Genomic DNA, 469,332 nt, shown 5'->3' with positions numbered 1-469,332 from the left:
CCCTTCCCCTCTGTCCGAGTAGCCAGCAAGAAGGAACTGAGGGGGCGCTGGGTCAGCCGGCGTATATATCCAGCGCCATGAAGGCGCCACTCCAGGGGGTCCCACAGCCGACCCACCAGGTATTGCTAGGGTAAACATTCTCTGACAGCCATGCATGCGGTGTGCACACACCTAATTAGAATGGATATGAGCAACACATCTCGAAGAACAACAGTTACAAAGGTTGTAACTATTTTTTCCCTATCCCTCAATGGAATAGTCTATAAACAAACTCAATTAGAAAATGAGGGTAGTTTATGTTGAATTCTAGCTTAGCCTAGTGATTATTCTGTCCAAAAACAAAGGTGTTGCCACTAATAATTAATAATTCAAGGTAATGGGAGGTTTTCTTGTCAAATGATGTCTGGATTGTGGTGTACTGGAATACGAGCTTTTATCATAGCATGATGTATATGAAAAAGACAATGAAACAGAGTCAGTGACTGGCATGGAAAAAGAACTTAGGATAGAATTTATGATTCAGAGGTGTTCTGCATCTAAAAAAAACTTGCCATTTCAGCTGATTCATCCACTGAAGGTGTCATAGTTCTTGCAAAATGCTCATTGATAAAATTGTCTCACAAGATGGAGGTTATGTACCCCACAGTAGATGCTGATCCTGTTTCTGCACTGACTACTGAAGGAACTCTTATATCCTCTTTAGCAGAGTAAAAAAGTTAGAAATGATTTGTCCTCATATAATGATTCTGCTTTTGGTTTATATCTCCCCTTTGTCTAGCTCTTATTCTTTGCAGCCTGTGTTAAGGATGATTGCAGTAAGTGGAAACAAGCAGCTGCCAGCCAAACGTTAGAAGTTCTAGAGACTCCTTTGTAGTGGCATATGAGCTATGTTTAAGAAATTAGTTACGCATTTAGAAACAGATAATCCTCCTTGTGCAGAACACAAAACTTGTTTCATTACGGAAATTTCTCTTCCACATGCCAGTCTTTGATTCCTTGGAAATACACAGTCCACAAGTAGGTTGGTTTTGCCTACTAAATGCTCTTGCTGCTAAAAAATTTGGGTTTTAACAACGCAATTTTTTTCTTTTCTGGCAAATTTTCCTGTTGCTCTTCTCCTGTGGCTGGTGTCATAGTGGAGTCATTGTCCTTATAACTAGTGAAAATATTAAATATAACTAGGCTTAAATAAACAAGGGAACACACCCAGATGCAGGTCAACAACAACTTCTTCTTTATTAAATTATTCCTTAGAAAAGCAGGTTTTAAATGGCTTCTGCTTTCCCATAATTTGTATGATAGACTTTTAAGGCTGACTATTCAAGGCATGGTAAGTTCTTCTTCAAGGAGTGTCCCTGTGGGTGCTCCACTTTTAGGTGTTTGAGCACCCCTGCACTTCTAGTCAGAGATTTAAGGTAGAAGTGCCCTGGTTTGCCACGCATGCACTGCAGTCAGCTCTTGCTGCTCTGAGTGGGTATTGCGCACGCGCAGCCAACCGTCCCCCAATTCCTTCTTTGCTGCTGTTGACATCAGTCGGAATAACAACAGCACCTCAGAATAATCTTCCTCAGAATACTTTTTCCTTTCCTTTTAGCCCGAAATTACCCCTTCCTGTTCCCTGTGGGATTCCTGTTTCTTCTCTTTCCATCTAAAAACAACAACAACAAACAGAAAACCTAGAGACTCTCTTCAAATGGCCATGCCTCACCTGTAGACTGTCAATACTAGTCTCTAGTAGTCATTCCCAGTGTAAGGGGACTGTTGCCCTTACTAACATTCAGTGGGGGTGTTTTGGTTGGCTAACTCCCAGCACTAAAAGATAGGGGAAACGCCAATGCTCCAGGTCAGCCTCAGCCTCTGAGCCTGATCGACAGGGCGGGCAGGCTAATCAGGGAGTCAGGAGGCCAGGGTGGTCCCATCCTCCATGTTAGCTGGAATTGCCTGGGTCAGACAGAGTGGGGCCAAGCTAAGGAGAATGCAGGGGCCCAAGCTGAGCTGGGAAGCAGAGCCATGCCAGCCAGAGTGGCCAGAGAAGCAGATCAGGAAGCAGGTCAGAGCTGGGAGCAGAGCCAGAGAGACAGCCCAGGGAGAGAGCAGATCCTGTGCTGGGAGCAGAGCTGCAGCCACAGAGCTAGGTGTGGTGAGCAACTGGGGCCAGCCAAGGGGGGACTTTGGGCAAAGGACCCAGTGCAGAAAGACATCCCCAGCCAAGGGTCCTTGCAGGCCAGACTGGGAGGAGGATCGTAACCCGACGGGCGGCTGATGCTGGAAGAAGGGTCACACCACTCAAAGCCCGGAGGTGTGTGGCCACCACCATTGCAAGTGTCCAACCCGCAGCATCCCTGCCCAACAGCCAGGGCCTGAAAAGGAGACCTGGGACCTACAAGGAACAGATTGTGAAATGCCCTGATGTCCAGAGACACTGTTTGTAATGTTCCCTCCACAGAGCAGGGTGATGTGTTTTCCTTTAACCTTTCCCATTTTTCCTTATTCTTTTTTTAAATTAATTGTTAATTAAACAACTTGTATTTGCTTTAAATTGTATGAAATGATCAGTGGGTCAGGGAGGTGCCCAGTGCAGAGAGAGTACCCCGGAGTGGGGACACCCTAGCCCCTGTCCCATATGACTACAGCAGGGTTGGGGGTTGAGCCCCCCCAGGAATCCTGGGTCCAGCCTTGTTGGGGTTCAAGGACTCTGCCAGACAGGAGAGTGGAAGGGGAGTCCTCGAGGGCAGGGAGGCCTCTGGGTAAAGGAAGTGGGAACGAGGACTCAGATCCTTTCACTAGCACATCTCACCGGAGTAGTGCAGAAGCCAGGAGAGTTTCCCACAATAGTAGGACCATCCCCCGCTTACACCAGTGTGTTCACTGCCTGGGAGAGACTCACGTTCTGCAGAAGTGCCACTACTGCCAAGGACCAGAAAGGCTAGGGAACTCCAGCTCAAACTGATGCTTATGGAGAAATCCCTGTGTCCTGCCTCTGATCTTGAGCAGGGGACTCCTCCCAACCAGCTCACTCACTCATCAACTGCGTGTCGGACATGGGATCCTCTAAGACAAGCACAAAGGAGCCAGCCCCCATGAAAACAAAGAAGCGGTCTCACTCCTCCCCCAAGGGAGAATAGCAATGGAAAAAGCGATCTCCAACTGCTAAATCCACCTCGGTACTGTCGGCACGCAGAGCCTCAGACCGTGTGGCAGTGGGTTCGTCCAGTGCAGAGGCAACCCAAGGAGTGAAAGACCTGGTGCGGTCTAGCTCTAAGACAGACAGTCACGGAAAAACTAAGCCTGTTCCTTCAGAGGCTAGAGAGCTGAAGCCCTTGGCACCAAGCAGTGCTATGGCGCCACCTGCTGTTTTTATATATTGTTAGTCCTGCTTTGAGCAAGTGATTGGACTAGATGACCTCCTGAGGGCTCTTCCAACCCTAATATTCTCTTATTCTTTGATTACAGCAAGCCCACAGCACCAGCAGCACAGACACTGACTAACCTCTGTGTGCCTGCCATGCCTGCACCTAACTTCCTGATGCCTCAGCATTTCATTAGCCAGGCAGACTTTTTCATTGCCTCCACCCCAGGCATGCCTCTCTCTGTCACAGATGGCACCCTAGCCAGACCAGCCATGAGTCTCATGGCTACACCTGCTGGCTCAGTCCCTCCTCTCTCAAGCAATGAGGAGGATGAACTGGCCGTGGGGATGAGCACCCCACGCCATTTATCATCCAAGCCTGGAACCTCAGGGCTACAACCCATAGTGTGGCAACCCCCTTAATGGATGCCGCCACAATGGCTCTCCCACCAAACTGGCCCTACTGGGACTGATGGGCACTGTATAGGGCTCATAATATTCATCCTTCTAACCAATTCAGGTCCAGAACACCAAGATCAGCTAGATCTATTTCACCGGTTGCCCCAGCTTCCCCTGAAGTCGCCATGGAGGAGCAAGAGGACAATGAGGACTTAATAGAGAGTGACATCCTACCTCCTACCCATATTTCTTCATCGTCCCTGGAATACACAATCATGCCTCCCCACACACAGGGGAATGACTTTAAATCTTTCCAAGATCTATTGAAGCGTGTGGCTGATTCCCTAGGTATCTGCTTAGAAGAGCTACCAGAGACACACAGCATAAACTCACTGACATTCTCCATGCCTCTCCTATGGCCAAGATTGAATTGCCTATTAATTCTGCCACTATAGACCTGGCAAAAATGGTCTGGCAGACACTGGCCATGGCCCCACCTTCTTGTAAACGTTCAGACAAGAAGTATTATGTGCCAGCAAAAGGGGCTGAGTTCCTCTTCACTCACCCTTGCCCAAACTCACTAGTTGTGGAAGCTGTTAATCAAATGGGAAAACAACACCTGGTTCTTAGCACTCCTTACAACAAAGACTGAAAACGCCTTGACCTGTTTGGTAGAAAGGCCTCAGCGACTCTTCAGTTACGCATCGCTAACTATTCCGTGCTATTAGCCAAATACACTCACAACATTTTTGCACAGAGGTCTACGTTTATTGAGCATCTCCCCACAGACAAATAAGAACAATACAAAGTGAGCATCTCAGAAGGTTCCCTGATTGCCAGGATGGCCTTGCAGGCATCATTGATTCTGCAGACACAGTGGCTCACTCCATTGCCACATCAGTAGTCATGCAGAGGGCCTCTTGACTCCACCTTTTCAGCTTCCCCAAGGAAATCCAGGCCACAATCAAGGACAAACCTTTTGAGGGACAGAAACTCTTTACAGACATCACAGGTGCAGCCTTTGCCACAACCATCTCCCAATTCCAGTCCATTTGGAGACAGCCTAAAACCTTTCTGTCCAGTCTGGGCAACCATTACATTGGATAAATGGGTTCTGGAAATTATATGCAAAGGCTATTCCATACCCTTCACCTCTGTTCCACCACTCAAGGACTCCCATGCCATGCTGAAAACCCTGGGAATTCATGTACCTGATAACAAAAAGAAACAGGGCGCATTTTACATCTAGCACTTCCGTACTGCTCTGTATATCCAGCTGCAGAGACAGTACTACCAACGTGGCAAACAACGTCAGCCAAGACAACAGACACCGGGGCAATCCACCATGACCCAACCATCTACATCTAGACAGGCATTTTGAAGTGTTGGTCAAGGACATGAGAGCCCCTCAGATTCCATTGCCACAACCATCTCCCGATTCCAGTCCATTTGGAGACAGCCTAAAACCTTTCTGTCCAGTCTGGGCAACCATTACATTGGATAAATGGGTTCTGGAAATTATATGCAAAGGCTATTCCATATCCTTCACCTCTGTTCCACCAACCCACACCCCTCCCTCATCCCTCTTCAGGGACCTTTCTCACGAACACTTACTACAGCAGGAAATAAATCACCTCCTGCAACTCGGTGCTGTAGAACCTGTACCTCCCAAACACAGAAGGACCAAGTTTTATTCGCACTACTTCCTCATCCAAAAGAAAACCAGCAGCTGGAGGCCCATATTGGACTTGCACAAGCTAAATAAGTTTATCAGAACTCAGCATTTCAAGATGGTTATCCTTGCAACCATAATCTCAGCATTGGAGAAGGGAGATTGTCTCTTGGCCCTCGACCTGCAGGATGCTTATTTCCATGTTACCATACATCCTGCACACAGAAGGTTCCTTCGTTTCACAGTAGGCAACCTACATTTGCAGTACAAAGTGCTCCCATTTGGACTTTCCACAGCTACACGTGTTTTTGCCGAAGTCCTCACTGTGGTCACAGCCCATCTTCGTAATTATATTCCCCTACCTGGATGGTTGCCTCTTGAAAGCTTCTACATACTAACAGGCAGTGGAAGCTTTGTCACTCACTGCAAATCTGTTCATAAAACTAGGTCTACAAATCAATGTCATAAAATCCACCTTAATTCTGACCCAACAGCTGGAATTCATAGGTGCCCACCTGGCCTGCACCCTGGCATTGCCAAGTCTACCCCAACAGCACTTCCTAACATTAACAAACCTCATAACAACTATAAAAAACAGCCTGCAGACATCCGTCAGGTTATGTCTCCAACTTCTAGGACATGTCAGCAACCATGTTTGTCATGAAACAGGCAGGACTTCATATGCGGCACCTTCAGGCATAGTTCTGTACAGTATACATTCTTCACAGATATTCCTTTCACAAGTGACTGACCATGCCCACCACAATAAAGAACTCGTTATCCTGGTGGACAAACTATTCCAAGGTCTGCACGGGAGTCCAGTTCCAACAACACACTCCATCAGTCATGATAACCACAGATATGTCTGTTAGTCTATAAGGTGCCACAGGACTCTGTCGCTTTTTACAGAACCAGACTAACACAGCTACCCCTCTGATACTTGATAACCACAGATGCGTCTCTCCTGGGCTGGGGGCATGTCATAAACAGATAGCTAAGGGTTAATGTCTCTTTCACCTGAAGCACCTGACCAGAGGACCAATCAGGAAACCGGATTTTTTCAACTCTGGGTGGAGGGAAGTTTGTGTCTGAGTCTTTTGTCTGTCTGCCTGCTTTCTCTGAGCTTTGGAGAAGTAGTTTCTGCTTTCTAGTCTTCTGTTTCTAAGTGTAAGGACAAAGAGATCAGATAGTAAGTTATATGGTTTCTTTTCTTTGGTATTTGCATGAATATAAGTGCTGGAATGCTTTGATTTGTATTCTTTTTGAATAAGGCTGTTTATTCAATATTCTTTTAAGCAATCGACCCTGTATCTTGTCACCTTAATACAGAGAGACCATTTGTATGTATTTTTCCTTTCTTTTTTATATAAAGCTTTCTTTGAAGACCTGTTGAAGTTTTCTTTACTGGGAAATTTCAGGGAAATTGAGTCTGTACTCACCAGGGAATTGGTGGGAGGAAGAAATCGGGGAGATCTGTGTGTTGGATTTGCTAGCCTGATTTTGCATTCCCTCTGGGGGGAATAGGAAAGTGCTTTTTGTTTCCAGGACTGGGAACGGAGAGGGGGAGTCACTCTGTTTGGATTCACAGAGCTTGTGTCTGTGTATCTCTCCAGGAGCACCTGGAGGGGGGAAGGGAAAAAGGATTATTTCCCTTTGTTGTGAGACTCAAGGGATTTGGGTCTTGGGGTCCCCAGGGAAGGTTTTTCAGGGGGACCAGAGTGCCCCAAAACACTCTAATTTTTTGGGTGGTGGCAGCAAGTACCAGGTCCAAGCTGGTAGCTAAGCTTGGAGGTTTTCATGCTAACCCCCATATTTTGGACGCTAAGGTCCAAATCTGGGACTAAGGTTATGACATGGTGTAGCAGCGGTTGGAAATAGACAGAATCCAGAAGCCAGTAGGAATATTATATTTTTCTCTTCTCTGCTAAGGGCTTTTTAGCAGAGAGAAACAGTTTGGTTTTAAAAGGGAACCAGAGAGAATTTTTTTTTCTGCTCTCTCTGGCAGTTTGTGGCTTGCATCTTAAGCAAGAAGCCATTAAGGTGCTATTAAGAGTCTTTTGTCACACAATAGCACTCCCATTGAGAGTCATTACCAGCACTATATAAATGCAAATAAAGTGGTTTTTCAGGTTTACTTAACATTGAAGATTAGCTAAAGGCACTGTTGCTAGGCAGACTCCAGGAGGCAACAGAGCCTGCAGTTCAGAAGATAAACACCGGAGGGCACCCCAACACAAGAAAACAGGAACCATGACTTCTAAGGCAAAAATTGAGGCCGAAGAACAAATCAAAGAAGCTGAACACAGGCGACAACTGGAAATAAAACAAAAAGAGATGGAGATGAAAGAAAGAGAAGAACAAGCCAAAGAGGCAGCACACAAAAGAAAACTAGAAGAAGAAGAGGTGGCCTACCGAAGGAGACAAGCAGAAGAAGAGGCGGCCCACCGCCGAGACATGGAAAAACACCAAAAAGAAATGGAAAAACAACAAAAAGAGAATGAAGAGAAGGAAAAACAAAGAAAACATGAACTGGACTTGGCAAAAGCTGGGCTGCATGTGCCAGCCAACCCTAACAACCCGGCGCCAATTATTGCTCCACAGCACAGGAAATTTCCCACCTACAAGGCAGGTGATGACACCGAGGCCTTCTTGGAAAATTTTGAAAGACCCTGTCTTGGGTACAACATCCCCGAAGACCAGTACATGGTAGAATTGAGGTCACAGCTCAGTGGACCTTTAGCAGAGGTGGCAGCTGAAATGCCTAAGCAGCAAATGAATGACTATAAACTTTTTCAAACCAAGGCCAGATACAGAATGGGGATAACCCCAGATCATGCCCGTCGGCGCTTCAGAACCCAAAAGTGGAAACCAGAGGTGTCATTTCCCAAACACGCCTACTACTTTGCAAAAAACTATGAGGCCTGGATAACAGGAAACAACAGGAAACAACGTTCAAACCTTGGAAGAACTGCACCTCCTCATACAAATGGAGCAGTTCTTGGATGGTGTTCCTGAAGACATCACACGGTACATACAAGATGGAAAACCCAAAGATCTCGCTGAGGCGGGGGAGATTGAGCCAAATGGATGGAACTGGCAGAAAGCAAGAAAGCTACTGTCAAGGGGAACGATTACCCCAGGGGGCACACAGACCATAAACCCTACAACCGAGGACAGCCAAAAACCCCACATACCACCCAAGAAAAGCCACAGACACCCTACTCTTCCACCTCACCAGTCTCCAGTAACTCACCTCGGCCCAGTGACCCATCAGATGGAAGATGCTTTAAGTGTAATGAACTGGGACATATCAAGGCCAACTGTCCAAAGAACACCATGCGAGTGCAATTCATTACACCACCATCACCCCAAAGATCCCCAGGCCCGAATGCCTCTCAAATACCCTTGGAGCGAAGGGAAAATTTGAGAGTGGGCGGAAAGAAGGTTACTGCGTGGAGAGACACGGGGGCACAAGTGTCAGCTATCCACCAATCCTTCGTTGACCCCAAATTCATCAACCCAAAGGCCAAAGTTACAATTTACCCCTTCATATCACAAGCTGTAGACTTGCCTACAGCTCAACTGCCTGTCCAGTACAAAGGCTGGTCAGGAATGTGGACTTTTGCAGTCTATGACAATTATCCTATCCCCATGCTACTGGGGGAAGACTTGGCCAACCAGGTGAGGCGGGCCAAGAGAGTGGGAATGGTTACACGTAGCCAAACCAGGCAAGCTTCCAGACCCATTCCTGTTCCTGAACCGTCCACAGACGCCCCGTCTGGGTTACCAGAGACCCAGACAGAGGTAGTGGATCCAGATTCCCTGCCTACCACTGAAACAGCCACAGCATCTCCAGTCCCAGGCCCGGAACTGGAACAGCAATCAGCACCAGCAAGTGCAACCACATCTTCAAACTCAACGCCAGAGGGCGCCAGCGAGCCAGAACTGGCAGAAGCAACAGACAGCCATACCCAAAAGGCTCAGCCAGAGCCTGAAATACCCTCAGGTGCACCAGTGGAGAGCGGTTCACCAGCAACGGAAACAACCCCATCACCTACATCGCTTCCAGAGGGACCAAGCCCAAGTCCACAGTCTGAGGAAGAACTGGTGACCCCAGCCTCAAGGGAACAGTTCCAGACTGAGCAGGAAGCAGATGACAGCCTTCAGAAAGCTTGGGCGGTGGCAAGGAGCACCCCACCGCCTCTCAGCTCTTCTAATCGATCCCGGTTTGTTATAGACCATGGAGTTTTATACAAGGAAATTCTTTCTGGTGGACACCGGGAAGAATGGCAGCCGCAAAAACAGTTGGTGGTTCCAACTAAGTACCGGGGGAAGCTCTTAAGCTTAGCCCATAATCATCCCAGTGGCCATGCTGGGGTGAACAGAACCAAGGACCGGTTGGGAAAGTCCTTCCACTGGGAGGGGATGGGCAAGGACGTTGCCAAGTATGTCCGGTCTTGTGAGGTATGCCAAAGAGTGGGAAAGCCTCAAGACCAGGTCAAGGCCCCTCTCCAGCCACTCCCCATAATTGAGGTCCCATTTCAGCAAGTAGCTGTGGATATTCTGGGCCCTTTCCCAAAAAAGACGCCCAGAGGAAAGCAGTACGTACTGACTTTAGTGGACTTTGCTACCCGATGGCCGGAAGCAGTAGCTCTAGGCAACACCAGGGCTAACACTGTGTGCCTGGCCTTAACAGACATCTTTGCCAGGGTAGGTTGGCCCTCCGACATCCTTACAGATTCAGGGTCTAATTTCCTGGCAGGGACCATGGAAAAACTGTGGGAAACTCATGGGGTGAATCACTTGGTTGCCACCCCATACCACCATCAAACCAATGGCCTGGTGGAAAGGTTCAATGGAACTTTGGGGGCCATGATACGAAAATTCATCAACGAATTCTCCAATAATTGGGACCTAGTGTTGCAGCAGTTGCTGTTTGCCTACAGGGCTGTACCACATCCCAGTTTAGGGTTTTCACCATTTGAACTTGTGTATGGTCACGAGGTTAAGGGGCCATTACAGTTGGTGAAGCAGCAATGGGAGGGGTTTACGCCTTCTCCAGGAACTAACATTCTGGACTTTTTAAGCAACCTACAAAGCACCCTCCGACACTCTTTAGCCCTTGCTAGAGAGAACCTAAAGGATGCTCAAGAAGAGCAAAAGGCCTGGTATGACAGACATGCCAGAGAACGTTCCTTCAAGGTAGGAGACCAGGTTATGGTCTTGAAGGCGCAACAGGCCCATAAGATGGAAGCATCATGGGAAGGGCCATTCACGGTCCAAGAGCTTTGGAACTGTAAACTACCTCATAGCATTTCCCAATTCCTCACTAAAGCCTAAAGTATACCATGTTAATTCTCTCAAGCCTTTCTATTCCAGAGACTTACAGGTTTGTCAGTTTACAGTCCAGGGAGATGATGCTGAGTGGCCTGACGGTGTCTACTACGACGGGAAAAAAGACGGTGGCGTGGAAGAGGTGAACCTCTCAACCACCCTGGAACGTCTGCAGCGGCAACAAATCAAGGAGCTGTGCACTAGCTTCGCCCCATTGTTCTCAGCCACCCCAGGACGGACTGAACGGGCATACCACTCCATTGATACAGGTAATGCTCACCCAATCAGAACCCCACCCTACCGGGTGTCTCCTCATGCCCAAGCTGCTATAGAACGGGAGATCCAGAACATGCTACAGATGGGTATAATCCGCTCATCTACCAGTGCATGGGCATCTCCAGTGGTTCTGGTACCCAAACCAGATGGGGAAATACGCTTTTGCGTGGACTACCGTAAGCTAAATGCTGTAACTCGTCCGGACAACTATCCAATGCCACGCACCGATGAGCTATTGGAGAAGTTGGGACGTGCCCAGTTCATCTCTACAATAGACTTAACCAAGGGGTACTGGCAAGTACCGCTAGATGAACCTGCCAAGGAGAGGTCAGCATTCGTCACCCATGCGGGGGTGTATAAATTCAATGTCCTTCCTTTCGGCCTTCGAAATGCACCCGCCACCTTCCAGAGGCTGGTAGATGGTCTACTAGCTGGACTGGGAGAATTTGCAGTTGCCTACCTCGAAGATGTGGCCATTTTTTCAGACTCCTGGCCCGAACACCTACTACACCTGGAAAAGGTCTTTGAGCGCATCAGGCAGGCAGGACTAACTGTTAAGGCCAAAAAGTGTCAAATAGGCCAAAACACAGTGACTTACCTGGGGCACCAGGTGGGTCGAGGAACCATAAACCCCCTACAGGCCAAGGTGGATGCTATCCAAAAGTGGCCTGTCCCACGGTCCAAGAAGCAGGTCCAATCCTTCTTAGGCTTGGCCGGATACTACAGGCGATTTGTACCACACTACAGCCAAATCGCTGCCCCACTGACCGACCTGACCAAAAAGACCCAGCCAAATGCAGTTAAGTGGACTGATGAGTGTCAAAAGGCCTTTACCCAACTTAAGGCAACGCTCATGTCTGACCCTGTACTCAGGGCCCCGGACTTTGACAAGCCATTCCTAGTAACCACGGATGCATCTGAGCGTGGTATAGGAGCAGTGCTCATGCAGGAAGCAACAGATCACAACTTCCATCCTGTCGTGTTTCTCAGCAAGAAACTGTCTGAGAGGGAAAGTCACTGGTCAGTCAGTGAAAAGGAATGCTATGCCATTGTGTACGCCCTGGAAAAGCTACGCCCATATGTTTGGGGACGGCGGTTCCAACTACAAACTGACCATGCTGCACTAAAGTGGCTTCATACTGCCAAGGGGAACAACAAGAAACTTCTTCGTTGGAGTTTAGCTCTCCAAGATTTTGATTTTGAAATTCAACACATCACAGGAGCTTCTAACAAAGTTGCTGATGCTCTCTCCTGTGAGAGTTTCCCAGAATTCAGTAGTTAAAAAGTGTTCTTAAAATGTACAAGTCTGTTAGTTATATACTTAGTAGTATATGTAAAGGTGCATGTGTTGTAGTAATCTGTTTATTTTAAAGTTCTAGAAGGAAATCGCCGCCAGTGAGCTTCCCCACTGTCTGCAATTTGGGGGGCGTGTCATAAACAGATAGCTAAGGGTTAATGTCTCTTTCACCTGAAGCACCTGACCAGAGGACCAATCAGGAAACCGGATTTTTTCAACTCTGGGTGGAGGGAAGTTTGTGTCTGAGTCTTTTGTCTGTCTGCCTGCTTTCTCTGAGCTTTGGAGAAGTAGTTTCTGCTTTCTAGTCTTCTGTTTCTAAGTGTAAGGACAAAGAGATCAGATAGTAAGTTATATGGTTTCTTTTCTTTGGTATTTGCATGAATATAAGTGCTGGAATGCTTTGATTTGTATTCTTTTTGAATAAGGCTGTTTATTCAATATTCTTTTAAGCAATCGACCCTGTATCTTGTCACCTTAATACAGAGAGACCATTTGTATGTATTTTTCCTTTCTTTTTTATATAAAGCTTTCTTTGAAGACCTGTTGAAGTTTTCTTTACTGGGAAATTTCAGGGAAATTGAGTCTGTACTCACCAGGGTATTGGTGGGAGGAAGAAATCGGGGAGATCTGTGTGTTGGATTTGCTAGCCTGATTTTGCATTCCCTCTGGGGGGAATAGGAAAGTGCTTTTTGTTTCCAGGACTGGGAACGGAGAGGGGGAGTCACTCTGTTTGGATTCACAGAGCTTGTGTCTGTGTATCTCTCCAGGAGCACCTGGAGGGGGGAAGGGAAAAAGGATTATTTCCCTTTGTTGTGAGACTCAAGGGATTTGGGTCTTGGGGTCCCCAGGGAAGGTTTTTCAGGGGGACCAGAGTGCCCCAAAACACTCTAATTTTTTGGGTGGTGGCAGCAAGTACCAGGTCCAAGCTGGTAGCTAAGCTTGGAGGTTTTCATGCTAACCTCCATATTTTGGACGCTAAGGTCCAAATCTGGGACTAAGGTTATGACAGGGCACACCTGTCTGAACGTACCATCCAGGGCAGATGTTCATCCATGAAGTCCATGCTCCACATAAATCTATTGGAGCTCCAGGCGATCCGCAATGCATTCCACCGTTTTCTGCCCCTCATTCGCAACAAGACAATGCAGATCCTTACGAACAATTTGGCCACCATGTTTTATATCTATCGCCAAGGTGGGGTTCGATTTTACATAGGCCAACATCAGGGGTGGTGCAACCACTAGGCGAACTAGGCAGTTGCCTAGGGCAGCAAGTGGTTGGGGGTGCCCAGAGCTGTCCTCAGGCATAGGCAGCTGGGTAGGGCACCTGAAAATTTGGGGCACCGCTGGGTCTTAGTGTCCACCCTACTGGTTTTCCTATCCCTGTTCTGACCCTTCCTACAGGCTCCGAGTCTTCCTGGCAAGGAGATCTAGTAGTTAAAAGAGAAAAAGTCTCCAGCCTGCCACACCTATTAGCACAACACTGAAACTGTTAAAGAGCCATTCAAGGGGTAATGAACATATTTAACAGGCTTTGCCAACCCCCAGGTATGTACTGTCAGTTTCTGAATGTACTGACAAAAACAGTTGTGTCAGTCTACAGGACCTTAGTTTAAAATTTGCTTTAAAAATATTTCAGTGATGAGTTGGTGAAGATTATCAAATCACATCTCTAAAAACTCCTTGCATAGATTTTTGATGCACAATCATCTTTAGCCTTAAATGCTTGGATTTTCAGACATATGTTTTTTTAATTAAATTCTTCAAAAGACCACCTTTATCTAAAATACACATTTTAATTACTATAGTAAAAAAACTTTTGTCTAAAGTCTTCCTGTCCTTTGTCCCCATCCATTTCTCCCTTCACACCCTCTCCCCTCCCCTCCTTCCCAACTAAGAAAGCAACAGCCCTTTGCTTCCAGATAGCTGGACAAAATGTTTCCCTTTCTCTGCTTCTGACTATCTGATGAACTAGTTTTAAGCAAAATCAGTATCTTAGGATTTTATATCCTACTTCTTATGCCTAAAATCTTTGGTAACATTTTTTTTAAAGTTGGTGAAATTTCATAAACATCTGTATTGTTATGGAGATCACACATGGTAAATTAGTGTTCCCTTTTTCTAAAAGCAATGAACATTGTTGTGAACACACTAAACCTCTGTGACTGTTTAATTTAAAATAATGTCTGTTTCAGTGAGTTAAATATGTAGTAATCTGGAATGAATCATAGAACATCAGGGTTGGAAGGGACCTCAGGAGGTTATCTAGTCCAATCTCCTGCTCAAAGCAAGACCAATTCCTAACTAAATCATCCCAGTGAGGGCTTTGTCAAGCCTGACCTTAAGAACCGCTAAGGAAGGAGATTCCACCACCTCCCTAGGTAACCCATTCAGTGTTTCACCACTCTCTGAGTGAAAAAGTTTTTCCTAATATCCAACCTAAACATCCCCCACTGCAACTTGAGACCATTACTCCTTGTTCTGTCATCAGGTACCACTGAGAACAGTCTAGATCCATCCTCTTTGGAACCCCCTTTCAGGTAGTTGAAAGCAGCTATCAAATCCCCCCCCATTCTTCTCTTCTGCAGACTAAACAATCCCAGTTCCCTCAGCCTCTTCTCATAAGTCATGTGCTCCAGCCCCCTAATCATTTTTGTTGCCCTCTGCTGGACTCTTTCCAGTTTTTCCACATCCTTCTTGTAGTGTGAGGCCCAAAACTGGACACAGTACTCCAGATGAGGCCTCAACAATGTCGAATAGAGGGGAATGATCACATCCCTCGATCTGCTGGCAATGCCCCTACTTATACAGCCCAAAATGCCATTAGCCTTCTTGGCAACAAGGGCACACTGTTGACTCATATCCAGCTTCTCGTCCACTGTAACCCCTAGGTCCTTTTCTGCAGAACTGCTTCCTAGTCGTTCGGTCCGTTGTCTGTAACAGTTAATGGGACTCTGCACGTGTCCTTGTTGAACCTCATCAGGTTTCTTTTGGCCCAGTCCTTTAATTTGTGTAGGTCCCTCTGTATCCTATCCCTACCCTCCAGCGTATCTACCATTCCTCCAAGTTTAGTGTCATGATTACTTAATGAAGGCTTAAGAGTATATTTAAAATATACAATCAGCTTAGAAATACTGATTAAGAAAATGCAAAACAGAGAAGAACTGCATCACGTATTCCATAATATTTAATGTTGTATTCAGCAAGAAAGCTGACTCACCCTTACTACAAAGTTTTTGCAAATAAATGTCTGACAAACTTCAGGGCATATTAAAAAACCTGTGACTGACATTTTTTATTCCCAAGTTTAGTGCTTTTAATTAGGTGCCTTCTGCATATCCATTCTGCGTGAGGGAGAGGGTACAGGGGTCTCTGCGGGGAACTGTGATTCTCCACCACCGAGAGACGGGCCGGGTATCTTGTTATTCTTTCTGCCTTGTCCTCGTGCCCCTACCCCCGCCGGGCTGCAAGGTCAGGTTGCCATCAGGCATAGGGGCACCAGTTTAATACTACTGCACAGGGCCCCATAAATCCTAAGGAAGGCCCTGGGGGTGCCAAAAAGTGGTGCCCAAGCTCGGCAAGGAGGAGCCTCCTTCTGGAGGCATCAGAGAGCCAGAGCATCGGCTTGCGGGAGTGGTGAGCCCCAACCATGGAGGAGCCAGCATAGTGCAAAGGGGCAGGAGTCCTGCAAAGGCGGCAGCGCCGTTAGCAGGGAGCAGCCGTGCCCCTCTCCCCTCCTGCCCAGGCTGTGGCCTGGTGCCCCCCCAGGGGGCTCCTGCAGGCTGCAGCAGATGTATGCGGGCAGAGGCCCCCGTGCACCCCCCAGCTTCTCCCTCACCACGCTTCTGCGGCTCCTGGGCACATGAGCTGCTGCCAGGTGCAGGGCCCTGAGCCTGCTCTGGGAGGGGAGCAGTGGCAGTGGCTCACACTCCCGGGAGCCACAGAGCCTGAGTGCAGCGAGGGAGGAGCTGGGGGAGGGTGCATGGTGGCCTCTGCCCACATGCATCTGCTGCAGGAGCCCCCAGAAGGCAGCTCCTCCCTGTCGAGCTGCTGCAGCAGTCCAAGCCTGGCAAAGCCAGTGAGTGGACTCGGGGCAGGGACCGCTGGGGTGAGGTGAGGAGGGGAGAGCTCATGGGGCGGGGGAGGCTGCGCACCCTCCAGGGGAGTTCAGGAGGTAGGAAGGGGGGAATCTGGTTTGAGGAGCAGCCCCTGGGTAGGCTGGCCCCTGGGGTCTATAAAGGCTCGTTGGGATTTGCCCCTCAATGAACCGATGTTACGGGGGTGGGGAGCAAAGTGGAAGTTTCACCTAGGTCGCAAAATATCCTTGCACCAGCCCTGACCAACATAGACCTCAAAGCAACCTACCTACCAGGAATCGAAAACAGCACAGCATATGAGCTAAGCAGAAACTTGTCCCAGACACACGAATGGGAAGTGGACCTGAAAATCCTCACCACTATCTTCCAGCGCTGGGGTTTCCCCACAATAGACCTTTTTGCAATGTCCCACAATACCAAGTGCCCTCAATACTGCTCCTGGGAAGGACTCAGGGAAAACTCCCTCGGGGATGCCTTCTTCATGAAATGGGAAGGACCTCTAATGTATGCTTTTCCCACCGATTCCTCTGATATCTCATGTCCTTCACAAGATAAAACAGGAAAGATCCTGAGCGATCCTGATTGCACCAACGTGGCCCAGACAAACCTGGTTTCCCTACCTTAATCGGATGATCACAACACCACCATGGCCTCTCCCACTCGTTCGTACCTCACCCACTCACACAGGACTCAGGTCATCTCCATCACCCCAACATCCTGATCCTCCATCTCAAGGCATGGCTGACACCTCTGTGGCTGACACCTCTGCAGGCAAGCTGTTCCACAGAGGTCTGGAATATTTTGATGAACAGCAGACGATTAACCACACGAAAAACATATGCTCAAAAGTGGCATCATTTCTCCATATAGTGCAGTGACAAACAACTCTGCCCTCGAACAGCTCCATTACCAGCAATACTTGAATATATGCTGACCCTAAAAAAATTGGGTCTTTCTATCAGTTCACTATAATAATAATAATTAATGATTGGAGAGATACCAATCTCCTAGAACGGGAAAGGATGTTGAAAGGTCATTGAGTCCAGCCCCCTGCCTTCACTAGCAGGACCAATGTTTGCCCCAGAACCCTAAGTGGCCCCTTCAAGGATTGAACTCACAACCCTGGGTTTAGCAGGCCAATGCTCAAACCACTGAGCTATCCCTCCTCCTTCAGGTACACTTATCTGCAATCACAGCTTTCCATTCCAAAGTAGATGGCTTCACTATATTTGTGCATCCTCTCACTAAACGCTTCCTCAAGGGTATACAGAATACTTACCCTACAGTCAGAGACCCTACCCCTATGTGACGCCTTAACTTAGTCCTCCGTACCCTCATGGGCAAACCTTTTGAGCCTCCAGCTACCCGCTCACTATTACACTTGTCCATGAAAGTTGCCTTCTTAGTCGCAATTACGTCAGCATGATGGGTTGGAGAGCTTGGTGCCCTGATGCTAACTTCACCTTACACCATATTCCTCAAGAACAAGGTAATCCTTCGCCCACATCTGAAATTCATACCTAAAGTGGCCTCATCCTTCCATCTCAACCAGCCCATCTACTTACCTGTATTCTTCCCAAAGCTGCACACTGACAGCAGGGAAGCATCTCTTTACACATTGGATGTTCGGAGAACACTCACGTTCTATATAGATAGAACAAAGACATTCAGAAAATCCACCAGATTGTTCGTTTCCACAATGGAACAATCTCAAGGACTAACCATTTCCAAACAACGACTTTCAAAATGGATATCAGAGTGCGTCCAATTATACTATCACGAACATGACCTAGAACCCCTCTCTGGTCTTCGCACGCACTCCACCAGGGCTATATTCACATCAATAGGTTCGCACGCACTCCACCAGGGCTATACTCACATCAATAGGCTTTCTTAAAGATATACCCATCATTGATATATGAAAAGCAGCTACCTGGGCATCACCCCACACCTTCACCAGACATTACGCCATAGAGAAGCAATCAGCTGCTGATGCTCATTTTGGAGAATTGGTGTTATCCACTGCTCAGTAAAGATTTCTGAAGCCCCTCCTTTCACTGAAGGGTACTGCTCCATAGTCACCTAAAAATGGAGCACCCACAGGGACACTCTTTGAAGAAGAAAAGAAGGTTACTCACCTGTTTAGTAACTGAGGTGCTTCGAGATGGTTGTCCTCATGGGTTCTCCACCACTCCCCCTCCTCGCCTCTGCTTTGGAGTTTCTCTTCAATCCTCTGTGGCAGAAAAGGAATTGGGGGATGGTTGGCTAGACATGCACAATACCCACTCAGAGCAGCATGAGCTGGCTGCAGAGCCTGAGTGACCAGCCAGGGCATTGCTACCTTAAATCTCCAACTAGAAGTGCAGGGGCTCTGAAACACCTAAAAGTGGAGCATACACAGGGACAGCCATCTCAAAGAACCTCAGTTACTGCACAGGTGAGTAACCTTCTCTCCCCAAAGAATCAGTGCAAAGCTACATAATTCTAATACATATGAATTTTGGCTTTATAAACTGTTTTAACATTCTTATTAAATTACTGTTTTCGTTTTTATACCCATCAAGAGATATTGATACATGTACTATAAATCACTGTATAAATAAATAAATGTATAAAGAGGCAATATGGTTTAGTGGACTGATTTTGAAACTGGGAGCCAGAAACTACTGAGTTTTAACTAGGTCTGAAAGCAACTCCTTCTCTTTCCTTCAGTGAGAAGACTTAAACTCTCAATTTCCTGATCTTTCAAACAAATAATATTATTATAAGTATCTCACAACATAATTAGGATTAATTATTTAACATTTTAAAGCTGTTTGAACATGTAAATAGTTAGCCAAGTGCTTATTATTAATAATAATAATTGTAATTGTAATAATGAATAAATCAAGAAATCCAGCTAGTCCTTAACTATTAGCAGGAGCACACTAATGGAATGGAATCTTACTAGTAAACTGCAGTTCAATTAATTATCATGGAGTTCAGTTACTGAGACTTCAAGCAGGAAGCTATCTCCAAATTACCAAATAAATTGTTCTCAGGACTTTGACACCCCTTTCATTGTCATCATGGATCTGGCTAACTTATGAATCCTAGTCATTAGCAGCAAGAAAGTCAAGGTATTGTATATAGTGACATCTGATTTTGTCTGCATCAAATTCTAATCTATCACTATTTTGCTAATATACATTTATTTAATAGCAGCAGGACAGAAAAAGAACAGTAAAATGACACATACCAGGAAAATCAAAGTACATACCAAACTTCTGAATATTATAATAAAACTCCTTGTCTACTATTTTCCTATTCCTAACTGCAAGCTAAAATCTTGACTCCAGTCATCATATAACGAGACTTGATCTGTAGCAAAAATCATAATCTGAGTATAAATACAGCTTTGTGCAAGGCTTAGTTATGGAAATGAAGATTCTTTTACCCTTTGTCTGAGGTACTTTGGCTATATAATGGTTTGAACTATGACAATTTCTAAGAGCTCTTATGGTAAATGTTTATGTCAATGCACAACAAAGAAAAATCTAGATGAAAAGATTACACTTATTATATAATGTATTTAAATCAATAGTGACCCCATGAGGACAGCTTTTTAAAAAAGAGATTAATATGACTGTTTCAACCACAAATTAAACCAAGTATGTTTATTACTTGTACAGAACCTATATGTAGGGTCACTCAAATCAGCAGGCTGCTCAGATTTAGGACCTTTCTACAGATTTTGTTAGATAATATTCTTAAGAATGAACCTTTTTGTTTCAAACAAGTATTGTCTACAGCCTATCTGTGTTAGCTGTAACGGAGTGAAATACATATATATATATGAGGCTATTTTGCCCCATTTTGGCCAAATTCTGCAGTTCTTTACCTGGTAATATGCCCACTAACTCAAGCTGAACCCTCAATGATGCCTGCATGACCTCATTATCTTCAAATTTATGCCCTCATTAATATGCCCCCTCAACCAGCTGTGAGAAAAAAGAACTTAGTGAGACACAGGTCTGCAAAGATACCAGCAAGAACAGTGAAGGCCAAGGCAGAAAAAAAAACAGTCTCCAGAGCTAGGATGTTTTGGAAAAGGAAAACAACAGATCTAAGACTACAAAGATGGAAAAACACCAGCTACCAGGCAAATTAAAATTAAGTGCATTCCAATCACATTAACTGCAGCAAACATCCCTCCCTTTTCTCAAAATAGGGCAAGAGCACCTGAGGCGCAACCAGGCAGCCGTCCGGGGAACACCAAAGATGCTCAGGGTGTAAAGTGAACCCAGCAGCACTCCAAGAACATTTCTCAGCTTGGCGCAGCCTCTGTCACATATCTTAAAATCTTAGTATTTCCTGATAGTATCCAAACCACTTTGTATTCCAAGTTGGATAAAACAAGTATCTCCATTTAGCTCTAGCCCTTCCATTTGGTTTTGAATTAGGCTGTCCTGTAGAAAATTAAATACAACAATTCTAGCCACAAGCAGGGGCGGCTCTAGGCATTTTGTCTCCCCAAGCACGGCAGGCAGGCTGCCTTCGGCGGCTTGCCTGCGGAGGGTCCGCTGGTCCTGCGGCTTCGGCGGACTGCGGGAGGTCCTCCGAAGCCGTGGGACCAGCGGACCCTCTGCAGGCACGCCTGCGGGAGGTCCACCGAAGCCGCGGGACCAGCGGACCCTCTGCAGGCAAGCCGCCGAAGGCAGCCTGACTGCCGCCCTCGCAGCAACCAGCAGAGTGCCCCCCACGGCTTGCCGCCCCAAGCATGTGCTTGGCGTGCTGGGGCCTGGAGCCGCCCCTGGCCACAAGACAAAACACCACAAGGACGTAGGACACAGAACACAATTTCTATTGTGGCAGTAAATGCATGGTATGTTGGATTGCTCTTTAGCTGGCATTAGCTTTCTCTAATTTTCTAAAAGACAAAAACATATTCCTTCCCCTTTTGGGGCGATCAGTCATTGTTTAAAATATTTCTTTCTTACTGTCATAAACAGATAGTTAAGAGTTAATGCCTCTTTTACCTGTAAAGGGTTAAGAAGTTCACCTAGTCTAGCTAACACCTGACCACAGGGACTAATGGGGGAACAAGATGTTTCAAAAGGAAGGAGGGAAGTTTTCCTTTGTTTAGAGTCTCAGTGAGAGTGAAAAAGATCAAGGAACCAGCCTCTTATCAGAGTAGTAAGTTTTAGAAAGGGATAAATAGGTTTATGTTTATTTTCTTTGTAACTTGTCTTGGTACCATTAAAGGAATTATCAAATTTGGGTATTCTTGTGTGTATTAAGATTTTTGCCCAGGGGAACGTCCTCTGTGTTTTGAATCTGTGGTCTGTGAGAGTAGCTGGTATGCTAATCTCTCCCAGAGGGTTTTATTTTACCTTTCTTTTCTTTTTAAATACCTGATTGATTTTTCCTTGTTTTTAGATCCAAGGGGGTTGGATCTGGATCCACCAGGAGCTGGTGGGATAAAGGAGGGGGAATGGTTAATTTCTCCTTGTTTTAAGATCCAAGGGGTTTGGATCTGTGTTCACCAGGAAATTGGTGGTCTCTCAAGACTACTCAGGGAAGAAAAGTAGTGCTTGTGAATGGTGGCAGCGATACCAGATCTAAGCTGGTAATTAAGCTTGGAAGTGTCCATGCAGGTCCCCACATCTGTACCCTAAAGTTCAGAGCCAGGGAAGGAACCTTGACACTTATACAAATGCTCTTGCTGATTGCAGGAGAGCAGAGGAATTACCCCCCATATTTTCCTGAATTTGTTTTATAGGCAGATCAGGTTTCAATGGCTTCAATCTTTACCACTTAGGTGATTTGCATTAACACAGACATTCTCGGCTTGCTTTTGGATTCAAAGTTATCAGCCATTTAAAGATTCTGTCTCAAAAGAACACAATTAACTTTTAACTCCTTTTTTCAAACACACAGTGATTTGAAAAGGAAAACACAACCCATTTTGGCTCCTCTTTGGCAAAGTGATCATTGATTACACAGAGCCACCTTAAGGCTTAGTGTGGGGCATGGTCTCTTTCTTTTTCTTTCTTTCTTTCTTTCTTTCTTTCTCTACAGCTTTTATCTGCTATTTGTTACCAAAAACAGATTTAAAATCTTTTCCCATTCTCCTGGCTTTGACTGCCCTGCTGCAGCCACAACTTTGGTCTCATTTAAAAACATTTTAAATCTTGTAAAGCATTAAGCTACCTTAAGGGTTAAATGCTAAATACCAAAATTAAACAACACTAGTTTCCTTTGCCTGTGTCTGACAAAAGTATTCTCGGTTTTGCAACTTTAACACAACACCAATTTATCTCAAACTTATAAAACACAGATTGTACAAATGTTAAAAGAAGGTGTTATGAAAAGAAATTTCTTGGTTTCTTTGCAGCCATTCTGAAGGAGAAATGGGCCCTTTTCCAAAGGAATTTCTGTAAATAATCCAGGCAAGAGGTTATTTAAGTGGAATCATTTGACTATGAATAAGTTAGCTGAATTTGCTAAAGAACACTTCTGGTGTGTACAAAGTTTCACTGCTTAATTCCCTCCAGTAACTACAGAGTTAACTTCTCACTCTCTTTCCTTAAATCACTGCTTATTTTTCCCAAAACAACACCCCAATCAACTCAGATTTTACAATTCAAATTATTGTTCCAAGGGTTTAAATTCCCCGTGCCTATATTTACTGCTTTCCCTTAGTCCTGCCACCATGCCCCTCAGCCTTCCAACCGGTTTTTCATTTTTTTTCTTCTCTGCCTGCCTGTTTGCTTGTCTGGGCCCAATCCTTTTTTCCCCTCACTGCATCATTCTTTTTCATGGGCACAGGCTTTGTTTTGCTACCAATCTAGCAAGGCGGGTGAGCTTCTCGACTAACTCCCACCCCTCCTGGTCCCTTTCCTTAACAATATCATTCACAAGGGTCACTCAAATCATCCCCCATGAGGCTTGCCACCTGGACAAAATGCACAGCCAATTGGCGTTTTAATTGTTTATCATTTTCTCTGTCAGGTACACAATTCTTCCTTTTTCCCCAGCTCCTCTTATTGCTACGACTGGGAGTAGACCCACCTGCAACTTTCTTTCACACTCACAAACATGCTGCCTGGGCTGGCCAGGCCCAGAGGTAGTGGGGAGAGAGAGGTGGATGGGAGGTTATCCTGTGCACAGGTTGTCCAGCGGTACGCTGCAAAAATCTCCAACTTGCTTCCGCTCTTGGGTTTTTCCCACCCTGGGGTCTCTTGAGGCGTCCCTTTCAGAGACCTTTGCTCAGTATTCCAATCAAGGCCAGCTGCCTGTGGCTTCTTCAGTGTCTGCAAACCACACCGGCTCCAGGATCGCACTGGGAAGCCAACCTTTGCAGATGTAATTTCAGTTCTGCAACTTGTGTTGCCTTTGTTTGCCTCTGTGTATATTTTCACAGCCAGTTGGGGCTGAAAGCAGTTTTTTCTTTGTACTTGGCACCGTCTATGTTGATTCTTGTTCTCTTTATATCTAAGCCAAGCTGAATTTTCAAATTAACCTGTTCCTTTCCCTCTTCGCTTTCAGCCTTAACTAATTGGGGATATAAAGGAGCCAAGGGGGTTGATGAAGTGGTTTGGGTCGGGAGGCATCCGAATGCTTTACATTTCATTTTTAAATCCCACACTTCAGTCTTTAATTTGTCCTGGGAGTCCTTTAGATTCCACATTCGAGACTCATGGAGTCTCTTTGTAGCTTTCTCACACCAATAGACAATTTGCTCCCACTGTGTATCAGAGGCTTTTGGTGATGTAAGTGTTCCTCTGAGGTATGTGAGTTTAGCTAAATCAAAGGTACCTTCTATTGAGAATTGTTTAGATGGATTAACAGTTCCAATTCTCTAAATACCTGTAGGTTCTTGGGCCATAGTGCACAAATATATAATACGCAGGGGTGTCCTTTGATGGTGTGGGGGAAGTCTTAGACTGTCCCCCACCCATTTTCCAATCACACACACCGGGGAGGGCGTCCTGTCTGCTAGCGGCTCATAAGGTAAAGATAGGTCTCACACGCTCTGTAGCGAGCACTCTGTCTGCTAGGTCAGTAGCTCATAAGCTAAAAAGGCCTTCCCACACACTCTGAGAAATGCCCTGACTGCTCAGCAGCTCATGAGCTGAAGAAAATTCTCATTTTCTCACCCCTCCAGGAAAGGTTCCACTGGGGTCAGTGGCTCATAAGTAAGGTGCAAATTCCTATCTGCTGGTCACAAGATTCGGCTGACCCTCCTTGCTTTCAGAACTCCCACATGGGGCAGCCCTGGGGCAGCTGGAGTCAGCTTAGTCTTAGACCTGGTCAGCGGCTCATATCCCCCACCCTTTTTTAATTCTCACACATACATTCATTCCCTGTATCTCCATGCATCTCATTTAACAATAACCTTAATTCATTATGTCCGGACTCAATACAACATTTCCCTTATTTTTGAGGCGGTGAAAACCCCTCAGCACCGGTGCATTAACCTTAACCTTATTGGGGGTGGCAAACTAAGTCCCCAACACCACATCATCGAACCTTACTTGAAGGCGGCAAAACTATTCCTCAGCACCACATATGACCAAGCTTATATGAGGGCGGCAAAAAGTTCCTCAGCACCGCTTTGCATCTGACCTTGTTGCAGATTCAATAAGTTCACATGGCATGAGCCCAAAAGGGACAGACAGGCCATGGGAAGTCCTCCTACGGCACCCTAATAGAGATTTCAAAAGGTCTCTGACCTCTATTATGGCACCATGGGGTTCGCAGGGGAACAGTCTGGAGTAGTTTGTCGCTGTCTCAGCCAGGCGTTTGCTTCTGAGTCACGGCACCAAATTGTGGAAGAATAACATAGTCTTCGCTCTTAGGTTGGTTGCAACATGTCAGAGGCAGTTTATTCTCAAGCAATATTGCAAGAGGGAGAATGCACAATGGCAGGTCTCCCAAAAGATAAACAATTAAGGCAAGCATTTGTACCTTTCGTTACATATAGTAATGATCAACAACTGCATTTTGTTTATACAAATTCCTTCCTGATATCTTACTTTTCTCAACAGTTCTTGCTATAGTCTGCATTCCATTCTTATCTAACACAATGTCAAAACAACCTCTCTTACAGTTATTTTCCACTCACCCAGGCCCTGCCTGGAAGTCTCGCATTATTAGCTGTTAGAGTTAGCCTGACTCTTGCTCTTCCTAGAAGACTAAGATGTCTGCGCTTTTTTTCCCCACTTCCACAACTGGCACCGCAGAAAACTCTCTGCCTCTTGTTGGGGTTGTTTTTTAAAGTGCTGCAGCTGCGCAGTTTCTGTGCACTAAGTGGCTTGGCAGTGTGTACACCTCGAGAGTTACAGTGCTCAAAGCTGCTTTACTGTGCACAAATTTGCCTGTGTAGATGGGGCCTAAGACTTTAGGGTTCACACTGGGAGAGATGACACACACACACACTCACATACACCTCTCACACAGGGGGTGGAGGGTTGACCGACCGACCAGACCCTCCCAGCCCAGCACTCTCCGTCCTCCATTCCTGGCTGGGTCCCCGGGATGGACCCACCTCTCCTGGTACCTAGCACTATGTTTTCCCTAGGCAACACTTCAGGGGGAGGGCACACAGTGTCGCATACCCCCCCCCCCAGATTTCTTCCAGGGTTTACACCAGAATGTGGCCAGCAGCAGCCTTTTGGCACTGTGCGGGAGAGAAGAGATGGGAGCTTCTTCTAGCTGCAGGCGAGGAGAGCAGGGAAGGGATGACCTGGCCCGTGTCTTTGCAGAGCTCATCTCTTCCCCGCCTGACCCAGTGCAGTTGGAAGCAGCTTGTCCCTTCCTTCCTACGTAGCGTCAAAAGGCAGCTAACATCTCCAGGCTGCTGCTGGCCACCAGGAAGGAAGGGGTTAAGCCCAAAGGATGCAGTGTGCATCAGGGCCCAGGAAAGCTGATTCCAGGGGATTCAGCAAACCCAGCCAGAGAGGTGACTCAGCAGGAAAGGGTGTCTAGGGGACAGAGCAGCCCCACATTCTCTGGGAGCAGGACCTGGGCAGGGGGATGGGGGGAGCGAAAAGGGTTGCTAACCCCCTGCCCTAGGGGCTGCTGTGAAGCTTGCAGGTTCAGGGCATGAACAGGCTGGAAATGGCTTCCCCTTCCCACTCCAGAGCTTACTTGAGGAGCAGAGAAGCTTCCCCATGCCACAACTGTGCAGGGCTTTGGCACATGCAGGGCTTAGCTTCTCCTGGCCAGCACCCTGGGCCAGAGGCAGTGGGAGAAGGAAGGAGCCTGACAGCCAGGCTGTTGCGCTGAGCGCTCTGACCAGGGGCTGGTTCTCCGCATAGTGCTGGGAGTAGGATGCGTCCCATTAGGGGTGGGATCTGGAGGAGCAGTGGGGCTGGGAGTGGGGGCAAAGAGGCCAAGCAGAGAGAGGACAGTGAGAGGAGGAGCACATAGAGGGCTGATGGGTGGGTAGCAGAGGCAACACATAACTGCTTGGCGCCTGCCTGCACTCACCAGCCACTGCAGCTCACAGTGTGCAGCCAGCACTGACCAGAAATGGGACGGAGGTGGGCCCTGTTAGTTGAGAGCTGGCATGCAGCGGAGGCTGTGCTGATGGACCATCAAGGGGAGTGACCAACCCCACGTGCTGTATCTTCAACCCGCCACCAGCCTTACACACCCACCCCCATCGTCAGCCACTGGACCCCCCCCCCCAGTCACCACTCGTGGGAAGGCAGCTGGCAAGCAGGGATCCAGCCAGCAGCAGGACCTACCCAGTACTGATGTGGGGGGGAGAGACAGAAAATAGGGGATAATTTGCCCATTTTTAAGAAAAAGTTGGGACACTTGCAGGAGGGCTTAAATAGTGGACTGTCCCTTTAAAAACAGGACATCTGGTCACCCTATATGTAACCCATATTCTCTTTTCCATAACTGATCTCCAAAATGCTGCTGTCGTCCAGAGAAAGCCTGATAATTTTGGACTGCAGCCTTTTAAAAAAATTTCTCCAGTTCACTGACCTTCAGTCAACCAAGGTAGAACTCAAAACTGTAAAGGATGGTGGGGTCTGGCAGCCTTTCAACATTGTTCCCAGTACCATGACTGCCACATGATGAAGAGGCTGCATACTCTTGGCCTGCTAGCAAAGGAATATTCCCCTATAGCTGCTGAGCCCATGATGGACAACATGGCCAACAATTGTAGAGGCTTCTTTTATCTGGGCTGAGCCCGATGAATCAAACTTTTTTCTCAGTTACAGAGGTGCAGCACCCATTAAGTGGGCAATATGCTCATATAACCCAGAATGGATTTTGATCTTGTAATCTATGTTGCTCAGAGGTATATTTGTTCTTAGTAACTTTTAACAGCTTTAAAGGTGAATTCAATACGTAGCTTGAAACATATAAGCAATGGTATTTTAGTTCTCATTTTGTTTTAGTTATGAAATATTAGGTATAGTTTAAGTGAAAAGTAATTATTGGCAAAAATTTAATGTCAAAGTATTAGATATAAATGCTACATATATCCATATGCGCTAACTGGATCCATTATTATGTAGAAACTAGGGTAGATAATATGATTTTAGTCACCACAATTACTTTAGGGCCAAATCACAGCCTTGTGTAGAAACCCTGGGGACAAACTCTGCAAGGTTCTCTTGAGTTTTCCCTGGAAGCGCACAAATTGGTATGAGGGGTTTGGAGAGTTGCAGATATTGGTAGCTGCATCCCCTCATCCCTGAAGAACTTGGGGATCCAAAAGGAAGGAAACCTTCTTCTGCACCAAAATAGGAGCTGTGCTGCCACTGGACGGGTCTCCACACAGCTGCACAAGGGACTCAGGGAGATAATACAGTTAATATTATCTCAGAGTTATCTCTTAGGAGTCTGACTACACTATAACATATCCCCATGCTTGAGCTTGGACTCAAGCCTAGCCCACCTTGTGTCTACACCACAACTGTGTTAATCCAAGGCTCGGACCCAAGGTCCCAGGACCCTTCCGTGCTGGAGAGTCCAAACATGAGTCAAGCAGGGACCCAGGGTTCAAGCTCTATTGCTTTGCAGTGTAGACGCAGCCCCACTTGACTCGTCACAGTAGTTCACTAGAAGTATCCCATAATTCCATGGGACAACTTCCTTAGTTCTCTCTATCCCAATGATCCACTCTATTGAAAATGGAACCCAACCCCAGCCCCTCCCCACCCACTGGTGAATGGCAGCAGTTCAGGTCAACGTTAACCCATTCTCTTTTGATCACTGATCTGCAAGCACACTTTCAGAGAGCCCCCTTGGTTTGCAATGAAGAGCGAACTGGTCAAGCTTTTAACAAAGCAAGATGCTTCATGGTCACAGGAGCACAGCCAAATTTTGGTGATCTCTGGTAAAACTGTATTTCAGCAAAAGCACCAGGAATGACCATCCATACCAGAAGAGAGCTAAAAAGCTGGCAACTCTGCAGATTTTTTGGACTAGTGATCAGTGCAGGGAGCATATTAAGAGGCTGAAGAGCAAGTACCTGAAGACCAGGGACAAGAACCATACCAGGGGCAACTCACTCATAACATGCCCCTTTTATGATGACTTTGACTGGGTTTTGTGCACTGCACTTAGCATGGAGCCAGCTGATCTGTTCAGCTGACATGATGCTCTGTTAGCACCTGAATCAAGCATGGGAACTGATGGGAGCCAGCAGCAGGCTCCCTGTGAGGAGCATGAAGTGACTCTTAATGAAACCAGTCCCAGAACAGACTGTGATCAGGATCAACAGCAAATTCTCAGTCCCTACTCAGAAGGGCAGTTTGAACACTCCCCGCCCCCCAACACCACCACGCACAAGGAACAGTTGAGGATGAGCCTGCAGAAAACCCAGTGGAGACAGAAGCTGTCCCGGAGCCCAGTAAGTATATGACTCAAATTTACAGTTTATGATTACAATGATGGGAGAGATTTCTGCTGTAAGAAGTAATGCAAGAAACATAAGATGATAAGAATGGCCATACTGGGTCAGACTAAAGGTCCATCTAGCTCAGTATCCTGTTTTCCAACAGTGGACAATGCCAGGTGCCCCAAAGGGAATGAACAGAACATGTAATCATGAAGTGATCCATCCCGTGTCACCCCTTCCCAGTTTCTGGCAGACAGCTAGGGACACCATCCCTGCCCATCTTGGTTAATAGCCATTGATGAACCTTTCTTTTTTTGAATGCTTCTTTAGTCTTGGCCTTCACAACATCCTCTGGCAAAGAATTCCACAGGTTGATTGTGCATTGTGTGAAGAAATACTTCCTTTTGTTGTTTTAAACTTGCTGCCTCTTAATTTCATTTGGTGACCCCTAGTTCTTGTGTTATGAGGAGTAAATAACACTTCCTTATTTACTTTCTCCACACCATTCATGATTTTATAGACTTCAGTCATATCCCCCTTAGTCATCTCTTTTCCACGCTGAAAAGTCCCTGCCTTATTAATTTCTCCTCATAGGGAAGTTATTTTTGTTGCCCTTTTCTAAACCTTTTCCAATTCCAATATATCTTTTTTGAGATGGGGCGACCATATCTGCACACACTACTCAAGATGTGCGTGTACCATAGATTTATAGAGAGGCCATATGATATTTTCTGTCCTATCTATCCCTTAATGATTCCCAACATTCTGTGAGCTTTTTTGACTGCCACTGCACATCAAGTGGATGTTTTTGGAGAATTATCCACAATGATTCCAAGATCTCTTTCTTGAATGGTAACAGCTAATTTAGTCCCCATCATTTTATATGCATAGTTGGGATTATGTTTTCCAGTGTGCACTACTTTGCATTTATCAACATTGAATTTCATCTGCCATTTTGTTACCCAGTCACCCAGTTCTGAGAGATCCTTTTGTAGCATTTCACAAGAGAGTTAAGTCCCAGGCATACGATAAAGTTTCGTATCCTCTGCAAATTTTGCCACCTCATTGTTTACCCCTTTTTTCCAGATTGTTTATGAATATGTTGAATAGGACTGGTCTGAGTATAGATCCCTGCGGGACACCAGTGTAGCCACTAAAGAAGGATTGTATCACCATGTCAGGTATCACATGGAGTTCAAGATGGCAACTTGGAATGTCAAACATTCATAAACAGCTGTAGAGGTTATTTAAACTGTTAAGTCACATGTTTACAATAGTCATTCATGTTTCTTTCATTAATAAGAAATTTGCCACTCTAATCACTCCTGCTGGGTCTATGGAGCCACCTGCAGACAGTGAACAGTGTGCATGTTTGGGAAACAATATTCTATTTTCAAATCTAGTCATTTCAGTTAGAGCTAATCCATGCAGTCTGTAGGTCAAAAAATCATTTCTGCAAAGTATGAGTGGGGTGTCAGTTTTTCCCCAGAACTGTGCTGGGTGGAGGAAAGCTTAAGATTTCAGGGTATTTGAATGCACCATTAACAGGGGAAATCACTTGTGAGCTAACATATCATCGTATTAATTCTGACCCAATTCTGGCTGCTGATAGTGGCAAAATTTTCCTGAAGCAGGAACTCCAAATAGTCACAAAGTGAGGAAGGGCATATTTTCCAGGCCCCCTGTATAGCTGACTATTCTACTCCACTCACCAACATGCTGTTGATCATTATAGGTTTGAATACTTCAACTGCATAGATTGCAGGTTTCCCTCCAGCAGCTTGGAATAACATCTTCCTCTGCCAGTTGGGCACCACAAGAACAGTTATGTCTTCCAAAATATGAAAAGGCCTGAAACAGAAAAAGCCTTTTGCTGCAAGAACACTATACACATCTAGCTCCGCCCACCCCCATCTGGCAATTAGTTATGAAATTTTTGTAAAACAAGAAAGTGGTTATAATCTTAAACTTACCATTGTCTCTGCACTTCTGTAACTGCAATTAACACGACTGTGTCCAGAGACAGTATGAGGACTGAAGCACCCCTTCACAATACGTATTGGTTCACTTCTCAATATTTTATGTTGAGATTCCACAAAAATTAATTCTGTGCTCACTGAGCTAGTTTAGACGATAACCTTCTTTCTTGTCCTGTTTCAGGATCCTCAAGCTATACTGCCTGATAATCTTCAGGAACTTGATCCTTGGTCCAATATACCTTCATGGACAGTTCCAGAAGGAAGCATTTCCATGAAGTAGTTACAGTTGATGTTCTTGAGAGGGCAGACCAGCAGGTCCAGTATCAGAAAAAGAGGGACAAAAGACTGCAACAATGATATGCTGACAGGGAGGAGGAAAGACTGAGGCTCACTGCCCAGGTAGAGGACAGGGTTTCAGCAAGGGAGCAGGCACTTGCAAAGCAGTTCCTGGAACAGAAATGGCAACTAAGGGAGGAGGACAGAGAGATCAACAGAGAGAACTGTTTCAGCAACTCCTGTCCATATGGCTGCAAGAGTATTATCTCGTACTGCCTTCCCCAGCACCATGACACGATCACCCTGCAATGTACCCTCACTCCAGAAGTAGCTTGGATAAGTCCATGACAGCGCAAACCATGCATTCAGATTCAGGACTCATGAGTGACTGGGAAGGGCAACTAAAACCCATGCAGCCTTCCTTCTTCAACTCCACTCCAATGGAAAAAACTCCACCACCACCACCCCCCCGCTGCCAGCATGTAAAAAGGGAAAAGAGAACATGGGGCCAGGGACATGTAGCGGTAGAGGGATTGTGTCAGGTATAAATTATTTCCTGCCTCTGTGTGTGTGTGTGGTTTTGTAATGGCAGCTGGCCTGCTCAACAGTGCATTTTTCATTATTTTAAGACATGTTTATAAATAAAGTACGTGTTGTTTTCAAGAAAGTTTATTGCTTTCATTGCATCACATTATACCATGATTTGAAATAATAAAGCTAAAAACACGTTCAAGAGAAATTAAGCATTAGTAAGCAAACTGCATTCCCCTATTTAGCTAGGTAGAGCAAGTAACATTTAAATAAATTCTATCTGTACACCCATTCTGCCCCTAACCCTTGCCAAATTCATTATTCATCAAGTCATTTGCACATATATTGCATGGTAATCAAGCCCACACCCTCTAAAGCACTGCTCCCCCCAAATGAATAAGCCGCTTTCCCCCCCATAAGCACATTCTTATAGGTAATGTTCCCCTTCTTCCATTGGGCAATGCACATCTGTAGCTATAGAATTAGCTTTAGCATTTATTTTATTCAGCAGTAATGTAAGGAACCTATATCCTGCAGTGGTTTTCAAAGTTTCCAGGCTACTGTACCCCTTTCAGGAATAAGTTTCATCTCACTTAAAAGCTACTTGCTTACAAAATCAAATATAAAAATACAAAAGTGTCACAGCACATTGAAAAATTGTTTACTTTCTCATTTTTACCATACAAAATAAACTGACTGGAATATAAATATTGTACTTACATTTCACTGTGATATTTGAGCCTGTTTTTCCACTTGTGAGCCTTATCTGAAGCCTGAAGCAGTTAGCATAAGGCTTTAGGACCATGAACTTTGGCACAAACAGCCCAATGATCACCCTTAAGTACTGGGGAATAGAGTGTTTAAGGGGGAGTTTGTCCATAACACCAGCCAACCACAGGAATATGAGCTAACTCAGTTTTTGGATATTTTAGGATAGGAACATCTGCAGATGTTTGACAAGGGTGCCATGGCAATGAATTGACATATATGATAAGTTGAGATCCTTGGGATACTAACATATAGAAGAAGGGCATCCCAATATTAGAAGGGTGAGGAAATGCAAATAAGGAAGAAGGGAGAAACTCCTACTGAATATGCATTAGACGTAGTGGCATCAGCGTAACATATAAAAGTTGTATCCCAGCCTGTGGGTAGGAGGAGAGAGAGATGTAGCCTTTGGGAGATGCCAGGATGGCCACTGGTGATGATGACGAAGATAATGGCTAACATGTCAAGCTGTTTTGCAAGGGATTGAGCGAGTATATGCATGTTCAGATGTACATTCTGTCTTATCTCTACCTTGCTGGGTTAGAGCGTTTGTGACTTTGATAAATGTATTAATAAACTATTACAAATGCAACACTCACACTTAGGACTCTTTGTCGTTTTTTACAGATCCAGACTAACATGGCTCCCCCTCTGATACTTTCTTAAAACAGAAAAACTTGGCTCCTTTTTTTGTTGAATCAGATTGTCATTCCAAGGTCTCTAAATGGTATAAAAACATAATGTTTAATAGATTCCTGAAAGGAGATTATTTTATCTGGTTCAGTGAACATTCAACACGTGTTTATTCTTGAAATCAATTACATACCTTTAGAAAGACATTGCAAAAAAATTCCACCAGCAATCTTGGTCTGAGATTTGTCTGGGCAGGTGGGCATTAGGGAATTTCATAGTTTTATTTTTATAATGAAATTGTGTCAAATTAATATTGATTTATTGTAGCAGCTTGCTAGCACCACTATATCTAAGGGTCACTTGCAGTTCTGCTTGTATAGTTGTGCCTCTGCATACTTCCTCAGTTAAGATCTGTTGTTGCAGAGGTGAGGGAGTAATGGGGACATTTTATTATTTTTAAAAATCAGTTTTTGAAGACTTTATTACCTATGTGGCAGGTAAACAAACTGGCCCGGCCCACCAAGGTGCTTACCCTGACATGCCACATGCCAGAGATTGTGAGTTCAATCCTTGAGAGGGCCATTTAGGGATTTAGTTGGGGATTGCTCCTGCTTTGAGCAGGGGGTTGGACTAGATGACCTTCTGAGGTCCCTTCCAACCCTGATATTCTATGATTCAGGAACCCTTCTGCGACTGTGCACACTGGGTTTCCTAACTAATCGGTAATTTTAATACTGTGCCTGATCTTGAGACAGAGTGATAACTGGGAATTCTTAAGTAATCAATATATGATTCACAGACCAGGCTACAGACCATAATATGAAAACACCAAGCACTCCCGACTTCTGTGCAACCAGCTCCCACACTGGTAGCTTTGCTTTCTGGCTGAGGGTACCAATCTAGTGTCCCCTCATGGTCATAGGTCCATTCAGAGAAAAATGGCTCACCTCTGGTTTCACAAAGGTGAAGGGCACAGCAAGCCACAGTAATACAGACAGTATTGGTGAAACTGGCCTTGAAACAGGTTTGATGACACCTCCAATATGGTTTTAATCTGCCAAGAGCACATTCTGTACCCTCTGAGATTGTAATTCAACCTTCTTTTGCCAGAGCCTGTGAAATCAGGGTTCGGTTTCATAAACGAAGGCAAAAAATGGAGTATGCGGGGAGGCCCCCCCAGAATAACATTTCGGACCATAACTCCATTTATGTCAATATCATTAGGTGGGAATAGTATCCCAGCCTCTCCATGAATGTAGACTCTCGAGCGGCAAAACACTCTGGCATTGTGAACTTTTCCAGCACAGTCCAAGTTGACATTCATAAATCTGCTTCTTTGGTTCACTAGTGCCTGCGTAATAATGGAGTAGTACTCTTGGTGATTTATGTACTCATATGCTCTTTGAGAAGGGCAAACTATAGGTACATGTCCCATCAGTGGCCCTGGCACAGTTAGGAAACCCCATTCTCTCAAAGCCAGCAATTACCTCCAGAATAGCTTTAATGCCTGGCACCTTGGAGTAAACCACAAACTTGATTGCCTCAGTAACCTCTGCCACCACTTTACCCACATTAGACTTTCCAACCCTAAACTGTTTGGCAACAACCTGTAGCAGTTTGGGATAGCCAGCTTCCATATGGTTATAGAAACCCACTTCTGGACCGGCAAGGGTAACCTCAGATGTGGCTGTTGATGCTGGAGAGTGGGGGCAAACTGCTCACAAAGCTCTAGCAATGTGGTTTTCATGAGGTGAAAGTTCTGGAACCCCTGCTGGTCAACCCAGGTCTGCATGACAATGTGGCTGACCAACAGGCACCGGCTTCCAATTTTCCCTAGGGGTGCTCAATCCCTGCTCAGTCCAAGGCCCCGCTCCCACTCCACCCCTTCCCTCACCCTTGACCCGCCTCATCCCACCTCACCCTTCCCCCTCTTCCAGTCCAGTTCCACTGCCTCCCCCGAGCACACCCCATCCCTGCTTCTTCCCCTCCCTCCCAGCTCCTCCTGCATGCCATGGAACAGCTGATCCATGGCAGGGGGGAGGTGCTGGGAGGGAGGGGGAAGAGTTGATCAGCAGGGCCACCAGTGGGCAAGAGGCACTGGAGGGAAGAGGAGAAGCGTGGCTGCCAGTGGGTGCTAAGCCACGGAGTTGGCACCTGTGATCCCACCAGTCTGTGCTTGTGGCTCTGCGCTAGAAGCAGCAGTCTACATAGAGGGCATCAGCAACTATGACAATTATATTGAGCAGCATCTGCCAGTGCAAGTCTGAGATGCCAGAGTACTCCTCCTCTGCTGTTTCTGCCTCCTCCTCCTCCTGCAGCACCATCAGAATAGCTATCAGGTACCTTTGGTGGGTCAGAAACGTCCTCCACCAGCTTGCGGATGCTCTTCCAGTATCCTGACACAGGCGTGAGGGCACAGGTAATAGAAGTTCATCAAAAACCACCTCCTCCGTGTTGCTGACTCCAGTAGCTGAGAGAGCATAGACCAAAATGACTGCTCAGCAGGCTGTGTTGGCAAGTTGTTTAAACTTCCTGTAACATGCAAGGTGGGCAGTAAAGTTTTCCCACAGTACACCACGGTCCTAGGGCTAGAGTGGCCACATTTTGGAGCTGGGTGGGGGGTGGAAAGAGGGGGGAAGCTAGGGACTCTAGGATATGATTACTTTGAATCAGGTCTGCACACTGCAGTGTGGACATCTGACCCCCAGGTTCAAGCCTGGGTTAGAAAACTCAACACAGGGTTAAAATACAAAGATTTCCCTGACACAAATCAGCTGACTTGATTCCCACTAATCCTGGGCTTACATTGCAGTGTAGATGTGCCCTTAGATACTTACAGAGACCCCATGGCTACTCAGTCTCCCATGCACTTGTACAGATGTGCCTACACATGCACATACCCAACCAACCCCTCTCCCCCCACCCCCAAATGCTGGCCAATGTGGATGTGACAGCATGGAGGGAGAAGTAAGCTATATCAACAAAAATGCTCTCTTGCTGGTGCAGTTTACATCCCCCGGGAGCAAGGGGAAACTAGAGTTCAGATTGTGACAGATTCATGGTCTAGTTCCTGCCCTGCTCCTAGAGCAGCAGAACTATGTATGGTCCCTTACTCAGACTGGATCTTATAGAACCAACCCTTAATTTGTACAGAATAGCCAAGTCATAAAAGCAAAAGGTCATATGTATACCATGTAGCCCACAGGGATTATATGCACTGCTTTGCACTATATTCAGTAGTAATGCAAAGAACCTACAGGCCTGTATCTTGTAAGACACTAGCTTCAGCAAGTTAGCATGAGGCTTGGGGCCTACAAACTTTGAACAGATATACAGCCCAATGGAAAACCCCAAGTACTGGGGAGCTGAAAAAAAGTGTTTAAAGGGAATTTCTGACTCCAAGAACAGCCAACAAGAACATCCAAGACTCCAACCATAAGATTGTCATAGCAAAGAACTGACATAAATAACAGGGTGGTGCTATATGTGTATACTGTATGCAGAACTGATTTATGCCATACTGAACCCATTGCTCCTTCTGGTATAGATGTCGCTACTCTGGAGTTATTGATTAGTAACCTGGAAAAAGGTCCATCTTCTAAAGGTGACATGGTTGCATTTATTTGCTCAGGCATGGTCTACACTATGACTTTAGGTCCAATTTAGCAGTGTTACCTCCATTTAAACCTGGAACCATCCACACAACGGAGCCCTTTTTTTCGAATTAAAGGGCTCTTTAAATCGATTTCTTTAGTCCACCTCTGATGAGGGGATTAGCACTGAAATCAGCCTTGCTGGGTTGAATTTGGGATAGTGTGGATGCAATTTGACGGTATTGGCCTCCAGGAGCTATCCTGGAGTGCTCCATTGTGACTGCTTTGGACAGTGCTTTCAACTCAGATGCACTGGCCATGTAGAGCGGAAAAGGCCTGCGAACTTTTCAATTTTATTTGCTGTTTGGCTAGCATGTTTGCAGAGCTCATCAGCATGATGTGCACATTGCCAAGGCACATTGCCTGGCCCGTACTTTGTGAGAGGTCTATGACCATGTCTCTCTCATCACCATGCTGCCATCGCCTCCTTGCCTGGTTTTACGCAAAACAATTGTCTGCCGTTGCTCTGAAGGAGGGGCGACTGACGACATGGCTTACAGGGAATTAAAAATCAACAAAAGAGGTGGCGTTGCATCAAGGAGAAACACAAACAACTGTCACACGGAATGGCCCCCTCAAAGATTGAACTCAAAACCCTGGATTTAGCAGGCCATTGATTTCACAAAACAAATCAGGTCAACCTCTTGTTTTGATCCATCTGTCTTTTACATCTTAGGCTGAAGCAGATGGTGCAGTATGACTGCTAGCCATTGTCATCTCCTGGGTGCTTGGCAGAAGATGGGAATGACTCAGCCAGGTCATTCCCATGTCTGTCCAGGCACCCCGAACAACCTCACTGAAGTCGGCTAAAAGAGCACCCAGGAATACGATGACGATGGCTACCAAGTGTAATGAACTGTCTGCTGCCAAAAGGCAATGAGCTGTTGCTGTGCAGCAATGCAGTCCCATATCTGCCAGCACCCAGCAGATGTACAGTGATGGTGAGCTGAGCAGGCCCCATGCTTGCCGTGGTATGGCGTCTGCTTGGGTAACCCAGGAAAAAAGGCATGAAATGATTGTCTACTGTTGCTTTCGTAGAGGGAGGGAGAGTGGGGCCTGACGACATGTACCCAAAACCACCTGCAACACTGTTTTTGCCCCATCAGTCATTGGGATCTCAACCCAGAATTCCAATAGGCAGTGGAGACTGTGGGATAGTTACCCACAGTGCAACGCTCCGGAAGTCGATGCTAGCCTCGGTATTGTGGACACAGTCCGCTGACTTAATGCACTTAGAGCATTTTGTGTGGGGACACATACAATCAACTGTATAAAAACGCTCTCTAAAACAAACAACTTCTATAAATTCAACCTAATTTCATAGGTGTAGACATACCATCAGAGGGTCATACTTTCACCTGGCATGCCTGTAGGAAAAGGACACTCCAACATTAGTAAGGTGAGGATATACAAATAAGGAAAAGGGGAAATACCCTTACTGAATATGCATCAAACATAGTAGCATCAGCATGTCATATCTATAAAAAGATAGAGATACTACAGAATGTACATCTGCACATCCATGTACTCGCACCATCCTATCCTCCTCATCACCACCTTCCCCCTCATCACCAGTGGCCATCATTCTGGACATCTATGGGCTGTAGAAGATGTCCAGAATGATGGCCACTGGTGATGAGGGGGAAGGTGGTGATGAGGAGGATGGGATGGTGCGAGTACATGGATGTGCAGATGTACATTCTGTAGTATCTCTATCTACCTTACTGAGTTGGGGTGTTCGTGACTGTGCTAAATGTATTAACAAACTATTTGTAAATATAGAAGAGTTCTTATAGCGTGGCTGATGCAACTGTGCACATCAGGGTTTCCAACTATATAATAATTTGAATAATATTGGACTTGATCTTCAGACAAGAACCTGTCAACCCTCAAAGTGATAACTGGGGATTCTTAAGTAATCAATATAATATAATCTATAGATCAGGCTACAGATTGGCACCCCAGATGGAACCCTGAGAGGTGCATAGGGATAAACCTCCCTACTTGGGATAGGAATTAATTTTTTATAAAAATCTAAGTTGAAATCCAGCTAATGTTGCAGCCAGAATTTGATGCCTGTCAGAAACACTACAACTCACCAGGGACTCTCTCTTTTTCCTCAGCTGTTTCTCTTTTCTGTTTCTTTGCATCTGGTATACTATTAGTACTTTTCTTAACCAACTAACTTCGCAACAGAGGGAGGGATATGCCCTGCAGGGGGAAATAGTAGACAGACACGAACTCTCTCTCACACTCATCACACAAAGAAGTGCTCGTGGTCTTGACCAGACTAATATGGCTCATGGGTTACCCCGTCTCCCACCATTAGGTCTCGACAGAAACTGTAACTGTGTAAGGATCCCTCATTGCACTCCAAGGGCATCTTCATTCGGTATTATTGACTAGTCTTTGAGGTTTAGAATCTTTATACACATATTAAGGGGGCTTTGTAAGTAGAATTGTTTTGTAATATTGAGGTACCTGAAGTTGAAATTGCAGTTGCATCAGGACCCAGTGACCCACACTTTTTGGCGGCTTAATTAAAAAAAAACAAAAAACAAAAAAACCAACCAACCAACTCTCCTGCCACCTCAAAGGCCGAAGTAGTTTAGTCCTTTTGGTTCTCCTAGGCTGTTCTCAGATCCGTCTACTGCCAGCTTGCCCCTTGCTGCTCGGTAGGTCCCAACTGGGTAGTTACCTCTCAATCAGCTAACAGCACATTAGCCATCAAGGGAAGAGGGAGGGAGCAACCCCTCTCACCTCTGCTTTTTCTTGAGACTTGTTTAAGTAATTCTTGAAACAGGAGTTAATTATTTATGGAGGGACACATCTTCAAATGTGTAGTGTTAAGTGCTTATTGTGTAGTGTTAGAAATTAGATATTGGGATAGCTAGTAGAATTTAACTGAGCTCATTTAATTGAGTTGGAGATGCGTGAAATAGAGTTAGCGAAGATTTCTGGGAACCCAGTTGTGGTCAGCTAGAATACAGCATGAAAATACATTAAAGATCATGGAGGAGGTTTTGTACGAATGCAACATAACCAAGCTATTTTCATCATTCTAACCTGTGGGGTTTGATCATATGACTATATGTTTAATATGTGGTATGATATAGTGGGGGGGAGTACAGAATACTGTTTTTACAAGCATCACAGACAGCTAATGCTTGTTAGGAGGGGGCAATGAGAAGGAATGGAGAAGTGAAAAGGAACAAGACTGTCTAACTGCAGCTGTAAGTATAAGCCCAATATCCACCAAAGCAGGGCGTTAACAACTCAGGAAACTAAATTACATAGTAATTTAAAGAGATGGTTAAATAAGTAGTATCAAAAGAAAAAACTTACCAGAAAGTACCAAAAGCTCAGCCCTTCTAATGTTGAGCACACAGAACTTCTGAACTCTCTACCCCTACAGAAATTGGCTGCAGAGATATTGACGGCCACAAGGGGCTGCTGGACCCAAAAGAGCCCAGCTTGCAAACAGAAGACAAGGCGGGGGGGGGGGGGGAGGAGGAGGGAACTGGAGGGTTCCCAGCACACCCTGATGGAAGGAGACAGTGGTGAGCAGGTATCACCATGAAAGCCCAGGACCCAACATTAGGCTGTTTCTTCTGATTTTTCACATACCCCCCCTCCCACCGGTAATAGGAGCCTGTATAAGAAAAAGACCCAAAAATCAGGACATCTGGTCACCCTAACCCTCTGGGCCTATGGGCTCTAGGATGGTAGGGACTGAGAGTGTCTGAGATGAGGTCGGAGGAGACACAGCTGGGCTCTGGAGGTCAGGGGAGAGAGGAGGCAGAGAAGCAGGAACTGGGTTTTCATAGGTGTTTATTTAACACTCTACTCCTGGGGAAAATTTTGTGTGTGTCTGTATTTTTACAGACATACTTGTGACAGGTATTTTGAAATAAAATTACCAAAATAATTGAAACTGGCGTGATTATATAGTGTTATTTTGACAAAATAAAATTTGCAGAATTTTTAATTTTTGGCATAGAATTTTTAATTTTTTGGTGCAGCATTTCCCCAGGAGTATATATTCAGTAGTAATAAAAAAACCCTACAGATCTGTATCCCATAGTGATAGGCTACAGTAAGACATTAGCTTCAGAAAGTTAGCATAAGGCTTGAGGCCTACGAACTTTGAACAGGTAAACTTTGAACAGATATACCGCCCAATGTAAAACCTCAAGTATTGGAGAGCTGAAAAATAGTGTTTAAGGGGAATTTCTGACCCCAGGAACAACCAACCACAAGAATGTCCAAGAGTCCAACCATAAAAGTGTCATGGCAATGAATTGACATACATACTAAATATATGAGCTACATCTGCAGATATCTAACCACAAGAGGGCCATGGTAATGAACTGATGTACATGATAATAAGTTGAAATCACTGATATACTAGCCTATAGGAGAGAACACTATACAAATAAGAAAAAGGGGACATACCCCTACTAAATATATATCAATCATAGTGATATCAGCATATCATATTATAAAAGTTGCATTTGAGCCTAGGGGCAATAGGAGAAGACATCATCCTTGGGTGATGGCCACTGGTGATGAGCAGGAAGGTGATAGCAATGAGAAAGATGATGGCTAAAATTTCAGGATGTTCTACAAGGGATGGTGTGTGTATATGGATGTTGTAGGTGAGTGCAGACTCACCTAGTGATGCCACCTGATGGTTGTCCTCAGGAATTAGCACACAGCCTCCACAGCGCCCTCTTCAGGCTGGTGTCTTGCCACCACTGCTGGCCCCCGTGTCCCTCCCAGGACCCCAGTGCCCCTTTAATTGGGCGCTGTCCCCTGGCAGTACCCCCACAGTTCTGGGTCTCCCCCTCCCAGGGGTGCCCCCACCTACTATCCCCACTTCGCCTCAGTCTTGGCTACTCCCCAGTCTCCATCTAGCCCCCATTCACTGGGGCAGACTGCAGTATAAGCCATTCATCACAGGCAAAGGGGTTTGGACCTGCTGCCTCTGGCTGTCCCTGCAACCGAGTACCTAATAGGCCTTACCAGGCCTGCAGCCGGGGGCTTTCCTAGGCTGGAGCACCCCATCTCCCTCGGCCTTTCCCCACCACTACTCCACGCCAGATACCTGGTTAAGCTCCCTGGAGCCAGGCCCTTCTCTCTCTGAATATAGAGAGCCTGTATGCTTGAGCTCCTGGCTCAAGCCTTTATAGGGCCAGCTGGGCCCTGATTGGGGCGTGGCCCCAGCTGAGCCTGCTTCCTCCCAATCAGCCCAGGCATCTTGCCCTTCCAGAGTCATCCTCCAGGGCTGTTTTAAACCCCTCAGGGCAGGAGTGGGTAACCACCCCACTGCAGTTTTCAATAGATCCTCCATGGGGCCATGAGCACGAGCATGTACTTGGCGCAGTTTACCCGTTCCAGACACCTGCCACTTCTGCGGCGTGAGGGAGACCCTGGCGCACGTTTACTTAGAGTGTGCCAGGTTGCAGCCCCTATACCAGCTCCTCACCAATATCCTGTTGCGTTTCTGGCTGCACTTTTCCCCCAACCTCCTTCTCTATGCACTCCCTATCTGTGGCCCCACAAAGTCGCGGGACCTCCTGGTCAACCTCCTCCTCGCCCTGGCTAAAATGGCCATCTACACAACCAGGGAGAGGAGCTTGGACGATGGAGACTCCGGTGACTGTGAGGCTTGTTTCCGGTTCTTAATCTGTTCACGTATCCGGGCGGAGTTCCTCTGGGCGGCAGCCACTGGCTCCCTTGACGCCTTCGAGGAGCAGTGGGTGCTGTACGGGGTTCTCTGCTCGGTGTCCCCATCAGGCTCCCTTCTTATGACCTTTGACCTCACTCCCGTCCCTGTTCTTTTATTAGTCGTCCCCCAGAATCAGTTGGGTTCTGAGGTCCTGTAGATCCTCCCCTTAGGCTGGGGGGAGGGATCCGTTAGCAATGGGCAGGCTTCCGCCAGCCCAGTTCCCGGAACCCAATAGGTACAGTTCTCAATAGATCCTCCATGGGGCCGTGAGCACGGGCGTGTATTTGGCACGGTTTACCTGTCCCAGATACCTGCCCCTTCTGCGGCGTGAGGGAGACCCTGGCGCATGTTTACTTAGAGTGCGCCAGGTTGCAGCCCCTATACCGGCTCATCACCAATATCCTGTTACGTTTCTGGCTGCACTTTTCCCCTCACCTCCTTCTCTATACACTCCCTATCCATGGCCCCACAAAGTCCCGGGACCTCCTGGTCAACCTCCTCCTCGCCCTGGCTAAAATGGCCATCTACACAACCAGGAAGAGGAGGTTGGCTGATGGAGACTCCTGTGACTGTGAGGCTAGTTTCCAAGCCTTAGTCCGTTCACGTATCCGGTTGGAATTCTTCTGGGCGGTGTCCACTGGCTCCCTTGATGCCTTTGAGGAACAGTGGACGCTGTCCGGGGTTCTATGCTCGGTGTCCCCGTCAGGCTCCCTTCTTCTTATGACCCTTTGACCTCACTCCTGTCCCCTTTTCTTTATTAGTTGTCCCCCAGAATCAGTTGGGTTCTGAGGTCCTGTAGATCCTCCCCTTAGGCTGGGGGGTGGGATCTGTTAGCAGTGTACCTATTGAGAAAATTTCCATGTTAAATAAATGCTATTGAGAATTGTACCTATTGGGTATCCGGGAAGTGGGCGGGCGGAAGCCCACTTCCCGGATACCCAATAGGTACAGTTCTCAATAGCATTTATTTAACATGGAAATTTTAATAACTAATCTTTTTTAATTAGGATTTTAACTTGTCTGTGTTTTTTTTACCAGATATTACATCTTTTTTTTTTGCAGATGACACTAAACTTGGAGGAGTGATAGATACACTGGAGGGTAGGGATAGGATACAGAGGGACCTGGACAAGTTAGAGGACTGGGCCAAGAGAAACCCGATGGGGTTCAACAGGGACAAGTGCAGAGTCCTGCACTTAGGACGGAAGTGTTATCCCATTCACTGTTACAGACTAGGGACCAAATGGCTAGGAAGCAGTTCTGCAGAAAAGGACGTCAACAGTGTGCCTTTTAACAGCATTTTGGGCTGTATAAGTAGGGGCATTGCCAGCAGATCGAGAGACGTGATCATTCCCCTCTATTCGACATTGGTGAGGCCTCATCTGGAGTACTGTGTCCAGTTTTGGGTCCCACACTACAAGGAGGATGTGGAAAAACTGGAAAGAGTCCAGCAGAGGGCAACAAAAATGATTAGGGGGCTGGAGCACATGACTTATTAGAAGAGGCTGAGGGAACTGAGATTGTTTAGTCTGCAGAAGAGTAGAATGAGAGCGGATTTGATAGCTGCTTTCAACTACCTGAAAGGAGGTTCCAAAGAGGATGGATCTAGACTGTTGTCAGTGGTACGGGATGACAGAACAAGGAGTAATGGTCTCAAGTTGCAGTGGGGGAGGTTTAGGTTGGATATTAGGAAAAACTTTTTCACTTGGAGAGTGGTGAAGCACTGGAATGGGTTACCTAGGGAGGTGGTGGAATCTCCTTCCTTAGCGGTTTTTAAGGTCAGGCTTGACAAAGCCCTGGCTGGGATGATTTAGTTGGGAATTGCTCCTGCTTTGAGCAGGAGGTTGGACTAGATGACTTCCTGAGGTCCCTTTCAACCCTGATATTCTATGATTCTATGATTCACAGCAGTCACTGATGGGCAAAAGGCAGAACTGAAGCACTTCTTGGGCAGAATGTATTTTCTGCAGAAAAAAAATTCTGCTCCAGAGATGAATTCTGTGCATGCGCAGTGGCACAGAATTCCCCCAGGAGTAATGTGTGCAAGGAACTGGCAGGCACTATCTTGGAATTCCGGTCAAGTTGAAACATATATGATAAATTGGGCAAGGTTCTTTATCTAACTTGACTATAATGTCTGCACAGCAAATCATAATACATCTGAGAAGACAGTGTCTGGAAGAGTCTCTTCCATATATTGATTCTTTTGGGATGGCTGTCCTCTCCTGTCATAGGCAGGTTCACATGCTCTCATTTTTTTCTTAGTGAAAATTTTGAAGCTGGGTCATTAAACCAATCATGAGTTAGAATCCCAAACAGCATTAAAAATATCTGTGTTGATTCAAATCGAAAACAAATTAAAAAAATTTTTTTTGTTTGATTGAAAAATATTCTTCAAATCAACCAAAACATTTTGGGTTGACTACAAATGAAATTCTTTTCAAGTTTTTAATTTGGCTTGGCTGGTTTTAGGGTTATTCTTTAAAATTGGCCAAATTTGAGAACAAAATGCTCTTTTTGAAATAAACAGTTGAAACAAAATCTTTTGAGAGAATTGAAATTAAATCTTATGACTTAAAAAATCATTTTTTCCTGGCTGAAATGATGTGTTGAATTCAACCCAAATTAGCAAAATAGTTTTGAAGCCCTGAAAAATGCAGGGTTTCGCAAAATGTCTATTTGCAAAAAAAGTTTTAAAATGGAATAGTTAGCAATTATGTTCTTCAAAAGCAGATCCCTTCTGATGAAGGCAACAAGCAGTAGTGGCTTAACAAATAATCCATCCAAGACCATCTACCACAGGACACTGGCAACCAATATTGGATTGACAGCAACGTCATCAACATTTCTTGTCTCCATGACAGAACTAAAGTAATATCAGCAACAATAACTGAACTCCAATACCCAGATAATTGTATTGTAGTTGCACACTCAAAGAGGATCTACAAACAGCCCTTAATTGCTTCTCTGAAACTTACTAAAGCCTAGGACTAACTCTGAACATCGGCAAACAAAAGTTCTCCACCAGCTAGTCCCCAGTCAATCATCAGACCCAGCAAGGAAGATCTACATTGACAAAGAAGAACTGGAAAATGTAGAATACTTTGCCTATCTTGGCAGCCATCTCTCACAGAGGGTAGACATAGACATCAAGATTCAACACAGAATTCATTGTGCCAGCCTTGCCTTTTAGTTTACAAAGCACTGGTAATCCCAACTCTCCTCCACAGCTGTGAGACTTGGGTGACCTATAGAAAATCCCTGACAAACCTGGAATGCCAGCACTAGCACTTTCTTCAGAAGATCCTCAACATAAAATGGGAGGATCATCGCACTGTCAGTGTCTTTACAGAGGCCAACATCTTCAGGCCCTGAGGTGCCTGAGGTGAGGTGGGGAGGGCCCTGTGTGCACATGCCTGATGTACGCTTACTAAAACAACTGCTGTATGCCCAACTCACCAAAGGAGAAAGGAAATGGGGAGGCCAAAAGAAGTGCTTTAAAGACACTCTCAAGATAAACATCAAGAGATGTGGCACCACATACTCGGAGACAGCAGCCCAGGAGAGGGATAACTTTGTGAAGAATTGTCAGAGAGGGAACATCCACTTTTGAGGAAATTTGCCTTGCCCTGGTCACAGAAAAATGCCAGAAAAGAAGGAAGGACAACTGTCACGCAGCAATTGCGGCCCAACCACGTCTTCCAACACCATCTGCAATGTCTACCACTGAGCCTGTGGCTCAAGGATCAGATTCCGCAGTCATCAAGGGACCGATGAAAAACAAAACCTGTGAAAGAGATCATCCCCAACCCGGAGGGATCGCTGACAAAAATAACTTTAAAATGTTTGAGAGGGATTTAAATTAACTGGAATCAATTTTTTATGCCTGACACTATACCCTTTCGTCAGGCAAAAATCTCACTATCAGCAGGAGAACGGCTTGAGTAAGGGCAGTAGCATCAGACCCTTAGTTAAGTAGAATAGCTGTACCTGAACTTCTGGTTCCTCACTTCTATAAGAGCCAAAATAATCAATTAAAAATAATGTGTAAATACATTTTAAATAATAATTGGATTTTTCTATTAAGTAAACACAAGTAAAATAAACGGTCATACAATCAAGATTATTTGAAGGGAATGAATATAAACATTAGAAATACTACTTTCAGCACTGAAGTAAGTGAGGGAAATTACTGAAATTACTTTGTTTTTCAGCAGAAAAACAATAAATCCACAAATATCTACTCTAAGATTGTGTGCCCAAGGAAATAAATTTTAATGTAAACATAAATACATTTTGAAAAGTTATTTTTCTAAATTTCTCATAGTTTAACATGTATTACAAAATTACGAGGTGATAAAATGAGCTTAGTTCCCTGTGTTCTCATTAAGGCTTGAAAAATCGGAAAGCATTTAATATATTACAAATCAAGAAACTCAGTGTAATATATGCTACAACATCTAGTTAAGAATACTCAAACATTATTATTATGATTGTTTACTTGCTAAGTGCTGAAAGGGCATTCAGCATGGCGCAAAGCACAAAGCACGGAACTCGGCAAGAAATAATTTATCTATCGCACAGGAACATCCTCCGCCCCTTTATTGTTATACATGCCAAAAATAGACAAAAGAACTTGGTAAACAATATATACTATAATTTGTTAGAATGTTCTTAAATTATTCTAATGGTATTTTTGTATTCTTACCAAACTGGGAGAAAATAATTCTGGTCACTTAAAATGTAATTGCCTGACAAGAAAACATTCTTGACTATGTATCAGAGGGGTAGCCATGTTAGTCTGGATCTGTAAAAGCAGCAAAGAATCCTGTGGCACCTTACAGACTAACAGACGTTTTGGAGCATGAGCTTTCGTGGGTGAATACCCACTTCGTCAGATGCATGTAGTGGAAATTTCCAGGGGCAGGTATATATATGCAGGCAAGCTAGAGATAATGAGGTAGTTGAATCAGGCTTGCCAATTACAAAACAAGTTTCTCCTCCCTTGGTTTCACACCTCAACTGCTAGAACAGGGCCTCATCCTCCCTGATTGAACTACCTCATTATCTCTAGCTTGCCTGCATATATATACCTGCCCCTGGAAATTTCCACTACATGCATCTGACGAAGTGGGTATTCACCCACGAAAACTCATGCTCCTAAACGTCTGTTAGTCTATAAGGTGCCACAGGATTCTTTGCTGCTTATTCTTGACTATGTTTTCAGGGTATAATCCGAATCTCTCAAATGAATTGCAATATAGGGGCTGTTGTGGTTCTTTAAAGACATTTCTGTGGATTCTGCTTGGGACTAACTGAGTCATGATATTTTACTTTTATTCTCATTTTCAGTGCATCAGACTCTAATTTTCGATCTTATGTTTCATTTTGTCCTCACGTCATAACAGTTACAGTTACAGTTACAGTTACCTTTTCTGTAACTGGTGTTCTTTGAGATTTGTTACTCATGTCCATTCCATATTAGGTGTGTATGCTCGCCACATGCACCAGTGCCGGAAGATTTTCCCACAGCAGTATTCGTAGGGGACCGGCTCTGGCGTCCGCTGGAGTAGTGCCTGCATGTCACAGTAAAAGGAAACAACCGGATCCCCCGACCCTCAGTTCCTTCTTGCAGGAAAACTCAGACACTGGGGAAGGAGGGCAGGTCATGGAATGGACATGAGCAACACATCTCGAAGAACACCAGTTATGGAAAAGGTAACTGTCTTTTCTTCTTTGAGGGCTTGCTCATGTCCATTCCATATTAGGTGACTCCCAAGCAGTACCTCTGGAGGTGGGTAGGAGTTCACGGATGCGTACACTGCAGCACAGCTCTGCTGAACCCAGCGTCGTCCCTGGCCTGCTGAGTGACAGCATAATGAGCAGTAAACGTGTGAACAGAGGACCACGCTGCGGCTCTACAGATGTCCTGGATAGGAATGTGCACTGGTAAGGCTGCCAAAGATGCCTGCACTCTCATCAAGTGGGCTTTGACAATCGGTGGCGACGGAACACCTGACAGGTTGTAACAGGTCCTTATGTACAAGGTAATCCAATTGGAAATCCTCTGCGAGGACACTGGGTGACCCTTCAGCCTACACACTGTAACGATGAAGAGTTGAGTTGATTTATGGAAAGGCTTGGTACATTCTAAGTAGAAAGCCAAGGCCCTCCAGATGTCAGGGCGTGAAGACGCCTCTCTTCACTGGTCTTGTGCGGTTTGGGACAGAACACCGTGAGGAAGATGTCCTGGTTCAAATGGAAGGTGGAGATCACCTTTGGCAGGACACCACCTTATCTTTGTAGAAGATTGTGTGCACAGGTTCTGAGGTCAAGGCTTTAATTTCAGAGACCCGTCTCGCCAATGTCACTGCCACCAGGAAACACAACCTTCCACAACAGGTGGGAAAAGAAGCAGGAACCCTGCGGCTCAAAGGGCGGGCCGGTGAGCCTAGTGAGGACCAAGTTAAGATCCCACTGGAGGATAGGAGCCTGTACCTGCAGGAAGAGTCTCTCAAGCCCCCTCAGGAATCTGACGTTCATGTCATGGGAAAACACTATCTGTCCTTGGATCGGTGGGGGAAAAGCGGAGATGGCCGTGAGATGCACTCTAATGGAAGAGTGTGCCAGGCCCTGGTTCCTCAAATGGAGCAGGTAGTCCAGGACAGCCTGTATGGAGGAATGTGAGAGAGAGATGCCCCATTTGGACACCAAGTGGGAAAACCTCATCCACTTGGCCAGGTAAGTCAGTCAGTCTAGTTGAGGGCTTCCTACTTTCCAGGAGCCTGTTGGACTCCTTCTGAACAGGCCCACTCCTCCAGGTTCAGCCATGCAGCATCTATTTCTGAGAGGTGGAGGGACCTGAGGTTGGGGTGTAGCAGTCGACTGTGGTCCTGTGGCAGCAGGTCTGACTGGTTCGCCAGGGGCTGTGCGGGCCACTGACAGGCTCATGAGCATGCTGACCCAGTGCTGGCAAGGCCACGTCTGGGCAATCATGACAAACTGCTCCTTGTCTCTCTTGATCTTTTCCAGGGCCCTGCTGATGAGGAGAATAGGAGGGAATGCATACATCAGGCTCCGACCACTACAGGAGGAAGGCATCAGAGAGGGAGCCCTTGCTCAGACCTTGCCGAGAACAAAATTGGTGGCATTTCCTATTCTGTCTGGTAGCAAACAGGTCCACTTGGGGAGTTATCCACCTTTGGAAGATCATGCAGGCTACCTCTAGATGGAGTGATCACTCGTGGTGGGAGGAGAAGTCCTTGCTGAGCTGCATATTCCTGATGCCGGGAAGGTGACAAGCTTCCAGGTGGATCTCATGGCTCATGCAGAAGTCTCATAGACAGAGTGCCTCCTGACAGAGAGCCGATGAGTGTGCTCCCCTTGCCTGCTGATGTAGAAAATCGAGGCCGTGTTGTCGGTCAGGACTCGTACTACCTTACCTGACCGGTGGGGCAAGAAGACTTCACATGCCAGCTGCACTGCTCAGAGCTTTTTGACATTTATGTGCAGCCGCGCTTTGTCTGGGGACCATATCCTGAGTCTGGAAGACACTGATATGTGCCCCTCAGCCAAAGTCTGAGGCATCCAACACCAACTTGATGGAGTTGGGAAGGCTATCGAATGGAACCCCTTCCAGGACAGTTCTGCACGGCCCACCACCACAGCAAGGTAAGTATTGCCTGGGGAATGGTAACAATCTTTTCCAGGGGGTCTTGAGACGGAGAATAGACCGTCACCAACCATTGTTGCAGGAGCCGCATCCAGAGCCTGGTATGGCAGACCACATAAGTGAATGCTGCCATGTGGCCCAGCAGGTGCAGACAGACCCTGGCTGTAGTCAGAAGGAACATGGAGACTTCTGTGATGAGGTTCATCAATGGCATTGCAGTTCCATCAATATGTGGAACCTTTCCAGTGCCAGGAATGCCCTGAAACAGGTCAAGTCGAGAACTGCTCCGATGAACTCTATCCTCTGCACTGGCACTAATGTTGACTTTTTGTCATTTACCAGTAGGACTGTAACACGGCATATACCTTGAAGCACCACAACATCCTTTTGGACTTGAGATCTGGAGCTGCCCTTGATGAGCCAGTCATCGAGGTACAGGTAGATTTGGATACTCCGGCACCTGAGGTAAGCCGCTACCACTGACATGCACTTGCTAAACACTTTTGGTGCTGTCGCTGGGCCAAACAGGAGGACCGCAAACTGATAGTAGTGGGGCCCCATTCTAAACCTGAGGAAGTGCCTGTGCCCTTGAAAGATCACTATATGGAAGTATGCATCCTTCAAGTCGAGGGCAGCATACCAGTCTCTCAGATCCAGGGAGGGGATAATAGAAGCCAGGGAAACCATGCAGAACTTAAGCTTTTTTAGGTACTTGTTGAGGTCTTGCAGGTCAAGGATGGGCCGTAGACCGTCCTTGGCCTTTGAGATTAAAAAGTACGGGAATAGAATCCCTTGTTCCTGTACTTGAGAAGAACTTCCACCGCACCCAGCTGTAGCAACCTGTTTACTTCCTGCACAAGGAGACTCTTGTGAGAGGGATGGGGAAGGTGGGTGGGAATGGGGGGTAGAAAGGAACAGGAGGGTATAACCCTGTTCCACTGTGCTGAGGACCCATCGGTCCAAGGTTATAGTCAACCAGGAAGGGAGGAAGAGGGAATGGTGGTTGGAGAACACTGGGAAAGATGGATCCAGGAAATAATCTGGTAGGTCACCCTTAGGCGCATCCTCAAAATGACCGTTTGGTCCCCTGCTTATCCTGGGTCAAGCCCGACAACGAAGAGGGTGGAGGCGGGTGGCTCAGACGGCGCTCGTAGCCCTTGGCTCATTTATGGGGCTGGTCCTGCCTAGGCTGGCTCCCCTGGCCCTGTGGCTGCCGTGGTTTGAACTGCTTATGCGCCAGGGCTGGGACATCGAGAACCAGGGTCTTCAGGATGGTACGGGAGTCCTTGAGACCATGAAATTTGCTGTCTGTTTGCTCCACAAATAGGGGCCGGCCATCAAAGGGCAGGTCTTGCATAGATGGCTGTTCCTCTCTGGGTTGTCCACTGAGGCCCAGCAAAGGGCCTCACCGCATGGAGATAGAATAACAGAATCACAGAAATTAGGGTTGAAGAGATAATGGAAGCCATTGTGCGGGTCTTACCCCCACAAAAGTCTCAAGCACCTGAGGGGGATGGAATACTGAGGCCGCTGGCCTCTCCGAGGCTCCTGATACCGATTGGGCAGCCTGGGAAGGTTGGATGAACTCCCAAGGGTTCCACAGGCACCATGGCGCTGGCCACTGCACTTGGGGCCATGGGACAGGTTTCGGTGCTGATAATATAGTCAGCACTGCCAGTAATGGGACTTGTCCCACAGTCAGGGAACCTCGCTCCGAGCCGGAGCTACCAGCAGAGCGGTAGGTATCAGATGACCAGGATTGGGCTGAGTAGTGGCTCTTGTCTGACTGGTGCTGGTTGCTGCATCTCAAAGTTGACCTGTCCGAGCGAGATTGTGTTGGTAGGGCCCTTGGGGACTGATGGCATTCAGTGGATCTGCATCAGATACCCAGCAATCCACGCCTCAAGCTACTCAACTGGTAGCAGGATGCTGAACAGGACCGGGAGCTACTATGGGCCAGTTGCTGGGAGTATTGTCCCGAGCAGGGCGATCGTCCTTTCAGAGATGGACGATGACAGCCAGGCGATCAGCAGTCTCTGGTGTCCGATTTGGCTCAGGATCAGTGCCAGGCCCTCAGAGATGGTCGGGGCAGATCCTGGAGTTCTTGCTGAGTGGCGCATGCCTCAGAGGGTCTGCCCCAATCTACCGGTGAAGTATGCCTCGAGTCCTTCAATCAGTGCCGCTGGTGCAGGGACTGAAGAGGGCTCCGCTGAGTCTGCCTCTCCAGTCCTGAGGTGTGGTGGCTGTGGAGGGTGAACACTGGCGGGACGTCCCTCATGATGGGGAATGGTACCGTTGACGTGGGGATACATGCATAGGTCCCAGCATGGGTTTTCCCTGAGATCGGTGTACCGCAGGAGCCAGTGAGAGTGGCACCGGGAGCATCAGGATCTCCTGAGCTGCCTGAAGGGCTTTGGGCATTGATGGCACCTGAAGCTGGCTGGGGCCTGCACTGCTATCTGGAGTCGCAGGCAAAGCATGAGATGGGCTGCACCGCTTGACTTGAGCTGAGGCCCAACTTCTTAAGGGGGATGTTGAGCTGCCGACACGGATCCTGGCTCTCCCCTGTCCTTTTCTTTTCCTTGAGGAGATGTCCTTCTCACAGTCTTTTTCAGCCTCTTGACTGGAGCTGTGGAGGGAGACCAGTGCCAGCTCATGGACAGCACCAGGGAAGCACTGTGCATGGAGGCCACGGTGCTCGGTGCGGAGTTGGACCGCTGCCAGAGTGAATGCTGACTCAATTAGGAGCGCTCTCAGATGGATATCACGCTCCTTCTTTGTCCTAGGTTAGAAGGACTTGCAGATATGGCACTTGTCATTTATGTGCCCTTCACCTAAGCACTTAGGTAGCTGGTATGTGGATCGCTGACGGGCATAGGCCACTTGCAGTGATCACAGGGCCCCATCTATTTTACAGGGTTTCAAAGTTCGCAAGAACAGAGAATGAAACAATGCTAGTCAAAGCAGAATGTTGTGCTCGTAGAAGCATATTCAGGCATCTGTCCAGGAAATCTTCATTTTCTCTTATGCAACGCAGGGTCAACACTTGTTTCTCCAGACCTCGAAACTTCTCTTCCAATATGGAGACCAGATTGCACTTTGTACAGACAAAGTTGCTTCTGTCCTGTTGAAGAAAGAGAAACATGGCACAACCTGTGCAGGTTACAACAGCTGAACGCTCACCTTCCATATTACCTTCCTTCTAAGAGCTTCCTCAGATGTTGCAGTAACTACTCAGAAAAGCCCACAAGGTGAAAGCCTCAGTGCGCTCTCCCCAGGCAAACTCCCTCTATTAGCCTCTGCTGTTCGCCGCTCAGCTGGTTCACTGCTGACTGCCTTTTCATAACAGTCAGGCCTGCTCAAGGCCCACCTGGAACAAAGCACTCCCAATTTACACTTTTCAAACAAATAATCAAGCACATAGTCAAACTAACAAACTGTCTCCGCAACAGACACTCAGATACTCACCAACACAGCCCCCAAATGCAGCACTTAGCGTACCTCCTCTCGGAAAAGATCCCAGGCAAACTCCCTCTGTTAGCCTCCACTAACAAAGCACTGGAAGTCCTTAGGTTCGCATAAAGACATAAATGTTAAAGCACAGTCAATTCTGGTCAAACCAGAGCAATTCACTGGCCAAGCTGTAGTGGATTCCATTTCAGATTCTGTCTCTCTCTGACTCCTCAGTCAGTCCCAACAGAGAGCAGCCAAACTATTTCAGGGCTTGTCTACACTAGCAAGTTTTTTCATCAGAAACTGCCTTTTGGCGACACACTGCAATGGGACTTTTGTAAAACAAACAAACAAACAAACAAAAATGCCCAGTTTTGGTGACAAAAAACTTCCACCCCGTGAGAGACTTGTCTTTTCCCCTCCCTTTACTGTTGACAAACAGCCAGTGTAGACACCATGCCTTTTTTTCTCCGATTTTATTGGCCTCCAGAAAGCGTCCCACAATTCCCATGCTACCGCTCTGGTCAGCGATTTGAACTTTCCCCTCCCCTTTGCAAGCCCCAGGAATTTTAAATCTCATTTCCTGCTTGCTGGCTTCCTAGGTGAGCATGGCTGGCTGTCACACCAAACGCGCTCCCACTTGGACCATTGCTGAGCTGTTGGATCTGATCAGTATATGGGGAGAGGAGTCTATTCAATTGCAGCTGCAATTGACCCATAGGAACTGGGACACATATGGGCAAATTTCTCAATCCTTGTGCGAAAAGAGCTATGTTCGGGACACAGCAGTGCAGAGTGAAGATAAAGGAGCTGAGGCAGATTTACCATAAGGCGCAGGAGGCAAACCATCATTCCAGTGGTGCACTTAAGACCTGCCGCTTCTATAAGGAGCTGAATGCTATCCTCGGTGGTGACCCCACCTCCGTCGCCAATAGGCCCATGGATACATCAGAGGCAGCTGAAAGAGGGGGTAACCCAGAAGCTGAAATTCTGGATGAAGAAGTGGAGCTAGAAGAGGATGTGGAGCTCCCAGCAGTATTGTCCTTTAGGGCAAGCAGCTAGGAACTTTTCTCCACTCCAGAAGTGCTCTACAGGGAGCAGGAAGCAGACGAGACGCCAGGTAAGTTGCTGGGGCTTGTGTAGGGAATCGAAAAGTGGGAGGCAGGTAGTGTCTTCTGTGAGCTGGACACTGCCCTGTGTAGCTAATCTGTGTGGCCAAGCACGGTATTGATGGACATTGAGACCTGCAGGGAATCCTCCAGAGGGGCTCTGGAAAGTTTCCAAGAGGTACTTGCTAATCGTCTGCCACAGATTCCAAGCGATCTCAGCCTTGTTAGTTCCCCCATTGTAGGAAATTGTACCATGCCATTTAGCAATCACTGGAGCTGGGGCCAAAGTGGCACATAGCTGAGCTGCATATAGACCGAGGTGAAAGCTGCAAGCATGTGCTGCAAGTTGTGCCCTAGTTTCCCTGCTTACTCACAGCAGTGAGATGTCAGCCAGTAGGCTGGCCGCCTATGAAAAAGTGTGTGATAATTTTAGAATGAGTTTCCTGTCCTACGCACAACCACCTTCCCCCCAACTTCCAACACTCACCATGATTGGGGTTCTCGTGGAGCTGTGTGCCTGCCTAGGGTCACTGAGAAAGTGATTGTTACTAGTTGCAAAAGGCCCTTGTTACTGAAATGTTTCAATAGTTTGCTGGAATGTAACAATCCCTCTTCTGTGCATTGTCCACAGCTGCGGAGACCTTGAGAAACACACCACACACCCCTGACGACTGGCTTCGGCAGATAAGGAAGAAGCTGAGATGCAGCAAAGAAGACATGTTCAGGGAGGTGCTGCAGCATGATGAGAGACAGACCAGGGAACACAAAGAGTGCTGGGAAGCCAAAAGTCAGGACAGAAAAGAGAATGCAGCATTTGCTAGGCAAGTGACAGAGCAGATGATAAAAGTTATGGAGGATCAGACAGAGATGCTCAAGTCTTTGATAGAGCTTCAGACTGAGCAGATCAGTGGTTGACCTCCACTGCGGCACATGCACTGTTCTTTGCCAACCCCACCCCCCTGTATGCCAAGACATTCCTTTTTACTTCATGGAACTCCTGAGTTTCCCCATCACTCCACCTCCTTTCACAGCTTGGACAGAGATAGCTGGAGCTACACACCATTGTGAGGTTTTACCCTTTTTAACAATAAATAAAAGCTAAGGTATTTAATGGTACAGTGTTTTTATTCTGTGTTCTACAAAAGCATATTGCAATCAATTCACTCTCTGGAACAGGCTTCTAAAGCATTTTGTTGCATGGATCTTGGGCCCCAAAATTGTTCATCGATGCACCAGGGAAGCAACTCCAAAGCAGCCATGTGTTAGTTCCCCTCATTGTCAAAGTGGTTCGTCAAAGCCGCTCTGATGTTAATAGCAGCCCTCTGGGCAACTCTGACAGCCCCAGCATCTCGCTGTTCAAACTGTGCAGCCAAGCACTCTGCCTCAGTGCACCACATTTGAGCAAACATTCACCCTTAGATTCACACAGATTATGCAAAGTGCAGCATGCGGCTATGACCACAGGAATATTATTCTTGGTAAGGTCCAGCCTGCCATTGAGACACCTCCAGCCAGGGACGGCTTTAGGGCGATTCCCCTGATTCCCGGGAATCAGGTACTGCGCCTAAGAGGGCCCCGCAGTGTCTGGAAGAGGGGCCCCGCACTCCGCCGAAGTGCCACCGGAAACAGCGGCAACTGATTGAGCTGTCGCCGAATTGCGCTATCTTCGGCGGCAACTCAATCGCTGCCGCTGTCTTCGGTGGCATCTCTTTCGAACCGGGCCCCGCGCGTCCTGAAACTGGCCCTGCCTCCAGTGAGCTTTCAAACAGACAAAGGCACATTCGACTACCATGTGGCACCTGCTCAGCCTGTTGTTAAAATGCTCCTTGCTGCTGTCCAGATGCCCTGTATAAGATTTCACGAGCCAGGCCTGTAAGGGGTAAGATGGGTCTCCCAGGATTACTATGGGCATTTCCACATTCCCCCATTGTGATCTTGTGGTCTGGAAAGAAAGTCCCCACCTGCAGCTTTCTGTACAGGTCACTGTTCCTAAAGATGCATGCATCATGCACCTTTCTAGACCAGCCTGCTTTGATGTCTGTGAAATTCCCGCAGTGATCCACAAGTGCCTGCAACACTATGGAGGAGTGTTCCTTCTTATTGATGTATTCTGAGGCAAGGTGGTCTGGTGCTAAAATTGGAATGTGTGTGCCATCAGTCGCCCCACCAGAGTTAGGGAACCCATCTCTGCAAAGCCATCCACTATTTCATGCACATTTCCCAGAGCCACGGTCCTCCGCAGCAGGATGTGATTTATTGCCCTGCACACTTGGAATAATACAGCCCCAACCGTGGACTTCCCCACTGCAAACTGATTTGCAAGTGACCAGTAGCAGTCTGGATTTGCCAGCTTCCACACAGCAATTGCAACATGCTTCTCTACCAAAAGGGCAGCTCTCATTCTGGTGTCCTTGCTCCAGGAAGGTTGCTTTACACATCCTAAAATTCTGTACCCACTGGTCTTCATCCCACACCTGCATGACAATGCGATCCTACCAATCAGTACTTGTTTCCCTAGCCCAAAAGCGACAGTCTACCATATGCAGCTGCTCTGTGAATGCCAAAAGTACTGATAAGTTGGTGCTGTCCATATCACACTCGGGTGTCTGCGATTCATCCTCTGTCAGTAACTTCACATGTAACTCTGCTGCCATGTGTGATGTCCTCATGACAGTTAACAGTGTATAGGAGAGAAATGCAGAATCCATCCTCCCTCACTGCAGATTCTGGCATGCACTACAAAGACTGACAGTTGGAAATAACGGCATGAAAGGAAAGCCAGAACAGTGCGAAAGGAAGCCAGAAACCATTGGAGGGCTGGGACAGAAAGCAATGCATGATGGGACATTTTGCATGTCCCAGGATGCGGGAATGTGGAAATGGAGCACGGCACAACACCTAGTGACAGATGGTGTCGCCAGGCACTGTGGGATACATACCCATAGTGCATTGCTCACAGTGTTGACAATGGTGCCCCGAATGTGGGCACGATCTGTCAACAGAGGGACCAAATGTAGACTCGCTTTGGCGACTTTGCTTTTGTCTCTGAACAGCTAAACTGTAAACCAAGAGATAAAGCTATGATTATGTCACAGAAGTCACAGAATCCATGACATCCATAGACTCCGTGACATTTTCTGCCATGGGGCTGAAGCTCCCAGCCCACCTCTCTGCAGCTCCCAGCCCTCGCCTTGGTGAGGTGACCCTGCAGCTGCTCAGCTGCAATGCATGGCAGGGGATCTCCCTGAGCACCCAGCTGCCTCAGGGGGAGTGGGAACCCCGCAGCAGCCCAGCCCTCATGGACAGGGGGACCCCAGAGCTTCCACTCCTTGCAGCAGTGGGGGGACCCGGAACCCCCAGCAGCTGTGGGTGCTGAACCCGCCTCCCCATTTTGTCATGGATATTTTTAGACTTTTCAGTAGCTTAAGCACACCTTCTAAGTAAGGCTATGTTTTTGTCATGGATATTTTTAGGGACAGGTCACAGGCTTCCATGAATTTTTGTTTATTGCCTGTGACCTGTAGGGCCTAACTCAGTGGATCTCAAACTTTTGTTTTACTGGCGACCCCTTTCACATCGCAAGCCTCTGAGTGTGACCCCCCCTTCCCAATAAATTGAACACACCGTTTAATATATTTAACATCATTATAAATGCTGGAAGCAAGCAGAGTCTGGGGTGGAGGTTGACAGCTCGAGACTCCCCCATGTAATGACCTTGTGACCCCCTGAGGGTCCTGACCCCCAGTTTGAGAACCCCTGGCCTAACTCTTGCTTCCATTTAAGGCAATAAGACTCCCACTAATGTGAGCAATATTTAACCCATAAGCATGTACAGACTCCACTGTGCAAATTTATAAACATATTTAGTATACTTTCACATATACTTGAGCCAGAACACAAAAAGTAGTCATCCTCCTCCTTTGATCATTTGGCTCGATAGTTTAGTTAGATGTTAAACTAAGGGCAGGTCGGCACTTAAAATGCTCCATCAGCGCAGCTACACTGATGCAGCGCTTAAGTGAAGACAATCCTATGTTGACAGGAAAGCTCTCCTGTCTGTGTAGTTAATTCACCTTCCCAAGAGGTGGTAGCTATGTTGGCGGGAGAAGCTCTCCCCGACATAGCGCTGTCTACACAGGGGTTAAGGTCAGTATAACTATATTGCTTAGAGGCATGGACTTCTCACACCCCTGAGCAACATAGTTATACTGCTATATGTCTGTGGCATAGACCTGGCCTAATTCATTTTCCTCAGCAGAGTCTTCCATTCCTGAAATGCTCTCATCTAGGACCAATTATTTAGCCTGCAATGTGTGACAGCATAACAGTTATGAGCCTTGCGAAATTCTACTTTTTCTCACTTGCCTGTTAGTTTTTTCATCATTTGAAATGTGGGCAGATAGATTTGTCTCAGATTATTTTGCTAGGTTTAGTTATGTTAATCTCTGTGTAATACCAACATAATAGGGTTGGATGGAACATTGTTTCCAGTTTTAAAGAAATGCAGCTTTTCAATCTGTTACTTATTTGAGGGCTTTGATTAATGTCCCCTAGATCAGTGGTTCTCAAAGCCAGTCCACTGCTTGTTCAGGGAAGCCCCTAGCAGGCCGGGCTGGTTTGTTTACCCCGCGTCCACAGGTTCAGTCGATCGCAGCTCCCACTGGCCGTGGTTCACTGCTCTAGGTCAATGTAACTAATGCATAATATTACTTGTTTTTGTGCTTGTCATCAGTATAACTCGCCATTTACATAAATCCTTATTCAATGCTGGTCTTTAATTTTTCTTTTCCTATTCTGTCTGTGCTGCATTTATAGCCATAAGTCATTAAAAACCTTTCTTGAGAAATAATCAGTAATTTTAATTTTTCTTATGTGGGCACTACTCAATCTCATTACATCTGTGTTGGGTGTTGGGAAGTAGCAATCACCCGCAGCCCAGTTAGGGTCCTGACACATGGTTCCTTCTTCCTTTATCTCCATCTCCCCTTTTGTAATTTCTCTCAAAAGCATAAAAATGGGTATATCCAAAGTCCAGGAACTTATATTGGTTAAACTAATAAGCAATATAATAAAACTCTCTTTAAAAAAATCACTCTCATGGGTAACCTGGGGACAGCTGACTGCTGCTACTCTGCTACAGCATTTGTGAAATCAAGATGCAAACAGGTCTCAGAGCTCTGGGAGGAGGTAAACAGGGCATCTGAGACTATGTCTACACTACAGGATAATTTTGAATTAACATAAACCAGTTTTATAAAACAGATATTATAAAGTCGATTGCACGTGGCTACACTAGGCACATTAATTCAGCGGTGTGCGTCCATGGTCCGAGGCTAGCATCGATTTCCAGAGCGTTGCACTGTGGGTAGCTATTCCATAGCTATCCCATAGTTCCCGCAGTCTCTCCCGCCCCTTAGAATTCTGGGTTGAGATCCCAGTGCCTGATGGGGCAAAAATCATTGTCACGGGTGGTTCTGGGTACAGCCTCACCCCTCCCTTCCTGAAAGCAGCAGACAACCATTTCGCGCCTTTTTTCCTGGGTGAACTGAGCAAACGCCATAGCACAGCAAGCATGGACCCTGCTCAGATCAATAGTGCAATCGTGGACGTTGTAAACACCTCGCGCATTCTCGTGCAGTCTATGGTGAACCATGAACTGCAAAGGCAGGCGAGGAGGAGGCAGCTACGGCAGCGCAGCGACGAGAGTGATGAGGACATGGACATTGAATTCTCCCTAACCGCGGGCCCCTGCGCTTTGGAGATCCTGCTGGTAATGGGAGAGGTTCTACCCATTGAACGCCGATTTTGGGCCCAGGAAACAAGCACAGACTGGTGGGACAGCATAGTTTTGCTGCAGTGGCTGCGAAACTTTCGCATGCGTAAGAGCACTTTCTTTGAACTTTGTGACTTACTTTCTCCTGCCCTGAAACGCCATAATACCAAGATGAGAGCAGCCCTCACAGTGGAGAAGCGAGTGGCAATAGCCCTCTGGAAGCTTGCAATGCCAGACAGCTACCGGTCAGTCGGGAATCAATTTGGAGTGGGAAAATCTACTGTGGGGGCTGCTGTGCTGCAAGTAGCCAAAGCAATCATTAAGCTGCTGCTACGAAAGGTTGTGACTCTGGGAAACGTGCAGGTCAAAGTGGATGGCTTTGCTGCAATGGGATTCCCTAACTGTGGGGGGGCGATAGATGGAACCCATATCCCTATCTTGGCACCAGAGCACCAGGGTACCCAGTACATAAACCGCAAGGGATACTTTTCAATGGTGCTGCAAGCACTGGTGGATCACAAGGGACGTTTCACCAACATCCACGTGGGATGGCCAGGAAGGGTTCATGACGCTCGTGTCTTCAGAAGCACTACTCTGTTTAAACGGCTGCAGCAAGGGACTTACTTCCGGGAGCAGAAAACAACAGTTGGGGATGTTGAAATGCCTGTCGTTATCCTGGGTGATCCAGCCTATCCCTTGATGCCATGGCTCATGAAGCCATACACAGGCAGCCTGGACAGTGGTCAGGAGCTGTTCAACTACAGGCTGAGCAAGTGCAGGATGGTGGTAGAATGTGCATTTGGCCGTTTAAAGACTCGCTGGCGCACATTACTCACTCGCTCAGACCTCAGCCAAACCAATGTCCTCTTTGTTATTGCTGCTTGCTGTGTGCTCCACAATCTCTGTGAAAGTAAGGAGGAGACCTTTATGGCGGGGTGGGAGGCTGAGGCAAATCACCTGGCAGCCGATTACGCGCAGCCAGACACCAGGGTGATTAGAAGAGCTCACCAGGAAGCGGTGCGCATCAGAGAAGCCTTGAAAACGAGTTTCATCACGGGCCAGGGTACGGTGTGACTGCTGTGTTTGTTTCTCCTTCATGAACCTCCCCCCTCTTTATTGACTCCTTGCCTGTAAGCAACCCACCCTCCCCCTTCGATTACAGCTTGCTTAAGGAAATAAAGTCACTATCGTTTTAAAAAGCATGTATTCTTTATTAAAAATCATTCCCTGTAAGCAACCCACCCTCTCCCTTCGATTACAACTTGCTTAAGGAAATAAAGTCACTAACGTTTAAAAAGCATGTAATTATAAAAAGAGGAAGAGAATTAACGAGGTATCCCGGGTGTGGTTTGGGAGGAGGATAGGAGGGAAAGAAAAGGCCATTAAGCACATTTAAATGTAATGACTGCCTTTTGGTTGGACTGTCCACGGGGGTGGAGTGGGCGGGTGCACAAAGCCTTCCCCCATGCGTTCTTACACGTCTGGGTGAGGAAGACATGGAACATGGTGAGTACTGAGGGTGGTTAAACATGGGCTGCAGTGGCACTCTGTGACCCCGCTGCTCTTCCTGAAGATCCACCAGACGTCGGAGGATATCAGTTTGATCACACAGCAGCTCCAGCGTTGCATCCCGCCACCGCTGATCTTCCTGCCTACACCTCTGATCTTCCTGCCGCCACCTCTCATCTCAAGAGTCTCTCCTATCCTCACGTTCGTCCCTCCTATCCTCACATTCACTGGCATCTTTCCTGTACTTTGCTACCACGTCCTTCCACTCCTTCAGATGAGCTCTTTCATTGCGGGTTACTTCCATGATTTCAGAGAACATTTCATCTCGCGTCCTCTTCTTCCTCCGCCTTATCTGAGCTAGCCTTTGGGATGGAGTAGGGAGGCTTGAAAAATGTGCAGCTGCATGAGGGAGGGAAAATAGGGAGAGAAGGATTTAAAAAGATACATTTTACAGAACAATGGTTATACTCTTTCACAGTGAACAACACTATTCACCTTACATAGCACATGTGATTTCACTACAAGGTCGCATTTGGAAACTTTTAATATTGAGTGCCTGCGGCTCTGGTGTTACAGATCTCACAGACGCAGGTCTGGGCATCACAATTCAGCTTGCATGCGGTCATGGTAAGCCACAGCTTCTCCAGCCTTCATATTCACAGTGCCCTCTGATGCTTCTTTCCTGTTAACAGGCAGCAGCAGACGCCAACCCTTCCCCTCCCCAGTCCAATTCTCTAGGATTGCTTTACCCCTCCCCACACCGCATGGCTGGTATCATGGAAGATCACTGCTAATCATCCCCCTTTCTCCCCACCCCCTCCCCCCGCCACCGTGTGGCTGGTAGCTGGGAAGATTCCTGCTGGCCAAACGCTAAAAAAGCTCAGCGCCATTACCTCCCCCCTCCCCCCGCTTTGCTACGTGTAAGGAAGGCTTTCTTTTAAGCAACAGCCCAGTAGGAAAATGGCCATCTCTGTCCCCTTAATGAAATTCCTTAATTTCAACCAGGTTACCATGAACGATATCACTCTGCTGAGGATAACAGAGCGAGATAAAGAATGGATGTTTCTTTAATGCCAGCAATCACCGGGACCATACGCAGCTATGCTTTGTCATGCAATGATACCCGATTACTTGCTACATGCATGGCGTGGTAAAGTGTCCTACCATGGTGGACGGAACAAGGCTGCCTTGCCCAGAAACCTTCTGCAAAGGCTTTTGGAGTACCTCCATGAGCGCTTCATGGAGATGTCTCTGGAGGATTTCCGCTCCATCCCCAGACATGTTAACAAACTTTTGCAGTAACTTTACTGGCTGTGAATGCATCCCAAGCCCTCATGGCAAATCAATCATTAAAAAACGCTTGCTTTTAAACCATGTTTTATATTTACAAAGGTACACTCACCAGAGGTCGCTTCCATGGCTTCACTGTCGGGGTTAGTGGCTTGGGAGGGCTGGGAGGGTAATTCCGTCTGGGTCACAAAAAGCTCCTGGCTGTTGGGGCTAACGGAGCGCTGTGCGCTCGCTGCAAGGTCGTCCTCCTCTTCCTCCTCCTCCTCCTCATCTTCCCCCTCTGCTGAATCCTCAGCCATGGTTGAGATTATAACCCCCACCTCGGAATCCAAGGACAAGGGGGGGTAGTGGTGGCGCAGCCCCCTAAAATTGCATGCAGCTCAGCGTAGAAGCGGCATGTTTTTGGCCCTGACCCGGATCTTCCGTTTGCTGCTTTGGTTTTCTGGTATGCTTGTCTGAGCTCCTTAACTTTCACTCTGCACTGCACTGAGTCCCTGGTGTGGCCTTTTCCCATCATAGCCTTGGAAATTTTTTCAAATATTTTTTCATTTCGTCTTTTGGAACGGAGTTCTGTTAGCACTGAATCCTCTCCCCACATAGCAATAAGATCCAGTACCTGTCGTGCGGTCCATGCTGGTGCTCTTTTTCTATTCTCAGGAGACTGCATTGTTACCTGTGCTGATGAACTCTGCGTGGTCACCTGTGCTGATGAGAGCTCCATGCTGGCGAAACAGGAAATGCAATTCAAAAGTTCGCGGGGCTTTTCCTGTCTACCTGGCCAGTGCATCAGAATTCAGATACCTGTCCAGAGTGGTCAGTGGTGCACTGTGGGATACCGCCCGCAGGCCAATAACTTAGATTTGCAGCCCCACTAACCCTAAACCGATATGTTAATATCAATTTTAGCGCTACTCCTCTCGGGGAGGAGTACAGAAATCGATTTAAAGAGCCCTTTAAATTGATATAAAGTGCATTGTAGTGTGGACAGCTACAGCGTTAAATCGATTTAACGCTGTTAAAATCGGTTTAATTGCATAGCGTGGACCAGGCGTGAATATTTGGAGCCCAGGCTTGTTTCTATAATTCTGGGAATGTTTGCACTAGCCTCTAGCTACCACGCAGAGACCCCTCTCCCCACAGAAATGCCGACTGCTGCGGCTCTCCCCTTCCCTGTCTACACTGTATGGGTGCATGCAGTACTGTACCAGCGTGCTAGGGGTTGCCTGGGGTAATTACCTTGCTGCAGCTGCCTGGGCCAGGCGCTCAGAGATAGTTCAAGCCAACCGCAGAAGAGCCTGGGAGGACAGGGGGAAACACCCCCCACCAGGCCCGGGAAGCGACGGCGGCTGCAGAGCTCCAGGGGCAGAAGCTTCGGAGAAAACAGGGCGTCCCACCCTCGCACGGCTGTTCTTGCAGCCCAGGAGCAGCACCGGGACCAGGGAGTCCCACGGATTTAACGCTCCACAGTTCCTCGGGCCCTGCGCTCCCGCGCGCCCCCAGCGCCAGCGCGTGGCCTCGCAACCAGAGAGCGGCCCGGCTGCTTCCCCTGCGCTCCCGGCCGTGAGGCGCGGCCCCGCCCCGCCCAACGTTCTGTGCGCTCCCCCACCCGGACTGTGCCAGGGTGACGCTAGTCTCGCGCGCTCCGCGCGTGACGGCCGCTGCGATAGTGACCTAACGAAGCCCCAACCGCCGCCGGGCCTCCCTGTGTTCCCCCGGAGTTGTACGCCGGCAGTCGGCGGCGGCCCGGACCCGCCCCGATGGCGGCGGAGGGGGAGGCGGACGTGGAGTGGGTGGTAGACAGCATCGCCGGCTTCCTGCGCGGGCCCGCCTGGTCCATCCCCATCCTGCAGTTCCTGGAGCAGAAGTGCGCGGGTGAGAGGCCGGGGGCGGGGACCTTGCCGGGGCTGGAGCGGCGGAGCCTTCCTCCCCCGCCCCCCAGAAAAGCGCTGTGGCAGGGGCACCCTGAGGAGAAGGGCGTTGCGAGGCCTGTTGAGAGACATTCCGGCCCCAGCTCTTCCTGCGCACTGCCCACGTTCTCTTTATTGACAGAGAAGCTAGAGCGGTCTGGGGGGGCCTGAGATGAGGAGACCGTTGTGCCCCTCCCCTGGCTCCTTCTCACCCCAGAGAGCGAAGGCAAGTACGTCTAGTGCCCCTGCTCCAGGCCTGGACTCCCCTTCTGTATTCAGTTCTGTCCAGCCTTTCTGGAGCATGCCTAGGGTGATCAGCAAATATGAAAAATCCAGACGGGGGTGGTGGGTAATAGGAGCCTATATAAGAAAAAGATCCAAAAATCTGGACTGTCCCTATAAAATTGGGATATCTGGGCACCCTAGGAGCGTGGGACTTCTTGGCCTGCAGCAGCGTTGGCTCCCCCAAGCGCTGTCACCATGGCTACTTGGGGCGAGGCCTCTCTGCAGAGGCTGGCTACAAGTCCTCCGGACAATAGCCACTGGGAATGGCAAGGCTAGTGCCCTGGGATCTTGCCTGCAAATGTCCTGGACTCATTCTCTGGGGGTGAGACCTGCCTGCTCATCAGGCACCATCCTTCTCCCAGGGACTTCTCAGAAAGCACTAAACTGATTCTTAGATCTGCTTCCAGGTAGAAACACTTCACTGAAGGGTGCTCTGCTAGTCTTACTTCCTAGTGACACAGTGCTTTGCTTCCAATAGGGGATAGTATCAAATAAAGATGGAAATTTTATGTGTTTCATGGAAACATACTTAGGAAAGTTCTTCATTGTAAACTTATAATTGTTGTGACATTGATAAAAGGTCAATGGAGTTGCTTTAATAATTGATAATTAGCAGGGCTTTTAATTATTGCATGTTAGAGTCAAGAGTTCATGAAAGTTTGGCACGAGTTAAGATTTTCAGGACAGTTATAGACACTAAAAAAAGTTTTTACTACTCTTTGCAGGTTTTACATTACTAACAAATCCATTAAAACATTTTATACCTATTGTTTTGCTCTTGGAAAATTTAATTTACAGTAATTGACAGATAATTTACTGATTCAGTACAATGAATGAACTGGTCATTTACTGCCATTTACCATCTAGAAAAGTTTTCAATTAGCAGTAATCGTGTCTCGGATTAACCTCATTGGCTATGATACTGCCACTTCTAATTATTATTCAGTTTTTTCTTTAATCTAAAGTTTATATAAACAAGTGATTGTGTGGTATAAAGATTTTAGTGGTATGATATTGCTTCTCACGAAGCAGTCACTTCTCTGACCTGTCAGTCCTCATCCTTAAAGAAAATCTGCACAACAGTTTCAGCAGATGAACCTGGGAGCTTAAATTAATTCCTCTGCTAGACACTAAGGCAGGGGTCGGCAACCTTTCAGAAGTGGTGTGCCGAGTCTTCATTTAATCACTCTAATTTAAGGTTTTGTGTGCCAGTAATACATTAATGTTTTTAGAAGGTCTCTTTCTATAAGTGTATAATATATAACTAAACTATTGTTGTATATAAAGTAAATAAGGTTTTTAGTTTTAAATGAAGCTTCTTAAATATTTTAAATTAAAATGCAGAGCCCCTCGGACTGGTGGCCAGGACCCAGGCAGTGTGAGTGCCACTGAGAATCAGCTCGCGTGCCGCCTTCGGCACGCATGGCATAGGTTGCTACCACTGCACTAAGGCTATGTCTACACTAGAGACCTTACAACAGCACAGCTGTACCGATGCAGCTGCACCAATGTAAGATCTCTCATGTAGCTGCTCTATGCCAAAGGGAGAGACCTGTCCTGTCAACATAATTAAACCACCCCCAGTGAGAGGCGGTAGCTGTGCATACTACTAGTTATGCCAGCGAAATTTACATTGCTAGGGTTTGGGGGTTTTTTCCCCCACACCACTGAGTGATATAAGTTTTGCCGACATAAGTGGTAGCATAGACATGGCTTAAAAATCAAGAACTGAACAGAGACACTGGATTTGTGGCTTATTACAACAATCTGTAACCCACTACCCCCTCTTTTTGTCCTGTGACTTCAGAGGTGCTAAAGGGCCACTCTGCCTTGAATATATGTGCTAACTACGTATGCTGAATAATCTGTTCCACATTGCATGTTGCTGTGACACAGGGAGTACCTTTCCCATACCTGAAGAAGAGCTCTGTGTGGCTTGAAAGCTTGTAACTACCCCCTGAATTTCTCCATCACTCCCTCAGTGGTCAACTAGTTACATTAAGTGTTGCCAATTTAGTGCTTGGTTGGAAATTTGAATTGAAATTGAAACATTAATACACACTTTAAAAGCGTATACAGTATATGATAAAATACTTGTACTGGAAAAAGCAAAATAGGTTTGAAAATATGAACAAAGACTAGATTCCTCACACAGCTATTGTTTTTTGACAATGTCAGTGCATGCCTTTCAGCGATGTTGGCCAACCTAATAATTTCAAATTGTGATTTGTAAGCAAGGTCTGAATGAACTCTCCCCTAATAGCTAGTGATGAGCCAAGTGGTGGAGAGGAAAGACTTCAGGACTAGACTGTACTTAAGAATGGCTATACTGGTGTGACAGGTTCAGTCACAGAAATGCCTTGGGACTGTCACCTGACGAGCTGAGATTATCTCTGAGCCCATTTTCCCTGCCAGCTTGGGACTCCAGAATCCTGCCTTGTTGAGCCAGACATGCTAGCCTGCTGCAACACAGACTCAGGTCTGGTCCACGCCCCCCAAAGCTGCTGACTTTAACCAAAAACTGCTCAGAAGGTCACCTATCTCCAGCACCCAGACCCCTAGTTCCCAGTGGAATCCAAACCCCAAATAAATCCGTTTTACTCTGTATAAAGCTTATACATGGAAACCCATAAATTGTCCACCGTCTATAACACTGATAGAGAGATATGCACAGCTGTTTTTTCCCTCCAGGTATTAATAAACAAAGTTGATTTTATTAAGTGTAAAAAGTAGGATTTAAGTGGTTTCAAATAATAACAGACAGAACAAATTAGTTACCAAGCAAAATAAAGCAAAAACATGCAAGTCTAAGCCTAATACATTAAGAAACTGATTACAGGTAAAATCTCACCCTCAGATGTTCCAATAAGCTTCTTTCACAGACTAGACTCCTTCTTAGTCTGGGCTAAATCCTTTTCCCTGGTACAGTTCTTGTTAGTTCAAGCAGACATCTTAGGTGGAAAACAGGGGTGTTCACATGACTTGCAGCCCCTTTGTTCTGTTCCACCCCTTTTAATAGCTTTGGCACAAGGTGGAACTCTTTTCTCTCTGGGTCCCTACCCCTCCTAAATGGAAAAGTACCAGATTTAAGTTGGATTCCAGTATCAGGTGACATGGGGTTACATGAGACCTCATTCTTCATTACCTACAGACTGGCCCACATGCAGCCAGGAAGATTTGCAAGTAAACAGGTCATTTACAACCAATTGTCCTAGTCAATGGGAGCCATCAAGCTTCTAAACCACCATTAATGGCCCACACTTTGCATAATTAAATAGGACCACAGAATTATACTTCATATTTCTACCTTCAGATACAAGAATGAGGAGGAATATATTCAGTAGATTTTAAGATTAGTAATGATACCTTACAAGAGACCTTTTGCATAAAGCATATTACAGTTACATTATATTCACACTCAGAAGCATATTTCCATAAAACATTATGGAGTGCAGCGTCACAACTGGGTCAGATCAAAGGTCCATCTAGCCCAGTATCCTGTCTACCGACAGTGGCCAATGCCAGGTGCTCCAGAGGGAATGAACAGAACAGGCAGTCATCAAGTGAGCCATCCCCGATCTCACATTTCCAGCTTCTGACAAATAGAAAGTAGGTACACCATCCCTGCCCATCCTGGCTAATAGCCATTGATGGACCTATCCTCCATGAATTTCTCTAGGTCTGTTTTGAACTCTATTATAGTCTTGGCCTTCACAACATTCTCTGGCAAGGAGTTCCACGGGTTGACTGTGCACTGTGTGAAGAAATATTTCCTTTTGTTTGCTTTAAACCCGCTGCCTATTAATTTCATTTGATGATCCTTAGTTCTTATGAGTTATGAGAAGGGATAAATAACACTTCCTTATTTACTTTCTCCACACCAGTCATGACCTCTATCATATCCCCCCCCTTAGTTGTCTCTTTTCCAAGCTGAATGTCCCAGTCTTATTAATCTCTCCTCATACGGAAGACATTCCATACCCCTAGTCATTTTTGTTGCCCTTTTCTGTACTGTTTCAATTCCAGTATATCATTTTTGAGATGGGGCGACCAAATCTGCATGCAGTTTTCAAGATGTCGCATACCATAGATTTATATAGAAGCAGTATGATAATTTCTGCCTTGTTATCTGTCCCTTTCTTAGTGATTCCCAACATTCTGTTTGCTTTTTGACTGCCGCTGTACATTGAGTGGATGTTTTCACAGAACTATCCACAATGACACCAAGATTTCTTTCTTGAGTGATAACAGCTAATTTAGACCCCATCATTTTATACGTATAGTTGGGATTTTGTTTTCCAATGTGCATTTGTTTATTTACATGAACTAGGTCTAGATATCCATCAGACAGCTGTGTTGCTCAAGTGATCAGTTTTGTCTGATGTTGAGTTACAAATCACTTTAGTATTGAATGCAGTAGTAATGAAATGGTGTTATCCTTATTGTATGAGTAATGAGCAGCAGAACTGTACTGAGCCTGTCTTGATTGAGGGGGTCACCCTTAATGCTTAATCTAGGCTTGGTACTTGATAGCCCTGGGACCTCTGGGCTTGCCCCATGAGTTATGAAAGTAAAAAATTTGCTTGAACCCTGGCAACTAATTGTTTGAGCTCTGGCATCTCTTTCATTACAAATTAAGCATGGGTCAACATCAACTGAACTGCAGTTGCTAAGGAGCGGGTTTGGATGCTGGATGCCAGATCCTAGTGGAGAGAAAGATGGAGCATGGAGGACAAGTGTTTTTCTTGGTGGTGTGGGCTCTGCCTAAGAGTCACAGGCACTATTTGATCTGCCTGCCCCTCCCCCCTGGTGTTTAAAGATTATACTCCAGAGAGTCTTTTGTTTTTTTAAGTGATGACTAGAGCTGAAATCACTGATGATCAGGTCTAAGTGCTTAGACCTGCTGCAAGACAGTTTTTTTGTGGAAGAGGCTGCCCAGCCTGCACTAGCAGTGAGGTTCTCCCACTGAGAGCTGAAATCACTGAGAGCTTGGTTGAACCTCAAAAGACCAACTCAGAGAGGTCACAGTGGCAGGTAGCACAGAAGATGATGGCGTGGAACCACTGATGATGGAACAGAGGAGCGAATGGTGGCATGACAAACAGCAGTGGCTAGAGCAAGTGGCTGGAGTGAGTGGCGAGTGGCTGGAGGAACGAGCAAGGTGCCTTTTCCCCAGGGTGGGAGATGCACTCATATGAAAGCATCTCTGAATTTTGGGTCTACGCTGACCAAGGACAACAACTGTGGGTGGTCTGTGTTGGAGGGAAAGGAGAGGGGCATGAAAGGGACATTTGTTTATTGAACTATGTTTTAGTGACTTTGCTCTAGAATGCTAGATTTGTGACTGGGAAAGGTATATAAATATATATTGCCTAGTAGGCCAAGATTTTCAAAATGCATTATTTGCCAAGGTCATTATCTTACATCATTGCTATCTTAAGAGGCTATTATCTTGAGGAGTTTCTGTACTAAACATTTTTATTATTATATTGTAATAAATGTTTTCAGAAGAACAGCCATATTGTGTCAGACCAATGCTCCTGTCTTCCAACAGTGTACATTGCTGGCCATCCTGTCTTCCAATATCCTGTCTTCCAACAGTGGCCAATGCCAGGTGCTTCAAAGGGAATGAACTGAACAAGCAATCATTGAGTGATCCACCCCCTGTTGAGCACAGACTAGGACTCTCAGGGCTGGTCTACACTACGGGGGAAAATCGATCTTAGATATGCAACTTCAGCTATGTGAATAACGTAGCTGAAGTCGAAGTATCTAAGATCGAATTACTCACCGTCCTCACAGTGCGAGGTCGATGTCCGTGGCTCCCCCTGTCGATTCCGCAACTCCGTTTGGGTTGGTGGAGTTACGGAATTGATATAAGCACGTTTGGGGATCGATATATCGCGTCTAGATAAGACGCGATATATCGATCCCCGAGCAATCGATTGCTACCCGCCGATACAGCGGGTAGTGAAGACGTACCCTTAGACCATGGTGTTGCATCCCTGCCCATCCTGGCTAATAGCCATTGATGGACTTATCCTGCATGAACTTATCTAGTTCTTTTTTGAACCCGGTTATAGTTCTGACCTTCACGACATCCCCTGGCAAAAAGTTCCATAGGTTCACTGTGCGTTCTGTGAAGAATTGCTTCCTTTTGTTTGTTTTAAGCTTGCTACCTATTAATTTCATTGGGTGACCCCTAGTTCTTGTGTTAATTGAAGGGGTAAATGACATTTCCTTATTCACTTTCTTCATACCAGTTAAGATTTTATAGACTGCTATTGTATCCCCTCTTAGTCGTTTCTTTTCCAAGCTGAAAGTCAGAGTCTTTTTAATATCTCCTCATATGGAATCTGTTCCATACCCCTAATATTTTAGTTGCCCTTCTTTGTATCTTTTTTCAAATTCCAATATATCTTTTACGAGACGGAGTAACCATAACTGCATACAGTTAAAAGAACAAGAGTACTTGTGGCACCTTAGAGACTAACAAATTTATTTGAGTATAAGCTTTCGTGAGCTACAGCCCACTTCTTCAGATGCATGGAATGGAACATATATTGAGGAGATATATATACACATATAGGGTATGTCTACATCTACAATTTTGCAGCGCTGGTTGTTACAGCTGTATTAGTACAGCTGTGTAGGGCCAGCGCTGCAGAGTGGCCACACTTACAGCAGCCAGCGCTGCAAGTGGTGTTAGATGTGGCCACACTGCAGCGCTGTTGGGCGGCTTCAAGGGGGGTTCGGGGAACGCGAGAGCAAACCGGTGAAGGAGACCAGCTTCCCGCGGTTTGCTCTCACGTTCCCCGAACCCCCCCTGCAAACCGCAGGGAAGGAGACCTCCTTGCACAGGGGTTCGGGGAACGCGAGAGCAAACCGCAGGGAAGGAGACCTGCTTGCTCGGGGGTTCGGGGAACGCGAGAGCAAACCGCAGGGAAGGAGACATGCTTGCACGGGGGTTCGGGGAACGCGAGAGCAAACCGGGGAAGGAGACCAGCTTCCCTGCGGTTTGCTCTCGCGTTCCCCGAACCCCCCTGCAAACCGCAGGGAAGGAGACCTGCTTGCACAGGGGTTCAGGGAACGCGAGAGCAAACCGGGGAAGGAGACCAGCTTCCCCGCGGTTTGCTCTCGCGTTCCCCGAACCCCCCTGCAAACCGCAGGGAAGGAGACCTCCTTGCACGGGGGTTCGGGGAACGCGAGAGCAAACCGCAGGGAAGGAGACCTGCTTGCTCGGGGTTCGGGGAACGCGAGAGCAAACCGCAGGGAAGGAGACCTGCTTGCTCGGGGTTCGGGGAACGCGAGAGCAAACCGCAGGGAAGGAGACCTGCTTGCGCGGGGGTTCGGGGAACGCGAGAGCAAACCAGGGAAGGAGACCAGCTTCCCCGCGGTTTGCTCTCGCGTTCCCCGAACCCCCCTGCAAACCGCAGGGAAGGAGACCTGCTTGCTCGGGGGTTCGGGGAACGCGAGAGCAAACCGGGGAAGGAGACCTGCTTGATTACCAGAGAGGCTTCCTCAGGTATGCTGGGATACCTGCTTATTCCACGGAGGTCAAGAAAAGCGCTGGTAAGTGTCTACACTTGATTACCAGCGCTGGATCACCAGCGCTGGATCCTCTACACCCGAGACAAAACGGGAGTACGGCCAGCGCTGCAAACAGTGAGTTGCAGCGCTGGTGATGCCCTGCAGATGTGTACACCTCCTAAGTTGAAGCGCTGTAACCTCCTCACCAGCGCTGCAACTTTGTGATGTAGACAAACCCATAGAGAGCATGAAAAGGTGGGAGTTGCCCTGCCAACTCTAAGAGGCCAAGTAAGTAAGGGAAAAAAACTTTTGAAGTGATAATCAGGATAGCCCAGTACAGACAGTTTGATAAGAAGTGTGAGAATACTTACAAGGGGAGATAGATTCAATGTTTGTAATGGCTCAGCCATTCCCAGTTCCTATTTAAACCTAAGGTGATTGAGTCTAGTTTGCATATCAATTCCAGCTCAGCAGTTTCTCCTTGGAGTTTTTTTTTGAAGCTTTTCTGTTTCAAAATTGCCACTTGCAGATCTGTCATTGAATGACCAGACAGATTAAAGTGTTCTCCTACTGGTTTTTGAGTATTATGATTCCTGATGTCAGACTTCTGTCCATTAATTCTTTTGGGTAGAGACTGTCTGGTTTGGCCAATGTATGTGGCAGAGGGACATTGCTGGCACATGATGGCATATATCACTTTGGTAGATGTGCTGGTGAATGAGCCCCTGATGGTATGTCTGATGTGATTAGGTCCTATGATGATGTCACTTGAATAGATTTGTGGACAGAGTTGGCATCGGTCTTTGTTGCAAGTGTAGGTTCCTGGGTTAGTGTTTTCATTCAGTGATTTGTGGTTGCTGGTGAGTATTTGCTTCAGGTTGGGTGGTTGTCTGTAAGTGAGGACAAATACTCACCAGCAACCACACATCACTGAACAAAAACACTAACCCAGGAACCTACCCTTGCAACAAAGCCCAATGCCAACTCTGTCCACAAATCTATTCAAGTGACATCATCATAGGACCTAATCACATCAGCCATACCATCGGGCTCATTCACCTGCACATCTACCAATGTGATATATGCCATCATGTGCCAACAGTACCCCTCTGCCATGTACATTAGCCAGATCATGTTCATCCTATTCTTGTATCTGAAACTAGAAATATGAAATATAACTCTGAGATCCTATTGTAATTATGCAAAGTGTGGGCCATTAATAGTGGTTTGGAATCTTGATGGCTCCCATTAACCAGGACAATTGACTCTAGATGGCTCAGTTTACTTGTAAGTCTTCCTGTATACCTTTGTGCTGGTAAGTGGGTAATGAAGTCTTACAGTGACATGTGCTCATGTCAGCTGAACTGGAATCCATCTTTAACCTGATTCTTTTCCATTTAGAAGGAGGGGTGGGAACACAGAGAGGGACAAAGGATTCCTGCCTTGTGCAAAAGACATATAAGGGGGTGGAACAGAACAAAGTGAGTTACAGTCATGAGAAATCCCCTAGTTATCACATAAGCTGGAACAAGGACTGTACCAGGGGAAAGGATTGGGCCCAGACTAGGAAGGCATCTAGTCTATGTTACAATCTTATTGAAATATTTGTGAGGGTGAGATTTTATCTGTATTCAGGTTTCAGAGTGGTAGCCATGTTAGTCTGTGTCATAAACAGATAGTTAACGGTTAATGCCTCTGTCATAACATTTCTTCCCAGATCTGGACCTTAGCGTCCAAAATATGGGTGTTAGCATGAAAACCTCCAAGCTTAGTTACCAGCTTGGACCTGGTAATTGCTGCCACCAGCCAGGAATTATACAGTGCCTAGCTCACTGTGGTCTCCCCAAAACCTTCCCTGGGGGACCCCAAGACTCAGATTCCTTGAGTCTCACAACAAAGGGGAATAAACTATTTCCCTTCCCCCTCCTCCCTTCCAGGTGTTCCCTCCCTGGGTTCCTGGAGAGATATACAGAAGCAGGCTCCGTGAATCTAAACAAAGGGATTCTACCCTCCCTGTTTCCAGTCCTGGAAACACAAGTACCGAGAGAGCTAATCTCTCTTCCCCCTCCCCCAGAGGATATGCAAAGTCAGGCTTAGTAAATCTAACACAAAGAGATTTTCCCCCTGACTTCTTCCTCCCACCAATTCCCTGGTGAGCTGCAGATTCAGTTCCCTGGAGTCCCCACTAAAGAAAAACTCCAACAGGTCTTAAAAAGAAAGCTTTATATAAAAAGAATGAAAAAAAGGACATAAAAGGATCTCTGTAATAAGGTGACAATATACAGGGTCAATTGCTTAAAGAAAAAAATGAATAAACAGCCTTATCCAAAAAGAATACAATTTAACACATTCCAGCAACTACACACATGTAAATACAAAAGAAAACAATATAAACCTATTGTTTTACTATCCTTTTACTTACAACTTGGAAACAGAAGATTAGAAAGCCTGGATATTCCTGTGGTCACTCTCAGAGCTGAGAGGGCACAGACCCAAAACAAAGAACAAAGAACTCACACCCAAACTTCCCTCCACCCAGATTTGAAAAAGTCTTGTTTCCTGATTGGTCCTCTGGTCAGGTGTTTGGTTCCCTGTGTTAACCCTTTACAGGTAAAAGAACATTAACCCTTAGCTATCTGTTTATGACAGCCTCTTTTACCTGTAAAGGGTTAAGAAGTTCACCTAGCCTAGCTGACACCTGACCAGAGGAACCAATGGGGGAACAAGATGTTTCAAAAGGAAGGAGGGAAGTTTCCTTTGTTTATAGAGTCAGTTTCAGTTTTGGCCAGAGTGGAAAAGATCAAGGAATCAGTCTCTTATCAGAGTAGTGAGTATTAAGGAAGGAAATTGAGGCAAACAGGTTAAGTTTTCTAACAGGGCTCTGTTAGAAACGGCTTCCAGCTGTGATAGTTGGAGGGTGATTAACACTGCCAGACAAGTTGCAGAATGGGTTTTACTTGTTCCTTCTTACTGAAGTTCAAGATTCACAAAGGAATTACAAGCTGGTTTTTGTTTATTTTTTTTTTACCTCTCAAACAAAGATAGCTAAGGTAGACCAGGGAGAAAATGTCAGGCAAAGGAAAAAAAAACTATGCAACAGGACCTAGAATTAGCCAAATTCCCAGGCTGAGGAGAACCAAAAGAAACATGACGGACAGATAGCCAGGGCTGAGGCTGCCCACAAAAGAGCTGTGGAGGAGAGGAGAAAAAAAGAAAAAGCCAAAGAGGATGCCCATAAAAAAGCTATGGAGCAGAAAGAAAAAGAGATGAATCATGAACTGCAGTTAGCAAGGGCTAGGCAAAATATACCAGCCAACCCCTCTACAGGTACCGCTCCTCATCCCAGAAAATTCCCTAGCTACAAGGCAGGCGATGATACGGAAGCCTTCTTAGAAAATTTCGAAGGGGCCTGCCTTGGGTACAACATCTCTGCAGACTAGTACATGGTAAAGCTGAGGCCGCAGCTCAGTGGACCCTTAGCAGAGCTGGTGGCTGAAATGCCTAAGGAACGCATGAACAGTTATGAACTTTTTAAAAACAAGGCCAGAATCAGAATGGGGCTAACACCCAAGCATGCCTGTCAGCGGTTCAGAGCCCTAAGGTGGAAACCAGATGTCTCATTTACCTGACATGCCTACCACATTGGGAAAAATTGGGATGCCTGGATATCAGGAACAAGTGTTAAATCTCCAGGAGAGTTGCCCTTCCTAATGCAAATGGAGCAGTTTTAGAGGGTGTTACTGAGGAAACAGGAAGGTACATCCTAGATGGGAAAGTCAAAACTGTAACGGTGGCGGGGGAGATTGGGGCCAAATGAGTGGAGGTGGCAGAAAAGAAAAAAAACTAGTAGCAGTTGGAGTGAATATCAGAAGGGACAACCAGAAACAAAACCCTACCCTGGGGGGCAACCCAAGGACCCCCTACATCCCAAGGAAAACCCCAGACGCCTTCTCACCCCACCACACCAGTCTCCACCAACCAACCTCGCCCCGGTGATACCTTAGCAGGGTGATGTTTTAAATGTAATGAACAGGGACATATAAAGGCCCACTGCCCCAAGAACCCCAACCAATTACAGTTCATTACACCAAAGTCACACCAAAGATCCCCAGGCCCAGATGCCTCTCAAATACCCCCGGAGCGAAGGAAAACCTTGAGAGTGGGCGGAAAGAAGGTTATCGTGTGGAGGGACACTGGGGCACAAGTGTTGACTATCCCCCAATCCCTAGTGGACCCCAAACTCATCAACCCAGAGGCTCCGGTGACAGTTCAACCCTTCATGTCACAATCTGTAACCTTGCCTACAGCCAAGTTGCCTGTCGAGTACAAGGGCTGGTCTGGAATGTGGACTTTTGCAATCTCTGACAATTATCCCATCCCCATGCTACTGGGGGAAGACTTGGCCAGCCATGTGAAGCTAGCCAAGAGGGTGGGAATGGTTACTTGCAGCCAGGCTAAGCAAGCTTTCACACCTATCCCTATTCCTGAGCCTTCCACCAGGGCCCCGTCTGTGTTTAACTAGAGACCCAGACAGAGGTGGTGGAACTGGATCTTCTACCCATGAATGCTACAGCCATGGTGAATCCAGTCCCAGAACCGGAACTGGCGAAGCAATCAGCACCAGAACCATTGCCAGCACTGAGTACAGCGCTTACAACCCCATCTACAATTCCAACGTCAGAAGGCAACAGCGAGCCTGAACTGGAAAAAGCAGCTGATAATCCTACCCAAGAGGCTCAGCCAGAGCCTGAAATACCACGTAGTGCACCAGTGGAGAGCTGTTCACAATCAACAGAAACAACCCCATCATCTACATTGCTTCCAGAGGGACCAAGCCCAAGTCCACAGGCCAGGGAGGAACTAATCTCTCCAGCCTCAAGGGAACAATTCCAGGCCGAGCAGGAAGCAGATGACAGCCTTCAGAAAGCTGGGGTGGTGGCACGGAGCACCCCACCGCCTCTCAGGTCTTCTAACTGATCCCGGTTTGTTGTAGGACAAGGACTTTTATACAAGGAGACTCTTTCTGATAGACACCAGGAAGACTGGCATCCTCAAAGATAGTTGGTAGTTCCAGCGAAGTACTGGGTAAAGCTCTTGATCTTAGCCCATGATCATCCCAGTGGCCGTTCTGGGGTGAACAGAACCAAAGACCGTTTGGGGAAGTCCTTCCACTGGGAGAGAATGGGCAAGGATGTTGCTAATTATGTCTGGTCTTGTGAGGTGTGCCAACAAGTGGGAAAACCCCAAGACCAGGTCAAAGCCCCTCTCCAGCCACTCCCCATAATAGAGGTTCCCTTTCAGCGAGTAGCTGTGGATATTCTGGGTCCTTTTCCAAAACAGACACCCAGGGGAAAACAATGCATACTAACTTTCATGGATTTTGCCACCTGTAGCCAGAAGCGGTACCCTTAAACAACACCAGGGCTAAAAGTGTGTGCCAGGCATTAGCAGACATTTTTGCCAGGGTAGGTTGGCCCTCCGACATCCTTACCAATTCGGGAACTAATTTCCTGGCAGGGACGAAAAAAAACCTCTGGGAGATAGCATACAAGCTGATCTTGCAAATGACAAATTCAAAACACAGGATGTTCCCCTGAGCAAAAACGTTAGTACACACAAGAATACCAAATTTGATTATCCCCCTAATGCCAAGATAAGTTACAAAAAGAAAAAAAAACATAAACCTATTTATTTCCTTCCTTAATACTCACTACTCTGATAAGAGACTGATTCCTTGATCTTTTCCGCTCCGGCCAAAACTGAAACTGACTCTATAAACAAAGGAAACTTCCCTCCTTCCTTTTGAAACATCTTGTTCCCCCATTGGTTCCTCTGGTCAGGTGTCAGCTAGGCTAGGTGAACTTCTTAACTCTTTACAGGTAAAAGAGGCATTAACCCTTAACTATCTGTTTATGACAGTCTGTGTCAGCAAAAACAACACAAAGTCATTGTGGCACCTTAGAGACTAACAAATTTATTTGGGCATAAGCTTTTGTGGACTAGAGCCCACTTCATCAGATGCATGAAGTGAAAAATATAGGAGCAGATATAAATACATGAAAGGATGGGGGTTGCTTTACCAAGTGTGAGGTCAATCTAATGAGATAAATCAATTAACAGCAGGATACCAAGGGAGGAAAAGTAACTTTTGAAGTGGTAAGAGAGTGGCCCATTACAGACAGTTATCAAGAAGGTGTAATGGTAGGGAGAAATTAGTAATGGGGAAATTAAGTTTAAGTTTTGTAATGACCCAACCACTCCCAGTCTTTATTCAGGCCTAATCTGATGGTATCCAGTTTGCAGATTAATTCCAGTTCTGCAGTTTCACGTTGGAATCTGTTTTTAAAGTTTTTGTTGTTGAAGAATTGCCACTTTTAGGTCTGTTACAAGTAGGGTGACCAGACATCCCGATATTATTGGGACAGTCCCGATTTTAGGGGATTTGTCCTGCGTCCCGACCTTACCTTGGTCGGGACACACTTTGTCCCGATAGTGGGGGGACTGCGGCAGGCTGGCGCTGTTGGCGCCACTCACCTCTCCTCCTGGGGGGCCTTGAGACAGTGCAGCTGAGCTTCTGGCACGGCAGCACCAGCCCGCTGGCCAGCAGGAGTCTGCAGAGTGTAACCCTGCCCCAGGCACACAGAGGGGGCAGGAGGTGTCTGCTCCGCTGCATGCTACAGCAGGGAGGGTCTTGTAGACGTGGGCAGCAGGCGCCAGTGGGAAAAAGCCTCCTCACCCCCGCTTCAACCCGACCCACGCGACCCTAGGAGCCAGAGGGACCTGTGCTTCCTGTGAGTCGCTCCAGGTAAGCACTGCTGGGACTCACCCGGCCGGCCCCCTCTGGCAGATCCATCTGGGGAGGCTCCTGGCCAAGCTGGTGTGAAACCCAGCGGCCAAAGGGAGGGACTCCCGGGGGGGAGGGTTTGGGGAGGAGAAGGGAGCGGGGTGGGCTTGGGGAGGGGCGGGGAGACCAGCACACCAAGCCACTTGCCTTTCTCCCTGTCTGCAACAGATTTGGGTTTATCTTTATATTAAGGAGCGTGTCACACTGAGTCCAACTCAATCTGCAGTGAGCACAACTCCTGAGTAAGAACATGAAAAATTTATATCCTCGCTTCTTGGAGTAGTACTATGCTATGAAGTTTTACTGTAATCTCATGAAAATGTCTATTTGAATATGTCTCTTGAATTGAAATATCACACTATTGTGTATGCTACATTTCTGAGCTTGAAATAAAACCATGATAAATTTTCCCTTTTAAAGGAAAACTAGAGTGATTAGCTCCAACACCTTGGATAGCTATATAAATATTTATTACACAAGAATATATCAAAATTACTTTTCTTCTGAAATAACTACCATTCTTTCATTGGCTTTATAGCGCCGATATTAATGACACCTAAAAAGATTGAATAAAACTTTTCTTCCTGACTGGTTTTGAAGAATTCTGAATGCAAAATGTTGGTTACTTTGTGGCTAGGTGGATTCTTCCAGGTTTCAGGAATCCTCTCAAATACCCCATGGCCAAAAAAGTCACCCAAGTAGTAGTATGTTGATGCAGTCTCTGGATTCTAGCAATATTTTTGTTTCACCTCAGAAATAAAGTACAAAAATACATTAGATTTTTACAGTAAACGTTTTGTAAAAGATTTCACATAGATATTTTTTAAAATATGTATAAAAAGTTAAGTGGCATAAAATTAATCAAATTGTATTTAAGTATTTTTAAGATCACCTAACCGTCTTAGTGCAGTACTTACCATTTTGGCTTTCCTAGGTTGAGAATCTCCCTTCACATACATAGTTAGCTTTATAAATATATTTAAAAACACTTGGATTATAAAAGAGAGAATAAAATCCCTCATCCAGTGCTCTTTAATTAAACCTTAATTTCCAAAATATTTCCCTCATCTATTGGAACAGTAATAATGGTTTGCATCACTATATGTCCAGACAGTTACATCACACTCATCACTATATCTTTAAACATGTATAGCATTTTTCTTCAAAGAATCTCAAAATGTTTTACATGGTTTATATCCTCACAACACACCTGAGAAGTAGCTAAGCATTATTAGATCCAGTATCCCAAGCACAAAGGGGCTAGTTAGAGACTCTGTATTATTGCTGTATTACAAAGAATAAATCATAATTATGTAGATGGGGAAAGGTAAAGTAATTTCTCCAGGACCACGTAATAAATCAATGGCAGAGCCAGAAATGGATTTGAGGAGCCCGGATTCAAATTCCCCTTTTCTAACCACAGCAGCCACTATTGGGGGTGAGGGTTTGCCTTATGCTTTCTCTTAAAGCTTGTGAAAACAAAATAAACCAATTCTCAAGGAAAGGAGGCACCTGCCTCTGCACATGCTGATTCTACACCGGGCAGGCTGGGACTGAGCACTGCTAGGCTGCTGCCCTGTTCACTTACCCACATTAGCAAGCAGGGATTGCACCTGGCAGTGTACATCTGCTTAATGTACAATCGGGACACCATTGTCCTGATATTCAGGTACAATTTTTCATTTGGTAGTGAAATAGAAAATTAGTTGGTTGGGAATGTCCCATTAAACTCGACTGTGATACATTATCTACTGGCATTTTTGTTTTTTCAGATTGTTTTCCGGTATAACGCAAATTTACTGTAGTTTACAGTTCTGAACCACAGTGCATGCCATAGGACAAACTACAGTGGGCACGTAATAGCATGTAAGAAGCACAGAGACTGCACAATTGTTTTCAGCGGCTAGCTATCTAGCTAACAGTCTTCAACTGAAAACCCCACCTGAAATGTAATGGCAAGGGAGGAATCAACTACCAAAAAACAAAAAAGACAGTGCAGCTACAGAACAGAATGGGAAGACACTTACAGCTGGATTCGGAAATCCTATGAGTGTGATTCAAAAGCTTTTTGTAAAGCATGCAGGAAGGAATTTACTATTTGCAATGGCAGTGAGTCTGATGTTAAGCATCATGCTGAATCAAAAAATCATGGACAAAACACCCAGACTCACAAGAGCAATACCCTGGTCTCACATTTTTTCAGCAAGCCAGATGAATCCTTCAGTAACAAGGTTATCGCTACTGAGCTAACTCAAATTTACCGCACAGTAGTCCATCAACACTCCTATCGCTCATGTGACTGTAAACTTAAGCTGGCACCTACCTTGTATCCAGATTCAACAATTGCAAAGCACATCAGCTGTGGCTGGACTAAAGCAGAGGCATTGATCAAAAATGTGCTGTCACCACTCTCAACAGAATTTTTAAAAGACCTCAGCAAGCCAGATGGTCCCTATTTCTCAGTTGCCACAGATGCATCTAACAAGGGCAATGTGAAAACTTTCCCCTTATCACTGAGATACTGGACACCTGAACATAGGGTCCGAGGTAAACTGTTAGACTTCTATGAGCAAAGGGAAGAGACCGCAGAGGCAATAAGCAACACATTGCTTGAAAAACTTGCAACACACAAGCTAGACCTAAACAAAGTGTCTTCCTACTGTGCTGATAATGCAAACGTGAATTATGGAAAGCGACAATTAGTATACCAGAATTTAAAAAAACAAAATAAAAATATCTTGCCAGCAAACTGCCCGGCCCATGTTGTGCACAACACCGTCAAACATGGTAGCAATACACTACAAATTGACATTGAGACTCTGGTGATTAAGATGTTCAATCATTTCAGCAGTTCTGCTAAGAGAGTAGAGGCACTGAAGGATATGTTTGACTTTGTGGATATGGAGTATACCACTTTACTGTGCCATGTTCCGACTCGCTGGTTGAGTCTTTTCCCAGCTGTAAACAGGCTTGTAAATATGTGGCAGGCTGTTAAGTTCTACTTTGTTTCTCTGGGCAGTGAGAAGTGTCCAACATTTCTATGGATGCTGTTCTCGGACAGGGAAAACGGTGAACAAGGTGAGGGGCCTAGCAAAGTTGAGGTTCATCTGTTTTTCCTCCAGAATGTCCTGAAAATCTTCAATGATACTGTGCTCTGTTTGGAAAATGAGAGTATGACAGCATGTGAAGTGTATGCCATAATGAATACTCTGAGAATTAAACTTCAACAATGGAAAAATGACCTATTCTTTGGCGCCAAAGTTGAAAGTGCGTTAACTGAGATGCTGCCTCTCACTGCTGCATGTCTCCAGAAAGACTTCATGAAATTTTACGCTGTGTCGATCCTATATTTGGAGAAATGGTTTGATTTTTCAACAGCTGGATACTTGTTCAATATCCAGTGCCTGAACATCAAAGTAAATAGGGTATTCAAATTCAGGGATCTGTCTGAAGCTGTGACAGCTGTAAACCTTCAGAAAACAGTGGCTCTTGATCAGCTCTATGATGAGTACTGTATCATCAAAGACATCAACTCCAAGTTGGAGCCTGGAAACTGTTCAGTTGAGAAACTCTGGTCTCAAGTGCTGAGAAACAAGGACAGTAGCACTGAATTACTGAACATGGCAAAGCTGGTGTCATATGTGCTCAGTATACCCGTAAGCAATGCATACTCAGAACGTGTATTTTCAGTCATGAAAGGTGCATGGACTGATGTCTGGAATCGAAGCAGCATAGACTTGGTGTGGAGTGAAACCCTTCTCAAAATGAATTTCCGGATGAGTTGCAAGGACTTTTACAGTTTTGTGATTGCCCAGAAGCAAGTTATGGCTATGGCAAAGTCAGCCAAAAAGTACTAGAGTTCTGGCATACCTGAGAGATATGCAAATTGGGAAGTTGATTTATTGACTGAATAAAAAACCCAGCCCTTTACCTCTGTTGTTTGTTTAGTGTACAAATAAATGTGTATGTATATTAAATATGTATTACGACTAAGTCTATAATTTAGACTCACTGATTCCAGACCTCTGTGATGTAGTTTGCTTCAGCTGTCAGTGGCTGAAGCTGGGGCTGAAGGCCTGACTGGGGACCTCTCTTCTGTGACTGCAGCTGGAGCCAGAGCTACAGGACCTTTCACTCCCCTGCCCTGCAGCTGGATTTGACTTTGCAATCAGAATCCTGCGCCCCTGTCCTGCAGCTTCAGCTGGGGGCTGGAGCCGGAGCCCTGTGCCCCTGGCCCTGTGGCTTCTACTGGGAGCTGGAGCTGGGGCCATGAGTCCTTGCCCTGTGGCTTGTGGTGTAGGCTGCAGGAGAGGCTGTACAACCCCTCTTGCAGCTTCCTAGGGCCCCCTCTAATTGCTCTGTGTACCTGTCATTGTCGTCTTTGTCTCTCTCCCCCCCACCCCCCGCTCTCCCAATGTGTCCTGATATTTCACTCTTGCGATCTGGTCACCCTGGTTATGAGTGACCAGAGAGATTGAAGTTTTTTCCTACTCGTTTTTGAATGTTATGATTCCTGATGTCAGATTTGTGTCCATTTATTCTTTTGCATAGAGATTGTCCGATTTGGCCAATGTATATGCAGGGGGCATTGCTGGCACATGATGGCATGTATCACATTGGTAGATGTGCAGGTGAATGAGCCTCGGATGGTGTGGCTGATGTGGTTTGGTCCTATGATGGTGTCCGTTGAATAGATATGTGAACAGAGTTGGCACCGGGGTTTGTAGCAGTGTTTGGGTCCTGGGTTGGTGTTTTTTGTTGTGTGGTATAGTTGCTGGTGAATATTTGTTTCAGGTTGGGGGGCTGTCTCTAGGCGCGAACTGGCTTGTCTCTCAAGGTCTGTGAGAGTGAGGGATCGTCCTTCAGGATAGGTTGTAGATCTTTGATGATGTGCTGGAGAGGTTTTAGTTGGGGGCTGTAGGTGAGATCTAGTGGCGTTCTGTTACTTTCTTTGTTGGGCCTGTCTTGTAGAAGTTGACTTCTCTGTACCCTTCTGGCTCTGTCAGTCTGTTTCTTCACTTCATCAAGTGGGATTTGCAATTTTAAGAACACTTGATAGATGGATCAATGGATTGTGTGATGTGGTTTGGATGAAAGCTGGAGGCATGTAGGTAAGTATAGCAGTCAATAGGTTTCCAGTATAGTGTGGTGTTTATGTGACCATTGCTTATTAGCACTGTATTGTCTAGAAAGTGGATCTCTTGTGTGGATTGGTCCAAGCTGAGGTTGATGGCAGGGTGGAAATCATTGAAATCTTGGTGGAATTCCTCAAGGGCCTCCTTCTCATGGGTTCAGATGATGAACATGTCATCAATGTAGCGCAAGTAGAGTAGGGTTGTAAGGAGATGAGAGCTGAGGAAGCGTAGTTCTAAGTCAGCCATAAAAATGTTGGCATACTGAGGGGCCATGTGGGTACCCATAGCAGTCTTGCTGACTTGAAGATATAAATTGTCCCCAAATCTGAAATAGTTATGGGTGAGGACGAAGTCACAAAGTTCAGCCACCAGGTTTGCAGTGATGGTATCAGGGATGCTATTCCTGATGGCTTGTAATCCACATTTGTGTGCTTCTACATCGATAGTGGCTAGGATGGTGTTTTCTCCAAGATCACCAAAGTGTCTCAAAGATAGCTGAGAGTGCTGGTAGCATAGGGCCCAAGCAGTGATGAGCTGCCAAAATATTAACAACAGGTTCCCTCTTCCTCACCTCACGAGGGGGTCGTGCCTCCCCCCTGGAGGGTTGTGCCCCATCCAACCCCCCATGTTCCTTTACACGCCTCCCGGGACCCCTGACCCATCCAACCACCCTTTCTCTCTGTCCCTGACTGCACCCCACCACCTCATCCAACCCCTGCTCCTTCCTGACTGCCCCCGGGATGCTTGCCCCCATTCAATCCCCCTGTTCCCTGCCCTCTGACCGCCCTGACCCCTATCCACCCACCCACAACCCACCGAACACCCCCTCCCTGCCCCCTTATGACACTGCCTGGGGCCGGGACGGGTCCGCTACGCCGGCACCGGGACCGGCTCTGCGGGACCTGACTCCCCGAGCCAGGCCAGGCTGGAGCCGCTCGGCCGGCACCGGGACCGGCGCCGTGGGACCCGACTTCCCGAGCTGGGCCGGGCCGGCGCCACGGGACCTGACTCTCCGAGCCGAGCCGGGCCGGGCCTGAGCCGCTTGACCGGCACCGGGACCGGCGCCGCAGGACCCGACTCTCCGAGCCGGGCCGGGCCGGAGCCGCTCCACCGGGACCGGCGCCGTGGGACCCGACTCTCCGAGCCAGGCCGGGCCAGGCCAGAGCTGCTCGACCGGCACCGGGACTGGTGCCGCAGGACCCGACTCCCCAAGCTGGGCCGGACCGGAGCCGCTTGGCTGGCACCGGGACTGGCACCGTGGGGCCCAATGCCCCGGGCCGGGCTGGAGCTGCTCGGCCAGGACCGGTGCTGTGGGGCCCGAGGTGGGCCGAATCGGAGCCACTCGGCCGGGACCAGACTGATCCGGGGGAGCTTGGCCGGGGCTGGGCTGGGGCGCTCAGCTGGTGCCAGAGGGAGCCGGACTGGGCCGCGCGCGCCATCCCTCCCGCCTGGCTTACCTGCCTGCTGCTTGGTTCAGGCTTCCCATGAACATTTGATTCGCGGGAAGCAGAGGAGGGGAAGGAGAAGGAGGGCGGAGAGTTCAGGGGAGAGCGGGAGGTGAGCTGGGGCCGAGTGGGCAGCTGCCCGAGCCTTGGTTAAATTTAGAAGCCTTTTTAGAACCGGTTGTTCCAGGACAACCGGTTCTAAAAAAGCTTTTAAATTTAACAACTGGTTCCTGCGAACTTGTGCGAACCGGCTGGCGCTCACCACTGGGCCTGAGGAGAGAGTCTACATAGCCAGATAATCAGGGCTGGCCTTAGGATTTATGGTGCCCTAGGCGAGATTATTAAACTAGTGCCCCTGTGCCTGATCTGCTCTTAGCAACACAAACAGAAGCTTATAGTACTGGAAAACTTGCCACATTCACATTATTAAAACCAGTTTAACTTAATTAAGCACACTGTAATGCTGATGGACTAGCACTAAAGAAGCAGCACTATAGAAAAAATTCTGATATGACAGAATGATGCAAATAATATATTTTTTTTAATTTATCAAAATTTTATTGGAAATTTATATGAAGAGGTATTGAAACAAAGATTTGTTTTTAATTAAAAGCAATCTCTCTGGCTTTTCTGGCTGCAAAATCAGTAATAATGTCATCGTATGACAAAGACAAAGTCGTGTCTTGTTCGATCGCAAGAATAGCAAGACCAGTCAAGCGTTCCTGATTCATTGTAGAGCGGAGATAGTTTTTAATGAGCTTTAGTTTTGAGAAACTCCGTTCTCCTGATGCTTCTGTTACAGGAATTGTCAGTAGAATACAAGTGGCAATGTACACGTTAGGATATATGTCAACAAGTTTGCAGGTATGAATAAACTGTACAATGTCCATCACCGATTTTGCATGTGGCAACATTGATGACAATGTACTCAATTCTTCGTACAGTTCAAGTCCATTTAAATCAAAGGTATCACCGTGCTTCAGGAGGCTCTCTAGATTCTTGCACTTTGTCATTAGTTGCTCTTGTTTTCCTATTTCGTTGAATTTAGTTATGTCATACAAAAATCCGAACTGTTCATGGTGTACTTGCAAGGTATTAAACCTTTCATCAACAGCAGATACTGCTTTATCCATCACAACATTAAAAAATTCAACCTCAAATTTCTTTTCTGGATCGTCTGTGGGCATGATCTGCTGTACAGATTCTTCACAAAGAAGTGTCCCTGGCCTTTTTAACTCATATTAACTATGTATTTACTTTATGAAAGTTGGAGAAAACATTGTGAAAACGTAAAACATTGGCTGCCCAACTTCTGGGCTGGCAAAAGTTATACTGACTCACAGGGAAAAAAAAAAAGCAGGAGAATCTTAGTACAACATATGGTCACTCTATACCAGGGGTCGGCAACCTTTCAGAAGTGGTGTGCCAAATTCACTGTAATTTAAGGTTTCTCGTGCCAGTGATACATTTTAATGTTTGTAGAAGGTTTCTCTCTATGTCTATATTATATAAATAAACTATTGTTATTATCTGAGGTCTTGGCCACTGGTCCTGCTCAGGCCACTGCCAGCTGAGTAAATGAAACCCCAAACCGGCAGCGGGCTGGTGGCTGGAACCCTAGACAAGGATCCCAGGTCCTGCTCAGCCCGCTGCTGATCTGGGGTTCTGACCACCAACTCCTGCCAGCCAGGATCCCGGCTGCCAACCCCCCCTCAGCCCGCTAACAGCCTGGGATTCTGCTCACCCAGGCTGGCAGGAGGAAGAGTGGGGCTGGCGGCTGAGCTCCTGACTGGCAAGGGGCCGGCAGCCGGAACCCCGGAGTAGCAGTAGGCTGAGTGCTGCTGGCACCCCAGACTGGCAGCAGACTGAGCCACTTAACCCCCCACAGCCCCGCTCAGCCCGCCACCAGCCCACTCAGCCCGCTGCCGGCTGAGTGAATGGAACCCCAGGCTGACAGCAGGTTGAGTGGTTCAACTGGCCTGCTCAGCCCACTGCCAGCCTGGGGTTCCTTGGGGGTCCCCAGGCCAGCAGCAGGTGCTGAGTGGGGCCGATGGCTGGTATCCCAGCTGGCAACAGGGCAGCAACCGGAATCCCTGAGCAGTGATGGGCTGAGCCGCTCAGCCTGCTGCTGCATACCATCAAGAATCAGCTCACCTGCCACCTTTGACAGGTTTGCCGTAGGTTGCCGACCCCTGCTTCATACACTAGTAAGGAGATGAGCATATTAAAGTTGTTGGAGGGCTCTTATCAGGAGTAACAGGCTATAGGAAAGTCAGTCAACATTTTTTGTTTCTCTGATGAAAACTGACCCACTCCCTGCCTCAAACCAAACCTGTCACTAATTGTCAACAACTTAATTTTCTGTTTTTGGCTAAGATATTGATTTAAAAAAAAACATTGAAATTGGATTCAGGATTGTTAGCAAGAATTTTTGGCAAACAAAGTTGTTAAATGACAATCTAAATGGCAACACAGTACTGCTTTCATGCTTGGCTCACCTCCCAGCCTGCTGGTCCAACAGCTGCAGTAGAGGAGGAGATAGGTGGAAAACTGCAGGACCCCAAAATCCACCTCTTGGGGTGCAGAGTGGCAACAGCAGCAGCAAACCCTCAGGTCCAATCACACGCCAATGGGCACCGCCGCCAGCCCAACAGACCATGGTGAAGTTAGCACAGCATCTGATCTCAGGGACGGGGCACCCATGGAGCCACAGCAGCTCATCCTGCCCTGTGCAGCTCCCCCCGGATGAGATGGATCGCTGGCAGCTGCCAGCCCGGGGGAGAGGCGCTCCCCAGCTAGGGTGATAGATCCAGATGTCCTGATTTTATAGGGCCAGTCCCGATATTTGGGGCTTTGTCTTATATAGGCACCAATTACCCCCACCTAGAGTGACCAGACAGAAAGTGTGTAAAATCAGGACCGGGATGGGTGGGGGTGGGGGGGTAAAAGGAGCCTATATAAGAAAAAGACCCCAAAATTGGGACTGTCCCTATAAAATAGGGATATCTGCTCACCCTACTCCAATCCCCTATCCTGATTTTTCACACATCTGGCTAACCCCAGCCAAGCCCTGTGTGACATTCCAATCCTGGCTCGCTGCCGAGGAAGTGAGTTACTTTCACTTTCATTCCTCAGCAGGCAAGCAGCCAGCCTCCTCTCCCCCCACCTACCCCCAGCACCTCACCCAACCCAGCCCTGACGGAGGGGAGGGAGGAGAGAGAGAGGGGTGCTCCTAGGGAGGAGGGAGAAAGGAGGGGGTGCTCCGTGGGGCAGGGGGGAGAAGAATGGATGTTATGGGAGACAACAAAGGATATTGGTTCCAGAGCCACAGAGCCTGCCTCGCCTCGCCTCACCTCACCTCAGCCGGGGGGAAAGAGTCACACTCACAGGTGAGCTCCTTTCCCAACCCTACCCCCTCCCCTTCCCAGAGACCCCAGCAGCCAATCCCATTCCTCAGACTGTGCTGCATTCGGCTCTCTCTAGGACCCAGCAGCCCTGCTTCTACACTGTCTGGGCTGCCTGCAGAGTGGTGCCCCCAGACAGAGTGAGGCCCTACGCGGCTGCCTATTCTGCCTATGCCTAAGGACGGCCCTGCAGATAATCCTGCTGGCAGGGTGCCAATGCCTGAGATGATGGGGCATCCAGAATTTCCAGGTTTATGGATTTTGGGTAGCAGGTAGAATGTCCCTGGTCAGGGCTCTAGGGATATGTCAGTGTGGATTTATTCCTGTGCTGCTTTAGGGAGTTTCTTGAGCAGCTGATGTAGTTTCTTTTGGTAATCCTCAGTGGGGTCAGAGGGTAATGGCCTATAGAATGTGGTGTCAGAGAGTTGTCTAGCACCCTTTTGTTCATATTCTGATCTATTCATGATGACTACAGCACCTCCTTCGTCAGCCTTTTTTATTATGATGTCAGAGTTGTTTCTGATGTTGTGGATGGTGTTGTGTTCTGCACGGCTGAGGTTATGGGGCAAATGATGCTGCTTTTCCACAATTTCAGCTCGTGCATATCGATGGAAGCACTCTATGTAGAAGTCCAGTGTGTTGTTTCGACCTTCAGGAGGAGTCTATGCAAAATCCTTCTTTTTGTAGTGTTGGTAGGAAGCTTCCTGTGTGTTAGTGTGCTGTTCAGTGCCGTGTTGGAAATATTCCTTGGGTTGGAGACATTGAAAGTAGGATTCTAGGTCACTGCAGAACTGTATCATGTTTGTGGGGATGGTAGGGCAGAAGGAGAGACCCCAAAATAGGACAGATTCTTTTGTTGGGCTAAGAGTATAGCTGGATAGATTAACAATATTGTTAGGTGAGTTAAGGGAGCCACTGTTGTGGCCCCTTGTGGCATGTAGGAGTTTAGATAGCTTAGTGTCCTTTTTATCTCTGTAGAGATGCAAAGTGTGTGTTCTGAATGGCTTGTCAACTGTCATGGGCACTCTTTTACCACTTCAAAAGTTATTTTTCCTCCCTTGGTATCCTGCTGTTAATTGATTTCTCGTTAGACTTACCTCACACTTGGTAAAGCAACCCCCATTCTTTCATGTATTTATACCTACTCCTGTATTTTTCACTTCATGCATCTGATGAAGTGGGCTTTAGCCCACGAAAGCTTACTTGTTGTCGTTTTATCTGTATTCAGTTTTCCTACTGTATTAGGTTTAGACTTGCATGTTTTATCTTATTTTGCTTGGTAATTCACTTTGTTCTGTCTTATTACTTGGAACCACTTAAATCCTACTTTTTGTAGTTAATAAAATCACTTTTTACTTATTAATTAACCCAGAGTGTGTATTAATACCTTGGGTGGGAGGGGAATCAGCTGTGCATACTTCTCTATCAGTGTTATAAAGGGTGAAAAATTTATGAGTTTACTGATTTATTTGGGGTTTGGACCCCATTGGGAGTTGATCATCTGAGTGCTGGAGACAGGAGTACTTCTTAAGCTGTTTTCAGTTAAACCTGCAGCTTTTGGGGGACGTGGTTCAGACCTGGGTGTGTGTTTGTAACAGGCTAGTGTGTCTGGCTCAAACGAGGCAAGGCACTGAAGTCCCAAGCTGGCAGGGGAAGCAGGGGCAGAGTAGTCTCAGCACATCAGGTGACAGTCCCAAAGTGGATTTCTGTGATCCAACCCGTCACAGTGGCGTAGTCGAGCAGGATCTGAGCACAGCTGATTGCTTTGAGATACTGGTAGTGATTTTGAGTGAGTTTGGGTGTGGTGGCTGAAGAACAGACAAAGTTGTTACTGGTTTGTTATTTTCTGTTTGCTTATTTTGGGTAAGGGAAATAGGTACAGAAAAGTAAGCAAAATAAGTAAGAGTGAAGATCTGAAGCACCTAGAACTGCACAAGTTGCAAACTGCCCAGAAAGGATGAACACTGGGCACTGGGAAAGTCTCTGTTAGCTAAGAAGACCCTGAGCTGAGTGCAACTCAGTTTCAATGAACTGCAGAGGGGTGTGGTCCAACCTCTTTGTCTGTTCTGAAGCTGACGGGAATGTCTAGCTCAGCAAGACAGGAGTGGAAGGGCGCCTGTTGTGGCAGGAGAGGGTTCTCTGTGGTATCTCAGCTCATAGAGTGACGGTCTCAAGGGAAGACAAATGGAAATTGATGTGCAATTTGCCTGGGAAAAGGCTGCTCTGGAAAAAGAAAAGGCTGCCCACCAGCAAACACTGGACTTAAAAGACAAAGCAAATTGAGATCCAGAAGCATGAACTGGCTGTTATGGAGTGGAAGAAATGCACAGAGACATGAATCCTCGTGCTGGAAGTTGGGGTCCTGGTGACTGCTGCAGTGGGAACAGACCCCAAGGACTCTGTAGCTGGAAGCAAGCTGAGTGAAAGGGAGAGGGGGGAATTTGCTGGCCAGTGAAGGGTCTGTCATAGCTGGTAGCTGTGAACCCACAGCTGGATCAGAGTTTCCTTCCTTTTTTGGGGGACACAGGAGTGTCTGCCCCAGAGTGGACCCCAAAAAGGAATTTTAGTTATACTGCTTCTGCCATGAACAGTGTTCAAGTCTCTGGAAGTTCCGGAGCAGAGTGTGACGTTACACTCTATATGATTTTATGAAAATATGCTAATGAGTTTAAATATAATGTAACTGGAATATGCTCCACGCAAAATGTCTCTTGTAAGGTATCATTGCAAAGGTTATGATCTACTAACTGTGTTCATCCTATTGTATAAATGTATCATTCTTGTATCTGAAACTAGAAATATGAAATACAACTCTGAGGTCCTATTGTAATTATGCAAAGTGTGGGCTATTAATGGTGGTTTGGAATCTTGATGGCTCCCATTAACCAGGACTATTGACTGTAGATGGCTCAGTTTACTTGTAAGTCTTCCTGTATACCTTTGTGCTGGCATCTGGGTAATGAAGTCTTACAGTGACATGTGCCATGTCAGCTGAACTGGAATACATCCTTAACCTGGTGCTTTTCCATTGAGAAGGAGGGGATGGGAACCCAAAGAGGGACAAAGGATTCCCGCCTGCGGAACAGAACAAAGGGTGCAGCCATCCTGATGAATCCCCTCGTTACCACCTGAGCTGGAACAAGGGCTGTACCAGGGGAAAGGACTGTGCCCAGACTAGGAAGGAGTCCAGTCTGTGAAAGAAACTTATTGAAACATCTCTCAGGGTGAGATTTTATCTATACTTAGTTGTATTACTGTATTAAGCTTAGATTTGCGTGTTTTATTTTATTTCACTTGGTAATTCATTTTGTTCTGTCTGTTACTACTTGGAACCACTTAAATCCTACTTTCTGTATTTAATAAAATCACCTTTTACTTATTAATTAACCCATAATATGTATTAATGCAGGTGAGGGGGAGCAAACAGCTGTGCATCTCTCTCTATCAGTGTGACAGGGCAACAATTTATGAGTTTACCCGGTATAAGCTTTATACAGGGTAAAACAGATTTATTTGGGGTTTGGACACCATTGGGAGTTGGGCATCTGAGTGTTAAAGACAGGAACACTTCTGTAAGCTGCTTTCAGTTAAGTCTGCAGCTTTGGGACATGTGGTTCAGACCCTGGGTCTGTGTTGGAGCAGACTGGCATGTCTGACTCAGCAAGACAAGCACCGGAGTCCCGAGCTGGCAAGGAAGGCAGGGGCAGAAGTAGTCTTGGCACATCACTTGGCAGTTCCCAAGGGGATTTCTGTGATCCAACCCATCACACTTGTTATACAAGATCTTGCACATCTCAGGTCTTTGGAGGTTCTAGCTGCAGCTCCCTCTTGTCTCTTGTAATATCTAATGTATTAACATCTGACAGTGATATACACTCATTTTTAATTGTGTGTGGTAGACAGAGACTTTAAACCATTCACTTGTCCAAAGAGGCTATGGTTTGCCTTGGGATCCAGGCCAGTGTAAATTGGGAAGAGAGGGTGGGAGAAGATAACATTTTTCTAGCTGTTTGAGGCTGATCATTAGTTTCGAAAGTTGGTTGTAGTTACAGCAGAGGTTAATTAGTGGACAGAGTAATGGTGGGGTAGTCACAGATCCATTAGAAGTATAATTTGTCACTTATGTATAACTCTGTGTTGTGTGCATCTATATGTATTACAGGCTTGTCTGAGATTTCTAAAGCTTTCAGAAGTACTCCTAGGCAACTTTCTTTTATTTATAGCTGTACATTATTAATGAAATGTCAGGTTCATCTGAATTTTTTAATTCTGTAATTTAGTGACGCAACCATAGTCTTGATGAAACCTGCCTTTTAACTCCAGGATTTTTCTGAACACATCTTAGCTTGTGAGACGTATGGTAGACTCCAAAAGGGGGGAGATGGGGAGTTTTATAAGAAGCCTTAATATTAGTTTAATTATTAACAGCTCTTAGTAGTTTCTGTAACTTCACAATTTAGTATTTAAATCTTCCATTGTTGTTTAGCAGCCTTCCTTCTCTTCTAAGAACAGGAGCAGGGAGCAAGTCTTTCATGAACTCTTGAGGGATTTACTGGCTTCAAGTACAAGCAAGGGATGTCCCAAGGCTATATCCCTAAGCTCCGTTACCCAGTCTTGCTGAATAATATGGATCCTGTTTTATTTCAGGAAGTCTGTGTGAACTGTTGTAAAACTGCAACTATTATAAATAAGTGTAAGACTCATTATGTAGTCCCTCTGTTGCTGGGCACATATTTCCATCTGACTGTGCAGGGTGCAACAGAGTAATGGCACCTTGACTGAGGTTATAGCTCCCAAGAGGTACTTTCTTCTGAGGTTCTATTCAGTTTTCTTGAAATGCTTGCTTACTACTATGATTTTTTTCTGAATTACCAAAATAAAATGAAAATAATCCATCTGATCTGAGAGTCCCTAGTGAGGAGTTTCATATTCTAGCAGGGATAAAGCAATTTGTCTCCCAGGTTCTCCAGGGCCCCAGTCTAATCTTTGTCTGGGAAGTCTCCTGTCTCTGTTTCTTCCTGGTATTGAGAGGAGCATAAACAGTTATCTGAACCAGAAAAGACACCATCTCTGGCATGAATAAAGTAGTCCTCATTTCAGGATCTTCAGGCCATCTATACAGGGAGAAGCCTGAGAGCTGCCTGGCTCTGGTAGTTTCCCCAGAAACAGGATACTTCCCTTCGAGAAGCTAAAACCCACCCCACCCCACACAGTTATTCCCTTTCCTGGTTAAATACCTGCCCTTATGCACGAAGATGGAAACCTTCTTTCTGTAATTGGTAGGCTACATAAGTTCTGTAGGGTGGAACAAGCCCTCTTCCTGGCTCCCTTTGCAGGTAGTTATCCCCTTCCCAACTTGATCTAGTGTGGAATACGTGCACCCCATCACAGAGTTGTTGATCTTATTTCCATGGAATGTTGATATTCCTTCATTGTTCAGAGCATCAATAGCCTTTAAGGGACATTTGATAACATTGATTTCTAGCTTCAGCTCCTTCTCTTGGCTCATGGAGACTATTTATTCTTGTCTTTTGCTTTCTCTTTTAGATTAAATACGCTTTAGGGTTGCATTGGGGCATCTCTTGTCCTGAAGGCATTTCCCCAAGCTGGAGTCTAGAGAGAGTGGAGTGCTTCACATCTTCTGAGGCCTCAGAATGAGTCTCTTTTAAGTACAAACTGTTCTCAGCCTTGATTGCTTCAAAGGCATCTTCTGTGGAGTGGAATGCCTGATCCAGCATCTGAAGCGCAGTCTTGTATCTCTAACTGGTAGGAAGACTTCAATGCAGGGAAACACTGAGGTTCAACTTTTCTGTGTAGAACAGTCCTCTAAATCTGAAGTATTCTTGTTAACATAGAGTAGCCTTTTCACGCATAACACATTTAAACCATGGAAATTAAGGCAAGTGGTGTCTCCTAAAAACTCCAAAAGAGACTGTTGTAAATCCAAACTGTATGTCCACCTGGATTGCTTCAGAGACCTTGAAGTGGATTCCTGATCTAACGTCTGAAGTATGGTTTTGCAACTTTGCCTGTAAATGAGGCTTTTACTTGAGATTTAAGACATTGGCACAATACTGTCTTCAAATATGAAATCTACATGTTGATATAGAACCATCTTTGAAGTGTAGGACACATTGTGATCATAGAGTTTAAGGTAGGAGGTACTGACACAAAACTGCATGATCAGTCTGAAGCACCAATGAGCTCTAGTCTCGTTGTTAAAGCATCAGTACACTTCATCACCTTGGCACAAATAGCTTCAATTCTTCAGGGCTTGAGACTGGTGAACTGCACCACGAAACTGAAGCTCTGTGTTTGGGACACTGTGCAACCAGGCCTCTGCTCAGTTAAGGTTGATAACGTTGAGTATATTAGAATCATAGAAGATTAGGGTTGGAAGAGACCTCAGGAGGTCATCTAGTCCAACCTCCTGCTCAAAGCAGGACCAACTCCAACTTAATCATCCAAGCCAGGGCTTTGTCAAGCTGGGCCTTAAAAACCTATAAAAATGGAGATTCCACCACCTCACTAGGTAAACCATTTCAGTGCTTCACAACCCTCCTGGTGAAATAGTGTTTCCTAATATCCAATCTAGACCTCCCCCACTGCAACTTGAGACCATTACTTCTTGTTCTGTCATATGCTACCATTGAGAACAGCTGAGCTCCATCCTCTTTGGAACCCCCCTTCAGGTAGTTGAAGGCTGCTATCAAATCCCTCCTTACTCTTCTTTTCTACAGACTAAATAAGCCCAGTTCCCTCAGCTTCTCCTCGTAAGTCATGTGCCCCAGCTCCCTAATAATTTTCATTGCCCTCTGCTGGACTCTCTCTAATTTGCCCACATCCCTTCTGTAGTAGGGGGACCAAAACTGGATGCAATACTCCAGATATGGCCTCACCAGTGCTGAATAGAGGAGAATAATCACTTCCCTTAATCTGCTGGCAGTGGTCCTACTAATGAAGCCCAATATGCTGTTAGCCTTCTTGGCAACAAGGACACACTGCTGACTCATATCCAGCTTCTCATCCACTGTAAACCCTAGGTCCTTTTCTGCAGAACAGCTGCTTAGCCCAGGGATCAGCAGCCTTTGGCGCGTGGCTCACCAGGATAAGCACCCTGGCGGGCCGGGCCGGTTTGTTTACCTGCTGCGTCCGACTATGGTTCCCACTGGCTGCGGTTCGCCACTCCAGGCCAATGGGATCAGAGGGAAGCAGTGGCCAGCACATCCCTCAGCCTGCGCCGCTTCCCACAGCCCCCATTGGCCTGGGACAGCAAACCGTGGCTAGTGGGAGTCGCGATCGGCTGAACCTGTGGAAGCAGCAGGTAAACAAACCGGCCCAGCCCGCCAGGTGCTTACCCTGGAGAGCTGCATGCCAAAGATTGCCGATCCCTGGCTTAGCCAGTCGGTCCCCAGCCTGTAGTGGTGCATGGGATTCTTCCTTCCGAAGTGCAGGACTCTGCACTTGTCCTTGTTGAACCTCATCAGATTTCTTTTGACCCAATCCTCCAATGTACTCACCCATTATCTTTGATACCTAATCACTGGTGCTATTAACACTGATTACTTGAAGTTTGATGATTAGGCATTGAATTGTTACTCTGTTTCTTCAATGAGGAGCAAATTCACAGAGCAGCCCCCTTGATGCATAGAATCCTTGAAATAAGGTCGTGACTCATATCCTAGTTTTTCCGGGGTAGATACGGAGTTATCTCATGGAATTAAGCCATAAATTCTTTGCAGCTCAAAGTAAGTCTCTTTGATGCATGGCTGCTTCAAGTAGCAATTAGTAGTTGATGCAGTGTATTATTCCCATGTGGGTTTGATAAGTTGTACTATGCAAAAGAGGACTATTTCTGTTTGAAAGAATTTGAACCTAATAGTTTCACCCTTCTATTATCTTTGACATTCCCCAAGGTACAATCTGGACTGTTGAACAACTGTATCTCCTTACTACTCTAGCCTGGGATGCCATTTACACTGCTTTGCTGTCAGAACATGCACTCCTGGCCTGTTCACACAGCCTTCAACATTTAAAATCACTCCCAATATGTTACATGAATGTTCTGGCCAGCCACTCATGAATTACGTACAGGGTGAGAACTGCAAATTCTTAGTCCCAGCCTCGTCCCTTAGAAATGTGTGTCTTGTATTGCTCAGTAGTACCCTTTTGAGCCATACAGGCTCATAGAAAGTCCATCATTTCATCAAAGGAAAATGATAATGCACAGCCTTGTTATCCCAAATGGAGTTTCACACACACTTTAATCCAAACACAAGGGTTAAGATAAAATAATAAAATAAGTTTAACTACAGAAAGATAGTTTTTAAGTGATTACAAGATGATGCATAAAAGTCAGGATTGGTTACAAAAAATTAAAATGTGAGCTAGTGGCTAACTTAACAAACAAACAGAATTCTGTAGCCCTAAGGATTAATCTGGTTTGTATATAAATCTTTCTTATAAATTTAAGTATTTAATGTAATAGGCTTATAGATTTATATTAAGAATAAGTTTGGCTGTAATGCAAGAGACCTACAGGCCAAACATCTGCATGTTACGCTAAGGCAACTTTAGCACATTTTGGGTCCCTTACTCAGAAAAGTAATAATAGACAAAATACCTACGCAGATGTCTGGAGATCTTTGACTGAACTAATAACAGTAAAGGGTGGAAAATGGGAATTTTTGCCCACAAATCTAACAAGTACACCACAAATGCGTACAAACCTGTCATTCATACGCATATACATACTAGCCTATGGGGCAAGTGTACCCTAACATTTCCGTGGGGGAGAAGGGTGAAATTTGGGCATAGGAGGAAGGATTTCCGACTAATGCCCTATAAAAAGGTGAGGCAGCTCACCATTAAGCAGGCAATCTACCCATCTGTCTGCTCCCATCTACTCTTCATTGCCTCCGCCTTCAACTACGTATCGATGCTACCCATCTACGACGGCTATTAACAGGCCATATTATTATTTCTTTTCAAACTGTAAGTCTATATTTCATTTTAGATAAAGCGTACATAGTAAAAATAGAGAGCAAATAGCTCTGCAAAAAGCTTCCTCTGCCAGAGATGTGAAAACGGAAATTGCCACAGGTGTGGCCCATATTTTCTAGCACTGGGTTATCAAAACAGTGTATAAGTACTAAACCACGTTTGCAGTTTATAATATTGTATTACCATAGATATATCTCTTAAAGAACTGTGATACTTGTAACTCTGTAATCCTAACTGCTTTACCATTTGCTTACTATTCCATTGATTTTAATAAAAAGGTCTCTATGACTGTATCTGTCTCAGCGTAAGCTCCTGTCATAACCCCGAAGTTCCTTTTATAAACTCTGTGAAGCCTGATTCAGGACGAACTTCATCTTCTGATCAAACATATTGGCGAGCCAAACCCATACTAGTTAATATCCAGTAATTATCATTAATATTATTAATGAATGAAAAATTAATCAAATCAAATTAAATTAAGTGGATAAATTAAATCAACACTACTAACACACCCCAAATCAGGCTACAATTCAAAGCGAAGGTTTTCCTCACCATATGCTGCAGTAAATTTTATGGACTGGGTCTCCTTTCAGCCTAGGACCCTTAGTTGAGTGTCCTTCAGGTATTCATTGATGTCATGAGCAGAGAGATGGGAGGAGGAGTGAAGTCAAGTGTTTTCCTCCCCTCTTCATAATTCAATTTATTGTGCTAGAAACATCTGTGCTGAGTCATGGACACACAGTCTGTTGTGGACATGAGGTTTGAACTGTCCCTGTGATGAAATGTAAATTTCTTGTTTATACTGTCCTGTCGCTGGAGAATGGCTGCTTAAGCAGGTGAGAGCCCTTTAACACCTAGCTGAGGTGTCCGCATGTCTTCATCTCTGAAAAACTGGTTTGGACCAAAGTTAAGAAAAGCAGGTCATGTTATAATAATGTTATACAGTAGAATCTTGTAACTTCACATACAATATTGCCACACATATTTTACCAGGATATTATTATTCAGCAGATTGTATGGTATACTTTGTACAGAATTTGTCAGAGTCTTGTAAAAGTGGTGAACATAATAGTATAGACCGTCACATTGTTCCTTATTGTTTCATATTCAGGTTAATGCTCCATCAGATAGGGGATGTCATTTTGTCAGGTAAGATCCAGAGCCCTTCAGAAAAGCATTGGTGTGAATGTGTGGTGACAACACAGATACAGCTTCATGATGCAAGAGAAGTGAATCATTGTTAAGTTTGATTAAAAAAAGGATACCTCAGTGTTATCAATGCAGAGTCTTCACAATACATTTTCATCTTAGATTTGGAGGTATTGATGGATGAAATTTCAAAACATGCATTATGTGAGAAGGGTTTTTCTACAGTACAACTTGTTAAATTCAAGACTGGCTCAAACTGAGCTTTTCATCAAAACACATCTATACCTACTCTCAAACATGACATTCATGTAAAGCCTCTCCTGGTTTGCCCTTGTATTTCAGAGATTCTTTGAATCTCTGGTAACAGTGAAAGCAGATTTTGAAATCAATCAGGTACTAAGCTACCCTTTAAAGGGTATCTGAAACCTAAGGGCTACTCATAAAACTCTATCCGCAGGCCAGTAAATAATATGGTTGCCTGCAGTAGTGGTGAGATTAAATATCTTATAATGTAGTGGCCTCAATATGTATACAGCTATCATTAGGTTGGAAGAGTAGGTGTCCTGTCAGGGTAGTTCCTTGTCCCATACTCTCCCAGCAAACATTGTCATGAACAGTGACAACTTCTCCTGGCTTCAGTTATGTATACACTGAAGCTGTGGGGGTTCTAATGGCTAAAATGTCCATTGACTCCCTAACCCCATCCAAATGTCTGGTATTATCCTAGGAGCACTGACTAGAAATCGATTAGGCATACCAGGTAGTCTAATTTCCCAAATGTCTCAGTGAATTACCCAATCTCACATGCATCCTCCCCACGGACCTGGCAGGATTCGGTATGTGGGAGCCCACACCCCTTCAACCTGTCCGTATGCTTGGAAGGAGCACTGTGAACATCCGCATCTCCACCCAGAAAATCTCCAAGTATGTCTCCATGGCCACAGATCAGATTGTACTCCTGAAGTGTCTGTAAGGACAGTGGGCCACGCCTGGTGCTCTAGAGTCTAGATGACTCCGAATGGCCATTAGCTGGTCATTCAGGAAATCTTGAATTTCTGAACATGCCAAATCCCACTGCAATACATTCCCAACCTCAGTGATATTCAGTACCATTTCTGCCAACAGCTTCTGGGTCATTTCAGTACAAGTAAAATCTCCAGTGGCAGAACACATTCTCTGAGTATGAGTCTGATTATTTACTAATTGGGTAACCAAAACAATAAGGATCCCTTTTCCTTGACATACTACAGACCCCTGGAATGGCCATTATATCAATCCCATTATAAAACCTTAATTTCAAATTCTTGAAGCTCAATTGTAATGATATCATATATAATGATATCATATACTTCTATCTCCTCTGACCACTCTTTTTCCACTCAATTGTTCGCTTATATGGAATATCCTCAACCTTAAAAATAAATTTTTCCCAACAATATTTAAATAAATCACTAAAGTTTGTAGGCCTTGGCCATTGGTTTTTAATCAGATATATGGCATTGTCTGTATTTGGATGTGTTACAGGGGTAATAGTGTAATGGAGGAAATGGCGGGGCAGTGCAACAAGGTGCCTTTGGTATTTGTCATTTAAAATCCAATTAGGGAGGGCAATACATGCTGAAGGTACTCATCCAAAAACACAGGGCGCAATCTGTAGAATAAACTCCAAAATCCAATCAATACCACATTCCCAAAACATGGGTCCCGCAAGTTTCTTCCTGCCAGCGTACAATTCTTTGTTCTTCACCAGGGTCAGTGCTTAATGTCTTTTGTAGTCAGGAATTCCTGGACTTCGGCAATTTCAGCGGAATGAGTATTTTCTTCTTTCCTGAAGCAATCGTTGCTCAGCATCATACAGGGGAGAGGTTACTAGCACATCACCCTGTAATGCTTTGGTTTCTGTAGCAAATACTGAATTAAGGTTAGCTCTGTCAGTGGAAAAGGGAGAGGTTACCAGCACGTCACCTTGTCCTTTTCTCCCGCTGTCTAGATGGAGGAAAAGAAATACCAAAAGAAGAGACAGGCTGATTGAGTGGAATTATCTTGAGGCGGAGAGGCTTTCTTGCAGTGAGAAGCATGGGTCCAGGCAGTCAGTCTTTGACACTTTACAGTGGTGTTGGTAGTTAGCAGGACTTGATAAGGGCCTTTCCAGTGTGGAGCAGAGCAGTCTTTCATTGATGGGTCTTACATAGACTCAGTCTCCTGGTTTCAATAAATGGCAGCGCTGCTAGGATCTTTAGGTAACGCTTCTTTTTACCTGTGAGAAAAGAAACCTGACGCATTTCATTAATGCCTGGCAGTGTTTGCAGATTTTACAGCTGCTTGGGCACATTCAAGTCCGCCCCGCCCCCGCCGCTTTTGTTGGCTTGAGCCAAGTCCCAGCTGTGAACAGTGTCCTTGAACGGGGCCAGTGTCTTATCTCTGGACTGTTCTATTTTTTCTTCTTCTTTCCTTCTTGGCTTCTTTAACCTACAAAGGAAACTTTCTCACTCCACTGACACACCTTTTACCCACAGTGAACACATATATATTGCCATTATACAGTACTTTAGTCTTATTATTCAATGTAAGCCACATACACCCTTTCACTAAAATGACTTTATTAAAGAGCTTTGGAGCAACAAGCCAGGACAAGCACACCCACTTAGAGGAGTCCACTCAATACAACCTCTGGTGTCCAATAGCTTTCCTCCCTCCCCAGCCCTCTGGCTAGAAATCTGAGGTAGTCAGTAGGATCCCATGTGCAATAATGTTTCAATTAAAAGATCTGGCCAATGAAGTCTCTTTTCTTACTTAAGCAAATGTATTAAACTTTTTAGTATATCACATTTTCCTGATACTATCCAAACATTTTGTATTCCAAATTGAATAAAACAATTATCTGCATTTTGATTTAACCCTTTTATTTAATTATGAACTAGACTGTCCCATGAAAATATTAAACACAACAATTGTGGCCACAAGACAGACACCACAAGACAGGATATAGAACACAGAACATAATTCCTATTGTGCCAGTATATGCATGGTATGTTGATTGCTTTTCAGCTGGCATCAGTTTTCTCTTGTTTTTCTGAAAGACAAAAAGAACATAGGTCTACCCCTTTTGGGGCAGTCAGTCATTGCTTAAAATACTTTTTTTTTTATACAAATACCCTTATTAATTGCAGGCAAAACAGAGGAATTACCCATATTTTCTTGTAAAAGCAGCAAAGAGTCCTGTGGCACCTTACAGACTAACCAACATATTGGAGCATGAGCTTTTGTGGGTGAATACCCACTTCACTGGACATCCGACAAAGTGGGTATTCACCCATGGAAGCTCATGCTCCAATACGTTGGTTATTCTATAACAGGGGTCGGCAACCTACGGCATGCGTGCCAAACATGGCACGTGAGCCGATTTTGAGCCGCACGCAACTGCCTGCTGCGGTCCCAGCCCCACTCAGCCCCTGCGCCCACCCCTCTCCCCTTTGGGGGCAGGAGGCAGAAGCTTGGTTCTGTGGCAACCAAGCTTCCCCCCTCTCCCGCTTCTTTCCCCAGCCGCTTAGAGACTCTGTCTTAAAAGGACACAATTAACTTTTAACCCCTGTTTTCAAACACACAGCGATCTGAAAAAGACAACACAACTTATTGTGGCTCCCTTTGGAGTTCTAATATGATTTTAATTAAATAGCATGGTAGGTTTTCATTTCTTTTACCCCTGTTACAATATACACTGCATATGTTCTGGGGAAAATGCACATTTCCTCCATAATCTGCTATTTTGTTACCCAAAAATAAATTCAAATCTTTTATTCTCTTGGCTTTGACTACCCTGCTGCAGTCACACCTTTGGTCTTTATTTAAAACATTTTAAATCTTGTAAAGCATTAGGTCACCTTAAGGATTAAATGCTAAATACCATATTAAACAACACTAGTATCCTGTGTCTGACAAAAGTATTCTTGGTTTTGCAACTTTAAAACAATACCAATTCATCTCAAACTTATAAAACACAGATTGTACACAGGAAGAGTGTTCTTCAGCAAATTCGACTAACTTATTTGTAGTCGAATGATTCCACTTAAATAATGTCTTGCCTGGATTACTTACAGACATTCCTACCAAGTTTCACTGCTTGATTTCCTCCAGCAACTACAGAGTTAACTTTTTTCCCCTGTTGCCTGCTTGCTTTCTGGGCCCGATCCTTTTTTATTGTTGAACCATTTCTTCCCATGGGCTCAGGCTTGTTTCATTACCAATTTAGCAAGGAGGGTGGGCTTCTCGACTAGCCCCTACCCTTCCTGGTCTCTTTTCTTAACAATATCACTCACACAGTGAGTTACCTGAATTATTCCCCATGAGGCTTGCCACCTGGACAGAACTCACAGCCAACTGGCGTTTAACTGTTCAGTTTTCTCTCTAGCTGTCAGGTATACATCTCTTCCCTTGCTCCCCAACTCCTCTATTTCCTAGTTCTGCTATGACGGGGGGTAAATCCACCTGCCACCCTTCCCTGTCAACCGGGGTAGGGAGAGGACTGCTAAACCCCTCTCCCGTTCCCAGACCTCCTGCGGCTGAGAGAGAACATACCTTTAATCATGCAATTCTTAACATGTAATACCAACAATACCAAGCAAAGCAAACATAAAATAACAAGGGCAAAACAGATGGTGTGTGTTCTGCAGGGCTCCCCCCTTTCTCAATTTTCCACCAAAACTAACAGATTGGTAACAGAAATCTATCCCTCGTGTCAGTGATCAGGCTGACACTGCAGGATCGTTGGGAGAAGATGAAGAAAACACACCATATGACTGAATTTTAAAGCTTCATTAATAAAATAATAAAACAACAACAGAGAATGTTGGGAATGTTCCCACATTACTCAGGGGAAGAAAAACGTTAATGCCCCAAGCCCTAAGCCACTTTCATACTCACACATGTACGTCCAGACTGGCCGCGTCTGTGTGTAACATCCAGATAAGGTGCTGTGCAATCTCCCACTTGTTTCCGCTCTTGAGAGGGCTGTTCTTTTATGCCCTGGGGTGTCCTGGGGCGTCTCTTTCAGAGAGATTCGGTATTCCAGTCCAGGCTGGTTGACTGTAGCTTTTTCAGTGTCCCCAAACCACATCAGCTCCAGGGTCGCAAAGGCAGACTGTTGGGTCTCACTGGCAGCCAAGCTTTGCAAATGTAATTTCAGTCCTGTAACTTGTATTGCCTTTGGTTTACCTCTGTCTCTATTTTTCACAGCCAGCTGGGGCTATGTTAGAGAGCTTATTCCTTCACTCTCCCATTTCCCTGGTCCTTCTTGCATGAACAGAGAGCAACAATACCTGAAGTCCAAAGGTGCAAACAATTCGATGGTTATTGGGGTGAACTTCCAGCAAGCTTAAATCCAAATTCCTTTTTCCTTATTTTCGAATCCCACTTTACTTTCTGTTTACCCCTAATTTATATAGTAATATTCTTAGCTATACCTTAACCAATCATTCTACTAAAATTTACCTAACCAGTCCTAACATATTGTAACATGATTAGCTAACCAATTATATCCCACCACCTTAATTAGTTTACACCCAGCAAAATTAATTATACAGCAGACAGAAACAATCACAGAACCAGGCAGAGACCATGCAAATAAACATACAAAACAATACAGAAGTGAGGATTTCACAGCTATGTCTATACAGACATAAGGGTTTTCCAGCTGTGCCTATTGATAAGTGAGTTCTTACCAGACAGAAAACTATCAAACTAAATTTCCTTTTACATGTTCTAGGCTCTTCCCTTTCTCTGGAGGTGATAGATCATGGATCACCTTCCTAACAGCCCCAGATTGCCTTATCTTAGTATGACTAAACAAGGTCTTAGACTGTCACAGTGAGAGAAGGCCTTTACACAGATAAAATCAAAATCATTGTCTCTTTTATACCTCTATAACTAGCTGAGTGATAAGAATACACCTAAATTCTTAAAGTATAGGCCTTTGCAGACAGGCTTGAATATCTGTATCCGAACAGGCTGAAAGCAGTTTTTTCTTTGTACTTGGCATAGTCTGTGTTGATTCTTGACCTTGAATGCAGAGCAGCTCTCTCTTTATCTCTGGGCCAAGCTGAATTTTCAAATTAACCCATTCCTTTCCCTCCTCGCTTTCAGCCTTACCTTACTTGGAGATATAAAGAAGCTGAGGGAGTTAATAGAATGGTTTGGGTTGGGAGACATCTAGATGCTATAGACAAATTGCTCCCTCTGCGTGTCAGAGGCTTTTGGTGATGTAAGGGTTCCTTTGAGGTATGCGAGTTTATCTAAATCAAAGGTACCTTCTAGTGGGAATTGTTTAGATGGATTAGCATGTGTGCAAAAATTCCAATTTTCTAAATACCTGCAGGTTCTGGGACCATAATGTACGTACATGTAATATGCTGGGGTACCCTTAGGGGATGATGGGGGAATGCTTAGACTGACCCTCACCCATTTTCCAATCACACAGGGAGGGCATCCTGTCCGCTAGCGGCTCATAAACTAAGGGTCTCACCCCACAGGGCACTCACACAGGAAAGATTAACGAGTATGGCCAATGACCCTCCTACACGTCCTTTCAGCAAAGAGTGTTGGCTAGTCTCAAAGAGACAGCGCCACTTACTCTCGTTGCTTCTAGTGAGATGGTCAGATCAGTCAGTGGCTCACATGGAGAGGAAAGGGGAAGGGAAGATGGGTTTACACAATCCTAGACCCAGGCCCCTTGCCGGACGATGCCTGGCAGAGACAGCCCAGCTTGGGTTGGATTTTTTCTGATCTACTAGGTGGAGTCACCGGGCTTACGTTAGAGTATTTCTGGTCACGAGCCTACGACTTCGCAGAATGCTCTGGGTGTCTTCTGGTGACTCTCATTCACACTGATGTACACACACATTCACTAAGGCCTCTGTTTCTAAATACCACAATGCATCTGTACCTTATGTCCAGACTCAATATACTTTTCCCTTATCTGAGGCGGACAAAATCCCTCTTGAGGTGGTAAAACCCCTCAGCACCGGTGCATTAACCTAATGCATTTCCCTTATGCATTAACCTTGTTGGGGGCAGCCAGACTATAGTCCCCAGTACTGCATACAACTACCTTAGTGAGAGTGGCAAACTAAGTCCTCAGTACCACTTCAAACCTTATTGAGGGCAGCAAAACAGTTTCCCAGTACTGCTCTGCATCTGATCTTGCTGCACAGTCAATAAATTCGGATCGCTTAAGCCCAAAAAGGGCAGATGGTCTCCACAGGCAGTCCTCCTCCGACATCTCAATAGAGATTTCAAAAGGTCTCTTACCTCTATTGTGGTGCCATGGGGTTCAAAGGGGAACGGTCTGCAGCAGCTGCCGCTGTCTCCATAGGTGTTGCCGTCCCGGACGAGCCCCCAAATTGTCAGAGAAAAACAGAGTTCTCACTCCTTTGGTTGGGTGCAGCAAGTCAGATACTTTATTATCTCTACCAATTGCATGGAGGGAGAGAGCTAAACAGGTCTCTCCCTTACAAAAAATTACAGCAAGCATTTATACCTTTTGTTACAAACAACAATGTGCAGCAGCTGCATTTTGTTTATACATAGGTCATTCTGATATCTTATTTTTCTCACCAATTTAAACTATAGTCTACATTCCATACTCATCTGACTCAAGGTTGCAACAACTTCTCACACAGTTCTTTCCCGTTCGCCTCACACAATCCTTGCTTCTACAAATCTTGCATTATTAGCATTACGGCTTAGCCTGACAATTGCTCACAGAGGGGACTGTTTGCTTGGAAATCCTCTTCAAATCCCTGTCAGTTCTTTCTCTACTTCCACATCATTAAAAGGTGAAATCACACCCAACTCTGAAGTCACAGTACTTAGATCTCAGTATCATGTTTCACTAAACCCCCTTTTCAAAATAGGTGCTGGTTCATCATAGTCTACAGAGTGTAAGCCTTCCTGTGTATTTTCTTATAATGGTAAATCATTAATATGGCTTTCCGTGTCTTAGGCCTGGTCTTCGCTGTGGGGGGAGGAGTCTATGTAAGATATGCAACTTCAGCTATGGGAATAGCGTAGGTGAAGTCGACATATTTTTTTTCGACTTACCTCCCGGCCTCACAGCACGGGATTGATGGCTGCGGCTCTCCCGTCGACTCTGCTACCGCCGCTTGCCCTGGTGGAGTTCCGGAGTCGACGGGAGTGCGTTTGGGAATTGATATATCGTGTCTAGATGAGACATGATAGATCGCTTGCAACCCGCCATTCCAGCAGGTAATCTGGACGTATCCTTCATTACACCAGTAGGGAGGTCCACCCATATTGCTTTCTCCCAAAACTGTGTGGAAGGAAGCCTCCTAGGAGTTTAAATGGGGAACACAGAATAGTTTTGTCTTGTATCAATACATCTTTAGTATACTGTTTGCCATTTGCCTATTTTTACATGCAAATTATGAAATACTGTAAATTCATTAGGTTTTGGGACGTTGGCTTCAGTCTTCTTGAGGTGAATGGTCGCATCTGCGCCACAAGATTAATTTTCTTCTGTCTGAACATCATGTTTAAGATAAAGTTGATTACATGTTTCTGCTTCTGCACTTGGTTCAGGACAATGTCTTCTCGTGTCTGGTGGGAAAAGGAAGTCTACACATAGTTTTTAAAAAAAGCCATAAGTTAGAAATGTTGCAAGTTATTTTATATTTTAAGATCTGGACTTAAAATTCACTGGGCAGGTATGGGTTTTAAACTACTTTTTAGAAGTTGCTACAATTTCCATTCTCACTGGAGCACCTTCCTCAGGCAAAATGGGCCATAGCTAAAAGCCAGGCCTATTACTTCTTAGCTCCTTGGCCAGCAATTGTTGGATAAGAAGACAGCAACAATTAAAAAAATATATCCTTTGGTGCTACTGAGAGGTGTTCTTAAGAGGTGTAGACCTGGACTTGCTGACTTGGGCCTCAGCTACATTCCCACAGAATTCAGTCAGTGAAACTCAAGAGAGGAGAAGGAAGAGGCTTCTAAATCTGCTTCCTACACTGTTTGCAGCAGTGGAAGAGGAGAAGACAGCTTGCTAAACGTGGCCTTAGCGCTACCCTCTTCAGCTCTTCAACCAGCTGTTCGGATGTGGATGAACCCAAGAACTCTACTCTTCTCTCATTGCTCCTGTAACTGCTTGGGACAGGAACAGTACAAAAGAAACATCTCTCCAAGAGGGAATTGGGAAACAGAGACATGAAGAGGAAAGGGGACCTAGGGAGTAGGTAGCAGAGTGGATGCAGAAGATATCGGAGGAAGATATCAGAGTGCCCCAAGGGTTGGTCCTGGGACGGGTTTTGTTCAGTATCTTCATTAATGATCTGGAGGATGGAGTGGACTGCACCCTCAATAGCCAGATGACACTAAACTAGGAGGAGTGGTAGATATGCTTGAGGGTAAGGATAGGATACAGAGTGACCTAGACAAATTAGAGGATTGGGCCAAAAGAAATCTGATGAGGTTCAACAAGGACAAGTGCAGAGTCCTGCGCTTAGGACAGAAGAATCCCATGCACTGCTACAGACTAAGGACCGAATGGCTAGGCAGGAGTTCTGCAGAAAAGGACATAGGAGTTACAGTGGACAAGAAGCTGGATATGAGTCGATAGTGTGTCCTTGTTGCCAAGAAGGCTAATGGCATTTTGGGCTATATAAGTAGGAGCATTGCCAGCAGATGGAGGGATGTGATCATTCCCCTCTATTCAGCATTGGTGAGGCCTCATCTGGAGTATTGTGTCCAGTTTTGGGCCCCACACTACAAGAAGGATGTGGAAAAATTGGAAAGAATCCATCGGAGGACAACAAAAATGATTAGGGGGCTGGAGCACATGACTTATGAGAAGAGGCTGAGGGAACTGGGATTGTTTATTCTGCAGAAGAGAAGAATGAGGGGGGATTTGATAGCTGCTTTCAACTACCTGAAAGGGGGTTCCAAAGAGGATGGATCTTGACTGTTCTCAGTGGTAGCAGATGACAGAACAAGGAGTAATGGTCTCAAGTTGCAGTGGGGGAGATTTAGTTTGGATATTAGGAAAAACTTTTTCACTCAGAGAGTGGTGAAGCACTGGAATGGGTTACCTAGGGATGTGGCAGAATCTCCTTCTTTAGAGGTTTTTAAGGTCAGGCTTGATAAAGCCCTGGCTGGGATGATTTAGTTGGGGATTGGTCCTGCTTTGAGCAGGGGGTTGGACTAGATGACCTCCTGAAGTCCCTTCCAATCCTGATATTCTGTGATTCTATGATAAGCTATCAGAGGGGTAGCCGTGTTAGTCTGGATCTGTAAAAGCAGCAAAGAGTCCTGTGGCACCTTATAGACTAACAGACGTTTTGGAGCATGAGCTTTCGTGGGTGAATACCCACTTCGTCAGATGCATGACATGCATCTAACGAAGTGGGTATTCACCCACGAAAGCTCATGCTCCAAAACGTCTGTTAGTCTATAAGGTGCCACAGGACTCTGCTGCTTTTATGATAAGCTAGATACCTCAAAAATTCTTAGAATGGGGTGGAGTAATATGATGGAGAATATAGAAGCTGATTTTGTTAGAATGGGGTTTATATTAGTTTATTTTGGCTCTCAAACTCCCATCATTCAGATGGAATGGTTACTTACTTTACAATAACTGTGATTCTTTGAGTTGGTATGTGCATGTGAATCCCAGTCATGGCACCCTTGCACAAGAGGTTGGATTTTTTTCTCTAGAATTGTGCTCTAGGGGTCATGCATACATTCCTCATGCTCTCAAGCTCCACCTCTCGAGAGCACTAGCGGCGAAGTGACTCCAACCGCAAACCAGCTTCTTTAATGCCCAGAGCCTCAGTAAGACGCCACTGTGGGAGCGGAGGGGAGGTTGTTGGCTCCACATGCACAGACCATCTTGAAGAATCACAATTACTGAAAAATAAATAACCTTTTCTACTTCGAGTTCCTGTGCACGTGGATCCCAATAACAATGACTGACAATCAGTTTGACTCCTTGGAAGTGTGAGCAAGGAATTTATCAGAACAAAGGTTGTAGGACTGCCTTTCCAATTTGAGCATCCGCTCTGGATGAAGCGTGTAAAGAGTATTGCTTAGACAGTGTGTGAATTGAAGACCATGTAGCTGCTCTATGTATTCGTATCAGAGGGACTTGCTGAAATATGCTGCTGAAGAGGCCAGTTCCCTGGTAGAATAAGCTGAAATTTTGAAAGGAAGGTTCAGTTTATTAATCTCATAGGTTGTTCTAAAACAGATGACAATCCGATTAGACAGTCTAAGATTAGATTGATTGATTGTGGAGTGGCGGAGATAAGGCAAATCTGAGTTTTCCTAAAAAGTCTTGTTATGTTTATGTAATATAAAAGGGCTCTTTTAATATGCAAGGTATGAAGTTTTGACTCTGACGGAGAACAATGGGGTCTAGGGACAAAAACTAGGAAGTGAATATACTGGTTAATATGAAAATCCAAAACCACTTTTGGGTTGAATTTAGGATGTGACCTTAATGTGACTCTATCAGCATGAAAATACTGTATATGGAGGGTTAGACATGAGAGCTTGGATCTCCCTAACTCCATGAGCAGAAGTAATAGCCATTAAAAATACAGCCTTTGCTGATAAGAGGTGAATAGAACAGGCTGGTAATGGCTCAAAGAGTGGCTCCATCAAAGCTGAAAGCACTAAATTCAATCCCATGGAGGAGGAGTTGTTTTAACTGAAGGAAACATGAGATGACTGATAGGAAAAACCTGAAGAATCTGATACCAGTGAGCAATAAGCCAAAATTGCTGCCAAATGAACCTTAATAGATCTTAAACATAAACCCAGTTGCTTTAAAGATAAAAGATAATCTTATAAAATAAGTGGAAAAGTAGAGGAAGCAGGAATACATCCTTTTATTTTCATCCAAATAGAAAATGTCTTCCATTTTGCCATGTATCTTTTCCTAGTCGAGGGTTTTCTACTTTGTGACAACACTGATTGTACTTTTGGAGCACACTCCTTGTCTGTTGGTGTTAGCCAAACATCTTCCATGTCATCAAATACAGAGATGCTGCTTTTGGGTGAAGCACTAGACCAGAGTTTTGAGAAATAATGTCTTTTTGGAGAGGAAGGTTATAAATTGGTTCCTTAAAAGGTTGAGGAGATCTGAAAACCAGAACTGACAAGGTAATGCCTATGAGGATGACAGGAGCTCTGTCTTGCTTTACTTTCCTTAATACTTTTGGGATTAGTGGAAATGAGAGAGACACATACTTTAGACATGACGTCCAAGGTATTAGAAAGACATCTCTCAGAGAACCTCGATTCATCCCTTCTCAAATGCAGTTTACTGACTGCGTACAACTAACCTAGTACTTAAGCTCTTCTCTCCTTCCCTGGGCCAAAAATAAATAAAATATGTAAACCTAAACTATCTACCTTAATCTAAAACTAAATAAAGGAGGAGGAGGAAGACTGAGAAGTTCACTCTTTGACAGGGTGATCAGAAGAAACTGGTTGATATTTGAGGTCTCTCTGCCTCTTATGCTTTTGGGAGAGGGCACTTGAGAGCATGAGAAACCCCCTCCTCCCAGTGGATACCATTAGAGAAAAACATTCTGAACACCTCTGAAGGGGTTCCAGTACAGTATGAGTGGGATCCACATGCACATGAGCTCGAAGTACTGTACTAGTATTGGTATCTGAAAATACTCAAAACCTCCTCTGGATTTTTTTTTCAATCCTTTCATTGGAAGAATGTTAGATGGGTGTTCAGAAGCATGGGCAAAAGTGAAACTGAAACAATGTTAATCCTCCTGTTCTGAAAGGGTTGCTTAGTCAGAGTGACTAAACTGTTTGACTAGATTCTCATCATTGCATCACTGGGGGTTGTTAGGGGATGATATGAGTAATCTCTCCTATAGGGACAGCCATCTCACATAATATTTTATAAGGGTGCAGTGTGACATTGGCTTAGGGCCATCACAGCTGGAGACATGATTATTTCTTAAGCTACTATAAATTTGGATGAAATTAATACTAATTCTAAGCACTTCTGTAGCACCATTCATCTGTGTATGTCAAAGCACATTACATAAATCATTAATAAAACTTCACATCCGTCAGTGATGTAGGGTAAATAGAATTCCCATTTTTCAAAGAGGGAAATGGAGACACAAATGATAAGTGACTTGCCCAACATGTCACAGTGAGTCATTGGTGGGTATGGGAGAGAAACTGAATTCCTGACTTGTATACCCATATTCTAACCACTAGATACCCTTCCTCTAAACTTTAGAGGAAGGCCAGACTTAGACTTTAAAGCCAGAAGGGACTATCATGATCCTCTAGTCTGACCTGCACATTGCAGGCCACAGATCCTCACCCACCTACTCCTGTAATAGACCCATAATTTCTGACTGAGGGTATGGCTACACTTACAGTTGTACAGTGCTGGGAGTAACAGCTGTCTTCGTACAGCTGTGTAGGGAAAGTGCTGCAGTGTGGCCACACTGACAGTTACCAGCGCTGCAGTGTGGCCACATTTGCAGCATTTGCAGCGCTGTTGGGAGTGGTGCATTGTGGGCAGCTATCCCAGCGTTCAAGTGCCTGAAACGTGCTTTTCAAAAGAGTGGGGTGAGAGGGAACGTTGGGGAGGGAGAGAGAATGGATTTTTGGATCTGTCAGCTCCCTGCCTTGCAAGTTCTAAGGACTGGAACATACACATCACCAACCTGCAATCAATTTAAAAGTTTCGAGCCCTTCCCCCACCCCTCTCTTATTCACTAAATGCAAATTATGCACTCCTAAATAGCCTTCAGACCACATAAGCAGCTGCTCAACATGGACTCCCCCCCCCCGCCGTGTGACTTCTCTCTTCAAGCAAACAGCTGTGAACCTTCCAAAGCAATTCCCCTGCCTGCCTCCGCTCGCTCCAGCAAACAGGAGCTGTGTTTGTTTTTTAGATAAGCAGCACGGGGGAGCTCGGAGTTCAGCCATTCTTCCGGTTTGTTGTGAGCAGGCATTCTGGGATACCTCCTAATACCCTGGAGGCCAATAACAGCGCTTTAGGTGGCCACACCTGCGGGGCAGCGTTGCATCACCAGCGCTGCATTCGTTACACCCCAAGCAGACCAGGTGTACAGCCAGCGCTGCAGCCAGGGAGTTGCAGCGCTGGATGTGCCTTGCAGGTGTGGCCGTTACTAAGTTGCAGCGCTGTAAACCCACCACCAGTGCTGCAACTCTCCAGTGTAGCCAAGCCCTGAGTTACTGAAGTGCTCAAATCATTATTTAAAAACTTAAAGTTACACAGAATCCACCACTTACAGTAATTTAAACCTGCAAGTGACCTATGCCCCATGGTGCAAATGAAGTCGTTCCCCCCCCCACCTGCCCGAGGTCTCTGCCAATCTGACCCAGGGGAAAATTTCTTCCAGACCCCAAATATGGCCATCAGTTAGACCCTGAGCATATGGGCAAGACCCACCAGCCAGACACCTGGGAAAGAATTGGCTATAATAATTCAGAGCCCTCCCTATCTAGTACCCCATCACCAGCTGTTGGAGATATTTGCTGCTACCAGTTGCAGATTGACTACATGCCATTGTAGGCAGTCTCGTCGTACCATTCCCTCCATAAACTTATCAAGCTCAGTCTTGAAACAAGTTAGTTATTTTGCCACCACTGCTCCCCATGGAAGGCTGTTCCAGAACTTCACTCCTCTGATGGTTAGAAACCGTCATCTAATTTCAAGCCTAAACTTGTTGATGGTCAGTTTATATCCAGTTGTTTTTGTGCTTAACTTAAATAATTCCTCTCCTTTCCTGGTATTTATCCCTCTGATGTATTTATACAGAGCAATCATATCTCCCCTCAGGCTTCTTTTGGTTAGGCTAAACAAGCCAAGCCCTTTGAGTCTTCACTCATAAGGCAGGTTTTCTATTCCTTGGATCATCCTAGTAGCCCTTCTCTGCACCTGTTCCTGTTTAAATTAAGCTTTCATAAACATGAGAGACCAGAATTGCACATAGTATTCCAGATGAGGTCTCACCAGTGTCTTGTGTAATAGTATTCCAGATGAGGTCTCACTAGTGTCTTGTGTAATGGTACTAACACTTCCCTCTCTCTACTGGAAATACTTTACCTGATGCATCCTAGGACTGATTTGGCCTTTTCCACTACTGCATCTCATTGGCAACTCATAGTCTTCCTGTGATCAACCAATACACCTTTCTCCTACTCTGTCACTTCCAGCTGATAAGTCCCCAGCTTATATCAGAAATTCTTGTTATAGTCCCGAAGTGCATGACCTTGCCCTTTCCACTCTTAAATATTCCTGTTTTCAAGGTCATCTCGATTGTCTTGTATGATACTCTGGTCCTTCTCTGTATTGGCAATACCTCCTAATTTGTATCATCTGCAAATTTAATTAACACACACCCACTTTTTGTGCCAAGGTCATTAATAAAAATGTTAAATAAAATTGGTCCCAAGACCAATTCCTAAGGAACTCCACCTGTAACGTCCCTGCATCCTGATAGTTCCCCTTTCAGTATGACCTGTTGTAGTCTCCCCTTTAACTAGTTCTGTATACACCTTTTAATTCTCATATTAATCCTCATCTTCTCCAATTTAACAAATAATTTCCCATGTGGAACTGCAATCAGATGCCTTATTGAAATTCAGATAGATCCCAGTCTGTTTAAACCTAAGTTAATTGTATCTAATTTGCATATTAATTCGAGTTCAGCAGTCTCAGTGACAGACTTGAAGGTGGCAATTTTGCAGCAAAAAAACTTCAAAAACAGAGACTGGAAATGATGGGGTCATTACACTAATTGAATCTATTTCCCTATGTTAAATTCTCCTCACACCTTCTATGGATCATCTCAATTATCACTTCAAAAGTTTTTTTTCTCCTGCTGATGATAGCTCATCTCAATTGATTCCTGTTGGTATGCATACTTCCACCTTTTCGTGTTCTCTGTATGTATAAATATCTCCTGTGTGTTCCATTCTCTGCATCCAAAGAAGTGAGCTGTAGCTCACGAAAGCTTATGCTGAAATAAATTTGTTAGTCTCTAAGGTGCCACAAGTACTCCTGTTCTTTTTGCGGATACAGACTAACACGGTTGCTACTCTGAAACCTTTCAGTTAAAAGTAATTCCAAGCCTCTTCCACATTCAGTTCCTTGAATTCTTCAGTCCAGACCACTTCCCTAACCAGTACCCTTAATTTTTTTTTAAGTTTTCCCTTTTGAAATCAATACCCTAATTGCAGATCTTTTTTTGCTTATCCTTCTATTTAGATTAAACTGAATTAGCTCATGATCACTCGAACCAAGGCTGTCCACTACAACCAGTTCTTCTATGAGGCCTTCATGATTCATCAATACCAAATCTTAAATGGCATCACTTCTTGTTGGTTCAGTGACTGTTTGGTGAAGAAATCTGTCAGCTATCACACGCTAAAAGATTCTTGAGGATATACATGTTGGCCTACAAAAGAAAATACTCCTGAGGGAATTCAGTACCAAAAAAATTAAAAATTATGCACACAATATTTTAAAAGTCTGTAAATTTTATTTGTCAATAAATAAATGTGGCTCCAGCAGGGCAGTGGGGAGCACAGGCCACTGGCTGCATTGAGGTGGGAGATCACTCTGAAGGCCCCACCTCCTCCAGTACAGACTCGGCAATGAGACTGCACCTGACCCTGACACAGTGCCAGGGCTGGGCCTGCCCCAGAAATACCCAGGCCCTGCCCTTCTGCACCAGGTGTGGATGGGCAGGCTCAGCTCAGCAGAATCCAGTGTGGAGGGGCCTAGTGTGGGGGTTTCCAGGTGTGGGGTGATAGGTTTCTGTGTGGGGCAGTCTGGGTGCAGGCGGCTCAGTGGGAGATCTGGATGCACAGAGGCTCATTGGGGGGTTCTGGGTGCAGGGGCAATGTGACTCTGCAGGGGATCCAGGTGAAGGTGATTGGGATTCATGGGGGGTCTGGGTGTGAGGAGATGGGGCTCTGGGTGTGGAAGGGTCCAGGTGCTAGGGGAGTGGGGCTTGATCAGATGGGGGTCCAGGTGCAGCTGATAGGGGATCATTGGGGTGGGGGTCTGCGTGTGTGGGGCTCATCAGAGGGGTCCGGGTGTAGGGGGGTAGAGCTTTTCAGGGTGAGGGTTCGATTGGCCTGCTTAACAGGACAGACCCAGTTGCTGCCAAAGGAATGCAACATGCTGGGCTCCCGCTTCCCCCAGCTATTCCTCTATCCCCTTTTCTTCTCCATCTCCCTCTCCTCACTCCCACATTCCTTCTTCCCCAGCCCTATTCCATCCTCCTTCCTTCCCCCCCTTCACTCATTTCCCCTACCCCCACTTACCCAGCCCCACAACGGGCACTCATTGTTGCACAGAATAGAAAACAGGAAGGCTCACAGCACACAGAAGGGGAAAATGACTGGTACTAGGACCCAGGATGCAGTGTTCAGCTGTAGAATCAGTGGAGCCAAGACACAAACAGTCTCCTTCAGTTGGGCAGCTCTGCACTTGCAGAATGAGGGGGGCAGTAGCATGTAACCCCATGTACCCCCATTTCTCACCTCTGCTTGGAGGGGGACAATCCCCCCCCAAAAACCTGTGCCCATGGTTGCCCCCCATGTGGCTGCCCTTTGCTTCCCTGATGTTTTCTGCAGGGAAACACAGGAAATCTGTGCGGGGGGGGAGGACGTTTTCTGTGGATGAGCAGTCCCGCAGAATCCCCCCAGGAATAATACAGCTCTCAACCACAGTTCAAGCCAAGATCGTTGCAGTATATGCTCCAATACCCATTGCAGAGATCGTATGAGCTACAGAAAAAGAAATCTAAATTCTCTAAGCACAAACAGTCAGGGCCACAATCACCCTCGTCTCAGCCCTCAGCTTCAAAGTGCCAGTTTTGATGGGTTGATCGAGGTGCCAATCGAACACTCTCCTTACAAGCTCATGCTGGGAAACTCCATTCCCCCTTTTGGAGGCTGCCTTTCCCTGTTCTGCAGCACCTCCAACAATTGGGTGCTGGAAATTGTCCAGAGTTGATATGCCATCCACTTCTCCTCCCTTCCTCCTCCAAAGCACCTCTCCTCATCCCTCTTCAGGGACCCTTCCCATGAGAGTCTACTACGCTAAGAGGTGGATCATCTCCTCAGTGTAGGAGACATAGAGCCAGTACCCACACATCTCAGGGGCAAAGGCTTTACTCTCGTTACTTCCTTATATCAAAGAAAAAGGGAAGTTGGAGACCCATACTGGAGATTAAAGTGCTCAACAGATATGTAAAAGCATAAAAATTTAAGATGATTACACTGTCAACAATTATCTCAGTCCTCATTGGAAAAAGGAGACTGGTTCTCGACCCTCGTCCTTCAAGATGTGTATTTTCAAATCTGTATCATACCAAGACACAGGCATTACCTCAGGTTCATGCTAGGCCAGGAACACTACTAGTACAGAGTACTCCCTTTTGGCCTTGTATTGGCCCTGAGGGTGTTCTCCAAAGTCCTTTTGGTAGTGACAGCCCATCTACGCTCTCAGGGAATCATGATTTTTTCCCTACCTGGACAGTTACCTTCTCAGGGCATGGTCCTTTGCAGAGGCCCAATGAGTAGCTCAGACCATGCAAGACTTATTTCTAAAACTGGGCCTACAAATCAACAAACAAGTCATCCTTAACACCAGTTAAAAAGTAGAGTTTATAGGAGCTGACCTCGACTCAGTTCAGACGAAGGCACTCCTACCACATCACAGATTTCTCAGTCTCTCCTTGTTGGTAGAGACAATACAATCCAGCCCTCAGATCTTGGCCAGGCACTGCCTTCAGCTTCTGGTGCACTTGGCTGTGGGCACATCAGTCATTGCTTATGCCAGACTACACATGAGATGTCTTCGAGCTTGGGTGGGCTTGGTATACATACCAAAGAAAGACAATGTAAACAAGCTCCTGTCTATGCCCAGTGTTGCAAACCATCCTTGAACTGGTGGAAGGACCCAGCGAATATTTGCACAGGGATCCCATTTGCCTAATCTCCCCCATCCCTTCATCTGGCCACCGACACATCCCTCATAGGAAGGGAAGCGCTCAATGGTTGCACTATTCGGGGCAAATGGTCTCTCCACAACTTACTTGAGCTCAGAGCAGTTTGAAATGTGTGTGCTCAGTTCCCCCCGCTGATCATGAAACGCACATGAAAGTCATTATGGACAACATGGCCAGTATGTACAACATAAACTGGCAAGGAGCTCCAAGGTCTCATTCCTTATGCACAGAAAGCTGCAAGTTCCTGCTTGATCACGAATGGGAAGTAGAGTCAACTATTCTACATGATATATTCAGGCAATGGGGGCAGCCTGAGATAGACTTGCTTGCTACCTACGAGAGAAAGAAACGTCCGCAGTACTGCTCAAGACCAGGGATGAGACGACACTCCAGGGGAAACATTCTTCTCCCTTGGAACAAGGGCCTTCTTTACACCTTTCCTCCATTCCCTCTATTACTAAAGGTGTTATTGAAGACAAAAAAGGAAAAAGCAAATATTTTGATTGCTCCCATATGGCCCAGACAGATATGGTACACTTACCTGTCCCAACTGGCATTTCTTCCTCCAGTGATTCTACCATCACTCCCTACCTTCTGTCACAGAACAAGAGTATCACCCTTCACGCCAGTTTAAGGATCCTACATCTCAAAGTGTGGCTCCTTTTTGTTTCCAGCACATAGAGAGATTCTTCTTGGAGGAAATACAGGAGGTAGTATTGCACAGTAGAAAGGGTTCTCCTCATCACACCTACCTGCAGAAATGGAAGATATTCCAGATATGCTGCCAATCAACGGATGTCACGTCTATCCTGGCAGCAATTGCTACCTTCCACGAGGATGTGGAAGATTATTTGATTGTCTCTCACTTGACTACGAAGGAAAAGGTATAGCAAACCTCTTCCCACAACCCAGGACCCCTACTCTGCAATGGGACCTCAACCTAGTACTAAAAGGACTAACTAGACTGCCATTCGAACCCATGGCCACTTGTTCATTAACTCACCTTTCCATGAATATGGCATTCCTCATTGCCATCACTTCTGCAAGAAGGGCAGGGAAGATAGCAGCTTTGATGGCGCATCCCCCTTTTACGGTGTTATTCCCGGATAAAGTCACACTCAGACTAAACCCCAAATTCACTCCCATAATAACTTTTGTAGTTCACATGAATCAACTCATTCAACTCCCAATATTATATCCAAAACCAAATATGGACAATAGGGAGGTCATCTTCCATACCCTCAATGTGAGGAGAGCTTTGGCCTTCTATTTAGACAGGACATAGACCTTCTGAAAATCTCTGAGGCTCTTCCTTTCAGTTGCAAATAGGTCAAAAGGCGCAGCGATATCCGTTCAGAGATGACTTCTTGCTGTATTGGACTCTGCTACCAATGGTGTGGGATAACGCCCACACCTTCAGTATGCATGTATTCCACAAAAACGGTCTCCTCGACTATCGCCTTCTCCAAGGGTATCCTCATATCAGAGATATGCAGGGCAGCTGCATGGGCCTCTGCACATACTGTGACAAAGCTCCGAGCCTGTTTTTGGTGGGTTTTGCACTTCTGGGCAGATTCAGTGGCCACAGAAGCTTGCTAAGGCCCTCAATGTGACCTCCCTTTCTCAGTGCAGCAGCAAGAGTCACAGCCTACCAAGCTACTTTCGTCACAGGCCAGTGTGGGAGGTGGGAAGGGGGGATACCCTACAGTCTCTGTTGCTCCTTTGAGCTAGTAGGTGCAGTAGGCGTGGTCCTGCCTGGACCGAGGCCTGCTTCCCCTCTCAAAGGGATCTCTGTAGAGCATGGGGCAGGGGAGGGAACCCAGACCCACCCTCTAATCTCAGGTTCCAGCCCAGGGACCCTAATGGTAGCAGCTGTTGACAGCTTCCCCTTCACCACCGGAGCTGCTTTGATTCCCTGGGCCACTTCCCCTTTTTCTAGCTTCACCCTTACCTCAGGCTTCAGCAATGCTTCCTCTCCTCTAGCTCCTTTCACCAGGGCTCTCCTGAGGGAAATGGAAGGAGAGCTTTTAAGTGATATGAGTGGGACCTTGATTGGTTCCAGCTGTCTCCATTAGCCTAACGGCCTAACTGGTTAATTGGCATCAGGTGTCCCAGTTGGCCTGGAGTAGCCCCTGTTTGGCTGCCTAGGGAAAGGGACTTGCTAATCCTGAGGCTGATACACCTGCCTTCCCCCACTCTCCTTCTGGTCTGAGTCCATCACAATACTTTTGCAGAACACTATGCCATTCTGAGTGATTTAGCTCCAGACGCCCAATTCAGGGCCTCTGTATTATCATCTATATCAGACTTGACTCCGAAGTCCCAGCCTCCAGCGGTGGGTAATGCTTGGGAGTCACCCACAGTAGAGCACCCATAGGGACACTACTCGAAGAAGAAGTTACTCACCTTGTGCAGTAACGATGGTTCTTCGAGATGTGTGTCCCTATGGGTGCTCCATGACCCTCCCTTCTCCTCTCTGTTTTGGAGTTTCCACTGGTTAACTCTGTGATAGAAAAGGAACTGAAGGAGGAATGCCCATGTATGCTGATTAGCTTTGTGGCAGGTGGGGAGTCGTGTGTGTGTGTGTGGGATGGACAGCTATAGAAATGTTTTGATCGACAGTGTGGGGGTGCACACACACAGTACTTAGCTTGAAGTCTTATAGCAAACAACATGTGAGTTGTATTGCAAATCATGCCATACATTTTCTTGATAATTGGAAATTGGGCATATTGAACTCACTCTTCCCAACTGTTATCTATCTGAATACAATAAATATTTATAATTTGTAGGTTTTTCTGCAGTTTAGCACTGTCATAACATATTTTTCTAGCAGTTGGAAAGCTATGATATTCCTGTATATCATTCTATCCCTGGATGGCTTGGGGCCATGGCTGGGTATGTGACTTGAGGTTAAATATATATTTCCTTTTGTAATAGGTAGATCTTATTTTTTAATTAGGTCTGCATTTAATTGAAGGTCATTAACTTTAATATTTCAATACTTGAAGTACTCTTTATACTATTGACATATACATTTTTAAGAAAAGTCAAGTTTTTTGTTTTTAATTTCAGTTTTTGATGATGAAGAAGAAAGCAAGTTGTCCTATACGGAGATTCATCAGGAGTACAAAGCTCTGGTGAGTATTATTCACCAATGGCTAGGGTGTAGGAATCTGGAGCATAGGTATGGGCATATTGGATCAGCAGTAGTTCATTTAGTCCAGTCTCTTGTCTCTGACAGTGGCCAGTACCAGATGTGTCAGGGGGATATTTGAGAACCTCATGGTTACTCCATTTTTGTCCAGTAACTGAGAGGTGACGTTTCTTCCTAAAACTAAGCCTTAGTAGTTGACTTATACCCTGAAGTGTGAAGGTTCATATGCCATCTAAAAACAGTTTTATTCTACTTCATGTAACTGTGTATGTCTTCACTATTTCTGTAAATAAAGAATTATTTTCTGACTCCTACTAAATTTTTGGCCTTAGTGATCTCTTGTGACAGCGAGTTCTACAAGTTAATTATGCATTATGAAGTATGTATTTCCTTTATCAATTTTTAAATTGTTGCCTTTCAACTTAATACAAGAACATGGAAATATTTAATTATGGGAGGATAAGTAGAAGGAGCTGATTTACCCTTTTAAAACTTTATTATTTTGTTACCTCTCATGAATCATCTTATTTGTGTAGACTAAAAATACCAAACTTTTCAATCTTTTTTGTTTTTGGAAGTCTTTCCATAACTCATTATTTTCAGTACCTGTCTCTGAATTCCTTATTTTTTGAGCTAGGGTGACTAAAACTGAACACAGCGTTTCAGGTGAGGGTGATTTATATAATTTCCAACTCTCTGGTTTCACTTTGGTTATGGTAGAGTCCATCTCATCCATATAGGTTCTCTCCAAAAAAGTTTCTCGGTGCCTAATAGATATAATACTCTACTCTGTATACCATGCATTGGGATTCTGAAATTCCTCCTGTTTAGCTGGATATAAGCCGTTTTCGTAGTAATCTAAATTTACTTTGCGGGATCTATTTGTGATACCTACTTTTTGTTAATGGCATAAAATGTAACATAACCAGAGGTTCCTTCCCTGCACGCACTAGAAATGTAAGAACATACGAACGGCCATACTGAGTCAGACCAAAAATCCAGCCAGCCCAGTATCCTGTCTACCGACAGTGGCCCCAGAGGGAGTGAACCTAACAGGTAATGATCAAGTGATCTTTCTCCTGCCATCCATCTCCACCCTCTGACAAACAGAGTCCAGGGACACCATTCCTTACCCATCGTGGCTAATAGCCATTAATGGACTTAACCTTCATGAATTTACCTAGTTCTCTTTTAAACCCTGTTATAGTCCTAACCTTCACAGTCTCCTCAGGCAAGGAATTCCACAGGTTGACTGTGTGCTGTGTGAAGAACTTCCCTTTATTTGTTTTAAACCTGCTGCCCATTAATTTCATTTGTTGGTCCCTAGTTCTTATATTATGGGAACAAGTAAATAACTTTTCCTTATTCACTTTCTCCATACCACTCATGCTTTTATATACCTCTATCATATCCCCCCTTAGTCTCCTCTTTTCCAAGCTGAGAAGTCCTAGCCTCTTTAATCTCTCCTCATGTGGAACCCGTTCCAAACCCCTAATCATTTTAGTTGCCCTTTTTTCTGAACTTTTTCTAGTGCCAGTATATCTTTTTTGAGATGAGGAGACCACATCTATATGCAGTATTCAAGATGTGAGCATCCCATGGATTTATGTAAGGGCAATAAGATGTTCTCCGTCTTATTCTCTATCCCTTTTTGAATGATTCCTAACAACCTGTTTGCTTTTTTGACTGTGGCTGCACACTGCGTAGACGTCTTCAGAGAACTATCCACGATGACTCCAAGATCTCTTTCCTGATTAGTTGTAGCTAAATTAACCCCCACCATAACGTATGCATAGTGGGGATTATTTTTTCCAATGTGCATTACTTTACATTTATCCACATTAAATTTTCATTTTGTTGCCCATCACTTAGTTTTGTGAGATCTTTTTGAAGTTCTGCACAGTCTGCTTTGGTCTTAACTATCTTGAGTAGTTTAGTATCTAGATGTACCTCGATGTTTAAAGAGATCTAGCACTTTCAATCATAGTAAGAAAGACACAAAATGCCTCTCCCAGGCATCACATGTAGCTATTGAGGTTGTGATTGCATCTAAGGAATTGTACATTTAAATAAGTAAAGAAATAGTGGGTTTTTTTACTCAGTTGTGCACTTGCAAGACTGTTACTGCTGGCAGTTATAGTGGTGCACAAGTCTGTTTATTGGACAAAGGAAATTTATATCAGAATGTGTGCAAGTTTTAGTTGTTTGTAATTTTGTTTTACTGGCCCTCTTTTCTTCAGTCTTAGTAAAGTGATGATTCTTTCCTGATAACTAACCACATGCAAAATTTGAATTTTTAAAGTTACTTTAATTTTTGAATATTTGAAAACTATCAGAACAATCTCTCAAAGCAGAGAATAAGTATTTCTCCAAAATACTCATCTCTGCATGTTCTCATGTTGCCCATACCCTTGCACACAGGCATGGCATAAACTTGTCATACTTTATGGCCTGAGAGTGGATTCCATTCTTCCCACCTCAGCAGATATTCCATGCTCAAATCCCATTGTCTCAGTCTTGAAATAGGGACTAGGATTTGGCAAGGTATTAGCAGTTGGCCTATATTTTACTGCCTTCTTGGACCCTGTTCAGGTTACTATTCTTGAAGTACACAGTGTGGTTGTGTCATGTTGATGTCCATTTTTAAGATCAATTTAAGTTTATCCAAGATCTTTTTCTTGAATTTGGCCATTGTGGGGCATGCCCCAAACACACATACATAGAAATCATGGTGTAAACTGTGTATTCAAATGGTATCAATTCAGATTGGATTCCTTAAGTCCTAGACTTTGAAGTTTCTCCATAACCTAAATAAAGCATAATGAATAAACGCAAAATATATTAGTTTTAGGCATGCATTTAAATTATCGTCTTGTAATTTATGTGGACATTTATTTATTTTATTTTCTTCCAATTTTGAAAAAATAAAAATTGTCCATTCACAGACTTTGAATGTCCTCTCAGTTGTTTAAAATTAGAAAACCCTAATGCAATACAGTCAGTCCAGTCCTTTTAACAATCAACAACATTATCAAATACTAACATCCCCATACACTGGTCTGTATCCCTCTATATTTCTTCAGAGGTGAGCTAAAGCAAACGGGCCCTACAACATGCCTTGAAAGTTCATAAACCCGTGCTGTTTTGTACAAGAGGTAGGGGTCTTTCTTGAGTTATGAGCCCTTATGCAGAACACCAAGCTAAATCCCCATCTTATTATATCCGGGTGAGAGGCTAGCATCAGTGCCTCCACTAACTGCAAATGAGGCAGTGTCAAAAGTAAGTTGATACATACCAGGCCATTTAGGTCTTTATACGCAAGTACCAAAACCTTAAAATCTAATCTGATATTTCATTTATACTTCTCCATATCCTTGTTCTGTATCACATTTTAGATTAAAATATTGTTCTTCTCAAGGAACTTTGATACACAACTGTATCTTTTTTAGTGTTACCACATATTCTTCAATTACACTGACCTAATCTCTAGCTAAAATACTCCTTGCATTCATAGACTTGAGAGTTTAGTCTTTAGACTCACTATTTAGTCAAGCTGCCAATCAGAATGCTGGCTGGAATCTGTGATGTATGCCTTCTATTTTGTTCAACAGCTCTGGTAAAATTTTCTAATTAACTCACTAAACCACTGTGGATTTCTGGAGGATACTACATACCAGCAAGTTTCTGAGATTTTCACTATAACTAATTTTCTTAATAATATTGCAGTGACTTTCAAATGAATCAAGATACTGTAAAAAAAAATAAAGTTCACAATAGTAAAATAATGTATTGACAATTACTATGGTTTGACAGGTGAGTTTAAAAGCTTGGTGACATATGTCTATGTGTTGAGGTAAAAATTAGTAGAAGGTAAGACTCATAATTTTTTGTAGGTTGAAAAACTGCTAGAAGGTTATCTTAAGGAAATTGGAATTAATGAAGAAACATTTCAAGAAGCGTGTTCATCTCCTCTTGCAAAGTCACATACATCACAGGTATGTTTTCCTATGTTATGCTGTTATAGTCCACAGTAATGGCTGGATTTTAATTGATAATCTGTTAATTTTCTATTTCCACTAATATAGCATTACAGGTCCTTTTTTGCAGAAAATTTTTCATTTTCTAAAATTCTATAATAAATTCATACCCATCAGCTATGAATTATGGCTAGCAAACTACTTCTGCAGTTTTAATTTAGATCAGTGGTGTCATTTGAAGGCCATATATTTGTATGTGGCATCAAAAATTTATCAAAATTTGTTTCCTGTGTTTTGTATTTTTTTAATTAATGTTTAAGTTGTATTAGCTACATAATACAAATGAATTAAAGTTAACTATGAAAGCCATACAGCTGTGGCTGTATTTTAGAGAAGCCTTATTGAGGGTGCAGGAACAGACCATCTCGATGTGCAGAAAGAATAGCAAATATGGCAGGAGACCAGCTTTGCTTAACAGTGAAATCTTCAATGAGCTTAAACACAAACAGGAAGCTTACAAGAAATGGAAACTTGGACAGATGACCAGGGAGGAGTATAAAAATATTGCTTGAGCATGCAGGAGTGTAATCAGTAAGGCTAAAATACAACTGGAGTTGCAGCTAGCAAGGGATGTGAAGGGTAATAAGAAGGGTTTCTACAGGAATGTTAGCAACAAGAAAAAGGTCAGGGAAAGTGTGGGACCTTTAATGAATGGGGGAGGTAACCTAGTGACAGATGACGTGGAAAAAGCTGAAGTACTCAATGCTTTTTTTGCCTCGGTTTTCATACACAGGATCAGCTCCCACACTGCTATCCTGGGCAACACAGCATGGGGAGGAGGTGAGCAATCCTCAGTGGTGAAAGAATAGGTTAAGGACTACTTAGAAAAGCTGTACATGCACAAGTCCATGGGTCCAGATCTAATGCATCCTAGGGTGCTGAGGGAATTGGCTGATGTGATTGCAGAGCCATTGACCATTATCTTTGAAAACTCGTGGTGATTGGGGGAGGTCCCGGATGATTGGAAAAAGGCAAATATAGTGCCCATCTTTAAAAAAGGGAAGAAGGAGAACCTGGGGAACTACAGACCAGCCAGCCTCACCTCAGTCCCTGGCAAAATCATGGAGCAGATCCTCAAGGAAACCATTTTGAAGCACTCAGAGGAGAGGAAAGTGATCAGGAACAGTCAGCAAGGATTCACCAAGGGCAAGTCATGCCTGACCAACCTGATTACCTTCTGTGATGAGTTAACTGGCTCTGTGGATATAGGGAAAACAGTGGATATGATATATCTTGACTTTAGCAAAGCTTTTGATACGGTCTCACACAGTATTCTTACCAACAAGTTACAAAAGTATGGATTAGATGAATGGACTATAAGGTAGATAGATTTTCAGGCTCAATGGGTAATGATCAACAGCTTGATGTCTAGTTGGCCTCCGGTATCAGGCAGAGTACCCCAAGGGTCTGTCCTGGGGCCGGTTTTGTTCAACATCTTGATAAATAATCAGGATGATGAGTTGGATTGCATCCTCAGCAAATTTGCAGATGACACTAAGCTGAGGGAAGAGGTAGATATGCTGGAGAGTAGGGATAAGGTTCAGAGTGACCTAGACAAATTGGAGAATTGGGCCAAAAGAAATCTGATGAGGTTCAACAAGGACAAGTGCAGAGTCCTGCACTTAGGATGGAAGAATCCATGCACCGTTACAGGCTGGGGACTGGCTGGCTAAGCAGCAGTTCTTCAGAAAAGGACCTGGGGGTTACAGTGGATGAGAAGCTGGATATGAGTTGATAGTGTGTCCTTGTTGCCAAGAAGGTTAACAGCATATTGAGCTGTATTAGTAGGAGCACTGCCAGCTGATTAAGAGATGTGATTATTCCCCTCTATTCGGCACTGGTGGCCCACATCTGGGGTATTGCATCCAGTTTTGGGCCCCCCACTACGGAAAGGATGTGAACAAATTGGAGAGAGTCCAGCGGACTGGGAGCTGGGGCACATGATTTACGAGGAGAGGCTGAGGGAACTGGGCTTGTTTAGTCTATAGAAGAGAAGAGTGAGGGGGGATTTGATAGCAGCCTTCAACTATTTGAAGAGAGGTTCCAAAGAGGATGGAGCTTGGCTGTTCTCAGTGGTGGCAGATGACAGAACAAGAAGCAATGGTTTCAAGTTGCAGTGGGGGTGGTCTAGACTGGATATTAGGAAACACTATTTCACTGAGAGGGTGGTGAAGCAGTAGAATGGGTTATGTAGGGAGGTGGTGGAATCTCTATCCTTTAGAGTTTTTTAAGGCTGATTTGACAAAGCCCTGGCTGGGATGATTTAGTTGGTGTTGGTCCTGCTTGAGCAGGGGGTTGGACTAGATGACCTCCTGATGTCTCTTCCAACCCTCATCTTCTATGATTCTATGTGATTGGTTGGTTGATCTCAACAACTGAAAATGATGAACAGGTAGACAAATTGGAGGGAGTTCAGACAAGAGCCAAAAAAAAAAAAAAAGATTAAAGGGCAATAGTGGGATTGATTTTTTTGAGTAAAATTTAAAAGAACCCAAAATATCACTTGGTGAAGTGATGACTAAGAGGGCTAGAAGGAGAGAGAGAGTAAGTTTGTAAGTAATTCAAAGGCTGTGAATTCTTAAGAAAGGAGAGAGCTTGTTTAGGATGGCATGGGATGTTGAGACTTAAAACCCTTACTGCAAAGGGAAAATAACAAGGACAGTGTAATCCTTATCAATCAGTTTCCTTACATTTGTTTACAAAATAATCTGCAAAGGAAGATTGACTTGAGCCACAATTCTTCAAATCACTTAAATTCAATACAAATATAAAAACATCCAGGTTTTAGAAAAGTTTTGGAATGGATAGCCGGCCAATTTCTGCCCACATGATTTTTCAATTGGAGAAAGATTAGCAATCACTCTTATTGGTTTCTAATTATCTTGGACACAGCATAGTCTGTCAACATTATTTTATAGAGTTGCAAAATCAGATTATGGGAAAGCTCACCAAATTGTAGCACTTAAGTTGAACTGTAGTGTGGAGGAGAAAATGTTGGACATCTTATTCCTTGTAGCAACCACACCATAATGTGTTGGCTGTCATTAGCAAGAAGGCAGGGGAATATATCCCAGGTATTTTCCCTTAACCACTAGCTTTCTTCTTCTTCTTCTTTTTTATGGCCTATCCAGAATCTGGAGTCTAGTCTACATTAGAGAAATTTAAGTGTTAACTCTGTTGCAAGCACCTTCAGTGCTTGTAATATACCTTTTAACCACACACAAAAGTTACTATAGAGTAAGTCGCACCACCACTGCATCATGCATCGTCTCTCTCCACCATTATAGTAATGGTGTGGCACTTAGCCAAATGTAATCTGTTTTCCAGTGTAATTCTACAGTCCTCCTACCTACCTTTCAGTCTAACAGCACTAATGACTCAAAGTTCTGTCACCAGCCAAGAAGGAATGGGCATATGGGCTGCGTGTGTTGCCTTCATACCGCTCTCCTGTGAGCTTGAGAGGAAAAAGAATACTGAAGATAAAATCTTGGCCCCACTAAAGTCCCTGGGAGTTTTGCCACTGACTTCAGTGGGGCCAGGATTTCACCATGAGAATGGAATCCAATTCACATAAAATGCAGAGCACTATTATAGGCCAATAGACCAACCAGCTTTTAGTGTTTATTATTCCTTTTTGACATCCTTAAATATTTTTGACATATCTAGAAGAGTTGGGTATAGCTATTAAAATATTGATAAGTTTGACAGAATTATAGTCTCGCTAGGTTCACAGAACATATAATAATGTTCATTTAAAAATAATTAAATATATTAGGCTCTGATATTGCAATGAACTATACATGGGTTACCTTGACATTCATACAGAGTCCCATTGACTTCACTGGGATTATATGCTGGTGTAGAGGTCCACCTGCAATGGAATTCATTGAAGGACTGGGGTCTCATTGTTGAATTAATTCATTTAATATATTGTATATTCCTGGGGGAATTCTGCGCTTCTGCACATGCACATAATTAACGAGCCCCACAGATTTCTAATTTTTTGCACAGATAAAGCTTCTGCCAAAATGTTGCTGCAGTTCCACCTTTTGCCCACCAGAGGGTATTTTGGTAATAGAACAAAGCAGAAAGCTCACAGCCAGCTAAGGAAGAGAGAGCCTGCCTTCTTCTCAGTACCTGTGGGGCCAGGTCAGAAGACAGGGGTTATGGAGAGACAGACAGCGCAGGGTGCTGGGGGGATCAGACGGGCTCATAAGGGCTAATGGGGGAGGACAGACTGGGGCAGGGGCTGAATGGGAGTGGAGGCATAGGGCCACGAAGGGAAGGGAAGTGCAGAGATACATGGGGATAGGGGGGAGGGCATGCAGAGCTACATAGAGGCTTGGTGAGGGCACAGAGAAGCTTGGGGATGGGGGAGAGGGTGCAGAGCTACATAGGGAAAGGGGAGTGACTGGGTAAGGGCACAGACACACATGGGGACGGGGCAGATGTGCCTGACTGAATGGGAGAGGCTAGGGGTCAGCCAGCGTCTGCATGGGGGAGGCTCCCTAAGAATCCCTCCTCACCCACTCCACCAAAAACTGTTTCACACTTTCCCCACCCATGCCTAACAACCCTCCAAGTTCACACCCAGGCTCCTTCCTAGCAATTTACTTCCCTTTCCCTCAACTCCTCGGTCACCCCTGATTCTCCCAAGCCTTTGCATTGCTTCTGAGGAGTGCAGGAAATACGGTTCTGTATTGTAGTTTAAATAAATTACTTGGAGTTCTGTATTAATATGCCTAGTATGGAATCTATTTGTCAAAAAACGTTTCCTGAATCTTTTTTTGTTGTAGGTATTATTACAGACCTACTTGCTGACAGGTATTTTGAAATAAATGACCAAAAATAATTGAAACTGGTGTGATTATATTGTTTTATTTTGAAAAATAAAATATGCAGAATTTTGCAAAATTTAAAAATAGTGTGCATAGAATTTTTCATTTTTGGGCTCAGAATTCCACCAGCAGTAATTTTACTAGATCGTACAGTTTATAAACTGCATTTAGAAAACAGAAAATCAGATATATCAGTGATGGATTTTAAAGAGCATAAGACAAGAAAAGCTCTTTGTTTTCCGGCTCATGAATCCTTGAATAGTTGGCTGTTGTTTCCAGCATTCTTGGCACTGTGTCAGAAATAGCTGTTTATTTCAGGGCATAAACCAAAAAAAATTCTAAGTAGACACAACATACAAATGTTGTCTTGCTGTGATAATACACATCTTTTTGTGTTTGGGCTATTTTGAAATGATCAGTTCTTGATTTCTATAAGATTTCTTTTAATTAATTTGTAGATTTTTTTCCCCCCAAAGGCCATTTTGCAACCAGTGCTGGCAGCAGAAGATTTTAGATTATTTAAGGAAATGATGGTACAGAAAAACATTGAAATGCAGTTGCAAGCCATTAGAATCATTCAAGAAAGAAATGGTAAGAAATAGTAAATGAGAAATTTTAGTTCTCAGTGTGTCTTTTCAGCTGTTTTGTGGATAACTCTATGGTCTACCCATCCATAAATACTTAAGGTCACATCCTGGCCCAAATGAATTCAATGGCAAAACTTCCATTGATTTCAGTGGGGCTAGGATTTCACCCTGAGTCTACAACTGGTTCTGTCAGCCACAGCTAATTGTATTCCTTTTAAAATGTATCTAAAACTTTATCTGAAAGCCTATTAGATTATTTCTATGAAACTTGGATTCAAATTTCAGTTTAAGGATTTTCTGATTTAAATGGTGGTATTACAAAAGTAACTATAATTTGGCACAATGTAGTCGTGATCCAAAGTGCAGCAGCTCTCAAGTTGCCTGTTCCCCAGCTCAGTGGAGGACAAGGACAGATGGATGTTCATAGCATCTGATACATTTGACACCTAACCTCACCGTTGCTCCAAACCTCTATGTATAGCTGCACAAGGAGCTGTAGTCTACACTGTGTAGGGGATGCACACTGAAATCTTCTCACCAGCCCTACTCTCTACCCAGAGGAATCGTACCAATTTATTTGTGTCCTAGGCCCTCAGTATGGGGGAATACTTATCTCATTCTGTATAGCAGTTTTGAACATAATGGCTGTACAGAAGTTCGATGTGTACTTCCATTACTACGCTCTCATTTTCAGGTGCTGCATCTCAAACTGTAGGAGTTAAATATATGAGAGTTATTATTTAGTCACTCTATTAATATCCATTGACTTGTAATGACTACATACATGTATATGTGCAGTAATTTCAGCATGCTATTGTCTGGAGACTTCAACTTTTGTATTTCATATAGTAAGCTTGAAACTTGCTAAATCTAAAGGTTTTGCAATTTTCCTCTGCCTTTTTTGTCTGTACAAGAACAGTGTGTCTATAAATAAAATATATAGTTGTTAATATATAGTTGTTACAAGTAATAGTCTAATGAACATGACTGGGATGTGGGCAATCAGGTCTAACGGTTGGAGCCAAGGGGGTAGCCAAGCTTGGAGGTTAGAGTGGAGTCAAGGATGAGGACCACGGGACACCCAGGTATGTAGTCAAGAGCAGAGCTAAGGGTCAGAGCCAGGAACTAGAAGCTGAATGCCCAAGCTGATGGGTAGGCTGGACACATGCTCAGTTTGAACACACTGACAGTTTCTGTAAGCGGTTTCCTTTTAAAAACCAGCATAAAGGGGCCATGGTGGAACCCAGAACTGGCGCCACAAAAAAGGAAAAATACTTACAATTTTCTGTTTGATTAACAACAGACTCAAACACATGCACACATCTAATATACAAGAAATTACACTAAAACAACATAAAGGTTGCAAAGTCAAGCACTTAAAAGCTAGGAAATACCAGAATTAAGATTGTCTGTGCAACCTTAATTTGGCCCCCTTCTGAGTATGCATTATGATAGTCTTTACATGATCATACACTATTTTTTCCACTGGACCCTTGTCTTATTCAGTGCATAGGGTGGGTAATGCTCACTTAATAGGTAGCTATTAAATATTTATTTTTGTTGTCATTCATTGTGTGGCCTCATGCCATATTTACTGCACATTATCCAGACTATGTACTGAATACAGATTTACTAATTTCCTCATAGGCTGTTTTATTCCACTCATCAACATAATATCTGAGTACCTTTTATATGAGGGAAAATTACTTACACTAACTTCTCACATAACATCGTCCCAGTGAACGTTGTTTTGTTGTTGCATTGCTGATCAATTAGAGAACATGCTTGTTTAAAGTTGCGTAATGCTCCCTGGTAACGTTGTTTTGCAGCCGCCTGCTTTGTCCACTGCTTGCAGAAAGAGCAGCCCACTGGAGCTAGCTGGTGGGGTCTTGGAACCAGGGTGGATCGGCAGCCACCCTATCAGCTCCCCTAAGTTCCCTGTGTGGCAGCCACCCAGCAGGCTATCAATTGCCGGGCAGTTCAGCTGTCCCTCCCTCCACTGCCATGTGCTGCTCCTGCCCTCTGCCTTGGAGCTGCTCCCGGGAGCTTCCTGCTTGCTGTGCGGGGGGAAGGGGGGCAGGGAGGAGAAGGGTGCTAATGTCACGGTGTCCCCCCTCCTCTGCTCCTGCACCTCATCTCCACAGAGCAGGTGGGAGACATGACAGGGTTCAGGATGGAGAGAGCTTGCTGGCAGCAGGTGCTGTCTCAACTTGCTGATCTACTTTGAAAGACAGTGTACTTAGAGTGGTGTCAATATACTTAAAGGGGCAATGTGCATCTCTCTCTCTCTCTCTCTCTCTCTCTCAGACACACACACACACACACACACACACACACACACACACACACACACACACACACACAGACAGTGTGTGTCTCTGTCTCTCACTCTCACTCACACACAGACACACATGGTATGTGTCTGTTTCTGCCATGCTGTGTCTCCTCCTCCTTTCATTCGTGCTGCTTTGTAGAGTGTGAGGCTACATTAACAACAATGTGTTAATCCATGAGGGCTCAGTTGAGTGCTAGTTCATCATTTAGCAGTGAGGCATTCCCTGGGAAATATCCCACCCTCTGACTCCACCACTTCAACCAAGCTTCACAATCATTATTGCTGTGTACAGTATTAAATTGTTTGTTTAAAACTTAGTGTGTGTGTGTGTGTGTGTGAAGTCTTTGTCTGACAAAAAAAAATTCCCTGGAACCTAAATCCCCAAATTACATTAATTCTTATGGGGAACTTGGGTTAATTTAACATAATTTTGCTTAAAGTAGCATTTTTTAGTAACATAACTACAACGTTAAGCGAGGAGTTACTGTACCTGTAATTGTGCTTCTCTCAAGATCTTTCTGATATGATTCTCATTCATCCACCCATTTTCCTCCTTCAGAGTTTGGGGTTTTGTTGTTTTGTGCTGTTTTTTCCTTCTGTAATACACCTCTACCTCGATATAACGCTGTCCTCAGGAACCAAAAAATCTTACTGCGTTATAGGTGAAACCGTGTTGTATTGAGCTTGCTTTGATCCACCAGAGGGCGCAGCCCCGCCCCTCCGGAGCACTGCTTTACCACATTATATCGGAATTCATGTTATATCAGGTCGCATTATATTGGGGTAGCGGTGTAGTTCTTAGTCTGCAAGATAATTTTTCACTTTGGCTTGTCACTTGGGAGCTTTGCAAATGTGGGAAATGGCACAGAATAATGGAGAGCCTGGCTCATGCTCTACCTGCTACAGCTGCCCTTGGGGACCAGTTCTTTAGAGCTTTGAGAGTTCTACCAGTCTCATATTGGGAAGTTGATACCCAAAAATGTAGAGTCTTTTTGGAAATATATCTTCTGAGACACAGAATTACAGTTTAATAATTTCCCCCTACTATTCTCTCTCTGGTTGAAGAATGCATGCAAAATGGAGTGAGAATCCATTTTCTTTAGAGCAATACATGCGTTTTCGCTATGTTTTTTTATAGGTGTGCTACCTGACTGTTTGACAGATGGTTCTGATGTGTTCACTGAAATTGAACAACAAGAAATGAAAATACTCAGAGAGGTTCTTAGGTAACAAGAAATGGTCTCCTACTTAATATTTATGGTAGTAGATATACATGGATATTCTGCTGCATTTTACTTGGGTGTTTCCTTCATTTTGTAGGTGGCATAAATATTCTTCTTCAACACATGTCAGTGTGCATCCTAATATAAGTGTACATGTGTGCAAGCTTGGAATCTTTTGTACAACCGTGTCCAGTGGGGCCATGCCTCCTTGTGCTCCCATGAGAAGGCATATAGGGCAAAGTGTCCCCAACCCTCTCTTATTTCCTGCTTAACACCCCTGGCAGTGAGAGACAACCTGGACTGTATCTGACCTGCTTCTGAATTTCAGAACTCTTCTCCAATGAAGAAACTCTTCTTCTCTTTGTTTTATTAATTTCTTCATTTGATTTTTTGTTGTGTGTTTCCATTCCAAAAAAGAAAGAAGAAAGCAGTTAGGAAAGAAGTTCCCCCTGGGAACTCCCCCTAGACACCTGAATGAGGTGCTTTGCGCCTGCCACTGGCTGAGATGAAATCAAAACCCACCAGATTTAAGCCTTGTCATTCCTGCTTTTAGTTTATACTCATCATAGATGAACACAGCAGATGCCTGTGTTGTCTTGGGGAAGCACACATCCCCAACAAGTGTGACTCCTGCTTCTTTTTGTCCTGTACCCTGAAATCTTGAGATATGAAGTTCAAACTGCACCTCTTGGAGCAATTCATGAAGGTAGCTTTAGATCAGGAGTGGAGATATCCTTCATACAGGAACCAAGGAGATTGTCTTTGGTGAATATCCTGGCTACTGAGCACAACATCCATGGCTCTAGCAAGGAAGGGAAAATAAAAAGGTGTCCAAACCATCAGCATTGGCACCCTCAAACTGATCACATCTAGCTTGGCACCAAAGGCCTTGGTGTGGACTGTGTCGGCGTGGACTGTTTCAGCACAACTCCAAGATAGAGAAACCCGGCTTCACCCTCTGAAATGAAAAGGTTCCTCCATGTCAAATGCAAATGCAGCTTGGAGCAGATAACATATCTGTCCCTCAAAGAGGACTGTAGACTGGGAGAGAAACCCTCAAAATGCTAAGCATCAATTAAGTATAGTGCCAGGACATCGGCAATGACTGAGCACAAGGGTGGTAGGTGCACTGGTATCGACTTCTGTGTTGAGATCTCTGGCACTAACCCCAGAGCCTGAACCATTCCTGGTACCAAGATATGTCTTTGACTAGCCCCACTTGCTGCTTTTCTCAGTACTGAACCCAACACAGACATCTACCCTGGAACTACTAACATCAGAGCTGGAACTACATGCATTGGCAATAGCATCCCTAGAGAGTTACCTCTCTCCCCTATGAAAGAACCATTCCTTCTCCCTTTACTTGAGTAGGGCACCATTTCCTGAAAGCCAAGAATATCAATACCAGCAAAGGTACCCCGAAGGCATGTAATACCAAGTTCCAGTGCGGAACTGGCAGCCAATGGGCCCTCCTTGGTCAGGCCAGTACCAATATAACCCACCACCAAAGCTGTACTGGCTGTACTGAGGCCTGTACTCTCAGATTTTGAAATGGAGTCTCTTCCAGTGTCTTGGCAAAGAGGAGATCTCTGCCACCTTTGGCATCTCTGGCAAGAGCACCCTCACTAGAACTGAAGGGATACCCAAGAGTGGAAGAACTAGCAAGAGACACACTCCAGCTCTCCTCCCCACCGAAGAAATCTTCCTTGTCCTGAGATGAAGCAGTCACTGTGGCCCCAACACTGGCCATCAGTGACTTCAGGGCATTTTAGAAAGTATCATTGAGGATAGTGGATACAAGGAACATCGAAACAAAGGTGATTCAGTTTGTTTGACATCCTTGGTGCCTGCAAGAATTGCTCTCCTGATCAATGAGAGAACCCAAAATACAGCAAAGTGTCTGTGGCACACCCAGGCCTTGCTTTCCTTGACTTTAGAGCAACTGAAAAATCAGTAACAGCGGCTACCCAAAGGCTTTGAGTGATTCTACGCATATTCAGTACCAGGTTTGCTCGTTGTCTCCATCATTCAGGAGAAAAGCAGGTCAAACAAAGAAACTCCTAAAGACAAGGACTCCAAGAAGCTGGACGTTTTCAACCTAAAGGCCTACTCCTCAGCACATCCAACCAGTTCCACATCATGATCTATCATGTACTGTTCATGAAATACAACTTACTGATGTGGGAGAGGGTGATCCCCTTCCTATCTTGATTCCCACAAGATGGCAGGGAGGAGCTGAGAGACATAATCAAAGAGGACCAAATGGTAGCTAGAACTGCGCTACCAGGGACAGTTCATGAATCAGATACAGACACTCACTTGATGGCCATGGCAGTCACCATGTACTGGGCCTTCTGGCTTTAGGTGTCTGGGATACCAAGAGAAGTCCAAGCCACAACTGAGAACTTACGCTTTGAGGATATGGATCTTTTTAGTACAAGAACAGATGAAGTGTCACAGACATTCTGTCACAGATTCCAAGGCAACACTCAGATCCCTGGGCATTTATGCTCTGGGACTGTATCATGAACCTTTCTGCAACCCCCAAGGCAGAGAATGCTATTGTTTTGTCACAGTCACCAGCCCAAGTATTCACCTAGAAAGCAACACTGATATTTGTTGAGTTGCCTGTTTTCCTCCTCCATATCGCACCAGCCTGCCTTCCAAAGACAGCAGGTTTGATGAAATGGTCAAAAGCCATACCAAGACCACTCCAGAGCTTATACTTGAAAACTACCTCCCTGCTTACCATCAGGCATGGCTGGACCTTACAGCTGATAAATGGGTTTTGGACATTAATACTCACAGCTGCATCATTCAATTGACTTCCTCACTCTCTACCTGCCTCCCTTCCCTATCCCTTTTCCAGAGCCCTTCTCATGAAAGCCTTTTAGAAACAGAAGTGACTTTGTTGCTAGAGCTGGTTGAAATTCAGAATTTATGGTTTACAGGAAATTTTGACATTTTGAAATTTGGTTTCAGTTTAAATAGGACTGGAATCAAATTTTGTAAAAATTTCTCATGAACCAGGGGTTTTGAAATTTTTCATTTTGGAAACACAGAAAGATGGTGTTTGCAAAAGGAAGTTTGCTCTCTGATCCACAGCAGCTGCTCAGTGAAATTAACATTCATGCTGGACTGTCATTCATTCATGACTCTGTCACCATCCAGAACATTTGTCACAGTTGCATCTGAAACAGGATAGCCCACTAGAACCACCTGCAAATTCAAGGGACCTTCCCTTGAAAGATAGGATACTATATATAAACATTTTAGAGTTCATCAAACCGGCATGCATGGTATTCATCCTGATCCTGCAAACTTTTGTGCAGATACCGACAGACAGTATGTCCACTATCCACCAAATTAACAAGCAAAGGGGAGCATGCTTTCTGGCCCTGTGCAAAGAAGCCATCTTTTTATGAAACTGTCAATCCTGTCAGGGCATAACCCCAATGGCCGTACATATTCCAGGAGGCAGCAATGACCTGGCTGAGTTCCTAAACAGACAGTCCATCACCAGTCACAGGTGGTCACTACTGAAATCCATTGTTGACTTGATACTTTGCCAGTGGGGCACTCTACTGATAGGCCTGTTGGCTTCCCAAAACAATTCCAAGTGTCTGAACTTCTGTTCCAGAGGAAGCATGACCCTTGGATCTTCACCAGACCCCTGCTTCTACAGTGGAACCAAATTCTCCTTCACACTTTCCCACTGTTCCGTAGGATGATTGCCAAAGCATGATGAGACGAGGTGAAACTCATTTTCATAGCCGGCTTCTGGTGAAGGCAATTCTGACTGAGAGACCACCTAAGGATATCTGTATGTCCAGAACACCTGATCTACTGTCTCAGAATTAGGGACAACTATTCCACCCGGACCCTAAAATGTTGCAACTGACATCCTGAATATTGGCTGACTGAGTGCCATGGAAAAGGACTGCTCTTCACTTGTTTGGAAGATCCTGGCTCAGGAGCAGGAAACTGTCTACAAGGAGCATCCTCTTCTAAGTTGAATAGATTCTCTATGTGGGTGGCCCAATTTGGCCTGATACCAAAGAGTCTGGACTACTTGTTTCATTGAAAGCATTCTGGATTTTCTTTCAGTTCAATCAGGTCCATCTGGTGGCAGTATCAGCATATTGTCCACTGATACGGTTGCTATCAATCTTAATCTCATTTGATCGTATCCAAGGTCTTTTAAGGACTTTATGCATATTTACTCACCGATCAAGGACCCTGCTCCAGCATGGGACCTCAGTATTGCTATTCTTAGGTTTGTGGAGCCCGCCTTTGAGCCCCTCTCAGAGTGCTTCATCCACCATCTTATCTTCAAAATGGTATTCCTGGTCACCATCAGTGCAACAAAAAGGGTCAGCAACCTCCAAGTGCTCATGGTAGAACCCCCATGTACTTTCTTTCACAGAAAGATAGTGTTCCTGAGATTTCATACAAAACTCCTCCATTTGTATCAATCAACTTGTATGTATGTAAAGGCAGCATACGTACATACAATGTAAAGGCAGCATACATGCATACAATCAAAGGCAGTACTCTTTTGACAGTGGAAGCCACACTCCCTCACTCCTGCTGGGCATGCTGCAACTGCTGCTGCAGTATAAAAGGGAGCAGCCTAGCTCAGTCAGGGCTAACTGCTGAGGAGGAAGGATGCACATTGCCAGCTCCAGCTGAGGAGCAGCAGGAATCCTGGACCACAGGAGCCAGAGGTGCCGAGCCTCAGACTGAGACCCAAGTGTCGGTGGATGCCCCAGGGAGGTTGCAGTTGCTGGGAGCAGTGCAGCCTGTGGAAACCAGAGACACTGACACCCAGACCACAGATGACAGGAATCATGATAGAAAGTAGCCAGGGGCGGTGGGGACTAGCCACTGTCTCCAGAGCAGTCGGTGTATATCAGTCAGACCCCGCCACTGACTCAGTGGTGAACTCACTTGCTATGATCAGGGCCGTGAGCTTGGACATGGCAGAGTCAGGTGGGCCCACGTCTCCCTATCCCCTGTCACCCCACCCTTGGGTGGCAGTTCCCCCATCTGAGGCCAAGATGCCTGCATTTGTCGGCCAGCTGCCAGAGCTGGGATGATAGACTGTTTGCCGTCTGTTCTGCCAGAGAGCTGATCTTCCTAAACCAATTATTGCTCTGTCCAGACTGCAGGCCAGGGCCCCCACCCAAGCCATATTGACTCAGGCCACGCAGCCCTGAGGCCAAGGGCAGCCACGTTGACTCTAGCTGCTACATCACACAGCCCTGAGCTTAAGGGCAGACATATTGACTCTGGCCTCTAGGCCTCACAGCCCTGAGTCTAAGGGCAACCATATTAACTCTGGCCATTAGGCCACGTAGCCAAGAAGCTAAAGGCAGCCATAGTGAAATGACACATGGGGCTCGAGTGCCCATTTCCCCACCCCAAAGGATGACAGGGTATACAGGCCATGTGAAACTGCTACATGGAGCAGTTTGATCACGTTTGTCAAGCATTACGCACTGAGTTTGGCTGCCAGAGCAGATGCAAAGTTTAGGAGAACTGAACTTCCATCTCTATTCAGCTGCAAAGTTTAGGAGAACTGAACTTCCATCTCTATTCAACCGATGCTTCTGGCTCTTCTGCCCACCTCCTGAGGAGGATACTGCTTGCCAGTCATCTACAGTGGAATCCCCACTGATACATACTCAATGAAAGAACAGTTATTTACCTACAATAACTTTGGTTCTTCAAGATGTTTTACTCAGTATGTATCCCACAACCTGCCCTCCTTTCCTGTTTTTGAAGTCCTTTGCTGTGATGGGCTTTGAGTTGCAAGGGAACTGAGGCAGGGCTGGGACCATGCTGCCATCCAGGAGCTTGAGGGGAGGCACAAGACACACGTGCAGCCCCTAGACACTGCTGTGCAAAAGATTTCAAGTTGAGGTGCATGTGCACGTACAGAAGGATCCACGTTCACTACATCTCAAAAAACCACAGTTACTGAAGAGTAAGTAACTGTTCTTTCTTGTTAAAGGCCTAATCATGAGAGGATGTAAATACTAGTTGCTAATGGGGAAAAAAAAACACAGATGTTTCTGGAGGCTGAGGGTTGAATCCTCAGCTCTGGCTAATTTACTTTAGCGGTACCAAATGGTGTGCCACTTTAATATTCCTCCCTCTTCCCATCCCATTCCATCCCAGCCTCCTGAGCCAGGTGTGTTTAGCTTGCACTAGCTAGTAAGGCATCTTCCATCATCAAGGGATTGCCAGAATATAGGAGCACTCTTGCTATCCCCTCTTCTTCTGGGCACTCCCTTAACAGTTAACTCCCTTAACTCCCAATGGTTGGGACAATTCTCGGCTGCCTTGTTAGAGCGGCATTATGGCTCCTTTGCATCGACAGAATACCGTGCTCCTCTCTGTGACCATGTTTGGATGGGATACTGATCCCTTAGATGATTTGAGTTCTGTTTTTGCACCATGCTTTCCTCTTTCCCACAACTTATTGTAGCTCCTGTGCAGGGGCTTTTGCAGAGCTCCAGTTCAGTTGAGTTGGCATGAGAGAGCTGGTATGGCTCCTCCAGATCACGCCCCCTCCAAAAAAAAAAACAACAACAACAATGTGGCAAGCAACTGGATCAACAAAAACCAGCACAACTAGTCTGAGGCTGTATTACTATATGATGTTTCCCCTCTGTGTTGTGGAAACTCCCTATCTTCTGCTCTTCAGAGAGTGGTGAAGGGCATCCATGATCATAAAAGAGAGCAGGTAGTGCCCATAAGCAGATGGAGGCAAGAGGCAATGTATATTTTTTGAGAGGTGCCTTGTCTTTTGTGTGGCTCTCAGGTTATCTGTGACTAAAAGGAGTGGAACCCCCATCTTCTTGCTTGGGTAATATGCTGGGGAAATCTATCACCCAAAGGAGGAATTCCCAGGAAACTCTCCTATGCAGATTAGTTCTGCACAGAGGAGAATGAGGCCTATAGTTTCTCAGGATGTCTGTCTGTCTGTCATAACTCTCTATTTCTATTGAGGGTACCCTTTTAATCAGGGGTCAGCAACTTTTGGCATGTGGCCCATCAGGGTAATCCACTGGCGGGCCACGAGACATTTTGTCTATGATGACTGGCCACAGGCGCGGCCCCCCTGCAGCTCCCAGTGGCCGCGGTTCACCATTCCCGACCAATAGGAGCTGCGAGAGGCCGTGCCTGCGGACGGTCAATGTGAACAAAATGTCTCATGGCCCGCCAGTGGATTACCCTGATGGGCTGCATGCTGAAGGTTGCTGACCTCTGCTTTTAATTGAAGTCATCAAAGATTTTGGAGGCTTTGGTGGTTTATCACTGTTATCCTTAGATTGTTCCTAGAGTGTTTAAACAGTGCTAAATCAATATGAATCACTTTTATATGCAGGACTCTTGCATATTTACTCAATTTTTTTGTTTTACAGGAAGTCTAAGGAGGAGTATGAAATGGAGCAAGAAAGGAAAAGGTCTAAAGAGGTGAATGCATTTTTTACATATATATAAAATCAGTTGTGATGATTAAGTAATAAGCTTCTCAATATTTTTGTCCTTGATAGCAACTTTCAGTCATGGCAAAGTCTCCTTGTTGCCATTATAAATTAAACTATCTTTGCTTTTGAAGTTTCTATGTCTCTCCCTTTTATTTGAGTGCATTCTTGTGACATTATTAACATCAGTGATATGCATGATGGTATTAACATCATGGGGGAGGCAGCCCAATGACGTCTCCGTTCCGTGTTAAAGAAGAAGTGCAAATAAAGCATGTGTTTCTATCAAATGGCCAACTGAGAGATGTGGTGTTTGGAGAAAATGAACAAATAGCTCACCCTGTCTACCCACCACAAGAAGAGGAGAGGGGCACTGGTGACGCCATTTTTTATTCTCAGTTGCAGTTATCCAGTTTGAAAAATGGTTTTGATGTCCATTATGTAATATTTATGTTGTAATAGTGCCCAGAGATTCTAATCAGAATCAGGGCCCCATTGTGCAAGATGCTATACAAACACAGACAAAAACATAGTCACTGTTCTGAAGTGTTTGCAATCTGTGTGCCAAAATGTTTATAACTATGGTTCTTTGATACTTTATTTCAGTACAGGTAAGCTTTAGCAGTTGTACTGTACTCATCTTACTGTCTAGTAGGTGTGTGCATGACCAGAGTTGCTGTACTTAGCTTGGCACAAAAAACAGTTACCTACCTTTCGTAACTGTTGTTCTTTGGGATGTGTTGCTCATGTCCATTCCATTCTAGATGTGTGCGCGCCCATGTGCATAGTTGTTGGAATTTTTTGTCTTAGCGGTATCTGTAGGTTTGGCTGTGGCATCCTCTGATGCTCCACACTCATGCGCTGGTATATGAGGCACCACTGGCCCTATGCCCTCTCAGTTCCTTCTTGCTGGCAACTCCGACAGAGGGGCAGAAGGGTGGGTAAAGGAATGGACATGAACAACACCTCTCAAAGAGCAACAGTTACGAAAGGTAGGTAACCGTTTTTCCTTCTTTGAGTGCTTGCCCATGTTGATTCCGTTTTAGGTGACTCACAAGCAGTATCCCTGGAGGTGGGCTCTGAGTTTATGGTCATGCGGTTTGCAACACTGCTCTACCGAAGCCAGCATTGTCCTGGACTTTCTGGGTGATCGCATAATGGGACATGAATGTATGGATGGATGACCAAGAAGCATCCCTGCAGATGTCCAGAATCGGCACCTGGACCAGGAAGGCTGCCGGCAAGCTTGCGCTCTGGTTGAATCGGCTGCAACAGTCGCCAGTGGTGGCACTTTGGCCTGTTCATAACAGAAATGGATGTAGGTGGTGATGAAATTCTCTGGGCAGATACAGGAAGGCCCTTCATTCTGTCTGCTGCCATGACAAATAGCTGTGTCGACTTACGGAATGGCTTAGTCTTTTTGAGGTAAAAGGCTAGTGCTCTCTTGATGTCCAGAGAGTGTAATCTCCACTCCTCATATGACTTATGAGGTTTTGGAAAGAAAACCAAGAAGTATATATCCTGGTTGGTATGAAACTGCGAAACTACATTGGGCAGGAAATCTGGGTGTGGCCGCAGCTGAACCTTGTCCTTGTAGAACACCGTGTAGGGCAACTCTGAGGTAAGTGCTCTAATCCCAGAGACCCTATGGGCTGATGTTATTGCCACCAAGAATGAGACCTTCCAAGAGAGCAGAAGAAGGGAACAAGCAGCTCAAAGTGGGGCTCCATGAGCCTTGACAGCACAAGGTTCAGGTCTCAAGGATGGGATGGAGTCATGGACGTGCAGGTAGAGCCGCCTTCAGACCTTTTAGAAACCAGACCATGATGTCGTGAGCAAAGACTGACTTGCCCTGAAACGGAGGGTGGAAGGCTGAAATGGCTGCCAAGTGGACCTTGATCTACGAAAGAGACAGGCCCTGGAGCTTCAGATGCAGAAGGTAATCTAGGATCAACTACAGTGAAGACCGTGTTTCAAGGCCGAACATGTAAACCATTTCCATTTGGCCAGGTAGATTGCCCTGGTGGAGGGCTTCCTGTTGCCCAACAGAACCAGTTGGACATGGGCCGAGCACTCCTGTTCCTCTGCATTCAGCCATGCAGCAACCAAGCCATCAAGTGCAGTGCGGCTAGATTCAGGTGCAGAAGCCTGGTGCGGTTCTGGGATAGCAGCTTCAGCCAGAGTGGCAGCTGCCAAAAGGGTCCAGTTGCTTGGCATCCTTATTCTTAGGCATGTCCCTTTGGTTGATACAATGAGCGACCCAGGGGGCAGGTGGGTATACAGGTACTCATTCCCCTTTGCAGGTACATAATACTTTTCCGCCCATTTGGAAGTGGGTGGAATGGATGAGGGTGTTTGTCATAGCACTTTAGCAATCCTGAGAACTCCTTGATGGACTGGCAGCGCAACCCATGCTGGGATAGCAGCTGATAGCACGTCAAAGAGAGTGTCCAATTGCTCTGCCAACTCCTCGACTTCCGGGTTTAGGATGGAAGCCATCTTTTTGAGGAGAGCTTGGTGCTCCTTAGTTATCGAGAAGGCTAGCATGAGACGGGCTCGCCACCACCTCATTCGGTGACAAAGACAATGAAGGCATTGTGGGGGTGGGGAACCAGGGCACCTTCCTCTTCTGGGGTGGCAACCTCGGCATCCACACCTGCTCTCTTAACTCTGTGCTGGAGTCTGCACTGTGCTCTGAGCACGGCACTGGCATGAGGTGGCTTATCCGCAGCAGCCTGGGAGGAGTGGTGAGAGTATGGCCCCGATATCATTGATATGCTCCAAGAGTTTCATTGGGCTGGCACTGGCATGGTGAAGGGCACAGAGTCAGATTGGAAGGCTCCAATGCTCGGCGAAGTGCAGCCTCCATGAGGAGGGCCTTTAGTCGGATATCCCACTCTTTCTGAGTCCTGGAATTAATGTTTTTACAAATTCTGCACTTCTCATTTATGTGTGACTCTCCCAAGCACTTCAAGCAGCTGCTGTGGGTGTCACACACATTGGCCTGTTTCATGATGAACACAGTTTGAAGTCTGGGGAACGGGGTATGCCCTGCCCCAGGGCACAGTCCCTGCCGGGACTCTAACTAACTAAACTAACCCATAACATTTTATGACTAATTAGCTGACAACTATATGTAACAAAGAAGACCGTCAACAGTCTGTGAGAACTGCTATCACACTTGCAAAGCAAGATGAAGGCACTCTATCCAACTGTCACCGGTGGTAAGAAAGAACTGAGAGGGTGTAGGGCCAGTGGCGCCTCATATGCCAGTGCATGAGTGCAGAACTCCAGAGGGCACCACAGCCAGCTCTACAGATACCGCTAAAGGCAAAAAATTCCAACAACTGTGCCGTTGGGTGCACACACATCTAAAATGGAATCGACATCAGCAAGCACTTGAACTAGCAGTTTGTGCTCAGGAGGGTCCCCAGAATAACATTGATCTGATTAGAGAAAGTGCATACATCTTTGCAGGACAGAAATTTTGTCCCCTGTGACCTGAAAATTTGGTAAAGTTTCCCATTCAGCATGTGCCCTTCCGTGTGCTTCCCACAGCGAGTCCACCCAGTCGGGGTCCTGGGGAAGCCAGAGGATCCTGCACCCCCACCTTGCAGTCAGACATGACTCTCAGCCAGCCAGTAAAACAAAGGTTTATTTAAATGACAGGAACACAGTCCAAAACAAGTCTTGCCCGTACAGACAGCAAGACCTCCTTTAGGTCCATTTGGGGCCCCAGGGAGGCCACAGCCCCACTAGGAGGCCTGAGCCTCCACGGAGCTCCCGTCCATTTTCCAGCCAGCTTCCAAAAACTACCAAACCCCCTCCAGCCCCTCCTACCTGGGCTGTCTCTCTTTCCCTGGCCAGGAGGTCACCTGATCTCTCTGTCTCCAACACCTTTAGCATCCCCTTGCAGGGGGGAAGGGCCTGGCCATTAGTTGCTAGACGACAGAGGGTTGGCCAGAGCTGAGGCCCCCACACAGTATTCAGAGGGAACATTAAAACCAGTCCCACTTCATCACAACTGGACACAAAAGTGGACTGGCTAAACTGTGAGCTATTAGCCAGTTGAAATGTGACAAAGTTCTTCACCAAGTAAGCAGATCCTAGATATCTGGGAACAAAGGCTTTGGCACAGAGATGGCTGAATTTGCTTTTGTATGCTTTCTCTTTTCTAATGCCATGAAGAGTGAGCTCAGTAAACTGGAAAAGGGGAAATGTGGTTATTTTCATCACCCCACACTGGCAAAGGAAACCGATTCACATACCAAGTGGAAGTGTCATAGAAGTCCCCAGTCTGTCTGTTCAGCAGAGAGGATCTTCTGTTGCAGGCCTTGCTCCTGCATTCCAACCCAGTGTAACTGAATGTGACAGTTGGCTGTTGAATGGCAAGTCCTGAACAAGATCCTTCCAAAGTATGAGACTTTCCTAGTCTCTTGCAAGCCTTCCACTGTTTTGGCTTCCACAAAAGGGGGACAAAATTCTGTTCCTGTTGTCACTATTAGTAAGATCAACCCTCAGAAACCAGTCATCCAAATTCTGCTGGATTTCTTACTAGATGGCCTTGATTTTGACATAAAACTTCACACACACTTGCAATTTACATCTTAGTTCTAAGAACAATCTCAAATGCAGACTCATCCAAGTCTCTGGTAGATCATTCAGGGATGTGAGGGTTCCAATACATCTGTCTAAACCAAGTCATCATCATTATTTGTATAACAATAGTACCTAGAGGCCCTACAGAGATTGAGGGTCCATTGTGCTAGGTACAGTACAAACAGATGAGCCTCCAAAGGACTTAAAATCTAACTGTACAAGACAGACAACATATAAACAAATCTTGAAAAGTATACAACTTGTTTGTTTTTGTTTACTGTTTTCCCCAAACTGTTTTCCAACTCCTGCTCTGTACAGGTGCCCCAACCATTCTGTTTCCCGCGGTTGACCAAGAGTACTCTACCCTCCAGCTGCACACCCCACAAAAAGTCCCCTTCCCTAGTTAAAATGAGCGAGAACATGCTGCCATCACAATGTATTTTCCACCTCCCCAACCTGGAACCTGTTCGCAGTGCTTGGACATCCCATCCATTCAAACTTATGGCATCTAATTTCCTTTATTGCCTCTTCTTAAAGACGTGCTCTCTGTTCACAGTCACATTGATGACAAGAGTTACAAATTCTCTGCTGTTAGAAGACACATACCATACTGCGTGTTTCATGAACGTGTATTCTTTGTACTCCAGAGTAATTTGTTTCAAAATAATTTCTCTTTCCTATATCACAGGAGATCATTCTTCCTAGAGTCCAAAGAAAAAGCGTCTCACATGCTAGATTTGAAAAGAGCTATTTAAATTTACCTTAGTGCAACTGATCATTTCGGGAAATCATCCTTATTTGTTTTTGCCCCTAAATGTGTGACCTAAAAGCATCTAAATCCTTCATATTTTGCTGGATTAAGTGCTACATCATCAACCAGTATGCAGCTGCAGATGAACTGGACCCAGGAGGAATAGGAATCCACTCAATACATTCCTTTGCTGCTTCCTGGACAGAAAGGACAACAGCCATATCTGAGTAAATCTGAAATTGGACACCTGATTGTCCATCAATACCTTTATAAAACATGACAGGATTGGCCTTCCATTCCTAGTAGCAGTAGCATTTGTCAGGAAAGTGTTCCACCCAGTGGTCCCAAAAGATTAAAGCTGCTAATTTTAGGAAAGGGAGAACCTTCTTTCTTATCCCTTCATTCCAACTAACTTTCCTTATCGCTAGCTGTATACCAGATATCTGAGAACTGAGGTTGACATCAGGAGCCAGAATGGAAAATCTGTTACCTGAAGATTTTTCTTTTGGGGTTCCACTTCTACCTCAGTCTGCCCCACTTGAGATATGTTCTTCAGGTATCAGTACAGCAGTCTTTTTCCAGATCCATATATATACAGTATGATTCCAGTTATTTGAACTTACCTTTTTTCAAAAATCTAGTTACAGAATCCACAGTATGTTGCCCATGTAGGTTTATGTTTATTACCTGCCAGTCACTTCACAATTAGTTAATCAACAACTTTGTATTTGTTTAGTGGTTCTGAATGATTACTTGCAGTTACTGTGACCTAATCCTATTTCAGCAGCAGGTTGGCAGGATAATTTGGAAAAGAAAAAGTGCTCACAATAGCTTTTCTATTTAACTGAACACTGGTTACCTGAAAGTTTTGGATACCCTCTAGGCCATTAGGAGAAATGGGAGTGTGCTGTATATAGTTTCATAGTTGAAGAAAGCATTTCTGTTTAGAGTTATCTACTAAAAAGAATTTAGTGTTTCTGTACAGCTTTTCTGGCCTGATGATGGTATGGATGGGGTAAGCCTTGCCGTTCTGTGGACAAATCTGAACTGCCTCTAGCAGATGTGATGTGTAGGGGGGGCATATGAGGCGAAATGTCCCCCCAGATTGGCTTGGTGGAGGGAGAAGGGGCTCTGTCCTTCTCCTTCTGTGTCTACCTTCTGTCATGCTTGGTCCCTGTCCCTGGAACCTGGGCCCAGACAGGGAGCAGAGAGGGTGGGGCCAGCTGCTACTCATGCCAGCCACTGTGGGTTGCTGTTCTGTGCAGCGCAGCTGCTGCCTGAGAAAAAGTCTGGCAATGGCGGGCCATGTGCCGCTCCCCCTTTCCCTTCCCCCTCCCTCCGCCCAGGCCTGCCTGCAGAGACAGGGGCCGAGCAAGCCAGAGTTGCCTCTTCTCCCCAGCACGTTTCTGGTTTGCTTGGCCCTTTTCCAGCGGCTGGCCCTGGTTGGGGGGTGGCCTGCTGCCACTGCCAGGCTCTTTCTCAGGTAGCTGCTGTGCTGCACAGATCCATGACCTGGAGCAGTTACCTTGAGCCATGTGAGAAGCGGCTCCCTCCCACTCCCTGCCCAGGCCCAGCTGCCAAGGACAGCAGTCAAACAAGTTGGGGAAGGCGGTGGCGCAGCGGGAGAAGGACAGAGTCTCCCTCCCCGCACAGATAACTCTGGTGGGGCAGAGAGTGAGCGATGGCCCCAGCCTGGGCACAGGCCAGGGTTTCTGGGCACAGGAGACGGTTTGTCACAGGCCACCTCCCTTTAGATTGTGCCCCTCAGTATGGAGGATTTGCAACGACAAAGAGTGTGAGAGGCAAGCCCAAATGTCTCAGAATGGAGGAGAGATTTTTCCCAAAAAGGATATCATTGGGTAACAGATTTTCCTTTCCATTAACTAACGTTCTGCTATTGTGGTATCTGCTATTGTGGTATCTTTTCTACAGACACACAGACATGCCCCTATCTCCTGATTCAGGTTCATATTTCTCAGATATACTGATGGTAGAACAGCAGAAGTCTGCCCACATAGTCACACATGAAGTATGGCATCAAATCTCTTTATATGGCATGGAGGCAAACACCAACCTACCTGAAATTCTAAATTTCAGTGGTTCTGAGTTAGGAGGAATGTCTTGAATTAAACTCAAGTCTTTTAATTTATGGTAGTGAGTCAATAGGCGACTTCCTGTTAGTAGTGAGTAAAGCGTTTTCTCTTTTTTACCTCCATAGTATAGCACGTGGGCGTGACAGCATTAATAATTCATCAAAAAGTTAATAACCATCTCTGACAATCCAACCGTTCATATTTTATTCTTGTTTGATATTTTTAATGGCTAAGATACATTATTAGAAAATGTAACAAACTCTTTTGTTTTTCATTCTAAGACACATGAAAAATTGAAGTCATCAGATGTTACATATGGCTGTCCCGGATATTCAAGAGAAGCAAAAGTTAAGGAATCCACTGAAGAGATTGAGAAAGTTGATGATTTTGAAGAAATTGCAAAATTATCATTAGGTAATGTTACTTGAAAGTATTTTATGTGTTACATTATAATTAGCCTGCTCATCTCTACTCATTATAGAGAAATAGGAGTCTTAATTTTTCAGCAAAGAAGTTTGCCTTTCACATGCCTGGAAAAAAAAGAAATAAAATGAAAAAGAAAGGTTATAAAACAAATTTATAATTTGTATAATTAATATAATAATTTAATTAACCAGTTACCTCTACTAGGTTTCTTATTGTACTTTGGATCTGTGCTCCTTGGCTAATGAACAGACTAGAAAGTTATTATAATTTTATGAGTTGTCTTAGCCAAAATAGCTTTTAAAGTAAATAAGAAATTGCAGAAAGCAAAAGATGATTAGATGTTCACAATGTCAAAAATTGACCTCAGTGTGGAATGTTACAATTTTGAAGAGATAATAAATTAGTTGAGTTAATTCAGAGTCATATCACAATCTTGTTACAAAGGCAAACTTTTAACCTAATTCTGTGCTAGTCTTAGCGGGTGACTTTGCTATCAACATGGAACTATGGATCCTTAGACATAGATTCTTATTTTCAAACAAGTTTATATGCCAATGGAATTATGGAACTGCTCATGTCTGTTCATCCAAACAATTCTGCAGTAGAATTTAGAAATTTAGATAAGTTACCTAATTGTCAATGAATGTTAATTCAGTTCAAAATTACCTTGCCCAGGTACTATTCATACCCAAGCTTTGCCACTTACACCACACAAAATTCTCACATTAAAACCAAAACATAATATGCAGATTCTAATTTCACTGGAATTTCACCAGTGATGGTGGGCTCTTATACCACTTTAACCAAAGGTTCAAATAGTGATAAATTCTCTAGTTTACAAGCCAGTTCAAAACTTCTTTTTATCTAAGAAGTTGTCAGTTGTCTTGACCACATCTGTGTGACTTCTAGGGGTTTCTCACAGTAACTTTTGCTATTGGGAAGCAAAGTTACCTATTACAAGTAGTAGTAGGCTTAGTTGGGCAGGAACCCCTACAACGTGTTGAGTTACCATCCAGTATCCTTGCTGTCAGTGTATTTCAAGGTGTTTGAGCATTTGATCCTCCAACAAATCACTTCGTATTTGGACGATGTCTTGAAAGTTGAGCAGGCAGAGGTTAGAAAAGGATGCAACACCTGTGATCAAATCCACCACCACCTTTATCAAAAATGGTTTTCTACAAAATCTAAAGATGGAAGCATTCTTCCTGGATTTGACTGCTGCCTCTGATATAGTTTGGCACAGAGGCCTTTTGTTTAAACACTCTCAAGTTGCCCTGCATGGGTGGTTCAAGCAGTAGAGCTCTTTCTCCAAACAGGCAGTTTAGAGTACACATGGGCAACTGCTGTAGTTTCTGGAATTGTCAGATCAACAGTCTTTCTTGAGGCTTAGTTCTTTCACTGATACTGTTCAACCTGTACTTCAACAACGTGCCAACTAACGCTCGTGCAAGTTTATCTATCCAGCTAAAATTGACACGGTTTTGAATGAAGTTATGAAGCTCATGGCAGATTATTGTAGTTGATGGTGCCTGCAACTGAGCATTTCTGAGACTGTTTCTAGTGTATTCTGTCTGCACAATGCAAGTGCAAGCCAGAAGTTAAACGTTTTCCTCAATGGCCAACACCTGCATGTGATGGGGTGCCTGCCCCCACAGTAGGCTCTAAGGGGTTAATAGAGCCCTTGGGAGGCTGCACAGGAGGCGGCCATTCAGAGAGGGACTGCGAGGAGCAGCCAATCAGGGCTGGGCTGCAGAGCAGAGCAGCTTCAGTTACTCCCTGGACCTTGAGGTAGGAGAACTGGCTGTCTTGCAGGCTGAAAGCAGCAAGCACCCTGGACAGAGCAGTGCTGCAGGCAGAAACCCAGGGAACCAAAGGCAGCTTCTCACAGGCTGCAGGGACCTGTAGGCAAGGGCAAAGAGAGTGCCGGGGCTGTGGGGAACTGACCCAAGGAGATCTACTGAGGAGTCAGAGGGGATGAAGCAAGTGGTGGCCATCTACAGTAGTGGGTGGGACTCAGAGTAGTGAACGGGCCCAGGTCTCCCAACCCCTCACTACTGAGAAGTTGCCAGACATTGGGCTGTAGTTGCCACTGAGGGAAGTGGCTGCACAGCTGATTGCAGATCCCCCGGAACTGAGGACCGTGGAATGTGGCACAGGTGGATAGCTGTGTCATGAAGAGGATGCCACAGTCCTGAGAGCAGAAGTGATGGTGGTGAGATGCTACCAGAAAAGGGTACACTGGTTAGCAGAGTTGATCCCTAGGACATCCAGCAGGGAGCGCTGCAGTGGTCATTCACATCCTGTCACACTGCATCATAATCCAAGTCCATTTCACCTTGGTGTGACATTAACATGCCGCAACCATTTGAGGAAGACAGCAGCAAAAGTCAGCACTTGGAACAACCTGCTCAGAAAATTGGCCAGTTGAACCTGGGGTGCGAGCATCTGGACACTTAGTTCATTAGCCCTTGCCCTCTGCTATTCAACAGCAGAGTACTGAACTCCTGTCTGGTGTCGCTCTTCTAACACGAGGCTGGTTGATGTAGAGCTTAACAAAGCTATTCATATTGTTACGGGGACTTTATGGGCAAGTCCCTTGCCATGGCTACCGATACTTAGCAACATAGTACCACCCCATAGTTGCCATGAAAACACCTCTGTCATGCTGCAGGCTAAGATCTGTGAGAATAGCGACGTGCCATTGTATACAGACCTCTTTGATCTATCACCAGCTCATCTGTCTTTTAGATGCCCTTTATGGTCATTTATGCCACCAAAGGACATGATAGTGGAATCTGCTTAGCACAATGAGTGGTCAAAGATGACAGTCATTAATCACTCTCTCATCACTGACCCAACCATCTGTCTATCAGGTTTTGATCTGCCAAGGCATCTGTGGTCATCTCTGAACTGGTTTCGAACAGGACAGGGCAACTGTGTGGCCAATCTCTTTAAATGGGATTTTTGTAATGACCTGCAATGCAGCTGTGGTCAACTTCAGACTGTCATATATCATTGTTGAGTGCCTGCTATTTATTTCAATGGCAGGCTGCTTGCTCTCCACTTGGGTGATGATGATGCCATTAAATGGCTGGGCACATTGCACATATGCCAATAATGAGTAGGCTTAGTTTAAGTGTAATTAGTTTCTCCCACCTCAGTGTTCTTAATTACTTATTGATTTAGCATACCTTTTAGATAACTAAGACTAAACTTGTTATTGAAACACAAATACGCATCATACATTTTAGTCATTCAGAGGATTTTAACTTAGGTTTGTACTTTCTGAGAAGCATTTAGCTAAACATAACCAAGTCACCACTTAGGAAAACAATATATGTATAAAAGTTATTTTTCTATTTATCAATTGGTCTGGCAAGAAGGTGGGTTCTCCAGCTCAGCATCACAGTTGCAATGACTGGTTTCTCAAGATTGATGGAGTGCATTCAGGTTATTCACTCAACTTGTTATGTCAGCAGTATTCTTATTCTCTTTCCAGATTTCTCAACAATCTTCTTAGACAGAACTCTCAAAGATAGAATTAATAGGGTGTTAGCGACAAGACTTTAGTTGTTGCCAAGCTGGGGGTGCTCTTGCTGGTCAGTCCAGTTCAGTGTCTCTCATCCAAGTGTTTCTGCTTCATGAAGCAATGTGTCGAACACCTCTGGGCATTTTATACATTTTTCTGCTGAATGCATGGCCCTGTTCCTCTTCTTGATATAGTTGATGTGGGCCAATGAGAAAGTGACCCAAGCTTCTGGTGATGGTTTGAAATGTCCAGCCAGGATACCAGTTCTGTCCCTAACCATCGTCCATTGAGAAAACAAGGCATCTCCTTTATGACTACTTGCAATTTTGTCTGGGAAACTCCAGTATCTTCATACAAAACATCTTCTGTTCTACCAGTTTGTGAGATATACATGGGACCATATGTTGATCATCTGCTCTCTTGGTGCCAGTCATTGATCTACTTCCACAAGTTACTTTTCTTGGCCCTTTGTGGAGGTGTCCTTTGGCCAACTTTGCACAACTCCAGGCTCTTTCATCCGCATTTTTAGCTGTCTGGAGAAATGTCCATTTTGACCTTAGAACAGAGGCTTTATGTAAAGTCTCTTCACATTGTTCAATGATTCTGTCTTGTTTAGTAGTTAATCATGCAGCAGTATAAAGTTATTTGACTCATTTGCTTGGTCTGTCACCAGTTAGAGATAATATTTAATGAAATAGTACAAAACAGCTGTACACACCTCTTTACCGGTACTTGATTATCCCCTACACTTCAGTTATGAAGTTAATATGATTGCTTCACATACAAAACTCTCTATGAAACTGCCAAACATACATTTGACCATACCTCATTATCTTATACAGTTCATTTGGTTCACTTTAAAGATTTATACTTCACATTGGCTTTTCAAGATGCCATTTAAATGTATCAGCTTTTTAAATTCAAAACAAACACCTGGCAATTATACCTAGTTAAAGATTAGTTATATTATTGCTCACATTTCTATTTAAAACAGGTAGCATGGTCTGAACTATTTTTCAGATAAAAACACCAAAGAGTTCAGAGAGAGAGAGAAGCAAGCACCTTAACCATAAAAGTTATTTATTGAATAATAATGATAACGACACAAGGAGAGCCTAAACCAACATAACAGTTACCTTATTAAAGATCAATACCTGAGGTAGAAAGGAAAATAGAGAGAGAGAGAGGCATCTCACCACTCCACGAAGCTTGAACTGGTCAGGGTTTCCAGGTGATGGTAGTAGTTCAGGGTCCTGAGTGCTGGAGACAGGCAGAGTCCCCAGCACTATCAGTCAGGAGAAGATGAAATCCCAGTGGAACGGATGCAGAGTTTGGGTCCATGTATCAGAACACTTACTGAAGTGTGAATAGGGTTTTTTTGTAGGGAAAAGACATTGGTTCAAGGGAGAACACTAGATTTGTTTATGGGTAAACTGATGATCCAAGGGTTTCCTTTAGGCTAGACAATAGGAGCTGATCACTCCTAGCTATGGGTGATGTTTCTGAGAGCTCACAGTGCAATTAGGCAACTTCAATATTTTGGATATCAATCAAGGTTTTATTACTAGAATTGGTCTGATAACTGCTGAGCTGGCTGTGTGCAGGCATAGATTCATTAACATCTGGAGCAGAGATCCCCCATCATGCAGTGCTTCCCTGCTTTTCTGGTCCAAGAGTGCAGTTCAGTTCTTGCCTTGGAATCTCTGTTCTCCATTCTGTATGCTAATGGAGATGCTTCCCTGTCTCATCTTTGATGCAGATGAGGCATGGGGAGTTTCCTTAATCTTGTCACCCTTGTGAGAAGGGGTCTAAGTGTGTCTCTCACCACCCTTCACTGCTCTCTGCAAGTCTTTGATCAGTTTTGGTTCAAGCAGAGGCAGGCGGGGGGTGGGTGTCTTTCATGAGTCAGGCAGGCTGGATACTGTGCCCTGGTTCCCCAAGAACACAGTACTGACTGGTATCACTGATGTGTGTCAGCATTACACCTTTCATTGCTAATTATACAGCATTTCTATATAGTAGGAAAATATCCCTTCTAAAGAACCAGGCATAACTGTTGATCACTTGTTCCGAGTTCACTCAGTCTTAGCTGTGTTTTCTCCAAAGAGAATCATTCTGCGTTGGTTCAGGATCAGTTGGTTTGCTATCTCTTTCTTTATCTCTTAATTTTACTTTTTGAGCAGGTTTATGATTTTTGGCAGCATAATATATTTACCTCCTTGAGTGCTCCTCTAGGTAAACTTGAAGTGTACACAAGATATACAGAGAAAAATAGCTGGATCATTTAAAAAAAAGGACTATGTTTATTAAAGGTCATGATGTATGTGTTGTCTGATCAAGCCAGTGCTATTTGCTATAGAATGTTAACAATTGTGATGTGAATCTTTGATGGAGTGTTTGTATTGCAACCAAAGCAAGAGGATGAAGAAACCTGTGACCTTTCACACCGAGGAGGAAAATTACCTGCCATACCCTAAGAAGAGTTTCAGCCTTCAGTACTGGAGGAAGGATCTGAGATCTGGGTCTCAGAAAGGAAGCTGGTATTTGGGTTTTGGAGCAGGTTTTTGATTCCAGTGAGGAACACATTCTGTCTACCCCTTGGGCTGAGAAGGTGTAGAGCTGAACAACAAGGATCATGATGGAGAAACACATTGAGGAGACTTTGTATACTTTGAACTCTGGGATTATTGTAGCATTCCCTACAGAATAAGCACATTTGTTGTGAATTATACTCGCTTAGTCCCTGCAACTCTGCTGTCTTGTAGTATTGATCCTGAAATTGGATGAACATTGGTGACTCTGCTAGGGCTGCTGCAAGCTCTTTGCTAACAATGATTGGGGTGGACCAAAATACTAATTTATTTTAACTGTACTCATATTACTGCTTTGATAGCTTGAGGTGTAAACACAATATGTATTGTCCAAAGACAGATTTTGTAAGAAATCCCTACTGTTGGGATCCATACCCTTGTATGAGACCTGGGAGGGGATTCTACTAGCTTAAAGTTTCAAAGCCATTTACTCCAAAGACAGTTCCAACAGGGAACAACCTCTACTGCCTTCAACTGTTTCTTTTTCTTAATCATAATGTTGACTGTAGAGGAACTCCTTGGCATTTATTGTGCGTCTCTCATCTGTTGCTAGGATATCTTTGCCTTTTCTTTGTCTATTCAGCAATTTTTTCTTGAGCTAAGAATCCTGTCCTAACACAATACATATTTAGTATGCCTCTACTTCACATAAAAAAATCTACTGATGTGATTATAGGTGCACAGAGGCTTGATTCTCACACAGCTTTAGTTCAGTGAAATGAACTGTTCTTGAAATCAGAGTGGATAAAAATCTATTAAAAAATAAAAATTGGATTTTTTACTTAAATTGGACTTTTAAAATACAAGTTTATTTTTTAAAAATAAATGTATTTAAAATTAAATTTGAAATTGACAATCTATGTTAAGGCCAAAAATTATTATACTATGTTAAAATCATTTAAATTAAATACAAAAAATAATATTAAGCAGTATATGTTTTTTGCCAACTTTTAAAGAAAGTCAGACTACTGATGCGGTGGAAATTTCTGGGTAAGAATCTGGAACCAGAGTTTGGGGAAGTGCTGAGCTAGCTTTGAACTCCAGTAGCCTCTTCTGTAGATGCAGAAAGAATATTTTTTTTTCATTTCAGTTTATTCAACTAGATCAGTTCAATTACTATTTCATTAAAAGTTAAGAAACAGTTGGGAGCTGAAAAAGCAGGAAATATTGTTTTCCTTTTCCAATCTATGAACAAAAAGTAGGTATTGGGGGTGAGATCTACTAGAGCTAAAGTCTACTAGAGTTAAAGTCTGGCACCATGAAGGACATGGTGCAGAAACAAATGAGTTCAGTTCACTAACTACAGGTAATACTGTGTTTGTATAAAAATAATCATTTTAAATGCAAAACATGTTTTGATAAACTTTCTGATGAACTTTTTTTTTCTTTTTTTTAGGTATCCGGCACTTTTAAGGTAGCTTTATCTCATTAAAAAAATAAAATGCTGTTTTTGTGCATTTTTTCATTTAATCTGAATTTCCATCCAAATACAGCTTGACACAAATAACAAATAAAATTACTTATCTAGTAAATAAGAAATGCATTATTCTTCTTTGAGTGATTGCTTATATAGATTCTAATTAAGTGTGCGTGCACAGTTGTTGGAAAGTTTTCCCTGTAGCAGCAGCTCCCGTCGGGTTGGCTGTGGAGCTGTCTGGAGTGATGCCTTCATAGTGCTCAATATATGACCCTGCCGACCCGGCGCCTCCTCAGTTCCTTCTTACTGCCAGTGACAGTCATTGGAACTGTGATGTCTTGCTTCACAAGCTCTTCACGTTTCCCTAGCATTGACTTTTTGTTCTTTGTATTTCTGAGTTAGTTCTTAGTTGTTATAGTTAGTTTGTTAGCTGTTTGGGCTGGCAGGTTTACCTTCCACCTCGACTGCATTTCCTTGGGGGGCTTACATGCCCAAGTCTAAGGAGTTCAAGCCCTGCAAAAAGCCCATGCCAATGGGCGACTCCCGCAAAGCTTGTTTAAAGTGTCTGGGGGAGGCTCCTCAGGCAGAAAAGTGCAGGATTTGTAAAGTGTTTTGCCCTGAACAAAAAACGAGTGAGACTTTCACCTCAAGCAGCTCCTTATGGAGGCAGCACTCAGACCACAACCTCCAGTGGTGTACCAAGCTCACTGGTGTGCAGCGCCCCGGCGACAGTGGTGGAAGCAGCACTACAGAAGGACTCTGGCAGAGACCCGCGGCACCGCTGCTCCCTGGTGCCGAAACCAGCAGGATCAACCTGGCACCACTTCCACCTCCCGGCGCAGAAGCGGCACTGGAAGCAAGAGAGGAGTGGATATCTGTCCCAGAGACCCACCCCTCTGGAGCCAACCAATGGGGCACGTCCCAGAGAGGAGCACCCAGTGCTAAAGTCTGTGGAGATGGCACCATTGACTTTGACCCCACAAGTTGGACTCCCCAGCCCAGGTCATCAAGGAGGTGGAATTGCCATCCACCCTGGACACCTTTGAAGCTGTGAGGGACCTCATCGCCATGACAGCACTGAGGACATCCATCCTTTGCCCCAAGTCTCTGGTACCACATTGTGTGGCACCGTCTTGAGGCAAACTGGTGATGCTCTGTCTCTTGGCACCGCTGATGGAATCACGGTGCCGCTTGCAGTCCCAGCGCTGGTCGTACTTGTGGCACTGGTCAGACTCACGGCATTGCTCCAGGTCACACCAGCGCTCTCACTTCGACACCGATCCTCACATTGATCCCCACTGCGTAGCTCCCAGCACCAATCAGCAACCCCTTGCAGCTCCAGATTGTGGCACCGCTCTCCAGCCTCACGACACCGTTCCCCAGCACAGCGCCGCTCACCAGACCAGCTCCATCGTGGTCCCAGTCCCTGTCCTCACACTCAGAGATGGGGTCTAGATACTTGCAGTGGAGCTAGCACTGGTCAGGCCATGGAAGGCCTGAGGTGGGGGCAGGGCCGTGGCCTGTGCAGTGGTAGGGACCAGCATAGTGGCCATTTTGGACTCTATGGGCATACTACCAGGCACAGAGTACCCAATCTGAAGGTTCCTGTTCAGCCACCTCTGAACCATGGGTGCCGGAGGCTTATGGCAGTCGCCCTGCCCCTAGGGGTGCTGAGTCCCTTGCCCCCCCCCAGAACCAACTCCAGTTCCTGAGCCCAATCCAGGTTTGCCTGGCCCAGGCAGCGAGACAGTACAGGAGGTTCCTGGAGAGCAAGAGGGACAGGAGGACCCTGTTCTTCCATTAGCCTCCTCATCTCTGGACTGCCCCCATAGACAGTCGCGCCCACCAGGGCCTCCTTCATAGGGTGGCCTGAAACATGGGTTTTCAGGCCTAGGAGGTGATGGAGTCAGAGGACCTGATTGCTGACATCCTGGCCCGGAAGGTCCATCGAGAGTGGCTCTTCCCCTCATCAAGACCATACAGGCCAATGCTAAGACCATTTGGCAGATCTTTCCTCTTCCGCGAAGGGCATGGAAAGGAAGTACTTTGTCCCATCTATGGGGTATGAATACCCCTTCATGCACCTGCAGCTTTGCTTGTTGGTGGTGGCTGCGGTGAACGAGAAGGAAAGGCAGGGTTAACAAGCCTCAGTGCCTAAGTCCAAGGACGCCAAGCGCCTGGACTTATTTGGGTGCAAAGTGTACTCTACGGGGTCGGGTGGGTTAACTCAGGATTGCCAACCAGCAGGCAATTCTGAATAGGTACAGCTTTTGGAACTCGATGCTCAAGATTAAGGGGCTGGTGCCAGCTGAGTCCAGGGAGGAGTTTGGAGCTATAGTGGAGGAGGGCAAGGCAGTGGCACAGACCTCTTTACAGGCCTCAGTGGATGCTGTGGACTCAGTGGCACACATTTTGTCCTCCGGTATTGCCATGAGGCACAACTCCTGGCTGCAGGCCTCGGGACTTCCATCCGAGGTTCAACAGACCATGCAGGACCTGCCTATGACATTGTTGACATGAACTGTGACCCTATAGATCAATGTTGCAACCAGAGTCCTATGGTTGCATCAGGTCTTGTACAGAGGAGGTCAAGTGGGGTGTCTATGGAAAGGTTGTAGTTTGCTGGTTATGATTATGCTGGCTGTGTGTGTGTGTCATTTTTGTATTTGAAGTTATGAATATTGTCTATATACTTGTATCTCAATGTGTAGTGAAGCATTTGATCAGCTTCTTGAGAAAGGACTATTCTCAATAAATGCCCAATCAAGAAACACTCAACTGACAATGGACTTTGGGAGACGCCAATCCACATCTGAGCTTTCCTGGGAACGTTCAAACTAACGTGTAAACAATGGCGTCGGCCTGCAAAAAGCTGAATCATTCATGGACATGTGACTTGCCCAGGTCACTACAAACTCCATCTTGTTGCTGTGACTTTGCACAGAAGAACAAAGGGGTTTCTGCCCACAAGAGAGAGAATATAAAAGGCCCTGGAAGCCTCTCCATTTTGTCTTCAGCTGGCTCAAGAGATGGATTCTCCACCCCAAAAAGAGTCCTGAAAGAAACTGGAACAAAAGACAGTAACTACAGGGGTGTGAGCGATTGCTGGACCCAGACTAGAAAGGAGTCCAGTCTGTGAAAGAAGCTTATTGGAACATCTCTGGGGGTGAGATTACATCTGTAATCAGTTTCTTAACGTATTGGGCTTAGACTTGTGTGTGTTGTTTTATTTTGCTTGGTAGCTTACTTTGTTCTCTCTGTTATTACTTGGAGCCACTTAAATCCTACTTTTTATACTTAATAAAATCACTTTTTGCTTATTAATTAACCCAGAGTAAGTAATTGATATCTGGGGCAGCAAACGGCTGTGCATATCTCTCTATCAGTGTTATAGAGGGCAGACAATTTATAAGTTTACCCTATATAAGCTTTATACAGAGTAAAACGGATTTATTTGGGGTTTGGATCCCATTGGGAGCTAGGTGTCTGGGTGCTAGACACAGGAACACTTGCTAAGCCATTTTCAGTTAAGTCTGCAGCTTTGGGATGCGTGGTTCAGACCCCAGGTCTGTGTTGCAGCAGATTAGCATGTCTGGCTCAACAAGAAAGGGTTATGAAGTCCGAAGCTGGCAGGGAAAACAGGCTCAGAGGTGGTCTCAGCACAACAGGTGACAGTCCCAAGGGGGTCTCTGTGACTGAACCCGTCAACTGCCTTTTGATGGAACAGATTTGTTCGTGGAGTAGACTGACTCTAGGCTGTATAGCTTAAAAGACTCAGTGGCTACTATGAAAACCTTGGGTATGCACACTCCGACAAAAGACAGTTACTCACCTTTATAACTGTTGTTCTTTGAGATGTGTTGCTCATATCCATTCCAATTAAGTGTGCGCACGCCACGTGCACATTCGTCGAAAGATTTTTACCCTAGCAACACTCAGTGGGTTGGCTGGGCGCCCCCTGGAGTGGTGCCGCCATGGCGCCAGATATATAGCCCTGCCGACTCAACCGCACCTCAGTTCCTTCTTGCCGGCTATTCTGACAGTGGGGAAGGAGGGTGGGTTTGGAATGGATATGAGCAACACATCTCAAAGAACAACAGTTACAAAGGTGAGTAACTGTCTTTTCTTCTTCGAGTGCTTGCTCATATCCATTCCAGTTAGGTGATTCCCAAGCCTTACCTAGGTGGTGGGGTCGGAGTGAGATGTGGCAGAATGTAAAACTGCTGAGCCAAAGGCTGCATCATCTCTGGACTGTTGAACCAGAGCATAATGCAAAGCAAAGGTGTGGACGGAGGACCAGGTAGCTGCGTGACATATCTCCTGGACAGGTACATGAGCCAGGAAGGCGGCAGATGAAGTCTGAGCCCTGGTAAAATGCGCGGTGATGTGGCTTGGGGAAATATGAGCCAAATCATAACAAGTGCGGATGCACACCGTCACCCAAGGTGAGATCCTCTGAGAGGAAACAGGTAGGCCTTTCATTCGGTCTGCTACCGTGACAAAGAGCTGGGGCGTTTTACAAAACGGTTTTGTCCGCTCAGTATAAAATGCGAGCACTCTACGGATGTCCAGTGAGTGCAGTTGTTGCTGCCATCGCTTTGAGTGTGGCTTCAGGAAGAAGACTGGGAGAAAGATGTCCTGGTTAACATGAAAGGCCGAAACCACCTTTGGGAGGAAAGCCGGGTGTGATCGCAACTGCACCTTGTCTTTGTGGAACAAAGTGTACGGTGGATCCACCGTAAGAGCCCTAAGCTTGGAGACTCGTCTGGCCGATGTAATGGCTTCGAGGAAAGCTGTCTTCCAAGACAGGTATAGCAGTGAGCAGGTTGCTAACGGCTCGAAAGGGGGAGACATAAGTCTGGTTAAAACCAGGTTGAGGTCCCAGGTCGGGGCTGGGCGGCGTACTTGACGGTGTAAGTACTCCAAGCCCTTGAGGAACCTCGAAACCATAGGGTGTGAGAACACGGAACGACCACCTTTGCCTGGGTGGAAGGTAGAGGTGGCCGCCAAATGTACCCTCAGTGATGATACTGTTAGGCCCTGCTGTTTGAGAGACCAGAGGTAGTCCAAAATACAGGGGATTGAGACCTCAGTGGGAGTAAGATTAAGTGTTTCACACCAGCAGGAGAAACGCTTCCACTTGGCCAGGTACGTTGACCGGGTGGAAGGCTTCCTGCTACCCAGGAGAACTTCTTGTACTGATTCAGAGCAACGTAACTCTGCCTGGTTTAGCCACGCAGCAGCCATGCTGTGAAGTGAAGAGCCTGCAGGTCCAGGTTGTGAAGCCTGCCGTGGTCCTGAGTTATGAGGTTTGGGTGGAGTGGCAGGGTAATTGGGTTGGCTATCGAGAGGTCGAGCAACGTGGCGTGCCAGTGCTGCCTGGGCCACGCTGGAGCGATCATGATGATATGCGCTCTGTCCCTGCACAGTTTCAGCAGGACCTTGTGAACTAGCGGGAACGGTGGGAAGGCATACAGTAGCTGGCTCTTCTGCGGCATCAGGAGAGCATCCGAGATCAATCCCTGGGAGAGACCTTGGAAGGAGCAGAACATCTGGCATTTCCTGTTCTCGAGGGAAGCGAACAGGTCTATGTGGGGAAATCCCCATTTCTGGAAAACAGAATGCATAACATCCGGGCGGTTTTATCGTGAGACAGGAAAGACCTGCTGAGTCAATCTGCCAGGGTGTTCCGAATGCCTGGGAGAAAGGACACTACCAGATCTATCAAGTGGGCTATGCAAAAGTCCCAGAGTTGGATGGCCTCCTGACAAAGGAGGGAGGACCGTGTCCCTCCCTGTTTGTTTATGTAGTACATGGCCGTTGTGCTGTCTGTAAACACTGAGACACAATGGCCTCGCAACTGTTCCTGGAATGCCTGGCATGCCAGGCGGACTGCTTTCAGTTCTCAGACATTTATGTGTAATGCCAACTCCTGGGAAGACCAAAGACCTTGAGTACGAAGGTGACTGAGGTGAGCACCCCAGCCGAGATATGACGCGTCCGTCATCAGGAACATTGAGAGCTAGGGCGGGTGGAACGGCATCCCTGCACACACCAGGGAGGGAGTTAGCCACCATTCTAGGGAGCCTAGGGTGCTCGAGGGAATGGTGACTATTGTGTCTATCGTGTCCCTGCCCGGGCGGTATACCAAGCTGAGCCAAACTTGGAGAGGACGGAGGCAGAACCTGGCGTGTTTGGTTACAAACGTGCAGGCAGCCATGTGACCCAGGAAATGGAGACAAGTGCGACCCGAGGTCGTCGGGAAATTCTGTAGAGCTCGGATGATTGTTGCCATCGTCTGAAACCGTGGCTGTGGTAAGCAGGCTCTGACTAGATTGGAGTCCAGGATAGCTCCTATGAAGTCTAACCTCTGCGTGGGGGCCAGAGTGGATTTTTCTATATTGATCATCAGGCCTAGACGTGTGAATAGGTCCTTGACGATGCCCACATGCTGAGTGACTTGTGTCTCGGAGGCCCCTCGGATGAGCCAATCGTCCAGATACGGAAAAATGTGTATCCGATGTCGGCAGAGGTAGGCGGCGACTACGGCCATACACTTTGTAAATACCCTTGGGGCTGTAGAAAGGCCAAATGGCAGGATCGTAAACTGGAAGTGCTGACAGTTGGCTACAAAGTGGAGGTACCTCCTGTGAGGAGGAAAGATGGCGATGTGAAAGTACGTGTCCTTCATATCGAGGGCGGCATACCAGTCTTCAGGATCCAAAGACGGGATAATGGTCCCCAGGGATACCATGCGGAACTTCAACTTTATCCTAAACTGGTTGAGTCCTCACAGATCTAGGATAGGTCTGAGACCTCCCTTCGACTTGGGGATTAGGAAATAACGGGAGTAAAAACCCCTTTCCCCTTTTGTCCATCGGTACCTCCTCTATGGCTCCTATGGCGAGGAGCGTCTGCACCTCTTGTAAGAGGAATTGCTTGTGAGAGGGGTCCCTGAAGAGGGATAGGGTTGGAGGGTGGGAGGGCGGGGTTGAAATAAATTGGAGGTGGTACCCATACTCCACCGTGCGTAGGACCCAGAAATCTGAAGTTAACTGGGACCACGCCGGAAGGAAGTAAGAGAGACAGCTGGAGAAGGGAGGAGAGGGATCCTGGCCTGTAACTGGTACACCTTCAAAAGTTCATCTTTGGTCCCGGTGGTGGTTTCGAGGAACCTTGATTTTGGCCCCCTTGGGGTCCTGATGGTCATCTGCGACCACCTCGGCCGTGCCGCCTGCCAAAGTCCTGTCTTTGTCTAGGCGCAGAGTATGGGCGGTGAGGCTGGGGACAGAGAAGCCTGCCTTGGGTCACCGGCGTATGCATGCCGAGAGAGCATTATGACCCTGTTGTGCTTCAGGCTTTGCAGCCTGGGGTCAGCCTTTTCTGAGAAGAGACCTTTACCATCAAATGGCAAGTCCTGAATGGTATACTGCAGCTCCAGTGGGAGGCTTGAAACCTGAAGCCATGAGATGCGCCTCATGACAACACCCGAGGCCAGAGTCCTGGCTGCTGAGTCAGCTGCATCCAACGAGGCCTGGAGGGAAGTTCTGGCCACCTTTTTCCCTTCCTCCAAGAGGGCAGTGAACTCTTGGTGGGAGTCTTGAAGGAGAAGTTCTGTAAACTTACCCACCGCCACCCAGGTTTTATAATTATAGCGGCTAAGCAGAGCTTGTTGATTTGCCACCCGGAGCTGTAGGGCCCCTGCCGAGTACACCTTACGGCTGACTAGGTCCATTCGCCTTGCCTCCTTCAATTTCGGGGCCGGCGCCTGCTGGCCGTGGCATTCCCTCTCATTAACAGACTGGACGACTAGTGAGCAGGGAGGAGGATAGACATACATATATGTGGGGGGGAGGGATAGCTCAGGGGTTTGAGCATTGGCCTACTAAACCCAGGGTTGTGAGTGGCCCCTGAGGGGGCCATTAAGGGAACTGGGGTAAAAATCTGGGGATTGGTCCTGCCTGGAGCAGGGGGTTGGACTAGATGACCTCCTGAGGTCCCTTCCAACCCTAATAGTCTATGATTCTATGATATTCGTACCCTTTAGAGGGCACCATATATTTCCGCTCAACTCCACTGGCCGCAGGAGGGATAGAGGCTGGGGACTGCCACATAGTATCGGCATTGGCCTGGATGGTCCGAATAAATGGTAGGGCCATTCTAGTGGGGGCATCCGCCGATAGAATGTCCACTACCGGGTCCTCTAGCTCCGGGACCTCCTCCACCTGGAGGTTCATATTGAGTGCTACCCTCCTTAGGTGGTCCTGATGGGCTCTCAGGTCGATTGGAGGAGGGCCCGAGGAGGATGTTCCTGCCACCACCTCATCTGGAGAAGAGGAAGAGGAGATGCCAGCAACGAGCGGGTCCTGGGTGGCCTGTTGCTCTTGGGCGATCTCCTGCTCCAGAGGAACCTGAGAGTCCGGTGGGTGAACTGGGGCTTCCTCCGCAACAGTCTGAGAGGGATGGCTAGCCGTTGCCTCTGGCACTCGGTGCTCTGATGAGACAGAGCGGGACGGAACTACTGGTACGCCTTGGGCCTGGTAGTATGCCCAAGGTGTCCAGAAAGACCACTGATGGGGGCCTTGGTCCTGGGCCTGGGTCTCTTGGAAGACTCTGGTGGGCACATCAGAATCGCGGTCCTGAGCATAAAAGCTGTCTGCGTGGGATGACACTGATGCGTGTCTGGATGGCCATGGAGGTGCTGAAAAGCCCTGGGCAGAGTCTCTGTCTCTAGCGGATCTTGCCCTACTCGGGACCGGTACCGGGGAGGCGTACCGGTACCGGGAACGAGATCGGGACCTGCGACTGAAGTGGTGCTGGGAGGTCGACCGAGGCTACGGGAGTCACGGTGCCTGGAGCGGTGCTGGGAGCTGCAACAGTGCCGAGAGTAGTGGACCGGTGAATGGGATACCGACCGGTGCCGCGAGTGCGACCGGTACCGAGGAGGAGAACGGTACCGGGACTGAGAGCGGCATCGGGAGCGGGAGCGCCGACGGAACCTGGAGTGTCTGCGGGACCATGATCGTGAACGGTGCCGCTCTGCTGTGCTGACAGAGGATGGTCTTATCAAGGCAGGCTTGCCGATAGATTTTATTACCCGCACCGGCGGTGCCGGGGGTTGAGGCAGCATCGACTCTGTCATGGCAATCAGATCCTTTGCCGTTGAGAATGTCTCTGGCGTGGAGGGAACAGTAAGCTCAACCACGGCGCATGCCGGGGAGCTGTCAGGCACCGGACTCAACGGCCCTCATGAGACCAGAAGCGACGGTGCCAACATCGTCGGTGCCGCGGCAGATATTGGTGTCGGGCAATCCGACTTAGACGAGCTCTCTGGCTGTGGTGCAGGTGGCACGGAAGCAGCAGGAGTCTTAGGCTTTCTCGACCTCGGGGAGAGGGAGTGGTGCCGAGTCAACTTCGATGCCGGTGACGGCCGGTGCCGAGAGGCCTTGGCAGTACCGGTGTGGTCTGGTGCCGAGGAGGTGCTTCTGCCCGCCGATTGACCAGCGCTCAGTGCCGAAGGTGGAGGGGTAAGAGCCGCCTCCATGAGGAGCTGGTTTAGCCAAAAGTCTCGCTCCCTTTTTGTTCTCGGTTTAAAAGCCTTACAAATGTGACACTTATCTGTCAGGTGAGATTTCCCGAGGCACTTAAGGCAGGAGTCATGTGGATCTCCTGTTGGCATTGGCTTATGACAGGCCGAGCACGGTTTGAAACCCGGTGAACTGGGCATGGGCCCCGGCACCGGGTGCAGGGAAGGGGCTAATCCCCGAACCCCTCTAAACTGTACACTAACTATGAACAATAAAAATTAACTATAACTATATAACTTTGAACTATATACACAACAAAATAACTAGAGAACTACAAGTAGCTAGGGAGGTGGAGGTCAGTGAAACCGCACTCCACTGTTCCAACGACCAACATGGGCAGTAAGAAGGAACTCAGGGGCGGTTGGGTTGGCAGGGGTATATATCTGGCGCCATGGTGGCGCCACTCCAGGGGGCGCCCAGCTGACCCACCGAGTGTTGCTAGGGTAAAAATCTTCCGACGAACGTGCACGTGGCGTGCGCACACCTAACTGGAATGGATATGAGCAAGCACTCGAAGAAGAACCTAACGAAAATATTTCAAGCCTTAGCAGCAGCAGCAGCAGCAACCCTATCATCCTCGGCCAAGGAAGGATTTTTATAGTAGAAGGGGCATTTATGGCAGAAGACAGCCTTCCAACCCCCCCTTCTGGACAAGGCCAGGGCCTGACTAAACCATCGTCTGGTTCCAAGCAGGCCTTTTGAAGGGGCACCCGAAGACGGTGCACCAGTCTCACTTCTGGATCTTCCTTGTCCTTTTTAAATCATCTGTCCCACTTCTACCATGCTTGGTCCCAAATAACTTCAGACCACTGGGTCCTCCATACGATGGAAGTGGGATATTCTCTCCAGTTCTGCTCCTACCCTTCCTCCCACCTCCCTTCCCCATCCCTCTTCAGGGACCCCTCTAATGAGCAACTCCTTATCCGGGAGATGCAGGCGCCCCTCACTATGGGAGCAGTGGAGGAGGTTCCTCAGGAGCAAAGGGGCAAGGGATTCTACTCCCAATACTTCCTAATCCCCAAGGCGAAGGGGGGTCTCAGACCCATTCTAGATTTGTGCGGACTCAACAATTACATGGTAAAGTTGAAGTTCTGCATAGTCTCCGCGGGCACCATTATTCCCTTCCTGGATCCGAGAGACTGGTACGCTGCCCTCGACAGGAACGACGCATTCTTTCATATAGCGATTTGACATGTAAACTGGTGCTTCCTACGCTTTGTGGTCAACCACAAGCATTATCAATTCACAGTCCTATAATTCGGCCTCTCAACAGCCCCCCGAGTATTCACCAAGTGCATGGCCACTTTCCTCCATCAGTGGCAGGTGCAGGTCTAACCCTACCTCAGCGACTGGCTGCTCAGGGGCCGCACCAGGGGGCAGGTGCAATCCCAAACCCAATTAGTCAGACACACATTCAAGTGACTGGGTTTCCTCCTCAACTTGGGGAAGTTGACCGTGGAACTGACCCAAAGAATAGAATTCATTGGGGTGATGTTAGACGTGGTTCAGGCGCGAGCACTTCTGCCAGAGGCCTAATTCCAAGCCATCACAGACATCATTCAGGGCCTCTGGCAATTCCCAACCACAACAGCAACGAGGTGCCTGATTCTCCTCGGCCATATAGCTGCCTGCACTTACATGACCCGCAGGGCTGGATCTAGGTTTTTTGCCGCCCGAAGCAAAAAAAATAAAAATAATAATTAAAAAACTCTCACAGAGCAGAACTGCCAAAGCAAAGAAACAAACAAACAAAAAAAACAGCCTGGAATCCTGCCTCTGGAATTGTGCTGCCCCAAGCACGTGCTTGGTTTGCTGGTTCCTAGAGCCGGTCCTAATGACCCGGCACACCAGACTGAGGCTCAGGCCGCTACAGACATGGCTCGCTTAGGCCTACCGCCTGGTATGCAACAGCTTGAATTCATAGAATCATAGAATATCAGGGTTGGAAGGGAGCTCAGGAGGTCATCTGGTCCAACCCCCTGCTCAAAGCAGGACCAATCCCCAACTAAATCATCCAGCCAGGACTTTGTCAAGCCTGACCTTAAAAACCTCTAAGGAAGGATATTCCACCACCTCCCTAGGTAACCCATTCCAGTGCTTCACCACTCTCGGAGTGAAAAAGTTTTTCCTAATATCCAAACTAAACCTCCCCCATTGCAACTTGAGACCATTACTCCTTGTTCTGTCATCAGGTACCACTGAGAACAGTCTAGATCCATCCTCTTTGGAACCCCGTTTCAGGTAGTTGAAAGCAGCTATCAAATCCCCCCTCACTCTTCTCCTCTGCAGACTAAACAATCCCAGATCCCTCAGCCTCTCCTCATAAGTCATGTGCTCCAGCCCCCTAATCATTTTTGTTGCCCTCTGCTGGACTCTTTCCAATTTTTCCACATCCTTCTTATAGTGTGGGGCCCAAAACTGGACACAGTACTCCAGATGAGGCCTCACCAATGTCGAATAGAGAGGAATGATCACATCCCTCGATCTGCTGGCAATGCCCCTACTTATACAGCCCAAAATGGTGTTAGCCTTCTTGGCAACAAGGACACACTGTTGACTCATATCCAGCTTTTCATCCACTGTAACCCCTAGGTCCTCTTCTGCTGCAGAACTGCTTCCTAGCCATTTGGTCCCTAGTCTGTAGCAGTGCATGGGATTCTTCTGTCCTAAGTGCAGGACTCTGCACTGGTCCTTGTTGAACCTCATCAGGTTTCTTTTGGCCCAGTCCTCTAATTTATCTAGGTCCCTCTGTATCCTATCAGTACCCTCCGGTGCATCTACCACTCCTCCAAATTTAGTATCATCTGCAAAATTGCTGAGAGTGCAGTCCACGCCATCCTCCAGATCATTAATGAAGATATTGAACAAAACCCACCCCAGGACTGACTCTTGGGACACTGCACTTGAAACCGGCTGCCAACTAGACATGGAGCCGTTGATTACTACCCGTTGAGCCCAATGATCTAGCCAGCTTTCTATCCACCTTATAGTCCAATCATCCAGCTCATACTTCTTTAACTTGCTGGCAACAATACTGTGGGAGACCGTATCAAAAGCTTTGCTAAAGTCAAGGAATAACACACCCACTGCTTTCCCCTCATCCACAGACCCAGTTATCTCCTCATAGAAGGCAATTAGGTTAGTCAGGCATGACTTGCCCTTGGTGAATCCATGCTGACTGTTTCTAATCACTTTCCTCTCCTCTAAGTGCTTCAGAATTGATTCCTTGAGGACCTGCTCCATGATTTTTTCAGGAACTGAGGTGAGGCTGACTGGCCTGTAGTTCCCTGGATCCTCCTCCTTCCCTTTTTTAAATATGGGCACTACAGTAGCCTTTTTCCAGTCATCGGAGACCTCCCACATTCTCCATGAGTTTTCAAAGATAATGGCCAATGGCTCTGCAATCACATGCGCCAACTCCTTTAGCACCCTTGGATGCAGCGCATCTGACCCCATGGACTTGTGCTTGTCCAGTTTTTCTAAATAGTCCTGAACCACTTCTTTCTCCAGAGGGCTGGTCACCTTCTCCCCATACTGTGCTGCCCAGTGCAGTAGTCTGGGAGCTGACCTTGTTTGCGAAGACAGAGGCAAAAAAAGCATTGAATACATTAGCTTTTTCCACATCCTCTGTCACTAGGTTACCTCTCTCGTTCAGTAAGGAGCCCACACTTTCCTTGACTTTCTTCTTGTTGCTAACATACCTGAAGAAGTCGAACCAGCTTTTCAGCAGACTGGATGGAAAGACTCCCGGTCTCATCTCAAAGACCATCCTCCATGTCATGCACGTCCATGTCATGCATCCACACATGCTAGGAGCTGGCCAAAATACCAGTCCTGGCTCTTACGGCACACTCCACAAGGGTCCAGGCCCTGTCAGCAGCTTTCCTGGTCCAGGTCCCAATACAAGAAATCTGGAGGGCCACAGCTTGGTCCTCGGTATATATGTTCATTTCTTACTACGCCATCATCTGGCATGCCAGAGATGATGCAACTTTGGGCAGAGTGGTGTTCCAATCAGCGTTTCTATAACTTCGACCCCACCACCTGGGTAAGGCTTGGGAGTCACCTAATTGGAATCGATATGAGCAATCACTTGAAGAAAAAAAAAAAGTTACTCACCTTCTCATAACTGTTGTTCTTTGAAATGTATTGCTCGTATCTAATCCAAACCCTCCTGCCTTCCCCTCTGTCGGAGTAACCTGCAAGAAGGAACTGAGGAGGCGCCGGGTCATCAGGGTCATATATTGAGTACCATGAAGGCACCACTCAGGGGGCTCCACAGCCAACCCAACGGGTGCTGCTAGGAGAAAAACTTTCCGACAACTGCATGCGGCGTACCCACACCTAATTGGCATGGATATGAGCAACACATCTTGAAGAACAACAGTTATGAGAAGGTGAGTAAACGTTTTTCACCATTTTCTTACATTATAAAAACTAAGAATGTGAAGAAATATAAGTTAAGATCTAAAAATGCTTAAATAAATGTGTTTACATATAGTTTAAGAACATAAGAACGGCCATACTGAGTCAGACAAAATGTCCATCTAGCCTAGTATCCTGTTTTCTGACAGTAGCCAATGCTAGGTGCTTCAGAGGACCAGAACAGGTAATCACTATGGGTCGCCCATTCCCAGATTCTGACAGAGGCTAGGGACAGCAGCCCTGCCCATCCTGGCTAATAGCCATTGATGGACCTATCCGCCATTCATTTATCTAGGTCTTTTTTGAACCCTGTTATAGTCTTGGCCTTCACAACATCCTCTGGCAAAGAGTTCCGCTGGTTGACTGTACATTGTATAAATAAATACTTCCTTTTGTTTGTTTTAAACTTGCTGACTGTTAATTTCATTTGGTGACCCCTAGTTCTTGTATTATCAGAAGGAGTAAATAACACTTTCTTGTTTACTTCATTCACACCAGTCATATTCCTCATTAGTTGTCTCTTTTCCAAGCTGAAAAGTCCCAGTCTTATAAATCTCTTGTCACATGGAAGCTGTTCCATACCCCTGATCATTTTTGTTGGCCTTTTCTGTACCTTTTCAAATTCCAAAATATCTTTTTTTGAGATGGGGTGACCATTTCTGCACGCAGTATTCAAGATGTGGGCATGCCATGGATATATATAGAGGCAATATGATATTTTCTCTTTCCTAATGATTCCCAACATTCTGTTAGCTTTTTTGACTGCCGCTGCACATTGAGTGGATGTTTTCAGAGAACTATCCATAATGACGCCAAGATCTCTTTCTTGAGTAGTAACAGCTAATTTAGACCCCATCATTTTATATGTATAGTTGGGATTATGTTTTCCAATATGCATTAATTACATTTATCAACACTGAATTTCATCTGCCATTTTGTTGCTCAGTCATCAGTTATGTGAGACTCCTTTGTAACTTTCTGCAGTCTGCTTTAGACTTAACTATCTTGAGTAGTTTTGTATTATCTGCAAATTTTGCCATCTTACTGTTTACTCCTTTTTCCAGATCATTTATGAATATGTTGAATAGTACTGGTTCACCCCTGGTGGACACTACTATTTACCTCTCCTACGTGAAAACTGACTGTTTATTCCTAACTTTAGTTTCCTATATTTTAACCAGTTACTGAGCCATGAGAGGACCTTCCCTCTTATCCCCATGACAGATTACTTTGTTTAAGAGCCTTCGGTGAGAGACCTTGACAAAGGCTTTCTGAAAATCTCTGTACACTATATCCACTGGATCCCCCTTGTCCACATGCTTGTTGACCTCCCTCAAAGAACTCTAGTAGATTGGTGAGGCATGATATTCTTTTACAAAAACCATGTTCTCTTACCAAACAAATCATGTTAATCTATGAGTCTGCAAATTCTGTTCTTTACTGCAGTTGCAATCAGTTTTCCTAATACTGAAGTTAGGCTTACCGGCCTGTAATTGCTGGGATTGCCTCTGGAGCCTTTTTTAAAAATTGGTGTCACATTAGCTATCCTCCAGTCCTCTGGTACAGAAACTGATTTAAATGATAGATTACATACCACAATCAGTAGTTCTGCAATTTCACATTTGAGTTCCTTCAGAACTCTTGGGTGAATACCATCTGGTCCTGGTGACTTCTTACTGTTATATCAATTTGTTCCAAAAACCTCCTCTAATGACACCTCAATCTGTGACAGTTTCTCAGATTTGTCATCTAAAAAGAATGGCTCAGGTTTGGGACTTTCCCTCACATCCTCAGCCGTGAAGACCAATGCAAAGAATTTATGTAGTTTCTCTGCAGTGGCCTTGTCTTCCTTGAGTGCTCCTATAGCATCTCGATCATCCAGTGGCCCCAATGGTTGTATAGCAGGCTTCCTGTTTCAGATGTACTTAAAACCTTTTTTTGCTATTACTTTTAGAGTCTTTGGCTAGCTGTTCTTCAAATTCTTTTTTGGCCTTCCTAATTGTAATTTTATGCTTCACTTGCCAGAGTTTATACTCCTTTCTATTTTCCTCAATAGGATTTAACTTCCACTTTTTAAAGGATGCCTTTTTGCCTCTCACTTCTTCTTTTACTTTATTGTTTAGTAATGGTGGCACTTTTTTGGTCTTCTTATTATGTTTTTTAATTTAAGGTATAAATTTAAACTGAGCCTCAATTATGGTGTCTTTAAAGTTTTCATACAGCTTGCAAGGATTTCACTTTTGGTACTGTACCTTTTAATTTCTGTTTAACTACCTCATTTTTGTGTAGTTCCCCTTTCAGAAATTAAATGCTACTGTAGTGGGCTGCTGGTGTGTTCTCTCCCCCGGTCCCGCCCGCCAGGGATATAAAATTTTATTTTATTATAATCAGTTACCAAGCGGTTCAGCTATATTCACCTCTTGGGCCAGATCTTGTGCTCCACTTAGGACTAAATCAAAAATTGCCTCTCCTCTTGTGGGTTCCAGGACTAGCTGCTCTAAGAAGCGGTCATTTAAGGTGTCAAGAAACTTTATCTCTGCATCCTATCCTGAGGTAATATGTACCCAGTCAATATGGAGATAGTTGAAATATCAATTATTATTGAGGTTTTTTTAATCTTTATAGCCTCTCATCTCCCTGAGCATTGCAGTCACTATCACCATTTTGGTCAGCAGTATATTCCTACTGCTATTTTGTTATTATTCAAGCATGGAATTACTATCCATACAAATTGTATGGTACATTTAAGATTTTTATTTCATTTGACTACTTTCTTTCACAGATGGTGCCATCCCCACACCAACATATCCTGTTCTGTCCTTCCAATATATTTTGTACTCTTGTATTATTGTGTCCCATTCATTATCCTCATTCCACCAAGTTTCTGTGATACCTATTATATCAATATGCTCATTTAATATGAGGCACTCAAGTTCACCCATTTTATTATTTAGATTTCTAGCATTTGTATATAAGCAATTAAAAACTCGTTTTTTAGCCATCAACCATTATGTGATATAACTGAATGGGAATCTTTTTCATTTGACTGTTTCTCATCAGATCTTACTTGTATTTTATCATCTTCCATCCTCTCCTCCTTACTAGGACACAGAGAATCTCCATTAATAAATTTTCCCCTAAGGGATGACTCTGTCCGAACCACATGCTCTTCCGCACCTATCGGCCTTCCCCCAACCCTTAGTTTAAAAACTGCTCTACAACCTTCTTAATTTTAAGTGCCAGCAATCCCAAAAGTTTCCCCAGTTCGTAGTAAATCTAACCCCCTCCTTCTTACACCATCGTCTCATCCACACACTGAGACCCTGCATTTTTGCATAACTGGCCCTGTGTGTGGAACTGGAAGCATTTCAAATAATGCTACCATAGAGGTCCTGGACTTCTATCTCTTACCTAGCATCGTAAATTTGGCCTCCAGGACCTCTTTCCTATCCTTCCCTATGTCATTGGTACTTACATGTGCCACGACCACCAGCTCTTCCCCAGCTCTACATAAGTCTGTGTAGATGTCTTGAGAAATCTGCAGCCTTAGCACCTGCCAAGCAAGTCACCATGCAGTTTTCCCAATCATCGCAAACCCAGCTGTTTCTAATGATCTAATCATCCATTACTATTACCTGTCTCTTCCTAATAACGGGAGTTCCCTTCCTCGGAGAGGTATACTCAGTGTGAGCGCATACCATGGCATCATCTGGAAGGAGGGTCCAAACTATGGGATTGTTTCCCTCTGCTCCAATATGATGTTCTCCTTCCCTGAGACTTTCATCTGCCTCAACAGCACAGAAGCTGTTGTATCCTCCAAGTTAGCAAAGAGAACCACCAAATTTAGCACAAAGGCTGTATTTAGTTGCAAATCACCATGTTTCGATGGGCATCAGCTAAACTTTTCCTTAGAAAAATAATTAAAAGTACAAATGGAAAACATTTTAAAATCAATTATTTAAATCAAAGTTTCCTATTTATTTAAATAATAATAAAGATCAGTGATTTAAATTAAATTAGTCTACCCAGCTTGAAATTGACTTACATTACATATTTCTTGTGCATTTTCTGTACTTTGCAGGCCGCTCCTCCTTTACCACTTTTTTAGATATCTATAGTACAGAAGCAGCACAGCAACTTCAAAAAGTGTTCTAAATGATTTAACTATTGATACAAGTGACTGGTGTTTGGTCTGAATTAGGTTGGACCATGACTATGAGGTTTGTGCCACATATTATTATGGACAGATGGGTTCCAGGGTGAGCATCTGAAGGCCCTCCTGCTATAATCCTTGTAAGTCTGTTCTGAAATCAACATAGCATAAAGGCTTTAAAAGGCAAAAATCTTAAACAAGCCAGAGGCTGGCCTTACAGCTGAGGGTTGTGATTACATTGGCACTATGTGGTTAGTGTAAAAAGTGTGATTGGGGGGAGGGATAGCTCAGTGGTCTGAGCATTGGCCTGCTAAACCCAGGGTTGTGAGTTCAGTCCTTGAGGGGGCCACTTAAGGATCTGGGGCAAAATCAGTACTTGGTCCTGCTAGTGAAGGCAAGGGGCTGGACTCAATGACCCTTCAGGTCCCTTCCAGTTCTAGGAGATAGGTATATCTCCATTATTTATTTATTTGAAACTCCAGTTACATTTGATACTTTCATGTTGACAGGCTGCTTCAAAACATCTCTTTCTTTGTGGCCTCAGTACACCACCCTATTGATGTTTGACATCAGCTCAGGAGACAGGGACTCACCTCTACCCAAGCACAGGTTTATCTCAGGAAGAGCCTATTTCACTCTCAAGACATTCCACTCTGTCCTCAGTGGCTGGAAAACCTATGGAAACTCCAGTCACAGTAGCATCGATACTGCCTCAGTCAGCTTAGAGCATACTCTATAGATTCTTGTTCTTTCCACCACATTATGTTGGCTTATCAGATGCACAGGGCCGACAAGAGGGCGAGGAAGCCGGTAAAATTACTGAGGCCCAGCCCTGTTTAACCTGGGGGGCTGAAAAATTTTTTTCACTGGGGTCCGAACCCGCTCTCGGCAGCCCTGCAGATGCATGCACCCAGTATCAAACTAGTTGAAGTTTAGTTGATGCTAGACTTTGTTGGAGCTCTTGGCATTATGAATTTACAAAGCGTATTGGAATTGAGAGTTGTGACTTGATCAGTCCATGACACACTTGGCTCTGGGGCCTACACAGACATATGCCAGCATTGCAACTGGAATCAATTCCTGCTCCAATGGCACTATTCTCTTTTCAGCATGGTCAGCTGTACAACATTCTGCATCTCCTGTCCAAGAAGAAAGAAAAAGGTGAACATGCAAGACTGCTATCTTGACACGAATCTCAAATATCTATCACATGGCCAAAGAAGGAAGAAAACCAAATTTTCAGCTTTTTCAACATTATGAAGAATTTTTTTTGCCAAACTTTTCATTGCTTTGCCTAAAAAACAAACAAACCAGAATCTCAAAATTAGTGCACAAGTGTAACGTAGAAGACATATTTGGACTTAGTAAACCATTTGACACTGTCTTACATATATCACTTGAAAATTAATTCACATTGGCTTTGAGTGGAACACTGCCTTGTGTACTGAAAACAGGCTGAAGGGCCATAAACAAAGGCTAATGATAACAATGTATCAAGTAGCAAAAAAAAGTTGAGATAGGATGGTACACAACTAGGATTAATAAGATGAAATTGAAAAAGAGAATGAGGCTGAATATCGGGAAAAATCTAAATGACAACAAAATAGCCATGAAATGGTAGAAACTCTCTCGCTTGGAATATTTAGAACTGTAGAAAATACTAGAAAATATTCTGTAAAAGAGCATTCTGCATTTGCGGAGAGATGGACTGTAAGATCTAGTAAGTCTTTCTTTAATCAGTTCCTGCTACGATTGTATGAAAATGGCTAGGGTTATTCCATTTTCTTTGGAAACCATCCATAACTCTGGCATATGCAAAGTAAGTGGACACTGTTCTTCCTCTAGAAAGGTTGGCAGTGTTTGTTTTGATGGATCCTTATTAAGTAGGTGAGAGGGACATTTGGCAACATGAAGATACCATCCAAGCAATCTGCAAAAGGGCAGTAGTTGGAACACAGGGACACGGCTGACTTTCTGCCACACTCACCATGAAAACCTGGTAAAGGCTACAATGGCCAGAGAAGAGTGATAGTATATATGTTTTGGCATTCTTTGTCTTTGACTGTAACATTAAGATGACTGTTTACCAGTCTTCAAAGCTTACATTGTGCATTGGGGACTACTGATCATTATTGTCAAGCATTAGTTGATACACAAAAAGATTTGTGAGGTGGAAGAAGGCTCCCTTCCAAAAACAAACAAACGAAAAAAACCAATATTTTTTTAAATCAGTCCATCAGTGGGCTAGTTAATGTCCATGTTGCAACAATAAGAGCAGCGGTCACTGGGATAGATGTCCGCTGCCAATATCTAGGAATCAATGGGAACGATAACAGAAGCACAAGGGCATGCTACGTGATGGCAAAGTTAAGAAAACTAAAGCCACTCTTGTTCCCTAGCATGTGTCATGGGAGGGGGTCTGGTGGGAAAAAATAGCATATGATCATTTAATTACAGGCTGTATCATAACACATATGCATAGCGGTCTGGATTAAGATTGGGTGAGCAACCTTAATTCTGGCATTTCCAAACATTTGAGTGCTTGACTTTGCACTTTTACCATGCTCTTATTGTAATTTGTGTGTGTAATGTTTTATTTAGGTGGTGATAAAGGAAACAGAGAAACACATATGGGAAGAAAATTATGCTCTTACATGGGAAATATCACTATTAATTCAGACTGCTTCCTTTTTGGGCCAGTGTAGGCATAGTGTGTATCTAGAGAATTCTTGATGGCTGTAGTAGCTGTTTATATATGATGGGATTGCATATTTTCCCTAAAATGGAGGATTAGCTGATCATGGACATCATTTTAAAAGGGATTCAGTGGAGACACAAGTGGATCCTTGAGGTTCTGAAATCAACAATTCATGAGAAAAACTACCTGGAGTCCCACCTTGTTCCCTATTACAATTGGAGTACATAATAGTCTCTTTTAGACACAGCTCATTTTTAAGTCTTTGTCTCCTAGACCAAGGTCTGGAACATTGGATGTATCAGAGAGAATTTGTCAGGTGGCTACTGTCAACAAGTTGAGAACATTGAGCCTGACGTCTTTAGCAGTGTTCATTACTCACGGCACACCTTTTTATGATGCAGCCTCAGTAGATCCCCAAAAGTCTCAACATATGGCTCCATGTCTAGTTGGCAGTGGAGTGCCCCAAGGGTTGGTCTTGGGGCTGGTTTTATTCAATATCTTCATTAATGATCTGGAGGATGGCATGGATTGCACCATCAGCAAGTTTGCAGATAACACTAAACTAGGAGGAGTGGTAGATACACTGGACGGTAGGGATAGGATACAGAGGGACCTAGACAAATTAGACGATTGGGCCAAAAGAAATCTGATGAAGTTCAACAAGGACAATGCAGAGTCCTGAATTTAGGATGGAAGAATCCCATGCACTGCTACAGACTAGGGACCGAGTGGCTAGACAGCAGTTCTGCAGCAGAAAAGGACCTAGGGGTTATAGTGGATGAGAAGCTGGATATGAGACAACAGTGTTCCGTTGTTGCCAAGAAGGCTAATGGCATATTGGACTGCATTAGTAGTAGCATTGCCAGCAGATAGAGGGACATGATCATTCCCCTCTATTTGAGATTGGTCAGGTCTCATCTGGAGTACTGTGTCCAGTTTTGGGCCCCACACTACAAGGATGTGGAAAAATTGGAGAGTCCGGTGGAGGGCAACAAAAATTATTAGGGGACATGACTTCTGAGGAGAAGCTGAGGGAACTGGGATTATTTAGTCTGCAGAAGAGAAGAATGAGGGGATTTGATAGCTGCTTTCAACTACCTGAAAGGAGGTTCCAAAGAGGATGGATCTAGACTGTTCTCAGTGGTACCAGATGACAGAACAAGGCGTAATGGTCTCAAGTTGCAGTGGGGGAGGTTTAGGTTGGATATTAGGAAAAACTTTTTCACTAGGAGGGTGGTGAAGCACTGGAATGGGTTACCTAGGGAGGTGGTGGAATCTCCTTCCTTAGAGGTTTTTAAGGTCAGGCTTGACAAAGTCCTGGCTGGGATGTTTTAGTTGGGGATTGGTCCTGCTTTGAGCAGGGGGTTGGATTAGATGACCTCCTGAGGTCCTTTCCAACCCTGATATTCTATGATTCTATGTAATTTAAAGACAACCGTGATGCTATGGCTTTAGTAGCTGTGTATTCCAAAATGGACTAAACAAGTAATTATGGAAATAACTGCATGTTACCCAGAGTTCAGGAGCATTCATTCCTGCCATCTAGGAGGATCTATGGGATTTAACAGGGGAGACTTTGTGAGGATAGTAAATGTGACTAAGTTCACAATTTAGAATATTTTGGCTTTCTCCATAGCTTCTATACTGTGAAACGTTGCCTGTTTAAGAAAAAATTGGACAGGTCTGGTCAGGACCATAAGACCTTTTGGCTCCATTATACCTAACTGCCTCCATCTTTCCATTATTGAAGTAATTATTGGGGCTTACAGGTGAACAAGTCCTGTGAGGCAGGCTGCATCTCCAATGGTTTTCTTCTGGTCTGAAGCTTCCTCTGAATCCTCCTTGAAAGCCCACCTCTAAAACTAAATAAATAAAAGAGGCAAAAGACAGTAAAGATTGCAGCCCTATCATTTCTGTGTGTTTTGTTCAGTATGGCCACTAACTGAGGATTGAAGGAACTGACCAGTAGATTGAGGGGAATCAGAAAGCTTACAATCTTATCTGGTTTGAAATATGCTACCCACACTTCCCCTATGACTCATCGAGCCAGCTCTGTGACTGAGAGGTCTGGGTACTTCGTAAATCAGAAATCTGGCAGACCTGGCTTCTGTTCTAATGCATGAGCAAGATTAGCCCTGAAGAGCTCTCTCTGGTCAGATTGTTCTCTATGAATGATCAAACTCCACACTGAATAAATTGATCTCCCATTCCTTAGGGTCAGCCTGTGCATATGAAACATTTTTTATCCTTTCAAGAACCTTTTTCCCTCCTATCAAAACACTGATTTAAAAAGAGCATACTGCTGTTGCCAGGCTCTTTGAATCAGGGAAAAACTGCACAGTACAAGTACGTTTGGAGCTGGCCAGAAAGTTCCCTATCTCTCTCAGCAGTGATTGGCTCTGCAGACTGTAGTGTTAACAACTGAAAGGAGAGCCCAGATGTCATGAACTGGTCTTGTGGAAGTGAAGAATTTGAAATAGTATTCCTTACAATTTGAATATCAGAGGGGTAGCCGTGTTAGTCTGGATCTGTAAAAGCGGCAAAGAGTTCTATGCATCCGACGAAGTGGGTATTCACCCACGAAAGCTCATGCTCCAATACGTTTGTTAGTCTATAAGGTGCCACAGAATGCCTTATAATTTGAGTAACTGTTAGTAATTTATAAATAACATACGAACCAATGATGTTGCTCCCTATACTTGTTTCCTGTTCTTGTGTGTAACAGGAATATAGTGATATTAGTCTGAAAAGAATGCTTCATCAAAATACATTTTTGAAGGCAGCTGTTTTTTAATTAAGCCATAAAGAGGAAATCTCATTTCAAAAAAGTTGTTATAACTGACAATGTTTTTATGCATTGGTGCAATGTTTTTTTCATCTTACATTTGTTAGTTTGTATATATAGTGTTTCTAATTTGTTTCCTTGCAAAATTGCTGTCTAGAAGAAACAAACAAACCTACTAAGGAAGATTTAAGACCTGTGCATCCTCTGCTAAGAGTGATAGAACCTCCTCCGCAACCTTCTGAGCCTACCAAAGTGAAAGAAGAAATTAAGAAAAAGGGAACTGGAAATTGTTCAGAGAATGCAACAAGAGAAGCTAGGCCTGAGGGATTTGTAAGTAACAGGTTTATTCCACTTAAATTGAATAAGATATCATACAGCTAAAGTATTAGAATAATTATTATACAACCAATACATATTTTCATGTTGTTATAACATTTTATTGGCTAGAATTCTCTTACGTTAAGTATCCGTATGCAAGTAATTTTTCAGTGTATCCAGTGATCTAATTTGCAGAAAGCTACAATTCAGTAAAAACTGGACCTTGAGATCCCAACCTTGGAATAGAATTAATTTTCCAGGAGTTTATTGCCATTCTTCTAACAATTTCTTAGTAGCATCTGTGTGTATGATGTAATATGGACAACTGAGTTAAACACCTTAACTCAAATTCATTAATTAGTTTGTTAGACTGGTAATTCTAGAGCCAAATATCTAGGTATGAATTAGGTGAACTCCATATCCCTTCATTTATAAATACATAACTGGTACACTCTGAAATGAGTTTTCTAGTAAATTTGTCCTTTAAATAATTCCAGAATTTATCAGAGCTTGAACCGCACCACCTCAGACAGCGAGAAGACTATTTAAAACAGAAGCGAGATACACTGATGGCTATGAAGAAGGAATCAAGAAATAATCTACCAACACCAAATATAGATCAGAAAGAAGAGGCATTATCTTCTAAAGAGGTGAAGGATGAACACTTTAATCAGCATGACTAATCTTGTTTAGAAAAATCACAGACCACTTCAATGAAGATATGGATATTGCAGCTGAATACTGAAAAAAGACAAAAGAACAAGGAAGTGGTAGAATTTAATGGCAGAACACACTCAGTTAAAAGTTATTCATTGTGCAGAAATTAATTCTGCAATCTAAAATCAGTATAGCTAACAAGCAGAAAGCTTAGTGATTGTGAGCATTAAATGATTTTTCTACAGTGGTAAATCTTCATAATAAACCCATGCTCTGAGCTCTTGCATTGCATGAGTTTGCTCCTATCTGTTAGCAAGATGTGATTTTGCATTCTGGTTCCCTGAATTGTTAACTCCTTTTTTGCTAACACACGCAGAAAAACAATGTTCATGGTCAACACCACTAGCTTGAATTTTCTGAGAAGTGTTATTTTACAGAAGGGTTAAGTTTGATAACTTCCTTTATTTCGAGACTTTGTAAAGTGTTTCTCTTGTATTTCAAGTGAGGAAATGCCCTATAGCCTCAGCTACTGGTGGAGGAGGCAGCAGTATTAAGGCAAGGAGGCCTGAAGTTTGGGTGCTATCACCACCTTTTTGCCTTGCACAAAATTTAGGCTTTTGTGCTGAAAGCAATCTTCCTGTGAGAGAGTTAGAACGATGGAAAAGCAAAATGCTCTCTACATAACTGGCATATCCTTGATGGCTCTAATTTCTGCTGTCAATAGACAGTTGTAGTGGTGACCTGAAAAATTCCCTACTGTAGCCTATCGTTCTCTTGAAGAGGCAGGAATAGGTGTGCATTGCCCATTTAGCACAATACAAAGTAGACCGAACTGCTTATGACTAGCAACATCACCAACCAAGAGAAAAGGTGTTACTCACCTTTGTAACTGTTCTTCGCGATGTGTTGCTCATATCCATTCCAATTAGGTGTGCGCACGCCGCGTGCACGTTCGCCGGAAGATTTTTACCCTAGCAACACTCGGTGGGTCGGCTGGGCGCCCCCTGGAGTGGCGCCGCCATGGCGCCGGATATATAACCCTGCTGACCCAACCGCCCCTCAGTTCCTTCTTGCTGGCTACTCCGACAGTGGGGAAGGAGGGCAGGTTTGGAATGGATATGAGCAACACATCTCAAAGAACAACAGTTACACAGGTGAGTAACTGTCTTTTCTTCTTCGAGTGCTTGCTCATATCCATTCCAATTAGGTGATTCCCAAGCCTTACCTAGGCAGTGGGGTCGGAGTGAGATGTTGCAGAATGCAAAACTGCTGAGCCAAATGCTGCATCATCTCTGGACTGTTGAACCAGAGCATAATGCAAAGCAAAGGTGTGGACGGAGGACCAGGTAGCTGCGTGACATATCTCCTGGATAGGTAGACGAGCCAGGAAGGCGGCAGATGAAGCCTGAGCCCTGGTAGAATGTGCGGTGATGTGGCTTGGGGAAATATGAGCCAAATCATAAGAAGTGCGGATGCACGCCATCACCCAAGATGAGATCCTCTGAGGGGAGACAGGTAGGCCTTTCATTTGGTCTGCTACCGCGACAAAGAGTTGGGACGTTTTATAAAAGAGTTTTGTCCGCTCAATATAAAATGCGAGCGCTCTACGGATGTCCAGGGAGTGCAATTGTTGCTCCCATCGCATTGAATGTGGCTTCGGGAAGAAAACTGGGAGAAAGATGTCCTGGTTAACATGAAAGGCCGAAACCACCTTAGGGAGGAATGCCGGGTGTGGCCGCAATTGCACCTTATCCCTGTGGAACACAGTGTATGGCGGATCCACCGTAAGAGTCCTAAGCTCAGAGATTCGTCTGGCCAATGTAATGGCTACGAGGAAAACTGTCTTCCAAGACAGGTAGAGTAGGAAGCAGGTTGCTAACGGCTCAAATGGGGGAGACGTAAGCCTGGTTAAAACCAGGTTGAGGTCCCAGGTCGGGGCTTGGCGGCGTCCTTGGGGGGTATAAGTGCTCCAAGCCCTTGAGGAACCTCGAAACAACAGGGTGTGAGAACACGGAACAGCCATCTTCCCCTGGGTGGAAGATAGAGATGGCTGCCAAGTGTACCCTCAGTGATGATACTGCTAGGCCCTGCTGTTTGAGATACCAGAGGTAGTCCAAAAGAGAGGGAATCGAGACCTCAGTGGGAGTAAGATTATATGTTTCACACCAGCAGGAGAAATGCTTCCACTTGGCCCAATACGTTGACCGAGTGGAAGGTTTCTGCTACCCAGGAGAACTTGTCGTACTGATGCACAGCAACGTAACTCTGACTGGTTTAGCCACGCAGCAGCCACGCCGTGAGGTAAAGGGCCTGCAGGTCTGGGTGGCGAAGACTGCCATGGTCCTGAGTTATGAGGTTTGGGTGGAGTGGCAGGGTAATTGGGTTGGCTATCGACAGGTCAAGAAATGTGGTGTACCAGTGCTGCCTAGGCCATGCTGGAGCGATCATGATTAGGCATGCTCTGTCCCTGCGGAGTTTTAGCAGGACCTTGTGAACCGCGGGAACGGTGGGAAGGCATAAAGTAGCTGGCTCTTCCATGGCATCAGGAAAGTGTCCCAGATCGATCCCAGGGAGAGACCTTGGAAGGAGCAGAACATCTGGCATTTCCTGTTCGCGTGGGAAGCAAACAGATCTATGTGGGGAAATCCCCACTTCTGGAAAACAGAATGCACAACGTGCGGGCAGATCGACTACTCATGAGACAGGAAGGACCTGCTGAGTCGATCCGTCAGAGTGTTCCAAAACCCTGGGAGAAAAGACGCTACCAGGTCTATCAAGTGGGGTATGCAAAAGTCCCAGAGTTGGATGGCCTCCTGACGAAGGGGGGAGGATCGTGTCCCTCTCTGCTTGTTTATGTAGTACATGGCCGTTGTGTTGTCTGTAAACGCTGACACACAACGGCCTTGTAAATGTTGCTGGAATGCCTGGCATGCCAGGCGGACTGCTCTCAGTTCTCAGACATTTATGTGTAATGCCAGCTCCTGAGATGACCAGAGGCCTTGAGTACAAAGGTGTCCGAGGTGAGCACCCCAGCCGAGAGATGACGCGTCCATCGTCAGGGACATTTGAGGGCTGGGGCAGATGGAACGGCAGCCCTGTACACACCAGAGAGGGAGTTAGCCACCAGTCTAGGGAGCCTAGGGTGCTCAGGGGAATGGTGACGATCGTGTCTATTGGGTCCCTGCCCGGGCGGTTTACCGAGTTGAGCCAAACTTGGAGAGGACAGAGGCAGAATGTGGCGTATTTGGTTACGAACGTGCAGCCAGCCATGTGACCCAGGAGACCGAGACAAGTGCGAGCCAACGTCATCGGGAAATTCTGTAGACCTTGGATGATTGTTGCCATCGTATGAAACCACGGCTGCGGTAAGCAGGCCCTGGCTAGATTGGAGTCCAGGATAGCTCCTATGAAGGCTAACCTCTGCGTGGGAACCAGAGTGGATTTTTCTATATTGATCATCAGGCCTAGACGTGTGAATAGGTCCTTGACGATGCCACATGCTGGGTGACTTCTGTCTCGGAGGCCCCTCGGATGAGCCAGTCGTCCAGATACGGAAAAACATGTATCCGATGTCGGCGGAGATAGCTGGCGACTACGGCCATACACTTTGTAAATACCCTTGGGGCTGTAGAAAGGCCAAACAGCAGGACCATAAACTGGAAGTGCTGACAGTTGGCTATGAAGCGGAGGTACCTCCTGTGAGGAGGAAAAATGGCGATGTGAAAGTATGCGTCCTTCATATCAAGGGCGGCATACCAGTCTCCAGGATCCAAGGACGGGATAATGGTCCCCAGGGATACTATGCGGAACTTCAAATTTGTCATTAACTGGGTGAGTCCTCGCAGGTCTAGGATAGGTCTGAGACCTCCCTTCGACTTGGGGATTAGGAAATAATGGGAGTAAAACCCCTTTCCCCTTTCGTCCTTTGGTACTTCCTCTATAGCTCCTGTGGCAAGGAGCGTCCGCAAGAGGAATTGCTCATGAGAGGGGTCCCTGAAGGGGGACAGGGTGGGAGGGCGGGGTTGAAATAAATTGGAGGTGGTACCCATACTCCACCGTGCGTAGGACCCAGTGATCTGAAGTTAATTGGGACCACACCGGGAGGAAGTAGGAGAGACAGTTGGAGAAGAGGGGAGAAGGATCCTGGCCTGTAAGTGGTACGCCACTCTCAGGCGCACCTTCAAAAGTTCGTCTTTGGTCCAGCTGTTGGTTTTGAGGGCCCTTGATTTGGCCCTCTTGGGGTCCTGATGGTCATCTGTGACCACCTCGGCCGTGCCGCCTGCCAAAGTCCTGTCTTTGTCTAGGCGCAGAGTATGGGCGGTGAGGCTGGGGACGGAGAAGCCTGTGTTGGGTCACCGGCGTATGCATGCCGAGAGAGCATTATGACCCTGTTGTCCTTCAGGCTTTGCAGCCTGGGGTCAGTCTTTTCGGAGAAGAGACCTTTACCATCAAATGGCAAGTCCTGAATGGTATACTGCAGCTCTGGTGGGAGGCTTGAAACCTGAAGCCATGAGATGCGCCTCATGGCAACACCCGAGGCCAGAGTCCTGGCTGCTGAGTCAGCTGCATCCAACGAGGCCTAGAGAGAAGTTCTGGCCACCTTTTTCCCTTCCTCCAAGAGGGCAGTGAACTCTTGGCGAGAGTCTTGAGGGAATAGCTCTGTAAGCTTACCCACCGCTGCCCAGGTGTTATAATTATAGCGGCTAAGCAGGGCTTGTTGATTTGCCACCCGGAGCTGTAGGGCACCTGCCGAGTACACTTTGCGGCCGAGTAAGTCCATTCGCCTAGCATCCTTCGATTTCGGGGCTGGTGCCTGCTGGCCATGGCGTTCTCTCTCATTAACAGACTGGACGACTAGTGAGCAGGGTGGAGGATGGACATACAAGTACTCATACCCTATAGAGGGCACCATGTATTTACGCTTGACTCCTCTGGCCGCAGAAGGGATAGAGACTGGAGACTGCCATATAGTATTGGCATTGGCCTGGATGGTCCAAATAAATGGTAGGGCCAGTCTGGTGGAGGCATCCGCCGACAGAATGTCCACTACCGGTTCCTCTACCTCCGTGACCTCCTCCACCTGGAGGTTCATATTGAGTGCTACCCTCCTCAGGAGATCCTGATGGGCTCTCAGGTCGATTGGAGGAGGGCCCGAGGAGGATGTTCCTGCCACCGCCTCATCTGTAGAAGAGGAAGAGGAGATGCCAGCAACGAGCGGGTCCTGTGTGGCCTCTTGTTCTTGGGCGACCTCCTGCTCCAGTGGAACCTGGGAGTCTGGTGGGTGAACTGGGGCTTCCTCTGTAGCAGTCAGAGGAGGACAGCTAACTGTCGCCTCTGGCACTCGGTGCTCTGATGGGACAGAGCGGGACGGAACTACTGGTACGCCTTGGGCCTGGTGGTACGCCCAAGGTGTCCAGAAAGACCACTGATAGGGGCCTTGGTTCTGGGCCTGGGTCTCTTGGAAGACTCTGGTGGGCACATCGGAATCGCGGTCCTGTGCATAAGAGCTGTCCGCGTGGGACGACACTGATGCGTGTCTGGATGGCCATGTCAGAGTCTCTGTTTCTAGCAGACCTTGCTCTACTCGGCATCTGGGACCGGTACCGGGAGGCATACCGGTACCGGGAACTAGATCGGGACCTGCGACCAGAGCGATGCCGGGAGGTCAACCGAGATCTCGAGGCTCGACGTTGGGAGCGGCTACGGGAGTCACGGTGCCTGGAGCGGTGCCGAGAGTAGCAGGCTGGCGAACGGGATACTGAATGGTGCCGCGAGTGCAACTGGTACCGAGGAGGAGAACGGTGTCAGGACTGTGAGTGGCGTTGGGAGCGGGAGCGCCGATGGGACCTAGAACGTCTGCGGGACCGTGATCGTGAACGGTGCCGCTCTGCTGTGCCAACAGAGGATGGTCTTATCAAGGCAGGCTTGCCGATAGACTGTATTACCCGCACCGGCGGTTGAGGCAGCGTCGACTCTTTCATGGCAATCAGATCCCTCGCCGTTGAGAATGTCTCCGGCGTGGATGGAATAGTAAGTTCAACCACGGCTCGTGCCGGGGAGCTGACAGGCACTGGACTTGACGGCCCTTGTGGGACTGGAATCGACGGTGTCGACATCGGTGCCGCGGCAGGTGTCGGTGCCAGGCGATCCAACTTAGACGAGCTCTTTGGCTGCGGTGCAGGTGGCACGGAAGCAGCAGGAGTCTTAGGCTTTCTTGACCTCGGGGAGAGGGAGCGGTGCCGAGTCGACTTCGGTGCCGGCGACGGCCGGTGCCGAGAGGCCTTGGCAGTACCGGCGCGGTCCGGTGCCGAGGAGGTGCTTCTGACCACAGATTGACCAGCACTCGGTGCCGAAGGCGGAGGGGTAAGAGCCGCTTCCATGAGGAGCAGTTTTAGCCGAAAGTCCTGCTTCTTTTTTGTTCTCGGTTTAAAAGCCTTGCAAATGCGACACTTATCTGCTAGGTGAGATTCCCCGAGGCACTTAATACAAGAGTCGTGTGGATCTCCTGTTGGCATCAGCTTGTGACAGGCCGAGCACGGTTTGAAACCCAGTGAACCGGGCCTGGGCCCTGGCACCGGGTGCGGGGAAGGGGCTAATCCCCGAACCCCTCTTAACTATAACACTAACTATGAACGATAAAAATTAACTATAACTATATAACTTTGAACTATATACACAAAAATAACTAGAGAACTACGAGTAGCTAGGGAGGCAGAGGTCAGTAAAACCGCACTCCACTGTTGCAACGACTGATGGTAAGAAGGAACTGAGGGGTGGTTGGGTCGGCAGGGGTATATATCCGACGCCATAGCAGCACCACTCCAGGGGGCGCCCAGCCGACCCACCGAGTGTTGCTAGGGTAAAAATCTTCTGGCAAATGTGCACGCAGTGCATGCACACCTAATTGGAATCGATATGAGCAAGCACTCGAAGAATGTTTCCTTTGTGATTTTTTTAAAATTTAAAATACAGACAAGACCAGTTGGTCCCTTATGAAGAAGGAATGAGTACTGTGAGTTTGTAGGGGAATGGAAGAGATTAAGATGCCAGAACACTTGTTTTTGCTGTTTGCTGCTGTGTCCAAGCAGAGAAGGATTGAAACCTTCATTTTTGGATTAGGGATTTTTAATTTACATAAATTAAACCTCAGGCTTCCTTTCTAGGGCATCTGATCCGTAAGTATTCAGCAACGAGTTCCATGAGATTTTTAAAAATTACTTAGTTCTGTACACTACCTCTGTTAAAAAAAATTACCAGTTATTATTAGCTGGAGTCAGTCCCTGTTGTGTGGTAAAAGTAGCATGCTTAGAGTATATCTACACTGCAGTTAGACACCCATGCCTGACCAGAGCCAGCTGACTCTTGCTTAAGCGGTTTGGGATAAGAGGCTGTTTAACTGGCATGTAGATGTTTGGGCTCAGACTGCAGCCCAAGCTCTGGGACTCTCCCACCTCGCAGGGGCCTAGAGCCCTGGCTCGTCTGAACCTCAACATCTACACATTAGTTAAACAGCCCCTTAGCCCAAGCCCTGAGAGCCTGAGTCAAGTGGCACAGGCCAACCACGGCTTTATAATTGCAGTGTGGACATATCCCTAGGTGCTAGTATATTGCATTAGCTTTTGTCGTCTTCTGCAGCAACTGTTAAGGACCATTTTCTGACAGAAAGCTGGCCTAAAAGGACCACATGTCTGTTCTGGTACAGCAATTCCTATATTTCTAAGCCATTTACTTCATCCTGTCATAATCAGATACTAGAAGCTGCCTTGCAAAAAGAGATCTGTGTCCCATTTGAATGCACATATCCTGAGTTATTTTGTGGTGTAAGGATGGTTGAAAGAAAGAAATCACTGCAGTGTGATTCAGAAAAGACTTAAGGATAAAGGTTAGAAAACTCCCAGAAGTAGGACAGAGAAATTAATCTCATGAGACCAATGATGCCTGACATCAAAACATCATGCCTCCCTTACATGTAAGCACTGAAGTTCACAGTTCAATAAACAAGATGGAATTCAGTGCTCTCTATACAGCTGCTTGCTTACACATATTGGTGGGAGTTAAAGAATCCATAACCATGTCTGTTCATAAGCTAGGACCATAGTATTGGTCAGTGGGTGCTGTATTTCCGAGTTCGTTGATAGAAGACCATTTGAAAGCAATCTGCCCCATTTGTTTCCCTAACTTTCTGGAAACACAACCCTGTAGAGCAGAAAGTAGGAAAACTTATTTCCTCTAATTAGAATTGGTGACAGGTTCTAGTGAACCTGGTGTGGACCCCATCCTCCAAGACAACAGCAAGCACTGTAAGTCTGCATAGTTCTTGGAGAAAACTCAAAGGCAATATCCTTGCAGTGTTACAATAGAGTCTAATTTAGATGATACAGTACTCCAGGCAATGACTCAGGTGCAGGGAGGTGGAGATGAGCTCAATGTGGGAAGATTTCAAGAAGTGAGCTAAGGAATTTATAGGTAGACCCAGAATAAAATGGAAGCATTTCCCCTATATAAATGGTTACTGAACAAGGGACCTGATGCCTTGCTTTCCCTCCCTCTTGCTAGACATACCCTATCAGAACAAGAAACTGGAATAAAAAATGGGTATTGGTGCCAGGATCAGGCTCAAAATATATAGAGGAAATTTGGTAAAAAATGAAAGTCAGAAAAACATTTCCAACCTACTTTTCTGTTCGTTCATCTTTAGGGTTTAGTATATTGGCATTTGTCATACAAATGGAAGATTTGATCTGCACTGACGTGATAAGCAGGAAAAAACATTTTGATGACTGTCTTCCCTGTCAGAGAAATTCTAATTCTTATCAAAGGGCACTTTTGAAAAAAATGTGACATTAATGGAAATTACATCTGATGGGGGAAGCTGTACATATATGTGTAGCTAATCTCAGTATGCAACCTACAGCTCTGAAAGGTGACCTTCAAAACTGAGTTTGTCATTTTTTCCCAACTTATGAGACTTGTAGTCCATGAAGATCCATCCATTTTTGCTGTATTTATTCTTGGCAGTGCTCATTTATTTTTAAATTTAAGCTATTGGCTGACTTCTCAAGGGAAAACTTCTCTGAGAGGGACTTAAGTTTCATTTCATGCTGATATCACTACTATTTGCATATAAAGCACATACAAACAACAGTGCCTGCTCTGCCAACTCATTAACTGACTATAATTGAAGCTGGTACATTGCTGCCTATCAGCATAGTACATGGGAGGGAAATACCCCCGCACCCCCACCCCACAGCCTAAGAGCAGTTTAATATGTGTTAACTAGTTCACAGAAAATGAATTTATATGGGCTTTGAGATCAAAGATGTGTTTCCAAGACAAACTTCAGGAGAAAATAAGACATGAAAGTTGTTAAACATATTGAGAGGACTTAAACATATGTAACATGTGGTCTAATAGAAGCATAACATTTCTAAGGCGACACGAAGGGAAGATATGGGAAACAATGGAGATATAAATAAAGCAATACTGTATGACCTTATACAACTACCGTGCCAGAGATTGACGAATCAATACTATGGAGCAGAATTGAGCCCAATGAGATATTCTTGGACGGGAGAGTATCTGTGAAAGAAAACAGTACCTCCCCCCGACCCTCCACTCACCACTTCTTTGCCAAAGATAATATCATAGTCGCTAAAAGATTTTGGTAAGTTCTCTCCTAGCAGGATTTAAGTGCTAGTGTAGTCATAAAAGCATCATGATGTTCTCTGAATCACTTCAATGTTAAACTTAATATTAGAAAATTTTTCTAAAAAAAGGCAAGTACTGCAAACACCACCTTTAATTGTAAACTCAGGATATGTTTTGCTACTGGTCTCTTGTATCACGCCAGTAATATAGACTCCGCAATAAGAATTTCGATGACAATTGCACTGATTTCTGAGAGTACAAACACTTCTGTAGCAGTATTGGCTCTGTGGTGCTAAGCACAGAGAAAACTTGGGTCAAAAAGTAAGCAGACATGGTAAGGGACCATTACTACACAATGACGTGCCAGGATTAAAAGCTGATTTAACTGACAGTAAAGGAAGTCATCGTAACAACTTGCTGCAGATCAAAGTAAATAGGGGGTATAAGTCAGCTTTCTTATAAAGACCTTTCTAAATCCTTTTAATTTAAAAAAAAATATTGAGTGTGTTGTTATACTTAGAAGATTGAATTGCCTTGTCTCTCAGCTCTGCCCCCCAAAGAGTTAAGGAGCAGCACTGACTGACTTCAAAGGAAATCTAGGCCTTCTCTAGGAAGATTATTACATTACAGTAGCGGGAGGGCAGAGCCACACTTGCTCAGGGAAACAGAATCCTTCTCCCCAAACCATTATATATCTGATAGAGAATAATGGGTTTGAGGAATATGGTACCATAGCAGGGCAAGGTCAGAATCATTAATATTCAGGGTCCAGTTGGTCTGATGCTAAGCCTCTAACAGTGATCAACACCAAATACTTCAGAGGAAGGAAGAGTACTCTGAATGTTTACACTATTAATTATTATTGTGCTTTATGGGGAAGAGGGAGTTGCTTAATATGGAATGTTATCAATATCATTGTCTTAAAAGAGTAAATATTGAGTTAAGCACACAGCTATGTGCCAGAAAGCCCCACTAAGTAGCTGCTCGAGCTACTACAAACATTTGTTAGCCTTCAAGCCCCCCCCGCCACCCCAGACGACTTCTGTTTGAAGATATCACACAATGCATCATGTTGACATCAACACTGGTTTACGAGTTAGCATTTAATGCTGTACAACGGGATAGCTTCAGCAAAGCTAGAGTTTCCAAACTGATGTGAAGGAGGTACAAAATAGCTTACAAATTATTAAATTATTTCAGTACCATAAGATCCCATATTCTGGTAATGGAAGAAGATATCTGCAGATGTGTACTAAAGACAATTTTTATTATTGCTTTGTAATTCACCTTTACATACCACTGTGCTATCCAAAACTAACATGTTAGGTCTGGCTGAGGAACATGGGATGCATCATGCTCTCCTTTGTGCTTGGACAGTGGTGTCGGCAGGTGTAAATTACAGCAAATATCATAGAGTTGGACGAGACCTCAGGAGGTCATCTAGTCTAATTCCCTGCTCAAAACAAGATCAACCCCCACTAAATCATCCCAGCCAGGGCTTTGTCAAGCTGGGCCTTAAAAACCTCTAAGGATAGAGATTCACCACCTCCCTTGGTAACCGATTCCAGTGCTTCCTCATTCTCCCAGTGAAACAGTTTTTCCTAATATCCAACCTAGACCTCCCCCACTACAACTTGAGACCATTGCTCCTTGTTCTGTCAGCTGCCACCACTGAGAACAGCAGAGCTCCATCCTCTTTGGAACCCCCCTTCAGGTAGTTGAAGGCTGCTAGCAAATCCCTCACTTCTCTAAACAAGCCCAGTTCCCTCAGCCACTCTTTGTAAGTCATGTGCCCCAGCCCCCTTATTTTCATTGCCCTCTCCTAGACTCTCTCCAACTTCTCCACATCCTTTCTGTAGTGGCCTTTCAGATGTGGCCTCACCAGTGTCAAGTAGAAGGGAATAATCACTTTCCTCAATCTGCTAGCAATGCTCCTACTAATGCAGTCCAATATGCTGTTAGCCTTGGCAACAAGGGCACACTGCTGACTCATCTCCAGCTTATAATCCCCAGGTCCTTTGCTGCAGAACTGCTGCTTAACCAGTTGGTCCCAAGCCTGTAGCAGTGCATGGGATTCTTTAAGTGCAGGACTCTGCACTTGTCCTTGTTGAACCTCATCAGATTTCTTTTGGCCCAATCCTCCAATTTGTCTAGGTCTATCAAACCTATGTCATTATCAGCCATCCTGCCAAGATTGCAATTTTTGCAAGTAATTTCCATTTCAATATTATTTAATTCTGAATTTAAGAGAAAAATCTCTCTTCATTGTTTATGGTCTGAATCAACTTATAAAGTTCCAGCAGATTTTTATTATTGAAGTCAGAATTTTCTATGCAGTCAGAGGTTATATTGTAATGTAATAATTTTAATTTTGTTTTTAGGAAATGTCAGAAGAGGAGAAACAAAGACTACTGCTAAAGAGGAGAATGCTTGCAGCAAAACTTAAAGAAGAAGTTATTAACAAACGCTAAGTTTTAAGAATCTCATTGTAAGAATACTCGTGGACAAGAATTGAATTTCTTTTAGAATAAATTATTTAACCATAAACTGCTTGCTTTCAAATGCAGTATACTGTTGATTTTCCACAAGACATGAGCAACTCATTTATTCATATACATAATATTTAAAACTAAATTGCATCCACAGTAGTAAAAACTTGATTTCACACACTAACCCAGTGGGCCAAGATTTTCTGAAGTGCTGACTTCTCTGGGGTCTGCTAGATGCTTAGCTGTTTAGAAAACTAGGCTACCTATGTAGGTAGCACCTAATAATTATGATGTATTATATTATTACCATAACACCTAGGAACCCTAGCCATGGACCACATTGCCCTTGTGCAGTAAGGACTTAGGATCCTACCTTTAGGTACCTGTTTTTGAAAAGCTTTGCCATAGCCACTTCTTTAAAATTACACCTTTGTTCTATTTAATATATAAAAAATTCAAACACTTCTACATCTAGATGGATACTTCCTTTTTTCAAAACACATACTAGAAGTGTTCATAACATGGAAAACATCATCTAAAGAATTCTTATAGCAGTTCTCTAATAGAGGTAAAAATACAGAACTTGGTTCTTTTCCTTTTATTAGTCTGTCAAAGAAATATTACCCCTTTCAAGTGTCAAATATGATAAAGTCTAAACAGGGAAGCACCATCTTGAGAGTTTTGTTTGAGACACAGGAAATGAAAATGAGGCTTCTGAAGTCATGAGACACAAACTTCATAGTAACTGTATATTCCATTGTTTTTATAAATCTTTTGGGCCAATTTAACAGTAACTAAGCCTGTGTTTTGTGGCAAAGTACAACTTTTAAAAGTAAACATTTGTCTCAGTTAAAATGTGAAAGCACTTATGAACTAGTCACTCACTTCAAAATTTTGAAAACAATTTTTTGCCATTTTGTTCACTACAATTCACTGCTGTCTGGTCATAAATCCTGCTTAGAACATTTCTCTTAGCATGTAATCTGTAAGGTTTCATCACTAACAATGCTTGATTGGCGCAGTAATTGAGTAAAACACCACCCAACCAATCAAAATTTCATGTAACTTTTTATTAAAATAGTTTTTATAACCAATACATGGTGGCAGATGTAATTTTTTTTTTTTTAAAATCTGTAGTGGAGGGGCCCCAGGCATTAGAATGTGTCTGTCCCCTAGCAGAATGCAGACAGCATATAATAGATCATAGATAAAAGAATCTGTGCCTTAGGCAGGTGACCCTGGATATTAGCTAGTTTGAGGGGGAGCTCCATATGTTAGGGGTTTAAAAAGTTTTAATAAAAATGTTCAAACCTTAAGATGACATCAAATGTCTCTTCATATAGTTTTATTCTTCTAGAGTAACTATAAACATATCACAACATTCACATATTTACTATAGAATAAAGGCTCATGAGCTGGTCTGAATGTATCAAAGCTCTGCACTTCTTCAAAAAAGGAAAAGTTACAGGGGAAAAAATGAAAAATCAAAACTTTTTAATCGAAGAACTTTGTTTAGGGTAATTTTTATTAGAAAATGATTGGGTTGCCGTCAGGTGATGTTTTCAGCCTCTGAAGGGGAAAGGCGCACACACACTGCCATCACTTTGGAGCCTTCTCAGTGGTAACTATAATGTTGTAGGAAAGTGTCATCTTTAAGCATGGAGAGGCACGACTTGTCAGGAAAAAATAAAATGAAGATCTGGAGAGCAAGCATATGGTGATGATACTCCAATCACACTTGAACCAGCTTCCCTAATCACTGCCTTGGAGGCTCTCTTACCAAATGGGTAAGAGGAGAGGCCACATTCTTGACTGCCTGGAGCCCATAAGGGACAACAATAATTCCCCCAGGTCCACCCGCATTAACTATCATCAATCAGAATGCTTTGTATCTAGGTTACTGGTTGGTAAGAATGCCTGCATTCTGGTTGGTATTTGATCTAGTGGTATATACTTTTTTTTTTTTTAAACTGCATGAATAGTTTTTCTTATTAAAGAATACTTTAAAATAGCCACATTCCAAAATTATGAGTTAACTTACCATGTACAACAAACCAAACAAAAGCAATATTTATGGAATTACAGGGTCACATTTTAATTCCTGAATGTTACAGTTCAGCATTAATATCACCACATGTATACAAATGGTGTAAAACAAGTACAGTGGTATTTTAATACAAAATAAACTTCTGTTTTATGGAAAAAACTATACTTCATATCTACACAGACAGTCCATATTTTCCAAACAATAGCTAAAATTAAAATTAACTATAAAATCTCCAAAACAGGTAAACCTGTTTCAGTTTAAACTATTCCAGGAGAAATGGACCCATAACACATATTACAAGAGTGATCTATGTGGTGGTTTGCAGCTGGTTTCATAGTTTAACATCTCTGACACATTAATTGTAGTTTGGTGGGTTTTTTCCCCTCCTCACTTCAGCATGATCTCAGATCATATAGGGGCAACTAACATTAAAATATTTACAGTTCACTTGCTGCTCTTTGAAAATAAAACCTCTTAAACTGTTTACCTCCATCAATTTTTTTTTTTTGGTTGCAATTAGTTTACGTACATGGAATGTGCTTTTACTCTTTAAAAAGCAGCTTTCATATTACACCCAGTTCAGATGCTGCATGTTGATTCTGCCTCAAACAGACTGGTATATTGTTAGTAATAATTCCATCTTGGTCCAAAATGACTTCTGGGTATTAAATGCCACTTTTCAAAACCCTTGTTAGTGTTTCTTATAACCACCTCAATTACACAATTTAAACCTACAAATGCAAAAACGCACCTGCTGCTCAAGGAAGAGAGCTTCACTAATAAAGCAGAAAGTGACTCAATTCAGTATCTTCTATCATCTGAAAAACTGCTAGCTGTACTTAGTGTGTAGTTTAAAGTACTAGTTTATTGATGCTAGCAGTTTCTGGAGATCTTTTTCTAAGCTACCAATCCTTGGCATAGATATTGCTGGATATTGTTTAAAAAACAATCAAATTAACTGAACTGTCTATTATCCAGCTTGCTTTTTTTCTCCTTTTCAAAATGTGAGTTGAAAAGTTCATGTTTTTTACAATTCAACATGCACTGTTATTCCAGAAGCGCCCCACTCCATCTGTCAGATATTTCATTAAATTTGCAACTAATGGTCCCAAAATCTGAATTTATTTTTATGGAAATAGAATTATTTTCCCTTCATTTTTTAAAAAAAGAGGCAATTGCTAAAAGAACAAAATGGACAGCACCATTACAAAATTAAGATTACTGGGTTTACAACTGAAGCGTTACATTTTTTTTTCTAGATCTGTTACACACTGGAGAAACCCTGCAATATTAAAAATTGTTAACCACACCTTCCTCCCTTCCCAGTACCCTCCCAAAACCTGAGACTTTCCTTGCTGAGAAGCTGTCATCCAGGTTCTGATTACCAACCCTCCCCCCACCCCTCCCAACTGAATGGCAGACTCCTTATTTTACTAGAAAGAGATTAAGTTCCTTGGAAGCCTGTTTGCAGAACTAAACCTTTCTCACTGATATACTGAGTTTCTTTTGCTACTCCTTGTATTATCTTATATATTCAAGGGAGAAAGCTCTCTGATTCAGACTCTTTTTAGCTCTTTGAACAGTTGCAGCATTTAAGACCTTACAATATAAACTTATTTCAATGTTTTTATGAACCAAGACGAGGTCTTTTCCTTGGGGATGTCTCCTCTTCTTCCTCTTCCTCTTCATCATCTGGATAATCCACTAGGCCAACTAGATTTCCCTGTTGATTTTAAAGAAAGCAAACCTCACATTTGAAAAAATTCATCTCCCAGAAATGCACAGCTGTAATGAAAATACCAGATCCCCCTTGATCAGCTGTCTAGGAAACAGCTTCAGAAGATTAGTGTATTAGGATGGCATGCAGTAGGTTTACAGACTTCCAACTGCAATAAAAAAAAGCTTACAGAGTGTCTGAACATATGAAACAGAAAATGATAAGAGTCTAACAGTCGTTTGTTGAGGAAAGTTGTCACCAATGAAGTACTTGGACCCAGGCTGACCTATAATGTAAGTCTTCCAACATATCAAGGTAGGATTATATTTTCTGTATAAAATCAAGGAAAATACTAGTACTGAAAACTGTTTTTCCACTGTGAATTTAAACGGTCTCACACTCTTAAAAAAATCTTTAATCCTATTACATATTATTTCCTTCTTAGAGTCCTGAGGATCCCCATCTCACTCCTCAATCCAATTTATACTTCTTCCTTTCTAAAAGCCATATAAGCACAGTGATCTATCCTCTAGGTGGAGGGTCTGATGAATTCCCATTCTAAAAACACTCCTCTTCCTCCACCTAAGGTGAATAAGTGAAACTGGTGAAAATGATGCTATTATTTGCCGCAAGAGCTTGGGGATAAAGTAGTGAGTTAACTAGAAATTAACTACTGGTCTCTCACTGTAATATGAGTCTTCAACTACCATCCAAGTCCTGTGTGTGTCTGCTTAAAGGTATTAGCATGAATTCCATAACTGTGGTTCCACTGATATAGACAGTTCAGAGGAAACAATCAGAGTGTCTTCTTAATGCCACATCTCAAAAAACAGTAAGAAAAAATGTTTCCGTTGAGCCAATGGAAATCTGGTTCTCTCAATATCTTAAGACTCCTGCCATGACTAACGGCTTTTTTAATACTTGGGAATCTGAGCCCCTCGTGTCAGCTGGAAATGCAAGATTGGTGACTCTACGTGGTAAAAATCTACAAGAGCTTGGAATTGCTAAAAAAAAATGTGTTTTTATGCTCCCCAAAAATTAGTAAAATGTGACTGGACTTGAAATATTTTATCCTTAACTGGTCCATCCAAGACAGACTGCCCTCAGCCTTGTTTCTATTGTCACACAATATAGGACTTAACACAGTACAAATCAGTATGGTTTCATTAACGTGTTACAAGGTTGAAAAACTCATACTCTTACTCTTTCTGGAGTAGGGGGATGTCTGCTTTTACAAATGCAAGTTCTCTCACCTTAGCGGCTGTTACCGCTGTAGTCAAGTTTGTGTTCTTTGAAGAGGAACCATTAGAACTTGCTGGTGATGTCTGAGCTGCTACAGATTTATTGTTTGTACTATTTGCTCCATTAGCTGCACTGGCAGAGTGGGAAAAAGTGAATTTGAATCCACCAGAGGAAGTCCTTTTTGGGAGATTCTCTTTGTCTTCACTCTCTTTAGCTGAAGGACAAACATTTTAATATACATCAATTATACACAAATCTACACCTCCTTTGAAAAAGTCACCTTACAATATGTTGCACACCCACACTGCAACCCAGAAAACAGAGGAATTTAAACTGAACAGCTGCTGAAAGGCATCTTCCAAAGAAGGGGGAATGGAATCAATGTCCTAAATATAGGACCAGACTAAGTAGGTCAAGCAAAGGTAAATCTGACCAATCAGGAGTGTTTGGTAAAAATATAGAAATGAGTCTAATTCACCCTGCAAACATGAAACTTCAAATCAACAGCATCTTTTGGAGAAAATTAACCAAACTGGCAATTGAAGTTTCTAGTTCTAATCTTGTTCTCAAAAGCTATTAACATTTTATTTACTGATTAGAATAAAAAAAAATATTTTTCCTTAGAATTTAGAGAACAAAATAAATGGTTCTTAAAGGTATTTTGTCCCTATGAGTGCTCCACTTTAGGTTCATACATGCCTGTGCACTTTCAGTTGGAGATTTTTGGTTCATGGGTTCTGCACCAGTGCCCTATATAGCCTTGTGCTCTTATCTGAGGGCATATAGGGGAGGGTGGACTTCCTGTTCCCTCTCCATCACAAAATCTGGCCAGAGCCAAGAACTTTGAAGTAGAGGGGATGGAAGGCAGGTGGAAGAACACCCACAGGAACAAAACATCTTGAAGAACTAGTTACTGTACAAGTAAGTAACCACTCCTCCTTCAAGTTGTTGTTCCTATCAGTGCTCCACTTTAAGGGACTTCTGAAGAGTGCCCAAACTAGATCTAGTGCTGATTCAAGAACAGATCCATCAAAGGCTGCATCTGCCCTGGAAGCACGTCCGAAAGCACAGTGCTGAGGAAAAGTATGCAAGCACAACCAGGTGGTAGCTTTACAAATGTCTGCAGCAATGGGTATGATTTTAGGCAGAGTAACAGAAGCTGCCTGGGCAGTCACCCTTCTTGGGTGTGTGTGTTCACGCACTCAAAAAACTTCATAACATGCCAAAATGCACCCTGAAACCCATTTTGACAGTCTTTGGGTGAAAAGGGGGTCCCATTGTCCTATATGTGAAAGAGACAAGACTAGGAGAGGCTCTGAAGGGCCTAGCTCTTTTGAGGTAGAACGTGAGGCCTCTCCTTAAGCCTATAGTGTGAAGATTAGGTCTTACTTTGAAACGTGAGATCTGGAGTGGAAGATTTTCAACTGAACATCCTGGTTGATGTGGAAGTCTGACAACACCTTGGGCAGAAAGCAGGAATGGGCATGTAGAGTCACCATGTCCCAGTAAAAATACTGGGCAGGCTGGATCTGCCACAGGGGCTCCCAACTCACCTAACCTTTCTAGTCAAATGATGACTGCGACAAATGAAGTTTTGAAGGACAAATGTGGAAAGTTCAGTTTGGTATGGGCTGGAAGAGTATTTGCTCTAGTTAAAAACTAAGCTCAAGGTCCCAACACAGAGCAGGACCTCTTGGTATGAGGAAAAAGTTTGGTTAAACCCTTAATAAACCTTGCAATAGTAGGGAATGAGAATACTGAAAACCCCTCAACCAGTATATGAAAAGCTAAAATAGCAGCCAGGCAGACTTTGATGGAGCTCAGTGACGAACCCAAGGTTTTTAAATTCAGCAGGTACTCTACTATAACAGTGAAATGAGAATTAGAATGAGATGATGCCTGCTGCAGCAGGACTAAAATTGCTTCTACTTTTGCAGGCAAGTCTTTCTTATAGAGGACTTCCTACTATTCAACAGCACATTCTGTATTTAAAAAAGAACAATCCATTTCTACACCTGAGAGCCACTGAGGACCCAGGGCTTGAGATGTAACATGGAGAGATTGGGACGAGTTATTGTCCCCAATTCTTGAGACAGTAGGTCTGCTGTCAGAGGCAAGTGGAGAGAGGGACTCAGGCAAGTTCAGCTGCCTTATTACTAGAGAAATTCTCCAGCCTCCATTTCGTCTGCTTGATCTGTATTGTGAATAAGCAGGAGCTAATCTACTCTAAGATGAAAGCTGCAGATCTTGAGCAGGCGCAGTACTAACACAGGATGAAAAGTTCAGTTAATTGGCAGAATGTTCAGGAGTGCTAGGATGGCACTCTGGCAAAAGGCCCAGTAGGTGAGTGGGTCAGCAGAATCGTAACTCTGAAGTAAACAGCAAAACTGAGCATGTGCAGAACAAAAGGAGGGACAGAAAGGTCAAGCTGCCTCAGCCTGATCTGACTTAGGCCAATTTAGGGCTGCCTCTTCTGACAGAGGAAGATGAGGTAATGCGTATTAGAACAGTATCAAAAGACTGTGCTGGCAGTCAGTCAGGAGCCAGCGAGGAAAGCAGTCAGGGGAAGACGGATGAAGAAATTGGAAGCCAGCAAGGAGAGCTGCTAAAGAATGATCAGAAACTGTGGGCTTGTCTACACTTACCGCGGGGGATCGACACGCAGCAATTAATGCATTGGCAGTCGATTTAGTGTCTCTAGTGAAGACCCGCTACATCAACTGCAGATCGCTCTCCCATCGACTCCTGTACTCCATCGGATCGAGAAGAGTAAGGCGAGTCAATGGGAGAATGTCTCCCGTCAACACTGCGTAGCGTGGCCCCCGCGGTAAGTAGATCTAAGCTACTTCGACTTGAGTTATGCTACTGACATAACTCAAATTGCGTAGCTCAGATTGACTTTTCCCTGTAGTGTAGACAAGGCCTAGTGTAGAGACAGAGAAGATGACCAGAACAAAACGAAGCTGACTGACCAGAGCACAGCAGCAACCATGATTAAAGAATTCCAAAAGATTTATCAAAAGTAGTAACAGCAATTAAAGGATACCAAAGGATTTATAAAGTAAGTCTGCCAGCTTTTAAATATAATTTTCAGTGTAGTGTAGTCTAGCATAGTATTTAATGTGTATGCTTGAAATATATATGTGCGTTAATAAGAATGCATGAAACATTGTTATTAACTGCAACTTATGTAAAATTTAATGTATAATTTATGAGCAGTCAGCGATTTGTTACAAAGTGGCCATTTGTAGCAAAGTGCTTTGCTTAGAATCATTTACATTGTATGCAATTGCAGTGTGAATGCTCTAACTTGCAATTAGGGATTTGTGTCTGACTTCTATTTTCAGATTACCGTATATACTCGTTCATAAGACTAATATTTTTAGTAAAAAAATGACACATCAAAGAGCGGGGGTCAGCTTATAAATGGGTATACTCCAAAATTTGATGATTTTAAACTCTATGGCAGGGGTTGGCAATCTATGGCACGCGTGCCAAAGACAAGCACACGAGCTGATTTACTGTGATAAGCTGCTGCCAGCCTGGTATCCCCGCCGCCGGCCCCGCTCAGCTGCTGGCCTGAATGGATGGAACCCCGGGCTGGCAGCTGGCTGAATGGGGCCAGCGGCCGAGACCCTGTTTGGCAGGGGCCGGCAGACGGAACCCCAGCCAGGGTCCCGGCCACTGGCCTCGCTCAGCCAGCGGCCGGCCAAGGGTCCCAGCCACTGGTCCGTTCAGCCTGCTGCCAGTCTGAGGTTCCATCCACCGGCCCCTGTAAATGTAAAATGTATTACTGGCACACAAAACTTCAAATTACCGCAAATAAAATGAAGACTTGGCACACCACTTCTGAAAGGCTGCCGACTCCTGTTCTATGGAATCACTGAATATCTAATACATTGTCTTTTTGTTTACCTGGAGTGTCTGCAGGCATGGAGCCTCTCTGTGGCCACAGTTTGCCATTCCCAGCCAATGGGAGCTGCGGGAAGTGGCGCCACTTTGTACAACTCCCATTGGCAGGGAACGGCAAACTGCTGCCACAGAGAGTGAGGGGCTCCATGCCTGCAGACACTCCAAGTAAACAAAACGTCTCAACCCGCCAGCACCTCACCCTGATGGGCCAGGACCCAAAGTTTTCCAACTGCTGAAATATAGGGTCAGCTTATGAAAGGGTCATACAGTTTCTGCTATTTTTATCTATCCGTTTTGGGGGGCCGGCTTATAAACAAGTGGGCTAATGAACGTGTACATAGGGTATACTGCAGTAGGATTAGTTACTTTAATAAGAAGACACTTTGTTTTGGAAAATATACCTCCGGTGTCAATCACCTTATCAGAAAGTTGTATCTGTGTCCTCAGTGTTTCCTTAACAACCCTGGAAACTCATCCTTCAGAAGAACAGACTAATGGGGTATTAAGGAGGTTATTACAGGAGTGTCCCAAAATCCATTTTTGGGGGGTAAAAGCCCCAAAGAATGTTGGTTGCTGATTGTACCTCGGGGAAGGAATGATCTTTGACAAACCATTCATCAAGACGGGAGGACTACTATTCCCTTTTGCTGCAAATGGGTTGCAATGACCGAGAGGACCTTAAAGACCCTTGGCACAGCTGAAAAGCCAAGGGGAAGCACTCAATACTGATAGTGATCGCTGCCAATGACAAACTGAAGTACACATCTGCGAGCTGGATGCATTGCTATATGAAAATACACATCCTGAATGTCAAGGGCCATAAACCAGTCCCCTGATATAACACTGTATTATTGTTGCTAGGGTTATCATTTGAACCTCTGTCATAGAATGAATGTGTTCAGAGTCTTGAGGTCCATGGCTGGTCTCCATCCTCCTTTCCTCTTGGGTATCTTGGGTACTTCTACCTGGAGTAGAACTCTTTCCTGATGAAAGATAGGGAACTAGTCTGATTACCTCCAGAAGGAGGGATTGTAACTGCTGCGTTAGGAGTCCCTTGTGAGAAGGGTCCTTGAAAAGGGAAAAGAAGGGGAGTGGAGGAGGATGGATCTGAAGAGATGTAACGTAATGACTTCTAGCATCTGTCTAATGTGATGTTCTCCCAAGAAAGTCTTTCCTTTTTCAAGCTATCACTGGGGGAGGTGTGGAGAGAAGTATAGCAGGACGGTGGTGCAACATATGACCCAGATGATGGAAGAACTCTTTACCTTCAAATGAACAGCCAAAACAGACTGTTAGAAGTTGCTTACTGAAAGATGACAGAAGATGATGGGCCCTTCTTGTGGAATCCAGGCCTCTTCTTGGACAATTGTATGATTCTTCTTTGAAAGGTTTCGTATTGGACTGGGTGAGACGGTTTGGCTGTGACGTGATGAATTTTCTCTGCACAGATGTCCAGGAATTAGAGAGTTACTCTAGAGTCCTTCAATTAGTGAAGGGAATCATCCATGGCATTGCTGGAGAGCTTGGGGCCTTCTTGGTGTGAGTAATTGATCTGGAGCAATTTTGTCCGTCTCTCTCATTTATAGCATTGACAACCATGAAATGTGGGGTGGCATGGAAGCAGTGGTATTCCGAGCCGTTGAAGGGTACACAGTATTTAATCATAAAAGTGTAGGACTGGAAGGACCTTGAGAAGTCTTCTAAGTCCAGTTTCCTGCACTCCAGGCAAGACTAAGTATTATCTAGACCATCCCTGACAGGCGTTTATCTAGTCTGCTCTTAAAAACCACCACTAACAGAATCCACAACCTCCCTAGGCAATTTATTCCAGTGCTTAACTACCCTGACAGGAATTTTCTCCTACTGTCCGACCTAAACCCCACTTGCTGCAATTTAACCCCTTTACTTCTTGTCCTATCCTCAGAACGAGAACAATTTTTCACTGTCCTTCTTGTAACCACCTTTTACATATTTGAAAATTGTTATATTCTCTCTCAGTCTTCTCATCTCCAGACTAAACAAAGCTATTTTTTTGAATCTTTCCTCATAGGTCATGTTTCTAGACCTTTAAGCTGGACCTTCTCCAATCTGTCCACATCCTTCCTGAAATGTGGGACCCAGAACTCGACACAATACTCCAGTGAGGTGCTCTCAGCGCAGAGTAGAGCAGAAGAATTACTTCTTGTGTCTTGCTTACAATACTCCTGCTAATGCATCCCTGAATGATGTTTGCTTTATTTGCAACAGTGCTACACTGTTGGCTCATTTAGCTTGTGATCCATTATAACCCCCAGATCCTTTTCTGCAGTATTCCTTCCTAGGCAGTCATTTCCCATTTGTATGTGTGCAACTAATTATTCCTTCCTAAGTGGAGTATCATAGAATCATAGAAGACTAGGGTTGGAAGAGACCTTAGGTGGTCATCTAGTCCAACCCTTCTGCTCAAAGCAGGACCAAACACCAACTAAATCATCCCAGCCAGGGCTTTGTCAAGCCGGGCCTTAAAAACCTCTAAGGATGGAGATTCCATCACCTTCCTAGGTAACCCATTCCAGTACCTCACCAGCCTGCTAGTGAAATAGTGTTTCCTAATATCCAACCTAGACCTCCCGCACTGAAACTTGAGATCGTTGCTCCTTGTTGTCATCTGCCACCAGTGAGAACAGCCTAGCTCCACCCTCTTTGGAACACCCCTTCAGGTAGTTGAAGGCTGCTAGCAAATCCTTCCCTCACTCTTCTCTTCTGCAGTAAGAGCCCAGTTCCCTCAGCCTCTCCTCATAAATCATGTGCCCCAATCCCCTAATCATTTTAGTTGCCTCTGCTGGACTCTCCCCAATTTGTCCACATTCTTTCTGTAATGGGGAGGGGGGACCAAAACTGGACACAGTACTCTGGATGAGGCCTCACCAATACCAAAAAGAGGGGAATGATCTGCTGGCAATACTCCTACTTATACAGCCCAAAATGCCTTTAGCCTTCTTGGCAACAAGGGCACACTGTTGACTCATATCCAGCTTCTCATCTACTGTAACTCCTAGGTCCTTTTCTGCTGAACTGCTGCCTTGTCTTTCGGTCCCTAGTCTGTACCAGTGCATGGGTTCTTCCATCCTAAGTGCAGGACTCTACACTTGTCCTTGCTGAACCTCAGATTTTCTTTGGTCCAGTCCTCTAATTTGTCCAGGTCCCTCTGGACCCTATCCCTACCCTCCAGCATATCTATCACTCCTCCCAGTTTAGGGTCATCTGAAATTTGCTGAGGGGGCAATCCACCGGATCTTCCAGATCATTAATAAAGATATTTAACAAAACCGGCCTCAGGACCAACCACTGATCACAGCCCATTGAGTCTGATGATGTAGCCAGCTTTCTATCCATGTTATAGTCCATTCATCCAGCTCATACTACTTTAACTTGCTAGCAAGAATACTGTGGGAGACCATATCAAAAGCTTCACTAAAGTCAAGGGATAAAAAAGTCCACTGCTTTCCCCTTATCCACAGAGCCACTTATCTCAACATAGAAGGCAATTAGGTTAGTCAGGCATGACTTGCCCTTTGTGAATCCATTCTGACTGTTCCTGATCACTTTCCTCTCCTCTAAGTGCTTCAAAATTGATTCCTTGAGGACCTGCTCTATGATTTTTCCAGGAACTGAGGTGAGGCTTAAAGGCCTGTAGTTCCCCAGATCATCCTCCTTCCCTTTTTTAAAGATGGGCACTACATTAGCCTTTTTCAAGTCAACCAGGATGCCCCCAATCGCCATGAGTTTTTAAAGATAATGGCCAATGGCTCTGCAATCACATCCACAAACTCCTTTAGTACCCTTGGATGCAATACATCCGACCCTATGGACTTGTGCTCATCCAGCTATCTAAATAGTCCTGAACCACTTCTTTCTCCACAGAGGGCAGGTCACCTCCTCCCCATACTGTGCGGCCCAGTGCAACAGTCTGGGAGCTGAACCTCTCCAATTTATCAAAATCCTTTTTGAATTGTAGGAACCAGAACCAGACACAGTATTCCAGTAGCAGTCATACCAGTGCCAAATATAGAGGTAAAATAATTTCTCTACTTCTACTCGAGATTCCCCTGTTTATGCATCCCAGGATTGCATTAGATTTTTTGGCCACAGCATCACACAGGGAGCTCATGTTCACTTAATTATTCACAACAATATCCAAATCTTTTTCTGAATCACTGCTTCCCAGGACAGAACATATTTGTTCCTAGATATATATATTTACAATAAGGTGTATTAAAATGCGTATTCTTTGCTTGTGCCCAGATCACTCTGAATCCTGTCTGCTTCATTATTTGCCACTCCTCCAATTTCTGTGTCATCTGCAACTTTATCAGCGATGATTTTATGTTTTCTTCCAGGTCACTGATGCAAATGTTAAATAGCATAGGACCAAGAACTGATCTCTGTGGGATCCCACTGGAAACAAGTCTGACAATGATTCTCCATTTACCATTACATTTGGACACCTTTCAGTTAACCAGCTTTTAATCCACTTAATATGTGCCATATCAATTTATATCGTTCTGTTTTTTTAATGGAAACGTCATGCAGTCTATCATGTCAGCACTCTTACCTTTATCAACAAAACTTGTACTCTCATCAAAAAAAGATATCAAGTTAGTTTGACAGGATTTATTTTCCATAACTAGTGTCGATTTACATTAGTTACATTAACTCCCCTTAATTCTTTATTAACTGAGTCCCATGTCAGCTGCTCCATTATCTTGCCCAAGATAGATTTAAGGCTGACAAGCCTGTAATTACCAGGGCCATCCCATTTACACTTTTTAAAACCTAGCACAGCATTAGCTTTCTTCCAGTCTTCTGAAACCTCCCCACTACTCCAGGACTGACTGAAAACAAACATTAACAGTCCAGAGACATCCTCAGCCAGCTTTTAAAAAAACTCTTGGATCTGAGTTATCTGGACTTGCTGATTTAAATATGTCTATCTTTAGTAGCTTCTGTTTAACATACTCCAGAGATACTAATGCAATGGAAAGTGTTATCACCACATGACAAGACTATATAATCTGTTTTCTCTCCAAATAGAGAGCAGAAATATTTATTGAATACTTCTGCTTTTCCTGCATTATTGTTGATAATTCTACAACTTCCATCTAATGATGGATCAATGTGACCAGAGGATTCTTTTTGTCCTTAATATATTTTAAAAATTCCTCCTTACTGTCCTTAATTCTGCTGGCCAGAGTTCTCCTTGTGTCCCTTGGCTTCCCTTATCAATATTCTCTGATGCCTAACTTCTGACATACTCATTACTATTGACTTTCCCTTTCTTCTATTTATCTGTGAGTGTATAGATATATATCTATCTATCTATAGCTGCCTTCACTTTCCCTCTAAACCATGTTGATTTTTTAACCAGTATGGCTTTTTTCCCTCATTTGTGCTGTTTGGGCATCTAGTAAAGTGTTCTTAAAATATTCCAAATTACTCGTTTTCCTGATTAAATTCTTCCTCCCAGCTGATTTGGCTCAACTATTTTCAGCTTTGTAAAACTGGCTCTATTAAAGTATCAAGTACATATATTACTGGTCAGGACTTTATTTTGCTTGCACTTTATAAATGTAAATCAAGTCATGATAAGAAGTTATTCACATTGTGCAGTAATGATGGTTCTTTGAGATGTGTCCCCCTATGGGTGTTCCACTGCAGGTGTGTCCGAATCCTGCTGACTGGAGAACTTCGATAGCCGTGTCCATTGGGCCTGTGCCTGGACTGTCTCTCCTCATGCTGCACCACGAGGCTAGACACCGCTAGCAAGCTAACTGTCCTCCGTTCCTTCTCTATTGCAGTCATAAAAGGAGAACTCCAACGTAGAGGGGAGGAGGGTGGGTTGTGGAACACCCATAGGGACACATCTCGAAGAACCATTGTTACTACACACGATAACTTCTTCAAGTAGTGTCCCTATGGGTGCTCCACTGTAGGTGACTTCCGAGCAGCACCACTTTTGAAGGGACTTTGCAGTTGGGTCAAGTCCTGTAGAACCAAAGATGGCATCAGAGGCCGAGTGTCCAGTGATCACATAACATTCTGCAAAAGTATGGACTGACATCCTGTCGCCGCTCTGCAGATCTCTGAAGAGGAACATCCTTGGAAAAAAAAGCGACGGATGAGGAGACTGACCTTGTGGAAAATGTACAGATTGAGTCTGGGGGTGTGGGGGGTGTCACATTATGAATTTGATAGCAATTAAAGACCCACTTAGAGAGCCCTTGGAGCTTTCCACCACAGAAAGGAAAAGTCTCAGACTTCCTGAAGACTTTTGTCCTATCCAGGTAGAAGGCCAAGACTCTCCTAACATCTAGGATATGTAGTATAGTCTCCCTATTGTCTTGGTGAGGCTTGGGAGTAGAAGACTGGAAGGTGAATCGATTGAATCATGTGAAATGGAGAGATAACGTTAGGGATGAATTTTGGATGTGAAGGGCAGGGGGCGCCCTCAAAGCTGCTCTCTCTCCTATTCTTCTGGCTGAGGTAATAGCCATCAAGAACGCCATTTTAATTGATAAGTATGTTAGTGAACAGGTGGCCATGGGTTCAAAGAGGAGTCTAGTCAGCCCTTTCACTATCAGATTTAGGTCCCACACGTGGTATTGAGACGACGTCAAGGGAAGAGGTTTATTATAACCATAATGAACCTTTTAGTGGTTGGGTGTGACAGCATCGAGTATCCCAGCTGTAATAGCTACTAGAAAGACCTTAAGAGATTTTAGGGATAATCTTGACTTTAAGGGTCAGAGCATATTCTAGATTATATGGAAGAGTTGCTGATATATTTGTTGGGATGTGCACCAAATCTGAGACCTGGACCATTTCCGCAGGTAAGTATGTAGTGTGGAGGACTTTCTACTCTGTAATGTAGCCTCTTGTATTTTCCTTTGAGTACGAACTTTCTAGATCAAGGGTCTCAAACTCCTGGCCTGAGGGCCATCTGCATCCCAAGAACCTCTCCACTGCAGCCTGCGAAGGAGAGATGAGAGGAGAGACGCAGGCAGATACGCCTCAGACAAATGTCCAACATACGTGCTGCCCCTCACAGCTCCTATTGGCTGGGGGAGAGGGACAGAGATATCATTAGTTGCCAGACAAAGGCAGCCGTGGAGGCATCACTTTTTCCCCCCACAATGAACATAAACAAGTCAAAATACCGAACACAACTATCCGATGCACACCTTGCTGCAATCCTGAAAGTTTCAATTGCTCAGTCACGAAGGCCAAACATCAACAAATTGACAGAACAACTTTATTATTTCAAAGAAATTAAAAATAAATACGATATAAACATTTTCTCTTCTGAACACCATCTTCAGTGACATTATTGGCCCACTGAGAGGATGAGGACTGGCACTGGCTCTAAGTCAAATTGAGTTTGAGACCCCTGTTCTAGATGCTGGAACTAATGAGGAGCTATGCTTTGAGGCAGAGAATCCCCAAGTTGGAATGTAGGGTAAACCCCTGGGCTTGTGAGAGGAGGTGCAGAAAAGTTGGAGAAAGACCTTTGGCACGTTGCGAGCTGTGTCAGGTCAGGATATCAGGTCTGTCTCATCCAAGTAGGAGCAATCAGGATGACAGGAGCTCTGTTCCTTTTTATTTTTAAACAGGACCCTCAGCAGAAGAGGAAAACAGAAAAAAGGCATAAAGGCCCTTGTCCCAAGCAAGAAGAGGAGCATTGTCCAGAGAGTGCTGTCCCATCCCCACCCTGGAGCAGTAGCATGGACATTTCTTGAACACGTTGTGGAGTACTGATGGGTGCATCTCCCACTCACGACTGTGCAGGAATCTGCGACTGAGGTTGTCTACTATAGAGTTTTGCACGTCCAAAAGGTTAGCCGCGAACAAAGCGACGTGAGAAATGCACCAGTTCCAGTCTCCCCACTCCCTACCGATGGTTGATGTAGTACATACAGGCTACGTTGTCTGTTAAGATCTTTGTATTTGATCCTGCAATCAGCTGGAGGAAATGGGCGTAGGCATTCATGACCACTCTCAGTTAGAGATTGATGTGTACAGACATCTCCATAGGTGACAATTTACCTTGAGTCGTGAGGCAATTTAAATGTGCACTCCACCCTATGAGTTATGCGTTGGTGGTAAGGAGCAACAATAGTGACGTGTGAAGGGGATCCCTTTGCACAGATTGGTCAGGTCCCTCCATCAGTTCAAGGAGTTTTTAATTCTAGTGGGTAGTGACAGAGGTTTATCCAGCCTGTCCCTGTTTGGGCTGTAAACCGAATTAAATCATAGTTGGCAGTATCAAATATGGAGTCTGGCATGTGGTATTTCTCCCATGCCTGCTGCCATATGCCCTAGGAGTTAGAGGCAGAGTCTGGCTGGTATCCATGGACTGTACTGAATGGTGCCTGTGAGTGAAACCTGGGATAGGAACTTATGCTGAGGTAGGAGGGCTTTGGCCTGTAGGATGTCTAAGTTAGCCTCTATGGATTCTAAGTGTTGAACTGGAGTGAGAGTTGACTTCTGGGTACTGATCTGTAAACTCGGTTCTGTGAACAAGTGTATCATAGTGTCAACAGCTTTGTGTGCCCTCCTGAAGATATCGGGCTCTGAGGAGAGAGTCTCCAGGTATGGGCAAATCATTATCACTTGCAAGCGTGAGTAGCTACCACAGAGAACTTTGGAAAAAGCTCTTGGGGCTGATGACAGACACTGTATTGATAATGGCCATGTTCAAGAGTGAACCGGAGAAATCATCTGTGAGCCAGTAGGATCGAGATATTAAAACAGGCATCCTGGAGGATGAGGGCCAAAAATCAGTCTCCCTGTTTCAAAAGTTGGAATGATCATCGATAAGGTGACCATCTTGAACTTCTGAGCCTTGATAAACTTGTTGACAGCTCTGAGGTCCAGTAAGGGTCTCCAACCTCCCTTTCTTTTGGATATTATGAAGAGCAGAATCTCTTGCCTCGCAGATACTGAGGTACTGATTCTATAGCTCCTAACTGGAAGAGGTGATCTATCCCCTGTTGTAGTAAATTCTCATGAAAAGGGTTCCTGAAGAGGGACAGGGAAGGAAGGTGAAATAGATGGAATAACCAGATTGGACCATCAGTAAAAGCCACTGATCCGACATTATGCATTCCCAAGAACAGTGGAACACTGTCAGTGGGTGGACAAATAGGTATACAACCAGGGTCGATTGCGTCAGTTGCGGAGATTGGTCTCACGGTGCCTCAATCTGCCCATCAAAAATGATGTTTAGATGCAAGAAGTTGGGACAAGTTTTGTGGACCAGACTGTTTGCACTTTGGGAATTTCCCTTTTCCTCTCTGCAGTTTGTAATGGGCTGAGGTTGATATAGAGCCGCATATGGTCTCTGTTGAGATTGGGAACTAAAACACCTTTTTTGCCTCAGAGTATACATTCCAAGTGACTTTAGGGTAGTCCTGGAATCCTTATGGGTATGAAGGGAGACGTCCATCTTTTTGGTAAAGCCTTTTGTACCCTAAGGAACAACTTCCACTGTGGACTGCACCTCTTTTGCAAATCCCAACAAATAGAGCCATGATGTCAGTCGCATCACCAACGCTGTGGAGGTGGACCTAGCTGCTGTATCAGCAGTGTCAAGGGATGATTGAAACAAAGTTTTTGATACTAACTGTCCCTCTTTAAAGGATTCCCGATGCAGCTCTGGCAGTTTTTCAATAAAAAAAACTCAACCTGGCAGTTGACAATACAGAATTACAAGGGGACCGAGGAATGTCTTCCTGCCAAAGAGATTCAGGTATTTCCAGTCTCTGTCGTCTGATATAGCACTACACTAGTGCTGCCTGCCATGGGAACTGACAGTGTCTACCATGATGGAATTGGGTGGTGAGTCGGAAAAAAAGGAAATTATGTTCCTTTGCTAGGACATAATACTTTTTTTCTGCCTGCTGGAAAGCTGGAGCCACCGAAGCCAGGGTTTGCCAAACTGTTTTGCCCAGGTCTAAAACGGCCTCATTAATTGAAAGAGCAACCTTTGATAAGGAAAAAGAGTGGAAGATATTGAGCAGTTGATGCTGGGTGTGTCTGATCTCTTTGTGAAGGATGTCCACTGCCCTCCTTGCCAGCTCCTGAAAAGATGGAAGTCATCTGCCAGAAATGGTGGAGGAGGCACAACAACTTTGTCCGAGGACGAGGAGGATTTGGCCTTAGGTCCTCCTCCATTCTGGCTTCCTCCATCTCCTGAGGTGGTTCAGAGGCCTGGATGCTGTAACTGACTGTTACTGTACTGAGTTTCCAACAGTCTGATGTTACATATGATTGTGCTGGGTTGAAGGGTGATAAGCATTCCAAAACCAAAAAGGTGTGATAGATCTGGAGTTGAGACTGATATATCAGCCTCGGGCATACCTTAAAAAGGCCTGCCTAGCCCCGCTGCGATATCTAAGAGATCCTGACTGGGAGGCTGAGGTGGGAAGGAAGGGTTGGCATCATTTATAGGTCTTCTCTTTTCTTTTGTAGGGCTCTCACCTGGGAGGCATTGCAAACTTGGGAGGCTGCTGGGGCCTAAAGTGCTTCCTGGAAGCTGGAGGCCTGTAAAAGGCCCAAGGAGCAAAAGGTGGCCATCAAGTTCTTGAAGCTTCAAGTCTGTCTGTTCCGAGAACAGGGAGGTGGCCTGAAAGGGAAGGTACTGGATGGACTGCTGCCTTTCTGAGGGAGGCCAGATGACTGGCGCCACGAACAGTGCCTCATGGTGACTGCTGACACCATAGTCTTGGTTGATGAGTCAGCTGCATCCAGAGCCGCCTGGAGGGAGGTCCTGGCCAGTCTTACCCTCCTCTAGGATGGCCATGGACTCCTGCATTGACTCCTGAGGCACGGAGTCCTTAAATTTGGACAATGGTTCCCACAGATTAAAATCGTACATCCTGAGCTAGTTGGAGATACGTAACTGGAGACTGCCCAGCTAATAAACCTTACATCCAAACTGGTCCAGTCTCCTGGGCTCTTTATTTATGAGGGTAGCACTCAACTGCCCCGTCTGACCTGCCCATTCGCCACCAACACCACCACGGACCCCAGTGGGGGGGGGGGGTGCAAGTAATGCTTTGTTAACAGGTAAGACCACTCTGGAAGGAGCAGCTGCAGTCAGGATGTCTATTAGGCTGTGTGCTAACTCCTGAAGCTACTCAACTTCTGGGCCCAAGTTCACAGCTACCCTTTTCAGGAACTCCTGGTGGGCCCTGAAGTCATCTTCTGGGAGGGAGTTACAAGGGTCTGCGATAGCCTCATCTGGGGATGACAAAGAGGAGGCCTGTGCCGGAGAAGGGGCTCCTTCCCCTCTACCATGTTCACTGAGGCTATTTCCTGAACATTGGCACCAGGGTCAGTACCCATGTCTGGGTCCAGAGCCAGGCGGAAAGAGACAGTAGTTTGCCTTTCTGACATCACAAAGTATGAGTAGCAGAGAGTCCTGTGGCACCTTATAGACTAACAGACGTATTGGACCATGAGCTTTCGTGGGTGAATACCCACTTCATCAGATGCATGCAGTGGAAATTTCCAGGGGCAGGTATATATATGCAAGCAAGAAGCAGGATAGAGATAACGAGGTTAGTTCAATCAGGGAGGATGAGGCCCTCTTCTAGCAGTTGAGGTATGAAAACCAAGGGAGAAGAAACTGCTTTATTAGTTGGCTAGCCATTCACAGTCTTTGTTTAATCCTGAGCTGATGGTGTCAAATTTGCAGATGAACTGGAGCTCAGCAGTTTCTCCTTGAAGTCTGGTCCTAAAGTTTTTTTGCTGCATGACGGCTACCTTTAAATCTGCTATTGTGCGTCCAGGGAGACTGAAGTGGAGTGTTCTCCTACAGGTATTAGTATATTGCCATTCCTAATATCTGATTTGTGTCCATTTATCCTTTTCCGTAGGGACTGTCCAGTTTGGCCAATGTACATAGCAGAGGGGCATTGCTGGCATATGATAGTGTATATTACATTGGTGGACGTGCAGGTGAATGAACCGGTGATAGTGTGGCTGATCTGGATAGGTCCTGTGACGGTGTCGCTGGCGTAGATATGTGGGCAGAGTTGGCATGGAGGTTTGTTGCATGGATTGGTTCCTGAGTTAGAGTTACTATGATGCAGCGTGCAGTTACTGGTGAGAATATGCTTCAGGTTGGCAGGCTGTCCGTGGGCGAAGACTCACAGGCCTTGGGTGGCAGGCCAAAGTGAGGGATCATTGTCCAGGATGGGTTGTAGATCCCTGATGATGCGTTGGAGAGGTTTTAGCTGGGGACTGTGTGTGATGGCCAGTGGAGTTCTGCTGGTTTCTTTCTTGGGTTTGTCTTGCAGTAGGCGGCTTCTGGGTACATGTCTGGCTCTGTTGATCTGTTTCCTTATTTCCTCATGCGGCTGTTGTAGTTTTGAGAATGCTTGGTGAAGATTTTGTAGGACTTAGTCTCTGTCTGAGGAGTTGGAGCAGATGCGGTTGTACCTCAGTGCTTGGCTGTAGACAATGGACTGTGTGGTGTGCCCGGGATGGAAGCTGGAGGCATGCAGGTAGGCATAGCGGTCAGTAGGTTTTCGGTATAGGGTGGTGTTAACGTGACCATCACTTATTTGCACCGTGATGTCTAGGAAGTGGACCTCCCATGTAGACTGGTCCAGACTGAGGTTGATGGTGGGGTGGAAGCTGTTGAAATCATGGTGGAATTTTTCCAGAGAGTCTCCTTCCCATGGGTCCAGATGATGAAGATGTCATCAATGTAGAGTAGGCAGAGAAGGGGCGTGAATGGACGAGACTTGAGGAAGCATTGCTCCAGGTCAGCAATAAAAATGTTGGCATATTGTGGGGCCATGCAGGTGCTCATAGTGGTGCCACTGATCTGGAGGTATATATTGTCATCAAATTTGAAATAGTTGTGTGTGAGGATAAAGGCACTGTGCTCAGCAACCAGTTGTGCTGTGGCATCACCAGGGATACTGTTCCTGACAGCTTGTATTCCATCTGTGTGGGAGGTCTGTGTAGAGAGCCTCTACATCCATGGTGGCTGGAATGATGTTTTCTGGAAGGTCACCAATGCAGTGCAGTTTTCTCAAGAAATTAGTGGTGTCACGGAGACAGCTGGGAGTGCTGGTGGCAGAGTATGAGCAGAGAGTCCACATATCCAGACAGTCCTTCAGTGAGGTATGGCTACACTTGACATTTCAAAGCGCTGCCGAAGTGTGAGTGTGGTCGGAGCACCAGCGCTGAGAGAGAGCTCTCCCAGCGCTGCACGTAAGCCGCGCTCCCAGCGTTGCGGCACTGATTACACTGAGGCTTTACAGTGCTGTATCTTGCAGCGCTCAGGGGAGTGTTTTTTCACACCCCTGAGAGCAAAAGTTGCAGCGCTGTAAAGCGCCAGTGTAGCCATGGCCTGAAAGTGCCAATGCCCGAGATGATGGGGCGTCCAGGATTTCTGCTGGATCTTGGGTAGTAGATAGAATAAGCCTGGCCGGGACTCTAAGGGTATGTTGATTTGTTCCGGTGTTAGTGTAGGGAGTGTCCTGAGTAGATGGTGCAGTTTCTTAGTGTATTCCTCAGTGGAATCTGAGGGAAGTGGCCTGTACAATTTGATATTGGAGAGTTGTCTGGTGGCCTCCTTTTGGTAGTCAGACCTGTTCATGATGACAACAGCCCCTCCTTTATCAGCCTCTAATGTCAGGGTGGTTTCTGAGGCTGTGGATGGCATTGCGTTCTGCAGGACTTAGGTTATGGGGTAAGTGATGATGTTTTTCCACAATTTTTGCCTGTGTACGTCAGCAGAAGCACTGTCATTTCGACCCTCAGGAGGAGTCCATGTGGAGTTCTTGTGCTGTTGGTGGGAAGGTAACTGTATCAGTGGGCTGTTCAGTGTTATCCTGAAAGTATTCTTTGAGTTGGAGATGGTGAAAGTAGGCTTTCAGATCACCGCAGAACTGTATCATGTTTGTGGGGGTGGCAGGGCAGAAAGAGAGTCCCCGAGACAGCCCAGCAGAAAAGTCTGTCCTGAGTGTGTAGTTTGACAGATTGATGATATTGCTGGGTGGGTTAGGGGTACCACTGTTGTGGCCCCATGTGGCAGGTAGGATTTTAGACAGCTTACAATCCTTTTTCCTTTGTAGAGAGGTGAAGTGAGTAATGTAGATCTCTTGTCTTATTTTAGTGAAGTCCGTTTGTATGGAAGTTTGGTTATTTATGAGAGTCTCCAGGTTCGAGAGTTCTTTTTTGATGGTTTTCTGTTTGCTGTATAGGATGCTGATCAGATGGTTCCTCAGTTTCTTTGATAGAGTATGGCATAATCTCTCATTGTGGTTTGTGTAGTATGTAGATAGCAGTGGATTTTTCACCTTTAGTCCATTTGGTATGATGTCCATCTGTTTGCATTTGGAAAGGAAGATGATATCTGTCTGTACTTGTGCAAGTTTCTTCATGAGGTTGATGGATTTTCACTCCATACGGCTAAATGCAGTGCCCTGCACAGTGTCAAGTATCAGAGGGGTAGCCATGTTAGTCTGGATCTGTAAAAGCAGCAAAGAGTCCTGTGGTACTCTTTGTATGAGTGTACAGGGAGAAATCTCCAAGAATTCCAGTACTACCACTGCATCAAGCAGTGGCCAGGCACTGGCAGAAGGGTTTTTAGGCCCAGTACCCACTTGCTCCTCCAGGCAGTGCTGGGGGACTGGGGACTGGCAACGGGCTGGTGACTGTTGCGTTGGGAGGGCTTGTCCCTGGATGGTGCTGCGGAGTAGCTTGCCGCATCCTGCCCCTTTCTGTCCTGAGTCATCTTAGCTCATGAAAGGCCTTGAGGGGTTGGTGGTATTGGGAGGTAAAGCAGGTCCTTTGCCACCTGGAAAGCCTTTGGGTGGAAAGGGGCCAGCAGACACCTGACCCCCTAGCTGCTCCGGGGAGTTGGTGGTAGGTCCCTTACTGGACTAAGCGCTCTAGGCAGAGTTATTGGAGCCATCAGAAGCTCTAGAGAGGGTAAGTGGCGTGGCCTGACCTGGGTCTCACTATGCTAGTCATACCCTGCTTGTCTCTCCTTTGCACTGGAGAATGCCATCTCTCAGTGCATTGTCTCTTATGCCTCTTCCTCTGCACCAGTGATGGAGAGCGATGCTAGGAAGAGCCCCAGGCCAGGGAGCACTCCACATGGATGTCAGGGTGCTTGGCATTGATTCAGAACAGCTTGGCTCTGAGACCAGACTGAGGGCCGCCTCTACAAGAATGGCCTTCTGTCGAATATCTCTATCCTTTCTTGTGCAGAGTTTGAAGTCTCTACAGATCTGGCACTTTAACATGAGACTTGCCTAGACATTTTAGACAGCTAGTGTGAGAGTCACTAACTGGCATCGGTTTGCTGCACAAGGGACACAGCTTGAAGCCTGGGGACTGGGGCATGCCCAGTTCCTGGGGCAAAAAGTCTCATGACAAGAGGGACAGTTACTAACACTACTATATATACTAACTCTAACTAAGAACTATATACATTGACTACAAGAACTATATAAAACACAAACAGAGGAAGTCCAAACCACTGGGAAAAGGAGCCTTGCTTAGCAAGAGCGGTCGTTCCAGCAACCGTCATAGATAGTAAAAAAAACAAAAACAAAACCACAGAGGACACAGGGCCTGCAGCACCATTTATACCAGTGCATATGTGCACAACTCAGAGGGCAACAGAACCAGCCCCACGGATATCACTGAAGAAAAAATCTCCAGCAACCGTGCATGTCGCGCACACACATACCCCCACCCACACACCTAGCATGGAATGGACATGAGCAAGCACTGGAAGAAGAACTGCAAACTGAAAAACAATAGCCTTAACTGACTGCTAATGGCTCCATCTCTAGCCAGGGGCAGTTGAGAAGGACCTGAAGACAGTTAGCTCATGCATATGGGCTAGCCTCATGGTACAGCACGAGGAGACACAGTCCAGGCACGGGCCCAATGGACAATGCCACTAAAGTTCTCCCATCAGCAGCACAGGGACACAGACACACCTACAGTGGAGCACGCATAGCGACATCACTTGAAGACCTGTACCTAAGCTCTCATTAATTTTTAGTTCTGTGATTAGTATCTCTTTATTTGGTAGGACAAGACCTAGAAGAATTCCTCCGTGTTGGCTGCAAACACTTGAATTAGGAATTTTTCATGCATGTTTAGAAATTCCAAAGATATTTTAGTACTAACAGCATGAGACCTCCAGCATGTGTCACTAAAACTGAAGTTCCACATGATCAGGCAGCTTCCCCTCTTCCTACACACATTATAGACAGATGTGTAAGGAGGTGGTCATTCTGTTCCCTAGTGTGATCTGGAGGTCTACAGCAATCTCCAAGTAATCTTGTGCTTTAAGGACATTGATCTGGAAGCATTCAAGATCATTTTCTTCCAAGTTATTAGTGACTCAAACAGGTAATGTCATTTTTTTTTTTTTACTTAAAAGTACCACTCCCCCTTCCCTTCTATCCACATAATACTTCCAAATTATTGTCCAATTACTGAGTCTAACATTCCCATAGTGTGAATCATCGCACCGGGTTTCAGTAATACCAACTAGATCGAATTTATGCTCATAAATGAGCAATTCCAATTACTCATTTGCTACTGAGGCTCCTAAGCACTAGCCTAGAGGCAATTCAAGAATTTCTTCTCTTCATGTTTTTGGTTCCTTGATCAATTTTGTTCTCACCATCTCAACGGCATACTGAGTACTCACATTTCCCCCCTTCAGTATTAGTTTAATCCCTCCTGACTACTCTAGTTAGTCTATTCCCTGAGGAAACTGGTCTCCATTCTACTGAAGTGGAGACCATTCAAACCATATAGACCCCTCTACCCACAAAAAGTGGACCAATGTTCCACAAAATCGACACCCTCCACCTTACACCACTCACCTAGCCAGCAGTTCACTTCGAGAATCTTTTGCCTTCTGTCTTCCTTTCAGGAAAGATCTCAGAGAAGACTGCTTTGACATTCGTTTTCTTCAGCATGCTTCTGAGCACCCTGAAGTCATCTATTATCAGCAAGATATCAAAAACGACACAGGATGGGAGAGGAGGCATAACTGCTCATCAGAGGAGGATCACGACTTGTTCAAAGGCACTGTCTCTTCTTCAGCTCTCATTCTTCTAGAGGATCCTGGGGTACCAGTGGTTGCCCTTCTTGGAGGGTCCTCTTGAGTAAGGGTATCCTCTATAGAGCTGGTCTCCCTACGGGACCCAAGGATTCTAGAAAGTCCAGTCTTACGGGACATAAGGGAAGGGGGAGGGACCACATGAGTGCTCCTGCCAGAGGTGGTGTTGGATCAATCATTGGTTCCTGGAGTCTCTTTCTAGGTATACATCTCAGGGGAGGGATGTTCAAATGGAAAGGTAGTGGAACCTTGGGCAGAGATCTCAAGCGCCTGAGCAGGGGTGGTATCCCCGGTTTTAAGGCGTGGGGGGTTAATGGTGTCTGTACTGGTGTTTCATTGGGACTAGCAGCCACGCTTTCATCTGAGGGTTTGGCAGCAGCAGGGTGCATGTCAGTACTGCCAGGAGATCCCTCTTGGTACCTCTCAGTAGAGGGGATTCAGGTTCTTCAAACATTTGGAAGTCCTCTTGCAACAGAAACCTAGTTAGTACTAGTGAAGCAGGGCACTCAGTGGCTGGTTGCAAAACACAAAAACAGGGCAAGCCACGCAAAAGCATACAGCATATGTGGAAAATTAATAAAAAAATGAAAAAAGGTAAGACTAAAACAAGCAAGCTGGCTAAAACTTTGAGGCTAACGTACATAGAAACATTCAGTCTCTAATCACAGGCAGTTGAGAAGGAACTAGAGTTCTGTCTGCCCACCCCTATATGCCCTTCGATTGGACCATGAAGACAAACAGGGTGCAGGTGCAGGCCCGGTTACCAAAAATCTCCAAACAAAATTGCACTGGTGTGTGCACACCTAAAGTAGAGCACCTGTTTATCTCAAGTCACACGATGTATGATATATAACAGTTTTGTACTGCAGAACAGAAATTATAAATAAATTACCTTTTTTAGTTTCCATAAACTTTTCATAACTATCTGGAAAGTCATCCTCTTGTTTTGATTTCTCTATTGGAGGTACAACAGCTTCACCTTCTTCCTCTTCATCTTCATTGAACCACATTTCTTCATCCTCCTCTAAGGCTCTTGCATCTCGGCGAAATCTGTTACTACGCAATATGGATGGGACGCTGTAAGAGACAACCACAAATGATTCAAGCCTTTATTTGATTGATTGTAAACCAGCGACAAGGAACCATGAAGGGTTGACACAGTGTGGCTAAAGAGCAGCACAGATGCAACCTGAAAAAGTATAACTCACTATGAAGCACAATACTCAAAAAGACTGTACTAGCTCATCCAGGAAATAATTTCTTGATGCCTTGAAACAAATTTAGTGGGTTGATGAAGGCAGTCTAGATCAGACTAGTTATTTAGATTGTACATTCTATCTGGACACTTATAAGAATCAAAGTGCTCAAAAGGCAAACTCTGCATGACAATGTCAATAGTAAAGATTTCATGGAGGATTCTACTCTTCACCCTACCCAAGTTCTAGTAACCCCCACTCCAAATTACAGTTTAAGTTTAATGTCAAATATGTCAGGAAGATTTTAGAGCACACTGCAAGATACATGTGTGTGTTATGAAATATCCAACGGTGGCTTAGGCTGTACCGATTCAGCTGTGCCACTGTAAGACCTCTCATGTAGCTGCTCTATGTTGTCAGGAGACAGCTCTGTCATCAACATGGCGCTGTGTACACTACCATTTATGCCGGCTAAATTTGTGTCACTCAGGGGTGTTTTTTTCCACACCCCCTGAGGGACGTAAGGTTTGCTAACGAAGTGGTAGTGTAGACATGGCCTTAATCGAATTTCTCTGATAACTCATTTTAAGAAATTTTCTAACAGAAAACATTTCTTCCACCCTCAGTCACCAATTTACTGTTCAAGTTGGTCAGCTCTACAAATCAGATTGCGTAAATTTAACATGGAAACAAGAGAACATGAAAAATAAAGTAATTCCACACACATCTAACTACTCTGGGGAATCCTCAGGAAAGAATATCCAGAAATGCTATTAAAATATTTTATTACAAAAGTTTGAGTTTCAAGATGTGCAAATACAGTACCTGTTCAATTTCTGATTTTGTCTGTCTTTTTCTTGCTCGTATTTTGTCTTCAGCCCCTTGAATGTCTGAACATATTCAATAGATTCAAGTGCCTTATAAAAGTTTTCAACTATATGTGCAGTAAGTGACTTGATATCTTCCTGCAGAAGCACAAAACAATATTTAAATCTCAAATGTAATAGTAAGATACAGAAGATCAGAGGTTTTCAGTAAAGGCTATTAGCTTTATCTGACTCAACTAGTTTTTCCAAAACGAAAAAAAATTATTGCAAATGACAGATGAGAAAGTTACTTCATTTCTCTTCATGGAAAAAATTAAATAAACAAATCTTTGAGATCAGCAGAATTGCTTCTAATGTAAATGGAAAATGGATGCTTAAATTTATCTACTCCTTATTCTCACTTGCTGTCCCTTTTATCTGTGATATCAACATGAGTTTCTGTGGAGATGAATGTAGTGTTTTATACATAAGATTACGCCTTCACGTGAAAAATACGAGGCAAGAGCAAATACATATAACATTCATATAAGAATCAGAGTTTTAACATCCACTTTATATGTAATGTAGTTAATGTGGAACAGTTACCTCTCAGTCAGTCTCTAATAAATCCCACTTCATGGGCCTGATCATTTCTTTCTGTACTAAAATGGGCAAAGGGGGAAGAGTCAAAAAATGCCCATGTTTGAATGAACTGAAAACCCAATGCATTTTCTCTTTTTGTGGGAAAGATAACAGCTACAGATAGAAGATACTTTTCTCCTCATGGAGAACCCAAAGATTCGCCTGACCCCAACCCTATGGATCTCAAGCCACCCACACCAAACAAGTGTCATCCCAGGAATTCCTGCCAGTCCCCTCCTTCCTCTCCAAGCAGCCCAAATGGCTTGGTAGTCACGATGCCATTGGTGCTGTTTTCCCATACCTTTCCCTACAAGGGTAGTAGATAGAAGTAGCAGGCCTAAGCAACACACACCCCTGTATGTTTTTACAGCTATTACAACGGGGTGGGCAAACTTTCTGGCCCGAGGGCCACATCTCGGTGGGGAAATTGCATGCAGGGCCATGAATGTAGGGCTGGGGCAGGAAGTTGGGATGCGGATGGGGGTGCAGTGTACAGGAAGAGGCTCAGGGCAGGGCGCTGGGGTGTGGGAGGGGTGCAGCAGAGGGCTCAGGGCAGGGCTTTGGGGTACGGGGTGCAAGAGAGGTTCAGGGTGCAGGCTCTGGCCCGGGGTTACTTACATGGAGCAGCTCTGGGGTGGCAGCGGCATGCCACAGGACTAAGGCAGGCTCCCTGCCTACCCCGGCCCTGCTGCTCCCGGAAGCGGCTGGCACCACATCCCCGCAGCCCCTGGGAAGGTGGTGGGGGCGGCAGAGGGCTCCAGGCGCTGCCCTCACCTACAGGTACCTCCCCCGAAGCTCCCATTGGCCACAATTCCCTATTCCAGGCCAATGGGAGCTGCAGGGGTGGTGCCGTGGTTTGCCCACCCCTGTATTACAGGCTGATTTCAAGAGGAGAATGTTAACCAATTCCCGCCCCCTCCCCGCATCTTGGCCAGACATGCTCCCTAAAGTCCTGTAGAACCCTAAACATGCCCATTTTCTGGATAGGGACTGCCAGCCATTCAAGGTGTTAAAACATTCTATATTTACTGGCCTCTTTCAGTCTGCAAACATGGAAGTGCGTCTCTGTGAACAACCTCTTGGTCTGACTTTGTTGACCTTCGGGGTACACTGCAAGGACCATCTCTTTACCCAGGCTTTGGGAGGGAAGCTGAAGTAGGCTGTGTCTACTTTGTTTTTCAGCATGTAATTTATGTTAAATTGACTCCTTTAGACCTATATTCACACCCACTTGCTGACATGCAATTTATGCCACATTAACTTCTCTGAATTTCACCCCATAACTATGCAGTCAATTAGTTAGAAGGATGTCTTTTTAAAAGATACAGATTTACATCCTTTGTAACTTGTCTATTTTGGCCTCAGTCTGGAAGTACAATTTACATGTGGGTGAGAAATAGGGATTAGAGAGGAGTAAAATGGTAGTCAAAATAAAGAAGTGTTTAAACTTCCTCTTTCTGTGTTACACAGCCGGTAACAAGTAGCTGCCCATGGGTAAGTGGAAGGCCTTTCATCTCTGACTTGTCTCATCAGAGAGCTCCCATATTAGGTATCTAAAATGTTCATTTAATGAACAAAAGGAAGTTAAACTAAACAAGTCCCTATGCATGCTGGTAACAGTTGACATTTACTCAACAAAAGCTTTTGTAATAGCAACTCTTACACGAGACAGCTGACTGATGACAGCACTATTACTCGTGCTGTTTTTACTTCATGACAATAGCAGGATCGCTATCACTACACGTATTCAGAGTTGTTCAACCACCTATTAGAAATGGTTTAGGAAAAATAAAGCCAAACCTCCTGAGCTGCAAGGAGACTAGAACTCCCTTTTCATTACAACACTTTGATTCTAGAACAAAAGCACTTTTTCCAGTTTAGATGAATAACAAATTATAATTTTAGTCTTAGAAGACATTATTTTACTGATTTAGATACCATCTCAGATCCAAAGTAATGTAAAAGACCTATAAATATAGGATAGTCTTGTGGAGAAAGATTAACAGCTACAGTTAGAAGGCAATCTTCTCATTTCCAAAAGATTCACCTGACCCCAACCCTATGGATCTCAAAGCACCCACATCGAACAATCATCATCCCAGGTACTCCTGCCAGTCCCCTCCTTCCTCCCTAAGCAGCCCAAATGGCTTGGTGGTCGTGATTCTATACGTTTCCCTAGTCAGTGCGTAGAAGTAGCAGGCCTAAAAAAAAGGGTTACACACCTTTGTAATGGTTGTTCTATGAGATGTGTTGCTCATATCCATTCCAATTAGGCAGAACTTTTACCCTAGCAACACCCGGTAGGTCGGCTATGGAGCCGCCTGGAGTGGTGCCTTTATGGCACTAAATATATACCCCAGCCGACCCAGCACCACCTCAGTTCCCTCTTGCCGGCTACTCTGACAGAAGGGAAGGAGGGTAGGTTTGGAATGAATATGAGCAACACATCTCAAAGAACAACAATTACAAAGGTGAGTAACCATCTTATCTTCTAGTGCTTGCTCATATCGATTCCAATTAGGTGACTCCCAAGCCTTACTCAGGTGATGGAGTAGGAGAAGTACCGTGGATTGTAGGATTGCCCTACCAAATGCCACATCGTCTCTGGCTTAACGATGGCATAGCGTGAGGCAAACGTATGCACTGAAAACCAAGTAGCAGCTCTGCAGATCACCTGGATTGGCACCTGGGCCAGGAAGGCTGCCGACGAGGCCTGAGCCCTTGTGGAGTGAGCGGTGAGATGGGGGGTCGGGACCCTGGCCAAGAGACCTTCTAAAAACATTAAAATGTATTACTGGCACGTAAAACCTTATATTAGAGTGAATAAATGAAGACTTGGCACACCACTTCTGAAAGGTTGCCAACCCCTGGGTTAGGAGTTTGTTACAGGAGTGGGTGGGTGAAATTCTGTGGCCTGTGTTGTGCAGGAGGTCAGACTAGATGACCATAATGGTCCCTTCTGACCTTAAAAGTCTCTGAGATCACAGCAAGCACGAATACCTGACATGATCCAAGAAGAGATCCGCTGGGAGGAGACTAGAAGACCCTTCATCTGGTCTGCTACCGCAACCAAGAGCTGTGTCGTTTTCCGGAACAGCTTCATACATTCAGTGAAGAAGGCCAGAGCCCTACGAACATCAAGGGAGTGAAGCCACTGTTCCTGACTATTGGCATGAGATTTCGGGAAGAAAATTGGAAGGAAGATGTCCTGGATGATATGAAAAGGTAGGGTGAGGTCTAGCTGCTCCTTATCCTTATGACTGTGTTAAGTGGTTCCAATGTAAGAGCCTTGAGCTCAGAGACATGTCTCACCAAAGTGATAGCAACGAGGAAAGCTGTTTTCCAAGAGAGGTACAAAAGGGAACATGTGGCCAAGGGTTCAAATGGGGGTCCCATAAGTCTGAAGAGGACCAAGTTGAGGTCCCACGTGGGTACAAGCTGTTGTATCTGCGGATATAGATGGTCCAGGCCCTTGAGGAACCTACTAACCACGGGGTTGGCGAAGACAGATGGGCCATTCACTCCCAGGTGGAAAACTGAGATGGCAGCCAGGTGAACTCTGATGGATGATATCACCAAGCCCTGCTGTTTCAGATTCAGGAGATCGTCCGTGCCTCTCATTCTGGACTCTTGGAGGGGAAGCGTGTCATGGTGAGAGCACCAGCATGAGAATCACTTCCATTTAGCCATAATACATAGCCTGAGTGGAAGATTTCCTGCTGCACCAAACGAGAACAGAAGAGTTCAGAGTGGCTCAGCCATGCAGCATCCATGCCGTGAGGTAGAGGGACCACAGGACAAGGTGACAGAGGAGAGGCGGCTGCAATCCTGCATGATCAGTTCCGAAAAGAGAGGCAGCGGAATCGCGGCGTCCACTGAGATATCCAACAGCGTGGTGTACCAATGCTGCCTAGGCCATGCTGGGGCCACCAGAATCGTCGTGATCTGTCCCTGCGCGCATCGATCAGGACCTTGTGTACAAGGGGAAAAACATCGAGAAGGTGTAAAACAAATCGGCTAGTTCACAGGAGTAGGAAGGTATCTGTGAGAGAGCCCGGGGAGCGGCCCTGGAGCGAGCAAAACGCCAATCACTTTGGTTGCTGCACGAGGCAAACAGGTCAACCTGGGGAAGATGGAGTGGATGACATTGGGGCAAAGCGACCGCTCGTGGGATTGGAAGTACCTGCTGCGGTGGTCCACCACCGTGTTCTGGACCCCTGGGAGAAATGATGCCACCAGGTGAATGGAATGGGCTATGCGGAACTCCCACAGTTGAATGGCCTCTTGACAGAGGGGGGGAGGAATGAGCCCCCCCTTGCTAGTTGATGTAGAACATGGCCATGGTGTTGACTGTGAGGACCGCCACACAACAAAACATGCAACTGCTCCTAAAAGGCTTGGCACAGAAGACGTACTGCCATCAGCTCCCGTACGTTGATATGGAGAGATCGCATGGGGCCCACAGACCTTGCATCTGGATGTCCCCAAGGTGGGCACCCCATCCTAGGGCTGACATGTCCATGACGAGAGACAAGGAGGGTTGAGGGGTGCTGAAGGGGACTCCTTTGCATACCACCCTTGGGTGTAGCCACCATTGGAGGGAGGCCAGGATTCCTTCCGGGACAGCGACCACCAGGTTCAGGCTGTCTTGACCTGGGCGGTAGACAGATGCCAGCCAGGTCTATAGCAGTCGGAGCCAAAGTCTGGCATGTTTGGTCACGTATGTGCAGGAAGCCATATGACCCAGGAGACTCAAGAACGTTCTTGCCATCTAGGTTGGGAAGCTCTGAAGGCTCCGGATGAGGCCCGTCAGAGCATGGAAATGAGCATCCGGTAGGAGGGCTCGGGCCCGCACAGAATCTAGGACCGTCCCGACGAATTCTATTCTCTGAGTCGGTTCTAGAGTTGACTTCGCCACATTGATGAGAAGACCTAATCCTGAAAACGTGTCCGTGACCTCTTGAATGTGGGACTGCACCTGTTTTGGTGTGATCTCGGATGAGCCAGTCGTCGAGATATGGGTAAAACTGTATCCGTCTCCGACGAAAGGAGGCTGTCATGACTGCCATACATTTGGTGAACACCTGGGGGAGCCGGGGAAAGGCCAAACGGAGGGACTGAACTGGTAGTGTTCACAGTTGACCACAAAGTGGAGGAAGTGTCTGTGAGCTGGATGGATTGCTATGTGAAAATACACGTCCTTCATGTCAAAGGCGGCGTACCAGTCTCCAGGATAGGTATAATGTTGCCCAAGGAGACCATGCAGAACTTCAGCTTTACCATGAATTTGTTGTCTCTGCACAGGTCCAAGGTAGGTCAAAGCCCATCCTTTGCCTTGGGAATTAGGAAGTAACAGGAGTAAACCCCATGCCCCTTAGCTCCCTTGGAACCTCCTCAAATCGAACCCATGGATAGAACCTCCTGAATGAGGAGTTGCTCGTGAGAAGGGTCCCTGAAGAGGGACGGGGAGGAAGGGTGGGGAGAAAGAAAATTGAAGAGAGTATCCCCTTTCCACTGTGCGAAGAACCCAACGGTCCGTGGTTATAAGGGACAAAGCACTGTGGAAATGGGATAAACGATTCAGGAAGGGTAGGGTAGGGTCCTGACTGAGGCCTGGTACATCGTCCTCGAGCTTCCCTTCATTATGCTTAGGGCCCGTCCTCGAGCTTCCCTTCATTATGTTTAGGGCCCGCTGAAGGTTTGGAAGGGCCCTGACCTTGGCCAGGTTGGTGGTTTCCTCCTGGTATTGTGCCCCCGCCTCCTATAGAAGTCCTGCCTCGGCCGAGGATGGGATCGTTGGGGCTGAGGCTTAAATGGCTTCCGCTGGGTAGCCGGTGTGAGCATCCCCAGCGATTGCATTATGGCCCTTGAGTCCTTGAGGCTCTGATGCCTGAGTCAATTTTGTCTGAAAACAGGCCCTCTCCTTCAAGGGGAGATCCTGTAATGTTTGCTGAAGCTCTGGTGGTAAGCCGGTAGCTTGCAGCCAAGATGCGTGTCTCATTGCAATGCCTGAAGAGAGAGTCTGAGCGGCAGACTGTGGTGTCCAATGAGGCCTGTAATGAGGTCCTTGCAGCCGTCTTGCCCTCTTCCACCTGGGCCCCAAACTCCTCTCTGGACTCCGAGGGAAGCAGCTCCTTGAACTTTAACATGGAGTTCCAAGAGTTATAGTTGTATCAATTCAGGAGCGCCTGCTAGTTTGCAATTCGGAGCTGAAGACCGCCTGAGGAGTAAACTTTGCGCCCAAATAAATCGAGGCACTTGGCCTCTTTAGATTTGGGTGCTGGGGCTTGCTGACCGTGGCACTCCTTCTCATTCACCAAGACCACCACCAGTGAACAAGGCTGTGGATGTGTGTACAAAAATAGTCATATCCCCTGGAAGGGACGAAGTACTTCCACTCCACCCCTTTAGCAGTCGGAGGCATGGACGCGGGCGTTTGCCAGATTGTCCTGGCCGTGGTCTGAATGGTCTGGATGAGATTCCCCCAGACACTTTAGGAGTCATGTGGGTTGCCCGTTGGCATGGGCATGGAGCAGGACACGCAGGGTTTAAAGTCCAGAGCCTTGGGCATGAGCCTAAACCATCGGCGGGGAGCAGGGAAAGATCCCTGCTAAATGGAACTATTTACACTATAAACTATTAACAAACTATTAACTTTGTTGAGAGAAAAAATGCTAGGGAGAGTGGAGAGCAGCAAAGCTGAGCTCCACAGTTCCAACGATCGTCACGGGTGGTAAGAAGGAACTGAGGGGGCCCTGGGTCGGCCGCGGTATATATTCAGTGCCATGAAAGGTGCCATCCCAGAGGGCTCCACAGTCGACCCACTGTGTGTTGCTAGGGTAAAAGTTCTCTGACGGCCGTGCACCTGGCACACGCACACCTAACTGGAATCTATATGAGCAAGCACTCAAAGAAGAATTAACATTGCTCTAAGCAAAACACCTGTATGTTTTTAACAGCTATTACATGCTGATTTCAAAAGGAGAATGTTAACCAGTCCCTACCACCTCCCCAACCCAACTTCGTGGCCAGACATGCTCTCGAAAGTTATAGGAAAAGGATAGTCAAGCAAGATGCAAACAAAAAACAAAGGACTTTTATACTTGAGTATTATAATAGTGAAATTTTTGTTATTGGTACTATCCTTTTTAGTGTGAAATTTTCTAAACTGCATTCTGTGTTCAATACATAAGATGTTATATGCCTAAAACTTAGTGTTTTAAACAAAACTTGCTTTAAAAAAAACAAAACACAAAAAAAACTTACCACTCTGATGAATTCAAACAGTTCAATTACAGCTGAGTTCAGTAGATTGTACCTAGTTCCATTATCCAAAAGAGCATTTATAACTGGCTCAAACAGGTTCCCCTTGGTGATATAACGGTTATAAAATTCATCCTTCAGGCCAATTATCCTCCTCATAAAGCGAAGAGCACCTATAATTTAAAGAAAATTTAGAAATCTTTGATAATCAATCTCCATTCTGCTCTTATTGAAATCAACAGAAAACCTAAGATTGACTTAAGTGAGTGAGACCAGCCCAGAGACCGACAACATCTGTTAAAAGGGCTGCAAAGTTCTTTTCAATACATTTTTTGCTTGCAGTTTTTAAAACACCTATCTGAAAGGTTCAAAATAAGCATCTATTGGTTTGTTTTTTTCCTATTGGGCAAACTTTTCCTTTCACATTTCTTGTTGCACACAAACAAAACAAACTCTGGTTCCATTATTTTCTTGTTTATATGAAGCAGTAGTAAGTGTTAGCCCATCTGATATATAGATTTTATTGGTTCGTTTGTGTGCTCTTTCTACTGTCTAGCTCTGAGAGGCGAGCACAAAACATGTTAGGTCATTCCTTATGTACCATGGCGCACAAAATAGTAATTTAATTAATTCCTGCCAATAATAGTGGTTTATATGGTTTTATAACGATCTCTCAGTTTAGGTCAGACTAAACACCTAATCATAGTTTATTCTTACTTCCAAATTCCAAAATGATTCATCTCACGGGGTGGAGGGGGAAGAGAATTACCAACCTCTCCTTCAACGGCACAGTACTTGGGAATATTGGCAGGGAGTATCAGGTGTTTTCACCTTCCTTTGGAGCACTAAGCAGGTGGCTTTCCTGCTTTTGCTGGTTCCTAAGCCTTCTACCTTTGTGTTTCTGTCAGACAGTTGTGTCACATTTTAGACTTAAATTACATGACAAGGTAACTTCAATAAATAATAGCAACTTTGGTGGCTCACTGGATTTTAAAAAATTTGGATATTTACACACTTACAAATTAATCCAAGGCTGTGCATGTAAATTCAACAGATTCTGAGCATGAAGTATTTCGTTGCTAAACATATACACACAATCTTTAAAACAACGTAAATGACAACTAAATTTACTACTTACACAAGGCCAAAAATGTGTGTTTTGAATTCATCAAGACCAATACCCTTCTTAGCAAATCTTTGTTCATAATATAATTCTTGATGTGATATGTGTGGTGTTCCACACAAAAGGTGAGCAGCTCCAAAATCAAGGCAAGCAGCTGTGCCGTTTGATAATTATCTACAAAAAAAATAAAATGAACTAAATCAGGCACATAAAAACAAAACCAAACTTTTCTACTCATCCACAGTTTATGACAAAGTAGTTTCAGCCTATTAACAGTTGAAAGTGAATAGAGATTTATCAGCTTGTTAATCTGACTTCTTAAGGAGCTTCCTATACCAGCCTAAACACCTAAGTTATGCTTCTTCTCTATCAATAGGTGAAGACAGAAAACCTACTTGAAATCTTTGGCAGAGAACAGACACCATGAAAAGACAGTTATCTTTCCACAACTGGTGTTCTTCGAGATGTGTTGCTCATGTCTATTCCACAATAGGTGTGCATACTCACCATGTGCATCAGTGCCAGAAATTTTCGTCTTAGCAGTACCTGTAGGAGAGCGCCCCTAGCAACCCCTGGAGTGGCACCTCCTAGCGCACTATAAGGTGCACTGCGTGCTCCCCCCACCCTCAGTTCCTTCTTGCCAGACAACTCCAACAGAGGGGAAGCTGCGGGATGTGGAATAAACATGAGCAACATATCTTGAACACCAGTTATGAAAAGGTAACTATCTTCTCTTCTTCGATTGATTGTTCATGTGTATTCCACAACAGGTGATTCCAAGCTATATCTGTTGGAGGTGGGAAGGAAATCACAAACCTCTCGGGACGGAATATGGCCCTGCCGAACCCGGCGTCCTCCCTGGTATGGGAGACGATCGCATAATGGGCGGTAAATGTGTGAACTGAAGATCATGTGGCAGTTCTACAAAGGTCCTGAATAGGGACATGGGTCAAAAAGGTAGCGGACAAGGCCTGTGCCCTAGTCGAGTGTGCTTTCACAATTGGCAGCGGATGGAATCCCGCCAGGTTATAACAGGTATGGCTGCACAAGGTGATCCAGTTGGAGAACCACTGAGCGGAGACTGGCCAATCTTTCACGAACAGCTTAGTCCACTCCAGGTAAAAAGCCAGAGTCGTTTCTCATCCAGTGTGTGGAGGCAGTACTCTTCACTGGACACATAGGGCTTGGGGAAGGGAACTGACAGAAAAATATCCTGACTCATGTGATAGGCGGAGACCACCTTCGGGAGGAACGAAGGGTGTGTGTGGGGCTGGACCTTGTCTTTATGAAACACCATGTATGGGGGCTTGGAGGTCACGACCCTGAGTTCTGAGACCTGTTAAGTCAAGTGATCGCAACCAGGAAGGCCACATTCCATGAGAGGTGTGACTGGGAGCATGTAGCTAGTGGCTTAAACATGGGCCCCATGAGACGAGCCAACACCAGGTTTAGGTCCCACTGCAGGACTAGGGGCCTAACATATGGGAAGAGACAATCCAACCCCTTAATGAATCGGCCAGTCATTGCATGGGAGAATACCACATGGACCTGGACCAGCAGGTGGAAGGCTGATATGGCCGCCAGGTGCACCTTGACTGACGAGGGCGTCAGGCCCTGGGCTCGAAGGTGAAGGAGGTAGTTCAGAATCAGCTGGATCAGGGCAGCCCCCAGGGAAACGCCCTGCTCTTCCACACATCTGGAAAACTGAGACCACTTTGCCAAGTAGGCTCAGTGCGTGGAGGGTCGCCAGCTTTCTGAGAGGATGTGCTGAATCCCTTCTGAGCACATCCTTTTCTCCTGGCCTAACCATTGAGTAGTGATGCCGTGAGGTGGAATGCCGCTAGGCTGGGGTGGAGGCAGTGGCCCTGGTCCTGGGAGAGTAGGTCCGGGTGGGACAGCAACAGCCACGGCGGGGTGACCGCCAGCCCGTGAGGTCCTGTACCAATGCTGCCTGGGCCACTGCCAGGGCAATCAGAAGGACTCGGGCCTTGTCCATCTTTATTTTTCCCAGGACATTGCCCATCAGCAGGAATAGGCGAAAGGCAGAGAGAACAGGGCCTGACCAGGACAGGAGGAAGGCATCAGAGATAACGCCCCATCCCAGCTCCTCCCGGAGCAGAACCAGGGACAGCGACGGTTCTGCTGAATTGAGAACAGGGCCACCTGTGGAGTTCCTCACACTTGGAGAAGTCTGTGCACTACATCTGGGCGGAGACCACTTGTGCTGAGAGGAGAAGTCACTGCTCAAGCGATCCGCCCTCAAGTTCTAGGCACCCGGTAGATGGAAGGCCTGCAGGCAGATGATGTGGGCTATACAAAAAAGTCCCACCGCCTGAGGGCTTCGTGGCAGAGGATCGAGCCCCATCTTGCCCACTGATGTAAAACATAGAGGCCGTGTTCTCTGTGAGAACCCTGACCATCCGGCCTTCCAGGTGCGAGCGGAAGGCCATGCACGCCAGCCATAAAGCCCTGAGCTCCTTGATGTTTATGTGGAGGGTCAGATTCTGGGCCAACCACAGACCTTGGCCTGAACTTTCCCCACATTGGCCCCCTCATCCCAGGTCCAACGCATCAGACACCAGTTCCAGCAACGGGGCCCTGCCCCTGAACGGGACTCCTTGGAGCATGTTTTTTGGGGAGTACCACCACCATCGGAAGTGATCACTGGCTTGGACACCGTGAGGACTTTTTCCATCCTCTCCCAGACCAGGGACAACTCTGAGGCCAACCAGAGCTGGAGGGGCCTCATCCTGAGTCTGGCGTGATGGACCACATCCGTGCACACTGATATGAGACCCAAGAGCTGGAGGTATGCTCTGGCTGTCGTCACCAAAAATCTTGTAACTGTGTCGATGAGCCCCTTAAGGGTCTCCAACCTGTCCGGTGGGAGGACGATGAGGTGTCCAGGACCACCCCAATAAACTCTATGCATTGTACCAGGACTAACATGGATTTGGTGTTGTTTACCAACAGGCCCAAGGTGGTGCATGGGGTCAGAAGGAATGCCACATGATCCCGCACCTGCAACTGGGAGCTGCCCTTGACCAAACCAGTCATTCTGATAGGGGAAGATCTGGACCCCTCCAGCGCCTGAGGTAAGCCACTACCACCAACATACATTTCGTGAATACCCTAGAGGCAGTGGACAAGCCAAACAGGAGGACCGTAAATTGGTAATGTTCCTGCCCCACAGTGAAACGGAGGAAGTGTCTGTGTCCCTCAAATATATGAATGTGAAAGTACGCATCCTGCATATTGAGGGATCCAGAGAGGGGATGATGGAGGACAGGGAGACTATGCGGAACTTGAGCGTCACCATGTACCGTTCAGACCTCACAGGTTCAAGATGAGCCTAAGCCCCCCTTTGGCCTTCAGGATAAGGCAATAGCAGGAGTAGTACATCTTGCCTTTGAACTGCTCCAGCACTGCTTCCAGTGCTCTGAGGCCCAGGAGCCGCCCCACCTCCTGCTTGTGCAGAGCCTAGTGCAAGGGATCCTCCAAGAGGGATGGGGGGTGGTTGGGCAGGGTGGAAGTAAACTGGAGGGTATAGCGCCAGGAGATGGCATTGAGGACCGATCGGTCTGAGGTCAGCTGTGACCACTCCAGGAAGAAACACACAACAGATTGGAGAAGGGAAGCTTTATTGAGGGTGGATTCCTGATGAGGGCTGGCAGGGCACACCAGGCATCCTGTCAAAACTGTCTTTTCCCCGCCTACTTGCCCTTGGAGGATCCAGGCTGAGACAGCCTCTGTGGGTGCCTCTTATAGTCCTGCAACTTTTTATAAGTGGTCTCGTATTTTGAATGGGTGGCCTGGGTGGGAGCCTGCTGCACTTGAACTTAGGTTTAGTGGATCCAGAACACAGAGACCCAGAGTCTGGAGTGTCATGCAGGAGTCTTTCAGGGCATGCAGTTTTGTTCCATCTGTTCTGCAAACAGAACTTTGCCATCAAACGAGAGGTCCTGCAGGGAGGTCTGCGCCTCGCTGGACAGCCCAGTGAGCAGGAGACATGATGCCCTTCTCGTGGACACTGCGGAGGCCAGAGACAGCGCAGCCATGTCCACTGCATCCAAAGCTGCCTGCAGGGTTGCCCTGATAGCCATTGTGCCCTCCTCCACCCACGCTTTGTACTCCTTCCTGTCACATTCCTGGAGGGAGTCCTTGAACTTGGGCAGGGAGCCCCACAGATTGAACTCATACCAGCCCAGGAGAGCTTGGTGGTTTGCCACCTGCAACTGGAAGCTCAAGAATGAATATATTTCTTCCAAAATGAGTCCAGCCTCCTTGAATCTTTATTTTTCGGAGTAGGGGCTGGCTGGCCCTGCCGTTCCCTGTGGCTGATCGACTTCCCCACCAGGGAGTTAGGAGCAAGGTGGGTGTACACGTATTCATGCCCCTTGGCAGGTACCAAATACTTGTGTTCTGCTCTCTTAGAGATGGGGACCAATGAGGCCAGGATTTGCCACAGGGCATTTGAAATTTTCACCACCCATTCATGGAGAGGCAAGGCCATCCTGCCAGGTGCCAAGGAGGACAGTACATTAAACAGGGAGACTCCTCCATCTCCTCTGCCTGGAGGTGGAAACTTGATGCCACGCTTTTTAAGAGTTCTTGGTGCGCCCTAAAGTCTTCCTGCGGGAAGGAGGGACCGTAATTGCCTCATCAGGCGAGGGGGAGGAGGCAGCCAGTGTGGTACTTTGTGTGTCCGGAGCCTAATGTCCCTTTCTCTCTTGATCCGAGGCTTAAATGACTTGCAAATCTTGCAGAGACCGCTGAGACAGTGTAAATGGTCTCTGTGTGGATCATACACTAGCATAGGTCGCCTATAAGTGTTGTACGACTTAAAACCCAGAGCACGGGGCATGCCCTGGCCCAGCTGCTCTAAACTAAACTAACTAATCAACTAACTAACTACAGGTACCACACACTGAACAAACAAGCAGTTCTGGGGACGAGCTACAGCCAAGCTGGAGCAGAGCAGTTCCGAAGCACATTCACTGGCGGTAAGAAGGAACTGAGGGTGAAGGGAAGCGCACAGTGCCCCTTATACCGCGCCATGGAGGCGCTACTCCAGGAGTCGCTAGAGGCGCTCCCCTATGGATATTGCTAGGGGATAAACTTCTGACGCCGGTGCAAATCGCAAGCACGCTCACCTATTGTGGAATACACATGAGCAATCACTCGAAGAAGAATAGATATTTAGAGGTCTACATCATCAGGAAATATAAAAACTGAAATTATAAACAGCCTAAACCCAAAATGGAGCTTTTATGAACCTTTATGAATGGGGGGATGGGGAGCATCAGAAGATAGGATACTGGGCTAGATGGACCGTTGGTCTGACTCAATATGACCATTCTTAGGTTCTAGATGTACCTCCTGTAGCAGCAGTGTTTTCCTAAAAGTCAATCCAATTTAAAAGAAATCCAGCTCAAGAAAGAAGCTAATTCATAAATTTCAGACAAGTATCTTCCTTAATAAAAATTTCAACCAACAATTATCTGAACTTCAGCAGCACTTTTTCCTTGATAGAAAAGAATTCTCTGTTCAATACAGTAACTCCTCACTTAACCTTGTTCCGATTAATGTCATTTCGTTGCTGATCTATTAAAGAACATGCTCATTTAAAGTTGCAGAATGCTCCCTTATAATGTTGTTTGGAAGCCACCTGCTTTGTCCACTGCTTGCAGGAAGAGCAGCCCGTTGGAGCTAGCTGGTGGGGGCTTGCAATCAGAATGGGTCAGCAGCTCCCTATCAGCTCCCCTAAGTAACCTGAGCCTGCTGGGTGGCTGTGGAAATCAATTCCCAGGCAGTTCACTCCCCCTACTGCCATGTGCTGCTCCTGCCCTCTGCCTCTGAGCTGCTCAAGGGAGCCTCTTGCTTGCTGTGTGGCAGGGGACAGAAGAGGGTGCTGATGTCAGGGTGTCCCCCTCCCTCCACTCCTGTACCCTATCTCCACAGACCATGGAAGGATGGACGCAATAGGGCGCAGGACAGAAAGAGCTTGCTGGCACCAGCTGCCATCTCAACTTGCTGATCTACTTAAAAAGGCAGAGTACTTAGAGGGGGGTCAGCGTACTTAAAGGGGTAACGTGCATCTCTCTCTCTCTCTCTCTCTCACACACACACACACCGCCAACCCCCACTTTGGAAAGTAGAGGTGCGCTCCAGTGGGAGAGCATGGGTTCATCATCATGTTCAGTTTCCGCAGGGAATGTTTGCAGACATTGCCATGCATTTCTTGTGCCTCCTCCCTCCATTCATGCTGCCTTGTAGAGTGTGAGGCTACATTAATGAGGTGTTAACTCTTAAAGGCTCAGCCGAGTGCTAGTTCAGCATTTAGCAGCAAGGCATTCTCTGGGAAATATAGACTATCAGGGTTGGAAGGGACCTCAAGAGGTCATCTAGTCCAACCCCAACTAAATCATCCCAGTCACGGCTTTGTCAAGCCTGACCTTAAAAACGCCTAAGGAAAAAGAGATTGTACCACCTTCCTAGGTAACCCATGCCAGTGCTTCACCACTCTCTGAGTGAAAAAGTTTTTCCTAATATCCAAACTAAATCTCCCCCACTGTAACTTGAGACCATTACTCCTTATTCTGTCATCTGCTACCACTGAGAACAGTCTAGATCCACCCTCTCCAGAACCCCCTTTCAGGTAGTTGAAAGCAGCTATCAAATCCCCCCCTCATTCTTCTCTTCTGCAGACTAAACAATCCCAGTTCCTTCAGCCTCTCCTTATAAGTCATGTGGCTCCAGCACCCTAATCATTTTTGTTGCCTTCCACTGGACTCTTTCCAATTTTTCCACATCCTTCTTGTAGTGTGGGGCCCAAAACTGGACATAGTACTCTAGATGAGGCCTCACCAATGTCAAATAGAAGGGAATGATCACATCCCCCGATCTGCTGGCAATGCTCCTACCTATACAGCCCAAAATGCCATTAGCCTTCTTGGTAACAACGAAATACCGCTGACTCATATCCAGTTTCTTGTCCACTGTAACCCCCAGGTCCTTTTCTGAAGAACTGCTGCCTAGCCACTCGGTCTCTAGTTTGTAGCAGTGAATGGGATTCTTCCATCCTAAGTGCAGGACTCTACACTTGTCCTTGCTGAACCTCAGATTTCTTTTGGTCCAGTCCTTTAATTTGTCTAGGTCCCCCTGGACCCTATCCCTACCCTCCAGCGTATCTACTACTCCGCCTAGTTTAGGGTCATCTGCAAACTTGTTGAGGAGGCAATCCACCCCATCCTCCAGATCACTAATGAAGATATTGAACAAAACTGGCCCCAGGACCGACTCTTGGGGCACTCCGCTTGATACTGGCTGCCACCTAGACATGGTGCCATTGATCACTGCCCACTAAACCAGATGATGTAGCCCGCTTTCTATCCACCATATAGTCCATTCAACCAGCCCATACTACTTTAACTTGTGAGCAAGAATACTGTGGGAGACCCATATCAAAAGCTTTACTAAAGTCAAGGAATAACACATCCACTGCTTTCCCCTCATCCACAGAGCCAGTTATCTCCTCATAGAAGGCAATTAGGTTAGTCAGGCATGACCTGCCCTTGGTGAATCCATTCTGACTGTTCCTGATCACTTTCCTCTCCTCTAAGTGATTCAAAAATTGATTCCTTGAGGACCTGCTCCATGATTTTTCCAGAAACTAAGGTGAGGCGGACTGGCCTGTAGTTCCCCGGATCATCCTCCTCCTCTTTTTTTAAAGATGGGCACTACATTAGCTTTTTTCCAGTCATCCAGGACTCACCTCAATCTCCATGAGTTTTCAAAGATAACGGCCAATGGCTCTGCAACCACATCCGCCAACTCCTACTGCACCCTCAGATGCAGTGCATCCAGTCCAATGGATATCCATGCATATCCCACCCTCTTACTTCATGCATATCCCAAACTCTTACTCTACCACCTCAACCAAGCTTCACAATCACTGCTGTGTACAGTATTAAATTGTTTAAAACTTATACTGTGTGTGTGCGCGCGCGTGTGCGCGTGCGTGTGTATATTATATAATATATTTTTCCCCCCTCTGGAACCGAACCCAACACCATATCTATCTCACAGCTGCAAACTTTCACGTGCTAATTAAGCACCTCAGCTTTCACAATAAGCCAAAAACCAACCTAATCCCATTTCAAAACTAGGCCAAAACAAGCTAATCCTTAAGAACTCCAATACTCTATGTGACTAGATCCCTCCGGCGTGCAGTTTGGGACTGTGGTGGGCTGCTGTGCACCCCGACTTTCTCTCCCCCTTGCGTCTGCTTGCTGAGAGCTGATTGAATAAAAAAAAAGTAGTAAGCTACAAGCTAAAAACTAGCCAACAAGCAACTCACAAGTCAATTAAGCCAAAACCAAGCCCAATTTCTTCATTTTTTTTCATGGGTTTGGCATGTCTGACATAGATATTTATTTATTTTTCCCAGGAACCTAACCACCCTGACCTCCATTTACATTAATTCTTGCGGGGAAATTGGATTAGCTTAACATTGTTTCACGTAAAGTAGCATTTTCAGGAACGTAAGTACAACATTAAGCGAGGAGTTACTGTACAATTCTGTAAGACAGCCTGAAGCAAAGTCAAATGAAAATGAAGGTTCCTTGTATCTATTGGCTGGGAGGAAGTAGAACCTGTAAACTAAACTAATAAAGGAGATTTAAAAACCAAAACATTCAAGTCTGGAAATATTTTATTTTACAGCTTTTTCCTAATATATACTGAACAAATCCCATGATGACAAAATACATTTCAAAATATAAAAATAGACTACCACTTACCAGGACAAATAGTGTTGCTCTTGTTGGACCCAACTACTGCATCTGATATACAAATAAGTATCAATACAGATTTTCAAACACTGTAAAGTGCCTATTTAATAATGTAGATAAATCATCAATTCCATTACTAGCTTCAATCAGCTGATGGCACAATTTCATGTGTTAATATATTATACAAAAGTATTATAAACAAACTTATATGCCAGACAAGATAAGACGGTTACTCATCTTTGTAACTGTTGTTCTTTGAGATGTGTTGCTCATATCCATTCCAGTCAGGTGCGCGCGCGCCGTGTGCACGTTCGTCGGAAGACTTTTTTACCCTAGCAACACTCGGCGGGTCGGCTGGGCACCCCCTGGAGTGGCGCCGCTATGGCACCAGATATATACCCCAGCTGACCCAGCCACCCTTCCGTTCCTTCTTGCTGGCTACTCCGACAGTGGGGAAGGAGGGTGGGTTTGGAATGGATATGAGCAACACATCTCGAAGAACAACAGTTACAAAGGTGAGTAACCGTCTTTTCTTCTTCGAGTGATTGCTCATATCCATTCCAGTTAAGTGATTTCCAAGCCTTACCTAGGCAGTGGGGTCGGAGTGAGATGTGGCAGTGTGCAGAACTGCTGAGCCAAAGGCTGCATCATCTCTAGACTGTTGGACCAAAGCATAATGAGAAGCAAAGGTGTGGACCAAGGACCAGGTAGCTGCGTGACATATTTCCTGAATTGGTACATGAGCCAGGAAGGCAGCAGATGAAGCCTGAGCCCTGGTAGAATGTGCGGTGAGGTGGCCCGAGGGAGCATGAGCCAAGTCATAGCACGTGCTGATGCACGCCGTCACCCACGAGGAGATCCTCTGGGAGGAGACAGGTAGGCCCTTCATCCGGTCAGCCACTGCAACCAAGAGTTGGTGGGAGGGGGGTTACGGAAGGGCTTTGACCAATCGATATAAAATGCGAGCGCCCTACGGACATCTAGGGAATGTAACTGTTGTTCCTGTCAAGATGAATGCGGCTTCGGGAAGAAGACCGAAACAAAGATATCCTGATTGGTATGGAAGGCCGATACCACTTTAGGGAGGAACGCTGGATGTGGTCACAACTGTACCTTATCCTTGTGAAAGACAGTATACGGTGGGTCCACCGTGAGCGCTCGAAGCTCAGAGACTCGTCTGGCTGATGTAATGGCTACGAGGAAAACTGTCTTCCAGGACAGGTATAGCAGCAAGCAAGTTGCCAACAGCTCAAATGGTGGAAGTATAAGTCTGTTTAGGACTAGGCTGAGGTCCCAGGTAGGGGCGGGGCGGAGTACTTGGAGGTATAGGTGCTCCAGACCCTGGAGAAACCTAGTAACTATAGGGTGCGAGAACACGGAGCGGCTATTCTCTCCTGGGTGGAATGTGGAAATGGCCGCCAAGTGCACCCTCAAAGAAGATACCGCCAGGCTCTGCTGCTTAAGAGACCAAAGGTAGTCCAGGATGGTAGGGATCGACACCTCAGAGGGAGCAACATTCTGCGTTGCGCACCAGCAGGAGAAACATTTCCACTTGGCCAGATACGTTGACCGAGTGGAAGGCTTTCTGCTACTCAGGAGTATTTGTTGCACCGGAGCGGAGCAGCACAACTCTGACTGGTTTAGCCATGCAGCAGCCACGCTGTGAGGTGAAGGGCCTGCAGGTCTGGGTGGCGAAGACTGCCGTGCTACTGAGTTATGAGGTCTGGGTGGAGTGGCAGGGTAATTGGGTTGGTTATTGACAGGTCGAGCAGCGTGGTGTACCAGTGTTGTCTGGGCCACGCTGGCGCAATCGTGATTAGGTGCGCTCTGTCCCTGCGGAGTTTTAGCAGGATCTTGTGAACCAGCGGAAACGGTGGGAAGGCATAAAGCAACCGGTGCTTCCACGACATTAGGAATGCGTCCGAGATCGACCCCGGTGACAGACCCTGGAGCAGAACATCTGGCATTTCCTGTTCGCACGGGAGGTGAACAGGTCTATGTGAGGAAATCCCCACTTCTAGAAAGCAGAATGAATGACGTCCAGCCGTATCGACCATTCGTGACACAGGAAGGATCTGCTCAGTTGATCTGCCAGAGTGTTCCAAACCCCTGGGAGAAAGGACACTACCAGGTCTATCGAGTGGGCTATGCAGAAGTCCCAGAGTTGGATGGTCTCCTGACAAAGGGGGGAAGATCGAGTCCCTCCCTGCTTGTTTATGTAATACATGGCCGTTGTGTTGTCTGTGAATATTGAGACACAATGGCCATGTAAATGTTGCTGAAACGCCTGGCAGGCCAGGCGGACCACTCTCAGCTCTCGGACATTTATGTGAAGCGCCAGTTCCTGCGATGACCAGAGGCCTTGGGTACGAAGGCATCCGAGGTGAGCCCCCCAGCCGAGAGATGATGCATCTGTTGTCAGGGACAGCGAGGGTTGTGGGGGATGGAATGGTAGCCCCGCACACACCAGCGAAGGGGTCAGCCACCAGTCTAGGGAGGCTAGAGTGCTTGGGGGAATGGTGACTATTGTGTCTATTGGGTCTCTGCCCAGACGGTATACCGAGTTGAGCCAAGTTTGGAGAGGACGGAGGCAGAGCCTGGCGTATTTGGTCACGAATGTGCAGGCAGCCATGTGACCTAGGAGACCGAGACAAGTGCGCGCCAAGGTCGTCGGGAAGTTCTGTAGATGTCAGATGATTGTTGTCATTGCCTGGAACGTCGGCTGTGGTAAGTAGGCCTTGGCTAGACTGAAGTCCAGGGTAGCTCCTATGAAGTCTAACCTCTGTGTGGAGACCAGAGTGGATTTTTCCGTATTGATCATCAGGCCTAGACGTGCGAATAGGTCCCTGACAACACCCACATGTTGTGTGACTTGTGTCTCTGATGAGCCAGTCGTCCAGATACGGGAATACGTGTATCTGACGTCAGCGGACGTATGCGGCACCTACTGCCATACACTTCATAAACACCCTTGGGGCCATGGAAAGGCCAAAGGGGAAGACCGTAAACTGGAAGTGCTGATGGTTGGCTATGAAGCGAAGATACCTCCTGTGTGGAGGAAAAATGGCGATCTGAAAGTACGCGTCCTTCATATCGAGGGCAGCATACCAGTCTCCAGGATCCAAGGACGGCATAATGGTCCCCAAGGAGACCATGCGGAACTTCAATTTTATCATGAACTTGTTGAGTCCTCACAGGTCTAGGATAAGCCTGAGGCCGCCCTTTGACTTGGGGATCAGGAAATAACGGGAGTAAAACCCCTTGCCCTTTTCGTCTTTTGGCACCTCCTCTATTGCTCCCATGGCGAGGAGCTTCCGCACCTCTTGCAGGAGGAATTGCTCGTGAGGGGGGTCCCTGAAGAGAGACTGGGTTGGAGGGTGGGAAGGCGGGGTTGAAACGAATTGGAGGTGGTATCCATGTTTCACCGTGCGTAGGACCCAGAGGTCTGAGGTTATCTGAGACCATGCCAGAAGTAGGAAAGATGGTTGGAGAAGGGGGGTAGGGGGAATGGATCCTGGCCTGAAACTGGTACGCCATCCTTTGGCGTACCTTCAAAAGGCAGACTTAGGTCCCGCTGGTGGTTTGGAGGGACCTTGGTTTTGGGCCCCTTGGGGTCCTGACTGGCGTCTACGCCCACCCCGCCTGCGCCGTCTGCCAAAGTCTTGTCTATTTCGAGGCATAAAGCACGGGCGGTGAGTCTGGGGACGGAAAGGCCTGCGTTGGGTCACGGGTGTATGCATGCCTAAAGAACGCATGATGACTCGATTGTCCTTCAGGCTCTGCAGTCTAGGGTTGGTCTTTTCTGAGAAGAGACCTTTAGCATCGAAGGGTAAAACTTGGATGGTATACTGCAGCTCCGGTGGGAGGTTGGAACATTGTAGCCAGGAGATGCGTCTCATGGTGACACCCGAAGCCAGGGTCCTGGCTGCTGAGTCGGCAGCATCTAGTGAAGCCTGGAGGGATGTTCTGGCCACCTTTTTCCCTTCCTCCAAGAAGGCAGCCAATTCCTGGCGGGAGTTTTGGGGGAAGTAGCTCTGTGAACCTTCCCACCTCCGCCCAGGCGTTATAATTATAGAGACTCAGCAGAGCTTGCTGATTCGCCACCAGGAGCCGTAGGGCGCCTGCTGAATAAACTTTGCGGCCAAGTAGGTCCATTCGCCTAGCCTCTTTTGACTTCGGGGCTGGTGCCTGTTGGCCATGGCGCTCCCTCTCATTGATGGATTGAACAACTAGTGACCTTGGAGGAGGGTGGACATACAAATACTCGTACCCCCTAGAGGGTACCATGTATTTACACTCGACTCCCTTAGCCGCAGGAGGGATGGAGGCTGGGGATTGCCATAAGGTGTCGGCATTGGCTTGGATGGTCCTGATAAAGGGTAGGGCCACTCTGATGGGGGTATCTGCCGACAGAATCCTCACTACAGGGTCCTCGACCTCCGGGACCTCCTCCACCTTGAGGTTTATGTTAAGTGCTACCCTCCTGAGGAGGTCCTGACGGTCTCCGAGGTCGATTGGAGGAGGGCCCGAGGAGGATGTTCCTGCCACCGCCTCATCCGAAGAGGAAGAAGAGGAAATGCCGGGGATGAGCGGGTCCTGTGCAGCCTCCTGGTCTTGGGTTGTCTCCTGCTCCAGCAGTACCGGGAAGATCGATGGGTGAACTAGTGCTTCCTCCGTTCCGGTCAGAGGACGACGGGTAGCTGTAGCCTCTGGTGCCCGGTGGTCTGATGGAGCCGAGTGGGACAGGACTATTGGAGCGCCTCGGGCCTGGTGGTACGCCCAAGGCGTCCAAAAGGACCACTGATGTGGGCCTTGGTTCTGGGTCTGGGCTTCTTGAAAAACTCCAGCGGGCACATCAGAATTGCGGTCTTGAGCATAGTAGCTGTCCGCGTGGGACGACACTTAAGTGTGTCTGGATGGCCATGGAGGAGTGGAGAAGCCCTGGGCAGAGGTTCCAGCGGACCTTATTCCACTGTGTATCAGAGACCGTTGCCAGGAAGCATATCGGTACCAGGAGCGAGATCAGAACCTGTGACCAGAGTGGTGCCGGGAGGTCGACCGAGATCTCGAAACTCGGCGTCGTGATCAGCTACGGGAGACACGGTGCCTGAAGTGGTGCAGAGAGCTGGAATGGTGCCGAGAGTAGTGGGCCGGCGAATGGGATGCTGACCGGTGCCACAAATTCGACCAGTACCGAGGAGGGGAACGGTGCCGGGACTGCAAGGGGCGTCGGGAGCGGTAGTGATGTCTGGACCCGGAACATCTGCGGGACCGCGATTGTGAGCGGTGCCCGTCTGCTGTGCCGACAGAGGACGGTCTTATCAAGGCCGGTTTGCCTATCAATTGTATTACCTGCACCGGCGGTGCCAGGGGTGGAGGCAGTGTCGACTCTGTCAAGGCAATCAGATCCCTCGCCCCTAAGAACATCTCCGGCATGGATGGTATAGTCAGCTCTACCGCAGCCCATGCCGGGGAACTAACAGGCGCCGGACTCGACGGCGCCAACGTTGTTGGTGCCGCGCGATCCAACTTAGACATGCTCTCTGGCTGCGGTACGGGCGGCACAGAGGTAGCAGGAGTCTTAGCCTCTCTTGACCTCAGGGAGAGGGAGCAGCGTAGAGCCGACTTCGGTGCCGGCAACGGCCGGTGCCGAGAGGCTTTGACAGTAACGGCGCTGTCCGGTGCTGAGGAGGCACTTCTGCTAGTCAACTGGTCAGCGCTCGGTGCCGAGGGTGGAGGGGTGAGAGCCGCCTCCATGAGGAGCTGTTTAAGTCTGATGTCCAGCTCCATTTTTGTTCGTGGCTTGAAAGCCTTGCAGATGGGGCACTTAGCTGTTAGGGGCGATTCTCCAAGGCACTTCAGACAGGAGTCGTGTGGATCTCCTGTCAGCATTGGCTTGTGACAGGCGAGCACGGTTTGAAACCCAGTGAGCCAGGCATGGGCCACAGCACCAGGTGCGGGGAAGGGGCTAATCCCCGAACTCCTCTAACTATATTGGACTAACTATGCTATAAACAAATACGCTAATTATAACTATATAGAAAGGGATTATAACTATATACATGATAATGAATCAGAAAACTACGAGTAGCTAGAGAAGTGGAGGTCAGCTAAGCCGCACTCCACTGTTCCTATGACCGACACGGGCGGTAAGAAGGAACTGAAGGGTGGCTGGGTCAGCAGGGGTATATATCCGGTGCCATAGTGGTGCCATTCCAGGGGGCGTCCAGTCGACCCACCGAGTGTTGCCAGGGTAAAAAAGTCTTCCGACTAACGTGCACGCAGCGCACACACCTAACTGGAATGGATATGAGCAATCACTCGAAGAATTCTTTGTTATGTTTTCTAATTACAAAACCTTAAAAAAGAAAAAATACAACAACAAAAACCCAACCATACTTAACTGAGTGCTTGTTATACTTACTGAACATTTAGAAGTAGTGTTAATCTAAATTAATATTTCTACAAAAAAACCTTATAATTTAGATACATCATATAAGAATATTTATAAAATACACAGAAATAGATAAAGAATTCCCTTTTTAATATTTGCCAACTATCTAGCTAACATTCCTCATTAGATAGACCACAGTCATTTTAAATGAGAGACTCAAAACATATTTGAAAAGCAACTGTTATTCAGTTCCCCCATCTTTTAAAATGGGGATCATAAGAATTACATACCTCACAGAGGTGTTATGAGGATACATTTCTCTTTGTGAAGTACTTCAGAGACAAGTGCTGAGTATTATTATTATTATTTCAGCAATATTTTGTGTGGCCTGGAGAATTCAAATACTTTTTTTTTTTTAAACCAACAGAAAAAGGAGAAAGAAGTCTCCAAATACTGTTACTTACAAAGACATTTAAAGAGAAGGTTCCTCACCTTGTGCAGTAACTGAGGTTCTTCGAGATGGTTGTCCCTGTGGGTGCTTCATTTTAGGTGACTTGGTGCCCTGCACTTCTAGTTGTGAGTCTTGTGGTAGTAGTGCCCCAGTTGGCCGCTCCGAGCGGCTATCCCTGAGCACAGCCAACCACCACCCAGTTCCTTCTCTACCCCAGAAGATCGAGCCAAAACTCTGAAGAGTGGGGAGGAGGGTAGCTAGTGGAGCACCCACAAGGATGACTATCTTGAAGAACCTTAATTACTGCACAAGCCTTCGCTGCTTCTTCTTCAATGAGTGTCCCAGCGGGTGCTCCACTTTAGGTGACTGAAGAGCAGTGCCTCTCAGTGGAGAAGAGGGGCTTCAAAGTTGATGTATATATGGTGGAGAGTATCAACAGACTGAAGAGAGCTTCTACAGCTGACTGCTGTTCCAGGGCATAATGTTTACTGAAAATAAGGGGCGATGCCCAGGTAGCTGCTTTACAAATACCCGTGATGGGCACATGTTTGAGAAAGGCTATGGATGTGGACGTAGTTGTAATGGAGTGTATGCAAAGTCCAGAAGGAGCTTGCAAACTGTCATTTTGGTAACAGTTTGATAAAACCAGAGATCCATTTAGAAAAAGTCTGCTTGGAAATGGTTTGGCCTTTTGATTGTTCTTTCACGGATATGAACAGCCTGGACAATTTTCTGAATGTTTTTGTGACGGCCAAGAACCAATCTCCTCTCTCCAGTGCCGGAATTATGGTTGCTAGGGTTACCATACTTAAGCGCTGTGTTCTCACAAACTTCTTCATTTTGCCTAAATCCAGAATGGGCCTTCATCCACTTGTTTTCTTCGGAGTGAGAAAGTAACGTGAGTAGGACTCCCCGACACCTGTGCTGAACCGGTACTGGTTCCACAGCACCTAACTGCAGGAGATGGTGTATTTCCTGCTGTAACAGGTACTCATGAGATGGGTCCCTGAAGAGGGATGGCAAGGGGGGAGCGGGGTGGATAGGTGGAATGGAACAGCCCTTCTGTATAATTTCCAGAACCTACTTGTCTCTGGTGATGTTTCTCCACACTGGGTAAAAGGGTGTAAAGCGGTCCCCAAATGGGCTGGAAATTTTATCATGGGGGGTGGTTTTGGTTTGATGTTGCTTCCCCCTTTGATTAACTGCCTCTACCACCAATGAGTTTGGAGTAGGGTGGGTAAGCAAAACCTCAGCTTCTTTGGATGGTATGTAGTACTTCTTGTCAGATTGCTTACAACGGGGTGGGCAAACTCTTTGGCCTAAGGGCCACATCTGGATATGAATGCTCATGTAATTGGGGTTGGGGGGTAGGTAGAGGTGAGGGCTCTGGCAGGGGGTGTGGGCTCTGGGATGGGGCCAGAAATGAGAAGTTCAGGGTGTTGATGGGGACTGGGCTGCAGTGGGGGGAGGGGCTCTCACTGGGGGTGCAGGCTCTGGGGTGAGGAAGGGGTTTGAGGTGCAGGAGGGTGCTCTGGGATAGGATCAAGGGGTTCGGAGGGTTATCAGGACTGGGGCAGGGGAGGGGCTCGGGGGTGCAGGCTCTGGGTGGCGCTCACCTCAAGCAGCTCCCAGAAGCAGAAGCATGTCCCCCCTCTCTGGCTCCTACACAGAGTTGCGGCCAGGCGGCTCTGCGCACTGTTCTGTCCTTGCAGTTCCCATTGGCCAGAGTTTCCAGCCAATGGGAGCTGCGGGGATGGTGCTTGGGATGGGGGCAGCATACAGAGCCCCCTGGATGTCCCTACATGTAGGAGCCGGAGGGGGGACGTGATGCTGCTTCAGGGAGCCATGTGGAGCTGTGGCATGTGCACACGGAGCAACCCCCCACTCTGCTCCCCAGCAGCAGCCCGAGGGCCGGATTAAAATCAGCTGGTGGACCGTACATGGCCCGCGGGCTGTAGTTTGCACGCCCGTCTGACAAGAAAGTGGGGCAATGGCTGGAGTCTACCATACAGCTTTTGCTGGGTACATGATGGCAGCATTAATGGGTAGTGCTATTTTGGCTGACAGAAAAGCTTGCAATATATCTGTCAGCTTTTGTTAGTTGCTGGTAACTTAGCCAGTGAGATGTATAATGAATCAGCTACTCTTTTAAACAAATCCTGAAAGGATTTGAAGTCATCTTCTGATGTGGGGGGAGGTGGCATTATTGTTTAGTCCAGAGACCAAGTCAGGATGTGGGTAGGTGGGAAGGTATCACCCTCTGTCCTGTCTGCAGATTCGTCAGCTTCCTCCTCCAGTTCTGGGGAAGCTGGATCAGATGGTGGAGGCGACCGCTGTGTCCTCAACCTAGGTGGACTGGATGGGCGTTTTGGGCTCTGTATAATGCCCAGTGGACCCAGTATGCCCACTGAGGTGGGAAGGCCATGCGAGGGGGCACCCAAATGGAGGTTGCGAACCCACGTCTTGTGACCGAGCAGGTCCAGGTTTAGGAGAGAGCTGGTGAGGTGTGCCCACTCCTGTTTCCACTTCATCACTGGAGAGAGAAGGGGCCAAGCCAGCGGGTGTAGTGATAAAGCTTGGCCCTGACCTGGCTGGGGTGTCATCCGTGCCAAAGAGCGAAGTTCCCAGTGTGGAAGCAATGAGTAGGTCCACATGGCTGACAAAGTGTGCCAGCAGTGCAGGCAAACTCAGGCAGGGAACCAGACATGTCATATTGTATTGGTGCAGCAGGTGGTGCCATAGTGCTGCTATGTGCCTGAAGTTTCTGTTCCCTGAATTCCAAGCTATGAGAGTGAGACTGCATATGGTCTTTTGCTCCTCGGGACATACCTGTACCAGATAGTCCCAGTGCCTCGCAGTCCAGTGCTCTGGGTGCTGTCGGTACCGGGGCAGTTTTGGCAGTCGGGAATTGCTTTTTTAGAGGCGAATCCCGATATGGCGAGGAGTGAGACTGCTTTTTTGTGACTTTGATAGGACCAGGGTCCTTAATAGCCATTTTTTGCATATCTGAGGCAGCTGCAGCTGAGGTTTGTGAGCTTCTTGCAGTGGGGACACGTTACACAACGGATACACTGCGAGTGGTTGTCTGTAACTGGTATCGAGAGTCCTCAGGTCAGACAGCACTTGAAACCTGGAGAGCCAACCAAGCATGTCTGAGAAGCTAGCTGAATGAAGAATGGCAATAGTCCGGGTCTAGTGTCTCTTCAATGGCTGCCCGCCTGAGGCAGGGAAAGAAACGGAATTATTATTTTTTTAAAACATGAAAAAGAAAGAAGAATGAATGGAGAGAAAATTAGGAAAACTAACATACAAAAAGGCAGAGATTAAAGGAATACAAGAGTAGATAAGGGCACTGCTGTCATTCCGACTGAAACCAAGGGCGGCAGAGAAGGGACTGGGTGGCTGCACTCATGGGGGAGCGGTGCAAGACAGCTGCCACCCATGCACGGCTATCAGAAGTCTCCGACTAGAAGCCAAGACACTTAAAGTGGAACACCCACAGGGACACTCCTTGAAGAACAACTATGACTTTCAGCATTTCTGTATCACTGGAAATTTAGAAGCAACACTAATCTCTGGAATTAATACCCTGCAGACAGCCAAACCTCAGGATTGTGTTTTCTTTGGTAAGTGACAAACCAATTTGTAAATGCTCTGAGACACTTATGAAGTTGAACACATTTGCTGCTACACATCAACATTTCTAAAAGTTACTAAGAAAAACTGTCTGCTGCTACCAACAGAAGTTGTGATTGCAGTTTTACATCAGCAGCCAACAAATGTACCAAATATACACACTTCTAAAAGTTTCGGTATTTAGAGTAACCATGGATATGCAGTTTGAGCAGAAATTATATAGCAATACTTTAGCCTTTAATAAAGATTGACAAGTTAATAAATTATTAATATTTCAGACTTGGAGGGTACTACATTTCCATGATTCTGCTTATTTTTCTATGACCAAGTAAGCACAGTCCACGATCCCAAGGCTGTGGAGCACAAAAGGCAAATTACCACCACGCATAGCGGTAACTCAACAAACACTTTTTGAGGAATCCCTAGACTAGTAATATTTTTGTATATCTGCTTATTCTTATCTGAGGGGCAACAATAGCCTCCAGCAAGCACATTTTGTTCTCACACTACAAATCAGTGACATCATCTGACTAGATGACTAGTTGGTAAACATGGCGAGATAAAAAGTCAATCCAACATTTAATCCTACCTTTTTCACATTTGTCTTCTGAAGTATTAGCCAAGAGTGGTGCAGTGAGAACATGCATACAATGGTTGTAGAAGAAATTGAGAAATTCACTTTTCTCTGTTTTCTGAAACAAACATTTATGTATTAAACACTGGTGTGAATTTAGTGCCTCTGCTAGTGAGGGCTAATAGCACTTAGGTAAAATACAGAACAAGCAAGACATAAGCTACCTCACATAGCCTTGATAATACCTTTTGATACCGATTTGCAACACGCCAGGTGTTCTCTAGAGTAGAATGTACCCATCACACCCAAAGATGTAGAGCAGAGTGGGAGGGACTAGGATGAGAACAACCTTATGTAACTTGTGATTAAAGCAAAAGCATGAACTCAAATCTCTTCAGTGGAGAAAGACAAATGAACTGACACGAATGCATCACACAGTGCCTTTAGCCAAGAATTTAAAAAGGAAAAAAGTGACAGTATTTTGCATATATTGCCTGAAGCTTCTGTATATATTTTAAAAAAAAAAACGAGAGAGGGACCACTCTCCTCATCAGTTCTCTACAGTGCACACAACACTTAAGGATTGCTGTATGTACATAAGGTTACTAGATTTTACTTTAAGTACTTCTTTTGGTGACTAGAATCCCAAACCATCTAAAACAGGCATATCATACTTCATATACTATAGCTTAAATTCTTTTTTCTAAGAAAAAAATAACAGCTATTCACCATAACATAGCAAAGTCCAATTTGAATCAAATCCCAGACACCTAAACTTTATTGAACATTTTAATCCAAAGGCAATGTTTGGATTCAATGCAATGTAAATTAAATGGAATTATCAGAACTCTGGGCAAAGTTTTAAAGCAAATTACAAGAAGTCCTGGATTTTTGTTCATTTGTGACAATACACCTCTACCTCGATATAACGTGACCCAAAATAACACAAATTCGGATATAATGCGGTAAAAGCAGTGCTCCGGGAGGGCAGGGCTGAGAACTCTGGTGGATCAAAGCAAGTTAGATATAACATGGTTTCACCTATAATGCGGTAAGGTTTTTTGGCTCCTGAAGACAGCGTTATATCAAGGTAGAGGTATATAAACAGAATCATATGTATGGCCAAGTATTCTACCAGGAGAAAGTACATTCTGTAATATGGGAATGGCTCTATCAAATTGGATCTGCATTATGCTATAGGAATTAAACATTGTTTTAGCTACATGCAGACACATTGGACTCTTTTTTCAATGTTTTTATGTGGTCCACCCAGCCAATTGGAGCTAAGACTAGTCTAATACCCATGTGTTTGGGGAGAAGACTGCCAATTTTAAGAACTTCTTAGACAATGCCATGTTTCTTAGCATTAATTAGAGACAGTAAATACAGATCAGTGCCTTTCATTAGCAATAATTTTACTGAAATTTTGCAGCTGACAAAACACATCAGGCAAACAGGACAATGCCAAAATGCTTTTTCTTCCTACTATCCTCCAACCAAAGACAACAGAAAGAGTTAAGACGACTTTTTAAAAGTGCATAGACAGTAAAGTTTCATTACCCCTTTGCATTTTCTTACATTAGCTGTGGCCAACATATTCTCTGGATCAATCAGAGTACGTAAGAGCCCCATTAATTGAACAGCCCCACCAAGCTCAGGATCAGTATCGCAGATCATTTGTTCAATAACTACATTGATGAGGAGGATATCCTGCAACAAAGCAAATCAATTACATATAAGTTTTTAATAGTACAAATACTACTAGATTTTTTTTTAAAAATACAAATTGATTTTTATTTGGTCTCTAGCTGTTACCACTGAAAATTCACATGTGAAAAAAAATAACTGAAAGCCAACACAAAACCTGAATTTCAAATATTAAAACAGTAAAGTGGAATGGAAAAAATAAAATTACTTTAAAATGAGCCTACATGCAAAAAATCGAATGTCTTTAAAAATCAGGTGCACTTTTTTCCCCTCAAGGTGTCACTCCAAGACAGCGCCTTAACCATAAATTTCCATACTTTAACCTGTTTGTATTTCTTTTACATTTAATGTTAAGTCTTAACCCTCCTGAGTTTGTAATGCTTGTTTTTGGGAGAACTATAACATCCCTCTAATGTTTCATATTCTGTGTAACCGTATGTACTCTCAACCTTAACTCCATCATAATGTTTTTGTCTAGTAATATGATACTGAGTACCCTGGATTTCACCTGACAATTGATGGGAACCCATTCTATAATGAGCAAAATACAGGTTTTATGTGCTCACATCTTCCCACACCCCCACCCCAATCAGAATGCTGTTGCCTGTCTTTTTCCTACATTTCCTGTACTCTAACAAAAAGAGAATTATATTTAAGAAAATTTATATTTAGACTGAAAAGATCTCAATTCTGCAAAAAGCACAGAGTACTGTCTTTACAAGTATAATCAGCACATACACAAGCTTCAGTATGTAAATTATTAGATAGTCCTGTAATATTCTTACTTACATCATCACTCTGTTGGGCTTCTTGCATTACAAATTCTCGAACCATGGATGGACTAAATTCTACTAGATAAGAAAATATATCTGTAGCAGCTGATCTAACTTGCAAGTCATCCATACCCTAATAAAAGTAAACTCAGTTTATTACAGATGAACCATTTCAGGTACAGTAGCACAGGACAATGATAAAACTAACATGTGATTGCAAGGTCATATGATACATTAAGCAAGTCCAACGGTCTCAATATAAAATTGGAAGAGAATTTTCCACACTATCCAGAAAGAGCATAAAGATTTGTGTGAATTTGATGGCCATAATTTTGGCAGCAAGTAGTTGAAGTCCACATAACAGTACTTATGCCAATATTCTATATTTATTACCACAGATGAGTTAATTTAGTACAAAAGGGCCAGTAAAAAGGTTTACAAATGTATCCCAATCACGTACAACTGTTTTACACTTACTGTTTAATCATGTACAGCATAAATACGTTTCTTCGGGGAACGTTTTTCTTTTTCTCTGGTAATTGGTCCTGGACTCAAGTCAAAAAGATTCAGATCTAGAAATATTTGTACTGATCTACAAAGGCACATTACAGCCTTGAAAGATCATGAGATTTTTAGGACTTCAATATTGTGTTACTCTGATGTTCTCGCGTCCACTTAATTTCTGATGTGTTTATAGTAGCTAATGTCTACTGATCTGCTAAAGTGAGAGACTAACACTCTATAGCATTTGAAAGTTGGGATCCAGAATTTTTACGTGGTACAAAGCATTGTATTTAAGGTAGAGTGGTAACTGCTAAATCACATCAGAATTGAAATGAAGGAAAAATTGGAAAACAGTATTTATGCTCTAACATCTCAATCTGTCATGATTAAAAATGCTTCGTACCAGTAAAAAGATGGAATTCGCAGCTTTCCAAAAGGAATATAAATCATTTGTTTCTAGTCACAAAACTGTCACTAATACCTTATATATTGTGGTATTGATTCAGGACTGAGCATACCAGAGTTCAGTCAAGAGATCAAGAACTAAATGTAATTTTTAATTCTGCACTCATATTATCAAAACCAGAGACCTTCTCCACCACACAAGTTTAAATATATTTTTTAAAATTATGACCAATATTTTCAAAAGTAGTCTGATTTTGGGGCTCCACCTGAGACACCTTGATTTTCAGAAGTGCAAAGCTCCAACTGAAGTCAAAGGGGCTGCAAGTGCTCAATATGTCTGAAAAAAATCAGCCCAGAATGTCAAAACAGATATCAGAATTCAGTGCCCTTTCAAAAAGAATTTGGCTGCAGGTGATTCACTTACCATTACAATTTCAAGAGCAGGAAGAATTCCCAACTTTGCCAAAGTTTTGAAAAATGCATCTCTGTTTTGAGGTTGTAATGTTTGAGAAAATGCACAGAACTCCTTGAAAAAGTTAACCTATAACATTTGAAAGAAACATGAACAAATAAAACATTTGTGTAATTAAATTCATAGTACATCAAAGAAAAATAGTGAACTATATTGGACAAAAACACTTGAGAAAACAATATTACAACTACATAATGGTACAGAAAATTTTTAAGTGTCTATATTCTAATGTCCTAGTTGATACTGTCAACAGTAAAATAAAGAAAACCTCAGTTTACTCTTTACTAGAGTTTGAAAACTCAATCAAGAATTTGTTGCTTCATTTTAGAAATACATTTTTGCAGTCATTAATAAGTAACTGAAGGGAAGGTTCGCAGTACAAATTTAATGTTTAGGTCTCTTAAGTTTCACATGCAAAGCAAGGACTCACCAATTCACGTCTTTTGTCATCATCTGTAGCTTCATCTGTTAATTGTGCAAAAACTTCAGACAGAAACTTCTCGTCTTCCTGCACAACACATTATATAACAATTACTATTGCCTTATAATAGTCAAAACTAAAAAGGCATTCTATTATACAGTGCTCAAGACAAGAGTTATATATAGGCATAAAATAAAATTTTCCACTTAGCTATGTGCTTGTGCTTTAGAATCTAGCATAGAATCTTTGCTGGTCTTGCTAGCTAAGTTACAGGTAATGTACTTTGACATTTTCATCATAAATAAGGAAATCCAAGCATGCAGATTTGAATGTGTGCGTTCCAATGGATTTTACTGTAGTAAAGAATTATTTGATGTGAAATTGAGAAATGCCTTATATTAAACTTATAGTATTTCACAGAAAGAGACGGTTACTCACCTTCGTAACTGTTGATCTTCGAGATGTGTTGCTCATATCCATTCCACTCAGGTGTGTGCGCGCCGCATGCATATTCATCGGAAAACTTTTTACCCTAGCAACACTTGGTGGGTCGGCTGGGCGCCGCTATGGCACCAGATATATACCCCAGCTGATCCAGTCACCCTTCCGTTCCTTCTTGCTGGCTACTCCGACAGTGGGGAAGGAGGGTGGGTTTGGAATGGATATGAGCAACACATCTCGAAGAACAACAGTTACAAAGGTGAGTAACCATCTTTTCTTCTTCGAGTGATTGCTCATGTCCATTCCAGTTAGGTGATTCCCAAGCCTTACCTAGGCGGTGGGGTCGGAGTGAGATGTGGCAGAGAGCAAAACCGCTGAGCCAAAGGCTGCATCATCTCTAGACTGTTGGACCAGAGCATAGTGCGAAGCAAAGGTGTGAACCGATGACCAGGTAGCTGCGCAACATATATCCTGGATTGGTACATGGGCCAAGAAGTCGGCTGATGAAGCCTGAGCTCTGGTAGAATGTGCAGTGAGATGGCCCGAGGGAACATGAGACAGGTCATAGCATGTGCGGATGCACGCAGTCACCCAAGAGGAGACCCTCTGGGAGGAAACAGGTAGGCCTTTCATCCGATCAGCCACAGCAATGAAGAGTTGAGGCAATTTCCAGAAGGGCTTCGTATGACTGATATAAAAAGCGAGCACCCTACGGACATCTAAGGAGTGTAAATGCTGTTCCCGCCAAGATGAGTGAGGCTTCGGGAAGAAGACCGGAAGGAAGACGTCCTGATTGGTATGGAAGGCTGACACCACCTTAGGGAGGAACGCCGGATGCGGTCACAACTGAACCTTGTCCTTGTGAAAGACAGTATACGGTGGGTCCATCGTTAGCGCTTGGAGACTCGTCTGGCCGATGCAATGACTACTAAGAAAACTGTCTTCCAGGACAGGTATAGCAGCGAGCAAGTTGCCAAAGGTTCAAATGGTGGAAGCGTAAGCCTGCTTAGGACTAGATTGAGGTCCCAGGTAGGGGCAGGGCAGCGTACTTGGGGGTAGAGGCGCTCCAGGCCCTTGAGAAATCTAGTAACTAAAGGATGAGAAAACACGGAGTGTCCACTCTCCCCTGGATGGAATGTGGAGACGGCCGCCAAGTGCACCCTCAGAGACGATATCGCCAGGCCCTGCTGCTTAAGGGACCAGAGGTAGTCCAAGATAGTGGGGATCGAGACCTGAGAGGGAGTAGTATTCTGCATTTCACACCAGCAGGAGAAACGTTTCCACTTGGCCAGATATGTTGACCGAGTGGAAGGTTTTCTGCTACTCAAGAGTATATGTTGTACCGGAGTGGTGTAGCGTAACTCTGACCTGTTTAGCCACGCAGGAGCCACGCCGTGAGGTGGAGGGTCTGCAGGTCCGGGTGGCAAAGATTGTCGTGGTCCTGCGTTATGAGGTCCGGCTGGAGAGGCAGGGTAATTGGGCTGGCTATGGACAGGTTGAGCAGTGTGGTGTACCAGTGCAGTCTGGGCCATGCTGGCGCGATCATGATTAGGTGCGCTCTGTTCCTGTGGAGTTTTAGCAGGACCCTGTGAACCAGCGGGAACGGAGGGAAGGCATAGAGCAGTCGGTGCTTCCACGACATGAGGAATGCGTCCGAGATTGATCCCGGTGAAAGACCCTGGAAGGAGCAGAACGCTTGGCATTTCCTATTCGTGCGAGAGGCGAACAGGTCTATGTGGGGAAAGCCCCACTTCTGGAAGACCGAATGAATAACATCTGGTCTTATCAACCATTCGTGGCAGAAGAAAGATCTGCTCAGCTGATCCACTAGAGTGTTCCGAACCCCTGGGAGAAAGGACGCTACCAGGTCTAACGAGTGGGCTATGTAGAAGTCCAAAGTGTGATGGTCTCTTGACAGAGGGGGGAAGATCGAGACCCTCCCTGTTTGTTGATATAATACATAGCCGTTGTGTTGTCTGCAAACACGGAGACACAATGGCCGTGTAGATGCTGCTGGAATGTCTGGCACACCAGGCGGACCGCTCTCAGCTCTCGGACATTTATGTGAAGCGTCAGCTCCTGTGGTGACTAAAGGCCCTGGGTACGAAGGTGTCCGAGGTGAGCCCTCCATCCGAGAGATGACGCGTCCGTCGTCAGGGATGGTGAGGTTGATGGCGGATGGAACAGTAACCCTGCACATACCAGAGAGGGTGTTAGCCACCAGTTGAGGGAGCGTAGGGTGGTCGGGGGAATGGTGACTATTGTGTCTATCGGGTCCCTGCCCGGATGGTAGACCGAGTTGAGCCACGTTTGGAGGGGTCGGAGACGGAGCCTGGCATATTTGGTCACATAAGTACAGGCAGCCATGTGACCTAGGAGACCAAGACAGGTGCGAGCCGAGGTCGTCGGGAAGTTCTGCAGACCTCGAATGATCGTTTCCACTGCCTGGAATCGTGGCTGGGGTAGGTAGGCCTTGGCTAGACTGGAGTCCAGGGTAGCTCCTATGAAGTCTAGCCTGTGTGTGGGGACCAGTGTGGATTTCTCTACATTGAGCATCAGGCCTAAGCGTGTGAATAGGTCCCTGACAATGTCTATATACTGTCTGACCTATGTCTCGGAGGTCCCTCTCATGAGCCAGTCATCCAGATACGGGAATATGTGGATCCGACGTTGGTGGAGGTATGCGGTGACTATGGCCATGCACTTTGTAAACACCCGTAGGGCCGTGGAGAGGCCAAAGGGGAGGACCGTGAACTGGAAGTGCTGGTGGTTGGCTACAAAGTGAAGGTACCTCCTGTGTGGACGAAAAATGGTGATGTGAAAGTACGCATCCCTCATATCGAGGGCAGCATACCAGTCTCCGGGATCCAAGGACGAGATAATGGTCCCTAGGGAGACCATGCGGAACTTCAACTTTATCATGAACTTGTTGAGGCCTCGCAGGTCTAGGATGGGCCTGAGGCCTCCTTTCGACTTGGGGATCAGAAAGTACCGAGAGTAAAACCCTTTGCCCTTCTCGTTTCGCAGCACCTCTTCTATTGCTCCTATGGCGAGGAGCGTCTGCACCTCTTGTAGGAGGAACTGCTCGTGAGAGGGGTCCCTGAAGAGGGACCGCGCGGGAGGATGGGAAGGCGGGGATGAAACAAATTGGAGGTGGTATCCTAGGTCTGAGGTCAATTGGGACCAAACCAGGAGGAAGTAGGAGAGGCGGCTGGAGAAGGCAGAAAAAGGATCCTGTCCTGAAACTGGTATGCCGTCCTTGGGCATCCCTTCAAAAGGTAGACTTAGGCCCCGCTGGTGGTTTTGAGGAGCTGTGGTTTTGGGCCCCTTGGGGTCCGGACTGGTTTCTACGGCCACCTCGCCCACGCCGTCTGCTAAAGTCTTGCCTGTGTCTGGGTACAAAGTATGGGCGGTGAGTCTGGGGATGGAAAAGTCTGTGTTGGGTCACAGGTGTATGCATGCCCAAGGAGCGCATGATGACTCTGTTGTCTTTCAAGCTTTGTAGCCTGGGGTCAGTCTTCTCCGAGAACAGATCCTTACCATTGAAGGGTAAGTCCTGGATGGTATATTGTAATTCAGGCAGTAGGCTGGACACCTGTAGCCATGAGATTCGTCTCATGGTGATACCGGAGGCCAGAGTTCTGGCTGCTGAGTCAGCCGCATCTAGAGAAGCCTGGAGGGAGTTTCTGGTCACCTTTTTCCCCTCCTCTAGGAATGCAGCGAATTCCTGTCGGGAGTCCAGGGGGAGTAGCTCTGTATATCTACCCACTTCTGCCCAGGTGTTGTAGCTATAACAGCTCAGTAGAGCCTGCTGATTTGCCACCCGGAGCGGTAGGGCGCCTGCCGAATACACCTTGCGGCTGAGTAGGTCCATTCGCCTAGCCTCCTTTGACTTTGGGGCGGGCGCCTGTTGGCCATGGCACTCCCTCTCGTTGACCGATTGGACAACCAGTGAGGAGGGTGGACATATAGATACTCGTACCCCCGAGAGGGTACCATGTATTTGTGCTCAACCCTCTTCGCCGTAGGGGGGATGGAGGCTGGAGACTGCCATAAGGTGTCTGCATTAGCCTGGATGGTCCTGATAAAGGGCAAAGCCACCCTAGTGGGGGCATCTGCCGACAGGATGCTCACTACAGGGTCCTCGATCTCCTCCACCTGGAGGTTCATGTTGAGCGTCACTCTCCTGAGGAGGTCCTGATGGGCTCTTAAGTCTATTGGAGGAAGCCCCAAGGAGGAAGTCCCTGCCACTGCCTCATCTGGAGAGGAAGATGAAGAAACGCTGGGGACAAGCGGGTCCTGTATGGCCTCTTGCTCCTGCACTGGTTCCTGCTCCAGTGGCACCAGGGAACCCGGTGGATGGACTAGTGGCTCCTCCGTCCCGGGTGGAAGAGGACGACTAACTGTGGCCTCCGGTGCTCGGTGTTCTGATGAAGCGGAGCAGGCTGGAACTAGCAGAGCACCTTGGGCTTGGTGGTACGCCCAAGGAGTCCAAAAGGACCACTGGTGAGGTCCTGGGTCCTGAGACCAGGCTTCTTGAAACACTCCGGTGGGCACATCGCAATCGCGGTCTTGGCCCTAGTAGCTGTCCGCGTGGGAGGACACCGACGTATGCCTGGATGGCCATGGAGGAGTGGAGAAGCCTTGTGCAGATGTTCCAACGGACCTGGCTCCCCTCGGTATCGGGGACCGGTGCCGGGATGCATATCGGTACTGGGATCGAGAGCAGGACCTGCGACCAGATCGGTGCTAAGAAGTTGACCGAGATCTCGAATCCCGGCGTCATGAATGGCTTCGGGAGGCACGGTGCCAAGAACTGGAGCGGTGCCGCGGGTAATGAGCCGGTGAACGAGAGTCCAAACGGTGCCGTGAAGTAGAACGGTGCCGGGACTGCGAACGGCGTCGAGAGTGGGAGCGCCGTCTGGACCTGGAGCATCTGCGGGACCACGATCGTGAGCGGTGCCGGTCAGCTGTGCCGACAGAGGGTGGTCTAATCAAGGTCAGCTTGCCTATGGATTGGATTACCCTCACCGGCGGTGCCGGGGGTAGAGGCAGTGCCGAGTCTGTCACGGCGATCAGGTCCCTCGCTGCTGAGAACGCCTCTGGTGTGGACGGCATGGTGAGCTCTACCGCGGCACGCGCCGGGGAGCTAACAGGCGCCGGACTCGACAGCCCTTGTGGGACCGGAATCGACGGTGCCGATTTAGTCGGTGCCGAGGTGGGCGTCGGTGCCAGGCGATCCGACTTAGGCGTACTCTCTGGCTGTGGTGTGGTCAGTGCCGAAGCAGCAGGAGTCTTGGCCTTCCTCAACCTCGGGGAGAGGGAGCGTCGTTGAACCGACTTCAGTGCCGGCGACGCCCGGTGCCGTGAGTCCTTAGGCGTACGGGTGCAGTTCGGTGCCACGGAGGCGCTTCTGCTCACCGACTGACCAGTGCTCGGTGCTGAAAGTGGAGGGGTGAGGGTCGCCTCCATGAGGAGCTGCTTAAGCTTGATGTCCCGCTCCTTTTTTGTTCTCGGCTTGAAAGCCTTGCAAATGGGGCACTTAGCTGTCAAGTGCGATTCCCTGAGGCACTTCAAACAGGAGTCGTGCGAATCTCCTGTCGGCATCGGCTTGTGGCAGGCCGAGCATGGTTTGAAACCCGGTGAGCCGGGCACTGGCTCCAGCACCAGATGTGGGGAAGGGGCTACTCCCTGAACCCCGCTAACTATTACTAAACTAACTATGCTAGTAAAGAAAAACGTATAACTATATAAAAGGATTATAACTATATACATGATAACGAACGAGAACTACGAGTAGCTAAGGAAGTGGAGGTCAGTTAAGACAGGCTCCACTGTTCCAACGACCGACATGGGCGGTAAGAAAGAACTGAAGGGTGGCTGGGTCGGCAGGGATATATATCCGGTGCCATAGCGGTGCCACTCCAGGGGGCGCCCAGCCGACCGAGTGTTGCTAGGGTAAAAAGTCTTACGACGAAAGTGCACGCGGCGCGCGTACACCTAACTGGAATGCATATGAGCAATCACTCCAAGAAGAGCTACACAGGTCAAATTTTGCCCTCAGATAAATATACTTGTATAACGCCTACTGATTTAAGTGAGAACAAAATTTAGAGCTAATGTTTTAGCCTAGTAAAAGCATACCTTTATTCAGTACAGTAAAAACATCTGAAGTTCTAATGCCAAGCTTTTTTAATCCTGTTGTTTTGTAGAGTAAGACTGGCCTAGAAAATCAAAACCATCTCTTAACATGTTACTGCAGAAAATAGAGGATACCAAGCTTGCTTCCTGAAGTGTCAACCTTACATTAATACCATCTTCCTTAGTCCACACTCTATCCCTCACCTCTCTTCCTAATGCTCTTTTCATGGCTCACACCTCCCAACCCATTTGCAAATACTCAATTATACTGGTATAACCATGTTCAAACAAATAGAGTTTTGCCAGCCATTTGGTCTGCTTTTTCTCCTTTTATATTGAAGTGGTTTGTTTTTTTTTAAAAAGCACTTTAATTAGAAAAACCCTCTAGGATTATGCTATGGCTTAATCCCCAAAGAGTAGAGAAAAGCAGTGTGAACAGTACCTTGCCTCAATTGTTTGGCCATTCCCCACTCTCCCTCTACACACTGTTCTCTGTATTTTTTGGTATGAGAAACAAGTCCTGAGGAGTCATGATACCACTGTGTCACTTCGGTTTAAAAGTACTAACCAAGGGCTTTAAATATACAGTGACAACATCAAAGCATTTACAGAAGTTATAAACCAGAACACTGATTTCAATATAAAAGCACTTTACTATGTACCAACCTGTAAAAAGCAGCATCTTTCCAAGAAACATTTACACAATATGAAATATACACTTGTATTTAACTGTGCTACTAATTTAATAACTTGCCCGATGTACTGATCTGAAAGTTTACTTACTTGTAATTACCTGCTTCAGAGAAAGATTATTAAAAAAACGAACATTTTCTAATGACAGTAATTAAATAGTCTAACTGTAGTCCTAAGAAATTTCATTTAAAAATTATTACAAAAAGCCTGTGCAATTCCATACGGCACACAGGTACTCTGCCTAAGATCATCTCTACACTACAGATAATATAGTGGCATAGCTACAACACCACGGCTATACTACCATAAACCCACTGAGTGGATGCAGACTACAACTATAATATGGGTTTTTCCATTACTGTAGGAATGCTAGGTTGATAGAGGTATTCTACTCCAGGAGTTAGGCTGGCCTAGCTACAGTGCTATTTTTTCACACCTCAGAGCCACAGCTATGTCATCCTAAATGTTAAGTGTAAACTGGCCTGATGCCAGCCTGCTTTTTGGAAACCTATGAAGACACCTGAAAAAAGTTTAAATGTCTTCCAAATATAACGGGCACTATGGGCAAAATTCAGAGGAAAAGGGTACCTTAGGCTTTTTTAAAATTGGAAAGGGTCTGCTGGCATAGCTATTCTGGCAAACCTCCTTCTCCAGCTTATACCCACAGGCAGAAGAGTGTTTTGGTTTTTTTTACTGGCATAGCTTATATCAGTTCCCCAATGAAATAAGTTATACCAGCAAAAGGACTTTTCTGATGGTATGACAGCCTCTCCCGTAAGGCGTAGTACAACTATGACAGTTGAGGTGTGATTTTTTTCCACACTTCTAACTAAGGATTTGCTGGCATAGCTGTTTAAGTGTAAACCAGGCCTTAGAACCCCTTAAAGTTATGCAACATTAAAGTCATCTCCTCTGATATAACTCGCTAAGTAGCCAGTTACACCTTCTAACACCTTTCTCCAGCTCCTCTGCATGCAAGTTGTATAACTCTTCTGAGTTTGACCCTATGAGCCTAAGGGAGACTTAAAGAGTCTAAAAAGGTAACACATTGAGAAAACTAATAATGTAAGTTTAAACAAACCAAACCTGTACTGTTACACTTGACTGACTTGCTTCTGAATTTGGCCTGTTGTATTAGGACCCCTTATGCTAAGAAATATATTAGATCCAAATTATTCTCCAAGGCCACTGACTTACACAGTACAGCAGTACTAATTACCCAACATTTACAAAATGATTTTGAATTGAATTAATTCTGAAAACGCACCACAAAAAAGAAGACATAATTAGCGCACGTTATCTGCACTATAACTGAGCAATACCTAGTATCTGGTCGTATTTCTATATTTAGCAAAGTTCTACCCAAAGTGAATAAATAATTCAAAGACAACTTCAATAAACATCCTTTATAATTTTTAATTTAAGTTTACTAGGTTAACCAGAAGTAGTGAGGAAGGCAGTTGGAGCCACTTCTATGATTAGCTTTAGAAATTAACTCCTGAATTTTAAATCCTGTTCACTCTAATGAAATTCACACTTCATTCAAGTGAATGAGGCTGTCAGAAACTCAGCAGCTGGGTCAACTTATAAAAAAGAAAAAAAAAAAAAGTGTTCTCCAGAGCAGGCACAGTAAAAGAAAAAATCATTTATTAGTCCTCTCCACTACTGGGAAAGGCCTCTCTTGTCTCAAAGAGAAAGGTGTCCAACCCCCTGCTCAAACCAGGACCAACCCCCAGTAAACCATCCCAGCCAGGGCTTTGTCAAGCCAGGCCTTAAAAACCTCTAAGGATGGAGATTCCACCACCTCTCTAGGTACATCATTCCAGTGCTTCACCATTCTCCTAGTGAAATAGTTTTTCTTAATATCCAACCTAGACCTCCCCCACTGCAATGTGAGACTATTGCTCCTTGTTCTGTCATCTGGCACCATCAAGAACAGCTGAGCTCCATCCTCTTTGGAACCTCTCTTCTGGTAGTTGAAGGCTGCTAGCAAATTCCCCCCTCACTCTTCTCTTCTGCAGACTAAATAAGGCCAGTTCCCTCAGCCTCTCCTCATAAATAATGTACTGCAGCCCCCTAATCATTTTCACTGCCCTCTGCTGGGCCCTTTCCAATTTGTCCACATCTTTTCTGTAGTGGGGGGCCCAAAACTGAATGCAATACTCCAGATATGGCCTCACCAGTGCTGAATAGAGGGGAATAAATACTTCCCTCAATCTGCTGGCAATGCTCCTACTAATGCAGCCCATGCCGTTAGCCTTCCTGGCAACAAGGTCGCACTGTTGACTCTCATCCAGCTTCTCGTACACTGTAATCCCCAGGTCTTTTTCTGCAGAACTGTCACTTAGCCAGTTGGCTAGGCATTTGTCCTTGTTGAACCTCATCAGATTTCTTTTGGCCCAATCCTCCAATTTGTCTCAGTCACTCTGGACCCCATCCCTACCCTCCAGCATATCTACCTCTCCCTCAAGCTTAGTGTCACCCATGAACTTGCTGAGGGTGCAATCCATCCCATCATCCAGATCATTAATAAAGATGTTGAACAAAACTGGACCCAGGACCGACCCTTGGGGCACTCCGCTTGATACCAGCGGCCATCTAGATATCAAGCCACTGAAACTACCCATTGAGCCAGACAATCTAGCCAGCTATCCCCCTTATAGTCCATTCATCAACTTGCTTGCAAGAATTCTGTGGGAGACTGTATCAAAAGCTTTGCTAAACTCAAGGAATATCATGCCCACCGCTTTCCCCGTATCTGCAGAGCCAGTTATCTCATCACAGAAGGCTTGGTCAGAGATAACTTGCCCTTGGTGAATCCATGCTGACTGTTCCTGATCACCCTCCTCTCCCTCCAAGTGCTTCAGAATGGATTCCTTAAGGACCTGCTCCATAATTTTTCCAGGGACTGAGACAAGCATGTCTTTACTACAGGGGGTAATAGAACAATTTAGATTTTTCCCTCCTGTGTGAAGGGATTACTTTCATTCACACAGATCTTTAGCAGCAGCAGCCACCGTCACCATCCTGATGTGGAACAGGTGGCTTATGGAAAGTAGCTTTAAAATATAAACATGTTAGTGTGCCCCACTTGTACAAGTAGCCAGGTTTTGAAATGTGTGCAACTACAGCTATCATCTAATTTTACTTAAAGGAAAAAAAACAATCAAGTAAACTTAAGACTGCAAAATTTTCATTACAGTAGTTAAAAGTAATGGAGAAGTGACAACATATCAAGGCCTCAAGCACTCTTCAGGGGCCAGTAAAGAAAGGAGTTACTCAGAACAGGGATCAGAGTTTTCTGTTAAGATGCAATCAGACTTTCACAAATAAGTTGATGACATCTAAATTGGAAAAACAGCACACAGACAGAGTTTGGAGGTGGGAGAAAAAAGAAATACAGACACTCCCTGACTTACGCAAGATGTTCTGGAATGGAATGCTTGCATAACTTGACTTTTGCATAAGTCGGAAACATATCTCCCACCATTACACAAAAACACACTCCTCATTTCTAGCTTACGGAACTTTTTCTGTAAACTCGGATTTGCGTACGTTGGGTTTATGTACCTTGCGGAGCGTCTGTAAAACAAACCAAAAAAAAACTCCCCAATGACCCCAATGTCCTGAGATGGTGTCTCAGAAAATAAAGATAAAAATGAAATGAAAGCTCTGTAGCAAGATCCCATATAAACAAAAATAAAATGAGGGAGAAAGGTTTCTCTTAAAGAGAAAGGTGTCTCAATCCCAAATTCTTTTTATTTTTGAGTTTCTTTAGGCTACCAAATCAGTTAATTAATGTCAAACTTAACTAAGTCTGAGACATTCATACAATCCACAACCTAAAAGCAAGCAATTCCCTTTATATATATATAGATATATATTCATTCTTTTCTCTCAGTGTTCTGCTTCACTTTCTGGGAATTTCACTCCCCGCACCATCCCTTATGTCTTTCTCCCTCTTTGCTCTCTTTCTGGGATTTTCATTGATCCCTCACTTTCATTAGTATATCTTCTGATTCCCTTCACCTTTCCTGGAGACTACTCATGCCCAGAGATTAACCAGTTTCATCCTTTGAGAAAACCCTCTCTGCACAACGGTCTAGAGCAGGAGCAGAATAAAATCAATTAGGTACCTGTCAGTTTTACTCTGGTGCTAGCATAAAACAATAATAAAATTTGGGTTGGAAAATAGAGACTACCCATAATTTCATGTGAAGCATAAATGGCCTTTCACCAAAGCACTGTCTCTGGTACTTCCTGGTGGTGCTCCAAACTATTCTTCTAGTACTTCTGGCTAGTAAGTGTCTGATAAATGTTTTTAAGCCCAACAACAGTTTTGCTTTTATTATTAAATACCACTATGGGGCACTGATGTCAAGAAGCACTAATCAAATTAAGCTGATTGTTATAAAGCAGCGGTTCTCAACCAGAGGTCTTCCAGGAGATATAACTCTTCTAGATATTGGCCTAGTTTTACAAAAAAGCATAAAAAAGCACTAGTGAAGTGAACACAAACTAAAATTTCATATGACTTGTTTATACTGTTCAATATACTATACACTGAAATGTAAGTAGAATATTTATATTTGTCATTTTATAATTATATGGTAACAATGAGAAAATAAGCAATTTTTCAGAATACTATGCTGTGACATTTTTGTATTTTCATGTCTGATTTAGTAAACAAATAGTTTTTAAGCGAAGTGTAACTTGGGGGTACGCAAGACAAATCAGACTCTGAAAAGGGTACAGTAGTTTGGAAAGACTGAGAGCTACCACTGTAGAGCACTTGGTGCCACAAATGAATAGCATTAATGTAGATAACATGCTCAGAAACATTCCTGCTATACCTATTACAAATGAGGGATTAATGATCTGCTCTGAAATTATTCTGTCACATTGAAGCGTTGCTATCCATAACTATAAGAGAAATAAAACTGCATGCTGTCCAATGAAAACAGTTTCAAATGCATTGTAATTCACTCACAGACTGAAGACTACACTATAGATGTGTGTAGGTTATTATAGTACCTCTAGTCTATTCACCATTTTCCACTGCAGCATTTTGCTATTTATAATCAGGTTTTTGAAGTCTATGATACATTACAACCATCTGAACTGTATTTTAAACTCAATTTTTATGCTTTTATGTCATATAACTAACATCTGTTTAAAGTGTGGGGAAGCACCAAGTATACTGTGCAAACAGAACGAAAGATAAACATGATTAAATGACACCGAAATAAATATGTACAATTAACCTCAAAAATCACAATTGGAAGTCTCAATTTACAATCCCGTCCCACCTCCTTCTATTCACTTACCTGCAACATACTGACAATCTCAACTTTGTTGAAGAAAATAAAGGAAGTGAGGGTAGAAAGAAAATTCTCTTCAAAAACTGACGGTGTTGGCAAGATGATGTCCTGAATGTATTGTACCCGGTAAGTCTGATGAATCTTTTGCCTAAGTTCAGAGTCTGTTATAGGTATAACCTCTTTAAATTTTGCTGTTTTGGTCAGGAACTCCCTGTGCCTTTTTGGCTGAGCCAAAGCAGGGTCGTACTCGAGGCATCCCACAACATCCATAATACACTCATCAGAAAACATTACCTCAAACAGAGTTGCTTTATTGAGGAACAAAATTCCTCTAATAATTTCATACAAATGATGTAAACCTTCAGTGTTCTCTAGATTCTCGCAAACCTGGAAAAGCTGCAATAGTTTTTTAATGTAGCCTTCATTTTCCAAGGCAAGCGCTAACTTTTCTCTGCGGATGGGTGAGGAGAGAACAGAGGTAACTAGGTCAGCAATCTCTTCAAGTTTGTTGAGTTCACAGGTAGGAAGATCAATCAAATGACTAGTTTCAGGCATTTCTTCAAAGCGTTCTTCTTCTGATTCATCAATAAGGTCCTGTGTGACTTCCACTGACGGATCTTTACCTTGAACCTAAAAATGGAATGGAAACAATTACTGTCTTATCCTAAAAATATACCTAGACATACAGAAAACATTCAAGTTGGTAATATATAACTCGTATAATTATATAAAGGTAGAACCTCAGAGTTACAAACACCTTGGGAATGGAGGATGTTCATAACTCCAAAAAATCATGCTATAGCTGTTTTTTCAAAAGTTTACAACGGAACATTGACTTAACACAGCTTTGAAACTTCACTATGCAGAAGAAAAGTGCTGCTTTCCTTTTTTTTTTTTTTTAAGTAGTTTATGTTTATGTTTAACACAATACTGTGCTATATTTGCTTTTTTTTAAATTTTAAAAAAATTTGTTGGTGTCTCTGTTGCTGCCTGATTGCATACATCTGGTTCCAAATGAGGTTTGTCATTGACTGGTCAGTTCATAACTGTTCAAATTCTACTGTAGTGCCAACAGCTTGCTAGGCACTTTACAGCCATGCATGAAAATAAGGTCACTGCTTTAAATAATAATCATTTAAAAATTCTATACTTATTTCAAAACAAGGTAACTTTTTAACCTTTACAAAAAGTTCTTTGCAATTCCACTGAATAGTCGTATTATAGAATTAAAATGTTCAAGAAGACAGAGATAGTGAAGTTTATACAGTATTCATATAATGAATACCATAAAAAGAACAATCCTTTTTTGTAAACTGGGCTAGCAGAAGCATTAGGGAAACCCAGTTACTAAAAAACAACTGTTTCCATTCCTATTTTGGACATTGGTCTGAACGTGACTTGAAAAACAAACAGAAATAAAAGTCTTAAAAATACAAATGCAAACTCAGACAGCATTTGGATTATGTAACTAGGAATACACTTCAAATATTTAACGTGAATACTATGACTCCCGCGGGAATTCTGCACCACTGTGTAGGGCAGAATTTCCTTTTCCTACCACAGAAATGGGCTGCAGAGCTGCTGGTCCCACAGATGTGAGTTTGCAAATAGAAGATGCCGACAGGAGGGAGGGGAGGAGAGGGAAAGGGAACTCGAGGGTTCCCAACAGCTGCAGTACTGAGCATGCCCTGAAGGAAGGAGGTGGCGTGCAGGAAATGTAGTATAAGCCCAGGACCCAGAATCAGGCTGTTTCTCTTTCTGGATCCTGGGCTCTGGTGGGCAGGGGACGAGCATGTCTGGGCTGTGGAGGGACCCACGGCTTGGCTTGGGGCGGGGGGGGAGGGAGAGGAGGAGCACAGATGGGCTCTGGGGAGGTCTGGGGGAGTGTGCAAGTCTCTGGGCTGCGGGGAGGGAAGGGAGCACAACTGGGCTCAGGGGATAAGGGATGTGTGCAAATGTCTGGGCTGGAATGGGGGGTCCCCGCAGCTGGGCTCTGGGGAATAGGGGTCTGGGTGTCTGCCTCTCCTGCTGGGCTCTGTAGGGGAGGGAGCAGAGAAACAGGAACTAGGTTGTCGTAGGGGCTTCCTTAATGCTCTACTTCTTCGGGGAATGTTGTGTCTATTGTTAGAGGCAGTTGCTGATAGGTATTTTGAAATAAATTACGAAGTAACTGAAATTGGCATGATTATATAATGTTATTTTGACAAAATATGAAGAAGTTTGCTGGATTTTAAAATACCGTGCACAGAATTCCCCCAGGAGTAGTACTATACATATATTAAGTGAGATCTATGAAGGGCTTTAATTTGGCTGTGTACATGCAAAGTCTTGCATATTCTCCCACACTTCCTTCTCTCCCCATGCAAAGTCTGTTCTGCAGTAGGCCTTCTCCTGCCTACTGGAGTTCTAGTAAAAAAGACTCAGCAGGGGCTGAGCAGAAAAATACTTAGCTAAACAAACTCAGGGTATCCAAGATATACAAACTGAAGTTTTATGGAAGAGCTGTAAATCCTAAAAACCTCAGTGTTTAAAATGGAAATATGGAAGGTCACCCACAGCAGCACTATGAGATGCTGTGAAGCAAAACTTAATTTGTTCATTATCCACATAAAAACGTACATAGGACTGTTTTATACTAAACCTAATTATAATAAACCTAAATAACATAGCACAATTCTTCCAGCAGTGCTTTACAAATGGTTTTAAAACATGTGTGAAGCAACTAATAAAGAGACCAACAAATTCAGTTGTTGAGAGGAAGTCTTCTAATAAAAGTGGAGCAGAACTGTTCTCAACAAATGCGTCTAAAAGCAATCATTTTACTGGTTTTACCTGATATCAACATGACAGCCATCCCTGGAGAGGCAGCAACCAACTATTCCTTGACATGCTACATAATATGAGGGGGAAAGGAAAGAAGGAATACCAGGGAAAGCAACATTTTAAAAAGTGCAACAGAATGCTTAATATTAATTGAGAATGGATAGGAGTTCTGTTTTCAAATGGTCTCATTCAAAAGGTCTAAGACTGATATTAAGTCAGTGGGTCCAGATTTATTTCCAGTGGAAGGTCAGTGATTCCAACTTGACTTTTTGTGCCTATGATCCTGAAAACCCAGATGAGCTACGTTGACCATTGCTCAACTTTTGATAAATCATCAAGTAAGTTATTAGTCATAAGTCTGATCCCACTTGCCACAGGGATCACATAGCATAGACTGTTTGGGATGGGCAGGAATAGAGAGACAGCAATTTTAGGAGGTAGTAAAACTAAAGGATTGTCCACACAGGAAATTTACTGGCATAATTATACCAGAATAATTCCCTGTGTGGACATTCTTATTCTGGAAACGTGTCCACATGGGGAATTATACCAATAGAACTATAGCGGTATAATTATATTGATAAGTTTCCCCATGTAGTCAAGCCCTAAGACACAAGTGAAGCTTCACTTAACACTCATTCAGATGAAGGGATGCAGTTCACATCTCTCTTGAGGTAAAATCCTGGTCCCTCTTTGCTAGGGATGTGAGATTCTGGGAGAAGTCTATGCCACTGTGCACATGCAGAATTCATGTCCTGCACAGAATTTTTTTCCTCTGCAGAAAATACGTTCTGACAGAGAGGTACTAGTTACGCCTTTTGCCCACCAGGGGCTGCTGTGGCACCAGACCAGAGGGCAGCCGCTCTAGGGTGGGATCAGCCCCAGCTGTGGATAGGAAAGAAAAGAGGCTGTGTTCCTCACAGCACCCTGCCTGTTGGGCCAGGTCAGGAGGCCTGGGCTATGGGGGGAAAGTGGGGATGAACAACATGGGGCACACAGAGGTTCTGGAAGGTCATAGACCGGGGTTCAACAGGGCTAGTGGGGGGACAGATTTGGGCGAGGGCTGAATGAGAATGGGGGTACAGGATAGGGATGTAAATGGTGTTTAAAAAGTTAAATGTTTAAATGATTAAAAATATGTTGCTTAAACAGTTAACTGATTAAGCAGCTGGCACCTGCTCCAGCCAGGCAGCGCCTGCTCTGGGGTTAGTGGTTAAGGCGGGTTAACCGGTAAGCATTAGTCTTACTGAGTAACCTTTTACATCCCTAGTACAGGGCCACATGGGGACAGAGGAGAGGCGGCAGACTTGGGGTGTAGGGACATATGGGGACAGGGGGCAAGGGTGTAGAGTCACATGGGGGAAGAGGGTGGCTGTGTGGGTGGGCAGGGCCACATGGGGAGGAGGGCAGATGTACCTGACTGAATGAGAGAGGTTAGGAACCAGCCAGGGTCTGCATGGGGAAGGCTGTCTAAGAATTGCTCTTCCCCTCAAAAATCTGTTCCATACTTCTTCCCCCCACACACACGCCCAACAACTCTTCAAGTTCAAACCCAGACTCCTTTCCAGCAATTACTTCCCTGACCCTCAGCATCTCCGTTACCCCTGATTCCCCAAGCCTTTGTACTGCTATTAAGGGGTGCGGGAAATATGGTTCTGTATTGTAGTTTAAATGCATTATTACTCAAAAGTTCTGTATTAATATGCCTAGTAAGGAATCCCATTGTCAAAAAACATTTCCTGAATTTGCTGTCTATATTGTTACAGACATACTTGTTGACAGGTATTTTGAAATAAGTTACCAAAGTAACTGAAACTGGAGTGATTATATTGTGTAATTTTGACAATAAGCAGAATTTTAAAATATTGTGCACAGAATTTTTAAGTGCAGAATTCTCCCAAAAGTAACCATTTCATACCACTGAACATTTATGAAAGTACTTTGTAGTTACTACTAATCTGATCCCATTCACGTAACTAATTTATTTTGCAACAAAAGCCAAGAATGGTACTCTACTATATTGAGAGTGCAAAGTCAGTAGTACACTAACTCCTGCCCTTTCCATGAACATAGAAAAACCCAAAAGCTCTATCTATTCAATAAGTTGTAATATTAATTTCTGCCTGTGTACTTACAGTAATATTTGAGAACCATAAATATACTGAGAATAAGCCTTAAAACACCAAAGATAATGAGCTCAGAAAAATAAACTCAACCCCATTAAACACAATTTTGCCCAAGCACTGCATCACTGGTCAGATTGCAGGGGGAGAGATGGTTCCCTTTCACTCTAACATATAGTCAATAGCAGGCACAGCGGATACTTAAGTCATCTTAAGCCTACAAATGCAAAAAACCTAGATAAGCATTATTCTAAGTGAGTATTAACTTTACATCATTTTATTTCACTTCTACATTGTAATAGGATTTCTATAGATTTTCACTGACTTTGTAGCACGCACAGAAGTTACAAAACTGGATAGGGCTATTGTGATCATCTCTAGTCTGACTTCTTGGGTAACACAGACCATAAGACCTCCCTGAATTAGTTAACATTTGAACTAGAGTATCTCTTTTGGAAAAATATCCCATCTTGATTTAAAATATGTAACTAGGAGGTTACACATTTTATTGTTTCTGTAGGCTGAGCTAACTGCACACTAGGCACTCCTAGTACCCTCCATTCTCCCTGACAAGATTGCTGTGAGCTACTCTCCTCCCCACTATTTCAGGGACTCACTGCAACCCTCCCAGCCCCACCTCTCATTCCAGGGCCTCTGTGTATATCCCATTCACCCCTCCCCCAAGCCATAGCTTCTGCACCTCTCCCCATTGTTCCTCCCAGGTCCCTATTTCCCCCCATGCCATGGGCTCTGATCCCCCACTTTCAGGGCCCCTCATTCTTCCCCTCCATAGCTGAAGCTCTGTGTGCTCCACCCCTTCTTCTCCTTCTCTCTCTCTCTCTGTCAGGGCATCAATGTTTAGAACTCAATTGGGACATGGGCAGAGATAAAATGAGGGATATTCTTATGCTGGAATGTGTTAATTTATACCATCAACTGATTCTTTGATCTATGGAGAATTATAGAAGAGGTTGACATTGTGGTTGTGCTAACCATATGTTAAGGACTCAGTGTACCCCCTCATTTCCCCCCTTTACTTTTCATCAAAATAAATAGGGTGCTCAGAATAATCCCTGAAATTTTGGAATTGATCAAATACAGCATTCAAAAGTTACTTCGTTAAATCAGAGAAATACCATCTAATCGAGTGTAAAGAAAAAGATTAATAAAATTCAAATCACACATCATAACATGATCTCTTATTAACTTTATCAAATTGATGCAACTGAAAAGGCCAATGTAAATCTCAATCTCAAAACAGGTTTTTGATGTAAAGTTTGCTTCTTCTCTTGTATTGATTTTACAATGGTGTAATTCCATTATCCTGTTACTCCTGTCTTATAACTGTAAGTGACCAGAACAAGTCCTGCAAAATCTAAATGATCTATGTATGATAAAAACCCCACTATCAAGGATTATGAGTAAAATTCCAAGTGTTCAATTCACATTTTCAAAAGTAACTTCTGCAATTATGAGTCTAAGTCTCATTGAAAAAAAAAATGTACCTTAGCCTAAGCGTCTACATCATTTTTGAAAATGCAACTTAGGTCCCTTTAGAAGTTTTAGGCCATGTCTACATCTAAAATTTTGCAGCGCTGGTTGTTACAGCTGTATTAGTACAGCTGTATAGGGCCAGCGCTGCAGAGTGGCCACACTTACAGCAACCAGCGCTGCAAGTGGTGTTAGATGTGGCCACACTGCAGCGCTGTTGGGCGGCTTCAAGGGGTTTCGGGGAACGCGAGAGCAAACCGGGAAAGGAGACCAGCTTCGCCGCAGTTTGCTCTCGCGTTCCGCGAACCACCCTGCAAACCGCAGGGAAGGAGACCTGCTTGCTCGGGTTCGGGGAACGCGAGAGCAAACCGGGAAAGGAGACCAGCTTCGCCGCGGTTTGCTCTCGCGTTCCGCGAACCACCGTGCAAACCGCAGGGAAGGAGACCTGCTTGTTCGGGGAACGCGAGAGCAAACCGCGGCGAAGCTGGTCTCCTTCCCCGCTTTGCTCTCGCGTTCCCCGAACCCCGAGCAAGCAGGTCTCCTTCCCTGCGGTTTGCAGGGTGGTTCGCGGAACGCGAGAGCAAACCGCGGCGAAGCTGGTCTCCTTCCCCGGTTTGCTCTCGCGTTCCCGGAACCACCCTGCAAACCGCAGGGACGGAGACCTGCTTGCTCGGGGTTCGGGGAACGCGAGAGCAAGCCGGGGAAGGAGACCAGCTTGATTACCGGAGGCTTCCTCAGGTATGCTGGGATACCTGCTTATTCCACGGAGGTCAAGAAAAGCGCTGGTAAGTGTCTATACTTGATTACCAGCGCTGGATCACCAGCGCTGGATCCTCTACACCCGAGACAAAACGGGAGTACGGCCAGCGCTGCAAACAGGGAGTTGCAGCGCTGGTGGTGCCCTGCAGATGTGTACACCTCCTAAGTTGCAGCGCTGTAACTCCCTCACCAGCGCTGCAACTTTCTGATGTAGACAAGCCCTTACTCTACATTTACATTTGAATAATGCTGTAATAGCATCAGCCACCTTCCCTATCCCCCCTCGTGACCAGAGGTGGTTCTGCGCTACCCTGACTCAGTTTCCCCTCTTGCTTCCTTGATAACTCAAAAAGAGGCTTCCACAAGCCCAATAACAGCCCTTACTGGGGTCTGGTTTTATTAACAAAGTTCCAAAATGAACACAGAAAGGCCTTAGCCTGGGCACAGCCCTTTCTCCGTGAGATACTCTCTCTTCCTCTGTTTTCTAAACCTTTAGAGAAGACAAGTCCTGGCCTGTCTTCCTTACTTTTTCCCCAGAAGAAAACTAGAACTTCCAACTGGTTTTTTCTCCCAAGCCCCTTCAGGGAACACTTTCTCTCCATGGAACTTCACTCACATTGTAGTTCTCCTTTGGCTGTCCAAAAAGGATGTTATGCTGCCACCTCAGAGGCCTGGTTTAGTGACATGACTTGATCCACCTGGAGGGGTAAATCAGCTATGTCACAGGTAGGCAGACCCACCTCCCTTTAGTAGGGCCAGCTATCCAGCAACATTTACAAAAATTTGGACTTCCATCATGAAAAATAGACACTTCGCTCAAAATAGTAACAAAGACCTAAAATATTAAGAATGTTACACACTTTCGACATAAGTTACAATGGCATGAATAACTTGTTAGTATGGCATTAAAAAACCTGAAAGCTTAGCTGTCTTTTGATATCTAAAGAGCACATACAGAAATGTTTATAAAAATAAGAAGTTTCATAATTAAAGATTATTATAATATGAGGCCTGATCCTGAGACAGAAGTTAGACACACATAGAATGTAAGTTAATGAGGTAATACACAGAACGCACCTCTGGATGAAGACTGGTGGCTAGATCCTCTGATCTTTGTTACAAAGAATAGTTAAACAAAAGTCAGTGAGTCTATACTGAACGGATCCAAAAATTAACACAGTTGGCTCATTATTTGTTATTATTTCATTTACTCCAAGAAGAGAACTGAAAAGTAATCTGAAAGTGGACTGAAAGGTTGCTGATACTTTTAAAGACTATTACATCGACAAAATAGTCTCTTCTGCAGTAACATTTAGGGTCTAATCCTGCAATGTGTTGAACTCCCTCAACTAACAGCATGCTCCCTCAACCCACAGTCAACAGTCACTACAAGAATTATTTTCTCCTTTTTCTCCGGAAGTGGTAAACAGCACTGTCAAAATGCTGCATCTCCCACCCTGATATTAATGTATTTCTGGGGGAATTCTGCACCACTGAGCAAGTGCAGATTTCATGTTCCGCACAGAATCATAGATTCTGCTGGGGAGGTGCTGCAATTACACCTGTCACCCGCCAGGGACTGCTGTGGTGCCAGAAGAGAAGGCAGCCAGCTCACTGCTGGAGCAGCCAGCTGCAGAGGAGAGGATAGAGGCTGCCTCCCTCATAGCACCTTGCTTGCAGGCTCAGGTGAGGAGGCAAGGGACATGGAGGTGTGGGGATGTGGAAGAGGACAGAGAAGGGCACAGGGGCCTGCTGGGGGGACAACAGCTGGCCTTCAGAAGGGTTAGTGGGGGGATAGACTGGGATGGGGTCACCCCACTAGCTCCTGTGGCAGCATTGAGCCAGGAGCTGAGTGGGGGTGCAGGGTTAGTGGGGGAGGGAGAAGGAAGTGAGGGACACATGGTGATGGGAGCAGATGTGTCTGACTGAATGAGGGAGGCTTTCCAATTCCTTAACAATCCCCCCACTCCACACACACAACCCCCCAAAAACACAAAACACACACAAAACCCTGTCCCGTTCTTCTCCCACTCATAACCAACAACCTCCCAGGTTCACTCCCAGGCTCCTTCCCAGCAATTACTTCCCACTCCATCTCCTCTGTTACACCTGACTCCCCCAAGCCTTTGCACAGCTTCTGAGGGGTGCGAGATCTACATTTTTTTTATTGTAGTTTGAATTATTATTCAGAGTTCTGTATTAATATGCCTAGTAAATAATCTATTTGCCAAAAAACATTTCCTGAATAATTTTTGTTGTCTGTACTGTTATAGACATATTTGCTGACACATATTTTGAAATAAATTACCAAAATAATTGAAACTGGTGTGATTATAGTGTGTTGGTTTAATAAAATATGTAGAATTTAGCAGAATTTTAAAATATTATGCACAGATTTTTTAATCATAGAATATCAGGGTCGGAAGGGACCTCAGGAGGTCATCTAATCCAACCCACTGCTCAAAGCAGGAGCAATTCTCAACTAAATCATCCCAGCCAGGGCTTCCTCAAGCCTGACCTTAAAAATCTCTAAGGAGGGAGATTCCACCACCTCCCTAGGTAACCAATTCCAGTGCTTCATCACTCTCTGAGTGAAAGTTTTTCCTAATATCCAAACTAAACCTCCCCCCCCACTGAAACTTGAAACCATTACTACTTGTTCTGTCATCTGCTACCACTGAGAAAAGTCTAGATCTTTGGAACCCCCTTTCAGGTAGTTGAAAGCAGCTATCAAATCCCCCCTCATTCTTCTCTTCTACAGAACAAACAATCCCAGTTCCCTCAGCCTCTTCTCATAAGTCATGTGCTCCAGCCCCCTAATCATTTATGTTGTCCTCTGCCGGATTCTTTCCATTTTTTCCACATCCTTCTTGTAGGGTGGGGCCCAAAACTGGACACAGTACTCTAGATGAGGCCTCACCAACGTCGAACAGAGGGGAATGATCACGTCCCTCGATCTGCTGGCAATGCCTCTACTTAAACGGCCTAAAATCCCGTTATCCTTCTTGGCAACAAGGGCACACTGTTGAGTCATATCCAGCTTCTCGTCCACTGTAACCCCTTGGATCTTTTCTGAAGACCTGCTGCCTAGCCATTCAGTCCCTAGTCTGTACCAATGCATGGGATTCTTCTGTCATAGGCGCAGGACTCTGCACTTGTCCTCGTTGAACCTCATCAGGTTTCTTTGGGCCCAATCATCTAATTTGTCTAGGTCCCTCTGTATCCTATCCCTGTCCTCCAGCGTATTTACCACTCCTCCCAGCTTAGTGTCATCTGCAAACTTGCTGAGAGTGCAGTTCACTCCATCCTCCAGATCATTAATGAAGATATTGAACAAAACTGGCCCCAGGACTGACCCTTGGGGCACTCCGCTTGATACCAGCTGCCACCTAGACATGGAGCCACTGATCACTGCCCATTGAGCCAGATGGTGTAGCCAGCTTTCTATCCACCTTATAGTCTACTCATCCAGGCCATACTACTTTAACTTGCTGTCAAGAATACTGTGGGAGACCGTATCAAAAGCTTTGCTCAAGTCAAAGAACAACACACCCACTGCTTTCTCATCATCCACAGATCCAGTTATCTCCTCACAGAAGGCAATTAGGTTAGTCAGGCATGACTTGCCCTTGGTGAATCCATGCTGACTGTTCCTGGTTGCTTTCCTCTCCTCTAAGTGCTTCAAAATTAATACCTTGAGGACCTACTCCATGATTTTTCCAGGGACTGAGGTGAGGCTGACTGGCCTGTAGCTGCCCGGATCATCCTCTTCCCCTTTTTTAAAGATGGGCACTATATTAGCCTTTTCCCAGTTATCCAACCCCTCCTCCCCCCACTCCAAATCTCCATGAGTTTTCAAAGATAATGGCCAATGGTTCTGCAATCACATCCGCCAACTCCTTTAGTACCCTCGGATGCAGCGCATAAAGCCTCATGGATCTGTACTCATCCAGCTTTTCTAAATAGTCCTGAACCACTTCTTTCTCCAAAAAGGGCCGGTCACCTCCTCCCCATATTGTGCTGCCCAGTGCAGTAGTCTGGAAGCTGACCTTGTTCGTGAAGACAGAGGCTAAAAAGCATTGAGTACGTTAGCTTTTTCCACATCCTCTGTCACTAGGCTGCCACCCTCATTCAGTAAGGAACCCACAGTTTCCTTGACTTTCTTCTTGTTACTAACATACCTGAAGAAACCCTTCTTGTTACTCTTAACATCTCTTGCTAGCTGCAACTCCAAGTGTGATTTGGCCTTCCTGATTTCACTCCTACATGCCTGAGCAGTATTTTTATACTCCTCCCTGGTATAAATTATTGGTGCAGAATTTCCCCCAGGAGTAATTAACAGTTCCTACATTTAAGGAAAACTCCAGGGTAAACAATTTGGTATATAAAAGATATTTTAAGCCATATCTAACAACAAGGAGAGTAAACCACTGAAGACAACAGTTAAGTGCCAAATATAAAAATGGATAATTAAACAAAGATTCCAGCTTGACAATCTGATATGCAAACTAAGAGTGAAAGACTTAGCTTTCAACATTAGAAAGTAATGGTTATCAGAGTTTCAGTGATGGAAGGTAAGTTCTATATAGTTTTTGCCCATTTATTTTGTTGAACTTTGAAATACACTTCAAAGGTTTCTAATGGAAAAGTTGATTATTTCAGTCTTAATTTCAAACTTTACCTCTTCTAGGAAGTATAATTAAAATGGCAGCTGAAAAGAGACAAACAGCCCCAATCACTGAAGAGAGATACTGGAAAGTGGAAAGTACAGAATTTATATTTTATTTAATATGTGCTGTCTTTGAAAAAAAATCTATACTTTCTATCAAACCAAAGCTGCCTTCTGGGAATTAGCTGGAACTGAAAAGATGGCCCTAATGGGCAACTGAGCAGCTACAGGCATCAGTGTCAACAACAAAGAATCAGAATTACTGTATCAGGCAACTGAATCCTAAGAATATAAACATGCAGTAATACACTTAATTTTTAAAGCAAAAGTATGGCACACAAAACAATGAGACAGGACGCATCAAAATTTGAAAATTAGAATTTTAAAAGTTAACTGTACCTGGCAGATTTTTTCCCAAATTTCATCGCAGCCAGCTTTTTCTTGAAAACTCAGCGCTAAATCATAATTCTCTGCTTCTGACCAAACAATCAAGGTGTCCTATTTAAAAATAAATATTTGTGATGTTCAAAAAAAAGAAAAAAATTTCAGATGCAATACAAAATAGACTGAATGCCATACAAGGATGCAATTACTACTTCAACTGGCATAAAAACTGTCAAGACAGAATGACATATCACATCAAGGAGGATGAAATTACCAGTTCTGCTTCAAGTATAAAACTCTTCACAATCTCTGTGAGAAATGAAAGGGGGGGGGGCGGGGGGCGCTCCCTTTTATGGACACCCAGCCAGACAGCTAGCTATAAAATCCCCGTTAGTAGCTACTTGCTTTACCTGTAAAGGATTAAAAAAAGCCCATAGTAAAAGGAAGGGAGTGAGCACCTGACCAAAGGAGAGCCAGTGGGAGGGCTAGAACTTTTTAATTTGCTGGGGGGGGGGGGGGGGAAGAGACACACAAAAACTTCCCCTTTGTCTGTCTGTGGTTGCTCTCTAACCCTAAAAAGCTTTAAACCAGCTATGAAAAATCATATCCATCTGAAACCACAGATATGTAATTACATCAGGGAATGTCTAGGTAAACGTGATTAGATCTCTCTCTCTCATTTCTTTATGGCTTGTGGACTCCTCTGTGCTAACCCCCAAATGCTTTTGATTTGCTTGTAACCATCAGGCTGGACCTCAAGAAATCCATTCTTGATGATTAATTATTATATTTGCTCTTTTTAAATCCAGCAATAGCCTAAGTTCCAGATGTAATTTTTTTTTGTTTTTAATATTATTTACCTTTTTTCAGAACAGGATTGGGGTGTTTTTTTTGTGTCCTGAGAGGTTGTGCATATGTTGTTTAATTAGCTGGTGGCAACAGCTGATTTCCTTTGTTTTCTTTCTCAGTTCCTCTCCTGAGCAGTGGGGGGTAAAAGAGCTTGAGGGTACCCCACAGGGAGGAATTCCAAAGTGCATATTCCTAGGAGTGGGGTTTTATGTTTTGTTTTGTTCCTCCCAGATGGTGGTACCATCTACCCATCCAAGGTCGGAGAAAACCTGTAACCATGGGAGTTTAATACCAGCCTGGAGTGGCCAGTATTAATTTTCAGAATCCTTGTGGGCCCCACTTTCTGCACTCAAAGTGCTAGAGTGGGGAATCAACCTTGACAGTCTCTTTCATGTCCTAGCACCCAAAACATAATTTGATCAAATCTTGTTACTCTTATAAATTCAGAATATTTACATGGAAGAAGACGTAGTATTCCTCCTCTGAACAGAAATACCCTGGAGGTAGTTGTAAAGATGAATTATACACAATAGTAAACAATGTATTTACAATATGGAAATGAAAAAATACACACACAAATATGAGATTACATTTATATTTCAGAGAACATATAACACAATTTGGGAAATAATTCCACATGTTCCAAATTTATAACTTTAAACCAAAGAAACAAGGTAGATAAAAATATTTTTTTTTTAAAATTGGATTTAAATACTTCTTTTTAAATAAGCCTATTTAAAACTTAATTTTCAATTATAGCAACCTTTGTTATGGTTTAAACTCACTCTATTAAAATAACTTTAATTAAAAAAAGCAGTAAAGTTTTAAAGAGAATTAAATCACTGAACTAGCAGAAGCCCCTGTCTCCTGAAGTGCTAAACCAGCCTTTGACAGCAACAGCCCTTCTTCTGAAAGAATATTTTCTTCATTTCAGTTTATTTAATTAGTTCAGTTCAATTAGCTCATTCAACACTGAAAACTAATAAGAAGTTGAGAAACCTGGAAAGCGGGTTTTCCTTTATGAATAAAAGACTAGTTATGAGAGAACGAGAGCTACTAGTTCTAAAATCTCAAAGCACACAGTGACAAGAAACAATCAGTTCAATTCATTAACTGCAGATAAGACGTCCTGTGTTAAAACATGTTTTTCATTTAAAAATTAAATCTTTTTTTAAATGGATCCAGCACATTTAAGATATTTTAATTTAGCTAATTTTAAAGTTTAAGATTTTCTTTTGCATTTTAATTGCATTCAAATTCCCAAATAGTACTTGACACAAAGCACAAGTAAAAATTAATCTAGTAAATTAGAAATGCATTATTCATTGTTTTCTAACAAAAAAATTAAGAATCTGAATCAATGAAATCAACTGTATAATGACTTAAATAAATGTGTACAAATATAGTGTTTCTTCCTGGTTTGCAGAAAGAAATACCATATTTAGCACAAAGGTTATATTTAACTGCAACTGAACATATTTTCATGGTTACCAAGAGAACCAACCTTTCCTTAGGAAAATAACTAAAAAAGTACAAATGCAAAATACGATTAAAACTAATAATTTAAATGATGGTTAAAATTGCTTTGATTTAAATCAATCCACCTGTGAAGAGGCAAGCCTTTTAGAACCAGAAGTTTATAAATTGTACAATTTTTTTTTTTTAAAGTTAGTCATTAAGTTACAACAAGATGATACTGGAGTTATGTATTTTTATTCAGGATTTGTTTATACAAACATCAAGTTCATGGCAGTCTGCAGTGTAAATCTACCTCACACTAGCCAGCTGTGCCAAGCCCTAAGTGCCCATGTAGAGTGCAGTAGCTGGGTCCACAAGTTCCCTAGTGTGCTGGCAGGTTAAAGTGCGTTAGAAAGTTGATAGTATGAGGCAGTTCAAGGTAAATTTACACCCCAGCTTGTTGCTAAGTATTCATACAGATAAGCCTCAGAGTACCACTTGATTTTTTTCCTTCATAATTAGTCATCCTGCCCACATGTTGGCAAACAGTGAACTCAAAGGAGTAGAGGGATCCTTAGAATTTATTGGATAGATTCAAGGAAAAATAATCCTTGCAAAAGTTTCTCGTTATGAAGACAAACTTTTGAAGAGGGCCACATCCAGCCCTAGCTAGAATCAAGCTCAACTCCACTGACATCAATTTACAAAAATGCTAGCTACTTTATAAGGAGACAATGCCTAGTTTTCCTTGGGTTTTTTGTTTGTTTGGTTTTTTTTTTGGGGGTGGGGGGGAAAGGGTGTTGTGGTGATCATAAATATATTATGATGTGGAGATATATATTAAGAAATTACAACTTTGAAGACCAGGAAAAAGAAACAGGCCTTCTAACGGTAGGCAAACAAAGAAACTTATGCAAAAGAAAATAAATAGTTTTGCAGTTTAACTACATACTAAAATTTAGGGTTGGTAATACCACATAAAGTCTCATCTCTGAATTAATAGTGACCAAAACTCAACATGGGGAAAATCCAAACCAGGAAATTGAGGCATCTTATAGCGTTTCTCCCTAGTAACTGCTTGGGGCAAACCAACATGATGTCTCTCTCAGTAAAACAGGTTGATTGTTTGACCCACAAATAGATGCCCCAGCAGAGACACAGTACCAGCCACAACTCTTAGACCAGACCTGGCCTCCATCCCATGGCAGCACAGATCCCTATGAAGCCATGACAGTTCCCCCTCCTCTGATCATTAAGCACTCTCCAAAACCCTATTTGTGAGGTGTTCCAGTATAAAGTGGAGCCATCACCACAAGACACTGCTGACTGGGTCAACATTATTTTTGGTACATTACTCTCACAGGGCTAAAGTAGATGTTTGCCTACAGTGTGTTTGACTTCAATAGACTTTATTGCCTTGAATTAGGGCTTCTCTTTTGGGGAAAGTTTACCGGTTAAACTGGTATAATTCAGACCAATACAGTTAAACCAGTATAGTTATAATGGTATAACTCACTGTATGCACACACTTATTCTGAAAGCTTTTTCCTGTTTGGTTTAAATTACTTCCAAAGTGACATTAGCTAAACCCAAAAAGCCACTTTTGCTCCCGAGAGTCCACACACGGAATTAAACTAGTAGAACTATATACAGGGCTTACCTACACTGGCAAGTTTCTGCACAGTAAAGCAACTTTTTGCATTCTAACTGCAGAAATGTAAACACTGCCAAGCCACTTTGTGTGCAGAAAATCCTCAGTTGCAGCGCTGCAAAAACCCCCCCCACCCCCTCCCCCGCCCCATGAGAGCTGTAAAGCTATTTGCGCAGAGGCTCCAGAGCACTACTGCCAGTGTAGACACCTGATTGCTTTCTAAACTGTAAGGGGCCTCCTGAGCTGTCTGATAATACCACAAATGAGGGCTCTGTTTATTGGTTTAAACTCGGTTGCCTGGAGGCATGTGCCCCTCCCCTTTCAAAGCATTATTTCTGACAGCCCTTGTGTCCTGTGCTGATCTGCTCCGGGACACAAAGCAAACCATGAATGTGGAATGCTCGTGCTGTTGAACACAAGAGGCATGTGTATATAAGCCTCTCACATCTCAGGACTGGTTGCTTCTTGCCGCTGTCTGAACTTACAAGACAACACACTCCCCCCTCCCCTCCTTCATACACACACTCTCCCTGTCACACACACTTCCCCCTCCCACACTTCAGTTGAAAAGCAGTTGGCAATGTAGTAGGATGCCCACGGAACAATGGAATTGGGAAACCTGAATCATGTGACACTGTGCCTGCCTCATGAGGCAAACCCTTCCCAAAGCACCCTACGGGTCAGTTGCACAGTGGGATAGCTACCACAATCCACAAAGACAGCAGTGCATGTGCTTCAGCGTCACAAGGTCCATGGCATGGACAGTAGTTTAGATCCAGCTTTTAATAAAAGTGGTATAACTTGTGGTGCAGAAACTTGCCAGTGTAGACATACCCTAAGTTTAAATTTACACCTTTCTTTAGCTTATACTAGTATAATTTTATTGTGTAGACAAGACAGACATTGCCAGTTAACTTGAGGTACTTTGCACATTTCTAAAGGCTAGTATGGACACCCCACACACATCTTGATCGAGGCTCTAAGTGTTTTTTCTTCATCCTATGGATCACCTGTAGCCTGAATTGTCCAGGGAGTTTACAAAAAAATCACTTAGCAATTAATTCATGGTTAAAAAAAGGAGGGGGGGGGGGAATGCATCTCTGGAGAGTCTTCCATAGGAATGAAAAGGAGAAAGGGAAAGAATGCCATAGAGCTGGCACAGCTCCTCCCTGCCTTCATGTCTCAGAAGCACCTGATCTAGCTCTCCTCTGTGCATAGAATAGAAAAATGATCAAGCCCATCATCATTTAACAGGTGTTCATTATGTTGAAGGCCACCTATTTAGTCCCTGATAGATTCCTCAAAATAAAGAGAGCACACAACTACCATTCTTAGGCCACCTCTACACAGTGAGTGCTACAGTGGCATAGCTATGGTCCTGCTTCTATATAGAATGTTTTTTTCTGTTGCTGTACTTATTCCTAAGAGGCAGTCACTAGGTTCACAGAAGAATTCTTCCTACCTGCGTCTATATCAGAGGTTAGGTTGGCATATCTATGGCTTTCAAGAGCGAGAATTTTTGTCACCCTTGAGAGCCAGCTATGTCGACCTAACTTTTAATTAAGGGCTTAGCATAGTTGCCAAAGACTGAAGAGGCACAGAAACTTAATTACTTTCTCATCTTAAGAGAGGGCTTGCCTTCAATGCCAAGTTAATTCAAGCTGAAGCTTGAGTGTTGCCCCTAATTTGGCCCTGATTCACACACAAAAAATCCTTCATTCAAGTACAGTGCTGCCATTAACTTGAGTTGGCGGGCACAACAGGGAGTATAGGTTAAAACCCAAATGAACACAAACCGTCAGTTGCTAACATGACCACTTTGAAGTGTGGATACAGGCTAGTGCCACTCAAATGCAGCTAGTCTTCCAATAATTTGCACAATCCCCCAGCTATCTCCCCTCCACCTCTGTATGCAGCCTGTGGGCTCTTCTTAGGGTGAAAAAAAACCCAAAACACACTGCTGCTTTCTCATGGGAAAAGTCAGTACAAAAATGCCCAACACTGCATCTTATACCCTAGATCAGCCTCCTTCCAAAATGAGAGCCCCATGCTCAACCTTTGGCATAAACTAATTTTAATTTAGTGTTGCCAGACTAACACCACTTCTGCCATATGCCCAGAAACAACAAACAAGTTATCCTAAAATACAGTGAAAAAGAATTTATAGGGTGACTCAGCATACTGCAGCACTAAGAACCACAGGATGTGCCCCCAGAAGCCTAAGTGCCACACACAAATACTGTGCCAGTACAAGCACAACAACTCAAGTGTTATTCCACAATGTGGTCACTCTCACTAGAGCTAACTTGAGTGCAGATTACTCAATTTAACTCTATTTGGACGACATACCCCACATCATGCTTAAACACACTCCTGCAGCAGTGTGGAGAACTCTACATTGCTGATGCCTATGCTGTTTCAGGTCAAGCTGCACTTTTCACGAGATAAATTAATTTTTTGTAAAGAGAAAATATCCTTAAATATATTAAATGCAATGATTCCTCTAAAATTTTACCTGGAAGTGTTTTTTAAATTTTATTTTAAAATCATGTTTACATCTGTTATTTTCAGGAAAACTAGTACTGCGCCTTTCAACTCAAGTCTACAATTTGTTTTTGCTTGCTGCAGAAAAAATTATCTTCAAACAAAAGTATGTGTGTCAATACAAACTTAGGCACATCCACACCACAAAAGCAGGTGTAACTATAGTGTGGGTGGGGATATCACTGCTAAATTTAATCTAGCTAGTTCAGGTAACAATTGCAATGAAGACATGGACCCCGGCATAAGGTTGCAACTTAGGTACACACTCAGGGTCCATGTCAGGTTTGGGCTTGAGTGGCTAGCCGCACTGAAGCCCATGCTGCCACACATTCACTACTATTGTTACCCAATCTAGCATAGGTATGCCTACCTGTGCTACAATTATACCTTAATTTGCAGTACATACATACCCTTCGAAGAAGAGGCAGAAGGTTAAATATTTTATTTGTGTATTTAACAGATTAAGAGTTTGCATCAGTATATTCCAGCAGTTCTCAAACTGTGGGTTGGGGCCCCAAAGTCAGCTGGTGTGTAGACTTGCCCAAGCCTGAGCCCTGCCACCTGAAGTCTTATTGATTTTATATGGAAGGTTCTCAGATGCCAGAGTGATAGGTGGCAATATGAAATCTTAAAGAGAATTCAGAACAAACCAACACACCTGTTCAGCAACACAATCTGCGTTTGATATACTGCATTCAGTATGAATTCTCTGTGCACTATCACCACTGAACAGAGTCCAGTCCAAGGCTATCTTGATTTTCAAAATGCAGCACAAAAATGGACTCAACTATCTTAGAAACCATCCCTCTCCTCTGCAATCATGACCTCTCCACGACAGCTACACTCTACTGAAGCAAATAAACCACCATCCAGTAGGTAGAAACTTGTGAAGACGGGAGATGAAAAACCTTCACGGGAACTGGCGCCAAGACTATAGACCTCATTGCCAGATCAAATAATGCTGATCAATAATCTTGCTGCATTCAGAACTAAATGCAAACCTGTTTACTAAAGTTCTCTGGCAACAGTACTCCATAGTCTCATTTTTGTATTAACTAGAAAACCTGCACAGAAAACAAACATCAGCAGCAAATCTGTACAGTAAACCTCTGTGGCAAGGGTGGAAAAGTATTACTGTTTTTTACTGGTGGGACATGCTCAGAAACCATGGCAATGGATACTAATATAAGAACCTGGATAAAAGAGGTAGAGAATCTACTGTGTAAAAAAAGGTGATGGATAGAAAAAGAAAAGTAGCAAAAAAACAATGAGGACAACATTGTTTTTCTATAACAGATAGGAAAAGACAAAGCAAGAGAAACATAGTACATGAGCAACAAATAGTCCTGTGGCACCTTATAGACTAACAGATGTATTGCACCATAAGCTTTCGTGGCCGAATACCCACTTCGTCAGACGCATGCGTGTATAAGCTGCCACGGGACTCTTCGTTGCTTTTTACAGATCCAGACTAACACGGCTATCCCTCTGATATAGTACATGACTTTTTTTAAATGGATTACTAGAGGGTCGACAATATGTTACACTCAGTGCTGATTTATTCTTTTGATTTACAGAAAGCATGCCCTCAAAAGATGGTTGTGTGCAAGGGTATTCAACCCTGGCTAGTCAGCTTAGTTAGGTTAGGCTAGCAGGTGCGCCTCAACGATAATAATAAAAGTCACATTGTACAGGCGGATTCTTTGACGTCATTTTCAGGTAAAGAACTGAAGAAATAACCAGTATCTTAATGGATTAATAGCAGAAATAAAAAGGAATCAGTTACTTGTATACTACTCCATATTTAAGTATTCTTCCTTTCATGAGTTCAAGATATTCCCCAAAATACCTAACAAACAGCCCTTTTCAGACACCTTAAATTATAGCACTAATAGAAGTACAATTTTTCAAAGTTCGCAAACAGTTTTTCAACCGGCACAGAAAACAAACAGCAGCAAATCTGTACAGTAAACCTTTTGCCCTTTTCTGTAAGTCAGCATTAATTTTTGTGCCAAATTCAGCGTGAAATGATAGGACAAAAGAAGCTGATACTTGCCTGCTGTTTTTGATACGCAGTGTTTGGATTTATCTTTGATTCCAACAATAGAGAACCTGAAAAGGTGATAAGGAGTTATATTTAGGAAGTTTAATAAAACAAAAACCTCCATGGCTCTTAAAACTTGCCATGTGTCAATAAATATATTACATTTAATTAATCCAAATCTTCTAGCCAGTCCAAAAGAATATTTTGCATTTTAATGGAAATCTCTACACCTTCTGAATAAGCCAGGTAACAGGCAAAGCCAAAATAAAATATTCTTATTTAAATTTAAAAACACAATTTAATTTAGAGTCAATGATCTGTGTACTGCTATCTTTCTGCTGTCCTGTGCAGTAATTTGACAATTGCAGAGAGCGTTTTATAAATCAATGCTGACTAGTACTAAATTATAACAAGCAGTTTATGATTAAAATTTACTTGCCTACACAAAAATGTGCATTTTTCTGCTCTCATCTCAAGGTGCCCTTCAGAAATCTAGACTCTATAAACCCAAAGACTTTATTCTGTGTAAGTAACATATGTATCCTGGCAACAAGTCTGGAGTAATCTATACCAGACATCAGAAGGTTTATTTAGCACATTAGCACCTGTCAGCAGACAAAGTTGTCACTAAGATTTTTTTAAAAAAATTTTTTTCTGAACTTAAACACACAATAAAAACAAAAAGCAAGCAAAAAAAAAAAAAAAAAAAAAAACACCAGCAAGAGTTTCACCTTTCCAAAACAGAGAATTTACAAAAAGAAATTCCCTGCACATACACGAAAAAGGAAAACCACATTCAGAAAAAAAACACACACACAGAATACTGATTAATCTGGGAATGCTTATGAAAAAATTTGAAGAAAGGGTGTCACTTAAATAGACTTCATCTTCACTCACTGCTAGGTAAGGGCTGGCAGACTCAGTCACTGGTGGTAACGTTAAGGAAGCGTTTGGAGTAACTTCAGTGCAGACCACACTCGGCCTCACTGGGTGGAGAAGGAAAATTGGAGGAAGAAGCCCCGCTAGAGACGCTGCCTCTCAGGGAACGGGGGAGACTCCCTCTCATAAGCCCGACCCATGGAGGAATGGAGTGTCAGTGCCTGGGGCTCTGCTGGGGCAAGACAAGGCCAAACTAGGAGGCTGTGGTGGGATCAGTATTTGCGGGTCGCTGGGCGGGGGCGCTGTCACATTTTCTCCCCTTCCCCAGTCCCGTTGTCCCAGCAGCCAGGCCCAACCCTGTGAACGTGTGAGCCGGGTAGCTAGCGGCCGGGGTAGGAAGGGCACCACGGGGGCCAAGCCGCAGGCCACCTTCCCGGCAGACAAGGCCTAGGCCTGCCCGCAGCTCCTGGCTCCGTTCTCACCGTCCGACTCGGCCCGCACCAGCAGCGACATCCCCTTGAGCCGCTCCACGTAGGTGGAGGAGACGTGGCCTGTGCCCCTGTCGTCCCATTGCCGGTCCTCATTGAGGGTATAGACCTTCACCCGCCGCCGGGTGTCCGACATGGTGCAGCCCGACCAGGGCCTCCGCGCCGGCTAACCGCCTCCGCGGGGTCAGGGACTCGCTCACGGGCAGCGCGGGGTCTCTAACACGCCGCTTTTCATGGCTCCCTGAAGGCGAGAGGGGAAAACTGAGCCCCCAGCCCGGCCCCTTCACTCCGCGCCGCCGCCTCAGCAACTACCACAGCGCGGCCGCCATCTTGTAACCCGACTCTCCTGCCTTTCTCTTCCTTTCAGCAGCGCGTGCCACGGGCTCCACTCGCAGGGGCTACGGTGGCCGAGAGCCCAGGAGCTGGTGCTGAAAGGACGGGAGGGGCGGGCTACAAATACCCGCCCTGAGTTCGCCTCCCCAACTCCCACACACGATAACACCCTCCCACCACTGACCTCAGCTCCTCCCCCAACCCCCTGTCAGAGTCCAGGGACAGAATACAACCCCCTTTCAGAGGTGCTGGCACTAGGCGTGCAGTAGCATCCTGTCTTGGAGTAGTTTCCATCACATAGGGTTCACAATTTGGTTCAGTGGCTCTCAGCACACATCCCATACAAAGTATTCCAGCATCCACAGACACAGTGCAACCACTGCCCCTGACTATCACACTCCTGCTATCCCCAACAGCCACCACTATCCACTCCAGGGCCCCGAGCCTACTGTCCCCATGAACTAAGTCCCCTACTGACCCCCACCAGCATGGACCGCAACAGAACCTTACAGTATCCCCTAAGACACCCCAACACTTGCTGACCTGCCTCGCTCCACTTTATTGGTGTGGGGGCAGGGGAAAGAGATCAGTAACTCTAGGGGCTTATCGAAGTGGACTGGAGGATTTGGTGGTTTGTTTGTAAAACCCAAACCTCTCTGATGGATCATAACCTTGTGGTTGAGTGGGCTAAAGACCATCAGAGCTACATCGACCGGAGCTTTCATACTCCTGATAGGGTCTCCCTTGGCGAGTGGGTCTGACGCGAGGCTCCTGACTATCCCCAGTCCAAACTTAAGACCCCAACAGCGGATCAGGTGCATATAGAGGACCTTTTAGTACTCTGCATCTGTGAAGATGAATGAGGGTGCAGCAAGAGGGAGGTCACCGGTTGTCTTGGATCTCCTTGCGACTGGGTCAGGGTTTTCCTCCTGCCAAGTCTCATGTGGTCACCACCTGCACACTGGTTTCCCTACATTAAAAGATTTCACATGCAGGCTTCTGCCAAAGGGCTCATACCCACACAATCTCTGTGGTGACGGACAAGTGGCGGTGAAGACAAGAGCAGTGATCTCTGGGAGTCTTTAGTCATAAATCTGCACATAGGCGGCAGCCATGTGATGGTTGTTTTGTGCTTGGATGAGACAGAAGTGCATTTTGGCAGCAGAGACAGATTGAGCAGGCCTTTTTAGGATCCCCTCTGCACACCCAAACATAGGCTGTCTCATACTCTTCCGACTGGATGGATGCATCCAGTGGGATCACTCAACTCCGCAGCCAAAACAAGAGATATAAGACAATGAATTTCACCACCTGGAATGTCCACACCCTTATGGACTCTCAGCAGAGTGAAACACATAATTGTCATAATTGCCAGAGAACTGGCAAGACTCAACATTGACACTGCAGCTCTTAGTGACACCCACCGGGCTGACAAGCGCCAATTAAAAGAGGATGGAGGTGGCTACACAGTCTTTTGGAAAGGAAAGTCACCTGAAGAGAGACACATTAATGGGATTGGCTTTGCTATCAAAAATAATATAGCCAGTCAGCTTTTGGAGCTTCCGGGGGGATCAGCGAGTGTCTCATCACTGTTCGGCTCAAGCTCAGCAACAACCAATAAGCCATAGTCATCAGTGCATATGCCCCAACACTTGATGATGAGGAAAACAACAAGGAAAAATTTTATAGTGCCCTTGATGCAGTCCTCACCACCACACCTAAGGCAGACAAACTCATCCTGGGGAGATTTCAATGCCAGAGTCAGACAGGACTTCCAACTCTGGAATGGCACAATAGGCAAAGAAGGGGTGAGAAATGTAAACTCCAGTGGTATTCTCCTCCTCAGAAAATGTGTGGAGCATGACCTGCTCATTACAAATACCATCTTTAGGCAGAGTAACAAATTCAAGACCATCTGGAAACATCCTCAGTGCAAACACTGGCACTGGTTATAGTCAGACCTTGAAATTATGCTGATGTCCGTGATTGGTAAGATCAATAATGTACCTGCAGCTCACTCGACCACACCACAAACACCCAAAGACTAAGCGAAAGCAATGTAATACCAAAGCACTTCAGGACCAAGCCAGCTACGAGATGCAACGGCTCAGAGACCAAACCATTCATCATTCACACTGGTGTCAAGCAGGGCTGTATCATAGCTCCAACACTCTTCTCCATTTACCTTGCTGTGGTCCTGATTCTTATCCATGACTGCCTTCCCAATGGAATCAGGATTGAGTATCATATGGATGGCGAACTCCTCAATCTCTGACGTCTTCAAACAAAATCTAAGATCACAAGTATTGGCATCACTGACCTTCAGTATGCAGATGACTGTGACATTCTCACAAACACAGAGGCCAACCTGCAAAGTACCCTAAATCTTTTTACAGATGCCTATCACACCCTGGGTGTCTCTCTCAACATCGGGAAAACCAAGGTACTCTACCAACCCTCACCTGCATAAACTATTCTTCATACTCCACAAATCACCATCAGTGGAGAACTCCTGGAAAATGTGGACCATTTTCCATACCTTGGCAGCCACCTCTCCCAAACAGCCAGCTTTGACATAGAAATTGAATACTGGATCTGTTATGCCACCACATCCTTTGGAAGACTACTCAAATGAGTCTTCAATGTTAGGGATCTGCAAACAAGCACCAAGATCTTGGTTTAGAAGGCAGCTGCCATCTTCACCCTTCTCTATGGGTGAGAAAGACTTGGGTAACCTACAGACAACATGTCAAGCAGCTGGAGTGGTTCCAACAGCACTGCCTCAGGAGGTTTCTCAGGATCAGCTGGGAAGACTGATGCACTAACATCAGTGTTCTCTCTGCAGCCAACATCAGCAGTATAGAAGCACAGGTCATGCAACTCTGCTGGGCTGGCCACTGTGTATGTATATCTGACACTCACCTCTCGAAGCAAGTACTCTTCTCTCAGTTAAGTCAGGGAAGAAGGGCTCGCAGAGAGCAGCGGAAGCGCTTCAAAGACATATTGAAGGAAAACTTTAAAAAGGAAGGCATCAACTGAACAAACTGGGAGCACTCTGTGCGGAACAGAACACAATGGCGCCACGCCATACACCAAGCCACAGCTCACTTTGAGAACAGACATGCTCATGAGACAGAGAAGCGACAAAGGAGGAAAGAAAGGGTACAACAGTCTAGCCAACAACTATGTCTCCTCCAAGATTACACCTGTCACATATGGGGGGAAATCTGTAGGGCACGAATTGGGCTCTTCAGCCACTTAAAAACCCACCAATGAACCCCCTGGGTAGCCAGACATCCTCACATCAAGGAATAGTTGAAGAAGCGTAAGATTCAAACTCTAGTGCTTTTGCTCACTATTTAAAAGGTCACCCACAACAAGGAACCATTTTAGATTGTAAAGAACCTCATTAGATGCCCAGACTTTGGTACTGCTACTAATTAACATCAATAAATATTCCTTGTAATACAATAAAAGGACTGTTCATTCCACCTTGAAACATATATAAGATGCCTACCAGCAAATGTAATAGAAATAAACCCCAATCCCCATCAATCCTCAGCCCACCTCTTCTATAACAGCCTACTCCAGTGTATACACAAACTTCAACAAAAATGACTAAAATGGTTTAAACCAATACTTCTTGTTATTTCAGGGTGTCTGTGGATACTGGGCCGTGTCTAATCTATGGCTACAGCACTGCAGCTGTATAGCCACAGCATACATATTTCCTACATTAATGGAAGGGCTTTTTCCATTGATGTAGTTAATCCACATCTCCAAGAGGAGGCACCTTAGCCATGTGTACATAAGGGGTTAGGTCAACCTAACTACTGGGCTCAGGGTGCAAAATTTTTCAGAAACCTGAGTGACATAGCTAGGTCAATCTAATTTTTAAGTGTAAACCAGGCCTTACTCTGGAATAAACAGACTTAAACAAAAACAAAATAGGATACTTTTTCCAAAATAGAAATCTGCACCTTTTGTTATTTTGGGGCAAGTGTGTGCACAAATCAAAACCAGTTACATTATTTTGGGAAAAATATGTATGCAGATCAGCCCACAGCTTGTCCAGGAAGTAAACAAATCCAGACTCTTGCTGACCCAAGGGAAGAATGGACTGCAAAGTCACTTGACCCCCATGGAGAACATGCTGCTGACAGCTCCCTCAAAAAGGCTCTAGCTTGAGCCTCTCCACTGATCTCATTTACAGTAGCATACCTCTGTCCCCATGCCAATCTCTTTGCTAACTAAGGTCCGGTCTACACTACAAAGTTAGGCTGACATAAGTCACCTTGTATCAACCTATTTGTGCATGTCTACACTCAAATTTGTCTCTGGCCAATGCCCTGCTAGTGACTCAGTAAAACCACCTCCTCAAATGGTAGAGCCACAGTCAACCTATTGAGGTCAATGCAGTGCAAACGTAGAGACACTGAAATCCTGTGTCTACCCTAGCAATCCTCCAGCATCTGTCCCACAATGTCCCATTCCCTGCCACAGTGACCAATCTGGTCACAATTTTAAACTCCACTGCTCAACGGTCACAGAGACAAGAAACCACTCTTTCAATCCCTGAGAATGTTTTTGCAATACTTTTTCCTGATTGGCACCTTGGTAAACACACCTAGCAGCTCATCTTTGTTGTGTGCAAATACCCAACCGACCATGCTGGCTCCATGCAAACAGAGCAGTGATATTACATGGACTCCTGCCTGGAGTAGACAGGAAGTATTGGATCTTCTGTGCCTATGGAGAAAAGAGACTGTGCAAGCACAGCTATGGGCCAGCTATAGAATTGTTAACATCTACAATAAGATTGCATGAAGAATGCAGGCAAAAGGGCAAGAAAGGGATCAGCAGCAGTGCTGCATTAAATCAAAAGAACTTGGCCATGGATGCCACAAGAAAAGTGAGCACAATAGATTTGGTGCTGTGCCAGAGACCTGCCACTTGTACTACAAACTACAAACCATAGTTGGTGGAGACCCCACCAGCACCCAGCAGACCACTGTGGATAACTCAGAAGACCCTGAGACAAAGATCTCTGCCATGAACAGTGAGAAGGAAGGTGGATGGGAGACACAGTGGAGGACTCCAGCCATGCTGTGAGCAGGGACTTGTTTGAGACTCCGCCACATTCTAACCAGGCCTGGAGGAGCCTGATGAAGGCAAAAGGAAAGCATGGAAGTGCTTTCATGCACTTTCCTTACAACGTTTACATTTAATGATGGTGCCTGGCCACTTGCCAAGTTAACAAGACAAAAGGTATCAACTTTTCATTGTTTGACTTATACGAGGAGGAGGTATAAGAAACAGAGGTAGAGTTGGCATCTGCTTTTCATTCCCCTGTTATGTTAGGCGGGGGTGGTCATACAGAGCACTTTGTTTATGTGCATAAGCGATGTCCTTTTTAGCCTCCTGAGAGATCTTGATAAAACTTTTATTGAGACACTAATTCTCTCCTGAAGCTTTCTAGGGATGGCTGCTTTTTTTCCTCTGCGGTAGGACACTTTGCTCTGCCACTTTGAGGAGTTTGGCTAGCACCATTGCAGTAAACAGGCTAGGAGCATACAGGCCTAGAGGGCTTTGGAATGCCAGTAGCAGCCAGATTTTCTGTGACTTTGTGTACCTCAGGAGTAAGATATCAGCTAAAACCACCACCACCTGAGGAAAATAGTGCCAATATTCAGTGCCATTGCACTATACTTCTATCCATGGAATAGATATTGAAATGTTATTAGCTTGATACAACAAAATCCTCCCCTACCGCTCATCCCTGGCAGGCTGTACTCACCATGGCTGGGGCTTGAGAGCAATGTTCTGCTGAGGCGCTCAAAAGCTGAAGAGTCAATAAACATTTGTTATTAAAAGCATTTATAGGAATAAGGGAAGGGAATTTTAAAACTTATCTTTCCATTATGATGTAAATCCAGTGGCACACCTTTTTTGATCAGCATCTTCTGGCATATGGCCTTGAGGGGGGGGACCCTCCATGGCTGCAGGATGCCTGACCCTGATGAGGAAGAGAAAGGAGAGGACTAGGGAGGACATATTCTCCGAGATTCTGCAAGGCAGTGCTGCATCATATTGTGACCGACTGCAATGAGAAAAAGAGGACAGGAAAAAAAGCCAGGAGTCCCAGCAGGACAAGGAGCAGGAAATTTGGAGTATTCTCAGGCCTCAAACCAAAATGCTGCAGACTGTGGTTGATCTACGGGTCCAAAAATCCCAGACTCTCCAATCATTTGCACTCCTTGGATAACTCCATGGTTGCTTCTCCCTATACCCCACAAAATACCATATGGCATCATGGGGTGCATCATTGCCTCTAGAACGCCACACCTGGGGACAGCAAGAGTTAAAGGGGGAAAGGAGCGAAAGACAAAGGAATGTGTGTGATAAGACAAGAGACCCTTATGCTTTCTGTCTCCCTAGGTTCGGCTTCCCTGTCCAGCATCTGGTAGGATCCCTTCCCTGGCAAAGAGGACCACTCCCACCCTAAATAATGAGGAATCAATCAGTAAAGGTAAAATCAAATAAAGTGTATTGAAGGGGTTATAACAAAGAGTGGGACAAATAAGAAGGGGAATAAACAGCAAAATAGCGCAATACAAACTCAACCCTACAAAACAGATATAAAAACCTTTTTCACAGATCAAAGTGATGGCAGGTGCTTGGGACCTTGATCCTCTGACTAATGGTAAGCTTTTGGAGAGGAGCTCCAAGGAGTCCCTTGATGTTCCTTTGGGACCACGGGAAGCAGAATAGATGGTACGCTCAGGAGAACAGCGATGGATGATGACAAAGATAAGTGTTGTTTCTTCTCCTTCTCTCTACAGATGAGGAAGCTGTTGGAGGAAAATCCCTAACCCTTCTATCACTAGGATGGGTAGATGTCTGCAGGTAAGACCCATGACCATCCCTGGCTGCCACTCAGATGGACAGTCCTGAGGCCATGTTCGGTGCAGCCTTTTATACACTTGCCTGGGAAACCCCTTAGAAAAGGCGGGAAGCCCCTTCTGGGAAACCCCTTAGGAAAACCAGTTCTGACTGGAAGTTGTTCACAACTCCAGGAAAGATTAAAGAGTGTGAAAATGGACCTATAACTCACTTGGATACAAAACTCCATTTTGGAACCAACATGGATTCCTGTAGTCACAAAACATATGAAAGTGAACCCAACCTAACACAAGGAAAACCACAGCTTCACACACACACTGACCTGTGAGAGCCATGACTGGCGTATGTGAAGCCACACGGGACTACGTTTGTTTGCTCAGACGGACAAATGTTAACTTCCTTTATCATTTTAAATATTCACTCCATTAAGCTATGTTAAAAGTTTGTATTACATTGCCTATAGGGTTTTTTGCACATTAATTTTCTGCACTCTCTTCTTCCACCAAAAGTGCTATTTTTGGAGAATCAAATAATCTTTATTAGTTCATAACAAATATTGCTGAATGCATAGCATTAGTCAAAGCACACCAAGGACCACAGAATTCATAGCTTCAGGAAAACGCCCAGTCATTTATAAATTTACAGCAAGCGCTACACAGTTCTTAGCAGCATCCAAAACTCCAGGCCCAGAAAATACTCCAGGAAAACACACTACTGTGGCTGACTGTGAAAGTGCTCTTTTCAAAGCTTCCTTCAACCTCATAATCTATGTTGGGCTCTTGTAATAACCCTGGTGTCTGGCTATTCAAACTCCGACCTCCACTCCATCGCCAACCTCAACCCTGATGGCAGTTTTCCTCCCCTTGCCTCACAGATATTATGCAGGACAATAGGCAGCCTGGGATATTTTCTCATTGAGTTCAGACTAGTGAGCATGGGCGGCAAGTGACTTCTGCATTTGGGGAGGCTGAGTGTGAGCACTTGAAGCTCCCTAGAAAGGGGTGGGCACCAGCACCTGAACCATGGCCCCGCCACTCTGCTCCCCCGCAACACCTGCCCCTGGCTTGGCCTCCTCCCACTGAGACCCTGCCTACAATCTACCCCTGCTCCACCCCAGGACCTGCTCCTGCTTGACCCCCCACCCCTGCCTTCCCACCCCCTCCACCCAAGGGGAGATGGGAAAAGGCGGAGCAGGGAAAAGGAGTAGTGTAGGCGGGGCCACAGGGAACGAGGAAAAGAGGGAGCAGGGTCTCGGGATGGAGCCCAGACACACTTTTGGTGGCAGCACTCCAAAGGCAGTGGGCCAGTGCACCTCCAAAGGGAGGTGAACCACATCCTGTTTGGGGAGGCTTCGCATCCCCTGGCCTTTTATACCCACCGCCCATGCTAGTGAGTAAACACTGCCAATCAGGGCTGGCCTTACCATGAGTCAAATTGAGGCGGCTACCTCAGGTGCCAGACTGTGGGGGGGGGGCATCACTAGGACCCAGAGTGCAGAAAACTGTGTCTGCTGCTGGTGCATATGTATTCTCTCTGCTCTAGATGCAAGGAGATGGTGGAGAGCTCTGCTGGAGGAAGGAGGGCACAAGGGACATAATAGGCAGGCAGAAGAAAAGGTGAGGAGAAATAACAGAAAGCAGCAGGAGATGCAGGGAGAGGAGGAAGAGCCTGTTATGTACCTCTACAGCACGCCCAGGAGCTTGGACTGATTAACACCAGCTTCTCAAGGAGCTGCTTGTTTCCTGCTGCTTTCCCTGAACCCTGAGGAGAACAGGCAGTCAACTGAAGTAGTAGGAGCCAGTTAGGCCCTTAAGATTCTGATATCTTCCCTCACTCAGGCCCTGCTACCAGCCTGCTTATTTGTCCCCTTCAAGTGAGTGTTGAGAGCCACTATAGCTGGCACAGAACCGCAGTCATGAGTGAAAGAAGAAAATGCATCTGTGGGGCAGCATTCAAAAAAAGAAAGAAAGCAAAGGAAGCTTTTCTATCTAAGCAGGAAGGAGCTCTCCTGAGATACAGACACAAATGTTCACGGTGAGCCTTCCAGTCCCAGTGAGGATGTGAGTGGTGAGGAGATGCCTGATCTTCCAATTAGTCAGAGTGCAGGTGACCTGCAGCTACTGCAGCATCCATATCTCCATCTCAAATGGATGTAACTATGCACATTCCTGAAGAAAAGTGTAGATCAGAGAAGAGTGCGGTGGAGGTGCAAGAAATAGCTGCTGCTGAGTTCAGTTCCTTAAGTCTAGAACTAAGGAACTAAGGATCCAGGACTGTGGACCCACTTGAGCAGCAGCTTGAAGGACTTCCTTGTACTGCATGGGCCACAGCAAGTGAAAAACTTCATATTCCCCAAAGACAATGAAAATAGAAGTTTCCATCCAACACATTATTGGTGTGAAATCCCCAATCGCAACAAAGTGGAGAGGCCATGGCTTATGTACTCAAAACCCCAGAATGCTGCATACTGTTTTTGTTGCAAACTCTTCCAGTGTAATGTTCCAGCCACATTGAGTTCTACAGGAACAAAGCAGGGATTTGGAGCAATCAAATTTTCGAATTGCTCTGCTCCAGCTCCAGTTCTGGGCTCCGCTCCAAAGCCCGGGAACAAAGGACTGGAAAAATATGGCTAGAAATATGGCATGCCATGACAAGGCAGCAAATCACCAGCGAGCATTCCATAGGTGGAAAGAGCTTGAGATGAGACTAAGATTAAAGGCCACCATAGATGATCAGCATCAAGAGACGATTGCATCAGAGACCCTTTACTGGTAAAATGTTCTGAAAAGGCTCATTGCCATTGTGAGGACGCTTGCTACCCAAAACCTAGCACTGCATGGCACTTCAGATCAGCTGCATGTGCCAAACAATGGAAATTTCCTTAAAATTGTGGAGCTGAGGGCTGAGTTTGATGCTGTACTCTGGGAGCATCTAAGAAGAGTCACCATCCAAGAAATGCAAAGAATCCTGTGGCACCTTATAGACTAACAGACGTTTTGGAGCATGAGCTTTCATGGGTGAATACCCACTTCTTCAGATGCATGCATCTGAAGAAGTGGGTATTCACCCATGAAAGCTCATGCTCCAAAACGTCTGTTAGTCTATAAGGTGCCACAGGATTCTTTGCTGCTTTTACAGATCCAGACTAACATGGCTACCCCTCTGATACTTGACATCCAAGAAATGTACACACACCACTACCTTGGAAAAACAATTCAAAATGGGATCATACAGTTACTGGCAACAAAAGTCAAACAGAAGAATGTGGCAGATCTGAAGTCAGCAAGATATTACTCTGTTGTTCTGGACTGCACACCTGATATCAGCCATACGGAACAAATGACTTTAACGATGCGTTTTTTAACAACAACAGAACCCAGTGAAAATGTCCCCACGATGGTGACTGTCAGAGAGCATTTTCTAGAATTTATTGACATTGATGATACTACAGGATCTGGTATGACAAATGTGCTTCTTAAAAAGCTGGAAGATACAGGAATTGCGATAGCTGACATGAGAGGACTGGGCTACGATAATGGTGCCAACATCAGAGGAAAGAACAGAGGAGTGCAGATATGGGTCCAGGAGTTAAACCCTCGAGCTTTTTTTGTCCCATGCAGTTTTCATTCATTGAACTTGGTGGTCAGTGATGCAGCATCAGCTTCTAGTGAGGATGCTGAATTTTTTAATGTAATTGAAAGCATCTATGTATTTTTCTCTGCATCAACTCATCAGTGACAAATCTGGGAACATCCTCTCTGACACTGAAACCTCTGAGTGCCACATGATGGGAAAGTCAAGTGGAGGCGATAAAGCCTATCAAACACCAAATTGGGAAGATACATGATGCCATAGTTGCCATTATGGAGGATAATGCTGTGACAGGAACTGTTTGTGGAAGAACAGTGGCAGAGAGAAATGGAATCACCAGAAACATACATAACTTAAAATTTCTGTGTGGCTTAGTGTTGTGGCATGACATACTGTTTGAAATAAATATTGTAAGCAAGAGACTCCAAGGTGTTGACCTTGATATATTGGGAACAGTGGAACAGCTGGACAAAGCAAAGTCATACCTACAGGTTTACCAGTCAGATGAGGGATTTCAAAACTTTCTGAAGAGTGCACAGAAGTTGGCAAAGGAACGTCACACTGAAGCAATTTTCCCACCCATTCAAGAATACAAGAGTCACCAAAGAAGATGACATTTTGATTACAAGGCATGGGATAATCCCATAAGACACCCCAAACAACAATTCAAAGTTGAATTCCTTAACCAGGTGCTAGATTGTGCAATACAGTCAGTTGAAGAATGTTTCATGCAGCTCAAGGAACACAGCAGTATATTTGGGATGTTGTATGATATTCCAAAACTCCTCACTATACCTGAAGACCTACACCAGCAATGCAGGGCACTAGACACAGTGTTTACACATGACGACATGCACGATATTGATGCAAATGATTTGGGTGATGAACTGAAAGCCCTTTAAAGATACATTTCAGCAGGATCAACTCCAAAGGTTGCTCTGGAATTTATGTGCACAAATAAGATGACCACCCTCTTTCCAAATGCTTTTGTTGCTCTGCACATACTTCTAACATTTCCTGTAACAGTTGCCAGTGGAGAACGCAGCTTCTCCAAGCTGAAGTTAATAAAAACACATCGACACTCCACAATGACACAGGAGAGGCTGGTCAGCCTTGCAACCATCTCAATATAGCATGAGCTGGCCCAGACTGTGGACCTTCAGGATGCAGTTCAAATCTTTGCAACCAAGAAGGCACAGAAAGCACCACTTTGATTATTCAAACAGATAAAAATGCCAGTGTTTACTATGTAGACAAGAAAAGTTACATTTGCTGTCAGGCATTTGAAAGTTAAGTGTTACTTACAAATTTTTAACAAGGCATTTTAAGTTGTTAGTTCTCCTTTATTGGGGTAGGTAGCAGAGCAGTACCATGAGAGGAGTAGAACAGGCAAAAGGCAGAATTGAGTCCTTTCAAAGTTTTGGCCCAAGCGAGAGGGCATGGGGGCATCATTTGAGCTCCCCACCTCAGGTGCCAAAATGTTGTGGGCCAGCCCTGCTGCCAGTGTCCCTTCATTCTACTACACAATCTACAAGCACATTCAACAGTGATTCTGCATCTGCTGAGCCAGTAGCTGAATCTCTCTTTGGTGCTGTCAATGTGGCCAGTGTACAACTTCAAAAGCCAGGGGAGCAAGGGATAAGCTGGGTCCACCAGAATCACTATTAGCATTTCCACATCATCAATGGTAATCCACCGGTTGGAAAAGAATGCTCCTACTTGTAGCTTTTTAAACAGTCTGGTGTTCTTAAAGATGACAGCATCATACACCTTCTCTGACCAGCCACACTGATATCAACAAAGTGTCTTGAGTGATCTACTAGTGCTTGCATAACCATAGAAAACTAGACTTTTCCCGTTGATGTATTCTATACCATAGGGAGCTGGTGCCAAATAGGTCTATGTATGGCATCTATTTCCCCATCACTTTAGGAGCCCCATTATGGCAAACACATCCACTATTTCTTGTACACTGCAGAGTCACAGTTCTGCATAGCAGGAGACAATTAATGGCCCTATACACTTGCATGACAATGGCCCTTTCCTTGTGGATTTTCCAACTCCAAAATGATCTCTCACTGACTGGTAGCAATCTGGTGTTACAAGCTTCCAGAACACGATTGCAACTTGCTTCTCTTCTGTTAATGCAGCTCACATTCTGCTGTCCATGCATTAGAGGGTTGGGGCGAGCTTACCACACAGATTTCGGAGTGTGGCCTTTTGCATCCAGAAGTTCTGCAGCCTACTGCTCATCATCCCAAAAATGCACTACCATGCAACCCCACCACTCAGTGCTCGTTTATCAAGCCCAGAAATGGTGCTCCACTGTCTGCAGTTACTCCATGAATGCCAAAAATCTTGAATTGTTTTTTTGCTGTGTCCCTCAGCAAACTGTCCTTGAATAAATCCTCATGTCCTCCATTGTTGAGGTACTTCCTGAGAGTCCACAAATATAGGAAAATCATGCATCCTGTATTTGTAGTATTCATAAAAATAGTGCATAGCTCTGCAGGCTCCATGCTTTCAGTGGTATTGGAACAATTTTTATAATAGGGGTGCTGAAAGCCACTGAACAAAACTGTAAACTCTGTACATGATGGAAACCACTTCAAGCCAGGGAATGCTGCTGCACCTCCAGCACCGCATCATGCTTTTGTCAGAGATGGCAAACACCGAGAAGGACCATGTGAGTTCGTGGGATTTTTTTTTTTAAAGGCATCAAAATTATGGGGTCTGGATGCCATAATGAGATGGAAAAAGTTGCATCCTTGGACTTCGATCCCTAGCTCCCAGAGATCACTGGGCAACTTATTACTATCTTACAAAACACTGCAAAAATATCCCAAAAGGCACTGTGCTGGACAGTGTTGTGTGACACACTTGGGATACTTCCTTTATGTCAATACAAGCATTCTTGGTGAGTATGCACAGAGTCAACACAAACAGCCAAGTATGCACATACCCAAGCAATATACAAACTTCAGCAGCTGTATACAGAAGTAACTTGCATCAGCCAAAGTTTGTAGTGCAGACCTGGCCTAGATCTCAAACTTTTTATAGCTTTATAGTTTAACACCAGAATCTTGAATTGCACCTGGAAACCTAATGGTTGCTAGTACAGATCCCAGACCAATAGTGTAATGTGTTCCCCAGGTGGAATTTTGCTTGATAAGCATGCCACACCTTTTTATGCTAGCACCAGTGTCACAGTGGCTTGAGGGATGTCCTCATAGACCACATAACAATCTAATCTTAAAATGACAAAAGCATGGATAAGTCTGTCAAGGTCTGCACGGGAGAGAAAAGAGCAAAGGTCATACTTCTTGCAATGTACAGATGGAAACATGCACTCTTTTGGTGACATGTACTGAAACAGATATTGTGGAGCAGCCCAAAGTCAACCACACAAGTGATGCACCACACTTGTATAAAAAATGGCAGTCATTCCAATTATTACTATCATTATTAAATTCCAATTCTTCCAACTGCTTCCCCAAACCACCACCATTATTTCAGTTTGGTCTGGACTGAGCTGCAGCCAGACAGCTCTTATCCACTCCCTAAGTTCATATGTACATAGCGTTATTCATTCCAAATCAGCCCTGCAGCAAGTTGTGTGCCTTTTTAATATAAAAAGATTTAAAAGGCTGGTTTACTTCTTTGTTTATGTTAGAAATTCAAGTTTTGTCTACTCGGATTTCCTGGAAGTCTGTGGATGACTGGAGAGCTAGTAGAGTGCCATCACCAGTAGTGAAACTTGACCAAATAAAGAGATGAATGGAGCTTTAGTGATGTTTTGTTCTGTTAACAGCTGTTTAATTCAAATGTCTAACAAATATTTGGAGGAGTGATCTGAGTTCAAGATTAAAGATCCCAACCCTTCAATTAAAAACTCTGTTCCCATTTTAATTCTCAGGTCCTCTAAGTAAGTCTGCAACAAAAATAGGAAAGATAAGGCTTGGTATTATTGCTATTTTTTCCCAAAAAAACTTTTTATTCCTACTGTTTCTAAGGCCTGAGGCTGGTCTATGCTACAAAGTTAGGTTGGTTTAACCACATTGCTCAGTGCTGTGAAAAATTTCACACCATGTGCCATGTAATTAAGACCTCCTAAGCTCCAGTGTAGACACTGCTAAGTCAATGGAAGAATTCATTTGTCGACCTAGCTACAGTCTCTTGGAAAGATGGATTTCCTTAGCAACTAAAGAACCTCTTCTATCACTGTAGTAAGTGTCTACACTACAGAGGTGCAGCTGCAGGGCTACCACTCTGCTGCTGAAGTGCTTCTAGAATAGACATACTGGCTTACATTTGAAAGTTTTACCAGTATAACTACTTAAGGTTAAGGTAGGGGCGTAATACTAATTTAAAGGTGTAGTTATTCACCTTCCTGTATGGGAACACCTATACCCGTATATCCTCTTTTGAGGAGGAACTTTTTGGTCTGTTTGTACAACACCTAGCACAACGGGGATCTGGTCCACAACTGGGGCTCCTAGGTGCTACAATAATATACACAAATAATACATAATGATAAAACACCTTTATATTGATATAACTGCATCCATACTAGGGCCTAGTCTACATTATGAGTTTATATTGAATTCAGCAGTGTTAAACTGAATTAACCCTGCACCCATCCACACAACGAAGCCCTTTATATCGATACTGGTATCTGTAATCCTCCCCGATGAGGGGAGTAGCACTGAAATTGTTATTGCCATGTCGGATGAGGGTTTGTGTGGCCGCAATTCAACGGTATTGGCCTCCGGGAGCTATCCCACAGTGCACCCTTGTGACTGCTCTGGACAGCAATCTGAACTCGGATGCACTGGCCAGGTAGACAGGAAAAGCCCCACAAACTTTTGAATTTCATTTCCTGTTTGCCCAGCGTGGAGCGCCGATTAGCACAGGTAACCATGCAGTCCCAGAATCAAAAAAGAGCTTCAGCATGGACCGTACAGGAGATATTGAAGCTGATCTCTGTATGGGGAGATGAATCTGTTCTATCAGAACTCTGTTCCAATAGATGAAATGCCAAAACATTTGAAAAAATCTCCAAGGCTATGATAGAGACAGACCACAACAGGGACTCAACACAGTGCTGCATGAAAGTTAAGGAGCTGAGACAAGCATAACGGAAAGCCAAAGAATCAAATGGATGCTCACGGAAGGAGGGAGGGAGGGAGGGAGGACTGAGGACTCTAGCTATCCCACAGTTCCTGCACTCTCCAAAAATCATTTGCATTCTTGGCTGAGCTCCCAAAGCCCGAAGGGTCAAAAACATTGTCACAGGTGGTTCAGGTTTTATGTCGTCAGCCCTCTCCCGCCCACCCCTGTGAAAGAAAAGGGGAAAAAATCGTTTCTCGCCTTTTTTCAATGTCACCGTATGTCTACTGGATGCTGCTGGCAGACGTGGTGCTGCAGCACTAAACAGCAGCATCCTCTCCCCTCCCTGATGGCAGATGGTGCAATATGACTGGTATCCGTCATCATCCCGTGAGTGCTCCTGGCTGGCCTTGGTGAGGTCAGCCGGGGGCGCCTGGGCAAAAACGTGAATGACTCCTGGTCATTCCCTTATTTAGGCTTTGTCTAATGGAGATTCAGTCCTGCCTGAATGAAACATAGCAGCTGTAGGCTGCCCTCCCGCCCCCTCTTTAATATCTAATGGAGATTCAGTCCTGCCTGGAATATCATAGCAACTGGAGGCTGCCTCTCCCCCTTTATCTCTGATTGCAGACGCAATGAAGTCAGTCTTATTCACGCATTCTTTATTACTTCATCACACAAATGGGGGGATAACTGCCACGGTAGCCCAGGAGGGGTGGGGGAGGAGGGAAGCAATGGGTGGGGTTGTTGCAGGGGCACCCCCTAGAATGGCATGCAGCTCATTTCTGCGGGATGTCTGGGGCTCTGACCTGGAGCAGCTGTTTGCCTCTCTGGTTCTTTAGTAGACTTGTCTGATATTCTCGGCAGGACTGACTCTACTTTTAGACAAAACTTAAAGAAGGGAATGACCTGGGGAGTCATTCCCATTTTTGTCCATGCACCCCGGGCCGACCTCACCGAGGCCAGCCAGGAGTACCCATGACAGCAGCAGATGGTACAATATGACTGGTAACCGTCATTGCAAATTTGCAAAGCAGCAAATGGTACAATATGACTGGTAAACGTCTCTGTTAACTTGCGAAGGCAAGTGAATGCTGCTGTGTAGCACTGCAGTACCGCGTCTGTCAGCAGCATCCAGTAGACATACGGTGCTAGTGAAAAAAGTCTGAACGGGCTCCATGGTTGCTGTGCTATGGCGTCTGCCAGGGCAATCCAGGGAAAAGGGCGCAAAATGATTGTCTGCTGTTGCTTTCACGGAGGGAGGATTGACTGACGATATTTACCCAGAATCACAGGCGACCCTGCTTTTGCCTCATCATGCATTGTGATCTCAACCCAGAATTCCAATGGGCAGGAGAGACTGTGGGAACCATGAGATAGCTATGGGATAGCTACCCACAGTGCAACACTCCGGAAATCGACGCTAGCCTCAGTACATGGACGTACACCACCGGATTAATGTGCTTAGTGTGGCTGCATGCACTCGACTTTATACAATCTGTTTCCAAATACCGGTTTCTGTAAAATCGGAATAATCCCATAGTGTAGACATACCCTAGGTGAACTAAACCACTAACTATACTGGTATAGCTAACGTTTTACAACTTTCTAGTATAGACAAGTTCTAAAGTAACAAAAATAATGATTTTGAAATAAATGTTCAGACCATTTTTATATATCATATCATACAGCAGCAAAAAAAGGCACTACTTTTTCTTTTGCATGTCATTCCTCTAACCTCCCCCTCCTTTTGCTCATGTAGTGTTATTGTACAATTTAATTGTGCTGTCATGTACAACAGCTTCCTTTACTAAAACAAGTTTCAAATACAACCTTTTAGTTACATTTTCCTTACAGTGAGTATAGCCTCTGGATTTTTTTTAATAGATATATTACTTAAATACAAAGTTGTTCTCTTAAGTAGTGACAGGTCTATTCAGTCTATATAAAATTGTTTTCATCACTGAAAAGTCTCAATTGCCTGAAAGATTCTGAAGTTACCAGAAACTAGAGTTAATTTTTAAAAATAGTTCTATTTCACAAGGTTTCCTCCCTGTAATACCTTCCCCCCAAAAACTGACCGACATAGGTAAGGCTATACAAATTTTAAATGTAGACCAAGCCTGAAAAAAGCTACTCTATACTGAAGTGTCTAAGTGGGTTTTATACTGGCATAAGTATATTGGCTTTAATCCACACCTTAGTTTATAAAAAAAATCCATGTAGACAACACCTTAGTAGCAGCTTTGTAGTAAATATCTATACATCGTAACTAGATGTTCAGCCAATATTATCCTTTCTGCTCTGACATACCTTCTTTATGTCTACAGCAACTATATTTTAGCTCCCACCCACTCCCATGCTCTAATTACTCTAAGGCTACGTCTGCACTATGGACCTTACAGCAGCATAGCTGTACCACTGCAGTTGTGCCACTGTAAGGTTGTCTGTGTAGCTGCTGTATGCCAGTGGGAGAGAGCTCTCCCGCTGGCAAAATTAAACCATGCCCAACAAGCATCGGTAGCTATGTCAGCAGGAGACACTCTCTCACCAACACAGTGCTGTACATAACCAAACCTTTGTTGGTGAAACTTCTGTCGGTCTAGGGTGTGTTTTTCTCACACCCCGACTGACAAAATTTTTACCAACAAAAGTGCTGGTGTGACACAGTCTAACATGCTATAACTAACTGTTGAGATGGTGGTTTCTATCTAGCCACTGGCAATTTCTTGATAGGCAAAAAAAAAGTGTGGTTTTCAATATTTTAACTCAGTTAAGTTAGTTTAACACAAATTTAAATGCCCTTTTTGTGCCCGTTAAGATGAAGGCTAACACATGTGAAGACACAAGATGGCCAGTTACCACTTCTTCAAATGTGTTAGCCTGCATCTTAACACACATAAAAAAGACTTTTCAAATATGTTAAGCTAACCAGATTGAGATAACATGAATCAAAACCACATTTTTGCCTTTCAAAACAGGGCCTCTGCAAGGCCTTATTGTATTTTCAAAGGAAGGACCATGATGCAGCAGTCATTAAGTTTTTAAATTTATTCTGCCCTCTTCTGCAAAAGAGTACAAATGCAATGCTCAGTTTTGAAGAATATGTTTGTAGTCAGCTGTAAAGAATGTGAAAACATTTGATGGTATAAGCATAATATAAAACAAATAATTTTTAACCTTTAATTAAAGACTACATTACCTTAGATAGTGCATAGAAGGAGAGGCTTGTAGCATACCAGGTCTGACCAGCCCTGCTACAGTTTAAATATAGTAATTATTTGTACTAGTGTGCTATGATGAAGAGTTCAGCATGTGTACCAAAACATATAGGGGCATAAAAGTGGCAGACTGAATAGTTGAGATGGGCAATGTGGAGATTCACAGGGACAAAGAGGATGGAAATGGAGAGAGGAATTATGCCCCCTCACCTTAGATCAGAGATAGGCAACCTATGGCACGGGTGCTGAAGGCGGTACGCGAGCTGATTTTCAGTGGCACTCACACTGCCCGGGTCCTGGCCTCCAGTCTGGGGGGCTCTGCATTTTAATTTAATTTAAAATGAAGCTTCTTAAACATTTTAAAAGCCTTATTTACTTTACATACAATAATAGTTTAGTTTTATATTATAGACTTATAGAAAGAGACCTTCTAAAAATGTTAAAATGTATTACTGACATGTGAAACATTAAATTAGAGTGAATAAATGAAGATTCGGCACACCATTTCTGAAAGGTTGCCAACCCTTGCCTTAGATTGTGGAGAGAATCCAGGGCTGACACAGCAATTCTGAGGCTGTACTAGGCCCTATGGCCCCAAAACAACCCCCTCCAAGGGGAAATTTCACACTGGTGGCAGGCGCAGGTGTTCTCACAATATGCCCCCTAAAATTTTACTCCTCTTTGCACAGCAGAATTGCACTAGTTCCAAATAGTGCTCCACAGCTTCACTGGAGGGGCCAGAATTTGTCCCCAGTTTATTAAAACTGCGGGGCCTTTTCCTGCAGTCCTCATTCTGGCAAAACTCTTATTGTATGGAATGAAAATGTAGCCACAGTAAGTCTGCAAGATTTGTCCTGAAGATTTTTACAAATCTATCAATGTAATAGGAATGGGTTGCAGAGGATGGAGAAGGCACCTAACTGTAAAATACTGCACAAAAAATGAGGTTCACTGAAGCCAGGGAACATGATTTAAAAACAAATCTATTTCCCTTGATGTAACTAGCCCACTTCTCTGGTTGCCACTGAGCAGTATCTGTAGCATGGAGCATTTACTGTCAATCACCAAGAGGAAAAACTTTGGTATAGTGGGCTCAAAAGCACCAGGACAGGGTGTCAACTATCAAGCAATTAAGCAGTAGGGGGCTTTAACTTTTAAAATATATTTTAAAAAAGCAATTAACTCTTATTGCTGAATGTAGCTGAAATTTCTTGGGGTGAAGTAATTTTGGTCCATATCGTCACCATCATGAACATAAATCTATAAGACCACTATTGCCAGCTCTTACAAATTAATCAAGATCCTCATGATATTTGGTATCTTTTTTTAAAGTCCCAACGCATTGTGCCTACGTAAGAATCATTCTGGAGAAATGTTTGAAAGTGTTAACCCTTGAGTCTCAAACGCTATAAGGCTTTTTAAAATAAGCACTAACATTTAGAAATCTACACAGAAATTTCTTAACATTTGAAGGAATATAATTGCTCACTCCAATATAATGCTGTGAAATGTGTGAATTTCTATATTACCAGTGCTGAAATAAAGATTTCATAAAAATTACAAGTTATAGTACTCATGTTAATGTTAATGAAACAGTAGGAACAATGTGAAATTAATTCTCATTTTATGCAAAGACTACCCTGGGTAGATGGCCAGGAGGGATTTCTGATATTTATCTTATTTGTCCTATGTAAATCATGTTATTGTTGTTATCCGTGTCAATCCTCTGCTGTTTCTTCCAATTGTTAGTAACAGCCTACCTTGCTTTATTCTCCTCTATTCCTTTTTATTGTTAGTTACATCCATATGGTGCATCTTGTCTTAGGTTGCAAGCTCTTCAGAACAAGAGACATTTTGTATTCTGTGTTTCTACAGTACCTAAGAACATAAGAACGACTATACTGGGTCACACCAAAGGTCCATCTAGCCCACTATCCTGTCTTCCGACAGTAGCAAATGCCAGATGCCCCAGAGAGAATGAATAGAACATGTAATCATCAAGTGATCCACGCCCTGTCACCCACTCCCAGCTTCTGGCAAACATTGGATAGGGACACCATTCCTGCCCATCCTGGCTAATAGCCAATGATGGACCTGTCCTCCATGAATGTATCTAGTTCTTTTTTGAACCCTGTTATAGAATCATAGAATCATAGACTATTAGGGTTGGAAGGGACCTCAGGAGGTCATCTAGTCCAACCCCCTGCTCCAAGCAGGACCAATCCCCAGATTTTTTACCCCAGTTCCCTTAATGGCCCCCTCAGGGATTGAACTCACAACCCTGGGTTTAGTAGGCCAATGCTCAAACCCCTGAGCTATCCCTCCCCTGTTATGAACCCTTGACCACCACAACATCCTCTGACAAAGAGTTCCACAGGTTGACTATGCACTGTGTGAAGAAATATTTCATTTTGCTTGCTTTAAACCTGCTGCCTATTAATTTCATTGGGTGACCCCTAGTTCTTGTGTTATGAGGAGCAAACAAACACTTCCTTATTTACTTTCTGCATACTAGTCATCTCTTTTTCAAGGTGAAAAGTCCCAATCTTATTAATCTCTCCTCATACAGAAGCTGTACCATATCCCAAATCATTTTTCTTGCCTTTTTCTAAACCTTTTCCAATATATCTTTTTCGAGATGGGGCGACCACATCTGCATGCAATATTAAAGATGTGGGCATGCCATGTATTTATTGGAGCACCTAGCACAATAGTGCTCCAATAAGGAGGTACCCTAATATGAATAATACATACAAAATACTAAGATACCATGGTACCTGCATACATTTTCTGACCACCACTAAGGTTAAATTATTTCATTACATCTACAGTGTAGATCTCACATAAGCAGCTTACCTTAATTACCTTGACTGCAAAATGTAGAAAGTAGTTGTCAGACTCCTATCTACTGGAATATTTTTCAATGGCTCTATCTGTACCAAACAGACCAAAACAATTTCTAAAAAGAAGCAGGGTTTGATCAAAAAAGGCAAAAATTTTATATCAGTGCACCTGCACCACTAATTTGGATTCAAATAGCCAAAGACTATTTTATAAAACAAGTCAGTTAAGGTGAAATTATCCCTACCTTCAGATAATAGATGTGCAGCCACCTTTTCAAAATGGGTGCCACTAGGGAGCTGGACAGATCTTGTATGGGTATCCAAAATCATCTGCTAAAAAAACGGCTACTCATCTTTCTGTAACTGTTGTTCTTCGAGATGTGTTGCTATATCTATTCCAGTTAGGTGTGTGCGCATGCATGGATGTGGGAAACTTTTTCCCTAGCAGCTACCCGTCGGGCCAGCTGCGGAGCCCCTTGAAGTGGCGCCAATATGGCGTTCTATATAAGACCCTGCTGACCTGACCCCTCTTCAGTTCCTTCTTGCTGGCTACCCTGGCACAGGGGAAGGTGGTTGGGAATGGAATAGATATAAGCAACACATCTCGAAGAACAACAGTTACAGAAAGGTGAATAACGTTTTTTTCTTCTTCGAGTGGTTGCTCATATCATTTCCAGTTAGCTGACTCCCAAGCCTTACCTCGGAGGTGGGGTCGGAGTCAAGGAACTGCAGATTGGAGAATCACTCTGCCAAAGGCCACATCATCCTGAGTGAGCTGGATGATGGCATAGTGGGACATGAAGGTGTGAACCGAGGCCCACATGGCAGCCCTGCAGATTTCCTGGAGAGGAATGTGTGCCAAGTCGCCTGAGCTCTCATGGAGTGCCCAGCCACACCTGGGTGAAATGCAGAGATGGCCGTGAGGTGGACCTTAAGGGATGCAAAGGCTAGGTGCTTGTCCTTTAGGAAGATCAAGTAGTCCAAGATGCATGGAACTGGAGCCTGAAGTGGGGGCACCTGCCACTGAGTGCACCAGCTGGAAAACCTTTTCCATTTGGCTTCGTAGGTAAGCCTGGTTGACTGTTTGCGACTTCTGAGAAGCACCCGCCTTGCTGAGTCCAAACAGGAGCGTTCAGCCTGGTTTAGCCACGGACCCTCCAGGCTGTGAGGTGGAGCGACTGAAAGTCCGGGTGCAGGAGATGAATGTGGTTCTCAGAGATGAGGTTGGCGCTGAGAGGGAGACACAGAGGAGCCTGGATTGACAGGTCCAGCAGGATCGGGTACCAACACTGATACGGCCAGGCAGGGGCTACCAGAATGACATCTGCCTTGTCCCGGTGGACCTTGAGGAGCACCTTGTGTATCAACGGAAACAGAGGGAAGGCATAAAGCAACTGACCCGACCACGTGATCTGGAAGGCATCTGCTATCAAGCCTGGACTGTGACCCCGGAAAGAACAGAAGGCTGGGCACTTTCTGTTGGACTGAGGAGTCAACAAGTCAACTTGGGAAAACCCCCAGGTGTGGAAAATGGAATGAATGATATCCAGAAGTATCAACCATTCGTAAGAAAATGCCTGCTCAAGCTGTCCGCCAGAACTTTCTGGACACCCGGCAAGTACGAGGCCTGAAGGTTGATGGAGTGGGTTAAGCAGAAGTCCCACAGGAGGAGGACTTCTTGGCAGAGCGGCGATGACCGGGCTCCACCTTGCTTGTTCAGGTAGAACATGGCCATGGTGTTGTCCGTTAGGACTGCTATGCAGTGGCCCTGCAAGTGGAGGAGAAAGGCTCGGCACACAAGGTGAATAGCCCTGAGCTCTTTGCTGTTGATGTGCAATGACAGCTCGCTCTCGTGCCATAAGCCCTGTGTTGTCAGGTTCCTGAGGTGAGCCCCCCATCCCAGGGCAGATGAGTCTGTGACCAGGATAAGAGGGGTTGGGGGGGGATGAAACGGGACTCCGGCACCCACCATCCAAGGATCCAGGCACCATTGAAGGGAGTTGAGTGTGCACTTGGGTACTGTGAAGACCATTTCTAGACTGTCGCATGCAGGTTGGTAGGCTGAAGCCAACCACGCCTGTAGCGGCCTGAGTCTTAGTCTGGTGTGCTGCACCATGTAGGTACAGGACGCCATGTGACACAGCAACCTAAAGCACTGTCTTGCTGTGGTGGTGGGAAACTTGCAGAGGCTGGTAATTATACCTGCTATAGCCAGGCGCCGTGCTTCTGGAAGAAAAGCCCTCGCTTGGTTTGCATCCAGGACTGCACTTATGAACTCTATTGTTTGAGTAGGTGTGAGGACAGATGTGCTGACATTTACCCTGATACCCAAACGAGTGAACATGTCCGTGATTAGATGTACCTGAGACTGAACATGATTGCGAGACCGGCCCCGTATAAGCCAGCTGTTGAGGTATGGGAAGACATGCACATGGTGTCGGTGAAGAAAGGCTGCCACAACTGCCATGCACTTGGTAAAGACGCGAGGGGCTGTGTACAAGCCGAATGGGAGGGCTGTGAACTGATAGTGCAGCTTGCTCACCACGAAGCGGAGGAAACGTCTGTGAGGTGGAGTAACTGAAATGTGAAAGTACGCATCTTTCATATCAAGGGTGGCATACCAGTCTCCCGGATCCAGTGAGGGAACGATAGTGGCTAAGGAGACCATATGGAACTTCAGGTTGATGAAGTACTTGTTGAGCTCCCTGAGGTCCAGAATAGGTCTTAGGCCTCCCTTTGCCTTGGGGACAAGGAAATACCGGGAATAGAAACCCTTGCCCCTGAGCTCCTGAGGAACTTCCCTGAAGAGGGACGGAAAGGAAGGCGGGAGGGTGGGATGGTATGGAAATAGATGGAATATCCCGTCTGCACCGCGCAGAGGACCCAACGGTCCAATGTGATACTGGACCAGGCATGGTAGAAATGGGATAGACGGTTCAGAAAGGGATAACTGTCCGGGGTAAAAAGTGGCGTTCCGTCCTCTGGCACACCTTCAAAATGGGCGCTTAGGGCCCAGGGGTGGCTTGGACTGTCCTTGACCTTGCCCGGTGCAGGGGTGAGATGGTGTATGTCAAGAGTATCTACTTCTTTGATGAGAAAAATCCTGCCTCGGTCTAGGACTGAAAGGGCATTGCTGGGTGGTCTGGGGTTTAAATGGCTTCCTTTGGTTAGCCAGGGTATGCATACCAAAGGATTTAATAGTATTCCTCGTGTCCTTTAATGTATGCAGGCGGGAATCAGTTTGTTCCGCAAACAAACCCTGGCCATCAAAGGGGAGATCCTGGATAGTGTGCTGAACCTCGGGTGGGAGACCTGAAGATTGAAGCCAGGCGTTCCGCTGCATGGTGATACCTGATGCCAGAGTGCATGCAGTCACATCCGCAGCATCGAGGGAACCTTGGAGGGATGTCCGAGCAATGAATTTACTCTCCTCAGCAATGGCCTCCAGTTCTGTATGAGCCTCTGCTGGGAGAAGATCTTGAAATTTGAGGACCACAGACCAAGAGTTAAAATTGTACCTAGCTGGTTTGCGATCCGTAGTGAGAGACCTCCAGTAGAATAATTTTTTCTCCCAAAAAGGTCCAGCCACTTAGCGTCCTTTGTCTTGGGAGCAGGCCCTTGTTGGCCTTGCCTTTCCTTGGCGTTCACCGCATCCTCCACAAGCAAGCATGGGGTGGGGTGGGTAAAACGGTATTCATAACCCCTGGTGGGGGCAAAGTACTTTCTTTCTACCCCCTTAGCTGTGGGAGAGATGGACACCGGGGTTTGCCAGAGCAACTTGGTGTTGTTCTGAATGGATTTATTCATGGGGAGGGCCACTCCGGAAGGCCTCTCCAGGCCTAGAATGTCCACCATAGGGTCCTTCTCTTCACAACCTCCTCAATTTGGAGGCTCAAATTGAGGGCCACGTGCCTCAATGGTTCTTGATGGGAGGGAGGGAGTGATAGCTCAGTGGTTTGAGCACTGGCCTGCTAAACTCAGGGTTGTGAGTTCAATCCTAGAGGGGGCCACTTAGGGATCTGAGGAAAAAATCAGTACTTGGTCCTGCTAGTGAAGGCAGGGGGCTAGAGTCAATGACCTTTCAATGTCCCTTCCAGTTCTAGGAGATAGGTATATCTCCTATTATTATTATTATTATTATTAAGTCCATCGGGGGTGGACCAGATGTGGACATGCTGGCCAAAGCCTCATCAGGGGAGGACGAAGACGACTCCACTGGAACTGCTGGTGCGGAGATAGTCTCCTGGTTGGGCATGGGTGGTTCCTCCTGGGCACCTGAGGTAGGCCTACCACAGGCGCTGACTCCGCAAGTTGGTCCGGGTCTGGAGGGGGAGGGGGCTGAGGGTCACTTCGGGGGTTCTGGGCGCTCAATCCTGACGGTGGCTGGGCAACTGGGGGGGCACCTTGGGCCTGGTGATATGCCCAGGAGGTCCAAATTTGCCACTGGGGCTGCCAGCTGGGTCCTGGAGGATCTTGGCTGAGGCTCCCCGGGCCCGACTGGGAATGTCCGAGAACCCTGAAGCTCTCTCCGACCTGCCAGAAGTGGATCGAGATCGCGACGGCCAAGGAGGAGCAGGGCGCGAGTGAAGCAAAGAGGGCACCGAGTCCTTTGACAGATGCGGGTCATGCGAGGATCGGTGCCGGGAGGCTGATCACGACAGTGACCAGTGCCATGATGAAGAGCGATGCCAGGCAGTAGAGGGGTGCCATACTGGTGAATGGTGCCGTGCTGCTGAACGGTGCTGCAACAGAGAGCAGTGGCGGGCCGCAGGCTAGTGATGAGGCAACAGTCGATGCAGGGATCGGAGTTGCACACTGCATCGGTCCAAACGTTGCCGCGAGGTCGCCGATTGTGACCTGGATCTGGAGTGGAACCTTGATCCAGCAGTCGATAGTGACCTCGAGCAGGAACGGCTCCGAGGATTGGGACTCCAAGACCAGCGCCGCGAGTCAGACGGTGCTGGGACGTGGAATGGTGCTGGGACTCTGAGCGGTGTGGAGATGTGCCAATTTACCCTTGGATGGTACTGGGACTCAGGTTGAGGCTGGTGCTGGGGCCGGAGGCACCGGAGCTGTCATTTCGATGAGCCCTCTGGTGGCCGGGAAGGTATCTGGTGTGGAAGGTAATGTGATCTCTTCCACTTGCACTGTCCCTTGTGCAGGGTTGGGATGAGCTGATCTGGGCCTGGCAGCCTTGTTCTGCTTAGAGGCCTGGTTAGAGTCTTGTTTGGTCGGGACTGGAACAACTGCTTCAGCCCTAACAGGGCGTCCTTCCAAGGCCTGCTTCTTCCTAGAAATTGGGGAATAGGAGCAGTGCTGAGGCAGACGTTTTTGGGGCCCAGGAGATCGCTGGTCCTGAGATGAGCACGGAATCTTCCACAGTGCCAAAGATGGTACTGCAGGAGGGGCACTCCGCACCAAAGCACTCGGGCCCACGTCTTGAGAGGGCCGCAAAGCAGACTCCATTAGGAGTTGCCTGAGTCCAATCTCCCTCTCTTTTCTTGTCTGTGGCTTGAAAGCCTTACAGATTTTACACTTGTCCTCCTGATGGCCCTCCCCTAGACACCCGAGACAGGAATCGTGGGGGTCGCCGGTAGGCATGGGCTTGTTGCAAGGCTTGAAGCCCTGGGATGGCATGCCCCAGAGCCCCGCAGGGCAGTCGTTGACGGGACTGCCCTCAACTACTAAACTACACTTAATACTATAGGAAACACTTAACACTAACTAATAACTAATCGACAATCAAGATAAGAGAAGCTAGAGATAAGTGGAGCACTTGACGAGACAAGAGGCCACTGTTCCAACAACTGTCACAGGTGGTAAGAAGGAACTAGCAGGGGGTCGGGCTGGCAGGGTCTTATATACAATGCCATTATCAGCGCCACTCCAGGGGGCTTCCCAGCCGGCACGACGGGTAGCTGCTAGGGAAAAAGTTTCCGACATCTGTGCACGCAGCGCACGCACACACCTAACTGGAATTGATATGAGCAATCACTCGAAGAAGAATGTAAAGATTCTACTGCAAATATGAATTTTCAAGAATAAGATATAAATTTGAGATACTGAGGAATTTAATTTACATATAAATACTAGCAGCTTCAAACAGATATACAGCTTCTCTCTTATTATACATGTTTCATGGACTTTTAAAGGGAACATCACCATTTTCCTCAGACCAGCCTGTTAAAATGAATTAATACAGAAATTTCACATTATATATCTTAAAATTTAACCTAGGCTCATTTTTGGAAATTTCAGGATTCTGAAATGAGCAAAATGGACCTTTTTTATTTAAACTATTTTTGAATATAATTATGTACCGAGAAGTGTGGCACCATTTACCATAACTATGGTTGAAAGTCAATTTCTATTATAATTCCTTTTTTTCAGTTGCTCATAACTTTGGTCAACAAATGCTTTGGGGGTTAAAATTTTCCAAGACTGGTTTTAATTCAGACGTAATTTTCCATGTGTGTGTAAAACGTGAACAAAATTTGTGTAGCAATTTAAGATGTGTAAATTCTGCTTCCTCACCCACACTTTCCCTATATATTTCAGCCAGAAATTTTGCATACACAACCCTTTTCAGTGATGCCCTTTCCTAGTTGCCCACCTTGGGAAACACATCTAGCAACTTATCTTTGTTGTTTGCGTCCAAGTGACCAGGGCCTCCCTTAGGTATACATAGTGTATGCATTGCATAGGGGCACCTGAAAATTTGGGCACCCCTGGTTCTTAGCCTCCACCCTTTTGCCTCTTCCTATCCCTGTTCTGACCCTTTCTGCAGGCTCCCACAGTTAGTTGCTGCAATCTGGTCAGTCTTCCTCCAGAGGGAATCTAGTAACTTAAAATGAAAAAGCCTTCCAGCCTGCTAGACCTATTAGCACAACATTGAAACTATTAAAGAGCCTCTCGAGTGGTAATGAAGCCATTTAACAGGCATTTGCCAACCCCCAGGTATGTACTGTCAGTTTCTGAATTTACTGACAAAAACAGTTGTGCATGACTGTAATATTTACTCAGAACATGTTAGTCTACAGGACCTTAGTTTTAAATTTTTTTTAGTATTTCATTAGTGTGTTGGTGAAGATGATAAAATCACATCTCTAAAAAAATCCTTGCATAGATTTTTAGATGCACAATCTGAGTATTCATCTTTAGTCTTAAATGCTTGGATCTTCAGACACACAGTTTTTTAAATAAACCCTTCAAAAGACCCCCGTCATAAACAGATAGTTAAGGGTTAATGTCTCTTTTACCTGTAAAGGGTTAACAAACAGGGAACCAAACACATGACCAGGGGACCAATCAGGAGACAAGATACTTTCAAATCTCGGTGGAGGGAAGTCTTTGGTTGTGTTTTTGGGTTTTGCTTTGTTCTCTCTGGGCTCTGAGAGTGACACTCATACCTACAGGCTCTCTAACCTTCTATTCCAATTTTGTGAGTACAAAAGTAGAAAGGCAGTATAGTCTTTTTATTTGTTTTCCTTTATTTGCAAATGTGTAGTTTGCTGGAAGTATTTTAAATTGTATTTTGCTGGGGGGGGGGGGGAGGCTTCTTTCTAGTTTCTATAAGCTGACAGACCCTGTAACTTTTTACCATCTAAATTGCAGAGATAACTTTTACTTTTTTTTCCTTTCTTTTTATTAAAAGTTTTGCTTTTAAGACCTGTCTGATTTTTCCCCCTTGTTGAGGCTCAAGGGAATTGAGTCTGTACTTAACAGGGAAGGAGAAGGGAGGGGAAGGGTGGAATCCCTTTGTTTTAGATTCACGGAGCGTGAATCTGTCTCTCTCTCCAGGAGACCTAATTTCTCTGTGTTGTGATTCAAGGAATTTGAATCACAGAATCTTCCAGGGTAACCCAGGGAGGGAAGGCTGGGAAAGGCAACGGTGAGGAAAGGGGTTTACTTTCCTTGTGTTAAGATCCAGGGGGTCTGGGTCTTGGGGGTCCCCAGGGAAGGTTTTGGGGGGACCAGAGTGTATCAGGCACTGGAATTCCTGATTGGTGGCAGCTTATCAGATCTAAGCCGGTAATTAAGCTTAGAGGAATTCATACTGGTACCCCAATTTTTGGACTCTAAGGTTCAGAATTCGGAATTATACTATGACAACCCCCCTTATCTAAAATACACATTTTAATTTTAATTACTACAGTACAAAAAACTTGCTTCCAAAGTCTTCCTGTCCTTTCTGTCCATCCCTTTCTTCCTTCACCGCGTTGACGAGAGCCCTTACAGGTACAACACTCCTTTCCTGCCAGATAGCTGGACAAATGAGTTTCCCTTTCTTTATTTCTATTCGATGAACTACTTTTAAGAGAACCTTCTAGCAAAATCAGTACCTTAGTAAGATATAAAATTCTTTGTTATGCCTAAAATCTTTGGAAACATTTTTTTAAAGTTGGTGAAATTTCATAAATGTGTATTGTTATAGAGATCACACAGTAAATTAGTGTTCCCTTTTTCTAAAAGCAATGAACATTGTTATGAACACACTAAACCTTTGTGACTGATTAATTTAAAATAATGTCTGTTTCAGTGAGTTAAATATGTAGTAATCTGGAATGATTACTTTATGAAGGCTTAAGAGTACATTTAAAATATAAAATCAGCTTAGAAATACTGATTAAGAAAATGTGAAACAGAAGAGCTGCATCATGTATTCCATAATGTTTAATGTTGTATTCAGCAAGATAGCTGATTTGCCCTTACTACAAAGTTTTTGCAAATAAATCTCTGACAAACTTCAGGGTATTTTGAAAAACCTGTCACTGACATTTTTTATTCCCAAGTTCAGTGCTTCTGCATGTCCAGTCTTCACCATCTGGCATGCAGTGGAAAACAAGCTCCATTTGCAGAAATTGCAGAAGAGTGTTTTTTTAAAATGTCATTTGCTTCATTTGAGTTTAGAGATTTGGCTGGAAGGGGGTGAGATGGGAGTGGGAGGGATGAGAGGAGGGAGCCAGTGGGGAGAGGGCGGGGTCTGGGTGGAGTATGGGCAAGGCCACAGGCAGAAGAGGTGGGCTGGGGAGATAGCCTTCTCAAGTGGCAGCTTCACCCACTGCCCATGATAGCAGGTAAGAGCAGGTCGGCTCCCGCACACCCAGCGCGCACTGCAGTCTCCTTAGGCAGGTGCTGTATTCACAGAGCAGAATGCACTGGCTCCACGCATTCTGCATGAGAGAGAGAGAGAGAGAGAGAGAGAATAGGGGTCTCTATGGGGAGCTATGATTCTCCGCCACCATGAAGCAGGCCAGATGACTCAGTATCCTTTGCTGCCTCATTCCCCTCCCCTTCCACCCCCGGGCTGTGAGCCTGGGTTGCCGTCAGGCATAGCGGCACCAGTTTAATTATACTGCTTAGGGCCCCATAAATCCTAAGGACAGCCCTGCAACCAACCTTGGCTCTATGCACACAGAGGTACTAGACACACTCCTGCCTGAAGCAGGCAAGACTTATTGGCTTTCCTGGGTTTGTGTGGACAAGAGGCTGTGCAAGAAACAGCTATGGAACAGCTGTAGAAAGATGGATATCTATAAGCAAATTGCACAGGGATGCAGGATGTATGACAGGGAACAGCAACAGTGCCGCATGAAAGGAAAGAAATTTCACCAGGGATACCAAAAGGCAAAGGAAAGCAACAAGAAATCTGGCGCACCCTCAGACTTGCCACTTTTACAATGAACTGCATGACATCCTTGGCATTGACCTCACCAGCACTCCACAGATTACTGTGGATACCTAAGGGTTGGTCTACACTAGGGGAGGGGATCGATCTAAGATACACAACTTCAGCTACGTGAATAACATAGCTGAAGTCGAAGTATCTTAGATCAAGTTACCTACCGTCCTCACGGCGCAGGATCAACGTCCGCAGCTCCCCCTGTCAACTCCGCTACCGCCGTTCGCGTTGGTGGAGTTCCGGAGTCGACAGGAGCGCGTTCGAGGATCGATATATTGCATCTAGATGAGACGCGATATATCGATCCCCGAGAAATCGATTGCTACCCGCCGATACGGCTGGTAGTGAAGACGTACCCTTAGAGGGAGAGGCGACAGGGGACTCCAACCATAACACAAGCTAGGAACTGTTTGAAATTCTGCAGGAGTCTAGACAGTCTCACCAGGCAAGCACAGATTAGCTTGCTGATGAAAGGGAAGCAGCTTGGATGAGCGTGTATGCATTTGTGCTTACAATATTTTATTTGCTTTTCCCTCCCGCCCTGGCCATTTAAAGATACTACCCGGACCATCCTCAAAGAGCACCAGACGAAGATATTGATTTTTCATTGTTTTACGGGTTCATTGAGAGAATATAAAAAATTAGGAAACACATTCAAAACAATTCCTGTGCTTAGATAGAAGTAGAACAAACAGAAGTAGAGATGCTATCTGCTTTCAATTCCCTTGTTGGGCCAGACAGTGGGAGAACTGTGCAGCACCTGATTTCAGTGAGTAGGGATTTCCCTTTTATCCTCCTGAGAAATCTCAAACTTCTCTGGAGATATCTTCAAAAGAGCACTGCAGAGTTTCTAAGGATGGCAAACTTATTTCTTCTTCCACATTACAATCCTTTCCCAATCTCTGCAAACAGCTTGGCTGGCACTATCACAGCAAACAGGCCAGCAGCACATGAAAAGCGTGGCTTCAGGACGCTACTGGCAGCTGGGTTTTCTGTGCCCCTCAGGAGTGAGATATCAGCCAAAATCATCACTGTCTATGAAAAATAATACCAATATATATTGCCATGTGATGGAGGTGTCCCCACAGGACTGGAAGGGGTTAAGGTGGCCAGGTAGACTCATTAACTCCATAAGCTGCATCTGGAGGAAGCGCCAGGGAGCAGCAATTTGTTAGCAAGCACACTCTGATGGGTAGGAAGAGGTGTGGCCTACCATGCCAGGAAGCTGGCAACAGACAGGGCAGCAGTCACTTCCTAGGAAGAGGGTTTGGAGGTAGTACATCAAGAGAAAGGGGGGAACCAGAAGAGTAGGAAGCAGTCCAGGGAATGAGCAGTGAGGTCTGACAGAGTAAAGCCCAGAACTGCTGGGTTGAAGGTCCCTGGACTAGAAACCACAGTAGAGGATAGACCTGGGTTCCTTTATCTGCCACTGGGAAAGTGGCACTAGTGAGGCAATGAACTGGAAGCCTACCTGGGTTACTGTAGGAGTGACAGAGAATGTGAAGGACTGTATCCCTGAAGGGGGGCACATGGAGTGATCTGGCCAAAGGGCCAAGTCACAAAGAGGACACTGCAGTTCTTAAGAGTGAGAATGTGGCTGCAGACCAGAGAGAGATATGAAGTGATGGCATAAAACAGCAGGAAGGGGTATCAACCTTGTAGAGCTAATCCTCACAGTGGCCAGGAGGTGGCACGATACAGACAGTGACTGGAGCACCTTGTCACATGCCACTGCTCCATATCATGGAATCGGGGCTGGAATTCTATAGCTTCATGCAACAGAAACCCCCTCTCCCATTCTACAGGCCAGACTGCACTCACCATGGTTGGAGCTGTGGAGTGGAGCTCCAAAGCTGAAATGTCAAACATTTCTTATTAAAAACTATTTTTGGGAATAAGAGAAGGGTGTTTTGAAACTTATCTTTCCATTTCTGTTGTGACTATAAATCTAATGGCATAGAATCATAGAATATCAGGGTAGGAAGGAACCTCAGGAGGTCATCTAGTCCAACTCCCTGCTCAGGCATATCTGTCTGTTTTTATCAGCAGTTTCTGGAGTGGTGGCCTTAGGTGCCCTTCCATGGCAACAGACCACCTAATCCTGGTGACAAGAAGGAAGACTAGGGAGGATATGTTTGGTGAGATCTTACAAGCCAGTACTGCATTGAACCGGGAACAGACTGTTTGGAAGGCCAATATGACCAAGAGCATGGAAAAAAAGAGAGAGAACCAGCAAAAGGCCCAGGGATCCCAGGAGGACAAGAAGTGTGAAATGCACCAGAACCTAATTGGTCTTCTCAGGCAATGGTGCAGATCCTGGTTAACTTACAGGTCAAAAAATCCTGAAATCAGCCTTTGCACTCCTTGGAGAACTCCACAGTAGCTACTCCCTACACTCCATCCCTGCACTGCATCCAGCATATTATGTAGCATCACAGACCACATCCTTACCCCTACCACTCTACTTCTCATCAAACAAAGCCACAGCTGCACATACACTGACCTGTGAAAAATCAGATTGGTGTCTCTAGCCATAACAGATTACACTGAACTACCTTTTTGTTTACACAACTGGACATTACTGTTTACTTCCTTTTCAATAGGAATTTTAAAAGTTTCATCCTATTATGTTAAGTTTGTATAATATTGTATGTATGTGTTTATTTGCACTTTGATTTTGTGAGCTGAATTTTTGCACTCAAAGTTGTATTTTTGGATATTCAAAGTACCTGATTATTTCACAACAATTATTACAGAACACAATGTGGCAGCAAAGAAATCAAACAGAATTTATAAATGCACATGAAGCACCACAGAATTCAGATCATGAAAATAGCCAGCCATATTTATAAATGTGCAGCAAGAACCACAGAATTCATAGTAGCAGGCAAAGCTACAGGTCCAGCAGTATTTATAATTTGCAGACGGCACTAAAGACTAGATAGCAGAAGGCAAAAACCAAAAAATACATGACTTAAGTTACACAAGACATACACTATCTCAAGCCATTGAGAACACAACTGTGGATGACTGAAAAACAATCCTAAATACAGCCCCATATTGGGCTCTTTTAAATCAGGCTATCCAAACTCAGAGAGCCGGCTCCCCTCCACTCCACCCTCACAGAAATGCAAGACACAAAAGGCAACTATAATCATTGGAATATTTTTCTCACTGAGATTCAGTCTAGTGAGTAAACCCTGCCAGCGTCCCTTCAATCTACCAAAAGCTCATTCGGCTGTCATTCTGCATTCAGGATCACAACCGGCACTTCCAAATCGCCAATGATAAACCGCTGGTCAGGAAATAATGTCTCTGTTTGCAGCTTCCTGAACAGTCCTGTGTTCTTAAAGATGAGAGCATTATACACCTTCTCTGACCACTCACATTGATATCAGTGAAATATCCACCGTGATCCATCACTGGTTGCAGAACCACAGAAAACTAGCTCTTTCTGTTGATGTACTCTGTGGCAAGGTGGGCTGGTGCCATCTATTGCCCACAGCACTTCGAGAACCACACTGCTACAAATCCATCCACTATTTCCTGCACCTTGCCGGAAGTCCCAGCCCTGTGCAGCACAAGACAATTAATGGCCCTAACCATCTGCATGACAAGGGCCCCCACTGTGGATTTTCCAACTGCAAAATAATTTCCCATTGACCAGTAGCAATCTGGCATTGCAAGCTTCCAGAGTGTAATTACCACTCGCTTCTCCACTGTCAATGCAGCTCTCATTCTGGTGCTCATGTGCTGGAGGGCTGGGGTGAGCTTGATACACAGATTCAGGAATGTGACCTTTTCACATCCAAAAGTTCTGCAGCCACTGCTCATTGTCTATGGTTTGTAACCTGTCCTTTAAATCGGCTTCTGTACCCAATGACTGTAAGATAGCTAATGTAACGCCAATTACAGAGTGGTAAGTCTAACGTCAATATTGGGCAAATTAGTTGAACACTAGTAAAGAATAAAATTGTCAGACACATAGAAGAACATAAATTGTTGGGCAAAAGTCAACATGGTTTCTGTAAAGGGAAATCATGACTTACTAATCTATTAGAGTTCTTTGAAGGGGACAACAAACATGTGGACAAGGGGGATCCAGTGGACATCGTGTACTTAGATTTCCAGAAAGCCTTTGACAAGTTCCCTCACCAAAGGGTCTTACATAAATTAAGTTGTCATGGGATAAGAGGGAAGGTCCTTTCATGGATTGAGAACCGGTTAAAAGACAGGGAACAAACGGTAGGAATAAAAGGTAAATTTTCAGAATGGAGAGGGGTAACTTGGGTGTTCCACAAGGGTCAGTCCTAGGACCAATCCTATTCAACTTATTCATAAAAGATCTGGAGAAAGGGGTAAACAGTGAGGTGGCAAAGTTTGCAGATGATACTAAACTGCTCAAGATAGTTAAGACCAAAGCAGACTGTGAAGAACTTCAAAAAGATCTCACAAAACTAAGTGATTGGGCAACAAAATGGCAAATGAAATTTAATGTGGATAAATGTAAAGTAATGCACATTGGAAGAAATAACCCCTACTATACATACAATATGATGGGAGCTAATTTAGCTAGAACGAATCAGGAAAAAGATCTTGGAGTCATCGTGGATAGTTTGCTGAAGATTTCCACTCAGCAGCGGCAGTCAAAAAAGCAAACAGGATGTTAGGAATCATTAAAATGGGATAGAAAATAAGACCTGAGAATACCTTATTGCCCTTATATAAAACAATGGTACACCCACATCTTGAATACTGCATACAGATGTGGTCTCCTCATCTCAAAAAAGATATACTGGCACTAGAAAAGGTTCAGAGAAGGGCAACTAAAATGATTAGGGGTTTGGAACGGGTCCCATACGAGGAGAGATTAAAGAGGCTAGGACTCTTCAGCTTGGAAAAGAGGAGACTAAGGGGGGATATGGTAGAGGTAAATAAAACCATGAGTGATGTAGAGAAAGTAAGGAAAAGTTATTTACTCATTCCCATAATACAAGAACTAGAGGCCACCAAATGAAATTAATGGGCAGCAGGTTTAAAACAAATAAAAGGAAGTACTTCTTCACATAGCGCAGTCAACTTGTGGAACTCCTTGCCTGAGGAGGTTGTAAGGCTAGGACTATAACAGCATTTAGAAGTGAACTGGATAAATTCATGGAGGTTAAGTCCGTTAATGGATATTAGCCAGGATGGGTAAGGAAGGGTGTCCCTAACCTCTGTTTGTCAGTGGGTGGAGATGGGTTGCAGGAGAGAGATCACTTGATCATTGCCTGTTGGGTTCACTCCCTCTGGGGCACTCGGCATTGGTCACTGTCATAGAATATCAGGGTTGGACGGGACTTCAGGAGGTCATCTAGTCCAATGCCCCGCTCAAAGCAGGACCAATTCCCAACTAAATCATCCTAGTCAGGGCTTTGTCAAGCCTGACCTTAAAAAACTTCTAAGGAAGGAGATTCCACCACTTCCCTAGGTAACCCATTCCAGTAGACAGGATACTGGGCTAGATGGACCTTTGGTCTGACCCAGTAAGGCCATTCTTATGTCCCAACCCCACACTGTGCTCCAACCAGTCAGTGCTGGTTTCTCAGCCCCATAAACATTCCACCTGCAACTGCTCCATGAACACTACAAGCAACAGGGAAAAAATTCCAGGTTATGTCGCTAAGCAAACTGTCCTCAAAGATATCCACAATGAGATGTCTTTCTCACTGTGATCCTGTGTATTGCAGAACTTCCTGAAGGTTTGCATATTCAGGAGAATCATGTCTTGTATTTGCAACATTAATGAGAACAGTACTAAGCTCTATGGGCTCCATGCTTTTGTCAGATGGCAGAGAACAAAAAGTGTCAGAAGGGACTGTGGGATTTTTAAATAGCAATGCAAAAATTAAGAGACCTGGAAGGTATCATGGGCTGGAGAAAGTTGCATGCTGGTAACTTGGCCCCCAGCTCCCAGAAATCCCTGGGCAAATTGTTACTGTCTCATAAAACATGTCCCAAAATGGATTGCAGCGGATGGTCCACCACACTTTATATTGATGCAAGCACTCCTGGTGAGCAGACGCATTTGACAGTGCAAGCAGCCAAGTATTCACCTGTTCCAAAGATAAACAAACTTCAGTGGCTGAATGCCAATGTAACTTGAGTTGACCAAAGTTCATAGTTTAGACATGGTGGCAGTCTCTATCGACCAGGTTTTGTTTGTCCAAAAGAAGTTCAGTTTTCCCTAGAGTTAAAGTAGCTGTGTCATCTGGAAAGAAAGCTCTTCCTGCCCTGGTGCTCTTGCAGGATGTATATGAAAAGAGCAGGTTAGCAGTACTGTACAAACACTGCAGAGGTTGTACTTTTGTTTGTTTGGGTTTTTTTGGATAGCCAGCAATATACTGGAAGGAAGCTTACAAAAGCTCTTTATAAAGATTTTACACCAAAATAAAGGGACGCTTGAGGCAAATCCCCTCTATGGACACTTCTAGGCTTTCTATACCAAATATTATATTCCTCCAATGCAAAAAAAACCAAAACCAAAATAAAACCCAACCACCCTTATGAAGAGTAATTTTTTGTCTTTAGGATATGTAAAGTGTCAGCTATTTACAAAGTATTCTCAGAACAGATGCCACTTACAAGGTCTTCACTCTCTCCTCCCTTCATCTCCCCATTTCAAATGGCAAACTGAACACTTCCATATAATCAATACATGCTACACCTAAGTGTAAACATGCCCTTCTCTAGGCCTTTTCTATGCCTGTGTCTTGAAATGAGATGAGAAATAGAAAACAGCATTCTTAAAGAGACTATACAATCAATGTATATAATTTCTCAACATGGACAACGTTTCGTAAGGAAAAAAATAATCTACTTGAGATCTGTAAGCATAAGCAAAGGCAATTTTTATTTTGTAACACAAGTTATATAACTGAACATTTAAATCTAGGGGAAAATATTTCCATACCAGATACCCTATATCCTCTTCAATCCAGAGCAAATTTTTGGCCAAATGGAAATTTTGTTACCTGACATCCTCTCTTAGACTGGCCTCTTCTCCCAGTCAGAGACAATGGGCTGGACATTGAGTAGTCTCATATCTGCAGGAATATTAGAATTGTCTTATACCCCTCTGCCACCTAGTCAGACTACTCACAAAGCAGTATGGAAACACTACATTTCTTAAGAGATTATATAACAGGGGTCAGCAACCTTTGGCACGTGGCTCGTCAGGGTAAGCACCCTGGTGGGCTGGGCCGGTTTGTTTACCTGCCGCGTCCGCAGGTTCAGCCGATCACAGCTCCCACTGGCCGAGGTTCATCGTCCCGGGCCAATGGGGGTGGTGGGAAGCGGCGGTCAGCACATCCCTCGGCCCACGCCGCTTCCAGCCGCCCCCATTGACCTGGAGCGGCAAACTGTGGCCAGAGGGTGCTGCGATCGGCCAAACCTGCAGATGTGGCAGGTAAACAAAGCAGCCTGGCCCGCCAAGGTGCTTACCCTGGCAAGCCACATGCCAAAGGTTGCTGACCCCTGCTATATAACTTTAACAGTGATGTTTTCAACTGTTTTAACTATACACACTATCTGGAACCTCGAAGTGCCATCATGAAGATATCCGAAGGACTTCTCATATGAGGCAGAATGGGGGAGACAGTCTCAGAAATGAACTCAGGTAATGTGTTTTCCATTTTAGATTCTTTCCTCTCCCCAAGCCTGATTCCTTTGGCACATAGCAAACAGTAAAAAAAAAAAAAAAAAAAAAAAAAAAAAAAATTACGGGAGCAATAAGCAGGACAGACATAAGGTCTCATCCTCCCTTTCCTAAAATTAGAAGCATTGATCTATTTTGAAAACAATACTTTAGAGTGCCTTCCTGCCAAAGGATGTTTCTGCAGAGAAGCAAAGGTCAAGCCAGTGATGCTTTATATGTGTGTTGATGGATAAGCAGGTGGCAGTTTACTTGAACATCCTCTGTGATGGCTGCCACCCTTTCTGCCCAGGAGATTCCCCAATGGAAAAAAAGTGTTGAGGGGCCTCTGATCCCTCCTGTAATAGGTTTATCTGCAAAGGAAAATGTTACAGTGACACCTAGCAATGGAGGATTTGGGTGCTTTCAGGTTCAGACATGAAAGAAGGAAAACTGTTTTCCTGAAGTGATCCTATTAACCTGTATTTTAACCACTCTTCTCACATCCAGAACGTGCCTCAAATTCTCTTTTGGGTGTTGAGCCTTTGAGCAAACTCATGGGAGAATTATTTCCTGTGAAATATGAAAATGAGAGTTAACTTTTGTTATAAATGGCTGTAGTATATGAAAAAAAAATCTTCCCCCTGTCAAATGTGCAATAAAAAGCTGGAAACTTATGAGAGCAGAGCTTTTGGGAAGACTTCTTGCCAGCGTATTGCAACAAGGAAGTATGTAAATAAAGAGAAATAGATGCCATTGACTGGAATAGATGAGTTGTAACAGCATGCAGCACTGAGTGCTGACCACACATAGAGAAGACTGGATTAAATTGTTGGTCCGGATAGATATACTGCCTTTAGGAGCCTCAACACCATGGGTGATCAACCAGAGACTCAGATGATCCTGAGTGCATACATTTGGCTGTATTAAAATGCATATTGTTCAAATGAGCCCACTTTACTAAGTGATCCAGACTGCAAACAAGTCAGTATGATAGAGCGATTATTTACCAGCATGGATTTTATCTTTTTCAGGATCATTGACCAAGATATTGAATAGCATTAGCTCAAAAATAGATCACTGGAACACACCATTAGAAACATCTATTGGATAATGATTCCTCATTTATGACTATCATCATTGAGTTTTATCAGTTAACCAAGTCATAATACACGTAAAATTAAGATTTTGCCTACTGAGAAGATGAGTGAAGACTTCTTTGGCAATCTATTAGGGGACGGGGGGGCGGGGGGGAGGCATACAGAAGTTGATTCAGCCATTTTTGAGCCAGAGCATTTCGTCAGCCATTTTTAGTCTGTTTCCGTGGGGAAGAAAAGGTTTACCTTTGTTTTACAGCGCGATGTGAATGGTTCCACCTGAAGCTAACTTAATTCTTTGGATAACAGCTGGAATATTTCCTGGTTCTGGGTTTTGTACCTGCTCATGGCTTAGCCAGTCTGTTTGCATTCGGTAACCCTTGTATAATCGATTGTGCCAATATGACCTCCTGCTCAGGAGGTGATCTGCACCTCTTCAATATTTATAATTAAATTAAGCAGGGCACACTAAGTACATTAATGGACCCTGGTCTGCAGAGCCAACTTGACTGCTCGACTCTGGAAAGTGGATCCTGTGAGCCCACTCTGATCTTGAACATATGCTCTGCATACTTTGGGTGCCACAGCTGATCTCTCAATTGTGAGAGGATGACATCTGTAATTATGACTATGGGAGTTTGGATTGTGATGGGAAAATCCTACCATCATGGACTACCACTGGGAGTCTGAACCTGTTCCGCTGCTGGCAGAAAGCACTCTGAATTATCTTTGCATCTCTTGCTGGGAATGGCTCCTGGCCCGTCAGAACAATCTCCGAAGGGATGTGGAGGAGCTTGAAAAGTTAGAGAATATCTATTTTGCACTGTCCTCCAAATCCCCTTGCCTGAACCATCTATTTGGAACCACTCATGTGATAACTAGAATATTCTGCCTCCAGGCCTACTTCTGGAGCTCTTTCCTGTTTTCTAGTGTTTTTTTTCCTCTGCCTTTTCAAGAAGCAAAGGATGGTCATCCTCAGAGGACTGGTTTTTTTTTTTTTCCTTGTCTTGTTCACTTTTGGATTTTAGCCTGCAGTTGAGGTGAAGATGGGTCTCATACTCTTTCACAGATAGAACTGGAGTGTGATAGGGTTCACTCACCACTGAAGCGCCTCCTGCTGGCTGTCCTGGGGATTGGCTCTACTAGCCAGTGCACCTTCTTCTGGTGATATCTTGCTGCCGTCACTTCTGCTCCAAACCAGTGTCCCTCCAGCTATGCCACAGTCTGTACTTCCCTTTCCAAGGGGACTGCAGTCTGCTGTCCAGCTGCTTCCTTCAGTGGCAACTGCAGCCCATTGCCTGGTCACTTCGTCAGTGGCGAGGGGGACAGGGACCCAGGCCTGTCCATTACTCTGGGTCCTGGCCTAGGGACGCTATAGATGGCCACCTCTTACTGCATCCCCTCTGACTCCTCAATTCATTTCCCTGCGCCACTTCCCTGTGGCACCCTGCAAATCCCTGCAGCCAATTAGGAGCCATGTTTAGCTTCCCCCATAACCCCCATTGCTGCTAGCAACACTGCTTTGTGCAGGATGCTGGCACTCCTTCCTCCTGTTAGGAGCCTGATCTTCCCTCCTCAAGCTCTAGGCAGCTACTGGAGTTGCTCTGCCCTGCAGCTCTTCTTATATGGGCCTGCCTGGCCCTGACTGGCTGCTCCTCACAGCCCCTCTCTAATTAGCTGACTCCTGTGCAGCCTCCCTAGAGATCTATTAACCCCTTGTGGGCAGATGCTCCATCACAGAGAGAAACATCCCTAAGAGTTCAGATATTCCTATTGGGAAGTACAGTCAGACAGGAAATCTGATTCCTTGCTCAATCACTATTACGTACTGAAGAACCTGGGACAGGACATGGTAGCTTTTCCCTTTTGAGGACTTGACCAAGGGAATTTGGACCTTCATTGGTCAGTCATCACCTGTTTACAATCCAACCAAAATTTAAATAGTTTAATCTTCAGTATTTCACATAATTACGCTACCCCTTTATTCAGGCAAGAACAGTGGTTTCCCATGCTTCTGAGGATTAGGTTCAAGTTTTCAGTACTAGTTTTGATTTTTATATTGCATTTAATTTATTTTTAACATTTCAGCTTGCACATCATCTTCTGAATCTGTGTGTGCGCCCAGTGCAGCATCTATATTTAAAGTCTTTGCACACCTAGCTGGCTGAACTGTTAAATTACATTTTTTTTGCACTTATATATGCATCCGTGCATCTGAAAGCACTTTATAAATGCTAACTAATTCTCAGGCACAACACTTTTGAGAGATAGGCAATGTTAATTTTACAAGCGAATAAACTGAACCATAGAAAGTTGAGTGACTTCCTCAAGGTCACAGCAAATGGTTGACAGAGGAAAAGAATCCAGGAGTCCTGGCCCCCATGCCTCTGCTTTGTTTTGTTGTGATGCCTCTGTTTGTTTTGATGTGAACTCCGGGCTCCTGGAGCTGCTTATCAAAAAAACAAACACAGCTACTGTTCGCTGTGAATGAGCAGAGGCAAGGAGGCTCCCTTTGGAAAGCCCACAGCTAGTGTTTGCTTGAGGAGAGAAGCAGCGCGGTGGGCAGGGGGGAGGGTCCATTTCGGAGCAGCTGCTTATCTGGTCTGTGAGGAAACAAACAGCTGTTGTTTGCTTTCAGTGAGTGAGAGAGGGGTGGGGGAGGGGGTCGGAACTTGCAAGGCAGAGTGCTGACACAGTGTTGGCTCCAAAAATCCACTCTCTCTCTCCCTCACGCTCCCTGTCACACTCCACCCCACCCCACTCCCTTTTGAAAAGCATGTTGCAGCCACTTGAACACTGGGATAGCTGCCCATAATGCACCGCTCTCAATGCCGCTGCAGATGCTGCAAATGTGGCCACGACAGTGCGCTGGTAGCTGTCAGTGTGGACAGACTGCAGCGCTTTCCCTAATCAGCTGTACGAACACAGGTTTAACTCTCAGCGCTGTACAGCTGCAAAGTGTAGCCATACCCTTAAAGTATGATGGCTAAATACAAGATGGAACAGATTGTTTAGCATAAGTAGTTAACATAAGTAGTTAACATCCTTGCAAATATCCTGAATGGGGACATGGGCTAAAAAGGCAGCTGACAAGGCCTGCGCCCTAGTCGAGTGTGCCCTTACAATTGACAGCAGAGGAATACCCACGAGGTCATAACAGGTACGGATGCACGAGGTGATCCGGTTGGAGAGCCGCTGAGCGGAGTTTGGATGACCCTTCATGCGCTCAGCCAAGGCGATGAACAGTTGCAAGGACTTTCTGAACAGCTTAGTCAGCTCTAGGTAAAAAGCCAGAGCCCGTCTCACATCCAGCAGGTGGAGGCGGCGCTCCTCACTGGACGCATGCAGAAAAATGTCCTGATCCATGTGATAGGCGGAGATCACCTTCAGGAGAAATGAAGGGTGGGGGCGGAGCTGGACCTTATCCTTATGAGCTCCTTGACTTTTATGTGGAGGGTCAGATCCTTGGGTCTGAATGTTCCCCATGTGGGCCCCCCATCCCAGGTCCAATACGTCGGACACCAGTTCCAGCGACGGAGTCTTGCCCCTGAACAGGACCCCTTGTGGCATGTTTCTCGGGGAGGACCACCACCGTAGGGAGATGATTGTTGATTCGGGCACCATGAGGACTTTTTCCATTCTGTCCCAAGGCCAACCAGAGCTGGAGGGGCCTCATTCTGAGTCTGGTGTGAAGGATCACATACGTGAATGCCGACATGTGACCCAAGAGCTGGAGGCACACTCTGGCTGTTGTCACCGGAAACCTTGTGATCATGTCGATGAGTCCCTTCAGGGTCTCCAACCTGTCTGATGGGAGGGAGGCTCTGGCTGACAAGGCATCCAGGACCACCCAATAAACTCTATGCGTTGTACTGGAACTAACGTGGACTTGGTGTTGTTTATCAACAGTCTCAAAGTGATGCATGTGGACAGAAGGAGTGCCACATGATCCTGCATCTTGACCAACCAGTCGTCCAAATAGGGAAAGATCTGGACTCCCCAGTGCCTGAAGTAGGTCGCCATCACCGACACACTGGCGGCAGTGGACAGGCCAAACGGGAGGACCATAAATTGGTAGTGCTCCTGCCCCACCGTGAAACAGAGGAAGTGTCTGTGCCCCTCAAATATGAATGTGGAAGTACATATCCTGCAGATTGAGAGCGGCGTACCAGTCCCCAGGGAGGGGATGATGGAGGACAGGGAGACCATGCGGAACTTGAGCTTCATCATGTACCAGTTCAGGCCTCACAGGTCCAAGATGGGCCCGAGCCCTCCTTTAGCCTTCAGGATAAGGAAATATTGGGAGTAGTACCCCTTACCTCTGAACTCCCCTGGAACCGCTTCCACTGCTCCTAGGCCCAGGAGCCGCCCCACCTCCTGCTCAAGCAAAGCCTCGGATGAGGGGTCCCCCAAGAGGGGCAGGGGGTAGTCGGTTGGGGAGGAAGTAAACTGGAGGGTATAGCCCCGGGAGATGCTGTTGGGGACCCACTGGTCTGAGATTAGCCGCAACCACTCCGGGAGGAAAGCACATAACCGATTGGAGAAGGGAAGCTTTATGAGGGTGGATCCCTGATGATAACTGTCAGGGCGCTCCCAGGCGTCCTGTCAAAAGCTTCTTTTCTCCACCTGCTTGCCCTGGCAGGAGCCAGGCAGGGTGACAGGCCAAGGCTGCCTCTGTGGTTGCCTCTTATAGTCCCGTGACTTCTTATCAGTGATCTCGTATTCTGAACGGATGGCCTGAGTGGAAGTCTGCTGCGGCTTGAACTTAGGTTTAGCTGGAGCCAGAACATAGAGACCCAGAGTCTGGAGAGTCATGCAGGAGTCTTTCAGGGCATGCAGCTTTGTATCCATTTGTTTCACAAACAGAGCTCTGCCAAACGGGAGGTCCTGCAGGAAGGTCTGCACCTCGCTGGACAGCCCAGTGAGCAGGAGACATGATTTCCTTCTCATGGACGCTGCGGAGGCCAGGGACCGTGTGGCTGTGTCCACTGCATCCAAAGCTGCCTGCAGGGTTGCCCTGGTAGCCATTGCGCCCTCCTCCATCAGCACTTTGTACTCCTTCCTGTCACGCTCCTGGAGGGAGTCCTCGAACTTGGGCAGGGAGCCCCACAGATTGAACTCATACCAGCCCAGGAGAGCTTGGTGGTTTGCCATCTGCAACTGGAAGCTCAAAGACGAATACATTTTTCTTCTAAAATGAGTCTAGCCGCCTTGAATCTTTATTTTTTGGGGGTAGGGGCTGGTTGGCCCTGCTGTTCCCTGTGGTTGATCGACTTGACCACCAGGGAGTTAGGAGCAGGGTGGGAGTATAAGTATTCATGCCCCTTGGCAGGTACATATTGGTAGAGATGGAGGCCAATGAGGCCAGGGTTTGCCACAGGGCATTTGAAATTTTCGCCACCCCTTGGTGGAGAGGCAAGGCCACCTTGCCCGGTACCGAGAAGGACAGTACATTAAACAGGGAGTCTGAGGGCGCCTCCATCTCATCTGCTTGGATGTGGAGGCTTGATGCCACCCTTTTAAAGAGCTCTTGTCTTAAAGAGCTTAAAGTCCTCCTGCGGCACAGAGGGAGGTGGGGCCATAATTGCCTCATCAGAGGAGAGTGAGGAGGCCGGAGCAGTACTTGGTGTGTCCACCGGTACCTGAGGGTCCACCACCTGGTTGGTCTCTGGGCACGGTGCCGAGGATGTATGTCCTACTGACTCCTTCCTCGGAGTTCTGGAGAGGGAGGCCGATGGTCCTTCTGAGGCTCTGGCCACCAAGCATGCCCCCACCGAGCCAGCCACAGGGCCCGGCTGTTCAGCCTGGCCCATCGATGGACAACTACAAAGGGAGGCCGGGCTGACATACAAGCTGACGCTGTCCCTGGACCAGGAGGAGCGGCGGTGCTGGGAGCAATGCTGACCACAGGACCACGATCCCGACGTGGAGGACCAGTACTGTCAGTAACAACTACTCCGCGATCGGCTCCGGTAGGCAGACCTGCGATGGCGAGATGCTGGTGATCGATGCCCAGGGCTGCGGACGCCTCAAGCAGGACGACGAACGGGAATGACATCATAGTTTGTGCTGTGACCGGCTGCGATAGTCCCTCCGAGAGGAGGATCATTGGTGTCATCTGCCTTGGTCCTGTCAGTGTTTGCTCCTCGAGGCGGAGTGGCACCAAGAGTCTCTGTCAGACGGAACCCAACCAGACAGCCTGACGGGCGTCAAGGGCGATCCACGTGGACTTTGCCCTGAACACACGCTGGGCGGAGAATGGTGTCAGTAATGTTCCCTCGACCAAGACCGAGGTGACTGCGGCGATCCCAGCAGCAGCTTGCCTCTGGAGCGTGAAGTCGACATCGGTGGTGCTCCTGGTACCGGCATGGATGTATCCTAGGTCGCCTGCAGGGCCTCCGGTGTGGAGGGCATCCGAACATCCGGGGAGGCCTGCTCCAAATGGGCCTTGCTTGAGTTGGAGGCCTAGAGGCTGGTGGGGATCGAGGACTGCCCAACATGGGTCTTGCCTCTGTCCCAGCTTTACTCTGGTGCCGCAGAGGCGGCCTCTTCCTAGCCTTCTTGGCATGCCCCGTGGACAGGAAGCGGTGCCAACTAGTCAATGGCGCCAAAGGGTCGCCACGCACCGACACCATGGTGCCTGGTGCGACTCGGAGTGGCGCACTAGAGCCAGGGTCAGCGCCAACTCCATCAGGATAGCCTGGAGCCTGATGTCCCTTTCTCTCTTGGTCCGAGGCTTAAACGACTTGCAAATCTTGACGTGATCACTGAGGTGGGTTTCCCCACAAACAGCGTAAACAGTCTGTGTGCGGATCACTCAGCGGCATAGATTGCCTACAAGTGTCCCACAACTTAAAACCTGGGGCACAGGGCATGCTGTGGCCTGCATGCTCTAGCTAAACCAGGGGTAGGCAACCTATGGCAGGTGTGCCGAAGGCGGCATGCGAGCTGATTTTTATTGGCACTCACGTTGCCTGGGTCCTGGCCACTGGTCCGGGGAGCTATGCATTTTAATTTAATTTTAAATGAAGCTACTTAAACATTTTAAAAACCTTATTTACTTTACATACAACAATAGTTTAGTTATATATTATAGACTTATAGAAAGAGACCTTCTAAAAATGTTAAAATATATTACTGGCACGCGAAACCTTAAATTAGAGTGAATAAATGAAGACTCGGCACACCACTTCTGAAAGGTTGCCGACCCCTGAGCTAAACTAAACTAACTACAGGTACCATACACTGAATGAACAAGCAGTTTTGTGGACAAGCTACAGCAAAGATGGAGCAGAGCAGTTCCGAAGCACTTTCACTGGCGGGAAGAAGGAACTGCAGGTGGGGGGAGCGTGCTATGCCCCTTATACCACACCACAGAAGTGCCATTATAGGGACTGTTAGAGCGCTCCCGTAAGGGTACTGCTAGGGGAAAAAACTTCCAGCACCGGTGCACGTGGCGAGCATGTACATCTATTGTAGAATACACATGAGCAATCACTCAAAGAACTTCAGATTCACCCCACAGATTGAGTTTGTAGGACTAGCAATTACAAAAATAAGAAGTGAGCAATTCTGGAATGCTACAATGCCATTTTTGCAGTCATTTTTCAGAGTATAACCACACTTCGAGGAGTTAAATGAGCTACTATAGACTAACATTTAATAGTAAATTAAAGCACATCAGTCCTAGCCATTCAAATGATCTACTTATTAACCTTCACAACTGGGTGAAGAATTGGATTCAGGTCAGTTTCCCAACTATCAACTTCACAGGACATCTAGTGGAGTACCTCATTAAACCTTTGATGTTAAATAATTGGAGATATACCAATCTCCTAGAACTGGAAGGGACCTTGAAAGGTCATCAAGTCCAGCCGCCTGCCTTTACTAGCAGGACCAATTTTTGCCCCAGATCCCTAAGTGGCCCCCTCAAGGATTGAACTCACAACCCTGGATTTGGCAGGCCAATGCTCAAACCACTGAGCTATCCCTGTTGAAAAACAGCTCAGTGCCTCATGAACAAAATCAATATAATCACTTTAGTAATGAGACTACTTTGTTGGCCAACTGTTAAAAGAAAAATGTAAAACAGAACTTCAGTGACCATCGAACAGAGACTGAACTAGAAACTGTGGGAACATTTAGACCGAGGTTATATTTCCTAAAGGAAGTCAATGAAAAGCTAAAACATTTCTCTGCTCAGATTCTGTTTAGGGCGGATTTGAGATCATTAGCATATGTTACCACAATAATATTACCCACTGTGACCTCATTGGTTATCTGTGCTGGCAATTCGTAGTAACAAAACCAGGAAGTGAAAGGGTATTTCACTGGAAATACTTTAACACTGAGACAACTGGACAAGCAAAAGATTCGTAGGGAAAAAATTATATATTTCAAGCTTATACTGTGAGGAACAAAAGACTACAAATATAACCGGGTCAATGTTCTTTTAATATTTATTAAGAATAAAAAATAGCAAAATAATTGTGGCTGTATATTCACACTCAAGTGTTCACATTTCTCCTCCTCAAACACAAGTGTTTATTTTGTACTAAGAGATAAATATTTCCTTGTATGTTGCTCCACATTTTTTTTTTTTATTCTGGGAACTTCAGATCCTACTTGCCACTGACAGAAGGCTTGGTTTTCTACTGTTAGACAAAGTTTGAGAGCAGCATGAGAATAGGTGCTTTCTTAACTGGTTTTGGAAGACTCCACACATGGCGGCAGACAAACAGTTAATTCTTATAACCTTTTAAAAGTGTCCCTTTGAGACTAAGAGAATCTGATGAAATCATCTTGACTGAACATTAAGAATGTTAAAACTCCTCCACTGAATTAAGACAATTTTTTTGAAAAGTAAACCAGACACAATGGTTTAACTCAGAGCTTGGGAGGCGGGGGAATGTATTATCTCAATACTCCTATTTGTTTTTATATTTGTTATATATTTTATTTGGGGGGGGGGGGTCATCAGCATTTAATTCTAAATTATCAGAAATTCCACATAACTTGCAGATTGATGAAATTTTTTTCCTTATGTCCTTCATTATAGGGTTGTGTCCTGCAGTTGGGTTTTGACTAACAGAGGAACATTGTGCCAATTTAAGTGCTAAACTAAAAGTGGAATACCCAAAAAATCAAAAGTTGTGGAGTTAGTTTTGCCTTATGTAAAGAACAGTCAGTGAAAAAGGACTTCTCACTTTTACCATTTATGTTAGAATGCTATCAGATATTCCTGAAGCATTAACTCTGAAAATGTCGTATTTTAAGCAGCTACAGAGGTCTGCTCTCCAACCTATGCAACTGCAAGTTTCTTGATTCTCACCATTCTTACTCTGAATAGCAGCATAAGATACTGATGGAATTTTAGCCAAATTTTCTAACAGCATCTTAAAATTATGACACTTTACATCACCTCTTAGCTTTGATAGTTTCTGTTTTTATGTATTTATTTGATTCACTATCGTCAGTCTATAGGTTCTAGAATAGTATGCTTTTATTAAAATTGTATTATTTGGTACCATGTTATCTTCCAAAGAAAATGCAAGATACCATTCTTTTTCAGGGACCAACTGACAAAATATTAGTTAAATCAAAAAGGTTCCACATTCACAAATGTTTGTTAAAAATGCACTAAATTTAAGTTTATTTTTGCATTCCTCTAAATCAGCATATAGCTCCACCAATCTAGAGAATAAGATTGTTCTAAACCAGTGACACTATCTTAAGTGATTACTACTAAAAATTTTAATTTGTCAATGACATGGCATGCTTTTGCCTCCACTTTATAAAAACAGTTACTTTTGTCTACTGTCCCATTGGCTTCTGAAGAAACAACGCACATAATATTCTTTTGAAAAATCTTAAAACTAAGACTACAGTCAAATGCGTGTTAGGGAGACACTATGAAAACATTTTGTGTAAGGGTGACAGCTTCAGGCATTCCACTGTGAGGGTCAGAACTTCCAAGAAAGCAGCAAACTTTACATTTCTTTAAGCAGGGTTTGTATCTCCTCTTTGGCATTATGAGTAAGACTTCTTAAAAATAAAGATAGTTCTTTTCTGATAGCTTACATACGGTAGCTGATCCAAAGTCTAGAATTGTCAATTTTTCCTTGGCAATTTTACATAATTTGTAACAATACTACAACAAAACTAAGCTTTTTGTGACAGAATGAAATAGCCTATGAGATAGTGATGAAAAGTTCAATAGCAACCAGCATCAAACAGTATTTATACAAAATTAAAATGTTATCTGTACAATATTTGTTCAGTCATTAAAACGTTCAGTATTAATATGACCGTAACAGTTCTTATAATCTTACTAGTCAACAGGATGAGCTAGATGACTCTGGAATTGCACCTCCCATTACAATACTGTTTTTGTCACTTAGAGTTTTAACCACAGTTGTGGCTGGTGACTGAAGTACTTTACGTGAAAGCCTCATTCGGCCATCCGTTGGATCACGTCCGAAGTATTTCACCTAAGAAGAAATGAGATTGCTTTCAGACAGTGACATGGTTATATTAAGTTTCAGTGTAAGAATTAACCATATCAAACTGAAGAAACAAAATTTAAGATGAATGCTAAATACTGATATCGAGAACATATGTTTTCATAGTTTTTTAAATCTGTTTTGCACAATCGATTTCTACTCCCACTGAAGTCAATGGCTAAAACCCCATTTATTCCAAGGGAACAGGATCAGGCTTTTAACCAAGGCACAAAGCTATGAAGTATGATGGACTTAAGTTTTTCATAGTAGATGTAGCCATATTCCTCCTATGCAAACACAAAACAAGGATAATATGGAAACTATGACACCTTTAGATAATGAACCAAAATCTACAAAGTTTTTTTTCGACACTTTCAAGGTTTAAATAAATACCTGAATTTCTTGGCCAACATCTAATCCCAAGGCACTAGGATGTTTAATCTAGAACACAATATTTACATAATTAAACAAAATGTTCTTAAATTCAGAAAGTTACCGAAAGAGTTAGCTAGCTTTACTAAGAGTAATGAGTACATAAAAGCTTTTTGTAAAGGCTTCTGTTTTACTTAGACTATAGCATTGTGACTTAACAGGAATTAAATGGAGTCAAGTTTTCCAACTAGAATGGAGGATTTAAACTGATCAGGATACCCTGGCAGAATCATGTTTGTTTTACAATATGCTATGGTGAAAAACAAAAGTTAAATGCCAAACATTCAGTATCTCTGAGGGCAATACACTTCTCTCATTAACAGGTGATCTCAATGGAGCTGTACTTCAGTATACAAGGGAAGAACTTGGTCCTAAATACTGAACTACTCAGTCTAAGAGGAGTATTCAGCACATACATAAAACTATCTGTTTACTGAAATCTCTCTCCCACCGGGGCTGTCTCTTGCTGCATACTAGTGCTGCATCAACATGATAGGACATAGTTGGTACCACTAATCCCTGTTGGAGCATGCAGTCAGTTCATAGAAAGTTCAGAAAAATAAGGAGACTGTTTTTCGTAGTAGCCAGGGCAGGAGATAAGATTTTCAGCAGAATATCACGCATAGGACCTGGGATTGATCTTTACCTGTCAGCTACTAACTCAAAGTACCCAAGATATATTAGTTAGGAAAAGAATAACTTTGCATCTATGCCCCAAGGTACACCACATGCAATTAAATGAAATAATCATAATGTACAGTTTATACTGATTTTTAATATTGCTAATTTTATATTATATAATCCTTTAAAAAATTCTACTTACTACATCTGTTTTTGTTAAACCCGCTTTCCCCTCATACACAAAATCTACAGGTCAAGACCAGCATGCAGGACAGAGAAGGAGATTTACTATCCAAGGGCAATGCCAGCCTCTCCCATCCATATATACCCATTCTTACCAGGGTGATGTCCCTGGATCTTGGCTGTGCCTCGTTCTTTCTGATGAGCTTTTGACTAGTAAGTGTCTGAAATTTGAAGCCTTTACCCTCTTTCTCTCCACATACATTTCCTTATACCTGATTGCTGTAGGAAGGGCAATATAAGCTCCCTTTAATTCTACAGACTGGTGCTGCAATGAAGATAGATTGCTACACTAACCCCTCTCCCAGGTCATTTGAACAACTTAATTAAAAAAAAATAGGAAGGAAATCTTGATTGGAAACCCAGAAGTACTTTGCCTCCTTGCTTTTCTATTAATTTGAACAACTTTTATTACCTTTCTTTGATCAAGTTGTGAATTATGAAGTAGCACTGGAGACATATTCGGATACAGTTTTATCATCACTCCAATATCTCTGCATCATAAAAGAGTTTGGTTATTTCAAAATAATTTGACTAGACAGCTGTACATTTATTCTGGTTCATGGTTCCAATGGAAACATAAATTGAATTTCCTTAGTAAGATTTTATTGGTCCTTTTATTTTCTTGTTTACCTACCAGAACAGAGCAGGTGCACACATTTATTTAAACTGTCTGTCCTGAAATGCAAGCTTCATTTTCAATAACAAATGACTAGTACATATTTTTCTAGGTTTATCTTTTAAATCAATATATGTCATTGCAGTAAACGAAAGGCAAACTCCCACTACATCTGAGTGCCAAGTGTTAGAGGCTTTAAAAAATTATGTAAGACAGATATAGCAAAGTGTACAGAAAAGCTCTGTTGAGAAAAGGAGAAGAGGATATTTTTTTCAATAGAAAAATACTAGGAAAGGAGCTGACGGCAATCTCACCAGCAGCACAGTAATTTTCTACATAAGTCTTGGAGGGTAATACATCTGTCCTGCAGTTGGTTTTACAACTTTTTTTTTTTTTTTAACTTTGTCAGAAAGGAAATATATATTATCAAACGGTATCTAGTTTTATAAGGGTTCCCACTTATAAAAGGGTCCACTCCTCTACATTCTTAATACCGCCTAACAATCTTCTGCAATGGGTCTACATAGATGAACCAGTGCTAAGTTACTCTACATTCAGGTCTGCCGGGCTCTCCTGCTCCTTGGGAAGAGAGTCCCCTTCTGGTGGTATCACCAGAAGATGTATATAAGATAGAGTTTCAAATCTCCTTTCCTAAAGAATCAGTAGACAGTCCAAACAATAATCCTTCCATGACCTCTGAGTTCTCAAGGCCAATGCCTCACCGAACCTTTCAGTCTTATATAGCTGTAAGATAACCCCAGGACCTGGATTTCTGGTTTCTAAAAGGGATATAAATTTGTAATGAGTTAACATAAATATATTGTAAGTGATCATTTAAAAAAATATCCCAGGTATCAATTAGACTTCCTGATATAATGAAATGTATATACATATGTATGAATTCATCTCAACTTCAGAAGACAAGTATATCTTACCTAATTTCAGTTATTATGGCTGTATAAACTGCTCCAAATTCCAACTGATGCTCCTGCTGCAGGAAAAAAAAGGTGTAAGACACAGGTTCATAAAATAAAGAAATACAAAGCAAATAATGAGTCTGTCCTTACATCATCTTTGCAGATTTCGTTAATAAACTCTCGTGCTTCATACATAGCATTAGGTGTTGGGGCAAACACAGAAAATGTCTCTTCATCCAACTGACTCACTGTTACCCCTTAAAAATAAAAATGCACATGGAATTAAACACTGATGACAAATATGAAATTAGAATTTCCTCTACAGCTAACCCAATAAAGAGGAAATTCATACCACTGCAGACCCATATTAAGACTTATGGGAGCATGTGATCTTGTGTGGGCTTGGTGTTTTATAGTGAATTTTACTTGAAGGCTTCACTTACACCAAAGCTGTAAATTATGTCAATGTACTGTCATCAGAATATTACACCTTAATCAGGGCTTACACTCATTTGTTTATATTGTGGCTAGACAACACTGTATAGAACTGCTCTGTTGAAGCAACAGATTTCCAGGCAGGCTGTAGTCACAGTAACTGGGTCGCTCAAAGTGTTATGCTGTGGTCATAGAACCCAAGCTGTACCCAGGCACTGTGAGTCTGAGCCCTAGATATATGCTATCCTGCAACATAATCTAAATTCTGTCCTGTTTCAGCAACACACAGTATGCCATCCATAGTACCGTTCTGCCCTTACAGACGCTACAGAACGTTTTAGGAACAGAGCACATGACCACTGAAGGACTCAGTGACCAATTCTCTTTGCTACAGCAAAATATGGGATTAGGTCAAGTCTAGCAAACAGGAGCTGCTTACGTGTAAAACACTGAAGCCTCGTCTACACTAGAGAGTTAGGTAGATGTAAGGCAGCTTATGTCAACCTAATTGTGTCAGCGTCTACGCTACATCCTTGCTCCAGGCGATGTTAGCACCCCTACTACACTGACATAACTCCACCTCCACAAGAAACGTAGGGCTTATATCAGTGTAGGGAGTGGAGCTGAGAGCCCAGGCAGCAGCTGGTCTCCCTGCACCTAGCTCCACACAGAGTTGGGAGCCCAGGCTCTCAACCATCAACACTGCCTCCATTTAAGTTGGTGGAAGTGCTCCTGACAAGCAAACCACTGACATAAGGAGGGTAGTGTGGACATGAAAAACTGCAGTAATTACTGCAGTGGCTGTAAGTTGAACTGAACGTAGACTGACTTAATTTTGTAGTCAATACATGCCCTGAACCTACTAAACACACCCCACCCCAAACCTGCTAAATTTGATCTTCCCGTCAACCTTGCCCCAAAGATTTCTTCTGTGACACTGCCTTCAATTGTCCCCCAGTGAGTCTGGTAGTCCATTAGCATGTATGCCGCTGGACTGCTGACAATCCCCACAGCAAAAAGACACCCTCGTGTACCTCTGTAGACACAACATAAAAATCATAGCACTGAAATAAAGCATACTTGATCCTTCAAAAGTACACATGCACCTCTCCTCTCACAGTCAGAGGTCTGCCATGTTGCTCCAACTCATCCCTCCACCATTCAATTCAGTTACACATAACAGTGAAGGCAGTTGGAATGGGCACGGACAAATGCTGAAATTCAAATCTTGGAAGCATAACACTATAGAACATTCTCTTAGAACTTCATCATGTCTACTTATTATGACAAAACACCCCACATCCCACTCCATTTACTGAACCATTCCCAGAGACTATTGCCAGCTCCAGGGACAGAGTTAATGGTGCCTTGTGGGGGAGAAGTATACCTTCACTATACTTTCTGGTTTTCTGAGGTATACCTTTAGCCACTCCCAGATATCAGAAGGGCACAAGACATCACTGGGCAATGTTATCTCTCCATTAACAAAGTCTTTAGGCATTTAATAATCTAGTGTGCTACTATTGTCAGTAAAATGAAATCCCACAGAGTAAGGGTTTCCCAGACACCGAAGAGAGCCAATATCACATCTATACAATTTCAATTAAAAAAAAATAAATCATATTCTCTTACCAGTTTCAGCTTGAAGTTTTTTTAAGTTATAGCCACCTGGGCCAACAAACCTCACTCTTTTTGATAGGGGTACCTGAACAGTTTCTGAAAAATAGCATGTAAGTCACAGTCTGAAATGTAGAGTTTATAAATTCTTGTGGTTTTTCTAAAATCAAGGGATACTCATTTATATTTCAATTTTAGTGGTCTAGTTTGTAAAGATTTGCTAAATATGCTAATGAAATATGTTTCTCTTCAATGACTGAATGAAGTTTAACTACAAAGAAAATCAGAACCTGGGTCAGTACAAGTTTTTGATAAGGAATTCTAACAGATATAAAACACACAAAAGGTCAAAGCCAGCACTCATATACATGTATATAAAACTTACACAGATTTAGTGAGAGAGGAACAAACAGATAGAACTGGGAGTTTAAAGATCCTACTCTCAAAACAATACCTGAAATCCTTAAATTTAACCAAGTTTCACAAATCTTGGGGGGGGAGAGAGGGAAACACTGAGCCAACAAAAACAAAAAGAGAACCACCTACACATAACTGAGGACCATTATAACAAAATATTTTAAACAGAAGCTTATTTCCAATATCTCATCGTAAAAGTTAGCAATACATAATTATGTACTGTAACTCCCAACTTAACGTTGTTTCGATGTTACATCCCTGCTCCATTACAGAACATGCTTGTTTAAAGTTGTGGAATGCTCCCCTATAACATTGTGTGGTTGCCTGCTTTGTCCTCGGCTGGCAGTCCCCCTATCAGCTCCCTTATGCATCCCCCCATGCCTCCTGCCTGCCAGCAGACCCAGCAGATCAGCGCCTTCTCCCTGCTCCCCCAGCCTCCTGCCCGCATCAATCAGCTGTCTTGAGGCATTCAGGAGGAGCAAGGATGTGGTGCGCAGCCTCCCCCCTCCCTCCCCTGCCTCCTACCCATGGCAATAAGCTGGCTTGCGGCATTGAGGAGGCTGGGGAGAGGGGGAAGGCTGCGTGCTGTGTCCTCGCTCATCCCCTCAGCCTCCTGAACACCGCAAACCAGCTGATTGCCACGGGCAGGAGGCTGGGTGGAAAGGGGACAAGCGAGGACATGGCGTGCGGATTAAAGGAGGAAGAGGTGAGGGGGGGAGAAGAGGTGGGTTAAGTGTGAGGGCTTGGGGGAAAGGGTGGAGTGAATGGGCCAACGGCTGAGCCCCCTGCCCTTGGCAAAGTCGGTAAGTGTGCTTGCACGAACAGCAAGAGGAGCAGCTGGACAATCCACCCTCTTCCACTCTGGTCTGGTCTACACTACGCGTTTAAACCGATTTTAGCAGCGTTAAACTGATTTAACGCTGTACCCATCCACACTACGAGGCCCTTTATATCGATATAAAGGGCTCTTTATATCGGTTTCTGTACTCCTTCCCAACGAGAGGAGTAGCGCTAAAATCGGTATTACCATATTGGATTAGGCTTAGTGTGGCCTCAAATCGACGGTATTGGCCTTCGGGTGGTATCCCACAGTGCACCACTGTGAACATGCTGGACAGCAATCTCAGCTCGGATGCAGTGGCCAGGTAAACAGGAAAAGCCCCGCGAAATTTTGATTTTCATTTCCTGTTTGCCCAGCGTGGAGCTCTGATCAGCATGGGTGGCAATGCAGTCCCAAATCCAAAAAGAGCTCCAGCATGGACCGTACGGGAGATACTGAATCTGATCGCTGTATGGGGAAACAAATCTGTTCTATCAGAGCTCTATTACAGAAGATGAAATGCCAAAGCATTTTAAAAAAAAATCTACAGGCTACATAGTGCTGCGTGACAAGTGTAACGAGAAGCCAGAGACTCAAACGGATGCTCATGGAGGGAGGGAGGGGGTACTGAGGACTCCAGCTATCCCACAGTCCACAGCAGTCTCCGAAAAGTATGTGCATTCTTGGCTGAGCTCCCAATGCCTGTAGGGTCAAACACATTGTCCGGCGTGGTTCAGGGAATAGCTCGTCAATTTACTCCCTTCCCCCCTCCCACGTGAAAGAAAAGGGAAAAAAAATCATTTCTTGACTTTTTTCAATGTCACCCTATGTCTACTGAATGCTGCTGGTAGACGCGATGCTGCAGCAGTGAAGAGCAGTATCCGCTCCTCTCCCCTCCCCTGTGGCAGACGATGCAGTAGGACTGGTAACCGTCGTCCTTATCAACCCGTGAGTGCTCCTGGCTGGTTTCAGGTGAGGCTGGCCCGGGGCGCCTGGGTGAAAATAGGAATGACTCCCAGTCATTCCCAGCAGATGGTACAGAACGGCTGGTAACCGTCTTCATTATAGCAACTGGGGGCTGAGCTTCAATCAGCCCCCTCCCTTTCATGTGAAAAGAAAAGATTCTGTACTGCCTGGACTATCATAGCAGTGGGATGCTGGGCTCATCTCCCCCACACTGCTTAATGTCCTGCCTGGACTATCATAGCACCAGGAGGCTGCCTTCCCCTCATTTTATGTCACTAAAAACTCAGTGTTTCTTATTCCTGCATTCTTTATTACTTCATGACACAAATGGGGGGGACACTGCAACGGTAGCCCAAGAAGGTTGGGGGAGGAGGGAAGCAACAGGTGGGGTTGTTGCAGGGGAACCCCCGTGAATGGCATGTAGCTCATCATTTCTGCGGGATCTGACACAGAGCAGCTGTACTCTCTGATACACTGCTTCTCTAGTACATTTGCCTCATATTCTAGGCAGGACTGACTATTTTTAGAACCCATAAAGGAGGGATTGACTCGAGGAGTCATTCCCAGTTTTGCTTTTGCGCCCCCGGCCGATCTCAGCCAGGGGCACCCATGATAGCAGCAGACAGCATAGAAGGACAGATAACCGTCATCTCATTGCCAAATTACACTGGCAGCAGACGGTACAGAACGACTGGTAACCGTCTCTGCTATCATGCAAAAGCAAATGAATGCTGCTGTGTAGCGCTGGAGTATCGCCTCTGTCCGCAGCATCCAGTACACATACGGTGACTGTAAAAAAAAAAAAAACTGAACGGGCTCCATGGTTGCTGTGCTATGGCGTCTGCCAGGGCAATCCAGGGAAAAAGGGCGCGAAATGATTGTCTGCCGTTGCTTTCCCAGAGGAAGGAATGACTGACGACATTTACCCAGAACCACCCGCGACAATGATTTTTGCCCCGTCAGCCACTGGGCTCTCAACTCAGAATTCTAAGGGGCAGGGGAGACTGTGGGAACTATGGGATAGCTATGGAATAGCTGCCCACAGTGCAACGCTCCGGAAATCGACGCTAGCCTTGGACCATGGACACACGCCACCGAATTAATGTGCTTAGTGTAGCCACGTGCACTCGACTTTATACAATCTGTTTTACAAAACCGGTTTATGTAAAATCGGAATAATCCCGTAGTGTAGACATACCTTCTGACTCCACCACCTCAACCAAGCTTCATACTCAGCAATGATAATTGCAGTATTAAATGGTTTCTTTAAAATTGTTTAAAACTTATACTTGTATTAAACTGCTTGTTTAAAATGTATACAATTCCTTTTGTCTGGCAAAAAAAAATTCCCTGGAACCTAACCCTCCCCCTCCCACCCCCCATTTATATTAATTCTTATGGGAAAATTGGATTCACTCAACATCGTTTTGCTTAAAGTCACATTTTTCAGGAACATAACTACAACGTTAAGTGAGGAGTTACTTTACATGCAATATTACCTACAACTGGTCCATTTTCTTTTCTGTTTGGTCTTGGTTTCGCAATTGTTTTGTTCATAATTTGCAAGATTTCTCTCTTTGCAACTGTGGGAAAAAAAAGACAGTACTATGTTTAAAGTGAAAATAAACTTACATTATGTTTGCTTTTAAATTTGAGAGGTAGGATACAAGGAGGCTGTCTAACCTAATGTGAGCATCAAGCATGACAAATGCAGCATTTGCCATTGATGTGGCATAAATTATAGAGATAGTATAGGCTCCATAATGACCTCTTATTCTAGAGGGATTTTTCTGCGGTCTCTCTTCTTTATAAGAGCCCTGCACCTTCAGCACAATTTATTGGTACACAGCTTCAAATCTGAAGTGTCCAAAATAGCACAGTGTGCTAAAAATTATATAAAGATCCTCAAGTCAAAGGAACTAGAGACCTTCAAAAATTATAGAAGCTCTGGTGTACCACAAAAATAATGTTCTTGTTTGATTCTCTTAATGTTATTTGTGCAACACTTCCCGCACCATTTTTTCTTTATATTATCTATTAATAAAATGTTTCGATGATACTTTAAAAATGTACTTTTTTGTTTAATACAAGCTACTAGTCAGGAAGGATAAGCTACTCTATTTGGGAGAGGCAGTACCATGCTTTTAACCTTTCATGATCTACATAAAGATCTTCTAAAAAAAATTCCTTTCATAAAAAGCAATTTAGTTTAATAAAGATGTTCTCTCAGCATTAGTCACACCTTTAGGTCAAGGCAAACATTTCTGTTCAGACAATGTATTTTCCAAAAAACTATCCATCCAAAGCAGAGTAGTGAAGGTTTCCACAAGGAGGTTGGGAGAGTCCTGGCTACATCCTTTAGGAAGAAGGAAGGCTGCGTGGCACAGCTGACAGGTCATGTGTAACAACTAACATGATTTAGTCACTGCCTGTGAAGTGTTTGGTCAACAGCTTTAAAAGCAGATTCTCAAAACCTTGAGTTAGCAGTTTCAGTCAAAAATGCAAGTATTCTTGTAAAGGGACATGAATCATCCCTGTCTTATGATGCCCTGAAACCTCTCAGGCTCTCCACTGAATGGCATCTTCATGTTATTTATATTCCAACTGTCAACATCAATACAGTCTTGTGCAGTCAAGAAATTCTTTGTCCTGTCTCATATGGCCAGAGAAGTCCGAAATACAGGTGATGGCCCCTAGGATTGGGGCAGCAAGGCCTAGAGGCCAAAGTTCAATAGATCCACCCTTGGAATGCAGGGCAGCATGGCCTAGTGGCCAGAGTCCAATGGGAAGGCACGCCCATCAAGGGGTGTGGCAGCCCCGGTAGGGGACCCGGGCCCACTCCACCATGCCCCGACCCAGGGCCCAAACAGTGGTGGAGCAATTTGCCACTAACTCAGCAGGGGGGTTCTACCGAAACACGCTGAGGTTTCCTGGACAGGAGGTACCGCTCCGTCACCCTCCCTGGGTCACTTTCTATCAGTATCTGCATTGAGATCTTGCATGAGACTTTGGCTTCTCTGTGGTCTCTTGTGCCGGTCGCCTCCTGTGGCTCCTGCAGTAGCAAGGGTTCAAGTGGGCCCAGAAAGGCTCTGGTTCCCGGCGCAGACAGGGGCCATGGCTGTACCTCCGCAGAAGCTTCCCAGATAGGTCCTTCCCCTGCAGACTCCAGCCCAGAATGAGCTGGGCTTCCCCCCTTTATACTGCTAGAGCATTTGGAGAATGCTCAGTCCCGCCTGTGAGGCAGGATTTCCGCTATCAATAATATGGGCTTAACCCTGTCTGGGCTAGTGCAGGGTAAGCAGACCCCATCACAGTGTAAATAAGTGAGGTGTCCCACTGGATTAGAAAGGTATCCCCTAGGGACTGGGGGCTGAGTCCTGCTCTGGAACAGAACCCGGTACATTTGCGGTTCTGGGACATGGAAAATAAGTTGATAGAAGGGAAGCTCCAATGTCTGAATATTCTGTGGAGAGTTGTAGGATTCATTTCTCATTTGCGTTCCCATCAGAAGTTTCTGCTGATGGTGTCCGCAGTGGTGTTTTGGCATCCAGGAAGGTAAGAGGCTAAGATATTTATATTGTAGCAGATGCACCAGTTCCATAGCATCACGGCTTCGGTGCAGAGGGAGTGGGATCAGGGCCTCCCCTTGTCTGTTGATGTAGAACATGCATGCTATGTTGTCTGTCATGACTCGGATGGATTTGTTCCTTATTAGAGGGAGGAAGTGACAGCAGGCATTTCTCACTGCTCTAAGTTCCAAGAGATTTGTGTGTAGGTGTGTTTCGGCTGGTGACCACTTGCCTTGTGCTGTATGATGTCTAAGTGTGCTCTCCAGCCCAATAGAGATGTGTCTGTTGCGATCAGTACTGAAGTTGGGGGTTGTTGGAAGGGAATACCCATCATTAGGTTTGCCGATGTTGTCCTTCACTTGAGAGAATCCAGGATCTTGCAGGGTGGTTTGACTAGCCTGTGTATGTTGTGTTTGGTGGGTCTGTACACTGAGTTCAGCCAGCTTTGAAGGTACCACATGTGTAGCCTGGTGTGTTTTACCATGTATGTGGTAGCGGTCATGTGTCCTAATAGTTGTAGACAAGTTCTTGTTTCGATTTGGGGACAGAAGGAGATTGTGTCTACCAGATGTTTTATGGTTAGAACTCTGGCGTTCGGAAGAAACGCTCTGCCTTGTACTGAGTCAAGGCGTGCCCCGATGAATTCCAGGTGTTCCATCAGTATTAGCATGGGCTTTTTTATGTTTATTTGGAGTCCCTCGTTCTGGAAAAGATCAAAGGTGAGTCGGGTGAATGTTTCTGTCCCTGTGTACGTGCGTTCTTTGAGAAGGCAGTCATTGAGGTAGGGGAAGATTATGATCACACATTTGTGTGAGTGTGCTGTGACAACCGCTAGGGTCTTAGAGAACACCCTTGGTGCTGTTGAAAGGTCAAATGGGAGTACACGGTATTGGAAACATTCGTGTCCGATTGTAAATCAGAGGAATTGTTTGTGGGCTGGATGAATCATGATGTGGACATATGTGTCTTGTAGGTCAAGGGATGAAAACCAGTCTCCCTGTTCCAGCATAAGAATTATCGTGCCTAGAGTGATCATCTTGAACTTTTCGGAACGAACGAATTTGTTGAGTTTCAGAGGTCTGTAACTGGGCGCCATCCCCTGCTTTTCTTCTCTGTCAAAAAATAATGGGAGTAAAACTCCTTTCCCCTGTATTCCGTTCATACAGGTCCCATGGCTCCTAACTGTAGTAGGCACTCTACTTCCAGTCTGAGAAGCTGCTCATGACAGAAGTCCCTGAAGAGGGACGGGGAGGATATGGGGACAAGAAGTAAAGGGGATGGAATAGCCTGATTTTATTATCTCCAAAACACAATAGTCTTGGGTAAAGTGCTCCCAGGCTTGTTGGAAATGCTGTAGATAATGGCCAAATACGGTGGCATGCATTGGAGTCGTGGGGAGGTCGTTCAGGCCCTCGATCAAATCTTCAAAATTGCAGCTTGTTGTCTGAAGGCTGGGATGCTGCATGTTGTGGCTGTGTCTGTCTCCAGCATGGCAGTCTGTTTTTCTGTCTGTTCACTTCAGAAGATCTGGATTGTAGATGATTAAATTGGGTGTCTTGTGGGTATTGGTATGACTGGTACCTCCTCTTTTTGTGGGGACGAGTATAAATGTCTAATATGCGTAGTGTGGCATGAGAGTCTTTCATTGTGTGAAGGACTTAATCTGTTTTCGCCAAGAAAAGTTTGTCTCTCTCGAATGGTAAGTCCTCCACTTTTAATTGCATCTCTTTAGGCATGCCGGATGCTTGGACCCATAATGCTCTCCACATTGTGATGGCCGTCGCAGTCGTACGTGCAGCGGTTTCGGCCATGTCCAGGGTAGCTCGTAATGCCATTCTGGAAACTAACTGACCTTCTACAAGTACTGTCTTTAGTTCCACTCTCTTGTCCTCAGGAAGTTCTGAGGCAAATTCAAAGAGCTTATTATAATGATCATAATCATATTTAGTGAGAAGGGCACTATAGTTCATGATGTGGGACTGTAGCATGGATGAGGTGTATACCTTCCTGCCCAGTAAATTCTGTCATTTGTGTTCCTTGTCCTGCGGTGTTGCCTATTGGGTTTGTTTTGCCCTGTGAGTTGCGGCATCCACTACCAATGAGCTAGGTTGTGGGTGGGTGTATAGGAAGTCCATGCTTTGGCTAGTACTTCCTTTCTGCACATTTGCATGTTGGAGGGGTTGATGACAGTGTTTGCCATACTGTGTCAGCAGGTTCGAGATAGGGAGAGCTATCTTAGAGGGGGCTGATGGCTTTATGATTTGCAGTAGTTTGTGCTGGTTTTCCTGGACTTCCTCCGGGGGGGATGTCCTGACCGGCTGCTACCTTTTAAACAATTCCTGGAATTGTCTGAAGTCATCCACCATCATTGGTGGAGATGGCATGATGGTTTCGTCCGGAGAGGAGGATGAGTTATGCGCAGGCGAGGTATCTTCATTGCCCATGTTCCCCTTGGGTTCTTGCGTTATGTTGTCTGGTCCCAGTGATGTAGCTGGAACTGGTGATCCTGGTGGAGACCGTCACGCTCTCCTTTGTGGTGAGGAGGTCTTATATGCTGCCCATGGGTTCCACGCAGGGGAAAAGGGGAAAGGCACAGGGAGGCACATACCATGGAAAGAGTGGTTTCACTTGTTGTGTTTTGGTCTTCAGTGGTCCCCGCACCTCTTTCCCTTGGGATATGGACAAGGGGTGTGGGGAGAAGACTCCTTCCTCTTGCTCATCTGACTCACTATCCGTAAGGGCCATTGGAGAGGTTGGCTGAATTAAAACTGGCGATCCCTTGGCGCTGAGGGTTGACTGTGGTAGCGATGGTATGGTGGCGTCAGTGTGCATGAAGAAGTATTGCAGCACTGTCTTATTGCTTTGTCGACTGGGAGGCTTGTGGTTCGATTTGGGCAGTGCCAGCCATGGATGTCAGTGCCAAGGTAAATGTAGATAGCAATGATGTGGACAGTACCCCGGGGGCGGTGGCATGGTTGGTGCCGGCTCAGTTGTCCGTGCCATATGCATCGGTGCCATGAAGGAGACTTGGTGGGTTAGGTCTCAACTCCTCCTTTTTGTCTTTTGGTTCTGTGGCGTGGCTAGTGCCGGGACAGTCATATGCACTCAATCTCTTTCCGTCAGCACCGGGGGGAAGAGACCACCTAGGGTACCATTTCTTTTTCCGTGGTTCCCACTGCAGGAGAGATTGAGGCGCTCTTCCTCTTTTGTGAGAAGGATGGAGCCGTGCTCATTGACAATTTAGACCATGTTGGTGAGCACTTTCCTGAGGAGCTGTCATCGTCCTTGTCTGATCCTGGGAGAAGTGATTTCTCCATTAGGATCATCTTCAGGTGGAGATCCTGGTCTCAGTGGGCTCATGCCTTCAAGTTGCTGCAATGAATGCACTTAGAAGGAATGTGTATCTCTCCAAGGCACCTCATACATTGAGAGTAACCACTTGATCTAGGATTGCCTCACGGGAGGAGCCAAATCTTTTAAAGCCAGGAGAACCTGGCATAGTCGTTAACGTTAGTTTGTGTGGCCTGAGGGGGAACTATTAACTAGAGAGAACTAACAAAAGCTAAGAATAATTTTTTTTTAAATGAACTAATTATGCCTTCAAGTTGCTGCAATGAATGCACAGTAAGACTATATACAGTAAGATTAACTACTAATTTATATTTTTTTAAAACTCTAGAGGGAATGGGTTATTGAACTGCAGAGAGCTCCATTTTCAGCTGAGGACAGTTAAGAAGGAACTGAGGGGGGTGGGCTGTGCACGCGCGTTCAACAGGACAGACGCTGCAAGACAGCTGAGCATGCATGCGGCCCAACTGAGCACTGCTATGGAAAAGCCTCCGATTAACGGCACCAAGACACACTGTCACCTGAAGTGGAGCACCCACAGGGACAGCACTCAAAGAACAGGGGAGCTGGTGAGATGAGGGTGCTAGTACTGGTGGGGTGGGAGAGCCCTTCAGGGTAGGGGCAGTGCGGCTTCAAGGAGCTGAGAGGCTGGCTGCTTAGTGGCCAAGTGGAGCAGAAGCGTTGCTGTGTAACTAGATGAAGGACAGAGGCGGGTGGGGGAGTGGGGAGGGTACGCAAAGTGCCACTCCTTCCTTTTCTCTCCCAATGGGTGCAACCAACTGAGACCTTCTAAAAATAAAACATTTTTTGTCATTAGTGTATATGACCTTTACATACAAACTTACATACAGTAAGGCCTGGTCCATACTGGGGGAGGGGCACGAGCTAAGTCCATCTAAGTTATGCAACTTCAGCTACAAAAATAGCGTAGCTGAAGTCAACATACTTACAGCTACTTATCACGGTGTCTTCATCGTGATAGGTCGACTGCTGCCGCTCTCCCAGGCGTCTCACTCTGGTGGAGTATCAGAGTCGACGGGACAGTGCTCGGCGGTCGATTTATCGCATCTAGTGAAGACGCGATAAATCAACCCCTGCTGGATCAATTGCTCTGGAGGTAAGTGTAGACATGCCCATACTTTCCATACACATACTTTCCATGTATGTGTCACCTTCAAAAGATCCATTTGTGTTTGGTCACCTTTCACTATATATTTGTTCAAATTTCAAAAATGATAACCATACATTATGAAATATACTTGATCCTGATATAAAGCTCTCTGTCCATTAAAAGGATTTTCCATACCTTGTTTTGAACACCACTAATGTTTGGAGTGGGGATCTGTCTTCTTCCAAAAAATAAGCCATCAAACTCCTGGTTGTTCATAGTAACTGTATTATCAATAGGTCCTTCCCAAAAATCAGTAATCTCCTTCATACTGTAACTTAACAGAATCACTATGGGTTCTACATGTAGCCTAATTTTAGTTGCCTTGAAAATTCTATATATTATTTTCCTCCAAAATATTATCTTAGGGCATTCCCATCATAAAGGTCCCTATTCATCCACAGTCTCTTCAGCATTTATTAGTTCAATTTCCCTTAGCTTAAATGGAATAAGATATTTTGTAACAAATTTCATTAACATTTACACAAATAGATGAAGTTTTGTCTTTTCTTCAGATATCGTCCATTGCTCCAAAGTGGTATCTGTTTTCAGATGCTTTTCCCATTGCCCCTAATGGTAACCTTCTAGGTCAATCAGGAAGAATCTGTTGCATCATATAGTGATCACGACCTCTGAGTTAGCCTTTCCTGTAATTAGCATTTCTATCCTTCTTAATTGTCTCCTGAAACTTGGGTTTACTACATGTGATTTGATATAATGCTCTGAGAGTTGATATAATGATTTAGTTGCAAATAAGCTAAAACTGAAATATCAATATTCCGACTTTCACAGTGGGTCCACAGTTTTCTTATTTACTCTTGGGAACCTATTTTTCCACACAATTTTATTTTGAAATTCCTTTAGAGTTCCTTTTGGTATCTGGGTAGTAGGGTCTGAAATGGGATTGGTTGTCAAAAATTTCATTTTTCCCAATGATACATGGCCAACTCAGAACAAATTTACTTTTTTTCTGATCCAACAAGTCATTTTTCAGTTTCGAAATTAAAGGGAGGAAAGTTAATTTCATCTAGCCAATTGAGAGTAGGAGATTTATTGATTCCTAAATCCTTTGTTCAGACCAGCCAAACTCAAATGTAGGCTGCAATTGTTTAATTATAGATCTGCCAACCAAATATTTAATATTTCAAGTTCAGTATTAGTTTAATAGTCTGATATATCATTGAATTTCTGTCACAATATATGATTTATATTGTGATGGACTGGTAACCACTAGTATCCCATTATCTGCATGCAGTGCACTTTTACATTCCTCTTTATTAATTGCAGCTTATGTGAGTGAGTAACAAACATTTTCCCTAGCTGATGACAGGATTTGGAATTTATAAGAGGGCTGGGAACTGCCAGACTTCCTTGAGATAAATATTTGAACTCACATACTAACTCTTTTTATACAGGAGCACGTACAGAAGTTAAATCTTAGCAATCCACAGCACACTGATCGTTCAGATAGGATGGGAGTTTTGTATGTAACAAAATATTAAAAAGTTAGGAATTAGTCTGTTAAAATTGGTACAACATATAAACACGGACTTACCTGTGGCTTGTTGGATGGCTTCCATTACAATTTTTAGTGGTATCCCTGGTAGTTTTATATCAGCCTAATGTGGAAAAAGAGTTAAGCGACATCAATATGTAAGGAACGGCTGCTGTCCAGTGATATTTTCTATATTTCATTTTAAGGGGACTTAATCAATTAAGATACCTGCAGAGCAGTTATTCCTTTATTAGTACCAGCTATTTTGAAGTCCATATCACCATTGTAATCTTCAATTCCCTATAGGGGTACATGAAAGCAAGTATTTTAAACAAGCTAAATTAAATCCACATTTGATACTGCAGTAAAGGACCATGCTAAACATTTCCTAGGTCACATCCTTATACCTATAAGCCACAGAGTTTTTTGTTTGCTAGATTCAAAGTTGCTTCTCATAAGACTTCAATGCCTTTCTTTAGTACAATTTCACTATTCTTTATTAACTCTGAACATTTCCCCCCTGCATACTATGAGCTATTGCAGACTCACTGAATAACCAGCTATTTGGGGAGAAGAAAAGGTAGAAGCCTTACTCAAAATACATTGCTTATCAATCAACAAAGATACCTACTTTTAGTGCTACCCTAAAGCCATGTCTACACTTATAAGCTTTTAATGGCACAACTGTACCAATACAGCTGTGCCACTGCAAGACTGCTCATGTAGCTGCATTATGCCGACAGGAGAGAGCTCTGTCAACAACATAAAACCAGTTCAACGAACGGGAGTAGCTATGTCATGGGAAAGCATCTCCTGCCGACACAGCTCTGTGCACATGAACACTTTTGTCAGCAAAATTTATGTCACTCAGGAGTGTGTTTTCTTACACCCCTGAGAGACAAAAGTTTTTTTGAAGTAAGTGCTAGTGTAGGTATGGCCTAAGTTGTGCCTCTTCTTCCCTCAAATGGAAGAGGCAGAACTCACTTGAAGTGAAGCTGTTAACTGAGCTTAAATGAAACACATAAAATTAAGATATGGTTAATAGATATGCTTAAGGAGATCTTCCCCCAAAAGTGACGAAAAACCCCCAAAATCAGAAAATATATCCATAACTATTCAGTAATTTGGTATTACATGTTCCCAAAGTATTCTGGAGAAATACTGCAAGAGAGATATTGAAAGCCTTATCTGACAAGAGGAAACAAATTGAGGAGGGAAACCTACTATAAACACTCACTAGGATGTCTGTCAGCAAACGATAATCCTCAATTTCTCCATTTTTCTCAGGATGACATCTGGTAACCAGTCCTACTGCTACACCTGCAACAGCAGCTGATATTGGAACTCCTAATAGAAATAAATTAAAATATTTGTATTATCCTGTCATGTCTAAATTTACAGCCATTTAATGAATAAATGAATTTATCCTCTGTATGCATTTTACACATTGTACCTGCATCCATTAATGCCAAACTTCCACCACATACAGAAGCCATTGAAGAAGATCCTACAGAGAATCAGAGAATGGAGATGTATCAATCAAAATTAACAAGCAAAACTAGCTAGAGAAGTTCTTCAGTAATTCTAAAATTAAAGCCCTTACTGGCCAGGTGATAGGGTTCCCCAGAAATTCAACAGACTACACTTGCTATAACAAAGGGTTTAAAACAGTGATCTTCATCAGAAAAATTTGTGGGAAATATGCCATTTATTAATCTTCAGTTTATGTCTTCCCTTTTTATTTGAGGTCTACTGCTTTGCAAGTTAAAGCAATTCTCTAACAACCATAACTGAGGTTCAGAAACATGCACATCCTTATCATTTTCAGAATTTCAGCTAGCACCATTAAATAGCAAACCAAATTAATCAGCTAGAACTGCTAGCATAGTTTATCTAATACAAGGAATTTAAAGAAGTATATTTGGTCTTTGCCACTAGGTAAAAAAATGAAAATGAAATTTTAATACCATTTGACTCCAAGACTTCTGAAGTAACTCTTATTGTGAAAGGGAAATCTTGGGGAATAACTGGCTTCAAAGCTTTCTCTGCAAGCGCACCTGCATTTAAAGGTACAAAATACTCTATCAGTACAAAAAGTGATTAAATGAAGTACTACAATAATAATGTTTAACTTCTCTAGGTATCACTCACCATGTCCAAGTTCTCTTCTGTTGACACCAGTAACTTTGCCAATCTCATTAGTTGCATAAGGAGGAAACTGGAAAAATGCAATTTTCATATAGCAAGTAAAGCAGCATGTGGTACCCTTTCCTTCATTGATTGCTTGTTTGCCTCATAACAAGCATCAATACCCTCCCAAAAGCACAAGTATCAAGAAAAAAAAATACATTAGTCACTTGTATAAACCAAACGTACACTTGTACAACCACTTTTGCTCCAATCCCTCAGTCAGAGATAAACACCTACAAGATCTTTATCAAGCGTTCTTAAAACTACAATACCCAACTGGGGAAGTGAGGAAACAGATTGTCAGAGTGAGACGGGTACCCAGAAGTCACCTACTACAGGACGGGCCCAACAAGGAAAACAGAACACCACTGGCCATCGTGTACAGCCCCCAGCTAAAACCTTTCCAGCTCATCATCAACAATCTACAACCTATCCTGGAAAATGATCCCTCACTCTCACAGACCTTGGGAGGCAGGCCAGTCCTCACTTACAGACAGCTCCCCATCCCCCCAACCTGAAGCAAATACTCACCAGCAACTACACACCAAACCACAGAAACACTAACCTAGGAACCAATCCCTGTAACAAACCCCGTTGCCTACTATGTCCCCATATCTACTCTAGCGACACCATCAGACGACCAACCACATCAGCCACACCATCAGGGGCTCATTCACCTGCACATCTACTAATGTGATATATGCCATCAGGTGCCAGCAATGCCGCTTTCCCATGTACATGGGCCAAACTGGACAGTCTCGCCATAAAGGAATAAATAGGCACAAATCAGACATCTGGAACAGTAACATACAAAAATCAGGAGGAGAACACTTCAATCTCCCTGGACATTCAACAACAGATTTAAAAGTAGCCATTCTTCAACAAAAAACCATCAAAAACAGACTTCAAAGAGAAACTGCAGAGCTACAATTCATTTGCAAATTTAACACCATTAATTTGGGCTTGAATAGGGACTGGGAATGGCTGGCTCACTACAAAAGTAATTTTCCCTCTCTTCGTATTGATACCTCCTCATCAATTATTGGGAGTAGACCACATCCACCTGGAGTGAATTGGCCTTGTTAACACTGGTTCTCCACTTGTAAGGTAATTCCCTTCTCTGCATGTGCCAGCATATTTATGCCTGCATTTGTAATTTTCACTCCATGCATCTGAAGAAGTGGGGGTTTTAACCCACAAAAGCTTATGCCCAAATAAATCTGTTAGTCTTTAAGGTGACACCGGACTCCTCATTTCTGTATAAACTTTAAAGGTCATCAGCTGTAAAATTCTTTATCAACTAAAGAAATTACATTTTATAAATTTTTTATTTAGGGGATTTTTGTACATTCCTCTGAAGTGTCTGATACTAGACACTGTTGGAGACACAATAATGAACTTGATGGACCACTAGTCCAACTTATGTTCCATGGCTTTAGTTAGCAGGGATAATCTGATTTACTTCATAGTGATCTAGTTTGCTGTCAATTTCACTCCACCAAGCAAATCATACTAATTTTCTGAAATACACAAACTTTAATGTATTATGTATGATCATCAGTGTTTAATGCCTTAACTGTTATCTCCTCTATTCCTCTGTTGGCCTTTTCTTGGCGTTCCTACACCAGTTTTGTTTCCTCCCATCTATAGACTTTTGGGTTTTTTTTTTAAAAAAAAAACTTCCTCCACCTTCTTTCTTTCTTCCTTTTCTGCATTCTCTCTACTTTAATAGTACGTGCTAGAGAGAGGCAGTGAGAACTCAGCCAACGCATTTCCTCTCTGGCACCATTACTCCCTGATAGTTGACCACCCCAGTTGTATCCTGGATTTACATTTAATAAATGTAAAACAACATTTGCAGTCAGAGAACACAGTAGAATCTCAGAGTTATGAACTGACAAGTCAACCATACACTTCATTTGGAATGGGAAGTACACAGCTCAGAGGAAAAAAAAAGGCAAACATAGTACAGCACTGTGTTAACCACAAACTACTAAAATTTAAGGAAAGCAGCATTTTTCTTATGCGTAGTAGTTTCAAAGCTGTATTAATTCAATGTTCAGCTGGAAACTTTTGAAAGAACAACCATAACATTTTGTTCAGAGTTACAAACAACCTCCATTCCCAAGGTGTTCATAACTCTGGAGTTCTACTGTAATGCAGTTGCAAGATAACACAGGACCAGGGGATGCAAGTTAACTACAAGTACACTTGTCAAGAACCATATCTTCATTTTTCTATCATACAATCACAAACTTGTTCATAAAGCAAAAATCACCAAAGGTACTTATTTCCAAATCTGTTATATTACATCTGTTTTGTGAATTATTTTGAGCAAATCCCAAAGAATGAGAAATGCTTATGGTATAAGAGAGCTTGCTTAAAATTTTATTAATAAACTTGTAGGCACATTTATGTTCGTGAAACATGCAAAAAAAATGTGAAACACAGAAAAGCTATCTTACCTCATAATGCAGCATAAAGTTTTTATCTTTTATTCCACTAAAAATTAAAAATAAGACAGCATCATACAGGAGCAACTGAATATCAGCTTCCATTTAGAGTAGATTAAAAGGTTACACAGCTCCATTATCACTAAATACAGGTGTCTATAAAGGAGGGGAAGTGTTTCAATGAATCAGCTGGACAGCAAGACCATTTTCTATTGCTATTTCCCTGTAGTACATGAATTTAAGACTTGTCTACACACAAAAATTGTATCATTTTAACTACATTGCTATAGTTAAAACACTAAGGGTTATACCAATTTGATTATTTTAACAGAAAAGTTGCATCCCTAACTGAAAGTTAAACCAGTATACAAACTGTGTAGAATCAAAGTCTTCCAGATTCAAATCCAGTGCAATATTAGACACTAGTAGGAGGAGCTAACCTATACGTGACAACCTTTCAATCAATCTCACACGTAATTCCACACATGGACCCTCTCTTCACTTTTGTAGTGGCCTACTGCACACTAATGTGAGAACTGTGGGTGAATGCACAAATTAAATTGCAAGATGAATGAAATGAGGTTGCTAAATATCTCTGGGCAGAAAATAGCGTTAGCTGAAGCAAAGTTGAGAGAGCAAAATGCATGAAGAGGAAATGACTGCACCAAAGACTTAAGGGAAGAATATTTACCACCTAATAAGACAATTGTTACCAATAAAGATTAATAAATCAGCAAGAGGACTTAGCTTGATAGAATAATTACTAGTTTTAAAGAGACTCAGTGCTTGTCTACATGGTGGGGTAATGCCACTACAGGGGTATGATTTCTAAAGTGCATTGCTTTGTTTGCACTTGCAGGCCCTATGTTAAAGTGTACCAGGGAACATTTAGTGTTGATAAGCAGGGTTTACATGGACCAATTAATACACAGCACATTAGTGCATTTTAGAAATCACACCCCTGTAGTACACATTACCCCACTGTGTAGACTCTCAGTTCATTTCAGTGAGTTGGGTTTCCAAACCTCCACGATTGTCCTGGAATCTCAAGTAATTAAAGATTAATCTTTAATTAAAGATCATGTCGTGATGAAACCTTCAACCAAAAGTGGCAACCCTATCAGTGAGGTAATTAAAATTGAAGTATGACCAACTTCTCAACCAGCTAAAAAGATTTTTCTTCTGACAAATTAGGGTCTTTGGAACAGATTACCTGAAATTGGAAAAACGATCACTAATCTGACAATTTTACTTACTCTGGGTGAGTCAAAACTACATTATGCTTAGCACCACCTAAAGTCACTGGAGAGGTAGTTGCTAACATGGTACAAATATGTTATTCCAAGTGTTGCATGTACTGAATCTACACAACAGCACATTACTGCACAAATCTGTAGAAAACATACATTGAAAGCGTAAAATATGTACACTGTTTGCATTATCATATTAATACTTGGAAAAATTTGGCACATTTATGTAGAGTTTACACACATTTAGGAATCTTTTTACATAGTCTCATTTAAAAGAGTGAATATTTTCTTGCAATATTTTCTGATTTATTGTTTCTAACTACTGAGCCACTACAATCATAACCAAGACTAAAGGCAATTCCAAAGAGCTGCTGGGCACGTGGCACTGTTGAAAATCAGGCCACTTATTTAGAAGCCTAATTTTAGATATCAATTTTTGAAAATTTTGATGAATATATATATTCAGTTCAAGTACCATTTATCAACTGTTTAAATTACCCATGCTCCTTTATTATAAAAGTAACAAAGCAATAGAAGATACTTCACATACCTCACAGCTGTTGTGATAAGATCAGATTTTACACTAGATTCTAGTGAATCAAACGTAACTGTACAGAGAACCTAGAATTTAAAAAGGGACAATGAAAACCTCATACAGTTTATGATCATTTAAAGCGATTTATATTGGGCACAAATATTTAAGGAGAGTTGATTCCAGAAAGTTTCTATTGTGATTTTTGTCAAACATCAATTCTCATTAGGTTTCTTTGCAATAAAGATGTTGATAGAATCAGAACTCGGTCTTGTAAATGTCCACCAGTTCGTAAGGAAACAGACTGATTCCTAGCTCTCTCTCCCTGGCCTGGCAAAAGTATGGAGTACTACAGAGGTAGCATCTTCACCTTAAGAGATAGGAATTATCTCAGTTAATGACTCCCCTATTAACCAGTTAAAGAGCTAGACAGTGATAAACAATTCATCCCCAGAAGAAAGATGGCAGTGAAACTGAGGTCTAATACGAGGTCTCAGATCAGAAACTCAAGAGGCAGATGCTCTAGCCTGTTTTAGAAAGGACTCCCTCTCCCCTCCACACCACTCTGAACTTCGATATAAAATATATCTGAATACATAATTTTCTTTTAAAAAGATTTGCAGAAAAACTGCTTGGCAATCTCCTATATAGTAGTAGTTCAGATAAATTAGACAATTTTATTTTAAGTGAACCTGATCATTGAACTAAACATCTCATACACAGTGCTGTTTTTCGGTAAACAATAGCTTAATGTAAAACTCACATACTTCCTTTTTATAAGTAAAGCATAGGGGGGTTAAAATAAATACTTATGTATTATGTTTCTTCTAATGGAAGCCAGGCAATATTAAACTGAACCTGAATAGCACGCGATGTATTTATATTTTCTTACATTGGAAGGTATGCAAGGTGTTTTCAATAATTACTTGATTGAGAAATAACAAATGTCATGGTTAATGGAAACTTTCAGCTTATGACAACTACCACTCTGACGTTTGAAAATATTACCTGTGTTTGACCTCTCTGAAACAATGCTGATCCATGAAGTGTTTTAAACATGTCCACTTCACAACTGATATTTCTGAGAGAAGTCAAATCTCTGCCATCACACCTATAGTAATAAAATATGAATTATAAACTCAAGAAAACCATAATTATGAGGAAATATTTGTGAAGAGTTTATTCAAAAAGGATTCTGTGCATTTACCTTCTGTATTCATTCAGAATAAAGCTTCTAAAAATGTCCTTTGAAACAACATTAAAGGATTCCATAATTTCATAAGACTCAGCCTCTGGAAATTTCTCTAGAGATACCGAACACAAATTAGAATGCCAAGTTTCTAAAGTTGGAAAACAAGTTCCATAACAGTTATCAACTAACAAGCACTGTGGCCAGCATTAGAGTACAACAGAAGCCCACTGTATTGCTGTACCTGTTATTCATAACTGGGAGCACTCTCCAAACTGTTAGAAATTGGGTAAATTACATAGGTGGTACCAGTTCTATTACCAGGTCTACTGCTCAAAGAGTATTCTTCTAATTAACACATAAAGCAGTAATACTGGCAGCTACAGAAGTTGGTGCTCCACTAGTCTCAGACTGGTAGGACCAAAAGGAATAAGACAACTTTTTTTCTATTGCTGCTGAAACAAATATTTCAAAAGAGTAAAAACTAATGGACTGAAATGGTGCCAATCCTGAACTGTGCACGGCCAAAGTCAGTAAGATGTGCAAGATACAATCTTAGACTTCCAAACCCCATGCACCCTGGGGTTTGGAGGATTTCACAGTTGGCTGGACCACTTTCAGAGACACATAGCTTTATCTTTTCTTCCAGGGGCACATGGAGAGGGGGAGTCGAGAACCTGAGGTGCATCCTCAATTCCCTTCACATATACTAGGTTTTTCTTGTGCTCCTTTACAATATGAAGGTAGGCCAGGAGGAGGAGTAAGCCTTTTTTCTATCGCATCCCCCTCCCAGCATGTGAAAAAGGAATGTTCAGTGGCAATATCTTTCCTCCTCACTATTAGGAGTTTGAGGACGTAGACACAGGCTGATTACTGCAGTGATATAGCTTCCAATTACCTCAGCAATAACTACTATCTGTTCAGTACTCTGCTTCCAGGCAAAGGGAGCAGACTTGATAAAAGTCTTTCCTTTCTCAACTATTTATGCAAAAGTGAGCAGATGCATCCTAATAAACTCAAATGGGACTGTGCATTCATGTGGGAGACTGGAGGTATAAAGACACTGTAAGAGACCTGTTGAAAAGGTGAATGGAAATCCCCTTCTTTCCCCTACATGCTAAGAACACATATTTTCAGGTAAACGGGCCAGAGCTAAGCCAAAGCATACACACAAAGTATTAGACCCCATGCTGTGTTATATACTACACATAACCATTTCATGCAATGCAGTATTATTTCAATGCTAGTTCTTATAATTCAGTATTTTTTCTTATAATTCAGTATTTTGTATCAAGTTAATTTAAATTAGAACTTTTCAGTAACAAAATACTATGCTCATCTTTGTGCTATACCAGTGGTTTTTAACTTGGGGTCCAAAGACAATTTAAAACAGGTTTTCTTAAAACTTATTTAACTTATGACTAATTAACATTTTGGATAAAGGAAGCCTTTGTTCAAGATTCAGCACCATTATGTCCCTTCAATGAAGATGTAAGGGCTTACAATAAACATCCAAGATCTCAAACAGGCATTCCAGCAAAACCAAGGAACACCAAAGCAGAAATTTCTAGTGAGCAAAAAATGTTCAGGCCCACTTTATACATCATAAAAAAGGGCACAAGACCAATCTAAAAAAGTTCCATCTTTTGCAGGTCTCCATAAACAGCAATCTTTTTTTTCAAAACAATGTTACAGGACTGTACATATATATTATGGTATTGAATATTGGCCTCAAGTTCAGTGCCCAATTTTATTAAAATTGTACAAATATTATAGAAAGTAGTATAATACCTTTCAACTGTTCTTCTGTTTCAAGTCTTATCTTGTTAACTGCTTCATCTCTAGAAATCTAGACAAGATTTACATCTATTACCACTGATAGTGCAGACTAACAATAAAGCAACAATCTCAGAGTTCTGCACAGCTGTCTAGCAATGAGATAATCAGAGCAATGAATCTAAGCACAAGGAATCATTACATATTGAAACAAGAATCTCCCAGAGAAGAGCCTCTGATAACTTATTTATACTACTGCACTGTAACTGTAGCCATGTCGGTCCCAGGGTATTACAGAGACAAGGTGGGCGATGGAATATCTTTTATTGGACCAACTTCTGTTGGTGAGAGACAAGCTTTCAAGCCTGAAGAAGAGCTCTCTGTGGCTCGAAAGCCCGTCTCTCTCACCAATAAAAGGAATTACGTCACCCACCTTGCCTCTCTTATGCTTGCAGAATAAGAGGCAATACAGTCAAGCGTTAGTGGCTCTTTAAAGAAATATCATGGGGACAGTACAACAATCTAAGCATGGACTAATTCAGAGAACTAAAACCAATTCAGAGAACTGATTAAAATATGACACAAAAAAAACAACATAGATTTTGATGGCAACACTTACTTTGTCATGGCTAAAATCTGCAAATACTGCACAGACCTTCTCAGAGGCAAGCCTTTTTGAAGAGAAAAAAGTAATTAACAACCTGATTAGTATTGGTTTACCTGTACAAAGTTTGAACAAGTCACCATCATAAATGCATTTAGTGTTCTAAAGAAAATGGTGACTTTAAAAAGGTTGCTAGATTATCTAAGATTTAAATACATCTCTAATTTATATTAGTATCATAGCAATACTCATAAGCAGCATAATACAGAATAAAAAGTTTTAACTTGTTCTGATACAAAACCCTATATTCAAGAGTTTACTATGGCCAGAAAAATATTGTTCCATGTTGAAACTTAGTACATAAAGTCTATTCTTTAGAAAATGGTTTAACATTTTGTTGAAATAAAATTTAAAAGCAGTTCAGATCCACCTTGTACTTCATTAAATGGCTTTTAATGACATATTTTCAAGGAGATTCATCTATAAAGATTGGAGCAAACACAAAACTGGTGGAATTCTTATTTAACCATGTACTGCACACTTTAAGTTTCACTAAGATTTATTTTAAGTGACAGTTTATCTGAACTGATATAGTCATAACATATTATCAATCCACAAAACCCACATAGACTGCTTGATGCATCAAGCAATTAAGGAACCTTCACATAGTACTACTATAGAAGAACTTTTCTGGTGCAATGTATATTGAGCCAGATACTGCAAGCATAAAGTGGGGAGAGCTTTTGTTATTGACATTTTAAAAAGATATTTAGAATTTTCTGCTATAAAGGAAATGTACAAAAAATTAATAAGCACCTGACTGAAAGCCAACAGAACCCAAGACATTTAGATTTAAGCAGACACAGTCTTCAGCTCATGCCAAAGAATTACACATCTTGATACACTAAAAGCCATTATTAAATTATCTTTCACCCTTGATCGCCCAATTTACTGCTTTTATTTCCTATATTTGTGCTATCACTATCAATGTAGTTTTTTTAATTCTGCTTTCTCATGTGTATAATCATTTTCTGATTTTCCTCTCTCTCTTAATTGTTGAAACACTCAGAGTTTGTTGGTTGCATTCCATTAGTTCTCAGTTATAATGCTTATGAAAGCTCCCTTCAAAGCATGCATTGAGGGTGGATGGGAAGAAAAGGGGGAGGTTTCAGTTAATTAGTCTTACATTAAGTATACCACTGTTAATATTTAGGTTGTTTGCTGCAATAGAGTGTTTAAAAATGAAATTAGTGCCCAAGAAATTCTCCTCTCCCCAGCAATCACACACACAGCACCCATTTACATTATTGGAAGTTGGGCCTCACTGACAGATCCATCAGCCTGTCTTCTTACAACTTACAAAGCAATTCTACACAAAGACATCACCTTTATAAAAAAGTGAGGGAATGCCAGCAAGCGGTCAATTTGGATCTCTCTAAAGATATATATTTCCATGGTTTGGGATGTTTAGGGCTCCAGACTGATGTTCTCCTTCACTTTTCTCTTTTACAGATAGAAGCCCTGCCCCACCTGCTGGTAACTCGGGGAAAAGTTTATACATCAACATGTGGTAGAACAGTAGAGATTACACAGAGAGAAGTTACAGTTGCCTCTTCAAAAGAGCAGCAATCCCAAAGTCCTCAGATGGGGCTAGAGAAAAGAACCATGTGCCCTCCTCCTTGAATACGCAGTAGTTAGGGGGTAAGATGACTCCTTTTCCTTCCCGTCAAAGATATGTGAGAGTGCTGAAGGGATAGGGAAACTTATGTCTCCCACTAGATATGTATGGGTCAATCTTTGGGAAACCCCATCCAAGATGGCAGAGAGAACTGAGAGACAAAAACATTCTAAAATGGGGAGAGAAGAGGAGACTGCATGCTGGAAGAGCACTACAAGGAAGTTCAGTGGGTCAATTACATTTAAGCTAGTCTTGAGCACCAAGCTCCCTATTCCATTACAAACCAGCCAGTGGGCCCACTGGTATTCCTCTCCTCAGTAGTTCTGATGTGCTGCTATTAGATGGAAGAGAGACACGGCCTTGTGCCTTTCCCACCTCAGCCCTCTTTCATAGGGAGGTATTCGCCCCCACTTGCTGGCTTTCCCTCCCAGCAGGGACAGGTGAAAGAATTGCTAGGAGGGTTGTACAGATGCATAGGGGTAACAGCTCTCTAAACATCAGAAGGAGAGTAGGAAGCCATGCAGCATTTCCCCAGTATTGATCTGTCTCATCCTCACCTTGAATTCTCTCTGCTACCTTCTGTTAGAGTTTCCCTCACTCAAGACTTCTCCATTTTTCCCCAAATTTTTTCTAAAAAGGGGGGACCACAGGTGCTTTAGCCTCAGTATGCTTCCTCTGTCTGGGGGAGATGAGAACCTTTCTTGCTTCTTAATTTTTGGGGGAGAGGAGGGCCTGAGATAGGGTCTCTGACTCCTCCTTTCCCATCCTCACGTCTTCAGGCTGCTAGAGTAGCATAGCCTTGTGACTAAGCAGAGGAGGGGTAGAGGACCAGGGCTTCTGACTATCAAAAGGAAGAAAAAACAGAGGATAAGTCAGGGACTCAAATGTTTAAAAACAATATTTTGTATGTAAAAAGCCCAGAAGTGAGGGTCAGTTAGTGACAGAAGTTGGTCACACTCACACACTTTATTAGAACCATTTGTTTTTGTACTTACTGCTTTGCACATTCAACAATCTCTGCTGGAGCACTAAATAACTTCTGAACAGTTCTCTTGGCTGCACCTTGTTCTTTTACCAGTTGTTGTATGCACTGAATTATTTGTTGGGTATGCTTCACTCCCACTTTGATGGCATGACATAAGTCTTGCTGCAATATATTCTCAGCTGCTGCTTCCAACATGACTATTAATTCAGAGTCAAATAGTAAGTCAGTTACCATGATGGTTTTCAACTGATATAAAACAAGTCGTTAAAATATATCTGTCACAAAGGAAACCTGAGGACCTGTGTAGTTCTGGTAAAATTCAGACAATAGCTTAGTTAATCTATTTGATCTCTGCCAGGCTGATTTTATTATTTCAAAGGTCATAGAATCACAGAAACAGTTTCAAAATGCAAACTGAAGAGCTGGACTTATGGAAGAAAAATTAATTGGGAGGATTTCAGAATAATTTTGCAAATATGAGCTGGTAAGGAGAAATTTCACAAGATGCAACTGAAAGGAAGTCAAACTAATGCCTTCAAAATAGGTTAACGATTAGAATATGCATTTAAATATAGATGTGCCACAGACTGAATACAATACGTTCTACACTTCCTCAACCAGTAATGTCACAGACCGTGAAATAAGTTATTCTCCATGAAATCTAATCTCCCCAAAATTTGCTAGTTCAGCAGGGTTGGGGAGGGACAGGATTGTCTTTTCCCTGCATGGCTGTTATGAGGTGAGATCAGATCCCAGCTCCACAGGCAGTGCAGAAGTGCCCCAGAGCTCCCCTTCCACCCAGCCCGGTCCTGCCTGTCCTCGAGGCTTGCTTACATACACACACAGTGCTCCTGCCTGGGCTTCAGCCACATAGGTTGAGGGCTTCAGCCCCCGCAGCTCCTGGGCTCAGGGCTTCTGCCCCGGTAGCTCCTGTCGGAGTTCAGGGCTTCCATCCCATGGCTCCTGACAGGGCTCAGGAAATTAATGTAAACCGTTTAAGAAAAATTCTCTCTTTTAAGCAGCTTTATAACTTAAGGTTTCCAGTGCTTTTAAAGAGGAGCTAAATTCTCTCAGAACAACTCTGCATCACAAAGCTGGATCCTGTGGGGACTAAAATTTTACTGGCTGTTAGGACACATTACAATAAAACATTTACACTTTATTTATTGATACGGTATTCCAAAGTTTCAGTTCAATTGAATAAGCAGAAAGCACAACATAAGTTTTATTTAAATGATATTGAATCTCAATACAGTAAATAAATTCCAATATATATATATATTAATGACTTCAAAAGAAATCAAACTAGAAAAAATACTTCCTTACTATTTGTTTCTATCTAGTCTTGATTACAAAGGTAGTATTTCAAGAGAATTATGATTAAAAGTGGCTCAAATGAGAAAATGCTCGATTTTTAACTAAACATCAAAGCTGAATAATTTTAACCACTTACCAATTTGACTATGAGGTGCTCCAGTGACCAATAAGTTCAAGGTACTAGAAGACATTTCTTTTCGAGTTGGGTTAATAACAATTTCTCCATCAACCATTCCTACCCTTACTGCACCTAAGAAGAAACTCCAGAAGTTCATTTTTGCATCTAAGTAGGAGTTCATTCAAAGGATCATTTTTACTTGGTTTGCTTTCAGGAGGTAATTATTAAAATTACTAATTCTATTTAAATAGTGGGATGTGTGTGTGCCTGTGCCAGATGACCTTTTGACAGTTATAAAATTAAAATAAACTTGTTTATTCAAACAATGCAGACAATTTGCAAGTCAAGTTAGTCACACTTGAAAAATTCTGGCTTATTGGGGTAGTGCTGTTATTGCAGTGTCACTGATAGTAATGTTATGCCCCTAAGGTTGTAAGCTTATTTTTGCTGGTAGTTTGGACATATGTTTTCTGAAACATGAATCAGTTGAAGACAAATAAATTACAAAAGGAAATCTATTTTTGAGAAATGTAAGTTACCTCCCTGTGAGACATTTAGGATGGCGAAAGAGCCCCTATTAGGATTGTTGGGGTGAAGGCTGGGAGGGAAGGGATTGTCCAGAAAGCAAAAAGCCCCTATCCTACTCCCCTCTACCTGGGGCCCTTCAAGGATAAATATTTCCAAAATCTAAAAAACTAAAGAGGTTCCCCAGACAAAAATTTTCATTGATCTCTATTTCTGAGTTTAACTCTAGATTAAAAGTTTAAGGATTAAAAACATAATTAAAAGTGTTAAGACCACTTCAGAAACCCAGGAAGTGCAATCATGTCAATACAGAATTTCATACGTTTTTAATTTTTTAAGCTTTTTTAAATCCTTGAATCCCTGATATGTTTATCAACTTTTACTCCAGTTTAATAAAATTTTATTGTTTGGAAATTTTACAAGCATATATTGTTGAAAGGAAAAGGCTAACAATTGGTTTGAAAACAGTAAGACTTGCTTGTTAATGGAACATTTCCTGCAACTTATAGGAGATGCTCCAAGACTGCTGCTATACTTGAGACTATTCCTTAAAACAGGGGTCGGCAACCTTCTGCATGCAGCCCAACAGAGTAATCCGCTGGCAGGCCGAGAGACATTTTGTTTACGTTGACCGTCCGCAGGCACGGCCCCTCGCAGCTCCCAATGGCCGCGGTTTGCCATTCCCGGCCAAGGGGAGCTGCGGGAAGCCGTGGGCCACAGGGACGTGCAGGCCACTGCTTCCTGCAGATCCCATTGATGGGGAACGGTGAACCGCGGCCACTGGGAGCTGTGGGGGGACTGTGTCTGCGAACAGTCAACATAAACAAAATGTCTCACGTCCCGCCAGTGGTTTACCCTGATGGGCCACGTGTTGAAGATTGCTGATCTCTGCCTTAGAATAAGAAAATAAATAATTGTAGCATGTGTGCCCTCCCCACCAAAACCTGGAAGAGAATTGTTTTAATATCTCCAATAAACTAAAGAAACACTTTAGAGGTAATCTGAAGTAGTGATACAGGAGAAGAAGCTTTCATAGAAGTGTATTAACTAGCTAAATAAAATTAAATGAACAAGAGACTTTTAAAAAGTATTCTTTTCCATATACTTCATAGTCATGGGGATATTTCCTCAGAATATGAAAATCAGAAGGTATTTTCCTGATCACTAATTTCACTTTGTCTGCAGTTAAAGTCCATTTAAAAAAAGGATCTGACCTGAGCACTACGCCTTGTTTTCAGACTGTTGTTGCAATGCTATCATGTATTCTTACAATTTTATTTAAAAGTCTGTAACAATTACTGGAATTAATGGGAAGCCATTTTACTGATCATATATCTGTCTGTAGTTCTGTAGCTACTATTGGTAAAAGTACACAGAAGATCAGGAAAAAAAATCTATTCTCTCTATTTTTCAGTTTTACTTTGTAAATTTGCAACTTTTTGTGCAGTTTCACTATTTGCTCTATATAATCAGTTTTCCTTACTTGTGTGGAGCTTAACACAGCATAAGAGAAGAGAAAAACAAAACATGACTGTAAAACCATACAAACTGGCAGTGGAATTTGGAACAGATATAATATCTGAAACTGCCTTTAATTTTAAAATGACTAGATTTTAAGTTATATGTAGTGTTATTGTATTGTGTTGGTCCCATGATATTGGAGACAAGGTGGGTAACAGATTTTATTGGACCAACTTCTACTGGTAAGAGAGACAAGCTTTCGAGCTAAAATATTTACTTACCAATGGGACCATTCCATGGGATATCAGATAACGCAAGTGCTGCAGATGCTAAAATTGTAAGATATATATTTTTAAATGATTACATAAATACAAACATTAAAAAAAGTTTACAAAATATTTAAAGTTACTTTTACCTCCATTAATTGCCAGGACATCGGGATCATTAACACCATCTACTGCTAAAAGATTACAAAGGATCTGGTATAATATAAAAGACAATGGAAGAATTTTGAGCTATATGTGTTTGTTTTTTCTATTTTTTTCTTTTTAATCAAAACACCTGCAAGGAACAAGAAATACAATGACTGAAAATTATATGAATTCATATGAAGAGAAAAAAATGTTCACACATCTAAATCAATAAACTGATGGAGAAAAATTATATTTAATACCAAGAACCACCAAATTAGGGGCAAATACAGGCCCTTAAAATGTGACAAAGTTATCTTTATCTATACTTCACATACTTCAGAAATAAAATAATAATAATAATAATGAGATAAATCTAACAGGTAACAAATGTGAGAAAGAAAATTCCACAGTGAAACAACCTTAATATATTCACAGGAAATATATTGAGAGGTTCTGGGGTTTTAAGGATTATTTTTATCCTGTTACACAAATATGCAGAGTTTGAGCTTTTTTCCCCACCTTCTACAAGAGAAAATCGAGCATGGACTTGCAATGAATATCTTTTGGGACACTGACTTAAGGTTGTTGAATAGCCTATTCTACTTGACATGCAACATGAACATTGATCATAGTTTCATCTAAAATTACTGAGCAGGAATGACAGCTCCTAGCTAGTTAAATTACTTACTCCCAGAGAATAAATCCCACTCCTTTCTTTGTGATAGTGAGTCTGAATTCAGACCCGTTCCAAAAAATAGCTTTCTTTGTAGCAATGAGTAGTGGGTCTGTGTTAAGCAATATTATTTACTGAACAATTAAAGAAGGCTGCTGTTAAGCCTTCAACTACACCAACAGTTAACATTATTTTACAAAACATTAACCCAATTTGGAAGCTTGCCCAAAATAAAACTATTTTGGCTCCCACAAAACTGTGACTATTACTAAAAATAATGAACCCACCTGTGTATCATAATAGTAGCCTGCTGGGAAGAGCGGCCTAATTGATCGATCTGTAAAAAACATTTCAAAACTTTCATACATGGAAAGACTAAGATTATGACTGTTTATAGGAGACAGTGGATGAAGGAAGTAAATGACTGTCATTTATTATTGCATATATGTCTAAGATAAATTTGGGCAATCCTTATTTTCCTCTCATAATAAAAAACAAAAAAGAGTTATCCAAAGAAACTGACAACCAACACATTTAAAATTTTTAGAAACACAAAGGCTAATTAAATTGTGGAACACTGCCAAAAGATATTGAGTCTAAGACCTGAATAGCATTCAAAAAAGGATACGACATGTACATGGATAGTGAGAATATTCACTGTCATATTAGATAAAATAAAATGTAAGGAACATAATCCTTCATGCTTCAAGATACATGCCAGCCACTAAGGAATGAGAATTAGGAAGAAGCTTCCTTTATGCACAGGTTATTTCACAGTTGTCCAGTATAGGGAATTTTAGTGTCTTCCTCCAAAGTACATATCAGCTGCCACTAACAAGGGCAGGATACCTGACAATGTACCAGTGGTCTGATCTACTACGCTATTCCTGCGCTCCAAGCCACAGTTAGTAATAAACTTTGTACATAGCTAAGCTTCCCCTTATATAAAATAATAAATACATTTCAGTGGTTTAAATTATAACATTTCAGATTAGAACCAAATTGACCTGCCTAAAAATTGTTATATTTGGAAGTCCCACCTAGATTACCTTTTTATTGTTATATTTGGAAGTCCCACCTAGATTATATTTTTTAAAACTAACAGAAAAATAAACTGTTTATAAAGAAATAACCCTACAACATCCTTGCTCTGCCTCTTTAGGGTTAGCATAAAGTAAATCTTATTCCAGAAACTGCATCAAGGACTCAGGCAACAATAATGAAGCTTTTAAAAACAAGCCACTAAAAACAACAACAACATGAAAAATTGCCATTTTTATCCAGTTAGAACTATCTCTGCAGATTCCTATTTAACAGCACGAACCTCAGTGCCATGGGCCTTGAAAACACTAAAAATCAGTAACCATGCACATGTTCAAACTGACTTTTAAAGGACGGAAGTATAAAGAGCTCAGTAATGCTCTCATGGTTCTTTTCCTGCTGCTGAAAAGAACACATTTTGAAAATTTGAGTATTTATTAGTAGCAGTATAAATGTGTCAGATTACAGACATAAACAAAGGCAAAGTGATAGCTCCAGAGAGCTTGTAATAAGATGACATGTAATGAAAAGCAACGCAACTGAATGGTGAAGTTAAGCAAATGTTACATTTTTTTTTTTTTTTTAATTTTCAACCTGATTTATTAATACACCTCTGCACACTGACTAGGGCTTAGTCCAGGGGTGGGCAAACTATGGCCCGTGGACCGCATCCAGACTGTGAGCTGTTTTAAGATGGCTCACAAGCCGCACCATGTGGCTTGGCCCCTCTCTGGCACTCCAGCCAGGGTCTGCACCAGCGGCTCAGCCCCGCTCTCCAGCCGGGATGCTGGGTTGGGGGCTGCGGCTCACAGAAGCCGCGACATGGCCCCGCTCTGGCTCCTATGCGCTTCAGTGAGAGCTGTAGGGGCGGTGCCTGCAAATGGGGCAGCGTGCAGAGGCGCCTGGCCATGCAGGAGCCGAAGAACAGATATGCCACTGCTTCCAGGAGCTGCTTGAGGTAAGCGTCGCTTGGAGCCTGCACCCCTAAGCTTCTTCCCACACCTCAACCCCAGCCCTTACCCCCCCCCACGCCCTCCAAACCCCTCAATCCCAACCCAGAGCACTGTCCTACACCCCAAACTCCTTATCTCCAGCCCCACCTCAGAGCCCGCACTCCCACCCCAATTTTGTGAGCATTCATGGCCCGCCATAAAATTTCTATTCCCCGACGCGACCTTCAGGCCCAAAAGTTTGCCCACCCCGGCTTAGTCTGTTCAGAACCCTACCCCTCTTCAAATTGTCTATTAAGTCCTGCTAGTTTTAGCAACTATTGAGCCTCAAGGTGCCATTATCTCAATCAAGAGACAAGTTTTGGGCATCTTGGATACTATTTTTCAGACAATGAGGAAGGTGAAGGAGGATACATTTGGGCCAAACAGTCCGTCTCTTTTTTTCCCTACTTTTCCAGAAAACAGTTTGGTTGCCTCTTCTTTCCTTTCTCCTGACAAATGATTAGCTCCAAGAGATGCTGTGTCTCTAGGATGAGGCATGAGAAATCCCAATTTCAGTAGCAAAGAAGAAATCTCACAAGCTATTAGATACAGTAAAAGCTGTGTTATCATGCCCTGTACCAACTGGAAAACTCTATAAATCGACATTTCTAATCTTCATAGAAAGTCCGGTTTATAGTCAGGTTGGCGCAGGACCTGCAGGCTCCCTACCTGGCTCCACTTGGCTCCCCAGAAGTGGCGACATGTCCCTGCTGCTCCCTAGGTTGGGGAATGGCTATGAGGGGTTCCGAGTGCAAGAGGGGATGTATGGCTGGAGTTGGGGCAGGAAGGCTGGGCATGGGTTCTGGGAGGGAGTTTGGGTGCAGGAGTGGACTTGGGTCAGGGAGTTGGGGTGCGGGAGGGGGCTCGGGGTGCTGGATCCGGTGGGCACTTACCTCAGGTGGCTCCCTACCAGTGTTGACCTGACCTGGCCGCTCCTAGACAGAGGCGGCTCTGCACGCTGCCTCTGCCTGTTCCCAGCCAAGAGAAGCTGCAGAGCCAGCGCTCAGGGCAGGGTGGGGGCGGCATGCAGACCCACTTGCCGCACCTCTGCCTAGAAGCAGCCAGGACAGCAGCTGCCAGAGGTGAACGCCCCCAGGATCCAACACCCAGAGTCTACTCTGGGGCCCCAACCCCCTGCCCTGAGCCCCCTCCCACACCCAAACTCCCTCCTAGAACCTGCATCCACCCCCTGTCCCGCACCCAAACTCCATCCCTCTTAGTTAACTGGCATTTTTCCACTTACTGGCACCCCCCATTCGCCCAACATGCCAGATAAAACAGCTTTTACTGTATTCTGGGCTTTCATATAGGGAATGTGCATGCAGCCCCAATGGACATTGCCTTTAAATGGTTCTGAAATATCCAGCACTTTAAGGGATGCACTTCTTCCAAAACTGCCGAAGAGGCAACATTCGCTGAAAACGATGGTTACAGGTAGCCCTCTCTTTTCAATCTTTCAGTGAGGATATCACAAACAAAAAAAAAGAAAGTACTGGACACTGTTTTCTCAGTCTTTTGTCATACCTATTACTCTGCTTGTAAGGATTTCTTTATCAGTGGAACCAAGTTCTCTTCTAAGATAGTTTGTGGGAATCCTTCCTGCTGCAGCAGCTTTCTGGCGATAGTCAACCTTATACAACAAAACAGGGATTTGTAAACAAAACTGTAATTACTGCTCTTTCTTAAATATACCTATAAAAAAAGGTAAGAGATGACAATATATCTGTATTTAATAGCTGAATATTCTATTTGCTGTAGCCACAGAGACAAAACAATTTATATTAAAAACCAAATGAAATGTCTGAGGACTCAAGTTTTACTTCTCTACTTTTATTTATAGTTATCAATTTGGGCAGTTTGTGTAATTACAATTAGTACTCACCACCAATGGCATGAACTGAGATGGAGAAGGCTTTGTTTTACTGACTGCTGTGACCATCACTGATGTATCACCTAACTTGATTTAAAAACAGTGAAATTACTTTTAGAAAAAACATTTTCATAAATGTATCATTTAGTTTCATTTCTCAGTAGAGAACTTTCCAAGTGAAGAGAAAACACATGAATCCACAGTGCACTGGTGAGGCTTCTGGAAACCTTATAACATTTTTTTTCTATGCTGTGGCTAGCTGCGGATCCAGTTGGGAGTCCGATTACCATACATGGTTGAGACATCTCAACAAAAACCAGCACATTTACCGAAGTTGACTTATACATTTTGAGTTTGCATAGATTTTTTTACCTGCACTACAGCACATCCATCAGCAAATCTGGCCAGTTTTCCTGAGGAAATTTCCAACTTTCTGTTTAAAAAAGAGGATATCTGCCATTAGTGACAACTGAGGATCAGTTTATTAACACCTCTCTATTCAACTACTATACATTTATATTTTATGTTTAATATTTTTAAAAAATATTGATTATATTTACTATTCGTGATAGAAACTGGCTTTGACAAGTCTGGATGCTGAAGCCCTAGATCTATCCACAGAATAGGAAATAAGAGTACAAGCCTCTCTACTGTTCAGCAATTTTGCCTCAATTCCCAAGTGACCGCCTTCTAAGATGAAAGGAAAATTGAAGCTACATCTACACTGCCCTGTAGTTCAGACAATGGGATGGGGTGTGAATAGCAGTGTGCACCGAAGTGCTGTGCTATAACTGTCTTGTGTTGATGCTGTGGGCATGAACTAAGAGGTTCCTAGCCTGCATTAATGTAATCCTGTTTGAAGTAGTCTACATTAATACAAACTAAGAACCTTTCAGTTCATGGCACGTATACAGATATGGGGGACTTACAGCACAACATCTTGGGGTGCACTTCTATTCTCCCCACCCTCCTCCAAACTGCAGGGGAGTGTAGACAAACCCTTAATCTCCAAACTAATTCCATCCCATACATCTTTGCTATGACTGCCATCTGCAACAGGTAGTAAGTCATGTGAAACAAGACAGATCAGCACCCAGTTTTCATATCTGCAAAGTAAGAGTCAGACAGTAACATCTTTGTCAGTACAGTAACTTCTCACTTAATGTTATAGTCATGTTCTTGCAAAATGCAACTTTAAGCAAAATGTTAAGCGAGTCCAATTTCCCGATAGGAATTACTGTAAATGAGGGGTTAGGTTCCAGGGAAATGTTTTTCACCAGACAAAAAAACACACACACACAAACAATTTAATACTGTTCACAGCTATGATGATTGTGAAGCTTGGTTGAAGTGGTGAAGTTAGAGGGTGGAAGAGGGTGGGATATTTCCCAGGGAATGCCTTGCTGTTAAATCAGTGGTTCTCAAACTTTTGTACTGGTGACCTCTTTCACATAGCAAGCCTCTGAGTGCGACCCTCCCATACAAATTAAAAATACTTTTAAATATATTTAAACACCATTGTAAATACTGGAGGCAAAGCAGGGTTTCGGGTGGAGGCTGACAGCTTGCAACCCCCCATGTAATAACCTCATGACCCCCTGAGGTGTCCCAACCCCCAGTTTGAGAACCCTTGTGCTAAATGATGAACTAGCACTCAGCTGAACCCTCAAGGGATGATACATTGTCGTTAATGTAGTCTCACTTTCAACAAGGCAGCAGGAATGGAGGGGAGATAGCATAGCAGAGAGAGAAAGACCTACACCTTGTGTGTGTGAGAGAGAGAAACGCACACTGCCCCTTTAAGTAAGCCGACCCACTCTTAAGTGCATTGTCCTTTTAAGTGGATCAGGAAGTTGAGAGAGCAGCTGCTGCCCCAGGTTCTCTGTCTCTTTCCCTCTGTGTCCCCACCCTGCTCTATACGGAGAAGAAGGGGTAAGTGGGGTGTAGGGGCAGGGGGAGGGAGATACCCTGACATTACCCATCCCCTCCAACAAGCAGGAGACTGGGGAGCAGCTCCAAGGCAGAGGACAGGAGCAGCACATGGCAGTGGGGGGAGGGATAGCTGCAATTGCTAGCCTGCTGGCAGTTGCTGCACAGGGAACTTAGGGAAGCTGATGGGGGGCTGCTGGTAGACCCTGGTTCCAAGCCCCCCACCAGCTAGCTGCAACAGGCTGCTCTTCCTGCAAGCAGTGGACAAAGCAGGCGGCTGCCAAATGACTTAGAAGGGAGCATTGCACAACTTTAAATGAGCATGTTCCCTAATAGATCAGATCAGTGTAACAACAAAACAACTTTAACTGGGACGACTTTAAGTGAGGAGTTACTGTACAGAATTTGGCTAGATTTGAACCAGTGACCTAGAGGTCAAAGACTCTATATTCCTTTGGAAATGAGCAAGTTTCCCCTTCGCTTCAGAGTTTTAAGAGGCCTATTAGTGGCTATTATTCTCAATGGTGTATGTATTAAATTTTTTTTTAAATCAACACAAAATGAGATGGTGTACATATAAGGCAAAAAGTACCCCATTGACACCTCACACAAACATTTTCTCAGTGACAGCAGACAGAACTTTAAGGGAAAAAGTGAAGTGGAAGATCTGATGCACACACTTGTACATTTAGAGGCAAGACTATGCCCATTATTTGGCAGGTACGTATGTGAGTGTGTAGTGGAAAAAAAAGTTCAAATTACATTCAGTTTTCTTATTTATTTCAACTGATTTAGTGCCTGATCTAACACCCACTTAAGTCAACTGGAGTTTTTCCGCTGACTTTCGTGGACTTTGGATCAGGCCCCTAGTTATTTCTAAAACTTTCAAACAGCTCCTCTGATTAAATTTATCAATAAAAACCATCAAATGTTGGGAAAGGGGGGCAGCCACTAGATCTTAAAATGCAGGAAGAGTCTACATCTGGATGGTTATTTCTGAGATACTTTAACCTTAAATAGCTTGTGTATTAATACTTTTCTACTTCATAAATGTATCAGCAAAACTCAGAACCAATACCACCATGACGTAAACCACCTGAGTCATCGTGATGGGACGATTTTAATTTCAAATCACATTATCACCATGACAAGCTATTGCAAGGACTACTGAAAAGTAGTGCATCAACTGTACGCAATAAGACCAGGTATAAAAATAAAAGGAGGCCAGTGGATTTTAAACAATGTGTTTAGCAATTATGGTCCAGCTCTGGTTCCACTAGCTACATATTGGGAGATTGTGGGTTGGAAAAGGGATGGCTGAAGCAAAGCTACACAGACTTCCCCACCAACACACACTTCTCAGCAGATACTGGACATGAACGGGCAGTGGGGAGCAGAGTTCAATGAGACATACTCAGATGGGAAACGACCCTGGGATCAGAGTAAGAAAAAAGTAACAAATCATGGTGGGGGGGTAGGAGAGAAAAAAATGTTGAGGGGAGAACACCTGCTGGAGGAATTGCTCTGGGAGGGGCCAGGGCAGTGAAGGGCAGATGTTCTGGAAGAGGGCAGGGGGCTGCGGGGGGCGCAGGGCAGCGAGGAGGAATTTTCTGAGGGAAGGTGGAAGACACAAGGCAGCGAGGAGGGCTGTTCTGAGAAGGGGCTGGGGGCTCGGGATGGGAGGCCGCAGGGCAGCTGCTCTGGGAGGGAGCAGAGGGCTCTAGGACAGCGGGAAGACGTGGCAGGCGCGGGGGCTAGCACAAGCCCCGGGATATAGGGAGAAAAGAGACGGTCCCCGGTCCGGTCGGGGTGGGCACTGAGTTCCCCCAGGAGGACGCTGCTTTCTCCCGCCCGCCCCCTCGTTACCTGCTCCCCACGTCCACCGACGCAGCCTTGTAGGCCCCGGCGCCGCCCTGAAAGCCTCGGGCCTGGGCCAGCTGCACCAGCCGAGCGGCCGGCTCCAGCCAACGCCTCATGGTGGCGGGCAGCGGACGGAAGCTGCCGGCCGCGGCCAGCTCCCTGAGCCCGGCGCGGCAGCAGGCCCGGCACCCCGTGCAGGCGGCCATGACACCAGGGTCACGGCCTGGCAGCCGCGCTACAAACCCGCAGCCGATTGGCTCAGAGGCTGAGCTCTCTCGCAACAAAGCCGAGCTCCATTGGCTCCCAGGAGCGGGGGACTGCCAGCCGCAGTCGGCTGAGCTTCGATTTCGCTCTCTGAGCTAATCCCGGGCTCCAGCGCCCCCTGGTGGCAGCACCTTGCTGTGGCGGCCAGCGAGGGATACAACCTTGAGGGCGGGCTCAGCAACCAAAGTCCGCTCTGGGCCCGGGCTGTTGGCATCGGGAAGCGTGTCACTGATCCCTGGTCCTAGGCGCACACCCACTGCCAAACACTGACCTCCCACCACTGACTTCTCCCCAGACAGGGTTGCCAACTTTGTAATTACAAAAAACTGAACATTCTTGTCCAGTCCTGTCTGGGTTCACCCAGGGCCAGTGCAACCATTTAGGCGGACTAGGCGGTTGCCTAGGGTGCCAAGATTTGGCAAAAAGCGGCGCACCCACCAATTTTTAAAAAATGTTTGAGCAGCCGCTGTTGCTGGGACAGGAGGGAGTCTGAGCTGCCGGTGGCAGCCGGCAGCCCACGGTGTCCCCTGGGTCAGGGCGCCGCTGCGGCAGCCAGCAGCCCAGGGTGTCCCCTGGGTCAGTGCGCCACCACGGCAGCTGGCAGCCCAGGGCGTCCCCTGGGTTAGGGCGCCGCCGCGGCAGCCGGCAGCCCAGAGCCCCCCCCGGGTTAGTGCGCCACCGCGGCAGCCGGCAGCCGAGGGTGTCCCCTGGGTCAGGGCGCCGCCGCGGCAGCCGGCAGCCCAGGGGCCCCTGTGGGTCAGCGGGCAGCCGGCAGCCCAGGGTGTCCCCCGGGTCAGCGTGCCGCCGCAGCAGCCGGCAGCCCAGGGCCCCCCCTGGGTCAGGGTGCCGCCGCGGCAGCCCAGAGGTTCGAGCTGCCCACGGCGCGCTGACCCAGGGGAATCCCTGGGCTGCAGGCAGAGGCTCAGAATCCCTCTCCCTCCCAGAGCAGGGGCTCCAGCCTATGCCATTTTTCTTGTTGCCAACCCCGCCGGCGGCTGGGCAGAGCTGCAGCAGCTCTGCTTAGGGCACATGGCAGGAGCCCTGCGAGGGCAGCGCAACACCAGGGCTTCTGGAGGAAAGCGGGGGCTGCCCCCTGGCTCAGCCTCCACGTCAGCCCCAGCAAGGGGCATGGAGAAGAAAAGAGCCTCAGCGGTGGTCTGGTGGAGTGGAGGAAGAAAGAGGACCCCGATGCTCATGTGTTGGGCAAGGTAAGCAAGTGCTTCCCCAAAGCTTGGCCTCAGGTGCCTGTGCTCCTGCCCCCTTGGTCCTTGGCTGGTCCCTGCTGCTGCTCCCCTTGTGCCCCGATGGCTGGAGAGAACAGCAGCCTGCAGAGCTGAGCTGCCCCAGGCCCCCCGACCCCATCCCCCCTACAGTCCTGACCGCCAGCTCCGAGCCCAGTCCCTCTGAGCTGGAAACCTCCTTGACCCCATCCCCTCCACAGCCCTGACCCCCAGCTCCGAGCCCAGTCCCTCTGAGCTGGAAACCCCCTGACCCCATCCTCCCCACAGCCCTGACCCCCAGCTGACAGATAGTGTCCCTAACACAGTTATTGCTCTTCGCATCCTCTTGACTCTCCCAGTTTCTGTGGCCAGTGGTGAGCGAAGCTTCTCGAAGCTCAAGTTGATAAAAACATACATGCGAACATCAATGTTGCAACAAAGACTTGTTGGGCTATCTACCTTGTCACTAGAACATGACATTGCTCACAGCATTGACTTGGAGGAACTTGTTTCTAAATTTGCTAAACTTAAAGCACGGAAACATAAATTCTAAATTATAACATGTTACTCTGTGACTGTTTATTGTGTATAATGTATGTGATTTTGGGGGGGGGGGGCGCAAGATGGAAGTTTCGCCTAGGGTGCAAAATATCCTTGCACCGGCCCTGGGTTCACTCCATCCCCCTCCTTCCATCTTGCATCACTCACTCGCCCTACCCCACTCACTTGCTCATTTTCACTGGCCTGAGGCAGAGGGGGTGGGGGCTCTGAGGTGGAGCCAAGGGATTTGGAGTATGGGAGGGGGCTCCGAGTAGGGGTGTGGGAGGGGCTTTGGGCTCTGGGCTGGGGGTGGGGCCAGGGATGAGGGATTTGGGGTGTGGGAAGTGGCTCAGGGCTGGGGCAGGGGGTTGGGGTGCAGGAGGGGATGTGGGTTGCAAGCTCCAGAAGGGAGTTTGGGATGCAGGATGGGGCTCCGGGCTGGGGCAGGAGTGTGGGAGGGGTTGCGGGGTGCAGGCTCTGGGAGGGAGCTGATGTCTCTGCAAAATCCCCAATATGCCCCCAAACACAGACACCCCACAGAAAAATCAGACTACTGTTAACTTTCACTGTTCTTTTAAAGGGATGCTGGAGTGAGATGAATTATATGTGCATGGGGCTTATTACTAATGAGGTTATTTCCCTGATTTATCATTTGGGGTGAAAGAGTTTTTTTCCTTCCTGTCTAATCATACCTTAAGTGTTACAGGATTTTTAAGTGTCAAGTCTGATTCCCTACTCTGGTAGTTCGAGAGCAGAAGGTGGGTGCCAGCAAGGATTCTAAAAATTAATACTCGCCACTCCAGGCTGGTATTAAACTCCCAAGGTTATAGCTTCTCTTTGACCTTGGATGGGTAGATGCTCCCGCTACCCAAGTGCAAAAAAACCCTTTTGACCCAGGAAGGTGCACTTGGGAATTCCTCCCTGTGGGGTACCTTCAAGCCCTTTCTCCCTCCCCTCTCCTCCCGCCCCAAAGCTGAGAAAGAAACAAAGGAAATCAGCTGTTGCCACCAGCTAATTAAACAACTGTCAAGGTTTTTTCCTCCACTTTGAACTTTAGAGTAAAAATGTGGGGGACCTGCATGGACCCTTCTAAGCTTAATTCCTAGCTTAAATTTGGTACGCTGCCACCAGCCAGAAGTCTGTGTCTGGCACACTTCTGTTCCCCCAAAACCTTCCGTGGGGAACCCAAGACTCAAACCCCTTGGGTCTTAAAACAAGGAGAGTTTAACCATGTCATAAACAGATAGTTAAGGGTTAATGTCTCTTTCACCTGGAAAGGAGTAACCTGAAACACCTGACCAGAGGACCAATCAGGAAACAAGACTTTTTCAAATCTGGGTGGAGGGAAGTTTGTGTGTGAGTCCTTTGTTCTTGTCTTGTGCCTGTACTCCCTCTTGGCTATGGGAAGGATTTTTCTATCTCCTGCTTTCAAGTTGTGAGTACAAAGATCATAAAACAATAAGAGTTATTGTTTTTTTTCTTTTGTATTTACATGTGTGTAGTTACTGGAGTGTTTTGAATTGTATTCTTTTTGAATAAGGCTGTTTATTCATATTTCTTTTAAGCAATTGACCCTGTATTTGTCACCTTAATACAGAGACCATTTTTATGTATTTTTCTTTCTTTTTACATAAAGCTTTCTTTTTAAGACCTGTTGGAGTTTTTCTTTAGTGGGGGACTCCAGGGAATTGAGTTGCAGCTCACCAGGGAATTGGTGGGAGGAAGAAGTCAGGGGGAAATCTGTGTGTGTTAGATTTACTAGCCTGACTTTGCATTCCCTCTGGGTGAAGAGGGAAGTACTTGTGTTTTCCAGGACTGGAAATAGAGAGGGTGGAATCCCTCTGTTTAGATTCACGGAGCTTGCTTCTGTGTATCTCTCCAGGAACCCAGGGAGGGAACACCTGGAAGGGAGAAGGGAAGGGAAATGGTTTATTCCCCTTTGTTGTGAGACTCAAGGAATTTGGGTCTTGGGGTCCCCAGGGAAGGTTTTTGGGGGGACCAGAGTGCCCCAAAACACTAATTTTTTGGGTGGTGGCAGCTTTACCAGGTCCAAGCTGGTAACTAAGTTTGGAGGTTTTCATGCTAACCCCCATATTTTGGACGCTAAGGTCCAAATCTGGGAATAGGTTATGACAAACCATCCCCCTCTTTTCCCCCCCACCAATCCCTGGTGAGTTTAGACTCAATCCCTTGGATTCTAAAACAAGGAAAAATCAATCAGGTTCTTAAAAAGAAAGCTTTTAATTAAAGAAAGAAAAGGTAAAATTTATCTCTGTAAAATCAGGATGGAAAATGCTTTACAGGGTACTCAGATTCATATAGACTAGAAGGATTCCCCCCCCCCCTCCCCCCAGGCTGAGATTCAAAGTTACAGCAAACAGAGGTAAAAAGACACATTTACAAATTAAGAAAACAAACATAAGACTAATCCACCTTGCCTGGCTATTACTTACTATTTTGAAACATGGGAGACTGATTCAGAAAGATTTGGAGAATCTGGGATGATGTCCCGTTCCTCTCAGTCCCGAGAGCGAACAACGAACCAAACAAAAAGCACATACAAAGACTTCCCTCCACCAAGATTTGAAAGTATCTTGTCCCCCTATTGGTCCTCTGGTCAGGTGTCAGCCAGGTTTACTGAGCTTCTTAACCCTTTACAGGTAAAAGAGACATTAACTCTTAACCATCTGTTTATGACAACAGCATAGACATAAACCTCTTAGGACACAAAAAACCCAATCCCGTTCTTAAAAAAGGTAAATTTTATTAATAACAAAAAGAAAGAAAATACATCTGGAATTTAGGTTATTGCTAGATTTAAAAAGAGCAAATATAATAATTAAGCATCAAGAATGGTTTTCTTGAGGTCCAGCTTAATGGTTACAAGCAAAACAAGAGCATTTGGGGTTAGCACAGATGAGTCCACAAGCCATAAAGAAATAAAAGAGAGAAACCTAGTCACATCTTTGTAGACATTTCTTGATCTACTTACATATCTGGGGTTTCAAACTGAGTAGTTTCTAGGTATGATCTGGTGATTTTCATACCTGGTTTAGAGCTTTTTACAGCATAGCTCCAGCTCTGTCTCTGCTCTCTCAGAGAACAAACATAGACAGATAAAGGGAAAGGTTTTTTTTCCTATTTTAAAAAGTGTTAGCCCTCCCATTGGCTCTTTAGGTCAGGTGCCCACTTCCTTCCTTTTACCTATGGGCTTTTATTTTTTAACCCTTTACAGGTAAAGCAAGTAGTGAACAGCTACTAACAGGGATTTTATAGCTAACTGGCTTACTGGGTGTCCATAAAAGGGAGCCCCCCCCTTTCATTTATCACATTAAGTTTAAACCACTCCATGTAATGCATTTTAAAGTTACATTTTGTTAAATATTTTTTTCCCAAATTACTAGGTAAATAATAAGAGGTTTTGCCCATTACCGAGAGGTACAACAAGTGTCACTACTACAATTAAATTGTATCTCAGCCAGTCTCAAAGGTGCCATAAGGACTCCTTGGGTTTTTTTAGCCAGGATAGAAGCATTCTTCTATGAATAGGGTGGATCTCCCCATGACGCCTCAAGTAATCTTAATTTCTAAAGAAATTATTAATGTATTTTCACAAAGGAAAATGACTTCTGAGCAGAAAGAATCTTCTTTGTCACTTAGGGCTTATACACTCAGAGTTTTTGTGTAGCTGTAACTTATCTGATTTAGAAACCAATGTACAGTAGAACCTCAGAGTTATGAACACCTCGGGAATGGAGGTTGTTCATAACTCTGAAATGTTCGTAATGCTGAACAAAACATTATTCTTTCAAAAGTTCTTTCAAAAGTTTACAACTAATCATTGATTTAATACGGCTTTGAAACTTAACTATGCAGAAGAAAAATGTTGCTTTCCCTTTATTTTGTTCGTAGTTTACATTTGACATAGTACTGTACTGTATTTGCTTTTTTTTTTTTTTGGTCTTGTCTCTGCTGCTGCCTGATTGCGTACTTCCAGTTCCAAATGAGGTGTGTGGTTGACTGGTCAGTTTGTAACTCTAGTGTTCATAACTCTGAGATTCTAGTGTAATTCAAGCAATACAACTTCCTACCGTGAATGCAGTTTTACCAATCTAAAAGTGCATATGATGGTATAGCTTATACCCTTATAGCTGAAAATCATAAAAGATACCAGATAGTGAGGCCAGAGACTTCACATCTGTTTAATGAACTAATCTTGCCCCGAGCTTCAGAATTTCTAAACATCACAACGATGCTGATAAGAAAAGCAGAAGCTCAGCACCTCTCAGGAACAGGTCTCTGTGGGTAAAAAAAAAAAAAAAAAAAAAAAAAAAATATGAGATTCAGTTTGGACAAATGCAAACTGATTGTGGAGATAAACACAAATATTTAATATAAAGAGGAAACCTTACCATGAGACTCTTTGTGCTATTGCTGATTCAGTTCTGCTGGTGGCAACAACAGTTGGAGCCCAAGTCTAAATAAGGTGCTGGTAGTTGTTGATGTTTTAATCCCCAGGTCATCTAGACTGCTCTAAACATGGTTAGAAGACTCTATGGTTAAAATGCCAGTGCCTTCCTTAGACCCTGTCTATACTATTGCTGCCACTGACCAGTAGTAGCAATGGTGGGATATTTTTGGCAGAGCCTAATGTAGATACAACCTGGGACTAAAATAATATACCTATTTTATCGTCAGTCAGAAGAGTTCATATCCTCTGCTTTTTTGAGTAAGCTAAGTGTCTGATTGCAGATTAAACTCAAGCTTTAAAGGAAAACATTTGCATCTTTTGAGTTATTTTTTTCCTGTGTGAACTTGAAGAAGACATTATATATTTATAGAAATTAGAATACCAAGCTCCTAGTAATTTTTATTATTCATTCATTTCTTAAAATTGTCATTGGCAAATGGTACAGTAGCATTGTCTAGCAATCATGGCACTGCCCTTTGTATCAAGAGACCTGGGTGGTGTTCCAGTTGTCACTGAGCTGCTGTGTGACTTGGGCATGTCACTTCATCTCTCTGTTCCTCCTTTTTTCCACCTGTAAAACAGAGATAATTATACTCAGGTCATGTCTACACTACTGATTTCTGCCAGCATAACTATGTTGGTCAGGGGTGTGAAGAGGTGTGATAAATACAGTGGTGGGAGAGCTCCCTTTTATGAACACCCAGCCATCCAGTTAGCTATAAAGATCCTCTTGGTGGCTGCTTGCTTACCTGTAAAGGGTTAAAAGTCCCCAGGTAAAGAAAAGGGAGTGGGCACCTGACCAAAAGAGCCAATGGGAAGGCTAGAACTTTTTTAAGTGGGGGGGGGGGGGGAAGCTTTCCCTTTGTTTCTCCATTGTTCTCTGGGCTGCAAGCAAAAATGCTGTGCAAGGTTTGAACCCGGTATGAAAAAGTATCTTCCATACCTAGAAGAAATTATTTGGGTAGGGAATGTTTAATTAGATGCTATTAGGTTTATTTTTTATTTTGGTTTGCGCATCTCTTCTGTGCTAACCCCTGATGCCTTTGTTTGATTGTAAACCTTAAGCTGAACCCCCAAGAAAGCTATTTTGGGTGCTTAATTTTTGTAATTGTTTCTTTTAAGATCTATCAAAAAGCCTAAGTTCCAGATGTAATTTTTTCCTTTTTGTTTTTAATAAAATTTACCTTTTTTAAGAACAGGATTGGATTTTTGGTGTCCTAAGAGGTTTGTGCTTGTTTGGTTAGCTGGTAGCACAACTAATTTCTTTTGTTTTCTTTCTCAGCTGTTCCCTGGAGTGGGGGTGAAAGGGCTTGAGGGTATCCCACAGGGAGGAATTCCCAAGTGCTCCTTCCTGAGTTCAAAGGGGGTTTTTTGCATTTGGGTGGTGGCAGTGTTTACCAAGCCAAGGTCAGAGAAAAGCTGTAACCTTGAGAATGTAATACAAGCCTGGAGTGGCCAGTATTAATTTTTTAAATCCTTGCGGGCCCTCACTAACTGCACTAGAAGTGACAGAGTGGGGATTCAGCCTTGAAAAGAAGTGTGATACTTGACCAACATACTTGTGCTGGCAAAAGTTACTAGTGTAGATTCCCTAGTTATACTAGCAAAACTGCACTTTTGCGAATATAGTTGATTTCACTCAGGAGGGCTGGAATAAGCTATGCCAGCAAGAGCGTAGCTTTGCTGATATAAGCTGCATCCATGCTTGCAGCATTTTGCTGGTATAGTATATTGGTATTCCTTTAACAGCAAAATGCTCCTGGTATAGACATGGCTTTAGCCTCATCTGAAAATCACTGAGATCCCTATATAAAAAGTGCTATATGAAAACTATGATACATATTATTACATAGCACAGACATTTTCCAGAGAAAACATTTGCTGTATGTTTGTGTGTGTTCAGAATACAACAAAATATTATACATGTAACCCTTCTGCCCCTCTGAGTTGGCAGCAACAAGGGCCGGGTTCAGTATCCAGGGGTTCCGTTTCAGTAACACAATGCATAACTGGCTCGAGCCCCCACCCAGTGACCTGGGACACTCACATACCACACCCCCCTGGGCTCCTCTAGGAGGCAATACTTCCCCTCTCGCAAGCACGGAGTCTGAGTGTAGCAAAATCTTTTTAATAAAGGAAGGAATCAATGCGGCATCCCATTGGAGAAACACCACAAACAGGGTTATAACACAAACCATAAACAAAAACCCACCTCCAAGTACGTTTGGCATTGTCCTTTTTCCCCTTAGGGTTTAAGTCCAATCACCCCAAAGTCCAACAACCCAAAAGTCTCTGGTCAATGCCACCCCAGAGTTCGAGAGTTATCTGTAGAGGTCCCTCCCCCCAGCCTGGGTAGAAAGGGGCACCTTACGTGGTCCGGGGCCAACTGCCCTGCCTCTCCGTGGGTTCTGCTTCCGCCTTCTCCACGAACTGCTCCGCTTTACCAGCTGCTCCACTCTGCTCCTCCAGCCGTCCTCAGCAACTGCTCCACTCCAGCAGCTGCTCTGCTCCATGAGCTGCTCTGCAAACTGCTCGGCTCCGCTCGCTCTGTGGGCCGCTCCACCCGTCCCACAGCTACTCCGCTCTGCCAGCTGCTCTGCTGCCACCAGCTGTCCCGTGGTCCGCTCCAGCGGTCCCCGCAACTGCTCCACTCCACCAGCTGCTCTGTTCCACAGTATAACTTCAGGCTCCCCCACTAGTTAGCACAGTACTCAGTGCTCTCAGCTCAGTTATTTCAGCTCTTTAGTGATTTCAACTCTTAGTGAGCTCAGCTCTTAGTGGGGGAGCCCCAGTGCTAGTGCACCATTAGCCCAAAGTGATTTCAGCTCAGTAACCTGTATTTAGATTCTTGAGGGAATAAAAAAAAAAATCAACTCTGACATTCCACAGTGGAGAGAGGAGGGGGTGGAACTGGTGCTTCTGGCTCCACAGGGAGACTGCACCACCAGGCACAGATACCTGTCCCCAGCCTCTCTCAATTCATTGGGTTTTGGAACCCATGTCCCTTGTCTAGCAAGTACCACCCAACTGAGGGTGAGTCACCAAGCAGTCCCACAGCTCAGCAGTCTGGGATAGGGTAGGCGTGCCTATGCAAATACACTCTCTGAAATTCTTTCCACCAGATGTCAGGGTAGAGCTTATCCTGACTCTGCTTACATACACATGTGAATAGATATTTAGTTTTACATCCGTTAATTGCTCTTTGGACAGTGGAATTATTGCTCACTTGTACAAAATAGATTATTATTTAACGTGAGCATGAATGAACAGTAGTATGAGCACAAAGGCCTGATCATGCCACCATTGAGATTCATGCATGACTAAATTAATATAAACTATTGTGCATTATCCTAACTTCATTTGACATCTGGCATTAACATGAATTAAAATCTGGAGGAGATTTTATAAGAAATGTAATACAGATTATTCTAAGATTTGTCATGGTACTACTTTTTATTTTACTCGTTTGCAAACGTTTTTCTGCATTGTCTCGACAGGATGTTTCTGTCTTAGGGATGCATTTCCAAAAATCAGAATTACTGTCTGGGAAAAATGTCCTAACTACTAATTTTTCTTCAATGCCAGCATGCTTCTTATCCTTTGAGAAGTCATGCAGAAGGCATATCAGAAGATAAACAATCCATAAACTTGTGAGAAAGGGATTGTTATCTTCTTCCAAATTCAGGATTCACTGGTATGATTATGGTTTGGTACAAAAATGCATTTAGGTGGCAAAGTAAGAAACTTCACCATCTTTTCCTGAGTCATGTCTGTTCTATTGCAGATGAATGGCCCATTATTTGAAAGGTGATTTTTACATCTTTATCATTATCTCTCATTAAAATAAGCAGCCGTTAGTCCATTGTAGGTGATTCTATTATAAACAGATTGTCTAAAGCTGAACACTGTTACAACAATATTTTACAGTGATTACATTTAGAAGAAGCCAAGTCATGTGGTTGTTTCTCCCTGCCCACAGATTGTAGCTGCTATGGGTGGGTTTATGAAATCCTTAAGAGGGGCTAAATTGTGTCTTCAAAGTCCACATTTCTAAAAACATTTGCACACATGAATAGTCTCATTGAGTTCAGTGGGACTACTCACATACATAAAAATAAGCATCTGCTTCAGGTTTTGCAGGATTGGAGCCCAAATTTCTAATACTAGGCTCATGTGAATTCTGTTCTTGATATTGCACCATTAAAAGACTGGAAGCAACAGCAACTTAACTTTTCCTTTTTAGGAAATAAGATTAAAAGAGTGTAGTCACTTTGTGTCTATAGAATGCATAAAACATATACAATATACTATTAATGCAAACAACAATTATGTTTAGTGACAGCTGGAAAGAATGAAAATGTATTTAAAAAGTTTCAAATATTCTTTGACTCTTTCACATCACCTACAAAGCTGTTAGTAACTCATTCCAGCCCTCTGTTAGGTATTCACTTCCATTTCCAACTGTGACTGGTTCGGTCACAGAGATCCCCTTTGGACTGTCACTTGATGTGTTGAAATTACCTCTGAGCCTGTTTTCCCTGCCAGCTTGGGATTCGAGAACCCTGCCTTGTTGAGCCAGACACGGTAGCCTGCTGCAACACAGACCCAGGGTCTGGGCCATGCCCTCAAAGCTGCAGACTAACTAAAAACAGCTCCGTAGGCTACCTGTCTCCAGCACCCAGACACTCAGCTCCCAATGGGATCCAAACCCCAAATTACCGGCGATTACAGAGTCTAACGTTGGTACCGGGCAAATTAGTCACAACAATAGTAAAGAATAAAATTGTCAGACACATAGAAAAACATAAACTGTTGAACAATAGTCAACATGGTTTCTGTAAAGGGAAGTCATGTCTTACTAATCTATTAGAGTTCTTTGAAGGGGTCAACAAACATGTGGACAAGGGGGATCCAGTGGACATAGTGTACTTACATTTCCAGAAAGCCTTTGACAAGATCCCTCACCAAAGGCTCTTATGTAAATTAAGTTGTCATGTGTTAAAAGGGAAGGTCCTTTCCTGGACTCAGAACTGGTTAAAAGACAGGGAACAAAGGGTAGGAATTAATGGTAAATTCTTAGAATGGAGAGGATAACTAGTGGTGTTCCCCAAGGGTCAGTCCTCGGACCAATCCTATTCAACTTATTCATAAATGATCTGGAGAAAGGGGTAAACAGTCAGGTGGCAAAGTTTGCAGATGATACTAAACTGCTCAAGATAGTTAAGACCAAAGCAGACTGTGAGGAACTTCAAAAAGATTTCACAAAACTAAGTGATTGGGCAACAAAATGGCAAATGATATTTAATGTGGATAAATGTAAAGTAATGCACATTGGAAAAAATAACCCCAACTATACATACAATATGATGGGGGCTAATTTAGCTACAACGAGTCAGGAAAAAGATCTTGGAGTCATCGTGGATAGTTCTCTGAAGATGTCCATGCAGTGTGCAGAGGCGGTCAAAAAAGCAAACAGGATGTTAGGAATCATTAAAAAGGGGATAGAGGATAAGACTGAGAATATATTATTGCCCTTATATAAATCAATGGTACACCCACATCTTGAATACTATGTACAGATGTGGTTCCCCCCATCTCAAAAAAGATATACTGGCACTAGAAAAGATTCAGAAAGGGGCAACTAAAATGATTAGGGGGTTGGAGAGGATTCCATATGAGGAAAGATTAAAGAGGCTAGGACTCTTCAACTTGGAAATGAGGAGATTAAGGGAGGATATGATAGAGGTATACAAAATCATGAGTGATGTGGAGAAAATGGATAAGGAAAAGTTATTTACTTATTCCCATAATACAAGAACTAGGGGTCACCAAATGAAATTAATAGGCAGCAGATTTAAAACAAATAAAAAGAAGTTCTTCACGCAGCGCATAGTCAACTTGTGGAACTCCTTTCCTGAGGAGGTTGTGAAGGCTAGGACTATAACAGCGTTTAAAAGAGAACTGAATAAATTCATGGTGGTGAAGTTCATAAATGGCTATTAGCCACGATGGGTAAGGAATGGTGTCCCTAGCCTCTGTTTGTCAGAGGATGGAGATGGATGGCAGCAGAGAGATCACTTGATCATTGCCTGTTAGGTTCACTCCCTCTGGGGTACCTGGCACTGGCCACTGTCGGTAGACAGGATACTGGGCTTGATGGACCTTTCGCCTGACCCGGTACGGCCATTCTTATGTTATGTTCTTATTATGTTTTGTTAAATAAATCTGTTTTACTTTGTATAAAGCTTACACAGGGGTCAATTTGTAACCATTGTTCTCCCTCTATATCACTGATAGAGAGATGTGCACAGCTGTGTGCTCTCCCAGGTATTAATCACTTACTCTGTGTTTATTAGTGAACAAAAGTGATTTTATTAAGTATAAAAAGTAGGATTTAAGTGGTTTCAAGTAATAACTGCCAGAACAAAGTAAGTCACAGAGCAAAATAAAACAAAACATGCAAGTCTAAGCCTAATACATTAAGAAACTGATTACAGGTAATATATCGCCCTCAATGATGTTCCAATAAGCTTCTTTCACAGACTAGGCTCTTTCCTAATCTGGGCCCAATCCTTTCCCCTGGTACAGTCCTCGTTAGTTCCTGTGGACATCTTGGGTGGTAAGCAGGGGTTTTCTCATGACTGGCAGCTCCTTTTGTTATGCTCCACCCCCTTCTATAGCTTTGGCACAAGGTGGGAATCTTTGTCTGTGCTTGTCCCCACCCCTGCCCCATCAATGGAAAAGTACAAGGATTAAGATGGATTCCAGTACCATGTGGCATGGTCACATGTCACTATAAGACCGCTAGTCTCCATTCTTCCTGGCTTGGCCCACACATACACAGGAAGGTCTGCAGGTAAATAAACCATTTGCAACCAATTGTCCTAGTCAATGGGAGCCATCAAGATTCTAAACCACCATTAATGACCTACACTTTGCATAATTACAGTAGGACCTCAGAGTTTTACTTCATATTTCTAGCTTCAGAAACAAGAATTATGCATGCATAGAAATAGGAAGAATATATTCAGTAGGTTATAACCTTTGTCATGATACCTTACAAGACACCTTTTGCATAAAGTATATTTCAGTTACATCATGTTTCCACTCATAAGCATATTTCCATAAAACATATGGAGTGCAGTGTCACACCAACAGCCACTGAAAAGCAATACATACCCCAGCTTCATCCAATGCACACTCATGCAACACTTTCTTGAGAAACTCTGCTGTAATAACAGATCAATATATGATGCTGTATGGAATACGGATGATCATTTATAATATTATTGATACTAATATTGCAAAACTGCAATGAATCTTACAAGATATGCCATGGAAGGTATCAGTACAAAAGTTATGATTGGCTAAATATGAACATAAGAACGGCCCTACTGGGTCAGACCAAAGATCCATCTAGCCCAGAATCCTGTCTTCCAACAGTGGCCAGTGCCAGGTGCCCCAGAGGGAATGAACAGAAGAGGTAATCCTCAAGTGATCCATCCCCTGTCACTCATTCCCAGCTCCTGGCAAACAGAGGATAGAGACACCATTCCTGCCCATCCTGGCTAATAGCCATTGATGGACCTATCCTCTAGAATTTATATAGTTCTTTTTTGAACACTGTTATGGTCTTGGCCTTCACAACATCTTCTGGCAAGGAGTTCCACAGGTTGACTGCGCATTGTGTGAAGAAATACTTCCTTTTATTTGTTTTAAACTTGCTGCTTATTAATTTCATTTAGTGACCCCTAGTTCTTGTGTTATGAGAAGTAGTAAACAATACTTCCTTATCTACTTTCTCTACACTGGTCATGATTTTGTAGACCTCAACCATATCCCCCCTTAGTCATCTCTTTTCCAAGCTGAAAAGTCCCAGTTTTATTAATCTCTCCTCATACAAAGATGTTCCATACCTCTAATCAGTTTTGTTGCCCTTTTCTGAACCTCTTCCAATTCCAATATATCTTTTTTGAGATGGGGCGACCACATCTGCATACAGTTTTCAAGATGTAGGTGTTCCATGGATTTATACAGACACAGCATGATATTTTCTGTCCTATTATCTATCCCTTTCTTAATTACTCCCAGCATTCTGTTCACTTTTTTGACTGCCACTGCGCATTGAGTGGATGTTTTCAGAGAACTATCCACAATGACTCCAAGATCTCTTTCTTGAGTAGTAACAGCTAATTTAGACCCTATCATTTTATATGAATAGTTGGGATTATGCTTTCCAATGTACATTACTTTGCATTTATCAACATTAAATTTCACCTTCCATTTTGTTGCTCAGTCACCAAGTTCTGAGAGACCCTTTTGTAGCTCTTTGCATTCTGCCTGGGTCTTACCTATCTTTAGTAATTTTGTATCATCTGCAAATGTTGCCACCTCACTGCTTATCCCTTTTTCCAGATCATTTATGAATATTTTGAATAGGACTGGTCCCAGAACAGACCCCTGGAGGACACCACTATTTACCTCTCTCCATTCTGAAAACTGACCATTCATACCTACCCTTTGTTTCTTATCTTTTAACCTGTTACCAATCCATGAGAGCACCTTCCCTCTTAACCTGTGGCACCTTACTTTCCATAAGAGCCTTTGGTGAGGGACCTTGCCAAAGGCTTTCTGAAGATCTAAGTACACTATACCCACTGGATTCCCTGGGTCCACATGCTTGTTGACCCTGTAAAAGAATTCTAGTCGATTGGTGAGGCATGATTTCTCTTTACAAAAACCATGTTGACTCTTCCTCAACAAATTATGTTCATCCATATGTCTGACAATATTGTTCTTTATTATAGTTTCAACCAGTTTGCCCAGTACTGAAGTCAGGCTTACAGGCCTATAATTGCCAGGATCACCTCTGGAGCCCGTTTAAAAAATTGGCATCACATTAGCTATCCTCCAATCATTTGGTACAGAAGCTGATTTTAATGATAAGTTACAGACTATAGTTATTAGTTCTGCAATTTCACATTTGATTTCCTTCAGAACTCTTGGGTGAATACCATCTGGTTCTGGTGACTTATTGCTATTTAATTTATCAATTCGTTCCAAAATCTCTTCTAATGACACCTCAATCTGGGACAGTTCCTCAGATCTGTCACCTGAAAAGAATGGTTCACGTTTAGGAATCTCCCTCACATCCTCAGCTGTGAAGACTGATGCAAAGAAATCATTTAGTTTCTCCGCAATGACCTTATTGTCCTTGAGTGCTCCTTTAGTACCTCAATCATCCAATGGTCCCACTGATGTTTAGCAGGCTTCCTGCTTCTGATGTAATTTAAAAAAATTTGCTATTACTTTTTGAGTCTTTGGCTAACTGTTCCTCAAGTTGTTTTTTGGCCTTCCTAATTGTATTTTTACACTTCATTTGCCAGTGTTTATGCTCCTTTCTATTTTCCTCACTAGGATTTAACTTCAACTTTTTAAAGGATGCCTTTTTGCTTCTCACTGCTTCTTTTACTTTGTTGTTTAGCCAGGGTGGCTCTTTTTTGGTTCTCTTACTATGTTTTTTAAGTTGAACCTCTATTATGGTGTCTTTAAAAAGTTTCCATGGAGCTTGCAGAGATTTCACTTTTGGCACTGTACCCTTTAATTTCTGTTTAACTAGCATCCTCATTTTTGTGTAGTTCCCCTTTCTGAAATTAAATGCTACAGTGTTGGACCGCTGTGGTGTTTTTCCAGCCACAGGGATATTAAATTTAATTATATTATGGTCACTATTACCAAGTGGTCCAACTATATTCACGTCTTGGACCATATCCTGTTCTCCACTTAGTACTAAATCAAGAATTGCCTCTCCGCTGGTGTGTTCCATGACCGGCTGATCCAAGAAGCAGTCATTTAAGATGTCGAGAAATTTTATCTCTGCATCCTGTCCTGAGGTGACATGTACCCAGTTAATATGGGGAAATCCCCCATTATTATTATTATTATTATTGAGCTTTTTATTTTAATAGCCCCTCTAATCTCCCTGAGCATTTCACAGTCACTATCACCATCCTGGTCAGGTGGTCGGTAATATATCACTACCACTATATTCTTATTATTAGAGCATGGAATTTCTATCCATAGAGTTTCTATGGTGCAGTTTGATTCATTTATGATTTTTCTTCATTTGATTCTATGCTTTCTTTCACATATAATGCCACTCCCCTACCAGCATGACCTGTTTTGTCCTTCCTATATATTTTGTACCCTGATACTATTGTATCCCATTGATATCCTCATTCCACCAAGTTTCTGTGATGTCTATTATATCAATATCCTCATATAATATGAGGCACTCTAGTTCACCCATTTTATTATTTAGACTTCTAGAACTGGTATATAAGCACTTTAATAACTTGTCTCCTTCTAGCTGTCTGCCATTAAACAATGTAATTGAATGGGACTCTTTTATTTGTCTGTTTCTGATCAGACCCTGCCTGTATTTTATCATTTTCCATCTCCTCCTTACTATGACATAGAAAATCTCCATTAATAAATTTTCCCCTAAGGGATGTCTCTGTTCAAGCCACATGGTCTTCCATACCTGTCAGCTTTCCCTCAGCCCTTTGTTTAAAAACTGCTGTATGACTTTTTAATGTTAAGTGCCAGCAGTCTGGTTCCATTTTGGTTTAGGTGGAGCCCATCCTTCCTGTAAAGGCTCCCGCTTTCCCAAAAATTACCCTAGTTCCTAATAAATCTAAACCTCTCCTCCCTACACCATTGTCTCATCCGTGCATTGAGACTCTGCAGTTCTGCCTGTGTAGCTGGCCCCGCATGTGGAACTGGGAGTATCTCAGAGAATGCTACCATAGAGATCCTGGACTTCAGTCTCCTATCTAGCAGCCTAAATTTGACCTTCAGGACCTCTTTCCTGTCCTTCGCTGTGTCATTGGTACCTACATGTACCACGACCACTGGCTTCTCTCCAGCACTACACAGAAGTCTATCTAGATGTCTCGAGAGATCCGCAACCTTCGCACCAGGCAGGCAAGTCACCATGCGGTTCTCCTGGTCATTGCAAACTCAGCTATCTATGTTTCTAATTATCAAATCATCCATTGCTAATACCTGTCTCTTTCTAATAGCTGGAGTTCCCTCCATCTGAGAGGTATCCTCAGTGCAAGAGGATATCACAACATCACCTGGAAGGAGGGTCCCAACTATGAGATTGTTTCCCTCTGCTCCAGTTAGATGCTCTCCTTCCCTGGGACTTTCATCCTCCTCAACAGCACAGAGTCTGTCAGACCAGGGGTGGGACCATTCTACTGTGTCCTGGAAAGTCTCATCTGTGTACCCCTCTGTCTCCCTCAGCTCCTCCAGTTCAGCCACTCTGGTCTCCAAAGTCCATACACAGTCTCTGAGGGCCAGGAACTCCTTGCACCGAATGCACACATAAGCCAACTGCCCATAGAGTAGATAGATGATAATTATGGTGATATATATATATATATATATATATATAAACTTTGTATTGTGAATTATAAATATGTACAGTATATTTATATTTCGAACTTGTGCTGTGTTTCTAGATGACGCTCCTGGGGGAATTCTGCACCACCGCACTTGCGCAGAATTCGTGTCCCTGTAGATTTCTTTGCTTCCCCACAGAAAAATGACTTTTTGACAGGGAAGCAAAGGGAAGCTGCACGAGCAGTCATGTACAACTCCCTAGCAGCACAGGTACATTGTTTCAGGCACCTGGAGCAGCCGGTGGAGAGGTAAATTACCACGGGGCTAGGGATACCTAAGCCAGTGGCTACTACCCTGAGCTGGGATTAGCTGCTAGTCCCAGCTGGGCTGGAGGCAGGAGAGGATGGGACTTCCTCTTCCCTGCAAGGAGAGACTGGTGCTGTGTCAGACCAACCCTCAGAAACCTCCCCCAGCAGCAGGAAGCTCAGCATCCTCCCCTACTTCCTACCCCATCGCTCCTCAGCTGTGGGGGGAGGGGTCTTTGTATGGGGAGCTGCTTCCTCATCCACCCAACTCTCGTGCATCCGGAACTCCCATACCTAGACACCCTGGCCAAGCCTCACCCGGTACATCCGGAACTCCCTAGGCCTCCCTACCTGAACCCCACCTCTGCATCAGGAGCCTTCCTGCCTCTGGAGCCCCCCTGAACCCAGCCCCCCTGCCTCTGGACCCTCACCCTTTCTCCCAGACCACCCCCCTGAGCTCTCTTCACTCAAACACCCACCCTGATGCCCCACCCTCTGCACCACCCTGAGCCCCCACATCCAGACCCCCACACCACTGACCCCAACCTAGCTTCACCCAAACTCCCATTCCTCCAACCCAATTCCCCAGCACCCAGAATCCCTCGCTGAGACCCCCACAACCAGACCCCTCAGCTGATCCCCAACCACCCTGTCCCAGAAGCCCCTGCATAGTCCCATTGCCCCTGCACAAGCCTCTATGCATCCAGATCCCACTACACCTAGACCCTGCGCCCCAGCAGCAGCTCACATGACTGGGAGCCACAGAGCCCAAGCGCGGTGAGTGGGGAGCAGGGGGACACATGGGGGCTGGCGCCTGCATGCAGCTACTGCAGCCTGCAGGAGCCCCTGGGGGGGTGCTAGGTCGCAGCCTGGGCAGGAGGGGTGGGGGCACAGCTGTTCTCCACTAGCAGCACTGCTGCCTTTGCAGGGCTGCTGCCCCCCCCCTGTGCCGCACCGGCTCCTCCATGGCTGGGCGCTCACCGCCCCACAAGCCGATGCTCTGGCTCTCCGGTGCCTCTGGAGTGCGGCTCCTCCCTGCCGAGCCAGGGCACCACTTTTTGGCACCCCCAGGGCCATCCTTAGGATTTATGGGGCCCTATGCAGTAGTATTAAACTGGTGCCCCTGTGCCCCACGGAAGCTTGAGCTTGCAGCCTGCGCGGGGATGGTGGATGGAGGGACAAGGCAGAAAGAATAACAAGATGCACGGCCCACCTCACGGTGGCAGAGTCACAGTTCCCCGCCGAGACCCCTGTACCCTCTCCCTCACGCAGTATGAACGTGCAGAACATACCTAATTAAAAGCAATAAACTTGAGAATAAAAAATGTCGGTCACGGGTTTTTTGATATGCCCTGAAGTTTATCAGGTAGTTATTTGCAAAAACTTTGTTGTAAGGGTGAGTAAGGTATCTTGCTGAATACAACATTAAATATTACGGAATACATGATGCAGCTCTTCTGTTTTTCTAAGCTGATTTTATATTTTAAATGTACTCTTAAACCTTCATTAAGTAATCATTCCAGATTACTACATATTTAAGTCACTGAAACAGACATTATTTTAAATTAATCAGACACAGTGGTTTAGTGTGTTTATAACAATGTTCATTGCTTTTAGAAAAAGGGAACACTAATTTACTGTGTGTGATCTCCATAACAATACACATGTTTATGAAATTCCACCAACTTTAGAAAATGTTTCCAAAGATTTTAGGCATGACAAATGATTTTATATCTTACTAAGGTACTGATTTTGCTGGAGGGTTCTCTTAAAACTAGTTCATCAGATAGTCAGAAGTAAAGAAAGGGAAACTCTTTGTCCAGCTATCTGGAAGCAAAGGGCTGTTGTCCCTTTAAGGGCTCTTTTAAATTTTTGGCCTGTATAAGTGCATCTAAAATAGGACTTTTTGCCAGCATAGCTATGTTGGTTAATGGCATGATTTTTCTCACACTCCAAACCAACATGGCTACACTGGAAAAACTTGCAAGCGTAGACCAGGCCTCATCCATTTAGACTCCTAAGTCTCATTGAACATTAATAGGATGTAGGTTCCTAAGGGCCAAATTTTCAGAAGTGTTTAGGTGCCTCAGGAGGTGGATTAGTGGGATTTTCAAAAATATCTAAGTAGGTTAAGTGCTCCTAAAATTCACCCTAGATGTCTCACTGCAACTTTAGGTGTCCAAATAACTTTAAAAATGTGGCCATAAGTGCCTACATCACTTTTGAAAATAGGATTTGGGAGCTTAAAGCAATTTGTCACTTTTGAAAGTGTTACCCTCATCTATTGTTACCCCAAAATTTTAGATGCCAATGAAATTAGCCTGCAATAGTGCTTCTAATTTAACAAAAGGGTAACAAGCTTGTGGCCTGCCCTAAAGGAATTTCCAGGGGGCTAGTCTACTACTTGCAGAGGGATCCCCAGAATAAGCTAATCTTGATAACCCCTGAAAGGAAATGGATACAGCCTTCCGTTCAAGGACTGACACGCACACAAGAAGAAATTCTTTGAAAATAAATATTTATTAAAAGAAATAAGCAGTTACAATGTATCTAACAATGCAAGAAAGAATACATAAGGCATAGTAAAACACAATAGAATTAAAATTAAAATAATAAAGTGGCACAACAACAACAACAAAAATACACAGAATATACAGACCACATAGGCATACAATGTAATAGGCATATAGAGATCCTGCATACACAAAGGCCTTAATTTTAACGTCACAATACTTAATTCAATGTAATATGCATGATCTTTACACGCACGTACAAGAGAGACTATTACAATGTTACAGATTTAATGAAAATACCCGCTTAACACTAACCTTAACCTATTAACATTTATTTAAAATCTAGCATTTAATATCTAACATCCTGTCAGTAGTGAGCGGTTGGTTGCAGGATGGGTGGGGTAGATCTCACTCAAGATACAGGCACCCAACTTTACTGACAGACACATCCAGGCACTCTTTAACAAAAAGTAGAAAAATCAGACTTACTTCTATTCTTCTTTGAGCTTTCTGACTCGTCTCAAAAGGAAAGGTTCTTCAGCGTTGTCAGAGTGGTATTAATGTCGGAGATGGTGGTTGTTATTGTTGCCAGTGCAGGTCACAGGGACTACCCATTCAGGAGCTGCAGGGCTGCTCTGGTAGTGGTGTTTAGCTGCTTCACAAGCTGCTGCCTTCCTGAATCTTCTGTTGTCACTGCTGTTGTTGTCATAGAAACGGAGGCGTGCTTGATCTTGTCCTTTCCCTTCTTCTCAGCTCATACTCACAAAAACCCCACAAATAAGCCTGCTGGCTGTCAGCCTCATATAATGGTTGCTCTCTCAAGGTTTGCTCATTAACATAATTTATTAGCCTGACTCAGCCAATCAGCTTCCAGATATTAGCATAACTCCTCTTCCCATTTAGATCCTCCCCTTTTTACTAGTGTATTTGTACTTCCTGTCTAGTTCCTCACCTCTTATGGCATCCTGTTTTTAGATAGCTAAGCTCCTCCCTATGAGTTGCTGGAACTTTCCATACCCTAACCCTGGGTCTCTCATAGAGGATTATTGCATTTGCCATTTTGGATTTCTAATTTTAAATTATAGCCAATTATTATTTATTTAAAGCCTTAGTCTTAGAACTAATTATTATTTTATGCAAATCAAAGTGTCCTGATACTGTCATCACCTTAATTAGATCAGTGGGGAGAAGTGAAATTTTTATGATATTTAGACCCATTTTTTCAGGGTTTCTCTTCAAGGTATTGCAAGATTTTTCAAAACGGCTAAAAGCAAAATCTCTCGTTACACTATTGATTATATTCCATATTCATCTGGAAATCAAATATCTAAAATAATTCACTACTGATTAATTTCTTTCAATATTCTTACAATATTTGAACTGAAGTAGATAATGATATATTGATGATGTTAAACAAAGCTTGGATTTGGTGCTTTTTCAAATCCTGACTGACATACAGCCAAGAAAACTGATGGCATCTTTGTTAGTATATGCAGCAATTAACTAGATTCTTTTTCAGTTTTTACAGAGATTCAAAGCTTTAGAAAACAATTGCAAACCATGACAGACCTGGAGTTTAGAAAGGAATGTGATACTATCCATGTTCAGAAATAAAAAATAAAACAGAAAGAAGAACTCTTCCCACAATTGTTTCAGCAGAGGGACTTTGAATCTGCCCTGTCCATAACTTGCTTATATTGGCACACACTCTGGTACTTTTTCTTTCTCCTCCTGTTACGTTGAAGTTTATTGTATGTAAAAATGGCAGAATTGTAGATAGTGCCAGAAAACAGGATTCTGGGCAGGTGATGGGCTCTGCTTACTAGCAACATGACCCAGCAGAGCATAGCCAACAGCCATTCAGGATGTCAAGGTGATAGTCTTTTACACTCTATGGGGAAAAAAAGCTGAGAGAGGGACCTGTGAGCTTCCAGGTCTGAGATATGGAAGTTGAAGGGCAATCATACTTTATGTTTATACAGTGCTTTATATGTTCAAAGCACTATATAGACACTAATCAATTTATTCTCAAAACACCCTAGAGTAAATATTCTTCTCATATTACAGATGGAAAACTAAGGCAGAAAAGTGACCACATAGTGAGTCAACCACTGAGCCAGGATTAGAATCCACGATCTCCTGATTCCCAAACCTGTGTTCATTCATCTAGATCACAATGGCAAGCAGCCCATGTTAAAAAGACATTGTCAGAAAGTTCCAAAAGGAGAATGACAGTATTTTAAAGTTGCCCAGTAGGATCTTGGTTTTTCAGATTTTGTTGAGCCCCAGAAGTGTAGCGAGTGCCCTCCGCACCCTCCGACCGGAGGGGACCCTGCAAGGAAGGGGCCCCCTAAAAGTGGCAAAAAAATGTAAGGTATAACTAGGTAAGTGACATTTATTGAGGCTATTGCACAATCCATGTCGGTTTTACTGACAAAACCGTGAAGTCATTATGATACATCATAATGCTATTGGCTACATTAGTTGTCTGTCGGTCAGTTTCGAATTTTAGTTGGACCCATTCAAGGAATGTGTATTTGCGTTCATAATGGCGGTCGGCAGATAAATGTTATTAATTTAGTTGTTTAGTTTTTTATCGTTTCCAACGCAGAAGCGTGCTTTGTGATGTCATGTCAAAAAGACTTCAGCAGCATGAAACAGGCAAAGGTCATCAAGACTGTATGGTGAAATGGTTTGACCTTCGGTCAGGCATAGTAAACCATACATCTATTGACCAACTCAAATTGCAGGCTTTTCTGAAAGAAAGAGATTTCTGGAGAAATGTTGTCAAACGCATGGTTGATGTCATTATTTTCTTGTCCGAAAGAAACTTGGCATTTCGAGGAAGTAATGAAAAGCTCGGCGATCCTTCGAATGGCAACTTTTTGGGACTGTTTGAATTGCTTGCAAAGTATGATACTGTCCTCAGCGAACTTTTACAGAGGATTAAGAAGGCAGAGACACATATTCAGTACCTCAGTCCACAGATCCAAAACGAGCTGATTCAAGAGTTGCCAGTAACATTCAAGAGGCCAACATAGCGCAGCTTAAAAAAGCAAAATATTATTCAGTTATTTTGGACTGTACTCCCGACGTGTCACATGAAGAACAGATGTCTGTGGTGTTGAATGCAACGGTGAAGATGGTGTCAATATTTGTGAAGCGTTTGTTGGTTTTCTTAATGTTCATGATACAACTGGAGAGGGCTTATTGGAAACGTTTCTTGAAAAGGCAAACAACTTAGGAATAGACATTGCTGACATGAGAGGCCAAGCTTCTTATAACGGCACAAATATGAGAGGAAAGAATAAAGGAGTTCAAGCCCGCATGCTAGAAATAAATGACCGTGCCTTGTATGTACCATGTGGAGCTCACACTTGGAATCTTGTGATCTCAGACGCGGCAAAGTCATCGAAATATACCGTTGACTTTTTTGGTCTGATTAACAGAATATACGTTATCTTTTCTTCTTCACCTTCACGTTGGGATATACTTCAAGAACATATGTCAATATCTGTTAAAGGGTTATCGGACACTCGTTGGGAGTCGAGAATTGATGCTATGAAGCCATTGCTTTATCACCTTGAAGAATTGTGCAATGCTTTGTCATCTTTGCGAGAATATGCGCTCGAAAAGAAAGATGGCAATACAGCAACAGAAGCCGGTGCGCTTTAGACCATGTTACTACGTGGCCTTCTGTTCTGACTGTGTACACGTGGTACGATATACTATTTCACGTCAATAAAACCAGCAAATTTAATTCAGTCACCAGATGTGTCAATTGACATACTGCAGGCAGAAGACTCTCGAAATACAGGATATAACTCTGTGGTCACAAATGCACGTGAAATAGCAGAGCATATGGGTATTGAGTAGGTGTTTCCAGAAGCCAGGGTACGACGTAAGAAGAGAATGTTTGATTACGAATGTGCTGATGATTCGAGTCGTCTTTCTGCCGAAGAAAAATTCAAATCGCAGTTCTTTCTTGTTCTCACTGATCAGGCCATATCTTCTGTTTTGTCGCGATTTGACCAACTTGTGGAGTGGTATAAGTTGTTGGGATTTCTGTACAACGCTAACAGCCTGAAACAGTGTCACAGAGAAAATGAACTGGAGAATCACAGCAAAAATTTTGAAAGAAAAATGGGAGACATTGATGCCAACAAACTCATAATGGAATTGAATCATTTTATTTATGTCATCAAGAAAGAGAGAGGACTTGTCACGGCAAACAATTTTTTAACGTACATATACAAGAACAGCCTTCAGGAGATATATCCGAATCTTTGCATTTGCATCAGAATTCTTCTGACCACACCAGTTACTGTCGCTGGTGCTGAAAGGAGCTTCAGCAGAATGAAACTGATCAAGAATATCCTGCGCTCAACCATGACAGATGACAGGCTTTCTGCGCTTGCAGTTATCTCAATCGAAAACAAGATTGCCAGATCTCTGGACTATGACGCATTCATTAACCAATTTGCGGAGAACAAGGCTCGAAAGAAGTGCTTTGCGTAAATATGGAATACATGTACACTGTAGGCCTATGTATACATAATATGAACCCTGTATATTGTATAAAATAAATACTGCGTTCCAGTTTCTGCATTGTAAGGGGCCCTGGACATATGTTCGGAGGGGGCCACGTTCTTTGTTGCTACGGCCCTGTTGAGCCCTCTAAAATAAGTAATAAGCTATTAAAATCAGACTCCCTGCTCATGTTTTGTACAAAGAGTATCTAATCCTCAATCAGTTATGGCCTGATCCAAAGGGCATCTTGGAAGTCCTTGGAAGTCAAAGGGAGTCTTTTCATTGAGTTTAATAGGTCTTGGATCAGACCCTTATTGTGCCTCCGGCTCTACACAGGATTTCAGTGGGAGTAGAAACAGGCCAATACGTACATTTTTCAATGTAATATTTTTAGTACATATAACTGTACCTTAAAGTCTAGTTGAAAATATTTATCAAACTGTCCTTATGCAAACACATTAATAGGCCAAAAGCCTATTTTGGCTGCTAAATATTTCTCTGTCTGTTCTTAATTATAAATCTTTTCCAGGGGTACATTACTTGGCGTAAGAAGCCAATACGTCCCCTTTCTTCTTTTGGTTACCATTAAGCTATAGCAATGCAATGCAAATAAATAAATAAATAAATAAAAATTGATGTTCTTCTGAGCGTCTATTTATTACAGCAAATTTGTTACTCAACTGACATTTTAAATCCTGCTTTGCAAATAGTCCCATTGAGATGTCCGGTCAAACTGCATTTGGCCCATTATAGACTGTTCAAAATCTTGCAGTGTTTACTCACAAACAAGCTTGTCGATCATTTGCAAAACTGTAAAACAAAAATTACATATGAGCAAGAACAGGCAGGGCCAGAGCAAGGATATTTTGTGCCCTAGGCTCAACTTCCACCTTGCACCCTCCTGCCCCCAGCCCCTCGAGCCCCACTGGCCCCAGCCCTGCCCTCACTCCTCCCCCTCCCTGCCCCATTGGATCCCTCCCCAAATCCCTGCCCTGGCCCTGCCTCTTCCCCAAACACGTGCTTTCCTCCTCCTCCCCCCTCCCTCCCAGGCTTGCCATGCGAATCAACTGTTTTGTGGTGCAAGCACTGGGAGGGAGGGGGGAGAAGCAGGAGGCTGCGGCACGCTCAGGGGAGGAGGTGGAGATGGAGGTGCTCTGGGGCAGGGTAGGTCGGGGAGCTGCCAGAGTTGGTGCCACGTTTTGGCGCCCCCAAATCTTGGCACCCTAGGCGGCCGCCTAGTTTGCCTAATGGTTACAGCGGCCCTGAGAACAGGGCAAATACTGATATTCCCTTTAGAAGTGTACGAAGTGAATTTCATTTGAAAATACATCTTCGTTTTCATGATCTTTCAGAGGGGGCTTAAGGCCATCTCAGGACTTGTGCCAAGTGCTCCTGGGCCATACAGGCAAACTGTGCATTTTTGTCAAAGTAGGAGAGTTTACAGACAAGTAAATGACATAGGATTTGTTTTTTTAAAATGGATTTCATTTCCTCACAACTTGTTTTAAATATATTTGAAAGACATGACTTCTTTTGTATAAATGGAAATAAAAAGTAATCCTTCCTCCTCCCAATTCCTCCCTTTAAAAAACAACAACAACAAAAAACCCAAACCAAAAAACAAACCCTAATGAAATTTGATCTGGATTTCTTTTGATCTTTGTGCTAAGAACCATTTGTCAAAACAACTTGACTGCATGTAGAACCTGGCTAAAACATGAGCCTTTATCTGTGTCTTGCAGCATGCTTATTTTTCTGGATACCTGTTATCAGTGATAATATATATATGGTGTGTGCCTTCCCTGTCTTGTATCTACCTTCATGCATTGTAGTGCTTTTCCAGTGGATACTGGAATATATATTGCTTAACTGCTTCAGATGATATTTGATATTACTTCAGATGATATTTGAAATAAATTGTTCTTCTGCAGCTTATGGTGGGTGGGGGAGATTTCAGAGATCTGTTTCTCTAGTGCAGGAGTCGGCAACCTTTCAGAAGTAGTGTGCCAAGTCTTCATTCATTCACTCTGATTTAAGGTTTTGCGTGCAGTAATACATTTTAATGTTCTTAGAAGGTCTCTTTCTACAAGTCTATAATATATAACTAAACTATTGTTGTATGAAAAGTAAATAAGGTTTTTAAAATGTTTAAGAAGCTTCATTTAAAATGCAGAGGCCCCCAGACCAGTGTCCAGAACCCAGGCACTGTGAGTCCCACTGAAAATCAGCTCGTGTGCCGCCTTCAGCACCCGTGCCATAAGTTGTCTACCCCTGCTCTAGTGCATCTTATGGCCCCAATCTTCAACATGGTGCATCCATGACCGTCACCCCACCATGGAGCCTCATGGCTTCAATAGGGCTCTGTATGCATCAGATTGCAGAATTTGAGCCTATATTCCTGTATTTTATTACTGCCATAAGAACATCTTTTGATTCCTTGTGGGAGGTTTCCATCTTATTTTTAAGTTCCTCTGAGCCACCTTTTATTTCTTCCAGCCTGCTTTAATTTCTTCTCATATGACAGCTAAATATACTGTTACAGCAAGAGGCATACATCTTCACCCATTTTAAGTGTCTCTCCCTAGAATTGTTCACTTCCTCATATACTTTCCCTGATGCAGAACTGTGAGGAAGATTTGTACTCCAGCAGCCAGAGTCAGTCCTGAAATAAGCAGGTACAACACCCACTGATTTCCAAAACTGAAAATCCACAGACCTTGCACCTGCTTGCTTCAAATTGCTTGAATTTGACTATGTTAATGCTTTATCTCTTTGCTGGGTGAGAAAAGATTTTATGCTGATACAAGAGCCTGTATCTTAATCTAATTTATTTACATGTGGGTACACTCTTGAACAGGGATATTAGATAGCAAATGCAGAATGAAATTTATAATTCACACATCTCTGCCCTGATCTCCAGCCACACTGCATTCCTAGAGTACTTCTGTTACAAAACACTGTTACAATGGATTCAAAACTTCCCAGTCCTAGACCAAATCACCTAATCACAATACCTTCTTTAGCCACATTTTTCTGGGAGCTGGGCAGTCCTTGTCTTTATGTAAATTCAGCCAAGTTTCTTTTGTGGTTGTGAAACAGCCCTGTGGTAAACACACATCAAATTCAAATGCACCTAATTGATTTCAATAGTTTGAATAAGTATTGGGCCATTACACTCTCTCACTAGTGAGATGGCAGCTTCTGCAGGGTTTTTAACCCTTTTCTCTGGAGAGTCATTTACATCTCTCAATATAGTAGTAAGTATGTTTAATCTTTTTCTCCGTATGAATGTGTTGAATGAATCAATGTTATGTGTCCCAGGCTTAGTCACTTTTGAGTTGACTGCCCTGTTTTATGTTTTTCCCCACCACACCTAGAATTAAGTGACTAGTATGAAATTCCATAGGATGCCAACTACGTGTTAGTGGCTGGAGAGCCTTCCACATATAAAACAAGAAGCTGATTCTGGTTCATCCTGATATATAGCTAGCACATGATTAAGGTGATAGGCAAGATTCATTTCACCTGTTCTTGCTAAATTCAGTGACCTGGATTCAATAAGAAACAGTTCAAAATTCTGACCTTGGACACTGTAAATACCACTCTAGAAATTTGAAAGAGAATCATTCCAAATATCATGCTTTTAGGTGAAAAGTGGCTCTTTGAAGAAAATTGCCTAAGGGTGTCTGCAAAGTATTTATGTAGTTCAGGGGTCGGCAACCTTTCAGAAATGGCGTGCCGAATCTTCATTTATTCACTCTAATTTAAGGTTTCACGTGCCAGTAATACATTTTAACGTTTTTAGAAGGTCTCTTTCTATAAGTCTATAATATAAAACTAAACTATTATTGTATGTAAAGTAAATAAGGCTTTTAAAATGTTTAAGAAACTTCATTTAAAATTAAATTAAAATGCAGAGCCCCCCGGACTGGTGGCCAGGACCGGGGCAGTGTGAGTGCCACTGAAAATCAGCTTGCATGCTGCCTTCGGCATCCATGCCTTAGGTTGCCTACCTCTGATGTAGTTTGAAAGCAAGTGTACTTAAAGCAGTGTAGTATAATAGACAGAGCACTAGAATAAAAGCTAGGAGAGTTAGGTTCTAGTAATGACTCAGCTTCTGACCTAATGGGAGTCCTGAGGCAAGTCACTTCATACCTCAGTTTCCACATCTGTAAAATGGGGATAATGATACTGACCTCATTTGTAAAGCACTTTGAGATCTACAGATGACAGGTGCTTTATAAAAGCTATATATAATTATTAAGAACAGCTGTTCAGGCTCAGACCAATGGTTCATCTAGCCCAGAATCCTATCTTCTGACAGCGGCCAATCCCAGATGCTTCAGAGGGAATGAACAGAACAGGGCAATTTCAAGTGATCCCTGTTGTCCAGTCCCAGCTTCTAGCAGTTGACGGTTTAGGGACTCCTGGCCATCTTGGCTAATAGCCACTGATGGACCTGTTCTCCATCAACTTATCTAATTCTTTTTTGAACCCAGTTATACTTTTGCCCTTCACAACATCCCATGGTAATGAGTTGATTGTGCATTGTTTGAAGTATGTCCTTTTGTTTGTTTTAAACCTGCTACCTATTAATTTAATCAGGTGATGCCTAGTTCTTGTGTTATGTGAAGAGGTAAATAACACTTCCCTGTTCAGTTGGTCCATACCATTAACAATTGTATAGACCCCTATCATATCCCCCCTTAGTTGTCTCTTTTCTAAACTGAACAGCCCGTCTTTTTTTCTTTCCTTGTCCATAAGCCTAATCATTTTTTGTTGTCCTTCTCTGCACCTTTTCCAATTCTAATATCTTTTCTGAGATGGAGTGACCAGAAGTGCACACAGTATTCAAAGTGTGGGTGTATCATGGATTTATATAGTGTGATTAAGATATTTCTGTTTTTATTATCTATTTCTTTCCTGTGGTTCCTAACATTATGTTAGCTTTTTTGACTGCACTGCCACTGTACATTGAGCGATATTTTCAGAGAACTATCCGAATGACTCCAAAATCTCTTTCTTGAGTGGTAACAGCTAATTTAGACCCCATCATTTTGTATGGATAATATGGAAAAAGAATCCCATGTGCATTATGTTGCACTTGTCAACACTGAATTTCATCTGCTATTTTTTTACTCAGTTTAGTGAGATCCTTTTATAACTCTTTGCTGTCAGCTATAAACTTAACTATCTTGAGTAATTTTGTATGTCACCTGGAAATTTTGCAATCTCACTGTTTATCCCCTTTTCCAGATCATTTATGAATACGTTGAACCGCACAACCCCAGTACAGATCCTTGTGGGAGGCTGCTATTTACCAATCTTCATTGTGAAAACTGACCCTTCATTTCTACCCTTTGTTTCCTATCTTTTAACCAATTACTGATTCATATTCCTGAAATATAGCCAGTAGCTGCCCTCTCTGTTATTGTAGGGAAAGAACAATGCTGATCAGCTGCAGATTTATGTTACTGGTGAGCTCAAACAAGCAATTTCTAGCCTGATATAAAGGAAGAGAGAAACAAGTGCAAAAAATATGGCTGTACACATTAATTTTGATAATAAACGTATAATTTTAACTTTTATGCAAATTAAGTCCAGCCTTTGGGCTCCCAGCCCACTGCTGATGCAGCCCCCAGTGTCACAACATATGGCTACCCCAAAGAAAGTTCTGCCAAAAGCCCCAAACAACCCCTGCCCATAAACCTGAACAATCACCACCAAGCTCAATGAAGTAGAAATGCAACATGTTTTAGTTGATGCTAGAATATAAATATGCAGGCCTGCCCATAAAGGCCTATACTTTAAGAACTTAGGTATATTTTTATCAGTTAGCTAGTAATAGAAGTATAAAACAAAGAATCAAAATCACAGTCCGCCTGTGTATGGGCCTTCTCTCACTAGGGGTATGTCTACACTACAGGATTATTCCGATTTTACATAAACTGGTTTTGTAAATCAGATTGTATAAAGTCGAGCGCACGCGGCCACACAAAGCACAATAATTTGGTGGTGTGCGTCCATGTACCGAGGCTAGCGTCGATTTCTGGAGCGTTGCACTGTGGGTAGCTATCCCGTAGCTATCCCATAGTTCCCGCAGTTTCCCCCGCTCATTGGAATTCTGGGTTGAGGTCCCAATGCATGATGGTGCAAAAACAGTGTCGCGGGTGATTCTGGGTAAATGTCGTCTCTCATTCCTTCCTCCGTGAAAGCAATGGCAGACAATCATTTTACGCCCTTTTTCCCTGGATTGCCCTGACAGATGCCATAGCATGGCAACCATGGAGCCCGTTTTGCCTTTTGTCACTGTCACCATATGTGTACTGGATGCCGCTGACAGAGACGGTACTGCAGCGCTACACAGCAGCATTCATTTGCCTTTGCAAGGTAGCAGAGATGGTTACCAGTCATTCTGTACCGTCTGCTGTGCCATTGTAAACTGGCGATGAGATGACGGTTATCAGTTGTTCTGTACCGTCTGCTGCTGTCATGGGTGCTCCTGGCTGACCTTCGCTGAGGTCGGCTGGGGGCGCAAAGACATGTTGTATCTAAAAATAGTCAGTCCTGCCTAGAATATGGGGCAAGTGTACTAGAGAACCAGTGTACCAGAGAGCACAGCTGCTCCATGTCAAATCCCACAGAAAAGATGAGCTGCATGCTATTCTAGGGGGTGCCCCTGCAACAACCTCACCCGTTGCTTCCCTCCTCCCCCAACCCTTCTGGGCTACTGTTGCAGGGTCCCCCCATTTGTGTGATGAAGTAATAAAGAATGCAGGAATAAGAAACACTGACTTTTTAGTGAGATAGAATGAGGGGGAGGCAGCCTCCAACTGCTATGATAGTCCAGGCAGGACATTAAACGGTGGAGGGGAGAGGAGCCCAGCATCCCGCTGCTATGATAGTCCAGGCAGTACAGAATCTTTTCTTTAGGCATGAAGGGTGGGGGGTGATGGAGTTCAGCCCCCAGTTGCTATGATGAGGACGGTTACCAGCTGTTCTGTACCATCTGCCGGGAATAACCAGGAGTCATTCCTATTTTTACCCAGCCGCCCCCAGCCGACCTCACCTGAGGCCAGCCAGGAGCACTCACGGGATGATGACAAGGACGGCTACCAATCCTACTGCACTGTACCGTCTGCCACCGGGGAAGGAAGGGGAGAGGATGCTGCTGTTCAGTGCCACAGCACCGCGTCTACCAGCAGCATGCAGTAGACATACAGTGACATTGAAAAAAGTCAAGAAATGAGTTTTTTCCCTTTTCTTTCACAGGAGGGAGGGGGAGTAAATTGACGAGATATACCCTGAACCACCCCGGACAATGTGCTTGACCCTACAGGCATTGGGAGCTCAGCCAAGAATGCAAATGCTTTTTGGAGACTGCAGGGACTGTGGAATAGCTGGAGTCCTCAGTCCCCGCTCCCTTCCTCCATGAGTGTCCATTTGATTATTTGGTTTTCTGTTACGCTTGTCACACAGCACTGTGCTGTGGATTCTGTATCATAGCCTGGAGATTTTTTTCAAATGCTTTGGCATTTCGCCTTCTTTAATGGAGCTCTGATAGAACAGATTTGTCTCCCCATGCAGCGATCAGATCCAGTATCTCCCGTATGGTCTATGCTGGAGCTCTTTTTGGATTTGGGACTGCATCGCCACTCGTGCTGATCAGAGCTCCACGCTGGGCAAACAGGAAATGCAATTCAAAAGTTTGCGGGGCTTTTCCTGTATACCTGGCCAGCATATCCAAGTTCAGATTGCTTTCCAGAGCGGTCACAGTGGTGCACTGTGGGATACCGCCTGGAGGCCAATTCCGTCGATTTGCGGCCACACTAACCCTAATCCGATATGGTAATACTGATTTCAGCGCTACTCCTCTCGACGAGGAGAAGTACAGAAACCGGTTTAAAGAGCCCTTTATATCGATATAAAGGGCCTCGTTGTGTGGACGGGTGCAGCGTTAAGTTGGTTTAATGCTGCTAAAATCGGTATAAACGCGTAGTGTAGACCAGGCTTAGGATAGTCTGAGGCCTGGTTCTTAGCTAAGGCCTTTAGCTAAGCAGCAGAGGCAACCATAAGCTGGGAAGCCTACAGGTCACATCCTCACATCCCAAACCAGTCGCATTGAAATAAGGTGGTATTGGGCTGTTAGGTATGCAAATCACCACCAGATAAAGATGGTTAAAGAAAACTTAGTTTGATAGCATCCTGTCTGGCAAGAAATCACTTCTCAGTGGTTGTGGTTGTGAAACCCTCATTTCTGTATATTTTATCTTTATGATTCCCACTTTTCTATTGTTAATCTGTCTGGTTCTCTAATTGTTTGTCTGATATATATAATATAATATTAATATATAATTAATTTTGCTAGGTGTAAGTTAATTAGGGTAGTAGAATATAATTGGTTAGAGAATTATGTTACAATATGTCAGGATTGGTTAGATAGATTTCAGTAAAATGATTGGTTAAGCTATAGCCTAGAATATTACTATATAAACTGGGGTCAAACAGAAAGTGGAAGGGGAAATTGGAATCATGCTTGCTGGGGGGGAAACGGGAATAGGGAACGGGGAACAGGGACACAGGCAAGGCTCTGCGATGTCAGAGCTGGGAAGGGGGACATGGGGTAGATGCTCTGCAGCATCAGAGCTAGGAAGGGGAATACGGGGTAAATACTCTGTGGTGTCAGAGCTGGGAAGCGAACACTGGGGAACAGATTCTACTGGCGTATAGAAATAAGCCCGACTGGTGTGAAGTGCTTCAGAATATGTTTGCTTGGAAATTAACCCCAATAAACATTGTGTTGTCTGCACTTTGGACTTCTGATCTTTTGCTGCTAGCTGTCTGCTTGACAAGAACCAGGGAAGCAGAAGGGTTGAGGGAAAGCCCTCTGACAGCACCACAGAGTGGAACCCAATTGCAGTGAAGTCAGAATCAATGTCCTGGCATAGTAAACATTTTCTTATGTCACAGTTTTTTTTCAATAAAACCCTGTAATCAAATAAGTCCCCAGGTATAGTGATGAGTCTCTGGGATATATTAATGGACACATCACTTGAGGCTGTCTTCACCATCTGTTCTGCCATCTAATTATAAATGCAAAAAGAGTATTTAAAATTACATCATAAAAGAGTCATTAGTGATTTAAGTGCATATGTATTTTCTTTGTTCAGCAGATCATGCAGCTGTTCCATGGTTCTCATGTTGAAGCTACAGTCTAGGAGGACATTACTACCCTATTCACCCCTGTCTTCCTCACCCCAATATAGGAACTGATTTTCAGAACTGCTGATCACTTGCAACTGTCAGTGATTTCAGATGGAGTTTTGGATGCTCAGCACCTCTGAAAATCAGGTCCTTAATTACTTTATCATGACAGTTATTCTCCCCTCCATGCCATATAGGAATTCAATATATGAGGACATAAGGACATCCCTCTGCAGTCCATAATCAAAAATTTAATTCAATTGTCATTTTCTTTCACATGCCCTGGCAATTTTCATGTCGTGCAACTCCCATGGGGGCACTTCCAGTCAGGATGCAAGTTAGAGCATCCCTTACAGCTGCTCTAACCTGCTCTGGGCTCTTATCTGGTTTCCAGGAGCCCCAGGAGAGGGGAGGCACAAGGGCCCAGATCCTCAAAAGTATCTAGGTGCCTAATTCCCACAGAAGTCCTAAATATCTTTGAGGATCTTGGCTGGGCTGCTTGTCCTTTGTACCTAAGCCAGAGACAGTACTGATGCAGGGATGAAGTGTGGCCCTAAGACCTGATTTTCAGAGATGCTGCACACCTGCAGCTCCCAGTGACTTTAATAGGGTTGTGGGTGCTTACACCATCACACTACTGTCCCTGACAAGACAGAGGTTAGAAATTCAACATGATGACTTCACTGCTCTTAAAAGGGAGGAAACAAGTTGTGTGTGGAGTGGCCTATGTGACATGACTGGGACCAGGTAATAAAGATCAGAACCTTAGCTGCACCCTATGTGTCTCACCCACAGTGAGTATTCTTTTGACTTTTTAAACAGATTAGCTTCAGCTGGCTTTGAAGCTGCCTTGTTTTCACTTTCCAATAGAGTGAAATTCACTGAAAGAATGAATTTTAAACAAATACTACCCCCTCTATTACACGTCATCAAGGCCAAATATTCAGGACTCCTATTTCTTTTGCAACTACCCATCAGAACTCTTCGCCCTCCTTTGCATCTCAGGTGTTGCTCACTTTTCCTAACCGTGTATTTTCCAAAAATAATTCAGGATTTAGGATGTTAAAGACCAGGTGGGAATTATAAAAATAACAGAACGTATTAAGATACACTAATTCAGCTGATTTAATTGAAACTGCATGAGTGTTACCTGGTTCTTTCAACCCAAAGCTCTTGGTAACTTTTACTCTGTGCAAGGTGGTGTCAGGTAATAAATCAGGGGAGACACGGCCTTCCAACCGATAGATGGCTGGTACAAACAGGACAGCACAAAATTGCTTTCACTTAAAGCTGAACTTTACTTAGTCTCAAGCACTTACACATGTCTGCAACAGGTTAATAAAACACCCCCAACAATTACCAAAGCTGAGTGTGGCTCTTGAGTGACACAGTGGCAGGCTTCCTTTGGCCAAATCTTCTGTCTGCTAGTGGGGACTGCAAGATGTATCCAGAGCGAGAGTCCAAACAAGTCCCCAAAGAGTCCCAAATGAGTCCAACTACCTCAAATTTTTTCCCCTTATTATACATTAATAATAGAATGACATGTCCCTTAAAGAAAACTTGTTAAGTAAGCAGTTTCAATGGTCAAGCAAGAGGTTCCTTCTGATTATTGATTAACCAGGTGTGGGTTTTTCCAGAGTTTGCAGCCTTGAGGCCCCAATAGACATGCCTGGGGCATATCCTGCTTTCTTGAAATGCATGTATCAGCAACTTCAACACAATTCTTATCAGAAGGACGTGGGGTCAAGCTGCCCTTTCTGTGGCACCCAACCCCCCCCCCACACCTTGGTTAAGCTGAGACTGCTGACTAGGCTGCTTTTAGCAATAAGCCATAGTGGTTTCAGGCACTTTACTGGTTTGCCAAAATCTCCCTGTACATGAGCAAGTGACAAAGAATTCCAGTTACAGGTGGCAAAGTTTATATTGTCAGAACAAACTCTGGCTGGCTGGCTGAACACTGAGGACAGGCCAGGATGTTTAGCTGTTTCTGGACCTTTTTGAAAGCAGCCTTCTAATGGGCGTCATATACACAAACACTTGGTTAAACAACATTATTTATTTATTTTATTTTAATTTTTTATCTTAAATAAATAAATGCATTGTGATGGATGGTACTGGCTCTTCTAGTCACTCCACCTAATGTTAGGAACTGGGTTCCATAAAGAATGGGTGAAGGGTTAAAATCCACGTGCATTTCATATAACAACCTGGTATATGGATTGTGCCAGCTCTTTCTCAGACCCAAAGTCCAGAGTTTGGTCTGGAGAGCAGAGGCCTAGAAAATAGGGATTAGCTAAGAGAAAGCTGGGGTAAACAGATAATCTTGTTTTGCTAAAATAGGCCTGGTCAGCAAATTGCTGGGTGTTGGAGCTAAGAACTAAATAATTGTGTCTTATTCAGAGTTGCAAATAGAACAAAGGATCCCTGTTCCTATTGTGTCAGTCTCTTCTGTAGGGAACGTTCTTCCCCCAGATCCAACCTTGAGTTTATGAAAAGTTGGCACATGTCAGTATAAGATATGGCATCCTTCCACCTCCCTTCCCAGGGACCGATGCCTGCCTTAAGACATAAAGGTGTAAGCAGAGTCAGGATAAGCTCTACCCTGACATCTGGTGGAAAGAATTTCAGAGAGTATATTTGCATAGGCACGCCTACCCTATCCCAGACTGCTGAGCGATGGGACTGCTTGGTGACAAATGACTCACCCTCAGTTGGGTGGTACTTGCTAGCCAAGGGACATGGGTTCCAAAACCCAGAGAATTGAGAGAGGCTGGGGACAGGTATCTCTACCTGGTGGTGCAGTCGCCTTGTGGAGCCAGAAGCACCAGTTGCACCCCCTCCTCTCTCCACTGTGGAATGTCAGAGCTGATTTTTTTATTCCCTCAAGAATCTAAATACAGGTTACTGAGCTGAACGCACTTTGGGCTAATGGTGCACTAGCACTGGGGCTCCCCTACTAAGAGCTGAGATCACTAAGAGTTGAAATCACAAAAGAGCTGAAATGACTGAGCTGAGAGCACTGAGTACTGTGCTAACTAGTGGGGGAGCCCGAAGCTATACTGTGGAACAGAGCAGCTGGTGGAGTGGAGCAGTTGCGGGGACGGCTGGAGTGGACCACGGGACAGCTGGTGGCAGCAGAGCGGCTGGCAGAGCGGAGTAGCTGTGGGATGGGTGGAGCGGCCCACAGAGTGAGCGGAGCCAAGGAGTTTTGCAGAGCAGCTCATGGAGCAGAGCAGCTGGTGGAGCGGAGCAGTTCCTGAGTACGGCTGGAGGAGCAGAGTGGAGCAGCTGGTAAAGCGGAGCAGTTCGTGGAGAAGGCAGAAGCAGAACCCACGGAGAGGCAGGGCAGTTGGCCCCGGACCACGTAAGGTGCCCCTTTCTACCCAGGCTGGGGGGAGGGACCTCTACAGATAAACTCTCGAACTCTGGGGTGGCATTGACCAGAGACTTTTGGGTTGTTGGACTTTGGGGTGATTGGACTTAAAACCCTAAGGGGAAAATGGACAGTGCCAAATGTACTTAGAGGTGGGTTTTTGTTTATGGTTTGTGTTATAACCCTGTTTGTGGTGTTTCTCCAATGGGATGCCGCATTGATTCCTCCCTTTATTAAAAAGATTTTGCTACACTCAGACTCCGTGCTTGCGAGAGGGGAAGTATTGCCTCCTAGAGGTGCCCAGGGGGGTGTGGTATGTGAGTGTCCCAGATCACTGGGTGGGGGCTCGAGCCGGTTATGCACTGTGTTACTGAAACGGAACCCCTGGATACTGAACCCGGCCCTTGTTGCTGCCAACGCAGAGGGGCAGAAGGGTTACAAAGGGGACAATCTTTATTGTCATATACTTTCACTGTTTCTTTGCTTTAACCTCTAGGAATGTACCTGTTGGACAATCAAAGGAGTTGCTCCATTCCTATGGACCCCAAATCAGAATTCAACATATATATTTTACACTAATAACATTTCATCAAAGCATTAATTAAATGTTAACTTGCTAACTTTAGACCACGGGCGGAGACATTATGTAACCTTTTAATCATTGGCTAATGCGCTATCTTGTCTTGCTGCAAAACTTATCCCAGGGTGTGGAACTGCTTATCCTGTCACTTTCCCTCGCCCATGGAAAAATCTATATATTCTATTGTAATCAATAGATTGACAGTGTCTCTGAGCCTATTAAGCAAGGTGACACTCCGCCGGCACTGTGTGTAATAAACTCCTATGCTTGACTTCTACACGGTGTAGGTTTATGTCCTTCAATAGGAAAGGCTCAGGAGAGGAAAGCTGCCTTTCTCTGTTTCCCCAGGAAGCTTATTTGAGGGGATGTGGGAATCAGGCCTCAAGCAGTAGTTTGTATGTATTCTGCTTTTGAGTAGTGAGCTCAGAGGCATTGGTCAAGCCATCTGATACAGGATTCTTTCGTTTTGGTAAACCTTAAAACTAGTAAAAGAGGACTCTCGGGAAAGAAGGTTTTTTTTTCTCTTGGTGGAGAAAAACAATTGGTGGCTTGTGTTGGGGAATTAGAACTGGAGCCCAGTCACGTGCACCCATCATGACAACTGCGCACATTCAAATTTAAAATTAATTGAACAAAAGTAGACTCCTCACATGATTGAGCTAAGTATTACCTTCCTCCTCCCTCCACCCCCTGTAATGTATTGGGATGAGAACAGAGCTTCCCTATATTAGCAAACGACAGGATATTCTTGAGCAAGGTGGGAGAGAGAATATCTTTTGTTGAGAAAACTTCCAAGAGCCAAATCTCAGCTACTGTAACTCAAATTAGGTACATTGAAGTCATCCAGCTGTTTTGCGTTGATGTTGTCCAGTCAAATGGAGACTAGCTATGTGTGTGCGCGCCTCAGATGGCAAATTTTCATCAAGAATGAAAGAAGATACTATGCTTTAGGCAAAGGCCTGAGCAAATAAGCCATTCACCGTGCCCTGAAGACTTAAAAAGTTAGGATTAGTGAGTTTTCAGAGTTGAGAGCATGCAGTGAAAACTCTGTCAAAACTATTGGATATTCAAATACAGGGGACTGTTAGTGAGAGCTCAACAGCTGTGATGGTGTGTGGGGGGAAAAAGAGGCAATCTCTGGGGTAGTGAGGACACAATCAGATTTAGCTTTGAAGATCAATTGCAACAGCTTGAATTGTATGCAAGTATGAAGCCAATGGGGTCTACATTACACTAGTGCAATGTACTCTCTGTAGCCATCTCCTGGAGCAGTCTGGCCAATACAGGCTACAATAGCTGCAGTCTGAGTGGTCTTTAAGGGTAGCCCCATGTTTCTGTTCACCCTGCACCCTGTTAGAAATGTTGGTGTAGCCTGAAGGATATGTGTTATGACGGACTCAGGCCAGAGGGATAGAAGAGGCTGGTCCTTTTGAGTACTGGGACGTGGGCTAGCTCACCCACTGCTGAAACACCCTCCTCCAGCCTAGGGAGGGGCCACGAAACCCGGAACCCAACTGAGTTCAAGGGACAACAGGAACTGGGGGGGGGGAAGTGTCAAAGGGCCAAAACTAAGGCACTGGAAGGGGACACCGAGCAGAGAACCCCGGACAGCCCCTACTGCTCCTTGAAAACATCGAGAGAGCCAGCGGACGCTGCCCAGAGGAACTCTGCCTGGATACGTGAATGGACGAAAGAACGAAAAACAGCCCCACAGTCGCAGGCCCCCCGCCCTCCACCAACCTCCTTTCCCTGGTGTTATGAATGGCCACCTTGGCCATGGCGAGGAGGAGGTTGACAAGGTGGTCCCGTGACTTCGTGGGGCCTTGGATTGGGTGTGCATAGAAAAATAAGTGGGGGGAGAAGTGCAGCCAGAACCTCAATAAGAGGTTCTGGAGGAGCCAGAAAAGGGGCTGCAGCCTGGCGCTCTGAAGGTACGCGTGCGCCAGGGTCTCCCTCATGCCACAGAAGGAACAGGCGTCAGGGACAGTGATAAACCGTGCCAAGTACACGCCCGTGCTCACAGCTCCATGCATGAGCTACCAGCTGATATCCCTGGCAGGCTGTGGAACTAAGATGGAATAGAAACTGACCCACCGGGGTTCCCCACCCACCACTGCTGGTAAAAGGTTCCGCCACTTGGTGTCTGTGTGGGACAGAAGGGTGGGGTAGTGAAGCATGTGCAGCACGAGTGTGTACAGATGGTCCTGTGGCGCGGTTTGGAAATGAATCGGCTGCATGACATGCAGCCGGCTAAACGTATGCGGGTGGAAAGGCCAAGGAGGCTCATGGGGCCGATGGAAAGGTCTGGAGGGCCCAGAGTGAGGGGCGGGCAGGGCTCACCCTCTTGCAGGACCCGCTCGAGGAAGAACCGAGCCGTGGGAGGCAGGGCTGCCTCCACCTCCTGGAGTATGCGCCGGGGGGTTGTAAGGGTGGAAAGTCCCATGTGCCCACCGAGCACCAGAGGATCCACCCAACTCCCCAGGTCGTGGTCCAGGAGGTCTCCGATCTTGGTGACTCCCACCAGACCAATCTCCGGCACACCGAGGAGGACTCCGCCACCTGCACACGAAGATGGAAATTGTGTAATAGGGGCTCTGTGAAGAGATCTACTCCTTTGGAGGACGCAAAGGGCCTGGTTGCTGAAACTAGCCTCCAGGTCCGGAGAAGGTCCTGGTAGAAGACTGGCAGCTCAGAGAGGTCTCGCGGAAGACTTCTCAGATGGAGAAAAAAGAGCTGCCAGTCGTATCAGAGCCCTCACAGGCGGTGGAGGAAGGCATGCGCCAATGTGCTCCACGCCGAACCACTTGCACTATAAAAGAGTCTCTGCAGAGCCTGGAGGCAGAAGACATGGACCTGCGTGTGCATACACGTCAGGCCCTGTGCACCCTCCTCCAAGGGGAGATGGAGAACCCCCGCAGAGACCCAGTGTAGTCCTGGCTAAAAAACCCAGAACCAACCTCTGGAGATTGGCCAGGAACACCGGGTTGGGGAGTGAACAGGGTGTTGAGTCAGTGCCAGAGCATGGACAGGACCAGTTGGTTAAGCACCAGCACTCTCCCCCAGAGGGAGAGGCACCGGAGCAGTCTCATCCAGCTCTGCAACCGCCCAGTCACTCTGCTCTCTAAACCGTGCCAGTTCTCCGGCGGAGACGGATGCATGGCCGAGAAATAAACGCCAAGAGAGCAGTGGACCCGCGCTCCACCGAATGACTTGAAGCGTGGGTGGGAGGGGGCTCACCCGCCACCCAGCCCCGACCACCAGGCCAGAGCTCTTGACCCAGTTGACCCAGGCGGAAGAGGCCACTGAATAAACAGCTTGACAAGCCTCCACCCGCACCAGGTAATCCGGGTCCTGGACCACAAGGAGCACGTTGTTGGCGTATGCTGCCAGAACCAGCTGCACCTCCGGCTCACAGACCACCAACCCCGTCAGCCTCTTGCAAAGGAGAAAAGGAAGAGCTCAATGGCCAGAGTGTACAGCTGACCTGACAGCAGACAGCCTTGACTCACCCCTTGCCTGAAGCTGACAGGTGCGGTCAGGGTCTAATTGAGCTTGACCAAACACTCTGCGGAGGCATACAGCACCTGGAGAAACCCCACAAACCGGGGTCCAAAGCCAAAAGCCCACAGAGTGCCCACAAGATACCTGTGGTCCATCCAGTCGAATGCTTTCTCCTGATCCAGGAACAGGAGGGTGAATGACAGACCATCCCTACACCCAAGCTCCAAGAGATCCTGGACTAGATAAAGATGGTACGGCCCGAGATGGTGTAGATCTGGTCTGAATGGACCACATCCGCCAGCATGGACCGCAGCGAGATGGCCTTCACCACAACCTGCACCTGCCAGTGGAACGACAAAATGTGGCGGAGGGCGGGGTCCTTACAGCCTAACGAAAGGGGGCTGAGGACGGACAGGGGCCTCCCCAGGGTGGAGAGGAATGGCAAAAGGGCAGCATTGGGGAGGAACAGAAGAGAGAACCACCCATACGCCCAGGTCCTCCAAAGGCTCGAGGGGGACGTTAACGCCCCCTACTGCCAAGGGCCTCTCCACCGCCTCCTGGGCAGTGGCCTCCGACGCCAGGAAGAACACCACCTTCCCAAACATCTTAGAGGCCGCCACAACGGCCGTGGGCCCCACCACCCGCACCAACACCCGCACGTAGGTTTCCACGTGGGGCGAGGCCGGCACCAGGAGGCAATGCACCCCATGCTTCCTGGTAAGAGTGGGAAAGGGGCCCCGGCTGCCAGGAATGGTATTCCGGGAGGCGCCTGGAGCAGATGGCAAGGCGGTGAGCAGAGGGGTCGCAGCCACCTGGGTGTACGCCCTGAGGGCCGAAGAAGCGGCACCCTCAGAGCCAGTGGAGGGAGCAAGTGCAAGGGAGAAGGGGGAGCTGTGGCTGGTAACAGGGCCACAGCGGGAGAAGGAGCCACTGCCATGGGGGGGTGTCACCTTCCAGGCAGGGCTCTTGCCCTTCTTTGTCCCCTGGCCTTTCCCACCGGCCAAGGGAGCAGTCTCATAAGTGGAGGCAGCTGAGGTCGCGGCAGCAACTGCTGAGTCTCAGGAGCCCCCATCCGTGCCTGCCAGTGCCTCAATGGTAGCAATGGTGGGCAGCCCAGCAGCAGCAGCAGTCGAGGCGGCCATTGCAAGGGAGGGTATGGGGAGGAGGACCGAAAGGAACTGCAGGGGCGTCCAGGGAAGTCCCACCCCCTGAATCACCCACCACAGAAAGGGAGGGAAGGGGACAGTCACTAAGGCGGGGAGATGGAAGGAAGGGGAGGGAGGAATGGAGGGAAAAAAACAGCTACCCCCCCACCCGCTAGGCTGAAAGCAGGGTGGAGGGGCACCAACAGAAAGGAACAAAGGGAGACAAGGAACACAACTCCAGCACAAGATGAAAAAGAAACCGGCTCCCCTGGCTGCACTGAGGGAAAGAAGGAGAACTAAGACATCATGGAGGAGAGTGCATCAGTGAAGGAAACAATTAAAAAAAGTCGGGGGGGAGAAGGAGGGAATCTCAAACCCCAACAGCAGAACATGGGCACACAGGCAAGAAGGGCTGACCCAGAGGGAGGGCAAGAAACAAGGGGGCGGAATGCAAGGGAGGGCTAAAGCGGGTGTGCTTCAGGCACGGAGCAAAGAACAGAGTGGTTCAAAAACAACCAAACCAAAAAAAGGGAGAGGAATGGGACTGGCAATCAGGCCTGCACCAGGGGACAAGGGCAGAGCAAACAAACCAAGCAAGGATCAGAAAGCAAACCAGAGCAAACAGGATGGCTAAAAGGGGGACGGGCAGGGCAGGCAGCAAGGGGAGATGGGGCAAGCAGCTGCAAAAACAGGGCAGTGGGTGAGGCAGAGGAAAGGGGGGTCCACCGACCAAATGCAGCAGGGAAGGGTGGACAAGACCAAAGAAAGGGAAGGGTAACAAGCACCCACGGGCATCTGAAAAACAAATGCCTGTTTGCTGCCACTATGTTCTCTGGATGGTTAGAGGGGCAGAACAAACTGCTAGCCTGGAGAGCAGAGAACAGAGCCAGAAGGCAGGGGGAAAGGTGGAGGGGGCAGTGGTGGTGGCAGCAGAGGAGCGGATGGACTGGGGGAGGGCTCCAGGCCACTCCCCCAGCTCCCCACAGCAAGGGCACCTACCACCACAGAAGCAGGGATGTAATAAACCACCCTCCATAAAACAAAGCCTCCTCCACTCCCTCCTCAGCTCCAGCAGCAATTACAGCTCCCCAGCAGCAAAGGCAGCAGCAACCCAGCCAGGGGGACTCCAAAAACAATGGAAAAAGTGGGGCCCTGCACTCCCCTCTGAGGGTCACAGCAGCCCAGGGGTCAACCAGGCAGCAAACCGGCCTCACGAGAGTGGAAGGCAGGTAGATCAGCCTCAGAAGGAGCAGAACCCTGTTCCCTGGATAGCCAAACAAGGGCTACTCCAGGCCAGTCAAGACACCTGATGCCAATTTAACCTGCTAAGGTCGTTAGGCTAATACTGGCACCTGACCTCAATCAACTGAGAAAGGGTCAGTTTAGGCTGATAGGCTAATGGAGACAGCTGGAACCAGTTATACTGCTTTAAAAGCTCTCCTTTCCAGTCCTCTCCAGAGGAACCCAGGTGAAAGGAGCTGGAGGAGAGGAAGCAGTACTGAACCCTGAGGTAAAGGGATGCAAAGCAGCATCAGTGGAGGAGGGAAGCTGCAAACAGCTGCTGCCATTAGGGTCCCTTGCCTGGAACCTAAAGTAGAGGGTGGGCCTGGGTTCCCCTCTTTCTTCCTCCTGTCCTCATGATCTACAGAGATCCCTCTGAAAGAAGAAACAGACTTTGGTCCAGGCAGGAGACCCAGTGGTACCTAAAGAGCTCTAAGGAGCAACAAAGACTGTGGGTATTCCACCTCCCATACTGCCTGTGATGGAAAAATAGCTCAATAAGTGGTAACCTCTGCCACCATACTGGGAAAGAGAAGTCATCCTGAGCTTCTGAGGCCACTATCTGCCAGGAAGCATGGAACCCACAAATACAGGCTTGGAACTTTGTCATGGTGTGTATGTGTGCATATATATATAAGTGTGTGTATTGTGACAAAGTTCCTCCTCTACCTTGGTGGGTCCTGTGCTTATTGGCAGACTTGCTCACCTCAGTGATCTCCCCCACAGTCTGGATCAACTCCTCTTGTGTCTGATCAGGAGTTGGGAGGTTTGGGGGGAACCCGGGCCTGCCCTCTACTCCAGGTTCCAGCCCAGGGCCCTATGGATTTGCAGCTGTCTATAGTGCCTCTTGTAACAGCTGTGTGACAGCTACACCTCTCTGGGCTACTTCCCCAAGGCCTCCTCCAAACACCTTCTTTATCCTCACCACAGGACCTTCCTCCTGGTGTCTGATAACGCTTGTACTCCTTAGTCCTCCAGCAGCACACCCTCTCACTCTCAGCTCCTTATGTTTCTTGCTCCCAGCTCCTCACACACACTTCCTCTAATCTGGCTTCTTCCCATCTGACTGGGGAGAGCTCCTTTTAAAACCCAAGTGCCTTGATTGGCTGCAGGTGTTCTAATCAGCCTGTCCACCTTAACTGGTTCTAGCAAGTTCCTGACTACTCTAGTGCAGCCCCTGCTCTGGTCCCTCAGGGAGCAGAAGCCTGCTTCTCCTGGGGCTAGTAGTAGCTTTCCCTTTGACCGCTCCACTGTAGAGGAAGGAGGGAGAGGGCGGCTGCTGCTGCTGCTGTTCCTGCTGGGCGCTGGGCCCTCGCTGTTGCTGTTCCTGCTGCTGTTCCTGCTCCTGCTGCTTCCCTGGCTGGGCTTGACACCACCACCTACCCCTCTCTCTGCTGTCTGTTTGCTGGCTGGCTGGTTCCCCGCCCACCTCAGTTACTGCTGTTATTCCACCTACAGCCCCTTGGTGGGGGGCTGCTGGCCTGCTTCCCAGAGAGGAGGGGAGTGAGGGACCCCAGCTCTTGTTGCTGAGGACACCACCCTCTGAGCGGGGTCCCTCCTGCCTGGACGCCAGACCACCACCACCTGGAGCTGCTAGGGCTACTGTGGCTGTTGCTGGGGAGCTGTTGGTGCCCGGAGGAGGAGAGGAAGGAGAAGTGGACCACCCGCTGCTGGAGACAGTATGAAGACCACTGTGGAGGGGGCTTTTCTGGACTGAGTCTTTTTTCAAACTGTGCTCTTGTGGTGGGGGTTTGGACTGTGTCTGCTGGGGCACCGGGGGTGTGGTGTGGAGCCTGCCCCCAGTCCATCCGTGTCCCCCTTCGCCCCCACCACCATCATTGCCCCCTCCACCACCCCTGCTGGCTGTCTTCCTTCTGCTTTGGACTCCTGCCTCTGGGTCTGAGCTGCTCGCCTGGCTCACCACGCCCACTTCCACCATTTGGGCCTGCAGCAGCAGCAGCCAACCATTGACTTTTTGGCACAAGTGCCTGTGGGTGCACCACCTCCCCCCTCATACTGGACTGACCCCCTCCCCTTTGCCACATTTGTCCACCCCACCTATTTCTCTCTGCTGCCTGATAGTTCTGCCCCAGCCCTGTAGCTGTCCCCGTGGTCCCTCTATCCCAATCTCAGCTCACCCTTTCCCCCCAGCCCTGATCGGTTCCCCCTCATGCGCCCACGCCCCCTCTCAGGCGCTTGTGCCCTTTCCCATTTGGTTTCCCCTTGTTCACTGCACTCCCCGCTCTGCCGTTGCCCCCCCGCTCCCCTAGTGCAACTGGAGGAGCCGGAACCCCCCTCTGCGTTGGTGCCCTGCACCAATCCCACCCGTAGTCCTTGGTTGCTCCCTACGCCCCTTTAGCCTTCCCCTTCTGGCGCCCTCCTCCCCTGCCTGCAGCCTAGCGGGGAAGGGTGGCCGCCTCCTCTCCTTCCCCTCCCCTCTCTGTTTGTCCCCCTCCCTGCTCTCGTTATGGCGGGGGATGCGGCGGGGGAGACCCCTCGTGATGCTCCCACTACCCCTCCTCCACCTGCCCCCGTGTCCACTGCCCAAGCCTCTACCTCGACCGCCGCTGCTGATCCACCTACCACCGCCCCTGCTGGGGCACTGGCAGCAGCGAGTACTGGGGAGACCTCCGTTGCTGCCACGTCTCTCGCCCCTTCTGATTTGGGGGGAGCCCCCCAGCCGGTGGGAAGGGTCGGGGTGGGAAGAAGGGTAAGGGCCCCGCTAGAAAGGCCAGGCCATCCATGGCGGAGACTGCCCCCGCTGCCACAGCCCCGCTACCGGCTGCGGCGTCCCTCCTCGCTGTTCCCTCCACCAGCTCTGCAGGTGTCCCTCCCCCGGCCCCCAGGGCGTACGCCCAGGTGGCGGCGGCCCCCCGCCTGCCGCTGCTCCTCCGCCCGCCGCTTCCGCCAACATCTACAGCGGCCGGGGCCCCTTTCCCACTTTGACCAGGAAGCACGGCGTCCGTTTCTTCCTGGTGCCCGCCTCGCCCCACGTGGAGACCTACGTGCGGGCGTTGGCCAGGGTAGTGGGGCCCACGGCCATCGTGGCGGCCTCCAAAATGTACGGGAAGGTGGTCTTCTTCCTGGCATCAGAGGCTGCCGCCCAGGAGGCGGTAGAGACGGGCCTGGCGGTGGGGGGCGTGTTCGTCCCCCTGGAGCCGTTAGAAGACCTGGGGGTCCGCTTGATCTTGACCTCCGTCCCTCCCTTCCTGCCCAATGCTGCACTGCTGCCCGCCCTTTCTGCCCTGGGATGCCCCATCTCTGTCATCAGCCCTCTCCCCTTGGGCTGCAAGGACCCCGCCCTCCGTCATGTTCTCTCGTTCCGCCAGCAAGTGCAGCTTCAACTGCCGCCGGCGGCGCGTGGCGGAGAGGCGCTCGAGGGGTCCTTTCTGGTCCCTTATCAGGGAGCCCACTACCGGGTGCATTACTCAACGGGGGAGGCCCGGTGCTACCTCTGCCGGGCGATGGGGCACGTCCGGAGGGACTGTCCCTTGGCCCAGCACGGAGGAGCGTCTGGGACCCCCGAGCCCCGGCAAGGCGCCGGCCCTGTCATCGCCGGTCCCCCTAGCTGCCCGGCACCCGAAGCTGCCCCTCCTCCTCCTTCTCGGTCTACCTCTGTGGAGGAGGGTGTGGCGGGGCTACCGCCGGCCGTGGGAGAGGGCTCGTCCCAGGGGTACTCCTCCCCAGTTTCTGCTGTCCCACCACTGCCTCCTCGAGTCCCTGAGCCATTGCCCTTGCCCCCCGAGCTGACCCCTGTTAGCCAGCCCCCGGATGATGCCATGGAGGGCTGGTCCTTAGTGCAGGGGAAGCGGGGCAAGCGGAAGGCTGGAGTTTCTTTACATCCTTCGGATTCGGAGGCCCCCCAGAAGAGCAGGAAGGGGGGCGCCGATGTCGAGTCTTCCGCCTTGTCCCCTGATGACTCCCAGTTTGTGGTGCCGGCTGGGGATGCCGTGGCAGCACCGGAAGGTGACACCGCCCCTCCTCCGGGGTCCCTTCCCGTGGATGCCCCCGAGGGAGCCTCTCTCGCCCCCTTCCCACTTGGCGCCTCTGAGAGCGCCGCGGTGGGTATCGCCTCGGGTGCTGGCGGGGAGGGCCCTGGGGTGATGGACTGTGATCTCCCTCCCATCTACGCAGAAATCGAGGCCCTGGGTTTGACCCCGGTCACGCAGGGGGAGGATGACCCTCTGCCGGCGGGCCTCGATCTGGGCGCCCTCACTACATCCCCCCTGTCCCTGGGTTCCCTTCCCCTACCCGCTGTTTCTGCTCCCACCTCTGAGGGTCCCCTGGAATCTTCCCTCGACTCGGCTGCGGGTGGCACTCTGTTGGCAGCGGCCGAGCCCCTTGGGGCGACGGCCAGTGCCCCACTGCCGAGACCCGCTTCCCAGGGGGTGTCCCTCTTGGGTGTGGAGGACCCGCCCTCCTTCCTCAGCGGGGACCCCATTGACCACCATCTCTCTCTGGATGCCGAGGCTGCCGCACGTGCCACAGTGGCTGAGCCCGGCATCGTTAGGGGTCACCTGCCCACTTCCCAGATCCTTGAGCCTGGCCAGGAGGAGCCACCTTCCGGCGTCTCACCTATGGAGGCTCCGGATCCTGCCTCTACCTCCTTCCCGGATTCTCTCCCTGATCCCCGCCCTACTCCTGTTGGCTCTGTCCTTGTTCCCCCCACTTCCTGTGATGCCAGTGCCGCCCCTGGCAATACCTCCCAGGGAGCGGGTTCACTAGTTCTTTCCTGTCCCGACCCCCCAGGGGCTGCTGTTCTCCTTCCACCGCCCCTTCTTGAATCTGGGAGTGGGGCGGGTCGTGTGGCGTCGGTCCATCTGCTGCCACGTTGGGGATCTGCCCCCTGCCTACCCGCTTCAGTGGGCCACGGGGCCGTGCTGGGGGCCCCACCGGGGGCCGGTCATCGATCAGTGACCCCATCCCCCCATGCGCTGAGGGAGGAGCTGCAGGAGTTCCTCGAGGACGTCCGTGGCTCCCGGAACAAAGTCCATCTTGCGCTCCAGCGGTGGGGAGATTTCCATCAGGTCCTCCGGGCCGCGAGGGCCCTCATGGGGGAGGGTAAGAGGACCGGGAAGCAGGCCGCCATGGCCTACCGGCGGGTCCGTGTCTTCCGTGACTCCTTACTCACCTTCGGGGTTAGTCACGGATTGCTGCGCGGCCTGCCAGAGGCCGTGGGCGTGTCTGCTGGTGAGGATCCCCCCCCAGCCCTCCTCATGGCGCCGATCATCCTTGCCACCTTAAACACCTGAGGCTGTAGGATGGGTCTCCGCAGGAGCCAGGTGCTCTCCTTCCTCCGAGAGGGGGGGTACTCTGTGGTTTTCCTGCAGGAGACCCATACAGATCCGGCCGCTGCAGCTAGCTGGCGGCTGGAGTGGGGGGACGGGGCCTACTTTAGCCACTTCTCTGCGCGGCTGGAGTGGCGACCCTGTTCTCCCCCAACCTACGGCCCGAGGTGCTGGTGGTCGCCGAGGCTGTGCCGGGTCGCCTGCTGCACCTCCGGGTCCGCATGGAGGGGCTTGTGGTTAATCTCGTCAACGTTTACGCCCCGACATCGGGCCCGGAGAGGCTACGTTTTTATCAGCAGGAGTCCGCCTTCCTCGGCTCCCTGGATCCTCGTGAGTGCCTGGTCCTGGGAGGGGATTTTAACACCACCCTCGAGGAACGGGACCGCTCGGGGACTGAGCAGTGCCCGGCAGCTGCGGACGTCCTCCGGGAGATTGTCGACCGCCACTCCCTGGTGGACGTCTGGCACGACCACCACCCGGACGACGTCTCGACATTCACCTTCATCTGGGTGGAGGCCCATCGGTCGCGCCACTCCCGGCTGGACCGTATTTACCTGTCGCGTTTCCACCTTTCACGGGCCCACTCCTCCAGCGTTCGGCCGGCCCCCTTTTCGGATCATCACCTTGCCACCGTGACGGTCTCTCTCTGCGCGGAGAGGCCAGGGCCGGCCTATTGGAACTTCAATAATAGTTTGCTGGAGGATGCGGGCTTCGTGGCATCCATCCGGGAGTTCTGTCTGGCCTGGCGAGGGCAGAGGCGCGCCTTTTCCTCGGCGCTGCGGTGGTGGGATGTGGGGAAGGTGCGCGCCCGGCTCTTCTGCCGTGACTACACTCGGGGCGCCAGCCGACGGAGGGATTCGGTGATAGGGCAGTTGGAGCGGGAGGTCTTGGAGCTGGAGAGGCATCTGGCCGCCAGCCCCGAGGATCCATCCCTCCGCGGAGCGTACCCGGAGAAGCGGGAGGAGCTCCGGGCCCTCAAAGACCATCGGGCCCGGGGTGCTTTTGTTCGATCCCACATCCACCTCCTTCGGGAGATGGATTGTGGCTCCTGCTTCTTCTACGCCCTGGAGAAAAGGAGGGGGGCCAAGAAGCACGTCACCTGCTTCCTGGCGGAGGATGGCACCCCCCTCACGGATCTGGCGGAGATGTGCCAGAGGGCCAGGGCCTTCTACGCCACTCTTTTCTCCCCGGATCTGACCGATCCTAACACTTGCAGAGTGCTCTGGGACGGACTCCCGACGGTCAGCACGGGCGACCGGGACCAGCTAGAGCTGCCTCTCAATCTGGCCGAGTTCTCGGAAGCCCTCCATCACATGCCCACCAATAAATCTCTCGGCTTGGACGGGCTGACCATGGAGTTCTACTGCATGTTCTGGGACGTCCTTGGCCCAGACCTGGCCACCGTCTGGGCCGAGTCTTTGCAGAGCGGGGTCCTCCCTCTCTTGTGCAGGCGAGCCGTGCTGGCCTTATTGCCGAAGAGGGGGGACCTCCGTGACTTACGGAATTGGTGTCCCGTCTCGCTCCTCAGCACAGACTACAAAATTGTTGCGAAGGCCATCTCGATGCGGCTAGGGTCCGTGCTGGCGGACGTGGTCCATCCAGACCAGACCTACACCGTCCCGGGCCGCACCATCCTTGATAACTTGTAACTTGTCCAGGACCTTCTGGAATTGGGGTGTAGGGATGGTCTGTCATTCGCTCTCTTGTCCCTGGTTCAGGGGAAGGCGTTTGACAGGGTGGATCACGGGTATCTCCTGGGCACTCTGCGAGAGTTCGGCTTCGGACCCCTGTTTGTGGGTTTTCTCCAGGTGCTGTACGCTTCTGCGGAGTGTCTGGTCAGGCTCAACTGGACCCTGACCGAGCCGGTCAGCTTTGGGCGGGGAGTGCGACAGGGGTGCCCCCTCTCGGGCCAGCTGTACGCTCTGGCGATCGAGCCCTTCCTCTGTCTCCTCCGCAAGAGGTTGACGGGGTTGATGCTTCAGGAGCTGGGGCTGCGGCTGGTCCTGTCGGCGTACGCTGACGATGTGCTCCTCGTGGTCCAGGACCCGGGCAACTTGACGCGGGTGGAGGCTTGCCAGGCTGTGTACTCAGCGGCCTCCTCCGCCCGGGTCAACTGGGTCAAGAACTCTGGCCTGGTGGTCGGGGACGGGTGGCAGGCGAGCTCCCTCCCACCCACGCTTCAGGCCATCTGGTGGAGCGCAGGTCCGCTGCTCTATCTCGGCGTTTTACCTTTCTGCCACGCATCTGTCTCCGCCGGAGAACTGGCAAGATTTGCAGGGCAGAGTGACGGAGCGGCTCCGGAAATGGACAGGACTACTTCGGTGCCTCTCCCTTTGGGGGAGGGCACTGGTGCTTAATCAACTGGTCCTGTCCATGCTCTGGTACCGGCTGAACACCCTGGTCCCAGCCCCGTATTTCCTGGCCAACCTCCGGACGGCGATTCTGGAGTTCTTTTGGCCAGAGATGCACTGGGTCTCTGCAGGGGTCCTCCGCCTGCCCCTGGAGGAGGTGGGGGCAGGGCTTGAAGTGCTTATGCACTCAGGTCCATGTCTTCCGCCTCCAGGCCCTGCAGAGACTCTTGTTTGGTGCGGGTAGTCGGGCGTGGAGTGTATTGGCGCACACCTTCCTCCGCCGCTTCCGAGGGCTCCGATATGACCGGCAGCTCTTTTACCTCCATCCGAGAGGTCTTCCGCGAGACCTCTCCGGGCTGCCGGTCTTCTACCAAGACTTCCTCCGGACCTGGAAGCTCTTTTCAACCACCAGGTCCGTGGCGGCCACCATGGGGGTTGATCTCCTCGCGGAGCCCCTGCTACACAATCCCCAGCTTCATGTGCAGGTGGCGGAGTCCCCCACGGTGCGCCAGAGGCTGGTCTTGGCAGGAGTCACCAGTGTCGGAGACCTCCTGGACTAAGACCAGGGATACTGGCTGGATCCCCTGACGCTCGCTCAGCGCATGGGGATCTCCAGACCTCGTACTCCCCCGCGCGTACTTCAGGAGGTGAAGGCCGCTTTACTGCCTGCTGCTCAGGCTTACCTCGACCGGGTCCTGCGAGAGGGCACGCCCTGCATCCTCCAGCCCAGGCCCCGTGGACATTTTTATCGGGCCCCTGCCCCTTGGACCCAATCGGCCCCCTCACCCTTTCACTGCCAGCTGTTGCATGATCTGCAGCCAGTTCTGTTCCAGACCGTGCCACGGAAACATCTGTACACACTGGTGCTCCATACCCTTCACTACCTCACCCTCACGTTCTGCCCCGATACCAAATGGTGGGACCTCCTGCCACCTCTCGAGGGTGAGGGGCCCCGGTGGGCCAGCTAGTACTCTGCCCTGGTCCTGAGGCCTGCCAGGGATATCAGTTGGCAGCTTCTTCACGGGGTCGTGAGCACGGGCGTGTACTTGGCGCGGTTCACCCCTGTCCCTAACACCTGCCCTTTCTGTGGTGAGAAGGAGACCTTGGCGCACATTTATTTGAAGTGCGCCAGGTTGCAGCCCCTGTTCCGGCTCCTCCTGAATATTTTCTTTTGTTTTTGGTTGCACTTTTCTCCTCACCTTTTTATTTACACGCTCCCCATCCGTGGCCCCACAAAGTCGCGGGATCTGCTTCTCCACCTCCTCTTGGCCCTGGCCAAACTGGTCATCTACAACACCAGGGAGAGGAGGTTGGCCGATGGGATTTCCTGCGACTGTAGGGCCTATTTCCGTTCCTCTGTCTGTTCACGCATCTGGGCAGAGTTCCTCTGGGCGGCGTCCACTGGCTCCCTTGACACCTTCGAGGAGCAGTGGGCGTTGTCCAGGGTTCTCTGCTTGGTGTCCCCATCAGGTTCCCTTCGTTTAGCCCTATGACCTCACTCCCAATCCTGTTTTTTCATTAGCAGTCCCCCGTAATTACTTGGTGTCCCAGACCTGTTGATCCCCTTAGGCTGTGGGGAGGTCCTTTAGAAGTGGGCGGGCTTCGCCCACCCACCCCTGTTGGATGCCAATAGGACTAGACTCCTGCACCCCACTGGCCTGGGTCTGTCACAGTATGTATATGACCATGTGAAGAATTGTCTTAAATAAAATGCCTCTTGATAGTTTTGTAGTGTACTACATTTCTTGCCCTCAAATCAAACCCAGGTAATTCAATTGAGCTCATCATAGCTTGCAATGTCCACTTCCATTAATAGAGATTATGTGGGGGTTTTGTTAGGGATATACATATAGCATTTTGGAGGGACTTCAATGGAGCTTCTTTGATTTATATTAGTTGATAATCTGGCTCTTTTGGCAATTTTAATAACTGAAAGTTGTCTCTCCATTTATAATCTGATATCATAGAATATCAGGGTTGGAAGGGACCTCAGGAGGTCATCTAGTCCAACCCCCTGCTCAAGGCAGGACCAATTCCCAACTAAATCATCCCAGCCAGGGCTTTGTCAAGCCTGATCTTAAAAAAACTCTAAGGAAGGAGATTCCACCACCTCCCTAGGTAACACATTCCAGTGCGTTACCACTCTGAATGAAAAAGTTTTTCCTAATAGCCAACCTAAACCACCCCCACTGAAACTTGAGACCATTACTCCTCCTTCTGTCATCAGGTACCACTGAGAACAGTATAGATCCATCCTCTTTGAAACCCCCTTTCAGGTAGTTGAAAGCAGCTATCAAATCCCCTCTCATTCTTCTCTTCTACAGACTAAACAATCCCAGTTCCCTCAGCCTTTCCTCATAAATCATGTGCTCCAGCCCCCTAATCATTTTTGTTGCCCTCTGCTGGACTCTTTCCAATTTTTCCACATCCTTCTTGTAGTGTGGGGCCCAAAACTGGACACAGTTCTCCAGATGAGGCCTCACCAATGTCAAATAGAGGGGAATGATCACATCCCTTGATCTGCTGGCAATGCCCCTACTTATACAGCCCAAAATGCCATTAGCCTTCTTGGCAATGAGGGCACACTGTTGACTTATATCCAGCTTCTCATCCACTGTAAGCCCTAGATTTTTTTCTGCAGAACTGCTTCCTAGCCATTCAGTCCCTAGTCTGTAACAGTGAATGAGATTCTTCTGTACTAAGTGCAGGACTCTGCACTTGTCCTTGTTGAACCTCATCAGGTTTCTTTTGGCCCAGTCATCTAATTTGTCTAGGTCCCTCTGTATCCTATCCCTACCCTCCAGTGTATCTACCACTCCTCCAAGTTAATGTCATCTGCAAACTTGCTGAGAGTGCAGTCCACAACATCCTCCAGATCATCAATGAAGATATTGAAGAAAACTGGCCCCAGGACCGACCCTTGGGGCACTCTGCTTGATACTGGCTGCCAACTAGGCATGGAGCCGTTGATCACTACCCACTGAGCCTGACGATCTAGCCAGCTTCCTATCCACCTTATAGTCCAATCATCCAGCCCATACTACTTTAACTTGCTGGCAAGAATACTGTGGGAGACTGTATCAAAAGCTTTGCTAAAGTCAAGGAATAACACATCCACTGCTTTCCCCTCATCCACAGAGCCAGTTATCTACTCATAGAAGGCAATTAGGATAGTCAGGCATGACATGCCCTTGGTGAATCCATGCTGACTGTTCCTGATCACTTTCCTCTCCTCTAAGTGCTTCAGAATTGATTCCTTGAGGACCTGCTCCATGATTTTTCCAGGGACTGAGGTGAGGCTGACTGGCCTGTAGCTCTCCAGATTCTCCTTCTTCCCTTTTTTAAAGATGGGCACTACAGTAGCCTTTTTCCAGTCATCCGAGACCTCCCCCGATTGCCATGAGTTTTCAAAGATAATGGCCAATGGCTCTGCAATCACATCCACCAACTCCTTTAGTACCCTCAGATGCAGCGCATCCAGCCCTATGGACTTGTGCTTGTCCAATATTTCTAAATAGTCCCAAACCACTTTCTCCATAGAGGGCTGGTCACCTTCTCCCCATACTGTGCTGCCCAGTGCAGCAGTCTGGGAGCTGACCTTGTTTGTGAAGACAAAGGCAAAAAAAGTATTGAGTACATTAGCTTTTTCTGCATCCTCTGTCACTAGGTTGCCTCCCTCATTCAGTAAGGGGCCCACACTTTCCTTGACTTTCTTCATGTTGCTAACATACCCGAAGAAACCTTCTTGTTACTCTTAACATCTCTTGCTAGCTGCAACTCCAAGTGTGATTTGGCCTTCCTGATTTCACTCCTGCATGCCTGAGCAATATTGTTATACTCCTTCCTGGTCATTTGTCCAACCTTCCACTTCTTGTAAGCGGCTTTTTTACCTTTAAGATCAGCAAGGATTACACTGTTAAGCCAAGCTGGTCGCCTGCCATATTTACTATTCTTCCTACATATTGGAATGTTTTTTTCCTGCACCCTCAATAAGGATTCTTTAAAATACAGCCAGCTCTCCTGGACTCCTTTCCCCCTCATGTTATTTTCCCAGGGGATCTTGCCCATCAGCTCCCTGAGGGAGTCAGTCTGCTTTTCTGAAGTCCAGGGTCTGTATTCTGCTGCTCTCCTTTCTTCCCTGTGTCAGGATTCTGAACTTGACCATCTCATGGTCACTGCTATCCACTTTTGCTTCCCCTACTAACTCTTCTCTGTTTGTGAGCAGCAGGTCTAGAAGAGCTCTGCCCCTAATTGGTTGCTCCAGCACTTGCACCAGGAAATTGTCCCCTACACTTTCCAAAAACTTCCTGGATTGTCTGTGCACCGCTGCATTCTTCTCCCAGCAGATATCAGGGTGATTAAAGTCTCCCATGAGAACCAGGGCATACGATCTAGTAACTTCTGCTAGTTGCTGGAAGAAAGCCTCGTCTACCTCATGCCCCTGGTCTGGTGATCTATAGCAGACTCCCACCACGACATCACCATTGTTGCTCACACTTCTAAACTTAATCCAGAGACTCAGGTTTTTCTGTAGTTTCATACCGGAGCTCTGAGCAGTCATAATGCTCTCTTACATACAATGCAACTCCCCCATGTTTTCTGCCCTGCCTGTCCTCCCTGAACAGTTTATATCCATCCATGACAGTATTCCAGTCATGTGAGTTATCCCACCAAGTCTCTGTTATTCCAATCACATCATAGTTCCTTGACTGTGCCAGGACTTCCAGTTCTCCCTGCTTGTTTCCCAGGCTTCTTGCATTTGTATATAGGCACTTAAGATAACTCGCTGATTGTCCCGATTTCTCGGTCTGAGACAGGAGTCCTCCCCTCTTGCACTCTCCTGCTCCTGCTTCCTCCTGGTATCCCGTTTTCCCCACTTACCTCAGGGCTTTGGTCTCCTTCCCCCAGTGCATCTAGTTTAAAGCCCTCCTCACTAGGTTAGCCAGCCTGCTTGCGAAGATGCTCTTCCCTCTCTTAGTTAGGTGGAGCCTATCTCTGCCTAGCACTCCTTCTTGGAACACCATCCTATGGTCGAAGAATCCAAAGCCTTCTCTCCAACACCACCTGCGTAGCCATTCATTGAGTTCCACAATTTGACGATCCCTACCCAGGCCTCTTCCCTGCACAGGGAGGATGGACGAGAACACCACTTGCGCCTCAAACTCCTTTATCCTTCTTCCCAGAGCCACATAGTCTGCAGTGATCCGCTCAAGGTCATTCTTGGCAGTATCATTGGTGCCCACATGGAAAAACAGGAAGAGGTAGCGATCCGAGGGCTTGATGAGTCTCGGCAGTCTCTCTGTCACATCGTGAATCCTAGCTCCTGGCAAGCAGCAGACCTCTCTGTTTTCTTGGTCGGGGCTGTAGATAAATGACTCAGTCCCCCTGAGGAGGAAGTCCCCAACCACCACCACCCTCCTCCTTCTCTTGGGAGCGGTGGTCGTGGAACCCCCATCCCTGGGACAGTGCATCTCGTGCCTTTTAATCGGTGGAGTCTCCTTCTGCTCCCTTCTCTCAGATGTATCATCTACTCCACTCTCCGTATTAGCATCTGTGGAAAGTATATGAAAATGGTTGCTCATCTGTATCTTCATTGCTGGTACATGGACCTCCTCTTTCTTCTTCTGGAGGTCACATGCTGCCAAATTTCTTCACTGTCCCTCTCTCCTCTCTGCACAGCCTGCTCCGATTCTTCAGGACGTTGCGCCCTTAGAAGCATATCCTGACATCTGTCCAGGAAATCTTCATTTTCTCGTATGCAACTCAGGGTCGATACTTGTTGCTCCAGACCTCAAACCTTCTCTTCTAATATGGAAACCAGCTTGCACTTTGTACAGACAAAGTTGCTTCTGTCCTGTGGAAGAAAGACAAACATGGCACAGCCTGTGCAGGTTAAAACAGCTGAATTCTCACCTTCCATAATTTCTTGCTTCTAAGGGCTTCCTCAGCTGTTGCAGTAACTCACAGAAGCCCACGAGATGGAAGCCTCAGTGGGCTCTCTCCAGGCAAACTCCCTCTGTTAGCCTCTGCTGTTTGCTGCTCAGCTGTATGTTTTAAATATAGTTTTTATTAAAATACTAACACACATTCCCACCCCACAATATAACCAGACAATATTAAATTCCTTCCTTTTTGTTATTCAGCATAAAGTCTCTAATCTCAAAGGAGCTGCTGTAATTTATGCCACTTTCAATTAAGCTGCTTTCCCAGTTATTTAAACCTTCTGGAACAAACAAACAAAAAAATTAAAGTCAGTAATTGGAATAAGTGGGATTATTGTATGTGGTGTTTCCATTTTCATTTTTAGTAAAGTCCTGTAATTTCTAGTGTTGTCATAATCTAGGACCACTGCTTCCCTACCTTCAGTCACGGAAAAGCATAGGTTACAAATGGACAATCTTTCTCCTTCTAAAGCCCATGAGAATCAGGTTTTCCATTATTTTACACTTCAATTGTTCTTCTATTAGCTGCCCAATAATAATGTTTAAAGTTTGGGAGGTCAGTGCTTCCCTATTCTGAGGACAACTGCAGAATTTTCTTTTAACTCAAGGGGATTTTTAAGATCACAGGAGTCTAGCAGCACACTCCATCTCTTCAGAGTTGAAAGCTGCTCTAATTTACACTGAAAGCAGATAACTGTCAGGGGCTGATATAATAGTAGCACTGCTTCATGCCCTCCAGTGACCACAGGAAGAGAAGTGGTGAAGGACTCTATATGGCATCAGAAGATCCCTCTAACTGAGTCTCCTGTGGCGGGATATGTAGGTCTTAGGGCCTTCTGTGCCAGTAGACTGATACCAAACAGCTCCAATGGAGCCAAAGACCACGGCCAGGATCTCCTGACTCCTAGCCCCTTCCTTAACCTCTTTTTTTTTTTCTTTTTTTTTTTTTTAAAGGCATTTTGTGTGTCACACTGTCCACAGTGGCTCACAACCATGAATGCCAGCCTCAAGGCAGACTGTCAAAAAGCAGAGCAGAAGCCCACAATTGGCAGTATGTTCTATAATTAGATTTCACCAATCCAGTAACAAATGTGAACTCCTAAATCACTAACAATCTAACCATGAAGGCACAGACATTCCACTCTATCTTGTCACTCAAGCAAGATGGACTATGTGATGGAAAGTCACTTTACACCAAAAATCACCACATCAATATTCAGGTTACTCCCAGTCCCAAAGGACAAGTCATTTATCCCAGGTCAATTGTACTTAGATCTCAAATAAAAGACAATGCTTGTAGCCAAACCTGTAATAAACTAACTAAAGATTTATTAATTAAGAAAAGAAATGAGTGTTATTTACAAGATTAAAGTAGATAAGCATATACACACACACACACACAAGGTAAAATCTTAAATTGAAAAAGTAATAGACGCCTCTGTAATAAACAAGCTTTTATGTCCTTTAGGTCTAATCCAAGTCAAGCAGTGTGGGGATCTTTTGCTTATTTCTAGAAATTTCTGCCCTTCAGAATTCAGACAGCACAACCTCTCCATGGATGGGTGAGGGGAAACAATCAACAAAGTGTTTGTTCCACAATGGTCTATTTGGATTCAGTAATGCTTCCTGATGAGCAGGAGATAGTTTACCCCAAGAGATGTTATTTGGTAAAGCTTCCTCCTTTACACTGCAGAATTTACATTCTTAACAAACATTTGTATAGTTACAGATCAAACATTTAAACATTACCTTATATACAGATATTATAAGTAGGATTAATACATGCAGCATCCTACAAGCATTCCGTAAAGTTAAAATACAACACATCATTCTAATTCTAATATCTATTTTAATAATGCTGACACATCGGTAAGCAAGATTAGTTTCCAGCTATGCATTTGTAAGTGTTTGGTGAGTCCTAGGGACCCTGGCATGCGCTGGCACCTGGTCTGCCAGTGTCACAGTCAGGGGGTATACAAACCCCACACTAGGCAACCCAGGGTTAATGAGCTATTGTGGGTTAAGCTAGGGCTGCCATGCCACACCAGTGAGAGATGAAGAGAAAAGTAGGCCTCTTCTCCTAGAGATGGACTGAGTGAAGGTAGGTAGTTCTCAGATAACCACTGCCCTATGGCTCCCTCTCTGAAGGAAGAGTGAGCTCAGTGATTAACCCTGTTTTTTTTACTTTATTATAGACTAAACTTACGAGCCTTAGTGTGACTATGGTTTATCAGGGACTGTCTGAGAAAAGGGAGACCTCCCATGTCTATATGACAGTTCATTTGTGTCCGTCTCCTTTGGTTCATTGACAGCCCCAGAAGGGGTTGACTCTTATGGACCCAGCTGGAGGTCTGAGTCTCCCAGGACTGGACCTCTGTGGTGGACCACCTATGTGTTACAGACCAAAGGCTTGGTGAGTGCGAAGGCCTTGTCATGGCCTAAAAGGCAGCCTGAGTGAGGAACCCAGTGACATGTAAACAGAAAAAAAAAGGCATGGGAAGAAATGTCAGTGGTACCAGATTGATTGATATGGCAATTCTAATAAATGTCTGGAAAGCTTTTACAGGCAGCATGGTTAAAATTAGTTTAAGATGCTAATCCAGTTTGCTTTGCTTCCCTATTTAAATATCATTCCCTGGAATACAACAGACTAAAATGACATAATAAGGACAGGGTAACAAAACTGGTTCTACATTTTTTCAATGGCCTATTAAAATAGGATAGACTGTTAGCTGGATCAGCTACAGGCTGCAATTTCTCACACCTCCACCTTTAGATCAGCCATACTATGATGTCTGAATGCACAGCATGAGGGTACAATAAGATCAGCAAACTGTGTTTTGAGATCTCATTCTGGGACAAAACTTTTGAATCTGAGGGGATGTGCATCTGCTACTGAGTAAGTAATGTTTGATTCTCAATAATTCACATGCGCTTGAGTAGAGAACTGCTTTAATTGCTCAAAGGTTTATAGCAGATCAATGAGTTCAGGTCAATCTTGTCAGTTACAATTTATCTTAAATTAGATCCAGACTGGTAAATAGACATCTCTACATGTACAGATAATCTCTGGCTATAAAATTCATTACAGTTTTGTTTTGTTTTGTTGTTCAAATTCAGACTTCCAAAAACACCTACATTATTGTACATTATTATAAACTGTTTATTGGCACTACATCATGGGGCAAATTCCTTGTGTAAGCATGTAACTTCACTGAAGAAGATGCGTCACACCCCCTTACATCTGGTCTGCATTTGGCCTAGTGAATTCTGAACCTGAATTTTGTTTCCACTCACATGGGGTTTATAACCTCTTTCACAGTGTGTACTACATATTAAATTTTAATTACTATCTCTCCCAATGGCACAGACTACTTCATCTCCCTTTCACAGTCACATAACATCCCAGTGGCAACTACTGTCATTGCTGACATGGTGAAGTAGTATTAGGAAATGTTTTTTTGTTTTCGTTTTTTGTTTTAAAGTTGTCTCCATTTTAAAATGTGATGTTTACTGGGTGGGAACAAGGTAACTTAGCACCAGGTAACTAGCAAGTGTTTCATGGTTCAGTTTGGAAACTGCTTTTCTAAGCATAGAGGATGCTATAAATGCTACAGTGATATTAATTACATAAAAGGCAAAAGAATAAAGAATTTAATGGGGACTTCTGTATTTGCATGGCAAAACCTAGGTGTATAGAATAGATACAGGCCCTAATGCTGCAAAGACATATGCACGTACTTATGCGTGTGACTAATATTTAGCCCATGTGTAAGTCTGTAAGAATTGGGGCCATAGAATGAAACTTCAGGTTTATATTTATATTAATTTTTCATTATAAAACATCTCTCCCATGCTCTGTAAGCCTTTACATAATTTAGTTTTCATAGTCAAATGTCCTAGTAGACTGCTTATTCAACCCCAAAAGGTAGTCTACACATGGGCACCACCAGAAATAATAATATACTCAAAAATTGTCCTCCACTGCAGACATAATAAAATCCTCTCTGGAACCTCAGTTTACATTCTCCCCAATGCATATGAAAAAGATGGGATTTGCATCTATTGCCTTTGCATATACGATACGGAAACATATTTACAGACTTTGTCCAAATGTGAAAGAGCGGAATGCATGCTCTGCTTCTGGCCCCATAGCATAAATCAAGAAACTGACCTGCACTGCTCCTGGTTCATCACAGAGTTTCATAGCTGTTCAGTACCAGACAAAGCACTGTTTGCAATTGGGCCACTTAGATGGTCTGGAGATTTCCAGGTTTTGTTTAGGCTTGAAATTCGGCGTCTTCCTGCATGCCACCACCTTTCACAGAATGTCTGTGCAGCGCAGCTTCTTTGCAGTGCAGACTCACAATTTTATTTCTGACATCATGTCATGATCCAGTTAACTTGTGTTCAGGCGTAGCAGAAACTCACACAAACACAACTTGTCTGTAAGGAACTTGTTTTAATAATAATGCCCTATATCTTCAGATCTTTAGGTCATGAGTCAAAAAGTATAACTTCAACAAAAACTTTATTGGAGCAGCCCAATATAACAACCACATACCACATCTAGTTTGGGAGATCCAACCACTTTCTAGCCTCTTTCTGCTATGATGTAAGAAATGGAGTAGACCAGATTTTGGCCCAATGTCTCCATCCACAGAGCCATCAGAAACAATGCTTCACATTCTTTGGAAACTCTGTAGCTCCAGAAATTGAGCATTCAAGTTGATTTGCTGTGTAGTCACTTTGCTGAAGATGTGCTGCTTTCAAAACACAGAAGATGTCACAAATATATAGTTTGTTTCAGACTCTGTACCATTTGAAACTGTCTGTTGCACAGGGGAGGACTAGACTTCCTGCAAGGGTATGTAACTTATGCTATTGTGTGATTCCTAAAGATAAGTTCCTTGATTATTCATTTTGACATTGCCAGCTGGTGTAATCATACCTTGATTTTCTCCCCTTCCCAACACCTCCATGGTTATAAATTTTAGCTAAGGGGAAAATATCCTCAAGTTTATTCATCATTTAGGAATACTTGTTTTCAAAAAGTCACAGCAGATTTGAAGGTTTCATGCTTTCAGCAGCCAGAACATTAGAATATCCTATACAATGATTGGGCCAGATCCTTGTCTGGTGGAAGTTGGTATAGCTCCAGTGGAATCAATTGGAGGAGGACGTGGCTGCCTAATTTCCCCCACCTTTCTGAGTTGGAATAACTTACCATTTGCCTTTTCTTGTAATGATCTATGATCCTAATTACCCCTTGGCCAGAACTGAGCTGCAGCATTGACTGAATAATATATGCAGCATGGCGATATGAGGCTCAGCCTTTGGCCCTTAGCCATTATAACCTATATGTCTGGTATTCCAGTTCAGTGATATGTTGTCATGGCCTCTGTGCATGGCTAACAGGGCTGGTGCAACCATCTAGACAAACTAGACAGCCGCCTAGGGTGCCTAGTGGTTGGGGGCGCCTAAAAGCCCCCTCAGGCGAGGAGGTGGAATGGGGGTGAGCTGGGCTGGGGGAGCGGGAAGGGCCGCCTGCAGTAATGGGGGGGGCCACGCATAGGGGAACCGCTTCCCATTCCAGATCACCTCCACTCTGCCTCCTCCGCTGAGCACACAGCCTAGCTCTAAGTCTCCTCCAATTGGTGCCGCAAGCCTGGGAGGGGAGGAGAATTACAGAGGTGTCAGCATGCTCAGCGGAGGAGGTGGAGCAGAGGTGAGCTCGAGCAGGCTCCCCAGGTGGGATTAGCTGCTGCAGGAGAAGGGGCTCCCTGGGTGGGGTTAGCTGCTGGGGGGGGGGGGCTCCACAGGCGGCGTTAGCTGCAGAGGGGGGGTAGCTGCTGTGGGGGGGGCTCCCCAGGTGGCGGGGCTTGGTTAGCTGCCACAGGGGGCAGGGTTAGCGGGGTGGGGTGCAAGGTGTAAGTTTTGCCTAGGGCGCGAAACTTCCTTGCACCAGCCCTGATGGCTACTTGTATTTTGTGTCATACATATATTATGTTTTATGATTGGGTTTAGACTACTTTATATGAGGTAACTACTGATGCAGGAATACACAAGTACAGGTGTAATACTGTTTTATTATGGAGGATCTTGCAGTTTGTTGTTCACATTTACATCCTGTGCAAGTCAATACTTAATCATTAGCAGGGGTGCCAAGGATAAGACAAAATGGTGATCTTCAAGAGGGTTTGTGTCTGTATTTTTAAAAATCACAAACTTTTTTTTGAAAAAAAAATACACTTTTTTTGCATTATTTGGGGACAGGTGTGTTACCCACACTTTGGGAAACCCTGAATCAAAGTTTCAGAGTAGCAGCCGTGTTAGTCTGTAATCACAGAAAGAACAGGAGTACTTGTGGCACCTTAAAGACTAACACATTTATTTGAGCATAAGCTTTCATGGGCTACAGCTTACTTCATTGGACGCATGCAGTGGAAAATACAGTAGGAAGATATATACATACATACACACAGAGAACATGAAACAATAGGTGTTACCAAACACACTCTAATGAGAGCGATCAGTTAAGGTGAGCTATTACCAGCAGGAGAGAAAAAAACTTTTTGTAGTGGCAATTAAAATGGTCCATTTGCCGCAGTTGGCAAGAAGGAGTGAATCAAGGTTATTTCATGTAGTATCTTGTTTCTTCATGGAAAATGTTCCACTTTCTACCATTAGGTGGCACTAATTAGCTAAACAAAAGCAATATTTAAACTGTTACGCTTTTATTCTTATTTATTATGGTAACACCCCAAAAGGGCTAGATGCTGCCTGGAGACCTCTGCCACAAAGCTTCTTTTGAAACTTATGAAAACATAGTGAATATTTGTAGAATAATTATAACCAATTGTTTGCTTTTCATCTGAGAGCCTTGATATTTTACATGTAAATTGTAGAGGTAAGTGCAACATAGAAATGAATGACTTTCACTTAGGGTGACCAGATGTCCTGATTTTATAGGGACAGTCCCAATTTTTGGGTCTCTTATATAGGCGCTTATTACCTCCCCTCCCCCCATCCCGATTTTTCACATTTGCTGTCTGGGCACCTTACTTTCCCTTGAAAGGACCAAATTGAGTGATAATCAGAAACGAAGGCTTATCACTACTATCTTTTTTGTTTGCTTGCTTTTACATGCAAGTAGAATTTTTAAAATCAAGGATTACTAAAGGCCATGATTTTCAAAAAATAGAAGCCTAAGGTTAAATCCCTAAGTCAGCGGTTCTCAAACTTCATTGCGCTGTGACTCTCTTCTGACAACAAAATTACTACATGACCCTAGGGGAGGAGGCAAGCCAGAGCCCTGCTGCCTTGGGTGGAGGTGGAGCTCAGGCTTCAGCCCCACATCCCAGCAAGTCTAATGCTGGCTCTGGTGACCCCATTAAAATTGGGTTGCGACCACTTTTGGGGTCCCAACCTACAGTTTAAGTGCTGCCCTAAGTCCATATTTAGGCACCTAAGTAAGTGACCTCAGTGTGAGCTGTTAGGCGTTCAGCATTCTCTAAAATCAGGGTATGGTATGAGGGGCCTAATTTTAGGCTTCTATTTTTGAAAATCTTGGTGTATGTTTTTTCACTTTGCTTTAACCTCTTGATTTAGAATAAACCACTGTCTTAAAATTCTTCTAAATTTAAGATACTTGCATCTCCTTTAGTTCATTATGATCATCTTTGCAAATTAAGAGTCATAAGTTCTTTAAATATAAAAGATCATATGTCCAGAGATGTAAACAATTATAATACTTACAACTTTTGATCTGTAATCTCAAAGTGCTTTATAAAGATGAGTAAACACAACTATTCCCATTATACAGATGGAGAAGGCCAAAATTTTCAAACATATCTGCTCATTTGCTATCCTTCAGTTTGAGTGCCCATTTTGATGATGACTATTTATAATCTGGTATAGCATAAAGGGCACCATCATGGTAAGGGTCTAGTAATGCTGGGCACTCTGTGGTGCAAGTAGATTTTAACTCTTACCAGTACGGCGACTCATGGGAGGGACACAAAGGGGGCAGCAGCTACAGGGTTGGTATATGACCTCCTCATGTGACATCTCCCCAGCCCAAGCCCACCGCGCTCTCCCAGTCCCCTCCCCATCCCACATTACTGGGACAGGGACCTCTGTCCTCCCACTGGCATTTGGCTGCTCTTCTTGGTAGCCAGGCCTGGAGCCACTTCCGGATGCTGCCTAGTGCAGCACAGCACAGCAGCTGCCCGGGAGAGTGCATAGCTCTCCCAGGCAGCCGCTATGATGAATTGGGCAGCATCCCAGGCAGTGTGGCTGGAAAAGAAGAGGCTATGGCCTCTTCCTCTCCTCTCCCTGGCCGGTGGGGACACCTAAGCCTGGGGAGGGTCATTTGACCCTTTGTGCCTCTCCCATCAGCCACCCCCATGCACAAAAAATGTATTGTGATTAGAGGCCTGCATGGATATAAATTTACACCCACAGATGCAGATAGAAATTGGTATCTGTTGAACTGCAGGTCTCTTCCAGGAACTGCAGCAGCAAAAGGAGCTGAATGTGGGGTCGCTGGGTGGCCCCATGCCAACAGCTCCTCCAGTGCGGATGTACCATCTTCAGCCCCACCTCCAGCCCGTCCACACAACTGCATCTTCTGTCTGGGGTCTGTACAGCCCTACTAGAGAACAGGGCTGGGGGCAGTACAGCTGGACCTCAGGAGTTGCTGAGGTGGGGCTGCCCAGTGGCCCCACATTCTGCTCCTTTCACCAGGATATAATTCAGGACTGATTTTCAGAGGTGAAGAGGACTGACTGCTCCCATGGACTTCTAGTGAAGTTGTATCAAATGTGACAAAGTTCCTCCTCTACTTGGGTGGGTCCTGCGCTTATTGGCAGATTTGCTCACCTCAGTGATCTTCCCCACAGTCTGGGTCAACTCTTCCTGTGTCTGATCAGGAGTTGGGAGGTTTGGGGGGAACACAGGCCCACCCTCTACTCCGGGTTCCAGCCCAGGGCCCTGTGGATTGCAGCTGTCTATAGTGCCTCCTGTAACAGCTGCATGACAGCTACAACTCCCTGGGCTACTTCCCCAAGGCCTCCTCCAAACACCTTCTTTATCCTCACTACAGGACCTTCCTCCTGGTGTCTGATAACACTTGTACTCCTTAGTGCTCCAGCAACACACCCTCTCACTCTTAACTCCTTGTGCCTCTTGCTCCCAGCTCCTCACACGCACTTCCTCTCCTCTAGCTCCCCCCTTCAACTGGAGTGAGCGCCTTTTAAAACCCAGATGCCCTGATTAACCTGCCTTGATTGGCTGCAGGTGAACTAATCAGCCTGTCTGCCTTAATTGGTTCTAGCAAGTTCCTGATTACTCTAGTGTAGCCCCTGCTCTGGTCCCTCAGGGAGCAGAAGCCTGCTTCTCCTGTGGCCAATGTTGGCTCTTCCTTTGACCGCTCTGCTGTAGAGGAAGGAGGGAGAGGGTTGCTGCTGCTGCTGCTGCTGCTGCTGTTCTTGTTCCTGCTGGGCACTGGGTCCTCACTGCTGCTGCTGTTTCTTCTGCTGTTCCTGCTCCTGCTGGTCCCCTGGCTGGGCTGGACACCACCACCCACCCCTTTCTCTGCTGTCTGTTTGCTGGCTGGCCAGTAGATTCCCCTCCCCCCTCTGTTACTGCTGTTATTCCACCTACAGCCCCTTGGGGGGGGTGCTGGCTTGCTTCCCAGAGAGGAGGGGAGTGAGGGACCCCAGCTCTTGTTGCTGAGGACACCACCCTCTGAGCAGGGTCCCTCCTGCCTGGACACCAGACCATCACCACCTGGAGCTGCTGGGGCTGCTGTGGCTGTTGCTGGGGAGCTGTTGGTGCCCGGAGGAGGAGGAGGAGTAGAAGAGGACCGCCTGCTGCTGGGAGACCATGTGAAGACCACTGTGGAGGGGGCTTCTCTGGACTGAGTCTTTTTCGAACTGTGCTCTTGTGGTAGGGGTTGGACTGTGTCTGCTGGGGCACCGGGGGGTGTGGTGTGGAGCCTGCCCCCAGTCCATCCGTGTCCCCCTTCGCCACCACCACCATCGTTGCCCCCTCCACCACCCCTGCTGGCTGTTTTCCTTCTGCTTTGGACTCCTGCCTCTGGGTCTGAGCTGCTCGCCTGGCTCACCACGCCCACTTCCACCATTTGGGCCTGCAGCAGCAGCAGATCATTGACTTTTGCACAAGTGCCCGTGAACGCACCCCCCCGCCCCCCTGGGCTGACCCCCTGCCCTTTGCCACATTTGTCCACCCTACCTATTTCCCTCTGCCGCCTGATAGTTCTGCCCCAGCCCGGCAGCTGTCCCTGTGGTCCCTCTATCCCAATCCCAGCTCGCCCTTTTCCCCCCACCCTGTGCTCCCCGAGCCCTGATCGGTCCCCCCCCCCGTAAGCCCACGCCCCCTCCCAGGTGCTTGTGCCCTTCCTCATTTGGTTTCCACTTGTTCACTGCACTCCCCCCTCTGCCATTGCCCCCCCGCTCCCCTAGTGCAACTAGAGGAGCCAGAACTCCCCTCTGCGTCTGTGCCCTGAAGCCCTATCGCCCCTAGGTCCTTGGTTGCTCCCCACGCCCCATTAGCCTTCCCGTTCTGGCGCCCTCCTCCCCTGCCTGCAGCCTAGTGGGGAGGGGTGGTTGCCCCTTCTTCTTCCCCTCCCCTCGCTGTTTGTCCCCCTTCCTGCTCTCGTTATGGCGGGGGACGTGGCGGGGGAGATCCATCGCAATCCTCCCACTGCCCCTCCTCCACCTGCTCCCGTGTCCACTACCCAAGCCTCTACCTCGACCGCCGCTGCCGATCCACCTACCACCACCCCTGCTGGGGCACTGGCAATGGCGAGTACTGGGGAGACCTCTGCTGCTGCCATGTCCCTCGCCCCTTCTGATTCCCCCCCAGCCGGTGAAAAGGGTCGGGGTGGGAAGAAGGGTAAGGGCCCCGCTAGAAAGGCCAGGCCCTCCATGGCGGAGACTGCCCCCGCTGCCGCAGCCCCGCTACCGGCTGCGGCGTCCCTCCCCGCTGTTCCCTCCACCAGCTCTGCAGGTGTCCCTCCCCCGGCCCCCAGGGCATACGCCCAGGTGGCGGCGGCCCCCCCGCCTGCCGCTGCTCCTCCGCCCGCCGCTTCCGCCAACATCTACAGCGGCCGGGGCCCCTTTCCCACTTTGACCAGGAAGCACGGCGTCCGTTGCCTCCTGGTGCCCGCCTCGCCCCACGTGGAGACCTATGTGCGGGCGTTGGCCAGGGTAGTGGGGCCCACGGCCATCGTGGCAGCCTCCAAAATGTACGGGAAGGTGGTCTTCTTCCTGGCATCGGAGGCTGCCGCCCAGGAGGCGGTAGAGACGGGCCTGGCGGTGGGGGGCGTGTTCGTCCCCCTGGAGCCGTTAGAAGACCTGCGGGTCCGCTTCATCTTGACCTCCGTCCCTCCCTTCCTGCCCAATGCCGCCCTGCTGCCCGCCCTTTCTGCCCTGGGACGCCCCATCTCTGTCATCAGCCCTCTCCCCTTGGGCTGCAAGGACCTCGCCCTCCGTCATGTTCTCTCGTTCCGCCGGCAAGTGCAGCTTCAACTGCCGCCGGCGGCACGTGGCGGAGAGGCGCTCGAGGGGTCCTTTCTGGTCCCTTACCAGGGAGCCCACTACCGGGTGCATTACTCAACGGGGGAGGCCCGGTGCTACCTCTGCCGGGCGATGGGGCACGTCCGGAGGGACTGTCCCTTGGCCCAGCACGGAGGAGCGTCCGGGACCCCCGAGCCCCGGCAAGGCGCCGGCCCTGTCATCGCCGGTCCCCCTAGCTGCCCGGCACCCGAAGCTGCCCCTCCTCCTCCTTCTCGGTCCATCTCTGTGGAGGAGGGTGTGGCGGGGCTACCGCCGGCCGTGGGAGAGGGCTCGTCCCAGGGGGAATCCTCCCCGGTTTCTGCTGTCCCACCACTGCCTTCTCGAGTCCCTGAGCCATTGCCCTTGCCCCCCGAGCCGACCCCTGTTAGCCAGCCCCCGGATGATGCCATGGAGGGCTGGTCCTTAGTGCAGGGGAAGCGGGGCAAGCGGAAGGCTCGAGTTTCTTTACATGCTTCGGATTCGGAGGCCCCCCGGAAGAGCAGGAAGGGGGGCGCCGATGTCGAGTCTCCCGCCTTGTCCCCTGATGACTCCCAGTTTGTGGTGCCGGCTGGGGATGCCGTGGCAGCACCGGAAGGTGACACCGCCCCTCCTCCGGGGTCCCTTCCCGTGGATGCCCCCGAGGGAGCCTCTCTCGCCCCCTTCCCACTTGACGCCTCTGAGAGCGCCGCGGTGGGTATCGCCTCGGGTGCTGGCGGGGAGGGCCCTGGGGTGGTGGACTGTGATCTCCCTCCCATCTACGCAGAAATCGAGGCCCTGGGTTTGACCCCGGTCACGCAGGGGGAGGACGACCCTCTGCTGGCGGGCCTCGATCTGGGCGACCTCACTACATCCCCCCTGTCCCTGGGTTCCCTTCCCCTACCCGCTGTTTCTGCTCCCACCTCTGAGGGTGCCCTGGAATCTTCCCTCGACTCGGCTGCGGGTGGCACTCTGTTGGCAGCTGCCGAGCCCCTTGGGGCGACGGCCAGTGCCCCGCTGCCGAGCCCCGCTTCCCAGGGGGTGTCCCTCTTGGGTGTGGAGGACCCGCCCTCCTTCCTCAGCGGGGACCCCATCGACCACCATCTCTCTCTGGGTGCCGAGGCTGCCGCACATGCCACAGTGGCTGAGCCCGGCATCGTTAGGGGTCCCCTGCCCACTTCCCAGATCCTTGAGCCTGGCCAGGAGGAGCCACCTTCCGGCGTCTCACCTATGGAGGCTCCGGATCCTGCCTCTACCTCCTTTCCGGATTCTCTCCCTGATCCCCGCCCTACTCCTGTTGGCTCTGTCCTTGTCCCCCCCACTTCCTGTGATGCCAGTGCCGCCCCTGGAAATACCCTCCAGGGAGTGGCTTCAGTGGTTTTTCCTTGTCCTGACCCACCAGGGGCTGCTGTTCTCCTTCCACTGCCCCTTGTTGGACCGGGGAGCAGGGCGGGTCGCGTGGCGTCGGCCCTTTGCATGCCACGTCGGGGGTCTGCCCCCTGCCTGCCCACCTTGGTGGGCCACGGGGCTGTGATGAGGGCCCCACTGGGGGCCAGTCATCGATCAGTGACCCTGTCCGCCCATGCCCTGAGGGAGGAGCTGCGAGAGTTCCTTGAAGATGTCTGTGGCTCCCGTTACAAAGTCCATCTTGTGCTCCAGCGGTGGGGGGATTTCCATCAGGTCCTCCGGGTCGCGAGGGCCCTCACAGGGGAGGGTATGAAGACCGGGAAGCAGGCCGCCGCGGCCTACTGGCGGGTCCGTGTCTTCTGTGACTCTTTACTCACCTTTGGGATAGGTCACGGATTGCTGCGCGGCCTGCCGGAGGCCATGGGCGTGTCTGCTGGCGAGGATCCCCCCCAGCTCTCCTCATGGCGCCGATTGTCCTTGCCACCTTAAACACGCGGGGCTGTAGGATGGGTCTCCGCAGGAGCCAAGTGCTCTCCTTCCTCCAGGAGGGGGGTTACTCTGTGGTTTTCCTGCAGGAGACCCATACGGATGCGGCCGCTGAAGCTAGCTGGCGGCTGGAGTGGGGGGACGGGGCCTACTTTAGCCACTTCTCGGTCTGTGCGGCTGGAGTGGCGACCCTGTTCTCCCCTGACCTATGGCCCTAGGTGCTGGGGGTCGCCGAGGCTGTGCCGGGTCGCCTGCTGCACCTCCAGGTCTGCATGGAGGGGCTTGTGGTTAATCTCGTCAACGTTTATGCCCCGACATCGGGCCTGGAGAGGCTGCGTTTTTATCAGCAGGCGTCCTCCTTCCTCGGCTTCCTGGGCTTCCTGGATCCTCGTGAGTGCCTGGTCCTGGGAGGGGACTTTAACACCACCCTCGAGGAACAGGACCGCTCGGGGACTGAGCAGTGCCCGGCCGCCGCGGATGTCCTCCGGGAGATCGTCGACCGCCACTCCCTGGTGGACACCTGCTGCGACCACCACACGGATGACGTCTCGACGTTCACCTTTGTCCGGTGGAGGCCCATCGGTCGCGCCACTCCCGGCTGGACCGTATTTACCTGTCATGTTTCCACCTTTCACGGGCCCACTCCTCCAGCGTTCGGCCGGCCTCCTTTTCGGATCACCACCTTGCCACCATGACGGCCTCTCTCTGCGTGGAGAGGTCGGGGCCGGACTATTGGCACTTTAATAATAGTTTGCTGGAGGATGCGGGCTTCGTGGTGTCCTTCCTGGAGTTCTGTCTGGCCTGGCGAGGGCAGAGGCGTGCCTTTTCCTTGGCGCTGCGGTGGTGGGATGTGGGGAAGGTGCGCGCCCGGCTCTTCTGCCGTGACTACACTCGGGGCGCCAGCCGACGGAGGGATGCGGCGATAGGGCAGTTGGAGCGGGAGGTCTTGGAGCTGGAGAGGCGTCTGGCTGCCAGCCCCGAGGATCCATCCCTCCGCGGAGCGTGCTGGGAGAAGCGGGAGAAGCTCCGGGCCCTTGAAGACCATCGGGTCCGGGGTGCTTTTGTTTGACCCCGCATCCACCTCCTCTGGGCGGCGTCCACGGGCTCCCTTGACGCCTTCGAGGAGCAGTGGGCGTTGTCTGGGGTTCTCTGCTCGGTGTCCTCATCAGGTTCCTTTCGTTTGGCCCTATGACCTCACTCCCAATCTTGTTTTTTCATTAGTTGTCCCCCGTAATTACTTGGTGTCCCAGACCTGTTGGTCCTCCCCTTAGGCTGGGGAGAGGTGCTTTAGAAGTGGGCGAGCCTTGCCCGCCCACCCCTGCTGGATGCCAATAGGACCGCTCTGCTGTAGGGGAAGGAGGGAGAGGGCTGCTGTTGCTGCTGTTGTTCTTGCTAGGCACTGGACCCTCGCTGCTGCTGCTCCTATTTCTGCCGCCCTCTTGTCCCTGGATCAGGAGAAGGCGTTTGACAGGGTGGATCACGGGTATCTCCTGGGCACTCTGCGAGCGTTCGACTTCGGATCGCAGTTTGTGGGTTTTCTCCGGGTGCTGTAAGCTGCTGCGGAGTGTCTGGTCAGGCTCAACTGGACCCTGACCGAGCCGGTCAGCTTCAGGCGGGGCGTGCAGCAGGGGTGTCCCGTCTTGGGCCAGGTTTATGCTCTGGCGATTGAGCCCTTCCTCTGTCTCCTCCGCAAGAGGTTGACGGGGTTGGTGCTTCGGGAGCTGGAGCTGCGGCTGGTCCTGTCGGCGTACGCCAATGATGTGCTCCTCATGGTCCAGGACCCGGGCGACTTGGCGCGGTGGAGGCTTGCCAGGCTTGCCAGGTACTCGGCGGCCTCCTCCGCCAGGGTCAACTGGGTCAAGAGCTCTGGCCTGGTGGTCGGGGATAGGTGGCAGGCGGGCTCAGGCCATCCGGTGGAGCGCGGGTCCGCTGCTCTATCTCGGCGTTTACCTTTCTGCCACGCATCCGTCTTTGCCGGAGAACTGGCACGGTTTGGAAGGCAGGGTGACGGAGCGGCTCCAGAAATGGACAGGACTACTCCGGTGCCTGTCCCTTCGGGGGAGGGCACTTGTGCTTAATCAACTGATCCTGTCCATGCTCTGGTACCGGCTCAACACCCTGGTCCCGGCCCTGGATTTCCTGGCCAACCTCTGGACGGCAATTCTGGAGTTCTTTTGGCCAGGAATGCACTGGGTCTCTGCAGGGGTCCTCCACCTGCCCCTGGAGGAGAGGTGGCAGGGCCTGAAGTGCCTACGTACTCAGGTCCATGTCTTGCACCTCTAGGCCCTGCAGAGGCTCCTGTATGGTGCAGGTAGTCCGGCGCGGAGCGTATTGGCACACGCCTTCCTCTGCCACTTCTGAGGGCTCCGATACGACCGGCAGCTCTTTTACCTCCATCCGAGAGGTCTTCCGCGAGACCCCTCCGGGCTGCCGGTCTTCTACCAAGACCTCCTCCGGACCTGGAAGCTCTTTTCAACGACCAGGTCTGTGGTGGCCACTGTGGGGGTTGACCTCCTCGCGGAGCCCCTGCTACACAATCCCCAGCTTCGTGTGCAGGTGGCAGAGTCCCCCACGGTGCACCAGAGGCTGGCCTTGTCAGGAGTCATCAGGGTCGGAAACCTCCTGGACTACGACCAGGGAGACTGGCTGGATCCCCTGACACTCGCTCAGCGCATGGGGCTCTCCAGCCCTCATACTCCCCAGAGCATACTTCAGGAGGTGAAGGCCACTTTACAGCCCGCTGCTCGGGCCTACTTTGACCGGGTCCTGTGAGAGGGCACGATCGCTCACCCTCCACCCCTGGCCTCGTGGACATTTTTATCGGGCCCCTACCCCGTGGACCCAATCAGCCCCCCCGCCCTTTCACTGCGAGCCAGCTGCATGATCTGCAGCCGGTTCTGTTCCAGACCATGCCACGGAAACATCTGTACATGCTCGTGCTCCATACTCTTCACTCCCTCACCCTCGTGTCCCGCCCCGATACCAAATGGCGAGACCTCCTGCCACCTCTCGAGGATGAGAAGCCCCGGTGGGCCAGCTTATACTCTGCCCTGGTCCCGAGGATGTCAGTTGGTGACTCCTTCATGAGGCCGTGAGCACAGGCGTGTACTTGGCACGGTTCACCCTTGTCTCCAACACCTGCCCTTTTTGTGGCGTGAAAAAGACCCTGGCGCACATTTATTTAGAGTGTGCCAGGTTGCAGCCACTGTTCCGGCTCCTCTTGGACCTCCTATTGCATTTTTGGTTGCACTTTTTCCCTCACCTGTTCATCTATGCACTCCCCATCTGTGGCCCCATGAAGTCACGAGATCTCCTTATCAACCTCCTTTTGGCCCTGACCAAACTAGCCATTTATAAAACCAGGGAGATGAGGTTGGCCGACGGGATTTCCTGCGACTGTGGGGCCTATTTTTGCTCCTCCGTCCGTTCACGCATCCGGGCAGAGTTCCTCTGGCAGGCGTCCACTGGCTCCCTTGACACCTTCGAGGAGCAGTGGGCATTGTCCAGGGTTCTCTGCTCGGTGTCCCCATTAGGTTCCCTTCGTTTAGCCCTATGACCTCACTCCCGATCCTGTTTTTTCATTAGTTGTCCCACGAAATCATTTGGTGTCACAGACCTGTGGATCCTCCCCTTAGGCTGAGGAGAGGTCCTTTAGAAGTGGGCAGGCTTCGTGCCTCCCCCCCCCCATGCCAATAGGACCAGACTCCTGTACCCCACTGGTTTTAGTCTGTCACACAAGCTGGACATCCAAAAGTTGAGGCACCTATGATTAGTGGACACTTGGAAGTTTTGACCTAAGTGACCTACCCAAGATCCAAAACTGAATTAGTAGCAGAGCCAAGAGTCAAAGCCAGATTACCTGATTCCCAGATTGGTACCCTATCCAAGTTACTGCACTTCATGACTGAAGCTAAAGGGGTTTTTAATGACTTAACTGTCTGGATGATTAATGACCAGCCGAATGAGGGAAAGGCTTCAGGTGAAACCAAGGGTCCTTCATTTAGCTGATCAATAATTAACTGACCCAGTGATCATTCAGGCCATTGTATATTATGCAAATATAAAAATGTAAAGTGGAAAATTCATTTGGCTATGAATTTAAAAGTTGAACCAGTCATTGCCTTGAATGAGGCGCTCTGCCTCTTTTCCTAGAATATGTAAGCCAACAAGATAGCAGGATTTCATTTGCAATGTTTCCTTAGATTTCTGATAAATAGTAAAGATAATTACAAAAAAAGTAGCCTGGCCTATTTTTATATCGTACATGTTTTCTTCAACTCTTTTCTCTTGTGAATGGGAGAAAAATATTGATAGATGGCTATTGCTGGTAATGTTAAAGGATTATTGTTGTCCAATCAAAACCTCTTTGGAAATGGTTTTGCTAAAGAACAAGGGATGAGGAGTCCGAGCAGTCATTCCTTCACTGGTAATGGGATGTGTACCTTTTGTATTATCAGTCTCACTCCCAATTTATTCAGAAGTATTGTCACTTGTTCTTCCAGGGCCAAAACACTTATGTTTTGAGATTAAGGTACCAGATGAATTAGTAACAGAGATGGTAATTAAACAACATGATAGGACATGCATGTGCAGTAATAATGATTAATGACATGACTCAGGTGGTTTGTGAGGCATGAGGTAAAGACCACTGATTCCAATGCACCAAAGAAGTGTAATTAATCAGCATTACATCCTGGTCTGGGTGAGATTATGAAAAATGACCTTTAAAGTAAAAGTTGTTTTAAATATTTGAAATAAGTTTGTGGAAGTGTCAGAACAGAATTATTCCACCGTAAAAATGTGTTTAAAAATAGTTTCACAGTACTTAAAGTAACCAATTGACTTGGCTGCTGATATTTGTTTTTAATTTTCTTGATATTTTTATTTTAAAAAGTTTTAAAAATAAACAGAGTGGGCAAGGAGGCAAAACAATGCCTATATACAAGTTCCACTAATCACAGGGTCAGCCTGCATAGAATTTGGTGGAAACTTCTATAGTAGAACATCCATCAAAGAAAGAAAGATGGTCCAGTGGTTAGGGTACTTGTCTGGGAGTGGGGAAACCTGGGTTTAATTCCCTCCTCTGCCTCAGACTTTCTGGGTGAGTCTGACAGTGGGTAGGTCAATTAGCCCCTCTGTTTCATATCTATAAAATGAAGATAATAGCTCTTTACTAGGTGTCATGATGATAAAGAGTGTGAGGTACTCGGATACTGCAATGAGGGGCATATACCTAAACAGACAGGTATGGGAAAGCTATGGTGGCAGAAAGTGACTGCAATCTCCTCTCACAGCAGGCAGTAATTTTGTGGGGTGCAGGACGGGAGTGAACAGCGCAGGCTGTGAGTGAGGTATATTCAGTGCATCCCCTCTATGAAGCATCAACTATACATTAAAGTTGCTTCCTTGCAGAAACTTGATTGGAACCCCCCAGGAGGGCAGGCGGTAACAATGTGAATGCCCTGGCTATGGGGTTCTGAAAAGGAGTGATTTTGGGACCCTGTTAAGAAAAGTGTTAACTAGTAAAAGAAATAAGGAATATAAACCATTAACAAGAGTGAATGTTATATAGCACGGACGTTATCTGAGGGACTATAACAGGATCTCAGCCTTTGCAACTTCACATTTTAAACTTTTTAAAATCACAAGAAAAATAAAACCTTTGATTTTAGTGGAATAAATATCAGAACTTGAAAGTCTTGTAGGTTTCAAAATCTGCATTGGAAGCAATACTATGGGGGTGCTACACAGAGGGCTTGAAATAAGGAAAATAATAATTTAAAAAGAACGTTTAGAAATTTTTTTTAGACTTTTTATATATTTTCCCCTTTTAGCATGAACATTTATATATATTTTTTAAATGTTGGAGTAAATATAAATAGTAGTTCCAAACCATGTGGATGTGATGATTTACATAGGGCAACATAATAAAGGAGCTAGAGCCAGGAACTTCCAGCTGGGAAACCTTACTCCTCCCCAGCTCAAAGAGCAAGCTCCTGGCCAAATGGCAGGGCTTGTAGAAAGTACTCAGTTAGGTGAGACTAGTAGATTATGAAATGTACTGCCTGGACCAGTGAAAACAAAAGCAGATTTATCATGTAAATCTGTTTAAAATCCTGGAAAGAGCAGCAGACACTTCATATGCCCAGTGAAGGAAAAAGAGGATCTGGAGCCTCAGCTTCCTAAACCGGCTGAAATTGGGGTAAAGGAGGTGCCACTTGGGGAGGAGCTGTCTAATCTGTAGCAAATAAACAATCAATAAACAATCTTGTGAGAGCTTACAAAGAGGTGTTCTCCCCACTATTGAGACAAACCTCCTCGGTGATTCCCTGGGGCTGAGCCTATTTGGAAGTCCTGTCAAATCCCACAACCTGTGGTGTAGTGTGGTGCTTTTGGTACCAAAGCTAGATGTGACCATCTGATTTTGTGTAGATTTCCATTAGATAAATATGCATGCATCCGATGAAGTGGGTATTCACCCATGAAAGCTCATGCTCCTATATGTCTGTTAGTCTATAAGGGGCCACAGGACTCTTTTCTGCTTTTATTAGATAAATACCATTTCTGACTTTGAGGCATATCTGATGCCCCAAGTCGATGATCTGCTGGATTGTCTCGGTCAAGTTCACTTTACACAGCATTAGTTCTAAATAAGGGCTATTAAAAATTATGCTTACTCCTGACTCCCAAGAAAAAACAGCCTTTTCTACAGTGGTGGAGGTACTCCAATTTGTTACCATGCTCTTTGGGTTGCGTAGGACCCTGGCTACTTTTCAAAGTCTGATTGCCCAGGTGTTATGGCCCTACCATTGCTATGCCATGGCCTACTTTGATGATGGTCTACAGTCAGGCCTGGGCCGCGCACCTTCAGAACCTAGTAGCTGTCCTTCAAACTCTATGGGAGGCCCATTCAACAGCAAACCCAAAGAAGTGCAAGAGGGGAAAAGAGAAATGAAACATCTGGGATATCTAGCAGGGAACAGTATGACTATAACACCTAGTGAACAAAGATGAGGCCCTAGCAAACACCCCCATCCCAAGAACAAAAAAGCAGCTCTGGTCCTTCCTACACCTACCAGGGTATGATAGAAGATTTGTGCCTGACTTTGCCTTATTAGCCACACCTTAACAAGACCCATGATCCCTCCAGTGTAATTAAGCATTTCAGAAAATTAAGCAGATTCTCTGTAATAAGCCGGTATTGCACAGATCTAATTTCTCTTGAGAATTCATTCTTCAAACACATGCCTTGCACTGTGCCATGAGTGCAGTGCTGTCCTAAATTTTCCAAGGACAAGAACACCATATCCTTCACATAAGTAGAAAACTCATAGACTGGGAAATCCAGTACTCTGTCCCTGACAAGGAATGCCTGGCCATACAATGAGCCATAAAGGCACTGAGATACTACCTGTTTGGAACATCTTTTGTCTTGGTCGCTCAGCAGGCAGCACTAAGGTGTCGCCAAACCGTGAAGGACTCAAATGACCATGTGACACATTGGTACTTGGCCTTACAACTCTTTCAATTTCAAATAGAGCATTGGCCTGGGAAGGACCATTGGAGTGCAGACCTCCTTTAAGAACTACAGAAGTCAGGAGGCCCAATGATAAGTGCCCTGGCAGGCCCACCTTGGGAGGAGGGGAGGGGTATGTGAAGGCTTGAGGGATACCATTCCTCTAATGTCAGAGGACTGCAGAGGTTGGCTGGCTGACTGATTAACACTGCTCACTGCACCAGAGAAAGGGCTGGAACTTAATTAGCTGACCTTTAGAGGACAGTAGGAAATTCAGTGGGGAAAACTGCAGTACCCTACAGAAAGCTGAGGGGCCAGGGGTCATGCTCCCAATGGACTGCTCCAGAGGAATTGCTCCAGAAACCAAACAGACAGAAGGGAGATTGTGTGAAATCCTTTACTGCTGAGGCTCTGAGGTAATGGAAGTTACTGGCATGAGGGACAGGCTTGGGGAAGGGACTACTTGGCCTGCCGATCATCCTATATTTCCTTTCCCAACAGCCCCGCCATTGTCCTCAGTCCCAGGCAAACCGGTCACCTGGGTCCTCTTTACTCAGCCCTTTGTCCTCCCACTGGCCAGAACTGGCTGACTTCCAAGATGGAGTGGGCCTCCAGTTGCTAGGGTGGGTTGCTAGGGTACCCAGTCTCCAGGCTGTTGTCTGGAGTCTTGACTGCTAGGCGAGGTTGCAGCTGGTTCTCTGCAGCAACAAACACCCTTTCCCACCACCTTGTTAAACATGCAGCACACAGGGGAAACAGGGATACACATAGTATTCATGCAAAATCCTAAGAAAATCCCCCACTTCATCACACATCATTTGAAATACCTTCTCAATAAGCTTGTGTGGCTGGGCTAAGGTTGGGGAATTAGGGTATGTCTACATTGATCTTGGGAGTGTGCCTCCCAGCTCTGGAGACAGACACATGTTAGCTCTGCTTGAGCTAGTGCACTAAAAATAGCAGTGTGGTTGTTGTGGCATGGATGGTGGCACGGGCTAGTCACCCAACTAGGGCTCAGGGAATATGTTTTTTTGCTGGTGCCCTTGGATCAATTGAATGTGTGTATATACAAAATGCATGATGGCAATATCCCGTGTGATAAGCATATCTGTTGTGTTCCTTTGACCAGTTCACGTGCCTTCTATCTACTAATCTTTCTCCTCTTGGACTGTCACCATTCCTAACCTTTAAGCACATTTCAGGTAGCTGCCACTTTAAAAAGACCGCCACTAACAGGAAAAGCATCAGCCATAAAAAGGTTTCCTTCTTTACCTACCCTTCCCCCTGCAAAATTATTCTGGCTTGCTGTGCTTAGCTATTTATGAGGAAGAGGAAGTAGTTTTAAAAGTGTGCTAATAAAACCTGTATACTACATGAAGCGTGTATGCCACCCAAAACTTATCACCTAATTCTGCAATTCACAGCATGGCTATCATCTTCACCTATGTTGAATATATATATTGTATGGAATATTATATTTATACACACACAAAATTCCATTCAAAATTACACTCAGAATATTAAGGTTAAGCACTCAAAAGTCAGAAAATCCAAACATAAATTAAGGTTACATGTGTAAACTTATCTTTGTCTCCTTGCATATACATTATAATATAGTCTTGAATTGCATGGTCACAAACTATTTCTCTAATGCAGTGTAATAGTATTTTCTAAGACCTTAGCTACACATGTAGCATCTTTTACATCTGTGTTACTCAGTGCATGCCAGACTGAGGCCATGAATGTTTTTTGTATCAGAAGTACACAGTACACTGTACTCACTCTCATGGTCCCTGTGCAGATTGCCCTGTCTGAGACCCCTTTTTGGCTCCTGTGAGTGCACCTCTTTCAAGTGGCAGTCCTGTGCCTCCACTTCTCTTTGCAGTGGGGCCTCACAGATGAATCACTCCTTTACTGGGTCTCTGGGTTACACCTCCCTCCCTTCCCCTAGTTGCCAACTATGTTACTTAGAAGGCCCAATGGGCTTGGTACTGCAAGAGTTTCCCTGTGGGAGCCTGTGGACTGTAGCAGTTTGCAGTGACACAGAAGCAGCTTCTCCAAAACAGTGTGATTTATTTTTCCAAAAGGTACACCACAGTGCTTAGAAGTGGACTTAAGACAACACAGATATAGACACATCTACCAATATCTGGCATTCCCTTGGAGCCCCTAAGTAGACCTGACTTAGCCCTGGTGCCTCTTTGCCCCCGCTGGGCACCAAATTATAGCCCGCTAGCTGTAGATCCTAGCTTTCAATCCACCTGTGTCAGTCTGCAGCCGCTGACAACTCCCTTCACCTCCATTCCTTTCTCTAGGGCAGATCCTTTTTACAGACCAGTGGCTTTTGATCTCCAGATTCTCAGTCTTGGCATACAGCTCAGCCATCAGAACTGGGGCAGAGAAGCCCCTCTTCACAGCTATAAATCTGAGGCTACACTATAGCTTATGTTGGCATAATTTATAAATAAATCACCCCCCTCATGAGGAACATAAGTTACACCAACATAAGCGCTAGTGTGGACAGCACTATGTCAATGGGAGAGCTTCTCCTGCCAACATAGCTACCGCCTCTTGCCGGGGTTGGAGTAGTTAAGCCCATGGGAGAACTCTTTCCCGTCCGCTTAGTATGGCTACATTAGAGAGTTTACAGCAGTGCACCTCTCTAGTGTAGCCATGCCCTAACTATTGTTTGAGGGAATGCTTCATGTCTAGGCTTGTTTTACCTCTCCTGCCTGGTTTCTTTTAACAAATCCTTTTGGTCTAGCTATGAACTGCAGCAGAGAGGCATATGGTATTTATAAAAAAATAATACAACTATTTCCCAGTTCTCCATGCTCACACAACATACTACTGATTAAGTGTAACACAGCATTATTATGAAAGGTGCTAGTGGCTTGTATGCTGAGGGTTCACTGATGTAATAGTCCAGATCTCTTTTGAGGAGACTGTGTAGGTTACGATACTTTTCTTTGTCTGGAGGTTAAACCTCTGATCTGAAGTACTTTTGTATTGCAAGGTGGTGGCACTTAGAAGGGTTGAGGCCAAAGTTAATCTTTTAGGGCCATATGGTCCCAGGTGAAGAGCCATGAGCTAGATGGAGTTCCCCCCGATGAAAATCTCAGGGGCTGAAGCAGGAAGAGGGAACTGTTTGTTAAGCATTAAGATGTTAATAGGAGTCCAAGAACGAGGCAGAGACTTAAGACAGCTGCTTCTTAAGGCAGGGCAATGGTGTTGTAGCTGATGTTTTTGCGAGAGGGAGATGTCTGTGTGCAGTTTGTGACTACCAGTATTCAAGGGATCAGGATGTGTGTACATTGGCTGAACTTGCAAAGCCTGACATTCAGCTTGATGGCATTCCTCTATTTGTATGAAATGTGACAATTTTTAAACACCATTTCAGGGAATGTTCTAGGCATCAATGGCTAGCATCCCATTGATTCAGATGAAAATTGGAAAAGCAAAAGGGAGAAATGGGGAGAGACATAGGCCAGGTCTACACTACAGATCTATATTGGTATAACAACATCACTCAGGTAGTATGAAAAAGCCACACCTCTGAGCAACACAGTTATATTGACCTAGCCTCTTGTGTAGACAATGCTATGTTGACTGGAGAGCTTCTTTCATTGACATAGCTAATGCCTCTTGGGGAGGTGGATTAACTATCCTGATGGGCACAGGTACTGATTTTCCATTGTGCAGGGGAGTATTTGACCCCTGGCTCTGCCCCAGGCCCCTCTCCCAATCCACCCCTTCCCTCAAGGCCACACCCTTCCCTGCACCCTTCCCACCTCTTCTCACCTCAGGTTCACCCCCACCCCGCCTCTTCCAACTCCCTACTTGGAGCGTTCTGCATCCTTGCTCCTCCATCCAAACTGCCTGCATGCCATGAAACAGCTGATTGTGGCCAGCGGGAGGTGCGGAGAGGGAGGGAGAACATACTGATCCATGGGAACCTCCAGGGGGCAGGCAACACTGTGGGGAGGGAGAAGTGCTGATAGTGGGGCTGCCAGTGGATGCTCAGCATCCACCATTTTTTCCCTGTGGGTACTTCAGCCCCAGAGCACCCACAGAGTCAGTGCCTATGCTGATGGGAGAGCTTATCCCGCTGGAGTAGCAATGTCTTCACTAAAGCGCTACAGCTGCTGTAGCACTGTATGTGAAGAAAGCCCACAGAAACTGGTTAGCAGAGTTAGTCACTTCAACCATCTCTGTAATTGCTGGCTAATTGCAACTATTAATACATTCCAGCATAACAATACCCCTCATTTTAGCTCTGCCCATCCTTCTAATATAATTTTAAAAACATCGACACCCTGAGAGAGGAAGAAAGGAGAATAAAAAGGGTGAGGGATGGGTTTCTTATACAGCTCCTGCCATGGGGGGCACACCAAACCCCTGCTGGGGGGGGGAGACTGGTGGGATACTGGTATTTGGGAGAAAGGGGAACTAGGACATATACAGAGCTCTGGTATGAAAGGGAAGGGGGCATGAGTGAAAGTTGAAATGGGGGGTACACAGCCTGTGACATGTGGGGAGAATGGGGTATCCTGGCATGGAGAGGAGTGGGAGGATGGGGGACACACACAGCCCCTGGCATGGAGACAGGGAGGGCAGGGTGTACACAGAGTGTGTGCATGTGCAGCAAAAGCAACAGAGTGTGCAACCCCTAGTAAACAAATCACACTAAAGAAATAACCTGGCTCTGTGTCACTGATTTCTGATCCAAAGGGGCAAAAGACATATAAGGCTCTCAGATCTGTTACCACTCGGCAAAAGGGCATCAAGAAATACATTTGGCATATTATATCTGGAAAAAAAAGTAAACTGTCAGTGGGTTTCATCCTGGCTTATAATATTGTATATGCAGTTATCACATTTGTACATGCGCAGATGGTGATTAGACAGGGGCTAGATCATCGTGTCCAGAGAGAACAAAAGTGTCCTTACATATATTCCCTTGATTATAGAGCTAACTGGGGGATAAACTGGTCTCTGGCACAGCTTAAAATAGCCCCAGGATGACTCTAGAGTATGGCTACACTTGAAATTTCAAAGCGCTGCCGCAGCAGCGCTTTGAAGTGTGAGTGTAGTCAGAGCGCCAGCACTGGGAGAGAGCTCTCCCAGCTCTGCACGTAAACCACATCCCTTACGGGTGTAGCTTGCAGGGCTGGGAGCCATGCTCCCAGTGCTGCGGCACTGATTACACTGAGGCTTTACAGCGCTGTATCTTGCAGCGCTCAGGGGGGTGTTTTTTCACACCCCTGAGCGTGAAAGTTGCAGCTCTGTAAAGTGCCAGTGTAGCCATGGCCTGAGGGCATGGCGACATTTGCGAGTTAGAATGCATTAAAGCAGCCCTGGGCACCCTAACTCATTATGCGTCCACACTGGGAAGGCACGTAGAGCGCCTGGACTCTGCGGCTGAGGCGCTCCTGGTAATCCACCTCGATCAAAAGCATAATGCTTGACGCGCCCTGGCTGAAGCGCCACGGCGCCAGAGTGGACGCTCTGGTCTATTAATGTGCTCTGATCGGCCTCCAGGAGTGTCTCTCAGTGCCTGTTGTAGCCACTCTGGTCATCACTTTGAACTCTACTGCCGTGCCCTCAGGTGACTAACCATCAGACCTGCCCTTTAAATTCTCTGGGAATTTTGAAAATCCCCTTCCTGTTTGGCCAGCAAGGCATGTAGTGCTCTCAGCGAATCTTTCCAGGTGACCATGCCTCCACGCACCATGCGATCCCCAGTATGGAGCAATGGCGATGCGCTGGACCTCATCAGTGTTTGTGGGGAGGAAGCTGTCCAGTCCCAGCTGCACTCCAGCTGTAGGAATTATGGTACCTTTGGGCAGATATCAAGGGACATGACGGAAAGGGGCCATAACCGGGACGCGCTGCAGTGCAGGGTTAAAGTGAAGGAGCTGCGGAATGCCCACCACAAAGCCCATGAGGCAAACTGCCTCTCTGGTGCTGCCCCCGCAACCTGCCATTTCTACAAAGAGCTGGACGTAATACTTGGGGGCTACCCCACCTCCACTCCGAAGACCACCATGGACACTTCAGAGCCCAGTTCAACAAGGCAGGAGGAGAAGGAGGAGGAAAGCGGGAGATAGGATGCTGAGGAGGAGGGAGATACCCCAGCATCCTTAGATGCATGCAGCCAGGAGCTCTTTTCAAGCCAACAGGAAGTTAGCCAGTTGGGGAAGGACAAACACCAGAGGAGGTTCCCGGTAGGCAGCTTTTATTTTGGGGTAAGTGGGATCTCCAAGGATCACAATGAGTATTTCGATTTCCCCTACGGCAGTGGTCCCCAACCTTTTTGTGGCCAGTAGCACATTCATGTTTTCAGAAGAGTGTGGCAGGCGCCAACAATTTTTCAAGGCTTATTTTGTATTTGTACATTAAATAATATGAAAAACATCACATTTAATATAACATAATATATGAATCCAGAGAGAAGCCGGAGAGAAGCTGTGAAGACAGAGAACACTGGCGTCCGCAGCCTGCAGCCCCAGAGTTCTCTGTCCCTGGCAGGCATGGGGCCGTGGCTTCTCTCTGGCTTAAGCCGTGGCCCTGCGCCTGCCAGGAACTGAGAACACCAGGGCCCGCAGCCCTGGAGTTCTTTGTCCCCGTCAGGTGCAGGGCCGCGGCTTGTCTCTCCTGCTGGGCACTAGGCGGGCCCTACGCCTGTTGGGAGCAGAGAACACCGTGCTCACAGCCTGATTTCTCTGTCCCCATCAGGTGCAGGGCTGTG

The 469,332-nt window shown here is 45.4% G+C and overlaps 4 protein-coding genes, 2 long non-coding RNA genes and 1 pseudogene across 12 annotated transcripts; 2 read left to right on the top strand and 5 right to left on the bottom strand.

Moving 5' to 3' along the window:
• Positions 1-9,924: 9,924 nt before the first annotated feature.
• LOC127050300 (uncharacterized) lies at positions 9,925-84,199 on the top strand. Of its 3 annotated transcripts, XM_050952132.1 has the most exons (4): positions 9,925-9,953; positions 78,662-80,177; positions 80,385-80,458; positions 81,989-84,199. In XM_050952132.1, the coding sequence occupies exon 4, from the start codon at positions 82,169-82,171 to the stop codon at positions 84,071-84,073; it is 1,905 nt and encodes a 634-aa protein (XP_050808089.1). In that variant the 5' UTR covers positions 9,925-9,953; positions 78,662-80,177; positions 80,385-80,458; positions 81,989-82,168; the 3' UTR covers positions 84,074-84,199. The 3 variants fall into 3 exon arrangements, with proteins under 3 accessions (XP_050808089.1, XP_050808087.1, XP_050808088.1); XM_050952130.1 differs by lacking the exon at positions 9,925-9,953 and having other exon boundaries at positions 74,480-80,177; XM_050952131.1 differs by lacking the exons at positions 9,925-9,953; positions 80,385-80,458 and having other exon boundaries at positions 74,480-80,177.
• LOC127050380 (uncharacterized) lies at positions 17,100-23,735 on the bottom strand. Its single transcript, XR_007774200.1, has 4 exons — positions 23,477-23,735; positions 18,562-18,656; positions 17,989-18,067; positions 17,100-17,214 (listed from the first exon to the last, which is right to left on the bottom strand). It is a non-coding gene; the product is annotated as an uncharacterized LOC127050380 (long non-coding RNA).
• On the top strand, positions 65,283-195,295 carry CFAP36 (cilia and flagella associated protein 36). Of its 2 annotated transcripts, XM_050952205.1 has the most exons (10): positions 65,285-65,522; positions 122,474-122,538; positions 126,449-126,550; positions 131,907-132,021; positions 135,491-135,578; positions 143,009-143,060; positions 150,796-150,928; positions 182,283-182,455; positions 182,941-183,093; positions 195,130-195,295. In XM_050952205.1, exons 1-10 carry the CDS (start codon positions 65,408-65,410, stop codon positions 195,217-195,219), a joined length of 1,086 nt encoding a protein of 361 aa, XP_050808162.1. In that variant the 5' UTR covers positions 65,285-65,407; the 3' UTR covers positions 195,220-195,295. The 2 variants fall into 2 exon arrangements, with proteins under 2 accessions (XP_050808163.1, XP_050808162.1); XM_050952206.1 differs by lacking the exon at positions 182,941-183,093 and having other exon boundaries at positions 65,283-65,522.
• On the bottom strand, positions 66,622-66,782 carry LOC127050400 (uncharacterized; annotated as a pseudogene).
• Positions 195,296-196,286: 991 nt separating the features above from the next.
• On the bottom strand, positions 196,287-291,637 carry PPP4R3B (protein phosphatase 4 regulatory subunit 3B). 3 transcript variants are annotated; one of them, XM_050952125.1, is made up of 16 exons: positions 291,219-291,637; positions 289,870-289,925; positions 281,327-281,425; positions 269,069-269,692; positions 256,476-256,553; positions 255,998-256,114; positions 254,681-254,797; positions 253,763-253,894; positions 252,200-252,302; positions 241,139-241,180; positions 232,353-232,511; positions 231,218-231,387; positions 223,329-223,468; positions 222,200-222,384; positions 200,255-200,457; positions 196,287-199,007 (listed from the first exon to the last, which is right to left on the bottom strand). In XM_050952125.1, exons 1-16 carry the CDS (start codon positions 291,358-291,360, stop codon positions 198,912-198,914), a joined length of 2,463 nt encoding a protein of 820 aa, XP_050808082.1. In that variant the 5' UTR covers positions 291,361-291,637; the 3' UTR covers positions 196,287-198,911. The 3 variants fall into 3 exon arrangements, 2 of the variants coding, with proteins under 2 accessions (XP_050808082.1, XP_050808081.1); XR_007774189.1 differs by lacking the exons at positions 196,287-199,007; positions 289,870-289,925; positions 291,219-291,637 and adding an exon at positions 221,069-221,820 and having other exon boundaries at positions 200,362-200,457; positions 253,745-253,894; XM_050952124.1 differs by lacking the exons at positions 254,681-254,797; positions 289,870-289,925; positions 291,219-291,637 and having other exon boundaries at positions 253,745-253,894.
• A 48,479-nt stretch (positions 291,638-340,116) lies between these two features.
• PNPT1 (polyribonucleotide nucleotidyltransferase 1) lies at positions 340,117-383,903 on the bottom strand. Of its 2 annotated transcripts, none has more exons than XM_050952057.1 (28): positions 383,704-383,903; positions 380,281-380,341; positions 379,921-379,995; positions 379,563-379,668; positions 376,293-376,342; positions 375,335-375,398; positions 375,201-375,248; positions 372,952-373,065; positions 371,509-371,695; positions 368,851-368,902; positions 368,247-368,304; positions 366,474-366,570; positions 366,275-366,377; positions 365,285-365,355; positions 363,497-363,533; positions 360,993-361,059; positions 360,809-360,898; positions 360,295-360,348; positions 360,079-360,188; positions 359,070-359,141; positions 358,902-358,965; positions 350,761-350,844; positions 347,074-347,157; positions 345,157-345,263; positions 345,025-345,080; positions 343,886-343,964; positions 342,571-342,618; positions 340,117-342,165 (listed from the first exon to the last, which is right to left on the bottom strand). In XM_050952057.1, the coding sequence occupies exons 1-28, from the start codon at positions 383,901-383,903 to the stop codon at positions 342,010-342,012; spliced, it is 2,394 nt and encodes a 797-aa protein (XP_050808014.1). In that variant the 3' UTR covers positions 340,117-342,009. The 2 variants fall into 2 exon arrangements, with proteins under 2 accessions (XP_050808014.1, XP_050808015.1); XM_050952058.1 differs by having other exon boundaries at positions 379,921-379,991; positions 383,704-383,802.
• A 6,676-nt stretch (positions 383,904-390,579) lies between these two features.
• Positions 390,580-405,824, bottom strand: LOC127050372 (uncharacterized). Its single transcript, XR_007774191.1, has 2 exons — positions 404,909-405,824; positions 390,580-390,763 (listed from the first exon to the last, which is right to left on the bottom strand). It is a non-coding gene; the product is annotated as an uncharacterized LOC127050372 (long non-coding RNA).
• Positions 405,825-469,332: the final 63,508 nt, after the last annotated feature.

This window comes from Gopherus flavomarginatus, chromosome 4 (assembly GCF_025201925.1).
Source record: "Gopherus flavomarginatus isolate rGopFla2 chromosome 4, rGopFla2.mat.asm, whole genome shotgun sequence".
Classification (NCBI taxonomy): Eukaryota; Metazoa; Chordata; order Testudines; family Testudinidae; genus Gopherus; species Gopherus flavomarginatus.
This window is presented reverse-complemented; position numbering and strand designations above follow the sequence as displayed.

What these genes read in the sequence shown, in the direction of transcription:
- CFAP36 (XM_050952205.1), top strand. Translation starts at nt 65,408, where the DNA reads ATGGCGGCGGAGGGGGAGGCGGACGTGGAGTGGGTGGTAGACAGCATC. An exon ending in ATACTCAGAGAGGTTCTTAG is followed by an intron (nt 135,579 to 143,008) that starts GTAACAAGAAAT and finishes TTTGTTTTACAG; the next exon opens with GAAGTCTAAGGAGGAGTATG. An exon ending in AGGCATTATCTTCTAAAGAG is followed by an intron (nt 183,094 to 195,129) that starts GTGAAGGATGAA and finishes TTTTGTTTTTAG; the next exon opens with GAAATGTCAGAAGAGGAGAA.
- LOC127050300 (XM_050952132.1), top strand. Translation starts at nt 82,169, where the DNA reads ATGGCAAGGGAGGAATCAACTACCAAAAAACAAAAAAGACAGTGCAGC.
- PPP4R3B (XM_050952125.1), bottom strand. Translation starts at nt 291,360, where the DNA reads ATGTCGGACACCCGGCGGCGGGTGAAGGTCTATACCCTCAATGAGGAC. An exon ending in TGTTTGAATTCATCAGAGTG is followed by an intron (nt 223,469 to 231,217) that starts GTAAGTTTTTTT and finishes GTGCTTCTGCAG; the next exon opens with GAAGATATCAAGTCACTTAC. An exon ending in GTTTATGGAAACTAAAAAAG is followed by an intron (nt 200,458 to 222,199) that starts GTAATTTATTTA and finishes TTTGTCCTTCAG; the next exon opens with CTAAAGAGAGTGAAGACAAA.
- PNPT1 (XM_050952057.1), bottom strand. Translation starts at nt 383,903, where the DNA reads ATGGCCGCCTGCACGGGGTGCCGGGCCTGCTGCCGCGCCGGGCTCAGG. An exon ending in ATGGATGTGCTGTAGTGCAG is followed by an intron (nt 379,996 to 380,280) that starts GTAAAAAAATCT and finishes TTTTAAATCAAG; the next exon opens with TTAGGTGATACATCAGTGAT. An exon ending in CAGAAGAGAACTTGGACATG is followed by an intron (nt 360,899 to 360,992) that starts GTGAGTGATACC and finishes CTTTAAATGCAG; the next exon opens with GTGCGCTTGCAGAGAAAGCT.